Source organism: Epinephelus lanceolatus, chromosome 7 (genome assembly GCF_041903045.1).
Source record: "Epinephelus lanceolatus isolate andai-2023 chromosome 7, ASM4190304v1, whole genome shotgun sequence".
In the NCBI taxonomy this organism is placed as follows: Eukaryota; Metazoa; Chordata; class Actinopteri; order Perciformes; family Serranidae; genus Epinephelus; species Epinephelus lanceolatus.
The window spans coordinates 35247539-35705596 of NC_135740.1; the positions used below are offsets into that span (position 1 = coordinate 35247539).

At 40.6% G+C, this 458058-nt stretch overlaps 10 protein-coding genes across 19 annotated transcripts; 4 read left to right on the plus strand and 6 right to left on the minus strand.

Annotated features, from left to right (window-relative positions):
• Nucleotides 1-4445: 4445 nt before the first annotated feature.
• Nucleotides 4446-13091, minus strand: rnf212 (ring finger protein 212). The gene is made up of 12 exons (XM_033633610.2): nt 12972-13091; nt 12170-12231; nt 11956-12030; nt 11751-11807; nt 11406-11464; nt 11226-11285; nt 9949-10013; nt 9175-9235; nt 7994-8036; nt 7736-7790; nt 5938-6007; nt 4446-4791 (listed from the first exon to the last, which is right to left on the minus strand). The coding sequence occupies exons 1-12, from the start codon at nt 13078-13080 to the stop codon at nt 4668-4670; spliced, it is 840 nt and encodes a 279-aa protein (XP_033489501.1). The 5' UTR covers nt 13081-13091; the 3' UTR covers nt 4446-4667.
• A 943-nt stretch (nt 13092-14034) lies between these two features.
• On the minus strand, nt 14035-18788 carry LOC117261267 (transmembrane emp24 domain-containing protein 11). Its single transcript, XM_033633611.2, has 5 exons — nt 18462-18788; nt 17882-17973; nt 15146-15271; nt 14844-14990; nt 14035-14531 (listed from the first exon to the last, which is right to left on the minus strand). The coding sequence occupies exons 1-5, from the start codon at nt 18589-18591 to the stop codon at nt 14382-14384; spliced, it is 645 nt and encodes a 214-aa protein (XP_033489502.1). The 5' UTR covers nt 18592-18788; the 3' UTR covers nt 14035-14381.
• A 3862-nt stretch (nt 18789-22650) lies between these two features.
• On the minus strand, nt 22651-32278 carry spon2b (spondin 2b, extracellular matrix protein). The gene is made up of 6 exons (XM_033633608.2): nt 32126-32278; nt 30565-30834; nt 29954-30177; nt 27510-27701; nt 27014-27200; nt 22651-23706 (listed from the first exon to the last, which is right to left on the minus strand). Exons 2-6 carry the CDS (start codon nt 30797-30799, stop codon nt 23528-23530), a joined length of 1017 nt encoding a protein of 338 aa, XP_033489499.1. The 5' UTR covers nt 30800-30834; nt 32126-32278; the 3' UTR covers nt 22651-23527.
• A 45363-nt stretch (nt 32279-77641) lies between these two features.
• Nucleotides 77642-113957, minus strand: LOC117261262 (C-terminal-binding protein 1). Of its 2 annotated transcripts, none has more exons than XM_033633606.2 (11): nt 113703-113957; nt 95814-95968; nt 91851-91995; nt 89218-89321; nt 88715-88817; nt 86747-86871; nt 84769-84858; nt 83994-84124; nt 83044-83171; nt 82553-82667; nt 77642-80444 (listed from the first exon to the last, which is right to left on the minus strand). In XM_033633606.2, exons 1-11 carry the CDS (start codon nt 113740-113742, stop codon nt 80249-80251), a joined length of 1332 nt encoding a protein of 443 aa, XP_033489497.1. In that variant the 5' UTR covers nt 113743-113957; the 3' UTR covers nt 77642-80248. The 2 variants fall into 2 exon arrangements, with proteins under 2 accessions (XP_033489497.1, XP_078025616.1); XM_078169490.1 differs by having other exon boundaries at nt 80306-80444; nt 82520-82667.
• A 19804-nt stretch (nt 113958-133761) lies between these two features.
• On the plus strand, nt 133762-150061 carry maea (macrophage erythroblast attacher, E3 ubiquitin ligase). Its single transcript, XM_033633607.2, has 9 exons — nt 133762-133918; nt 139137-139319; nt 141417-141620; nt 141876-141998; nt 143527-143603; nt 143718-143826; nt 146452-146585; nt 147830-148025; nt 148122-150061. Exons 1-9 carry the CDS (start codon nt 133850-133852, stop codon nt 148215-148217), a joined length of 1191 nt encoding a protein of 396 aa, XP_033489498.1. The 5' UTR covers nt 133762-133849; the 3' UTR covers nt 148218-150061.
• Nucleotides 150062-151490: 1429 nt separating this feature from the next.
• On the plus strand, nt 151491-156208 carry LOC117260466 (heterogeneous nuclear ribonucleoprotein A0-like). Of its 2 annotated transcripts, none has more exons than XM_033632411.2 (3): nt 151491-153741; nt 154072-154177; nt 156100-156208. In XM_033632411.2, exon 1 carries the CDS (start codon nt 151559-151561, stop codon nt 152453-152455), a length of 897 nt encoding a protein of 298 aa, XP_033488302.1. In that variant the 5' UTR covers nt 151491-151558; the 3' UTR covers nt 152456-153741; nt 154072-154177; nt 156100-156208. The 2 variants fall into 2 exon arrangements, with proteins under 2 accessions (XP_033488302.1, XP_033488303.1); XM_033632412.2 differs by having other exon boundaries at nt 151491-152625.
• LOC117260465 (heterogeneous nuclear ribonucleoprotein A0-like) lies at nt 154066-161362 on the plus strand. Its single transcript, XM_033632410.2, has 2 exons — nt 154066-154177; nt 159455-161362. Exon 2 carries the CDS (start codon nt 159776-159778, stop codon nt 160691-160693), a length of 918 nt encoding a protein of 305 aa, XP_033488301.1. The 5' UTR covers nt 154066-154177; nt 159455-159775; the 3' UTR covers nt 160694-161362.
• Nucleotides 161363-165335: 3973 nt separating this feature from the next.
• LOC117261185 (kelch-like protein 3) lies at nt 165336-193198 on the plus strand. Of its 4 annotated transcripts, none has more exons than XM_033633482.2 (15): nt 165336-165473; nt 168576-168710; nt 169110-169216; nt 169300-169421; nt 177670-177832; nt 178091-178200; nt 181170-181286; nt 182971-183120; nt 183443-183560; nt 183836-184033; nt 185184-185285; nt 186881-187027; nt 187465-187605; nt 188816-188959; nt 189076-193198. In XM_033633482.2, exons 1-15 carry the CDS (start codon nt 165424-165426, stop codon nt 189102-189104), a joined length of 1833 nt encoding a protein of 610 aa, XP_033489373.1. In that variant the 5' UTR covers nt 165336-165423; the 3' UTR covers nt 189105-193198. The 4 variants fall into 4 exon arrangements, with proteins under 4 accessions (XP_033489373.1, XP_033489374.1, XP_078025619.1 ...); XM_033633483.2 differs by having other exon boundaries at nt 186899-187027; XM_078169493.1 differs by lacking the exon at nt 165336-165473 and adding an exon at nt 165532-165649.
• A 7819-nt stretch (nt 193199-201017) lies between these two features.
• On the minus strand, nt 201018-326002 carry fam13b (family with sequence similarity 13 member B). 5 transcript variants are annotated; one of them, XM_033632709.2, is made up of 24 exons: nt 325759-326002; nt 292959-293111; nt 287503-287715; nt 277574-277786; nt 275001-275178; nt 273683-273827; nt 254362-254489; nt 227041-227085; nt 222343-222438; nt 220638-220785; nt 217929-218026; nt 216795-216852; nt 215429-215558; nt 214174-214245; nt 212802-213075; nt 212530-212674; nt 212067-212148; nt 211118-211312; nt 208339-208553; nt 207874-207957; nt 207690-207785; nt 207131-207501; nt 205361-205462; nt 201018-204037 (listed from the first exon to the last, which is right to left on the minus strand). In XM_033632709.2, exons 3-24 carry the CDS (start codon nt 287666-287668, stop codon nt 203914-203916), a joined length of 3165 nt encoding a protein of 1054 aa, XP_033488600.1. In that variant the 5' UTR covers nt 287669-287715; nt 292959-293111; nt 325759-326002; the 3' UTR covers nt 201018-203913. The 5 variants fall into 5 exon arrangements, with proteins under 5 accessions (XP_033488600.1, XP_033488599.1, XP_033488602.1 ...); XM_033632708.2 differs by having other exon boundaries at nt 292959-293106; nt 325759-325987; XM_033632711.2 differs by lacking the exon at nt 214174-214245 and having other exon boundaries at nt 292959-293106.
• Nucleotides 326003-332357: 6355 nt separating this feature from the next.
• cxcl14 (chemokine (C-X-C motif) ligand 14) lies at nt 332358-347677 on the minus strand. Its single transcript, XM_033633701.2, has 4 exons — nt 347374-347677; nt 345340-345445; nt 338307-338420; nt 332358-335505 (listed from the first exon to the last, which is right to left on the minus strand). Exons 1-4 carry the CDS (start codon nt 347435-347437, stop codon nt 335490-335492), a joined length of 300 nt encoding a protein of 99 aa, XP_033489592.1. The 5' UTR covers nt 347438-347677; the 3' UTR covers nt 332358-335489.
• Nucleotides 347678-458058: the final 110381 nt, after the last annotated feature.

Consider the following 458058-nt stretch of genomic DNA (forward strand, 5'->3'; position numbering starts at 1 on the left):
GCTGGCTCTCAGAGGGTCCTGGTGTGTGACTGGCTGGTTGAAAGGGTGTGAACCCATGGAGGAGATTCCTGGGTGCTTGAGTCAACAGCAGCTGTGGTTGGTGATGAAGAGAAGCTGTCCAAAGAGCTTTTTTACCAGCAACTGCCTTTTCACTGTGAAAGGACGACTCAGGTGAATGGAGTCAGTGACCATGAAGGGCTCACACACAGACACACACCTGGGGAAGAAAACACACACACATCTTCTCATTGAAACCAGACAGATACCTATACACACACTCTGGAAAAAAGACTGACAGCATGTGCACACAGCTACACATGGAGGTTTGCACAGAGATGCACACAGGCACAATAGCGCAGATGCATGCAACACACACACACACAGATGTGAACAACACAGACACCTGGCTGGCATTGAAGCACTGCTCTGTTTGCATATCTCTCCCTCCCTGCACTCATCCTCCACACAGCCACAAAGCTGCCATTAAAACTAAGAAAACAAAAACACACAAAAAAGAGGCTAAAAGGGGGCAACAGGCGGCTTCCATCCTTCTTCCACCCATCCCTCCCTTCTACCCTTCCTCCCTTTCTCCGTGTCTCTGTACCAAATGTTTACCTTCCCCCCGTGAAAAGAGAGGGATGTGGACAGACAGGGTGAGAAAAGAAAGAAATCTGGCAGAGGGGAAGGGAGCCAAGGCCTTTAAAGTCTGCCACAGAGCCGTGACAAAAGCCTCCTAATCTCGGTGTTGTCTTTCGGCCCCTTTTTCTCCCCGCACATCCTGCCAAGTGTGTGTGTGTCGGTGTCGGTGTGTGTAAGACAGAAAAAGAGAGGAAGAAAGTCAGTGTGTGTTACGCAAGCACCGGTGTGTGTGTGTGTGTGTGTGTGTGTGTGTGTATTTGTTTGAGGACGTAGTAAAAAAGGCAAGTTGGTGTGTGAAAAGAGATTGTGTGTGATAAGGACGTTTGGTGTGTGTGTGTGTGTGTGTGTGTGTGTGCGTGCGTGCGTGTGACAGGAAAGGAATCTTTCCACAGCCATGCTGACATCACTCAAGCATGCATGGGACAGTTGGAGGAGGCCGGGCCCCTTCAAAGGCAACAGCCTGCCTGCCTTCACATGTGGGATGCCTGTGTGTATGTGTGTGTGTGTGTGTGTGTGTATTGTACGAGTGGTCCAGGTCACCCATCCTCACCTGTCCCTCTTTGACTCATAAACCGCCCCTATTCAGCTCTCTTCCGCTAAAATGAAACAACCCTGCCCTGCCCTGTGTCCAACAATTCCTCGATGTCATCCTTTTCACCCTCTTCAAAAGCAGCAGATGTGAATGTGTGTGTGTGTGTGTGTGTGTGTGTGTGTGCCCTCCTGAGCGTCCCTTCCTCATCCTATAGATCCCTATCAGAGGCAGCTGTGGTCCACAGGCCTCCACACACAGCAGAGGAATGCACACTGAAGCTATCATAATCTATATACAGGGCTGAGATAGACTATAGCTCCACCTACAGGCTGATCACTTTAGTGTCAAGTCAGTGTTTCTATCTGCATAAAGAATTATTTGTATGTATTAATCTGAATATCACCTTAAATTTATGAGTGGATTTTGAGACATTGGGCCCCAGGGCACAGATATCTAGAGGACCCCACCACCTCTCCTACTTGGGAGCAAGACACACAAACTTTGTCATGGTTTTGCATCTCTTTGTAGTCATTAGGAATCTTTTTGTGTTTTTTTGTCTTTTTATGGTCATTTTATGTCTCTTTGACATAATTGTGTGACTTTTTGGTCATTTGGAAGGTATTTTGTGTCTCCTTGTTATTGTTTTGTGTCCCTTTGTAGTAATTTTGTGTCTTTTTGAGGTAATTTTGTGTATTTTTTTGGTCATTGTGTCATTTTATAGTAATTTTGTGTCTCCTTCTGGTTGTTGTATGTCTTTGAGGTAATTTTGTGTCTTTTTGGTTGTTTTGTAGTCATTTTGTGCCTCCTTGCGGTTGTTTTGTGTCACCACGTAGTCATTTTATGTCCTTCTGGTTCCTTTGCATCTCTTTGTGGTCCTTTTGAGACTCTCCCAGGTTAATATTTGTCTCTTCGATAGATATATTGCAGGCAACGACCAGGGGGGCTTCAGTATCCCATCCATGCTCAGACTAAGTGATATTCCTGAAATCACTATCAGCATATAAATAAGACAATTTACACTACACCATTATGAAACTCATCAGGTGTATATAAATATTAAGAGTTCAGTGCAATAAACCCAGTTCCACTGTTGTGCATTAAATCAGAAATAATTCATTAAACAACTTAGTTTGTTTGTTTAAAATAAGAAAATTAATATATTCATTCATGATGATGGTATTTTGTAAAATGATGACACAATCACATGATTAATACAATTCATCTGAAAGCTAACAGATAATTGTATCAATATATATTATACAGGGCTACATGAAACCAGCCAAAATAATTCAGCTACAACCAGAGAAAGCAACATTCCTTTCTTGGGTCAATTGGTGAGATATGGAGCATTTTTGGAGGGAATTATTTCCCATTTTGATTATATATATTATATTATATTGGCAAAAGAAAGAGAAACACTTTGTAGCACGCTCCACTGTACAAGCATTAAAAAATCCCAGCCAAGATCAAAATTTGCCTCAAGGTGTCTTACAATCTGTACAGTATTCGACATCCTCTGACCTTTGGCTCTTTCATTGGATAAAGACAAACTCCCCTCAAAAAGCTTTAACAGGGAAAAAAATGGAAGTAATAATACTAATAATAATAATAAAGGTTTGGATTCAGAGTATACAAATAAGTTAAATGGTTCCTAAATAAATCCTCTCTGTGTTTCTTTTTGGTTGGTTGTATTTCACACAAGAACATCTTCATTATTCCTCTTTGTAAAGGTTGAAGAGTAAAGGTGATTATACACCGTGGGCCTAAACAGGAACACTTTCTGTGCACCTCTGAAAAGACAAATAGCTCCGGTGTGAAATCATTTAGTTCATGTCGTGTCTTGCCTAGAGGGGATTACACTTACAGCACCAAAAGGTACAAGACTGAAATACTGAGTGACAAAGTGTGAAATCTGGATCAGATTAAGAGAGAAGCTTCTCTTTCACACACACACACACACACACACACACACACATAGAAAGATGGAGATGGAGAGACCAGGAGAGAGAAGGAGAGAAGGAGGGAGGGAGGGGTGGCAAAGCTGTGGGAACACGCTGCTGAATAATTACCACTGACATCAGAATAGTTTTCTTTAGCTCTCTGAAGTGGCAGGGCTCATTTGTACAGCCCGGAGGCACGCAGAGGTGTGTGTGAGTGTGTGTGTGCAGAGGGGAAAGTAAAAGAGGGAAGAGACATAAAAAGGGGGGAAGAGAATGATGTGAATTTATTTTAAAAGAAACACAATATTACTGAAATTATGAGAGGTGCAGCATGAGAGATGAGCCTGTGAGTGTGTGTGTGTGTGTGTGTGTGTGTGGGGGGGGGGGCATAAGGGAGAGATTATTCTGATTTAGTCTTCTCCCTGTCAGAGTGTGACACCATGACAGCTCAGTCTGCCCCGGGGAGCCATTTCTCTCTTAAGTGGACCTTAAAAAACAGGAAACGACTTCAAATCCCGCTGGAGCGCACAGGAGGATCAGGCCTACTGACTCTGTACAATACCCTTTAACTTCACACTCACACACACACACACACACACACGCTAGTAAGTGCCTGAATATAGCGTGTACAGACCCTGAACACACACACACACACACACACACACACACACACAGTCACACCTGAGCCCTCTTCAATAGACACCATTCAACACCCTGACAAGCGGGGACAATGGAGGCAAAAACGCAGGTCAACAAAGAGAGACTCGACCTGCCTGAACACATCTGGCCGTCCTCGCCGCCCGCTCCACCGCATCAGCTTTTCCTTGCAGTGATGACTTCAGGTGATATCATGTTCCTATATGGCTACACTTTGCTTTGCCTTCACTTGCAGCTGTTTTGTAACAAGACTTGGAGGGTGAAATCACGAGTCATGTTACTGAAGTTACACGCAGCAGGCTGGGAGTGCGGAGGCTATTGTCGAGGGCAGTTAGCTACATTGCTGCCTGAAGGGCTCTCCTGATGTCACTGCAGCATTTGTCTGTCAACCTTGAAGTCGTGCCTCGTACGTGCAATTTTTTTGTGAACATAATCCCAGTTTATCTTTGTAAATTGAACAGGTGCTGGTGCGGCAGAGTGAGCGTGACGTCAAATTGTGCCTTCGGCGAGAGGCTCTGTGGGTTGAGGCCTGTAGGTCTCTGTGCTGGATTAGGGAAAGTAATTCACTTTACAGAACAACACAGCTAAACAGCTCTAACTCTACAGGATAACCTGACCTGTGACCTCATAAAGCCACGTAAAGCAACGAAAATCAGGTCATTATTTCATCACTTTAATTGATCGTAAGACAATTTAATAACACAGAATCTGAGTTCATTCATCAATCTACCGTATGAAACAGGTCACATAACTTTAAGGGGACATTAAAACACAACACACTAACTCTTTGGTGACTCTTCATAGGCTGTGAGAGACATAAATACCTGTGTGTAGCTACACATCAGTGGCCAGGTGTAGTTTCTCTAAAAGCTTCATGACAGTTTATGAATGTGTGTTTGCTAAGGAGGAGGGCAGACCAGGGAGGACATGGAGTGTCTGAAGGAGGGTTTGAAGATGGGAGACTTCCATGCAGACGTCTGGCTGTATGACACATCAGGGGTCAGCGGAGATCCTTGGAAACGACTTAGGAGAGGAGATGAGATGGGAAGGGAGAAGATGATAAGAGCGTGTAGGAGAGGACCGAGATGAGACAAGAAGAAGGGAGGGGACAAGGAGAGGAGAGAAAACATGAGAAATGAGGAGAGAAGAGTTAGGAGATAACACAAGGACAGGACAGGACAGGAAAGGTTGAGAAATTGGGAGAGGGAGGAGAGAAGACAAGGAGAGGAGAGGAAGAGATTAATCAAGGAGCGAAAGCAAGGAAAGAAGAGGAAAGGAGGAGAGATTAGAAAAGGAGACAAAACAAGAAGAGGAATGGAAAAGAGATGAACGAGGAAAGGAAAGGAGAGCAAAGGAAAGGATGAGAAATTAGGAGAGGGAGGAGAGGAGAGGAAAGGAGACAAAACAAGGAGAGGAGAGGAGAAGAAACGAGGAGAGGAGAAGAGATGACTCAAGGAGAGGAAGCAAGGAGAGGAGAGGAAAGGATGAGACATTAGAAAAGGAGACATAACAAGGAGAGGAATGGAAAAGAGATAAGCAGAGGAAACAAGAGGATAGGAGAGGACACAAGGAGACGAGAGGAGAGGAGAGGAGAGGAGGCAAGGAGAGCAGAGGAAAGGAGATGAAACAAGGAAAGGAGAGGAGAAGGGATGAAACAAGGAGAGGAAGCAAGGCGGGGAGAGGAAAGGAGGATAAATTAGAAAATGAGCCATAACAAGGAGAGGGATGGAAAAGAGATAAGCAGAGGAAACAAGGAGAGGAGAGGAGAGGAGAGGAGAGGAGAGGAGAGGAGACGAGGAGAGCAGAGGAAAGGATGAGGAATTAAGAGAGGAGAGGAGAAGAGATGACACAAGGAGAGGAGAGGAAAGGAGATGAAACAAGGAGAGGAGAGGAGAAGAGATGATACAAGGAGAGGAGAGGAAAGGAGGAGAAATTAGAAAAGGACAGGAAACAAGGAGGAACAGATGAAACGAGGAGAGGAGAGGAGACGAGAGGAGTTAATGTACACTTTATGTTTAAATTTAAATAATCATAACCAGTTAAACACTTCACTTACAGTATAAACACAAAGATGAAATAGTTTAGCTTGTCAAAGTAAAGATATGTAAAATCATTAATCTGTACTTTTCAGATTTCATCATGATGCATTTAAAGACTGAAATGAGTCACCTGACAGTAGCTGAGCAAGCTGAATGGTTGGCCATCATGTTCTGTTTGGACGATCTGTTAAGGACGGTGCCTGAACACAACACCAGAGAGAAGAAATGTTAATCCCAAACACAGGTCATACTATACAGATGTAATGGCTCCTAATGATTTTTAAAATGCCTGAGATACTTGGCTCATTATGGGCTTATGTGTCTCCTCTTCCATCACACGCTGCGAGTTTCATTTAGAGAATCCTCCAGGACGACAAGATAAATGGGTGATTCATCTTCAGGAGTGATTAGTACCTCACAGTTTACACACACAGACTTAGATGTTGCTACCCAACAGAGCAAAACACCGACAGCATCGACACAACCCTCTGCTACAGAGAGCTCTGTTATAAATGGCACATGTCATCCTTATCTAGGACTAACAATTAATTTAATAGTCAGTTAAGCATTTTGAATAGCCCAATAAATCTGCTGCTGCCAGGCAAATATTGTGATTTCCTTCGATACAATATTTACTTAACCAAACACTCACACAGGTTTAGTGAGGATCAAGACAGTCCTGACAGTCACCTAATTTATCTGCCACAATGGAGGTCAAATCCTTTAAAGGACTTAATGACATAATCAAAGAGACAGACTCAGTAGGTGTTATCCTAAACATAACAACAGCCAACATCTGTATGAGTTTAATCACTGTGGGTGTTCAACCGTGGAGTCTATAACCCACAAACAAGGCTACATGATGATGACAGATGATTATAGTGCAGTTATGTCTGTATCAGTGTTTCTAAATATGCAACTTCAGATGTTGACGTTTGGCAGAGAGACTTATTGTGTCAAACCCATGTAGCGTAACATGTGTGAAGTGTCTTTAGTGCCATGCTTATACAGAGTGAGAGAGGAAGAGTGTCTTAATGCCTTAAAAGGAACAGTTCACCCCAAAATCAAACATACATATTTTCCTCTTACCTGTAGTGCTACTTATCAGTGTAGATAGTTTTGGAGTGAGTTGCCGAGTGTTGGAGAAATCGGCCGTAGAGATGTCTGCCTTCGCTCCAATCTAATAGAACTAGATGGCACTCGGCTTGTGGTGCTCAAAGCGCCAAAAAAAAAAAAAAAAACACATTTGAAAAACTCAACAGCAATGTCTATTTGCAGAAATCGTGACCTGATTACTCAAGATAATCCACAGAAACTTGTTGTGAGCAGTTTAATGTAGGAACTATTTTTTTTCTACTGAAGTAAATCCGCCAACTGTATCGCCCTGCAGAGAGAAGTGTGCATCTACTCTTCGCGCGAGATGTAAACATTAATGTCCTCCTCGGCTGAGTTGTAACATTAGCTAGCTCAGTGGTGCTAGGTGAGCTAGCAGTACACCTCCTTTTGCAGAGTTACAGGGTCGGCAGGTGTAGTTCAGTAGAAAGAAAATAGCTCCTACATGAAACTGCTCACAACAAGGTCTGTGGATTATCTTGAGTAACCAGGTCATGATTTCTGTAAAGAGACATTACTGTTGAGTTTTTCAAATGTACTTTTTTGGCGCTTTAGCACCACAAGTTGAGTGCCGTCTAGTTTCATTATACTGGAAAGAAGACAGACATCTATATGGATAATATCTCCATCAATCTGCGACTCAAACAAAAATGATCTAGATAGACAGCACTACAGGTAAGAGGTGAAATATATATTTTTGATTTAAGGGTGAACTGTCCCTTTAACGCTACAGAGAAATCACCAAAGCAGATCCTAGTTTAAGAGCTAAATTCTACACGAACAACAGTTCTTCAGTTCCTCTGCAGAGCACATACCCATCCGTCCATCTTGTGGAGGACTGATTAACGACATTCTGGGGACAGTGTTGGGCTGGAACACAGATACACACAGAGAGGAACATCATAAATCATCCCTTTTTATTTGCTTGTTTTTCAATACTTTTATTCTTCATGCACTAAAGTCTTAAAGCAAATGTCAGGATGCTGTATGATCTTGACAGAGCTCATACGTTTCAGTACACAAACTGTATAGCAGAAAGGGAAGTTTACTGCAGGTAACGTTATGACACTTACTTTCCTGAACAGACTCCTTTCATCCACGTCCATGTTTTCAGCGCTGCAAGACATGAGGGCACGCTTCATTAGTCGAGTTGGGTTCAGTTGGCTGAGCACCACAGTGCTGCACAAACTTCTTTATAAGAAGCCAGACGTCTATGTAACAGCAACATTAATCGTTTCATCAGAAAGGCAGATGTTCACTTTGTGAAATACTGGTTTTTAAGAAGGATGCAAAACCATATTCCCCGCACACTTCACAGTGAATAATGAAGTTAATGTAAAATAAGTTGATGATTGAAATATTATTACATTAGAGTGAGATAATTCCATGCTTTTACATTGATTTTTACTTTACAGATTCTTTATAATGTACTTCATGTCAATGGTAGTTTCTTTAAAACAATTATTCAAAAAAATCTTCTAAACAGAAAAAATCAGATTATCTTATATATTCATTGGTTTCAAGGGAAAAATACTCATTTAACATAGTTGTTTATTCAATATTATTACATGTTTGTTTTAAAGATTATTTTACTAAAACCATATGTATTTGTCCAAAACGTGAGAAATATTGAAAGGCTTGGTGCTTCTTTGCAAGACTTGGTCAGATTTTTAATTCAATCCAGTCACTAAAGTCTAAATATTTCGAAAAGCTCTCTTAATTAAAATGACTTTTTATTATTACAATTCCTTTCAAATCATCTGTTTACTTTTTGACCTTGCAGACGAGGCGGTAACACAGCACTGGGGTTAATATCCGCTGTCCATCATCTACCCGCACAGTAGAAGAACCAAAAGTCTCAGTGGATAAAACAACATTTGTGCTATTAAAACTCAAGCAGACAATCAATCCTGTGTCAGCGGTGTCTCAGAAACCCAATAGAGAATCCTGACTAAACCCAAGCAAAGCTTAGCTTATTCAGGTGTGTGTGTGTAGATAACCGCAGGGCAGGGCAAAGCTATACAGCAGCTAAAGCTAACATAAGACATGGGGGCTGAACCCAGGATATAGCTTGTTTGCACTGTGAAATACCTTCGACATTCCCCCTCTCTCTCGTTCGTATGGTGCGACGTAATGAAGGACAGAGTGAAAAGAAACATAGATGGAGATGAGGTAAAGAGAGTGCAAATCAAAGATGAACATAAAAGGAAGGTAAAGATGTTCAGAGACACTGGGAACAGTTAGGGATACTCACATATTAGTGGTTGAGGAGCGTCTGGAGAGGGACACGGGGGAGTTATAGGGGATCTGTAGGACTGACACCAAACAGGAAACACAACATTAACAACCACAGTACACTATTTATGATGATGAGACATTAGCGGTCATGCAGGGAATGTATAAAATACATGGTTCAGTGATTTAACCACAGAGACAAGACATGAGCCAGTTTTATGGTCGGTCAGTTATTTTGTTTAGTTTTTTTCCAGCCACTAGCCCATCCTGCTTGGCTGTGTGATTTCTTACTAATGTTTCTGAAAAAACTTTAGTATAAAATGTGTTATGCAACAAAGAGTAGTCTTTATTGGTCAGCCGTATGAAACGGAACCATCTTGAATGTTAAATTTATACTATTTTGGGGATGTAATCTTTTTGTATTACTAGTACTCAGTTGTCACAATACTTTTTCTACTATCTCACACTTGTCTCTGTCTTGGCCCCCTTATGTCGCCTTCCACAGTCTTTGGTTAGAGTTAGAATTTTAGGAAATAGTGCAACATTTTGTCACAATTACTTTGCGTCCTTCTATCACATTTCATTTTTTTCTCAATCCAAAGGACTATACTGACTGACTGAAGTTATAGCACATTTGACTCTTACTATGAACAGACAGACAGTCAGACTCGGACTTGTCTTCGACTCCAATTTAATGTTTTTGACTACAGCCCTGCTTTGATCAGTGTATAATTTAACAGTGTCTACAATGACCACTACAAAAGTGAAATAAAATTATGAGATTACAGTTTACCTGATTTATGCCCATGTGGAGTATGGGAACTGTGGCTCATCTGAGGCACTGATGAAACTTTGGCACTGAGACAAAAAAGTCATAAAGAAAGTTAATGAGTTTAAAATAAACAGACACAGCTGCTTCTAACATAGGTGTCAGAGTGAATCCTACAATGAGAGAATGGGTGAAGACTCTTCTTTCAAACTGCACTCAACCCAGACAAGATAAGATAAGCCCTTATCAGTCTCCAAGGGGGAAATTCGGGTGTTGCAGCAACACAAAGACAGCAGAAAGTACAGACAGAGAAGTCAAAGTAAAATAATAGCAAAACAAAAAAGAATAAATGACACAAGAGGTATATACAACCAGTATAGAGAAGTAGTAAAAAAATAGAAACTACAAATAGTTCAAATATCTATAAATAATTTAATTTAAATAATCTTTAAAAAGAATTTGAGATTTCTCTTTCAGTATTTCTACATTTAGTTTGTTTTTAACATTATTTTAAAACTACTTCAATTACAGGTAAATTATGTGTAGCTCTATGGGGATAATATTTTCTAACACTGAGGGCTGTTAATATTTGTTGAAATTATTCTTCAGATAGTGGCCAATGTTTAATGCAGAACTCACACTGAAATACAATTTTAAAAATGTGTTTTAAATCTTTTCAGGCCTTTACAAACAACCAAACTAAAAACTGTCCCTCTTAAATTCAGTGTTGGTTGTAGTTCTAACTTTCCAGGAGTAGATGTGCCAGGAGTGACACCTAGTGAGAGGTGAGGAATAACAGCCACCTGGTTGGGAATAACTTCACATACTGTGCTGCTGCCAAACTCAAAGTTTTACTCCATAGATCCACATTTAGCCTGATTTTAAGTCTTTTATTTCATGAGCATTACGATCACTGATCCAGAACGACATGTGATGTTTAATGTTTAGATTCTGTATTTAAAAAAGGAATCTAAGAAGAAGAGAAATTACTATGAAACATCATCAAAATATTTTCGAAAAAAAAACATATTTTTCAGGATAGTCTCATTTGTGAAACAGTTGAAGATGAATTACGGAGCAAAGTGGCTGTTAAAGTAGGAGAACTTGCCAGCTATAGATCAAAACTACAAGCATTAACAAACATTTTGAATAGAGTTATATATTTTAAGGATAAAATTGTAACACAAGTGATACAACAAATGGTTTTTCAGATGGGTTACTCATCTTTTAAAAGCCATTATCAGAATATCAGCATGTATCTAACATGATTATCTTTAGTAAGAATATACCCTATGCTGTACCTCTGATGCTGTAGAGAGTTTTCCAGCTTAGTGATGTAGTTGCTCTGTTCATTCAGCTTCCTTTAAGGGGAAACAAATACAAAATAATGCATAAAAAAGGCACCTAACTTCTCATAAACTGCATTTAAGAATATTAAGAATATTAAGAATATGTATGAAAAGCATTACTGTTTCACTTACTTTGCCATCTGCTGCATTTCTTGCTTCATCTTGACAAATGCCTCCTCGAGTTTCCCATTCTGTAATTGATAAAATGATTGGTGATGCAGGTGTGATTATATTTTGCTGCAAGTAGCGTTTTTTTTTTTTTTTTTTTTAATCTATTTTAGCAAGCAGCAAATGAAACAGTATGCAAATTAAATCAAATTTTCTACATGGCTGGGGGTTTAAGAGATGTCACAGATTTTCGACATAGTAAAATTTAAAAAATAATGTCTATTGGCTGCCAAATGAAGAAAAGCAAACTCTCAAAGAAACACACACGCAACAACAAACATCCACTGCAGCAACACAGATGTCTCTCACCCTTTGCTGGTAGTAAGTCAGCAGTCTCTTTTGATGTCTTGCCTGGAACATTATAACCTGAAAAAAGAAGGGACTCAGTGCTATGCGATGTCTGCACTAACAAATAACTCAAACCATCTTGCACTGACTGAGGCAGACTTAAATTCTGAACTGATATAAGAACAAGTAACAAAATATTTTATGATGAGACAGAAAATGACCAAACTTTGCTGATTTCCGTGAAGTGTTTGGTTGCAACAACGTTGATGTCCGAAAACAGGGCCTTCACCTCTGAGCTGCTCTGAAACAAAGATGTTTGACATGACTGTAATGACAAGAGAACTCTTAAATCACATCAATCTGTTTCTACAATTACAGAGTCTGGTGTTATCCCCCACAGTCACCTGAGGATGCCATTTAATGAGGAGTAATATGCTTACTTGGTCGGAGAGTGGTGATACTTGGCATTTGGCACTGCATATTAAACACTTGCCTGGTTTGCCTGAAAGAAAAGTTGCAGTTAAGTTGCAGCAAGGCTCAAATTGAACAGAGGGCATGTAGAATCTAAATCCAATACAAGAGCTGAACAAAAGGGGGTCTCAAAAGTGCTTTCGCCCGAGACCCAAAATTAATTAAGTGTAATCCCTTGGTCTAACCCTGGAAGCCAGAGCAAATTAAAACATGATCAAACTCTTGAGGTTGAGATTAGACCCATCAGGAACAGGCCTGTGGCTTGTGAATATGATAAGAGGCTCCCAGAGTGGGGCAAAGGGACCTGCAGGAGTACTTCAAGAAATCACATAGCCAATGTTGAATGGTGTAATTTCACTCTTATTTCATTGGAGGATATGAGGAGAAGCACCCGCTAACAGAGCATGACTGGATCAGAGATTTCATTCCTCCTGCTGTTACATAACGGCCAATATCAGACCCAGTGTGATAATAAACACGGTCTCAAATGTGTCTTTCTCAGGGATAGCTTATGTAATGGTGGTTTTGTGTCTTATGCATGGAAAAGTTTAGTTAGGAGCTCCTGGCTTGAACACACTTGGTGTAAAACTGGGTCATAAGCTCTGCAATAACACTTTCAATCCAACAGATGTCCCTGTTTAATCACATTTTCACCTGCATGGTACAACTGAAGTGAAGCTACTGTATGGTGCTGCACTGTTTTAAACACATGCAAACAAACCCAACAGTGATTGACTGGACTGTCAGTTAGCAACATAAATCTGTGTCTACCTTTCTGAAAACAGACACTGCAGATGACATGGCCACAGGTGGTGACAGCTAGTTTTCTGTCAGCGCTGGGCGAAAGGAAGCAGGAGTTGCAGCAGATCCAGTAAGGCATCTAAAGACCTGCGAGGAAATAAGCTAACGTTAACTGTCTTTGCTAACCCGTTGTTGCTAAATTAGGAGTTAGCATAAACGAATTTAGCTAGGTGTTAAGTTACTACAATTGTCACATTAATTGGGGGTTTAAGCCGCTTTCTGTAACATTGTTATTTTGTTAAGTTTATGTCAAGTTCATACAACAGCTTACACCTTCTTACAGTAACGTTAAGTACATGTAACGTTGGATTACGTTACCTGAGTCATCCCGCTGCAAGTGAGGCTAGATGCTAACTTTTAGCTAGCTAGCATAAATAACGGCTCTGAGAACCGAGTGCTTAAGAGTAACCTTCAGAGCTAGTCTTGTAAATTATTTTTAATCAGTGTCAAAACTAAGTTACCAAAACCCAAGCGTTTTCTGTTGACTAATAATGTAAAGTAACTACCTGCCTAGCTTTATTAATTTTTTTTTTTTTATTTATCGTTACTAGCATCTAAGGACGTCAGTTTGGTAACGCCAACGCTAGCTATGTTACCGATACTTCGGTAGCTAGCTAGCTAGCTAATCTACATAACTGTACATAACGGCTCTGGGAGAAAAGAGTGCTGAAAGTAACGTCAAGACCTAGTAATGTAAGTTACCTTAATTTATGTTAAAACTAAGCAACGTTACAGAAACATAGGCGTTTGTCTGTTGACTAATCGTCTAAAGTAACTGTCAGTTTTGCTATATTAATTATTTCCCTTATATTTATCGTTACTAGCATCTTGACGTCAGTTTTTTAAAGGTAACGTTAGCTATGTTGCGGTTACATAGCTAGCTATAATACATACCTGTCTGTTGAGATTAAGTATTCAGACCTCTGACAAGTAGTGTTAGCTTAATATGTGAACATGAGGTAAGTTATGCATAAAATTAGCAATTTATTTCATTTTGCTTATTGTTTAAAAAAGGGAAATAATCACAAAATAATTCTTATTCAAATGGCTTTTATTATTGAATATTCTGTGTTGTTTTGTGTTCAGTCCTGAGAGACATTTTTATATGTTGTACATATTTGCTTTAGCCATGTAGTCCAGTTTTAAGGGCAACAGAGGTGAAAAACAACAATGAGGAGGACAAGAAAAAGAAAAATTACTGTAGTTTTGACATGGTCATCATCTCCGACCCACACAATTTAATCATTTTATCCATCATTTATCATTTATCCATACAAGTGTTTTCATGCATCAGATATACTTGTTGTAGTATATACACAAGTATAGGTGGGACATGGTTCAAGGTCATCAGGCTCAGAGCTGACAGGTCGGAGGTCATCCTCAGACCAGCTTCTTGGCGATGAAGAAGTCTTTGAGTCGTTTAATCTGCCAGAAACCAACGGACAGCAGCACAGAGGTCTGCACCACAGCCCACCAGAGCACTTTACTGTTGGTGTCCTCACTGATCTGACGAAACACCTCCTCTTTCTCCTGAATGAGAGGAAAATGTAAAAGTTGAAGAAAAAAATCTGGAAAAATCTTCTATTTTGTAACAAAGGAAGACAACATGCCGTACAGTATGGTTGAATTCAGTGCATGCTTGCATGATTATCCTCACTAGCAGTAACAGCAGTCAATTGTGGTGACTCACACTCTGTGTAAACTAGCTTTGTATCATTCCCGTATACATCAGGTAGCACACCGCTCCTGCCTTTTCCTCTGAGCTCCCTGTTGTGCGATTGACTCACATGTACTGTCATATCATGTTATGTTAGCAGACAGGACAATAAGATCCTTATTTACCCTCTGGTATTCCTGTTGCCTGGTGATGTACATCATTTGATCTATGAGGTGGCTGAGGCTGTTCTCCAGAGTCTCCAAGTTTTCTTTGGCCTTGTCTTTGTTAGGGTCAATGGTGTGCTCTCCCATCTGAACATCCAAATGTAGCTTCTGTACAACACATTACAGCAGTTGAGGGTCATTTAAAAATAATACAATTTACAGACTTGACTGAGTGTTCAATATAATATTTTAATACTGTATGTGTTTCTGCATTTTCCCTTCTTTCTCAAAATTAGCTTTCTGTTTGTGTCCATAGGTCTCACCAGCTTCTGTCCAGCAAAGACAGAAAACCTTGTGGAGTTGGTTTGGAAGCAGAAGAAGTGTTGACCAGAGGTGTGAGCTGTGAAGGTGAATTTGGCAAATTTACCATAGCGTTTGGACATCAAAACCTAGAGGATAAGAAAGACACTGTTAGGCCAACATTTCTCCAGTTCTTGGTCAACAAAATGAAAAAGTGATTCCGTTACTTGTAGCTCTTTTTGGTCAGTCGAGTGCCAAGAACCAGGAAGTGGTGGGTTATTATGTGAAAATGAATCAGGTGTAACTGATAAATTCTCTCACTAAAGTCCAGAAATTCTAGCTATTGTAGAAAATTCCAAGAAAAATTTGAAATGAAACTGAAGGATTGTGTTTTATATTGGGACCACATCAGCTGGGAAAAAGCAGTCGTGGAAAGTCGCTACTCTAATTACATTTACTCAGTACTTACAAACACAATTTTGACATTCTTGTACTTCACTTCAGCATTTTCATTTTGTGCTTCTTTATATTCTACTACATTTCAGAGGGAATTTTGTACTTTTTACTCCACTTCATTTATTTGACAACTGTACAATCTTCAGGTTATGATTTTACAAATAAAACATGATCAGCATTTAAAATATGATGATGTTGTAGCTTTAACTACCCAAAAGTGTATAAAACATTTAAAATTATCTCCACCTCAACCAGCTATAACAATTAAGTACTGTTTCTATGTTAATGCATCAATAAAAAATAGTCCAGTAATATAATACTATAGCAGCCTGACTTATATACAGTACAGGCCAAAAGTTTGGACACACCTTCTCATTCAATGTGTTTTCTTTATTTTCATGATTATTTACATTGTAGATTCTCACTGAAGGCATCAAAACTATGAATGAACACATGTGGAGTTATGTACTTAACAAAAAAAGGTGAAATAACTGAAAACATGTTTTATATTCTAGTTTCTTCAAAATAGCCACCCTTTGCTCTGATTACTGCTTTGCACACTCTTGGCATTCTCTCGATGAGCTTCAGGAGGTAGTCACCTGAAATGGTTTTCCAACAGTCTTGAAGGAGTTCCCAGAGGTGTTTAGCACTTGTTGGCCCCTTTGCCTTCACTCTGCGGTCCAGCTCACCCCAAACCATCTCAATTAGGTTCAGGTCCGGTGACTGTGGAGGCCAGGTCATCTGCCGCAGCACTCCATCACTCTCCTTCTTGGTCAAATAGCCCTTACACAGCCTGGAGGTGTGTTTGGGGTCATTGTCCTGTTGAAAAATAAATGATCGTCCAACTAAACGCAAACCGGATGGGATGGCATGTCGCTGCAGGATGCTGTGGTAGCCATGCTGGTTCAGTGTGCCTTCAATTTTGAATAAATCCCCAACAGTGTCACCAGCAAAACACCCCCACACCATCACACCTCCTCCTCCATGCTTCACAGTGGGAACCAGGCATGTGGAATCCATCCGTTCACCTTTTCTGCGTCTCACAAAGACACGGCGGTTGGAACCAAAGATCTCAAATTTGGACTCATCAGACCAAAGCACAGATTTCCACTGGTCTAATGTCCATTCCTTGTGTTTCTTGGCCCAAACAAATCTCTTCTGCTTGTTGCCTCTCCTTAGCAGTGGTTTCCTAGCAGCTATTTGACCATGAAGGCCTGATTCGCGCAGTCTCCTCTTAACAGTTGTTCTAGAGATGGGTCTGCTGCTAGAACTCTGTGTGGCATTCATCTGGTCTCTGATCTGAGCTGCTGTTAACTTGCAATTTCTGAGGCTGGTGACTCGGATGAACTTATCCTCAGAAGCAGAGGTGACTCTTGGTCTTCCTTTCCTGGGTCGGTCCTCATGTGTGCCAGTTTCGTTGTAGCGCTTGATGGTTTTTGCGACTCCACTTGGGGACACATTTAAAGTTTTTGCAATTTTCCGGACTGACTGACCTTCATTTCTTAAAGTAATGATGGCCACTTGTTTTTCTTTAGTTAGCTGATTGGTTCTTGCCATAATATGAATTTTAACAGTTGTCCAATAGGGCTGTCGGCTGTGTATTAACCTGACTTCTGCACAACACAACTGATGGTCCCAACCCCATTGATAAAGCAAGAAATTCCACTAATTAACCCTGATAAGGCACACCTGTGAAGTGGAAACCATTTCAGGTGACTACCTTTTGAAGCTTATCAAGAGAATGCCAAGAGTGTGCAAAGCAGTAATCAGAGCAAAGGGTGGCTATTTTGAAGAAACTAGAATATAAAACATGTTTTCAGTTATTTCACCTTTTTTTGTTAAGTACATAACTCCACATGTGTTCATTCATAGTTTTGATGCCTTCAGTGAGAATCTACAATGTAAATAGTCATGAAAATAAAGAAAACGCATTGAATGAGAAGGTGTGTCCAAACTTTTGGCTTGTACTGTACTTTTATTAAAGTCAGATTTTGAATCCAGGACGTTAACTTGTAATCATGTATTTCTACTCTGTGGTACCAATCTTTTACTAAAGTGAATAATTTGAATAGCCTACTTTCTCCACCACTGAGGCAAAAAGCTACGCTTGAGATGTGAGACTGATGATCTTGTACAATAACAGAGATCCGATCTCATGGATCAAACCGTGCCGCACTGATCTTAAGTGACGCTGTGTTAAATGCATTTCATCTTTGTTTGGGTTTGGTTTGAATGGGGAAACCATTGAGCACATGTTTTAGTGAACCTGGCTTGGTGATAAACCTCTCCTGTGAGTGCAGTACCTCATGGTTTGGGTCTCTGACTGTCACAGTGACGCCGAGGTGAGGGGAGTGGGAGAGCGCCTTCAAATCCCAAGGCTCCAACAAGAAGTAACCTGAACGTAAGTCTCACATGAGTGCATTCACGTACAGATTCACTGGTAGTAGCATTCAAGGTCATCATCAAGCTTGTAACATTTTTGATAAGAGTTAAATTAAGCATAAGCTCTGCATTTTATATTGGGATTTATTAAAATGAATAATATTCAGTGTGTATACATAATATAGTATTTTACTTCAAAACAAATGTCAGCCAAGTGCACAATGTTTTCTATTTTCATGGCTGTATGTGGTTGTTGAGGCACAGAGCAAATCGGTATTCACAAACACTTTAACTCAATGGGCAGTTTGGAAGTCATAAATGGCTTTTGCACTTGCTGAACTAAGAGACACACTATCCTGGAGATACATATTACATTACTGTGTAATTCAGCAATCACGTGGCAATTTATGATACAGTTTTCCAAATCTAATTCCACATTCATTACCTCTGTTGAGATTGTAAACGACACTCAGGAGGAATATTCCCCTCTCCAGGACTCACCGTTGACCAGCATGTCTTCAGGAATCTCCTCTATGATGCATTTTTCCTCCTGTTCTCCAAGATCAAAATACATGGCTGCTGCCAACATCAGGTAACACTGGAGCAGAAAGGCAGTGCCTCGCAAACCCATTTTCTGTTAACAATGAGTTATTAAATTTCAATACAATTGACAGTGATCAAAGTTTTGGCCTGAAGTTCCAGTTGACTTTTTTTTTTTTGGTAGATCTGCAAAATTCTAACTCAAGATTGAGGTATTTTTCATCAACTATAGCTGAACACCTATGCTCTGTAGCCTATATTTAAAGTAGATGGCTGTGAGGGAGACAGTTTGGGTGTGAGAAACTAACAGGTGCTGCTTTGTGTGACAAGACATTCTGGTCATTTTGTGACTGGTTGAACTGGGAGCCAATAGCAAAGTTGCTAAGAATAATGATTGACTAAGACTGACCACTTGCTGCAGACACAGATAATCCAACAGTGTGCTTGGAAGATACTTTCTTTTGCAATTATACAGAAAATATCTACCAGTTAGGATAATAATGTTAGTGCTTTGGGACATGGAATTAAACATGTTGATGATAATATTGTGGTAGACTTCTTATGACTGTGAGCTGGCGACAGCTGTGGCTCGAGGCACCATGTTTTCCATTTGTCTGTCCGCCTGTCCATTCCATTCTCGTGAAAGCAATATCTGGAGAACACATTGAGGGAATTTGCTCAAATTTAGCACAAACCTCTAGTTGGTCCAAAAGATGAACTGATTTAGTTAGAATTTAGTGGTCAAGGCCAAGGTCTCTGTAACCTCACAAAACACATTTTTGGCATTAACTTAAGAATTCATACATAAATAATGACAGAATTTGACATAAAAGTCTAGTAGGATGAAATAATGACATTTTATATCCAAAAAGTCAAGGTCAACTTGACTGTGACATCATAATGTTCTGCAAAAACACTTTTCTGGACATCATTCAACAACTCCGGAACAGAAGGGGAGACATTTGGTTGGGACCTGTATTGGTAACACTTACCTTGAAACTGTGATGACTGTATTGATCTTCTGTGCTGGCGTGTTGAAGATGTGTGTGGCGCATCCATGTGTTAGCGTTTGTAGCTTCTTTGCAGCAACATCCATATTGGAAGCATTGTTTACTGTGATTGCTACATATGAGTCTGGACTGACATGGATGTAAACTATAACTTGACTAGTTGGTGGAGGAGTATAGCTGTGAGAACGTAATTCCAGTTCAGTCAGGAACACTTTAGTCAAAGAAAACTTCATTTCCATTTGCAGTATTTATTTGGAGGTATGGCTTTGTTCTGGGGCCTCTCGGGCCTTAGTGACAGTGATGGCCTCGGCAGTGATGTGATTGGATCCAAATCTGTGTACTTCCATACTTCCTCTACCAACAGCTGATTAGCTTTGCCTTACACCCACCTACACCGGAATTGCTGTTCCCCGAATTGTTGTCCGTAGTACAACAGAAAAGGAAGTGTTCAGTGTATCGCAAGAAGAGATTAAAGTGGATATGATTTCATTTGATTCAGCTATATTGCAGAGCTGCAACGTCTCTGTTACATGTAACACACATGCCGCGCCTATGGCAGTGCTGTCATGTGGTCTGGATATCCTTGCCCATTTCTATTACAAAACAAAAGACAAATGTTCCCAGACTCCCATTCCGAAGTAAGGGAGGCTGGTCACACGAGACTACTCGGGCCTATGCAGAAAGCCTCTCTCCTGCGCCTATGTGGAAAGCATAAGGGCAGAGAGCAAACGTCTCTGCCCTTCCACGTGCAAACGAGGAAGGCCTGAGGCAGAAAGAGCAAACCTCCCTGCCCTTCCACGTGCAAGCAAGGAAAGCTTGAAGCAGAGAGAGCAAACCTCTCTGAGACAGAGAGAGCAAACCTCCCTGCCCTTCCACGTACAAACGAGGAAAGGCAGAGGCAGAGAAAGTAAACCCGCCTGCCCTTCCATGCACCTACATGGAAAGCCTAAGGCAGGGAAAGCAGCAGCGAAGACCCTCCAGGAACAGAACAGAGTAGCATCAATGACAAACAGAAATGACACTGATAAGTAAGACACAGCATGAAAAGGAGAAGCTGGGGTGGAGTCAGGTTGCAGAGCGGCTTGCAGAGAAAGCAGCAACAGTAGGCAGGCCAGAGCAGTTTAAATAGGGCGCCCTGAGTGAGATTCACCAATTGGTTGCTTAGAAAGGAATCATGTGATCTATCAGCTGACTCCCTTCCATCAATCAGCTGCTCCATCAGTTGATTGGGCTGTTTGAGATCAGCTGATGTAGCTGGGATGTGAGCTGAGCTTGACATCATGTCCTGCTTGAACTAATGTTATGCTCAATTTTGATGCTGCAGTAGACTTATTTTCACTGTGGGGCCCAGTGTCTACTCTCCATTTACCACACTGAATCTAAAGTGATAGATGCAGAACTGTGCTCTGAGGGACAGATCACTAGCTATCAACAAGATGCAAGAAGAACATATCGACAAAAGTGTTTATCCGCTTTGGTTGTCCCTCCTGGGTGAGAATATGTACGAGCACACCAGACTGTAGTTTAATGATTGATGGTTAATCTTGATAAATTAGATAAATGCACTTCTCATCTGGTTTGCTGACTTATTTCTTATTTCTTTATAGTAAAATACGGTGTTCACCTTTTAACCTCTTAGGCAGTAATGATTACCAGTGTCACTGTGTCTGTTACTACAGTATGAAAGAGTTCAAACATTTTTGGAAATTGAGTGGAAATTGTACTCCAGACCATTACATACAATAGCTGCCATGTGCTAACCTTAGATGAGGTCACTTATAAAGTAACCCCCCCTGCCTCCACACACAGAATCAAGCCTTCTCATGTTCAGCATCTGCAAAAGTTGTTATTCCTCAAGTAAGCAAAGAATCAGATTTCCTTCTCCTCCCACATGTCAGTAGTTTTACAGAAAGTGTGAATACTAAATCAATACGTTTGATACAGCTGGCTTAAGAATGGTAGATTCAGTCTTAAACTACAGTGGATTTATATCGTGTCTCTCTGTAGTTTATTTGAAACATTTTGTGCTATCATTGAAGAGTCTGCAATTCACTGTGAACCAAATAGTGCTTCTTACCACTGAGTCAATTCATACAATATTTCCTTCTGCCATTTTCAAAACATTTTAAATTGTGTTTTCCTGTGACAAGAGTTTTGATCTTGTTGTTTGTGTATTTTAAACATTTCTGAGTAGCAGAAAATATGCTCCTTTTCACTTTTTCATGTATCCTGAGCATACCAAAACAAAATCCTAGAAACCTAGTTGGCATAGCAGTAAAATCCCTGGTCATGCATACATAGCTTAATGTACTCTTCATCATTTAGCACTGTATACTTGGCGTGTACTTCACACTTACCTCTGTCTGAGTTAGCGGATGAAACTACTAAGGAAAGCCAGAAACTGGATCTGCTCCTGTTTCTCTGTCACAGTAATTTTCCAGGGAGCTCCCTCATTCACCAGATGTTCAGTTCTTATTGCTGTTCAATCTGTCATCCGCAGTATGCTTTCTATGTTGCTTGGTGGAAAGGGAGGGGGGGGGGCTCTCAGGTAATTTTATCTGTTTTACATATTTACGCCAATATCGTTCACTGTTTTGTTTTTTTTTTTCGTTCTGTTTCAAATTGTGTTGTCATCATCCTTCCAAGAAAAAGAAGTCACTTTATGTGTAACTGGTGTCTGTTCTGCCTATTAAATGGTATCCCTGCTTTATAGTGGGATGCGCTGCACTGGACATCACAGCGTGAAGTGCGCTCTGCGAACTTCTAGGCCTTGTGAACTAAATCAACATTTGGTGAACTGTTTTAAATAGTTGGTGAGCACATTCATCAGTTTTATCACCGACACTTCATCAGCGTGAATCTTAGCCAACACTGGGGCTTGAACTCAGGTCATCCAGTTCAAATAAACAGTTCTCTCTACACTCAATTTGATCCTCAAGCCCTGGCCTCAGTAATACGACTTCGGGAGCCCAGATGTGTGGTTCAGATTTGAAGGTGAAATTGCACTTAGCACAGGCACTGAAGACAGATTTGAATCGGTATCATGGAAAACAATTTAACTCACAATTGTTGATGTAGTACCTTCCTTCAGTCTTTTTTTTTTTTTTTAATAAACACTTATCAATAAGGTCACAAGATCATAAGATGTATTTACACTTTATTGACCATACAGAAAACATACATTTTTGTACATTTTTAGCATTTTTTACAAAAAAAAAACCTGAACTAATATCTCAATAACATAAAGGCATACAACTTATTACTTTCAGATTTGATATACTGTACACTACAGGTTAAAATCCTGTCAATAAATATATTCTTTGTCTTTAGGAGGGCAAACACAATGTGTACACATTATGTCTTAAATGCAGGGAGGACCTTTTATTCATTTCTATGTCTGACTTGCTTTTTTGCATGTACTACTTAACTTCTGCCGATGGAACAATTGAGGCATCATGTTTTCCCCTGTGCTACAGCTTACATTATTTTGATCTTCTGTTAAGTATTTTTTGGATGTAGGGACTTCAGATCTTCAGTATCATTTATTTGGATTTCTTTGTAACTCTGCTTGACGAAAGCTGCGAGGAGTTTTAATCCACTGTGAGCAAACAAATGTTTATATTTCAGTTTTATTTCAGTTAAAGGCTGTGTTTAGAACGGCATTGTTCTGTTCCCCAGACAATTTTGATAATCTGCCAAAACTGAGTCGGTGTCTAATAGCAGTTTGCCAAACTACACCTCACTCGTGCTGTCAGATTTATCAGTGTGACTTGAGGATGAGATTTGCTCTGCAGTTAAACACTCAGATAATCAAACAGTACATCAGTCATCTCCTCGGACTGCGTAGTCAGGGAGGAAATAAGGGAGTCATCATATTTATGCCTCATGTGAATACACCGCAGACCTCTTGTTGTTGTTGTTTCTCCGCCTTCGTCCTTTCCTCCCTTTCCTGGACTTCCTCTCTTTCTTCTCCCTCCTCTCCTTGCGCTCTTTCTTCTCCCTCCTCTCCTGGCCTAGTCATAAACAGTTGTCGGGGAAGCACTTCCTCTCTTCCTCCAGCAGGGGGCAGGCTAATCCATTGTTGGCTGAGTGCATTATGATGTAGCGTGTGCGGTGCTGCACGCCTGAGTCTCCGCATTTGCCTTTGCACAAGCCCCAAGGAGACCACACTGACACCTCACAGTCCAGAGGGGTATCTGCAGTGAGAGGAGAGGATTATAATCACATTGACATTAAGGGTTAGTTTGTAAATTTGCACAGTTGATGCTTGTCTGTTTGTAATTGGCAAATGGTTATAATTTGTGAGTTTCCTTTTATAGGTTTGAATGGAAAGGGGAGGGATAAGTCATAATAGGAGACATGACTGCTCTTTAACCCTTTTAAAACTGTAAAAAAAAAAAAAAAAGTGAATAAAATAATGAATAGGAACTAGAAGCAATGGTGGCATGCTGTGTGTGCAGCTCTTTATGAACCCATAGCTTCTCGTTATAAATTCTTGGCAGTGGTCGCGCTGCTGGAGTATAATTATAACTGAATTTTTTTAACCTTCATTTATTGAGTGAGTTTGTGCTGACTGTGCTTGCTTTACATCAGTTTAGCCTCACAGTAAACAGTGCTACCACCTAATGAGTCAGCTGCAGCAGAAAGAGATTTAGAGCCTTGCTAAAAGGCACCTCAGCTGTACAGTAATACAGGGAAAGGGAGCTCATCTGTCATCTCATCTTATTTATTGCTTGCTTTCATTCTCCTTGGCTTTTCTGGATAAATAGTTTTATTGGATGTTATATCATCCCAGAAATAATAGCGATTAATGATACTGTCATTTTGAGAGCATTTTATGCCATTCATAGAACGATAATACCATAATAATGCAAGTACACCCTTGCAAAGAGAGGATGAACTTAACCAATTTAACCAGAAATGACTAGCTATATATCTCTCAGCTGTCTCTCAGCGCAGGGGCTGCATCCAAGTCTTAATGGTCGTGAAAACACTGCTGTTTATTCCAGCATCATGTTGGCGACATTCTGATGTAAACAAATTCGTAGTGTCATTCGATATACAGACATGACCTTGATCATTTTTGCTGACTTCAATAAGTCAATAATGTAATTACAGTGACAGGCCTATCCCTGTCTTCAACATGGTGAACTTGTCGGGCTACCTCAGCCAACCTTGCGTGCAGCTGATTCGTATCACAGACTTAGTTGTCGGTTAAAGAGTAAAGCAGAAGGATGGGAGGCAGCACGGAAGCTACATGGATCGACGGTCGGATGGAGGGATGGAACAAGAAAGTCATATCTGCCTTCACCTTGTGTGTCCATTAAGGACAGAGGGAAGGATGAGGTGGTACAGTGCTGTAAGAGGCAAATGTGATTTATCGTTTTTGTATTTCACATACAATCCAGAGCAGGTGATTTCTAATCTGTAATGACGGTTGTGTCTCCAGGCATTAAAAAGATGGAGGGAGGTAAGGATGAACAGCCAGGGGTAGGATGGAGCACTGGGATCAAGGCAGGAAACCCCAACAGATTCTTGGCCCCTCTCTGTTGTTTGTTATTGTGTAGTCAGGGGAACGGACTTGTAAACTGTGATGCTGAGTCAAACATTTACAGTCACCCTGAACACTGAATCTGACGACTGCGCTGTCAGCTCTATTGCCAGGCTGACACACTATCTGTTTCTTTATTCCTGCCCTCAAAACCCTTCCCTGGTCAAGTCATCTGTTAAGACTTTCTGTGGTAAATTGTGTTTTTATAAAAGGTTATTTTCCCCCTCCTTGGAGAGCATCAGTCACACAGGCAGGTTGTTTGAGTACTGCACTGTTGGCTTTACTTCTAGTTTGACACACTCTTCATCTATATTTTTCCAAGCTGCCTTCCTATTCTTACTTGCAGTTGGGCCTTTTTGTTTTTCTTTTTTACTGTTACCACTAATCTCTACAACAGGGAGTCCTAAATTTTAACAGTCTGGGAACCAGCATAAGTAAATCCAGCTTCACCCTATGGATCTAGGACTTCTTAAAATATACGTGTCTGCATCCTATTTTGGGTCACGACCCAAAATAGGATGCAGACAGTACAGTTTCTATGTACAGTTTTCTTAAAATGCTGTTTAACTTTCTCAGTTTCTCGCCTTTAGAGTTTTCCACTGGATGCCAGATGTGCCCCTGGCATTTTCTGATTCCCTGCATTCACTTGGCTTCTCTTGTTTCAGTTTGAAAGTAATTGAGCTTGTGTGTGGCCTGTAATGGTTCCCAAATGCTTTCATTTGAGTCAGCAGAAGTCTTGAGACCCAAGCTCCTAGCATTGTGTGAAATCCTTCATCAGGTCTGGCACAATTTAGAGCCTGTACGCTTTATTTTCTTTTAAATGTATATATTGTTTGATCAGTGGGATTGCAATGGAGAGAGGCAGATAAGGACAGGAATGGTGATGCAATCCCGTTGATTATATAACCTTGTTGATTATATTGTGCTGGCTATGTATATATGCAAGTATTAGATAATCTGATTTTATCTCAAACCTGTAAAATAGTCATATTTTGCTATTGGACGTTCTGGCCTGGAACTCATGTGGAAAGCTCAGATCTTTTAAAGTAGAGTTGTATGAAGTGTTTTGTCTGTGTAGTACCGACTTTAAATGGCAGTCTGCACGCCCCCATTATGGAGAAGCAGGCAGGAATACTACCACAGAAGCCAAGCAATGTACACCTACAGATGGGGGCAGCAGCAAAACGCATTTTATCCACCCTAAAAAAAGTGTTACCTAAAGATAATCAATATCACTTTAAGTGTACGCTATACTGAGAATATTTTGACCACTTGACCTCGATGCAGACAGCTCTTTCTGACAGGGGAAGCTGCTAACGGCTTTGTTCCCCATTTATGCTCTCGTCAAAGCCACCAGATCCATTGACAAAAACGGTCATTTTAGCTCGATGAACACCGGAGTTGCTGGTCTACCCCTACCTTGATTAGTTTGTAAGTTTGTGTAATTGTGTGACTTAAGTGAATCCAGACCAACTCTTTTAAACACCAAAGTCACACATCAACGTGAACAAACTAACTGATCGAGGCAGTAGTAGACCAGCAACTCCTGTGTTCTGCAGGCTACAATTGCTTTTTTTGCCAATGGAGTCTGGAGTCTTCCCCATCGGAATTCACTGTATGACAGCAAAGTTAAGTGGCGAAAATAGTCTAGATATAGCATAAACTTAAAATAATATAGATTTTTTTAGGTGACTAAAATAAATCTTGTTGCTGACCTCTCCACAGCCATACATTACTTAGTTTCCATGTACGTCTTCCTGCCTGTTTCTGACCGCCATCTACCGTAGGTAAGATGCTGACAATGAATAAGTATCTTATACAGCCCCACTTCAAAAGATCCGAACCATCCTTTCAAAGGTACCTTGTGTAGTCTTACTCTTCAACATACCAAGATTCAGCTAGTGCAAAATTTGTATTTATGATCTTTGAGTAATTACGATCTTCAGACTTACTTATGAGCGTGTCCTCGATCTCGTTCCCTGTTGGCAGTTGGTTGGATTGGGTGGGTTCGACAGGCAGGCTGATGATCTGATTGGTCTTCTTTACTTTGGTCAGCATTACCTTGGCGATGGGCGGCAAATGCTTCAGGCGGGGGTAGTAAAAGGAGTTAGCGGGGTGGCTAGGTGAGGAAGAAGTGATCTATGGAGGGGAAATGGACAAGGAATAAAAGTTTATAGCAACGTCCCATTGTTAATGCTAAAGGAATACAGGATTTTTGGCAAATAAGATAATCTTGTCTTCAGTATTTAGGGTACTAAGAGCTCATCTAGGAAGGAACAACACAGTTGACAAAATTTCAACAATATGGCGGCTTCTTTACACACAAAACGTGGTATAAAACAATGTGCTGGTCTTATCAAGCAATGTTGGGTTCATGTCCCTGTTTTCACGATCAGTGGTTTTTGGCTTTGGATTGATGGATGCTGCACTTGGCTCAGTCCGACCCACCTGTGTGATTTTATCCTGTGGGATGGTCTCAAAGTTTGGTGAAGAGAAGGTGAACCCGCTGTCAGTTCCTGCGTCATATGGGAAAAGGTCCAGCGACACATTCTCTTTCCAGTGGTCCCCGTCACACAGGTCAATGCTCTCCACACCCACAAACCAATCTGGGCTTGGAACGAGACGCACGATAAACGACAGCTGCAGATAGAGAGAAGGAAGCAGAGCGTGGGGTGGGAGATAGAGCATAGAGAGAGAGAAAGGAGGTGGTCCAGAGTGAGAGTTGGAGATAAGGAGAGAGGCATGGGTGGGAAAGAGAATGGAAAAGGGTTGTTTTAGGACACTATATATCATTTGGTCTCAGTGGTTGTCAGTTGATAACTCTTTAACCTAAGGTCGTGTCAGTTGAGCAGTGGGTTAAAGCCACAAAGATAGAAGTGGGTTATTCTGCTCTGAGTTGAAATTAGGGATGTCAGTGGTTAATATGGCTAATAATTGGTTAGCTGCAGAGAATATGTTTGGTTGATTTGGACACCCTTCAGTTTACTGCAGTGTGCACCACCTGGGTCTGGTGGGAACTAGGTAGCGCCGCCACTCATTTGGCGATCATCCTAGTAATGCCGTCCTATCAGCGTTATTGTGGAAACATTGTGCCCACCTTCCTGTCTCCCCCCAGGTTACTCCGGTGAGTAAGCAACCCAGTTTTGAGCTGCAAAACCCCATTGTTAACTCTGTTATCACTGTGACCTCAGTTAGCACCGATAGCAGGGCTAATGCTAGTTGCAAAGGGGTTGTGCGGCTCAAAATAAAGCTGAGGGTAGCGGTCAGAGAAAGTTTGTTGTAATACCGTTAAAGTATAAGACTATGAAAATACCTAATTAGAAAGACTACAAAAATTGCATAAGTGATGTCATAAGATAATGTCACATTTGTGTGTGGAACATAGGTAAGTTGTCTAGCTAGCTGCTATTAGTGACGGATATCTTGTAGAGAGAGATGTAGTTCACTGAGCAGTTTCACACAATGCCAAATTATACTACAATAATCTGTGACTTTTTTGTCTTGCAAAATGATCTTTTAAGTCATATGTGTATGGCTCAATTCAAATGGGATCAAAAAATGATTTGTCTCTCAACATTAACTACCATACATGTGAAAATGAGGTCCAATTGGGGACATCGTAAGGGTAGGGACTTTGCCCCTCTACAGTCTTTTTCTATTCCATTCATTCCTGCTGCTTACATTACCCAAAATCAACAGCTGAAACCTCAGATAAAGATTTATGTGTGTTACGCTAGTAACTGCTAATGTAGCCTGGAGCCGTTAGCCTGAAGCCAAGATGCTACAGAGGTCTGGTAAACTCACTTCTTTCTAACTGCACATGTCCAGATTCTTTTTCATTTTCAAACTTGTAGTCTTCAGCACCATACGTAATCCAATAACTCACCCGCCTACACGTGGTGTTACATAAGTACAAGAGTACAGTTCGTTTTGTATTGGTGAGCATCTTCTGTCTCCAACTGGCCTGTTTTACTTTTCTCTCACCTCCAAACCACACTTTGGACTCCCTCTTTCTGTCTCGTCTTGTGTCCAAGCCTAACATTGTGTTTGGGGAGATGTGTCCTCGAACTTTATGACCTACCCAGAGACTCATCAGATGGAAGTTTAATGACAAACTCCTGCAAGGTTTTACATAATTTGAAGAGGCATAAATTAGGCTTGGTAAATTTTGGAAGCGCTCTTCAGGGTGAAGCATTATGGAAAACAGTCTGGAGCTGGTTTTATTGTGGTGTTAAATGTTTTCCTTGAAAATATTAGGTAATTTTGGTGAGTTTACAACGTGGTCTTAGTTTTATGGTTCTGGTGATTGTTAGTCACATTGTTATGCTGAGATTATGTAACAACCTCAGTGGAAATAACTTAACAACAGAGTTCACAGGGGTAGGCACACTGCTGAGCTATGTAAAACACTGATTTGGGTGTTTAGCAGGAGTGAATGCACCCAAAATGTCCATTATATTGGTTTGTGGAGGTCAAAGTTCTACCAATTTGGAATTCTGCAAAGTGCAATGGATGTTTACAGCAGATAGTTGGGGCATAATTCTTACAAAGACTTTGAATTTCACTTCTAAATAATCTGTTTATAACACAGTCAAACTGGAAATCTGCATAATCTGTGCACTCAGTTGTAGAGCTCTGTGTAGGGGCAGTAAAATATCATTAAACTTGATAAGAATGATGGCTAAAACTACTTACGAAGATAAGATAAAAACTATCCTTGGTCTTGGGAGTGCTATGATTGCCAACATTTTTTAGAAATCCTTAATCTGTCTGACCTAGGCAAGGGAAGCATCTCACCACACTGTTACCCATGTTCACCCATCAGAAAAAAACCTTTAACACACTTAATGTGCTGACCCAGATTGAGGGGAACCAGGTGTTGAGAGACTTACATAGGAGTGCCTGGCAAAGACCTCGAACTCAGTGTTCGTCTGGCCTGTGCCTCCCATAACAGCAGGAGCGGAGAGGACCCCATAAACGCTCTGGATGCGTTCGCCGGCCGCCTCGACTTCCTTCATGAGCGTCCAGGCCTCGCCTTTCTCCGCAAACTCCCTCACTCCGTTGCTGGCAAACTCATTACGCTGCCACATGTGGTAGTCAGAGCTGTGGGTCACCCCTACGAGCAGGGAGTAGAGGAAAAGGAAGTCAGCTGTTGGAACAGGTAATAGCCTGCAGTCATCAGATTAACTGTATTAGTCAGTTTATATATACCGCTCTGCCAAAGGATGTAGAAAGAAGGTTGTCGTTTCTTGTTTGTCGATATTAATCAAGTTGTATAACTTAATATTTTGCAGTATATTAAGTGAAGTATTGAGAGGATCAGTGACATTTAATGGGAAGAAACATCTGTCAGTATATTTTCTTCTTTCAAACAAACTTTGTATTTATAATATATCTCTCTGTATGTAGTTTTGCTACTGTTACTCATGCAATCAGTTTACTTTCCCACATCTGCTGCCAATACTGTGACCACCAGTTGGACACTGGTTTGCTGTGCGCTTACCAATGAGGTTTGACCACTGTGCAGGGGGGCGGTAGACAGGATACTGTTTAGGGAAAGCTGCCTGGGTCCACTTGCCGGAGAACGTTAGCCTGTACTGGGCAGTGTCTGGGGCTGTGCACATGGGGACGTCAGTAGGAACAGGCATGCAATGAACTCCTTGGCCCAGTGTCAGCATCATGACGATAAGGTGGTAGAGTGCCTCACAGATGGAGAGCATTTTCCTTGTGGTGTCCATGATAGTGAGGGCTGATGTGGGGTTGGATGAAGGACCTGAAGGAGGCGAGGGTGGACAAAGACAGGAGAAAAGTCAGTGGTTATATTTCTGTCAAGCTGAGTCATCCAGCTGCAAATGTGCACAAGTGTGATTGCCAGATACTACAAACTTTTTAATGCTCTCTGCTCTGCTGTTGCAACACCACCCTTTTATCAGCTGTTACCACGAAAGTCTTTTTTCTAAGGATTCAACTAATATTGTTTTGCCAAAAAGGATTTCGTCACTCTTTTTGCACACATTTTCTCTGTCCCTGTGCACCTTAAAGGCTTTACAACAGCCTGATTTACAGGTAGTTATCATTTGTCTCACTGATTTTGACAAGACTGACAAGGACAATTGGTGAAAGGGCAAAGCGTCTGGCTGCAGCATCAGCGTCGAGTTTAACAAGTGGGCCATGTGAGTCAGAGGGAAAGATTTCTCACTTAAACCATCTCTGCTGTTTTTCCACTGTTTAGACTTGTAAACCAAATTAAGCTGTGTCGGCTTGGCAGGGGGAGATCTTGCATTACTTTAGATGCTAATGGTGAAAGTTTGGTTTGTGTCGTTGCCATAGTTACAGCCTGGTGAGCTCTGCATTCCTGCCTCAAAGAATACAGATGTGCCAGCTGACTTTTCCGAGCTTTCATCATATCATCCTCAGCAGCTACATGGGACTCATCCTGCAACCTCACTGAACTCTTTCAGTGACTCCTGACTAGTTTGGGTGTTCTCTCTCAAGTCCTTTTCTTTAAACAGTGCATTTTAAAATCTCCTCTGTGAATATGAGTGATTAATGAAGAGTCATTGAGCTAAGTGTTCCCCTGTGTGTCATGCATTCATTTTAAATGAAGCACATCTTTGCTTCTAAGAGGTAAATACATGAACAGCATGCACATGTAGTGATATGCAGTTTTAGTTTATTGCTCAATCAAGCAGACCACTTAATGTATAAATTTTGCTCAGTGCAAGTACTTAAATCTGTAGACTTGCTAGCCGCAAGAAGTTTTGCTCTTAATCTAGTAGTCATTTTAATTTTGGGCATTTCATTCCAACACTGATTGCTCCAAAATGTAACACATTGCATGCATATAAAATCAGTAACATCCACACTTGCTTGTCATTTGTTGGCTTGCTCTGTCTGCATTTGTTTTCACTTAAATAAGATTGCATAAAAATTCCCCAGTTGCAGAAATAATTGCCAGTAATTATACATGCATACTTAGTTTCTCTCTATAGTACAGCTGACATTAACTTAAGGATCTTTGTGCTGTGGCGACAGGATGAGGATGTGGTGCAGAAACTACTCACTGGTGTAGCTCAGGGTTCCAGATGAATGGAGGGCTGCAGCAGATGAGTGGAGAGGAGGGCTGCAGGTGAGGAGAAGAGGAGAGGAGAGCGATGGATGTGGCTGTCGAGAGGAGTGACTGCAAGTCTCCAAGTCCTCTTTCGCCTATTTATGTCTTCCAGGAGGTTCACCCCTCTCCCTCCTCTCCCACTTCCCCCTCCTTCCCCCTCCCGCTCTACTCCCCTCTTCAGCTTCTCTTTCAATACTTTCTATCTGCTTGTCAGTGACTTCCCTGCCCCCCTCATGCCCTTTGACTTTGGCTCTTCCTCCTCCACTCTCCTCCTCCTCCTCTCTCTCCTACTCGTTTTAAGTAGCCTATTAACCGACTAATGTGTTCAGCAGTTCTGTATGCACTGCCAGGGGTCCTGTGCTGCTCTGCGGGTCGAGTGTCACTTCACAGTGTGATGCTGTAGGTCTCTGTATCTACAAATGTGACTAATGAGGCTAATAATGTATTTCTAGAATTCTCTAAATGTCTGCTGGTCAGGTTTTTGAATTGCAGCTGAGCTGCTAAATCCAATGCCAGTACTGCTTTTTAACTCATGTAGGAGGTTATATTGCCTGTGTCACAGTCAATTTGCATAACTCCTTTGATGTGTTTTTCAGAGCCTCATAAAGTCAGGCGAGGCGAAGCGTCATCTAAAAAAATATCGAGGAATAAGAGGCGTTAAGACACAAAGATACAATGTGTTTGATGGCACTTTGCCGGAGTATGGCAAGTTGCTTTTTTTCCAGGTGTGTAGTGAACTTGGATTCTTGTAGTACCCAATAAGTGATTTATTCCACTGACTTGAAAGTTGTGTGCACTTAAGCATTTTCCAAACTGCACCACAGAATTTTAGATTTCCCACCATCCCGTCAATAATTCACTTCATTTAGTCAAGCTCATAAAATTACACAGCTTCACACTGTGATGCAGTTACAGCTCTGATTATATATTATTTTCCTCATTGATTGATGTGCTGGTTATCTTTCTGATTAACCAAAATAACAAAAGATGCCTTTTAAAGTCTCCCAGGGCCTGAAGTAACATCTCAAAATTGCTTATTTTGTCCAACCAATAGTCCAAATCCAAAGATTCTCAACTTACATTACATAAAACGGAGAAAAGCTGCAAAAAACTGGAACAAGCAAATCTAGTTGCCGGTACATGTTCTGTTGATAAATTACTCAACTAATTGCTTTACATCTAAAAGCAGCCGCAGGAACACATTATTTGAAAACCTCCTCTCTAACTACATTAGAAATTCGACACTTGGTTCCCAAATAGTGCTGCACTCATAAACTGAATTGGGAAAATCAGAAGTTGGATAATGAGTTAAGTTGGATATCATGAGAACATGAATGAGATTTTGATCATTTCTTGCATCACAAAGGCTTTGATTCAGCTGCTAACTAAAGTATGACACTGAAGCTTTAGGATGTCAAGGCAGGTGTGTCTCTACAAAAAAGTCCTTACCTTGTACAGCTATAACCACAACAAAATTTAAAGACCTCACTTTTATATAATCAAATTGTAACCACAGTGATGCATAATCAACAGGTTATCATCTTTTGAGTTGTAATTTCCAGCAGTCCTCACAACGTTTCTACAAATAAACACAAGAAGGACTGTAAACAAACATCGCTACATACATAAAGTGTTTGTGGTGGAAAACTCTGGTTCAGACTGGACATGAACAGACGATGCAGTGTCTCTCAGAACATTTTACAGTGTGTGATGTGTGACTACCACACCTACAGGCAGCCATGATAACAGCTGCTGTTTCCTCCCGGATGCTGTGTTCTGTGCCTTTAATCTCTCAGCCAGGTTATATTGGGTTTGTGATGTGTGTCGAGGTCGGGGGTGCGGTGCTTGACTTACTGAACCTGGAGGTGGCAGACAACAGTCCACACACTCACGTGCAAAAACAAATATATGCCAGCATGCTGAATAAGCCCACATCTAATGATTTCCACATGGTCACGTTTCTTACAAACACAAACTAAGACAGACACACACAGACAGACCCGTTGAGCTCAATCAACCCCTCTCAATTTCCAGGGTTGATTCGTCAGACTTCAGAGTCCAGTCTGCTTTCAGTCAGTGGCATTTGAAAAGGGAAAGTTAACTCATCACCGCCCTCATACCTTGCGCACAATGAACAGTGCTGTACTGTATTCGGTTTCATCGAGGGTAGTAGAGCAAAATGAGAGAAGAGGAAGCATGAGCTATGAGTGGGTGGCTTTGCTGCTTTACTGCTGGCTTCATTCATGAGGAGCATTCACAGGTACAACATGTACATGTTGTGTGCCTTAGCACATTGCATTATCACTGAATTCCAACATGCATAATTATATTATCACACCTTTAAAGGCAGCAAGGTGCCATATTCAGTAGAAAATCTACCCTTTATTTTCCTGCAGACATCCACACTGCTGCAGTGTCCTGAATCAAGACCTTGAATTCCAGCCAACTTCTCGTCTGTTGCTCTGTTGACCCCCAACCTTTGACTTGCTGAATTGTCCCATGGGGATCAATTAAGTTATCCTGAGTAGTTGTAATAGTATTAGGTATCTTAATGATGTTTAGATAGGTAGACCTGGCAGTAGACACAACAGTCTCCACTCAAGGTCCAGTTGTATGCTGACGTTTGCAGTGGTTATATTTTAACTTTACATTATTTTGAGCAAATTTAAGGAGTTTTCTGCCACGTTGACTTAAAAGTTGATCTTCACAGTTCAGTCTTGACCTTTTAAACATCGAATGGCAAAAGAATATTCGCTCAACGTCTGCTTACTCACATATACTGGAGCTATTGTCTTTATCACAGAAACTTAACATCTTAAAGCTGGGCGATAAAATCTCAAAACGGGATTGCAATAAAATGTATGTCGATGACGATGATAAACTATAGCAGTTTTTACTCAATCTGGATAGATCTTGATCGATCCATCAGTGTGTCATGCAGCAGAAGTTAACAGACAGCTGCGTGTCATTGTTCACGTCCATTTTTCATGGCAAAGTTTGTGCTGAAGTGAGTGTGCCGAGGTGAGGAGGAATTGAAAGTAGCGTGAACATAACGAGAAGAGGGGAAAATGAGTGGAAGTGAGCAGCAAAGCATCGGTGAAGCTGAAGAAGAGCTCGCGTTATCCTCAAAAACTGACGAAATTGTGGATAAAAAGGCTACACAACGTCAATAATTTGGAAGTGGTTTGGCTACATGAAAGCTGACAATGCACAGACAAAGACGGGAAACAAAACATATCTTTTTCATCACCTGAAAAGGTGGCATCCCAGCGACCACACTGAGAGCATGAAAATCTGGGCCAAAACTGCATTAAGTCCACCAACAAGTGTTCAGCGGCCGAGCACTTCTGCTGCTGTGGGCAGCGCTAGCAGGGCTGCACCAAAACAGCAATCAATAATGTTTTCTCTTGCCGCCGTAACCCCGTATGAGAAGTGAACGAAAAGGAGCAAAGGCATAACAAATGCAGTGTCATACTTTCTAGCAAAAGACATGATGCCCATGAGCACCGTGGAGAAAGAGGGGTTCAAGATATTAAAGTGTGAGACTGCAGGTACAAGCTCCCAGGCAGGAAATATTTTTCTCAAACTGCTCTGCCCCAACTTTACGACAAGTGTCTTGGGAAGCTGGAAAATCATTGGTTTCTTCAGGTGTCAGACATTATCAGGATACTTTTAAAACTCGCAGCATTATCAAATTATACATTGTGATAAATATTGATATTGATCAATGGGGGAAAATTATAGAAATGATATCTTTTGCCATATCGTCCAGCGCTACTTCATCTGCAAGTCCATATTTATTTTATCTAATTTCCCTCACAGTGTAACTTCTTACCATTCTGCAGCCTGAATATAGAAATATTTGATAGCTTACTGCCTGAATATGTGAGAATATTGAATCTATACACTGAAGTCACACTTAAATACAGTTTTCTGCCTTTTTTTTTTTTTTTTTACCTGTCATTGTTTTAGAATTGTTGTTGATCCAGAAACAGATGTGACAGACTCTCTCAAACACATTCACTGATAGCTTGTGTCATTGCATTAATGCCAGGGTTAGGTATCGGTACTCAATACTTTGAAGGTATTGACAGAAAATAACCCAGCACAAAGTAGTATTGAAACAGTCCAACCAGTCAAAACAATAATATTTATACCCAGATCTAAAAAAGTGTTCTTCGATTTAATGCAACGTGTGATTGGACTACTACCGCAGCAGCCCATACAGTCTGTGGTGAAATCGTGCGCAGTGATGTTCGAAAGTTTTGCTACACTACATGCTGATGGCATTTTACACAACTTAATGCTTCCATTCACTTGATGTGTATTGACTGAGATAGAAAAAAAAAGATATAAATTAAGTACTCTATTGGCAATGATAACGATAACGGTAGCAGTGTCATCATTTGTAAACAATACCCTAACTATCGCCTCTTCTGTGTCTGTGCCAATAAACAGGTGAACAAAGGATGGCCTATTTATGCTTTATGTTTTCAGCATATGACTCAAAACGTACGTAACCAAGCAACATGTTTGAACCGGTCTGAGACGGCAGTATGTTTGTGTAGGAAAACGACCAGTCGTATATGCTGTTTAGGAGGAAGCTGTAAAACTCCGGGGAGAGGAGAGTCCAAGAGAATATAGGTCAGGAAACACCAAGAGGGCCTCTGGCCAAAGAGGCGAGCCTGGCACGTGTCTGCTACAGCTGCAGTGGGAGTTGAGGATGTGGGTACATATTGTACTGGGACGGTGGGAGTACTGTGGGTACACTATATGTTTCACAGATAATAATGATGTTGTGTGGACAGATTAAATCTGTAAAGGATGAGATAAAAATAGAATTTACAAAATATCAGTACACACAGCATGATATTTAAACAAACAGAGATACATAGCTATCATGTACAGTAAGACACACAAAAAACAAATTTTAGGCAATGATGCCATGATGCTGTAGTCCATAGCTATAATATTTTTGAACAAATAAATTACACATTTACTTTAATAAACAATAAAGTATAAACAAGACAGTTGATTATAATAAAACAATGATTTTGTGTGTTAGAATTTTAATTCTTAAGACAAAAACAAAAAAACAAGATCCAGGAGGTCTTAAAATGGTGCAGACAACCATGGTAAGAAAAACGAGGCATCGTGTCTTCAACTGAAATAATCTCATATATTTATTATTATTTCATGCACAAGTTATCTAACAGACCAACATGTATCGACTTTAGCTGAAGAACTAGAGTCAATAACACCTTTGAGATTATTTCACCTGATAGAATGGCTTGTTTTTCTCCCATTAGAGCTAAACAGTGCTTCCTTCTTCCATTATAACCTGTAATTTTGAAGATTTGTATTATATCAAATCCCATTCTTCATGCTTTTTGTCACAAGATTACTGTGGAGTCTACAAAACAAGACGTGATCATTGTCAGCTAATTTACATTTTTGCTACAGTGGGAATAAGAAGGAACACATTGAGCTGTTAGATGAGGAGCTGCAAGTTACAGCCTCCCACTTCTGCTGCATTTCTGACACAGTCGCAAAGTAGCTGCTAAAGGCACGTTTGTTGCTCCCAGTTGTCTAAACAGGTGTCATTTCCAACACTAATGTGGGATCTGTGTTAGTAAACCCCACTTGCTCTCACCACAGTCAGATCAGTGAGAACTGAAATCCTATTATAACTTAAACTAAATTATATTTCTGCTTCATTCATCTCTGATGTAAACAAATCTGTCTGGATGTTGTCAGTTTATTGAAAGCTCTGTGAGTTTGGGGAGCAGCTTCCAGTCCTGTGTTTTCAACTTTGGTGATGAGTTGAGATTTAGTTTACATTTGGGTCACAGATTGTGCCTTCATCAGTTACATGTTAAGGAAGGTCTGATCATTGTTAGCGAGCTGATTTGGTGAAACATTGTGAAGTGTCCTGAGTAACCTCCATTTCCTGCGGTTTGTTGTATGCTGTCACTGGAACGTTCAGAGCCAGTACAATCTGATCCAAGTGTCTGTATTGGACATGACCTTTAGCAGAAGGAAAGTCTGTGCAAATGTTGGTTTCTTAGAGTGCTGCACATGGTCCGTCTTACATAATTCAAGAGTTCAATCAGCCAGTACAATACTTGCCCTTGGCTGCACCCACTAACCTCACCAGTGTTTCATATCAATAAAGGTTGTGAAACAGATGCAGTCCTTTTTATATGCAGGCACAAACTTTCATTGCTAAGAATTATCCAAAAACTGATTTTCAAGCTGGAATTGCCCTTGTTGCCAAGTAACATCATTGAACTTTCTAACAGAAACTGGAGGTAAGACTGAACACATTGATTTCAGTGACCGGATGAATGTCAAGGAGGGTCCGGATAAATGTCATGCTGGCCCCTCTGCGGCTGAAGGCGGCTGAAGGCCGCAGAGGGGCCAGCATATGTCAACCCAATGGACCGCAAAGCCTGTAAACAAAATACCTTCGTATGTTGTTGTTGGGGTCATAGCCAGTGTTGCTATGGTGACAGAATGAGGTCATTGTTTTGACTCTGTGGCCTCGTTTAAGAGGTTTAGCACATCTGACCACAGTGGATCTGGAAATGCTGATGATCAAATGCGTGGACACGAAAGAGGTCAAATGGTGTGCATGACACACACGCATACCCATTTTTAACACGCTGTGAGGACCACTTACTGGCAGCGTCCTGATGGGATACACTTTTTGTGAGGAGTTTAAAGACATTATTTTAACTAATTTATGAACCTTAAAGAAGTATTTCACTGCTAGAAAGATGGTCGTTTCATAACTAGGCTGTTCATGCAGTAGAAAGAAGCAAATGCTTTTGAAATTGATACTTTATGGGGCGTCTGTGGCTCTTTATGACCAGAGAAAACAGAAAACCTACAACTACCAGAGTACACAGCGCCACACCGGACCAGCAAATGCTCCCAGTGGTAGTGTCTATTTGACACCATGGCGGACCGCTTGTAACAAATGATCTCATATTAGAGTTTAACAGTCAGTTAAAATATGTTTTTGAAAACATATGAGGAGGTAAATAGACAACACAGTAACAGACTCTTAGTTTATAATTGATCAGCTGGTTAGCTATATTGTTCGATCACAGTCAGACTCCGTTTCCACTATGCAGGAAACAACATGGTGCCTACTTCCTGTTTGCAAACTCACTCTTACAGCTAAACAGGGCACTAAGATATGCTTCTGAAAACATTTCAGGCTTGAAATAGGCAGTGCAGTAACATAATCTTGATTCATATTCGATCAGTACCACGTAGTTTTACCCTTTGATCAGATTTTGGTCTGAGTTCAAGAGAGAGATTGAGAGAAGTGGGTCTGTCTCTTGATCTCCTTCAATACTTGTGTCTGTGGTGGCAGCATGGGTGGCAGGCAATGCAAAAATACTAGCTAGCTAATGTTACATCATCATTGCTGATTTGTGCATGACAGTAATGCATTTTGACATATTTCCATATTGCATTCCCCCTGTTTGATAGCATCTAATACCCGAAATTTAGTTAAAGTCCAGCAGCAAAGTTGCCGCACTTGTTCACGCTTCTCTAATATCAGTGCAGACAGGGTAGTAGCATGATGATAGTGATAAAGCAGTGCTTTTTTTTAATTTGATGACTTGTTTGATCTATTGATAGCATGAAACTTAAGTTGTGAACAAATTGTGAGCGACCTGACAATCACAAAAGGCAACCTGTAGCCCACGTAAGAGAAACCACCACTGCAGAAGACGACCTATTCGCAATGTCCAGCAACACTCATCGCATCTGTTTATATAAATGCTAGCATACCAGTGACGTATTAGGGTCATCAACCGTCTTGAGGGTTTGTTCCATTTCAAAGGGGATATTTGTTGAACCACGGCCATTTTATTACTGTGTTATGAGGGGCAAGGTGACACTCAAAATGAGGCGTAGGGGTAAAAATATGGAAAGGGATTGGGCCTGTGAGGCTGTGGGTTTGACTTACTGGCTTCATTTAAGAGGTTTAGCACAACTATCCACAGTGGATCTGGGAATACTAATAAACAGACACGCACATGTGGACACAAAAAGAGGTTGAGTCATGTGCATTAAACACACACACACACGCAGTGAGTCACATAAAAGCTCACACAGTAAATAAAACAAAGAACACATCAGTCACATGTCATCCGTTATGAGTCATCAGCCACTTTCTCCCTGTCCCTCTTATTTTCTCATACAAAAACACACTAACACACACACACACACACACCTGGTCTTAGCATTCAATCTTTTTCACACTGTTCTCTCCCCTAACCTCCACTCAGCATGTCCCGGGGGCCTTGTTGGAGCAATAATCACCCCTGATTTCCGGGAATAATTTCCTCCACTGTGTGGGAGCAATCTGTGTGCATGTGTATTCATTTGCACATTTCTAAATTGTGTGTGTATTTGTGTGTGTGTATGTCCTCTAATGGAAGGTGCAGGTCAGAGCAGAAAGCAGGCCGATGGTGATGTTGTATATCTATGCAGCACATGGTTCACTCTGGCTGGAGCTTTGCTCATGTTTATGCTAGTTTAATGTTTCTGTGGTCACTGTTTTGCTTCTTTGGTCAGTGTTGAATGAATAGTTTGCACTTCCACTGTAAAGATACGGACGGTTTCACGCATTTAGGGCTTGATATTGGCTTATTTTAATGTTGATTGTCCAGGAATTAGATCACGTAAACTGTCTGACCTGTCTGAACCCTGTGACGATACATTATCTGAGTCCTACCGTTCGACTCCACAGAAGCAGACTGCTGGTATTGTAACTGACTTTGCCGAATTTTTGTGCCATCAATCATCAAACCCACCACAGTCAGACATGCAAATATTAGATGTCGAGACCAAAGTGGTTTATATCTGAGAATTATGGATGAACAGCCCTGGTCCAGGGTATTAGATGACCGCAGAGTATTAAAACACAGTGCATATAAATTCAGCTTTAGGAAATCACAGCTGCTGAGGCCGCTGTTCTCACTCCCTCTCAGTCGTTCTTGCGTCTGTCATTAGGATTTGCTGAGCAGTTGGCACCTGGATTGCATTGTTAAGTTTCAGAAGAAAGGCCTTTAAAAGCTGCACAAAGCACATTTGCACATGGGCAACTCCAAATGGCAGTGAGGGGTCATATGGGGGAGACAGGCACAAGATCTGATGGTGGTGAGTGAGCCATCACTGTTGTTTAGCTTTGAGTGGTCATAATCTCTGCCAGATTTCACTTTGGGAAATAGGCTACTGGAGCAGAAAGGCTACAGGTTAGCCCATTTTTCCTTATGCTTTAAGACTTTTTGGTTTTTCTTTGTCTTCAGAGAGCTTCAGCTGGGCCAGGAACTGAGCTAGTGTGGGACCCACTGAGACATCATATGATATATTGATAAAGTAAAGTTAGTCTAGAGTTTTCAAAAAACATATTCTTCTTTGCAAACCAGCTTGAGGTGCATGTGCCATCAGCTGGACTGAAGTGTGGAAGGAGAAATTATATCTTGTAACCAGAGCATGTGCATTAGGTGTGATTGCAATGCCTACAGTCTGGATGGTCACAAATTTTGGGCTGCACACGGTCGCCCACATAGGGTTCCCTCGCAGACTTGGGCTGATGATGACATTTACATACTGACCTAGCATACCCTTATGACCATGCAGATGTAATAAGTACCAACCTGGCTTTAATATTGACATGATTCAGTGAGTTATGCTGTGGGCTACAACTTGAGCCACATTTTAAGGAAACATTGTTTACATTTTTTGCATATTGGCACCATTAAAAGTATGCTAAATCAGCTATTAGCAGGTCCTGCTTTTGGTGTACCAATGGCCAAATTTGTACCAAATTTGTGTGTGATTGTTGCAGCAGTCAGCGCTAATTATTTTGAAGTAACTTAATTGAAGTACCCCTCTTTAACTCTGTTATGTGCCCCAAGGGAGACACACCTCAAGGTTTAAAAGCCTCGTACCGTAATTGTTCTCTGTTATTGTCTAAATTCTTTAGGACTGGTGTACTTTGCATGAAACCCTTGTCTGGTGCAGCTTTCAAAAGTTGCTGGGCCCCCAAATAAGTCATGGTTGTTTTTGTGATGGACCCCTTTAAAAAGGAGCCCTCATTTGGTTTTAATGAGGCATGGTCACAGGTCAAGAGGCAACATTTACTTTAAGTTTTGGTATTTAAGGGACATGATCCCTAAGTATGGTTTCCTGTGGGTGAGAGTGGATTACTTAGTGAGAGATTTCTTTATCTTCAGCACCCGTACAGCAGTTTTGGACCCCGTGGTTGGACTTCTCCTTAGTCATTAGTTCAAGGTCCACACAGTTTAATATATTCAGTGTCATACTTGTGTTTGGCCATGTCGTCAAGCTAGTTTGCTGTGTCTGTTCAGTACCTGTCACTCTACAGCAGGAAATGGCACTTCAAAATAAAAGCTCTCTGTCAGAAATTCACTGTACTCAAACACTTAAAATGTGTTTTTTACAAAAAGGACATGTTTGCAAGTCACTTTCAGTCTAATCAGAATGGACCTGTGACCCACTTTTGGACCACGACCCACCAGTTGGGAACCAATGCTTTAGTTGTTTGTTTTCCTCATGTCCATTTCTCTTCTTGTGCACTGTGCTGAACTACCAATCAGAGTGATTTCGACGGGCTCCACTACGTTGCCAGTTCAACATGCTGATAGGGGAAAGGCAGACAAGGTTTGACTAGTGCCAGTGGTGCTGGACACATCGTAAAAACTAGGGTGAGACACTCGATGTCACCCCAACATTCACTTACAACCGACCGTCAGTATGTGTCAGGACCCTTAAACTTCCAGGAGGGCTAATGACAAAATATTGTATAAAGGATAAATTCATTAAAAAGGCTTGTTAAAGAAAGTGTATTGGATTATCTCCCAAAAATCTGCAAAATATCTGCAACTGCAGGTTTTCTCTTTTCTTACATGGATAACTGCACTGGTTGGTTATAGCTATCCTGTATGAAGATATTTTTATTATTTTTTAACTCTGTTTTTGTTCGCTTTATGGAATTGGGCTTTGACCTTGTCGGTTGCTTAAAAATGTTTCGAAATACAGAGTCTGATTTTTATTACTGTTAGTTCAGTTTTATGTCTTCATATTATTCTGTCTTTATTTCTTTCCCTCTGTCTTACTATATTTCAATATTTCACCCCCTGCTGTCTCTGTCTCCCACTCTCATCCAGTGGAGACAGCTCCTCCCACCTCCTTCACAGCCCCTCATTCTCTTTTGCCCTTTTTCTTCTCTCTGACCCACTAAAGTGAGATCCCATCATGTTTTTCCCATCATGCTGTCCTCCCACCCTGCGGTGAGGCGGTGAACCCCCGGCCGGAGGTATAAAGGACATGATTTACAGGGCCCCTTTGCAAACAGAAAAAAGAAAAGCGAAAGAAAAAAACATTAAATGAGAGATCAGTTTTCCAGCACAGTAGCCTTATGCTTCAGTGCAGGTTTCACCCTTCAACGTTTTGACTTGAAATATGGCGTTCCGGCCCCGACACGGTGTGGTCCAACTTCGTGAGGTTGCAAAAGTGCCAAGATGTAATTCCATGGGAGAAGAAAACTGTGATAAAGCCGGTTTCAGTTTTCTCTGTGTGTTCTGTTGACGTCTGGATGGAGTGACGGGGAGATCCAAATGAGGGAGGAAGTGGGAGCAACAGTTAAGCATCAAGGCCCAAGGCTGCGGTATTGACACATTGTAATTCTCTGTTTTAATTGAAAGCATGGGCTGTAAAGTCCCAGTTAAACCCAGTCTGGCTTTTTCATCTTGTCAGCTAGTTGGTCATACAGTTTAACACTGGAACGTGCAGCCCTCCGCACGTTGCTGCAGTGATGTCTGAACTACAGAGAGATGGTGGTGTTGTGGAAAGCTGTCATCAAGAATCCTGTTGTTTTAAATTAGCCCTTGCAAAACTTGAAAGAGGCATCAGTTAGCAGAGTGTGATGCTGCTGGGTTGTTGTTGAATCTAAAGTGATGAAATCAAAACATTTTGGATTGGATCAGACGTTACTGGCACTGTCAGAGTGAACAAGTGCATATCAACATTTCTCAAAAAGCCAGTACCAGGTACCAGGACTGGATTCTTGATACGCTGCCACACAGATGGGTATTTTGAACCGTTGCACAAGAGTTTTTCCAATTGAAAATACTTTGAGTCACTGGGGCAAGACACTGGCAATTATATATATATATTTTTAGAACTCTAAAATCATACTTCTTTAACCACTATATTACCGAGAAAAGCTGAAAACATGTCTGCTTTAATCAGAAACAACCTTTCACAAATTTTCACCCAGTACCTTTCCAGCATAAACAGTCTTCTGCTCTTGACTGTGGCCAACAGATCAGATAAAATTAAACATACAAAACCTCTAATTGGGATATTAAACTACAAATGTTACATTAAAGAGTCAGTTAAGAGTTTAATTAAGCCGATGTCTGATTCTATGAAGTGTTACAAATGAGGTATTCTGGAAGTTAGAGCATCAGGCTTGTGGCTGGAAAGTTACTAATTTACATCCTGGACAGAGTTAAGAAGAAAAATGAACAAAAGTTTCCACTCCCTGAGCAACTGAGCCGTTTTATTCCCAACTGGTCTGGTGTAGCAGCTCCATAGTCAATAGGAGAAGACTGTGTTTACACTGGAAAACTCCCAGGTGGTTGTGTCTGAAAATTTAGACCTTCCCCAGGCTGATTTAAATGGCTAATGAAGTGAATGAATGGAGTGAGAATCTAACCTCTAAACGCTGAATTTATTAAGTTCTGATATTTCGCCTCCTGCCACAAAATGGTGGCTGCACTGCATTTTGGCTTTTTACAAATATTCCATATCAAATTTGCTTAAGCGAAAGTGAACACCTGTCATGCTGTGGCAGCAGCTGCAGTGGTGACTGTTACCCTCAGCGTCTTAATTTAACTTTATACACTACCTGCCGCTGTGGCAGGCAAGTATTTTTTTTATCTGCCTCAGAAATTTCATCTGCTGTTTTGAAATCTATGAGCTAAATGAAGGAATAACACTTAGATCATTTAGACATCATTTAAAATAAAGAATGATGTCATTCAGTATTAAGTATATTATTCATCATTATTCTCTTTATATTATTCTCAATTGTGAGTAATGAGTAAGATTTGAATGCAGCACTGCTACTTGCAAGTTGTAACAATTTTTTTTTTACCCTGTGGTATTTCTACTTTCACTGAAGTAAACGATTTGAGTACATCCTCCACCACTGGTACATCTCAGAATATTTAATTACATGTGCACATAAGTATGAGAATTGTGAAAATTCTTTGGTGATTACACCCAATCATGAGGTCATCGATTCCAGGAGGATGGTAAAGACGTAGTAGATTAGGGATCCACCCTATGGAGTCTAGACGCTGGTGATAGTGTTGATGAGATGAGATGAAGAGGGAGCTGAGGATCTGGATGTGAAGAGGAGTGGGCTTTTGATGAGCTTGTCCTGGGCTCTGGATAAGATGACTGGAGGCAAATGGGGTGGCGGAGGGCGCAACAACTGCCTAAAATGACAGCTGACAGGAGCAGAGAGGAGAACAGGTTTAAAGTTTGGCAGCAGCAACATGAATGACTGAAGGAGATCATGGCAAAGTTTGATTGGCTAACTGGGAGAGGGAACACCTATAGCCAGCTGATTGGGGGAACTGGTGGGAGTGGGACAGAGAGAGAATTGTGAATGGATAGCATAAAGAAAGTCTTCCTGATTGAACTTACGCTGAGCTTCATTTGGTGTACTTCTATTGTCAGTGACACCGGAAAAGGTTCTACGGCCAATAGCGTTTCTTTTATACAGCTGTTACAACATGTCTCTCTGTTGTGCCTTTTCTCTGTCTGCCAAAGTGGCAGATGACCTCGCGATTTTACGCCACTGACACTAATTTACATTTGGTGGATGGGGGTGTTAATTTCAGACCCTGGCTAAAATGAAGGACCTATCGAAATTTGTATGTTCTCAGCAGTGATTGTTTCCCCCCCAAGGTCAAATGTTCAAGTTATGTTTTCATGAGTCAGTAGATTAAAATCACCCGCCTACTGCTTATAGCGTACTCATGTTATACTCTTTGAAACCTACGCCCTCAAGTTTGTGGGCGAGACGTGGGGCCGTGGAAACATAAAGAGGAACCTGTACTTACAATTAAAATGGCACTGTTGCTTTTTTCCAGTAACACAATGTACCCTGACGCTACCATGAGATGTGTTTCAAAGTAAACAAAACAGCAAGACCACGTTTTATTTATTGCAATAATTACAAGCCGGCAGTCATTTAGGCACTTAAAGCAGTGTTGTAAATGCAGAATCACATTGTTTTTTGGGTAATCAAACATGCAGTCAGCTGGGTACAAGTTGACTCCATCTGCCGGGCAGGTTATCATGCTGCAGCGTAATCAGAGACACATTGAGTCCTGGTTAACGTCTTACCGCTGCTGTCAGTAGAAAACAGCAATGCCCCAACAGACAGGCACTTCTCCTGAACCAAAACACTGTCAGACAGTGACAGGATAGGCCCATAAATTTCACTGCTGGATGCACACCAATACATCTGTGCTTCAGTGTCAAAACAAACCCCAAACACCCATAAATAAAGGTTATTACACTTGCATAACCACAACTAAGCGTAAAGCTACCAAAAGCCTACTTTCTGGAATTGACTCATATATTGTCTATTTATAAGCTTTGTTCAGTTATGTTATATAACTCACACCTATCCCCCAAATCTTGTGTTATTGCTGCTTAGTGTAATAGTTAATTTATAGGAAACAATAAAACAAAACTTGGAGAGTAAAAGTCAGTTTACTGAGTGTGCAGGTCACATAAATAAGCTCACAGCTGGCAGTGCACAGACTAGAACAAATCCAAAGCTCAGAACAAATTATAAATCTGCAATTTCGATAATTTCACATCATATTCTGGGTAATTCCTGTTTTTTTTCTGATTATGTAATCAAAATTTTACAGTAGGAAGAAACTGATGGCCTTTCTTCTGAACATGATGTGGTAAAACGATCAGGGTTTGTACAGGTGTGTACTGTACACAGAGGCCTTGACCGGAGTTTGTCTCTACATGATGATTAAATGCTGGTTTGAGGATTGAGGCTAATTATTAACATCAAGGTCTGAACAAAACTATAACACAGAGGTTTGTGTTGCTAAACAGGAAAGTTAATGAGTTAAACATCCAGTCTCCACACAGAGACCTCTATTTCATATATTTAAAGATTCTCATTAAGTATCTCAGTTATATCATTGTATTGTTGTTTCCAGTATGAGCTATTACAGATGTCACTGCTGTGAACATACTAATAAATGTCGGAGTCAATAACATTTTGATTCTAACAAGTATATGACGTTAGTTGAAAACATGCTTGTCAGTTAGTTTTATTTGGACAGTGGTGGAAGAAGTATTTAGATCCTTTCCTCAGTGAACATACTAATACTACACTATAGAAATACTCAAATCTTGTGCTGACAGTTCTGAAAATACTGGAAAATGTTGTGACAATTGCCCAGAGCCCAAAGTGACACCCTCAAGATGTCTGTTTTGTCCAACCAAGAATCCAAATCCAAAATTATTTTAAAAAAATGAAAATGATTTACAGAGTGATCAGCTTCCTGTTGATAGCATCCTTGGCTTCGTAGTCAGGATCAACCCCTCACCTCTCCACAGCTCCACCCTCTCCTTCAAATATGGTCACTTCTGGTGCTATTAAAAAAAAACAAACAAAAAAAAAACAAGATGGTGCCTGCCAAAATGCCAAACTTGAGGCTTCAAAACAGGAGTCAATAAGTGATGTTGTGGTTGTTACATGCATTATTTTTGCAGTCTATGGAAATTACCATCAGGTGATAGCTTTCATGCCAAGTAACAATTAAGCTTAGGCATAAAATCGAATCTGATGCAATAAGATAGTCTGACACTCACTTGCTGTAAAGACACAGTGGAGACACTTCTAAAAAAAACAAAACAAAAAAAATGTATTTGAATTGCAATTCGAGCATACAATTAGTATTTCCATTTTTTTTACTGTTCAAAATTCATTTCAACAGCCCTCCTACCGTTCAACAGCATCACTCTCAAAGCCGCCTGACCTACAGTGTCTAATATTTAAAACAGGTACAGTTCATATGTTTTACTTTCTAATGTATGTCAGTGAAATTAATGCAAATTACAAAATATATTACATAATACATCTCTTATGTGTAACATCACTTCTGACAAGACATAGGAAAAACCTTTGTGTAGGATACGCACACACACACACACACGCACACACACACACACACACACACACACACACACATACACACAGTGATGGTGGATCACTCTATTTTTCCACTCAAGCTATAGATGGATGCATGGTTGTTATTCCTGTCATGTTCTCATGTACCTGGATTGTAAAATCATCAGTGGTTACAAGTATTACCATTTTCTTAACCTCTGTTTCTGATAATGGAACAATTGCAAGAGGCTTGAGGACTGAGAGTCAACATCGATAATAAAACAGATCGATCAAGATTAATCTGTCAACTAAAATGGACCCAGGGTCAGGGAACTCACAGGGGACTGTTATATAACTGATATCTACATAGTAACAACATGGATCATCCAAGAAGAATATAAAACATGCTGTTCCTATGATTATTTCACAGACAACAGATGACGATCAACCCCCAGCACTGTGTATCAATAATATGTCAGTTTGAAGTAAATCTGTCAGCCAAGATCAAATCTTTACAATGACAATTTATGGTGTACTAGAAGAAAAAAAAAGGACCCTACACAGTATGTAAGTTGACTGACCCTGTTAATCTACCAAAATCCTTCATTTTTTGTATCCTGTTAACATAAAATCTTTGCTTTGATAACAGAATTTACGACTTTTAAATTTGTCAAATCCACGTCAAGAATAAAGGAGACAGATTTATAATGTAACATCTGTGATAATCATGAATAGAGTCTCATCAGCTAAACAACTAAACAACTCATGTTCAGTCTCAACACATTTTCTCAGATGAAGATGAAATTAATGTTACATATGTATTTTGAGGTACAAGACATCTAACAGATAACCAGAGATGTGCTATAAACCATTGCTCCTTAATCCTTCTCCACATTATAGAATTAAATGAAATACTTGATACTGAGGATACCCGCAGCTGAAAAACATGCCAGTGTGAGGTTGTCTGTATGTTGTGATTGTTGGAAGAGAAAATGAGTTGGACAGAAGTCTGTCCAGCTTCCAGGCTTCGATACAGATGAGTTACTAATAGTTTGGAAATGAAGGGACAGGGGAGGATATTAAATTATCACTGCAGTCAAAAGAAAACCTTGAATCTCTGAAGACGTATACTTTTCACCCTGCAAAAAACATCCATCTTAAACTTGTGTCTTCCCTGAAAAAGGTGAAAACGTGTGAGATTATTTCGCTGGTTCCTAATGCGCTGTTGAGAATTTTCTTTAAAAAAGTGATGACATGGTGAAATAGGAATAATATTGCTCCAGAGGTACTGAGATTAACATCACTTGGAAATTGCTTAAACAAGCCAGTTTGCTTTAGTTAAGATTACCTCACCCCTCTGGCAGATTGGGCCTCCCTTACGTTCGGAGAAATACGATTTGAAGACTCAACATTACACTGAATGACCTGTCGGGATGGATAGTTTTTGCAGCGCAGGAGAAAGAGAAAACCGTTTCATTTTCCAGGTGACGCCAACAGTTTTTTTTTTCTTAATTCTACAATAGGCTTTGAATGGTTTCCACAGACATAAAGGTTATATCACTCCCTCAGCATGTTGGAGGATGATGTCAGCTTTAAAGTGAAGATGAAAATAAAACAAAAGCCAAAAGTGAAAATGCTAAATTTCCAACAGAGTGAGGCGTTATATAACAACACTGGACAGTAATGCTTTGTCGTAAATCCCCTGGTGGCATATGAAACTCTGGCCAGTTAGTTCTGCAAATCAAAGCCTGATTGACGGGCTGTTGAAGCAAGTCGGACACACACATACACACACACACACACTCAGTTGACATTGAGCAAAGTGCCATGCATGCAAAGCAGAGGATATCACACACTTTTCATGCACTCGCAGTGACATGACTGCACTTATGAATAAAGAGCAGAATGAATAAAAATGCAAGAACACATACAGAAACCTTCAGCAAAGATGTGGTTTGATAGTCGACCAGATGTCTGCACGAGGAAGAATTTATAGACTTTCTGTTTTTGTTATTATGTGAAGGGAGAACTGCACTGCAGAAAAAGTGTAGGTACATTCACACACAATCGTATAAAATCATATATATAAAACAGACATATCTTTACGGCATTATTGTAGAACAATAGACTTTAGTACACACGATGCATATGTGCACCCACATCGAAAGAAGCTCTCACACACACTCACACACCTTATCGGCTTTCAGTAAGTCAGCAATGAAGCTCATCTTGTGTTTCTGGTGTCCCTCTCTGTTCAGGGATTTACCGTCCCTCTCCCAGGAACTGTTAGGTAATGCTGCTCTGCTGCCCAGAAACCTTTCTTGAGAACACTACCGTACACCCAACACAGCAGGAGCACCTGCTGCTCCATGAACCTGGTTGACCAGGTGATTCCAGGTGAAACCTCTGATCCTTCATTCAGATCACCCAATAAATCACCTTCTGCCATTAAGCATTTGGACAGGTTGAGGGAGGACTTTTTGAGCCTTGGGATAATCTGCATTCGTAAATGGATTGTGTCAAAGTAGGTGCAACTCAGTATCACCGTTACCAAAGCTCCTAGGTGCAATAGATATGAGAGTATTTGTGTTAATGATGCTTCCCAAGACATGTGGAGGTACAAGAGAGAGATGGTAACCATACTTGTCACTGTGTGCTTCAACATGGCAAGCCTGTGGCTAAATCGGACTGTGTATAGTGTCTCAGCACATCTGGATGAGAACACGGGGTTTAGACAAGAGGTTGGAAGTGCTGAGAATGCCCTGAAGCCAGGAAGCCTACTATGGGGCTCCACATCTGCACAAACGTTCAAACAAACATTCAGATATTTGAGCTAGGGATGTCATTTTGGTTTATTTTACTTTTGATAGCCCGACACCCATTGACAGGTAACAAACCAGTTAATTTCTAAAAAAAAAAAAAAAAAAAAAAAGAAAAAGAAAGAAAGCGCAAAATGACATGAACTAAAAGAGGACTTTCTTTGGGGGCCAGTGCTACACTGACTCAGAGAGCTTTAGCACCACATTTTAAAGCCGTATCCATTAAGAGGTGGTGAGATTTTAATGTTTTGTGTTGTAAATATTTAGCCTTTTAATTTATTTTCTGTTGGCTTTGCGGACAGACAACTAGCTAACTGAGTTAACATGTGCCCACTGCCCAGTCTCCAATGGTTAGCTAGCCTTGGCTGTTCTGCACTGCACACCTACTGGGTTGGATGGGAGCTAACTAGTGGCGATGCTCAAGATTTTGGGTCAGACATCTGAGCGCTACGGTTGCATATATGGCTTCCTCCTTCGTCATGTCTGCAGAGATGCGGCGGAGCAGCATTTTTATCCAGTTTTAAAATGTTTTAAATCACTCTAAACATTATGCCTCTGACTAATGTTTGCTTTTAACGTTTTATTTTTTTTTTACTGGGTGAAAGTTTTTTAGTCATCGGACATTTGGATCTTAAGTTTTTAAAGAAAGGCCTGGTGAGCCGCCATGGCAACACTGGACGCTGCTGACTCACCTGGAAAATTGGAACAAATGCTGAACAAAGCATACAAAAAAATCGCTAACCTTCTCGAGGACATTGAGCGGATGTCGAATGAGCTCCAGACGAAGGATTCCCTGCTGATCACCCTCAGTTTCCCGACGCTGACCAACTGGCTGGAGACCTCACGGACCGGTGAGTCCGCTCCGCAGAACACCACCTCCGCGCTCGGGCAAACAGTTCTCTGGGACCCGTCCTCCTCCTGTCAGCAGCCCGCCTGCTCCACTCCAAACAGGGGGACCCCCTGGACCGAAGTGGTCATCCGCGGGCAGAAGAGGGCTCCGAGCGGGGCTCACGGCGGGGCTCCTTCTTCCCCGATACCGCCCTCCAACAAGTACGCGGCTCTGTCTGTGAGCGAGAAGCCGGCGACCCGGGACCCACACCAAGACACGGCACCTGTTCCTGCGGCCACAGACACCATGCCCCCGCCGATGGACACCACAGCCTTCCCTCCACTCACTGGTAGATGCCCTCCAGCAGGTGGGTGTCCAACAGGGAGCCATCCGCCGGCGCCGACCCGCTCCTCATCCCAGCGCAAGCGGCTCGTGAGGGACGTGGTGCGCTGGCACTCCTCCCGTTCTCCCCGCCTGGCGAGGGATCACACCCGGAGTCCTGGTGTGGGTGGCGGGGTGGCTGAGCTGGCTTGCTCCCCTGAAGACCGAGCGGACGCTCCCACAACCCTGGTCATCTGGGACTCTATCGTGAGGCACGTCCGCATGAGGGAGGCGTTAACCTTGTTGTTCCCCGGAGCCACCGTTACCGACGTAACCGGGAAAATACCGAACATCCTGAGCTCCCATCCGCAGGCGAAAAGGATTATTATCCACGCATGTACGAACGACATCGCCAGGCAACAGTCAGAACTTTTAAAGCAGGATTTTAGACACCTTTTTAACTCTATCTCACAGTCCCAGGTGACTGTTTTTATCTCCGGCCCCACCCCCACCTGCGGCAGAGGGATTGGCAGCTTCAGCCGTCTGCTTAGCCTCAACACCTGGCTCTCCTCTGCCTGCAACTCCCACCACGTCGGCTTCATCAACAATTTTGATGTTTTCTGGGAGAGACGACACCTCTTTGGGCCAGACGGGCTCCATCTTAACAGGACAGGTGCCCGCATGCTCTTAGCCAACCTGGCATACGGTGTTCAACATGCAGTTTTCCCCAAACCCACACCAGCTGCTCTGTCCGACACCGATTGATGTCCCCCAGGTCCATGCTCCTATCCACTCAGTTCCACCTCTGACCACCATACACACAGTACCGGACTTGGACCTCATATTCACACCAACACCTCATCCATTCTGGTAAGCATTACACTACATCAACACATCAGACACCGCCATACTCACTCCGTGAACCTTCATAACCTTCGACCACTCACAAAACAACCCACAACCCACCTACATGATCAACAAGCCTCCTTTTTAATGTTTGCTCTCTTTTAAATAGAACTTTTTTAATGAATGACGTGATTTTAGATAATAAGTTAGACTGTCTTCTTTTAACTGAGACATGGCTTGGCACTGACGCACCTGTTGTACTCACCGAGGCCTGCCCACCAAATTTTAATTTTTTGTTTTCTACTAGAGAGGGTTGAAGAGGAGGCGGGACGGCATCCATTACAAATGACACACTGACCTCAAATGGAGTGTCTTTTAACAGTTACAAGTCATTTGAGTACCATGCCTTTACTTTTAGCAGCCCTCCGATTCTTTGCATCACTGTTTACAGACCACCCCATCACTCTAGTTCTTTTATCAGTGAATTCTCTGAACTTTTATCAATCATTCACACCTCTTATAGCAGGATTTTAATAACTGGTGATTTTAATCTACACGTTGATGATACCTCGGATCCAATATCCAGAAAGTTTTTAAACCTTTTAAATTGTCTTGATTTTAAGCAGCACGTCACACAGCCAACTCACAACAGAGGACACACCCTGGACCTGGTCATAACCCATGGCCTGTCCATCGGTGTGTCCTCTGTTGTCGACCTGGCTGTGTCCGACCACTACTGTGTATTTTTTAACATCACCAGTTTTAACCAGGAGGCGGCCCCGGTGAGAACAGTGAGGAGGCGCTATCTAACTTCTGAAGTGGCTGCAAATTTTATTGGGATTTTACAGAGCACTCCTGCTGAAATTTTACCTGCACCTTGTGATTTTATCATTGATAATTTTAACAGTAAACTGAAGTCAACTCTGGACTTAGTAGCTCCACCTGTAACTAAAACAATAAAAAGAAAACCTACACCCCCGTGGAGAAAAAATGATGAAATCACTAAACTGAAAAGAGAATGCAGGAGTGCTGAGAGAAGATGGAGAAAGAGTAAACTGACCGTTCATTATGAGATTTTACGTCGACAACTCAAAACCTACAATAACGCAGTCAAAAAGGCACGAATTTCCCATTTCTCACAACTCATCACCAACCATAAAAACAACCCCCGGTTCCTCTTCTCCACTTTTAATATTTTAACAGGCACTGATTTTAATAAAGTTCTTAAGACACCAACAGATGATCTTTGTGAAGACTTTGCAGACCACTTCAGAACTAAAATCAAGGACATCAGATCCAGCCTGTTATCCAAGAAAGTTTTGTCTGTTAACACACCTGGACTGTTGTCCTTGCCTGAGGAAACACTGGAGAGTTTTGCCCTGGTTGATGCAAGGACACTTGGTCGAGTTTTCTCCCAAGTAAACCCAACAACTTGCCTTTTAGATCCAATTCCCACATCACTTTTAAAGACGTTTTATGGTTTCTTTGAGGAGCAGTTTTTAAACATCATGAATTGCTCTCTTCAGACAGGTGTCTTCCCCACCGCCTTTAAAACGGCGGTGGTGAAGCCCCTTCTGAAGAAGAGCAACTTAGACCCCAACGTTCTTAATAATTACCGACCTGTATCCAACTTACCGTTTTTAAGTAAAATTTTAGAAAAACTGGTTTTTAACCAAGTTAATGACTTTTTAAATAGAAATAGCATTTTAGAGAGGTATCAGTCTGGTTTTAGGAGGAACCACAGTACCGAGACAGCCCTTCTAAAGATTATAAATGACATCAGGTGGAATTTAGATGACAAAAAGCTCACAGTGTTGGTTCTACTGGATCTAAGCGCCGCTTTTGATACGGTAGACCATCACATTTTATTAAAAAGACTCAGACACCTGGTCGGCCTCTCTGGTACTGTTCTTAACTGGTTTTGTTCTTATCTCACAGACTGATGCTTTTATGTAAGTATGGATACATGTTCCTCAGGAACCCATGAAATTGGATGTGGGGTTCCCCAAGGCTCAGTTTTAGGTCCACTTCTCTTTAATCTTTACATGCTTCCCCTTGGGGACGTCATCAGGAGACACGGCATCAGCTTCCATAGTTATGCCGATGATACACAGCTATACATCGCCGTGTCTCCTGATGACACAGGGCCAGGGAATTTCCTACAGCTCAACCAGGACAAAACTGAGGTTTTAGTTATAGGTCCTGAAGGCCAGAGAGAGAAACTTTTACCAAAACTACAGGATCTTAAACCAACCCAATCAGTAAAAAATTTGGGCGTGACTTTTGAGCTGAATTTTATCCCACATATCAAAAATATAACGAAAATAGGTTTTTATCACCTTAAGAACATAGCCAGTTTCTCTCTCAGGCCAGTACGGAGGTGCTAATGCATGCTTTTATTTCCTGTCGCTTAGATTACTGTAATGCCCTGCTCTCTGGTCTTCCCAAAAAGAGTATTTTAAATCTCCAATTATTACAAAACTCAGCCGAACGCGTGCTGACGAGGACCAGAGGGCGGGAGCACATTACACCAGTTTTAGAGTCGCTGCATTGGCTCCCCGTCTGCTTCAGGATCGATTTTAAGATTCTCTTACTCGTTTTTAAATGTCTTAACGGCCTTGCGCTCTCTTATTTATCTGATCTGCTTTTACCATATCAACCCTCGCGGACCCTGAGGTCCTCCGGCACTGGCCTTTTAACCATACCAAAACCCAGAACAAAAACCCATGGTGAGGCAGCATTTAGCCACTATGGCCCCCACCTGTGGAACAGCCTGCCGGAGAGCCTCAGGACTGCAGAGACTGTTGATATTTTTAAAAGAAGATTAAAGACACACCTTTTTAATCAGGCTTTTAACTAATATTTTAAACTCTTCTTATGTTCTTATCTGGTTCTATCCCATTTTATGTTGCTGCTTTTATCTTGCTTTTTAAGATGATATTAATCTTAATTTTTTGTTTTTATTTATCACTGGTACTGTATCTATTCTATTTTATTTATAATCTTATATATTTTATTTTTGGTACTGTATTTATTTTATTTTATTTATTCTTTTAGTCCTATGTTATGCTTTTAGTCTTTAGCTTTTAACTCCAGTGTTTCCTCAGGGGGGTCCTCCACACTGGGAGCTGTGTCGGGTCTGCTGCTGGGGGTGCTGTCCTTGGGTCCCTTCGGCCCAGCTGGCTGGGGGCTCCTCCCTTCGATGTGGGGGTCCACCTGTCTGTCGGAGTCGGGGGGCCTGGGTGCTGGTCCCCCCCGATGGCACGGCCTGCGGCTCCTCCCAGTGTGGACGGCCCCAAAGGTGGCGTTTCCTTGATCCTCAGTGCCATGCCATGTCTCCCTATTGTGTGTGATTGTGTGTGTGTGTGTGTGTGTGTGTGTGTGTGTGTGTGTGTGTGTGTGTCTAGTATGGAGGGTGGGAGGGAGGGGCTTTCTTTCTTTGTAATTGTTTTTCTTTCTTTAATTGTGTTAATTGCTTTTAATTCTGTAAAGCACTTTGTGTTCCATGTCCGTGCATGACAGGAATTAGCAAGCAACTAGTAGCAAGAGGGAAACGCAAACCTGACAGACACTGTAAATCTGAGCAACTGGGGAGACAAGGAATTGCGCACCCTCCTTGCCCTGGCACCCGAAGAGGCCATTAACCGTCAGATGACAGGAACGGTGAAGAACGGGCCGACTTATGAGAGAATCGCAGAAGGACTGACCAGCCGCGGCTTCCCTCCCATGTCACTGTTTACATCACACACTGAGCTACACGTTTTGCTCACGCCCCCCATTGCCCCGAAAAAGGCGCATTCTGTATAAACAAAAGTAGGCATGCGGCATTTTGCCGCACTCCCCGATTTTGTTTTTATACTGCCAATGCTGAAAAAAGACTGATTGGGCTTTCCTGCAAATTTGCACAACTCCTATCTAAAAAAGGGCTCATGTTAGCACCACTAGCTGTGCTGATACTGCTAATGATGCTAGCAGAGCTAACAGGGATGCTAAAGAGAATTTGCAGCCCAAAATTAGCCACTCACTCAACAGCGCAGCCTGGGGGGAGACTGGAGGCTGAGCAGAATATTTCTAGAGCACCACTTTTGGGTTAAGACAGCATTACTAGCAGTAATCATGCACCATGAGCTAGCTCACACCCGTCCTGGCTGGTGCACAGCGCAGAGTGGCCAAGGTTAGCCAACCAGCGGTGACTGGAGGGTGAGCAGTGGGGACTATGTTTCTGCATGCTATCGCAGCTAGCCGGCTGTCTTTCTCCCTCCAGATCCAGGTGGTGCACAGTGCAGTAAATTGAAGAGTAGCAGAATTAACCAGAAATATACCAGTCAGAAATATTTTAAGTATATAACCAATGAATGGTTAACAGTTGATATCCCTAATTTAAGCCTTTACATTTGTACAATCTAAGCCCAAAATAGCCAGTGAATGAAAAAAAAAAAAAAGCACATATAATGCCTTACACTGTAGTTGCACTGTGCTTGTGTGTGTGTGTGTGTTTGTGTATGCAATTATTGTTCCTCGTGGCTGGAGTGTGTTTAGGTGTCAAATGTTCGATCACAGATTTGAGTACATGACCTTTTTGCAAGTTTCCCCTCTTAACTCCAGAAAAGCCCCTGACAATTGAGGTAAATTTACTTTCTCATTTTAGTTGGTGAAGTGTTGCCAAAGTTGGTTCTGGCCAATTTCTTTTGTAACCTTTTTATATGTTACTGAGACATTTTTGTGCCAAAAAAAAGCATTAGCCTTGTTTCATGTTGACATTTGAGGAAAGTTCAAGGGAAAATGGAGTAAAAAAGGCTGTGTGTTCAACACTGCACAGCCTTTATCAGCACTAACAGGCACACTTATGACATTTTTAGTCTTTCTCAGTGACAAAAGAAGAATAGCTTTAGTAATATGTATTTTTTCCCAAATTCCTTTAATCTAAGGCTCAACAACTGTTGCTGGAATCTGTCCTTTTTCACTTGTATGTGCGAAAGATGACCGAAAGATAAGAGTTATTATTTTTTAATGAGATTACGGTAACACCATAATCCGTTTCTTCCTACCCCTGGTTTCCTGTGACGTCTTGACAGAGTAATAAGGTCCACACTTTTGTTTTCATAGGTGTGAGCAGTTACTGCACAATATTATGTGTAAATGGTCTTGCCAGCCGGCGTGTCTCTCAAGTTTCTCTTATAATGAAGTAATGATGACGGATGTGAGAACCAGAAATCTGACAGCTGAGGGGGGTGACTGAGGGGAAGACTTACCACCTCTGTTTCTGTACCTGTCTGCCTCTTTGTCTCCCTGAGACATGCTGGGAAGTTAATGAATGCAGAAATAAAAGATACTGTAGCACCACACATGACAGTGACGTTAAAACTGCAACTGTGTGCTCACATTTAGGTTTATATGCACAGACTGTGCTGCTATGCTTTGCTTAGATACAAATTTTGCTGAAGGACTTAGTTTGGATTTTACGTATCTGATACATGTTAGTGTGTGTGTGTGTGTGTGTGTGTGTCTGGCAGCAGCATTTGCAAACACTCATTTGAATTTCTCCCCATGAGGTGTTCATTATCTCTATGATAGGAGGCCAAATTAATCACTCCTGTCTCTCCCTTCAAAGTACCTAATTATCTGCACATGACTTAATGCTGCAAATAACCTTGTCAAGGACAACTGCACTCCTCACTGTTCAACATTAGCTGAGATGTTTTTAATTTCACAGTTATGGCGACAGAAAAACATACTAAATCTAAGTCTCATGACAAACACACACTCACAGACATGATTAGGGTTGGTACCAGTCCACATGTCCTGGAAGATTTCAGTGTTGCGGACAAATGGGAGATGTTCGGGTCAAAAATTATCTGTGTTTATTGAAAAGACTCACGTGCAGAATAATTCTATTTATACAAGTAAACACAAAGAATTTTCTTCAGCTTAACTTGTCCTAACTGAATGCAACATGAGTGAGTGTCTGTGACAAAATAATTATTGGTGACCTCAGAATTGCATCTCCGCTTTTTGCAGATGATATAGTTCTGTTGGCTTCATTACACTGTGACCTCCAGTATGCACTGTGGTGGTTTGCAGCCGAGTCGGAAATGGTCGGGATGAGAGTCAGCACCTCCAAGTCTGAGGCCATGGTTCTTTGTCAGAAAATTGGGGATTGCCCCCTCCGGGTTGGAAATGAGTTACTGCCCCAAGCAAGGGAGTTCAAGTATCTTGGGGTCTTGTTCACGAGTGAGGGTAGAATGGAGCGTGAAATGGATTGGCACAGCGTCTGCAGTGATGTGGGTGCTGTGCTGCACTGTCGTGGTGAAGAGGGAGCTGAGCCAGAAGGCAAAGCTTTCGATTTACTGACCCATCTACATCCCAACCCTCGCCTATCGTCATGAGCTCTGGGTAGTAACCAAAAGAATGAGGTTGCGGATACAAGCATCCGAAATGAGTTGCATCAGAAGGGTGGCTGGGCTCAGCCTTAGTGATAGGGTAAGGAGCTAGGACATCCGCAGGGAGCTTTCGCGTCAAAAGGGGTCAGTTGAGATGGTTTGGGCACCTGATCAGGATGCCTCCTTGGCACCTGGGTTAGCCTTGTCACCTAACAGCAAGAGAGTTTCTGGTTAGGTCCCAGGAAGAGGGGTTTGAACCCTAGGATAGGGGAGCCCTTCTGTGTGGAGTCTGCATGTTCTCCCCGTGTCAGAGTGGGTTTTTCTCCGGGTACTCTGGCTTCCTCCCACAGTCCAAAGACATGCAGACTAGTTTAATTGGTGACTCTAAATTGCTTGTAGGTGTGAGTGTGAATGGTTGTCTGTCTCTATGTGTCAGCCCTGTGATAGTCTGGTGACCTGTCCAGGGTGTACTCTGCCTCTCACCCAATATCAGATGTATACATCTGGTCTGCAGAGCAGCCTATTAGTTGGAAACTGTATCATTACCCAGAAGTTGTTTCATTAGTTTTATTCCTTACCACAAGTCTGCTGCAGTATTTTGTTACAGATTGCATCAATATGACATTTAACCCCTTCCTTTTTCTCTCACTAGAAGATTTTCTTCGATAGAGCTTCAACTAAATGTTAGAATCATACTTTAATTCACTTGATGATAAAACCTGAAGCTGTTTGTTTCAACTTGCATGACATTTTCTTAGAAAATGCCATGCGGTTTGCTATGGATATAGATCTTTTCCATTAGGATTGAAATAACACATATGGCATTGCTGTTATAGCGTCGCTGTCTGGACTGTCCCTGTCACAATAATTTGAAGCCTGTGTATTTGATGTTCAACAGAAGCAGGCGCCAACCAGTAGGAGTAAAAACTGAGAGGATGATGAGCAAAGTCCTCAGACAACTTGTTGACTTGCTCTAACTTGGCATTTGTGGGATGGAAACTGAAGTCATGGATGTGATTTTAACCTTAAAGTTGAGGATACCACTCAAAGTCAAGAACTCACAATGATGTCTCTGAAGTTTCGTCCAAAGTATGAAACCAAACCACAGAACCAGCCCTTTTTTCTCTGATCCTGTCACGACGCAGCTCGTTAAGGGAAAGGAAAGCAACAAAAAAACAGGTGTTTTTGTAAAAAATAAAGTAATTTACTTACAAGGAGTTTAGATAATGAATAGAAACAAAAAAAGTTGAAGCAGACTACAGGGGAAAAGGGCTTGGTGGGTGTGGTTAGAATCATAAATAGATGACAGAAATTAATATAAAAAAGAAATACAACCAACTCTTAAAATAAGAGCTGCTAACCTTATCTAAGTGAAACCAAAAGTGAGAATAAAAACACACTACCTCATTTGACGGAAAACGAAAAAACAAAGTAGCACCCCTGCACCTAGTGTTTCCCAACAAAGAATTTCTCTGCATGTGGTGTTGTGGTGTGTTTTTAAAACTATAACTGGCCCAGTCCACAGGTAGATAGCGAGTACCTCAGTACTAGTTTCACAAAAGTTAATCAACAGATAACATATCAGCTTTAAACAACAACATTGGGAGGCAGTGGGAGTGGAAAGGTTCTAGCTGCCCTGACTGTCAAGATGGCCAGGCATTTGTAGCTTCTTAGTCCCAAACTGCGAACCTCTGAATAAGAGAGCAGGACCAGGGGCTTCTCCAATCAGGATGCCCAGCTTGACAGACAGGGGAAGGGCAACGCTTCAGCAGGTGGAGCCAAGATGCAGATGCAAGGGACCACACATCCTACTCAACATACATGTCAAAACTACAAGGAGGGTCAAGCCAAGCGCCAACCTCTGGGGTTGGGAAAATGAAGGCAACCAGGAAGTGCAGAAAAATCCCTAAATGGGTACTTGATGCTGGCTCCAGAAGTGAGTCAATCCCCATAGACCCCCATGTTAAAATGCCCAACTTTACAGCAGAAATAAATGTGTTTACAGGCTGGTACAAAAACAGTTATGGTCTCTGTAGCTAATTTCAACATTCATGACAACTGCATAAGGGGTGAATTTTTATATAAATCACCTGTTTACATTTTGAGTATATTTAAGGGTGGGGCCATTTTGACTGACAGCTCTTATACGAGGTGTTATTACAGTCTATGAGTCAGATCCTCCCCTCAGTCTTCTACAACTTCAAGCTCTCAGCCACATGTGGTCACTTCTGGCTAGAAATACCAGCATGGCAACGGCTTAAATGCCAAACTGGAGGCTTCAGAATGGCAGTCCACAAACCAGTGGATGACATCAGTGTGGCTACATCCATTATTTCATACAGTTTGTTGGTTCGACATATGAAGCTATTGTTGGCTTTGGCCATAAAAGGCCATGATCACACAGAATGCGTTTCGCAGGTTGCAAACAAAGTTGAATGCCACTAGAAAAAAAAAGAAGCTTGCCGCGCCTTTTTATTGTTGCCGGGCAACCACCAGATCACGTCCTTACACTAACCTTTTGGTGTAATCAATCTACTGTTTTTTTCCACAGTATTAAGTATCTAGTTCCTAAAATGTTGAGGCAGAGGGTACTGTCTGTAGCTCTGGTTGAGGGTGAAAGGCTGTCAGTAAATAGTTTGTTGGGCACAGGGAAACAGAGATCTGTGTGGGTACATGAGACCCTAAAAAAGAGGGTGGATCACAGGGAGTACCACCAGTTGGTCCAGGAGCTTCTCCTCTATGATGGCCATTTACAGGCATATTTTAGGATGACTCGGGCAGTTTGACAACCTGCTGTCTATTGTCGGGCCATATAGCTCTGGGTATCCAGCAACCGCTACCACCAGTTTCACCTGCATTGTTTACCAACTATAAACTTGTTGTCATGACCACCATAGAAGGCCCGCGTCTCAAATCATCTGATTGGACAATTGGAACTCGCATGACAAAAAAAGAGATGACGTGGGACGCTTTTCCGCTCGGAGTTGAAGTTTTTTCAACTTGAAGAATTCAGAGCGCTCTGGTGAAAATGGCAGGCACCTAGAGCGCAGAAACGCAAGGTGCGTCGCAACGCAAAAACCACGAGCAAAAAGCTTCATTCTCATTAAAAACCATTACAAAAAGGCGCCTCCAGCTGCTAAAACGCTTTGTCTGATATGGGCCAAAGATTGCATTTTCATCTTTGTTAATAACAGACAAGACGACTGAGGACGACTACATGACAAGTTGGCGGTCATAATCTTTGTGTATTTGGTACCTGATTCACTGAAGTTGCAGAAATATTTTAACGAAGGAAAGAAAAGTTGAGTTGCAGCATGTAGGGATGCAGAACTGATTACAGTTCAATGATGGTCAACTTTAGATTCAAGTTTGATGAAACTCCACGTCCACTATTTGCTTGTGTTACAGTAATCAGATATTGGGTTTATTAGTAACAGCTGAATTGCTTCATTTTTTTCTAATAGTCAGCTTTTAGGTATGCAATGAGGAGAGAGGCACACCTTGCAAACACTACAAAAAAATGCATCTTAAGTATTAGGGGCAGAATGAGTCACATCTGTCTTAACAACCATTGAATTGTTATTGTTATAGTGGTAACAGACATGTTGTATCATATATCAGGTGGATCACAAACTAATGCAGCAGGTGCAACTGCAAGAGGTTGTAAAGTTACACTACAAGAAAAATTCAAATGTAGCACTTGGCGTTGACTTAACATTTATACTTGCAACCAAACTGAAGCTCCCAGGCCCCTTTCGTGACCCTGAAAAGAAATAAGAAGGTCAAAAATCAGTTATTTGATTTTAAAATTGTATTCACCCTGCATGCGTCAAAGCCCCTATGTAGAGGTCATTGCAGTGCAGTTGCAGGACAGTTGCATAATCTTAGATCTGTACAATTACTGCCATGTTACCATTCATGCTGGCTGCATGCCTGTCTGTCTGTTTTGTATATCCCTGTATGCATAATATGTAAGATCATCTGTGTTGGTCGTAACGCTCTCAGCCATGTGAAGGAGTCGTCTCTCAAAAAGCTCTCTGGATCAGGGATCGGAAAACAGGCTGTTATTAATCAATGACGGGATGAAGCGCTGCCATGTGATCTGAATTTATTCTCCACTTATTCCTTAGATCTACTCTTGATTTGTTCAAACACAATACTGGACGCTTCTGCAGATGGTTAAATGTTTCTTGGAAATATCCCGGTTGGGATTCAGTTGAACAAGGCTTGTGTTGTTTTACTTTGAAAAGACAAAGAACGTCTGTGAAAACAGGCTCTTGTTTTGAGGCGTGGGTTAAGCTGCAAGTAAGTAAAATGTCTTTGAAGCTCATGTAAAGTTATAATACATCCCAGTCACTGGCAGAATGTTTGCTGTTATGAGGGGATGAGCTAATGGTCCGACTCCAGTCAACATATGAAGCAAGAACTCTGCTCCAGAGTTTCAGAGTTTTAGGTTGAAGTTTTGTTTATTCAACAAACAGAACTGAAAATCTCTGACAAAACCATGATAATAGCAGACGTGAGAGGGCCACAGAGCAGTCAGTGTGTTTCATCAGAGTGTTTGAATGAGCAATTATTCCCCCATATATTTCCACTGTCGGATTTCGGGGGTCGTATTGGACAGTTATGGTAACTTTCCAAAACCAATAGTCTACAAGAAAGCCCACTTTATGCAGCAACTGACCAGGTGTGCTGAGAAAGGATCTCTTGTCATTCCTCACGCAACTCCGTCTCTTTGAGCTTGTTCAGACCTGAGTCTTGGGTGATCGGGTCTCAAGTGGGCAGCTCAATGTTTATTCACACCTGGAATTAGAATGTGTCTCCATTTGCGTCTTGAATGACCACTCGTGATCAGATCTCACTTACCTGCTCTATCTGCAAATGACCACATGAATCATTTCTGTTTTTCAAAGACCAAATATGTTGTTCTTTAACCAGTGGGAGGTTTGTCATGCTATAAGCACGCTAACAGTCTGGGTGAAGTCTTATTTCATTGTAGAGCTGCAAGCAGCGCATTGACACACTCAGCTTTTCCTTGCTCCCCAACTCCACCCCTCTCTTTTCCTGTTCATCAAACAAACCCCCATAGTCCCTGCGCCTCCCCTGTGCTAGAAGACTACCGCTGTGGGAGTGTGAGCTCTGCACCAGGCACAGTTGGTCTGTCCGCACACACAGTCAGTTACATTGCTTACTATTAGCATCATGCCACCTAACAGTTATTAACAAGTCAAGCATGAGTTTTCTAGGATTGTTTAACAGCTGCTGCTGTGTTAGCTTGTGCTAACTGGGCAGACGTTGAACTCAGCGTTCATTGAGAGGAGAGCGGCTCTGGGGAAGTCCTTCACCGCTGCGTCTTACCTGTGTTACAGCAGCAACATATAGTTTAAGTAAGATAAGCATGGACATGGTCAGCTGAGTAGGCAGTCCTTCAGTGTGGCTCAGGACACATTAGCGTACACACTGCTGAAAGAATGTGGCCATTTGCCATTTGAGGTCTGAGTGATCAGATCTCAAGATGCGTTGAGGATGCATTTGGTTCATCACACCTGTACTTAGAGCTGTCGACTTGTGATCTGATCACCCAAGATGTATGTTAATACTAGCTTTAAACAGGGCCTTTATCATGTCTTTATGAATGCCTTTGAGGAGAGAGTGCAACTGAAAGTGTGTGCTGTTTTCTCTGTTTGAACAATTATTGTGTCTCGGCCTTCTCTATGATTGAGGGCCTTTCACGCCTTGTTTGAGTGTGTCAGTTCTGACTAGCTATAAACCCTTTCCCTTCAGACAGGATTGGAAGAGATGTTGTGTGCTTGTGGTGATTTTATCCCTTTCATCCCAGTTTGGGATCCAACCTGGGGATTTTGTCTATCACATTCGCTACAGTACAAATTGATATATGCAGCTTTGTATTGTAAATTGAAGTGGCAGCTGTAACCAAGCCTTGGTTTGAGTGTTGAAGCCTGTGCCGAGTGTCGTTCAGATGTAGCTCTGGTGTTGGCAGCTACGTACTGATTTGGGATGGTCCTTGCAGTGATACAGTGTGACGAATACTAAACATCTTAGCATGCACGTGTGTTAATTTTAGCATGAAACCCTGATGTTACAAACAATTATTGAAAATATATATACATGATATACATTTTAGGTCATGAATAAATAGGAAGTGTACAATTCAAAATACCAGAACCAACAACTGTCTGTGTTTTCTACATGTGTGTGTTTATGTGAACCACACAGCATCTGTCAAGTGTCAACTCTCCCACCTCAGACACGTGTGGACAGAAAACAAAACCACAGAAAACCCCAGAAACCTGGCAGCAGAAACTGGGTCACCAACTTCACAACTTTGGCGAACACACACAAACACACACAACACGTTGAGGGAAAATGTGAAAACGTGACCAGGACTCCTGCTGAAAAAATGTAAACAGTATGAGTCAAAAATGCGATTGATAAATTGTGTTTTTCTGTTAAATTAAAACAGAGCAGACTTTGTTTCTAACGGAGTGGCCTTTGATTCATCATCTCCGTCATTCTCCATCTTTTTCTCATTTAAATTGTTCTCCCTCCTTTCAGTTTGTATCTTTAGCTGTCTTTCTCATAATCTTTCTCCTCTCATTCGATTCCTTTGCGGTTTCCCCAGCAGCGCAGGCTCCATCCAGCACTCTATTTATTTTTCATATAAACTATTGCACTGCGTCTTCCAGCATCGTATGGGTCTAACTAAACCTGTTAGGCCAGAGATAACATTATAATCTACTTTAACAGACCCAGTTTAGGAGTTACAGCCAGTCTTTTTGACTTGTTCAAACCACAAATATTGAAAGAGGCATTCAGAGGCATAAAGTCCAAAAAAACCCTGCATGTTTGACATTGTGACTGACAGCTGCAGTCAAAGAGTTTAAATCTCTCGCAGGAGCTTTTTGTATTCCCATATCATCATCTTGGTAACAGTTGCAAAAGCTAGCCAGTAACTTCCATCCCCTGTTGACATTTTACAATCCTTTTAAATGACGTAGCTTGGCTGTAATGTCACAACACATTTTCTACATGTGTGACACAGTGGTGGCCTGTAACTATTGTAAAATGGATCAACTAAGACAGTATAGCAGGCAAATTGGAAGTGCACCAGTTTTGCCTGCCGTCAACTAAATACCGGTGACCTGGCAAAGCAGCCAAATGGAGTTGGCACCTTTCAGGCAGCAGCTAGCATTTACAAGCACGTGTCTGGTGTTTATTAACCACCAGACATTTTTCTTGGCAGTGTCGAAAGGCCCTATGAAACACTATGTGGACCCACTGGAAACTGAAACCTGCCACTGAAACAAACGCTAATAGAAATCCTGCATTCGACGAGGAACTCATCTCAGCAGGGTGCCTCACCTTCTGAATGTTAGGGCGGCCACTGTATTCCACTACATTTTTTGTGGAGAATGTTCCTCTGTATGGTTTTATTTGGACTGTGCATAGTCGAGGGGGAGAGCAGAGCAGTATATAAAACAGAGGAGAGAAAATGTCAGGAAGAGAAACCACAGAGAAGTGAGAGGAGATGTGACAGGAGGAGAGGTGAGAAGAGCAGAGGGAGAGGAAGGGGAGATGCAAAGAGGAAGTGTGAAAATCCACCCATTTCCTTTGTGTCCATCATTGATTACTTCTTCTGTTACAGCCTTGACCCACCTCATGCATTACACACACATGTACGTCTTTCTCACTGCTTTCAACACAGAGTGCATGAATCTGACACAACAAGGAGTTAACATATCACAATTGATCCAATTGTGTGGTCTAAAAAGTTGAAGCTCCTTTTTCATTGCATGCCTTTGTATGAAACTCACTGAACTGATAGAATATGCATTCAGAGGTTGACAGGTTGAAAGGTAAATTTCAAACTGTCATTTTTCTGTATTTTATCCTGTCATGCCTTTTTATTTTTGTCATGTAGATAGATAGATAGATAGATAGATAGATAGATAGATAGATACACTGAACAAAAATATAAACGCAACACTTTTGTTTTTGCTCCTATTTTTCATGAGCTGAACTCAAAGATCCAAAACATTTTCTATATACACAAAAGACCATTTCTCACAAATATTGTTCACAAATCTGTCTAAATCTGTGTTAGTGAGCACTTCTCCTTTGCCGAGATAATCCATCCCACCTCACAGGTGTGGCATATCAAGATGCTGATTAGACAGCATGATTATTACACAGGTGTGCCTTAGGCTGGCCACAATAAAAGGCCACTCTGAAATTTGCAGTTTTGCTTTATTGGGGGGGGGGTCTGGGGGGGTCAGAAGACCAGTCAGTATCTGGTGTGACCACCATTTGCCTCACGCAGTGCAACACATCTCCTTCGCATAGAGTTGATCAGGTTGTTGATTGTGGCCTGTTGAATGTTGGTCTACTCCTCTTCAATGGCTGTGCGAAGTTGCTGGATATTGGCAGGAACTGGAACACGCTGTCGTATACGTCGATCCAGAGCATCCCAAACATGCTCAATGGGTGACATGTCCGGTGAGTATGCTGGCCACGCAAGAACTGGGATGTTTTCATCTTCCAGGAATTGTGTACAGATCCTTGCAACATGGAGCCGTGCATTATCATGCTGCATCATGAGGTGATGGTCGTGGATGAATGGCACAACAATGGGCCTCAGGATCTCATCACGGTATCTCTGTGCATTCAAAATGCCATCAATAAAATGCACCTGTGTTCGCTGTCCATAACATGCGCCTGCCCATACCATAACCCCACCGCCACCATGGGCCACTCGATCCATAACGTTGACATCAGCAAACCGCTTGCCCACACGACACCACACACGCTGTCTGCCATCTGCCCTGAACAGTGAAAACTGGGATTCATCCGTGAAGAGAACACCTCTCCAACGTGCCAGACGCCATCGAATGTGAGCATTTGCCCACTCAAGTTGGTTACGATGACGAACTGCAGTCAGGTTGAGACCCCGATGAGGACGATGAGCATGCAGATGAGCTTCCCTGAGACGGTTTCTGACAGTTTGTGCAGAAATTATTTGTTTATGCAAACCGATTGTTGCAGCAGCTGTCCGGGTGACTGGTCTCAGACGAACTTGGAGGTGAACATGCTGGATGTGGAGGTCCTGGGCTGGTGTGGTTACACGTGGTCTGCGGTTGTGAGGCCGGTTGGATGTACTGCCAAATTGTCTGAAACGCCAATTGCACGCTCCTTCAAAACTTGCGACATCTGTGGCACTGTGCTGTGTAATAAAACATTCTGGAGTGGCCTTTTATTGTGGCCAGCCTAAGGCAAACCTGTGCAATAATCATGCTGTCTAATCAACATCTTGATATGCCACACCTGTGAGGTGGGATGGATTATCTCGGCAAAGGAGAAGTGCTCACTAACACAGATTTAGACAGATTTGTGAACAATATTTGAGGGAAATGGCCTTTTGTGTGTATAGAAAATGTTTTAGATCTTTGAGTTCAGCTCATGAAAAATGGGAGCAAAAACAAAAGTGTTGCGTTTATATTTTTGTTCAGTGTAGATAGATAGATAGATAGATAGATAGATGATAGAAAGACTTTATCTTCATTCAAATTCACACTGTCAACAGTGCACATAAGAAAGAAATTTTGTTGTATTGACTCTGAATAAAATATGGATAAAATTTCACATTAGCAGCAAAAGTGCTTGTACAAATAATAGATATAGAATAATAATAAAGTATGAAACAATATACAAAAAATGCACAATGTATAAATAACAATAATGGATGTTCGCAGCATACGACATCCCTCTGTTCTTCCCCTCACAGTGGATAAGGCTGTCCCCAGCTGCAATTCCCCGGCTGCAGTGACAGCGTACAGTCGCTGAGATGCAGAAGACCTGGAAACTCTGACCAATCAGAGCAGACTGGGCTTTTGTTAATCCTCCGTGCTGGCAATAGCCATGGCCAGAGGCATAAAAAAGCACTTGGACTGAATAGATTTTGGTGGTCAAAGGACAAGGTCACTGTGACCTTGCATCCGTCTCATTCTTGTGAGAGCACTATCTCACGAAGGCTAAGGGAGTCTCCTCAAATTTGGCACAAACGTCCACGTGGACTTTGAAGAATGAAGTGATTAGAATTCGGTGGTAGAAGGTTAAAGGTCATTGTGACCTCATTGAACATGTTTTTTTGCCACAACTGAAGAATTCACACACTATTATTATGACAAAGTTTCACGTAAATGTCTTACGGGATGAAGTGATGACATTTTATAGCCAAAAGGTCAAAGGTAAACTTTTGTATGACCTCATGATGTTCTGCAAAAACACTTTTCTGGCCATTATTCCACACTATAACTCAGAAACAGAAGGGGAAACACTTCGTCAGATACTGAATTGGTGTCACTTATCTTGGGTGTCCACCTAGAAACTGCACTGATTGTGTAGATCTTCTGTGCTGTTGGGTTGAAGATGTGTGTGAAGCCTCTGTGTTTTAGAATTGTCTGTGACAGGACTTTGGTCCGTCTTGGGATTTGTTGACAAGAATAAAATTATAAAATGATGCCAGCCTTTAGTACAGTCAGCCGTATCTGTGTGGGGTCGGGAGCAAGATGAGCTCATACCAGTTTGTTGCTATCGTTGGGTTCTCGCTTGTAAACAATAAAAGGAGGATCTGTAAATTGTTGTGCTTCTGTCTCCTCTCCAAAATAGCTTTTAATCCCAGTCTGCGTCACTGACATCTGCAATAAAAGACTGTTGTTGGACTGCTCATGAATGTGCTAATGGCCAATTGCCTGTGTATTAAAGGCTTACTAATAATACAAAGATGGTTAGAAATCATCCTTGTCAACAAAGCAGGCTTCTTTTCTCTCTGTCTAGTTTCCTCCTCTGTTTCAAAGTACCAGCAGAGTTACAGTTTACTCAACAAGTAATATTTTCCAGGTAAATTACACATTTTGACACAGTTAAGTGTACGGACATTTATTCTGAACTTGACTGTTTAACATAAATGTGCATGCTTGAGTGACATACAAACACATTTTCACACCCGTCATCACATATCGCTGTTTGGTCAGTGGACTTTCGCAACTATATACTATGCAGTAGTTATTCTGGGTGCATCTGTCATTGACGCAGTCGGACGCCGTGTCAGTTTATGCTTGTTAAATAGCCTGGTTCCAGACCATAGACCCCGCCCACTCAACTGAGTAGGCTTGCATCTCTGGTCTGGCATACTGCAATGAATTTGCGATTTATCTCATCCAAACGATGGACGGACCAATGAACGCCGGGGGTGGGGGCGGGTCTAGCGATTAGCCAATCAGCGCCACGCTAATGGTGACCGCTGCAGATCCTACAAACCACAATAACGATGTTATCGAGGTATTTCGCCACTACTCACGTTAATGGAGGACCAAATTAAGGAAGCTGCTAAACTGGATTTAACGGCGATGCAGCTGGGCGTGCACGATGACGGAGACATTTTAAACGGGCAATGCTCGCTTGTCTTTGGCACCCCCGAGGCATGGATACTAATGACGTCAGATTCTGGGTGAGTCGTTGATCTCTACTGATTGGTTAGGGAAAAATCAAATTCTTTCCCCCTTGTAAATCGCCTTCAATGGAGGCGATGTCAGACTGAAAGTTCTGGGAGCTTCAGTTTGACACTCAGGCTACTTGTTAAATGCATTGTGTCTTTTCTTTGTGTCAAACTACAGTTTCTTCTCGTTAGATGCTTACAGTCTTTTTCAAAATCCACTTACAGTGTTGGTAAAACACTGCGTGCATCTATTTCATCGTGCAAAAAAAGCACGTGGTCAGGTTAAGAAACAAACATCATGGTTTGGCTCTGCATTTATATGGGACGCAACAATGGCCTGATGTTGTAGGACCCATACACCACCCCTCCCATCCGCCCTATATGGACTTTCTAGCTCCTGAGATTACGTTGTTGTCTGATGGTATTTCCAACTTGTACTGTTGGGTGGCATTATTAACTGACACCGCCTGATTATACCACCGCAAAGGCATGGACGTCGGAACTATTTTCTGAGAGGGGGGGGCAGGATTTTTGTTGGGAGGGGCGGGGGAAGCATGCACACTTATCAATGATTAAGGATTTGATTTGAAGTTATTTTATAATAACATGCAGTTATAAGAGAACTAGAATGGATGAACACGGCATCTATATTGTTAAGAGAATTAAACTTTGATAACTAAATCAAGCCATTTAAGGAACATAACAGCATTATTTGTAACCTTGAATGAAAAAAAAGAAAAGTCTGCGCTCCTGACTCAGGGCTTTCATGCATTTCCAAAAGTGGACCTTCTCTCAGCTGACCTACTGATGAAGATTTTAAGCAGGGTCGAGACATCGCTTTCATCCATAAGGTCACTGTGAGCTAGGGCTGTCAAAATTGCTCAAAAATGACATTCGAATATTCCTTCTAAAAATAACTCATAGGTTCGAACCATTTGAATATTTTTTTTTCCGCATTATGTCCACAAGAGGGCAAACTAATACAAGGAAACATACTTGTATATGTATTAATACAAGGAAACATAACTACTTGTACGTATTTTTATTTCCACATAAATATCTTTGAAAACATTTACATACCTACACATTAAAACACATAAAACAATTATCTATAACATTACGTTATAAACGACCGCGGACCTCTCACTCGCCCCCCTCTCTGACCCATGGCCACACCGCCCGCGGAAGTGCTGCGAATAGCCTCGAAGCACTGGACCGTGACTGGCTCGCGCCCTGCAGCGATCGTTTCGGCGTCTGGTCTATTTTCTGTGCGAGCCGCGAGCGAATGTGTCAAGCCAGGTGACGGAGACAACAGCTGGGAGCAGGACCGTTTGTCGACCAGGCTGGAGAAATGCGCGTCTGATGCCAACGCCCACTCGCAAAGAGGACAGCTGCGGTGGTGTTTTTCTTTTTTTCTCCACAATAGAATTTCAATTTTCACATTTGAAGGTCCATTTTTTTAAATTCGATAAATCGAATTTAGAATATTCGTTGACAGCCCTACTGTGAGTGTTCATAATGGCCAAATGTGTTAGTCTCTCCTGCGTCATGGTGTTGTGCAGCAAGGTTTTCAGCCTGCGCAAGGCTGAGAAAGAGCGCTCGGATGCCGCGACAGATATGGGCAGGGCCAGACAGAGCTTAATGAGCTTCTCCACCTGCAAGGTTTGCAGGATGGACACAACATCCTGGATGCCAAGGCTACTGTATGTAGTCAGGCAGGCTGCATATCACATCAAAAGCATAGATCTATGCATTAATGATATGGAAGAGATAAATGTAAGTCAGACAAATTGAGTTTAAATTCAGATTCTTTATTTTTTTAAAGCATAATGCATTGGATAGGGAGACTGGGGTGCCGGGGTGCGGGGGTGCGGATGGGAGGGGGTGCGGCTGTACCCCCCGCACCCCTAGTTCCGACGTCTATGCGCAACGGATGCCTGTTTTTCCTTGAGGTCTGACGCAGCAATCTATGTCCAAGCAGTGGCACTTGACGACTTCAGAATGAGACTGGGTTGGACAAACTAAACAATAAGAAACTGTTTTTGAGTATTTTTGTCCTTCATCTGCATCAGCATCTTCTATGTCACTAGAGCAACAAAACAAACTGGAACAATTTATAGAAACAAAGCCAGTGTGTTGACGTGACAAAAATCACAAGTTTTACCATCAGCCATTTTTTCCACCATCCATCAACTTCTCATAAGTTTACTGTTTGGAAAATGCCTCTCTTGCAAAGAGCTGTTTCATTTAAACTTACAGGGTTTTGTTCCCTTCCTGCCTCATACTGTCTTGTCCAGCAGCCAAAGCTTTAACAAGGAAAAAAGCCTCACTCTCCCACTTGAACCTTGTAAAACAGGACCGTGCTATAACATAGATTGGTGTTAAGTGTCTTGCCTAAGGGCAGCTCGAAGGTATTTCCCGAAGGAGTGGAGAGCGTTAGTCACTCACCTGTCCTTTCCCAGAATTTTCCTCTGATGCTAACAAGCCAGCATCTCTGAAAGCTGAGTGGCTGTTCAGAAAGAAAGATGTGACTGTAACCTTTAAGTCTGATGGTGGTCGGCTCTTACACTTCTGGTCTTGAGATTTAAGCAGACACAAATTTCCTCCCTAAAAGTCCCAGCAGCCTCATGAAGGTTTCTTTTACCCCTTACACAGTGCCCTTTGGAGGTCCCCATGCCGGCTGAATAAAACGTGCCCTCTGCCTGTTTTCTCTCTTTCTTACTGCATCTGGTTCCCATCCTGCTTCCTGAGGTTTAGATTAAACCATCATGAGTTTCCAGCTGCTAGGGAGCCTGTTCCAGTGGCTGTAACTTTGAATGGATGAACCAGAGAGGGAGAGAGGAAGCGACAAAGAGAAAAAGAGAGTGTGATGGAGAGATCTGGGGTCATGTAGTGAGCAAAAGAGAGCTAGATAAAGAGAAAAGACAAAGAAATGAAGCAGAGGTCTTTCCATGTTGCATGTCAGGAGTCAGCTGCAGTTGGTTCAAGATGAGGTCTCACATAATTGGCAGCCACCAGCTAACAACCATTTCTGTTTCTCCAGTAGACAAAGGAAGCAGTAGAATAGACTTGGCCACTCATAATTTGAACTTTAAACTGTTGAATAGATTCTTGAATATTTATACTGTATCCTATTTCTACAGAAAAAAACCTACCTACGTAGATTGGACGAAAACCTGACTTCTCGTTTTCTCAGTCCAGTGTTTGATTCATCTTGAGGCCTTTAAATCATTGACAAGAGTCAATGCTGGGGACATTGCCCTTATGGATAGTCCACAGCACAAACAAAAACGGTATAGACACATTTAATATATCATAATTCCATTTCATGCTTTGTTAATGATATTTCATATTAATGATGTGGTGCTTATTAGGGCTGGGTATCTGTACTCATTACCTTTTAAGGTATTGACTGAAATAGCCCAGTGCCAAGTGGTATTAAAACGTCTCGAGTCAAACAATGCCTGCATTAGATCGTTTTAAGGGCTGGGGGTCTGATCCTGGACCGTCACAACTCCCCACCGCATCAGAAAACTTTCTGTTGCTGCCGTCTCCAGTGCTGGTCAGTTCAGCATTTGCCCATTTAACACAGCAGCAGCTGGCATCCAGCAGTGAGACGTTAAAAGATCCAGACAAACACACACCAACATCAAATGGCTCGACTCAGCCATTAAACTCATTAATAACCAGTACTGTTAGCCATGTGATGCTAACAGTTAGCCCTGTCACTGTGTGTGTGTGCAGCTCTCACATTCACCCAGCAGCTACAACCCATACGGTCTGTGGTGTGGTAAAGTCGCAGTTTGCAGTTCAGCATGCAGAGATGCCACCAAAACGTTAAAGTATGTCTGTACTACACTACCAGCCCATTTACATTCTGGGTATGATGTACTAAAGGCGCTGTTATTGTAAGTTTTTAATCAGTACCCAGCCCTAGTGCATACCGTGTGATCTCTGATTTGTCTCTAGGCTTCATTTATGAGCTGTCAATAACTCAGTGCAGGCTGGAAGCTGTTGCTAGACGTGTTGACATCTGCTGCATTAATGTGGCACAGGTGCACTGTATATGTCACTGTATATGTCTGAAGAACACACAAAGATTAACATAGATTTATTGCAAAAATAAATAAACTGGAAAACAGATGCAAACAGCAGAGCCGCTGCAGATTCAGTTGTTACAGCTGGTTTGTATGTCTGTCTCCTCACTTTGACTGTTTCAGCTCTACTAGTGACATCTGTTGGAATCAACCAGTAACTTTATATTCAGAGGTGATGGATGTTAACTCCAAAGTTATTCATTATAAAGATCACAATTTGTTGATTTTACATGTATAAAGGTGGAAATGATTTAAAATCATGTCTTTGATTTTTGAAGTTTGTCTAACTGGCCACATTTGAGCAAAGTAGGAGTTAGAAATGTGCCAGTTTTAAGTTCTTATCATGATACTAGACTGTTGCTGTGTACTTTAATATACTAAATATAAATCTGTGTTTTCAGTATATACTGTGTTGGTAAAGGTGGCAAAATCAAGCATGTTTAACATCTGTGTGTGCTAAAATTGCCTGATTTTTGACACGTATGTTGATGGACACTGTTGTCTCACAATGCAGTCCACGAGGGATTATTACTCACAGTCATTTTCATTTTTGAGTAACCTACATATCATTTCATTCATTCATTCATTTCCGTAACCACTTATCCTCTTGAGGGTCACGGGGGGCCTGGAGCCTATCCCAGCTGACATTGGGCGAGAGGCAGGGTACACCCTGGACAGGTTGCCAGACTATCACAGGGCTGACCCATAGAGACAGACAACCATTCGTGTTCACATTCACACCTACGGCCAATTTAGAGTCACCACTTAATTTAATTGATAAAATGTCACAAAATAGTGACAATTCCTATTACAACTTCCTAGAGTCTAATGTGACTTCTTCATTTGCCTTATTTTGTCCAACCAACAGTCCATAGCCCGAGGTGCTCAGAGGAAAAATTTGGATATTCCCTGAGATTAAAGTGGTCAATTTATGCGAAAAATGTTTCAAATTTATGATAAAAAATTGAATAGTCAGAGTCTCCGAACACGAGTACAGTCTCCAGTAACACCAGAAAAAGATGCTAGATTTGTTGCTAGTCATTTTTAACAAAGAAAAAGTCACTAAGAGGATTGGAAAAGTCTCCAGATCAACTCGGAACAACGGAATGAAACTTGAAAAATGCTCCGGTGTTGGTTTATATTTCAAGATCGCTGATTCGCTCATTTCGCTGTCAATCAAAAAGGGATTCAGCCTCAGACAGATCATCCAATCATCATGCAGAAGCCCAGCATCCAGGCCAGCCGAGGCCAGCCCACTGCCCCATAGACCCCCAGAGACGATGAGCATCCGATGGGCGGGACAAAACCGAGCATTTATCCAATGACTGTCTAGTTTCGCTGCAGTGGAATAACCCACTCTATGCTTCCCCACTGAAGTCTTTGGACGCTGAGCTTCCACTGTTTAATGCACTGTGGCGCTACAGGAATGAATGAGAAGAAGGTCGTGTCAGTGACCTGTGATAAGTAGCTGATTCTGAACAAAAGTTGAACGCGTTCTAGCACATATTCAGTCAATGAAATGTAAACACAACAGTACATATTTGACCACTTATTTTTTGACATTTTAGGGGAAGCTGAGCTTCCCTTGCAGCCTTACGCCAGATTTCCACTGGATGCGTGTCCGTTGCGGAACGGCAGCGCTGGTTATCCGCTGCGTGCTCCGCCGTCCGTCAATACCCACCGGCTGCGTTTGCTGTGCGGTGCGGTGCGGTGCAGCTCCGCCGGAAGACATCTCGGTGCACTGCCATGATTAATATCTCCTCGTCCATGGTGTTCACGGGGTGAAATGACGTCTGAAAACCTCTGACCTGTTGACTTCAGGCCTACCTCTGCCCATTATGTAGTTTTTAAGGTGTAGTGCAGGGAAATATGATCCACCGTGAACACTATGTACTTTATTTTGAAAATTAACCGGATGTTTTATTGTGTTTCTGTGCACGACTTCCTGCCCCGCATGATCTGCTCTGTGCTGAATTGCTGCGTTGTGCTCCGGCGTCCGGCAAAAATAGAAGTCCTGCGTATCTGTTGCGGAGGGCTCCGGGGTGCCGGAGCTGAGACGGAGCCGGAACGCAGCACAGCCGCAGCTGGTGGAAACACACACATTGACTAGAATGGAATCCTATCGGCTCCGCTGCCGTGCCGGAGCGCAGACGCAACCAACACGCATCTGGTGGAAATTGGCCTTTAGAGCAATCGCCACTGATACTTCTGTATACTTGCAGCAACTATAAAAGTAGCTTTCAAAAGAAGGTTGAGTGCAATGCTTGGTGATGTGTTTTCTTTTTAAACATACACTGGCTTTGCCAACAATAAGATGTCAGTGAGGCCGTATTGTTGGAAAGAAAACTCCCCAAACAAACAAATGGAGGTTAGACATGGATGAGACATGATCTTCACCTTTCCACAGTTTATTTCCTTTTAAAATAATTCATACAAATGCATACAGTCACAAACATATCTTTGTGAGGTTGTCAGTTTTGACCAAAAATAATGATATTTACTGTAGAATATAGAATATGTATACTGTATATTGCTACGCCTACTACTTTACCATAAAGGGGACCAAGGTAGGCAACAGTGGACTGTGTGTTACTACCAGGGATGGAATTTCAAGGAGCACCTCGACACTTTAAAAAGCTAGTCTGTTGTTTTTAACTCGTGGCACCCATCAGTTTGAGTGAGGAATGCTTACAGTTTATATCAGGAAGTATTAGCAAAGAGTTTCTCCCTCACCTAACGACATCAAGGGTTTCTGGCGAGGAGAGATTAGGAGTAAAATTCACACTATTACAGCATTTTGGAGATCTTGTCTGACAGTGATATTTAAATGTCAGCCTCAGTACCCTTCAGATTCTGAGAGCTCAGAAATACTCACCAGTAGCTAGTGAAATTTCCATCCCTGATTGCTACTCTTACTACCTCACCATGAAGAAGACCAGGTAGGCAACAGTGAACTGTTTTAACTACTCAGCTGCTGGTAGAAGGGGGATCCAAAAAGCACCGTCACGTAGCTGACCTGCTAACATCAACAACACGTGAATTGGAATCAGTTAGAAATATTCCAGAAAGAAGAGTTTCAGATATTTGAATGCTGATGTAACACCATTAGCATCTTGCTTACATGGTGGGAATGTAACCAGTAAAAGTGTGAATTACTGGGCAGGTTTGCCAGCTTAGATTCAAAGTTTCTAAGCATTTTTTTTAACATAGTGTTTAGTTGCGTATTTAGATGGCAGTCTTTGTAATGATGCCTTGTGGAGAGTACTTGCCACCACCCCTCCTCCCAGTGCTGCTTTTTTAGACACAGATACAACCAAGTCACATTGACACAGGCAGGCAGAACACCATATGTACACATAGACACAGAGGCCACAGAGGGTGGCTGAACGGTATACTCAGGAAGGACCCGGCATGAAATGTTAAAGGGATACTAGACCGAAGAAATCCATATGCTCTGACATGCTATCATCAAACGTCTTTGTTGAAAGTTAATCAAACTGACAAGCCATTGAGATTTGGGAGCGGATCAAAAACATGAAGATGTGGTTTGACCTGACCTCAAGAACACAACTGTTCCTCATCAGTCAGTCACCATTAACTATCCTTAACTGGATGTGACGTCTCTACAAGTGATGCAGTTTTATATATTGCTGGATTTGACAGATCCATAGCATGAAGCATCACACTGATTCACCAATGTTGTGCATCATTTGTAAACCTCTTTGTGGTGAACTCTTCATGCTCCATGACTTGGACAGTTAATGTGTGTCATAGTGGAAGTACTGGATCATTAGACATAAAGGAGACCAACCTGTCTCTCAAACTGTGAGCTGCTACAAACTCTCAGTGCATTGCCTTCTCCACAACCTGCTTTGTCCTCTAAACTAATTAAACCAACCTACTATCAAACTACTCTGTAAATTCAAAATGGCGACCAGGGATAAAGTCGTCCCAGCCAAGCATACCATTACGCCACCACCCTACAGCCTTTCCTCCCGCAACCCCCTCGATTTGGGTCAAACATTTACACAAGTCCCAAGAGCAAAATCACATGCCCCTTAAACAGAAACAAACAAAAGCAAACATTAGATCGACTTTAGCTCTCGTTAAAGTTCTTCTTATCTAATGTAGCAGGACACGAAAAGGCAAGCAGGTAGAAAAACAAAAGCACTAAGTGGCATAAAAAGGAATTTTGTTTAAAACAAATTTAAAAAATAATATACCAACTGCGGAAACTTAATTTCCTGAGATGGTGTGCAAAAAGCTGCCTCTTTTTTTTGGGAAGGGTGGGGGGCTTGTTAATTTGGGGACACATGAAACAAAAACAGATATTGTATTCTCAAACCAGTTTGGCTACATGGAGAGATCACCTTGTTTAAGACTGGAATACAAATATCAGTATCTTCTTGCCGTAAGTCTAAAAACTGTACACAGACAGGTTACATTCATTTCATAACCTACTACTTTTGCTTGTACATCAAACTAAGGAAATGACACAGAAAAAGAGAGAAAGACATGAAACCCGCCCCGCTAACTTTGGACACACTACAGTCTAAGACAGCAGAATTTGTTTCAGTATTTTTTTCTTCCCAAATCAGCAGATAGTTATTGTTTTTTTTTCTTCTTCTGGCTCTACTGTAGTTGTTACGTGAAGATCAACCTGTGGATCTTAACAGTCTTTCTCAGGACTTGTGGTTGGAGCAGAGGACAACTGTCTTGCTCTTGATTAGAGCATCTGGCAGCTATCCACTCCTCTTCGTCATCCTCTTTATCATCATCTTCTTCTTTGGAGTGTGAACTGGCTGCTGGGAACCAATTGGCCAGAGAGTTGTGAATCGATTGTTATTGGGACCTCAACCTGTCCATCTGACACTCTGTGAACCTCTCTGATAACAACTTGTCACTAGGGAACTTAGCGCTATGATCCCGGTTGCTGTGCCAACCTCCTCCTCCGGTCGCCAGACAACACAGGCAAGCGTGTGTGTGTGAGTGTGCGTGGCTACAGTTGGTCATTTGGATGCTGCTCTCTGTCGCCCTCTGGTGGCTTGACTGTATTTTGTCCAGGGGATGGGGCATGAGGAGGGTGTGTGACAGCAGGCGGGAGGGTGTGCGTAATGGGCACGGCACTGGGCACAATGCCTTCGACGGGGGGCGGGAGGCCGCCAGCTGGCAAGCTCACCACTCCTGGAGGATATCTGGAGAGGAGACAGAGAGAGAACAGCAAAACTGAGTCATCGGAGTACAGCTGAAACTACAATTAGAAATATGTGACCTTGTTTTGACCTCCTTTGAGGTGTAGACCCCCGTTAAAATTAGACTAACCAATTAATTTTTTGACATTTCTAACTAAACAAAGCTACATTTACAGAATAATTGGGTAAATTAAAGCAGCAGAGGCTAATAAATTCTGACTTTTAATCCCAAATATAGGTCAAACTTCATGAATACTCCATTCTACACTTTCCATATTGTAGCACAATAGAGTCTTTTCTTTAAGACTGGTACTACTGAAAAATGTCCATGTATTGAGCACTTTAAGCTCCCTGTTTGCATGACAGGGTTTTTATTGGAAAAATTGTAGTGTCCAAGCCAATATAGAGAGGTACTTTTCCATAAAATTCTGTACAGTGCCCTGTTGTACTTTGTTTAATAGTGATGGAAAGAGATGCACGGTAGGAAAGATGTGATTGGATTTGGGCAGCATCACTTCATTCCCAGCATCAACAAGTTTAGGACTGCAGATAATTATTCTTTCCACTGTTGATTAATCTAATGATTAGTTTCTCAATCAATCAATTAAATGTTTGAATAAATAAATCTCTTAAAGTCCCAGAGCTCAAGGTGACATCATCAGATTGACAGTTTGCCATCATGTAAGACATATGAAACAGTGGAGAAAGTATAATCAGCTTGAAAAGAAATGACAAATTATCAGTTATCACAGTAGAGTGCTGCAGGAATGAGTCTTAAAACATGGAAATGAGTCAGCATTTTTGCACTTCCAGTTCCCTCGTTTCAAAGTCAAAGGCTTCTTTTAATGCTTTGGTTTGTGGTTAGGTGTTTGAAATAAGGTCTGTGGTTAACACAAGCTTTAAGACAGTGGTTCCCAACTGGTCCAGCCACAGGATCCAGATTTCTCTTTAGTCATTAATTCAAGGTCCACACAGGTTAATATAGTCAGTGTCCTGCTTGCATTTGGCCATATTGTTGAGCTAGTTTGCTGTCTCTGTCAAGTATCTGTCTGTTAGTCACTCACTCTACAGCAGGAAACAGCACTTCACAGTAAAAGCTTTGTGCCAGAAATTCACTGTACTTTAAAATAAAGTGTGATTTTTACAAAATTGACACGTTTGCGAGTCACTTGCAATCCATTCAGAATGGACCTGCAACACACCAGTTGGGGACGACTGCTTTGTTTTGTACTACAACATAAAATGCGCCAGTAAATACCCCACTCCTAAATTTTGAAGGTTTTTCTTAAAAAGGCAGTTGCTAAGAAGAGTCTAAATGACGCTGAACATGACTTTCATGTGTTATGTGACCATGGTGTAGTTTGTGTATAGCCTTACTTCTGGTGACTGCATTTATGCTTCAAAAAGTGTTAATTTGTGAAGATTATCATGCTTAATAAAATATCTAAGCATCATGAACTTTTGTTTGCACAGAATTTAATTTCTGCAATAATCCAAAACCCAATGAAAAAATCCCTTTGGCTTTTTGCTGAGGGAACCAGGGTGACACTAACTTCTGCATCGGCCTACAAAAAAACACATCCTCCCTGCTACACTTTATAGCTGCAGAATAACCATTAAATCGACTAATTGTTTCAGCTGTACTGACATTTAAATACAGCTTCAGTGGTTACAACAAACAAATGATCAACAGTGAGTCAAGCTTGATAATTCCAATAAGGATCCATAAAATAAAATGCCTTGAACAGCCCTCATAATGGCCCTACAACTCAGCTGTGGCCTGACTGACTGACATCAATGTGTAGCAGCTCTGTTGATCTCTGTAGTTGGTTGTTTCTGATGACACTAATCTGATGAATAAATTATAACCTGGCTGAGATCAGAAACTCTGACTGATGCGCCCTCTTATGCTGTGTGGGTATGATGGCAGTAACACAGCAGTAACATGCTCTGTATATCAGTAATGAACAATCTGCTGTTGTTAGTGCATTTCTAACCATCACATTCTGCATTTGCAGTACACTGTATCAATCAATCACTTTACCGGGTTTGGGGGGAAATAATCAAACTTCACTGACCACAACAGGTTTCTTTATCCTGATGATTATTACCTATAAGCCCCGTTAAGCTCGGGGTGGACGGTGGCTGGGTCAACTCCTGCCCAGTGGTTGTTCTGTGAGAGGAACTCCTTATTCACACAGTTCTTCAGACTGTCTGGGATACGACCTGAAAATCAGAGAAACAAAAGAGAGAGAATGTGAGAAACATGAAGTGTTAAAACAGAATTCAAATGAATAGTCTATTGTTCTACGATTCACACTGGGGATCTTGTTAGTGTTACTGCACTACATTTCAAAGCAGGTGTGATTTCATTAACCCAGTTTCTACAGAGACACAAATAAGACAAGAACAAGACAAGATTAAACAGGCCAGTGGTAAAAGACTCAGCCACTGGGGGAACCACAAGAGGAGAACATGGGGGAAGAAGTGAGACAAAAAAGAGGATGAAAAGAAGGAAAGAGGCAGAGTGTGACAGGTGTTTAAATGTCTCTGTGGTGAAAGAAGAGAGAGGATAGTTAATGCGTGTATTTGTGTGTGTTACCTGTGATAGCCCTTCGGATCTCCCTGGCTGCCTCCTCTCTCATCTCCAGTGATGCCTGTTCACTGTACCAGGCAGCGTGCGGGGTGCAGATCAGATTGGGAGCGTCCTTCAGTGGGCCCTGACTGAAACTGACACAAACATGGTGCAGTCAGTCACAGCTGCAACACATGGTTTTATTTTGGGTCAACTAATGTCTATTGTTTTTTCAAGTAAGTTTTTAATTGCTTAGTCTTCAAAATGTAAGAAAAAAACCCTGAAAAAATGCACAGTTTTTCAGATGTAAATGTCTTTAGATTGATTTGTGTAGTCGACAGTCCCAAACCCAGAAATGTTCACTTAACTATGAAACAAAAAATCCTTCCTCATTCATCTCATCCTTATCCTCATCCTGTCTCTATGTGTCAGTCCTGTGATAGTCTGGTGACCTGTCCTGGATGTACCCTGCCTCTCACCTAATGTCAGCTGGGATAGGCTCCAGCCCCCTTTGACCCCTAACAGGATAAGTGGTTACGGAAAATGAATGACTGAATGAACAGCAATGCCTGTTGGCATTCTCTGCCACCATCACCTAATTTTACCATCGCGCTCTCGTCCATTAAATGATATCCAGTTTGACGTGTACCCTCTGCCTGATTCCATATGAATGCAGAATAATTCATATTTGCTTAAGCTGCTAAAGAATACAGTGACGATGGGTTCCTGGTCAGGAATCTGGTAAATTTCTCTATCTGAAATTAGAAAAATAATTGTATACACTAATATATTAGTGGAAAAAAAACACTTTATTTTGTATTTCCTAAAACTGGAATTAAATTCTATGTATTGTATGTTCTGTAACATGTAGTCAGTGATACGGTATGCTCTGCCTCTGCTGATAGATATACAGACAGATAGATAACAGATAACACCATTAATCTGAAAATAAAATAATAAATGAGTGAGTGCGTTACCTGAAAGGCTCTGTCTCGTGAACATCCAGAGCAGCTCCACGTATCCTCCCCTCCTTCAGGGCCTGAGCCAGGGCCTTCTCGTCCACCAGACCCCCCCTGGCTGTGTTCACCAGGAACGCCCCCTGACGCATCTTTAACACACATGAAAACACATTCAGTCTGTCTTTCATCTAATAGGATAAAGCTGATTAAAATTTTATATAAATATGAGGTGGTTTAAGGATATTAAACGTGAATGGTTTGTCAGTTTGATCGACATGATTATTAATATATAAATTGTTAGTCCCATTAGTTAATTGTTTTGAAATATGCAAACAGATTTACACATTAAAGCTTAGAAAGTTCTTTTTCTATAAATCTTGTTTTCTGCTCTCAGTGCAGAAATTCCCTGTGAAAATGAATCATATTAATAAATATGTGATTTTTTTTATTGGTCCACACAGAGATGTTTTCTTTTCCCTGCCTCCTTCAGCAAGGTCAGAACCACTTTAAAGTACAGCCTGTGTCTTGAGTTGAAAAGTCCCTGGGCTGAGCCCTGGAGATGAAGGACAAACAGATATATTTTCCGAGTGTGTTTGTCGTCATATGCAGAGCACACAGCAGAGAACCTCGTTCATCTGTGTGCAGGAGGCAGCGGGCCTCCCTGGATATCCACGGCTTTAATATTTATGGCCACGGGTTGTAGTAGTTGTGGGGATAAATAAATCATTCAACTGTGTGTGTGTATGTGCTCATTCATAAGTGTGAGTATGTGTGTGTGTTGCCGTCCCTCCACCTGTTTGATGGTGAAGTCGTTGATCAGGTGGTGGTTGTGTTCGTTGAGGCTGCAGTGCAGAGAGACGCAGTCGGAGTGGAACAGCAGGTCCTGAGGAGAGATACAGAAACATATAGATTAATCCTGTATTTACACTTCAGCTGATCACTGCAGGAGCCTCTCAGTAATCATATTATTATACAGCAGATTCACTGAAATGAAAACTGTGCTCTTGTCGACTGATTGAGTTTTCATATATTCCATATTTAAAATCTATTCTGCATTTTTGTCGCTCACTAACCAGTTTGACTGTCTATCTTTATAACAGAAGTGTTGAAGTATATTTTTCTTTTTTTTGATTACTGACATCATCACATTTTCTGTGCATGTACACAAGAGGGCGTCACTCCTTCTCCACATACACAAGACACAGCAGCATGAGGGTAAAAACACATTTGTCATGGTGGATGGTAGAGAAAGCAGTGTTAGACTGCAAAGAGAAAAGGAAACAATGGATTTTATTTATCCAGTAAAAAGAAGATTTAGTCTGAATTTGACTGATTCCATGCTCAGTTTACATTGGCTAAAATCCTAATCGGACTCTGGTGGACCCTACTTATATGGCAGATAGATACTGCTGTCATGGTGGAGATACTTTGCTGATACTTGCATGTTGGCATCCGAGTCAGGAGGGGCCTGATGTATGAATGATTTTAGCTGGGAAAGCTGCGGGTGATGACGAGGAGGAGACTGAATATAAGTTGAGAGACTGATAACATTGTTTTTAGGTTGTTTGCCAATTTTACTGATGGTGTTGTTATTGTGACAAGCTGCACAGTGTCCTGCAAAATGACAATGAAAGGTGCTTTTATGAAATTAATTAAAGTTATGTTTGAGAGATCTCTTTATGTACATATGAGCCATCATGTCCCTGTTAAAATGGCTGTTTCCTTTCATTGTTGTGAAGCACTTTGTAAAGTTAGTTTTAACATCTCAGATTCAGACGCTCTGCCGGACCGTTGTGAAGAGGGAGCTGAGCCAGAAGGCAGAGCTTTCGATTTACCCATCCATCTATATCCCAACCCTCACCTATGGTCACAAGCTCTGGGTAGTGACCGAAAGAATGAGGTCGTGGAAACAAGTGGCAGAAATGAGTTTCCTCTGTTGGGTGGCAGGGCTACAGATAGGGTAAGGAGCTCAGACATCTGGAGGGAGCTCGGAGTAGAGCTGCTGCTCTTTCGCGTTGAAAGGGGTCAGTTGAGGTGGTTTGGGCATCTGATCAAAATGCCTCCTGGGCGCCTCCCATAAGAGGTGTTCCACTGGTAGGAGGCCCCAGGGCAGACCCAGAACACGCCGCAGGGATTACATATCTCATCTGGCCTGGGAACACCTCGGTATCCCCCAGGAGGAGCTGGAAAGCGTTGCTGGGGAGAGGAACGTCTGGAATACTTTGTTCAGCCTGCTGCCGACACGACCCGGCTTTGGATCAGCAGTTGAAATTGGATGGATGTTTACAGGTCTACATGTGATGATTTAATGCTAGAGATGCTACAAATAGCCACAGCTGTGCATAATGACAGCTGCTCTGGCAGCGCTGGAGAATCTCGCAGATGCGACAGTTGGTGACATTGCACTTTCTGTACTGTGTCTTCATTGAAGAGCAGTCTAATGAATGGTGGAGCGGGCAGAAGTGTCAATATGCAAGCGGATGTGTTTTAGGCGTTTCATCTATTTATAGCCACATGTGGGAGTGGAAATGAGGCTTGTGCAGGTGCGCCTAGTTCCACAGTGATTTGAGATGTTTAAAACAGAACCAGGCGTATGCACGGCTTTATAAATCTGTCAAAAAAAAAAAATTAGCTTTCAGTTGTTTTATGGTGCCACCACTATCTTTTTAGTTTACAAGAATAAAATGCACAAACACTGGACGCCGTTGGAGGGCTGCTGTTTTCTCCCAAAATATCCCAACTCATATCTGCGTGTGTGTGTGTGGTGCTACCTGTAGTGTGGTGACCCTTTGTAGTCCCAGGGATCTTTCTACACCGTCAGCCAAATAAGGGTCATAGAAGATCACATTAAAGCCGAAGGCCTTGGCTCGCAGAGCTACAGCCTGGCCCACCCGACCTAGAAACGCATGAACACACACGCACACACACACACACACACACACACACACACACACACACACACACAGAGGAACACACATTAATACACACACAGGGGCATTTAGACAAATTTTATACACCTGAATACACATTCAAATGGGACTTAAAAAAACTAAATTTCGGTGGTGTCTAATTTTCCCCTTTTTGATGTTTGCCTTGCACAAATTACATAATTCACTGGCTGCTCACGTCTGCTTATTATTACTGAAAAAGCCTCCAGACTTACAGGGAAGAGATTTGCATTCTGCTCCTGGTTAATCCGCTTATATTTTATTGGCATTAACTCCATAGGAAGCCAATTTAGCTGAGCTAAGGACAAAAATGAAAATGGAAAGGAGAGAAAAATCCTTTGATTAAAAACTTCAGTCTGACCACCCTCTATCAGAAAATGAGCAGAATCACCGTTATTAACCGTGCAACAGCAGTGCCGGTCGGTCAGTCCACCACCTTAGTCCAGACTGAAATTTCTTAACTATTAAATAGATTTCTTTGAAATATGGCACAGACATTCATGTTCCCCAAAAGATGAATCCTAATGAATTAAGTGATCCCCTGTCTTTTACTCTAACGCCACAAACTGGTTCATTTGGTGAAATATCTCAACAATGAAATTTGGTACAGACATTCATGTCTCTAAAGGAGACTTTAATATCTGCAGTGATCCCTTGATCCTACCTTGATCACTAAAGTCCCTTGTGGCGTCACCATAAAGGTCAAGTTTCTATTTTTACCTTTTTTTTAATGACCAAATATCTGTCAAACTAAAGACTTTTCCATCAGCCTCAGATATGTGCTCAGTTTAGTGCTAATCCGTGGTTAAAGAAGTATTCAGCACTTTTACTGAACTAAAGTACCAATACAACAGTGTGAAAATTCTCTGTACAAGTAAAAGTCCTACATTCAAAATCCCACTTAAGTAAAAGTACATTAGTCATAGCTGTAAGATGTACTTAAAGCATCAAAAGTTAAAGTTCTCAGTGATTCCCAGCCTAAGAGTCTGAGTTTGGTCACTTTAATGATGCACTGTATTTTACAAGCTTGTCATATGTTTTAAATGGCGGCACAGTGGTAAAGTGGTTAGCATTGTCGCCTCATAGCAAGCGGGTTTGAACCCAGGTTGGGGGAGCCCTTCTGTGCAGAGTCTGCATGCTTCCCCTGTGTGGTTGTGGGTTTTCTCCAGGTACTCCAGCTTCCTCCCACAGTCCAAAGACATGCAGGTTAATTGGTGACTCCAAATTGTCCGTAGGTGTGAATGTGAGTGTGAATGGTTGTCTGTCTCTATGTGTCAGCCCTGTGATAGATCTGGGTGTAACCTGCCTCTCACCCATTGTCAGCTGGGATAGGCTCCAGTCCCCGTTAATCCTAATCACCCACCCCCTCGTGTTGTTACCATAGATTGTTTTATAAAGATGCAGTATGGGTCATAAACCCTGCCCCCTCAATGTAAGCAGATGTGGGTCAAATTAAAAAGGTACATAGTTTTCCCAAAGATAGTTTCTGGTAGTTAACACACTGATGTTTTTCTGATTGGTTTGCTTTTGATTGTTATTTGATGCTCTGAAAAGGAGGTCTGAGGTTCACAGCTGTGAGTATCAGTCAGTGTGCTTGTGATCAATGGCGCTGCTAGTGATTGATCAGACGCTGTATTGGTGGTAACTGGATACCGTGGCTCCAAAGGATGTAACCAGTGTAAAATGGCACCGCCGTATCAAGGATGTTTTGGCTTTATATTTGTAAAGTGAGAGGATGAGGACTGGAGACATGTTGTCCATCTTAATATACAGTCATTGGTTGTTACTCACCAAGCCCTATAAGTCCCAGTGTCTCTCCTCTGATTCTCGCGGCTCCTGACGCCACCTCTCGAATCTGCTCCACGCTCTGAACCCGTGTGCCCTCCCGGAGAGCCTGGCATGAACAACAGTTAGTTATTACATGCAGTTATCACACAGACAGCAGAAACATTACAGGTCTACACAATCCAGGCACTTAATGACCAACGTCTAAATCCTTTTAGATATCAGACATCACGATTATAAAATAGTCTAACTAGTTACTTATAACTGATTTGAGGAACAAATCATTTTACTGTACCTTCTACATCTTACATCAACGTCTTTCAAATACAGCAACATTCTAAAGAAAATGAAATGTTTTAATTTGGCTGTTTTGTCAGTAGATAATTATCAGTAACTGTCGAAGCTAAAATTGTGTTAACTGAATGTACACCTCTAGCCAACACATTCAGAGATAGTTCATTAAATCCAATTCATCTCAGTCCCTTTATCAGCCACACAAGGACACAAACCTGGTGCAGCCAAGTGGTGCGTCGGTACAAGGTGAGGATGTGACACAGCGTGGAGTCTGCCGTCTCCTCCACTGAGGCTGCCGGCATATTACACACAGCTATGCCTGTTGGACCAGAAAGCAGATAAGGATTAGTAATAGCTTTTTGGGGGCCATTTGATGAAGTTTGGTAAAAAGCTATTTTGGTGGAGAAGTGCAGACTTAAGGTATGGTGTCAGCAATTTTCTCTACAAACACTACCGGCAACTTTCAAATTGCAGAGCCTTTTGGTGGGAGAAGATAGGGAGCGTTAGTAAAGCTCCTGCTGTTGCAATTTTAATAGAAAGATTTACTCACTTCACTTTTTTAATACAAATATTACTGACTTGTTGCAAACATGGCAATACCGAGAAGAAAACTCTTGGGGGGAGATTTGCACTGTGGTCAGATAAGCTGTTGAGCAGTGGTGGAATGTAACTAAATACATTCAGTCAAGTACTGTACTTTGGTATTTTTCAACCTGGACACTATTTCCCATATTTTTGTGTCTAAAGCCCCGTTTCCACCAAGTAGTGCGGTCCAGTTCGGTACACTTTTTTCCTGTTTCCACTGTGCCTGTTCCGTAATGTCGCCATTTTTGGTCCCCCCATCTGTTGGGGTACCTAGCACACAGATCTGGTACTAAAAGGTGGAGCTGTGACTGCCAGCGACTTTTAAGATGGAGCATTTACTTGTAATGTTACTTAATGCATGAGTTGACGACGTGAATCCATCAACACACCTTAAATTTCACTGTGACAACTTTGACCATTCCATTAGTTTTTATATGGCATACACTTTTAGTAATGAGTGGATCCTCTAATCCTCACTCAGAGAAAAAAAAGCATAGTGGAGCATACAGTAGTTCCTGTGGGCTACAGCAACACTAAACCCCTGAGCTTGCCTGAGAAGCACTAAATGCACAAACCCGCTATTTTTAAATATCCCATGAAGAGAGACTCTCACTGCATTATTTTGTTCTGAAAATGTCGGCGGGCAGCCTCGTTCTGTGGAAGATAAACGAGGTGCAGACTGATAAAGGAGGAAATACAGCGAGTGCTGGACGGAGCAGTGAGTGACAACAACCCCGCCCACATTTAAGGGTACTGTTTGCAGTGGAAACACTAGAGTCTAGCTACCATTTCTGAAGGGTTACTTTTGGTTCCAAAGGTACCATACTGAAAGTGTTTGGTGGAGACAGGGTTTAAGTGGCTAATGGGAACAACAAGTTTTGAAATGTGTCCAGTACTGAGTGAGAGCGCTACAGACAGCAGCCGTGGAAACAGGCTACTATGTAATCCTCTGGGGCAGCGTTGCACCTTCAATATACATCTACTTGTAGCTTTTTATACTTCTTGGCCAAGTAGCAAGGAGAAATTAAAACTGCATACCAAACAAAAGTTCAGGTCTCAGGAGGTTAGTCTCTATACACAGACTCTACATTCAGTGAATGTAGAGTCTGTAGGCAAACCCTGGAGATCTTGCCTCTGGAAGAAGAGTGGAAGAGCCCTGGTTTCTGGTTGTAGGCTGTTTGTAGTCTGCGTGATATTGACCAATCAAGTTTGAGCCGGTTGCAGTTGTTGCCAGGTTAAACGGTCCGTGCGGTGAACTAACGAGGCGGAACATAATTGGCGTCACTGCAAACTCTGAATCCATTGCAATGATTCAGCATATTTACTTATATATAAATGGAAGTCAGAAACGGAAATTCGCCTCCTCCGCCCAAATCAAACCGGAATGCTAAAAAATCGGGGGTCTCCCCTCAGAGGCTGTATCGCTGTCTGCTGGAAGTCAGACACCGAATATAGCCGATGGGTTCTGAGAATATCAGGAGGTTAAATATGCAAATGACACATGATCTAATTAAATACGCACTATTTGCATACATTTCCAGAACAGAAACATGGACTAAAATAAACATGTGGCACAGTCTGTCTTTGCATTAGTCTGAAAGAAAACATGGTCTGGAAGCAAAATTCACCTCTAATGTTTTCCTTTATTTTAAAAGCAGTACATTGATTTTAATTGCAGGACTTTTACTTATGACAGAGTATTTTTACACTGAGGTAGTCGAGTGACTACTTTTAATTAATTGAAAGATTCTTCCACCATGACTGTTCATTAATGAGTAAATTCAGTCGACAACAAACCTGTGTATTTGTTTCTTTTAGCTTGTTCATGCAAATCAATACAGGCAATCAGTGCGATCACAACAGTTAGAATTAAGGCCTTTTTTCCACAGCAGACATTTTTGTTTGTTAATGAAGGAAGCGGTTCAACCAGTGACATCAACAATGGCTCTTTTCTATTTAGGTGTGCCAGTTAACCAGCCCAGCGTGCACTCTCAGCTTGGCTCTGGAACAAATAAATAGCTGGCAGCTCGCTGTGAAATGGGGCTATCAGTAGCTCTGGAGTTAAACGGGGAGTAATTGAAAGTCATATGTGGCTAAACATGCCTGGGAGCAAATGATCTACCACAGATAGACGGATGAACGGTGGTGATAATGGATGGTGTTTATGGCCTTAACACGTAAAGAGTGTTAATGTTATTGACATTTTAACAGCAGCACGTGACCAGTACAAACTCTCACTTCCTGTGTGTGTGTCTATTCTCACCCAGTTCCCCGGCAGACTTGATGTCAATGTTGTCATAGCCACTGCCGATGCGGACGATGATGCGCAGAGCTTTAAACTTTTCCAGGTCTTCTCGCATCAGGGTGATGGTGTGGTACATCAGAGCTCCTACAGCTTCGTTCAGCACCTGTAGACACACAGTTTGAGTTATTTAAGTCATAGATATATAACAATATGTGTTTGTGTGTATGCTACATATCTGTGTGCAGCCTTACTTTACGTCTGTGGTTACACACTCAGGAATAAAACACATTAAAGTGTCTGCAGAATATCAGGATAGTGCTTTGAGTACATACAGTACATATGGACAAAATGTAAAGGTCAAGTCATCAGCATGTGTTTGTGTAGGTGTGAGCACAAGTCAAGCGTGACTCTGTAGGAATTACTTTCAGTGTCAACCACCAGAGTTCACTGAGTTCACAGTCACAGTTTTTCCATAAACTCAGTGTCTCAGTCGGGGTTTTTGTCCAGGTTATGCTGTTTATTTCATTCTCACATCCTGTTTTTTTAATATCCCTGCCAGCGTGGAATGGCTGCTTTTCCTGAATATTACCATGGAAACTAAGCTTTCACAACCACAGGAATCAAGATAAGGTGTCTCTGCATCGAAGGAAACTGCCTGATATCAGCAGGAATCTGACTCACGTGGGATTCTCACCAGCTCCTAATCAGGACCACGGCTCATTGTTTTAATTGAAAAATGAAATATTTTGACTGAAAAGCAGATAAACTGAATCTCTAATAGGATGGATGTGTGTATGAGGCTGTGTGTGGAAACCGGTTCAGTCACCTTTTAATTGGTTCTCAGTTAATCTCACAATCTTTTTCCCGACGTTGGCAGCCGTCCCCCTCATGTGTGAGAGAGGATGAAAATGACATGCGGTTCAATTACAATAAAGAAGCCCTTTTAATTACACAATGAGGTGGCTGCTTACTAGAGAGCCAGAGACAGAGAGAGCAAGAGATAGATAGTGAGTGAGGGAGAGCCATCTGTTTCTCCCACGCTGTGGCCTACTGAGCTCGCTCACAGAGAGAGTGTGCCTGGCAGACACCCAGAATGAGACGTAACCCTGCCAGACATACAAACCCATTTACAATCCATAGTGGCTGTGGCAAGATCCGAGCTTGACCCACATTTGAAGTTTGCTCTCTTCTTTAATTTTCTTAACTTCTTTTTCGTTCTTTTGATGTTTTTGATTTGTGATTTGCATTTTTGCAACTAGTATTAAAGTTTTGCATGTCCTCAATGCACAGCCAGTGTTGCCCTAATGTGGCAACCTCAGGGAATTTCTTTATGATGAATGATGAGGTGCTAATATTGCACTCACGTTATGTCATTAGACTGAAGCCCACTCTACACTGCCTGTTCAAGGCAGAGATATTGCAGTGTTAGGGGCTGTACACATGCCGTGTTTTTTACGCCCTCAAAATTATTGTTTTCAATGTAGACACGTTAGGTGCACTCAAAGGTGCCTATTTTTCAGGGCATGACAGCTACACTCCGAGATAAACCGAGTTCAACTTTGAGAATGCAGCAGCGCGCACCACGTCATTTAACGAGGACCAATCAATCACAGCCGACAGATATCTTTCCCTTCTCTTCCTTCTCATAAATATCAGTCTGTGGTAAATACGGAAAAGTTGATCATTTTGGTGCAGGGCCACCCAGAGCTTTACATCTGTCCCATGGACGATAGGCCTACACACTTATAAACAGCACCAGGAAGAAGATCAGCTTTGCACTCAGGATTTCAGGTAAACAGGCTATAGTACAGTGCTTTAATTTGAAAGGACAGATGCAGGAAGAGGTTTCGCCTGTAGTAACAGTGCCAAAATTGAGTCTGTATAAACAGGACAGCCGGCGGGATGAGAACATGGGCAGGACAGGTGTGACGTTTTGGTGACGCATGCATGCGACCCACAGCATAAGATTTACAAAGTAGCTGTTAGCAGTTAGTGGCTAACTCAAAGGAGAAGAACAGTGGCTGTAAATTGTTAAAACAATGAGATTCAGGAGCTCCTTACCCTCCTATCAGAGGATGAGATCAGCCACCATATAAAAGCAAAAGTAAATGATTGTTATTGCCATGTTTTGCCATTGTTATTGTTTATAAAGCCCTGTCGACTCGCATGTGTTATGTCACACTAGATGTGGACACTGTCGTGTTACGTGTCAGGCCTCTTTTGATTCTGCAATGCCAGCATGCTGTCTAAAATCACACACTGGAGTGTAGCAATGCTGCAGTCGTTTGGTGCTGTGTAAAAATGCAAAGGCGGCATAAGGAAGGGATTTTGTAGCGGCTCTATCGTGTGATCTCTGTGTAAAAAGGGCCCATGGTTAAACCCACAGCTCTCTTTGTATCAGGGTTGTAGTAATTGAGATCAGTCTTGGTCTCAAGATCACTTTTGAAGGTCTTAGTTTTGTCTTGGGCTCAACTGCATTTTTACTCGGTCTTTTCTCGGTCTCTGACAAAGAGGAGGTGGGATTTTATTTCAAGACCACACCTGTACAGATATTAAATTGCCTGGCCAAAAAAGCAGCGTTAAATAAGATGGTTATGTTGATTTCAGATCAGTTTGTTTTGGTTTGCTCATAGAAAACAGTAAAATTCCCACACATAAAATTCACCTCCACAATGCCTTTTCATTATTTTATCAAGACATTTCTCATGGTGCACTTACACACACACACACACACACACACACACACACAGATATACAGAATGGCAATAAAGGAGGTGAATGAAAAGGAGATTAATTTGAGGCGTGCCTGTGGTGTGCATATTTCACATTTTATCATAAGAGTGTCATGCAGTGTGTGACTCGCACTGGTCTGGTCTTGACTTGATCTCAACCTCTCAAAGTCTTGATCTCTACACGCTCTGGTCTTGGTTTAGATGGTCTCGACTACAACACTGCCTCATAGCCATGTCATTTAATTACTCTCAGTTAGCTACTGTAATTTCAGTTGTTTTGCATTTAGATATTATTGCAGTCAGAAATGCCTGACATGTCCAGCTTAGACTTAAACTGGGAGGCTGATGGGAACAGATTTTCCAACTCAGTGATACGAACACAGTAAATAGTCATTTTTTCCTTATCAGACTTGACTAGTTTCTCAAAATGTTGGTTGAATATATTGTTTAAGAGGAAAGAAGGGACTGGTGAACACTGATAGATTTGCAGCCTTTAATTTAAATAATAGTGTAATCAGAATGATGTTTGTTTGGTTGATGGTTAAATATTCTTAGTGAAAACAAGACCGTAACATCTGTGGCATCAAAGATTTCTGAGGAGATGGTTTAAAGGCTTCTGTAAAACTTTCAGCTTGATTCCAAATCTAAATTTGTGCACTGAAGTTGAGCTTGGATTAAGCTGTTATTGATAGAGCAAACACAACCGTGTGTTCTATGCTGACTTGTAAACCAAGATACACACATCCCAAATGTCCCCAGAGAGGAGCATGGGAGACTTATTACACTTCCAATATGTTAATGATGTATTTCTAATAGAAAACTACAAATGATTTAAATCTAATAATTTAAATGAGCAGGCTGCAGCTCTAGTGGTTGTTGTTTTTTGTGTCAGCCTTGGATATTTGGAGGTGGTGCTCTTTTCTCTGTCTATTCAGCTGTGATGAGCACTGCTGCTCATGTTGAACACCCACTTGTACCTTTGTTTGTTTCATGCAAACTGATGCTGCTGCACTCGAAAAACGTAAAACATATTCAATTCCTGTTCCAGATTATTTTTATTTTCATAAAGACCATCTATCTCTACATAAATTTATCTATTACAGCAAAAAGCTTCATTGAACTGCTTGCTGAATCTCTTACCTTAGTTTGTATAATCTTTTCAGTTAGATTACATCAAATGAAAATACTCCCAGGATATGATCTTACTGACAGTGTGTGGTTGTGTGGGTGATCCAGTTAAGCCTGTTACCTTCTCGTGGATCTCCTGTGTGGACTGAGCGTCACAGAAAGCCACAGTTGCTACGTCTTTCAGGATGGGCATCTCCACAGTGCAGTCACGCCCGTCCAACAGCGCCACCAGGGGACGCGGGTGCATGGGCCCGTTCATAATGGGTGGCCTGATGCCTACACAGAAGAAAAGACAGGAAAGCGTCAGATAAGCAGAACGCAAAAGAATAGGAGTAACATGGACAGAAAATAGTCGTCATTGTCAGAGGCAGTGTAGAATTACATTTAACCAGTGTAAGTTGTTATTGCTGGGATGAAACACCTGCACCACAACAATCTCCGTCAGAGAACTTAGAAGTCTTGTACCGGGAAGAAATGTAATTTATTATTATTAGACCCTTCAGGCATATGTTAATTCACAGGGTCAAATCTTCCACCATTTGTTTACTGTTATGAAATCTTGAACTAAAGATATGCTGCTGCTCCTGGGTACAAATGGGGTCCTGCTTTATCTGCATCCCATAATGTCTCTGCTCCAGACTAATGCAGTTGCTATGACAACAGTGACAGTAAGCGTGGAGAAAGCAGCTGTCTGAAGTAGTCGTGTTTCACAGCCGTTTTTCTCCCCATTACTCTTAAAGATGTTTTTGTTTCGGTTTAATTAATACTGACATTTTGATTTAGTTTGCAGACTTTTTGAAACAGGCAGTAATCGGGAAAATGGATAAGGTGATTAGGTGGCTGCACATGCACATTAAAGTGCCCTCAGACAATCAGAATATCCCCACAGAATTGAAAATCAGGAGGCAAAAAACACCATGATTATTTAATTATTTATATATTTAATTATGCTCTCATATATTGATGGAGACTTTAAGTGCTCATTCCTGTGGACCACTGAGAGTGACTTTTGGGAGCCAGTTGCTTGGAAAAAAACTGGCAATCTTGATCAGAAAACAACTGACCATGCAGTCTGAAGCTGAAAATTGGCGGTTGAGATTCTCAGTCATCCAGGTCATGGTGATCTTAAGTGCTATATCATAGGCAACTGGACTTGCTTGAGTTTCTTGAAGACGTTTCACCTCTCATCCAAGGAGCTTCTTCAGTTCTAACAGACTGCTGTGGAGTCACAGGATTTAAACTCTGTGTGGGTGTGAACCTTTACAAAGTCGTTGAGGTCACATGTGAGTCATTGACCCACCACCTAGTGTGTCGTTAGGGTTACATGGGTCCAGGTGAGAATGGGTGTTAAGTCGTTTGGGAACGGATCTCAAGACTGCATTGTAGGTGGGTGATAAGTGGTGTTGTAACAGAGGAGGTGGCCTACGACCTGTGACTTCGCACCAGTCCATTAGAACTGTAGAAGACTCTTGGATGAGAGGCGAAATGTCTTCAAGAGACTCAAGCAAGTCCAGTTGCCTACAATATAGCAAGCTGAAAATTATGTCTCAACCTTTTCTCATGTAGCAAATCTCGGTTGACAGTGAGACTTAATTTCAGAGTTCCCACAGTCATGGAAAACCTGAAAAAGTCATGGCATCCCACAATCTAGTTTTCAAGGACTGGGAAAGTCATAGGACAGGTAAAAAACTTGAACGTTTTGGAAAAGTCGTAGAATTTTTGTTGTGTAATGAAATTAATTGTTACAGTAATCTTTGTGAACAACCTTCAATGTAATTAAACAGAACTGCAAATTTATTGTCTGTAGCTGTTGACGTAATGTAGTTCCATTATCGATGCAAAAAAGCTTGACGTTTTCTTTACCATCACATACGTTTCTTTATTTTCTCCCTGTGTTTGTCTCTCCCTCTGTGCCTCAGCCAGATTGAATTATGTTTGAATAGAGTTTGAATCTGATACATTTGAATAACGCCGGGCAAGTGGGGCAAGAAAAATAATGTGAGTCAACATGTAGGGTCATAAATCCCAAAGTTTCCATACCTACGTCCCACATACTATTTTTAAATTGTACCACATTACTGAGATTGAGCGATTGATATTGGCAGCCTTCAGGTTCAGGTTCAGGTTACATTATTTGTACCTATAGGCAAATTTGGTTTGCAGTTGAAAGTAAAAGGCATCCCTTGACACAGTTTCAGACACCACAGACAACATACCAAATAAAACATAACCAGAGAATAAAAGATAAAACAATAAAAGTGCTCCAGTGCTAATCAAAATGTTTGGACGTTCAGTCGTCACTCCGAGCGCTAGTGTGCACTTTGGTGTTGTTTTTAACTGCTCTGACAGTAAAGCATGCTAGTCGAAGGTTCATCCAACACATAACCGGTTCCACTTTGGTTCCCATACCTAATTTTTAATCCTGATTCAGAACCTGAAAAGTTGGTCTTTAGCTGGAACCAAAAAATAGCAGATTTTCCTTGACTTGAATTGCGAACCGTGACGACAGTAGTCATATTCTACAGGTTAGAAAGGGAGGATGGAAAAGGCAACAGTGGAGCAGTCACATGAAGGATCATCAGAAATGAAAGAGCGTGCAGTGGTTTCATTAATAGTTGGTCGATAGTATTACAAGAACAAATGTAATCAATGTGATCCACAATTTTGCTACTACTGCAACCTTTATTTTTGTATTGTATACCCATCTTAGTCTTGTTTAGAATTTTATTTAGTGCTTTAATGGCAGTATAGTGTGTTTCTTTTGCACATGTTTTCATGCTCTTGATGTTTTATGTAAGCGCTTTGAATTGCCTTGTTGCAGAAATGTGCTGTATAAATAACCTTGCCTTGCTCCCACTGTTTACTTCCGTTGTGCATTGTGCAACGGCCTCTGTTGATGACACATCCTTGATAACAATGGTTCAACTCAAAACTGGTGGAAACGCGGGCTGGTTTGCTAGATAGCACCAAGGTTTTAAGAATCCTGAAAGGAACCTATTCAAGCACCAGAGCTCATTTGGTGCTTGACATACTGCTGTATGTTTGTAGACTGCCTATTGAAGTGAATAGTACTATACAGTTCCGTTTGGAAATGTGTCCATGAAAATGTGTGGGAACCTTGAAATTTACAACCATGCAAAAAAAAAGAAAAAGAAAAGAGGGATTTCCCAGCTTAAAATCCCTCAAAATGAAACTGAAAATGATAAAAGACAGGGACAGGTGGGTAAGGAAGGAGAGCACTTCATAAGAAGTAGTAAGATCTGTGTCACGAGAGACAGCCAGGACTTGAAATCTGTCATTCAGAGTGAACCCTTTCAACCATTCTGAAGGATGTTTTATTAAATCATCTCCTCAGATGAAGCCATTACCCTGAGAGTGCTGCCAGGCCTTACAGGAGGATAAGTGGCATTTAAAAAGGCAGATAAGCCCGACAACCTCACTACTGGGCCGTTGTTCAGGGTTTAACAAGAGCAGTGGTCGATGGGAGTTGCATTCATTAGTTCTGCTTGACTATTTCCTCCCTCTGCAGTCTGCTCGGATCTCTCGGTTTGTCTCTCCTTTCAGGTAACTGAAGGGTTACTGATAGACACACCGACAGAGAACGAAGACATCTAAAAGACAGACAGATGTACAGTACAGGCCAAAAGTTTGGACACACCTTCTCATTCAATGCATTTTCTTTATTTTCATGACTATTTACATTGTAGATTCTCACTGAAGGCATCAAAACTATGAATGAACACATGTGGAGTTATGTACTTAACAAAAAAAGGTGAAATAACTGAAAACATGTTTTATATTCTAGTTTCTTCAAAATAGCCACCCTTTGCTCTGATTACTGCTTTGCACACTCTTGGCATTCTCTCCATGAGCTTCAAGAGGTAGTCACCTGAAATGGTTTTCACTTCACAGGTGTGCCTTATCAGGGTTAATTAGTGGAATTTCTTGCTTTATCAATGGGGTTGGGACCATCAGTTGTGTTGTGCAGAAGTCAGGTTAATACACAGCCGACAGCCCTATTGGACAACTGTTAAAATTCATATTATGGCAAGAACCAATCAGCTACTGTCCATTCCTTGTGTTTCTTGGCCCAAACAAATCTCTTCTGCTTGTTGCCTCTCCTTAGCAGTGGTTTCCTAGCAGCTATTTGACCATGAAGGCCTGATTCGCGCAGTCTCCTCTTAACAGTTGTTCTAGAGATGGGTCTGCTGCTAGAACTCTGTGTGGCATTCATCTGGTCTCTGATCTGAGCTGCTGTTAACTTGCGATTTCTGAGGCTGGTGACTCGGATGAACTTATCCTCAGAAGCAGAGGTGACTCTTGGTCTTCCTTTCCTGGGTCAGTCCTCATGTGTGCCAGTTTCGTTGTAGCGCTTGATGGTTTTTGCGACTCCACTTGGGGACACATTTAAAGTTTTTGCAATTTTCCGGACTGACTGACCTTCATTTCTTAAAGTAATGATGGCCACTCGTTTTTCTTTAGTTAGCTGATTGGTTCTTGCCATAATATGAATTTTAACAGTTGTCCAATAGGGCTGTCGGCTGTGTATTAACCTGACTTCTGCACAACACAACTGATGGTCCCAACCCCATTGATAAAGCAAGAAATTCCACTAATTAACCCTGATAAGGCACACCTGTGAAGTGAAAACCATTTCAGGTGACTACCTCTTGAAGCTCATGGAGAGAATGCCAAGAGTGTGCAAAGCAGTAATCAGAGCAAAGGGTGGCTATTTTGAAGAAACTAGAATATAAAACATGTTTTCAGTTATTTCACCTTTTTTTGTTAAGTACATAACTCCACATGTGTTCATTCATAGTTTTGATGCCTTCAGTGAGAATCTACAATGTAAATAGTCATGAAAATAAAGAAAACGCATTGAATGAGAAGGTGTGTCCAAACTTTTGGCCTGTACTGTAGATTCAGAGGGAAATCTGAGGCAGTGTGTGTAATTGGGTCCCTTTGACATTGCAAAGTTTTGACAGCTCTCTAAAACACTGTAGATGGAATAAGTGCAGAGTTGGGCTGTTATTGCTGATGCCGACTGTACCCATCACTCATTCCTGACTCTTCTCCATCTGAGACGTGGAGGCTGACATCTCGTATAAGCAACCACCTCCGTCATTTCACTCAAAAAAAAAATCCCCCTAAAACTTTTTTTGCGACTCAGATGAATACACTATTGCCGTTCCCTCAGTTTGAGACTGTTTTCCAGTTGCATGGGCTAACATGAGAAAGTAGCTGAATCATTAAACCAGTCATTTCAGAATCTGCATTCTGCAGTCTGAATGCCAACGATCCCCCAGAATCAGACTTGTGGACAGAAGCTTGGCAGCTCCAGACCCTCAAATTAGATTGGAAAACCTGGGCAGGGAAACTGAGAAACACTCTACTCTCAACAGCTTTCATTAAATGGTCTATGAGCCAAATAAATAATGGGACAAGTCCCTGCAGGACTCACACTCAGACTACCAGCATGTTTCATTTATCTCTGGTTTTTAGTGTTTTACAGTCGATTTTTTTGTAATGAAGTGTTGTAATTTACCTGTTTTCTCATCCTTTATCCACTGAATATTTCTACTTCAGTTAGGGAGTTCATATTTTTCCAATAAGGCCTTTAAACAGTTTACAGAAAAGAGGTTTTAACAAGGGCTGTTAGAAAATATCGATACATTTGAGTATCTCAATGTTTTGTGATACTAAACACTCAATTATTTTATTAGTAGTAATTCAATGACTTGTGGCAGTGATTCGTTGTGTGTTGTGTTTAAATCCCGGATCCTTCAGTGTAGTACCATCTGTATATCACCTTAATGGTCCAATGTATGGGGTTCAGGGGAATGTACTGGAAGAAGTAGAATATTCTATAATAAGCTTGTTTTCTTTAGTGTATAATGACCTGAAAATTATAACTGTTGTGTCCTCCTCACCTTAAAATGAGCTGTTTATGTCAACATAGGGAGCGGGTCTTTGTTTATGGAGATTGTAATGTTGCACTGCCATGTTTCTACAGTAGCCCAGAACGGACAAACCAAACACTGGCTCCACATAGGGCCATTAGCGTTTTCATGTTTTCGCGTCAGCCATTGTAGTAAGAAGTCTAACTGCAATGAGCAGCGCCGGAGTTGCACTGATTTGTAACATGAAACTACTTTATTTAGTGTTTCTAGTGGTTTAAATCATCGGGTCCGTTTGTTTTAAAGAGGACGAGACCTCTATGGATAAGTCGGCTTCCGATGAAAACCTCCTGAACTTCTGGATCGTACCTTGTCTAAGAAAAAAAGTGACCACACATCAGCAAGTGTTGGCCTAGCCGTGGTCTAGGTGCCTGCAGTGATAAACTGCGTCAGAAATACATGGATTTATAAAGTGAAACTATGTTATTCTGTATTTTTAGTAGTATAATTACTGGATTTGTTTGTTTTGGAAAGGAAGAGACCTCTGCGGATAGTCAAGTTCACGGTAAAAACCTCCTGATTGTCAGGTTCAGAAAAAGGTGAGCACGCTTTAACTTATGAAAGAAAAGGAACGGGCACACAATGGCATGTTGTGGGCGAGCCACTTCTCTACATGATGCCAACCACTGATTTGTAACATGAAACTGCTTTATTCAGATAGTAGACAGGTCAAAAGAACTTTTTAGGGACAGGTGTCCTGTGTTAAAACAAATGTAAACACAAACTTATTTTAATTGTCACGTTACTTTACGTAACAAACATCCTTATTTTAACCCAAACCATGATGTTTTTCTAAAACTAACCTTGTTGTGTTAGCGCCTAAACCTAAAGCAAATGTATTTTGTCTCTAGGAAGGCATGACCTGCCTCTGATTGGCTTACGCTGACATTCTCACCCCAGCCCTAACCAATGTTACTCCTCTTGCCTAAACCTAACCAACCTAACCAACCCAACCAACGAAGGCAACGTGTACTTGCCAGATAGAGGGAGAGTAGGGTAGAGAGTAGTAGTCAGTCCTTCGCAATCCTAGAAAAAGAACATTTGCAAGCCTATAAATGCCTCAACAAACGTGAAACCTAACGAAACTGCTCCAGATGGCAGCTGATAACAGGTTGATTAATGGGTTGTAATGGTGTTTCTGAACCTACTGGTGGATGTAGCAGGTTCCTTCTAGGCTGATAACCACTGATGATAACACCCATTTAACTGAGTGATAACATTCAAAATAGGTGCAGTGAAAAAAACATTTGCATCTCTGTCTCCTCTACACTTGATTGATTTCTTCTTGTATGTAAACCATTGGTGCAAAACTTTAAATGGAGACACCACTTTTTTTCTGAGTTTGTAGGCTGCATGTTTTGCATCAGTGTTTAAAATATCACTATTTTTTTTACGAATAAAAAAAATCGTTGTATGGACATTATGTCAAATCATCTACATCTGGCCAGTTACTAGCTGCTATTTTTGGGGGGTATTTTTCCTTATATCTGCTCCAATCGTGCAGCTCACTGACCAGAAGGTGAAGACTGTGTGGCACCTCCCTGGGGGATGTTAAAGTATAACTGCATGAATAACACGAAGAAGAAGCCGGTGAGGTACTGAGAAAAAAAATGTGCTATAAACTTCCCCAGGTCAAATGTAGATGAATGATCTTCCTCTTTCTCTTCAAAACTAAACTCTTATCTAAACAGATTTAGCTCAGGCTTGAAAATGGGGTATATTTTTAAGAACTGACTCTCAGTGGTTTTCTCTTGTTGTTAAGTGAGCCAGTGTGCATGCATGAGGAAATAATGTATACAGTGCTTACATGCATATCTGTTTCATGCTCCAGTGTGCTGCAGTGTGCTCAGGGTTTGGCTGTAATAGAGGTATTCAGAGTCTGCGTTCAGAACAGAAATGACGTATCTGTATTCATTTTATTATTTATTTTGAAAGGTCAGTTGATTGTTAAGGAGAATATTTTTAGGATACCCCACCAATAATTTTATAAAAAGATTTTCATAAATAACATACTTATGAGCTATTTTTAAACCAGTGTGCACATACTTCCTCCTGCATGTTTCACACAGCAGTAGAGGAGAGTGTGGGAGAGTAGACAGAGCCATGTTACTGTAACCATGGAGTATGTTGTTAGTGCATACGTGTAGGAGCAGGAATTCAACACTGATATTTGCGCTTCCTGTAGTATTTGTGGCTGGATATGGTGGTTACTTAAGGCCTGTTTCCACCAAGCAGTACAGTAGGGTTCAGTTCAGTTCAGTTCAGGTCGGTACGCTTTTTTTCCGTTTCCACTGTGAAAAGTTGTGGATGGTACCAATGGAGCCGTTCTGTACCGTCCCCATTTTTGGTCCCCCCTCTGTTGGGGTACCTAGCACACAGATCTGGTACTAAAAGGTGGAGCTGTGAACACTGCAGTCTGTTGATTGGTCAGTAGAGGACGGTCACTCTGCTCAGGGCTGAGCTGTGTCTGGTTTTGAGGCTCATGTAACCACTGTTCATACTGTGGAGAGTTTTATTAGTAAACTGTAACTGTAAAATGACAGGATGTTTTGTTGCCTCTAACAGCAGCTGTAGACTGAGAAAAAATAACTTAATTCACTGGGCCGACTGCCGGCAACTTTTAAGGTGGAACGTTAACTTGTAATGTTACTAAATGCATGAGTTGACGTCGTGAATCAATCAGCACACCTTAAATTTCATGGTGACAAGTTTGACCATCACTTTAGTTTTTATATGACATACACTTCAAGTAATGAGTGGATCTTCAAGTGTTCATATATAATAATTTTGTTATGTGAACGGCATATATCTCAGTCCTCACTCTGAGAAAAGAAAGCATTATGGAGTGCCGTTCCTGTGGGCTCTGGCAACACCAAACCCCTGAGCTTGCCTGAGAAGGACTAAATGTACAAACCCACTATTTTTAGATATGCCATGGAGAGATACTCTCACTGCAGCCTGTTTTATTTTGTTCAGAAAATGTCAGCGTGCAACCTCGTTCTGTGGACGATAAATGAGGTGCAGACCTCCATCTGTGTCACCGGTGATGAGGAAATACAGTGAGTGCTGGACGGAGCAGTGAGTGACAACAACCTCGCCCACATTTAAGGGTATTGATTGCGGTGGAAACACTAGAGTCTAGGTACCATGTCTGAAGGGTTACTTTTGGTTCCAAAGGTACCATACTGAAAGTGTTTGGTGGAAACAGGGCTTTGTTGTTATAGTTTTTGTTACAGATTTGATCCTCATATTAGCAACTAATTGCGGCCTTACACCGAGCGATTTTGGTGACAGACAAATTTCCAGTGTTGGAATACAATCATGAGTTTTACCTCAGTTGGTGCACACTCCTGTGATCTAGATCGTTTGATGTGAAGTGGTCATAAAACTCAGTCCAAGCTGTCTTAAGTCAGTGTTTTTCTCATCTTGGTGTTTCGGTAAAATCATTGTGGAGTGAACAGTAGTCTGTGTTTCATTCAGCGTGTATCTAATCCACCAACCAGCACTTATTTTCATGAGAAATCTCAGTTTTTGAAGCAGTTCGCTTCTCATTCCTATGGTCTCCTGCCACTAAAATAATGCGGCAAACCAACAGAGGCTGGTAATTGATTATATTGATCCCTGATTGACAAGACTACCTTTTATCTTGTGTCTCAAGAGACATGTCTCCTTGTTTGGTGTAATGTTTTCAGCAGGAGCAGTATGGGAAATAATCTCAAAAGGAATCTAGTTGTAGTCTTGCGAATGGTGACCCTGCAAAATCCCTAGTCTTTGCAAAATCTTACAGTGTGTGACTAAAAACTTACATTGTCTTTAGATGTAAGAGGGTGTCAGACTTTAGTCTTTGAAATGTATTTTCAGAGTCTTCTAGTGTATGGTAGACATTAGAAATGTATCTATAAATACTTTAAGTGCCTGTATTGTATCCTTGCAAAGGGTTACAGTGTGAGCTGAATGTCTGAAATCCTGGTTTCTGCCTTAAAGCGTTTTTTAGTACTGACAACTTGAACCTTAATGTATGAAGATTAAAGCACTCGCTGTGTGCTTTCACTATTAAAACAAAATCAAAGGATGATAAACATCAATTGTTTTTTACAGCTCTCTGGTAGCCAACAATCCATCGCTCAATCTCTGCATCGTCTTCTTATCTACATCTGCAAATTACAGCATGAAACCTGATCTGATGGAGCAACCCCCACAGCGCAGTAAGACCAATAAGGTGAAACTCAAATCCCATTCACAATGCCTTCTGTGAGCTGGTAAAACATTAGCTTTCCATAATAGGATCTGCCTGGAGGCCATTGCACTTACACATCAATACAAAATCAATGGTGCATAGCTGAGAAATTGGAATTCAGCAACAAGCAAAAAGTACTCGCTGGCTTTCAACACAACCGTCATTGTAACTCAGATGTAATCATAAGCAGCACACTCGCCTGTAGCTGCTGCACTCTACAGTATTTTAGCCTGCAGACTTTTCTAAGCTTCCATTTGAGGAGAAACACTTGAGAATAAAGCGTGAGTCAGAGATGGCATTTGTAATTAGATAGCCACGATGTTCGCGCGCACAAAATGAGGGAATCTGGTGAATCTAATCAGTTGTGCAGCAGAGTGGCGATTTTGGAGAGTAACACAGATTCCAGACATTTCTGTTGCTCACACTCGGTCAGAGCGAGGGAGGAAATAGCTCTCATTCCAGCACCGAGCATGACCTTGGGAGGACCAGCACTACTGACTGCTGAGTAGTACTGTATATGATAAAACACACATCCATTCACACACACACAGAGCTCAACACAACACTGTAAGTATTAATGCACTCTCTCTATTCCTAAATCAAACAAATTCAAATGGCCGTTATCTCCCCGTCTCTTTTATTTAATGTATTTTCTCGCTTTCTAGACACATTAAACACTCATTAAATTCTTCATTATATTAAATAATTTGCTTCACTTTGCTCAGTTCCCAAACTCTGAAACCTCTTCCATCTCTGCTCTCCCGCTCTCATTATATTCAATACTCCACTCCGCTCGCTCCCTCTCCCCCCTCCATTGCCCCGGGGTTGGGTGACTGCTGGGAGCTTTCACAGTGCAAACAGGCCTCTCGACAGCCAACGGGGCCTCAGCACTAGCTCTACTCTCGCCATCTATCCAGGGTTTCTCTTCAGCTGCGCTTTGATTCAGATTCACTTCTGTATTTGGTAAACATTTGGAGGCAGTGCAGAGGTAGTGATCTGCGGCCAAGGCAACATCAAAAATTGAAAAACAGGAAGTTTTATTGATGATAATTGTTTGCTAAAATCAATAACCATCTGCATGGGAACAACTCTGCTTTTGCAATATGTGCTTAAGGCTAAATCACATCCCCCCATATAAGAACTGCGTCCCTCGGAAAATGTGCAATCAGACCAAAATGGTGCCAAAGCCGTTTGACTGACATTTAGAGATGGAAAAAAGCATCTGCCAGTGTCTGCTGGGACTCAATCAGGCGAGCCAGTGGGAAAGCCCTGCAGCCTGCCTGCATCCAGCTGTCACTGACCGGCATACGAGAACAGCTGGATTTTACATCCCAGAGGAACAAGACAATGCTTTCGGACTGTCATTCAGCAGAGACGATGTCAGAGATTGTTGATTTTCATGTGTTTTAAATGTGCAGGTCACTGGGAAGTCTGCCAGCCTCGATAGAGACGGATCTGCCAAACACAAGCTGCAAGGCCTGACACTACAGAACCACGACATCAGTGTGTCACACCACACACTCTGAGAGCAAGGGCTTCATTTCCAGAACATCTGTGGGTCTAGTTTGGTTAACAAACACTGGAATGTAAAAAACTGTTGAGCTGAAACAATAAGTTGAGTCAAAGTCATTTCTTAAAGCTTGGAGTTATCGTAACTTTTCAGTTTTGATGCCGAATTGACAACAGTACCATCGACATATGACGCCTTTTGTCTTGTGTGTATAGAGTTGTGTGTTTTTGTGGACACATTAAGAATAGTTAATTTGTCATGTTTCTTAAAGGGAGTTTGGTGTACAATTTTCCGTCCGGAGCTGGATAGGAAATTATCTCTAAAGAAATCTAGCTGTAGTTTTGCTAATACTGACCCTGCAAGATCCCCAGTCTTTGTACAATCTTATAGTGTGTGACTAAGAACTCATTTTAAATTGTAGTTGTGTTTTTTATTTGACTATTTTCTGACATTTAGACCACACAGTTTTTCAATAATTCAATTTCAAGAAGCAAATTATTCGATAATGAAAGTATTACTAAATTGCCTTACACCGTCTTTATATATTTTTGTTGAGCATGGCATCCATAAACACTTCTCAGTTCAACACAGAGGCCTTTCACATGTATTACGATCAAAGCTTCCTGAATTAAACCTCTTTTCTCGAGTGAACTGAAAGTGAACCTCGGCACTGTGACACACTCACATTTCAGATACGGTGCTTGTGTTTTTCACGGTGCGAGAGAGCAGAGAGGAGAGCACTGCTGTCGGCACCTGTGATCAGTCAGCAGCCTGCAACTGTAGCAACCAACCACTGCACGGCTGATTTATAATGTCACTGGCTCTTCTGGCATGCAGCAACATGGCGTGGTGAAAAAGCCCCCCGTATCCTCGTCTGTCACCCCCTCAGTGTTGATCTCGCCATCCCTTCATCTCTTGTTGATTCATTTTCAGATCTCCATCTCTCATTTCAGGCTGGTGTCCCCAGGCTTTCTCTATCTCCCTTGCCTTTTTTTTCCCCTGTCTTGTCCGTCTCTCCAGCAATGAGAAATACCACGTTTTTATATCAGCGCTGTTTTAATATGTTTAAAAAACGCCTAAATGTCCAGGTACAAAGTGTTAGGCAGCCTCTTATTCTTTATTGTCTCTATCGTCCTTTATATGCTCACACACACACACGCACACACACACACACACACACACACACACACACCCTGCCCCACCCACGTACCCAGAAATACAGGTGCATACTCAGCAAACCAATCCATGCAGGTTGACACAACTAATATGCAGTGATATATGACACATACAAGTGCTTACACATAGAAGTGATCACCATGCAGGTCCCCTTTTTCTCCCTGTCTCTCTCTCTCTCACACACACACACACACACACACACACACACATACAAGGCCTTAATTTCCAGGTACTGTATCAGCAAGCCAGTTCCGGTTTGTCAGCTTTTTGCTCCCAGCGCTAAAGACACCAGCAGCAAAACAGACGAGGAGATAAACACTGAGGAAACGCCAACAACGATGTTTGGCAGCAGATTAGCCGTGGCGACTAATTCAGAGTCAGAGTTTAAATATGCAGATTATAGTTCCAGTTGCTCTGTTAATTCACCTCTGTGCATATTTACTGATCTCTCCAGTTTTAAAGCTGTTGCACTTGCTTTTTTATCAGACGGAGGGCGAACAGAGACAGTTATGGTTTTGAAAGCATAATTTTTAGCTTTATAGTAACAGATTGATAAAGCTGTGCAGGTAGCAGCCGCCCACACAATCCTGCACTGACTCACAGTCCATGAGGGTCACAGGAAAAAAACTCTGCAGCCTTTCCACATGATTAAACAAATAATTTTTATCGGAAATCATTATTTCATTAGATTTTGTAGCAGTTTTTTACTGTGGAAAAATAATACTTCTCATGCTTCTGATGTTGATGCAAATTTAACAACCTGAAAAGTGGAAAATACCTCTTTGCCGCTCTGCATATCCTGTGTGATGGGTGTCACCATTAGGCACTGCAGATGTGCAAGCTGTCGTGAACCAACGAGGTTAAGAACCACAGTCTTAAACAATGCTCGCACTGCAGGAACCACTGCATTTAAATATGAGCCTTAACTGGATTATTGTATGGCCGTCAGCCTGCTATATTGGATTAACTGTTAATATGCAGAAGAAAGTCACAATCACTTTGAAGGTTCAATTGGATTGGGGTCAGTTTGGATGCTCTGGAACAAATGTGCCTCATCAATGGATTATTAAGGCTCTGAGGCATTTATTGTGTGTAGATTAAGGGTTCCCAAACTGGCGTCCAAGGAGCCACAGGGGGTCTTTGAGTGGGTAAATGTGTTTTGTTTCACACACTTATTTAATTTATTAGTCAATATTAATGTTTGTTATTGTTACTGAGTGAAGAGAGTGTCTGGTTGAGAATATTCAGTGTGCCTAAATGGGATTTATTTGATACTTACTCATCTTTGTGTAATAGGGCTGCAACTGATGATTATTTTGAATGTCGATTGATTTCTAATGGATTAAAATGGCGATCAGTGTTTCCCAAAGGCCAAGATGACGTCCTCACATGTCTTGTTTTGTCCACAACCCAAAGATATTCAGTTTATTGTCATAGAGGAGTAATAATAATAATACTAATAATACTCATATTTAAGAAGCTTTTTAGTTTGTTTGTTTTTTCTTTAAAAATTACTTAAACAGATTTCTCGATTAAGGATCCATGATATGATATCATGATACAATATTATTGTGATTCTAAATATGTTGCGACATGCTGAGTATTGTGATAAAATATCACAACATCTGTTTTATCTAATAAGATAAAGTTTTCTGTCTGTTCATCTCACAAGTTTAATTTGTATTTGTCATATTGATAATTTATATAATGAAAAAATCGATACTTGGAGCTGTGTGGCGATACGATGTTGCCGCACAAAAATATCACGATACTATGCTGTATCCCCCCCCCCACCCCCCCCACCCCCCCACCTTTGATCCACAGTCAGTCAGTCAGTAGCACATGTACAAACTGTACAACATGTAGTTTACCACCTTTTTTTCAGATCTCTAGTGATAAACAAGCCGTTGATTTTAAATAATCACTGTTTATGATACAATAATGAATTAAGCATTACAGTAAAAGCCCTTTAAACGCAGACAACGGATATTAATTTGTGTGTGACATCATAGCAAACTGTGACAGCTTGCAGAGTATCTGCTACAGTTGTCTCTAAACATTCTTACCTGGCTCTGCTGAAATCTAAATTAGTAACAACAATGCTTTCACGTTCACAAAGTTGAATTACAGCCTTCCTACTAATTGTTGTTTTGGGATGTTACCTTGTAGACCAGTTTTCCTGTACACGATGACACCTGTCTAGACTGCCATGCTTCTCAGTTACATTCCCTTTTTTGAATTATGTTCCTCAATAAAAATGCACAAGTTGTTTCCAGGTAGTTAAATATAACTAATTATATTAGCTTACAGTCATCACACATGTCATGCCTTTTAATACCCAGCCTTTCAATAGCGGCTGCTAGATCTCTGACTGCAGCTTCCCTCAAAGCTCAGGCTTTTTCTTGTGTGCATTAGATATAATAGAGTAACCCTTTCAATGGTTGTCAGCACACACAGTCTCTTAGAGAGCACTTAATGCTTTATAGATTTCCAAGCGCTGTCAATTATACCTGCTTAGGTGTCTTTTTCTTTTATACAGTAGTCAGGCTTATGAGTCCCTGCTTCAATCAAAATGCTCAACTCAACATGCTCATTCATAGAGAAGGTAGCTGAAATTAAAATGGGAGCAGTGCTATATAAAAGATCTGTTTTTACCAGTGTATAATGGAAGGTACAGATGTATTAAAAAACCTGAGAGCTCTATTTAAATGTCCAGTGTGAAGGATTTAGAGGCTTTTCTTTAGTGTGTAGTCACCTGAAAATAAGAATCACAGTGTTTTCGTTACCTCAAAATGAGCCGTTTCAATCTAGATACAGAGTCAGCCATGTTGCACCATGTTTCTACAGTAGCCCAGAACAGACAAACCAAACCCTGACTCTTGTTAGGGTCATTCACCTTTTAGCATCAGCCACCGTAGTTAGCAGCCCCTTGGTGGCAAGCCAAACACAACTGGAGAAACACAGATTTTTAATGTGAAACTGCTTCAGCCAGTGTTTTCACCATCTTTAAACACCGGGGTCTCGTGAATAAATATTGCGTACACACAAAACGAGGCCTGAAAGAGGCGTTCGTCACTTCTCGTGCAAAAGATGTGATCTATAAAACCAGACTTGATGGGAGAAACTTTGACCCACACTTACGGACATTTTGGAGACAGGAAATCGGCGACACAGATAGTGAGGTTGAGACCTGATTATAGAAACTGTCGAATGCTTTTAGGCGCACACCATTTTTAGTATGGATCCTACGCACTGTTTGAGAAAGAGGCCCCTGGTCTGATTGTTTTTGAGAAGACAAGAACAATCCGGCTCCCAGTGAAAACCTTGTGAACACTGAAGGAATTCTAACTGGGAGAAGTTTCAGCTGGTTGCAATCTGCAACCCTCACCGATAAATGCCACTAAACCCTACACACTGTTCCTTTAACATTCTTAAAATAGATCTGTAGTGTTTTAGACATGTAAAGCTAATGGAAAGTTTTATTTTTTCATTTGATCCAATGAAGCAGGTTCATTGCTGTTACAGTGTATATTTAGTCCACATCGTGCAGATGTGTTTCATGACTTGTAGTCGGCAGCGTGTCACAACATGAGCAGCTTCTTTGAGTGTGTCCTTTGACGTAATGAAGTGTCTATATGGAGCCTCCTGGTGGGAAACTGCCTGCAGCTATTAGGCACAACCCCGGTACACTTTACCTGTTAATCAGCCTGTGAGCTTGCTCTATAAATTCAAATAACACGGGTCGAATAATGCAGACAAGTCTCCAGTTGAGCAATAAGACCACATTTTGGTATTTTGTCCAGCTGATCTGTTGTTCATAAGGAGGGGAGAGTGACTGGTGTGTGTCTGTGTCAGTGATGGAGGCCTTTCTAATCAGATCAGACGTGACTCGACACTCGTGGATCAGAGCACCCCTGCCTTTCCGAAACACGAATCAACACATCCATCAATCACCCGGGGACGATAAACTGATTTTAAATCGGCTCTGAAAGGTTCACTGATCACCGCTGTGCGCCGAAACACATCCAATGACCAGATGAGTTTGACTATTATTGATTGGCAGTGATTTGTGCATGGGCGTCTTAAAAAGGGCAATCATCCCTGGGACATAATTCGTAGTCGTTATCCCCCGTGACCTTGGATTCATTGGATTCTTCGAGCTGTTGGGGCATTAGTTAGGGCGGATGTGGAGATCACTCCCAAAGAAAAAAAAAAAGAAGAGGGGGGGGTTGGAGGATAAAGATCAGAGCTGCAACTTTAATCTTTGATGTCATCAAGAGACACTGCCCGCAGCCTGTTGATGACATCACAGATTACAATCTCTACAGTTTTCTTTTGGGAGGAACGGATCCGCGAATCCAGATTTAGGTGACCACAGATGTGATTCAGCTTTAGGGTGGATGATCATTTATCCTCACACCCTCCTCCTCCTCCTCCTCCTCCTCCTGCTCCACACCCAAACTCCCCCCTTCTTATTCCTCAGCAGCCCTACCTTGATCCCATTTTCTAGAACAGTCTTTTCCAGCCTCTATCAGAAGTAGCATCTGTCACCTGCGTGTGAATTTGGCTGCGTGCATGCATGTGTATACTTGAATATGTGTGTCAGTTGAGTTCTTGCGTGTGTGTGTGTGTGTGTATGCGTGCATGTGATTTGTGTGTGTGTGTCAAGGCAACCCCTCTCCGTAAAAAGAAGCACAATGAAAAGGGAAATATGTGTCATGTCCTTGCTAGCCCTCGAAGGAGAGCGAGATCTATTTCTGTCGCCACAAATGGAGGTGTTCAAGCAGCCCTTCAATAGCTGAGATTTGCCGCTTCACACACACACACACACACACACACACACACACAGGGAAGCTAGAGAAAAGGCTAACCATTCAGAGCAAGGCTGAGCGATAAAAAAGATAATAGAGTGAGAGAGAATTAAGAAGAGGAGGAGGAGGAGGAGACGGAAAAAGGGAGAGGAAGAGAGAGAAGGGGGAGGGGAAGAGGAAGGCAGAATAATGTACACTGAGTTCATAAATATTGGCACACACACATTAGACACACATACACACACACACACACACACACACACACACACACACACACTCTCAGACAGTTCCCACATAAAGCAGAGTGCTAGTTGTTTACCTAGAGGCATGCCTTTGTTGAGGAGATGTGAGCTTCCCATGGTGTGTTCCCCGGCCGGCCAGCACACAACACAAACCTACAGTCTTCACACAGCAGACATGAACAGGAATCCAGTCAGCATATGGCGGCTGTGGCCAGCTACCTCGCTTCCCTTAGTCCTTCTCCCAGCCCCTTAGTGACAAGCATACACATGTGCTCCCCCTCTTTTCTCTCTCTCGCTCTCTCTCCCCTCCCTTCCGCCCGCTCTCTCTATCTGTCTTACCCCTCCCTCCCTCCCTGCCGTCTCTAGCTACCTCCCTCCCCTCCCTTTCTCACTTTCTATTACAGCAAATCTCTCTGTCTTTCCGTCTCTCCCTCTGTCTCTGTCACTGAAGAGAAAAAAAAAAACACGTGCACACACACACCGAATGCACTGCTGCATTTATAGGAGGGCAAGAGAGTGTAAAAGAGATGGTGGGGAGGGAGAGTGTGAGTGTGTGTGTTTGAGAGAGCAGGAATGGGGAGGAGCCAATGCTGGCCAAAATTCATCTTTTGTTTCCTGAAAGACGACAGGGAGGGAAAAAAAGAAAAGAAAGAAGAGTTATGCAATTACAAGTCTAAAGCAAGAGAGGAAAAACTTGTTCTGTGTGACACCAGGAAAACAATTAAAAAGCTCATAAAACTTAATTGTAATGAGCGGGAACATGTTTTGACACTTTAATCAGTGTGTTTTCCAAACCAAACTTAATTGCTTCCAATTTTACTTTACAAGTTTACTTCTTTTACTTCTGCAGTTGTACAAATTCAGATCTGAGATCCAAGTGTGCTGGCATTCTTTCAGGACATTTAAACCTAAAAATAAACAAGTTATTTCAATTACCAAAAACCAGTAAACAATTCAAACTTCATTAAGCTAGTACTAAATAATCCACTGCACTTACAGAATTTCTATGAGGTTAAAGGTGCTGCATTTGCACTAGTATTCATACAAACACATACAGCCACGCATAATTTGTGCGTAATGGAGAAAAATTTGAGATTGTTCATAGCTTTAAATATCTCAGGGTCATCGTGAATTATAATGGTTCATTTAAGACCGCCATCGAGGAGCTGCATAAGCAAGCTTCTCATGAAATGTTAGCCATTCTTTGTAAGTGTAGAAAACTTGATTTACCTGCAGATATCACACGTGATCTTTTGGACAAGCTGGTTACTACATCTCAAATTTCTAAAATATATCCTGACAACCTGCAGTAATCTGCTCAATGGGGAGTTAGGAAGATATCCACTCTGTATTGCAGTTAAAACGAGAATCATTGGCTACTGGGGGAGGCTGATAGAGGGTATAGAAACTTAACTCAGTCGAATAATGTAAACTGTTTCCTCAGCCTGCATAATATGTGTGTGTATGTGTCACCATGGGTCTTGCAGTTTAAGCAGATACTGGATGAATGTGGCTTGTCTCACCTCTGACTCACACAAATGTGTAACAACATCAACTGGTTAAAACTGTGGAAAAGAGGCTGAAAGATCAGTCAGAAGTATGACATCATGTGATACAAATGTGGAAATTAAACGAGTTTAAACTGGAGAGGTATCTGATGCATTAAAACCAAAAGTACAGACAGGGTATTTGTAATTTTAGAGTGAATAACACCAGAATTCTTAAAGTCACTGGAAGATATAAAGAGCTGAACAGAAAATAGAGGATCTGCAGTCTCTGTGATGATAATCATGTGGGAGATGAGCATCATATTTTGGTTGAATGTCCAAATGTGAGCTTAATGACTTACAGATAATTTATTTGCCAAAGTATTATTTAAACCGTCCGTCTATATTTAGATTAATTTTGATATTACGACCAGACAACCCAAAAGTAATTTGTAAACTAGGTACTTTTTTGAAGAATGAATCCTTTCTTTGTTTTAGTAACATTGGTTGTACTTTAGCCACACTGTGTGCCATTGTTTTGTTAATGTAATACCATGTGATACGGTTGTGAGTCAAAGAAATGAAATGCAAGTGTTCTTTTTTATATATTACTCCACCACTCAAGTTATCAGGTAAAATCTGCCTCTGATCATATTCTAATTCGATGTACTTGATGTAATGTAACTCTTTGTACTTTGTGATATTCTTCATTATTCTGTATTACAGTAAAAACCCTGAAAAACTCTTGCTACATGGGTCAGAAATTTAAATAAAAAAAACTATAATGTTATGTGCCAGAATTGGACAAAAGTGTTGCTAGCTATACTGACTATTATTCTGTGTGACAAGCAACGCATGGAGTTCTTGATATGTCTCATCTTGTAAAAGAACATGTCAGCTTTCAGGGAAGTTTAGACCGATGGAAAAACTCCTCGGGCAATTCAGAATATTCAGAATACTGTTGGTATTAAATATTTAAATGTATTTTGAATGCTAAGTAGGGACAGGAAGCTAACTTTTAAACTTTAGCCTGTTACAAATCATTGAAGTTCTGAAATTGTCTTAAAGTTTAGGAAGTTACTTTGCCCCCATAAATTGAATGAATTAGAAACTGTTAATCATTGTTTATGATTCTGTAAATAAATTTTGGGGGGTTGTGTAGCACTCTTACACACCTAGTACTAAAGGGACAGTTTGGATCTTTTGAAGTGGGTTGTATGAGGCACTTATCCACAGATACGGAGAGGTTAGGATATTAAAGTGATTTCATGATTAAAAACACTGCCTGCCATATTTACATGCATAATGGGAGCAGACAAAGCCCATGACACATCAGACATAACATTATGCCATTTGAAGATGTCAAAGGGTGATGTTAAAGGGATAGTTTGAATATTTTGAAGTGGGCTTATATGAGTTACTTATCCATAGTCAGTATTTGTGCTACAACACTCTGCTACATTACAGAGAAATACAAAACCGTACTAATGAACCTTCATTAATATACAGTACAGGCCAAAAGTTTGGACACACCTTCTCATTCAATGCGTTTTCTTTATTTTCATGACTATTTACATTGTAGATTCTCACTGAAGGCATCAAAACTATGAATGAACACATGTGGAGTTATGTACTTGACAAAAAAAGGTGAAATAACTGAAAACATGTTTTATATTCTAGTTTCTTCAAAATAGCCACCCTTTGCTCTGATTACTGCTTTGCACACTCTTGGCATTCTCTCGATGAGCTTCAAGAGGTAGTCACCTGAAATGGTTTTCCAACAGTCTTGAAGGAGTTCCCAGAGGTGTTTAGCACTTGTTGGCCCCTTTGCCTTCACTCTGCGGTCCAGCTCACCCCAAACCATCTCGATTGGGTTCAGGTCCGGTGACTGTGGAGGCCAGGTCATCTGCCGCAGCACTCCATCACTCTCCTTCTTGGTCAAATAGCCCTTACACAGCCTGGAGGTGTGTTTGGGGTCATTGTCCAGTTGAAAAATAAATGATCGTCCAACTAAACGCAAACCGGATGGGATGGCATGTCGCTGCAGGATGCTGTGGTAGCCATGCTGGTTCAGTGTGCCTTCAATTTTGAATAAATCCCCAACAGTGTCACCAGCAAAACACCCCCACACCATCACACCTCCTCCTCCATGCTTCACAGTGGGAACCAGGCATGTGGAATCCATCCGTTCACCTTTTCTGCGTCTCACAAAGACACGGCGGTTGGAACCAAAGATCTCAAATTTGGACTCATCAGACCAAAGCACAGATTTCCACTGGTCTAATGTCCATTCCTTGTGTTTCTTGGCCCAAACAAATCTCTTCTGCTTGTTGCCTCTCCTTAGCAGTGGTTTCCTAGCAGCTATTTGACCATGAAGGCCTGATTCGCGCAGTCTCCTCTTAACAGTTGTTCTAGAGATGGGTCTGCTGCTAGAACTCTGTGTGGCATTCATCTGGTCTCTGATCTGAGCTGCTGTTAACTTGCAATTTCTGAGGCTGGTGACTTGGATGAACTTATCCTCAGAAGCAGAGGTGACTCTTGGTCTTCCTTTCCTGGGTTGGTCCTCATGTGTGCCAGTTTCGTTGTAGCGCTTGATGGTTTTTGCGACTCCACTTGGGGACACATTTAAAGTTTTTGCAATTTTCCGGACTGACTGACCTTCATTTCTTAAAGTAATGATGGCCACTCGTTTTTCTTTAGTTAGCTGATTGGTTCTTGCCATAATATGAATTTTAACAGTTGTCCAATAGGGCTGTCGGCTGTGTATTAACCTGACTTCTGCACAACACAACTGATGGTCCCAACCCCATTGATAAAGCAAGAAATTCCACTAATTAACCCTGATAAGGCACATCTGTGAAGTGGAAACCATTTCAGGTGACTACCTCTTGAAGCTCATCGAGAGAATGCCAAGAGTGTGCAAAGCAGTAATCAGAGCCTCAGACTCCCCTCTAACTGCCAGGGCCTAACCTAGTTTAACAGCAATGATGGTTACATCACATCCTCACTATTGGTAAATGTCACACACAGCCAGTGGGCGAACTGTTCAAATCCAAAAAGAGGCGCAGGGTCAGAGAAGCAGTTGTTTTCAACACTGTCGATAGGCTAACTCATGACCTTACTCGTATGTTATCACCCCCACCATTTATTTTCAACCTTTGCAGTCAGAGGCTGGCAGCATATTTAGTTTGAATATCACTTTTCATGTTCAAAGGAAAATGAGCATGGTGCTCCTCCTTGTTTTTTTGCTTTATTTAGACACTAAAGCGGGGCTGTACGTAGGATTTCTGGCTCCCTTTAAAGAGTAGATAGCTCTGAGCCTCTGGCTTTTTCTTTGATAAAATAATCCAACTGGAATCTGCAGCTGTTAGGTTCGTCACCATCTCCTACCTCACCCACGATGGCACTGAGTCAGAGAGCAGAGAAATCTGATGGGAATTATACCTAATGAGAAGTCAGCATGGGTACATGTAGTGTGAGGCTCAAAGTTGGCCTGTTTTTGTGGCTGCTGCTTACAGTAGTGAAGTGCTGCAGGCAAATACCACCAGCACCAGCAGCCACTGTGACTCTAGGTGTGTTCATTTAATCATATCTACACCAGGTGGGGGAGACATGACTCAGTTATTCCTCATAACAAAAAGTAAACACTGAAACCCATATAACTCTGGAGCTAAAGCAAAACGTGTCAAAAAAACACTCACATGACATAGACCCGCTGCAAGTGACACCATATTAGGAGATAGTGAATGTTAAATAACAGTAACACACTGATAGTTCCTCTTTCATACGGACAAAAGCCAAAAATGGCCTGCACCCAAAAATATTTGACAATTTCTACCATCAGGCTTCCACCTCATCATCTGCATCGCCAATTTTCCGTCTCCAAAATGTTTTTAACCGTGGGTCAAAGTTTTTCCCATCAAGTCTGTGTTAATAGATCACAACTTTTGCGTGGGAAGTGGCATTTGCCTCTATCAGGCCTCATTTTGTGTGTACATAATGTTTATAAATGAGACCTTAGGCACTGATTAAACCCTAAAGACTCATCTCTTTTCGTCAAAATTTCATCTTAAGAAGTTTTTTCCATTTAAAAAAAGATTTTCATGCCTTAAAAATGTCTAAGATGTGATTCTACACCTTTGCCTCATTTACTATGTACAAATGTAGCCGTTTTTGGACCAAACAGTTCTGGGGACTTTCTGCCCACCGTGGAGCTCCTCCAAGAACTACAGGGCTATTTTCTGTTTCGCCAGTAGCAACACTTAGGTCATGTACTGTAAGTCGGGAGACAATATAAAATCGCGCATTTCTTACATTTTTTTTATTTTTTTATTAGAAGTTGTTGTTTGTGTCTGTTGTTTACATGGCTAGCAAGTTTTTAAAAATGGCAGTTGCTGGTGCTACATTGGCTGTGTTAGACCAGTCAATGTACACTTATGTCAACTTTAGCTCCTCTTGTGTTGAAAACGTACATACATCAGAGCTTAAAAAGTCTCTCAAAGTAGCGTTCTAAAATTACGATAGTAATAGCTAGTCCTTATGGTGCAGACAAAACAAAAAAAAATCCAGTCTAAATCTGGTCCAAAAATACCTATAAATATAACAATTGGTCACTGTCTCTATGGCCCCATTTATACGACAACGATTTCAACTGAAAACGGTAAACTTTAGTTGCGTTTTGGCCGATCGTTTACACGACAACGGTGTTTTGGGTGCCTGAAAACGCAACGATTTGAAAACGGGTTCCAGAGTGCAATGTTTTGGAAACGGCAGCGTCTCCGTTGTCATGTAAACGTGCAATATGCAGTTCCTTTGAAAACGGACTTTTCGCACATGCGCGTTACGGTTCCAGTCACTAGGCATGCCGACCGTCACAACAACAATGCCGAGCTCTGTTTGTGCTGCTCACCCTGTTGATTTGAAGTGAAGTTTAGATCTGTTACTGTAGCAACTCCACCTCGTCGTCCATCCAGACAAAGTTATCTGTGCATGCTTTCGCCATTGTGTCTTCTTTGTTTTGGTTTGTAATCACGGCATTGTAGAGGAAGGCGCTTCAGCGCAGGTGCATGGTGTCATGCCGTGGTGTTGTTTTGCAAATTTACACTGCCACCCATTGGCCTGGCGTGCATACTACAGCGTTTCCAGTAGATTTTGCGGCTCCATGTGAACAGGGATCGTTTCAATAACGTCGTCATATAAACGCAGAAGTTTTTTAAAACGCAAAAGACAGACTTTTCCGTTTTTACTGAAATCCTTGTCGTATAAACGGCCCCTCTATCTCCACCAACACCTCAGCCACTCTGCCGCAGTTCGAGCACAGCCCCTCTGCTCATGGAACACACAAACCTCTGTGTGTAAACATAATAGATAACATGAGCCTTCAGCTTGACTACATTATCAAACAGCTAATAATGCGTTGCTAATGTTAGATACATTTTGTTCCTGATCACAAGTTTGTTTTTCCAAGGATGGTTACAGTACGACCCACTTACCCTGATATTCTCTTCAAGCCTAAACCTAACCCAACCCAACCAATGAAGGCAACAAATTCGCTTCCCAATCGTCAGTTGACAAGTTCTGACAAGTTGAAGTTAAAGTGAAATTTAGCTTGCAAAATACTGATACATAGCTTTCATAGCTTTCTCCACTGAAGTCCCTGTTTCACCATAGCATGTCAATGATGCTTGAGGGACCAGTTTCTTAAGATTGATAACGTATGAATCTGTCATTGGTACACTGCAGTTCAGCCATAGACAGGCATTCACTGCTTATTTTGCTCATGATATGTCTTGTAGCATTTAAAAACACCATATGGACACGTTAACAAGGTTAAAAACTTGATTTTCACCAGAGGTGGTCTTTAAGATCCAAACTAGAGGCTGTGGTTCTTCATTTTGTGTGCAGTAATATAGCAAATTGAGTTGTGTATGTGGTTTTCTGCTTGCCTGATCCATGACATCATCTTTAGATGCCCTCCTTAATGCCTGTTTCACACAGCAGCCCTGAACAGTGGCAAAGGGGAAGTCTTAAATCTGTGTCTGTAGCAGTGCTGCAAAGGGGGAAGTGGTAAAAACCCCTCGTGTTTGATATGCAGAAGTTGACTTGAAGTTACCTTCTGAATGGCAGCTAAGAGTGGCAGCCACCCTGAACAGACCTGAAGCTGTCTCTGAGTTTCAGACTTGTTCCTCTTTTTTCTTTTTCTTTTTTCAACCTCAACTCAGTAAGCTGTCCAACAAAATCTGTTTCTGATCATATTTAAGGCAAGGATAATCCCATGTAGTGGAGTGTGAATAATGTTCAATCACAACAGCTACTTCCATAGTTTGCTATGGGATTTAGGAGCTTTGTGATGGGGCACTATTTTCTGCATGTTGCAGAAAGTGTCAGCCACTTGCTTTTTGAAGAAGAGCACTTCAGCTACCTAACATCTCTCTAAAATAAGCATGATGTATTACACTTCACAAATTCTTCAAGTTCAATGGCTAAACTGATTCATTTATGTTTTTTGAGCTCAGGAGCTTCAGTGGTAGTCAACAGCAAATATTCAAAACTGAACATGGCTCGGGGAGGACTCAGCCAGACATTTCTCTGTTTGCGACACAGCACTGTAACATGTCTTTCAGTTTAAATTAAAGGCATTAATTCTGAAGGATTCTGTTATTCCACAGTATCGTTGTTTGTCTTGTAATTTGTGAAAAAAACAATCCAAAAGGCTTGGCTGGTATCTATCAGTGCACTGTTTGTGACATAATAACAGCTTGTGACAATTTTTCTTTTCATGAATAAATTATAGACCTACATAAATGCTCGTAATAATAGGCTGTGAATCAGAGACAACGCCTGACAAAGCGCTGTAAGACACAAGCACAAAAACAACATCCTAGCTCCAACAACTTTTAAGTCCTGTCTAGATGTATACAGATATTTTTATAAACTGATATTTTCCACCTCTGCTTTCTAAAAATGATTTCATCCACATGACCTTTGTCTTATAGATCTTTGCATACACATTACAACACAAAAACAGCGCCAAATGTTTGTCAGCATTAGTCGTCATCTGCAATCATCTCGTGTTGCATAGATAGTAAAGTGCACAGGTAAATGTTATTTTCAGATTGACAACTCGAGATCTCATCACCATCCATTACCCTTTCATATGAGAGCAGAGGCACTAACTCACAGATGCTCTAGACATGCGAACATTTTCCTTTCACTCCTCATCGACAACAATCCCACTTTGGAAACTGTCCCACCACCTGCTGGTTCAACCTGGCCTGATCAAAAGCCATCGTTTCTGGCAGACCAGATAAGAATGGGCGCAACAGTATTAAGTTTTAAATTGTAAGGAGGTAGTAGACCAATCAGGGCTCACAAAAAGTTATTGTTTCTGGCACATACTCATAACACAAAGCACAAATTGAGGAGATAATGTTATCGTTTCTCAAACACTCTGTTTTACACATCCACACAGATACAAAGTAACATGAGTTGTAAAAAAAAAAACCTGCACCTTTTGAAGATGTTTTCAAAAATCTCTGTCAAGAGTGCTTTCAGACCTAAAGTTGTCTTGCTTTGGTCTGAATCAGGGACTAATTTTGTTACAAAGTTGTATAATTGCCTAGAGTTGGTTCGTGTTCTCACAGCAGCATTTACAAGTGGACCAGATCAAATACCTTGTGCGAGAAAGCTGCTCTTGATTGGTCAGAATTTCCATGTGGGAAAAATCCAGGAAGTAAACCAAACGTTGAAGAAGAGTACACTTGCAAGATAAATGTGACACTTTCTAATGTCACAATGGAGGGACAACTACGCAGGTTGATTTTAGCGCTGCTCATCGTGGACTATATTGCTGTCATTGTTCATTTTAGTCAAACCATACAGTTTGAAAACGAGGCGCGGCTCCAACTAGAAAACAATGTTTTGATGCATTGGATGTGCTGAATGTGCATATTAAGGCAGTACAGGAGGAGGTGCACATTAATAATCCTCCAGGACTGTAACATGCTCATGTTTAACCCAAACAATGTGTCATGTGACTGCAGTTGGTTCAGATCCAGGTCTGAACACGTTCTCACCACAAACGAACCACACCAGAGTTCATTTGTAACCGGACTGAGAACACCTCTTCATGAAGGTCTCAGTCTGGTTTGTTTTGGTGCACACCTGAGTGCGATTGCTGTGTTCACACCTGCCCAAGTGAACCGCACTTAGGGGGCAAACATACTTGAGTTCGATTGAACTGATTCAAACAGGGCAGGTGTGAAAGCACCCTAAGGGACCTAAAACTCCATTTGCATGTGGAAAATTGACCAAAACGTAGGAAAAAAAAATGTTTTCAAGAATTTCTGCATATATGTGGACAGGGCCTAAGATTTGAGATTTATATTTAGAAGATTTAGATTTATTTATAATCCCTTTATTGTCATTTTTAGTATTGGCATTCACTGAAACGTCAGGTGCCCAAGCTGACATGGTATATATTTTCACATTTTAACAGTGCAAGAATGTGCTGACAAAATGTATTTTTTAGTACACCTCCACTGATAGCCTACACTTAGCAGAAAATAAATACATAAAAATATCCATATCCCAAAATCGAAAAACAAGTATCTACTCAGTGAACAAATATTCAAGTCCAGCCCTATTAATTCGTAATTGAAAAATATCTCTATACTTGTTATCAGGCCACACATGTGGGGATGGTATCGCTATAAGATCATTGTTCAACAAGGAATGGGTAAAGTGTGCAGGTCCAGCTTCAGTCCTTTTACCAAATTCAAACTGACAACCTGGAGTCAAGAATGTGAGAAGCTACAGACACATTTATTGGGTTGACGGGGCCGACGGCAAATTCACTGCGACCACCTCTTACACGCAAGAGACAAATGTTCCTTGGGAGATAGAGGAAACATGAAACATATTCGGTGCCTCTAAATAAGGATGGTGAGAGGAGAAGACAGTGCAGGGGGACAATATCTGGACTCCTCGAGCTACACGGGGGAAAAAAGATAAAGAGGTAGATGGGGGAATAAAGGAACAAGTGATGATGGGCAGAATATTTAATGCTGCTCATGAGAGAAAAATCAGGAATAAAAGAGAGAAGAAGTGAGAGGAGGATAGATTACATTTTGTTTATTTACACCTTGGTGTTTCATGTGTGCAAACTGAGCAGATATTCACACATATATTGTGCGAGGGTGGACATTAACAGTTACACCCTTTCCTTTCCTTATCACGCCACACTCGCTGTTCTTTCTTCCTCTTTTTTAATTTCTCTCCTCCTCCTTCTTTCCCTCCACCTCTTGCTCCTCACCTCACCCTCTGTCGGCTGCTCCCCTCCCATCTCTTTACCTCCTGCTCTTCCATCTGCCCATCTTGTTTTCTGTCCTCAATACCTCCCCTGATCTCATTCGCTCTCCATCACCCCCCACCACACCCCCCACTCCTCATTCCCGCATCTTTCACTCTCTTTTTCCATCCCCGCCTTCCTCACCATACATCTCCACACCCCCGCCACCTCCCACCTCCTCTCTCTCTGTAGTCACTGCAGCGTGTCTAATGGTTCAGCTCCCTCTCAGCAGATCCACCAAGCGGAGGCCAGGCGAGCGGCAGCCCCAACTAACGCCTCCCAACCACTGGCCTTATCAAGACTGACAGCCAGCTAGACCCAGAGCTATCACTAACACACACACACACACACACATACACACACATGCAAAACACACTTAATTACAAAGATACACACCTGCACATGTACAACGATACAAGAGAAATAAATGTACACACACACATAAGCAGATGCAAGGGAAAATAAAGCACTGTCTCACGGTGGTACAGGTTCAAACGCAGCTGCAAAACACGCAGCTGCAACCAAGCGTGTACACACACATGCATGACAAGAAATGTGAATGTAAACAGACACAGAGCTACACGATGCACACTTGCACCACAGCTCTGAATGTAGCTTCAAAGAAACACGCAGTGACTATCGGACTTGCTGCAAATGTGCAGATGCAGGCACACAGAAACACACACACATACACACAGCAAATTGGATTTATGGATACTGACAGTGAGCTGCAGAACAATGTGGATGCCACTACAGGGGAGAGAGCAGATACTGGAGAAACTAGCAATCTAATCGACTACAGCAGAAGATGGGTAGCACAGGCATGAAGAATCTAATCCATGTGTAGAGGAGAAGGAGGGGAGGGAGGAAAGGGGAGAGGGAAAGGAGGTGGTATAGGTAGGAGCAGGACAGAAACAGAAGAGATGAATGGAGCAGGTTGTCAGGAGAGAAGAATGAAGGTGAGGAGGAAAAGCAGAGGTGAGAGGCGGATTGGAAAAGGAAAGCCATAAAAAAGCAGAAGTAATGAAGGTAGCGTGAGGAAGAGGAGGATGAGGAGGAGGATGAGAGAAGAGAAAGGGTGGCAAAAAAGGACGAGGAATCATTAATCTTACAGAAAGTTCAATGCAGAGAACTTAAGAACTTAAGGTCAGAGGTATACTGTAACTAACTGCACTCACTGATGAAATATTATCATAGTTTTGGAGAAAGGTCTACAGTCTGTGTTTGAAGGATGTCAAACTGACTCAGCAGCAACAACAGGTTAAAAAGACAAAGATAGTTAGAAGCTAAAGCCAAACTATAGGCTACAGATCACAGTGTAAAAGTGAACCACCACATCACTGCTGATCGCCACACAACACAATGAATATAAAGGGAAACTTTGATGATATTGAAGCAGCTGTGTGGCATCACAGTGTGTGCAGATGAACAGTGTTTCAGGGATCTCCAGGGGAAGTCAAACAACGTTCATCTGCACACACTGTGATGCCACACAGCTGGTTGAATATCAGCAAAGTTTCCCTGCTTCCCTTCACTGGTTCCTGTACAGCAGGGTCAGTGTTTGTTTCACTGTTATAATCATTAAAAAGCGAAAGCAGCATGTGTATACATTCAGTAGGCTATATCTTCAGTAGCTAGCTAGCTAGCTAACCCTACACTTTTCAGGGTCTGATTTTGGTTTTGGAACAGGGAAGAAACATATCATTAATACACGACGTGCCCCAGGCACAACATTTAGCTCCAAATCCACAAAACCAGTCTGAAAATGAAGGGAATCTGAAATGACTGCATTAGAGTCAATGGAGCACAGCTGTGTTGTTGTCGGACCCTGGTCTGAGCCAGCCCGATGCTACGTTATGATTGGCCTGTCCGCGTCCAGGGATGAGACTTAGCAAAGCGTCAATTAATGGGTAAATTGCATTTCAGAAAAGTATGACGAACTCTTAGAAGTCTGTAAAGCGCAATGTATGTATATATCTATAGATGAATAGATTAAGGTATAATCAATCGTTTCAGCTATGGTATACTTATCTATTGATCCTTAAGAAATTGTGTAAGCTTGTTTAAAGCTCAAGCTCTGTTCAAAAAACACTTATTTTCTTCATACCTTCTGCGCTGGTACACCTGTATTCACTCTCACTCTGAAACGCTCCATCACAGCACCTGTCTCTTTAAGCCCCCCCTCCCGAAAAAGCCCAGTCTGCTCTGAGGGCCTGTGTCCACAAAGCATTTTTTTCTCAGCACCGCTGTCTTTTTCCCGTTGAACCCATTGAGCAGAGTGTATGTAACTGCAGAGATAAAACACGGCACTCAGCCTCTTTTTTCCGAGCACTCCGCTCTTTTTGTGCGTCCACTCTGAATTCTTCTTGTATAAAATCTTTGAAGTTTTCAGAAAGCCGCTGGTGATGTCACTACTTCTCCTTTAGTTGGTCTACTGTCACAGCAAAGACTGGAACGTCAATTTTTGGGAGCAGATCAGCCTGCAGACACTGGATGTTGCTTGTGAATGTTGTTCTTTTATCACCGTGCTTGTTGTTAAGTGTGTAGTTAACCTTCTATTAACGCAGCTTTGCTTTAGCCTCCTAGCTAACATTAATGTCAGGGTACTGATGTCATATGAGCAAAACCCACGCACAGCATGTCATTAAAAATGTGCCGCAAACGTTTCTTTATGAAGCACTTGGATGAAGCGCTCCCCACCGCCACCACTTTTCTGCTGAAGAAAAACGCTATAAGGACTGGGGCACCCAGTAGCTCACCTGGTAGAGCCATTGTCCCATGTACATAGGCTATGTCCCTGTGGCAGCAGCTGTGGGCTCAGTTCCAACTTGTGGCCCTTTGCTGCATGTCCTCCACCTTTCTCTTCCCTTTTCACGCTTATCCTGTCAAATTTAATGAAGGCAAAAAAAAGCCATAAATATACTCTTTGGAAAAAAATTTTAAAAAATCACTATGTGGACAAAGGCCCTGATTGGTCAGCATTTCTGGGTCTTCTGCATCTGGGCTTTTGGGGTCTCTGCATCATCATGCAGTTTGGGAATGACCATGGCAGATTATAGCAGCTCTTACTACCATGAAAAAACACACAAAAAAAGAAGCTTTTAAACCAAAATCTTCACAACCGGATATGCTCTAGCGAGAGTGTGATCCCAAATCGGGGCTAAGTAAACAAAATCAGCAACCAAGATTACACGTTTACCTGGCGTTAGCGTGTAACTACATGTAGCAGTGTACTTGCAACCAGGGAATAAATATAAATATAGCGAAAACCAACAATAAAAGCTTCTAAACAAAACCAGGCATGTTCCAGCAAGAATATACAATCAGGGTTAAGTTAACAACATGGCAAACAAGGCTGTGTCCGAAATCACTCACTACTCACAATATAATCCACTAGTGAGTTCGCCATTTTGTAGTGCTGTCCGAATATATAGTGAGAATGACTATACCCTGTATAGTGGACTCAAAGTATCCCACAATGAAAATAGAGTTTAATGGCATAATGGCATTGAACATTGAACCTTGCAGATTATCCGACAAAAATGATAGCAGTTCTCTTTAAACTTAATAAAACAACATCAAATTTATAATTAAATTTCAGCTGAACTGAGAGCCATTTTGCTCTGTGCAGTATGGATGTAACCCCTGCACATTATCTGACAACAACTCACTTAAATTTAACAAATAATATAACATCTCAAAAAAGACAAAGTGCTGCTGGTTTTGTGAGAGGACTTCTTTCCCACTGTACTGTTTTAAAACTCCAGTCTACTCGAGCATTATCACGGGAAGAGGGACTGCTGTCTGACGGCTCTGTAGCCCCCACTAGTGGTGGGCGGCTGCATGACAGTTAGGCGGCCTTGTACATGAATAAAACACTAATAGGTTTAACCAACTAACATTTCTGGTGCTCACTAGCGAGGGGGCGGACGGTTAATCGTTTAGACAACTAATTGCGCGCATCCCCGGTTTAAACTATAACACACAACGTTACTTTTAATTCCTTTCATGTATAAATAAATGAAATGAATTGAAACATAACATGTTCCCCTGATGTTAGCATGTAGCTACATGTAGCAGTGTAAGTAATGTAAACACTTGCAGTAGCGTGCCTGGAGCAGATGAAGATATTAGTCCCCAAACTCTGACATAAGCTTGTAGCCAAAGTTTTAAAAATGTTGGAAACAGAGTATTCAGAACAGTCTGAAGCCTGAGTTTTTTGCACACATAGATTACTTTTACACATTTACCTCATCATATAAAACTTTGGCCACATTTCATATGAACATCTGACACTGTGACATTTTTTTTGTGACAGAAAATAAAGAAGGTCCCCTTCAAAAAGGAACCACTGAATCTTACACACCTGTGATATATACTGCATTTAAAGCTGCTCGTCGTTAGGATTAGAAAGTAATCTAGTCTAAAATCTTGAGTGTTCCATTAAGGAAAGAGAAAACATGGTTGAGTTCAGTTTTACAGTGCATTTGGCTCTTAATTCCTCATAACTGATACTGTAAGCTGATGAACATGGTCATGAAAGAAGAGTACAGCCACCTTTAGTTCAGAGGATATTCACTTCAATGCCTGCATAACCCAGTATAAACAGCAGGGAACTGAAATTTTAAAATGCGTGATAAGATACTGGATATCAGCATCAGGGTAAAGTGTTACATAAGATGTAAATTGATGGTAAGACCAATTTATAAATAAACTGAACTAAAGACAAATAGTTTCTTTCCAGATTCAATAAATTGCACCAACAGTCAACAGCCGCTCTGTGTAAAACCCATCATTAAAGATGCAGAAATACCCATTCCTCTGCCAATTTATTCATCAATAAATAATAATCCTCCTGTCACACATACTGTACACACTGATATTCACAGTCACACACAAACAAGCCTTCATACTGTAAACACACACACGCACAGAGTCATTCCCCCGTTATTTGGATTGGCACAGAGTTATATCTCTTCAAAAACCTGAACACAGTGCAGAGCCAAGCTGCACGCACAGCCGCTGCTGTCACACAAACTCGCACATTTCTGCACACGTAGACACTGACACGCATCCACACACGCTACACACACATGCTACACACAGGAAGCACTCGATACGGGGGCCAAAAATGCATCACAAACCTTGCATCACCTTCCTCTCTGTGTGTCCACTGTTCCACTTTGTTCCTAAGCTGGGTGGGGGTGGGGCATGCAGCAGATAATGGGCCAATTGTAAGCGATTAGAGCTCGTGCCAGCCAATCAGCACAGCCCAGTGCTGGACAGCAGCCAATGGCAATATGTTCACCACGGCTGGGGAGAGTATGCTCTCACTCACACAGGAAAAGACGTGTGGCAGTGATAGGGAGCAGGTGCAGGGGTGCATTGTTTGTACTTACGGACTGTAACCTGTGCTTTGAATATCTAAAAATAAATTCTATATGTCCTAATTTCAATGTAGTGAAAAAGATACCTGAAGGTAGACTGAGAAATGGCAGTCACTCTTAGTGCAATGAAATATTGTGATAATTAACAAAAGCCCTATTATTCCTATCATAGTTTTATCACTTAATTTCAGTTGTGTGTCCTGAACTTTACCCCAGATTTGTCTCCACATGGACAAATAATTCAGGATTTCCTTCAACTAATAATAGATCTCGTCATCCCCATGACTGTCAGGCTTTTTCCTCTCAGATATTTAATTTCTGACATCTGTATCTCCTAACTTTTGTTGCTTTTTTATTGTACATATTTCATGTTTTTCCTACTTTTTTTTAAAAGCAACTCTTACCGTGCAACTTTACATACACATGAGATTTTATTGACTATTCTGTGCTTATTTGAAGATGTTTGAATGTGAATAACTGGACCTGTGGATGACACCAGGACAGCAGCCAACAGTTATTTTCATTATCAGTTGCTAATTGATTAATTTAGTTTATTGCTATTTAAGAATGTCCATAAAATATCAGAAAATAAAACAAAATCACTGATAACAATATCTTAGAGGACAAGGTGACATCTTATATTACTTATTTCTATTTATGCTTTATTTATCAACAACTTAAATCAGTTATTGTGATTATTAGTCACTGAAATTGTTGCTAATTCATTTAATGTCGCTCATTTTAAAAAGTCATTGTGTCAGCAGTGCACTCCCTACACCTGTCATCCATTATGTTTGGTATTGGCAGTGATTTGCTTTATTAGATACCAGGACACTGATCTCTTAAAGGGACAGTTCACCCCAGCATCCATATTTTTTCTCTTACCTGTAGGGCTATTTATTAGTCTGGATTGTTTTGGTGTGAATTGCAGAGTGTTGGAGATATCGGCCGTAGAGATGTCTGTGGCACTCAGCTTGTGGTGCTCAAGGTGCCAAAAAATACATTTGAACAACTCAACATGCTTCCCTCTGTGAGGTGATACAATTGACAAGTGTAGTTCAGTAGAAAGACAGTTGATCCTACATGAAACTGCTCACAACAAGGTCTGTGGATTATCTTGAGGAACTGGGTCATGATATCTGATAAGAGACACTGTTGAGTTTTTCAAATGTACTTTTGGGACTTTGAGCACCTCAAGCCCAGTGCTATCTGATTTCATTATATTTGAGAGAAGGCAAACATCTCTACAGTAGATATCTCCAACACTCTGCAACACACACCAAAACAATCTAGCTCTATGAGTAACAGGAAAAATACATATGTTTAGATTGGAAATGAACTGTCCCTGTAAGATGAAGTTATATGTAAATGTAATGTTTGATAAGGTTTAAACTCACCTCTGCTTTAGGTGGTTTCTCCAAACAGCCGCCCTGAGGAGTACAAGAACACACAATTAATGATGCTGACTGACAATGTGTTCATTATTTAATCACAGAAACATTTACAGGCGCTCCCACTCTGGACCGCAGTATTCATGAATTGAATTGAGTGTGCAGGTAAATTGGCTAAAGTTGAAATGCCCATGTTCTTTATATTCATATGTGTAACAATTACAGATAAGCAGTTGTTTTAATGAAAACCTTAGCCCTCAGGCATCCCCCAAAAGTGCTCATTAAATATCTACTATTCCATACCCATTGAGTGCACAGTTGCCCACGTACAGTTTCACATGGTGTGTGTTTGGGATACAGGTCATAGGAAATTGCAGATTAAATAGTCATGTGAACCCATTAAGAAGAGCAATGTATTCAGACAGAGTTTTTGTGATATTGATAGTACGATTGCTTTATTGAAAGTACAGTAGATTGACCACGTCAGTGAGTAGAAAAACGTGGGACAGACAGAATGACACACAGTTTCCATGATTATGTACAGCATACCATACCATGACTTAGTCATATCAAAAATTAGAAAAAAAAACAAAACATTCGGCCACAGGGGGAGCCACAGCGATCGGTCGCATTTTAGCCATGTTTAAGCATTTTTCTGTTATAGCGCCACCCAGTTGCCAATTAGAGATAAATTTCTCCAGTCACCTTGAGGCGTCCTGTTCTACATATTTACCAAGTTTAGTAAAAATTGATATGGCGGTTAGGCCTAGATAAGAAATTAGCTCTCTAGTGCCCCCATTTTGTTTGATGGGGTCAATAATGGAGGGGTCCCCTCAGATTATGTGTGGTCATATGCCTACAAAGTTGCGTGGTGATCGGTGAAACTCTTGAGATGTTATACACCTTTATGTGATGAGCCACGCCCTCCTCAATATTCATTGCCTTGTAGAAGCTCAGTTTTAGTAAGTTTTCCAACTTTTGCCAAGAGGGAACTTTAGATATTGATCCCTAGATTATGTTCACTGAGTTTCATGCAGATCGGTCAAACTTCCTAGGAAGAGATCGATTTTAAGTGTTTTTCAAAAAATTAAAAATGGCAGAAAATCTATATAACTGGAAGTTATGGGTTCCTGAGGCAAATGTGTTCCTCATGAGGAGAGGCATCTCTGTGCAAAGTTTCATGTCTCTATGACATACGGGGCATGAGATATGTATGAGATATTCAAAGTTTGCAATTTCAGTCGGTTGGTATAGCGCCCCCTTTGGCCAATTGATATAATATTGCTTCATTCGCATCCTCCCATGACCCTCTACCACTGTGCCAAATTTCACATGGATTGACCAAGTCAGTGAGGAGAAAAACGTGGAACAGACACACAGACAGAGTTTTTGTGATGACATAGTAAGATAAGAAAGTAAATTACACGTGTTGGGGAGTAACTAGTTGCATGTATCTAGTTACATGTAATTAAATTACAAAATAAATGTAATCAGCCACACTTACCGGGGGAAAAAAAATGAACAATTAAATCACATTAAATAGTCAAAACGATGGTGATTACAAATGAGTTACAGCTGAATATATTCTTTTCAGTAAAAAGTTAATATGTAGAATATAACATTCATTCTGTTCTTTGCATCTTTTCGCTGTGTAGAAACGGCTTATTTTGGCATTGCCTACTTCTGGACATCAAAGTAATCACAAAGTAATCAAATGTAAGATGTTAGATAACTACAATGAAGTTATTAAAATAGTTACATTACTTTTTAGATTTTTAACAGGGCTACAAATAATCTCTACTGCATATCAAAAGTAACCTTCCCAACACTACGACATAAATACAAGATGGCGGCACCCTTCTTGGCTCTTGGAGATAATGGTCACCATGGACTGTTCTCCCTGCTGGCAAGAGGTACTGCACCATCAGGAGCACAACAGCCAGGTTTTGCAACTCAAAACTCAGTCGATAACCCCCTTCTCACACTCTCACTGATCTCTGGTCTGAGCTTGATGGACTTGTATTAGTTGAAGCATGTGTACATTTTTATATTTATTATTTGCACTAGCACTTTTGCTGCTGAAGTATAGTTTTATCCATACTTTATTCAGTGAGACAAATGCAATGAAATTTCATTCTTATGTGCACTGTTGACTGTGTGGATTTGAATGACAACAAAGTATATCCATCTATCTATCATAAAACAGTGAAAGTTAAAGTAAAAACATAAATAAAATATGATAAATACAAATTTTGTGGTATGCAAATGAATAAAACTAAACAGGAATGAAACAAATGTTTAAGCTTTATGAGTAATAAATACACAGAGGAGTAAACAGTTTGTAAAATAGTAAAGTAGCCTATATAAAGGTAAAGTGACAGTGGTCTGTAGTATCTTGTGGTGATATTATTTTGTCTGCAATAGCCTCATAGTGACTGTATGTAAATAATATGCTGTATATGACTTTGTGTTTGCAGCCACCACACAGAGCTCCTGACATAGAGGCAGGTGTGACACCGTCCCAGCAGATGGCGGTAGTGAGCACCGAGGCCATTCTGAGCTGGTCGGAAAAAAAAACACAAACAACCACAAGAAAACCACAAAACCAAGATGGCGGTGCAAGAGACAGCATCTCAACTGTCCATGGCTCTCAAAGTCCAAGAATATCCCACCCTGAAGGTAAACAAAAGCTCAAACTACCATATATCAATAGCCTCGCGACTCTGGTGCGTGTAAAATACACGACGTGTTTGACCCTGTTTGGAAAATGTGGATTTTTAGTCCATTTGTTAGCGAGAGCAGCGAACTTGACAGGGAGGCTAACGTTAGCTGGACTAGCTTAGCCAGGTAGCAGCGTCCACAAACTACCTGTGTTTTAAAAGCGACGGCAACGACGAAGTATTTCGATATGTAACAATAGCAGTTGGCTAGCTAGCTGGGTGTCTGCTGCCTTTTATGAGTCCATATTATTGACGTCAAGTGTGTCGAGGACCTCAGAGCTGTTAGCTTCACTTTAACCCTGTTGTTTTTCACAATACGATCCTTTGACATGAGTTATGACCTGTCAGTTAATGCTGCATATGTTAGCTAACGTAACGTTAATTTAACGGTCGCTAGCTGTGTGGTTAACGTGTGCGAACGACTTTAACGGCCGTGCTAACCTGGATACCTAACCGTTTGTTGGTTTAATTCAGTTAAAGGATAATATAGGCGTTTAATAAACATCACCACAGGCAGACATGTCACAACGTGGCTGCTCATCCGTTTAACAACCAGCCACGGCGTCAAAGAAATGGCTTACAGGCGTGATTGGCCTGCTAGCCAGTTTGCTGTGGTGAAACCAGCATTAGCCACTTTTATCGTCACAAAAGATGGGTAGCCTACCGGATAACGTAACGTCGGGCATGCAAATAGTAGCAGGCTGCAAGATGGATCGGTTGAAATCACAGGGGGAGAGCCCGTAACGCAACGCTGTCAGGCAGAGAATCAGCCCTGCGAGTTAGCGCAGTGTCATCAGATTGCTGCTGCCTCTCTGCACTTCAAAATGGCCAGCGAGAGAAATCACAGCCTGCTGCCGCACACACGTACTGTTCCTCCATTCCACATAACGTTACTGCGACACCACTGCTAAAAGACGAGCTGAAACAAGCCCGGGCTGCTCCTGTGTTCAGCCGCCTTCACACAGCAAGACAGAAAGCGTCGTCGTATTAAAGCACGTTTGTGAGTAGCAATGTAATGACAGCTTTTGTGTGGTAACTAATGGCATGGCGTTGTCATGATGGATGTAACGTGTGGTTGGCGATGTTAAGTCGTCTGTGTGTTCAGGAGAGCATGGCTGTGGTGTAGGGATATGTCTGTCTTTGCTTGGATGCTGCAGTAAGGATGATGGGCACCATTTTAAGACAGGAGTGATGGTTATAATTGGCATCAAATGGGAGTCTACTGCTGGGGGGGAGCTGTGTTGAATACATTTGGAGCTATATTAAGCAGAATTAATGTGGCACAGAGGGATCTGCATTACCAACAAAATATACTATGTGGTGGATATTATGTCCTTGTTAATGTTTATGAATATTTTCATCCAGAGCAGTTTAAGGTTTGCCACAAGCACTCTCAAAAGAAAATGGTTAACCTAATGTATATATTAACATGCATAAATGGCTAGACTTTGTGACCAGTGGTTTGTTAATCTGTGTGCTGTAGATGCAGGCCCATCACAGTGAAATGTCATTGTAATGCTGCATATTTGAGAGAATGTGTCTGTATTCAAGGTAAGACAAAATCATCATTCAGCCTCACTAAAATTAGCCTGCTCAAGCCATTTAATGATTATAGTGATCCTGATTATCATTAATGATTAATGTGCGCTGCTTGGCGTGTGCTGGTGGATGTCTCTCACAATGAGCCGCCTCCCAACAAATCATGACAGACAACCACTCACACAGTGTCTGCCTGGTGTGTATAATGGCTGTCTGAAGTGTGTTCATGACTGATTTACATGTAAGCTGTCAAGTAAATCAAGGTTGTGTGTAAAATAGGGCATCTGCTGGTCCTTTAAAAGTATTAAAATGAATTGGATTCAGTTTGATAGATATTAGGCTGTAATTTCTTTTTGTCAAAATGAATCAGGCTCCTCTGTGTGAAAGTCCACATTTCTGATTTTACAAATCTACTTAACCTAACACTGTCTTTTTACTGTATATTCACGCTTACCTGTTGGCAAAATGTAGATTAACCTAACTCACTTCTACTTAGATTTATACTTACCTGCAATGATTGAATAAGACATGATTTGTCAGAAAAATCTGACTTAAATTTAATTGATCCTTTGATTTAAGTGTCTGATAACAGGTCTGCACTATATGTCAAAAAAAAAGATATTGCTTTAACAGATAATGTGACTGCGATATGCGTTGTGCTTTTAGTGAAAATGGTAATTTATGCATTTTATTTTCCCTGAGAAAAATATTTTTAAAAATGACCCGGATGGGATTTTTGCTGGGGTTTGAACCGAAGAAGAATGTCCCCTTGTGTCTGGAATATGATTTGTAGGCAGGGGTTTCTCTGTATCTGGATATTGTACTCGGCCATATTGCAATTTTGATAATATTTTGAATAATTGTGCAGCCTTGTCTGAAACCTGTAGACACCCTGTAAAAGAGTAGCCAGTCATATTAAAGAGAAAATAGTTGTATTTTATCAAACTGTACAGGAGAATCATAATAGAAAGAAATCATGTTCACTTATTTGTGTTTTCTGTCTCCTGTTAAACTTTCTTGTAAAGGCTAAAGCCCCAGAATGTTATATTATACACATCAATGTTTTATGTTGTGGAGATGTTGTACATATTCTTCAGAATCTATTTGAGAAACGACTTATTGATAAAATTATTGACATAATCTCTATGGTCTTTAGTTCTGCTGCATTATTCCGCTCAACCTTGCTTGTTTGCATACACTGGAAGCTTTATGCATATTTTATGAATCGATTTGTCTTTCTCTACATCTTAGTGTAATCATCACCATCTGCTGGATCTGGCTACTGAAGCCTCCATTTCACGACCCCCTCAAGTAATGTGTTGATCACTAAAAATCAATATTTGCTGGACAAACACTGACTAGTAGAATGTATCAGTGGCCAACCCTGATCTTGATGTAGACCTCGGGGAAAAAAACATGGTGGAGACTGATGTAAAGCCAATGCCTTCTCCACCTCTTCCCTCACATACAGTGGCCATACACATGCCTAAGCAGAATAAGCCCTCTGTTTCTGTCAGCAGGACACTAATGAATATTTACTAGTGCGTACAAAACTGCTCTGTGGTGCAATTAAATATCTGAATTAAAGGCTCTCCTTCTGGGCTTTAATTTGGCAAAATTAGAGCTGATAGATTCGATTAATAACAATAATAATTCCTGCAGAGCAGCAACATTCTTTATTGTATCCTCTTCCTGTCCAATGTTAGTGACCTGTGAAATTAACTTGGCTCTAACTGAGGAGAAGAAAATCCTCGTAATGGATCAAAGCTCTCGTCTTGTTTTATATGCAGTATCTTAGAGAAGGAACCACAACGGTCAAATGAATCTGGTTCACAGGTATCTGCGGAGACATCTTGCATTGTAGTACAAGCGGGGGGGGAACACTGCGCTGTTTGCTTTGATCAGGGATAATAGTCTTTAGATCTCGTTGAATACAGAGCTTTTCTTCCCTCACTGTGGTCAAGGTGAGATTTATCTGTTGTGATAGATTAATATTCAGCATAGCATTCAGCATGTAGGGATGTAATGTGCAGTAATGAGACATTAAAAGAAATATTATAGATCTAATCATGAACAGTCTGTCTGTGCCATCATGCACTCTTGAACTCTTTACGCTAACTACCTCAGTCTAAATAGTGTACAAACATATATATAAAATACATATGGTATACACAACCCTACCATATTTATCACCCATACTGTTATTCAGTTTTTTGTACATTTGCACCGTTTGTATCTACCCTCCTCTCTCTTTGTATTGCAACTGCTGTACAGAAATTTCCCTTGAGATAAATAAAGTTTTATATTATATTATTAGCTTTGTTTAAATTGACTTTGCACAGTTCATGTGGAGAAGATAACCACGTTGGCTTGTAATGGTGACACAAAAGAGAAGCTTCTTTATATAATATTGTAGTTTTGTTTAGGGCTGGGTAGTAGAGTGATATTATATTGATATAGACTAGATATCGCCTGAGATTTTGGATATTGTAAAATCATAAGTGTTGTCTTTTCCTGGCTTTAAAAGCTGCATTACAGTAGAGTGATGTCATTTTCTGAACTCGGCAGCCTCTTCTAGCTGGTCTATTCTTTGCCCTTTCCCACTTTGTCCTTTTATCCATATTACTGATTATTATTTATCAAACATTGTGTAAATATTTTATGAAAGCAACAACTGTCAACCCCACAATATTGCAGCAATATTGATGTAGAGATATTTGGTCACGAATACTGTGGTATTTAATTTTTTCCATATCGTTCAGCCCTAGTTTTGGCCATAAACTGTAAAAGGCTGTGGAAAACAAATTCTTCCATTTTAAAGTCAGTTGTAAGGCCAACAATGAAATGATAATAAACACATTAAAAAGCCTCATTATTAAGATATTGTTACATAAAGTATTAGGAAAACTTAAACCAGGAACTTTGTAGGGAATAAGTGGATCTTGTTGATTCTAGTTGGTACAGTACAAATAAGAATGCATGTGAAATTAAATGTAGGAATGATCAAATATTCTGTACATAGCAGTAGCAAGAAAGAGTTTTTTGCAGTCTGTTGAAGTAGGGGCCAGTTATCTGCTTCCTGCTTTAATTTGTTTCTGTTGAGGAGTTCTTACTGCAGAAATGTCATGAAATTAGGCTGCGAGACGACACTTCACAGTGCTGATAGTGCTAACCTCATTCCAGCTGCTGGTGACAGTTTTGAAAGAAACATTAACAGCAGGAGAAAAGGTTATTTTACATACTGGAAAAGAAATTTTGTCGTAATGAAGAGAAGTTTCTCAGTATTTATTCGCATAGATTGTTCATTCCTAGTTTCTATATGATTGTTTGTGAGTACGGCAGTCTCTGTTGTCCCTACGAGACAGGATATTTATGCAAAACATTCTGTTTCTATAGAGTAACCCAAACAATAAGTATAGCACAACAGTACTGTTTTGTTTTGTACAAGATCCATTACAGCTCAGCTATCTAAAAAACCCACAATCCAAACGTTAATGAGTTAGAGGTCGTTTTCATATGTGTTTGTTCACTAATGATGCTTTGAGATATTGTACTGAGCTGCATTGTTGCTCTCTGCCACTGCTACACCTGAATGTCTGATACTCTGAGGTAAACAAGCCGTGGCGTTGCCGTTGCAGGTGCCGTACGAGACTCTGAACAAACGCTTCAGGGCGGCTCAGAAGAACATCGACCGGGAGACGAGTCACGTGACGATGGTTGTCGCAGAGCTGGAGAAGACGCTGAGCAGCTTCCCAGTGGTCGACTCCGTGGTGTCACTGCTGGATGGTGTGGTGGAGAAGCTCAGCGCCCTGAAGAGGAAGGTGAGGGATACAGATGAAATACACAAACGCACACTTTAAGGCAGCAGTTTCCTTTCTATTGTCATTAAGGAGTGTTTTGTATGTATAGATTTTTGTTGTACACAAGGCTATGATGATGTGGATTTTTCTCTGTAGGGCAGGTCCACGTTATATACATCTGTATCATCTCTGCACTGCACATTTAGAAACTATGATAATCTGCTCACATTTCTCGCCTGTATCCAGACGCGTCTCGCTCCCCTTTCCTCTTCCTTCCCAAGATATTTGGGTACGCACATGAAAACATCTAATGTATGTACGACAACATGCACTCTCTGGTTAGGTAATGTCCCTCCAGACTGGCTAAGGTGCTGCCACGATGGTCAATTTTGCACAAGGACTGGGATGTAAAACTTCTAAAGGGCCACCTGCACACCAAAGGCTTGAAAGTTTGATGTCATTAGCAGTGTTTTCAGATCAGTCTGATCATTTCTCTTTGAGTTAATTATGGTTGACAGTTGGATGACTGACACTTGAGAATAATACAGGCAGTTACCCTCTGTTTGCTGATGTGCTTAATCACAGGTATTTTGCCTCTGACTCTTTCAGTGTGATCGCTTGTTTTGGGGTTTTAATTTCTAACTAATTAACTCACTTTACAATAAAGGTGTTGCCTCGATTATTTCAGTTTTCAGAGGGCTGCTCTTGTACGAAATATTGATTACAGAGAGGATCAGACTCAACAGAGAATATGCCCAAAATTGGTGGCAAGTGCAGCTATGCCAGCTATGTTTGTGGAAGGTTTATCGCCATTATTATGTCTGTGTTTGTACTGTTGTCTCTGTTGATACTACACTTCAGGGACAGATTTTTTAATTGTAACCACTTTGGAGGTTATTTTCTAAATCTGGCCTTGGATGGATGGAGATATAGCAGAAAAGAAATGTATTATTTCTTTTCTGTTAGTGTGCATAAGACCAAGAAATCATCTTACATGGCAACCCATTTAGAAGCTTGGAAAAACACAAATACTGTACATATACTTTCTCTTTAAAAAGGGAAAACTCTACGTTCACTAAGTCCCTAGTAGTTTAAAAAAAATACAAGCACTGGTATTGACCCTGGTACCAGCAGTTTTTCATCTATGAACAAGATCTCCCTTCAGCTAGAGCCAACTGTTAAAAGCCACATTACTCACCCCTGTTAACAAAAGCACCTTTTGTGGCCGTGGTTTCTTTCTACTGGTATAACTGTGGCCTTGGTGGATTGTGTTTGTCGGCGGTGGAATGCTGCCTGGCCCGTTCTTCTATCAGACCTTTCAAAAGCGACAGAAAACAAGTGATCAAAACACATTCTGCAGTTTGTTTTTCCCTCTGTGCCAACGTGTTGTTCAGCAGGTACATAAGAACTCAGTACTCACTGAGTTGAAGGCAAGGTTACACTAGACACTACACTGCTGTGCTCGGGCCGTGGGAGTCATTTCCCTCCCAAATATGTTGAGCCAAATCCGGTCCAGCTGGTGTAGAAGAAAAGTGGCACAAAAGTCAAGAATGAAATCTTAAAGTGAGAGTTTATTTCAAGGCTTAAAAAGGATCATAAGCCAGAGATGTCGTATTAAATAAAAACAAAGTAATTCAATTTTATTTGGAAATTTCGTGCAACAGTGCACAGAGGAATGTAAACATGTGTTGTAGGATGAAAGACTCTTCACTGTTCACTGCTGTCACTTCAAACAAAATTTTCTGATATAAATGTAACATGCAGCTGTGGGAATACATTTTTAGATTTGTGTGATCCCTTGGCTTCAACTGACCTCCATCACGTAAGAGTTTATCTACAGAACAGGAAGCAGCTGGCCTGTTTTGAACAGTGTTCAAGGTTTGAAAGTCCTTGTGGTTTGGCTTCAGTGTGAGGTTCAGACTAAAATATCAGTTTGTGGTAATCAGTAGCACAACAGGTTTATAATAAGTTCAGTGTTTTCTGTTCCAAAAAACAAACTTGCTCCTTCTTTTAGGAAATCTAACAATTGAATGGTCATGAATTCGAACTTGTGTTTCTGTTTTACATGATGCATATTGAGCTTTTTGTAAATATCTTATGTGTTTTTACATCCCACAGGCTGCCGAGTCCATCCAAGCAGAAGATGAGAGTGCCAAGCTGTGTAAGCGTCGCATTGAGCACTTGAAGGAGCACAGCAGCGACCAGCCGGCCTCGGTCAACCTGTGGAAGAAGAAACGCATGGACCGAATGATGGTGGAGCATCTGCTGCGCTGCGGCTACTACAACACAGCTGTTAAACTGGCCAGACAGAGCGGTATAGAGGTAACTGTCTGTGTGTGAATGCTCCGTTGTGTCATTCAAGGTCATTCATACTGTCAGTGTAACTTAAGACACATTTATTATGTATGTGTGTGTTGTGACCTCAGTCACCCTGACAACTGTAACAGGATTTTAATAAGTGAATTCATTTGATTGTTTCTGGATCTGATATTTTGTTCACCACTGTGCTTACCTTTTGGTTTTTTTCAGATGCTCTTCTTCTACATTATTAACATATTCACTCACCTGTGTGTTTAGGATCTGGTCAACATTGAGATGTTCCTCACAGCTAAGGAGGTGGAGGAGTCTCTGGAGAGGCAGGAGACGGCCACTTGCCTAGCCTGGTGCCATGACAATAAGTCCCGCCTCCGCAAGATGAAGGTAGGTCATTTACAAGAGTCAGATTTGACCTCACAAATCCAAGTTAAAGGGACAGTTCACCTCCAAATCCTCTTACCTGTTGTGTGGTTTTCAATCAGATTTTTAGGGCTGAGTTGCGAAGGTGTTGGAGATATCTGCAGTAGAGATGTGCGCTTTCTCTCAAACATAAAGGAACTAGAAGTCACTCAGCTTGTGGTGCTCAAAGTGCCAAAAAAATGCATTTGTAAAACTCAACAGCAGTGTCTCTTTCCAGAAATCATGACCTGGTTACTCAAGATGATCTACAGTCGTTGTGAGCACTTTCATAGAAACTATATTCGCCAACTGTGTCACTGTGCATGAGCAAGCATGCAACTACTCATGGACGAGAGGCTCATTCTCATGACAGCCTGAGGTGTAAACATTAAAGTCATCCTCCTTGGCTGAGCTATAACGTTTGCAAGCTCAGTGGTGCTAGGTGAGCTCGGAGTAGATGCAGGCTTCCGTCTGCACGGTGATACGGTTGGCGGGTTTAGTTTGGTAGAAAGAAAATCGTTTCTACATTGCTGTTGAGTTTTTCATATGCGTGTTTTTGGCGCTGTGACCAACGCAAGTCGGTTTCTATTATATTTAAGAGAAGATAAACATCTCTGTGGCTAATATCTTCAACACTCGGCAACTCACACCAAATCAGTCTAGATAAATAAATGGCACCAAAGGTAAGAGGACAAATGTGTATTTTTGATTTTGAGGGAACTGTCCCTTAAAGGCCTGACAAATGACAAAAGCCATGCTCATAACAAATATACAAAATAATAATAATAGTAACAATAACTTCACCAGTTGAGCTGAAGCATATCAGGCAGGCAGAAGTGGCCAAATGCTTATTGGTTTTCTGTGTAGCATATATCTACTCTTTCTAACCAAGTGTCCGCAGTGTAACACTGTCTGTGCTCTGAAATTGCCCTGTTAAGATTTAATTACTCTTCCTGTGTGTTTTGCCCTTTTGGCAGTGGCAGCAAGTTACAAGTTAATCCTGAGATTATCCTATTAAACCAGACAAGTACTCAGTAGAGCGTAGACCTCCACCAAGGCATAATAAGCTTCCCAGTTAGCTGTTACTATTTACTGTAAGTCAACCTTGTACTCTATAGATGGCAGAATATTCATAGTGTTAGTTAAAATTTGGGATGCTAGCACTAGGCGAAATGTCTATGATTTAATTCTCATGAGAGCACTTGTGAAATTTGGTCTGTTGTAGCTCCAGCTCACTGCTGAATGCAGGTAAATTTTAGTTCCAACTGTTATTAATAAACTCTACTAGCCAAAGTGGTGGGATATGTGTGTTTTTTTCTGTTCCAAAAATCCATTTGGGTGATAAAATATTGAAAGGCATCTTGAGAATCTACCAGCACTGCAGTAGTAGTATGAAAGAGATCTGTTTCCTGTCTGTTCTCAAGGTCCTTGAAGGGCAAATGGAGACTGTGAGGATTTTGCAGCTCTTCAGTGGTTTAAAGTTACTGACTTCTTTTGTCTGTTTCTGTGGCAGAGCTGTCTGGAGTTCAGTCTGAGAATCCAGGAGTTCATTGAACTCATCAGACAAAACAAACGCATGGATGCAGTCAGGTAACACGTGCACAAATGTCCACACTAACTGCAACTTCTGCGTTTTAACCATTACAGAAGCCACTAACATCGTATCACCTACTGATCTTGTTCATGTGTCTCTGTGTTTCTCAGACATGCAAGGAAGCACTTCAGCCAAGCGGAGGGTGGACAGCTGGATGAGGTCCGGCAGGTGATGGGCATGCTGGCCTTCCCATCAGATACACATATCTCCCCATACAAGGTAAACCTAAAGAATTTCTGGGTACAGATGTGTATATTAATGGCATTTTATTTGATCAGACTCGTTTCAAACACATGTATATTATGGTATACTCGTCTGGGTTTCCAATATTTTGTAAGCAATTCACACAAAACTTCACATGGCAATGCCAAAACCAAGATATACACTCATCATGATGAACACAGAATATTATCTGTGAATAAATCATGAACATAACATGCTTGTTATTAATGAGAATAACCACTGAAATAGAGATGTAAAGCAAAGACAGTTGTAGAGCAACAGACCAGCCACTAGAGGGCGTTTGTCACCTTCTGTAAAATAAATTTAGTTCCCTCCTGAGCTGCTTGAAACTCGTCCTGGAGTAGCTGCTCTCGGTAGCAGTGTTATTTTTAAACTTCCATTTAAAACTCCTTTGAGTAACAGAGTTGTATCATGGCACCACAACAACAGTGCTTTGCTCCAAAAAGCATTTCTGCAAGCAGAGAAGATGGACGGAGCCAAACCAGTGTGGCCACATTTTTGCCAGCTTCTGGCAGAACTGAGAGTGTCTGATCACTGCCAATGTTTGTACGGCTGCTCATTTTATGGCTAAATTATCATCACAGGTACTTTTTTCAATGTTAAATTCATGATCAGTAATCGGTACATCTTTGTAACAAATGCCCTCCCTTCCCCTTACATTACACCAGTGGGAAAACATAGTTATATCTCTATACCTCTTACAGTGATCACGTCAGGGTCAAATTGATCACTAGAAATGGATTCTTTTAATTGATTTTTTTTTTGTCTTATTTGACATCAGTACATGTGTTTTTGCTCCATGAATCTAAAGTAATGAAACAGACAGCTCAGTATTTATTGATTTTTTATTGAGTATTTCAAAATGCAGTAAAGCTGTTTTATTACATAACTGGGCATTATCAAAACACATAATGAGGGTTGCTTCAATGACAGGTGCTGTTTCCATCACTAGCAGCCATAAACTTCGAGGACACTTTATTTTTTATTGAGAGAAATTTACTTTGTCGCGTCATGATTTCATTGTGCACGCAGCACCAGTCTTAGGTGGCTAGCTGGAAACAGATGGGTTATTACGACTCAAAGGGTAATGGGAGTATAAAAAAAGAATAGAATTGCTGTAGCTTTAAATTGTTTTTCCATATGTTCACATATATAAAATACTGTAAGTGGACTGGTTGATTACTGTAAGTGAATCATTAAAACAGCATTTGTATAGGAACAATTCTGTCCCAAGCTTTTTGATCCATGTAAGGGTGCTTTCACACCTGCCCTGTTTGGTTTGGTTCAGTCGAACTCAAGTTCCTTTGCCCCCTTCCAACCTGGATCTGAACCAACTGCAGTCACATGACACATTGTTTGGGTTAAACATGAGCATGTTACAGTCCTGGAGGATTATTAATGTGCACCTCCTCCTGTACTGCCTTAATATGCACATTCAGCACATCCAATGCATCAAAACATTGTTTTCTAGTTGGAGCCGTGCCTCGTTTTCAAACTGTATGGTTTGACTAAAATGAACAATGACAGCAATATAGTCCACGATGAGCAGCGCTAAAATCAACCTGCGTAGTTGTCCCTCCATTGTGACATTAGAAAGTGTCACATTTATCTTGCAAGTGTATTCTTCTTCAACGGTTGGTTTACTTCCTGGATTTTTCCCACATGGAAATTCTGACCAATCAAGAGCAGCTTTCTCCTGCAAGGTATTTGATCTGGTCCACTTGTAAATGCTGCTGTGAGAACACAAACCAACTCTAGGCAATTATGCAGCTTTGTAACAAAATTAGTCCCTGATTCAGACCAAAGCAAGACAACTCTAGGTCTGCAAACACCCTTAGAGATTGATCACTGTCATTGTTAACTATTTGCTGTTTCCACTGTATTAATAAAGTCAGCCTACTTGATTACATTACCACCACAGCTCACAGCCCAACAAAAATGATTTAACTGCAACTGTAACTTAATTTAGAAAATGCACTCAGATTGTCGAATGTCTCTGTGATGAAAACACATTGGGAAGGAAAGGGGATCACCGTTTGCTCAAACAAACGTCTGTCCATATATGGACTTGAGATCTGGAGTTATTGAGGTTGTTAAAATCAGGTTGCCCAGCTGTCCTCAAGTGCACCATATTTGTTGTCAAAACATCCTCACCTTCATTGTTTTTATCACATCATTATGATGTTTTCAAACATTACACACAAGTCTCAGAGGGAAATGACACAGTACCCTGATGGTGTCATTTCCGGAGGACTGGTGAAACAACCTCTCAAGGGCAACACACAACGGCAGAGCGTGCGTGTTACAATTTGCCCCTGGGATTGGAACATCCTGGCGACATGACATTGATTACTTGGCTACTGCCTGCTGTGTGTTGCAATTTACATCACCCCAATGTCTGTAATGTAGTCAAATATGTTTGTGTATGTGGAGTAAACATGGTTTGTGTAGGAAACAAAATAGCACGTTGTAGGGCAAGTTGGGTGACTGTGGTCTGCTCCTTGCTGTATGTGCATTCTCAGAACCAGAAATTAGTGGGTGTTGAGGAGACTGTAACTGTAAAACACTCTGCTCTGTCTCTTGTTTTTTCTAAACCACCAGGATCTGTTGGATCCAGCCCGCTGGAAGATGCTGATCCAGCAGTTTCGATATGACAATTACAGACTGCATCAGCTGGGGAACAACTCTGTCTTCACTATCACTCTACAGGCTGGTCTGTCTGCCATCAAGACACCGTATCCTACCATACTGTGTTTACAATTATGAGTTGCTCCTGACTCTTGTTTTTATCTCCACAGCCAGACTTTCTAAGTTTTTGTAGAATTTTTTTAATTGTGAATAAAACTAGTTGGAGGAAACTGCAGGGTTTCGTCTACAGATGTATTTCGGTCAAAAGTGAGTTATTTGTTTCATCAAAGTCTGTTTGTACTACAAAGGAAAAAAAGTATTTTACATGGATTATTAGCTTCAAATAGTGCAAATAAAAAAAAAAAAAAAAAAAAAAGGCAAAGAATCAGATCCTCATGAAGGCCACCACAATGCATCAAGCTACATGACTTGCAGTTGGTCCGTTTCTGTAGACTCTGCCACTGCATTTCTGCTTTCTGCTTTGTATGTAACTAAATTGCAAGGGAGAGAGATGCTCATTGTTCAGACATTAACACTTGTTCCAGCCTCTGGCACTTGTATATGCACCAATTTATTTAACATACACTTATTTCTCTGTAGGGACGGCTACCGAAACTAATCGAAGATTGTAGTATTTAAAGCTTGATGTTACCAGTTGTTTTGTCAGTACTTTTTAACGTCTTTGTGTAATTTATTATTAGACTGTGGCCTTTCCTCAACACTCTGTTTTAGGGTTGAGCTCCTCAAACTATAATCGTCATTTTAAGTGCCATAAAACCTTTGCGAGTAAAAGATGTTAATGGGAAACTGACAGGAATTTTAGCTTTTTTCTTTACTGACTGATGTAGATTGTGGTTGGCATTAAAGTTGATGAAGATAATAAGTGCAGATAGTTGTTATTTTACTTCTAATATAGTTGGATAGTTTAAACAACTAAGGACAGATAGCACTCCTTAATTAAATATTTGCTTTTGCCAGAGCTAGAAACCATGGCCAGAATGCAACAAAATGTGTCATATTTTTAAACATTTTTTTTTTAACTTGGGCTTCGCTGCACAATCTGGACACCAGCAGCCATTATACTGACATAAGATTTAAACAACAAAACAAAATAAGGGAGTGCTCTTGTATCTCATTTGTCTGTATACGTGGCTGCAGAAAAGAGGCCTTGATCGTACGTATCTTTCCCCTCTCTTCTTTTTGCTTCGTCTGTCTCATGTAAGTGGGGAAAAAAGCTTAGAGTGAGTGTATTATTCTTTCCACTGATGCTGTCAGCTGTGAGACTCATAACCACGTTGTACATTAAAAAAATGATTTCACTCATTTTCCTTAACTTCCTCGCCCGTTCCAGTCAGTGCTACAAGGAGGATGGTACCTCTAAGAACCCAGACTGCCCAGTGTGCAGTAAATCCCTTAACAAGTTGGCCCAGCCACTACCCATGGCCCACTGCGCCAACTCCAGACTAGTCTGTAAGATCTCTGGGGAGGTCATGAATGAAAACAACCCTCCAATGATGCTGCCTAATGGATATGTGTACGGCTACAATGTGAGTACACTGTTACAGGGATTATGAGCTAAAGATGTTTGTCATATAAATGGTAGTTTTTCTAATTGATCCTCCTCTGCTCATTTTCTCTTCCAGTCCCTTCTGTCCATCCGCCAAGATGACAAAGTGGTGTGTCCCAGAACCAAAGAAGTATTCAACTTCTCTCAGGCTGAGAAAGTCTACATCATGTGATCACTCAGATAGCCCGTCTGAGTATCAACATGATCGAATACGGCTGTCATTCATCACCTGTGACCCGGCCTACTCGGAGAGCCACCTGTGGAGCTGTGATCCAGTGCCCTTCTCCCCCACCACAGACACACCCGACATTTTCCACAATCCCCCTCTCCCAGTACATGATCAGATCAAGTCTGCCAGTTCCCTTCCCGTATCATTTTATCACACAGAAACTGGGATCCTCTCCTTTCAGACTGGTTTAGATGTGGCTAGAGAACAAGAAGTTGATTGATCTGATCCATTCAAGCACATGGACTATCAACATTGTCATTATCGTACAGGCCCTCACTTGGAAGTGTAGAGACTACAGAGAAGGACTGAGGGGGTGAAAAACTGCTAGGTAGTTATTTGATTTTATTACAACGAATAAAAACTTGTTGAGGTTACTTTGACTTTTCACTAGTGGTGTTCCTTTGTTACTAAAATAACATGTGGCAGGACTTTGTTAACCGCTCCATTAACAAGATTAACACGTACAATTTGGGCCTTTTTCAGAACAAACATGGCCGGCCTCCTGGTCATGTGGTAGCATCTCATTCTGTGATGCATGCTGTCAACATCCTTTGTCTTCTAGCCATGTTTTTTGGTGGGTTGTTTGGGGGGGGTGTATGTTAAATGCCACCTTTTTAAGCTGCCCACCTTTTTGCATTTCATCCCCCCTATGTTTGTGAAACCGGAGCCTGATTTGGGCCGCAGCTGGCTCCTTTTCAAATGTAAATATTAGATAGGAATTGATCATCCTCATGTATAAATTCAGGGGGGGGTTGGGGACAAGTAACGACAAGGAAGATTACCCTTCTACGAAGATTGCTGTGTGACCTGAACAAGTGTTTTCTTGGGTGTTGTAAACCTGATATAGCCCACAGTATCCTCAAGCTGGTCATCATTGAGGACGCTGTTAGTTTCACAAACTCGGTCAATATTAATGATGGTGTATTTACCACCATAATGAAAATGACGCAATATTCAAACAAGACAACCATCAGTGACGTGATTTTTTTTTTTTTTTTTAATATTGAACAAATTGTCTTCCTTTCTTGTGTGTTAAGTTTGCCGTTTTTGTTTTTCTTCAACCGATTTCTCTTTTTTACTTCAGGTTAATGGAGGAGAATATTTTAGTGACATTTATTCTGTTTAAAGAAGAAACCCATGGTGGTTTTAGTTAACTCAACGTTGCCCATATAGTTTTATTTCATAACTATTTTTCCAACAGTGAACAAGAGAGAAAGACTGTGCTGATATTTTCTCAGTCTTGTGCTCTCCGTATGTCACAGCAGCACCAACACTCCACAGCGTTAACGTAGCATAAAGGTACACTAACTGCATCAACACTACATGTAGTTACAAACACATAAAGAGGCAGGATCTAAATGTTAAACAATCCTGCCTTTTCTTGCAAACTCACAAGGGGAGATTTTGGTCAGCTGAAAACATCACTCATCTTTTATGACTTTGAAAACCTACTGTAGATGTTGGATGGACTAGGAATGTGATCCAAACAAGATACACACAGATCTGGACTTCAGTGACAACGAATCCACAAACATTCACCCCTGAACACCCACACCAAGCAATCCAAAAAAATGCAGTTTTATGTTAACCATGATCAGTCTTGTGGTCGATCATTTCTTCCGTTTGTTGTTTATTGACAAACCAAAAGTTGCCTCATTTGTGTCCATACATGATTTGGAACTGTATCTGTAAAGACACAGACTGTCCTGTGTATTTGTGTTGGTAGAATTAGATAAAGGGATTGTTTCATGAGCAATATGCCTCATAAAGATTTCAGTGAACTTTGATTTCAGTGTTTCATTATTTGCGGTGTATACTTTGCATTGACACCAGTATTACCATAAGCTGCGGTAGGTGTGACGAGATTAACAATTCACTGCATCTCTGTTGACATGGAAATACGACCAAGTGTTGTGTCTTTCACCTGAAACTACATCTCCATGGAGGCTGACGGTCTGTGAGGGCGTGTTTTTGGTCTGGCAGTGGAAAGCATGCTTACAAATGGTGATAAACTGTATCTGTGGCATGGATTTCATATAAATGCATGAGCAGGATAAAAGAACTAAGCAGACCTGGCAAGATTTAGCAGAAAAATGGACTTTGTGGTCTTTGATGCCAAAATCTGTAAACCTAAACCTTGATTTGCTGATGTCACCAAGGTGCAAATCAGGTTTTGCTCCAAAGACAATGAATTGGCCTCCACCAAGGGTTTTTTTGTGTGCTTTTACATGGAAATTCAGTTTTAGGGGGCTGCAAGCAACAAATACTTTAGTTATTTAGCACTTTGCCCAATAAAGGATTGATTGTCCAGTTATAAAATGTCAGATAATGGTGAAAATGGTGATTGAAAATTGTTTCATTCCACCTGAAAGGCCACAATATTTAAATTACAGTGATATAAAATTGAGAAAAGCAGCATATCCTCAAATTTGGGAAGCTGGAACCAGTTAACTTTACTTGCTTTAACCACTGGTTTATTATCAAAGAATTAAATGATTAATTGCACACTCATTGATTGGCTACTCAGCTGTTAAAGCTATAGATTTTTTGCCCAGTCCACCAGTAGCTTCTATTGTCCTCAGCTTCTCTCTCACTAACCAAGCTGCTGCTGCTTACTGTGATGAATCCTGCTTTTTGCCCCATATACTGATATGAGTGTCCATTGTCTTGTATAAAATCATAAATGGACTGGCTCAGCTTTTAAATATAATTCACACAGTGTGCCACATTTCATTGTATTCTTGGTTGAGGATGTGGTTTTAGTTGAAACCCATGTACTCACGATGATCTTCAAAAGCTTCCTGTTAACTCGGCCTAATGATGTGTGAGCTTCATGTCTGGAGGAATTAGATTACATTTATGTCGAAAGAAAGACAAAATGTAGATTTATTTTTGTATTTTTTGGGATGCAAAATGTGTAAATATCACGACAAGCATTTGGTCGATGCGTTCTGTAACCATGTGACACAGAAACCATCCTGCCAAATGTAGCACGCGACAATATGAGCGTCATAATATGTAAACGTAGAAATATTTATTATGTTTTATAATTATATGATGTTTTTTGTAGATTGTATATGGTCGTTTTCTACATTTTAAACAAAACAGCTGTTGTCTTTTGTTACACAAAGAAACAGTATCGGACCGGAAGAGGTGTCAACAGTTATTCGAGCCAGTCTGTCGTCACACAACGCGTTCGTTATAAATTCAGCTGCGCTCTTCTCCCTCCGCCATTTTGAGATCACCGCTCAGTTGAGTACCAGCCAGCCTTTCGATATCTAAAGATGACTGACCAGCTTTGCAAACTTTTCGTCGGTGGCCTCAACGTCGACACCGATGACGATGGCCTGCGCAAGCACTTCGAGCAGTACGGTATGCTCACCGACTGTGTCGTCGTCGTGAACAAGCAGCTGCAGCGGTCCCGCTGTTTCGGCTTTGTGACCTACTCCACACCGGAGGAGGCCGACGCCGCCATGGCGGCTAGGCCTCACACCGTCGACGGCAACGCGGTCGAGGTGAAGCGGGCCGTGGCGAGAGAAGACGCCAACAAACCAGAGGCCCTCGCAAAGGTGAAGAAAATCTTCGTCGGTGGCCTGAAAGACGACATTGAAGAAGAGCATCTGAGCGATTACTTCTCTCAGTACGGCCAGATCGAGAAGGCCGAAGTCATCTCGGAGAAGGAGACCGGAAAGAAAAGGGGATTCGGCTTTGTTTACTTCACCGACCACGACGCAGCCGACAAAGCGGTTGTGGTGAAGTTTCACACCGTTAATGGACACAAAGTTGAGGTGAAGAAAGCCCTGACAAAGCAGGAGATGCAGGCGGCCAACAGAACCGGCATGGGGCCTAGAGGCAGACCAACAAGAGGCATGAGGGGAAATCAAAATGGCTACGGCAGCAGGGAGTACGGCGGAAACTACAACTACGGAAATGGCGGAGGCTACAACTGTGGCGGCGGCTACGGAGGGTATGGCGGACCAGGTTACGGTGGTTATGGAGACCAGGGAGGTGGCTATGGTGGCGGAAACGGCTACAACGAGTTCGGCAGCGGCTATGGTCAGCACTCATCTGGTTACGGCCCCATGAAGACGCCCTTCGGCGGCCAGAGGAGCGGTGCTCCCTACACCAGAGGCGGCGGTGGCGGCGGCTACCCGAGGGGGGGCTACGGCGGCGGCTACTAGATGAGTCCGCACTAATCAACCACCCCCACCCCCCTGCCATAAATTACCTCCAGCCAGGATTTGGACGACAAAATCAAATTCAGTAACGGGGCGTCTGCCGTGAAATCCAACAATGGCAGAGATACGGACAAAGAGACCCCCCTAATCATCAGACCTCAAAACCCAAACAGGTAGGAAGGTCACTTCCCAGAAAGCCTGATAATAACGAGCAGCTGTTGTTGCCGTTCAACTAGGACACGTTAAAATGAAGAATAAAAGCATACAGTGAATCCCCCTTTTTTATTATGTACCCACGCCTACGCGTGTAGTTGTCGTTTAGAGTTGAATATTATTTTTTATTTGCGTTCACTCGTTGTTTTGCAAATTTCGATGTAGGATTGTTTTGATGATTATCCTAATATTTGCATTTTAAGCAATTAGATTTTGTTTTTCTGGAGTAAACTTTAGTGTGATTTCAATGTATGAGGATGAGAAAGCATGTTTTTTTGTCGTGTTGGATTTCATAGCTTGTCATTACATCAACTTGTATGATTATATACTTGGGTTATTCAGCCAAGGTGGGAACGTGATACTGCAGGATCCAGTTTCCTTGTTTTCTCCCCCATACTGTACTCTACCAAACTCTCCTCACGCATAGTAATAGTTCCAGTCTAAATATTGTTCATTTTTCATTACCTGTAGCAATATCTAATGTATATTGTATACTTTCATGTCTGGAGAACAAAACCTACTGTTTAAAACATTTTTGGTATGCTTATGTATGTTCATTTTAAATAAAACGTTATACCACTTAGCTTAGTTATTTTACTTATTTAACCAGGCTTCCTCAAGTTCATCCACAGGTTTTATAAGTGACCTCATCTTGATCTTTAGTTACATGGCATCTTTCCCACAGTTTATTCCCTTACTCTCAGGTGGGTGAAATGGTTACAGAATGGTTGTAGTCTACCCACAGCCAATGCATGTAGGCTTTGTAGGGTTTGACCTTTGTGTTTTTAAAATTATGTGGTTTTTAGACATGCTAATGACTTTTTTATATATATATATTTCTTTCCTTTTACATATTTGAATACATATCAATATGTGGACATGAGGGCTCTGATATTTATCTTTGATTATTCCTACTTCCTATTAGGTGTTCTTACTCGTATTCCAGTATGCTATCCCAGCCATAATAGCCGTAGCAGTTTGTTTGTAGGCTACATCAGGACCCTGTTGATTACCTGGGGTCGATTGTGATAGGAGTCTGAAATATCTCTTTAGGATATCCACATCCAGCAAACTAGGTATGTAAATCAACCTGTCTTCACTCTGTGTTGGTCAACCATGTATGGCATATCTTTTGTGAGATGGTGCACAAGTGCGCCATTATTTAATCATAAAGTATCTGACACTTTAATCATAGCTCAATGCGTCTTATGTAGCTAATCTTAAAATAAGAACAAAAATGGGGGGGTTACTTGATTTGGCCTTTAATGAACTTTAAAGTGGGTGGAAGGGGACCCAAATTTTGTTCCACCATTTATATGAAATAATGGAACGAGTACATTGGTGTCTCTTCCAGGAAACTTTGCACGGTCCAGTTTCTTACTCTGTTTCTCTCCCGTCTCCTCCAGGTTGCTACGGTAACCTGGGCACGAGGACATCACCCCGAAAACGATGGGGTGTGTGTCTGCACGCCGACGAGGGTACCGGAGAGTGGTTGTGCCTTCTCCCCCTCAGGTGAAGTCAGTTTTCACAAAGGATTCCCCAGTGTGGTCTAACATGGGTTTTCCCCCCTGAAAGGTTTTAACGAAGAGTTGGTGGATTATAAAGTTTGGGAGAATTTTGATAACACAGTGCCCCAGTGCGATCTCAAATATATTTCCCCAATGCCTGAAAACTAAACTAATGTGATTTCAAAGTGTTCTGTCTTATTCCTTTTTAATCTTTCTTTCAGTTTTATTTAGGACCACTTGCTGATGATGACCTGGGAGTCAGAGCTTGCACTTTGGGCACTGTGGGTTTCAAAATGCAATAAATGTTTATGATTATACTTGTCTTGTGTTTTTAATAAGTCTTCGTGGTTTTATAAAATCAATATTTAATTAATGGCAACTTTAATGACACTCAAGGGCTGCTAACATCACAAAATGTCAATAAAAAGATACAATAAGCAAAGCACTAGTTAAAAACAATGACTACAAATAACAGAGCATAGGTCAAGAATGAGCAGGTATAAAATAAGAGGCAGTTGTTGCAGTTAAAAGTAAGCAAGCGCATTTTAAAATAACTTCTCAAGGAGCAGTTTAGTATAAACTCCAAGACAGGCCATGTGTGAGCTTGGCCACAATGTGACTTGGTTTTTCCCAATGAGGAATATTTAAAATAAATGGCCTGCGATACTTGGTTGAACACATAAGCGTAGATACAGATTTGATATTTGCAGGTACATTCTTTATTTCACCTGTGGTAAGTGTTAATGAAATGTGAATGGCTTCAGTGGTCGCTGTAGTGGTCCAAAAATCCAATGCAGCAGAGCTTGGAGGCTTAACACGCACACTTGTACTGATCGTTTTCCTGCAGACAAAAGTGATGAAAAATCACATGGTTGCACGGCCCCACGTGCGTCTTGCAGTTACTTAATCAGGAAGTAGAGGCTTCCATGTGCAGGATACTGTACGTAGACCTCATGGCAACCTCTTATCTGCTCTGCCATCAAAACATGATTGAAACAGCTATCAAATAAATGTATTACAATAAGGCGTTTCCTGAAGAGCCAAGATATTGCAGTTGTTCATCTCTGTGCAGCCTGATGAACTGTAAACAGATTAAAGGCTGCAAAATGAGCTGCCAGTTACATAACTACGGTTGCGTTTGACTTTATTACAATGCACTGCAGCATTTAGCGATAGGGAGTGTTGCTAGGTAAACAAGAGGTTGGTCATACTGATCAGAAGTTGAGGCATTTTTTCTTTAATACCAGTCTTGTAATGAGCATAGAACTTAATGTTGAACAGGCCTGGGAGGTGTTAATAAAGACCATGGGCTAATTTTTCTGGCAACTGAGTACATTTTTGTGATTCAGCACCTTTTAGGAAACATTTAAATAAGAAATGAGAAAAAGAGTTGCATTGTTTTCTCCTGATTAACATTCAGAAGACAGGTGCAGCCCATGTAATTTTTCTCTGTAGTCTGCCGGCCAAACTGTCCATCAGTACCTAAAAGGATATGTATTCCTGTAGGTGAAGTCTAATGGGTTTTCATTGTGTTGGTAAATTAAACTGATTTTGATAACTGAGCAGGAAGGATCATTACTTGAAGAGCCCTCTCTGATAAAGACGGACATGGTCTTCATCTGTTTAAACAATGAGCTAAAGTGATCATAAGAGAGCTCAAAATTAAACAATATATTTGACAGAATAACAGTCTTCCTCCTTAATTTAGCAGTGGTGTCTTTATTAAAACCAAAACCACTGCGACAAGAGACAATTTGGGTTTTGAAAAATTGGAGGGAAGGGCATTCTTGTAGTGTGGTCCTGTCTGACGTGCTGTGACACATAACTTTGGTTACATGTGTCAGAAATACTGTTGTGTTATAATAGTGTTGCTTGACGTGGCGATTGGAGTGTAAATTTTCCCTCTGTTCTCTTACCTTTTTATAGGATAATGGGGCTTGACGATTTCTGATCATCCCATAAGAACAGGAAACAACTGTTATGTTGGCTGTGCTTTTTATGAATCTACAATAAATTATATATTTTTATACACCAAGACACTTTGTTATGTTGCTTATTTATATTGAGAGTAGTTGGTTGCATGTCTGCCAACGGTGATACCTTCAATGAAGGGGTCAAAATAAGGTTGTGATCTGGTTTGTGTTGGACGGTTAAGGTTTGCAGAGGCGGTGATACCAAAGGTCTGACATTGTTGGATGTATTCATGTTTCATTCAAACACATACATATAACATCTTCCAATCTGATTACATTTTTGGGTCATGGTTAGTTCTATAACCATGGTCTAAATCAGTGCCTAAAATGTTCAGTGGGCTTGACTGGCCTGTGGTGAGGTTGTTTTGGCACTTCAGGTGAAACCAAAGGATTTGTCTTTACATTCACAGCCTAAATTACACTGTTTCTGCACCTCTATGTATACATGCGTAACTGTTTGGGGTATCTAAAGGAGCCCTGTGGAGGTTTCATGGTAACATAAGTTACGGTAACATTCAGTTAGTCACCAAAAAAAACATTGTGTGTGTCCTTTAGAGCCTTTAAAAGTGTAATTTATAAAGGTATACTATGCAGGATTGGTGGTTACTGTTTGTAAACACGCTTGGAGTCAAAAGTGAAAGCCAAACCAAGATTCAGCCGATGCATTTGGCCTCGCTGTGAATGTGTTTCTGGCACCGTGTGACTTGGATGCCTCCAGCTTACGGTCTGGGATCTGGTTTCTACCCTTTTATAAAGTCCTGACCTCACTGGAGCGCTGTGGGGGTACATGACATTACACATGCCGAGCACAGAAAATAAGAGTGTGTGATACAGACGTAATCCCCTAATAATCACCTATGAGCCACTGCTGGTGTGTTTGTCTGCAGAGATTGCCCTCTGTCTGTATTTTTTTCCCAGGAAAATCCTGCATATTATATCTTCAAATCCTGCTCAGTTTATATTCATGTTTACCAGCAGCCATTTTGGCTCACCTGTAGGTCAGTGGAATAGTGTGAAGTCATTGTCAGGAGTGGGTATCGTGCATGTACACAAGACAAACTAAACAAAACACACAGTAACAGCTTCACAAGATGTCGGAAACTTTACAGGATACTATAAGTTTGTAGAATTTCAATTGGGAGTCAGACTCATCGTAGATAAGCAGCTGAGTGTTGCATCAGTTCGTTCGAAACTAACAAGACAGAACTTGATGATCTGGTTTTAAAGTTGGACTGTCTCCCAAAACCGATACTGCAGCTTTCATGTTGACAAGTCTGTCAGAGAACTGCAGCGGGTGCAGACTGAACATGGGCACGTTGCAACATGAATTCACTTACCTGTAGTTTCTTTTGACCTCAGTTGTAGAAGCACTGAGTTTTCCCAGCAGCCTGGGAGCAGAGCGGAGATAAGTTTAACTTACTGTGAACAGACAGTGTGTTGGAAGTTCCTGTCTTTTCATATTCTCGCTATGTGTTGAAGACCTGTGTGACCAGTTCTCTTCCTGTCAGTTAACATTTTGTTTGTCTGTTCGGAAAGATGGATCCCTCCTTTATTACTCTTCTGAAGGGTGTCCTCCATTTTGTCCATGTTACAGGGTTGGTTTTTTTTAAGGAAGTGTTCACTTATCTGACTGAAGAGCCCAGAGGCAGAGGATGTTGTGTGTTGTACAAGTTGTAAAACACTGTGAGGCTGATAAATAATACTGAATGACATAAATAATTTTAAGTACAAATCTGAGATGTTAAACACTGATCAATCTGTTCACAATGAAGGCAAATATAAAGAGAGAGCTGTTGGCTACAGAGTTTCACATACGAAACACATGCAGTTGTATGAATAATCTTAATTTTGTAGAGAAAATAGCACAAGTCACCAAAGTGGGTCAACACTGTTGGTCCAAGTAAGCAGAACTGTGTCATGCATAATTTTGTGGCTCAGTACATTTGTTCTTATTATTTTTTAGCTGTGGCCTCAAGACTGCTCTGTCCTTAGTAAATAAGCAGCTAGAGGACATTATGTTTAAGCACTGGGGATTTTTTTCTTTGAAAATGTAGAAAATTGGCATTTTTTCAAAAACAGGAAAAGTTAGATTATACACTTTTTATGTCACACCTTTATATTACGAATTCTGTGTGAATACCCCTCAAGTTTTATTTTACATAAGTTATTAAATCAGTAATATAGTAAAATAATTTCTGGTGTATTTAAAGAACATTAGGGCTTTATCATGATGAAAGCATGATTGCTGTTGTCTTTAAGGAGGTATCATGTATGCCGTGTACCTTGTGTGCCTTTATTAACAGAGACCCACGTAGACTAACTTTTGTCTTTTTTGGGGGGAACACTGTACACTTTGGGCAAGAAGACAGGTGAACAGTAAAAGCCACACAGAAGCAGCATACATCGTCTTAAAACTGGGAACCTGAAGATTAATTTGAGCTACAGCTCAACACTGTGGGTCAAGTTTTTCTAGTCACAAATATAATAAACATGTTTTGGTTAGATGCCTGTTCAAATTTTAAAGGTTTAGAGTGTTAAGGGGGCTTTGAACATTATAGTAGAAGTATATGATGGCTATTCCCATGTGCATTTGTCTCATAAGCTGTTGCAGCAATTTAGTGTATATGTAATTTGTTACACTATTGGTGCTCAGTTGAAGCACGTTACCTCTTGAGAGCTGATAAAATGGTCATATATCCCTCTAGAATACCAAATTAAGACACCAAGACCCTGAGGACCACCACAGAAAAATGTGTTGTTGATTTAGTATCAAAAACTTTTCACACTTTTCTATTCTGGAAACTACTATAGTGAAATTGTCTCATTGCAGTGAGATGGCTACTAAGGGGAATAACCATCACACATGAATAAAACTGGGCTCATTTAATTCACAACAGTCTCAGCTTTCCAGTCAGATCCACTTTATACAACTCTAACACTGTTTATGGACCACATAGTGTAGAAATATTCAAATATAATAGGTGAAAATAATGTGTAATGTGTATATGACATGCAGTAGGTGCACATGTGCTCAAAGCTGTGTGGGACTAGCATAGACTGGGCCTGTCTGTAAAGGGGAAGCACGTGGGTAACCACAGAAACAACTTTCATTCAGATAGCGTGGGGTGAGAGGCCAGGGGACCTCTGTGAACATGACCATGCTGTTTTCCCTCGCCAAAACTTAGCCTCAATAAGGAGAGTCATTTCGCCCCCTTCCTGATAAGCTAGTATAACATGTTTGGTACTGCTGGATTCTTTAGTTCACATGATACTAGTGTCATCTAACTTTACAACTCTTCCCTCTACAGCTTCTCAAAGATGTCGGCCGGTGGCCCAGCGTGTCTCAGAGGGTTAATGTGCTATATGTTGTACAGGAACATAGCGAACGGGCACAAAGGTTGATATCCACGCTTCCCTCCCTCGTCAGAAATTGAACCTGAGTTTTCCGACACCACTTGAAGGCGGCAGCTACGTGAACCGCTTGCGAGCCAATGAGAGCGCTGACTCATTTAAAGCTGACCAATCAGCGACCGCTACGTCTTACGAAGGCAAGCGAGTCCGCCCCGCCCTGACGTTGCTCATTGAAGAAGAAGAAGAGGGACTGTTTCATCCTCACAAGAAATTCAATCATGACGGCCAAATTGTGTAAGCTCTTTGTCGGAGGACTGAACGTGGAAACCACAGAAGATGGCGTCCGCAAGCACTTCGAACAGTTCGGCACGTTAAGCGACTGCGTCGTGGTGATGAACCAGCAGCTCGGCCGGTCTCGCTGTTTCGGCTTCATCACCTACTCGACACCGGACGAGGCCAGCGCAGCAATGGCGGCCAAGCCACATGTCGTTGAAGGCCAAGAAGTGGAGCTGAAGAGGGCCATAGCACGCGAGGATGCTAACAACCCGGACATCGTCGCCAACGTGAAGAAAATCTTCGTCGGCGGTGTGAAAGACCACATCGAGGCGGACAACCTGTCCGAGTACTTCTCGCAGTTCGGCGTGGTGGAGAAGGCCGAGATCATCTCTGACAAGCAGACCGGCAGGAAGAGAGGTTTCGGCTTTGTCTTCTTCGAGGACACTGACTCCGCCACCAAAGCGGTGCTGAGCAAGTACCACACCATCAACGGGAACAAGGTGGAGGTGAAGAAAGCTCTGACGAAGCAGGAGATGTCCACCGGCGGCCGCGGACGAGGTCGAGGAAGGGGGATGCAAAACTATGGCGGCGGAAGAGGAGGTGGCGGCGGCTACGGAGGCGGCTACGGCAACAATTACGGAGGAGGCTATGGCGGGGGATACAACGGCGGTGGCGGCGGAGGATACGGCGGGTATGGGGGATACGATGAGGGGGGATACGACAACCAGATGGGTGGGTACAGTAATGGTGACTTTGGGGATGGCTACGGACAGCAGCACTCTAACTATGGTGCAGTGAAGGGGGGCGGCTATTCCACCTACAGGAGCGGGGGTCCCTACAACAGAGGCGGCGGCGGCGGCGGCGGCGGCGGTGGCTACAGCCGGGGAGGTGGCGGTGGTGGATACGGCGGTGGCTACTAGGGGCTCCCTCCAAGTTTTGTTTTGTTCATTGGGGAAAATTACAGCGGACTTGAATTCACACACACGCACACACACATCACACATGCCCGGGTGAGGGGTCTTTGTTGAGCTCAGTTTAAGGGAGCAGTGCCCATCACCCACACGGAATGAATGAGACTGTCCCCTGGATCCAAGCTCCCCCCACCCAGACCCCATCTGTCCTCTTATTCCACACCTTATGGACTTTACTACTAAGAATTGTGAATTATTGAACTGTACTTTTGTTATGTCGGGGGAAGACTTGCTTTGAACCATTTGTAAAGCCGTAATTAATGTCAGTCACTGCTTCTCAACTCTAAAAATTGAGTTTGTTTCGTCTTGCAAACCAGCCACATGTGTCTGTTATTTTTTGCATCATGAACTCAGGGTTATAAGTAATGTTGATGGCAGTGTCGGGCAGCATGGGACTCGATTGCTTGAGTTTCTTGATCTTAAAACACTCTCGTGACAAAGTATTTTTTGAGAAATGTCGCGAACTGTTTTGTTATCTGTAAATTTACTTTTTTTTCACCTTTCCCGTCCCATTTCAGGCTTATGTTTAGATTAAAAACTGTTTTGAAATTAATGTGTTCAGTTCACCCCTATGTTTGATTCTGCTTTTATTAAAGTTTTTAATGTTTTGAAAATCTATCCAATCTCGTAGTCTTAATTAAAATCGTGTGGGTTACATTTCAGTAGGTAATGCATGAGCTGGAGTGCACACACATTATCAGCTTTACTTGGATAATCTGCTTTTTGTAACCTCGTGAGTTCATAAAGCTACCAGCAGGAGGGAGTATTGGCTGCACATCTATGCATTTTCAGTTCATCGGCCATTTTATACCAGCACAGATTAAGTAGGTAGAAGAAGCTGATTGTCTTTATTCAGAGTAGTCACTAATATCTGATGTGCTCCTCAGATTGCTGTTCTTTTTAAGGAATCATTTATATGGGAACTTTCAATTTAATTAGTAAATAAGACAATACTCAACGATTATAACCAACTAAATTCACCTGTGCCCACATGGATGTAGTGTGAAGTATTAGAATTTTGTTTCTTGTGAGTTTAATCTCATTTTTTGGTGATTTCTCTTTTTTTTTTTCAATCTTAAATGTTGAATTTTGAGGGCTGATTTCAGTTAAGGCAAAAATAAATGGAGCAGATCTTGAGTTTAACATTAGCAACAGGATTTTCTTTGGAAAAAGGGTTTTGTTAACCTTTATAAACCCACACACATGCATGGGAGGTGGTCAGGATCTTAAGAAAAATACAATTAATAGCTGCCTCTGGGCTCCCAAATATGTCTCATCTTTCCAAATATCAACTAATAGATTTTGTTGGACACAATTTGGATGTCTATCTGCAGTCCGTGAATGAAATTAAGATCTTTAGAGATTTATTTTAATGAGTAATCTACATTTACAAAACTGACTTTGTGGATAACACTAAAAGCACTGGCAGCAGAGATAAAGAAAAGGGTATGAGCTCTCACTCTGACCCTGTTTCTGGGTACAAAAACATGGCTATTGTCTGGAGCATCAAATGGAAAGTGAAGTACATGTTACCACATATTCTGATCAGTTATTAAGGTAATGGCTTTATTTTTTAATCAGTCTAAAGACTGAAAAACTTAGACTGCAGAATGGCATCACACTGTCTCAGACATTTATGTGAGATTGTGAGATGTGTATGGAACTTTTCAATGCCTGATGTAAAAAAGATATAACACACTCTTTAAAAGCAAAGCAAGATAACATGAAATAAGTAAAGAGGGATGTTTACAACATACAAATTATTGTTTTTAAAGAAGTAGAGGCTAAAATTAGCTTTAAAAACCACAATAAGAAGCCCTGATTTAAGGGACTGGAGTATTAGATGTGGTGCAAAAAAACCCTGTATGCTGCTTTGTCTAATTTTAACTAGTTTTGAATAGAAAACTATCCTAGACCACCTGAGAGGTCTGGATGGTTCATAACAGCAGCAGATCAGTGAAGTATTGAACCTTAAAGCATGTAGCACTTTATGAACCAACAGCAGCATTTTTAAAACAAATCATTGACACAGGAAGTCAACGTAAGGATCCGGCACAGATCTAATATGATCCACTTTCTTCATCCTTTTAACGTATACAGGCAAATTACCCAGAACAAACCAATGAACACATTCAGCATAGCACGTGTGTATCTTTGATTTCTCTTTGCAGAATCAGACCCTGTTGATGTAACTGATATCAGTTAGCAGTCGCTGCTTGGAGGCCTGGGAGGTGGAAGTTTGCTGTTTGTGCCCAACTGACCTGTCATCTACCGCCCTCTGTGCAACATGTGTTCTCTGTCACCTTCAAGTTTCCATTGAACCAAAGCAACCAGAACACCTACGCTGGATAAAACCTGCTGCTTTTGCATTTTCATTTAACAAAAGACAAATTATCCCATATGTCTACATTTAAACCTCATTCGTGACAGATGTAAATTGTGTCCAGACACCTTTAGACACAGATTGGTGTCAAACCTTCAGCTGCATAACTTCTGGGGCTGACGCTTACAATCTTTGAGTGATGCCTGAAACATACAAATTGAATCACATGATCTAACAGTCATTTTCAGTCTAAAAGCAGAGAATGTTGTCTGGACTACAAATGTTTAAAAATTTCATTTAAGAGCTGAGACAATGAATAGATTTTTCCATTGATAGAATATTAATCAGCAACTATTTTGATAACCAGTTTACTGATGAAGTCACTGTACCAAGCAAAATATACCCAATATTCATTGGTTCCAGCTGTCTAAATGCATGGATTTACTGCATTTTTTGTCTTAAAGTATTGTAAACTGAGTATCAAAAGGCATTTGAAGAAATCATGGCAGGCTTAAGGAATTCAAGACAGTGTTTTTTTCACAATTTCACACACGTTATTGACAAGTTGTGTAGAAGGGGCGGCAGTAGCTCAGGCCATAGGGGCCTGAGTTGGGAACTGGAGGGTTGCTGGCCCTAGTCGCCATCCAGACCACATATGGAGCATGGACTGATAGCTGGAGAGGTGCCAGTTCACCTCCTGGGCACTGCTGAGGTGCCCTTTAGCAAGGCACCAAACTCACATCTGCTGGGCAGCTCCCTCACTCTGACATCTCTCCATTTAATGCATATATAGGTTCTGTTTGTGCACGTGTGTGTGTATTTCGGGCCTGTTTGTTTTTTGTATATGGATTACTGTTAATTTATTATGCTGATCTGTTCTGTACATCATCTATTGCACGTCTATCCCTCCTGGAAGAGGGATCCCTCCTCAGTTGGTCTTCCTGAGGTTTCTGCCATTTTTCGCCCGTTAAAGGGTTTTTTGGGTAGTTTTTCTTTATCCACTGCAAGGGTCCTACGAACATAGGGATGTCGTATGCTGTAAAGCCCTGTGAGGCAAATTGTGATTTGTGATATTGGGCTTTATAAATAAAATTGATTGATTGTTTTTATATGACAACAGAGTGAAAAAAATGTGGATTTCCCTTCAGGATTAATAAAGTAAATCTTCTGCTTCTAGATGGACAATGGATATGTTAAATAAATGATCAGCCAAATGATTGATCATTAAAACAATCATTAATTGAAGTTGTTAGTATTTTCTCTGTAAATTAAATTCATGATAAAATAAAAACTTCTAATCTGGGGGAAAAGGAACTCCTTTGTTTCCTATTTTATTATTGTGAGTCTTAAAAAAAAAAGACTAGTGAGTGACTAACACTGTCCCTTATGTGCAGGATTTCTCGTGAATAAGCTGAATCAAGATATTTCTCTCTCCAAGATATAAGTAAAACTGACTGATATCTATGCGTGTAAGTAATTCATTTGTTTTTACATTGCATTTCCCATTATTTAATATTTTACATTTTAACTACATAGTTGTCGTCTGTATAACTGGGAACATTCAATAAAGATAATTATCAAAATAAACAAACAAACAAAAACAAACAAACAAAAAAATATATATATTATATACTGTATACACACACACACACACACACACATTTTTTTCAATTATTTATTTATTTGTGTAACAAGTACACAGACAGTAAAGACAAGATAAAATCATAACAGTAATAACTAATGGGGAGAAAATAAAAATAAGATAAAAATAAATAACATAATAATATATTAATAATACCAGTAATAATATTAATAATAATGATAAATAAAAATGAAATAATTAAAATAGGATAAAAATAAATAACATAATAATATAACAATAATATCAGTAATAATAATAATAATAATAATAATAGTAAATAAAAATGAAATAAAATAAAATAGAATAAAATGAAATAACATAATAATATAATAATACAATCAATAATGATAATAATAATGAATAAAAATGAAATAATTAAAATAAAGTAAAATAAAATAAAATGGTTTTTTTTTATTAAATAAAAAAAAGGGATAATGGTCAGTGGAAATGGTTCATGCCTTCGTACAGTCGGAGCACATTTAAGCAGGTTTCGTGGATGGTCAGAGATCCATAACAGTTTCCCATTTTCTCCGGGAGACTTCTCCTTATTTTTTAATATGTAAGTACAATGTTCCAGTTGTAGTTTATCATTCAATATTTGTTTGAACAGACTAAATGTTGGGGGTCTTTGCTGGTGCCAGTTCAGCTCCATTTTCTAACCACAGAGTGACACCTCTGGCTCATACACGATCTGTGCGCGGCTGCACAGCTCTCATGCCTGCTGTTGTATCTGACTCCGGGAGGATGGACGATGTGTCGTTGGGGTGAGTTGGCTCAGCGCTAGGGATTATTTAGTAAAGCTGTGATTCACGCTGCTTCTACATCTGTTGGGTAACATTTCACCCCACATGATCCACCGGTCATAAACCCAGCGCAGACAGCACGAGAGCTTTCTCCCAGCACACCAACTCAAGCTAGCCTTGTTGACTAGTTAGCCTCGGTGAGTTAGCTAGCATCGCCTGCTGCCCAGCTGATGCAGTTAAGTTGCTAACCAAACTCCAAGTTAACATGTAGACAGCTGAGACATCTTTGCTGACAGACAGTGACCTGAATGTAGTCCGCCTCCCAAAATTATGTATTACCACGAGCTGAGCGGTGATTAATGGCAGTTAACGGAAGCTATCATATGTTACCAGTGAAGTTAAATGATTAGCGATGCTAACAGCTAGCCTGCATGTTAACTTGACGCTCAACAAATTCAAAACATTTTCTATTCAACTTTTTAATATTTGGACATAAAGAAGTTTTGTGTAAAACCTTCAGAGTCACGAGTACACACTGGTTTGTTTACTGGCTTGTGCTGTTGTGAATTAACATGTTATTTCTGTGGTTAAAGCTGTATGTCTTCAAACTGTGTGGACAAAAGACAGAAGTGTCAAGATAAAATACATCTATGTTCACTCACAGTGGAAACAGCCTTCTGGTTTCTTACTGACAATGGTATTAAACCTTGTTAATGTCCCCTTAAATCAAGTCTGAGTAATGACACACTTTGTTTCCTCCCTGCCACCTGCTCTCAGGTGAGCTCAGGTCACATCAGGTTAACTGTTAAACTTAAATCTTAATTTACATGTTGTCAGTGTTAGGATTCAAAATGGCGTGGGGGAAAAGCAGCATATTTTCCTGCTGTTTCATGAAACACTGGGCAACAACAGGAAATGTTTTTGCTTTTACTCTTTTCTTTGTGTGCCTGTGTGAGGAGGGCTTAAAGGATCAGGCTGGCAACATCCTGTATTGTCAAGAAAACCAACAATAAGTTCGTACCTGTCGTTAGCCTAAATATTTCTGTGTCACATCCGTGATGTGGACATCATACTTGTCCAAAAACACATCAGTGACAGGTCATTAAAAAGTCTTAAAATGTCTTAAATTCAATGTTACAGCTTTAAGGCCTTGAAAGTCATTAATTAGTCATTTAATAGTCCACATTTCTCATGTTACAAACCTTTAACAAACTATAATACTGTCATTTTACTTCATACCTGCACTTACCTGTTGTCAAAATATAGATTGATTTAACTCACTCTGATAACCATATTCCTACATAACACCTACCTCTGCACAAGACCACATATATGTTATTGACATATAACATGATGTGTCCAAAAAATCTGTCATAAATTTGGTTTAAAAAGTGTTTTGAACAGGTCTTAAAAAGCATTAAATTCAACTGTCTGATACCTGTGGACCCTGAGTGAGCCACAAATTTCAACTTATTGGGCGGAGAATCTTTCCTTAGTTTTAGTTGTTATCAAAGGTTGGACTTTTTACACATACTTCCATTAAAGGGGTCTCGGTTTACGTGGTCTTGACTACATCACTGCTTTGTTGTCACGTAATTGAAATAGTCTCAATTAGCTACTGTGATTGTGTTTTGCGTTTGGATATTGTCGCAGTCAGAAACTCCAGGCTTGTCCAGTCCAAACTTGAACTTGAAGGCTGACGTGAGAAGTAGGGTTGCAGCGATATACCAGTTTCAAGGTATACCGTGATATAAAAGTTGATGGTTATCATACCAAGTACATTTGCTTATCTACGATACTGAAAAAAAAATATGCATCTGAACGTTGAATCTCCCCTTTATTTCTGTTATTTTCAAAGGAGAGACTTTTTACACAAACTTCCATTAACAAAATGGTTCCAAGCTTCACTTACAGTAATAAAACATACATACACCGTCCTGTTGCTGTGAACACTCACCACTGTACCAAATGTGCGTTAATCCAAGGCTGAAAATAGTCTAACAAATGCACTATGTACTGCTGCTTAACATTAGCAAAAAAAAAAACCTACAGTGACCAGCTGTTGTAGGACCTTATTTGACCATATACATGTGAGGGGATTTTAAATATAAAATTCAGTAGAAACAATTGGTTTTAGTGCTGAGAGGCCCAGATGGGGCAGGGAGGTCAGAAAGTCCTGAGAGATGGACTAACGCATTGTTGGTTTTGGTCTTGTCATGATGTTTCATGGTGTCCTTAAAGTCCCTGTGATTTAAAAATATGATTAAAGAATGTGGGTCGAGAAATAGTGTCACACAATTATCTTGAATACGACAGGGATCCTCAGTTAAACAGGCAGGCTTCAGTGATTATTCAGTGCAGTGAGGACGTCGGTAAGGTAACTTGCATCAGTTTAATACATTAGCTTTACAAATAATGGGTCTAGAGGTGGGCGATATGGATTAAATCTTATTATACGACTATAGGTGTGATTTTAGTTCATGTCAGGGATGCACTTATCCAACTTTTTCTCTGCAGTGCGGAGGCAATGAGGCAATAAAACAGTCTCATGTGACTGAAATGTAACTGACTGAGGAAGCACTTTATTGTACAATGAAAAAGAAGCTATATTTGATTATAATTTGCCTGATCAAATTGGTATCAGAGCTGATACCAGTATCGATCCAGTGTATTTGATTGGTGCATCTCTAATAACAATATATATCGTGAAAATGTGATATAGTACATTTTCGTAAAAGTCAGTTGAGACATGATAAATAGACACGATACCAGTATCTTTTTTTGCTCTAATCCTGTGAGGTCACCTGACAGATTAAGGCTTTTAATCACTGTCTTGCAACAAAAATCTGATCCAGTATTGCCTTAAATTTCAAGCCAATTTTATCTACAGTCCGGTTACGGTCATTTTTACAGTTACAGTCTTTTCAGTGGTAGAACACCATGTTGAAGACAGTGACAAAACAAGTATGATCAAAACACTGACTACTATTACCACTGTTATACAGTATCTTGTCCCCGTCCTATCGTCTTCTCATGACCCCAGAGATGAACCAGAGAGTAGTCTAACTGTTGGGTCACCATTTATCTCCACTGATCCAGACACTGCTTCTCTTGTCTCACCAGTCTGGTGGCCACACCGGCCTCGCCGCGTCCACACTGTAACACAGACTCAGAGGAGGACACGGTGAATGGAGGGATGCACACCTTCAACCAGACCCACATGAGGAAGGCATTCCAGCTGATGAACGAACTGAGGAGGTGTGTAGTTTGTCCCTACAGAAGGACTGTAGCCGGTGTACATTTTTTCTTGTTCTCTAGTGTCTGTTTATCATTACACACCAAAACACCAAGACAGATGTGTTGTGTGCACAGACCCCATTAAAATAAAACTGTTTCTGATATTTTATTTCTGATTCTGATATGGCCATTTTATGAAAACCTTCAACTGCATTACATCCACACAGTCTAGAGGAGTTTTAAAGTACAGCTCTGTAGATTATCACTTTATTTGGCACATTTTCTGGCAGCCGTCCCGTTCATACTTGGCTTTTAGAGATGCTCTCTTTTCCCTGGCTCATGTCTGCGTATTTATTTTTACAGAAGCAGTTATCACAAACATTTTTTCACTCTCACTTTCTGCCTCTCCTTGGGCTGCAGTAAAAAGATGCTGTGCGACGTCCAGCTGGTGGCGGGGAGTGTTGAGGTGCCGGCTCACAGGGTGGTTCTGGCGTCCTGTAGCCCCTACTTCTGTGCCATGTTCACAGGTATACACACACACACATGCTGTTGTTTGTGTTATGTCTGATGTGTGTGTGGGCTGGCATGTGTCTAATTGTGTGTTTTGTAGGTGATATGAGTGAGAGCAAAGCCCATCAGGTGGAGATCAGAGAGGTGGATGGACAGACTCTGAGGAAGCTGGTGGACTACATCTACACGGCTGAGATAGAGGTCACAGAGGACAACGTCCAGGTGAGTGTGTGTGCTAGAGTGAATTAATGACAAGGAAGGGAGTGAATGAAAAAGCATTTCCCTGTCTTTATACAGTTCTTTTTTCTTGTGTCACGGCGACTTCGACCTCGTTTCCAATATATCAGCAGCAGTAACAGAATTAGCGGGACGTTGACACAATTCTCATTATGTAGGCTTTTTGTGAGTTGTATCCCTCTCAGCTTTTCCTCTCCTCTGTTGGAGGGTTCAGCTGTTCCTACCAGGGAACAAGCATTTAGTTCACCATTTTGCAATTTGGATAATTAAATGAAGTAGTGCTGCAGCTCCCAGCCAAAAAAATCTGGGTTCTCATTTATAAAACAGCGTGTAGGACTCATACTAAAAGTGTATGTGCGGACAAAAGCAGAAAATGGTGTGCAGCAAAAAGGATTCTGATTTATAAAACCATGCATACACCTGCCAGAACGCAGTTTTGTTTTATAAATCCCAAATCAACTTGTCTGCACGTGGATCAGCCTCATATCCCGCCCTCTACACGCCCACATTCAACCATAAATGGTCACTGCAAAGCACCTCAGGAACACTGGTGCACAGAAATGAGCCTGCTGATCTTTCGGACTTTACGGGTCCAGCGTTTTCCAGCATTTTAATCAGGAAAGTTGTTTTTTGTAGTAAAAGACCCCGTAGACATGGTATGATTTAAGGAGGGTAATGAATCCATAGTCGAATAGAGAAGCCCATTGACGTCTAGCTGGTGGTGGTGGTAGAGGTAGTGAAGATGAAATGAGAAGAAGATGGAGAAGTGCTGATGATCTGGATGAGTAGAGGAATGAGCCTTCATTGAGATCCTCCTGAACTCTGGATAGGATGGCTGGAGGTGCGAAAATTCTGCCTAAAATGAAAGCTGACAGCAGCAGAGGAGAGAGTAGATTTAAAACTTTGCAGTAGCATACTGATTGGCTGACAGAGATCGTGGCAAAGTTTGACTGGATAACTAGAAGAGTACCATAGTCAGCTGATTAAAGGAAGCAGTGGGAGTGGGACGGAGAGAATTGTGAATGGATGAGCACAAAGAAAGTCTTCCTGATTGAACTTACGCTGAGCTTCATTTAGACTCATTGTTTCATACGGTGCCAAAATAATCCAGACAATCGGTTGTATCCATCACGCTGGGATATCATTTAAGGATGAAAGTTTGACAGGCAAACACAATTTCTTCATTTATTTATTTAAGTTTGTTGCGTCGATCTTGGCCTGTGTGATGATTAGGACTCAGAAATTAAGATATGGAGTTTAATAAGTGTGTGAAGATGTACGTAAGTGGACTGGAGAATGAAAAGTGTGTGGCAGCCACAGCGGTGTCTCCAGTGTGCTCTGTGCACAAAAAAGCCATGTTCACTGCAGCGACTTTATGCCCCAAAACTATATGAAAACTTGGTGATATATATTTACAGTATCGGAGGGTATATATATTTTTTAAAGACATTTTTGTGGCCTTTTGCCTTTATTTGATAGGACAGCTATAGTGTGAAAAGGGGAAAGAGAACAGGGGAAAGACATGCAGTACAGGTTTGATTCAAACCCATGGATGCTGCAGCAAGGACACAGCCTTTGTATATGGGGCACCTGCTCTACCAGGTGAGCCAGTGGGCCTTGATGTGCACGTCAACAGCTGTGACGTGCTCCACAGCTGAGTGTCGGCAGCAGTCTGGACCTCTCCTCTGCGCTCCACGGGTGTGAATGTGATGGTGAGACAGCGCTGACGAAATAATGAGTGTAATTCAGTGTGAGATTTGAGTTGGCTCATCATATTTATAGTTAAAATGTGCTTATGGAAAATTTATGGCTCAGTAGCACAAATAAAACGGCTGGACTGAATGTTAATGATAACGTGGATCCGTAAGTAACAAGGCATATGAGGCGAAATTAAATGTGTGGAGGTGTAATGATTGCACTCACATTTAATTTCTACAATCTGGCTTCAATCCACCACCTCACCGTCTGCGTCGCCAGTTTCCTGTCTCCAAAATATTCATACACATGGGTCAGAGTTTCCCTACAAGTGTGTACACTGTGCCGTCAGGTTTGGCGTACGCCTCTTTCAGGCCTCTTTTTGTGTGTACGCAGTGTTTTGAAATGACACCCCTGGGCTCAGAGCTTAAGTCACACAGTTGTAAAGTTTTCTTGTTTTTGAGAAGGAAACTTGTCTTATAGCAGCTGTCTTGGGTACAGAGGAAAAGTCAGAGTAACAACATAACAGGCTGGTGTTTAACACTAACAACCCCTCCAGGTTTCACAAGAGTGAAACTGCCAACAATCGTTAACTTGAAGAATTTCAGAGAGGTTTCCTGTGTGCCGTGAATACAGTGATTGTAGCTGTTTCTAACCTAATGTTTAGTGGTTGTGAAAGTGGATAAGACAAAAGAATACAACCAAGATAAGATTAAAATCTAGTTTGTGAATGAGCCTCTCCTTTACTTTCAAAACAGACTTCTACATCAGGGTCATTTTGAGATTTCAAGGGAGGAATGGTACAGCTATTGCAGCTTTCATTGGAAGTGCATTAATTCATATACATGGAGAGACTTTGGTTGGAAATGTCAAATTAGATTCTTCATTACCCAAAAGCAGAAAGCACACGCTACAGGAGAGGCTCCCAAGTGCTGGAGATTGTGTGGGAGCCAGGATGCAAATCACTGGCATGTATTTTGAGAGTGCCCTGTACTAAGACAGTTCTGAGATGCACAAAATACTGGAAGGCATTTTAACATAAAAATACCTTCTCTATTTTATACTTTTATTTTGGGAAAAGCTGACTTTCAACCTGGACATTTAAATGAATACTTAGTCAGTGTTTTGATATCCGCTGGTAAGAAAACCATCACAAGACCCTGGCTGCTTTCTGACCTGCTCAGGAATGGTGCGAGGAATGTGACAAAGTGCTCAAGGCATCGACCTGGCCTGCAAATTCCCCAGATCCCAATCTGATCAAACATCTGTGGGACGTTATGGTACCCCACCTCACAACCCACAGGACTCAGAAGATCTGAAGCTAACACCCTGGTGCCAGACACCAAGGGACACCCTCCAGAGGTCCTGTGTCCATGCCTTAACAGGTCAGAGCCAAGTCCAGTCCAAGGAGCGCCCACCGTGGATCGGGGGTACCTCTTGGGTACCAGCACATGTTTGAGGGTCAGGTTGAGATCTGGGGTATTTGGAGGTCAGATCGACGCCTTGAGCTCTTTGTCCCGTTCCTCGGGTCATGTCTGAGCAGTTCTTGTGATGTGGCATGGTGCATTTTCCTGCAGGGCAGACACTGCCATCGATAAGTGTCGCTGCCATGAGGGGGTTTATTTTGTCTGCAACCGTGTTCGGGTGGGTGGAGCATGTTAAGTAGCATCCACATGAATGCCAGGACCCAAGGTTTCCCAGCAAAACATTGCACTATTGCAAGATGATCAATGTTGTTCACTTCACCCACCAATGGTTTTAATGTTTTGGCTGATCGATTTTAAAGTCGTCTGAGTTTTGTCTTATCATAAGGGAAATTGTTCCCTTTAAAATCCACCTTGAAACTTAAGTTAAAGCGTCTTTAGCTTCTTTACTGTGACATATTTTTCAGTGAAACAGAATATTTGAGCGGTGTACAGTTACAAGAAGCATTTAGATCAAATCCTTCGCGTTTTATTGGACCACTAAAAAGAGGGTGGGCTTAGAGTTTGCCGCGATACGGAGCTACAGCAGACTGGTGGCTCCACACACACGTCCCTTGTCGTTAGATCAAGAGAGAAGGAGAGATGAATTAATTACACCTCTGCCACATGATTTTGGAAATGAAAACAAAGTGTTAGCCCACTGATATCCAAACACACATCTCTCTCCATATAAATCTGTTAGCTGCTGCATCCCACAAATGGTGAAGTGTGGTTTTATATGACCGGTGTGGGCAGCTTGTTGCCCTGAGTCTCATTTGATTGCATGAACTTTTGTAAACGCTCCTGAATGCATGATGAGTCATCAAACATTTGAAACCTTTTTATCTGGTTTTACAGAAAGAGAAGAGACAAACATGTACAAACACTCTGATAGGGAATTTTTTAAACATGGGTTTGGCATATAACGAGATAAATAATCAGTTAATTCAGGGACACAGGATAACAACAGGAACAATGTATTCTTCATTTCATGTGGACACTGAGGCCTGATTGCTTTAACGGGTTTTTTTTTTTTTTTTTCTGTTAAATTTCAGACCGGCTGAAATAACCCTGCGTGAGGAGCAGGTGTTAATCACAAGAGATGTTGGAGCTGGTAATGGTTGTGAGCTGTGTGTTGCTGTGAAAGCACTGGATTTGAGGCCTTGTTTGTGTCAGTGGTATTAACTCGGGGTAGCTGCATGGCTCTGACGCAGGCTCGAATAAATGCAGCAGGATCAAGCTACAGGCAGGATACTTCCTCTGATTATTAGCGCAGGAAGTGTGCATGGAGAGAAGCAGGAAATCCTCCCACTGTTAGCAGTGTGCCTGCCTGATTGGCTCATTCGTGAGTGTGTGTTTTGACTAGTGGCTCGTTTTCAGTGAAAGACTGTTTTTACTCTTCGTTTCTTCTAAGTGTGTTTTCACTGTACAATGAATGTGTTGTTTGTGCTGCCTCAGTCCTCTGTGTGTGTGTGTGTGTGTGTGTGTGTGTGTGTGTGTGTGTGTGTGTGTGTGTCACAGCTGCTGTAAGCAGAGGTTTAGTGGGCCTGATGCTCTCTTTTAGGAGGCATAAGGCTTCAGGGCAGCTGTGCACAGACAGCAGAGGAGACAGTGACAATACACACTCAGAGGATGAGTGAGTGTGTCAGCAGAGACTGTCTCACTGACCTAGTTAAGTTTACGTGTCGGGATGTAGCAAAGGACATCTTTGTCTGGTAGCATCATGCCTTTAACAGTACACTGACTGCCTGCTTTGCCGACTAACAGACTTTCAGGATGTGCTCTTCTGACGTCCTCCAGTGAGGTGCTGCAGATACACACACGCAGGCTTTGACACCGCTCTCAGCACCAGGTTAAAGCAGCTGTTAGCCCAGGGATAAAAAAGCATTCACACTGGTTCATTCCTGACAAATTCCAAGTGAGCTGACCCCAACTTTAGCCCTGGGCCTTGCTGAACCTGCTCCAGAGCAGGGTTAGCCCTGAGTTTTCAGGGTTATATCTGAAAATGGACTTGACCCGAGGCTAAAAGTTGCTAGTGTGAAAGAGAGCTCAGTAAACAAGATTTTAATGTGTTAACATGACACAACTGTCAGTTAACCCAGGGTTAGTGGAAGTGCAGTGTGAATCATGTAGCTGTGGGCTGAGGTTAACCCTGTGTTAACAATGGGTGTGAAAAGGGGATAAATTAGCCCAGGGTTAACACTTAGCTTAGAGCTAAGGATAGTCCTGGGCTAAGACAATGCAGCGTGAAAAGCCAAGCAGACATCCATTCCTGGTCTGTTACTTTGTAAAGTGAATGCTGTACTTTACTTTCTGTTATTTACCTCATGATAGCTGTGATTAAATGATAGCTGTGACTTTCTGTACTTTTAAAATCCTGTCTATGAGTACTAGTGCCAGTGTCCAGTGTTTTCGTGGCTGAGAAACCCTCAAACTCAAGGATCAGTGTCATGCCTGTTTTTTGGCCCATCCCACATGGGATTACAAGACACTGTTGTTGCTGTTTTTAGTTATTATTTTCCGGTCTTGTAATGTGATAAAGGAAAAGAAGAGAAACAACAAAATCAAAACCCAAAACATCTCACATTAAGTATTCACATGAGAAACCAGCAAACATTCACAGGTTATCATGATAAAGATCTTTCTGTCTTTTCTCCAGATAACTGGCTAATTTGTGTGTTTCACATGTGAACAGCCATACTAAACAAAGCATCACACAGTTCAGAATAAAAGAAAATCTCCATCAACGACAGAGCTGGATTATGGCTGAGCATATCTCACACAATATTTGATCTCACATCACAGTGTCAAGATGATTATTTTTAATTCACTCTTGCTGGCACATGCAATGCAAATGCGATGTGTTCTCAGGGTTTTTGTACTGCAGCAAACACACCACCAACATCATATTTTTTTCAAGGGCACAGGGCCAAATGAGGAGGGCACGAGAGCTAGGGCCCTCTTGATGTGTTTGACAGTTATAGTAACATTAGTGCCGCTACAGAACCCATTCAAAGGGCATTTTGACCCGAAAACGAAAATACGCTCAATCTTAAAAATGGCTTTTCAGTCGTAGTTATGGTTTTAAACTAAAGTTTGACTCGGATACATTCACAAAAACACCCTAGGTTGCATTTTGGCAAGAGTTTTGCTCTTCAGGTTAGCTAGCAATGTTAGTTAGCATTAGCAAACATTTAGCTTACCTGTCCAGAAGGAAAGCGGCGACCTCTGCGTGGCTTTTGAGCCCCTTTTCTTCCTTCAGCTGGCACCAACGCTCAAAAGCTTGACCGATGTTCACTCTGGTCCTGCTTCGTTGTTGGTCTGCTCGAATTTGAGACATATAACGCCGACACGATGCCATTTCTCACGATCACGAGTTATCACGATCTGGCGACCCCTGAGCTCCGCCTCACGTGACATCAACGTACTAATGCTATTGGCTCAGGGATCATTTCATGTCGACGTAGCCAACGTAACCAGATGTAAATATTTATATATTTTGGACCCGTCAAAATTTTTAAAACAATTATTTCTATATTATAATATTTTTTTTCAGTAAAATTAATACTTTTATTCTACACCCCTCTAAACGTTCTGTGGATGTATTATTTTTTTTAAATTATTCGTTTTGATGAAAAAGTTGTAGCTATCACCTTTAATAGTGTTAAGACCAGTTGGAGGAGCTTGCATGGAGATGTCATGGTGAGGCTGGAGAGCTGTGGCCAAAGAGTGCACTTAAAGAAACGCTATTAGTTCAATAACACTATTGACATGTTGCAGTTGAGGGTGATTTAGGTGTTTTAATGATTAAGTCTGCATGAAAAGTTGTTGTTCAGCCTCTACACACTGCACAGATCAAAGCTAAATCCAGGGCTTTGTTGAAGTTGCAAACTCAGTATTTTCCTTGTGCAGATGATCCATAATTGGATTCATTTAGAAGTGTCTGCTTGATTTATGGACAAATTACTAAGGTCATATATCTCTGTGGTAATGCAAGGCTTGACGGACTGAATGGTAACAGCTTGGCATGTTGGTTGAGTTGCTGGTTAGTTAATGAAAAAACTAACTGACTGACCAGCTGCATCTGTTGTGTGGGACTAGATGTTAATATCCCTTATTGCACACTTGAGACACTGCTAGAGACTCTGTGGGATGGTCAAGTGAGAGGTGGCATCCTCTGGGTTATCAAGTGGGCGCCCTCCTTCCTTGGTGTTTCGCTAATTGGCCCACGACACCTCCAGAGGGTTTAGCAGTGAATCCCAGCGTTCCAGGTTCACCCCCTAGATGCCATCTACTCATTTGAGGGCCCAGGTGGAGTCCTTCCTCTTTATCCAAAGCCACTGACTCCCCTTTTCAGCGGCTCTGGAGAGGTCCTTGACCGCCTGCCGGTGGGCCTTCCCTCGCACACCCATCTCCCGGAGTAGCCTGGATGTTGAGGTGGCTACAAACCCTCTGCAGCCGACTTCCACTGGTCGTACCTTCACTGTCCAGCCTTGTTGTTGTACATCGGCTGCAAGCTCAGCGTACCTCAGCTTCTTGCGCTCGTAGGCCTCCTCCACTGCACTCTCCCAGGGCGCTGTCAGCTCGATAATGTACACGTACCTGAGCGAGGCTGACCATAGCACAGGTCTGGTTGCAGGTTGGATGTGCTCTCAGCTGGAAAGCAGAGCTTCTGGCCCAAGTCTGCCAGCAGCTTCCAATCCTGTGCCCTGCCTAGCTGCCCAGTGTCTACATTGTTGAAGTAATAACTTGTTTGCATGAAGCATAGATATTTGGGTAAACCAGCAGCTAACTGACGGCTGATGGCCCACCAGCAGATGGAGACATGAAATACAATACTTTTCAATGTATGTAATTATTAATTGTGCAAAACAAAGCTAACGTTGGCCTATACAGATGACGCACCGTTATTATCGTGCACGGCTAGTTCCTAAATCTTTGGCTGTGGATTATTAATAATTGTGCTCTCATGTTATTTTAAAACACTTTTGGCATGTTCGACTCAGTAAGATGACCCGTCACTTTCTTCCAGTAAAGTTTTAAACTGACTTCATATGTGTGTGTTCTCACTGCAGGTTCTGCTGCCAGCAGCCAGCCTCCTCCAGCTGATGGATGTTCGTCAGGTCTGTTGCGAGTTCCTGCAGTCTCAACTTCACCCCTCCAACTGTCTGGGCATCAGAGCCTTCGCTGACCTGCACACATGTACGCAGCTTCTCAACCAGGCCCACGCATACGCCGGTAAGCTTCTTGATGTTCACACCACAGATTTTGAGTCATACTTGTCACTGTGTGTGTGTTTCTGTATGTGCAGCGTGTTCTGTGGTGGTACTTTATGTAACAGTTTCTCCAGCCATTAAAATGCCTCTTTGAAAAAATGCTATGTCATGTTGTTAGTGAGTTTTAGATATCGGAAATAACTGAGGCATCTTTAAACATGTTTGAGCTTTGACTGATTAGTTTGCGTTGTGTGTAACCCTGCATGTTTGTGTCTCTCAGAGCAGCATTTCTGCGAGGTGGTGCAGGGAGAGGAGTTTCTGAGCCTTTCTCTGCAGCAGGTGTGCAGCCTCATCGCCAGCGACAAACTCACTGTTTCCACGGAGGAGAAGGTCAGACAGCACGATGCACACACACACTTTGGCCCTTTAAACAAACAAAAGTTTTCCTCTCTCCATGTGGGTGAACAGATATGTGAGAAATATGTTACATAAGGAACACAAAACAACAGAGATAAATATAACCAGATCAAGAAATTATGCTTATAGAGGGAGCTGAGAAGGATCTGTAGTTGTATTTAAAGACATGCGCCCTCATCATACGTCTCATGGGCTCAGCTTGGCAGCAGACGTATTCCATTCTGTCACTGTTAGCCAGTCAACAGGACGGGTTTGAAGGAGCATCTGTGTGTCATCCTGCTGTCAGCAGCAGCAGTCACCGTGACTGAGACACAGAGGGACACTGTCATACTGTTCACTGTCAAACTGGACGCCACAGTCAGTCACCATCTGCTGCATTTATTCCAGCTGGATCGATAGAAAAGTGTAGTCACTAAGTTCATTTGCTTTTACTTTACTTTTTAACAGGAGTGGGACAGACATTTTTTGCTTTGGTTGACACAATTCTGTGACACATTTTGAGACTGTTAAGACGTTAAAAAAAAGGACCCTAATTTTTATTTTCATTGCATTACATAGATATAGTGGATGCTGAAACCATGCAACATCAAACAGTTTATAGCTCCTTATCTAATTAGCTGAAGTGTATTAAAGGAACACTTCACCCTCAGATGACCATTTGTATTTCAGTTACTTACTCCATGTTTCATTGAAGGAAACTTTGTTTTTCTCACATGCTTTCATGGTACACAAAGAATCCAAAAAGTCAGAAAATTCTTGATGAATTGAAGTCATAGGCAACAGCGTTTAACAGCAGCAAAACTATATCAAAACTTGTATTTACAAACTCTCACACAACTCGTGCGGTATAATTCCAAGTCTCATTTATTCAGTCGTAAGCTCAGTACTTCCCAAACAGACAGCTGTTTCCGAAGGGGAACTAAACAAAAAGTGAAACATATCTATGCTCTCTTCAAAGCCACACTCCACAGACCAAAACAGTAATTTTACCTCGCTAAACATGGGAGATGCTGGTCTACTACTGCCTCAATCATTTAGTTTGGTTATTGAATGAATTTGGTGTTTCAGGGGCCGTACTCAGGCCACATGTTTTAACCGACTGGAAACCATGAGGTCGGACGCTGGGCGCTATTTTTGTGCCTTTTTTGAGCCCGTTTTCAAGAGCATGGCACTAGGTTGCATCAGGGGTTGCTAAGCAACCTTAAGAAGCACCATATCATAGCCTATTTACCTGAGATCCCGAGTGCAGAGCTGGTCTTCTTCCAGGTGCTGTTTATAAGTGTGTAGACCTATCGTCTGTGGGACAGATGTAAAGCTCTGGGTAGCCCTGCACTGACATGATCAACTTTTCATATTTATCACAGACAGATATTTAAAAAGAAAGGAAAAATATCTGTCGGCTATGATTGGTTGTTCCTTGTCACATGACATGTGGTATGTGCTGTTGCCTTACAAAAGTTGAACTCTGTTTATCTTGGGGCGTAGTCATCGTGCCTTGAAAATAGGCACTTGGGATTGTGTGCACGCCCTGATGGTGTCGCTCTGGCATTTGAGTGGTCATTCTGGCTGTCTTCATTGAGAACAATGAATTTGAGGGCACAAAATGCGGCATGTGTATGGCCCCTTCAAAGGTTAGTTAAGATTTACCAAAGCCACAAAATAACACAAACAACTCTAACTACCCATTGAGGCAATGGTACACCAGCAGCTTCCTTGTTCAGAGAGGTAAACTGATACAACTGATTAAATTAGACTTGAATTATACTGCATGAGTTTGTGAGAGTTTGAAAATGTATTTTTTTTAATATAGTTTTGCTATTGTTAAACACTGATGCCTCTGACTAAAAAATCATCAAGAATTTTCTCCATTTTTGGATTCTTAGCTCATGAAAGGCATGCAAGAAAAAAAACAAATTTTACTTCACAAATTCAATATACCATGGGGGTGAGAAACTGATAATGAAATCGTCAGTGTTGGGCGTTAAGTATTCCTTTCATGTTTATATTACCTTTTATTTCATTGTAATTGCCAGAGATGGTGGCATTGCAGCTGTTTTGCCACTAGATTGTAGACACACAATGTAGTTGACGATGCCCTGATATCTCTGACTCATAATTACAGAGATTACCAGGCTGTGGTGTAGTCGAAGAAGAAATACTAACTGTATTTTGTACAACACACACACAGATAAAAAATAATACAGTCTGCATTGTATTATGTTACACATGTGTGTTTATGTTTGTGGCCTGTGTTCATCTCAAGTAAAAGTAGTTCACACAGTACGTTAATTGAGTAAGTTCGGTCAACTAGTTTGAACCCTGGAAGAGAACAAGGTGTTGGGAGTGGTCGATTAACGGCCATCTGTCCCTCAACTACCGTCGTTGTTGTCCCTTTGTGCACCACAGGATGGGCACTCAGTCCCTCGTTTGCCTCTAGTGGAGCTGCTCCACAGGCCAACAGGAGACGATCAAGTATCAATGTGTGTAAATCAATGAATATGAAGCTGTAGATTTTAGTTGGAACTGAGCAGAACAAAGGTCTGCCACCTCTGTTATACTGAGGTCCTGCTGGGAGCAACTGTGAGCAGTCGATATCAGTATTTAACTATGAAAGAACTCAGTATCTACAGGGTGGACACTTCACACCATCAGTGAGTTAAATCATCTAAATTGTCGGGTGTGTCAGTTCATTGAACAGCGTCTGAAACCCTCTGTTTTCAAACCTTTCCAATGACACAATCAGTGTCTCCAATATTTTTCACAGATTACTGACTCTGACAGGTCATTTTATTATTAAGTTAAAGTAGGAAACATTAAAAATGACGTTGTAGAAGAAATCTAAATCTGTTTTAACATTTGACCCTATATGCATATTATCTCTGTTTCCGCCTGACCTGTTCATGCTGCTGTCTGACTCTGTGCTCCATCTCTCTCTCTCGTAGGTGTTTGAGGCGATGATATCTTGGATCAAGAATGATAAGCCAGCTCGTCTGGAGTACATGCCCAAACTGATGGAGCATGTCAGACTTCCACTCCTGTCCAGGGATTACCTGGTACAGGTAAAAGAAATTCTGCTCTGCTCCACTTCCTCTACATTCTTCACTGTTTTTTCTTTGTCACCCTTCTATGCTGTCTGCATTGTTGTACATGTTTACAGTCATACAGAACGATTGGCCCCTGAATGTGGTGTAGGCTGTAAGTAACACTTGTGTGTGTGTGTGTCAGTCAAGATTCTCAGTCATCCAGAACATATGATATCCAGTAAAACCACAGTAAGTGAAGGCCTGAAGATTTTCCGCTAGTCCAGAGTTTTTAAGAACCCTCTTGTGTGAGTGAAAACAAATCCATCTAACTCCAAGTTCAGTTCCCTTCCTGCTGCATCCAGATGTGAAGGTCAGTCGCGAAAAGAATGTTAAGAAGAAATACAAGGTGAAGAACTGCAGTGACTGAACCAAAACTCAAACTGAGTGTAGCTAATTTGTTTTCTGTTTGAGTTTGGTAGATCTGGTATGGCATGATTCACTCTTTGTTCTTGTACATACTGTACATTACTCAACATGTTACCAAACCAAGTAAATAGGTGTCAAGTCGGTTTTTTTCAGTAAGCTCTTGTCACTGGGGTAGGGGATTGTAGAAACCAATGAACAGGAAACGGTTTGTGGTTTCTAAACATCATTTTACAAATATGCATGTGCATGATAAGAGTTTGCAAATAGGGAAAGTAACAACTATAGTCAGACTAAAACTCAGGGGCCAGTTGCACAAAGCACGTTAAGTTTGCTCCTTAGTTATGACTCTTAAGGCTTACGTGAAATACCTCCCTAATAATAACTGGAAAGATCCTGTTGCATAAAACCTCAGAAATGAAATGTAAAGGGTCTGGAAGAGCACAGCTTTGTAAAGTTGAGTGATCCAACTTTAGACGGTCACAATCATAAACTGACTTGTGGTGAAATTTAAAGTGCAAAATAAGTTGCTCATCATTAAGCGTGTCCATCGTGTTCTCCTGGTCGTCGAACACTCTTCTCAGGATGCTTTAATCTTTCTAATTTATCTCCATAAACTTGACCATGTTGCAGTTAAGATGGAGTCAGAGGTACTTAATGTTTTTGTCGTTACTTTGGTTACTAAGGTTCTTTGTGCAGCGGTTTAACAAACTTTAAGCAATTCCTTAAGTATAAGACCAAGATCAGGACAAAAAACTTAAATCCTTAAGTAAACATTTAAGGAAACTTTAAAGACTAGGATGTTTTGTGCAACTCATCTGTTTTTTCAAGGACACCTTCTTAAAATCTTAACCTAAAAATAAATCTTAAGCTTTAATTGGTGATTTTTAACGAGGGAAAGCTATTCTCTGTCACAGTCATTCCTTGGCTGCAGTGATGGTACATTGCCTGCATTTTGGGTTTCTACCAGAACAGGTTTGAGCCTGGAAATGAGCATTATAGGTCCACTTTAAATTCAGACACATTTGCGCTGCTGTGAGGAAGAGCTCATCAGTCTGCTCCTGCACAGACACAGACTGCTAACAAGCAACAAAAAAGGCAGGAAGTCATGTCCTCTCTCACCTCTGCAGTGAGAATAAGTCACAGTGGTTCCCAGGTAAGGTTGAGGACTGGGAAGAAATCAGATCACTGACCTGCTGTAACCTGGTTACTCAAGAACATTTAAATGCAGAGTCCTGTGTCGTTAATTTGTTTGGTAAATAAGTGAAATTTACCTCAGGTGTGATCCCTGTTTCAGATCGTTGAGGAAGAGGCTTTGATCAAGAACAACAACACCTGTAAAGATTTCCTCATAGAAGCGATGAAGTATCACCTGCTGCCAGCTGACCAGCGGCACCTCATCAAGACAGACAGGACCCGACCACGAACTCCTATCAGCATCCCAAAGGTACACAAACACACACTGCTCAACAGGAACACGTAACACATAATAGAAGACGTGTATTTATCTATTGGTGAAGCTTCTCAGTCATTCAGGTCATGGTAATCTTAAGTGCTATATTGTAGGCAACTGGACTTGCTTGAGTTTCTTGAAGACGTTTCACCTCTCATCCAAGAGGCTGATCAGATCAGAACTGAAGAAGCCTCTTGGCTGAGAGGTGACACGTCTTCAAGAAGCTCAAGCAAGTCCAGTTGCCTACTATATAGCACTTGAGATCACACACACTACTGTATTTCAAATAACTGATGGTGACTCTGTGCATGTGCAGGTGATGATTGTCGTGGGCGGTCAAGCTCCGAAGGCGATCCGCAGTGTGGAGTGTTACGACTTTCAGGAAGATCGATGGTACCAGGTAGCCGACCTGCCTTCAAGACGCTGCCGGGCAGGTCAGTTTGTAGGACTGTGTGTGACCCATGTCAAAACAACTTTGACAAATGTAAAAGTAGATAAAATTGTTCTGAAATAAGTTGAAACTGTCTGAAATGTTTGACACTAATCTGAGAACTTGTTCTGTGCTTTGTAATGTAAGTTATAAACAATATGTTGTTTGTGAGCTTAAACAGACACAACCACTTGTACGGTCCTTTCATGGAGGTCAAATCTATTTCCTTACATCTTCATGTTATAACATTGTCCCATTTCCTTCTGTCTGTGTGACTAGGTGTGGTGTCCATGGGAGGTCGTGTGTACGCAGTCGGGGGGTTCAACAGTTCACTGCGGGAACGAACGGTGGACGTGTATGATGGAGTGAGAGACCAGTGGAGTGCGGTGGCGAGCATGCAGGAGAGACGCAGCACTCTGGGAGCTGCTGTGTTGGGGGATTTACTGTACGCTGTCGGGGGCTTCAACGGCAGCATAGGTACACACAAACACACGCACACACACACTTGCTCACACACTTAAGGGCTGTGCAATTACAACTGAAGTAGTTATTTGTGCCTGGATTTCCTTCCTGATGATCCCGTATATTTTTGCCATTTTGTGTGAGACTGAAACCGGGAAAACTAAAGACTGAAACGTGGAACTTGTAGTTTTACAATCTACTATTTGTAGTCCTGCAGTAATTGCTGATTTTGAGGCCTTGAGTGATGATGTGAATTATTTAGGCATGCTGAGATACTTCCATCCATCCATCCATTTTCATTCGCTTATCGGGGGCAGCAGGCCGAGCAAGGCACTCCAGACGACCCTCTCCCCAGCAACGCTTTCCAGCTCCTCCTGGGGGACCTCAAGGTGTTCTGAGGTCAGATGAGATACGTAATCCCTCCAGCATGTTCTGGGTCTGCCCCAGGGCCTCCTGCCAGTGAGACGTGCCCAGAACACCTTAAACGGGAGGCACCCAGGAGACATCCTGATCAGATGCCCGAACCACCTCAACTGACCCCTATTGACATGAAGGAGCAGCGGCTCTACTCCAAGCTCCCTCTGGATGTCCGAGCTCCTTACTCTATCTCTAAGGCTGAGCCCAGCCACCCCACGGAGAAACCTCATTTCGGCCGCTTGTATCCGTGATCTTATTCTTTCGGTCACTACCCAGAGCTCATGACCATACGTGAGGGTTGGGATGTAGATGGACTGAATCGAAAGCTTCGCCTTCCAGCTCAGCTCTCTCTTTACCACGACGATCCGGTGCAGCGCCCGCATCACTGCAGTTAAGAAATGTCTGGGTAAAATAAGTTAATGTGTGAGGTTGGAGCTTGCTCTGGTCTTGGTTGTGAGAGAGTTAAATGCTGACTTAGTTTCCCTGTCCTGTTGTTTCAGACCTGTTTTTCCCAGCTGGCTCTGCATCATTCTCTGTTGAGCAGAATATAATTGCTTGCAGTAGCACAGCCGCAGTGTTAACAGTAAACACAGGAGACATGGGAGCCATTTTCTTCTCTTTTCTTAGCACGTCTACCAGCTGGATGCAAAATGTTTACACCTACAGATGGATAAACACACACGCAATCTAACCTGTTAATGTTATTTAATCTAATCTGTTTGCCTTCCTGTTTTCTTCTCTCCCTCAGGTTTGTCCACAGTAGAAGCCCACAATTATAAAACCAACGAGTGGATATATGTCGCCTCCATGAACACCAGGCGCAGCAGTGTGGGTGTAGGGGTGGTCGATGGTAAGTCAGACGTGTGTGTGAGATCCAGATTACATCATGTGTGGTTTGAATGAAAAGACAAAATTTAAATGTCTCATATTTTAAAGGGACAGTTCACCTCAAAATCAAAAATAAATATTTTTTCGTCCTACCTGTAGTGTTATGTATCAGTCGATTGTTTTGGTGTGAGTTGCAGAGTGTTGGAGATATCTGCCTTCTCTTGAATATTATCGAACTAGATGGCACTCACCTTGTGGTGCTCAAAGAGACAAAACCACATTTGGAAAAACTCAATATCAATGTCTCTTTCCAGAAATCATGACCTGGTGACTCAAGATAATCTACAGACTTTGTTGTGAGCAGTTTTATGTAGGAATTATTTTCTTTCTACTGAACGACACCCTCCAACCATATCACAGAAGGATGTGTGCATCTAATCATGAATGAGAGGCTCATGACAGGGTGAGATGTAAGCATGAATGGCGTCCTTCTCAGCTGAGCTGTAATGTTACCTCAGTGGTGTTAGGTGAGCTAGCAGTAGATGCATGCTTCCTTATGCGCAGTGATACAGTTGGTGGATGTAGTGTGGTAGAAAGAAAATAGTACCTACATGAAACTGCTCACAACAAGGTCTGTGGATTAACTTGATTACTAGGTCATGATATCTGTAAAGCCTCTGACAGAGGTTTCCGATTTTAGTAATCTTCTAAATGTAGTGTAAGCTACACTTTGCAGCATGGATCTAATAAACTTGAGTGAAGACAGCAAGTTTGATGTATGCAGACAGTACGATGACAACGGCTACTAAATCGCATGCACAAAACATCATCAGCGTGTGTCAACCATCTACGCTGCTGTAGTGATAAGAGAAAAATGAAACATGAATCAAACCCTTGCTATAGTGGCATTTATGTGTGTCGAAGTCTGAAGAGGAGGAGGAGGAGAATATGGACGTGGTTGTGGCTGGGGAAGAGAAGCCAACTTGGCATGCCAATTTTGCAACGAGAGCACAAAGTGTATTTATCAGCATTGCCATCTACTAGCATTTAGCAGTGTCACGCTGATCAGTGCGTCATTTCATGCTGCATTTCTATTGGTTGATTAGTAGACGTACGTCATAACAGCAGTCACAGTGAAATGCCATCTACCCATCCATCCATTTTCATCTGCTTATCTGGGGCCAGGTTGTTCATCCTAAATTTCTGAATTTTATCCCAGGCTGTCTTTGATCACAAGACCCAAACAACGGCTATCCTTTACCCTCTCTTATTGTGCAACATACGACCACCGTTTAAGTGCCACAATCAAAGATATTGCCACATTTCATTCACGTTGGTCATCATTCATGTGGGACAGCCCAAATTGCACAGTGTATGCTGAGCTTAGAGACGTTACTGGTGAATTTTCAAATGTTTTTTTTTTTTTTTTTTGGCATTTTGAGCACCACAAGCAGAGTGCCATCTAGTTATATTATATTTAAAAGATGGCAGAAATCTCTACAGCCGATATCTCCAACACTCAGGAACTCACACCAAGACAATCTAGACTGATAAGTAGCCCGACAGGTAAGAGGAAAAAAAATTATTTTTGATTTTGGGCTGAACTGTCCCTTTAAGGTGTGTGTGCATCTGTAGGTAAGCTCTATGCAGTGGGAGGATACGATGGAGCATCCCGTCAGTGTCTCAGTACAGTGGAGGAGTACGACCCTGTCAGCGATCAGTGGTGCTACGTAGCTGACATGAGCACACGCCGCAGTGGAGCAGGTACACACACACACACATGGACACACACTATATTCTACTCTACATACATGATACACAAAGGGAGCAGTAAAACAATACAGCTTTGCTCTGACTATGGTTTTCCAAAAGAGGTATTCACATGTTCACATACTGGAGATAAATCACTTTTAATTAAATACAGGTTTTTAATATTACTTTTCTGTTACATTTAGTCAACTACACAAGGTTCAGACTGTGTCTTATGGAGCAACAGCACCACCTGGTGGTCTGCAGCTGTACAAGCAAGATTCCTAGAAAGAACACAACTATTAGCAGTTCAATCACAGTGCTCACCCTGACAACATGAAGAAAAGTTACACCATCCTGCTTTGTTGAAAATAATTATAGTAATAATAATATATGTATCCAGTGTTTTGATTCACATATTAAAAACTAAAATCTTGCTTTTGTTTGTGCAGGTGTGGGTGTGTTGAACGGTCTGCTGTACGCAGCAGGAGGACATGACGGTCCTCTCGTGAGGAAGAGCGTCGAGGTGTACGACCCACAGAGCAACACGTGGCGACTGGTTTCTGACATGAACATGTGCCGACGAAACGCAGGTCAGATAACAGTCACAGATACATAGCAACCTTCAACCAGATGTTGCACATTGTTAGTTACTGCGAATACTGTCCATTTAAGAGACATCAAATGATGCGTGGTGGCCATTGCTTTTAATCTAACTTAAATTTCAATGGCTGCTTGATTTTTTTAACCTGTGGATTGAAGACTTTTACAACAGTGACATGATCATTGGTAATTATCCAGTCAGCAGCAATTATTTAGGATACAGAAGCTCATTGATTAAAGAAGATATGTTTTTAAGTTTACGTTGAGGGCACAAGTATATCAATAGCAGCTGTAAATTTGAGTGACATCTCAAATTTAAAAAATATCAAACTCTAGACTTGATCAGCTGCACTGACAATTGACTTTAAGGCAAGACATGTTTAATAATATAGCACATCATACACAGAAGCAATTGAAAGTGCTTTACATTAAAAAAGACAGAGAAACTGAATATAGAAAACAAAACGACTGAGAAGTTTTAAATGCATGAAATGAATACAAACAATAAATTATACAAAAAGACAGTAGGAGACAGAGTTCAGTTATTAGCAGGGATTAAAAGTAGAGGTGAATATAAAAGTCTTGAGGCTCTTGTTTTTTTAAGTAGCCAGCGTTGGGGAACATCAAGATCCTCTGGAAGTTTATTCCAGGTATGTGTAACATTATATGTGAAAGTAGCTTCACCCTGTTTTGTTGTAATCATAGGAACACTGAGCAGGCTGTTCTCTGAAGACCTGAGAGGGTTCATAGTGTGAAAGCCAGTCAGAGATGTACTTAGGCCCAAAATCATTAAATGATCAAACGCTAGTAACAATATTTTGAATTTTTTACATGTTGCAGGGCTGCATGGACAGTGAAATAAATGCACAAATGTGCATAGCTAACGGTGCACCTGGTCAGTCCACCAGTAAGAGTGACCTATGTATGAGGTGAACTAGTACGCATGCCTCGTTTTGCACAGAGGAAAACATGGACTAAAACGTTTACTCTTTTTGCACTCTATGCACATTTGCACTTTGTTTCACACTGCAACCCTGCAACATGTATAATAGAGATTTTTAAATTTTTTTTAAGTCTACCAGTGTACATTTATTTTAAACTCAATCCTGAATTATCAAAATAATGAGTCAAAGTAGGAAGATGTTAATGGGCAGAAAAGTGTATGAGGATTTTTTTTACGTGTGCATCTCTCTCCTCAAGGCGTCTGTGCCATCAACGGGCTGCTATACGTGATCGGAGGAGACGACGGCTCGTGTAACCTCTCCTCTGTAGAGTTTTACAACCCGGCCACAGACAAGTGGAGCCTCATCCCCACAAACATGAGCAACGGACGCAGCTACGCAGGTTAGTCCGATCATCACACCACACACAACAGGCAACATTTCTGCATCACAGAGAGAATATCATACATCTTACCTGTTCGTGTAGCTTCCTCTCACTCACTCTTCTCACTCCTACAGGAGTCGCAGTGATTGACAAGCCATTATGACCAGAGGCCTCCCACAGCATCAGCTCGGTGTCATCAGCCAGTTCCACAGAGACTCACACTGACGTCTGAATCGGTCCAAATGGACGGGACGCCCTCAATCCTCAGCTGACTTAATCAAGGAGGAAGAGGAGGAGGACTTTTTTTTGGCGCTAAACCACAAACTGATTTCGTTGCTTTGCCCATTTCTGTCACTGAGATCCTGACTTTTAAAGGACACTGTTGCACTGGATACGAAACAGTAGCCACAGGAGAGTCTGAGGCTTCTGAGAACTTTGTCTCGGTGAGTTTTATAAATGCCAAGCACATAAAGAGAGGCTGTATCAGCTGACATAAGACTCAGACGCTGATGTCGGAGGGACTTTGATGAGCCAAACGCAGCAACGTTTAGATGCTCAGTGGGTCATGGCAGCGTTCATGTGATGGACTAAATCAAACCTGGAAAACTGAATACTTTAAATCACTGGCTTGCTGTTTTCTGGCTGACGTCAGTGTTAACAGTGTTGCTGCAGTTATGAGGACTTTGCAATATTGGCTTGTGATTGGCTGTTGCAGGAGCATTATCCAATTTCCTGGAAACCTGGGCATGCTATGGGAGATTTTTTTTAAATCATGAAACATTTGCCAGAGTTCCTTGAATACAAATCAGCTTACGGCAACTATTTTTGAGACCGAAGTCGTTGGATTCCTGCACCAACTGTTGAGTGGTTAGCAAAAAGCCGCCAGCTGCCAGAGTGTGTTTGCTCTGAACATGGACACCTGGACCTACAGAGCTGCGAGACAATTCAAAGAATGTAGAAAACATCTTATATGCAAATCATATTTAATATTTTTGAGATTGTTTTTAAAGAGGTGGAGAACCACTTGCTGTGGCTTTAGACCAGTTGATCTGATTGGACGCAGCAGGACTTGAGTCTGTTGTCGACACACTACTGATGCACTGATCGCTTGCACTGACTGATACAGAGCGGCAGGCTGTCTGTCTGACTCACCGATGCAGCGGGGCCGGACGTCTGCCCGTCTCTCTGACTGACCAACTGGATGACTGACCTGCTGTTTGTCTGTCTCATAGGAGCATTTGAACTCACCACTTTAAGGCCAATAATTTCATCAGAAATTGTAAAAAAAAAAAAAAAAAAAAATGTGCCAGTTACGCTGATCAGAATAATGCTGGAGTCACATGGTGTTTTTATCTCTTAGTAACAAACTGAAATGACGAATCATGTCTGCCTGTTGTCTAAGGGAGCGTGTCAAAATGCACTGTAGAAACCCAACTGTAAAATTCTAATGTAAAAGATGCAGGTTTAAGATTTTCTATTTATTGTTTTGGGATATTTGATCACAGCATTTATTCACATCAAAGTGAGGTTCTCATTTCATTTTCTCTGCCTCGTTGTGTTAACACTCTGTGCTCCACTCACACTCATCCAGACGATGACAGTGGGTGTGTTTTAGATGTAGTTATTTAGCCGGTGCCATAGCTTTTGAAAGAGAAGAGATTTATAGGAGCTGCTTCATGAACCAAGTTCTCAGCCGGACTTTTCATTTCTGCCTGCAGTCTTCCGGGAATCATGGACGGGGTCAACTGTCGTCTCAAAGCCCTCTGACAGAAAGTAAAATACTCAAAAAAAGACCATACTGTTGTTTTTGTATGTTAAGTCAGATTTACAGGTCATGTTTACGACATTAGCCCCGCCTCATTTAGACTGATGAATGTGTTTTTCATGTCATCCAGCTCCAGCTCATATGATCACAGTTTAAAATGTCTTGAAATTCACTCGACATGCTTCTGCTGATCACTGTGAATTTGAAGTTTACACACTCACAAGTGGGTGGGATGTGCATGTAATCGCAATTTAGGAAAAATCTATAAGCAAAAGTTAAGCATGGAGTGAGATTAGCAATCTTTATTTTACCAATTTGGAGGCAAAATTTAAAGTCAAGCACCGCAGCATCCATTCATTCACCATTTCCTACATTAGAGACACTCGAAAGTTAATTAAACTAATAACACATTCGAATAAAGAATCAGAATAAAGAATCATCGTCATTCATGATGATGATGATGATGATGCCCTGTATCAAAGGTGAAATGTGGTATTTATTTATCACACCATAAACTTTTTTGTTCTCTTGTGGCAATTTTTGAGGCACTAAATGGAGCATTAATTCCACTCTGAGAATCTGACACTTAAACAAAATGGTGGATCGTACAAAAAAACAATCCAAACGGCAGAATAAATGTTGGTATCGTATGTTTCTGCAAATCACAGATATGTTACAATTGTACGTTATTTTGTAGCAGATAATGTCGAAACTTTACACTTCTTTATGTGACAACAACGCTGTGATGAAGGTGTGGATATTTTTAGGCACAAAAACACTTCGTAATGTTTAGTAAAAGATCATGTTCGGTACCCAGTACCCAATACCCAGTTTTGTTGCACTATCCTGTCCCAGAAAATGCAGCAATGGCTCTGGTACCAAAAACGAAACGCTTTTTGAGGTTCTATCCCAGGTGGAAACACAGCGACTGGTCACCAAAAAACACCCACATATGGTAGCAAATAAAAAGCTTGAAACGTAGCAACGATTCACAAAAGACAACCACTTTTGTTGGTCTGGAACAGAGGTCTGCAGCTTGGCACATGTCCCGCCTCTCACGTCTTGCCGTCTCGCTAACCCTGACCTCTTAACTCTAACCCCTGACACATCTCCATCTCTGTCTAGGTGTCACACTGTCCTCCATCCCCTCCATCTCCCAAAGAAAGAGTCAGCTTATACACGTAGATATGATACGTATGAAACATACAAATGTAACGTATCCATCATTTGCAGAAACATACTATACCAACATTTTCCTCTGATGACTGAGCTGAAATAAGTAGAGTGATTTCAAGCATAGCTGAGCACGTTAAAGCCTCCTGTCAGCACCTGAAGCCACCAGAGCGAAAACATTTTTCTATATATATAGTTTCTTTACTGCACCCCTGCTCCCTAAAATAAAAAGCACTCATACTTCACTATTCAAGTCTCAATCAGTTGATCAAATGGAAGTCAGCAGCTGCCTGGGCTGCAGGAAGAATACATTTTTCAGTCTAAAAACACTGTTTTACTGTAGACTATAATCAACAGGAAGTCATGACTATATGCAATCTGATATAGACTGGATAAACATGCAAACAAACACCAGTATGGCTCAAGTTCATAGTTCATTCTTGACAGAAAGAAACACAAGTTGACAAAACAATTTCACTTCAGAGTCCATTTAGTGGCTGTTCTGGAGCTTTTCACCATCACATGACCTTCATTAGAAGATAGATGCTCAGGTTTTCAGTGATCCAGAGCACCTTCGTAGGATTTCTCTTCCAGGTTGACTTTAAATCTAACCTCAGTCGGCGAAGACTCAGTTGAAAGCTCCAGAGCATTTACTAAATGGACCTCAGAGTAGACTATTTTTGGGTCAAGGAGTATGGTGTGGAAGTTTTCAGATGAATAATGTTCTTACTAAGTGCAGATGTTATATTTTTTAATATAAACTGTGGATGTTGTGAACTAAACAGCTGATATTGTGAGTTCATTAACTGTCGTGTGTTTGAGAGACGGTGCGGTTTGTGACGGTTGAACTTTTATACATTAATAGTTGAAGTTTGTGCACTGAACTTACAGGTGATCTGTAAACCTTCAAACTTGAAATGATTTGAATTAACAACAGATACTAAGCAGGCTTACTTTGCAAAAAAGAAGAAAAAAATCAAAACTGACTTCTGTGCTTCTTTTGTCTGAAACTGTAAAATGATGCATTTTTTGTCACTCGAAAGTTTCCTTTGTGTTGAACATGAACACAGGGAGTTTCCCTTTAGAGCACATTGGAGCTGATGGACATTGTTCAGTCAGTGTGGAGTGAGCAGGCGATGGTTTACTTTGAAGAGTCTGCAGATTATAATTCAAGTGAAGAAGATGTTGCTTTGATGGAAAATGTCCATTAACAATAGAGTTTGGTTACATACAATAACACCTGAGCTGAAGTAAAAGTACAGCTGATGTGTCAAGCTAACGACAGCACAAAATACAATAAAATATATATTTTAAGGACAGTAGGAAAACTTCATTTCTAGGTCTCTTACTCTTACCTGTACACCCAAACATACCCTATAATATTAGTAATATTGAATTTTATTATTGTGAAATATAATTATGAATACCTTCAGGTGATGCTCAGTATTTGTCTGGTAAGAAAGTCATAAGAAAATACTTCCTTCTTCACTAAGAAGCTAAAAATTCATCACACTTTACTCAGCAGCGCTCAAGACAGTTTCTCAAAACCACTTATGTTTTATGTTTTAGTTAACACTAAAACTGTGTATTTTATAGCCGGTCTTGTAATTACTGCGCCCATGTTCTTAAGTGTATTAATTCATATTTCCTATGTCACATTATGGGTTTAAAAATACATTTTTAATATTTTTCTAAGAGATTTAACGGGCTGTTAAAGGGTAACTTTGGTATTTTTCTACCTGGACCCTGTCTTTCTGTAACTAATATGAACAGTCATGTTTGAAATTGGTACAGTACCGAGAGAAAATGCCACAGCCGACAGCAAGAAACAAGCTACAATGTAAAATGAATTTCAGTGTAAACTGACCATAAACTTATATTTCAGTCATGGTAATCATAAGTGCTTTATTGTAGACAACTGGACTTGCTTGAGTTTCTTGAAGACGTTTCAACTCTCATCCAAGACACACATGTGAGCTCTGAGTTTCAGAGTTCGAGTTCAGACCTTAATGACTGAAACTCAGAGTTCCCTTGTGACCTCAACGACTCTGTAAGGGTTCACATGCACACACAAGTTGAGAGGTTGTGACTCTACACCAGTCCGTTAGAGCTGAAGAAGCCTCTTGGATGAGAGGGGAAACGTCTTCAAGAAACTCAAGCAAGTCCAGTTGCCTAGGATATAGCACTTAAAACTGTCCATTTACATCCACCAAAGATGGGTTTTTTTGCCACTGACAGGCTCAGATTGTTATTCTAAGTGTCTGACAACATTATGTAAAGGATCCCTACAGAGATAGGCTTTTTGTGAAAGAGTAAAATCTTTTTTGTTTAACCAGAAACAGCCACAAAATCGCCATTGCCAAACCCACCAGACTCCATTTAAATAAACAACAATTTTATTATTGGAAAACACACTTTATTCAAAGTAAACAGAAACAAAATAAAACTCACAAATACCACCTTTGTTCATCTTTCCACTGTTCCAAGAATCACAGACTCTGGTTTGGTTTGAATCAACCCTGAACTCACCCAGTTAGATGTGAAAATGTGCGGACTCTATACATTCTAAAATTGCTGTTTATTTAAATGGAGTCTGGTGGCAATGCGATGGCAAATTTGGGGCTGTTTCTGGTTGAATGAAAAACTCTATCTCTGTAGGGATCCTTTACATAATGTTGTCAGAAACTTAGACTAACAATCTGAGCCTGTCAGTGTCAAATCAAACACTGTTAGTGGACATACACTGACGGTGCACAATTGCCCCATGTGGTCACACTGCAGCCTGTTTCACTGCTGGCTGCAGCTCTCTCTTTCAACACTGGACCAATTAAAAAGATGTTGTTCCCAGTAGTCACGTAGACACAAAACCATGTGAAAATAGGGTCCAGGTTCAAAAATACAGAAGTACCATTTACTACTGCTCCGCTCTGGGCGTGGTCTTCACTGTGCGATTCAATTGTTGGAGTTCTGTGGAGTTCAGCAGCAGCAGCAGCAGCAGCAGGTGAGTGTCTAGCTGTGACAGTGTCAACTTTTAACTTTTAATTGACTTTAAACACATCTCGAGACCGACCATCTTCACCTTTGTGTCATTTGTGGGACTGTTTTATTTCAGTAGTTTGTTGCTAATGACATAAGTCTCATTTCTCAGGTGTTCAAATCACCTTTAAAAACTTTTAGGCGCACATTAATAGAATCAATTATAATTTAATACAGCTAATAGTCCTGCCATAAATGCTATGCTTAAGAGATTTATTAGTTTTTGGTGACAATGTCAAAAATGTTTAAATTAGATTATATGTTAAATATTTATTATTTAGATTATGGTTAAAGATGGTATTGTACTGGACTATATTATATTTAGAGATATTTCTAAATTTATTGTCCTTATCATTTACATACATGAGAGGGCGGAATATTTTAGAATTCTACATACAAATGTGCAATTATATAATGACTAACAGATGTGTTAGACCCATTTATTAAATGTCTGATCTGTTGATGCTCTTCATCTTTTTACTATTTTTAACTAAGGAACAATCAGGAACTAAAATGGACTGCAGCTTTAAGTGTTATTATTAACATGTACTTTTAAAACCATGACGTGTAAATGTGAAAAGCGCTTGACCAGTCATAATATGTATAGTAATAAACTTAATTTGGATATGCCTTCTTTATATGGATGTATGAGAAGTACTATAAATACATTTTAATTTAATAAAGTTAATCAATCAGTGAAGACAGGCGTCACTCTACAGCTTGTACTGCTGTTGTCCACGAGAGGGCGGTGTGCTATGCTACACTTAAATACAGTAAAGGAGTGAATAACATAAGGGAAAAACCTAACCTTGAAAAGTCAGTTAGAATATGTTTATCAATAAGGGATAAATATGATAAAATTTTGGAGTCCTCTGAAAAAACCCTTGCAATGTATAATAAACAGCCAAAAACACACAGTGGCTAAAAATTAAATAGAAATTTTAATGTCCTTTTTAGTAAAGTTTACAAGTATTTGTGAAATCATACCATGAACATACTGTAAGAGCCAAAATATATATTTTGCTTATGTTTATTGTTTATTTGTATGTATGCACAGGTATGTCACATCCGGTGGTTGACACATGGGTGTGGTTTAAGTTATTTAACCGGGCACTACTATGACTTTTTTTTCATGATTTTTGACGACATACTATACTATGACTTTTTTTCATGACTTTTGACGACATACTATACTATGACTTTTTTTTCATGATTTTTGACGACATACTATACTATGACTTTTTTTTCATGATTTTTGACGACATACTATACTATGACTTTTTTTCATGACTTTTTTTTCATGATTTTTGACGACATACTATACTATGACTTTTTTTTCATGATTTTTGACGACATACTATACTATGACTTTTTTTCATGACTTTTGACGACATACTATACTATGACTTTTTTTTCATGATTTTTGACGACATACTATAGTATGACTTTTTTTCATGATTTTAGACGACATGCTATACTATGACTTTTTTTTCATGATTTTTGACGACATACTATACCATGACTTTTTTGATGATTTTTGACGACATACTATACCATGACTTTTTTGATGATTTTTGACGACATACTATAGTATGACTTTTTTCCATGACTTTAGACGACATGCTATACTATGACTTTTTTTCATGATTTTTGACGACATACTATACTATGACTTTTTTTCATGATTTTTTACGACATACTATACTGACTTTTTTTCATGACTTTAGACGACATACTATACTATGACTTTTTTTTCATGACTTTTGACGACATACTATACTATGACTTTTTTTTCATGATTTTTGACGACATACTATACTATGACTTTTTTTTCATGATTTTTGACGACATACTATACTATGACTTTTTTTCATGATTTTTGACAACATACTATACTATGACTTTTTGTCATAATTTTTGAGGACATACTATACTATGACTTTTTCATGTTTTTACACGGCATACTATACTATGACTTTTTTTCATGTCTTTTGACGACATGCTATACTATGACTTTTTTATGATTTTAGACAACATACTATACTATGACTTTTTTTTCAATGTTTGGGACGACATACTATACTATGACTTTTTCATGATTTTTTACGACATACTATGACTTTTTCTCATAATTTTTGACGACATACTTTACTATGACTTTTTGTCATGATTTCTGATGACATACTATACTATGACTTTTTTTCATGATTTTTGATAACATACTATACTATGACTTTTTTCATGGTTTCGGACGACATAGTATACTATGACTTTCTTTCATGACTTAACATAGTGTACTATGACTTTTTTTCCATGATTTTTGATGACATACTGTACTGTGATTTTTTTCCATGATTTTGGACGACATACTATACTATGACTTTTTTTCATGACTTTTTTTCATGACTTTTGAAGACATACTTTCCTATGACTTTTTTGTCATGATTTTGGACGACATACTATGCCATGACTTTTTTTTTTCATGATTTTGGACGACATACTATACTATGACTTTTTCATGATTTTGGACGACATACTATACTATGACTTTTTTTTGTCATGATTTCGGACGACATACTATACTATGACTTTTTCATGATTTTGGACGACATACTATACTATGACTTTTTTTTTCATGATTTTGGACGACATACTATACTATGACTTTTTTTTCATGACTTTGGACGACATACTATACTATGACTTTTTTTCATGACTTTAGACAACATACTATACTATGACTTTTTTTCATGATTTTGGACGACATACTATACTATGACTTTTTTTCATGACTTTAGACAACATACTATACTATGACTTTTTTTTTCATGATTTTGGACGACATACTATACTATGACTTTTTTTCATGACTTTTGAGGACATACTATACTATGACTTTTTTTCATGACTTTAGACAACATACTATACTATGACTTTTTTTTCATGATTTTGGACGACATACTATACTATGACTTTTTTTTCATGATTTTGGACGACATACTATACTATGACTTTTTTTCATGACTTTAGACAACATACTATACTATGACTTTTTTTCATGATTTTGGACGACATACTATACTATGACTTTTTTTTTCATGATTTTGGACGACATACTATACTATGACTTTTTTTCATGACTTTTGAGGACATACTATACTATGACTTTTTTTCATGACTTTAGACAACATACTATACTATGACTTTTTTTTTCATGATTTTGGACGACATACTATACTATGACTTTTTTTCATGACTTTTGAGGACATACTATACTATGACTTTTTTTCATGACTTTTGAAGACATACTTTCCTATGACTTTTTTGTCATGATTTTGGACGACATACTATGCCATGACTTTTTTTTGTCATGATTTCGGACGACATACTATACTATGACTTTTTCATGATTTTGGACGACATACTATACTATGACTTTTTTTTGTCATGATTTCGGACAACATACTATACTATGACTTTTTCATGATTTTGGACAACATACTATACTATGACTTTTTTTCATGATTTCGACGACATACTATAGTATGACTTTTTCATGATTTTGGACGACATACTATACTATGACTTTTTTTTGTCATGATTTTGGACGACATACTATACTATGACTTTTTCATGACTTTAGACAACATACTATGACTTTTTTTTTCATGATTTTGGACGACATACTATACTGACTTTTTTCGATGAGTTTTGACGACATACTATACTATCACTTTTTTTCATGACTTTTGAGGACATACTATACTATGACTTTTTTTCATGACTTTTGAGGACATACTATACTATGACTTTTTTTCATGATTTTGGACGACATACTATACTATGACTTTATTACATGGTTTGGGGACGACATACTATACTATGACTTTTTTTCATGACTTTAGACGACATGCTATACTATGACTTTTTCATGATTTTGGACGACATACTATACCATGACCTACCTGCCTTCCTTTGCTACCTCCTCCTCTGAATGGCGCAGGCTCAGGGGGATTACTACGACCGGGTATTTTATTTATCTGTTTGCCAGTGTATATGTAGATTACTATAGTGTACTATTGTTGTAGGTTACTTGTTGCCTATTTTGTGTATTAATAATGTATACATTGTGGGGATGATGATGACATCCCCCCATAAGCAGCTCTTTAAAAGCCTCAGCTATTGTGCCTCACACTTCCACTGCGTTTCATGGAGCCTTTCACTCTCTCCTCTGGACAGCTGCCTTTTAAATTCAATGGGCCTTGATGAGGATCCAACTCAGGACTTCCAACCAGTCCTCTAACAGCCTGAGCTAACAGGCCAGAGACACTTTGACTGTGTTCCTTACAACTTTTAATTTTATCCTTCAGACATTGGCATGCAAAACAGAGTGACTGTTCATCTGAGCATTGAACCCTGATCCTATAACCTTCATCTTCCTGAGCTAACCCTAAGACTCGACAAAAAAGCCTCACAGACAAAGGTGTCAAAGAGCTCGGAGAGGACGGACACATCATGTGGAAGTCCAATACACAGAATACTATACTATGACTATTTTGGTTTAATTTATGACGACATTTTTATGACATGCTTCAGAGGACTTTGCACTATTAACAGTTTATTTGACTCAAGACAAGAGATGTGATGTGGCAAGCTTGTAAATTTTATTTTTCATGTGTAAATGTTTGTTACTGATTGTATTTTCTCATCCTTTTTGTTAATGAAGAAAAAACAGAAAAAAGCATTCACCAAGTAAGAAAACATTTATAGATACATACGCACATACAATATATTGATGTGATAAAACACAGTATCACATGAAGATGACCCGGAGGAAGCAAGAAACCTCTCGGGTCAAAGGAATTTACAGCAAATGTTAGTATCCAAGATGTGAGGAAGTATCTGTTGTGTGATGTCCTAACTTTGTGGATCACATCTGTAAGCAAAATGACTTTCTCCTTTAAATTTTAAAGATTTAAAGACAGTCTTGACTAAAAAATAATTTCACAGACTTGTAAAATACATCCTTTATCTCTTCTGTTGTTTTTGACCAAAAAAACTGATCATTTCTTAAACTTTTCCAGAGGGAGCTGTGACCTATGAGACATCTTTGACAGAAACTTCTGCTGTTAATTCCAGGTGTGTGAAACAACCATGCACGTCGGATGGGTAAGTGTGAGATGAAACATACTGTACACTGACAGAGACAGAATACATTTACAGTTTACAATGTGAATTTTACCACTCTGCTGCAGGCACAATGTTAAACAAAGTTGACTAAAAAAAACTGAGGTGCCAAAACAAATCACCTTGTTAGACTGGAAAAAAAAAACAGTAAAAGCTAAAATAAAAGCCCTTCAGAGATTGACGATGGACTGTTTCCACTTTTTGAATGATGATAAAAACTGGAATGTTTTCAGATACGACACATCTGTCATTGGCTTTTCAATCCCTGTCCACCTTCAAAATTTATTCTCATTTTGGTTTTTCAGCAGCGCCAACATGAACATTATGCTGACAACGGTAGTAAAAACACACCATTTAAGCAGAGTGTATGGCGATGTGGGTGTCAGGCTGAAAACAACTAGACTTTAAACAAAAAATAAAAAGTATTGTACCTCAAATATTCACGCACAAAGTCTATCCCACACATCAGTTACCCATGACCCGATACTGTGAAACCTCCACGCAAACCTTTATTATTGCTGCTTCTTCATGGCACAAATAATATAAACAATACATCATGTTATTCATACTATTATGTTCTCTTTTGCCATGCAAGCTCACTACAGTACTGCTTCTATATTAGCTTATATTACACAGAGCGACAAAAATAAATCAGGAAACGGAGCAGGTTCAGGTTTGATTAGCCACACACAGTGCCAGACTAACTTCTACAGCTGGTTTTACAGTTCGTGAGTAGATACAAAAGGATTATTATTGTTGTCATGTTCACACAAAATAATGGTTATGATAGTAATAGCAATATTTATAATAATAAAAAAACACATTCTCAGGGCATCACAAATATTATGAACCAAAGGGGGCCAAACGTAATGTTTGAAATAATTTAAACATTTCTGACATTCATTCCTTCGGGTGTTTTTCTTTTCTTTTTTTTTATGTACAGTATATATTTATATTTGTATAGAAGTAGTGCTTCATTTTTAGAAATAACAAATGAAAAAACACAAAAGGGCTGCATTCTGCGAATGCTGTGCAAATAACATCTTTTTACATCAACCCTACAAACGTTCCCGTCCCCACAAACGCACCGCACCCTCCCTCTTATTCCTCACAAGCACTCACAAACACAGACTCATTCGAAACTTTGATTCCAAACCGTCACATCTGCTGTCTACTGACAGACAAAAGACTGCACTCAACTTTGATTCTGGCAGGTAAATGTACACCAGTTCAGCCAAGAAAAGCACTACTTTGTCTTATCGGCCTTAAACATCTCACAAGTAATGAGCCAAAGAGGTTCTGATAATAGAAACTCCACCTGCCACAACAGCCGGTCTTCTGACTCACTAGCTAAAGACAAAGTTCAGCCATAGTTGGAAATGTCTTCGTCCTGCATTTTAAATCACACTGTGACATCTTGACTCCTGTCTGATACAAGACAACATGGCCTCTACAAGGAAGAGAAATGAAGAGGACACATTTTCTCCTCCTCACCTGCCCTCATTTTACCTGCCAGCAGGACATTAACTCCGACTGCAGAGTCAACCAAACAGAAACGCAGCAGAGGGTTGAAACCTCTTCCCTCCCTCAGCATTGTGGACATCAGACCCTCGGCACTGACTCACCAGTTGGGGAAAAAACATCAGTGAACCACAGACAGAGCTGCGTCTTTGTGTTTATAATCAGTGCTGGCAGTGTTGGCACCTCATTGATATGATACAGCGACCCAGGACCATCAGAGATACATCAGTTACTCAGTCACATCAGCTGCACAGCACCTGCTGACTGATACTCAGGAAACTCTCTGCCAAACTGCCACTTCCTGTAGCCAACATGCTTTTGGTTTCAAAGAAACTGCAGCAGCATGGACCAGATACTGGCTCCTCTCCTCGGCATTTATCACCCATAATCCCCCAGGACACCATGCAGCAAACTGAACGAGTGAAGAGACAAGTGGGAAAACAACAAGAACAGTCACCAAAAGTGTGCAGAATATTCGTGATGTCTGCGACAATATCCAAATCTGAATTGACTGTTTCCTACGAGCATCTTCAGTCTAATGCTGCCTTTAAGTGCTGTCAGAAATATCAAAATGATGAGCATTTTGGGACTTTAAAACTTAGATTTCTGAGTTCAAAAGCTTAAAAGCAGCATTTTTTCACCTTAGAGGCTCATGGGAAATGAAGTTCAGAGTTGCAAAGCAGAAACATCACTGTGCCGACCATATGAACATCTCACTGACAAATAGCTCCAAAATGTAAAACAAAACTGAAGAAAATGCTGAAAAATAGAAAATGAAAAAGAAAAAGTCTTCCACAAACAGCTCCGAGATCACACTGGGAGTTAATACAATTATTTTTTTCCTTGGAATACGACACATATTCTTTTTCATTCAAGAACATGAACAGCAGTGTCTCACAAACATGTATGTATACACGTCTTTTTTTTTTTTTTCAACAATACACGCACAAACTTTAAACTCGTGAATGAATTTTAAAATCAGTCAGAGTGTGTGAAGCATCCAGGATGTTACATGACAGAATAAAATAACCGATCTCCTCGCGCTGAGGAGGCCGCTGTAAGAAACTGACTCCCCGATGAGAGGCGAAAGAGGGACTTTTCACACAGTGCGACATCCCAAAGAAAGAAAGAGCGTCTTGAGTGAAGAGCGTCTAAAATGCCAGTCCTCGAGCTGTCCGATAAGATTCCTCAGCATGAAGAAAAAAAAAACACAAAGATCGACAAAAAGAAAAGTTCTGAAATTAAAAAGTCAGAATGTTTTTTTCTCCCCCAAAGAAACAAAACACAAGAAGACGAGTGCAAAGTCTTGAGTCATGTTGGTGATGAAGACAAACAGTGATGATGATGATAATGGTTCCTTTTTCTCCATGTTTCTAAACTGCGGCCATGTTTTAGATGAGATGCAGTCAGACGAGGCAGCAGAGGATCAGGTGTGGCTGACGGGAGTGATTTTGAGTTTAACTGGTGGTGCTGCTGCTGCATTCATGTCACGGGGAAATAAAATGAACGTCTCACATCGCATTAGTTGTTAATTAAACTCAGAGGCTGGGAGTTTTGACAGAAGATCTCTAATATGACTTCTGTCGTCACATGTAGATAATCATAGTTATTAAACAAATAATGATTGAAGTGATTTTGTGATTAAAATACTTAAAATTTGCTTCAAGATTTTTCAGTGCATATTATTTACTTGTGGCCTTTTCAGAAAAAAAAAAAAAAAACTGTCAGGAACTGAAACAGCAGCTAAAAGTTATTTTAGCACATTCGTCTTTACTTTATCTCCACAAAGATATGATTGATTATGTTCTAAAAATGATTTTTTAAGACAACTCGTATTGTTCCATTAAATCACTGCTTACTAACTGCATTTTATTTCTACTGGTCTGACAGAAATTCTTTTGTTGTAACACTGACAGTATCAACATTCAGTGTTTGGCTGCAGTCTTGGATCCACCAAACTTTCCTTTGTTTACTGTCGTTAAAATGCAGGAAAATCCCTTTAAAAGATTCCTGGAAATGTTCCTGCACCAGTGAAGGCCGTTATCTACAAACAGTATTTACAGAGATTAAATGACGACATGTTGGACTGTAACTCTAATTTATTTTTCTCCGTGACCTGAACGCAGCACGCCATCTGGAGGTCATGAAGTCCGACTGAGAGCACTTCCTGGGAAGTCATGTGATGTGGTTACTGTACTCCCTCCCAGGTGTGATGACGTCCTGGGCGGGTCCTCGCAGCAGCAGCAGTGATGATGTGTGCGGTGGCAGCTGGTGTCTGAGGGGGGCGGGCCTAGATGGATTTGGAGGAATCCTGTTTGCTGATGAGAACCTCCAGCAGGCGGAGTTTGGCCTTGATCCTCTTGTACTCCCTGTACTCCTCCAGCATCGGCACCCGGTCCTCCTTCTGAACATTTCTGCAGCAGAGGGAGGAAACAGTGAGTCCTCTGAATGACACATACTTTTATTCCACAGCCCAGCACATACTGATGAGTCTCTATGGGGCTGTTTTACTGAACATTTATCAGCTCTCTCCAAACAGGACCACACAATAGCTGAATAATGGCCCCAGTCTGACAGAGGTCATTGTCATTTATCCTGTATAGTGTCTCATAGTGGAAGACAACCAATGGAAGGACAAGTATTTGTCTCGCCTAGTACTACAACATCCTCTGTGATGCTTCTGACCACAGTAATTGACATTCCCAATATACAATGTCTGTTTCTTGCCCCCCATCTTCATTTCGTACGGCCTGTGACAGATGATATATAACTGGCTGGGGTTCAACATGTAGTCTGACATGTTTCTGGCCACATTACAGCAGGAATCGAAGACACCATCATTGTCTAATCTGTCACAGTGATTATCTCCAATAAGGATGTTATGGTGACTCATAAATAAAAATAAAGGCCAAATCTTAGAGCAGCTAAATCCTCCTGAGACCCTGTGTCCTCATATGAGGACATCACATTTTGGGTTTACTTGACCTTATACTTCATTCTGCTTAACTTTGACCTGTTGTCCTTGTTTGTGGACACTTTTGTGCCATCTAGTGGTAGAAAGAGCACAACACACTAATCCATGTAAAAACAAGATGGCAGCCGTCTCTGCCATCTTGTTTTTACAAGTCAGTCTGCAGCCAACGCCGACACAAACATGGACAAAATCTGATAGTTGCAACTTGCTAATTTATGATTAATAACGTTTGTAGTTTGATACACCCTACAAATTTTATGAAAGGTAACAAGCTAAGACGCTGTTAATTACAAAGTACTCGTTTGAAGGAATTTATCATCAGCTAGTTAAAGGACATTAGGACTTTATTATCATTGACAATGTTTAGTTTTTTATACTTATCCCAAATAGCTAGAAGAAATTATAAATGCAAACAAAAGGGTCTCAGGACGATATTATTAAATGCCAAAATTGTGGCACATATTTTAGTGGAACTTTGACTTCCAGCTCGTTTTAGACTGGGTTTAACATTGCCTATCAAAATACTACAGTCCTCTGGAAAGTTATTTACTGTGCTAACTGGTGTGTGTCTGTCCAGCCTTCCCTGGTTAGCACTACTGTATTTCAGCTTCCTTGGATAAAGAAGGGTTAAAACATGAACACGTAACAGATCATCCTGCATGTCTATCCATCATTTAAATTTTTTCAGGAGATGAGTAACACTGAATTTTATCTGCAGACAGGATTTTGTTTGTGTGCATGTGAGCGACTGTCTTCCACCTACCTTCCATTATGCTGATAAAAATCTTCCTCAAACTCCCGGATGGTCTTCCTCAGCTTCTTCTTCTCTGCTCTGGCCTTCCACAGCTGTTCCAGCAGCTCTGGCCTGGAGGATGATGGGATACATGAGGATGTATTTACAGAGACTACAGTTAAAGGTAAATATTAGTAACAAGATGAAGTACACTGACTGAATCACTTCTGTTATATTTTTTCAACAGCAGTCATTTGGAACTTGAGAGAAAAGCCAGACAGGAAGTGAGGTCGCTCTGAGCAGGAACTGAGCTGTGGAGGCGTGAGGATCAGCCATCAGGATCATGTCCAGGTAAGAGACCTGATGTACCGTACTGAGCTGATGTGTGTGAGCGCGCTGTGAGCTCAGTGACATTAACCAGATCACAGGCTCAGGAGATAAAATCTGTTTTTTATCTGTGTCACATTATTCCTGCTGCTGCTGTCTGCAACCTCAGCAGAGACGGAGATCATCAGAGCTTTTAGTGAAGAAGGACTAATAATTAATTAAGGTTAAAAAAAACCTGCTGCAAAACTGCCACAACTAGACTTACTGTGACTTTTGAAACTTTTTTTTTTTTTACATTTTTATGACACACTATACTATAATTGTTTGTTTTTAAAACACAGACTATACTATGACATTTATTAAAAAAAAATTTATGACATACTATGAACTTTGAGAGTTTTTGAGACATTTTTTTTACAATTAAATTTTTTTTCCCACATATGATACTATTAGATGTTTGGCATAGTATACTATGACACTTGACATTTTTTAAGACATACTAAACTTTGACCTCTTTTTAAAATGTTTATTTATGACATACTATATTGTGAAAGTTTATGTTCACATTTTTAATGACATAATATTCAGACATTTTTTGCCAGTTTTTTTTTTTTTGGACATATTATACCATGACATTTTTGATACTGTGACATACTGTACTATGAATTTGGCTTTTTGTGGGGACATACCATACCATACAATGGCATTATTATTATTATTTAACTTTTTTTGATTATTATTTTTTTTTTTATAACACACTTAAGCAGGGGTTTTCAAAGTCTTAAAGACTGAATGTCATTTTACGGAGCCAGCGTATGACTGGACACATGCGCAGAAAAAAATAAACAAAATATAGACAAGACAAAAAAATCTTTACATCTCATTTCCACATTACGCTGCCAGAAATCAACGTAATTCCTGACACATTAGCAAGTTGTCACTCGTTGCCATGCAACTAGTACGATTCTACAAGATGTTACTGTGAGGCTTGTTGGGAGGTGCAGTTTGATGCAGTAACACAGTAGTGAATTAAATGCAGACAACTGAAAGTGAAAGAATTGAAAAGGGCCGTGCATGATTAAAATATAATATGTGCATTTAATGTAATGTTCAGGAGCTGCACAAAAAGTTTGAGAGGGCCACAGTCTGCACTGAGAAACTCTGGTCTAAACGAAGGCAAACACAGGAAGTCTCCTCCTGGATCAGCTGTTAGAGCTGACTGCACAGAGAGCTGCTTCAGGGGCAATTTGCCAGAGCAACCTAAGAGGCTGTCTGTCCTCCTGCAACCTGCAAGTTAGTCTCCATGTTGTGGTAAAGAACGTTATGTTACTGTCTCCTGCAGAAAAACTTTTAGTGCAATTTTACATTAATTGAAATGAAGATGTAAACAAACACTCTGATATGTGTGACGCCGGTGGAAGTATAAGAGGATGAGCATTAACTCTGTGTGTGTGTGTGTGTGTGTGTTCTTACATGGACGAGGCGTTGGAGCTGGACAGCCGCAGGTCCAGTGCCAGCTTCCCAGACCCCTCCTCCATCTTGGCTTTCATTGAACAATCGCTCTGCCTGTCGGGTTGGTTCTGGCTCCGCATGGATCCCTCAGATGAAGTCACAAGGTCGACGGCCATGATGACCTCAGAGCTTTGCATCTCCCCACCGCTGCTCTCTCCCTCCTCCTCATCCTCCTCCTCTTCCTCCTCATCCCGGTCCTCCTCCCTCTCTTCTTGTTCTCCTTCTTTACGCTCGTCCTCCTCCTCCTCTTTGATCTCCTCCCAGAAATGAGCTGTTTCGCCCTCAATGATTGGCTGGAGGGTCTGACTGCGCCTCTTACTGGAGGGGGACACCTGGTGGAGGGAAGGGAGGTTAATGCAGGAGAATTGGAATGACAAGAGTATGTGAATTAATTTTTAATGTGCGAGGGACTAGGTACCATGTCTGAAGGGTTACTTTTGCTTCCAGAGGTACCATACCCAAAGTGTTTGGTAGGAACAGGGCTGTAGTGTAACAGATGTCGTGTTGTGTTTCTACGTACTGTGATAGGTGTGATGCTGACTCGGGTGAGCATCTGTTTGACCAATCTGTAGCGATCGTAGAGAGGCTTCACCACCAGACGCTCCTCTCTGGTCACCTGAGAGAGACAGAACAACTGGTTAAAACAAGTTTAAATGTGTGTTTTAACACGGCTTCACAGGGTTATAGGATGTTTGGTTACTTACCGGTCGGCCGTGCAGACCCTCATAGTGCAGCAGGTTCTTCTGAAGGACCGTCTTCTCACAGGACAACTGCTCCTTGGTCATCTTCTGCAGAGACGGACACAGTTAATCATGCAATACTGATATAACCTTTTGACTAAACCTTCTGGTCAAACTGTTCCACTTTTTATAGTGACGCCTTGTGCAATTAAGTGGCATATGCTAATGTTAAATTGCACAGCTGTCTGTGGATCAATAAGCTGACTATGTGACATCTTATGCAATCAATACAACCCAGTCAAACTATTAAAACCTAGGTAATGTAATGTTTCATGCCAAAAGCCCAGGTTGTCGGCTGTCAACAGGCTGCCGGCTGTCCTGTTCACAGCTGTGAGGCAAAAATCCATTGTTGTTATCTGACAATTAAATCCAGGATCTCATCAACACCTGAGCCCTGATCCAGTGCCTGATTAAATATCTGCTGCTAACCTTGATGTCATCCGGCCAGCCGTCCTCCTGCCTCTTCCCTTTGACCCTGCGCTGGATCAGCTCCAGTGTTTCCTCCCTGGTGGGACGCTGACCCTTGACCTCTCCTACTGCATCGCTAGTGCCTTGTTCCAGCGTGGAGCCGAAGCTCTTGGGCAAGGTGTTGCTCCGAGGACGAGTCTGAGGGCCAAGCTCGCTCTCTGCACGGTGTTTGGCATCTGTGGGAGGAGGATAACAGTGATGAGGAGAGAGATAAAGGGGGAGGGGACAGAGGGGGTGAAGTACGGAGAGGAGCCAGGACAAGAACAGGTGGTTTCAGAAAGAGAGAACGGGGGGAGAAAATCTTAAGTTTTCAGACAGCACATAAAACATGTTTCACTGGACACTCAGACATGCAGGAGTCTGACAGACAGCTGCGGTGGTTAAAGTCAGCCAGTCACAGTGCGAGGAGAAACATGCTTAGAAAAGAGACACACCCTGGACAAGAACACACAAACACCACACCCAGTCAGAACCCAAACACAACAAGCAAACACAGTTTTCCTGAACATTTCTCTAATGACGTCTGTCTCTCTAAAACATGAACAATGAAGACATTTAAAAGCCTGAGTCAGTCTGATGTCACAGACCGAGACCAACTGCTGCCTGCTGGGTATTTTCTCTAGATAAAGCGTGACCTTACTCTGCAAAGATCCTATTCAAGTGTGTTTACATGCTCTGTGTGAAAGCATACGTTGTTAAGGTTTGCAAAATAAACTACACTCTGTTCCTTCCAAGAACAGTTACACTGCATTACATTCTCACAGGGCTCCTACAGCTGCAAGTTAGACTTAAGACTTCATAAAAACTATTTTTATGCCACTATGAATTAAATTTAAGACACATTTTACAATAAGCAAAGCTGAGTAAAAGAAAACATGAACCAACATCAGTTATTCAGAGTCGGGGACAATTTGGGCAGATTATATATTGTAACATAGTTATACGTGGGGGAGACGAGGGTAAAAACAGAGCTGGGAAATATCTGGTGTTGGCAAGTTTTCTTGGCAATTTTGTGTTTCTCACTCTGCATGTGGGATTGCACTACACTGATTCCCATCATGCCGAGTCTGAATTTTTTTTGCATAAAATACACGAGCCTCATATGCATGGCCTGGAAGTGGTTTCAGGCATGTTGCCAAATCTCACTTAAATAGCTAATTTTTTGTTGAATTTGCACTTCCACACGTCGTCCAAGGTACAGTGACACCTAAGCTGAATCCAAATATCTACCCTCTGCACTTGCAGACTGAGCCCTCACAGACTTCAGCTGTACGTAGTGTGACGTATTTACTGTCATCATCACTGTCTTCAAGGGCACAGACTGCGAGCGACTGATAGACAGCCCTCGAGACTGTTTTACTCTTTGTCCTAGAAACGTTAAACTATCTAGCTGTCATATTCATGTAAATGTCATATAAGTTGATGAATAGTGCCTACTCATTTGTCCCTGCAGATAACAAGATATAAATCCAATGAAAAGCCTTTTTCTGTGACTGAACAAAAATGTAGGTTATTAATTCATCTCTATATAACAGGCTACACATGTTCAAAAACAGAAATGTTTGTAAATAAAGACAGGACTATAACTCAATAAAGTGGGCATTACTGACAAAAACTTTTTTTATTCTTTTTGTTTGCCTATTTCACTGCACAGCCTGATAGGCTGCAATAATAAAATGCATTTTCAGTCCCTCTACAGCCTAGACTCCTACATATTTCTGTCATGATGTGGCTGAATATTATTCCTGGCCTACCCAAGCAATTTAATAGGCCTAACTATCAATAACCATTTTACACATTTAACTGTTTTGTTTTTTCAACAATTAAATAAACCACAACGTCACGTCCATATTGCAATGAATTGTGGGTTTTTAAATCAGTGAAATCTGCTGAAGTCTGCACCCCAAGCAGACTCTCTGGAAGTCTGCAGGAAGTCTAATTGAGGCCCCTTGTGGACTGGATGAATTGTGAATTTGGAGCCCTCAGCACTTCCAGAGTTCCCGTGAACGTGCCCACAAAGTCTGCGAGTGCAGTGAGGTCCGGCCATTGGGATTCAGCCCTAGCTAGCAGACAGTGGATCCTCTGCTCTGAATATCCCCACCAGAAACAAAATGTGAGTGTCATTCATTCCACTATCCCAATCTGTGTGCAACAGGCATTCAGTAAATTATTTATAAAATATTAACAATTATTTTAATTTTAAAATGGAATGTCTGAAAAAGAAATATTCATAGAAGCCATGCCTATTTTCCATGCCTATTTTCCATGGCATTTTAATACCAATTAAGGCCTTATTTTTGGAAAAAACAAAAACAAAAACAAAAAATTCAATTCCACAGGAACACTGTCCCAGGTATTATTACAAAGTTAATCCCAGACAATAATCTTTTATTATGTGCCCACAGCACTTTTCTCTATATGATTACATTGGAATAATGCCAGCAGTATAAAGTTTTGGAGTAAAGTTTTAGTCACAATGAAATAAAGCACCTATTTATTTATTTATCTATCACTAAAACGTCCCCAATTATACAGTGAAACTGTAATTAAAAAAACCTGCCATTGTCTTCCTCCTGTTACTTCACACTTCTGAGAGTTGTCTCTGGTTAAATGTCTCATCCAACATGCGGTTTCAACAGGAAACACACCAAAACAAGAAGCAAGATGCTCTCACAATGCTGCCTCACTGTGACTGTCAGTAGTGTATGTGATGTCTACTTACTGAGGGGTTGGTACTTACTGAGGTGATACGGTCTAGAGCTCAGGCCTGAGTAGGGGTGGAGCGGGGGCGTGAGTGTGTGATGGGGAGGTGAGCAGATAGAGGAGGAGGAGGAGGAGGAGGAGGAAGGGAGGGAGGGAGCATGGTGGCGTCTGTATGAATGGAGCAAAGCCTGGTGCCTCAGCGTGCTTCTGGGTAAAAGGTGGTGCTGGCGTCCTGGTTGGCCGATCAGTCAATCAATCAATCAATCGGTCGGTTGGGCGATAGGAGGAGGAGGGAGGAAAGTGGAGAGCGGGTGCTCGAGTTATTGTCGTTTTCAATTTTGATTTGAAACAGAAAGAGAAATGTTTCGGCCACTGCGTTCTCCGGAAAAGGAGAGCCGTCACCTCACAATGAGAGGGTGGACGAGTTTCATGGGGTGTGTTCAGTTTGGTGAAACGATGCGAAAGAGACACGACAAAGTGCAGAAAACTGTTTCTATACATCAGATACGTCAAAGTTTACACTCTAACATCTATGGCTATGTTGCTGGGAAGGACAGCACGTGATCAAAGGACAAAACTTCTGCAGCCTCAGTTTTAATTTCTAATCAAAAGGTTAATGTATGCGTAACTTAAAGTCTCCTCCGCCGTTTCACCTTACTGAATTCAAAGTAATGGATGTGGGATCACAAGGACGCACCAGCACACTGGAGGGTGGGAGCCACGCATGTGAGAGCCACGTCAACCCCTGGCATGTGAGTGTATGAGAGTATGTGTGTGTGTGTGCGTGTGTGTGTTAGACCAGAAAACATGCAATGTTGTTACCAAGGTCAAAGGTTAGGAGTGGGGAGGGTGAAGCCGTCCAGCATTACACAGGATGGCACACAGACACTCTAACCCCGACACACAAGCACACACACACACACACACACACACACACACACACACACACAATTCATCTTCAGAGTAAAAAGTATGAGCGGTTCTACCTTTAATCTGCCTGCGGATCTTTGTGAGGTCGGTCATCCATTTGAGGACTTTGGGGTTAGCTGCCTTGTCTCCGTGAGAGGGCTGCAGAGAGAGGAGGAGGAGGAGGAGGAGGAGGAGGAGGGAGAGGAAGAGTTGGTGTTCAAGGCCATGACAGAGCTGCAGAATTTACAACACTAATTTGTGCACCAGGCTGATGGTTTTAACAGAGTTGACTTGATTTCTGGTTTTGCAGGTCCAGTCTGGTGTACGGTATTAAACCAGTTTGATTCAATTCAAACCAGCCGAACCAGCATTTGTAAATATGACAACTCTGGCAAATTAAACTGTAGCCTGTACACGACGTCATCAACATCAACAACTTGTATTGGATGTGTAAAAAGCAATATGATTACGTGATAAACATTATGTTTCATAGCAAATAAGTGGAGTCATTTTAGAGTCACTTTACATTTGTATTTGTACCTTATAGTTCCTCTCCTTCTCAAATTGCTCTTCAAACTGCTTGATTTTCTTCTTCAGGTGCTGCAGCTTCTTGGTGAGTTGATGGGTCACTGAATCTCCTCCTCCTCTCATCGCCTCTTTGGATCCAAATGATGCTCGCCGTGGCCTGCAGTGACAGAGATACATCTACATCAATGAACTGAAAACGACTGGAGGTGCGATTACACACTTCAAACACACACACAGAACACAGCTAATATGAGACAGTGATTTGAGCAGCAGCTGCATCGTACCTCTGTGCTTTGGTGGGTGAGGTGGCGTCCGGGTCCTGCTGGAGGAATCGCTGGGCCCCATGCGCTCCGAAGTCGAGAAAGCGTCGTGCCAGGAGGTGATGGTGAGAGCGGGACGAGGAGGGGGAGGCTTCCTGCCCTCCCTCCCCCTCGTCCTCCTCGCCATCCTCCTCCAGGGGGAGCAGCGGGAGAGGAACCATGCGGCCGGCCAGCGGGGAGAGCTGCGCCTCTCCGCTCTCGCTGTCATCCTGCCAGGATTTGAAAGCCGGGACGGGGTCTGAAGAGAGGAGGACAGAAATGAAAGAGAGGCGAGAGTCAGCAAAAGTTAACAAAGGTCAGGAGAGGAAGGAGAGAAAAGACAAATTAAAGCCGAGACAGACTTTTATCCGTTTCCAAACGGTGTTGTTGTTGGCGCCACTTTTACAAAGTGTCCACACAGGACACTGCATTTTGTTTTCCACAGATAATTTGCTGTTTCCGCTACTGGGGATAGTAATGGCAAAGAAATTACACTGATCCTCTTTGAAAACTGGTGACTAATAGCTACTGAGGAAAACAACAACGCTATCCTCTTCCTGTTTTAGTTGCAAAATGGTTGACGCACTTCCTTTGTGCCTTTAATTAAGCCCTCACTTTCCATTGAGATCACATATGGTGGCGTACAGAATTGCAAAATGAAAGCGAGGCTTATAGGGAACCTAAACAATGATGATCATGTCATTATTCTACAGCCATTATATCGTGCAATCAATATTAACTTCATAATGTTAAGTTAAAGCAACAAACATCTATTTCCATTTTAATAATTAATGTAATACTAACAAGAGTTTACGTGTGAGGTACATATCAATACACACAGCCTGGGAGGGGGCTGTCAAGCGAATACATTCAACAACAAATTCATTTTCTTCTTCAATACCCTGCTGAGTCACTCGCTGCATGATTAACGGTGTTGTGACTGTCAGCGTTATGCTAATAAGCTGAGTCGAGGGGAAAAAAGGGGAAGGACGGGGTGAAGGAGAGGGTGAAGGAGGGGTCGTGGCGATAACGAGACAGGGATGAGAAACAGAGCAGCAGAGTCAGGGGAAAAAGTGTTTTGAGAGACGAAAGGTGTCCTGATCAATCCGCCCAGTGACCCTGTAGCACGAGGGAAGAGCGAACATGAGAGGAAGAAAACAAAAGAATCCCCCAGCTGTGTTAGATGAGTGTTCCACATGCAGGGATTAGTTTATGATCAGTATCACACAAGCACATTTGAAAATGTGAGAATGTATTAATGAAGTTTTCCGTCCAAACCAGCAGGCAACCACCAACGAGGAAGGATGAAGAGGAGAGGTAGACTGGTGGATGGGCGGGTAGATATGAAACTACTCACCATGGCCTTCTTTCTGCAGGTGCATACATGAGAAGTCTATGGGAGGGAGGTGGAGATGGGAGGGGGATGACGCTGTTTGGATGGAAGGAGGACAAGAGGGAGGAAGGAGAAGAGGAGGAAGACGAAGAAGGAGGGACAGGGAGAGGACAGCAGAGACGAGGAGCAGTGAGGTCAATCATTCTTAACAACATTCATTCAGTCAGTGGAGTTTTACAGAAGTATGGATCACAACTCTGACAAAGATCTCTTTTAACAAACTGAGCAATGCAACATGATGAAATCATACATTTTTGGGACACACACATGATCATAAGTACTCTATCGTAGGCAACTTTCTCGAAGACGTTTCGCCTCTCACCCAAGAGGCTTCTTCAGATTTAACGATTAGTTAAACAATGGTTATAGCTGAAGAGACTTCTTGGATCAGAGGTGAAACATCTTCAAGAAACTCAAGCAAGTCCAGTTGCCTTCGATATAGCACTTATGATTACCATGACCTGGATGACTGAGAATCTTCACTGACTCGACACACATGAATTTTTTTTCTCAATGTTTAATGCTGTGGTGCCCTCGAGTCAAATTTGAAAAAAATAATCTGAGATTAAATACACTTAAAGAGCAGTGTGTAGGATTTAGTGGCATCAAGCAGTGAGGACTGCAGATTTTAACCAGCTAAGACCTCTTCCATTTGCCAAGTGTGAACTCCCAGTCAGGATTCCTTGTTTAAGAGGTTTTTACCAGGAGCCAAATCATCTGCAGAGGTCTCTTCCTCTCAAAAACAAAAGGACACGGTGATTTGAACCAGTAAAACACTAGAAACATGACAGTGCAACATGGTGATCTCTGAGAATAAGGACCAGCTCTGTATGTAGATAAACGGCTCACGCTAAGGTAACGAAAACATTATGATTCTTATTTTCAGGTGATTATACACTTATGAAAACACACTTATCATATTCAGTTTCTGCCAACAGACGCCCCTAAATCCTACACACTGGACCTTTAAATCTTGATACCTCAGTTCAGGAGCTTTTTAAGACAACATTATTAAAAATATAACTGGCTCTTAACTTAAAATCATACAGAAAAATATGGCAAAATAACCTGGGAGAAATCATAATTTGAAACCACATTAGAGAAATAAGTCCTCTCACTTTTTTGTGGATCCATAAATAAATAAAACACATCAAAACAGAGAAACATTAGACTTTTTTTTTCCTTCTCTAACACAATGACTTGACTGTATATCTCTTACCTTCCCATTGGTTGTCAGGGAAGAGCTGGAGGTGGGGGTTGTGCCCAGGGTTTGGTTGGCATGGTGACAGGTGGTTCATGTTGGTCTTACTGGTGTTGGCGTTCTGATCACAGCGGCATGAATCTGAGTCCTGGAGGAAGAGAAAGAGAGAAATGAAGAAACATATCAAGGAAGAAAGGAAAAAGGAAACAAATAATTCAAAAAGAGGGAGTATAGAAGGACAGAAAGAGAAATGAATTAAAAGGAAACAAAGGACGTTAAGTACAGTAGGGAGACAGATACTGTAACTAATTTGAGGCAATATTTTGCAAAATGTTTTTTTAACAGACCAAAAAAAATTACTCTTATGTATGGAAGCTAAGAATGGTCGGCTTTGCAATTTTTTTTTAATGCCAATATTGAGGTCACAGCTTGTTTTCTCCTGATTAACGGGTTCATTTATGTTGATTTTTGAGAAAACAAAAGGCAGATTTTGCAAGACAACAAAATAATTTACCAGAAGAAAATGTCTTGTTTTCTTGAGCTCAAAACCTGGTTTTGTGCAATGTGACATAATTTTTACTTGGTACATGAATGGTGAGAATTTATTGCTGAAATATGAGTCCCTTTTCACTGCCCAAAACAGCCTAACCAAAGGCTCCCACTCCTTCTTATCAAGGACTTTCAAAGCCCAATTCCCTCAAACTCAAGGACACAACATGGCATAGTTTGAGACACGTAAATTACTGTTACAACCCTTTTTACACGAGGAACACACTTTACAGAAGACAATAATTAAAAGAAGCCTCTTTACAACAATTTACTTATAACATTATGTAAAGAAATTCAAAGAACTTCAATTTCTATGCACAAAATACATAAATTCAAGATTTTCAATGACTCATATCTACTTTTGTCTATTTAAAAAAAAACAAAACTTTGATTTCTTTGATACTTGATTTCTTTTCATAAATGAATAAACTTTCAAGGATTTTACTGCACTATAACACCACAAACGGACAAACATCAAAATCCAGACAGCTGCTGTCTAGAAAACAAAATTAATTTTCTTGTGACACATAATTTCTATATGTTGAGAAACTGGCCTTTTGTTTTCTGGAGATTCGACATAAATCGACCCATTATCATGAGAGACAGAGCTTTTTATCCAAGATAATAACCATGCCATCTTGAAATATTATAATAATATATAATATTGAAATATCATTTAAAATTAATTATATGCCCAACTGTTCTCAGCTTCTGTACTTGTGTGCTTGTATTTCAATTAAATTTGAATTTAAAAAGCTCCTTAAAAACAAAAAAGAAACCATTTTAGTGCCAGCACACACTGAGACACACTGATAATATTCCATTAGGTACTTACACAGCTTATGGTGTCAGTGTGAGTCTGCTCCATGTTGTCACAGGGTTGATTGTCCTGCCTGAAAACAAAGATAAGATGCATAAGATATCAAGAGACTAAATACTCCCAGTATTTTCCCAAATTGTAATTTTTACAGGACATAACTTTCAGATATTTTCCCTCAGGTATCTAGAGCTGATTTGTTGGTTATTGCTATGAAAAATAAAGAACCAATAAACTAATAAAAAAGTATTTTGTTCATGTACCTGATCAGACTTCAGCCACCACACCGACCTGGGAAATCTCTGGCTTTGAGTGAAACCATTTTGAACTAACTCTCATCCAGAACAATTTAATGATGATAACTTATAGATCTCAAAATATTTTCGTCATAATCCTGTAACCTTATTTGGAGTCTTCCTGAGACACTGTTGTTCTCTGTGGCAGATCAGCTGAGGAGCAGTTACACAACTAAAAGCCTTTCCACATCAAGAATGATTAACTGTGGGAAAAACTCATAAAGCTGCTGCTTCACCTCTCAGAAAATCTCACATTTGTCACAACTAAAATCAATGCCCTGTCTACTGATCGTTTTACCCCACTGATTAACTTCAACCTATTTTTCCTGATTAGCTGTATCACAGCATTAAAGCACTGGCTGCTTGAACCCTTTTTACAGTTTAACACTGCGTGCCACATCAACCACGCTACATTAACTGGGCTTGTTAACAATCACAAGCTGCAGGCGTGATGCAGGATGACATATGAGGTGTGAAACTACACGAGCAGGCAGTGTGAATTAATATGTGTGATACGTGCGAGCGAGATAATAAAGGTCTGTTTCAGCGTAAAAACGAGCACCAGCTGAGACGGCATGTCTGAGTGATTAGTAAACATGAGGTGTCAAGTGATCGTTGTGACAACGCTGCATGTGTTTGTGAAAACAAATTCCTCTTTGGGAAAGAAGGAAGTTTTCTCTCTGCTGGCACTGAGCTAAATATCACATTTACTTTGTCCAAATCAAGCCTTAAATGTTCCTTTAAATTCTGGTCTTGATGTTTTAATCTTGCTCTGATAACTTTGTATATTCTTGATATGAGGTCACACTGAACCAAATAAAGACTTGAAAGCAAAGTGACAGTCCTCCCAGCTCACCTGGCAGTGTTGATGTTGTTCTCAGCATCTCTGACGGCCTCTGCGTCTAGGTCCATTCCCGAGCTCTCCTCCAGGGCGGCGCCAGAGTCCAATGAATCCTGGGAGAAGAGCAGCAAGAACTTAATATTAATCTGACTGTTTTTATGAATGGAAACCAGATATTAAAATAAAACTAGTGAAGCAGAACAAGAGGCATGAATGGGCAAGAGGAGAAACAAACAGGTGCATCTCTGCTGTTGAAAACTGCACCGGTCATGATGTTTCACTTCCTTCAAGTCTGAGGGAACACTGGGCTTTTGTGCTTTCTTTAGAATAATAGAAACCCAGCACAAATAAATATTCAAGTGCGCCCTCCTACACGTTAACATTCATAAATGTTTCATCACAATTACCAAGAAAACAATGAAGTCATCTCTTTCACAACTAAAAAAATCCAAAGTCATGGTGAAGAGGCTTTTACCATCATAACTAACATTCATAACTTCCTCACCAAAACTGGTAGGGTTCGTTGTCATAATTATAATGAACACTATTATGATGGGGCTATTGATGATTTATGGCTCTTGACTTTTACACTGGAGGTTAAAAGTGTTCATAAAGACATGTAAGGGAAGCGATCACATGACCCTGTGGAATCAATGAGTCGTAGCGAGGAGCAGGATGAAGACTCTATGTATACATGACCTGCTGTGGATAAAGAACATGTCACACTGTTATGTAAAGAGAGTATATGGTGTGTGTGTGTGTGTGTGTGTGTGTGTGTGTGTGTGTGTGTGTGTAGCCTGGCACACAGGTGCTGTTGTCATTCTCTGGCTGATCTATTTAAAGACTAAAGATGATTGTTTAAAGAGGTGACAAGTTCCTCGTCAGTCACACATCTCACTCCGTCTGCCGTGTCATCTGTTCCTCACCTCTCCTCTGTCATCTGGACACTAAAATGGTTCTTGGGGCGAGAGCCACTGGGGCTCAAGATGGGAGTTCAATGGGCGGTGGGGTGGAGGGAGTAGTGGTGAGGGGGTTTCATTTCCACAGAGACAAAGCTTACTGAAAATGTATGTGAAAATATGTCTTTACATTTATGAAGTTCCAGTAACTTCTAAGGCTGGACTGCAACAGCAACGTTTAATCTGTTTAATTTTTACTCTAAACTCTAAAGATTAAATTTAACTCTTGTCCCCCAAAACTTTAAATTATTAGTTAAAAACTTTAAATGTGACCCAGAATTAACTTTAAACTTACACTTAAGGGGGTTTACCCTTTAAAACAGCTGCCTTTATGAGATGGTTTGAGCAAAATAATCAAATTCCTTGAAGAAAATTTAGGGACAACAGACTTAAGCCAATCAAATATTTTCTGTGCTGTTTTCTGTTTTTTTTTTATTTTCTATTATTTGACCATGTTGCTACATTAAAAATTTGGCGAACAAGTTCTTCTCAAACTGACATTTTAGCTAGCTTGCAAACACTGTAATGTTTTGTTAGGGATTCAGTGAGCATGGTAATTTATTTATTTATTTTAATTTGGATGAACAAGCATCTCCATATTGATTAAACTCCATTTAATCTTATTGCTCTGTATAATTTAAAGGGAGCTGACAAAAATAATTAATGCTAAAAGGGCAGGTGTGATAAGCTACAGCCTCAGCCTACATCTTTGTGGTCCTTTTTTTTTTTTTAAATAATGTTAAAAAATACATTAACTTAATGTTTATGTTTTGTTTATCTACTAGTATATAGATAGTAGTGTAAGTTGGAAAATGACCGAAATAAAGAAACTAAACTAAATAAACTCAACTAAATTTTGGTTCACATCAACTAACTTAGATTTACTAAACAAAAAGTTTTTTTTAATAGTGCCTGAGAGCTCTGCTTAATTTTAAATCTACATTTTCACATTATAAACACAGTTTTGCTGACCTCTTAAATTAAATTGATTGATTGAATTGATTGGATACACAGGTATACGTAATAAAAACAAGTTGAGCCTCTGTGATTTGAAAAAGAGGATTCCAATTTCTGCCGTACTTTTTTTTACAAAACATGAAGAGTATGGAGTCAAGAATTTGGCACTCAAAGCTTCACCCATTTTTTAACCTACTATGAAACGCAGACGTACAGAGGGAGTAGACACTGGACATGATTGTGGACAACGCAGATCCTCTCTGATCAAATCTCAAAAATAAGTTCTTCACCACTTCACATCGAGCAGCACTTCCTTTCAAGTATATATCAGCCTGATGTCGTTCCCTCATGACCATAAGAACAAAACACTGCCTCTGTGTTTGAGCATATTCATTAATCTGTGTGTATATTTGTAAAAACTGTTCTGTTGTCGGATCTGTTTGCTGCTCCGGCAGAATTCCAGCTATTGTAGCAATCGGAGCAGAACAAAGATGGACTGTGCTGATAATATCAAACATTCGGCCTCGGAATGAACCGACAGACTGAGACAGGAAGGAGGTTAGCTATGGGAAATATGTCACCAGCCCACACAGCAACTGGTCAGGATCTGAGGATTTTATGTTTTTGATGGAAATCTCCTCATAAAAATGTGTTTATGTGTTGTCATCTGATTCAAACACTGTCTTTGTTACATTCATGCTAACATTTAGTGTGTGTGAGAAACATGGATGACTTCTCAGATGTGTGTATACAGTGTGAACGCTATGAATTTGTGTGACGTGTGTGTGTTTCTGTGTGTCCAACAGACCTGTGTATCTTTCTGACTTTGCTGTATGTGCTGCTCAGTCGGCGTGAGTGGGGTCTCTGCTTCAGTGTCGCAGGGACTGTCCTCAGGGTCAGTTTGTTGCTCCTCATCTCCATGGCAACCCTGGTCTGAAGGCTCACTGGGACTCACCCTAAGAAAAAATGAAAATAAAATAAATAAGAACTTACAACACTGACGTTGTGTCTTTATGGTGCAAACATGATGCTGCCTGTTTTATTATGCAGTGTAAAACGTCCAGACGTGTTGTTTTATCTTAGAGGTGACTGTCCACTGAGCAGCTGCTCCCCTCAACATGTAGAGTTTGATAATTAACATCACAGCTGTCACCGTGTTTACTGGTAACCTGAACCATCTGGCTGACTTTGTGCCTTTGTACATAATGTTCACTATGGCAAATATGGATCTTTAAAGTCCTCAGATCTCGCTTTCAACCACTGAGGAATCTGTGTAACGCATGTCTCTACCAGCAGGTGCATGATGGGAAAAAGCAGAAAACAACAGGTTGTTTTTGGCAAAGCTGTACAGAACTTCTCATTTGTGTATGCACTGTACAGCGCTCCCACAGTTTTACTAATGAATTTTCAAAACTTTTACATCATATTTTATGTCATTTTTATTCCACCTCGCTGTTCTGTATAAAAGGATATTATACAGCAGGATATTTAAACAACAGCTGATAGCAGTCAGCAAATTGGGTAAAAATGAGGTCCAGGAGCTCCTTATCGTCTGAGCAGAAGACCAGATCAGCCGCCATATTAACAGGGATGGTAAATGATTGTTGTTACCATGTTAATGCCGTTGTTATTGTTTATAAAGCGCCTCCGACATGTGTGTTATATGATACACTAGAGGCCGACGTTGTTGTGCCACACGTCACACCTCCTTTGCTTCAGAGTTGCCGGCATGCAGTCTAATATCATACTGGAGCCTTGTTCTTTGGTTCTTTGTAAAAATGCAAAGGCGACACAGAGAAGGGACTTTGTAGTGGCCCTATAGCACAATCTCTGTGTAAAAAGGGCTGCAGAGGAGACGTGAAGTGGTAATGGTATCTGGCCTGGCTGCAGCAGGTGTGAAATACTGGTGGTGTGTTCAGCCTCTTGGTTGTCTTGATGCTTTTGCCCTTTAGCTTGGCTGACCTGAGCCGCTTCCCCCATGTTGCCAGCGTCAAATGTTTTGGTACAGAGCCATCCAGCACAGACAGGGCCTGTCTCTCTCTTGAGCCATGTTTTAAATTTGTCGTGTGACATTATACACACACTCACTTTTCAGGTATTTGTGGCTAAGAAAACTGCTAGTGCTTCCTAACTTTACTCGCTCGTGAAGACTATTTCACTGCCAACTAGCTGCGTACGCCACTAATGTGTAACTAGGGATGTTTCAACAGCCACGCAGTGCAGCACTAGATTTCAAATTACAAATACAAGGAATGTATTTTGAGAAATGTAGAGATGTTTGGGGATTTTGATGAAGTATTTTAAACAACAATCAAACACAGCTTATTTTCAAATCTTTTCCAAAACATTGTTAATTTCAAACCATTTCCAGACAATATAAAACAGCTTTTCTAAATTCACAACTTTTTCAGGAATTTCAGGGCCGTGGGAACCCTGACTTTATATGTGTGAATGTTGATGTGTGTGTGTGTGTGTGTGTGTGTGTGTGTGTGAGTGTGTGTGTGGACTCTCACCCCTGGCTGTCATAGTTGCTGAGGTCTTGATCGATGGATGTTTTCAGCTCAAAGAAGTGCTGCTCCACTGCAGCCCTGATGGTTCGCTGGATTATCCTGGGAAAACACAAAAAACACACATGGTCATAATTTAACAAAAGTTGAAGATGTGTTTTCACTAGGACTTTACTAAATGTAATTTTGTTGGTATTTGAGACTTCTATTGAGGTGTACAAATGAAGCTTCGGATGCCTGTTGTCATATTTAATGACATCATCTCCCTAAAATTAAAAACAAAAAACAAAACAACAATAAAGAATCCTTAATTTCAATTGAGTCATTCCTCAAATTAAATGAGTTCGTTTTTTTCATTAAGTAAACTTTCTTTAATGAATAAATGTGATTTATGATGCTGTTAAAATGCCTTGTTAATAAAGGTGCGTGCCTGCCTTTGTGTGTGGAAAACAAAAGGGAGCAAACAGGTTTTTAACTGCAGTGAAAATGTTGTTTTAAAAGGTTAAACACCAACAACTATGGAGTGACGCAGAATATTTCATCAGATAAAAACTTGGAAATGACTGCATCTGTATTCTTTCCACAGCATTCCAGTGTTGATTTAGAATTTGAATGTCTATGTTGTGAATTTGAAGCTTCAAACTATTCTGTACAGCTCTTGTATTCACATTTACATTCTCAAATTTGGCTAAAAAAAGCATTTTCCTCATAATTTTTCAAAGTGTTAGTTTCATACGTCGTCCACTGAGCTTCACAAGTTTCTTTTGAGGTCTGTCCAACTCTTAAAGTTCAGCAGTTTGTTACTGATCAGCTGAAGTCTGTGATTAAAACCCTGTTACACACTGAGTAACGATGCAGCCTGTGTTTCCTCCACTGGAATGAGTTAACTTCAGATGTAATGAGGGTAAACTGTAACAGCTCAGTTTACTAGTGATTGTGTCTACACACGACTGAAGCCAAAGGTTTCTCTGGGTTTACTGAACTACTCTGGATAAGATCCTGTGGCCATGTGTAATCAGCAGTGATGGGGCTAAATCTCACCGCAGCCAATAAAAATATCAAAGTAAATCCACATTAAAAAAGCCTCCAAAGTCAGCTGTTGTTTTGGACTCAGTGTGGGTGCCTTCATGTGCGTCACTGGATGTGTCACACCAGAGTAGATTTAAACAGTTGAACTTTATTGCTTTGTTTTGATTTATAAAGGCACCAACGCCACAGGTCTTCTTCAACCTGAGGTGTATCTGATATATGTAAAACTAAATGATGTCTGAAACTATTTTGATAGTCCAGTGCTGAAAAAATAACGAATTATATCCACCTATAATAAATCATACAAAGATGACAACTAACAACTGCCTTCTGTTATAATGCAGGTTATGAAAATTGGATTTTCTGAATTTTATAACTGCGGTCTACACTGTCACATTCACAGACAAGAATCCTAAACTAAAAATATACCATAATATGTATACCAAAATGTCAGAAAATGGTGGAAAATGTTTAGTTCAGTGTTTCCCAAAGCCCAAAATAACATCCTCAAAAGTCTTGTTTTGTCCACAAACCAAAGATATTCCAGTCTACTGTCACATCTGGAGTGAAGAAACCAGGAAACATTCATATCTAAAGGAGCTGGAATCGGATAATTTGGACCTTTTCTTTCTTAAAAAATTACTCAAATGGATTAATCGGTTATCAAATTAGACTGCGACTTGACAACTAATTGATTAATCGTTGCACTTCTACTACATATATGTGTGTGTGTTATATAGCTACAACCCACTGTCATACAAACAGGGCTCGATGGTGTGTAATGCTCCCCACTGTGTTCAGTTATTGAATTGTCTCTACATGAGATTAACTTTTGCGCTCTTTGTCTCAGTTACACTGACTCCAATAAGCTTAGCGCATTGTTCCATTTAATTAAAGTTGATGTTTTCAGAATAAGGTTCAGCAGTAACACAGTAATGATGCGCAGGTTAAAACCTTCATCTCCGGAGCCACGCGTAGGCCTCCTCACATAATCCTACCTGCCGCTTATAATGAACAGAGAGACCTTTACTAATCAATTAACACACAAACTGATGGGTTCATCTTCAAGACTGTTACTGGCATGATGTATATATATACAGTAGGAGACATCTGCTAATGAATCAAACATTTCGGGAGCCTAATAATCAGTGAACGTGTTTCTTCTCAGTCCATATTAAGTCAAAATCCTGGTTTAGTGCTGACGATTAATAATAATGCTCAAAGCCAGGGAGCAGAGAGTAGAGGACATTACAGCCTATAAAAGGCAACAACAACAGTCGCTCTCTGACCTCTTCCACACTGACATGTGACAGTTGATCCACAGGCTCTACCCAGCTTTTATTTAACTTGCTCGACCACGTGTGATCATAAAGCATCCCCTCCCTTGTTTACTTCTCGCAGGCTTTGTTTTCTCCTTCAGCTCAGACAGCAGTAGAGGTTAAAGACCTCGTAGAAAAAACACATTAACTGGGGAAAAATAACTCCCAGCTCTCTCTTCACACTCCTCCACACCACCTGCTGCTGCTGATGGATCATACTCCATCGTCACATCCAGTTTGATCTATGTTCCCCCGAATCTTTTTCTGTTATTTACATTTATAATAATCAACATTTCTGCTCTGTAACCAAAACAAGGCAATATCATACTGGGTGTGTTTAGAGTATAAAATATATCTACATAAGTGTGTTTGGGCTTCAAATTCACGACCATTTAAGGTAAAACTTATAAAGATGTTGGGCTGAGGTCAGATATATGTTTATGTGTGTGTTTGTGTGAGGATATATCAGCTATACACCCGCACAAACTGTGCACATGTTTCTCTGGACCAAAGGCTCACCTTCACCTGCAGCAGCAACTCAACCTCTAACTGTAGGAAGCTCAGGAACGACAACCTGAAAGATTTCTGTGAGGGCATCTGTTATAACTGACCAGGAATTCACTGCAGGTCATTCCCACAAACAGGGTATAAGGGCACCTTGTTGACTGCAGCCATGCCAGCATTCGTCAAATCATCTTATTCATTTTCATACATTTTACTAGGGTAATACGTACCCTGTGCAAAATTTTCTTTGACTGATTCATACGGTGGCTGATTCATACGAGCCACCGTATGAATCAGCCACCGTATCAATCACCGTTTGACTGATTCATACGGTGGCTCGTATGTCTTTCTCCCGGCAAAGATGTGTTGGTGAGTTACTCTGAGCTGTGCTGAGTTTCACAAGTTTATAAATACTAAAGACTAATCCTTTTATGGCAACAATGTCCCATAGCTTGACGTCTATATCTTTCAGTTTATCACTCTGCATTAAGATTTATAACTGGTGATAACTATAATACTAATCATTGTGAGCTGTATGCTCAGATTGGGTGCCCCTATCTCTCTGTAAGACATGACAGACACTGGGTTTTATTTATTTATAATACATTGATGTCTTTAAAGGTTATCACACACACTCAAAAGATTAGATTAGCAGGTGTCACCTGTTTCTACTGATCCTTGAAAATCCAATTTTTCTCACAACTTGGAATATCATGCTGAACAATCTAAAGCTTACCTCATTTTTATGCTTAAGGAGATGCAAAATTTTAGTTTCACCCTGTCTTACTTATTGTTTCAGGTGATTTATTTGCTTGAATTTTAACGTCTTTATGTGTTGTTACGGTCTATATATTTTACTTATCACTTTACATCTCACATCTTTTCAAAATGGCTTTAGACTCAGCCTAAATCGTCTGGTGCTTGTTCCCTGGTATGTTCCTGTTTAAGGCCTCAGTTGCCTGCATTTGCTCTATGCTTAACTTTGTTTGATTTATTATATTGCCTTTGTTTTTACTGATTGCATGTTTTACTGTTTGACTGCTTTATTGTATTTTGTGAAGCACTTTGTGAATTTCATTTCTGTGAAAGGAGCTATATCAAATAAAGTTTATCTTTATTATTATTATTACATATTTTACAAGTTTCCTGATTGTGTCCTTGGTGCAGATGATCTTTTGTTTTTCCCTCAGCTATATTGCACATAAGGTCTTTACTTAAATGTTTTTCAGAGTTAAAATAAAAGTTGAATGAATGTGTTACTCCTGAGAGCTTCGTGTCCTCGAGCCTTCAGGACAGTACATTCACATTAACGTATAGCACCATAAAACATGACTTTATACTGTATCCATGTTGTGCAGAAGTATGACAGGGCCAAGGCCTGACAGTCATGTGATTGCTGAGTTCATGTCCCTGGAGGTCTAAAAGCACTGAGCCATGCAAAATGTATTAGTTTAGCTTCATAATCAAAACACAAGGCCAGCTTTCCTCTTTCCTCTTTATCACTTCTTCTTGACCTCTTACCTTTCTCCCAACTCGACTCTTCCCTGCACTGACTGCACTTCTTATTTCTTTATCTCTGTTGTTTCGCCTGCCTCTTATCCTTTTACTCCCTCTTCAAACATCAGATAACCTGGTCTTTTATGTTTCATTTACAGCCGTCCTATTATCCACTTAATAACATCATATAAACAGTTTGTTTGCTTTAAGATTTTTCCCATTGAGTTGAACATAAAATGACTTCTCAGACTTAGTGTGGCTGAAATGTAATTGCAGGTTGCTATAGTGAGTGTACATAAAGAAGTGCCTACATTATTGTGAGTGCTGGTGAGCATGTGTGTGTGTGTGTACTTACTCAGCAGAGTCAGCAGGCAGGATGGATATGGGGGAGAGGTGGGAGCTGTAGAGAGAGAGAGACAGACAGACAGAGAGAGAGAAAGAGAGAGAGAGAGGGAAAAGGACAACATGGTTAGAACATCACGTACTCCTCAACTGCCTTCCCATACTGACGGAGTGACCTTGGAGGGTGTCGGGCAGCGAAAGTCAAAACAGGGAAGAAGAACGACATTTACAACAGTTGAGGGTAGAAAAAAAAGATAAAATGTGTGAAAATCAGCAAAATGACTTCATGTTCTCACTGCAGCTGTCTCCTAACCTCAGATCCCCTGTGCCAAATGACAATCTCAAGAAATGCACACACACAAACACACACACACAGTTTCAGTCACTGGCGCCACTCTGGGTGGGCAGATTGTTATTTAGGCTACAGAGCACTGCTAAATCCTGCTGATCAGATATAAGGGTGTGTTTGTCAAGTCTTGCTGTGTGTTCTAAGACCCACAATGCCATACTATATAGTATGATGGAAAGAGATTTAGTATGTCCCAGTACATAGTATGTCCTCTGCAGTATGCCAAAAATACCAGAATGTTCTACTACATCCGGTCCTATTTGCAGTATGTAAACCAGCATGCTTTCCTGGCTGTTCTGACCCACAATCCTCTGCTCAGCCGACGATATGTCACATCGGCTGAGCCACAAACAGATGACAGCTGAGAGGATTGAAGTAACTGATGTCCAGTCGAATAGTTATAATAGGAATATTAATTGAGTAAGACATACATATCATAAATATTACACATAACTATAAAAATAACAATGACAAAGAAATGCAGATGTAATCTAACTTTTAAAAAATATAATGTTAGACTTTACAATCTGTGCTGTTAAAACTTTAAAGTAAAACTACATACACTGCAAAGTAACAACAGCAGAGCTCTCTGGGTCGATCTCTGTTCATTTTATCTCCAAGGTAACTGATATAAAAGCAAGAGGGTCAAAGTTCAAGGCGTAATGTTATAAGTAGTAGTAAGTCCTGATTGTGTGCATACTGCATGCAACAGTATGTACTCTTAAGGGCAGCTGCAGACCCTTTCCAACAGTAAAAATATAAAGCACCCATATTTGTTCCTCAATGTTCCTCCATGAACAAGGTGTGTGCCTGTTTGCGTGTGTGTGTGTGTGTGTGTTTGGGGTTTCACAGAAAACAACTAGTCAACGCTGTGCATTGTTGTGGACTACTAGTTCACGGTGCAGTAATAAAGCGGAGACAATATATTTACAGCAGATCTGCAGCCGGGGCATCTGTGGGTAGTTGTTGTTGCTGACCGGTCACAGTTGTCATGCGTGAGCAGTTTGGAGCATTAAAGCAGCAGACATGCAGCCTAGTGTCCCAATACTTAACTCCAATCAACAGTGTGAAAATATTTTACCAAAGCAGATAAAGCGTCAGCTGATATATACGTTAGGCTACACTAAAGGACCACAACAGTACAAGTGCTATGCTAAGCCTTTTAATTAACATTAGCAAGGAGCAGCGCCCACACAGTGAACAAAGTAGGCATCACCATCCACCGATAAAGGAAGCTAACAAGTCCATTAGTAAACCTCATTGTAAAAGGACATTTTTTTGATTGCTGCAGTGTATGGAGATGACTCTAGGGACATCATACATTTTTTAACCGGGCTACGTTATCCTCCACCATCAGTCCTGCATGGGTCTGATTTTCAAGACCTGCTCCCAAATCAAAACCAAAATCAAAGCAACGAACAATACCGTGCCCACCTAGCCACCCACACATATGACCAATTAGTTCTGAAACCTGACCCAGCCTGCCAACACAAGAGCTGCTACTCGGCCCAAAACCACCAATCCTACAATAACCACACACTGCTCAAATAATTCTGTTGGACAGCATGTTTTAAGTGATCATTATGGGACACTTTATAAATGTAAAACTGAGATAATTTATTTTCAAACACAGGTTACTCAGGAAATACACGTGACCATGTGTGTGTGTATGTGTGTGTGTGTGTGTGTGGCATGAAACAGGGAGGTGGCTGAGAAGTGTCTGTTGATACAGCAGCCTGCTGCTGGCCTCACAAACACACACACACACACTATCAGACACACACCAGATTTATATAACACTCCTACACACACACAATACAAGGTCGTTCACATTATGCCCAAGTGCATGGGTGCATCTCATATGTGTGTGTGTGTGTGTGTGTGTGTGTGTGTGTGTGTGTGTGTGTGAGAGAGACTCAGGCAGTCATCTCATTAGAAAAAACAGCAGCTGACATTATGCAACCTTTTTGTGTGGATGTATGTTGGATTTTTAACACACACACACACACACACAAACACACACACACACACACACACCTCAGGTCCTCAGGTAGATCGATACAGGCTGAATTATTTATGGCAGTTAGGAAATGATAATGCCTCCATCTTTATTCTATCGCCATCTTTTCTTCTCCCTCTTCACTTGCTTTTTGTTGCTATTCTTGACATCCAACTCTCATTTTTCCTCTTCCTCCTGACTTTTATCTTTTCCTACCTCCCTCTAATTCCTCCCCATCATGCTATAAACAAAAATATTTTTACCATCTTTACACTTTGCTTTTGTTTATCTCAAGTTCTTCTTTCTCTACAGTGTCTTTTCCTCCTCCCTCGATTCTTACTGGCTTTGAATGTAACAAGCATCTCACATTCCCTTTTCCAACACTGTAACCTTGATCATGTGTGTGTGTGTGTGTGTGTGATGAAGAGACAGACACAAAGAGAAGTGTTGTGGAGATCTAACAGTGAGCCTGCCAAAACAGCCAGAAAAACGAACCCTGTGGGTGTGAGTGAAGTAATGAAATGTGAAAAGCTTCTGACTCTGTGTAAGGCCAACATGCATTTCAGCCATCTCTCTGTAAAATCCAAGAAATATTTTAGAGTCCCTAATTATCTGGATAGAGTTCACATCAGATTCTTTGTCATTTCAAACTCCAGTTAGTCAACACAGAGAGCTGCCCTTTACACAGAACGCGCCCTGCAGGCTTCCCACAGCAGTGACTGTTGGTTCGACACACTGATAACATCTGACAGCTCAGGCTCTCCTGCTGAGCTGTTCCCTAAAGGGCCCACACTGGGTGGCTGCATCACTAACAATAGATCCTTGATAAGGTCCTCAAGGACATTACGTAATCTCCATGTGCCCTAAGTAGCAAAGATAATATCTGATCTTACACCATTCTGGCCCCGAAGGCTTGAACTGAAATCACTGCTGCAGCCTTTGGGGTGTTCCTGCGCTCCTCCAGCTCCATAAGCTGCAGCAGAGATAACGTTTCTATCAGCATCAGCTGAGTCCTGCAGGACCAAACATGACACCCTTTATAGGGCCCTTTGGGGCATTTCTTCTCTGTCGAGGACACCGTGAAGGGCAGAGACGATTGAGTATTATAGGTCCCTGATGGAGCAGAGAGTGGTTATGAAGAGGTTTTGATTGTGTCTCAAGGTGGAAAGTTTCTTTTTATAATAAAGCAGCACGGCTGTCATCGGGCCGTATGTCATTTTTACATGCAGAGCTCCAAAGGTTTTTGAGTTCTGAATATCAGTTGGGGTATTTCATGACGCTATAACCCTACTTTTTAGTTTTAATCCCTCAAACAAAATCTTCAATTTGAATAAAATGATTCATCAGATTAAATGAGCCTTTTTTAATTTAGTTTATTTATCAAAGTCAGGGTGAAGTAAAATCTGAGATTTACATCTAAACACATTATAAATGTTAGAAGACACTTGTTGAAAATGTGAAAAGACTGGGAACTATATTGTACTGAATCGTGGAATCAAACGGTTGTCATTTCTGTGTTTGCGTTTTTTGGGTGGGGCTAAAAGTCTGCTCGATACAAATGGAGCAACCATTAGCACGAGCCCCGCCCCTACACTATATACTGACTACAGCCTTTGAGTTTTGTTGCGGCTTGAAAAAAATAAAAATGACCATTCTGTTGCAGGCTGAGAAGAACTAGGCGAATATTCAGGTTTAGACTTTGATTGTGGCTCTGGTGGCTTAAACACGTATGGCTGCACAGGTCCAATAAAGCCACTGGATGAATCATCCACTGTAGTGCTGCAATTAAAAGAGGCAGCAGCTTCCCTGCAAGTGGGCGTGGCCTCAGCACATTCAGCAGACACAACCTCAGCGTCTCAAAACAGATAATACTGGCTATTTTTCCATTTTTAAAATGTAATGTTATACACTTAGCGACTTTTTAATCAATCACATTTGGCTGAGTGCTTTATAACACATTTTTCTGTACTTTGACAAACTACACATATTTACTTTTGCTTTACCTGGACTTTAGATCAACATTATTTAATAAATGAATGTAATTTATTTTGTAAGATAAAAACATGTTGTGAAATTTGAAAATTATTATATATTTTTTTCAATATATTTTGACTTTACAATGCTCTGAAGTTAATGGAAATGTTTGGATCACATGAGATAGAAATAATCCCACGTAGCGACCACTGGAATCTAATTCTACAAAGAGTAGAATACTAAATAATATCAGTGTAGCCTAATCGTTATCTGCAACTGTGCAGAAATACTGGGTTTACAGAATAAATAAACATGCAAATTAAAAACAGAAGCTGTGCAACATTCAAATGTTGATTTGGAATTCAAATGTCAAAGTTATAAATGAAGTTTTGAACTATTCAGTCCAGCGCTATCTGTCATACTGACACATAAAGAGACAGTATAACTTGCAAATCATATTTTGGTTCAGCTACATGACAACACATCAGTCTCTATGTGGACTTTTGTCCAATATACACCCTGTTTTGTAAAAATACATGGCCAAAAAAGACAACGTAAAATTCAAGTGGAAAATAATCCACTGGTTACTGCACTGACAGAAATGTATACACAAGAAACTGAATACACTTCTTCAGACAACAGAAATGTTGCTGTTGTGCTTTAAAAAGTAACATTACACCCCATAAAATCTTGTTTTTGCTGACCTCCGGTGGTTCAACCTCTCACCCTGCTGCAGTGATGTAAGAGAGTGAACTGCAGGTTGTGTCAGGTCACTGTGACATCACTTTTTGGATGTGATCACAGGTGCAACAGACTCAACACTTTAAATCAGAGAGCACTGATATTAACTGACTCTTAAATAGGGTTCCATAGAGTTTTGTTTGATTGTTTGCTGTTTATTTAAGATAACTGACATTTAGATTAAAGGGTAAATGCACAAAAATGTAATAAAACTAGTCATGTTAGTGTGTTGCAGCTAAGAGTAAACATATTTTAAAGAAACCTATCAACAACAAGGTTTCTCATGAAGGTTAAGACTGACCTTAACAGTTGATGTTGGCCAAAACCTGCCACACGTGAGCGGGTGCCACAATAAAGCTCTGGTTGGGAAATTACAGCTTGGCTTTCAAAAGTGCTCCAAGTACATGTAGGTCGGATTATATCAGCTCCTGCCTCACAGACACGACCGCAGTAGTAGCCAAAGACGGAGATAAGACCTTGATAACATCTTAAGGAGTCACACCTTTAGCTCACTGGTCGTTGGCAGTGATACTGTAAAACCGTTTAAAGTGACCTAAGTAGGGACTTTGTCTTTGACAACGTCACAGAAGGAAAAAAATAGCTCTACCTGTTTTCAGATTTGATTTAGTGGTGCTGACTGATGCTGTTTTCATCTGCTCATATCTGAGAGCTGCACATTATCAATGGTTTAATTTAAAATTAGATTAAAACACATTACTCATTATCAGTTTACTTTTCTGATTTGCTTTAGCAGCTACATCCTTGAGGGCGTATGAGATGAGCTGTGGAGTAAAACGAATTCACTGCCAGATTCAATCAGATCTCATCAGGCTAATCTGCATCTGCTAATCAGATCCCTCTGCACGATCCCAGCAGGAAAAATCTGCTGCTTCAGTAGGCAGGTGTGCATCACCATCATCTGTCAGTCTGTCTAACCTGTGTTTTTAACATTTATCCATTAGGATCCAGACATTTTGATATCATGTTAACATAAATCATTAGTCTTCTGTGATGTCATGGTTTTTATTATCCTATTAGTCTGCGTAGTCTGGGATCATATTAAGTTTTTTAACGTGACATGCAGTGTAATTACGTTTAGTATTGTAAGAATATATAGGAATAGGACATCAAGTCAGTAGTGGACCAATCAAGATAAGATTCTGGAAGGACTTTGCCTGCCATTTTTGTAATCTCAAATAAATCTTATTCAAAATTTTCCCTGCCTCATGCTAGTACTTTGGGTTTTTACAAAAGGAATCGGAACACAAGTCAAAACTGAGGGTGCTTTCAGACCTAGAGTTGTCTTGCTTTGGTCTAAATCAGGAACTAATTTTGTTCAAAAGTTGTATAATTGCCTAGAGTTGGTTCATGTTCTCACGGCAGCATTTACAAGAGGACCAGATCAAATGCCTTTTGTGAGAAAGCTGCTCTTGATTGATCAGAATTTCCATGTGGGAAAAATCCAGGAAGTAAACAAAACGTTGAAAAAGAGTACACTTGCAAGATAAATGTGACACTTTCTAATGTCACAATGGAGGGACAACTACGCAGGTTGATTTTAGCGCTGCTCATTGTGGACTATATTGCTGTCATTGTTCATTTTAGTCAAACCATACAGTTTGAAAACGAGGCGCGGCTCCAACTAGAAAACAATGTTTTGATGCATTGGATGTGCTGAATGTGCATATTAAGGCAGTACAGGAGGAGGTGCACATTAATAATCCTCCAGGACTGTAACATGCTCATGTTTAACCCAAACAATGTGTCATGTGACTGCAGTTGGTTCAGATCCAGGTCGGAACACGTTCTCACCACAAACGAACCGCACCAGAGTTCGTCTGTAACCAGACTGAGACCACCTCTTCAAGAAGGTCTCGATCTGGTTGTTTTGGCGTGCACCTGAGTGTGATTGCTGTGTTCACACCTGCCCAAATGAACCAACCTTAGGGGGCAAACGAACTTGAGTCTGACTGAACCGAACCAAACAGGGCAGGCACCATGAGACACCTTGTTGACTGAGTGCAACTTGGTTGTATTAAAACGGCTGCTGTAACAGTTTTTGTTCTGCACCAATCTAATCTAATCTCAGGAATATCATGTTTCGTTCTGCAGTGGAGCAATACTAGGCTTCATATCATATTGTAATCTTTCATTTTATATCTCCAGAAGGTTTGTGACCTTCATACATTTGCAGATAAAATCACAGAGAAGCGTGGTTAGCCTTGGTCCTGCTGTTGATGTACTGCAGCAAAACGTAGAAACTCTTTCCTACTTATTTTTACACTCAGCGCCAAGGTGAAGTTCTTCTTTTTACTATGACTCAGTATTCTAACAAAGCACACTTCAGTCCAGCTCTCACAGTCTCTGCTGCCTGTCCGCATTTGGCCAAGTTCATTTTTGTTGTTGTTACGCAACTGACCTAAATGTATGTACTCTATACTACGGATCATATATATGTAGGGCAAGAGTGTCAGTTTCACACTTATTTACTGCAGAGCTGAACGCCTGTGCTGTGCTGTGGTATCTGTGGCCTCGTCTCAGCTGACTGAGTGACTAAACAGCAAAAACATCCCAGAATGACGGTGGTCTGTCTGCGGCATTCAATTAACAAAATAAAATGACAACAGAGGAAGTTTGTGTTGTCAGCGCAGACGATAACAAGGAAAAGGGCTGACGAAGGGCATCCTGAGATTATTTACAACCATTATTCTGGTGGCTCGATATAAAGGAAACAGAGTGTGTGTGTGTGTGTGTGTGTGTGTGTGTAAGGTGAGTTTGAGGTTAGTTGTGATTCCAAAGAGGTGCTGTTGTCAGCAAACCTGACTCTGCTCTGCTCTGGCTAGAGGTACTACAGACTGCTGCAGTCTACGCATCCACCCACGCACAAACACACGAAAACACATGAAAACACCCACCCACACCAGCATGCAAAAAATGACGTATTCCACTTTGGCTGGTAGCCTACTTCAAAGACAGACACAATTTGTCTCTTTAAACTTTCTGTTCACACACACAGAAGCATCATCTTACATCTCATAAACAGCTCTTCATCTCACTGCCTCTGAATCAGTAAACATTTATAGAGCCTCATTTCAGAGCCAAGAAACTCTCACCGAGCCTCACTACAAATGTTTGCATTCAAACAACTCAAACACTGACCAGGTCACAGATTTAAGATCTGTGTTTGGTTTCCTGCTCATTTGTTTGTTTCCATTAGCAGTGTTGTACTTGGGATTATAAATGACCAGCGCTGCTTCCATCATTCGTTTCCCCCCTAATTATCCTGCAGACATTCGGCCATCTGAGAAGAATCATCATATTTAGTTGACTCAACAAATCCTCCACAGCCCCTTCTCTCTGTTTCCTCAACCATGCTTCAATTAATCATTCCTCTTGCAGAGTCATGAGGAGCTGAGGCAACATTGATAGCTGATAGCTTGCACTTAAAATGTTTTGGCGTTGCCTGAGGAGGCATTTAACTGTAGAGTCTATATTAATCAACGATGTGTGCGTATGTTTAAGTGTGTCAAAAGTTAGTATGGTTTCTGGCAGCAAATAAAATTCTGTCTTATGAATGAAATGAAAATCAAGAAAAATGTTACAATCTCCAAAACAAAAAGCTCACATTCAACCAACAGTCAAATCCCAAAGGTATTCAAAAGCATGTGAATTACAAAAACAGGGAGATAAAACACAGAAACAGTAAATCAGCAACACATTCCTCTGCACGCAGTAGTATCAATCAATTATTTCAGTGATTTTTCACTCAAAAACACAAAATATTCTCTGGTTCAAGCTTCTCCGATGTGATAACCTCCTCTTTTCTCAGTTTTACATCAAAGTAAATTCAATATTTTGAGGTTCTGAACTGTCAGACAGAATAAGACATGAAGGCGTCATGTTGGACTCTCTCGATTAATTAAGGAAATAACTGGCAGCGTAATCACTAATGAAAACAGTCATTAGTTGCAGCCCTAAATAAATCCTTCCAATTTTAAAACTGGCCATTTTTCCTTGATAAATGACTTTAATGATTATTTATTACAATTACTGGCATCAATTAGTTGCCAACATTTTTTTTTGATGTTTTTCTTTTCATCTATGATAGTTTGTTATTTATAGGAGAGGTATCTTCATGAGCCATTTTTGGCGTCTAACCTCTCCTGCACAATGTTTTAACTTAATTTGTTTTTCCTGTATTTTCTACACATGAATGTGCAAATAAACTAAACTAATTTAATATCAGTAAACTAAATTATGACCTGTTATTTAAAAAAATATCAGACACAAAAATGTAAAGTATGCCCCTTTTTCCTTTACCACTTCTCACTGCAGCAAGGTAATACACAAATATTTTTAAAATATTTTTAAAATAATTTTCAAATTGATTGAAGAGCTTCTTTAAGTACTCTGGTACTCAAGAATAGGAATGGACGATATGAAAATTTCATGTCACAATTCTCCTGGCCAAAATAATTATAACTTGTGATTTTATCTCGATAATCATAAAAATGAAATCCTTAAAAGGCACTTAAATATACTGGACTCATTCAAAGGGATAGTGCACCCAAAAATGAAAATTCAGCCATTATCTACTCACCCATATGCCGAGGGAGGCTCAGGTGAAGTTTTAGAGTCCTCACATCCCTTGCAGAGATCCCAGGGGAGAGGGGGTAGCAACACAACTCCACCTAATGGAGGCTTATGGCGCCCCAGATTCAAACATCCAAAAACACATAATTGAAACCACAAAATATCTCCATACTGCTCGTCCATAGTGATCCAAGTGTCCTGAAGCCCTGACATAAAAAGTTGTTTGGAAAAACGTCATTTGAACTATGTTTTTAGCCTCATTGTAGCCTGTAGCTCTAACTGCCTCTCTGTACACCACGCTCACGTGTGTGTGCTTGCGTGAGACCGTGAGACATGGGCAAATGACGTTTCTCCAAAAAACTTTTTATGTCGGGGCTTCAGCACACTTGGATCACTACGGACGAGCAGTATGGAGATATTTTGTGGTTTCAATGATGTGTTTTTGGACGTTTGAATCTGGGGCGCCATAAGCCTCCATTAGGTGGAGTTGTGTTGCTACCCCCTCTCCCCTTGGATCTCTAAAACTTCACCTGAGCCTCCCTCGGCATATGGGTGAGTAGATAATGGCTGAATTTTCATGTTGGGTGCACTATCCCTTTAACCTAACATTTTGGGAAGAGAAAAATATATTGGGAAGAGAAAAATGTATACTTTTTAGGGAATAACAATCTTGAAGTACCAGGTTTTTCAGCTTTTTAAAATGACATATCTGTCTACATGAAATATGGTAATATTTGATAAAGACTTCTTGCATTTTTAGAGGTTGTTGTATACGCAGCCTGTTTTTGCAGCATCCCTTTTGTCGTTGGTTGCCTCGTGTCTCTTCGGGTGCTGCTGGACACAATATTCATGATTATCCCCATAATTGAAATTCACCAGGATCAACTTATTGTGCCTTTTATTGCAATACACAATAAAATTGCATCTTGTTCCATCACTACCCGAGATTATTAAAAACATGCACAAACTGCGAACAACTGTGACTTCCCCCAGTCATGAGCGCACCTGCTTACATGCGTCACACGTATGAAGACGATATTTGTGATTGAACAACTGCCTATGAAAGGGGACAACTGCCATTTTCTGTCTGTCCATATTGCAAAGATGCTGACACACTCTCAGCCACACACCCCCTCTGCTTTCCTTATACTTAGATTACATAACACAATAGCAGCAGTTAAGTAATGCCATGACCCCTTTCTCTTCATCTTCTGCTCTGTTTCTATTCCCGCACAAGAAAAGACACAGACTTCCTCTTGACTTTTTCTATTCTCTTTCATCGTCTGCCTGGTAACAAAACAATGAGCGAGGGAAACACAGTCTCATTTCCCTCCATTCGTCCATTCATAGTAAAAAGGTATTACATCACTTAACATGGAGGAGTCGACTAATGCATTCGAAGTTGATTCATTCTTCTAGGTTTCCTCTAATAATTGAACTGTTAATAATCCGCTCCATTCAGCCAATGTGATTTCACCCTCCAGTGCTCATTCATTCATCTATCTATCCTAATATATACGACATATTTGCTCTCTTCATCCATCTATCCATCCATCCATCCATCCCTCCATCCATGCAATCATTTAATCCAGTCAGACTAGAGGAGTTACATAACCCAGATGTTTACCTCTGCAGCAGAATGTCACAGGCCATTCTCATGTTTCCAGCTGTTTCTCTCACTGTGATTTGTCCCTTTTATTTTGTTTGGGTGTTTTTATATCAGCCTGAAGGTGTGTCAGGGTGAAGGCTGTGTCGTATGTCTGGTTTGTCAGTTTCTCTGTTATGTCTCTTCTTCTTCTTCTGCTCGTTTCGGTCAGCGAGCTAACACGCTCTGTAGGTTATTAAAGTCCAGTCTGTTTTTTATTTTTCAAACCCTGCGGAGAAGTCGGCTTGACTTTTAACCAAATTCAGCACGATTTTTGTCCCTTTCTTCCTTTTGCCTGTTAACCGCTTGACACATCTCCTGCAGGAGCAGGATCCTGCTGTTCTGTCTGAACTCTCAGTCTCTCCTTCAGATTTCTCCTCTGTCAGTATCGGGTCGGTGTGTAGGTCGGCCTTGCATCCAGCGGGTCGGTTATCCCAGTTGAGCACTTTGAGGTGTCAGCGTCAGCACCAGCAGGTCGAGCAGCAGAGTCAGGGTATCGCCTGGGTGCATTCTGTGGCGTCCTCTTAACTGGTGTGCGTGTGTGTTCTGGAATGAGTGTGTGTGAGGTTGTCTCAGTCTGCACTCTGTCTGTGGAAGTGCTGCAGTAAACATCCAGAGCTCTGCTCAAATATATGAGCTTCTGATGTAACCAGGCAACAACCCTCGGGAGGACCAATGGGATGGGAGGGGCTGAAGTTTGGAGCCAATCGTAAAAAGGGAAGGACTTCTGTGAGCCAATCGCGATGCAGAGAGGGGAGGGAGGTTTGATCTTTTTGGTCCAGTCAGTGGTGACTATAAACTCAGCAGTTATTACAGCCGGACCAGTGGGCTGTGTAATGGTGCACGCACACACACACACACACACACATGATATCAGAAACACACACCTGTGTCTAACCCCCTCTGAGCCTTATATAAGGGCAGCGTCTCAGACAAATATAAGCATCAACACATTTAACAAATTACTGATTACAAAAGGAGAGAGAGACAAGTGACAGTGATTCATAAAGAGCTGAGCTGAATATTAGGAGACTCTGAGGGAGAAAACAACACAAACAAAAGCGGAGGGGGTAAAACAGGGACAGACAAGGCAGGGGGAGGCAGGTATCCAAATAATTCATGTCTCAAATCTGCATTTCACAGTCATATCTGTGTCTAAACTGTACGTGTGATAACCCAGGGCAATCGTGGACTGTAAACTTGCTGATAAACACGACTGAACTCAAGCACGCACACATCACTCTCAAGGAAACTGGGTTAGTTCCTTTTGTCCTCGAAATGTCTCTGCTTGTCAGTCAGTGTGTTTGCAACAGGACGAGACTTCAGATCAACTTTGTTCAAATCAGAGTAAGAAATGTGCCGGAGATTAAACGAGGTTACACCAGAGCAAGCACCAGAGTGGGAAGCCTTGCAAAAAGTGTTCACTTTAACTTTAAAGTAACATCATAAAGAAGGGCAACAAGGGTTGGGCAATATGAAGATATTATATTGTTACTAAGATACAAGACTATGTATCATCTTAGATTTTGGATATTGCTGTATCATGATATGGCATATATGGTGCATTAACAGTAAAGTGATGTAAACTTATCAACCTACCAGCCTAAAAATATCATGAGATCAATTTCAGGACATATCAACAGCCATACTTTCAACAGGGTGACCTAAAAATACTTGAGAACACAGCTTCAACAATTAGTCTATTCATCAATTAGTTGATTGAAAGAATATTAATTGCCAACTATTTTGATAATGGATTAATTATTTAGCCATTTTTCAAGCAAAGGCCACAAACACTTGCTGGTTTTAGCTTCTGAAATGTGAGCATTAGCTGCTTTTCTTTGTCTTTTATGATAATAAATGAAGAGTCTCTGAGTTTTACACTGTCAATTAGACAAAAGAAGACATCACTTTGGCCTCGAAGATATTTAATGAGTATTTTTAACAATATTTTGACATTTTATCGACTAAACAATTAATTATGAAAATAATCAGCAAATTAACTATCAATGAACATAACTATTGGATGCAGTACTTTGAGAAATTGTTCTAATCCAAGCCAAATTAAGTTTTTGTCCATTTCTGTCACCAGCTGCTTCAAATGAGCTGCTCAAAGCATTTTAAGACTGCAGCAACATATTGCTTAGAAAAGTCTGCTGATGTAAGTAAGTTTGACGTTTCATTAACATCTTCATCTGTCTCATTGTGTTAGATTAACACACATTTCTTGGACTATTATCTCTATACATTGCAGACATTCTTCACTTCATTATGTAAACTTATTCATGTTCCTTTGACAAAAGAAACACTTTTCCCACATAACTCCTCCTCCTATGATCTACACAGCTCTTTCATTTATATTCAGATATATTGTACATATTTTAAAGTATTTTTGAATATATTTTATTGTAATTTTCTTTTATTCTATATTTATTTTCTTGCGTTTTGCTTGCTTTTATTGTTAATTTTATTTCCCCTTAATATGTTTCCTACTTGGCAAAAAACCCTGATTCAGATTTCATCAGAAGAAATTATAACAAAATGCCATTTTAAGATGCAAGTCATGGCTTTTGGAGACGTTTGCCATCTCACTGTGGGAGACTAGACGAGATTTGTTGAGTGCAATTAAAGCATCTTTGCTTGAGAGCCTTAGTGGCTCGGTGCCCACTGACCAACAGGACCAAATGCCAAAACATGAAGTCAGGAGTCACACATCATGTTAAAAAAATACCTCAACAGAGATGAAATAAACTGGCGAGCAACAGTCAATATTACATTAAATCAATATTAAACAAAGGAAAACAGCCGCACAATGGCTCTTACTCGCAGTAAGATTAGTGGCACTTCAATTCAAAACAATGAGGCTTTTGTTTGAGCAAAACATTCAAAGAAAAATGAACACATACAAAATGAAACTTGTGTAATCTATAAATACAGTGTTTCTTATTCTTTGAAGCTTTTGTCTGATCAGGAGCCTCAGTGGGAGCCAGATACAATGTGCAGCTGATTGTTTTGTCTTTGAAACTGGAGAGGTAGTTCAGGTTAAAACATTCACACAGTGCACTGATATTTTCATGGCTTTCAATAGCAAAGCAGAAGGTTGCACAAGTAAGAAAACACCCATTCAATTCATATAATTATAAAAATTCCTGGTTTCTTAGTAAGCAGTGATACACAACAAAGTGTCCTGATATACTGTACAGTTTATTTGAAGAGGAGATAACCAATGTCAGATTTAATAAGCAATAACTGTTACTTATATAGCTGAAATGATTGGTTAATTAATGAGTTTGACAGATAATTTATTGCCAGCAACTTCAATAACCAATTTACTGTTTGATTCATTTATGAACATGAAGATTTGCTGCTTTTATCCATTTTATATCTTTGTAAATTTAATATTTTGGGGATACTGAACAATGATCAGAGAAAATGAGGAATCTGAAAACTTTCTTGTCTGTTTTGAACTTTTTTTAATTGAAAAATAATCGACAGAATTGATGATAAAAGAAAATGTTTGTCTCTCTACATACCTATAATTCAATGTTCTAATTTTGAAACCCATCGACTGAATCCATGAGGAACTGGGTAAAACCATTTGTGAAGCCTGCCAACCAATCAAAAACAACTATTCTCCATGACCATGGTACATAATAAATTACACTGCAATACAACAAACAAGCGAAACCATAGAAATAAAATGGAGAGAAGCAACATTCCCACTCAAAACAACATAGCAGGATGTTCAGAGCAGCAGCCAGTCTTTTTGTGTACTGTTGCCATGGCAACCACTGTAGCAGGCTAAATTACATATAAGCTTCTGTATAGACAAACAGTCCCTGTTTCTTTTACTGCCACTAACTGCATGTTTGCTCACACACGGTATTGCTGATTTTGTTTCTGTCGAGTTTGAATGAAGTGTGTTTAATGATGAGTTAAGGCAATTAAGCTAGTTTTAGTTTGGTTAAAGAGAGAAACTTGAATTCAGAAGGTGTGGTAATATGGTTGTAGTTTTTGTTTAATAAGGAATAGAGGTGCAAGAACAGGGCTAAAAAAAAGTTCTAAATGAAGGTTACTAGGTGTGACACATTTTACAGCCCCACTGATGTGTGTTGTCATCATGACAGCTAACAAATCACCACTTTCTTTTGTATAAGTCAAATGACCACAGCAAACAGTTCATTGTCTTTTCCATTCATTTTATTTCTATGCGTAAAACTAAGTGAAACACACTGTGGAATAATGTGTGCTTGAATGTGAATGCTTATAAAACACCCCAACAGTCCGTGACTTCCTCAAAGAGTTTAATTTTAAGTTCTATTCAGTCTGAGTCACACTTTAATAAACTCTACAACATTCCAGAAATTCCTCAAGGACAGAAAGAATAAATGTTGTGCATCATTAACTAGATTTAGCAAAAGTCTGGTGTTGAATTTGTCCCTCCTGGTGCTTGTATTGTTTTGGCCAAACTCTAATCTCAAACTTCATCTTTATCTCCTGTGACTAACACAAAGCAACCACACTAGCAGTGTGTTGACAAGAGGAGGTTTCAGCAGCAGCGTGTGGGCTGACAGTCATAATAAAATCTTTTTCCGTGATGATTTAGGGACGTGAGTGCCCCTTAGGAAGCCAGATAGGACAGCTGGACCAGAACTGTGGGTGAGAACTGATAGCATGTGTGGTGAGTGGTGCTATCTAGGTCAGCTAGTATAGCGTATTACACAGTGTGCCCAGTGCAGGCACCCAGGCCTTGTCACAATCGGGAAGTGAGGGGTGAGGGAGGCAGGGAAAGGAGGGCATGAAGTGAGAGGAGAGAGAGGACTTCTGTATTTCTCTAATCATAGCAAATAAAAGAGGAAGCTTTGAGTTTTAAATGGACCATACAATTGAAGTAAACTTATTGTGCAATGTTAACATACAGTATGTACTATTAAGTGGATCGAGGCTGTTTTAAAACTCCCCATACAAAATGAGATCAGCTGTCAAAAGGCGATCATTTATAACACAAGAGCCAATCAAACTCCCATCCTATCATTTCAACCACTGCTGTGGACTTTGTGCCAACTTGCTTAAGTTTCAGACAATGTTTTATATCTTAAGCCTTAACTTTAATTAATCATTTCCATTGTGCAAAGAATGACCTAAACTACAGAACAAAGTTTAAATTGGGCAGATTAAGTGAATATACAGTGTATTATGGCCACTTACTGTGATGTGACATTGTGAAACTTTTAATATTTCGAACAAATGATTTACCCATAGATCACTGATTTTGGTCAGAATATACAAAAACAAAAAGGTCTACCAGTTTGGGCACCAGTCTTATTTCATGGTGAGAGTCATAAAGGAGAAATGGCTGTGATCAATGAACTAGGTCAAACACACACAGCTGATAGTCCTGAACTGACCTATATACTGTGTTTATGTGTAGGTCTGCAGACATCGTAGTCAATGTATGTACAGTATGAGACAGGGCACTGCTCAGCTACACGCAAGTCACAACATCAAAGAAAAACCAAAAAGAGAAGAGGGTCAACACTGAGACATATAAACCCCTTTGTCCACCAACATTAGTGTGTATATGCAGGGCTTTTAAACATGGTAAACTCCAAGAAATAAAGGCAATTGCCAATAGACGAGTCAAAGACACGCTGGAAAGCAGGGACAACAAAAAGCAGAAAGCAGCATGAGGGCCAGAGAAAATGTTACTCATTCATTCATGGCTGAGATGTCAAAGACTCTCAGAAGTTACTGACAGTTGTGTCGGAAAAGGGGCCAAACTTAGTGCGTCCACACAGGTTTCATGTTTCCATCAATGCCAATCAGAGCTGGAGCCAATAAATACCCATGAATACTGCAGAGCCATTTGTCACAGGCCTGAATGCCGACTGTGATCTTTCTCACTAAAGACAGAAGCCAGATGTTAGCAGGTGTTAGTGGGTTTGTTGTCCAGTAATAAAGCTGCTTTACTGTATGATCTGCAATAGGAGTTGACTCAACACAAGGAGGGGCACCAACGTGCTCCAGGTACCAAGAGAGTGCTGGAATGCCCAAAGACTGTTGTGTGACATATGTATTCACTCTACAAAGAAGGCCCTTGTAAAGAAGATAAGTAAGAACACAACAGTTAACAATGGTTTTGGGTGGATTTAAGATTTTTCTTGCTTTTTGTTCATCACAACTCGCCCTTATCTTACATCTTGGACAGCTGTCACTGCACTCTTTCAAAGGTCACCAACAAGATCAAAACTGAAGCTGAGTCAACACTGAGTGCAGAGGCAAGGTGTTAAATCTGAGCGTCTCTGCTCCTTCCATAGCAAGCTTTGCACTTACACAACTGTTCTGCTGGCCGTGTTAAGAGCGCCTAAAGGCCCCTTTACGAGGAACAACTTTGGGTTGTTTGTGGGGCTGTAGCAATAACTGCAATATAACCATACTGCACTACTGACAATCAAACTGGGGGTGACAAGCAACAGCCACATCCGCTGTATTCGTTTGTCGAAAGGAGCACCTTATATTTACACTATGCTAAAAACCCTATCAGCATGATGAGATGCTGAGCGTCTCTTCTGAACTTGGTGTTGCACATTTATCGTGTTTTTCTGGTCACTGAGAGTTAATAGGTATATAAAATGTATATGTCACTGTCACTTTATACCCAGCCTTCCAATCACAGCGAAGGAGGGGCAGGACAGATTTCTCTTCACCTTGCATTCATTGCACAATCTAACACACCTCAAATCAATATCATACAGTCTGACACAGACCTTGTGAGCGCGATATGAAATATATTCACATGATTGTTTTTATTATCTGGTCTAAAGGCACCTTTACAAAGGCAAGGGGCCTCCATCCCTGTGTGTGCATGAATCATCAGGTGCTCCCCGTAAAAACAAACAAAAAACAAATGCACTTGACCTAGAAAAGACGAGTGTACATACAGTTTGTGTTTGATTAATGTGGGTGTTCACGTGCACATTGTTGCCACAAACAGAGTTCTCCAGCACTGTGTAATTTCACACTGTGATATAAATAATTTCCACCGCTACATAAAAATAACAGGGAGAATATCTCATATGGGGATTCACTGAGAGGGAAATACAAGCCTGGGTATCTGGAGCACGAGACAGTACCTACGTCAGTCATGTCAGCATGGTACGATGTGTGTAACTGTGAGGAGTGACTAGCGAGAGTGAGCGCTCTAATCCCAGGACAAAATTGAAGACAAGTGTTTTATAATGTGTTTAAACGCTATCTTCTGGGTTGACCTTTTCCCTCCACAGAGGGTATATTGCATTTTCAGTCGGACTGAAAAATCAATAAATCGTTCACAAGTAGGGACACTTTCCAATGCTCCCACCCCTCCGCCTCGCTCCCCCCCGCTGCCCTTCTCTGCCCTCTGATTCCCCGTTCCCTCTATTAATCCATCCCTCCCGCCTGCTCCTGCTCCTGCTCCTCCTCACCACCGGGGCCAGGAATACATCCCAAGAGTCCTCTTCCTCAGCCTGCCAGGGTATTTCAGTGGCCTCATGAAAAATACTTTCCACACAGAGAGAGAATATAAGCAGAGCAGAGGAGGAGGGAAGTAGTGAGGGGGGAGCGCAGAGAGATCAGAGGAGAAATAACAGGGATTATATATATATTTGAAATGAGCAGAGGCTGTCAGCATGTAAGGTGTGTGTGTGTGTGTGTGTGTGTGTGTGTGTGTGTGTGTGTGCTGGCTGTCAGAGTCTATTAAGGGAGCACTGCAACAGCCACAGAGGACAGACTTCCCTGTCTGTCAAGTGCTACACAAACAACTCAGCCACAGTTGATGTTGAGTCAGTAGACGGGAACTTTCTCTCTATTTCAAAGCTGACACATCCAGTTATGCGTCAGAGAAGAACCAAGTGCACATGAAACACTGAGCTATTGAGTAAAAATGCACATGTACACTGACTCAGCAAAATCCTTAAGGCAATAATGAAGTCTTAATTACTTAAGCAATGTTTTTAGACAATGTAAATGCCTAACATGACTGGACAAAAACACACACACACACACACACACACACACACACACACCCCAAACTGATTTTCCATGAAAAGTGCTTTGTTTTTAAGACAGACAATCACACATTCTTCACATTTTTTAAACCGGGGGTTTGGAAAATGTTCCAAAGGACGTGACATTTTCATCACACAAGTCATCTTCAAATTTTTTCAACAACAGGTAATGACTCTGCAACAATTTTAAAAACATACAACTCCTTTAAATTAAAGTCGTTTTTAAATCAAAAATGCCCAAAATTCACAGGTTCCATTTCCTTAAATATAAATATATTTTTCTCAGTTTTCTATGATAGTAAACTGATTATCTGTGGATATTGGAATGTTGGTCGGACAGAGAAGCTGTTTGAATATTTCAGGGGACGGCAACCTGCGGCTCTGGAGTCAGATGAGACTCATTTGTCCGAAGTGGCTTTGGAAAAGCTCTAGAAAATAAATCTGCCATCATGATACATTATGTGGAGGGTTATCTACGGAAGATTACTGTAACTTCTTCATTATACACTAGAAAATGGCTTTTCCAAAACATTCAATGATTTTTACCAATTCCATGACTTTTCCAGGTTTTCCATGACAGTGGGAATCCTGTTAATTTTTTAACATTTAATTTCCATTTATAATTGTTGTAGGCCTAATTCAGTGGTTCCCAACTCGTCCAGCTAGGGGGTCCAAATTTCTCCTTAATCATTAGTTCAAGGTCCACACGGTCTTGTAATATTCAGCATCATACTTGTGTTTGGCCATGCAGTTGAGCTAGTTTGCTGTCTCTGTCAAGTAGCTGTCCGTTAGTTGCTCACTCTACAACAGAAAACGGCACTTCAAAATAAAAGCTCTGTGCTAGAAATACACTGTGCTTCAAAAAAAGTGCGTTTTTTTACAAACTTAACACATTTGCGCTCCATTCAGAATGGACCCGCACAACCTATTTTTGGACCGCAACCCACCAGTTGGAAACCACTGGCCTAAAGTGATGCTTGCCTTATCCACTTGTAAAAATGTGTAGCCAACACACTGAATTTTTTTTTTTAACATTTTATGTTATGTTTAACATATGCGTAATACGTCTACAGCCTGTTCCATCTCCCTCTATATTTTACCACACCTCAAGAGTGGTGGCTGTTCTTGAGTCTCCCTAACTTGGGTAGTTATGGATTCAAAATTCAAAAGATTGCCAAACAATGGAATATTTCAATTTGGGCTTTTTCACAATTTTCTGTACTTTATTAGACCAAATAATTAATCAAGAAAATAATTGTCAGGTTAATTAATACTGAAAATAAGCATTAGTTGCAGCGCTAACCACAACAAAATGAATCAGTATCGTTGGTCATTTTGTTTATGAAAACTGAAGCGTAACTGTAGCTCCTAGTCTTCCAAGTCTTTTTTCTTCAGTTGTGTTTACCAATTTATCATCTCTGTGGTTGTACTTGAATTACAGTCCCCTAGCCCCACATCTGAGGTTTGCTACATGTGGAGCTGGACTAAAATAAGTGGGGTTCCACCTAAAATGCAGAAAGCATACATTTTCTTTAGCTTCAGGTTAAACAAGCAGTGAGACTTAACTATTCAAAGTCAGAGTGCTTGATAATTGCAGCAATTTAAGCAGACATATTCTCTAAAGCTCTGGACCCAAATTATTGAAATGGCTTTGTGGTCGTCGACTTGGTGGTCCACAAATACAGACAATAATCCCCCAGACCAGACACTGAGGTAGACAAGGTCACAGGGATGATGGCTGCAGGCTGGCCACAGCTAAAAGAGACTTAAAGATAAAAACAGTCTGGCCAGCGTTGTTTAATTTAAATCATTTGCTGCATGTGACCCCCCGTACATCTTTATCATTAATCATTAAAGCTTTGTGTGACAACTGACGCCAGCTGCCAGTAAAACACACACAAATACAAACACACACAGGGATACGTTTGTGTTGCCCCATAAACGATTAATTAACTACTAAACCACTTGATACCAAACGATGCAGACACCTGTGCACAGATGACACTCATACCGTAGCGCTCTGAACTCTCTTGTTATCCCTGACCTTCTGTACCATGACACAGATTGCTGACACTTGGCACAGTGGGCTTAAAACGGGACAACAACGTCCTGGCAGCACGATCAGAATGTTGTCTTGATCCAGTCACTTCAACTATGAGACACATTTTCTGTATGCCTTATAGGTTATCGATACACTGCATGTGCTCTGTGGTCCAAGTCATGTAAGCGTGTGTGTGTGTGTGTGTGTAGTGTGACAAACCATGTGGGTGTGTGTTAGCGTGGATTATGGATTACTGTCTGTAATCATCTTAAAGGCCAGTGGGACAAGACTAGCAGCATGACCCTGACACACACACACACACACACACACACACACACACACACAGAGGCAGAGCCCAATGAGCATTAAACAGAATCACAGCAGACTAATTTATTGTCCTACACTGCTGTACAGCTTTGTCTTTATCTGACATGTAGCGAGCTACACAGCACTAAACAACCACGAGATGGGATCTGAAATGATTTGAGGTCTCCACATCAAGACAGCAACCACATTCATTTGTGAATGAGGAGACAAAATTAACTTTTTTGGATAAAAAAGTATTACTGCCACTGCAGCCGAGGTCAGTGGGACAGGAGACAAACTGCAGTTGGACTCATGCTGTATAACTGGACACATAAAACAGTCTCTGTAAGGTACAAATGACAATAATGTCCTCATAATAAAGTGCAGCAGCATGGCTGTAATACAGAGCATAAACCACTGTGGAATCTGGACAAAGACAGCCAGGCTAATTTAAACAATAAAAAGAACATTTCCCATAAATGTTCAACAGTAAAGCTGGTTTTAAGAAATGAGAATTTAGTTTCACGTGAAAATGAACCATTCACTCTGGAGATAACAAGCCTTTTTCCAACGTAAGTGATAACTTATGTGAATTCATTTTAATGACTTGAAGTGTACCTTTTTTAGACAAAAAGCCAAGTCTAACTCGTTCATTGTAGCGGCCAAAGCCGTTTCAAACAACTGGTGTTCATCAATAGCCATCTTGCAATGTTTACTGACTGATTCCGGACTTCATTGTCGCAGCGCTGTCGTCATCTGTTTAGCGCGCCTCTGGCCCGCCTATATCAGATACACCGATGTGATTGGTGCAGCTCGGCTCCAACGGCATGGGAAATGAGCTTCATTACTGATTGCCAGTGTGAGTGACTCGCTGAGCAAATTCAAATTATGCTCTCGTGAGAACTCTGGATTTCCAGGGTAGAAGTTTGCGTCATCCTGGTTCCCTTGTCAAAAAGCCTATGATTTTTTTGATTGGATTTTGGGTTATTGCAGAAAATATGCTATGCAGCAAACAAATGTTTATGATAATTACCTGTTTTGTTCAGCAAGATAATCTTCCCAAATGCAAACGCCAGAAATAAAAAGCTAACATTAGGCTCTAAACACGCTACACCACGGTCGCATAACTTAATGTCGCTCCAGCAGCTTTGTGGTGATGATGTTCTGTAGTCTCATTTAGCCACTTATTAGCAAATGCCTTTTTCAAGATACATTAAAGCCTCAAAATTCACAAGAGGTGTATTTACTAATGTGTTTTATGTTGTCGAGCAAAATGTGAAAGTCTCTTAAGCTTGTGTTAAATACAGGCCTTCAGGCATCCTACCAAAAACCTAAAATCAGACTGTGAGACGAGGGAAGAGGGAGTGCTAAAATGCTAATTCATTTTATTTTAGGGACTCATTCCTGGAGTGCTCTATTCACATTTTTAAAATAACTTCTCAAACCTCACTAATATCGCCTCGCCTTTCTTAACTGATGTTTCTCCCTTTATTAATGTTGTGTTTGTCACTGTCCTGCCTGTTTGATATTCCATGTTAAATGCTTAAACTGTGAAGCACTTTGCAACTTTTGTTTTAAAAAGCGCTCTATAAATAAATCTTTATTCACTCACTTCCTTTGTGTTCTGTTGTGAGCTGAGTTTGTCTGCACACTGCTGTCAAAATACTGTTTTGTTCTGTGCTCTGAACTGAAGACACAATAAAGTGATAGTTTGATTCAATGTCTCAAGCCAAGCTTCCTGTTCCACAGTTTAAGAGTTTGAGTTTGTCCTTTTGAGCTTGTCTACTCTCAGAATAAATCTAAAACAAAATGTAAGCGTCTCTTTACACATTTACATCAGCATTATCATCTCCTCTGTGCACTTCTAACAGAGGTATGCTACAGATTACAAGTACAGGCAGTAAAATGTGTAGGTGTCTACACACAGCAGTCTGGGTCAACTTAAAGGGGATCAGCAGATCGGAAGAACCTGAGAAGATCTTCATGTCCCTGCAGAGGGATTGAACTCTGGTATCTCAGTCTGGAGGGAGCCTCATCATCCTGCGTACGTGAGCGTCTGCATGTGTGCGTCAGACCTTTGTCGTCTGGTTGGTCGCTACAGAGCATCAACAGGTCAGAACACAAGCTCTGCATCTTTTAGTGCGCCCAAATGGAAACCGCTGTGACTGTGACCGTGAAACCGAATTAACAAACATTTTGGATGATTGTGTTCTCATTACTTTGGTCTGCTGATGATGACGTTAAAGACCGAGCAGGTGACTCAAGTATGGAGGCCCCGTCTGTACAGGGAATTTTTGAAACAACTGGTGTGTTGTCATTTGAATCTGGAAATAGTCATGTAATAAAATTATACTTATTATCAAAGTTACAGTAATGCTCAAAGCACATCAACTGAAGACATGCAAGTTAACTGGTGACTCTAAATTGGCCGTAGGTGTGAATGTGAGCATGAATGGTTGTCTGTGTCTATGTGTCAGCCCTGTGATAGTCTGGTGACCTGTCCAGGGTGTACCCTGCCTCTCACCCAGTGACCCACAACAGGATAAGCAGTTACGAAAAGTGAATGAATGACTAAGTAACATATATATGATGTGTTGTCAGATGACCTGTCACAACTTCCTTGTACCTTCTGGAGATTACTGTGCAAATACCAGACAAAAGCCACAGAGCACTGATGTGCGAATTCACAAAGACTGAAGGGCGCCATGAATTGAGCATCACTTGAAACTGCTATCTGCCTAGTTTCAAGGACTAAGTCACAAACGACACTGTGCTAATTATTACAGGGCAAACACGCCCTTTAAGTTTCGCAGCTTACTGCAGTTTGATGCTCCTGATCGTAATTGTCCACATGTTATCCAATTATAAATTTAGTCTAGTTAAGTTTATTTATTTGCACATACATGTGTATAGACAAGACAATGGGCTTCATTCACAAATAGTGCGTGCGCACAAATCTGTGCTTAAACTGTGTGTACGATCGTTTGACGCACAAATCCGGGATTCATCAATATTTTCTTACCCGAATTTGTTCTTACTCTGCGAACAAATTTAGAACTGCCTCAGACCATGCGTACGCACAAATGAGGAAGGCCGAACTGACTTAGAAAATGCAAACATACCTTTTAAGTACATGCACAGTCTATAAAAACACATTCAGGAAAAAGAGATTTAATTAAAATTTTTTAAAATAATTAATTTACTAATATATTGGCCAAATGGATTAAATTACCATGAAATTGACACACGTTCACCCTCATCATTGTGACAATTAAAATATTAACAATAACATGAACAGAAAAACTATCACTCCATCAGCATGCAGATGATCTGTAATGCCGACTGCCATATCCTTAAGGCTGTGGCCCGCTGGCCAGGAGGCACCCACGACTCATTTATTTTGCAAAACAGTACAGTGGGAATGCGTTTGGAGGCAGGGACTGTGAGAAGTGGATGGCTTATTGGTGAGCATCTTTTGTTCTAGTCTTTTATTTCAATTGTTTTAAGTTAGTATTTTCAGTAAGTCTCTATTCCGGTAATGTTAAAATGTTATATTGTTTGGGTGACCGGGCATATGGCCTTAAAACATGGCTGATGACACCATACGCAAACCCTGAAACCCCTCAAGAGGTGCGCTATAATAACATACATGCCCACACACGCGCCGTAGAGCGCACTTTTGGCGTGCTTAAGGGCCGTTGGATGTGTTTGGATCAGATACGGCCGGTGGCAAACTACTTTATACCCCTGAGAAGGTGTGCAAGATCATCCTGGCATGCTGTGTCCTCCACAATCTTACAATGACCCATGGCATTCCTGTAAGACCCGGCGCCATCGCTTCTAACAAACTGTGAAATTTACTACTTCTCTCCTCGCTTAACTGCTTCCTTCATTCATGAATCAACTCTAGGCAAGCGGTTTCCTTATATGGAGAAATGGGGGCGTGGTAGCATGCTGACTGCAGATCGCGGACACACGCCTGTCAATTTAGAATGGTTCTGATTTACTAACATACGCACGGTGGTGAGAACAAAATTGGCCGGTACGCACGTGTCATGAATCCGACGGTGATTTTGCACAAGTACTTATTTTTTGCGGAGAGTAAGAACATTTCTGCGCAGATATTAGTGAATGAGGCCCAATGAGTTTAAAAAGGTCAAAAATTGTGCTAAGAGGTTAGAAGCCATAAATGTCTTGTGAAGATACCTCCCCTATGAAATAGCAAAACTGACAAAAGATAAAAACAAAGACTGATTAATTGTTTCAAGGATCAAGATGAGCAATGTTACAAATTAATAGAAACATACATTACAAAAATAAAACAAACACACACACACACACACACACACAAACACACACACACACACACAAAATCATTACAAGTGAATCAATAAAGTGTTAAGCGTCCTTTTGAGACGTTTTCTAAATAACAGTAATCCAAGTATTAATATTGCCTTTGCACCAAGAACGCAGTGGGCAGAACAATGACATAGAGAAGAAAACTAAAAATGTTTGCAATGAGGCTATTTTGCAAAGAAGGGAGCCAACTTTGCAGCAAACGCATTCACATCACCTGATTCAAAGACATGCAAACAGCACAGGAGCATTGAGACGCTTTTAACCTGAAGGCACAGTCAGGGGTATTTCATACTATACAAGTGAAATGCATCAGTATCTGTAGTCCTGATGAGGAGAAATCCTCATTTACCTACCTGTGTTTCATCTCTTACTCTTAAGATCAAAAATGACCTAAAACTCAATTCTGACATTGTGGTATGTGAATAGATTTCTAATAAAAAATAAATATAGCAACTTCTGATCAACCCATATCAATTTCAGCCTTCAAATAACAACTTCTGATGAGGTCACACTGACTTTCAATTTAAACCCCACCCTCCTCTGGTCCAAACTCCGCCCAGAGACAGATACAAATACAGATAATGGTGTACTCACTCATCCCTATACGCTAATAAATGCAAACAGAAGCTAATTATTTCATCAGGTAAGGTGACCCTAGTCCACAAGCTTGTTTATAGTCTTTCTAATAAACCTGTCCAAATGCTAAGACAGCAGTGTAACCCTACTTTCTACCCTGACCTCTACTTTGCCAAGAAACACAAATTTTAAGTCAGTTTTATTTGTGTTTCATCGGCCGGTAATGAACGCTCGAAGGTAACCAATTATCTTTTAATCATTTTATTATTAAGCTTTATTAACTTTGGTGAGATACACAATGGAAAAAGATATCCTGTAATTACAGCCCTGAGCAAATCTACTGAAAATATGTTAAGTAAATGTCTCAAATCTCTAAATACAGAAAAAATCCTGACAAGTTTAAAGTTATATAAATGTAACGAGACAATGATGTGACATTATCCTAACTCATAAAAGACCAAACAAAATCTGTGTAAGTAAGAGTGAGGAAAGCAGCCAATAGTGAACCGACCAAATCGTCCCACCTGATTGGCCAGATGAAATACTGGTAGGTACCATGTAACTGCAATGTCCTGTTTTTAAATCCAGTTTGATCTCTCTCATACCCTCTGCCAATATGTCATCCTCACTCTGGAGTGACCCAAGGAATAAAAAATCTAATTAACCCTCTTATCTAACGGTGTAAGATAACACAGTGATGTCTCACCTGGCTGTGGGGCTGTCGTCAGTGTGTGTGTGTTGTGGTGAGTCGGAGGAGGCAGGACCCTCCTCTCCGTCCTGAGGCAGCTCTTCACATTCGGCCTCACACTTATCATCATCTAACAGCTCGGTGATCTGAGGACAGAAATACAGAGGACACAAAACGTTAGCACTCAAACTGATTTCATTCATTGAGATGAAAAGCAGAGAGGACATTATTAATGATGAGACAAAAGGTTCAAGGTCAGAGACAGCCACAGTTACGACACGTGGATTTCTCTTCGGCAACTCTAATCTGAAAGTGTTAATTTTTGGGAGCTGAACAGAGCTGTTTCTGCAGGTTAATGCGTTTCATGCTGACATTACACAATGTACATTTAAAGAAATAATGTGGAACAATTTCTTTTTAACTTTATTGCCCTTGCAGCAATGAAGAGGCAATTAACATTGCAGAACAAAACTGTCTTGAGAGTAGGTTTTACATGACATAAATGCACAAGTGGATATAGATAAAATAAAATGAAATAATGATTAAAAATAACTCTGCAGTTAATCATATGCCAAAAATAAAAAAATAGACTATGCTGGTTAAAAAATAAAAGTATGGACGATTACTTCTTTTTTTTTTTTCGCTTAACATTCAGGGTGAAGAGAACAGTTGATTAGCACTGGATTAAAATCAGATATTAGAAAGGTATGTGCCCTTTATTCACACTGACATTTAATAGCCTGGTGAGGAAGGGGAGTGAAGAGGATGATAGTACCAGTTCCAGGACTTATATGAATTAAAAAATAATGTTCACACAGATAAAAGGTCATAGTAAAGATTTACTTAATTGATTTGGTACCAGAAGTGTCTTATCCTGAAGATTTCTAACATCAGTGTACACGTTTAACATCTCTGTGTGATTAAACACACGTTGGAAAGTGACTCTGACCTTCTGAATTTGTCGGGATTATATGTAACTGAGAGCTAAATACTATATCTCCCCTTCACCATGTTATGTAAGTCCCTAAAGATCACGTCATTAAAAATACCTCCTCCTTTTTCAGTTCTTATCTAGTTTAGTTGTGACTTTTAGTGTCTACAGATGAACTGTCCAGTGAAGAAATGAGCAGAACTTTCTGGATAAACAGAAGGTGTTGACAGTCTGTGTACATATATACAGTAAAGTATGTAAGTGTGTGTGTGTGTGGATGACAGGAACAAGAAATTACAGTTTGTTCCATACGACATCTAAATATAGATGAAGCTAACGAGTAAAACATCAACACCACAGATACAGCTGTAATCTGAGAGATAAAAATAGATTTAAAAAACATTTTCTTGAAGGACGGGGAAGGAGGGGGTCAGAAAGACAAGATGGAGGGGTGGAGGTGTTAAAGTAGGGCTAAGCGATATATCACTTTCTTGATGACTTTGCAATGTTCCCATGTCACATTACAAATACTGTGATGAGGTTAAACTGTAGGCCCACCATGACAAACTATCATGATGAGTGTTTATCAGATTGTTACTTTAAAAAAGGTTATTGAACGAGTCTCAACTCACTTTCAACTCTTATTTAACGTGTTTTGAATAATTAGACATAACATAAAACACCATAGAGAACGAACAATCTGTCTTTTAAACGTCACATTGTGTCCTATTTATTGCTTAATTTTTGATCCGTGTGTCCTGCTTTTACTATACGGAGATCTTTGGGTACACTTTGGGGTCACGGTGGGGGGTCTCCACTAGGTTTTGCTTCTTGTTTTGTTTTTGAGCTGTACTGTGATTGTTGTTTCGATTGTGCTCTGCTTGTATATATTTTAAGCAAGTAAATAAATAAAATAATTATTAAAATATAATAATAAAATAAAACACATTCAATTAAAATAAAACAAAATAAAATAAGTTAAATTAAAATAGAATAGAAGAGAATAAAATAAAATAAAATAAAATAAAATAAAATATAAAGGTTGATCACAAAACAAACAAACAAAAAAAAAACATCACATCGTACAGTTTTGGCGCCTCATCTTGGTGTAAAGTACAGAATCAGGGGAGATTTTTATAACAGGATTAAGAATAATAATAATAAAACACATTTTTTGCTGTTTTAATTTGAGTCTACTGTTTTTTGAATCTGAAACTTTTTATGCTGCTGTCTGAGCAAGGACTTCCTCGTAAAACAGATTTTGAATCTCAGTGGGAATATTCCTGGTAAAATAAACTAATTAAAAAGCAATCAAAACTACTTTACTGCCATATGTCACTGACATATAATTAGAACACTAGAATATATCATTTTCATGACTAACATGAAGCATGATTTAAATATGTATTTGTTACAAGAGCTTTGGTTTTTGCCTCTATAGTAACTGTGCTGTGTGGGGTAAAGATAGTGAAGGAAACAATAATTGTTGGTGAGAAAAACTGCATTCCTGCATTTAATAATTTGAAAAGATGGTACTAAACAGGAACTCTTTCTTTACAACTGAAAATACAGAAGTAAACATCACATTACAATCTTAGTTTTTATCCCAGAGGTCAATGCAATAGATAGAGGGAGTGAAGAAGACAGTAGAGAGCCAGACTGAAGAGAAGGAGGGAGTGATAGAGGGCTGAATGAAATGGATCTGACAGTAAACGAGTGAGGGAAGAGTGGAAGGAGAGGAGGGAGGAGAGACAGATGCTGGAGAGAGAAGGGGAGGGTATTAAATATGCAGACAAAAATAACTCTTCATAATACAGACAGCTGACAGCATGTGAACAAGACACAAACACAAATCCTTGGGCACCAGTTTACCAATAATAAATAGCTTCTTCTTTCTGTTCTGTTGATTCTACATCATGTCATATGTGATTTCTCTAAATGAACGTTGTATTTCTTGATGTGGTTAACGCTATACTTTGATCACAGGAGCTTTTTCGTGGGCTGTTTTCCGCAGCGAGCGCCAGTGGAAACTGAACCGGGGTGAAAAGTTCATGAACCAGACTCAACACCATGAGACTTTCTTCTCCTTCGCACGCATCACTCTGTTTATCCTCATCTTTATTCTCTTTCTTCCTCTCAACAGCAAACCCCATCTGCTGCTGTCACTGTGCCGTTGCTACAGCAACACCTCTGTTCCAAGAGCCCTGATTGGCTGTTAGGGAATTCTTGCATCGTCACATGTGCAGATTATGGAGGATGACTCACAAGACTCATCTAAGTGTGTATGTGTGTGTGTGTGTGTGTGTGTGTGCGATTAGGTAAAGAAATCCTTTTTTTAGACAGCTTCACTACCATTTTATATCTTGTCCTTTTAAGCAGCACATTAACGAGCTTCTCATATTTTAACTTTCAAGCAGAGAAACTATTCTTTGTGTTGGTGTGTGCAGAACGAGCTCTGCTGCACTGTGGTGTGCGTCTTTATGTGTAGGTGTCTGTAAAATGTTAACCAAATGACTACACAGTGTGAAAAGCTGAGAAATCATAATTTACTGTAACACCACACCCTCTCACTCCACCTGCACTCTGATGTTGCCTTATTATGGTTACGCAAATGACTTTGTCTTGGTTACAATTGCTGCAACTGCAGTTAAATTTCTCACCTTATCTTTGGAAAATTCTCCCTGTGATCTATTTGTCATCTACTATCAGAGGAAGTCAGTGAATGTCAGACAAAAACTAGGCGGTTAAAGGCAGTACTGACTCAAATTCAAAATGTCTCCACTTTAGTTTTGCCTAATTATACCTTCAGATAAAAACAATTTAATGTTGACTCCTATTTTAGTTTGAGATGTCCAAAGAGATGTTTAAGATATCTACAGATCTGATCAATCAGTCACAGTCTGGTCAGTGGTAGGTGGGGTGGCAGTGGCTCAGTCTATAGGGACCTGGCTTGGGAACTGGAGTGTTGCTGATTCAAGTCCCCGCATGGACATATTCCTATTTAATGCACATCTGTGTGTATGCATATGTTTGTGTGTGTCAGCATGTGTTTGCCTGTTTTATGTATTACATCATTGGTGGAGATGTGTGTGGGTGTGCATATGTAACTGTATTTGTTTGGGAGAATCAGTTAACATGCTAATATCAGGTCTAAATTGGTGGCCAGAGGGAGGCTTAGCCATGACTGTGTGAACCCCAGATATGTAAATGTGTACAGTGCTGTGTGTTGCTATATACTGTGTGTGTTATTTGTCTTAATTAAAAAATTAAATAAAAATAAAAATAAATAAATCCAAAGTCCCTGTATGGACCAAACGTGGAGCATGGACTGGCAGCTGGAAAGGTGCCAGTTTGCCTCCTAGCCACTGCCAAGATGCCCTGGAGCAAGGAACTGGACCCCCAACTGCTAGGGGTGCCTCTCCAAGGCAGCACACTTGCTCTGACATCTCTCCATTTAATGCATATATGGGTCCTGTTTGTGCATGAGTGTGTATTTCAGGCCTGTGTGTATATGACAACAGAGTGAAAAAACTTAATTTCTCTTCGGGGATTAATTAAGTATTTCTTCTTCTTCTATAAAGACTGATCAGAAGAGCCGATCAGATGCAAAATGTGCGAAAAAGTTTTGTTATGTGCTGCTACAATGGCATCACTGGTCTGGCAGTTCAGGTCGCTACATTTACACCAAGCATCCACACTGCTACAACACATTAAACCCCTAAAATAAAGACTTTTTAAAACGCTGCTGACCCTGGTCTAGTTTGAAAACTCTGGGGTTGCGTTTGCGTCTGGGCAGACAGAAATCGAGACTTTTGAAAACAATGACGCAAACACTCATGTTCACTTCCTGATGGAATCTTTCAGTCTTTGTGTATTTGCTTTGCAACAATTCCCAATCTATGTTTACTTCCGTTATGACAGCCTCGTACTCATGTTACTGTCAGTAACAGTTCCTCACTGTCTTACCAAAGAACTCTCTTGTCTTACATTTTGCCATTGCTGTTTCTTCCCTGTAGTATTTTATGCAACTAAGCAACCAAATGCAGAGTAGACTATCTTCTCCCTGTTTACTACAGCACATGTCTGCCCAGTGTAAGTGAATAGTCTTGTAAAATGCATTTTCAGGTGTGTTTATATGGACAGAGATTATTCCTGAAATGGTGCTTATACCCTCATGTGTATGTAGACTGTTGAAGTTGTTTTACTGATTTCATGACCAGAATAAAAATGCTCAGCACTGTGGGACCTCAGGACCTTGACTGAAAGTCTGATGTACGTCATCATGTAAAATTCATTCAAAGCTCTTCACCAGCAATGTGAATGGATGATGCCATGATTATAACCTTGGATTATACACCAGCTTCCATGAGCTGCTCTATCACGGCAGTTTATCTGTGATGTGGAAAAATGAGTCTGAATATCACCTTAAATACACAGCCCCTCTGAGTCCACCAGGAGGTGGCATAATGAACAGTGAAACCTGAATGTGTAACTGTCCCCCGAGCTATAGGTGTTCACTCAGATGGTGTGAATATGATCGAGGCCCTGCTGGGTTAGTTATCAGAGAGTCTTTGAGGTGATGTAATAATATTAAAGGATAAGCGTTGTTAAATCTCCTGTCAGGACGACCTGGAATGGTCTTTCATAGAGCTGAAAATATTATCCCCATATTTAAGACTGTGGAAAATGTGTAATCATATTAACTCAAAAATCTGACTTTAACAAAAAGAAGTTAGTCTCTGTGTTACGTAGGCTTTTGATACACAAGTACGTCTCTGTGTGGAGTTTGTGTTTGTGTGCCTGCGTGGGTGAAATGACGGGGCAGAGAGCGCCCTGGAACAAAAGGTCCCGGCCTTGGCCCCGGTTTAGCGGTTGGCTCCAAAGTTTCGGGATGGAAAACGGAGAACACAACGAGCCTTACTGACATCATTACTTGAACTGTTTGTGGGCCAAGAACACAGAACAATGACAACTGACCGTGGCTGACATTACAAGTCTCAAACTGAGGTTTTCAAAGCTCTTTTGTATGCCCCCTTCATTCTGATGTTAGAGGGTGACTTGGTATTTTTTCCAACCTTGACTCTATTTTTCCAAGTTTTTGTGTCTCAGTGAAAAATGGAGACAACAATTTTTGAAATTGGTCGAGTATTGAATGAGAAACAGGCTGTAATATAACCAGTGGTTTGTTTTTGCCACTGACAGGCTCAGATTATTATTTTTATATATCTGACATCATTATGGAAACGATCCCTTCAAAGATAGACTTTGTTTAAGACTTGAGTTAAATAAACAGTAATTTTAGCATGTATAGAGGCAGCATATTTTCACATCTAACTGGGTGATTTAAGGGTTAATTTCTACTGAACCAGAGCTGCTGATTGTTGTAACAGTGGAAACAGGAACCAGGACGTTTTTTGTGACATTCATTTTGTTTCTGTCGACTTTAAATGAAGTGTGTTTTACAATGATGAAATAACTTTTTATTTAAATTGAGTCTGGTGGGTTGGGTGAAAGTGATTGTGAGGCTGTTGTAAGGTCCTTTCCATGAAGCTGTCAGACACTTATAGTAGCAATCTGAGCCTGTCAGTGGCAAAAATAAGAACTTTGAGATGACATAATTTGATGGCGCACAATGGCCTGTTAAAGTTACATTGCAGCCAGTTTCACAGCTACTGACTGCAGCCCTTCTGCTCAAAAACTACTTTTTACAGTAGTTAAATGGAGGCTGGTGGGTTTGGTGATAGCAATTTAAGTGCTGTTTCTGGTTAAACAAAAATGTTTACCTTTTGTAGGATCCTTTCCATTAAGCTGTCAAACACTTACAATATTCTGAGCCTGTCAGTAGCAAAAACACTTTTAGTGGACTTAAATTAACAGTGCACAACTGCACACTAATGTTATGTTGCAGCCTGTTTCACAGCTGCCGGCTGCAGCCTTTCTATTCAATAGTGGACCAATTTTTTTAACAAAAAATGTTGTTCCCATTAGTCAATAGCACACAAACATGAGAAAATAGGGTCAAAGTTGAAAAAATACCCAAGTTACCCTTTAAGACTGGTTAACATAAATTTAGTCAATGCACCATATTTCCATACAGAATGTGCAGGTTACTGATTTTTCACAAGCTCACCATTTATGAAATCAAGAAGATATAAGAGAAATGAAACAGCTTTTAGGGCAGCATGGTGGTGTGGTGGTTAGCACTGTCGCCTCACAGCAAGAAGGTTGCCGGTTCGATCCCGCGTGTGGGAGCCCTTCTGTGTGGAGTTTGCATGTTCTCCCCGTGTCAGCGTGGGTTCTCTCTGGGCACTCTGGCTTCCTCCCACAGTCCAAAGACATGCAGATTGGGGACTAGGTTAATTGATAACTCTAAATTGTCCGTAGGTGTGAATGTGAGCGTGAATGGTTGTTTGTCTCTATGTGTCAGCCCTGCGATAGTCTGGCTACCCTGCCTCTCGCCCGATGTCAGCTCCAGCCCCCCCCCCCCCCCCCCCCCCCGCGACCCTCAAGAGGATGAAGCGGTTAGAAAATGAATGAATGAAACAGCTTTTAATTACTTGAAAAAACTAGGTTTAAAAGGTCTGTTAAATTTATCCAGTTGTGGAGGGGATGTTGAATTGAAGACTTTGTTACTTTGTTTTAGGGCAGTGGTTCCCAGCTGGTGTCCATTCTGAATAGACCACAAGTGACTCAGGAACATGTCAAGTTTGTAAAAGACACACTTTATTTTAGAGTGCAGTGAATTTCCAGCACAGAACTTTTATTTTGAAGTGCCATTTCCTGCTGTAGAGTGAGTGACTAACTAATAGCTACTTGACAAAGACAGCAAACTATCTCAAAAACGTGGCTAAACGCAAGTACAGTGCTAAATATATTTAACTTTATGGACATTGACCTAAAGACTAAGGAGAAATCTGGACCCCGTGGCTGGACCAGTTGGGAATCACTGTTTTAGGGAACATGAGTGAGCTTATATTTTTTCTTTTAATTATTTCAACAGTTCATGTGAAAATCCTTGTGTTGTTTGTTTGTTAGAGAAAACTTTGCATAGGAAGCATTTATGTGTTGCTGGACTATTAAGGAATTCTGTATGTCTGAGTTCAGCGTTTATTTGTTTTATTTCCTTTGTTGTTTACATCAGAAACATTTTCCAGCCTTGGCCTTTATGTGACCTAGTTCTGAGCACCAGGGGAAAGTACAGAAGAGGCAGTGCAATCATTACTCATTTTATAATTCAATTACAGTGATTAATCTGTTTATTTGCTCACTGACAGACCGGACCTGGGACATGTGCTGGCTGATGCAGAGAAGCTGACCTACTTTAGTATTGGTTGTCAGCCATTCAGTCAACCAGCCTGTGCATCCGCCCATTACTGACAATTATATCTGATAATTATGGTTTCAGTTACTAAATCACCACCTGCCCTGCTGCACTATTAAACACACTATGTTTGGGTGATGAAAGAATGTGACTAAAAACAGCTGGTGAGAACAACATATAAAGATGAAATAAACACCTGAAAATAGATGATTAAGGTTGAAATCACATAAATCAGACACTCAGAGAAAGAGAATAATCTGTTCATATTCACTCGTCTCATATCTAAGCTTGAGGGGAGATCAAATACTGAGGCCTAACTAAACTAGGAGTTTTTGAAATAAACATTTTAGCATTCAAGTGGCAGAAATTGAGCACTGAAAAAAGCTCTTAGTTCAAGGGTCCAAACGGTTCAATTTCTTCTCCTCAGTGTGTTCTTGCTCGTCTCTGCCTGTGCGACTGTACTGTTTACTTCCAGCAGTGCCACTGGAGATAAGCCCTCTGGCCTAACGTTCCTGCAGTGAGTGGGCTGTGTGATGTGATCCTTCTCTCATCCATACCTCCAAATGTGTTAGAAACTGATTTACAGACGTGCATATTCTCTCCGACTACTCATAAAATGTAGTCAAAGTAAATAACTCAGTGCGGCTGTGTAGTTCTCAACACTTCATGTGTAGGTGTTGTGTTCTTACTACATGTCCTCTTACAGAGATATTATACATCTCCTTTACTGTCCAACTAGGCCATCACCGCCTTATTTAATAACTCCATGTTAGATAGTTTATTGCTCAGCAGATTATCACTGTGTCACAGGATCATATAAGTGTGTACATGTTCCAGCCTATATATGCAGCTGAACATTATGACAACCTCTGGTGTTTCTAACATTACTCCATTCATCCAGTTCCAATTAATGTCTATAGTATGGGGTGAAGATAAACATGGCTCATCTCCAGAGGCACTTGAGTAGTTGGCAGAGGCAACAGGACACATCCTGATACATATATCTGCTACGGTTACAATAACAGACCTGGAAAAGTACAGCCAGCATTAAGGGACACCAGACAGTCTGTCCAACACCGTGTCAGCAGCCCTTTTCAAACATGATGTATGCAACTTTGCTGGCTTCATTTACCTGTTACATGGACATTCATTCATTCATTTATCTATTTTGAATGGGGTCGCAGAGGGCCTACCCCAGCTGACACTGAGCGAGAGGTGGGGTACACCCTGGACAGGTCACCAGACTATCACAAGGCTAACACATAGACAGACAACCATTCACACCTACAGACAATTTAGAGTCACCAGTTAACCTGTATGTCTTTGGACTGTGGGAGGAAGCTGGAGTACCTGGAGAAAACCCACGTTGACACAGGGAGAACATGCAAACTCCACACAGAAGGGCTCCCATCTCAAGATTTGAACTCCCCACCCTGGGTTCGAACCAGGAGGCAACATTGCTAGCCACTGCACCACCATGCCCCCCGTGTTAAATGAAAAGATTATCAGAAAACCAAAGATATGTGTTTTTCCTCGTACCTGTAGTGCTATTCGAGATAACAGCAGTAGACGTGTGAGTTCTCTCAAATATAAAGGAATTAGATGGCACTCATGTCTCATGTAGAAACTATTTTTTTGCTAGTGAACTACACCCATCAACCATATCACAGCGCGGAAGGAAGCATGCACCGACTGTTAGTTCATCTAACACCACTGAACTAGCTACTGTTAAAGCTCAGCTGAGGAGAACGGCTTTCTTCTGCATTGTGATACAGTGGGCGAGTGTAGTTTGGGAGAAAGAAAACAGTTCCTACATGAAACTGCTCACAACAAGGTCTGTGGATTATCTTGAGTAACCACGTCATGATCTCTGGAAAGAGACATTGCTGTCTAGTTTTTCAAATGTATTTTTTGGCACTTTGAACACAACAAACTGAGTGCCATCTAGTTCCATTATATAGAGTGCCGAAGTCACGCCCCTTCCGGTAGAGCTCATGGGACCTTAGATCAGAAAAAATATGAATGGCAGTGAATGGGGAGAGCAATATTATCTTTTGTTCCCGTTTGAGTTGCGACATGAAATCTAAATATGTTGTTAATGGATTTAAAACATACATTTTAAGCTCAAGAAAGTCAAACTTTGTGGTAAAACTGTTGAGATATAAGCTTTTTAATTAGAAAGACTCAAGAGTACACAGGAGGCGGTTGCGTATGTGACGTCATAGCTTTCGCTCGCTTCCTGCAGCTTGGCCTCCCCTCTGAAATTCCACTGTTTTATGATTAATCGATTTATGATTGAAGACGTCTGTGTGTTTTCTGCCAGGTTGCAGTCAAGCTGCAGGAAGCGAGCGAAAGCTATGACATCACGTACGTGACCGCCTCCTATGTAGTTTTTCTAATTACGTTTTTTTCAAAAGCTTATATCTCAACAGTTTTACCTCAAAGTATGACTTTCTTGACCTTAAAATTTATGTTTTAAATTTATTAACGACATATTTGGATTTCATGTCAAACTCAAACGGGACCAAAAGATAATATTTCTCTCCTCATTCACTGCCATTCATATTTTTTCCGATCTAAGGTCCCATGAGCTCTACCGGAAGGGGCGTGACTTCGGCACTCTATTGGAGAGAAGGCAGACATCTCTACAGCTGATATCTCCAACACTCAGCAACTCACACCAAAACAATGTGATAAATAGCCCTACAGGTCAGAGGAAAAATATGAATTTTTAATTTAGGGGTGAGCTGTCCTTTTAAAGTTACGTTATTGATCCTTGCGGCTTTATTAAGATATTATTGGACATTTTAATTTGCTTGTCATTAGGAAGAATGTTCAGTCTTCTCACACTCTGCATCACTGATAGATTTTAAAACTTGTTCTGCCGTAGAAGCCTTAATTAACAACCATCGTGAGCATGAGTGAAACCAGTAGCCTTGTTCTCGAATAAATCCCCCATTAAATTTCAGTTTTATCATTTATTTAAAGACTTACAGACCTATGCTGCCGGTTTTTTAAGTGGCCAGAAATGCACAAGAAAAGAATAACAAGAGGGCTTTCGTGTAATTCCTAATTGCTCACATGCTGCATGTAAAGCTTTTTGCCTGGTAATCATCCATGCAGTTGGCATGAATTCAAACGAAATATAGGGCGGTTGTGCTGCCCTGATTATGACGGTATGAGCTTTTTTTTTCTATGCAACATGCAATTAACTTAGTGCATGTTTTATCTTGTGTTTCTGCAGCCTGTCAGACCTCAGACTTGTGGAAAGTTTCACAGAAATGTTCTTGGAGTTAATGGTAAGATTACCATCGTGACTTCCACAAAAAGGGTCTAATTCTGACGTGACACCGGCATTATAATTGGCATCACACTGAGAGCTAAGATTCAGGGTCCCAATCAGATCAAGCCAACAAGTCACGTTTTCTCTACAGTAAAGCCAACAGCAGCCCCGAAAACACAGAAAGAGGAGCTTATTAAGACGGGACGGTCTGCTTACTTTTCATATTTCACTTCACACTGGTTCTGCCCTGTTGCTCAATTTCTGAGAGGGATGAGTCACAACAGCATATTGCTTTCTAATACCACAGGATGCACTGCAGCTGTGGTTTATAACTAGTATGTTTTCTGACTCGTGTGCATCCCCAGAAAACGTGTGCTGAGAATTCAAAACCCTCTCCCCACAGTCCAGTTTTTGCCACAGGCAAAGACCAGAAATGCCACGGACCATCTGTGTATTGAACCCACACATATGAGGAAATATATAGTCCTATTTAAAACCAACAAGTGATTGAGGTCTTTTTTCTCTACTTTGTCCCAATACTCAAACAAAGCAAAGCAAAGCTTCTTGAAACAGTGAATTAAAACAAACACACCCACTTGTATCATCACAACTTGCCTCAGCACAGCCTCGCTCTCACAGAAACAGTAATTGAACTGACTCCCATTTTGTCAACAAACAAGCCACAGCACAGTTTAACACTTCTCATTGTTAGATCAAGGCCACTGAGTGTCATAGTTATGCCCAAGGGCTGCAGCTAACAATTATGTTCATTACTGATTAATCTGTACAAAACTGTGAGAAAGTCTCGTACAATATCCAAGAGCTAGAGAGATGAGACTTTGTCCAACCTGCATTCCCAAATCCAAAAATATTAAATTTACTATAATGTAAGACCAAGAAAACAAGCAAATCCACATCTTTGAGAAAGTGGAAATACCAAATTTGCAGCATGTCTGCTTGAAAAATGACAAACAATAAGACGGTTTATCATTAAAGTTGCTGATTACTTGACTGTGGATCATATAACTAACTGACAAATTGTTGCTTTATCACTGACTATGTTCACATGCACAAAATACTCATTTTTTTGCCCTTATTCCATAAAATATTCCCACTCAGTTGTTTACATGCAGCTAAAGTTAAAAATATTCTTGATGATTGTGGTTTATCGTACTTATGGCATGACGCTGGACGGATGAACCCTAAATATTTAAAATTAATGATTGAACGTAGATTATCTGATATGGAACTACAGAGATGGCATGAGAAATTGCAAAGTAACCCTTTATGTGATAGTTATAAATTGTTTAAAACTGATTTCACTTTTGAACCTTATCTGATTATGTTAAGACCTGCCGAAAGAGTTTGTTTGTCTAAGTTTGGGTGTGGAAATCATAAGTTACCTATCTCTGAGCGCAGGTATGATCGTGAAAATGTCCCCCAGAAATGTACTCTTTGTTTGACTGGTAATCGAGGAGACGAATATCATTACGTACTTGTGTGTTCTTTTTTTTGATAAAGACAGAAGAGAGTTGGTCAGACAGTTATTTAGAGCAAATCCAAATATTTATAAGTTTCAAAAGTTAATGTCATCTCGAAAAGTAAAGGTCTTGTCAAATTTGTTGAAACTTTTAAAGAAAATCTTGAATAGTTTCTCTTGATTTGCTTTGACTTGTATGTATGTACACAAATTCTGTTTTATTTATTTTGCTGTGCATTGGCTGCCGCCTGTCCTGATTTGTTAATGTTATTTTTTGTTGTCTTCCCCTTATACCCTGGGGAGGGGCCAAAAGGAATAAATAAATGAAAAAAAGCTGCACATATGCCAATTTACATGCCTTCACATGTCATCTATCACATCAAAATATGGAAAGTGGAGCTGCTGTCGCTTGTGCCAAGAAGTTTTCCACAGGTGGCGAAATTGTTTGACTGTGCAAACACAGCCTCCCTCTTTCATTCCTTTTACTGCCTTCTTAAAAACGTCGGGATTGTGATATTTGCGCATATTCAAGAACCTGTTGATATCCAAGCCTTTTTATAAAGTTTAAAAGTGGCTGTGTTTCTCCCCCTGACCAGAATAGAAGGCTTTTCTTTCGGGCATGCATCTCTACCCCACAGCCATGCAAACTGTTGGCTAGTTGGACTGTGTACAATGCATCCATGACAACGCACAGAGCTGACCGTAAACAGGCAAGAGGTCATGTGTCACAAACTGTGGTAGAAAACCCAAATGGAGGCCAAGTATAATTCTGCCCTTGGGGGAAAAATACATATGCTATCAGGGGTAATCAATCACTCTTTTATAACATCTATTTAATGGTTGTAGCTCATTTTGAGTCATTTTAAACTTACTCTTACTTCTGATACTGACAGCATGTGTGTCTCCTGTGTGGGATATAATCCCCGTCATAAGGGTTTGTTACACACACACACACACAGACATCCCCAGTGTAGTGCAGGGGCTGGAGGTGTGAGTTGCATGGTTACATCATCGCCAGCTTCTTTTCTTATCCTTCCCCTCCCTCGCCATCTCTCCCTCACTCCCTCCCTTCACTTCTTTCTTGCTCTTCTCCCTCTGCACACTCATTATTTCTCCCCCATCTTCCTGGTTGCTTTTACCTCCCTGTACCTCTCTAAACCACCCACTTTTTTGCCCTCTCTCTTACATAAGACACAGGGATCAGTGCACAGATGATTTGTCTTTACAGACTTTTATCTCGCTGTCCCTGCTGCTCTTCCTTCTTTCTCTCATTCTGTGTATTGGTCATGTTATATTCTTTATTCTGTTCTTCTGACGCACCATCCCATACAAAAATAACAAAGTTAAAGAGGCTGAATTTGTACAACAAAAAATGAAATTTAAAGAGTTGCATGGAAGAAAATTCTACTTCTGCTTCTCCTGCTGATCTTATCTCAATCTAAGATTTCTTTGTCTTATATTATGTTTTTCTGGACAGAGGAAAGGATATGAAAGAAAATGATGCTAAAAACTGGAGATTACAAGGCAGGCACAGCTGGAGATTCCTGCAGTAGTTCAGAAACATTAGTTAAAGGGGGACATCACCTAAATCAAGAAGTCCAGTGATGTTTTCACAGCCTAGGAAAGTTCAATTAATGAATGTGAGCTCAAGCTACTTGAGAAAGTCTAAACTTGTGATGTCACAGGGTGTGAAGCCCAGTTCAGACCAAAGAGTTAAGCCGAGACAAAACCTTTTTAGAATGTTGCAGAGAAAAGTTGCAGCGGTGTGTACTGGCTGTCTGAGCTTGACTCAAACAGGCTGATGGTGTCACCTGCAACTCAGCTGGTCAAATCACCAGCGGCTGGTTTTAGAACGTAAAGCTCGTCACCTGTGTCAACAGCCTATCAGCTTGTAGTGAAGTCTAATGGTCAAGTTAAAATTACCACAGACAGCATGTTTGCTTGCTGCTGCAGGTGCTCCGTCCCCACTGAGCCCTCTGTTTCCATCCTCATGACGGTGGGTCGCTCCTGCTGCTCCTCACTGTATGTGTTTACGCCCCCTCACACACATTCTCACTGACTGATTAATTGGTGCTGGTTATTTATATTGTTGTGGCGTATTTATTATGAATACAGTCCATCTGATGCTCGTTTTATATAAATTTTTCACTGTTTCATCACTACTACAAATGCAGCTGTAACCAGTATCTCACTATCACTATCCTCATTCATATTTCAAGAAGCTACAAATTATATTCAGCCACAAAATAAGCCTGAAAAGCTGCAAACAGAACAGAGGTACAGAAAGTTGTTGCATAGAGATGATACACTGCCTCATCTAGTTGCATTGGTGTGATCCGACATAACTGTGCATTGCAACTTGTCGCATCGTGAATCTCTGGTCTGAACTGGGCTTTCAGTTTTGAGCCTGATTTTGTGGACCGACAAAATGTTTGTATACCCAAATGAACTTTATCCTAGTTCAGTGTTCTAAGTTCTGACACAGAAAATGTCCCCCAGAACATCTATTTATGCAATATTTTTGCAAGCGCACCGTTGCTGGCACCCTCAAGAACGATTGTGATTGGTTGAAAGAAATAAAAAAAAGCCGAGGCGTTTTTTTCTCCAATCTTAAAGTGAGAGTCGGCGCAGCCAGACCTTTCTTTTCTTGAGAAAGGTCTGGTGAGCGAGACTACTGATTGGAAGACCAGCGGTTTGATCCCGGGCTCCTCCTGTCCACATGTCTAAATATCCTCAGGCAAGATACTACAACCCAAATAGCTCCTGATGGCTGTTCCATCGGTGTGTGAGTGCGTGTGATTGGTTACTGAGTAGCAGGTGGCACCTTGTATGGTAGCCTCGGCCACAAGTGTGTGAATGTGTGTGTGAATGGGTGAATGTGACATGCAGTGTAAACAGGCTTTGAGTGGTCCGAAGACTAAAAAAGTGCTGTATAAGTGCAGTCCACTTTGCAATTCAACATCACAAATTTAAATTTTACCACTCTATCTTTTGGATTTGGGAAAGAGTTGTTGATTTTTACCAATATTTTTGGACTCTCTTGGACCAAAGGAATGATGTAGGAATTTTGAAAATGGCCGTAGTTCCTTTTAAGAAATACACAAGGAGAGGGATAGACACTGCAACAAAGAAAAAACAGAGGGAATCCCTGAAGGAAGAAGGAAGGAGACATAAATGTAACGCAGGCAGTTGAATAGGTGTCGAAACTGTCGTTGCTGCTTCTTTCCTAGTTGTACTGTCACAATGACTCTTTGTTTTAACTTCAACATTTAAACATGATCGTCACAGTGTCCCTGTTGTGTTAGAATCAGAGCAGAGAGGCAAAATGAGATACTGATCAAAGGTAATTACTGTGTTCATGTGTATGTTATCATACAATAACACAATGTAATCGGGCCACTGTAAAGTTAAATGTTAACCATACCACTCTTTGTGCTGTTGGCACAGTCGTGACGCCGTGTTGCCGAGCAACAGGGGAGATACCTTAGAGTTTGTTTAGTCTGCCAGTCACGTTCTTTGTGCTTAACTCAAGAAAAAGAAATGGTATGTATTTATAGTGTTGTTCAACACAGTCAAACAGCTGAGACAAAAATGTCTGGCGCAGACTCTGATTTCAACACCTCACACACCTCAGGGTTTTGTCAACTATTTGTGTCCAGTATGTGTGTGAAGATGCGTGTGTGTGGGTGTGTGTTTGGGTGGGGCTCTTCTAGGTTCTTCTGAAAAGTATTTTGTTGACAAAAGAACTTGATGTTCAGCAATACTATGAATTGTACAACAACAGCTAGAGGAAGTGAATGCTAACATTCCTACACAGGTTCTGCTGATGTGCAGCGGAGTAATAACTCTCATTCTTGTGGTTTGTTTTACTGGAAGACATTTTTGTTTCCAGGTAAGATGTAGCCGTGACCTAGATGTGTCTGAGATAAAGTTAAATTGAATTATAGTCATTTCATTCTAGTGTTCATTCTAAAGTAGCCTGGTCTTAAAGGATTTACTATTATTTTTGGAGTCCCTATGGCCACTCGTAGAACAGCCCTGAATAATTTTTGTAATCTCTTTACAATATTTTGAGTGTTTCTTGCATCCCTTACTATTCCTTACCAAGATTCTTGAGATCAGATCAGGTACAGTACTGCCAATTATTTTATTTTATTGGTACTCACAACTTGCTTTAAAACATGGACAATGGATGGATATATTGTCCAATGTATGGGCAATATATACAATATATAAAATACTAAAGTTATTCATAATCACTATAAAATTCATGAGTCATTCAGTGAAAAAGCACAGGTGAAATCATATCATATATAATTACCACAATCTTGACTTTCCCCTTAATTCATACCTATCTAAAAACTGTATTTAAAAAAAATATGCTCATACACTATCATAATTTGTCCACTTATTATATAATTATAATCCCTATTTCTTTCTTTCTCACTCTTGTTGTCTCTCCCATCTGTCCTCCTACACTCTTTATTCTGAATACCCATCTGTTTTATTTGTTGACTTTCCATTTGTATAAGGTATTTATTTTGTTATGCTGGTGTTTTATGTTGAATTGTTAATTTTATATCTGTTATCTTTTTTTTTTGAGTCAGCATGATGGCACCAGAACAATGTTTTTCTTTAAATGTGTCTATATAATCCCATAAAGGGTGGAACGTGTTTAAATGGCCAGACACGAAAATAAACAATTAATTCATTAATATTATGGACTATACAAATGAAGCTGTAACTAAGGATTATTTCTATTGTCTTGTAACCTGTTGGTTTTCTTATTGATTAATTAACAAGTTGCTTGGTTTGTAAAATGTCAGACAATAGTAAGAAATGCCAATAAATGTTTCCAACTGCTCAAAATGACGTCCTCAAATGTCTTGTTTTGTCCACAACCCATTCATTCATTCATTCATTCATTCATTCATTCATTCATTTTCCATAACTGCTTATCCTCTTGAGTGTTACAGAGGGGCTGGAGCCTATCCCAGCTGACATCGGGTAAAAGGCAGGGTACACCCTGGACAGGTCACCAGACTATCACAGGGCTGACACACAGAGACAACCATTCAGACAACCTACAGACAATTTAGAGTTATCAATTAACCTGCATGGCGTTGGACTGTGGGAGGAAGCTGGAGTACCCAGGGAAACCCACGCTGACACAGAGAGAAGATGCAAACTCCCCCACCCATCTGTGTGGAGTTCGAACTAGGAACTTTCTTGCTGTGAGGTGACAGTGCTAACCACTGCACCACCGTGCTGCCGTCCACAACCCAAAGATATTCAATTTACTGTCACAGGGGAGTAAAGAAGCCAGAACATATTCACATCTAAGAAGCTGGAATCAGGAATCTTTGACTTGAAAATTGCTAAAACCATTTAATCAATTATCAAATTAGCCGGCAAAGAATTTCAAAGTTCCTAGTCATGTAGGAAACTGACAGAAACATTTCTGCACAATGGCGCAAAATGTCAGAGTACGCTATGATGAAGGTTTGGATAATCTGCCGGAGATAAATCTGCTATTATGGCCTTGTCTTCTGTTAATTTGCTGTTGAGTTGAATCTTTTACCCTTCATACAAGGATTAGTCAGTTTGTCTTTGTGTTTCAACCAGAAAGAATTTCAGCCCTGACCTGCAGAGTTAAATCTCACACTCTGCTTTCTCAGTGTCTTTAAAAGAAGAAATAAGAACAAGAGGAAAAGACAAAGATGAGTTTGACGGGTTCTGTAATTGGACTTCTTTGCCATTTTGTCAGGGAAGTTAACCTGGAGTTCATGAATTCATAACTATTCTTTATGGAAAGAGCCTCACACCAATGTGTAGTTATGCTTTGTTCTCTGTTGTAATGTTTCATCTATGTTTTTATTTGCAAACTGTAAGAAAATATATCACCAGGCCCTTGGCATTTATTGCACAAACAGCAGATCTATACACTGACTATATAGGGGCATAAGATAGACTATAACTTGGGTGGATGGTGGGGTGAGCAAAAATAGATAAAACATACTTTAGTTATCCCTGAGGAGGAATCATTACAGCAGAATGGGAGATGTGTAGGCTTGAGACCAAAGACTAAAAAGGGAATAAGCTGAGTAAAAGACGACCTCTCTGTGACTTCTGATCAAATGTTCTCTATTTACATCATTCACATATTTACACTTGTGGTCACTAATAAATCCTTTGCAATAAAAAGGGAAAGCATGTGCATAAAATGTGAATGTGTGCCATGCTGACTATTTTTTATATTACCAGATACACAGGCGGATGCTGACACAGGATGAAAGACAAAGAGAGCGAAGGATGGAGGGGTACCTGTTCATTGATGGAGCTGTAGTCGTTGGTGGTAGAGACGTCATCGTCCTCCGAGTCAAACAGGCCCTCCTGGTTGTCCAACAGCTCTGCCAGGACTCTGCTGACAGACTCTTGGTCTCGAAGGTCCTCTCCTTCCGTTGACAGACTGCAAAGAGAAGACAGGAGAAAAGTGTGCCGGGTTGGTTGTACAATGCTTCCAATGGGATGTTAAATAATTACAGTAGCTAAATTAACTCATGCATCAGTGCCTCTGTGTGTATTTAGATATTATTTCCATTAATGTGTACGCCAAAATATTTCTGTAACGGCATTAGTTTTCACACGTGGACTCCTCTTTTATCAGAATCAAATGAGTCCTGTTCTTGTTCTTACTTGATGATATGGGCCAATTTGCACTACAGTATTCACATCCCAGTAAATATTTCTAACCATTAAACTTTACAGTTTTCACACCAGACATTTAAATACACACACTGGAAGATCAACACAATCTACTGCTCTAGGTGCAGAAATAAGGATGTAAACTATTTAAATAAACAGTATAACCTGTTTGGAGCTTAATAAATCTTTTAAGTAAATATTTGTCAGGTGGAAAACGTATTTTTGGTTGCCCTTAACCTCTAGTACCTAGAGACAGCTAAGTTATTTTTATTAAAAGGTAAGCTTGGTATTCTTCGACCTGGACTGTATTTTCTGATGTTTTGTGTCTAAGTGACTATTAGGAACAACATTTTTTGAAACTGGTCCAGTACTGAGTGAGATGGCTGCAGCTCGTGGTTGTATCCGCCAACCCACCAGACTCCATGTAAAAAAACCTGTGATTTTATCATTGTAGAACACACTAAATTCACGACACCTTGGTTCGTCTTTCCATTGTTCCAGCAATCAGCAGGTCTGGTTTGGTTGAATTCTGCCCTTACATCAACCAGTTAGATGTGACAATAGGCTGGCTCTGTACACGCTAAAATTAGTATTTATTTAAATGGAGTCTGGTGGGTTTGGTCATTGCAATTCTGGTAGGGATCCTACTCTTTAACAAAAACGCCTATCTCTGTAGGAATGCTTTCCATAATGTTATCTCTATGTGACACAGAATAATAATTTGAGCGTGTCAGCGAAAAACAAACACTTTTACTGGATGTACACTGACAGTGCAAACATCCCCTGCTGGCTGCAGCTCTCCAGCTCAATGCTGGACCAAGTTATAATAAAATGAAATTGTTCCCAGTAGTCACCTAGGCACAAAAAGTCCAGGTTGAAAAATGACAAGCTTAACCTTTAACCACAATGATTAAATAGCCCTGTATGGGCATCTTACTGGAAGATGTCTGGTCCAAAGACGGCGGCCAGCGTCCCAATGTTCCAGCTCTCTTGCTGAAGTGAAGCCACGCTGGCCAGGAAACGGCAAAGGAAACGCAGCAGGCCGTAGTTCAGCTGTGGAAGCTGCTGCAGCAGGTACTTCAGGTTTCTACACAGGTCCTCTTCGTTGCTGTAATCTGGAGACGTTAAAGAGTAGGATACTGTTGATGATTACATGAGAATATCACCACTTTTATAAGCTTCGCTGAACTCAACATCACTAACTCACTGTAATTATTTTTAATAGAAAAGGCTTTTCATGATCATGATCATCATCCACATAAGAACGTTTACGCTTTATACATGCTGCAGTCAGTGTTGCTACAACGCTCCTTTCCATTACTGTATTTGGAGATACTGTGGAGTGAGTTATGGGTTATCAAGTCCGTCGTGTTCCTTCACAGCTGACCTCAAAAATTCTTCACTTAAGAAAATATGCAGACACAGATAAGATTAATGTTAAATCCTCTGGGGAGCGGTGAGCTGAGGTGAAACAGGAGATGGCATTAGTGAGGAAAATGCATCGGTACAGTTGTGTCATTATAGAACATAATAGAATGAGAAATGAATGACATGACACAGAGAGTCACTGCAATGTCCCACACTGCTCTAATCTGCATGACAGCAACAGGAACAACCACCACCATCATGACAAGAAGATTAGAAAAGATTATCTGCAGCAGAAACAGAGCTAAAAGAGGCCAGGGCGAAGACGAGGGACAGAAACAAGGTAAATGTGAACAACAACATACATCTCTTCATCCTTTTCCTGGGTCGGTCTGACTTTGGTTAATAGATTAGTCATGGATTATGTATTATATAAGCAAACCTAACTGTCTATCAGGTCATGCATCTTAAAAATTATTCTTAAAAACAACAATCATGTGTGCATGTATTTATGAACAACACATTAGAATAGCTGGGTTTTTATCTTTATCTAAAACTTTCTCCAGTTAACATGCTCTTGTTTTTCTATCAGTAGAAAGACTTAAATAGAGTGAGAACACAGTTCTTATTAAACAAGGAGCAACACAATCACAACCTTTGCCATGAGAGGGTAGGTTCACAATTCAGTTTAAGTGATGTGGGACAAAATCCACAATACTGATTCAGTGCAAAAAAACAATTCTGAAGTTCAACTGAAGTTTAATATAAAAAAAATCCAGCAGATTGAATTAGACCAATCAATTGAGGATCATCTAAAGTTTAAGTCTTTTTGGTATCACATCCCTGCCTTGTGTCTCTCTGCTGCGACCAAGCACAGAAACATCTGTGGAAACATTAAGGGAGATTTTCTGACAAAAAAAAAAAAAAAAGAAAAAAAAAAAGAAATCTGATACCTAATTCATTGTCTAACTCAGATTTTAAGGGTTCTTTTAAAGACTGTGGCTCAGGAGGTAGAGCAGTCGTCTACTAATGGGAAGGTTGGTGGTTCCATCCCCAGCACCTGCGGACTCCATGGCGAAGTGTCCTTGAGCTAGATGAATGTGTGTGTGAATGGTGCCTGAAAGTCCTTTAAGTTAGCCCTAACCCTAACCCTAACCCGCCAAAGGGTCCAATCCGGCCCACTGGATGACCTTACACACCTGAAAGTGACGCACTTGTGAAGGCTAAAAGGTGCCAGGTTTCAGGAGCAATGCTGCTTCAGAGGCTTTTCTACCCCGACCAGAATACAGTTCTTGTCTTTCACTTTAGTTTGGTGGGGTGATGTCAGGATTACGGCACAGGAGTGGAAATTTATAGGAAAATGCACATGCAATGACGGTGAGTAGTAGACTGTGAAAAAACTGAGAAATATTATTGAAATTGCATTTAAACTTTTGGAGACATCACACTGTTTGTCGTCTACTTTGTAAATGGATTAGTGCTTTTAAAATGTACTTCTTTGAACAAAAAAGGGAAAAATGTGGAGGTGTTTGTTATCTATAGGACACTATGCAATGGTTTTACTGGTCTGGTCCACCAGCAATCAAATTGGACTGTATGTGGCCCGTGAACTAAAAGTTCGACACCCCTGCTTTATGTGGTCACTAAGACTAGAACAGTGCTTAATAAATGCAGTCAGTTTACCATGGACAGGAGGATTCACTCCAGCTACCAGAAACATTCTGTGCATTATCAGTTGAAAAATGAAAAATATGACCCTAACCTTAAGTCGTTAGAAAAATGTCGAGATGAGGATTCATTCTGCTTGATTTAGTGATCTTACCATCACACTGTGTGCAGCTCAGATAACCAAAGTCTATATGGCCACAGTCATAACACATTAAGGCAAAGGCAACATTAATAAAAAGCCAGACACTGGAGACAACAGCATGTGTTTCATAATGATGGCTGCTTCTCTTTTTGTGCCTTGATATTATGCAAGATTAGGCACTAAGCAGTTGGATCATCACAGTCCACATGAGGATTCAGAGGAGGTGGAAAAAAGTACAAAATGGTGGCAAAAAAAGCTACATTGTCTGCAAAAACCCAAAAGTGAGTGAGTGGATAAATGTCATGCGAAGTACAAAAGCAGTCTGTGTCACACACCTTGGTGTAGCTGTAGAATGTGTCCCTGTATCGCTGTTGGAATAACCGGCTCAGGAAGCTCCTGCAGGAAGAGTCGGAGCAAACTGACCGCTGACGCCAGGTCCGCCTCCTTCTCTAGCTCCACCTCCTCACCACTGTCGTAACGCTGGCGCAGCCAATCCACACGCTCTGCGTTGCCATTCACAAGGAAGAGCCCCTCCAGGTCCAGGTGACCTGATGACACATGAAGCAATAATTATTCACCTTAAAGACATAGTGTTTTTCATAATATCACATCTATATTTTAATATTTTCTGAGCTTGGTTTGGTTTTTGAGCCAATGTCCTTGTTTTTAAACCCCCCTAACCTCAGTACCAGGACAAACAGGCGGTGACGTAGTACAGAGAAAGCTATGAACAAGTGTGATTTTTGGAACTCTTATTAAATTACATCTGGAGTCTCTCTTCCAGGAAAACATTAATGATTCAAACTAATGGAATTTGTTTCTTTAAAGTTACTTCCTTTCTCTGCACAGCCTGCCAATGCTTGAGACAGAACCAGAATATGACGTGAGATTTACATCATTGCTGGGAAGATAACTTAACCACAGCCTACTTCTTGAACAAGCCACCTACGTTTATACTTTAATCTCTAAGTAGAGGGGCTGCTTGTTGCTGAGGCTGGGCGTTCATGCCAGCCAAAGGTCTGTCGAATTCAGCTGTCTTGTAAAAGTGATTTATTGAGTAGGCAGGGCAGCTTGTTCATTAACTGTATTTTATATATGTAGGTATCTTCTGCTGTAAGAACTCCATATCTGCATTAAGTGCATTGAAAAAAGAAAAAAAATACAGGCTATGTTCTTTGCAGTATTTATGCGATTGTCCTGCTCGCATCTGTGTGGATATAAATATAGTGAATAGCTGTGTCCAAGTGCAGGAGTCAGATCCACTGAAGGATGGTACCCAGAAACACAAGTCCTTCAGAGAACCTGACAGCCTGATTGAACCTCAGCTTTCTCTCCAAATGACAAAGTGTAGCTTCACAACACTTCGAAACTAAAAGTGCATTGAGTTGCTTCTCATCAGCTTGTTAAGGCACAAGTTTCAAGGATTATCAGCAGGAATTTGCCCTCATAAAAGTATAAATACCAGCAGTGATCTGAGGTGAGTTATGTCTTATCAGTGCTCAATGTGAGCTTTGTCATGTGATTATAAATCACAATGAACAGCTAGAAAACGATTCAACAGATTAATAGTAACTATCCGTAAAAGTTCTGTTTATTAGGTTAACATTATGTCCATGCAGGTGCCAACATAAACAATTATTTACATCTCACAGTGGCTTTTTCATTGATCTAAGTCTCGTAATAATACCAACTAGTAACTACCTGAATGGAAATACCTGGTAAATCCAGTGTGGTCATGTGACATTTTCAAGTGCTGCACTGAATGAAATGTTTAGTTTAGTTTAGTTAAGTTTAGTTTAGTTTAGTTTAGTCTAGTCTAGTTTAGTTTGGTCAAGTCAAGTTAAGTCAAATAAAGTAATTTGCATATACTGTACATGTATAGAAAACACAGAAAAAAGAAAATGAAAGTTAAAACACAGTTTCAAGCGTTGCACTTGAAACTTCCCTCCGTTATGTAATAAACTATCAGTCCATCATTCAGGATGTTATGCTGATATTAAGCAATGTGTTGTCACGTGAATCTCCTACAATGCATGTTTTTGTATACTGAAGCTACAATGACTGCTGGCAGCTACTAAAACAACTACTGGTCAGTTTTGCACAATTAAAATAAAGCTGATGTTCCATTAACGCTTGGATACTCTGCAAATGTTTCATGTAACAATGGGGAAAATCTACTAGAGTGTGAAGTAATAATAATGGCTGTCAAAGGTGATCTCTGATGTGCCTGTTTGAGAATGTTTTGGGGTTTGTTCCAGAAGAAAGTGGTGAACCAGTGAAGCCTAATGTACGCTTCAAACCTACACCTGTTCCGACAGCCACACTCAAAGCTAGGCAAAAAGCCTGGCAGTGCTGCCAGAAAATGGCGGCAAGTAAAGAAGCACAAGCAAGCACATCAATTACCCTGGAAACAGTTTAGTCAGGTGATGTGAGACGATATGAGCGAAACTCCAACTACGTATTGCGCAGTTTGTGTTTTAGGGCAAGGTGGATAAAACAGGCCTCTCTTCATGCAAATTAACTTTAGACTTTGTTGATGTTTATTGTACAAATGGGGATAACGAAGCACAATATCAGACGGTCTGTCCTCCAATTAATTTATGGTGTTTTGTCACAGGTGCGCAACAAAAGTGACAGAAGTAGCTGTATGAAGAAAGACGAAAAGACAGTTTAAGAGAGCAGTTCACTGCATTCTATCTCGCCTCTAAACACCTGGCCAATCGGTGCACGGCGGTGACGTGCTCGTCATTAAAGTTCCAAGAATTGCCAGACAAACAGCTTTTCGACAATCCAAGGAGCACTTAGTTTGGAGCGTGCTGCAGCTTAAGTGACAGTGACATCTGTGCAGCTAAATAAATCAAATACCTTTCCACATCATGATGTCATGCATATCACTAATGTCCTCACATTTTGCTGATTAATGATTCAATTAAAACATTACTCAGCCCTGAGTAACAGGTAAATATCCGCCAAAGCAGTCTGTGCCTGTTTAAATTGTACGAGCGGTTTAATCTGTCACAGACGCCACAGCTTTGCTATGACACACCTCCAAGTGTTTTCCACTTCTAATGTTAGTGTTACATCAGATTACCTTTTTACTTCATATTTTCAACACCCTTCTAAAACCGACTAAACCCTCAGACATCACACACAAATCGAATAAGACAGATTAAGGCCTTTTCACTGGCTGAATAACTTCTGGACTGGCAGCACCACTCTAATTAATGTGCCAGCAGAGGCCTGGGAGGATTAAAGACTTATTACATAACCTCATATGGTAGAGCAGCCCCCGGGTCACACAAACCACCAACCTGCTTCACTGGTCACTTGGGGGGAATTGAGGTGAAGCTTCACTCCAATAAAAAAAACAAAAAGGTTTACAGCCTGTACAACGAACAGTTTTGGTCTCTATTGCTAATTAACCCCATCATGACAACTGTGTATGAAGTGAGTTTTTTTGTGCTTTGACTAATAGGCTGTCTGCTGATAGTGTCCTCAGCTTCTCAGTCAGATCCACCCCTCACTCCTCCACAGTGACAGCCTCTCACCCAAATATAGTCACTTCTGACTCAAAAAAAAAAAAAAAAAAGGACAGACCAAGACTGCAACGGCTGAAGTGACGAACTCAAGGCTCCAAAACGGGAGTCCACAAACCAACAGGTAAAGTCACGGTAGCTACATCTATTATTTTTACAGTCTATGGGTCCTGCTGATCCGTCCTGTAATATTCATCTTCAATATACCTTCCTTTATCTGGTTATTACTGCACACAATTTTAGCATTCAGCATTTCCTTCATTTCATGGGGGCCATTTTCACAGCCATCAATTTGGGCCGGTTGTTTAGGTGCCCACCTGAGTGCGGTTGCTGTGTTCACATCTGCCCAAACGAACCGCACTTAGGGGGCAAACGGACCTGAGTTTGATTGAACCGAACCAACAGGGCAGGTGTGAAAGCACCCTAAGATATCCAGAGGAAAACATCAGCTCTGAGCATCAGCAGCTCTCACTCTCCTTCTTTCACATGCACAAACACATACGTGAACTGCAGCTGGCCCTGGAACAACTTAAGTATGTATGAGCTCTCACACACACTTGCAATGGCTGGATCTCTTCTCGCTAAGCTGAACAAGACAGGTGCTTAATTAGCTGGGTGCAAATGAGATCCTGAGAAGCCTGGATGTATGTTTGTGAGTCAATATGTGTGCACACTCATGCATGATGGGGTGTAGAATAATGTGCAATACTCATAATGCAAGTTCTGTTAAATATTAAATACACTTTGGTTACTGAAATATTTGATACACAGTTTCAAATGGCTCATAATACACGCAAGATTTTCTCGGAAAATGGCGAACCTTTAGATTTCATTGTTCTAAATTTTGACTGTTTTCTGAGTGTTTTCGTACTTCTATTGTAGTCGACTAGTCTAAACAGTCAGGGACATTAGTCATCAGGAACATCCCGAGTTCACACCAACAAAACATCCTTAGCACAAAGAGGACTGACTGGTTAGGTGTCTGACTAAGAGCAACATGGGTTATGTAACACAAACTGGTACAGATGATGTTGTGAAGCCAGTATCAGTACCAACCAAATACAGATAAATTCTCTCTGTGGCTTTAGTTTAAAAACTTAAATTTGGCTCTACAAGTCACCATTTGTCATTCCTCTCATTGTTCCGAGCCAGACGTTTGAACTGCCAACCTGCTTTTATAAAGACAGTGACATAAGACTGAAGTTCCAACTCTGCCACGCTTGAAGAGAAATGTTCCAGGGGGGATGTGGGAAAGGCCCAGGGCCAGAACTTTGGTAGGTTCCTCTCATCGCTGTTAAGCTCTCCTGTTTTCACAAGCGGAGCTGGAGTTGACAGAACTGTTATATAATGATGAAGGAAGCGGACCGCGGATCTGTCTGCCAGTGCATACAGAGTTCATCTTATCACATAAACTGGAGCTGCGCTAACGACATATTTTGGTTTATCACGATGCAAGAGCAGTCAACAGCAGCAGGGCGTGCTCATGATTCTGAAACATTACTGAGGACAATCAGATGTAACTGAGAGCTCAAAGGTATGTACTTAGAGCTGATAAGAAGGAACCAAATACTGGAATTCAAGTGGGCTGAATTCCAATATTTAACCTTAAATCACATATATTTTCTTCTTATACTTTATTAGTCCCCAAGGGAAATTTAATGTTTTCACTCTGTTGTCATATACACACAGGCCTGTAATACACACACATGCACAAACAGGACCTATACATGCATTAAATGGAGAGATGTCAGACCAACGGGCCCATGGACAGGCACCCTAAGCAGTCGGAGGTTGGGTGCCTTGCTCAAGGGCACCTCAGCAGTGCCCAGAAGGCAAACTGGCACCTCTCCATATTTGGTCAGGACAGGGACTTGAGCCGGCGACCCTCCAGTTCCCAACCCAAGTCCCTACAGACTGAGCTACTGGGAATCACTAGAGGTCCCACAATATGGCATAATTACGATACTTAAGTCACGATACAATATGAATGTGATTTCAAAGGTTTTGAGACATGCTGAGTATTCTTCTAACATAAAATTACAATTTTGTTTTTCCTTTTTTCAACTGCAAATTATGTCCCCACAGGAAAACTTTGTCAACATCTGTTTCATCTAATAGCTTTTCAGTCTGTTCCATCTCACATCAATCATTTTTGTTTCTGATGGACTGAAAAAGTCGCTGATTTTATCATTTTAGTGGTCGTGAAGTAAAGAAGTAACAGGTGAACACTTACTCTACGCCACAAATGTTGAATTAAGACAATGTTCTGATCCTATTTGGATCTCTGTCAGGTCAAAATGTTCAAAAAAGTTTAAAAATTTATACACAATGAAGACCAATAAGGTGACAAGCTCTATGATGGCAGGTGTGATTAACCATCTAATTGACAAATATAAGGTACTAAAGAATAAATGTCATGTTTTGTCTGAACAACAGCTGAGATGAATGAAACATAATCCAGTGTTAGTATAATACAAATAGTTAGACAGTGTAAGTGCTTAATACCTGGAGGAGACACAGGTGCACGTCAACACTTTGCAATACGAGAAAAATGTTGATGATCTGCTTTAGTCACTTACAGAGAGAATTCTGCTGGCCTAAGGCAACGACAGATTTGAGAGCAGAAGTTTTTGGACTTGGATTTGTGTCACATTCTGCTTCTGCTTTATACTTGTAAATTTCTCAATTTCTTCAGAGTTCACAGTTGGGATGTGTACAATTAGTCGACTAGTCCATTAAACTACGTGGCTACTAGGCTTGTGCCGGTTTGAAAATTTTCCAACCGGTTTGATTTAAAGCCAAATATCTACCGAACCGATATATCGAATTATATACCTAATTTTACCACTGCGGGTCGCATTTGAGCTATTTTTCCCAATAAAAGCCCATTACAGGTGTAATGTGCTTCCAATCCATTTGGTGGTGGTAATGCTGTATTAACCGCCAATACACACAAGGTTACACAAGAAGAAGATGCAGAAGGACACCAAGGAACCTTCCTCCAACTCCGCTCGCTCAGTGGAGACACGGCAGTTGAGAGGGCCGAGCGAGAGGACGTTCCTGTAGTAGTTCCAGCCTACTACTACTAGGCTCCTCCACTTCATTTATAAACAAACATAAACCTTATTAAGTTGTCATAATGCATGTTACAATGCAAGATAAGTTGAATATAGTCCCTTGACATACCGCCATTCCTCTCCTCCCGTTTATCCAGTTGACGTGAATTAAACCAGGTGGGGCTCTTAAACCGGACTGAACCGGTTAAACCGGAAATCGGCACAAGTCTAGTGGCTACCATCACTAGCTGACATGGCTGGCACCAAAGAAATACTAGTTGGTTAAATTCATAAAGATAATCAGAGAAGAACAGACGTTTGGATCAGCATGTAAGACGAAACAACAGCTCTGATTATCAACAGCTCTCCATTGCTCTCACACACACATGAAAAACCACATGTGTGCTCTCAGAATCGCATGGACATCTGGTGCAAGTCTGCAGCTGAGATGAATGAAACATAATCAAGTGTTACTGTAATACACTTAGTTAAACTGAGTGAAAATATGAGACAAAGTAAGCTCTTCACACCTGCAGGAGATATAGGTGCACATTAACACAGTGCAACACAAGAAAAATGTTGACAATCTGCTTTAGGCACATACAGAGAGAGAATTCTGCTGGCCTAAGGCCCCGATCACACAGAAAGTGTTTTAGCAGCTGGAGGCGAATATTTGTAATTGTTTTTAACGAGAATGAAGCTTTTTGCTCGCTGTTATTGCATCGCTACGTGCCTCACGCTTCTTCACTCTAGGCGCCTGGTGTTGTTGCCAGAGTGCTCTGAACTCCTTGAGCTGAAAAAACTTCAACTCAGAGCGGAAAAGCGCCTGACATCATCTCCACTTTTTTTCCATTGTCCACTCGGATGAGTTGAGAGGCGGGTCTTCTGTGGTAGTCACACCAACAAGTTGGTGGTAAACAATGGAGGAGAAACCGAAGGTAGTGGTTGCTGGATACCCAGAGCTATACAACTTTTTAAACCTCGGTAACTACTATCTCAATATAAAACCACAGGTGTGGAAGCATGTAAGTGCAGTACTTGAAGCAGCCATCATGGAGGCGAAGCTCCTGGACCAAGTGGTGGTACTCCCCATGATCCACCCTCTTTTTAGGGTCTAATGTACACACAGATCTACGTTTATCTGCTGACAGCCTCTCAACCAGCGCTACATCAAGTACCCTCTGCCTCAGCATTTTAGTAGCTACTAATTTCTGTGAACTAAATTAAATAAATAAATAAACAAACAGTAGATCACTTACACAGGAAGGTTAGAATAAGGAGGTGAGTCCATAGTTGCCTGGCAACAACAAAAAGGTGCAGCAAGAATTTTCTTTTAACTAGTGGCATTCAATTAAAAAAAAAAAAAAAGGCAGTGAGGTGCGACTCTCGTCTTGCAGGTTGCAATACACCGAGGGCCGAATTCACAAAGAATGAACTGCGGCCGCTGATAGCACCCTGAATTGCACTTCATTTGCACCCGCAGTTTGCTCCGTCTTAACGTCCTATTCACAAAGGATATTGCGCTAATGATATACCAGCGCAAACACGCCCACAAAGTTTGGCAGCTGAGTGCAGTTTGCCCCTGATTTCCCCCTGATTGCAATAAGCCACACATGGCAAAGTATAAATGCTGGCTTTGCGCCAAGAACACTGTGGCAGAACAATGGCAGACTTTGTTTGGCAAAATACTGTATACCCTCATGCAGTGATGTCTGCTGGTGAGTCAGTCTAACAGTGTTGGATGGGTTGAGGCTGTGGATTTGACCAAGTTTGACCACTTTATCACTATTCCCTCTCACTTGTAGCTGTTATTTTGTTATCTTTTGAATTTAATATGAATTATGGAACCATTTGTGTTCACGTTTGTTTCCCCCGTTTCGTAAAATAAATTACTGAAAGTTGCTTTTGAAGTGCGTGACAGAAGTGCGTTTTGAGAACGACCGCAGACTGTCACGTGTTCAACGCATCAGTATCTTCGGATGCCATTAAAGTAATAATGATTATAATAATAATGTCAAAATATTATTTACAGACTGATTTAACAGACGATCACTGCTGCCACGATCACTGGAAAGTCTGGGCAAGAGGCTTCCACAGAGGAGCGCCCAGTTTGCGCCAGCTTTCTAAAGACGTTATTTACTTCACTCAAACTGCGTGTGGCTATTAGCGCTGGTGTTAGTGAATTAGACGTTGTTTATCAATGAGGCTCATTTGCATAGAAATGGGCAATTTTTCCGCCAAATATATGCATATTACCTCATTTAAATACGTGCAAATAACACCGGAGCACCGAGACGCAATCTGCTTGGCAGCGCAGTTAGTGGAGCATTTCACTCTCTGCGTGTGCTTTGTGAATTAGACGGTATCTGTTTGCTCCATTTTTACCGGTTTAGTGGCCGCAAAAGCCACGCAATCCTTTTGTGAATTCGGCCCCCAGTGTGTGACCAGGGCCTTAGGCAACAACAGATTTTGAGGGCAGATTTTTTTTATTTATTTTTTTTTATTTTGGACTTGGATTTGTGTCGTATCGTTCTGCAAATATTTTGTACTTGTCAATTTCTCCATTTCAACGTTGCTACCCGCACTAGTCAGCAGCAGAAATATTAGTCAGTTAAACTTATTATAAAGACACCCAGAGGAAAACAGATGGAGTTTGGATCAGCACATGAGACTAAAAAGCGGCTCTGACCATTAATGGCTCTCCCTTGCTCTGCTTTTTTCAAACACATGGACCAACATACTTGTGTGCTCTCAGAGCTGTACACGCATCTGTGCCTGCATCTACGCAGGCCACAGGCGTATAAGGCAGCAGCTGAGATGAATGAAACATAATCCAGTGTAACGCTAACACTTAACAGTTAAACTGCAGGAACATACAAGACAAAGTAAGCACTTATCACCTGGAGGAGACGTAGCGGCACATTAACACAGTGCAATACAAGAAAAATGTTGACAATCTGCTTCAGTCACATACAGAGAGAGCAGAGTGCTGGCCTGAGGCAACAACAGATTTTAAGAGCAGATTTAGACTTTTTGGATGTGGATTTGTATCGAACCATTCTGCTTCTGTTTTGTACTTTTAAAGCCAAAGTTCTGAGTGTAGCCGCTGTGATTATGTTTCATGGGGAAGAAGGATTTTTAAAAAACATGCCTCTTTAAAGCGTAAATATGAATATCAGTCAAATGAAAATCCTTCTTCATTCAGTTTTTATTAAATTACTGAGCATATGTTTGATGCTTTTTTTTCAGTTTGAGCATTCTGTAGAATTGACAGTTCCTTTCCTGTTGATTATTTGGTTATAATTAAGAAGTAATGAAGAATTAGATTATAACACTCAATAAAAAGTCAAATTTCTCTTAAAAAAAGCATCACAACAAGTGTGAGTGAGTATGAGTCAAGTGAATCTATTGTATCACTGATTTTTTGTTTATCAGTCTCTTAAATTCACTGAAACTGTTGCACTGGCGTCATCAGCCTTAGTTGATATTTTAGGTTTCTGAACACTGATTTGATTTTAGCTGTTCTCATATGAATCATATATTGGATGAGAAATGGTGTGGAACAAAGATCTGCAGCCCAAAAGCTTAAAAAAAATTCAAATTTTGGCAGCATAAAAATTTTTGGGTTTGCATGCGTGTGTGTTTGTGTATTTGTGTGTGTGTGTCACTCACCATGCTCCTCGATGTAGTCGACGATGTGTTTCACCAGTGCAGGAACCTCATGACCACTGATTGTGTGAGTGCGCGTCACCTCCTCCAAAGGAACGCCAAAGACCCGCGTGGTGCTGGCTGAGCTCCCGCCCTCGTTGCCTGGCAACGGAGACACGCTCTTCCTCATGGCCTCCTCCTCCTCCTCCTCACCACAGCCCCGCCTAGACCTAACGTCTTTACCAAAAAGAACAGAAAGGCAGAAGGAGTGAGATTAGACCAAAAAAGCAAGATGAAATGGTTTACAAAATAAGAGCTTTGGTGAAGGATGCAATGTGACATGAAACATCACTTTTTATCTGCAGTGGTCCAAACGCTGCCAAAGTGCAGAGAGAAATCACTTCAGAGGGCTGATAGAGATGCAAGGAGATGACAAGAAGAGTTGCTTTGCTGTTCACAAACAAACAAAATGAGCCCAACACTCTCAAACAGGAGGGAGTGGCTGGTTCTCACATTGCAACAAGTTTGTGAGCCTCCCCTCCTGACAGTCAACCAAAGCAGAGGAGGAGGAGGAGGAAGGGAAGGATGGACAGCAGCAATAGGCCTCTGGCCAGCAAAGGCATTTAAACTTATTTTATAGCTAGTGTCACCTTTGTTAACAAACACATGCTCGGCAACAACCTTTTTTTCCACAACTTAGACCAGTGGTTCCCAACTGGTCCAGTCACAGGGTCCAGATTTCTCCTTAGTCGTTAGCTCAAGGTAATATATTCAACTTCATACTTGCGCTTGGCCATGTCGTCAAGCTAGTTTGCTGTCTCTGTTAAGTAGCTGTCCATTAGTCACTCATTCTACAGTGGGAAATGGCACTTCAAAATAAAAGCTCTGCCCCAGAAATTCACTGCACTCCTGCTTTGGCTTCATTTTTCAGAGAGACTAAGGGTGCTTTCAGACCTAGAGTTGTCTTGCTTTGGTCTGAATCAGGGACTAATTTTGTTACAAAGTTGTATAATTGCCTAGAGTTGGTTCATGTTCTCACGGCAGCATTTACAAGTGGACCAGATCAAATGCCTTGTGTGAGAAAGCTGCTCTTGACTGGTCAGAATTTCCATGTGGGAAAAATCCAGAAAGTAAACCAAACGTTGAAGAAGAGTACACTTGCAAGATAAATGTGACACTTTCTAATGTCACAATGGAGGGACAACTACGCAGGTTGATTTTAGCGCTGCTCATCGTGGACTATATTGCTGTCATTGTTCATTTTAGTCAAACCATACAGTTTGAAAACGAGGCGCGGCTCCAACTAGAAAACAATGTTTTGATGCATCGATGTGCTGAATGTGCATATTAAGGCAGTACAGGAGGAGGTGCACATTAATAATCCTCCAGGACTGTAACATGCTCATGTTTAACCCAAACAATGTGTCATGTGACTGCAGTTGGTTCAGATCCATGTCGGAACACGTTCTCACCTCAAACGAACCGCACCAGAGTTCGTTTGTAACCGGACTGAGACCACCTCTTCAAGAAGGTCTTGGTAGCAGATAATATTAACACTACTTATATCAAGCCCTAATGACATGCTTGTATTCAAAGGACTAGTGTGAGGGTGGACATGATTAATTTGTCCAAATTTAGGTTCCATGTATCTCAGTATTTGGGGAGCAGGAAGAGAAGGAGACAGATTTAGGTAAAGTAACAGAGTGGTGCTGCTTACAGACGGGGATTATGAAGCAGGTGTTCTGTCTTTGCTAAATGAAAGGTTTGCTTAAGTAGCACACCAGGACTTCCACCTGTATAAAGTGCGACTGTATCAACTTCTTACAACTGTGTTTTAAATTACATAAATACGATTCAGCGTGGGTGAAAGTCAGTTGTTTTTACACTTTGTTTGTTACATAATCATCACTTTAAGGCCATTACTTAAATTAAGTTCTCCTTCCCTACAGTATTTGTCATGTCCTCTGCCATCATCACTCCTTTAGCTCCCAGGCAGCTGTTTGTTCCTGCTCTCACTCCTCTCATAACCAGTTTGAAAACCAGTTTGTTGTCGCACTTGAGGTCAGCTTGTTATATAAGATGGCATGACTGAACACCTAGAGAGGAATCAGAGGATGTTTTGTTTTTATTTTTATTTTATTTTCATGTTGTATTTTAAGTGTGTAAGTGGTCTAAGACTGAACTGCACCAACAAGGATTCATTTTAAACCCTGACTGAATCATCGTTAAACTTTAAAGAAGCAACAGACAGCATTTCTGCCTATATATCATTATGAAAATAATGTGGGTTGCACAGGGTAGTATACACAGTAAAATCAGACTATCAGCGTTTACATAGGTTACTTAGTGACTTTGCAATAAGCTTCTGCCACCGGGGACGAATTTTCGCGGAAAAAATCTGCTTTACGGCAGGAAATGCATCATGTATTACCAAACTGGTCGGTCAGCCAATCAGGGACTGGAGCTGGTCCTTATGAGGAACTGGCCGAGGCATGAGATAGTTGAGTCAGGAGCACAACGGCAGACGGACAAAGTTTGGAGATAAGTGAAAAACGGCCTCCCAAAAGAAAACAAGCTAATCTGTCTGAGGAGGCAAGGATGCACAAAAAGGAGAGTGATAAAAGAAGAGGAAAAATGAGTAAACCTCAGTCAGGCGTTCAAGAGATGGAGGGAGCTCCGTGACCAAAGAGGCTTCAGAACCGATGTCCAGCTAGCTTTCTTTCTAATGGATCAGTAAGTAACACGGCTAAATGTTAGCTAGACGAGAGAGGACTGTACTGTACTGGCTGCTAGTTCATTCCTAGCTGGCCAGCATCGCAAATCGCCGCAACCAGGGACCGGGTAGCGAGTGTTGGTCGGCTGACATCCTCGTTGCCATTCTACGGCAGCCCTCGGACAGTGATTACCCCCCACATATATCTACATATACATAGAGGTATACTGGTGGCTTTACAGCCTACATTTTATTGATTATCTCTGATTCCCACGGTCAATTTGGTCTTTGCGACAGTGCGAGCAACACTGCTGATGCTAGGTGGTGCCAAGCTAAAAAAAAACCCGAATCCTATCTGTTGCCTCTTTAAATCATGTTGAACTTAACTTTCAAATGTACAATTAAGAAAGACTGAATTTAAACCTCTCTTTAAACATCAGTTTAGTTTTCCCTCTAAACCTAGATTAACAGCAACGCTAACTTTCTGTCTCATGGCTTGTGTTAGTGCATGCGACCAAACATAATCACTGTTGTATTTTATCTGTTTACTTTCTATTGCTGCTCTGCATGTCTGCATGTAATTCTAAGCTGTGTGTTGAGCTGCGTGTTTCTAACATGCTGCTTGTTGCTCTGCATGGCTTCAATTTCTAATTGCTGTAGTTAATGCTGTCTTTATGTCTTTATGCTGTCTTTGTCCTGTGAATTGTCCTGTAAACGTTATCATTTTATTGGTTTTAAATCATCTTGCCAAAGGACTGCAGTTAAAAATTAGCCAGCCAGCTCGCTAACACTTGTAGATTTACAGACAGTTGATTAATGTGTGTTGTCTTTATAAATGAAATAAAGTATAAAGTAAAGACTGAATTTAACTCTGTTGTACCTAATTTTAACTCCAATTTAAAACATGATCCAGTATTTACTTAAAACCTTAACACACTGAAGGAGTTTTAACTTTTAAAACAACTGCCTTCATAAAATGGATTGAGTAGAATTATAAAGTTTCTTGAAAAGACTTGACGCAATTGATTTTTATGGTGCTGCTGAATTTCTCTCAAGATACCAGTTCAGCAAGGAAATTGTTCCAGAGCCAAACAGAAAGGCTGGACCAACTGTCAAACGTGGCAGAGAAAGGAGGAAAAATTAAAACTGTGCCAGAACTAGAACTAGATTTAGATTGAATTAATCCTTATTGATGCAACCCAACCTAAATCAGCATGTTTATTCTTACATGACAGTCAGTGTAGAGATGTGCTGATGTTCAGCATTATCCAAAAGCTGAGTGTTTTTGTAATATTTTCACTTAAAAGAACCAATGAGCTGCATCAGTTGGTATTTTGTGACCAAGTTTAGCTAACAAGCCTCGGACACATGTGATGTAGACCTCAACCACTTTTCATGTTTATATAAAAATCACAGTTTAAATTAGTTCAATTCTGAACTGAACTGCAAATGTCAATTATATTTATATTAATAACAACAAGATACTGTTTAGTTTTGAATGGTGGGATTTGTACAGTCTGAATTTGGTGGGTTTTTTTGCCGCTACTGGCTGTTTCTTTGTCAATATGCGCTCTGTAAGTAAGAGTAGTTGGCTTTTGGGGTCTAGCAAAGTTCCTAGGACCTAAGACCTGAGCCGGGGCCGATACAGGTTCACGTCCAAGTTTTATTCAGGTCCCATTCTATCACCACCGAACCCAGGTCTCTTTGTCATTATGTGTAATCAACAACAGTTTCCAAGAAGACCTGTGATCAGTGCTGATCACGAGAGAAAGCGCTGTGTGTGTAACTTGCGTGACAATAACACTGACTTCAGATCAGCTTAAAAGAGAGAAAGTAAAGAAAAAGACTTGATTTGTGGACCCTCACTGACTAGAGGAATATAAATAAAGAACATATATAAGGACTTTATGACCGCTTCAGACGTGGGGGGTACAGACTTGTTTGTCTCTCTTGTTCACCATGCCAGTAAATCTTTTTGTAGAATGAAGTGAACTATTGATTTGTTGAGAATTTAACCATGTGTACCACGTCCATATTGACAGAAGTCAGTACGTACATGCTTAATTGTATGTGTGATCTAAGCGGCTTAGATCAACTGTAAACAAGCGGCTGGCAGCTCACATCACAACAACAACAACAAAATAATTCATAATAGAGAAATAGATAAATAACTTTAATCGTCGGAATTGTTGGGCCCATAAAATAGACACATAACTCTCCTCTCAGACATACTCTGGGTCAGATAAATATATTTTTATAAGGTGTCAGGTCCAATTAGATCGTGGATCAAATTTAGTGTCCGGTTTCGTCATTTTGGACCCATGAAGACCTCTACACCAAGTCTGTCCTACTGAGGTTTGGTCAAGTTGCTTTCCTCGAGGAAGAAATATACCAAGAGTGGATGAGTGTGATTTATTGCTGTTGAGAAACAACAACAGAGTGGTGAATTCCTCTCTAGGAAAACAACTGGGCCGATTGCATCTTGTCACTTTCAGACAGGTAGTGAGCAGCTATGTAGGTGGTTATCGAGGGTAAATCACCAACAACTGATCCTGTGATTCATTCTGTGAGGTTATCTTTAGCTTAAGTACCTTAAATGTCAGGCTCTACATAACAAAAGTGATTACTATAATATAAAACATTTTGCACGTGTGTCTAATATATTTCCTGTCTCAGGGTGAAGTGGGTCCATTCCTTCCCCCACACGATGCACGTGTGTGTGTGTGTGTGTGTGTGTGTGTGTGTGTGCGCGTGTGAATGAACTCACCGTGTAGCAGTGAAAGTGTGTCCTATCCTCTCCTCCCCTAGCCAGTGAACCACCGAACCATCTATGGCTGCTTCAGGTTGTGGCAGAAGATGAGCCGGTAGTTCCTCATTGACGGACCGCTAATCCCTCTTGCAGGATTCCTTTCTAGCTGCACTGAGAAGAGACGGAGAGAGAGAAGGGAGAGGAGGGAGGAACGAAAGAATAGGAGGTGATGGCAGGAGGAAAAGTCAGAAAAGAAAAGGTGAGGGTGGAGACAGAGGTGGGGAGAGAGAAAAAGATAAAATTGATTAAGAAACAATTCCTGGTATGTTTACACACATCTGATTACATACTTTCTACTGCAATATAATACAGCAGTCTCTCAAGATGTGACATATCTATAGCTTTTACATTTTCTGTTCACAACAGCTGCTGTCAGGTGTTTACTATAAACAACATAATGGTGCATAACGAGAGGTTTGTAGCAGCAACAGTCGTAGTCATTGGCCAGCGGTGCCACTCATTCAGCGATTCCTGCTTGTTAATAAAGTATATAAAATTAAAAAATTAAAAATTAACGCCCTCCTGACCAAACAGCGTTGCTGTGGCAACATTAAGTCCACCCTCCTGGGGCTTCATTTATAAAACAATGCACAGGATCTATACATAAAATGTACATACGGACAAAAGCCAAAAATGTGTGCCAAAAAATATCCAACAGTTTCTACAATCAGGCTTCCACCTCACCATCTTTGTTGCCAATTTCCCACCTATCAAAGTTTCTCCCATCACGTCTGTTTTTATAGATCAAAACTTCTGCATGGTAAGTGGAGTAAGCCTCTTTCAGGCCTTATTTTGTGCGTACACAATGTTTATAAATCTCTTCTCAGATCGCCCTGGTGAATACACTTTAGCACTGATAGCTATAGTTGGTGCCATTAGCAGTGTCAGCTTGACTAGTGGTGCTAACATAGTTAACAGTGCTATAGCAGTTTTGCAGCTCAAAAAGAAGCCGCTTACTCATCGTAGCTACCTGTGGGGAGACCGGAAGATGGCTACCATGTCCTGAGCAACGCCATGCAGTCACTGGGAAGGCGTTAGTAGAGGTAATAGGCTTAAGAACAACACTGGTAGCTAGCTCCCGCCCGACTCAGCTGGTGCTCATTGCAGAGCAGCCAAAGCTAACATAAACTAACCAGTGGAGACTGGAGGGTGGGCAGCGGGCATTATGTTTACACATGATAACACGACTAGCCAGCTTTCTGTCAGCAAAACCAACAGAATATCAAATAAAAAGCAACACATTTACATCACAAAGCATTAACATTTCACCACCTCTAAAAGGATAGCTTTTTGCAATGCGATGCTAAAGCTCAACAAGTCAATCAAGCACTGGACTGAAAGGAAAGGCCTCTCCTATTTCACACTGTTTTGCATTTTATTTACTTCCTTCTTGATGGTGCTTGCTCTTATCAAATTCTGGTACAGATTCTTACAATAAGGAAACAAAAAACACCTTTATTTTCAGCAGGTTTAAGTTGCCATAATCAGCCATGTGTCATACATGCCTTTACACTGAGCAAACTTAACATCTTATTTAAAATCATGTAATGCACAATAATCAATGTAAGATGTATAAAATGGGCCATGCCAACACAGACGCTCGCTGCAACATAATGCGGGCACCACAGTTAATTACTTCCATGCCATATGGGCATACCAGCATTTCTTCTGTGCAGCAGTCACACAAACTTTCCTCCATCTTAGACTGGAGAACAGCCACAGAAAGAGCACTACCAACAAAATCAACACAGCAGTGACTGCTTAATAATAATGAATACCAGAAACATAATAAAAAATACACAGTTACTCATGTTGCTGTGATTCACACTAATCTAATAGAATTAATGTGCATCATATTAAGATGTCAATGCAAAATGACCTTTCTCGTGAGTGGCTGCAGATGTTCACACAAGGTCAAAACCCAAACTCAATTAATTAGAACCAATAACAACAGGAACTAATGCGATAAATCAAGCAAATGTTTAATAAACTAAATGCAAAATACCTTTTCATGAATGACCAGTGAGACACAGAATGAAGGCTAATGGTTGCACAAAGACAATAAGTCTAATATATCACACACACTACCCATCATCATCATCATCATCATCATCTTGAGAAATAACAAGGACACACATCACGATGATAACATGCCAGCTGCATGTTGCAATTTGTATCAGATCATGTATCATGTCTGGTTGAAGGAAGCTCAAACCAGTTTCACTCAGACAAACAAGGTCCTCTTTTCTTATTTAGCATTTCTGGTAAATCTCTCCTGTTGTTGTTTTCTGCACTCCCCCTCTGGTCTTTCTCTCCATTGTCTACACTCCTTTCCCCCCGGTTTCCTTTACACATTCCTTTCTTTCTTACCCTTCTTCTCTCCCCTTTTATTTCCCCCCGTCCCTCCTCTCTCATCTCATCTTCCTACTTCAAGGCTTGAGACGTCATGTTGTCCAGGAGTCTGCTGGAGGCGAGGACCGAACACAATAATTAAACCGACACTGGTTAGGCTAGAAGTGTGTGTGTGTATGTCCTACATGTCCGTGCATGCCCATGTACACATGAACAAACTGTCACTTTGCATCTGTGTGTGCCTATTAATTGCTGCCACTTGGGAGTGTGTGTGTGTGTGTGTGTATGCATGTCTTGTCTTCAGGTTGCCATAACATGTGAATGCGTGTGTGTGTACCTGATAGGGTTTAGAAGTGTTAGGAGTTTATGATGGGATGAAAGGGTAAATGTGTGTTGGTGTGTCGACTCTGCTGGTCTATATGGGAATATGGCTGTGTGGTAAAATATTAAAAACACAGCTCTACTTTTGAGAGCGCTGTAAAGTCACTGAAAAATACAAGAGATGGAGGAGACAAGAGAAAATGAGGACGGAGGGAGGAATGAAAAATACATTGGAAAGCAATACAAAATAATTTTTAATTTACCTCTTCAATGTTAATATATTTATAAACTAAGCTATTTAAAAGTGAAAAGCTAAAAGAAGAAGAATAAGACCTGTCCACAAAAGAAAAATGAATCAATTAATTCAATTTATAAATTGTCAGTGAGTGAGTTGTGACTTTTTTGTCAGTTTATTGCCCTTTTTGGGGACATGGATGGACTCTGAGCTGGGAAGATAAGAGGACAAACACCAGCGTCTTACAAGAGGCAAATACAGACAGCATCACCACCACCATCACAAAGCACCAACTCAGATGGACAGGCCACGTAATACGGATGCCTGATACCCACCATCCAAAACAAGTCCTCTACTCTGAACTCTCCACCGATCAACGTGCACCTGGAGGCCAGAGAAGGCGCTACAAGGACAACATCAGAACCAGTCTCAAAAAATCCAACATCAACAGCTCAAACTGGGAAGCAACTGCCAGTCAAACACCTGCATAGAGAAACTGCCTGCATAAAGGTGCCACTCTCCATGAAAATCATCTCCAACAGGCTGCCAGAATCAAGCAGCAGCAAAGGAAAGAGAGGCTCTCCACGAGGCAGGCCCCTACACATCCCACCGCCAGCACCCAACATCCATGCCCACACTGCAAGAAAGTCGGTGGCTCCAGAATTGGCCTCTTCAGCCATCTGAAGACCCTCAACAAGGACACCCAGGAAGGACCATCATACTCGACTTCGAGTGATTGACAATGATGACCTGTGCATCAGGAGAACTAATTTGGTCTCTCTGTCAGATCCAATTACAACATATATTAATCTAGTCTTTTGTTATGGCAGTTCTGGAAGATTTTTGTTGATTTCATTTTAATTTTTACTTTTTTTTTGTCTTAATTTTGGACTGATAATGAATGTTATTGTCTCATTGATACTGTGTGATTTTAATTTGATGTATTTTTAATTTCATTTTGTGAGTTGACCCCAGGAACATGAGCAACCACTTTGTGGCAGCTAATGTGGATCCAAATTAAGAATAAAGAATATGTTTTTAACCTAAAATAGAGAGGTTTGATATGGGATTTGGGATTGATTAAAATTCTATTAATTGCTGTCCAACCCCAACCCTGTTTATAGGAGTTTGTAAGGAGTCTGTTTTCAATGGTCAATGCAAATCTGAACACATTTATTTAAGCCTGTTAGTCTAAAGGATTTTTCTAATCAGAAGAATCATTTTAAAAATCTTTTTTTTATACCCACATTGCCCATCTCTGCCACACAAACTCTGCCTTATTGAGCTGCAAATGAACCGTGGTCTTTAATATGCACACTCGCACCTGGCTTGGTAGGTTCATGCCCAGCGTCCTTCAGGAACAACTCAATCAGTCTTGCTTTGCTAGAATACACTGTGTCCTGTCCTGTTACTCCTCCTTTTTCTTTCTTTCCTTTCATTCCTCCTTGTGCTGCACGTTACACAAGCCATTCAACCTACTTAGGTGGTTGGCATCACCTCTACATCAAGAGGAGCTGAGGAGGTGAGCAGGAAAAGGGACTGTCAGTAAGGGAGAACACTTCAGTAAGGAGATATTTTATTCCTTAACTTCCCGCGTGTGTCTTCCTCCTCATGGTGTCTGTCTTTCACCAAAACCAGTTCAGAAGATAAAGGATTTGTTTTCACGCAGCTATCTTTGCAGAAAGACTTAGGTCACTAACATACCAGTGCCCAAAGCTCCTCAGAAATGTTCAATCAGCTAATATAATCAAGGAACAATTCTAGCCAACAACAAGCCTTTTTAAGAGTTTTGGCAACTACCATGTGGAAATAAAATCTTGTGCCATGGTATGAAAGCAGTAAACTCTCCAAATGCAGTCTGTGCAATGCTTCAAACATCTCAGACACAAGAAAAAAAGCCACTTTACCCATTTTAGGTGCAAAGGAAAGAAAACAAGGAGCCAAATCACAGATCATTTACCATTCATTCAGTCTAACACTACTATTTGGTATGAAAATGACTAAATCCTGATACTAAAATTAACTTGGGCTTTTAACATCGTTGGTTAATGTCGAACCTAAATCCTTGTCATGACCTTTTAAGTACACTAAATATTATTACTGCATTTGATGGGATAGCGATGATTCAGAGTTACAGCTTTTAATGGGTGCCATTTTTCTCTGGTGTTCAGCTCAGTGGCAAATGTGACTCTGTGCCAAATGCTCTTTAAAAACTGGTTATTTTCTTATGAAGATCATATAGGGAAGATCATATAAAGCTTTTAATATAATGCATTACATATAGTTCCAAGCAGATGTACAGGGTTGCTTATAAAGCCACACATTTATGCGATGGAAAGCTCCTTTCTGCAACTCAGGCGGCGCTGAGGTGACAGATGCATCAGCTGTTGCCTTAAATGGCCCTCATCTGCCCTCCTCCAAACCAAAACTATCAGAGTAAACACTTTATATCCACCTGCAACATTCTCTGAGAGGATGTCCTGTACATTTGTGTAACTCATTGCTGAACAAACAATAGACCAGGAGTGGGCAGGACAGACCGTTCTGCCAACATGGAGGAAGCTTTCACTAAAGCCAAGTCACAGCATCACAATATTTTTTTAGCATGACAGTTAACAAGGCCTCTTTTTGTACCATGCATATTCATCAGGGGTTAGCAAACAATGTGTGAGACTCACTGCTATCTATCTACACTACTTAGCTCAGTAGCTCTACCTGGGTACACATGATGTAGTTCCCAGTTTTACTGTAGACAAACACATATTGCCAAACAAACTCAACTAAACCTGAGCTCTGTTTTAACTGCACCTCCCACACATTCACTCATTTGTACTTGGTTGCCATGATTAAAACATCTGCCACCACTTTTTTGTATTCTTGGAGCTGGACCTTTCATTAAGTGCACAGTTGGAATAAATCTAGGCTACCTTATGAATTGCTCCACAGATTGAGGGCGCAGGCAGGGCAGGAGAACGGTACGGGCAGTGAAAATGAAACTTAACTTTCAGTGCACTGGGTCTAAAGTTTGCTTTCACTCACAAACTGCTGCCACTTTTACCTGTCGATCAGACCTGACTCTGCAAACTGCTGCTGAAGGAAAAAACAGTACAGTTCCGCCTGCGCTGCGTTCAAGGACCAGCAAAAACCTCCGAATCCAGAGAGTGGACTCAAACTGACGCAAGGACATAAATATTTTTTAACCTTTTCCACTTCAGATGGTAAACCCTTTCAGTGAATACTTGAGAAATTTTATGATTGATAGTCGGCTTTGGCAATATCACAGTATTTTTGTACACCAGGGTATTTAGAAATGTCGACAGAATGATTTTAAATACCATCATAAATACAGACGCTCATCCTTCTACTAAACTAAAACAAGCCCCAACTCTGACCACTGTAAAGCAGTCTGAATTGCACTTGTGTATGAAACGTGCAAGTGGTGGGGATAACGTTACAGGTGCTGCCGACGGTAAAAACATTAAAATGTTGAATTATCAGTTTAGTTTTATTTTAATTATTTATTATCCAAAATTCATGATCCAACCCACACATTCTTTGTTTTACCAATTGAACCCGGTGGTAAAATTATGACAAAGTACCACCTGCAAATCACCGTTTGTTGCGGGTCACCAAGGTACCTAACCCAATGCAGAACTCTGCTGTGTACCTTGGTAAAATGTCAGAAAGGTATGAGGGTATGACAGGGAGAAACCGCCCAAGCTGAATTGATGTCGCCTCTCTCTGAATTCTAAAAAATGAAGAGTACTCAACCTCAAAACTTTGTATTTGTTGCTGGCTGAAGAGCTGAACTTCATTTTCAGGTTTCCTCATGACTTAGTCTTATTAAACAGGGGTTTCAGGAGTCTTATGTTTGCTCATAAAGACTGCCGAGTCCTCTAAAGGCATTCTTCAGCCTCTATTCTTTCCAAAAACAACTGAACTGGCACTGGCTAGGTCCTAAGCCTCTTTAAAAGCTAGAGAAAATCCCACTATTGGAGGCGAGATTCTTGTTTTGGGTCAGAGCCCTAACTACTGAAACCAAAAAAGGTACCACAGACCAGACTGTGCTGCTTCCAGCTGACTGAATGGATATGAAACCTGTAACTACTGCACACTGTTGACTGTATAATGATCACTACTGACAACAATCTGAGGGCCTAAATAGCACAGTACCATGGCACACACACCTTTTAAGCGAGGGTGGTCCTGTTACTGCCAGGCTCAACAGATGAGGACAATGACACTTGGAGATTAGGGAACTCAGTGTTCCCAAACCAGCTCCTGGTCTGCCATGAAAACTGACCCTAAAAGGCCTCTGTAGTGAGGATTTGGTCAGTAATGGAACAGTCTAGAATGGCTCTGTCAATGTTTCTTTCTGTCTGTCTGTGTGTCTTAATCCCAGATATCATGCTTGACAACCTCCTGCTCAACAAAGAGGTACATTGTTAGAAGGGAAACAGAGAAAGTCGAGGCGGCACTCTAAGAGAGAGGAGGGAAACCTAAGTGAGAAAGTAAGAGAAAAATAAAAGGCTAAAAGGGAAAAAGGCCAACAGAGAATGTGGGAACAACACAGCGAAAAGGCTTTAAGGATAGACACGACTAAAGAACAAGATAAGCCATGCTAAGACAAACACTGTATGGATAAAAGTTACCAAACCTCATTCATTTCTGGTAAATTATGTAGCAATCATGGTGTGATTAACACTGGCAAGACTTAACTAAACAAACAGTCGCATGGTAACTTCCAGAGTAAAATCCTTGCTCATAGTATTATAAACCACTATGCGTTGTTTTGGCATCTGATAAGCCTTCAAAGTCATGGATCTAATGCTCAAAGCTTTTTGTCTCACTGGTACCTGAAGTGATACGCCCACACCAATACAGCCTGTAACTGTCTTCTTAATGCAGAGATGTTTTCAGTCTGAACACTCAGTAAGACTTCACTCCTGATGCTGAAAGTGTCTAAAGATGTTCTTTTACAACCAGAGGATAATACATAGTTTTTTTCTAATTGTCACTGCAATGTCGACTTCAATGAAACACACTGCAAAAGACTACTGTATGATACTGGCTTTTGTGTTCAGTTCAACACTCAATTTGTTCAACAGACCAAATCTCCATCATGTCGCACTAACAACTTCTTCCAGGAAGACAACTGACCCTTCGCAAAGCCCCACCCCTTTGTGATGGCCCAACAAACTGCAAGAGTAGGCATGGAGCCCACACTGTAACTAACTGCACTCCCTGAAGAAATGTTATCATATTTATGGAAAAATGAACCAGTGATTCCAGACAGAAGCAGACAGAGGGGTCTACAGTCTGTGTTTGAAGGATATATCCAGGATGTCAAACTGACTCAGCAGCAACAACAGGTTAAAAAGACAAAGATAGTTAGAAGCTAAAGCCGAACTATAGGCTACAGATCACAGTGTAAAAGTGAACCACCACATCACTGCTGATCGCCACACAAGACAATGAATATAAAGGGAAACTTTGCTGATATTGAAGCAGCTGTGTGGAATCGCAGTGTGTGCAGATGAACGGTGTTTGGATTTGACCCCGTGCTGCTGCCAGCACCTGGACCTCCACCGCCGGACAGAAGTCACTGTTATAATCATTAAAAAGCAAAAGCAGCATGTGTATACATTCAGTAGGCTATATCTTCAGTAGCTAGCTAGCTAGCTAACCCTACACTTTTCAGGGTCTGATTTTGGTTTTGGAACAGGGGAGAAACGTATATCTTTTTCCAACCTCTCCAGGTAATGAGTATTATTAGCCCTTTTAAGATAGGAATTGTGCAAATTTGCAGGAAAGCCCAATCAGTCTTTTTTTCAGCATTGGCAGTATAAAAACAAAATCAGGGAGTGCGGCAAAATGCCACCTACCTACTTTTGTTTATACAGAATGCGCCTTTGTCGGGGCAATGGGGGGCGTGAGCAAGTAACAAAATGTGTAGCTCAGCGTGTGACGTAAACAGTGACGTGGGAGGGAAGCCTCGGCTGGTAAGTCCTTTGGCGATTCTCCTGTAAGTCGGCCCGTTCCTCACCGTTCCCGTCATCTGACAGTTAATGGCCTCTTCGTTTGCGCGGGCAAGGAGGGCGCGCAATTCCTTGTCTCCTCAGTTGCTCATCTTCACAGTGTCTGTCAGGTTTGTGTTTCCCTCTTGCTACTAGCTGCTCGCTAATTCTTGCTATCAGCTGTTTCCTGTTTATCAACCGCCAGTGGGTCGCACGTGCAGTGTCATCAACAGCTCCTCCCACAAGTCTTCAACAGCCCCTCCCGTTGCGGAAGGCCACCTCGTCTTTTTAAACTAAAAAGGTTCCGCAAATATGTCTACCCTACGAGGCGGAAAATTGGGCACCCTGGATCAACTCGCCAATCCAGCTCTGTGTGTCTAAACGCTCGCAGCTTGCCGGCAAAAGGGCCCAACATTGGCAGAAAATCTGGCAGTGTAAAAGGGGCTATTAATACACAACGTGCCCCAGGCACAATATTTAGCTCCAAATCCACAAAACCAGCCTGAAAATGAATGTTATTACGAACTTTTCCTCATATCATGCAGCCTATTTTCTACCCCTGACAAGTGTTAAAGGCACCACAGATGATTCCACGCAATTCTGGACCGTCTGTAGTGGTCAACTACAACAAAGGTAAAGATTAAGTTAATATTTTACTATTAGAAAACCATGTCTTTAAATCTTTAAGAGACAGAAGAGACAAAGATCAACTAAAAACATGTAGTAACATATTGAAACAGAATAATTTGGAAATCTGTACCTTGATTCTTGATTCGTAGTATGTTTTCAACGACAACTTTACCACAGTGGTGGCAGCAGTAAATTTAAATCAGCCTACTGTATATCAGATTTCAGTTTGTTCCTAAAAGCGGCACCTGCACACACCCACAGATGAAGCAGTCTGTAGGGTGGCTGCAGTTAAAGCAAACGTCCTTTAACAGAAAGGTCACAGGTTCAATACCAGCAATACTGTCTGACCCTGTGAAGTATGCTTTAGGGAGACTTTTAACCTGACTGCTGGCTCGGACATTTTGAGTGAGTGAGTGAGTTATATGAGCTGAATATTAAACACACAGCAACATAACAAGCAGAAAATAACAGGGACAACAAGATGACCTGACCAGAAAAACTGGTCCAAAAATATCCACAAACACCCCTCATGTCCTGAATAATGTAATTTTAACTGAAAACCTGATAAGTTTAACATTAATTATTGAAATAACCATTGCAGGAGTAAGCAAAACTGTGCATCAACAAATGGAAGAGTACATTCATATTTCATAAAGGCAATTTTATATGCATCACATATGAGAACAAAAACCCTGTTGTGATTAATCTGTGATCTGCCAAATAGCCCCAGTACCATCAAAAAAAAGTGCACGACCAAAAAAAGACGATTAAATATTCACAAGAGGTTATAAATAAATCAGCAAATTTCCTCCAACTTGCATCATGTTGTGAAATCCCCTAAAATAAAAGAGATCAAAGCAGTTTAAACTCTGCATAGTTTATCATCACTGGCCAAACTGTCATGGGCAACCAAAATCAGGGAGGTGGGAAGTGACGGAGAGAAAGGTCGGACAGCAGGAATCCTCTTCAGAAGTCAAGATCGATTGGATTTCTGCGTCAAAGCCTACAATCCCCGGGGGTAGAAAATAGTTGAAAGAATCTATCAAAGTTTATTAAGTTTATAACGGTTGCACAGAGAAAATACTCTCTGCTCACAAACAAACCGATCTTTAGACTACTGAGTCCACTGAGTCTGTTTATTTAATCCTAAAACAATCAGAAAAATACCTCCGAGCGGCAGACAGGACCTCACTGACCTCTGCTCTCCGGCCTGAATCTCCACCAAACAATCAGGGAGAGAACAAACGCCTGGTTATATCTGTATCTGTCTACTGCGTTGGGTTATTGGGTCCATTATTCATACATACATCCCGTGACCCTGACACACAACACATAACTTCCTCCTGCTCTCCAGTGTGACCTGTCACAATCCAAACAAGCACACACCTTAAAAAACAGAGTGTAGAGGTGGAGGTGATAATATCTGCATGAGCACAGAGACAAATCTCTTCCATCAAACACGAAGCATGTGACTAAGATTATTATCTGCTTTGTCACAAATGGAATGAAAACAGCACATCACAGTGTCCCAAATAACCTGCCAAGACAAACAAGTATCTGATAAACATATGTATTGTAAAGACACGAATATAAAATAACTTCACCTGGAAGTTTCATTTGAAAAAGGGGTTGTATTATATTCAAGGCCAAGACTATCACATACACACACAACATCAGATATTTCTTTTAACAGAAAAAGAACTGGCGCCGCACTGGCTTCTACAGCGAGTGTTGCATCATGGGTTGTTTGCAGCCTTTTGGTTGCTTGGCTCGCAGATTTTCTTTCAGTCTGTTTATAGTGTGACTTCAAGTGTTCATCATCCCTAGAAGTGTTTTGTTGTGCTGCCACAAAGGAATTTAAGATAGGGCTACAACTAACAATCATTTTCATGCCGTTCATTTTTTTTCTGATTAATCGATTTGTCAATAAAATGTCAAAGAAGAGTGCTCTGATGAAGGGCTGGTGCCCGAAGCGTCACATGAAGCGATACGATTAAAATTCCCAAAAGGAGCAGTTTCTGGTGTGCGGACCTGTTTTTGTATTTTTGTATTTGTTGTTCTGTCCAGCACCCACCCAGTATTTATCGTTTTTGGATGTGCGTGCTGTTTTTGAGTCTTCAAAGAATAATGTACGCCATGTGTTATTTCATGGAGCCAAAGATGACGTCTTTAGACAGTATGTTTAATCCGACTAACAGTCCAGAAATCCAAAGCTGTTAAGTTAATTATGTATAACAGAAAAAATGCATTAAATTCTCACATTTAAGAAGCACAAAACCAGCAGACTTTTTTTTGCTAAAATATGACTAAAATCGATGATTTTATCGTTAAACCGATGCCAATCAAATCCGACTAATTAAAAGCCCTTTTTAAATATGAACTGTGCAAATTTGCAGGAAAGCCCAATCAGTCTTTTTTCAGCATTGGCAGTATAAAAACAAAATTGGGGAGTGCGGCAAAATACCGCCTACCTACTTTTGTTTATACAGAATGCGCCTTTTACGGGGCAATGGGGGGCGTGAGCAAGTAACAAAACGTGTAGCTCAGCGTGTGACGTAAACAGTGACGTGGGAGGGAAGCCGTGGCTGGTCAGTCCTTCGGTAATTCTCTCATAAGTTGGGCTGTCCTTCACCGTTCCCGTCAACTGAAGGTTAATGGCCTCTTCGTTTGCACGGACAAGGAAGGCACACAATTCTTTGTCTCCCCAGTTGCTCATCTTTACTGTGTCTGTCAGGTTTGCGTTTCCCTCTTGCTACCAGCTGCTTGCTAATTCCTGCTATCAGCTGTTCCCTGTTTATCCACCACCAATGGGTCTGAGTCTGAAAAATGCTAACTGCTGGAGAAAATAAAAAAAAATTACCATCTCCAAGAGCTTGAATGGAGAGTATGTGACTGACAGACAAGATACGCAAATGTGGAACTCACATTCTGCTTGAAAGAATTTCTTGTTTGACTTTTACGAGACAAAATAAGATTCAAGGATCCAAAAACAAGTGTTGGTTAAATATAAAGGTAAATATATATTTCAGTTAAATATAAAACACTTAAATGCCCTTCTCTATGCAGATTGTAATACTGTGTGTGAAATAGTAACAAATAATTTGAAACTTCCTCATTCACTCATAAGTACTCATAATCTGTCACCTCATGGGAACGATGTTAATCTTCAACTCAAATTGGTCAGTTAGCCATTCAGGATGTTTAAATGCTTAACTGCGAGAAGCTGAGTAACAGGAAGTCTATTAATAACCCTGCTTAATATGAGGCCTGTGTTTTATGTTGATCTGATTGGCTCAAGTGTTGTGAGCAGCGCAGCAACAGTACACACAGCTGTAACAGTCCAACTGTATACAAAACACTCACAGATGGGGGTTCAAAGAATAAAACGCTGGCAAATGAAAGACCAGTTTAAACCGTACCAATGAATAGGGGAAACTGAACTTCTTTTAAAACACACACACTCACACATAGCTAACGAGCCTTGAGGTTGACCTGAAACCTGCATGTGCACATTTTAAGCTGTCAGCCATTAGCAGTGAGCCCTCCTGTTTGTCTTGTGGCAGTGGGAGTAAACACATAATGAATGTCAATAAGAGAAGAAGTTTAAGTTGCTCTTTAAAGATCATGGCCAATAATAAAAACAATGTTTTAACCTTGATATATTAACAAGTAGCATTAAAGATGAAACACTGGTGAATGGGCTTGAACTTGTGTAGCGCTTTTCTAGTCTTTCGACCACTCAAAGTGTTTTCACAATACTTGTCACATTCAGACACACATTCATACACTGGTGGCTGAGGCTACCATACGAGGTGCTTCCTGCTACTCAGTTTTTAAGCACTCACGCAGATAATCATTCAGTATCTTGAATACTTTCATGCAGACTGGAGGAGCCAGGGATCGAACCACCAATCTTCCGATTAGTTGACAACCTGCTCTACCTCCAGAGCCACCTCTGAACACTGAACAGTATGACTGTGGTGTGTGACTTTCATTTAGGCAAGATATGGAACTGCGATCAAACTTTAAATCAACCCAGATTTGCTTGAAAACTAGATAGTGCTTCCCTTTTTTTTTGCTAGCAGGGTGCCGCCATACAACACGGGAATTTAAGCTTGGTAAATTTGGTACTGTCAAACATGTTTTGTCCTCTAAAGACAGTTTTATTCTCTGATAATATTGTTATGTCCGGTATGTGAGGTATTTTGAGTAGAGTAGTGCACAGAACTAAAGGAAGTCACTTCTCAGTAGTAGTGCCCGACAGGTGGGACACACGTTGCATCGCAGGTGCGGGTCAACCTTACTTGCTGTTTTGACATGCATGGATGCATATCAGGGATTAATCTGCAAAAAACCCCAAACTTTGGGATCCTGACTGGTAACTAATGTCTTTTATGTTATCTACGAAAACAGTGGTTCCCAACTGGTCCAGCCATGGAGTCCAGATTTCGTCTTAGTCATTAGCTCCAGGTCCACTCAGTTAAATGAATTCAGCGTCATATTTGTGTTTGGCCATGTCGTTGACTTTGTTTGCTTTTTCTGTCACATATCTGTCAATCAATCACTCCACAACAGGAAATGGCACTTCAAAATGATAGCCCTGTGCCAGGAAGTTACTGTACTTCAAAATGAAGTGCGTTTTTTACAAACTTGACAAGTTTGCGAGTCACTTGGGGTCCATTCTGAATGGACTCACAACCCATTTTTGGACTGTGACCCACCCATTGAGAACCACTGTACTAAGAGATGCTTGCTTGTGAGAAAACACTGAACAAAGAAAGCAACCAATGTGCTTAAAATTTCAAAACAAGGTTATTTAACTGGAAACAAAGATCAGCTTTCAGACCAAATGATCTCTGATGTTTTTTAAGGCTTACTGAATTTTCAGATACTAACCCTGTGTAGTTGAGCCGATGCAAGATAGGAGTAATTTGAATATTGCGAACTCTAATAACCCAACAGCGTGGGTGTGGCGTGAGTCAGATTTCAAGAATCTCTAATGAATTTTAAAGCATGTAGTTATACAATTAACATGTGCCAAGTTTTAATCTGAGCTAATCTGTGGCTTTGTCAATACTCAACATGCCCATCTACGTTCTTACCTATACGTCTGTCAGTTTACTTAGACAAAGGTTGTGCGCTCAAACTTCCAAGTCCCTTAAAGTTTTGACTGATGCAACACTTTGGGCAACAAGGTCTTTGTCATGTGAACAAAAAGCAAGATATATATGTGAAGCACACATTCTCTTTGTCCACCTTCTGCTCTGTCAGTTGACTTACAATACACTTCTGCTCTCCATGCAGTCTGTCTATCAGCTTGTCTACCTGTGCTGCTTCCACAATGAACACCATCTGACAAACCCACTGCTACCTGGGAGTAAACAGCATGAATGATAACAGCAGAGAGAGAAGTATCAGTGAGCCTGGCAGGAACCAGGGGTTAAAGCTGTAATAATTCATAACCTAAAATATTCTGCCTGATTAATTAGTCATCTGATCCCTCAAATTATTCATTTCTAACCTTGAACTATTTTTTTTCCAAAAATACCACAACACTGTGAACTTGAAGTATATCACTGACACATCCAATGTAGAATGACAACAGACTTGGGGTGCTATCAGACCTACAGTTGTCTTGCTTTGGTCAGAATCAGGTTCATGTTCTCATGGCAGCATTTACAAGTGGACCAGATCAAATGCCTTGTGTGAGAAAGCTGCTCTTGATTGGTCAGAATTTCCATGTGGGAAAAATCCAGGAAGTAAACCAAACGTTGAAGAAGAGTACACTTGCAAGATAAATGTGACACTTTCTAATGTCACAATGGAGGGACAACTACGCAGGTTGATTTTAGCGCTGCTCATCGTGGACTATATTGCTGTCATTGTTCATTTTAGTCAAACCATACAGTTTGAAAACGAGGCGCGGCTCCAACTAGAAAACAATGTTTTGATGCATTGGATGTGCTGAATGTGCATATTAAGGCAGTACAGGAGGAGGTGCACATTAATAATCCTCCAGGACTGTAACATGCTCATGTTTAACCCAAACAATGTGTCATGTGACTGCAGTTGGTTCAGATCCAGGTCTGAACACATTCTCACCACAAACAAACCGCACCATAAATCATTTGTAACCAGACTGAGACCACCTCTTGAAGAAAGTCTTGGTCTGGTTCTTTTGGTGCACACCTGAGTGTGATTGCTGTGTTCACACCTGCCCAAATGAACCACACTTTGGGGCAATGCAACTACAGTTTGATTGAACCGAACCAAACAGGGCAGGTGTGAAAGCACCCTTAGAAGGATAATGCCTAGTTCAATAACATAACAAAGTCAAACTGAATAATGAAGTGATTTATTAAAGGGCAGCTCCATTATTTTGGGGGGTTTTCTTTGAGGTTTTTACATCATTCTGTAGCTTTCCAGTGGTGTTCCTGATTTATTTGAATCTGAAAAGTCTACTTTTGGTCCAAGTGTTTATGTTTAAGTCTCAAGATGCTATTTCCCCAAGCCTTTCCTTTAGACATTTTCCCATCTGTAGTACTGCTTTGGATGCCTTGTTAATTCGGTTCAAAAATCACACAATAACACAAACAAACTACACAACAGAGTCAGCAGTAAAGCTGCCTCTCCAGTGTGCTGTGAGGTAAAATTACATTTCTGTCAATGGAGTCTGTGACTTTGAGGAGAGCATAAATAATGACCTCAGTTCCCCGTCGGAACAGTCTGTCTGACAGCAAGGTGAAATGGTAAAAGGGAACACTTAAACTGATGTTCTTTTTTTGGTGGTCCTTTTTTAGGAGGCCACAATACATTTTGCTGCCGCTCTCGTCCACAGCCACCAGACTACCTTGACAGGACCGGTAATTTTATTTCACAAAACACAAGGTGCTGCTGTCACCACTGCTGCTGGTCTGTTAGTTAGTTTGTGCTATTGTGCGACTTTCAGAAATGAACTAATGTGACGTCCCACCCTTTAAAGAAACCACTGAAATACAGTTACACAATCAGGTACTCTAGCTACTCATTATTTTAGGGAATTATTTCAATATATTTAGGAATGATTAGTATTCATTTTGGTAACTACAAGGAATCAGTAGTTACTAGTCAGTAGTTATTAGTACAAGGAATCAAGCTACTAATTAGTGCTCAATAAATTATTAATTTAAGCGCAGAAATTATTCAGAGTTCTACTTTTGACACCCTTTGGGCTTTGTAGGATACAGTCGGTCAGCATTTGCTTACAGTTTTGAAATCATTTTCCTGTTTCTTACAGTTGCTTGTCATGCCAGGCTGGGTGCCGTGGATGCAGATGGATGAAAGGAAAAATGAGGAGGAGAGGCAGCGTTACGGAGAATAAAAGAGCATCAGAAAGAGAATGGCAGGGGAAGATGAGAGGAGAGAAAGCAGCAAGGAGAAAGGAAGTGACAGGATAAAAAAAAAAAAAGAGTAAGTGAGGTAAAGAGAGAGGAGAAAACATAGAGGCAGTAAAGCTGGTATTTGCCCTTGAATCAGTAGCAGCAGTTGCTGCCCTAGCCTAATTTAGCTGCTCCTCCCAGGCAAGCCCTGTCAGTGATAAATTAATAAGCACATGTCTTTGGGGGACGTGGGCTTTTTCAGGGCTTGTTATCTCTTCCTCGGACCAAACTAGCAGAATCTTCCTGTTATTTATTTTGAAGATGTTGGATCCTCAAACAGAAATAATGAACCTGAAGACTTATATTTATATTATACTGCTAATGGAAAACGGACTGCACTTGCATAGCACTTATTTCAAATATTATCTAACTGGATTTTCTTTAAAGCCTGAGGATCTGATCAATATGCTCGCCTGAGGGGACTAACAGAGATAACGCATGTTTCATGCACAATCCAGCCGACCATGTTTGACTTGCAGCTGAAATAATTGGTCAATTTGCAGAAAAATAATTGGCAATCACATTAATAATGATACCGATGAGTCAGTAACTCTTTAAGGCATGTTTCATGCCATGAATGTCAAACATTCTCAGCTGCCTGGTTCTCAAAGTTGAAGATTTGCTGCTTTTCTATGTTAGTAAATTAAATATGTTAATTAAAAATATTAAACGCAATCTAAAGACTTTAATTTATTAATTTTAAAACTGTTGAAGCCCAGTTTCGCTGTACATGACTCTTTTTTTTACATTAGCACAGTATAGGTTCAAAAATAGACACCTACGCTCTAATCAGCACCATCACACTTCCTACATATACTGTACAGTTTCACCCCAGTGAGACCGCAGCCCTCTGCAGCGAGCACTTAATTGCCACTGTGCACTTCCACCGCCAGGGTTAAGTGTCCTGCTTAATAGCATTTGCTAAAGGAGGGGGAGGTTTCTCTCAACTGGTGATCTTCTAGTCTCAAGCCTGCTTCACTACATGCCAGGTTATCATCGTTTAATGTCGCCCCCTGTGACGTTTCCTAGAAGGACCGACATGTCATACGAGTGCTCTAAAAGGGAAACAGTAAAATAAGATCCATTCTTCGCTGGCCTGAGGGCCGTGTGTGACACTGCGAAAAGCCCGGAACGCCTACAGTGGAAACAAGTGCAGCTCTGTGTTGCGTGGGACTGTGGGACTGTGGGACTGTGGGAGTGCAGCATTTTGTTTGGGACATTTGCATCAAGTTTGTTTGGTTACCATCTGTGTCAAGAGTCATACAGGTTATTTGTTTCACGTGTTTTTCTACTTATGTTTAACCTACAAAACAAACACTTTTCTGTGAGAACCAAAGAGAAGAAGAAAGGCTTTAGATCACATCTACTCCTCACACAAACCCCTTTTGAAATGTCAGTTTTCACAATTTGCCAAAGAGCTCTATTTTTAATAGTGTTTGGTCTTTATGTAACCTATCAAAAAAACAAATCTAAACAGACTGAATATGAGCATTAAATACTATAAATAAGGCCTTTATTCAATTAAGTTTCATTTCACTTTTGTGTTGTGACGCAACTCTGTTATCAACATTTTTAGCACTCAGGCTGGGATCACACTGAATACATTATCTGTGCATAAAGGATAGGTGATATCAATAAAATCCTCTGTATCACTGACATGCTTTAACTCATCTTATTTTAGATTACGATGATTACATACAGTTTCTGGAAAATTCAAGGAGAAATGGTTTATGGATTAAATTACCAGACAAGAATGTCTGTTTTGGTCATTTCAGCTGGTTAAATACAAATAAAACCAAAGTACTTTATGTCCAATATGACCAAAAATAATCACTCTCATTATGTGTGTTTCCATCCACCTCTTTTTATGAGCATTTTCATTTTGCCCATAAAAAAATGTGAAAAAAATCTTTGAAAAATCACCAAAAGTTTTTACGCTTGAGGGGGGAACGTTGGTGTATCAATAAAAGGTAAATGCAACTCAGTGCAATGAAAAGAGATTTAGAGATTAAACTATGACGTACAGTCATTGCATAGGTCACTGCAAGGTCTCTTCATCGTCTCTGGGTGACTTTTAACACGCTAATATGTCCACAGAACTGTTACTGGAACTCTCCACAGAGCTGTAATATTAGCTGTTCAAAACTCTCTATTTTCACTGTACAGCTCTCCATCATTATACATCCACTGTTTCCTTCATCTGAGGTATGACTGGCACTCTTTTTACTTCTTTGCTCCCTCCTCTGCAGCAGCATCTGACTGGAAAGTTAGCACCACATACAGCCTATCTCAATCAACCAACTCCTAGTGTTTGCATAACAGCAGGGGATAGAAAAGCAGATTACTTTGCATTCGAATAAAATTTGCGCCACATTTAGACAGAAACCCAACTACTGATTTGCCACTTTGCCCATAACATAATTGTTCTAATACACTGTAAGATGTTAAAAGGAACAGCTACTAGAATGTTAACAATATCGCAAAATCACTGACAAGTTCATATAAACCCGTATAATCATATACCTTGGCATTTTAAAAAAGACACTAGTGCACTATTCTAGTGCTGTATCCGACAATTATGTCAGATTTGGCCGTTTAATACAATATAGTTATAAAGTGTAACCACAGCTCAGCAGGACTTTCAGAATGACAGTGGCATTCATGTGATATAGTGAAGAAGCTAATGGCACTATTAAGTTTTGAATGTTCTCCCAGTGTCATTGTTGGTTTTCTTCAGGTACTCTAGCTTCCTCCCACAGTCCAAAGACATGCAGCTAAATTGGTGACTTTAAATTGTCCCTAGGTGTAAATGTGAGTGTGAATGTTTGTCTGTCTCTATGTGTCAGCCCTGTGATAATCTGGCGACCTGTCAAGGATGCACCCTGCCTCTCACCCAGTGTCAGCTGGGATAGGCTCCAGACCCCCCACGACCCCTAATAGGATCAGTGGTTACAGAAAATGAATGAAACTAGATATCAAACAAAAGCCAGAGACTGTCGTATTAAGTATCTGTGAGCTGGGGCACCCAGTGGCTCAGTAGGTAGGGTGGCGCCCAACGTACAAAGGCAGTGTCCTTGCCGCAGCGGCCGAGGGTTCCCCCCAAAAAACTGTCCTGTCATTAAAGGCACAAAAGCCCCAGAAAATAATCTTAAAAGAAGTATTTGTGAGCTGTAAATTCACAATTTACAAGCAGAAGAGACCAATGTCTGTTTGTACCAAAGAGTAGTATGAAAGTCAAGAGCACTCACTCGACAGCAAAATCTCCAGGCCAAGTCCCCAGAGATACACTGCACAGCAAAAAAACAATCCCACTGCTCGACTTGAAGCAATGTCATTTGACTGAGGGGTCTCTGACTTACACAAAACTCAAATTCTGCCTCAACTTTTAGCATTTCGTACTGCTTCTGTGATGTTTCTTTCAGGAAAACATCTTGCAAATGAATAAAAGCTACACTTGGTGATCACGTGGTCAGTTTAATTTGTTCATTTACATGGAGGGATGTAACACTGAGGTCATCTGAGGATCTGGGGTCTGCGATAATTTAAGGTTTGACTATGACAATCAATCTTTCTTTATTTCTCCTTCGCCATAAAACGTGCAGAGCATTTCACTGTGATTTACAGCAGAGATCTACATTCACAGCTTTAGCAGAGCTTACCGGAGTCACTGCGCCCAGCCTCATCTGAGACGATGACATTGAGTTTTATTGATTTAGTATTGATCTAAATCACCTCTCTCTCGCTCTGTCTCACACTGATGGAAATTTCCAGACCGCTGCTCAATACAACACCAGCCAGCATGCTTCTGCCTCTGCTGCATTAAAAAAAGATCCCTCTCCATCTGTTGTCTTTATATTCTCTACATGCCTGACAGCTCTGTGAAAGCAGTGACGGCGCAATGAGGAAGTGAGACTACAGCGAATCAATGAGGAAATCCCGAGCCTGTTGTTAGATATCGTTGAATAAACTGTCTTTGCTCTATTGTGCCGGGGACTGAATGAGACTCAATTAACAGAACAAATAGCTTACACAGGACAGTAAAAGTCTTGTCATTTCCATCTGTGCCTGTGTGTAAACAATAGATCAAAACACCAGCTGTGAGAGTACGCTGAGAGAGGAGCACACAGAGGAGCAAACAGTGACCAAGCAGACTGATGGTGCACTTTGAAGGATTGTTTCACACAGCATACAGAAAGTAACAGGTCGTTAAAGTTTTGTGGGCTGCCTTTGTTTACTTTGGCTTATTTTGTTAATATTTTTTAGTATGTAACTGCTTTTCATGACTCTGACTGTAACCTTTTGAGCCATACATGATTGTTTTTCAGGCCAATGAGTCGCGGCGGTGCCGGGTTCATTGAAAACAAGGGCAGACTAATGAGCAAAAGATCAATAAGCTGATTTGCTGCTCAGTCATTGCTCTGAGGCCAAAAGTCAAATGCTTCATTTTCCACCTTAACCTGTGGAAGCTCTAGAAAATATCTGAGTCAGTGTCATGTGAGGGACACACAGCAGAGTTGTTCTTCTGTTCATGCTGCCCTAGTTAGATTTCATCACTGTTTTACTACTGCAACACTACAGGAAGAAAAAACCTGTCAAATACATGTGTTAAAGCCATGTTTTTTTTAAATGACAGAAAATGTACAACTTGCCACTTTTTCATCTGGTGCTGCCACTTGTGGTGAACAACAGGCCTCATCTGTCTGCTTATCCTTCAAGCTTGAGCAGTTTTGTGGTATAATGGTAAACCACCAGGATGTTTAGAAATCCCACCAGCCAATGAAATGGTATTTCTATTAAACTGATACAGAGATGCGGTATTAAGGCGATGCTGTATTGTAGTGCACAGCACGTGCAACCAGAGGTGAGTCTCTATTGATGGAGCAGGGAGCTGAGCTGAGAAAGATGGCGACTGTAAACTGCCGGCCAACAATGGTGGACACACACAACATGGAAAAACAGGGCGAGAGGCAACATATTTTCGCATCTAATTCAGTGTATTAAGGGTTGACTTCGACAAAACCAGAGTTGGTGATTGTTAAAACAATGGAAAGAAGATATTTTAATAGTGAGTTTTGTTTTGCTTCTGTTGAGTTTAAATGAAGTGTGTTATATATTAAGTTAACAAGGCAATTATCAAGCCAGTGAAAGAGAAAAACTTAAATTCAGAAGGTGTACGGTTTTATTTTTCTGTTTAATAAGGAAAATAAATGTAAGAATATTTCTTATCTTGACATTTTTTACATTACTTAGACTAAAAAAAGCTAAGCGAGTATGTAAAATGACGGCATTTGTTGTGGCTAGTTCCAAAATTTAAACATATTGCCCAACTCTAGACAGTGTTATGTAGGCTACAATGACTCCTTTCACCAGTAGCTCTCCTTTTTACATTTTTGTTTGTTTGTTTTCCCACAAATACCGTCATATACAGTAAACCTTGCTGAAATGTCAGGAAGTTATAAAGGTATGAAAAATTAGACACCGTCCAAGCCTATTATCTTTTCTATATAACTGAACCCACAAATGCTGCGGGTTCGAAACTAAATACTAAGGCTCGAAAATAATCAAATATTATCATTTGCAGACTGTTTGAGAGGAATCATATTATGATAATATATAGATATCAGAAAAATAGCCTTTAACCATGTCATCCAATTCTACTAGAGGACATGACTGTACTGGGCCGTACTCGTCCAATTCAGCCACAAAGCTCATTATTTGGATTCCTGATTTTTTGCTAAAAAAGCTTTACAACATCTTAAATCAATTATCGCTCTGTTTTCAGACAAAATATTTAAAGCTTGCTGGAGATAAACCTGTGATATGTAAGCTGCAACATGTAATCAGGATCATTTTCCCCAAATGTTTCGATATGAAGTGCCCAAGTATCCTATCATAATTCAGTTCTACCCAAAAGCCAGAGACGTCCAATTGAGCATAGCTCCAACAAAGGCACTACTTTATTGTAATACCTCTCAGCAATGACTCTGTCTAACCAGGGCCATCCCTGTGTAAGGATTTTCTAACCTCTAGCCTTGCACTGACTCCAGAAATAAAAGCGTGGGCTGGGGGTGTCTCCCATACATTAACTTGACGTGTGTTTGTGGTTCTATTACCCCTCTCTACTTTCATCACAGTTAGTTTAAAGGTTAGGTTATTTAAAGCTAACATCCTGTTGCTCCCACATTGTTTTGTGTACAGTGTTGCAGCTAAACAATAAAGTGCAGTGATTCGACTGACACAATGCGAGACATCGAAGGGTCTTCGCAGCTGGTGACTGGTATCATCGACTTTCACGGGGCAGCACTGGGTCTAACGTGACCTAAATGGCTCCAGCGCAGTGTAGGCTGGTTTTGATTGCTGGGTCTGCTGCCAGAAAACAGACTTTATGACTTTACTCTTCATCCCAGGCCAAGCAGCACTATACTGCCAAGACCAGGCCAGGGAAGCTCAACTCTGAGGTTGAGGTCAAATTAATCTATCAGCTTGTGTATTTGAAGAGCATCAGTCTACCTCACAGAGTCAGCATGGATCGCTCAGGAACTAGACAGTGATATCTGTCTGGCTCATTGACCTGAATTTGGCTTCTGGGTATTTCGGAAGCTCAAAATCTACGATGTAGTGTTTCAATAGAGAGGAATCAATGAGAGGTTTTGTTTTTGATTGAACCAAAAAATCTGTGACCCATCTCTCAGTAGAAGTATTGCTGAGTCATTAAACAATGAACAAGATATTAGTCAACAGCAATTTGGTAATATTCATTTTAAACAGCCATTTAGACAACAGCCTGTGCACCATATGTCACATATCCCACAAATGAAAGAACGAGGGAACAAGAAGAACTCAGGGCCCTCAAACAATGAAGGTTATTTACAAGATTTTTTCCAGAAAAATGTTATTCTTATGAACGAACACATTGGCCTTGCAGCTTTCATAAATCATTCAAAATGTTCAACACTGTATTCTCTTCTGCCATGTTTCATAAATTGGTCTTTTATCATCTCCAAATCCATTATAGCACGACATGCCATGGTATCTCATCATTTAATCCTTTGGTAGATAGAGTGTGCAGATTAAATATCCAGTATGTGTGAATACCTTTCTTCAAACTAACATCCATATAAAGTTTTAAAGTTTGAACAGGGCTCAGCGGGACATTCAGTGTGACAGCACATTCATGTAATGTAGTAACCCAGTTAGTGGTGCTAACGACCTATCAATAATGTGCAACTATACTTTTTGGCAACACTGACTAGCAAAATAAAAATAAACTGACTGCTTGAGTTGAAGTAATCTCAGTCAATTGAGGAGTCTCAAACTGATGATTCAAATATCTGACTTTCAAGGGGCAGCCCTACTCTCAATGTCAATTTTTTTCCGATTGAATAGTATGTGGTATTGAATATCGATATTTTTTTGAGGTGCTGTATTTCAGTATCCTGCCCACACTACACTGTAAGCAGGTAATCTGTTTTTCCTCTAGGTCTATTGCTCAAAACACAAAAATAATCAACTAAATAATGATAATAAACTGATATAGACAATAAATTACAACAATCAAAGATGCATTTTTGGACTACCTGCCTATACTATGGACTTTTACACTGAGTAAGCTGGCCAGTCGTTGCGTTTTATCCTCATGTGACTATAACCCATAACCCATATTTAACCAGGTAAGTCCCATTAAGACCAACAATCTCTTTTATGAGGGAGACCTGGCCAAGACAGCAGCACACAAAAAGCCACAGCCAAACAATCACACAATAAAAAACACAGAAAATATACCATAACCTAAAAATATTAGAAAACCTACATACAATGACGAGACCCAACTGACTCATTCATCCTTGTACTTATGAGAGCTTTAAAGTTAGATAGAGAGACCAGTTCAGGTAGTTTCAAATCTTTTTCGCGCAGAGCACATACAAGCTTTCTTTCCCAGCTCAGTCTGTGCAAAATAAATGGTTGACTGGTCAAAAAACAATCTAAAGGTATCACTTTTAGCTCTGGTGCCTTGTGATTGGGCATTTAATGTTGAATAATGTCATTTAATATCTAAAGACCAACATGCAGAGAGATATTAAGAAGGCCTACTTGGGAATTTCCAATCACACCTTTGTTTTAAAATATCTTCAAACGGAAAACCACAGACTTAATCTGACACAACAGTCCACCAACCCGTGTGGAAAATTGTAGCAAAGGTTACAGATACAGACTATGACGGTTCGTCATCCTGTATTTCCAGTCATGTGACTCTCATCACTGTGCAGTCTCTCTCGAGGCCTGACACACTGAGCAGAGGCTATACAGTTCGAGCACTGCCCTTAAACCCAGTGAGAACATGTTCTCACCCCCAGATTAATTCAGCCCAAACAGCCGCTCAGCGCAGGGTTTCTCCATCTGCCTCAAGCTGAGCCTTCTGCCTCTCAAGTCTTTGTTTGGTACGGCTCAAAAAAATATCAAATTATACAGCAATTTACAGGTAATAAAGATTATGCGCTTCTGTCTGATAGCTACAGCAAAATTAAGAGCTCGTCTCCCAAAATCCCCCCGTCATTACCGACTGGTGACATCCTTCTGGCAAAGAGGAGATGATGTTAATTGAAAAGCAATTTATGGATTCAATAAACAGATGGTGATGTCTGTTTTGGGTAATCCAAGGAATTAAATACCTGACAAATGGAGGAATTTGCTTAAACTGATGCCAAATCCTTTAAATCCAATATTGCCCAAAAGCAGTCCTGCTCACTGATTTACAACATCGCCTTTAAAGACCTTACACAACCACAGATAACGAAGGAATAACTTTCTCTGCAGAAACCACTCAGCAACATCTTTACCAGCTAACAGAGCTTTAAAAATCTCTCCATATATATCATATTTTCTTACACTGAGCTGGGTCAAAACATGGAAAAATAATCGTTCTTTACGGGCATTTTTGGTTCCATGAAGAACCATCACTGACTAAAGAAGCATTTTATGTAGTGGATGGTTTGTCAAATGTTTTTTAGGGATATTAATGGGTTCTTAATTTTTGTTTGAAGAATTCTTGTGTGACACATTTGCAAAATAACCACACTTTTTCATGATCTGGGGGTGGATAGTTAGCTGCTAACTGCTACATATACAATATATTGTAACTGCAAATGAGCCTGTATAGTCAGAAATTCATAACGGTTTACTGGTATGACAAATATTGCAGTTAATGATAAAATAATGACAATGCGTATGAATAATAAAAAATGATAATTGTACACATTATCATGCAAATAGTAAATGGACCGTACTTGTGCAGCACCTTTCTAGTCTTCCGAACACTCAAAGCACTTTTAAACTATGTCACATTCACCCATTCACACACATTCACACACTGATGGCCAAGGCTACCATACAAGGTGCCACCTGCTACTCAGTAACCATTCACACACTCACCAATGGAACAGCCATCAGGAGCTATTTGGGGTTCAGTATCTTGCCCAAGGATACTTCAACTTGCAGACTGGATAAACCAGGGATCAAACCTGCTCTACCTCTGAGCCACAGCCGCCCCACAGCTGTCTGATTATGCAATCTCAATTACATAAAGTCTGATTCTACCTAACCTCTAAAGTGAGATAGGTTGATATAAATACACAGACCTAATATAGCCTGTAACTTTATTCTGTGCTGAGACCGACACTATAAACATCTAGAATGCTCTGTAAACATGAATTGGCAGACTACAGTCAACCTCAGGACAAAACTGTTGATTCTACTGAGCAAAGAATTTAATAAAAACTAATAATTCTTTTCATTATTTAGTGTAGAAGTTAAAGCGAATCACATCAACGCACACAATCATTTATTTTATACATTACTGTGGCACTAAATATTACATCTATCTAACATGTTTTAGTCTATATTTAAATAAGCATGGCTCTGGATGATGGATTACAGTACTTCTCAGTACAGTATAGTCCAGGATCTGAGAGCTAAATGCTCTCGTGGTCTTGATACTCGTGGGGAAAGATAACAGTACATGAATAAAAGATTTTTCTCCTGTAGAAGCCTTTGTTATTTCAGCTGCCTAATGGAGTTTCTCCATTTACACAGTCTTTGGGCCAGGTCAGTGCCACACTGCGGGAAACCGCCGTCAGGCCCATTTTGGCTTAATGTACACCACGAGATAATGCTCAAAGGTTTCCCGTTAGATTAGCTATCTCTTTTGCTTTGTAGTCTGCATCGCTGTATTTCTAATTGCACTGCTTTGATTAGTCCTTCAAACTAGTGTCATTTTTTTTTCCTTTGTATCTTATTCTGCAAAAGAGCAGCAGTTAAAGAATTATTCATAAAAGATTATTATATTTCAACCAATAAATGTGAGGTTATGAAACATATTTTCATACAGGTGTGAACACATGCAGACGGATTAAATCTGGTGAATTTCTGGCAGTGTGAGTCCAGCTTTAGAGAGATTTGGACCGCATTTGGTTTGGCTTGGCCCCCATCCACAGGGTCTAAAACAACCACTCACTGACCTGGCAACAACAATCCCACACTGCAGGCAGCTGTGTGGTTATGACACTGCTGCGACTGCTGTGTGTGCGTGTGTTTTCCTTCCATATAAAAACTATGGGTCATCTTACGTACACATTCTTATCTCGCACGACAGGGGACCGCAGAGTTTTGACACTGTTGGCATGTGCATACGTGAGAGCCTTCACATGAAGGACTGCAGGTTCAGCCGAGGTACACCTAAAGAGAATGTACATGATCATGACGATGCATCGGGTGTTTCACTAACACTGCATTTTATTAGTCTTGTCCCTGAGTTAACTCAGCATTTAAATGAATGGCTTTAATAAAAGTCTTTAGCTCCATAACAGGGGTGTTAAACATATGGCCCAAGGGCCAGATCCAGCCCACTAAAGGGTCCAATCCGGCCCACTAGATGACTTAGCACACCTAATATTGAAGCAGTTGTGAAGGCTAAGAGGTGCAGCTTTCAGAAGTTAAATGAGTATCCTACTTTAGGTCATATTTAAAGACATTAAACAATGTGTAAAATAAAGTCAACCAGCAGTTCCAGTACAAAAGAATCAGCGTCAGACTTCCATTTTAAAACACTTGTGGTGGAACCCGACAGCTATGGTATGGCCAAAACTTTAGATATGTAAATGGTTAGTAAGGTGCGAATAACTTAACCTGCTTCCTCAACAGCTTCCACTTTAGTTTGGTGTGGTGATGCCACCATTACTGCAAAGGGGTGGAAATGTATGGAAAGATGTAATGACAGCGAGTTGTAGATTGAGAGTGGAAAAACTGAGATATATTGTTGAAACTGCATTCTTTTCTTAAGATATCTCAGGATGATCATCATCTGTTATTAAATAGATTTATGTTTTTAAAATGTACTTCTTTACACTAAAAGAACATGAAAAATGTGAAGGTTGTTATTATTTCTAGGTTATTCTACAATGGTTTTCCTGGTCCAGCCAACTTGAGACTGAATAAGGCCCATGAACTAAAATGAGTTTGACACCTCTGCTCTATAACAATGTTCTCAAACTAGGTTTTGGGACACATGCTGTGTTCAGTAGGCTCTAATTTTAATTGGTCTGGGAAGAGAAGTCAGTCAAAAGGTAGTAATATAAAGAGCTGACAATAGGTACACCTAGCTAAAGCTTAAACAACTGATGATGCAACCAGGAAATTCTCCGCAGACCAGACTGTCCCATTTCAGAGACTGTTCAGTTTGGTTGATGCAGTCTTCAAAGGACGTGGCCAACGTCGCCCGCAAAGGCCGCGTCCTTCAAAAGGCTGCAGCCCCTGAATTGAGACACAGCTAATAATTAAACTAACTGTTAGTTGAGGCCCTGCACCATCTTAATGCAGTTTAATGCCCCAGCCCGGGGCATTATTATACTTTATAGACTTTATGTTTGTGATGCTGCTGAATTATACACAACTACCATGAGGTGGTGTTTATAGCCAACTTAATCTCATCGATATATAGAGTGCACAAAATATTAAAAATACATCTCTGAATAACATGAGACAGTTCAACAGCACACAAACTACAACAATCATAAAATTGAATTAGCACCTCTCTAAAAATGTCCCAACAAAAATTGAACATAATAACCTTCATGAAGGTGGGATTCATCGCAGAACTGTTGTATCACACCGGATGAGTTTAACTGAGTGTACTACACCATCAATCCAAAGTGTACTACAGCCGCTGACTCAACAAGAGTTTTACTAACATTTCTCCAACATCAGCATCACTGCAGAGTTGACCTTTACTCCCCTCTGTCTGTGGACATACCTGCTGCTGCCGTGGCTTACACAATGACCTAGTTGTTTTGCTAACCGGTTCAACTTTACTGAGCTATAGGACGGGCTTTGCATAAGTCCCTGAGATAAGACCACAGATCATGTGTATTCTGCAAAGTCGCTGCAGGTTAAACTCAACCTGTTTGAGTTGTTGCTGTTGTGGAGAAGTCGGGAAACTCAAAGTACACAAACAGAGAACAAAAGAGGCCAGTCATCACAATGAGTGTGTTTACCTTTGAATCTTAAGTATATTTTCTGGTAACTGCAGTATGACTGCTTTCGAAAGTTTGTGAGTAAATAAGGAGTTTACATATGGCAAATTAGTAAACTGTTGAAGCTAAACACCACATTATTTAACAAACATGCAGTGCAGAAGCATTGGAGGCTGCTGTAGCATTAAAATCCTGCCAGGACACTTATTAAGAGTACATAAAAACTTCCTTTACGACAGGCTTCAACAGTTTTCTCAGTATCAATAAATGCACTTCAATCTACAATCAATATCTTATTTTTTTCTAACCCTTCATACTACTTTTAATTGCTGCTGTTTGACTGCTGTAACAATTATTTTAATTACTGATTATTGTCCAGATTTAAGTACTAATCATTTAGTCTACCAAACATTACTAAATAAAGTAAAATTAAAGTAAAATTAACTTCCCAAAGCTCAAGTTGACTTCTTTTCAGAGCTTGATTTGTGCAACTAACAGCCAAAAAGTACCAATTTACACTCACACAAAACAGCAAAACTTCACAAATTTATATCTGGAGCTTGGGACTGCTATGTTAACATTTAATTGACGACCAAAAGAGTTGCAGATTCATTTAAGCCACTTGGCTAATTGATTAATGCTTCAGCTCAACAATGGTCCATCATTACTTGCAAGATGCCTTTCCAAGAACTGGTTATAAGGCCCGTTTCCACCGCAGGAACTTCGGGGTAATTTTACGGGGCCGGGGCCGTTGGTGCGTGTCTCCACCGCAGGAACCACCCCCTAAGGACAGAGTTCCGGAACTTTTACAGGGGCTAAACAAGTCCCTGCCTCAGAGTAGGTACTCAGAACGGCCCCGAAAGACTCCTGGCTGGGGCTTGGGGGGTTACTTGGTGCTGATTGGATATACTCAAGGAGGGATGTGACGTGAACAGAAAGCTACAAAATAGCCGGCATTTTTAAAACTCAGCAGACGAGGGTTAGGTCGTTCATATAGCTTCCGCTGCCATGTAAAAAAAACTCACTAAATGGCCCGTGAAAAAAATATTTTTTCCAGCGGATATCTTAGTTACAACATGATTGAGCTAGCAAAGCAGTTTTGTGTTGCTATGTGTGGTATTTATTCAGTTACAGGAAATCACGATGTCTAGAAAGCATCAGTAGTGGCTGCAGCTGACAGGGACAGCTCACAACAGCATCTGTTAAAAGCCTCCCGTTGTCGGATACAACATGAAATTACTCCAGTTAGCTCAATCATGTTGTAACTAAGACATCCGCTGGTAAAGATATTTTTTTCACGGGCCATTTACTGAGTTTTTACAGACACCGCTATCAGCTAACAGCTAACAACGTCCCTACGTCGCCCCGGTCAAAATGGTCGCGCAACGATTACGTCACATCCAGAGCCCGTAACTTTACAGGAACCTTCCTCCTACTCCGCTCTCTCAGTGGAGACACGGCGGTTGAGAGGGCCGAGCGAGAGGACGTCCGTGTAGTAGTTCCTGCCCCCCAAATAGTACCAGGAACTTCTTCAGTGGAAACAGGCCTATAGTGTAGGCTGCCACGATTAGTCGACTAATCAATGACTAATCGACTATTAAAATAATCGGTGACTATTTTAGCAGTCGACTAATTGGTTTGAGTCATTTTTCATAGAAAAGTACTATAAAAGTACCACAAAATACTCGTTAAAAACTTACGTTTTTATTTTAGCCACTTGCCTAATCAATTATTGTTTCAATTTTATGTTTATGTTTATTTCATTTAGAAAGGGGCCGTGCACATTGATTAACATGATTACTATAGTTACATAAATGTGCCAGATTTAGCCACACAGGCTGATTTTCATCTGCAGTCCCTGGCAGGTTGATGGTAAATGTGTATATAGGAAAAACACATTCAAATAACATACAAAAGCACAGAAGCGCAGATAAAAGTGGACTGACGGCGTGTCCATAGAAGGGCACTTGAGCACAGAGTAAGCATGTAACCATAGAGGAAAGCACATAGCCACAAACACACAGAAGCACAAAGTAAAGCACATAAGCAAGACAGTGACATCACCATAAAACCAAAGCACATTATGGAAAACGTAATATACAAAAACACTTAAGACCAAACATGCAGTGAGAAAACAAGGACATAACCACTAATTCAGATCATGTCAACATGTTTGATTGTCCAGTTTCCACTGTTTTACCACTGCTGCAACAATGTTACAGCATTAACTTGCAGCACTGCTTTCCAGAAATTGGTTATAGTGATTCATTTTAACCCATACCACCTCAGTGTGTACTGTGGGTGTGGATACAACTGAATGAGAACATGCACAGTGATGTGCCAGAGTGCAGCCTGTACGCTACAGTGCACTTTTGCAATACATACTCATGCCTATAGTGCACCATAAGGAGTGCCCAATCCGTCCTAATTCAGGGCAATGGCCGGATTATGCAATGTGCAGAGGATTTTACAGAGCCCAGAAATGAAAGTCAAATCCTTCAAACGACGACACAGGAAAATCTATTCACCGGGAAACAGCCCAGACAAATGAGATTGATGGCAAACACAGTGTGCCAGAAGATGCCAGAACATTCCTGCACACAGTTTAAATATAACCGGGCTGCTGGAGAGCATCTGTGTAAATGATGAAGCTTTTCCTGACAGTGTGAGCAGAAAACGAAAGTGAAGAAAAACTTGAGGCAACAACAACAGGATCTATGTGTCTGTGTACAATAACCGTCAAAACCAGGTGACTCTCTGCTGCCCGTTGCATCTCACATTCCTGATGCAGGAGCCAAAAGACACAAATATTACTAAGATATTTAATGTCTATAAAACTGGGAACAAGAGGATTTATTCAGGTCTGTTAGTAGCATCCATAAAACCCTCAAATATTTAATTATTTAAACCAGCTTTTCTTTTTCTGTCTCCGAGTAAGCTCGCTGTGCCTGCGGAGGAGCCACAGATGTGATGGAACTGCCTCCGCTGCTAGCCGTTAGCCGTTAGCTCCCAATCAACACAAATGGAGCCACAAACGGTTTAACACGCACCGTTCACCCCGAGGACAGCCTCCAAACACTGACACACCCGCGACGGATAAATTCACAAACTACCCGTGTGACTTAATTCATTAAAACAGACAACAGAGAGCGACAGACACTGTTAGCTTTAGCTAGCTAGCACTTAGCTTCCAAGATGCTGAGTGAACCAGAAGAAGCGCTGTTAGCAAAGCGAGCTAATCAGTCGCTCCGGGTACCTTACCAGGTCAAAACAAACAGGAACGCGCAGCAAGATGCATTAATTTCTGGTTTGGTTTCTGGAGCCGACGTCTGGGGAGACGGCAACTTCGATGGGATCAGAGCAGACGGTGTAGAAATATCGTCGGGAACATTGCAAAGACACTCGAAAATAATGTGGTTCCTGTTTCTTCTTTTTTTGTAGCTCGGACTGGCTCGGATGCCCGTTCGCAGGTCGTTGCTTAGCGAGTCTCTCTCACACACACCCTCAAGGGACGAACCTGCCAAATACTAATCCCGCCTCCCTCACTCTGAACACAGCGGGAGACAGCTGCCAAATACTGACCCCGCCTTGCTCGCAGCAGACATGCAGGGACGGAGAACTTAACACATGCAAACACAGATGATTGTTTCCTCCGTGTAACTGTGATTAACTGTGTTTGGAGCTATTCATGACAGCTCATGCAACCAAGTACTGTACTTAAAGGGGCACTTCACCTATTTTTATACTACTATATTTTAGTCCTGTGGTCCAAGAAAGTCCAAGAGTATTTAAGTTAAGAAGAACTCTAATCCAAATTCAAAAACTAGAGTGCTAAAACTCAAATATGTGATGTCATAGTGTTCAAAGTAGCTCAAAAGTAATAATACACTGAGTTGCCAGTAGGTACATTGAGCTAAAGCTTTACAGATAGTCAATATGAACTAAACTAAGTACAAAAAGTATGGAAATTTGTGTTTGGTAGATTATTTCTGTGTTGTAACAATGCTTCTTGGCAATAAATCTTATACCGTTGGAAAGCCTGTTTATTTCCCTTTTATTTTATTTTTATTTTTTTAAGATTATTTTTTTCACGGCTTTTTGCCTTTAATGGGCAGGGTGAAATGGGGAGAGAGAGAGATTGGGCGGATGACATGCAGAGAGGGTCGCAAGCCAGAGTCAAGCCTGCAACCGCTGTGGTGGCAATAAATCGCCTTGGTATATGGGACGCCATGGGGCACCGGCACTATCCACTACACTACCGACGCCCCATTTATTTCCCTTTTAAATGGTGCCACATTTGTAAGGAACATGCATTTGTGGGATGAGCAGCAGAGCTGAGTATGTGGGTTGCGGCCATGAAAAATTTGCCAAATCTTCTCTGCCAATGCCAAACACCTTTTTTGGTGTTGCTATTGACTCTTGTTTTGAGCTTCTGGTACCCCCATGTGCTGACAATCAGGTGCCGTCACCGATAGGGCAACTTCAAGCTGGTGTTCCGCAAAACCAAGTTGCGGCATTATTTAGAGTGAGCACTTGTACCATTTGCAAACTGAAGGCCAGGTTCCATATAACAGGGGATGTCAGAGACAGGCTGCGAAGTGGGTGCCCCAAGAAGACCGTTTCCTCATCCTGTCAGCAATTCTGTAAGCAGTCTTCTATAGATTTGCAGTCAAGGTTTGCAGGACGATATGGCCGACGGCTCTCTGCCCAGACAATCCGGAACACAAATTCTAAATTCACATATGTTCTGATTTGCCACTTGTCTTTGTCTTATAATATGGATACAGTATCATTGGGGTTGATTGTTAAGTCGGACATAATAAACATATTGAATATTTAGCTTTATTCATAAATTATAATTTATTCTTTCCAGGTATTTTAAAGACCAGGGACATTTGTACGGTATGCACCTTGGCAATTCAGTTATCAGGGCTCCCTCAGTTAACTCAGATTAATCAAGAGCTGTGTCTCAGTTCAGGGGCTGCAGCTTTCGAAGGCTGCACTTGAAGATCGGCAGCATCACATCGGTGCAACCAAGGCTGTCCCATTTCGAAGGCTCCTTCAAATGCAGCTGAGAAATGCAGCCTTCTTTCCCAGAATTTGGAGGATGCAACAGATAAATCCTTAATGGCCCATGTTATCCCAAGATGCATTGCATGCCAGTGATGATTATATATTCAGTTAGCTAACAGCAAAGAGCATGGATACCAAGAGGCGAAGCTCATTAGAACGCCCCATAGCAACAGACTCGCCCATGGTTTCGTCCTACCGCCGCCATTTTGGACTGTCAGCAGACCGCAGCAGACCCGCTTGCATACAAAAACACACAGACAAACTGAAGTATATTGCTATTAATTATGCTTACAATGCTACTCACCTCGTGATAGCTTGGTCACAGCTGCTTTTTCACGTTTTTGTAAAGCAAAATATAGACTTAAAAAAAAAAAAAAACAAGGAAAAACGGCCGAGATGGCATCTCTACATATTACATCCACTTATGAGAGGATTAACTTAATTACTCCATCAAAATCACCCCATAAGCCAAAAAATTAAAAAAAAAAAATCAATATTTTAACTAGAAACACATTAAAGGGCCAGTGTGTAAAATGGGTTGAAAACAGTGACATCAGTGGTCAAATTCTAGATTGCAGGGCTCACTCGCTCACCCCTCCAGTCGGGTAAATGACGGTGGCCTCGTAGGGACAATAAGCCTTGCGCACGACTTTTTCAGGAGTAGGTCTATCTAGCGATGAGGTGAATGTTTATTTAGAAATCTAAACCATGTTACGATATTGTAATGAATCCCTCACGAGCAGGAGACCAGAGGAGCGTTCGGGAAAAAGGCCCGTTTATTTGAGCACTCCAGAAACTCTGGTAACACTCCACTCCGTCCCAAACTCTGACTCTTCTAGCGTAACAGACACACTTCATAACTTTACACACATACTCGTTTACCATACTAAGTGGGGACCCCCCTCCCCTCTCTGCTCCACCAATCTCCAGTCCGCACACTGACTGACAGCATAGCCGGTAAACAGTAAACTAGAGTTGTAGTTTATGTTGTGACTGTTGTTTTTTGTTGCCGTCCAGTGTTGTTGTGGATTGTTGTTATGTTGATTCTGTGTTTACTGTTGTCTTTGGCTTGTCTTTATTATTTATGAAAATAAAATAAAAATATAAATATTAAAAGAAAAAAAAGTCCTAATGTCTTCAAACGAGGCGATAATTAAAGTCCCATTTCCACCAAGTAGTGCAGTACACTTAAGTTCCACATCCTAATACAACGTGCAAGGTACCCAGGGTGTGTGGTTGTTGACGTTCTGGGACACCAGTTCAAGTTCTACCTGTTAGATGCATTGTTTTCTTTCAAAATACACTTCTGTTTTCACAGGAAATTTACATAACAGTCTCTTTCAAAATAAATGCACTGCATCGGTACAACACCGCAAATTAACGTTTATTTTCCCCTTCAACAACAAAAGCACGTGTTTAGGTTTAGAAATAAAGAACAGGGCTTGGCTTTAGAAGGGCACACCGCTCTCGGGTGCAAGTCAGTGTTTGTTGGGTTATGTGAACTGCATATATTTTAATTCTCCCTCGGAGAAAAAAAAAAAAAGTGTTGTGGAGTGTTGTTCCTGTGGGCTCCAGCAACACTGAAACCCTGAGCTTGCCTGAGAAGGACTAAATGTACAAACCCATTTTGTTCTGAAAATGTCAATGACAACAACCCCGCCCATATTTAAGGGTACGGTTTGCAGTGGAAACGCGAGAGTCTAGGTACCATGTCCAATTTCAGCAATAGTAACAAGCTAAGATAGTGTTAATTAAGAAGTACTCGTTTGAGGACACTGGAACTTGAGACCTGTTTCCACCAAATATTTTCAGTATGGTACCTTTGGAACCAAGAGTAACCCTTCAGACATGGTACCTAGACCCTAGGTCTGCTTGTCAGGATAACTGATTACAGAAAGAAAGAAAGAATAAATGAATAATATTTATTAGATGCATTTAACTACTTTTCAGATTCAGATTAGTAATACAGAATATAATCAGCACATACATTATGATGTGTTATTATGGATGAAGAGAACACTTTATTGATTGAAATTCACTTTCTAACTAGCAGTATATATAGTAGAAAAACTAAGCTCCACCTTTATGCACTTTTACCAGCTGCAACATTAATGTGATGTACACACTAATTAACATAACATACATTATTCTGAAATGTACCAGCCTGCATAATGAGTACTTTACTCTTTGTTCTTCAAGTGTATTGTGATGCAAATATTTGTATTGTTCTTTCTATTAAAGGTCCAGTGTGTAGGATTTAGTGCAATCTAGTGGTGAGGGTGCAATACTGAAACTTCTCCTGTGTGCCAAGCATGGAGGAGAACTTCGACAGTCTACGCAAAAACATGAACAGCCCCATCTAGAGTTGGTGTTTGACTTGTCCGTTCTGGGCTACTTCAGAACAATTATTTTTACTTCAGCAAAACATCAGAGTATTTCTTCTACCACTGTTCACCGGGAAGTATACGCTCTCACTTTTTGAACCCCTACATTTTTTTTAAAATTTGTTTTAACTGAAGAAATGTAAGACACAAACTGACATTAACAGCAGAGTTGACCTGAATTCCCACCAAGTATCATATTCCATACAGCTGAAAGTCTCAGTACATGTTCATGTATGATATTACTGTCAGTGGTGTATGTTACAGTTTGCTCCACTAACCTGCTTTTTCAGAAGCTTTCGTCTGCGTCTCACTGTCTTCATCAGCAGATAGAGTTTGCTCTGTCACCAAAGAGATAGTTACAGTCTGATGTATCAATAATATCCTAATAGTGTCACTTCTTCACAGTAAATGCTTTTAGATTTGAATGTCTTTGCAGTTCTTTACATTAAAGAATCGGGTCGTTTTAGTATATTGTTGCACCTGATGAGATTTGTTAAGTCTGCATATATGAGAGTGGGTTTCGTTGTAACGTTACAAGAGGAGGGCTCATATGAAATAGGAGGTAATGGGGACCTCTGCAGGGAAATCTTAAATGTCAGACACTTCATTTCCTGCCTCTTGGTGAATTTTCTGCACCAATTTGAGGTGGAAATGTCTTTAATTTTGTACAAATAAAAGTTCCCTGCTATACTTTCTTCCTTTGCACATGTTCGAAAAATTGAGGCTGATGTGTCTATGACTCAAGACTGGATAAATGCAATGTCCTTAAAATAAAGATACTGTTATAAAATGTACAATTGTCATCTGTAGGCTTCCTGTTATTATCAGTTTTAGTGACACTGACTTCACATGGAGCTCCCCAGGAAATTTTTTTTTTTTTTGCCTGTCTGAGCTAAAATGTGTGTAAATGAGTGTCTTTGTGTATATGTGAATGTGCACAATAATTTATGAGTCCAATCACTGAATGATTAAGAGTCAAAATATCCCTGTATTGATAACTATAACATTCATTATATTACTGTTGCCTGCGCTTTGCCTGATAGAACCAGTTGGTATATACCGCCATCTGGTGGACTGCTTGTCTCACAGCACTTTGATTTGAAAGAGTTTCATCTTCCCTCCTCTGTTCACATCTACAACAGTGTTGGCTCAGTTCCTATAGGCCGAGAGCCAGGTTCAGCCCTCATGATGTTTTCTGCTACCTTCCTTTCATTATTATTTCCTGTTAGCCTGTATACACCTAAGGCCATCACAAGCTGATAACAAGCACCCCCAGCTCGGGGTGGTTCAATCTCAGGGGGCCTAAACCCCCCTTTTTGGGACATATTTCTGGCAAAATGACGTAAATGCAAATATCAGGGCACTACCATGGCATAAAGTGGTCAAGTTGTGCTGTAAGATCACTGGTGTTACTTTTAATAACCTACAGGATTTGTATGAAGAGAGGGTCACCTCTAAAGCTCGGTCTGTTGTCTCAGACTCTCAACATCCCCTCCATGTTGAGTTTCAGATGCTTCCTAAATGTAGCACTGAGCATTACAGATCGTCCTTTGTTCCATCTGCTATCGCTTATCTTAATCAGCAGTGACCACTAATTGTCCATGATTTACCCCTGGCAGTGTGTGAGACTGGGTTCTGTGTTATGTATTGTACTGTCTGTTTTTGTTTTACTTTGACTATTGTCTGTATCCCAAATCTTACCTTAAATAGTCAGACAAGTATGAAATTTGGCAAGGAGTATCCTGACACAAAGAGGAAAGTAGCCAAATAAGATTGTGGGGCTTGCTGCCATTTTATTTCAAAATATTACACACAACATCCCCCCCCCCCAAAATGACTGTCTGTTTGACAAATTCTCATAAAAAATGACTACTTTTATCACTTTGTGTTAAACAAATTTAGGCCAAAGCAAGTGTAATTTTCAAGATAGAAAGGTCAACCTGGGCTCAAATTGAAGCTTATCAACTTGGGTACAAGTGAAGCAGTGATATTAAACACAAAGATATGAAAAGTAATAATTTTTTTGAGAATTTGTCAAACGGACAGTCATTTCTTGTTTTTGTTTTTTGGAGGATGTTGTGTGTGATATTTTGAAATTAAATGGCAGCAACCCCCAGATGCTTATTTGGCTACTTTCCCCTTTGTGTCAGGATACTCCCCGCCAAATTCCACACTTATCATATGCCCTAATATTTGCTTTTACATCATTTTGCCAGAGATATGGGCCCCCTGAGACCAAACGTCCCTGAGTTGAGGGTGCTCGTTATCAACTTGTGGCCCATGATTTAGGCTAACAGGAAATGATAATGAAAAAAAGGTAGCAGAAAACATGATGAGGGCTGGACCTGGCTCTCGGCCTATTATTACATGAGTTAATCCAATGAATGAAAGTCAAACATGAGCTGCTCTATAGACACTTTATTGCTGTTTATTGTTTTACACTCAATGGAATGTTTAACTGTGTGTTTGGTGGGCCGGTCCAAACACTCACCCTCCAAAATATCTGTTACCAAACCAAGATTTAAATAGCAAAAACAACTCTAATGCAGTGATACAATATACATGACACTATAAAGTCTTAAGGTGAATTCATCCTCACTAACATATAGGCTATACTGGCTCCATTTACAAAATGCTTCTTTATATATATTTATATATAAGATATAAAACAAGAGTAATGCACATTCTTCAAAAGGTAAAGAAAATGTGGTGTTTCTGTGTATATTCAGATATAGATCTGTGTGTGATCTGTTTGGTGGCATTAAAACAACACCCAACAGTCATTGTTAGCGAGTGTATCCACAGCATACAGAATAATAATTACACGTTTGACAGCATTGTTCAGGAGATCTACTGGAGGAGAGATACGGTCATAAGAGAGAAGAGTATCATCACCCACAGAGGAGTGTAGGAGACAGTGAAATGATCATCAGGGGTACAAATGAAATGGCGTAAGTATATGCTCTATGAGTGTTGTTTAGTGATTGGACAGTAAGTATGATTCATATAGATTTCCCCTTTCAATGTTAAAGAGAAGTCGAACATTTTTAAATCTCACGTACTGGTCCAAAGCTCATTTTCATGAATTAATGACACTGTTCACGGCCCGTTTCAAAGGATAAGTTTGATAATAGTCTGTATTTTCCCTGTTGTGATCCCATGAATCGATCCGACGACACATCACGTCATCTATCTTATTCCTCTGTAGTGCTGTAGCCAAAACAACACAATTACAAACATATCAATAAGCCCACTGGGTGCACTGGGTGATATGGTTCTTTCTTACTATAAACATGGTCACTGTAGTTTGTTTAGAGTCAGTGTCTGCTGCCATAAATACTCAATTGACCACCTAATGTGTATTCATCCACAGCTGAAAATAGTCCTGAACAAACATACCATTTACCAGTGTTGTAGAAACTACAATAAAACTGTAGTTTGCCAAACTACTGCCTACTTCACAGTGAATCATAGATAAAATACATCTTAACTACTCTCATTGATGTGTTTGTCAGCTTTTTAGGCTCCAAACGTTGGTGTTTTGTAGTGACCTAGCGCAGTTTTTCCACTGGAGGTAGTGTAACACAAAGCACTTGTGTTTTGACCAAGACATCAGTGAGTTTCCTGCCGGGATAGTGCCCCCAAAACTGTGTATTTTTAGCCAAAATATGTTTTTTTTCCTCACCATAACCAAGCGGTTTTGTGCCCAAACTTAACCACGTTAACTACAGCACTGTTGAAATGTAAGTTTTGAACATATCCGCCACATAATAATGCACAAGTGTAACATATTTGTGGTGTGCTGAAACATATAATGCTTACATTTTTCTGGCATTTGGGTTGTCCTTACCTAGGTAACTCAAGGATGTGTTTGGAACAGTTTGGAGACCTGGAAAGGGACGACGATGACGACATGCAGCAGGGGGCAGCAGGCTGGAACTGAAGGACACTGCCTTTGTACGTGGGGCGCCCGCCCTATCTACTGAGCTCCTGGGCCTTAAGGGTGTTTTAATAGGAGGACAGGGAGCAGCTGTCGGACAGCTAAACGTCAAGGGAAACTCATAGTATTCATTTGCAGACGTCTTGGTTACAAATCAGAGGTGATTTTGGTCAAATAGCAGGTGATTTTCATAAAGTGACAACTGTGGCCAATGAGCTGTGGCACTGTGCCGTATTGTACGGCAAAAAAATGTCATGAGAATACCTTGAATGTATAGTTTGTAATTAACGAGTAAAACTGCCACCCAACCACTGCAATTTCAAGTTAAACTAGTAACTGAACACGTAGTTAACTACTCCTGAACTCCTGTTTGAGGGAAGTTTATTAAAAAGTTAAAGAGTCATTTTGCTTTTTTTAAAATATATAAATGAAAGGATTTATTCCTGACCTGTTTATAAAAAATGACATCTTAAGTAGGAATGAATGGGCTCAGGGCTCAGTGCCACAGACATTATAGATTTAGCATATTGTCATGGGATGTTCACATTAACAAAAGAAGACAGAGTATCACCAGCCTTATCCTTTAGGGATGCTATCATACGTGGGTCAATACAGTGGTTATATGTGCAGTTTATATGAGATATTATTGCTTCATTACACATTTATTTCAAGAGGTGGAACTAAAAAAATCTTTAAACCAGCAAAAATATAAAACAGATAGTCCTTTGTTGGTGTAAACTGCAGACAGTCTGGCTTTCATAGTGTGGTTAACAATCAGGATGTTTAATGAACTCCGATCCGCAGACTGTTCTGTATGTAGCGATGGCACAAATGAACTATTTTATATTCAATATCTATTGTAACTACACCCTGCCGGTTAGTTAGGTCATATTTTACAAAATGGGTGCTGAAGAGTCGTGTGTTTGACACATATGATGAGCGTGGACACGGTAAACACACACACAGTGGTAGATCTCCTCTATCTGACTGAATAGCGACTTCTGTATTATATGTAACCACACTGACTGCCTCTCCTCTACGAATACAGAGAACCAGGTTCATTCATCGCTACAACCCTTTGAAACATCCAAAATGTTGGCATTGTACGAATGTCCTACCTGTCATAGTGAATACAGAGTGGTGAAAATCTTAACAACTCAAACACCCACACATTATTTATCAAAGGAAGGTTTCTGCCCGTTTCTTCAGAATTACACATTCTTCACTTTGAGAGAAGTCTAAAAGCAAAAGAGAAGTCCCTTTAAGTAACAACTGAACAAACCTACAACTGTTTGAACACAGATGATGGTGTCTCGTCCACTATTTGACGAGCATTAACTACAGTTGTAAAGACTGGAGTGGTGAGTGACTGTAACTAGAGCGATGGCCGACTAAAAGGAGCCCCCCGGCTTCTCATATATATACGAACTAAAGATATCTCTTAATGTGCTCGACAGATCTCAGGCAGGAGAGGGAGGAAGTACAGTTTGATTGCAGAATACATCTTGTAGTTCAAGAAAAAAACAGTCCTGGTGGTATTGTCGTCTTTTTTTGTTTTGTTTCACTTGATCCACGTGTGCCGGGCAGCCGAGGTTTTAGGCTTCATACACCCTGAGGAGGAAACAAGAAGAGAGTTAATTTGTCTGTGATTTCAAACACTTGTTTAATTGTCCCTCAAAAGCCTCTTTCACACATAGTTCCTGATAAATTACTGGAGTAACCTTTCAGGCACTGCTGGTGAGGGTGGGTTCTGTGTGGAGTTTGCATGTTCTCCCCCTGTCAGCGTGGGTTTTTTCCGGGTACTCCGGCTTCCTCCCACAGTCCAAAGACATGCAGGTTAACTGATGACTCTAAATTGTCCGTAGGTGTGAATGTGAGTGTGAATGGTTGTCTGTCTCTATGTGTCAGCCCTGTGATAGTCTGGTGACCTGTCCAGGGTGTACCCTGCCTCTCACCCAATGTCAGCTGGGATAGGCTCCAGCCCTTCCCAAGAGAAAATGAATGAATGAATAAACACTTGCACTACATTCAGGAACGTTTCCATTTTTTTACACATGCCACAGCAATACCGGAATACTGGACGCAAGGGACAGTCCAGCAGATGGCAATAATGCAACACTTGTGGATGCCAACTGCCATAAAATTTAACAGAAGAGGAAGATGATGGTGCAAGGCCAGATGTGCAGGTAGTTGGTGGAAGATCGGTGGAAGATCAGCGGTTCGATCCCCGGCTCCTCAGGTCCACGTGTCAAAGTATCCTTGGGCAAGCTCCTGAACACCAAATTACTCCCGATGGCGATGTGTAAGTGTGTGAAAGCTCCCTTTGCTATGTAGCAGGCAGCACCTTGTACAGTAGCCTTGGACACCTGTGTGTGAATGTGACTTGTAGTGCAAGAAGTACTTTTAGCTTTTTTTTCTAGTCGACTCAAAGCACTTTTTACACTACAAGTCACGTTCACCCATTCACACACACACATTCATACACTGGTGGCCGAGACTACCATAGCACCTGCTACTCATTTTTTTAAGTCATCACAATTTGGGGTTCAGTATCTTGCTCAAGGATGCTTCAGCATGGGGGGGCGCACAGCCGGGGATCGAGCCGCTGATCTTCCAATTGGTGGACGACCTGCTCTACCTCTGAGCCACAGCCACCTACGTGTTCCTTCCTGCAATGTTCTGTTTTCACAAAACAGCTGTACCAGCATTTTCCCTGAACAATTAGGAGAGCCGTTTTCTCATATGAGCTCCGGACAATGTCTGGAGAATCAGGTCTGGACATTGTCTGGAGTTTCTCTTTCATACATGGAAGATCGTCGGTGTCAGAAGCGTTCTCACCTACTGGAAATACTCTAATTTGGATTAGGTGAGGGATGGCGCTTGGAAGAGCGTGCAAGAGGCAGGACATGACACGGATTACCCCGCAGTCACACAACCGGTTCGTAATTGCATCATAAACAACCGAGTCTCTTGCCATTTGTCTGACAATTTTGACTTGCACCCTTACTGAAGAAGTTCCCGTTTTGTAAACAACCCTTTTTCTTCACCCTTGAACGTTTGTTCTCTTCTGGTTTTGCACAAGCCTCATATAATAATATCATCAACACATCTATTCACTCGCTGTCAATTCTCTGGACAATGACCTCCTCTATTCACACATGGGCTCAATCAGACACTTGAAAGATTTTGTACAAAGTGTGTTTAGTGTCTGATCGAACTGATTTGGACATTTGCATTTGGGCTGAGCTCTTGAGGAGGAAAACTGGCGGCGCATATTTCCCTGGATATCGATCCCTGCTCCTGTTCACACATGACCCCATTTTCATGAAATGTTCCTGCACATCTCAGAGATAGACTGCATGTGTGAAAGGGGCTAAAGATTCTCTCTTTTTACGAGCTAGATTTTTCTCTCAGCATCATACGCCTCCTCCACCAGGCGTTTTCCTTTGGTCTCAGTTTCTTGTATTTAATTTATTGGCCTTGAGGGTTACAGATCTAATCACCCCGTAGCCCACAGAGTCCTGGTGGAAATGTTCTTTTGTGCTCAGCAAAATACTGAATCTCTGCCTCCTCCATGGGGCTTTCAGTGTGTGGCTGACCCTGACCTCTGACCTCCCCGTGGTGGAGGGAGGGTGAGAGAAGAAAGTTCAACAAAACAGATCAATGAAGCTTCACAAAGACGCCACTGGACATGGTCGACAACTCTGAGTCAGTGACAGCAGAGGCAGGGTGTGTGGTTGGCAAAGCAGTAAAAGCTACAGAAATCTAACATCAGTTATGAGTCTTACAGTGTTGTGTCTTACTAACTGTGTCTTATGATAAAAGAGTCATCATTTTGGCTGTATGAGGGCGGCAGAATCAAACTGTGAACACAACATTGGTTTAAGTTGGTTTGGTGAACATGTTAGTGATCCAGTTAGAGATCCAGTCTTTGCCCTGAGAGAAATATTTGACGATCAGCTGCTAAATGCTCCACTACAGTATATTCATCAGCTGTGTGAAAAACACACTGTAAAGCTCTGTAGAGCAGAGGGGAACTGCACAATCTGTGATTACTGATTTTTAGCTGCTTTGAATAATAATGACCGTTACCATCTGCAGCCCAATTAGGTTATTTTGCAAACTGCATACTGACTGGAGCTAATTAAAACAGCAATAACAATATTTATGAGAATATTTGTACAACAATGGCCCTCATTCACTCTTTTGTTGTGAGCTTAGGACAAAATGTTCAATATTGTCTTTTAGTATCTTGGACATATCCTTGGAAACAATGCATCTTAACCCCTCGGCCACAAAGACAATCAACCTCAAAAAATTATAGGATGTATGATTAAAAATGCCAGGAATCAAAACTTGAGTTAAAAAAAAATCTACGGTCAGATTTTGGCAGTGAGTTTTAGGATGATCACCTGTGCTTGTCCTTCCAGATGCGGAACCATTTGACCAGATTCTTGGTGCTCTGAAGTTTGGGATGAAGACAATACTCCTGCCCTTTGAACCGAGCCACGTTCTCCATCGTCACACTGAGAGACAGAAAACAAGCAAACAAACAAACAGAGATGTTAGAAAGTAAAAGAATTTAATGTTATTCACAAAGCATATGAATAATAATTCATTGATAATCTTGTGCAGTCCCATGATAGTTAACAAGACAGTTTCTGTTGCTTAATGTCAGCCGTCTTCTTAACACTTCTTTTACAGCTCCAAAAATGATGTGACTATAACACAACAAACAACTGGACAGCTGGCCAACATGTCAAATATTAACTCATAATAAAGTGGGACCCCAGCCTACTTGCTGTTGTAGCATAGGGACATGTATTTTTCCAAAAATTGGACAAATTTTGAATGTACTTGTTTTCAAAGTTTTAACTACAGTTAAAACAGAATGCTCATATTTTAAGCAATATTGAACACATCAAGGAGAAATATGCATTAACCAATGGGTTCCCCACCTGACAGCTTCAATGTATTATGTGGTGGTCTTACAGCTCAGGTAGGCAGTTTAATTTTGGCGTCATTGGGCAAAAATCCCATAATAACCTTGGAGACATCGTGTTGTGTTGGCCTAATTTAGATGGTAGAGCCTACAGTAAGTGAACATGGTGAGTGAGGAAGTTACTGTTGAGCTGCTGACTTTCGGACTCCAGGAATCGCATCTTAACACAAACTGTTCATAATAAATATTCTTTATATTTATAATAAATACACCACAATAATAATAATAATAATTTTTAAAAAACAGCACCAATTAATCAGTCAGTGAGAATGTGTGTTGGGAGGCATAAGCACATACAACGAGGAGCAGCAGCAACTCACTGACCGACACCAGCACACTGTGAGGATGGAAAAAGGGGGCTTGTTGGGGACGGAGCACCTGCTGCAGCGAGTGAACACGCTGTCTATGGTCATTTTGACTTGACCAGTGGACTTCAGTACAAGCTGCTTGGCTGACATGCTTTACTTTTGAAAACCTGCCATCCGTGATTTGACCAGCTGAGTTGCAGCTGGCTTAAGTTGAGTTCACACCGCTGCATCTTTTGTCCGCAACGTTCTAAGACAGTTTTGTCTTGTCATGAATCTTTGGTCTGAACTGGGCTTTAAAGACACATATATCCAGATTTAATTTGAAGGAGCACATTGATTGTAAGGAACAAAGCATATACTGGGAACAAACCTTCTCAAATTTACGTGAGACTTGTTGGTCCCAATAGTACCCATTTTCATTCAGATACTTTGAGGTGAGAGTTCAAGGGACTCCTTTTAATTGGCCATGCCAGCTGTTCCGTTACCAAAGCTTAGTGTAAATGTGGAGCTTTATTTAGCCTCCCTGGCAACAAGTTATGGCAATATAGTTGGTACCAATGGATGCCTTACATTGTCTAGTTTTACAAGAAACTGGCTCAAAAACTGAGCGTGCCATGACCTCTTAAAGACAGTAATGTTGGTCCATTGGGGTGGGGCGTGGTGGGGCAGTCATTGTATCAGGGTGGCCATGCCCATTGTTATATTTCTCAGGAAACATGAAATAGTTTGAATGTCCCTTCCTGTGAATCCTGTTTCCAGGGATAAAACCCTATTATAGAGAGACTTAGAGAAGAAAATAGAGACAAATATTTGACATTTAGACCCCAGTGCAATTATTTGGCTACAAAATAGTTTAATCGGGCTGCACAATATATTCAGAGACACAGACAACCCTGTTATCCTCAACAGTTTGAGAGGAGGTTGAGATCAACTACAGGAGCCAACTTGAAGAAAAAGCTTTTTGTATGAATTTCCAAAGAACTGATTTAAGGATATTCACAACCACCTGGGAGCCAGTCTGAGTCATCTGAATGGAGACGATCAAGTTGTAGCACATTTGACATGTTTTTGCTCCAAATTTAAGCTGCTATTCTAAACCACCCTCAATAACATTTCCGCAGTTAAATGCCCTCATAATTGAAAAGAGCAGCTTGCACAGGGCGGCCAGTTTCTTGGCAATGGACTAATATTATGGAGCTGCCACTGAAAAATGTGACATGTAAGCTCATTGAATCAATTGGTCTGTCTGTAACCCTCTGCTTAAGGCAACGGTAGAGACAGTCTGCCTGCATGTGGCACATTCAGGCCAAAACAAGGGAAATGTGGGAAAAACACCCAGCATGCCATGGGGCCTCTCCATCCAATGACACACTCAAAGGCTCGCCAGCCCATGAATGCTAAACAAGTTGACTGGGAGAGAAAAGACTTGACTCTCAATAAAGACGCTGCATTCAGGAGTTATAAGGATTTAGGTTAAAGAGTTTTGCATCTGTTTTCCTGCTCATTCAGTTGTCACTTTGTTTGGGTGCTCAGAGGAAGCTGTACATGCTTTGTTATGGAAGAACTGGCCTTTGAGAGTGTGTGTTTGTGTTTGATAGAGACGACATGAGAGTGCTTTTGTATGCGTGCATGCCAATGGACTCGTATCTGCAAGGCTGTGACAATAAACACACCCTGAATGTTTATCCGTGGCTGCTCAGTAGAGGTGAAATTTAACCTAATTACTGTGTTAATTTGAGCTTTAGTTCCTCCTCATTATCATTCACCTGGGCGGCTGGAGCGCAGCCGCTGGCTCTAATATGGTTAACGAAATGTTTCAGAAGCACAGGGGGAGAAAAGAAAGGCTGCGAGAAGAAGACTGTAAGAGCATAAGGGTAAAGGAGAAAAGAAAGAAAGAGATTGTGGTGTTCCTTATTTAAATTTTCTACATTTAAAGGGGAAATTTTGTACTTTTAAATGTATTACATTCATTTCACACCAAAGAGTTACTGTGCTGCCATAAAGTGCACAACATAGCTAAAAAGAGCTTTACCTTCACCAGAGACAACAACATGCAGCCTCTACTTGTTAAAGGTCCAGTGTGAAGGATTTAGGGGGATTTATTGGCAGAAATTGAATCCAGTATGGTCAGTACCCCTGGTCCGTTTGAGAGGAAAAGATCACGAACACTGAAGGATCCTAACCATAGGCTGTGTGAATAAAGGACGTAGCTACCAAGACGGTTTGTGGACTGCCGTTTTGAAGCCTGAAGTTTGGCATTTCAGCTGTTGCCATCTTGGTTTGTTGGAGCCAGAACTGACCATATCTGGATGAGAGGTTGGAGCTGTGGAGAAGCGAGGGGTGGATCTGATTCATAGACTGTGTCACCCAAGGCACCCCACCCCTTAAATAGGCATAACTTTGGGTCTTAATAAAACGTAAACACTTGAGTTATATAAATAATTACCCCTGTGCAGTTGTCATGAATGGGGGCATTAGCTATAAAGACGAAAACTGTTCTTGTACCAGGCTGTAAACGTGTTTATTTCTGCTGTAAAGTTGGGCATTTTAACATGGGGGTCCATGGGGACCGACTCTGTTTTAGAGCCTCAAGTGGCCATTCAAGGAACTGCAGTTTTTGGCTGCATTTTCCTGCCTCAGAGGTTGCCACTTGATCTTAACTGAGAGTTCACACTTGGTACATGGGAGAAGTTTCAGCTGGTTACAATCTTCAACCCTCACCGCTGTTAGATTCATTTGACAGCTACGACTTTGCAGATCAGGATGTAACATACACGTGCCAAAAATTATACAGAAGTAGCTCAAATGAGCTCCGCCTCCAAAAGCAACGATAACATTCTTATTACATGTAAATTAATAATATAATAATAATAATAATAATATAATATGACACTGAGTTATTCTGCATAACTTTAATTTGAGTACATTTACTGATAATACTGGTGTACTTTACTCAGGTAAAATCTTAAACATATGACTTTTACATGTAATGAAGTGTTTTTACAGAGTGGTATGACCACTTCTATTTCAGTAAAGGATCTGAATACAACTGCCAGAGGCTTAACACGGGGCAGAAGAAGAGACGCAGCAAGAAAAACAAACAAACAAAAAAATATTGAGTGATAGGAATAAAAAGAGGGGAGAAAAGAAGATCAAGTAGAAAAAAGGACTAAATCGAAAAGAGAAAGAGAAAGAAAATGGAGTGAAAGAAAAGGAATCAGGGGAAAACAGGGACATTTTGTGGCTGGGAGCTTGTCTGTGTGGTTTAGGAGTGGTCGCTCAGAATGCCAAACTGAGCGCCGTAAGCCAGACGGCCACAACAAAGGCCAGAGGGGGTACTCTCTCCCTCATTTCTCTCCTGCTCTCTTTCTTTCTGTGGCTTTCCGGAGCCCGCTGAGGCTCATTTTTCACTGGGCACCAGCGGCTGGTGGCCCCCATCTCATGCTAATAGAGCAGCCTTAAATAACGGCTGTGAGGCAGGTAACACCCACTCACACAGAAACAGACCTGGGAGCTGAAGCAGCTCTAACACATGTCAGTGTCTGAAAACACTGCGTATCTATTGTCCTTAAGAACGTCATATTATTTTAGACACACACTGTAGACACATAAACATGCATCGTCAATATTTGTTGATATATTTTAATTCTTTTATTAGTGTTTTTTGTGACAAGATTCAACCACTATCAGTCACTTTAAGAGTTGGGTAGTAATGGACTACATGTGATCGTGATTACATGATCAGACGACAAAATAGCCCAGATTACATTTAATCAAACATGTAATTAGATTACAGTTAACTTGTCAATGGTTACTTGATTACATTTTTTTTATAACGCCTTTCATATTTGGCTATTTGAAAATTATAAAAAAAAAAAGTGATAACCAATGTTCTGTGCAAAAGCCATTCATTTGCATTAAAAATGTTTTGAGGAGCATTTGTGGAGCTCAATTTTTGTGACTGTGTCAACTTTTTTAGTGCAAGGTGCAATAGTTTTGAGATTTTGCCGAAATTCACAAGTATGCAGATTAAATACCTTTTTTTTTGTAATCCAATGGATTACGGTACTAATTACAAAAATTGCCGTGTAATTTGTTTTCAAGTATTTTGAACGAACCCTTGAAAAGTTGGTTATTTTTGTTACTGATTATAGAGTATCAACTTAAAAACAATACTTCAGCTCCAACTAATGATTTGTTTTCTATTTCAATTGATTTACCTTTATTTTTTGGTTAATTAATTAATAATAAAATGTCCAGAAATTCTGAAAAATGCACATTACAAGTTCCCAGAGCAGATATCTTCAAATTGCCTATTGTATGCGGCATAAAAAAAATACAAAAATATTTATTTAAAATGCTATAAAACTGAGAAAAGTAGAGCAGTTCAAACAAACAAAGTGTAAAGCTTTTTCGCTTGATATCCAACTTTTCATAAATTATAAATCCATGAATAAATTTGTTTCAGAAACATTTTCTATCCATTAACTAACTGAATTATAGATTAATCATTTCAGCACTGACAATACTGAAATGTATGGGATCCATATGATCCTTATGTACACAATCTTACATACTGGTAAAGGAAATTATTTTCATGTTTAATTTGAGTAAAACCACAGGTGTTTTGTTAATTGTAGAATAAATAATACTTCAATTTAATTACATTTCACCAGTGTTAAGTCAAAACATCTCATTGCCAGTTTTAAAGATCATTCATATTTCTATCTCTTAGGAGGACACTGAATTGATTTACATTTATTTGATCTAAACCCTATAATCCACTATCTGCCTAACTCTAATGTTGAGCTTGAAATGAGTCTAAATACTAAAATCTAATTGTGCAGATTTGGATGTTTGTACCTAAAAGACACAGGTTGATGCCAGATTTCACATCCACATCATCTGTCTTTCTCTGCTGTTACCCACACTAGACTCTCTATGTGATATTGTAATATTCCAGCAGGTGGCAGCAGAGTTTGTGCCTGGAACACATAACAGACTCCAGGGAGGCTGACATAACATCCCCATCTGTTGTCCCCTCATGTAGCTTTGACATGAAACTTCAAATGAATTCCACACAGAAATCACAGCTCACATTTCCAGCTACGTATGAGATTCCATCCCCAGGAGTTGACCCGAGATCACAGTCAAAAAAAATATACGACATACATAATGTACGTTAAAGTTTATTTATTTAAAGTGGTCTTTTTATCCGAGCACCGCGGGATACCGTGAGTGTGTTTGGATTCTCTCTCGAGGAGGAAGAGGAGGCCTCGTTATCATGCTGCCTTCCATGATGGCTCAAATTGAACATAACATCTGTCTGTCTCCTGGAGTTGTGACTTTATGGGTCAAAGGTCAGACAGCAGAAAGGGAAGAGGTGGATGGATCATACAGACAGTCTGTATTTAAAAAAGCGAGCTAAAACTGTAAGTGACACTGCAGTTTGGGATGCAAAAATCCGGCAGAAAAATACAGGGGATGATATTTTTGTCTTTTTTATTTTTAGATAATGTAATGATGCATGTGCACAGGGTGCACACTTGGCACACAGCCTACGATACTTTAAATATGAATAGAATAATCTTAACTGTACAATACTTTACCATTAAATGTCTGGAAATTAAGATGAACCCTTGATTGTCATGAACAAAGTGCTTGAAAGTTCTGGAAAGTGATGTCTCTTTATCTTTCCCCACCTTTCCAAAGAATAAATCATTTCATGCTCCTGACTGCGGGGTGCCATTAAATCATCAGTTAATCATCACACACTGTAAATCAGCCAAAGTGCTTTAAGCACCAAACGAGTTGACGGGATGTTTTGATAACGCCTGTACGGCTGCCAAATATTTTTATGGTCAGGGCACAGTCACAGTTGTATAATCTGTGTGTCAGGCAGGTACAAACACTGTGAATATTATGATGTGTAGTGCATGCCAGCTCAGAGAGGAAGAAGGGACGAAAAGGTGGAGGAGAAAAAGCAAGAGGAGAGGCAGAGATGAGTAGGAAAAGGTCAAGGGATCAAGGAAATGAAGCATACAAAGGTTAAAAAGGATAAAGAGGTAGGAGACAGAAAAAGTGGAAAGAAATAAGTAAAACAAACAGAGATGGAGAAATCAAAGTCTCACTCACAATATCATCTTCTCTTGGCAGAACGGGTGTTTGGGTTTGATCTCCAGCTTCTGTACATCCTTGTATCTGATCTTTGGTCCTTTTCTGGTGCACCTGCACTTGTAGGCTGTCGAGAAACAAACACACACATATCATAATGCTCACTTTCATCAACAGTAAAATAATGAACTTGTAATGCTGGGGATAAAAAAAATAATGGAAACTGATGATGTTGTGCGACAGATTATTACAGTTTGTCTCAGTCAAACGTCCGCAGACGCTGAAGTGATAGAGAAGTTAATTCTTTGTGATCTGACAGCAGATTGGCTCTCCATCATTCAGCTAATCTTTAAATCACACAGTGACACGGGGGGATTACAGGAGCTCATATTCAAGTCGGGCTGAAACATCACATGCTGCACAAACACTGCTTCTATCAGACTCCTGAATTCATGTACTTATACAGCACAGTGCACGTAAATGTTTTAAACAAAGATTAAGTCACATATAATCATCTTCAATATATAAATTAATGAATTAGAATTTCAGGATAAACAGTTTCCTCCTAGTTGCATGCTATTAACCTGCAGAAATAAACTTTTGGGTTAGGAAAAATGACTCAGATGATTTATGAATCCACACTGACTGTGAGGTAACATGTGGCTTCAACATGAAACCTACTTTTCATGCTGCTTTTCTATCAAACTAACTTCACTGTGCACAGACGCATGCAGCCATACTTCTTGAGCATCTTTACATTTATCTAATTTCAGTCCAACATCTACATGAGGTCCAGCTCTCTACTTGCTGTGACTTTACGCTGCAGGATAAAGGCAGAGGAAATGAGTTTTGCTGGGTTGTAATATTTGTGATGGGAGGTGATGACCTGGATAGTCCAAGGTTTCTTTCATCCATCACCTGCTCTCTGTCCTCACCGCCGGCCACTAAATCTGTCACGAGGCGCACAGAGGAGCAAGCACTCGGCAGAGACACACGGGACAACACTGACATTAATTGTAGCAGTGTATACTGTGTAATGGGGGTTTGGATGGAGGTAAATGGCTTCAGGGATAACCTGTCCTTCTTAAAGACATGGATCTGTTTACTCATGTGTATCCTGCAATCTAGGTGATGACAAATAAAACATTTTATCTAAGAATTTAAGAAATTTAAATGATTTTAAAAATTTAATAGAAGTTAATGGTTTGAAAGTTATTGATTTTTGGCCCAGACTATGATGCTATGTGAGTATATTTACATAATACATGCTTTACAAAGAGCTGACAAAGACTAATAAAATAACTGGCAAATACAGATATGTATGTTTTTTTATCCAAAAAGTTGTCATTTGCAGATACAAGTCTAACCATTTAAACTACATCTAAGATTTGCAGATTTCTTTCTGCTGTTTTCCACATTAAATCTCTTATTTACAAAAAAACAATTGCATTTCTGTCCATCATCCCCAGATTCCTCCATCCAAGCTGCACCATGGAAATTGGCTTTGAATTATTTTGTTACATATGGTGAGCCTCACTTGCCCTGCCAAACAGAGAGAGTCCCAGAGTGGTGTTCAGGGTGGTAAAATGCCTGTGAATGCCAATTTAAGGGTCATTGCAGATTGACAGTTATATTCATCCTCCAGCTCTAGTTTATATACGTTTTCACGTTGTAATGCATGCTCAGATGTGATCTAACTATAGAGAGAAAGAATTAAATGCATGCAGCAGGTGGCATATTGGTCAACATAAAGTTATTTGTGAGCATGCAAACACACCACTTTCCCTAAGCTGCTGTTTTCACAACCTGTGCAGGAGATGTGGGGACATTTGCAATCAACTTCACTCATGTTTCAAACAAACTTTGTATGGGGAGGACTGATTTTGCACTTGATTCCCTTCATGCACACATAACTGAGCAAATGAGGCGTCAAAAATCATACATGTCCCCACCTATAAGTCACTAACATCACCATAGGTTCAATGCAAAACACTACACTTTCATAGATTACAAACTGAAACTAAAAACTAACAAATAAAAAGCTTTAAAGTTTACCTTCTGCGCTCAGGACGTATAAGGCCACCACTAACAAAAGTAGCACCGCTGTGCACCGATGCATGTCTTCACAAGTTTAAAAAATGTCCCAAAAATCCGAGTCTTCGAAAACACACGCAAAAAAAATCAACAACAGTCTTCGTGGTGTGAATAAAATCCACTTGCAGTGCCTGTTTGAATCGCAGAGCTGAGGGAGCTGCTGAGTCCCAGCGGAGCGCTGATTGTGCAACTCCGTGTGTGCGTCCTGAGCTTGGATGAACCTCCAGCCACTCGTTTAGGTCTCTCTCTTTCTCTCCTGCTGGCTGTGTGGAGGCAGGCAGCAGCTCGTTTTAAAAGCAGCCCGCTGTCCCCCTCTCATTAATATGCACGGCCAGACAGCGAATCAAACACTTGTGGCCTGCGAGGGAGAAGTGCAGAACATGGAAAGGGAGGGAGGAGAGGAAAAATAAAAACACGGTTTGTCCACTAAAGCGAAGGTGGAGTGACGACTGATGTTGGACGGTTTATGTCACATTCCCACTGTAACCGCTCAGCTTTTGTCCTCATTATACAGGGCCTATCTGAAAGAAAATGTTAAAGTAGACTTACGTCACAATGAAAAGATTGGCACCAGCTGCGCAGCTAAGTGAAAAGCGTTTCAACGTTACAACGTAATTTAACGAATATTTCCATGTGATTCAGACACTTAATTTGTACAGTTCATGTGTCAGTTTCATGGCAGTGACTGAAGGAGGTCTTCAAATATGTCTTCAATAGTCATGGTTTCTGCTCATCAGCAATTGCAGTTGCCATGACCACAGAAGAGCTTCTGATTGGCTCATCATCAAGGTTCAGCTCCACTGGGTTCCAGAGAGTTGTGAAATGTATCTGACCTTTTAGCCCCATTTCCACCAAGCAGTGGTTCAGTTCAGTTTGCTGTGAAGAATTGTGGATGGTACCAATGGAGCCGTTCTGTATCATCCCCATTTTTGGTTCCCCCTCTGTTGGGGTACCTAGCACACAGATCTGGTACTAAAAGGTGCAGCTGTGAACACTGCAGTCTGTTGATTGGTCAGTAGAGGACGGTCACTCTGCTCAGGGCTGAGCTGTGGCTGGTTTTGAGGCTCATGTAACCACTGTTCATACTGTGGAGAGTTTTATTAGTAGACTGTGACTATAAAATGACAGGATGTTTTGCTGCCTCTAACAGCAGCTGGAGTCTGAGAAAAATAAGTTAAATCACTGGGCCGACTGCCGGCAACTTTTAAGGTGGAACGTTAACTTGTAATGTTACTTATTGTATGAGTTGGTGACATGAATCCATCAACACACCTTAAATTTCACTGTGACAACTTTGACCATTTCTTTAGTTTTTATATGACATACACTTTTAGTAATGAGTGGCTCTTCAAGCGTTTATATATATTAATTTTGACCAGGTTATGTTAACTGCAGATATCCCAATCCTCACTAGGAGGGCTACAGCAACACTAAACCCCTGAGCTTGCCTGAGAAGGACTAAATGCATCAATCCGCTATTTCTAAATATCCCATGGAGAGAGACTCTCACTGCAGCCTGTTCTATTTTGTTCTGAAAATGTTGGTGTGCAGCCTCGTTCTGTGGACAATAAACAAGGTGCAGACTGATAAAGAAGGAAATACAGTGAGTGCTGGACGGAGCAGTGAGTGACAACAACCCCGCCCACATTTAAGAGCATTGTTTGCAGTGGAAACACTAGGGTCTAGCTACCATGGCTAGGGTTGCTCTTAGTTCCAAAGGTACCATACCAAAAGTGTTTGGTGAAAACTGGACTTTTGATACTTTTTGCAAAATATGGTGTCAGTTTCATCATGACATTCTGTTAGAGTACATGTACCTTCAGGAGTTAATGCTACCTGCCCATTAATACTTCTCATCACGAGTGTATAAGACAAGAAATCATAGCTATTGTGAAAATACACACATAATTTCATCATAGTTTATATTTCCTTACACACAAAGTGGGGACTACTCACATATTTGATCTATTTAAACATGAATCTGGCTTCCTAAAACATGTATCCAACCTCCTTTTCGTGGCCAACCGCTTCAGGACGGTGTCACTATCCATTGTCTTTGTTTAATATTTTATGTTAACTTAATTAAATACAGTAAAGTCTAATTCAGTATCAGTTTTATTTTGTGGATCTGAATAAATGCTGCCATTGTAGCTGGGGACGCCATCAGGCTGAACCATTGGCCTGTAAGAGATAGCCCTGAGAAGAAGGTCTGACCCCACCCACCTGGGATGCTCTGACCACAGGATTAAACAGGATTCATCACCGTCCTGCATCATGAGGGATTTGTATCAGTGTGTGTTTGTGTGTGTTCATTCTGTCCTCTCTCTTTGTGTGTGTGTGTGTGTGTGTGTGTGTGTGTTCACCTCCCCGCCCTCAACACTGATGCAATCAGCTGCTGTCATCACTCAGACCAGCGGCCATGAAATGTCTGTCCGCACCATGCACCTTTGTGTGAGTGTGTTTGTGTGTATACAGTATGTTCATACCTGTGTATCCATATTTGTGTGTTTACATGAGTATGAGCGTGTACATCTGTAAAATGGTGCCTGATGGAGAAATGTGAAGTCTGGGTCACATAAAGAAATCTAAACCTTTCCAGTCCTTCCTTTGGTCCTCTGGTTATACAGTGAACGGCAGTAGGACATGACGCCAGCTACCATTCACAGCAACTGTGACAGATTACGATGTGTGTGACCCCTGCAGGACACTGGCACTGTGAGAATCCATCTCCAGCCATTTTGATCTCAGGATAAAAGACATCGGTGAGCTGTCTGTTCCAGTCTTCAGCCGAGGTGACTGATAATCAGTCGGACGTCTGTTGTCTTCATCCATTAGATCACTTCAGCCTCACTGGATACCACAGGAGAGAAAGACACTGAAGTTAAATAAATACAGAGGATTTCAGCCAAAAGGAATCTGTCTTGAAATGATGATGAAAATGACATCATTTGTCATTTTTAATAAGTCAAAGATGGTGCTGGTTTCGAGAAAGGTTTATTTTATGATCACTTGCGGACACTGTGAACATCTCAACAGTTGCATTTAGTTATATGTTTATACATAAAAGGACGTAAAAGGATAGTTGTATCAGCATTTCTTACAGATGCTACCAGGAGGGTGGAGACAGTTTCTCTAACAAATAATCAGTTATGACATTTGGAAAGCCCTGGAGCCGCTTTTCCAACCTTTTTTTCTGTCTGATGTTCTCTTACAGGTCTATCAAATGAAGTCGAGTACCTCTTCATCCACACAACGCATTTATGTTCATTTGACATTAGATATTTAAATGTAGCGTGTGTAGGATTTGGGGGGATATATTGGTGGAAATGAAATATAATGTTCATAAATATGTTTTTATTAGTGAATAATCAACTAAAAATAAGAAGTGTTGTGTTTTTCTTACCTTAAATGAGCCATTGATATCTACATGGAGCAGATCGTCTTTCATGGAGTGTGCCATTTTATTTCAACAGTAGCCCAGAATGGAAAAAGGCAAGATGCCTGCCAGGCTGACGACCACTGTTTGAGACCAACAAACAACAAAACCGGTTGTTTTTCAGCGAGTCATCCCTGCGTCTTCCAGTGGCTTTTTAGCCACCAAATGTGGTGTTTTTTTAGGCGAACCGTCGCTGTGTTTTACTGGGGACTGTGTCACAAAAAGCAATTGTTTTTTGCCAAAACATCGCTGCATTTCCTGCTGGGATTGTGCCACCAAAACCAGGTATTTTAAGCCAAAATATGATCTTTTCCTGACCATAGCCAATTTCTTTTGCCTAAACCTAAGCACACATTAATCACCACAATATTAAAATGTAAAGTTTCAACATACCTGCTACATAATAACTTACAAATATAATGTATCTGTAATGTGCAGACACGTAAAATGTCAACATTTTTTCTGGCAATTGGGTTGTGTGTTGAGGAGTTACACATGATTCAAATTGATGGTAAACGATAAGCATCAACCTATTTTAGCTCCTCTTTACATGTACCCGTTGTAACAGCTGAAGTACACCTAGTTGAGAATCACTGCCTTCAGGCTTTACTTGAAATAACCTCATCAGATGATGCAACACTCACTTATGACCCCCACAAAAGGCTGGTGAGCCAGCTCGTTCTCATTCCGAAGTTGTCGAATACCGTCGCTTTGTCATTGATTTCGGCGTCAATCACCTGACGCCAAAAGCCACCTTTTGAGTTGGTATGATTCGTGGCCAGACATAACCTTTGGTGTTGTTGTAATACGCTGCTGGTCAGCCGTACAGCACCTGTCACAGATGTAACCAATTCATTAAAGCAAAAGGATCTATCTAACAGATTTAAACAATCCCAAAGATCCACTGTATCAATTTGTTTCCTGAAAAACAGAGAAGATTCAAAACTGTTTTAATTTAGTGCTAAAATAAAATAACAGAAAACCTAACAAATCAAATCATTTTGTCAGCCTGAGGCATCACTATGACTTTCAGAAAAGATCAATGTCATTTGTCAATAAACACGTTGTATTTGGACACTTTGCAGAATAAAAAGATTTTTCCTTTATCTGATAAGACAGCTGTTTTGTGTAAGTCAACGTCAGAATAGTCCGGCTACGCTGCCGGCACCTGTCCTCTCTAATTCTTTCAACCTGGCTGGATTCATCGCAAAGAAAAGGACTACGTCTGGTTACATAAACCTGGACTCCATTTGTCTCAGCGGTCTAACCTGCACAGTAATGTGATGTAATGGCTTTTAGTGGACTTGGCAGCAGCGAAAGTGCAGACCTAATTCACAGGGAAATAGTTTACCCTCAAGTCAAACATGGCAGAGGGTGTGTGAAGTGTGTTGGGGCTGTTTAGTTTGGAATAATATGTGGTCAAAGTGTGAGAAGGGAAAAGGGAGAGAATATTGGTGAGACGAGTGATGTGTGTTGGCAGCCAGACTGAGTGTCTCAATATATAAATACAGGCTGTAGTCTGTAACTAAAACACTCAAACTAAACAGGTTGATTATAACCACCAGTTTATAAACTGTCTCTGCATGCAAATACAGCTGCTGCAAAACAGCTCAACAGGGCTACAAGTTCAGTGTGAAAGGAAATGTTTCAATAATTTAATTATCACTGACACAGAGGCAGCTTGTACATGATGTTAGAGATACTGTTAAAACCTTGACCTCTGGAAAAAGAGTACCTGCTTCCTTTTTTTTGTGCCACATGACGCGATCCACAGATTTCTACAGATTTCTTAAAATCTTGGTAGCACACAGTACTCTGAAATGAAACATGTACCTTTTGAAAACTGTGATACATCTTAACGTAAAATGTTAAACCTGGAGTCTGGGACGTTTACATATAAATGAACATCCATTACATTCAAGCCCCTGCCAAACAATGTTCAAAACAATCGATGCTCTCTCAATATCACGTTTACAACAATACAATGCTTGGTTATTTACGCAACCTACCTACCTCTTGAAAGCTGGCTCACAAAAAGAAACACAAAAGTAGCACCCAGAACCCCACCTTGCGTTTTCCGGGCAGTTAATGACACGCCATGTGTACCGCCCCTAAGCCTATCGCTGCCAGGAAAAGCTTTCTGTATTTCGTAGTACACTAGAGCTGTGGTGACTTTCCCGTCCTAGTGCACAGAAGTGATACGTTTACTGTCAACCAGGAGTATAGAGGAATAATCTGTGGTGGAAAATGCTCCAGCTATTAAAGACACTTAGCATTCAGAGAAAAAATTAGAAGTCAAAAAAAGACTTAAAGAGAGCTCCTGGGGGTGGGGAGAGATTCATTGAGCTCACCTGCAGACATACGTCATAAGGAGGTGTCGACAGTGTGTTATTACTGTCACTGCCAGAGGGCGGAGACAAAAGTTTCACAGTGCAGCTTTAAATTAAAACGTAAACTGAAGCAAATCATTGGTTGGTTTGAGGAACGATGGAAAACGTCTCTGCTTTGTGATGTTGTTATTATTAACAATCATGTATACATACTGTAGGTAATGATCTGCATTCCAAAACAGTCCACAATAAATAACATATTTTTTTAATTCATATTAAAATAATATAGTTAAGCGAATGATCCATTTAAAACAAACTGTATTTACATTTTGCTTGAGTAGTAAATTCCAAATCATCCAAACCTGCAACAGCTACATATTACAGATAAAATATCAACACTTTTGTTAGAATTAAAAAGATGTAATAACATGTAAAACTGAACCAAGACTTTTAAATCTCTAAACATGAATTTTTCTGTGTTCTTATTAAAGATGGATTTCGTCTGGACATCGAGGCTTGGACCTCAGGGGGTCGACACCTGTTATTACTGTCTGTCCACTGTGTCATTTGAAGTCTGGGAATTTCAGCAAATCCTCATGTCTGGGGGCAGTTTGGGGGTTAAGATTAGAGGCATGGGTGTGGGAAAGGGATTTTAGCAAACAAGAACTCCTCATAAGTAAAATTATATAAACCTGGTTGTTTGGCAGAAAAGCATTAAAATAAATTATGGGGCTTTTAAGATCAGCGTTAAGTACCATGCCTACAAATAAAACCCTTAATTAACTGACTTTGAATAAATGAAACTCTGTCTTAACGAATCGCATATTAAACCATGGAAACATGTACAACCATATAACATGAGTTCTAAATGAAATGTTGGATTTATCTACAAGACTTTCCTTTTTTCCAAACATATTTTTTTGCATATTAGCTTCAGGTCAACACCCAGCATCTGTTGTAGAGTTCTGCTTTGCATTTCACTTATTTGCATGTTCGTTGGGGTTCTCTCAGGTGCCTCTGTTCCCTCCAATAGTCCAAAGACAGTGAGAGAAAGACAACTTTGAGATTTGCATGCAGACAGGTCAGCTGGCGGACAGACAGGTGCTGGAGGTAATTGCAGGAAATAATGACGGTTTCTAGGTGTTTAGGTAATGCAGGCATGTAGGGACACTGCATACAGACAGGTGTGCAGATGCTGGGAAGTAATTGCTGGTAATAATGGGAAGCTAAGCAGTGGCTGTGTTTTGCTGTTTCCCCTAATCAGATTATTCCAGAAGGAATAAATAAACCAGTGAAACCAGAATATTCCAGTATGTACAGTTTACCATCATTGATTCTGCAGATACTGAAAAGTGTGTGCAGGTCTGTGAGTAGCTGAGCAGCCAGTAAACACACAGAAAAATGGACAGACAGACAGAAAGGTATGCAAAAAGGTGCGTAGAGGCAGAGAGACAGGCAGGTGTGAGAGGATAATACCTCTCAGGTGACTGAGGTCGGGGGTGGAGGGCGAGGCTAACTCCCCCTGGCAGGGATGTAATTGCTGTTTAAACTGTCATGTTCACATCATGCTGTTTTCATAAGTGTACAGCCATCAGGATAAATAGTGGTGGCAGGGTGGGTTTGATTGGAGGTTGGATCTTTTTCTTATTTTCCTCCAGGGTGCAATTTCTCTGCCTCTTGTGGTAATTTCCATTTGAGTCACCATCACTTTGAATATTTACTGACATTATATGCAACTGTGCAGCCTCTATAATTCACTTTGCACACAGTTTATACACTCACATGACTACATATCAAACATCTGAAAGACCAGACATTAACATTTCCATTTAAAATCATGAAGAAGTCAAAACTGACTCTAGCTCAGTACTGTGAGGCCTGACATTAAAAAGCCTTGAGTTATATTTTTATAGCTTGTTCTCATTTCCCAGGGCGTCAAATACAGCAGCTTGTTGTACGGGTTTACACTGAAGTTAGCTGAAAGACCAGTACATTTCATATAGACACTGAGGGGTGCCTCATGTGTCTGAGATGCTGACAGCTGCTGACAATGTTTTCAATTTTTTGTTTTTGTTTAAACCATTTTTAACCAGGCAAGTCCCATTGAGATTAACGATCTCTTTTACAAGGGAGACCTGGTCAAGACAGCAGCATACAAAAACGTTATAGACAAACAACAACATAATAAAAAACAGAAAACATATAAAAAAAACATCATATTTCATGTTTTATTATATCTTTTATATCAATCTATTTTAATGTTTTTTTCTTTTAATATCAAAGGGACTTACCTGGTTAAAAATGGGTTGAATAAAATGTCGGCAGCCGTCAGCATCTTACACGAGTGTTTGTGTGTACTGGCCTTTCAGGGGCGCTGGATGGGTCAATCAAGCACAGGACTTTGACCCAGGAGACTGGGGTATGTGTCTTGTTTTAAACTTTGTGGTTAAGTATATGTTAACTTTAATGTTAAAGTTAGTCATGTGACATTAGGGCTGGGCGATATGGCTTAAAAATTATTGATATTTTTAGCCTATATCCTGATACATGACATATATCTCAATATTTAGAAATATCCTCTAAACGAATGTAGACGACTAAAATACAGGCTTACTGAATGAACTACAGTTACAATAAAGTTAAATAAAGTTTAAAAAATACTGTTCCAATAAAGATAAATAAAATACTGCTGTAATTAAGTTAAATGAAGTATGTTGTTATATTTGAAAAAATCAAAGCGGAACCACTTGTGCTTTTACTTTGAAGCACCTGGCTCGTCTCGAACTGGAAGTGTTGATGTTTTTGATGTAAACTTGAAGATTCCAGTCAATTAGCAGAAACTGTAAATTGTTGCTGCTGCGCCTTTCAACATGAAGATTTACTCACTGTGAGCTGGAAAAACATTAACAGCTCTCTAGTTCATACATTAATAGTTTTTTTAAGTTGCACTGATACAACATGGTCAAGAAATGTGACTAGATAGTCGCAGTTTGAAGCCCTGCACGTACAAAGACACGTTTCTTTTGTATATTAATAATATGAGCAAGTCGCAGTGAAGCTGCATGGTTGCTAAATGCAATAGCGGCCTGGAGCCCTGCAGAAAATGTGCATATTAATTGGTATCAGTTATAGGCCAAATAAGTAACAACTGCATATCGGATATCAGCAAAAAATCCAGTAATGTGCATCCCTAAAAAAGACTATCCTTTCTTAAACAGTCTCTAGTCTAAGTGAATATTATACACAGGCTACACACAGCGACATAAAATTACCTGCTGGGACATGAAAAGACCAGAGATGACAAACATACCATCAGTTGTAGCTTGTTTAGATTTGCACATCTTCTACAAGACAAACTGTTCATAAATTCAACGTGGTCTCTAGACAGTGAGCAGTTATACAGAGAGAGCTTGTATGTGTGTGTATGTAGAGAATCCTACTTGAAATCCCTTATATCCACGTCAGTTAGCACGTAAACAGACAGGCCATTAGTGCTCAGCAGAGACTTTCACTGTCGATCTGCTGTGACATATATCTCTGTAGGAAAGTATGTGAGTGCACATAATGTCCGCAGGGCTGAAGGTACGTGCGAGCTCACCATGGTGAAACAACAGAAACATTGTGTTTTGTAGAGATACATTAGACACAGAGCCAGGATAGGTAGGAGCTACAACAAACTGGAATCACTGAAAATACCTCTTACATTGATATACAGGGTGTATACGTGTACAGTCAGTGGAACAGAAAGGAGGAAACACAGTAAGATTGTAACTCTCAGGGGGTTTTGAGCTCAGTGATACTCAGTGGAGCTAAACACCAAAAAGGTTTAAGACTGTTAAAGTATACTCTGTGAACAGAGTCGCAAAGTCTGTAGCTTGTGTTAAACTGAAACACAGTGGATGAAAAACGTGTGTAAAACTGGATTTAAAAAAACATGAGGATGAATAGAAATAAGAATAAAGTGATTTCTAAATTAAGGACTTGACTAAAAAAGTAATCAATCATCAGTTAATTAACCCCATGGGCCAGAATGACACATAGTGCGTCCAAATTCACACCTGTTCTTCTCTATTGATTTCATTTGTCATAGCGAGAAGCCACGCATATCACGTGAAACAGCGGAACCGTAACTTTCCAACAAGACCAAGCACTTGTCGGTAGTCCAATGTTTTCACAGCGAAAAAAAAAAAAAAAGATAAAGTTACACTAAAATTATGTATAACAGAGTTTTCATACAGCTTTGCACACACATTACTGTTGGATGGACTACTGCAAATGCAGAGTCGCACAGAAATGCCAGGCATATCACATGAAAGAGCAGGACCAGAGCTTTCCAGTGATACTGCACATCATTGTGCTGGCATCCCATCTCGCTATAAATCCAGATCAATTGTCTACAAAATAAAAACCTGATGAATTTCTTTACAATCCATTATACAGATCTTGTTATCAGTCACTTCATATAGCGAGAAATAATATTATTACTATTTTTCTATTATCTTTAAATATTGCATGTTTCTTTCAGATAAAACACATTTTTGACTTGTGAATGAGTCAATGGAATTTCTTGCAATAATGAAAAAATACTGGCAATCATGTCCGCCTGGCACAAACCACATGTTTTGGACAACTGTGCAGTGACAGAATGTCCCAGCATTATGGTTCTTATATTGCCAGATTCCAGAGAGTCTCCCCTCTTCATATATGGCAGAGTATGTCAACTTCCAACTTGCTATGCTGAGATACATGTAAAAATGTAGGAATTTAGTCACACAGATTTTTTCCCCTCATTGATATAAAAATGAATATAAAATACAGACACATAGAAGGACATGGAATGATAGCAAATCTGGATAGCCCAGATGGGCATGTGTATGTAGCCTTTATAATGACTGTGATATGAGCTTTAAAGTAAAGGCAGGAAAAATACCCCCAAAAGGCCTAGGACATTTCTGGAAAGACACACAGTCACTTTCCACTGTCATATCTGTCAATTAAATATGGGGCTACTCGATGCAGCTGGTTAGCATAGCTTAGCATAAAGACTGAAAACAGGAGGAAACAACTAGAATGGCTATATCCAAATGTACCAATATCCTCTTACTAGCACATCTAAAGCCAACCCAATCGCCAGTCTATATGCTGGCATTTTAGGTTTCTGCAAACCACGGTTAGGTTATATTTGTATATGTAGCGGATATGTTTCTTCGTGTTTCAACAATGCTGTGGTTAAAGTGTGGTTAGGTTAGAGCGCTAAAAAGCACCCCAGTTTGGTGCCTAAACAGCTGCTGGAAACACAGCAATGACTCACCAAACAACAAACTGTTCTGTTAGTTGTTGGTTTGAACAGCTGTCTGCAGCTTTGCAGATGTGACATACCACACACCAGCACCTACATCTCTCCTGATGAAAAGTCAGTTCACGTACTTCACTTTACAAACCTTGACATGATGTGTGCGAAACGTACAAATGTAGCTGCTGTTTGCAGAAACGTACAATGCCAACATTTTCTTCTGAACACTGGGCTGCTACAGTTCACTAAAAAACACATCTTGTTTGTTCAGTCTGTACAAGAAGCACCGTCCAACTCTCAGCAAGGAAGAAAATAAGTGTATTTCCAAAAATTTCAAACTGATTTTCTACTTGCCAACAGTTTGTGGAGCTCCCTGACAAATGCCCCAGATCAGAGGCAAGTTGGCACAGCCTTGGTGCTCGCAATCACTACTTGAGTGCTATGTGTGACCTGTTCAAAGATGCAAGTTGAGAGCCTCACCAATGCATCACAGACACATCCCAGGAATTTAGTGGGCTAAATATCTGGACCTGTTGGTGAGCTACAGCAGATCAGAGTGCAAGACAGAAAAAATGGGGAGGAGTAGCCTGTAACAAAAGGAACTTTACTGTATGTGTTGTATTTGTAACACTGACTAAAGTTGTTGTCGCACCTTGAGGACACAGGATATAGATGATATCAAAGGTAAAGGCTATTTTGTGAACCACGTGCCAACAACAACAAAAACCCATGTCTCTTGCATGGTATTATGTAATTTCCTGAATCACTCGTGTGTTTTCGTGACAAAACCTAGTTTGTAGACGAGACATCGTCATCAGGTATTCCTCCTGGTCAAAGATCTTGTGGTGTGTGACACCTTGTTGCTGGTCAGCCATGTAGTGTGAAAACCACAACGACTTCAAGACTCCAGCACATTGTGTGAACAGTACAGTGATCTGATGACTTTGAAGGTTGTGTAGTGTGAACCTGGCATTATGCAACCATTCAGGTCTCAAAGACACCTTTACACACTCACATGTCTGTAAGTGAGTTGATGTGTGTAATGGTCCCTGATGACAGGGATGTGAAGTCAACAGGAAAAACTGACCACACCATCATCAAATTCACCATGAAGGTAGCATATGTTCAGTCCCAGGATGTGTCCTATTTTGAGGTATTTCATGACACTGATCCTGGCTTATGTTGATGTTATGTAATTTATACACCATATTAAGGCCATATTCTAAAAACAGACTGCTCTTTCCACTCACATCTAGGTTATGCTGGGCTGAGCCAATGGAGCATGGAAAATAGTACAGTGGGAACAGCACTAAATAAGGACGTTAATATTAAACAAAAGGAAAAGCTGAAAATCATTGTTAATGAAATAGTTTAAGATTTACTTTAAATGATCTTTAAGCTAATTTTGAAACAGGACAATGTTCTCTCAATGAATAACAGACCTGCAGTGTTTATTACAACCCTTAACACAAATAAATAATCTTAATACTGCCATGCATAGATCATTATCATTGCCTGAATTACCATTTCGTTTCACTTATTAGCTCATTCAGCCTGACATTGTATTGATGTAAGTTTATTTTTGTTTAACTAATCAATACCATCTGACACATCTGTCCTGCTGAAGTCATTTCCAGTAAAAGCTGTGGTAGCGAATACTTGGAGCAGTGAAGCTAGCATTTATCACAAGGATTAAAGACATATGGATGAAGCTACTTTTGGTTTGGTATTTCTGAAGGTCTTAAGTTTGGTTTCTCCAATCAGGAAAAACAATCGTCAATCTGCACAATAAGCAGAAATATTTTAATAGCGAAACCAATCTGAGATGTCAGCGCCTGACCGCTCCTGCACTGTGATCAGTGAAATAAGAACGTTTCATGAATCACTCACAAACCTTATCGAAAGATGATTTCTGCATTTTTGTGTGTGTTTGTCAGTTTTCATATCTCACAGTCAGCAGGTGTTAAGTAACATGTTTAACCAAAGAGAGCCTCCAAACACACACATACACACACACACACAAGGACATACAGAGGAGTGGACCTCTCTGCAGTATTTTTTCAGAACGATTTGTTGTCACGATCCCAGTCATTACTTTATAAACTCCGAGCATGTCATATTTCATCTCTTGGCTTGTAGCTGTTCTGGATTTGTTCAGCCTTGATGAGGTCCAGGTTTCTGTCAGGACTCGTAAAACTTCCAGAGAAACTTCCCCCCAAAAAACACAACTTGTGTCTTAAATACATTTAAGAAAGTCTTTTGCCCTCAATACAATCAAAACTTATCTATCCTGAGCAACATTGAGTGACATTTCATTAAGTCAGAAGAGCTATATCTCTGTGGGCTGAAGTGAGCTGAATCTATAGATCTAATGTGACCTGATCATGGGATCTAGTTTCAAGTACATATGTTAGACTGGTCTATAAATTCAGACCAGCTGAGTTAGACAGTTGCAGCAAAGTCAAATAAGATAATCCACCCTGCCCCCTGGCTTCCTCAGAGCTGTGTTTCCATTGTAACAATCACAACTTCCTGAGAACTCTGGAAACCAGAGCTCTGTTTGTGGTTTACTTACAATGTTGTGGAGCGACTGTCCCAGGTGGTTAAAATGCATCATGAAACAATGCAGAAAACAAGGAAACTTTGCTGATATTCAACCAGCCAAACACCGTTCATCTGCACACACTGTGATGCCACACAGCTGGTTCAAAATCATCAAAGTTTCCCTTTATATTCATTGTCTTGTGTGGTGATCAGCAGTGATGTGGTGGTTCACTTTTACACTGTGATCTGTAGCCTATAGTTCGGCTTTAGCTTCTAACTATCTTTGTCTTTTTAACCTGTTGTTGCTGCTGAGTCAGTTTGACATCCTGGAAATATCCTTCAAACACAGACTGTAGACCCCTCTGTCTGCTTCTCTCTGGAATCACTCTTTCATTTTTACAAAAATATGATAATATTTCTTCAGGAAGTGCAGTTAGTTACAGTGACAGTTACTCCTACTGCTTGTCGCACCATCACAAAGGGGCGGGGCTTAGCAAAAAGGTCAATTAACTTGTAAAATTGCTGTTATCACTTAAAAATATAGGTTCTGCTTTTGTCAATAAATGTTTTTTAAACTACAGAGCACAAAGTTTCTGCCAGATAAAATTGAGTTCAATGAGACTGAGGCAACAGAGGCTGTGGTAGACTGACTTTTAGTGCCTAGTATGTTTCAGTCTCGGTCTCTTGTTAGACTCTCCCTGCCTGGTAAAGGACCACATCTTTGAAAGTCTACATAGGTCGCCAATTTTATAAGGCAGGCTTTACATCCTCCATCCATTTGTGTTTTTCAGAATTGATTAAGCTCCTCCAGAGCCACACATTTTGCTTTTTGTTTTCACATGCAGAGCAGTACTCCCCATGGCTACAAAACTTATTGGTATGTACGTATGAATATATGTTCCCCTTTAAGTCTTAGCCAAGTTCATCTTGGAGCACCCAGCCCTTCTATTATAATATGATATGAATCTAAAAGTCTTATCAGGAGAAGGTAAAATAAGTTCATGCTAAGTGTAAACATGCACAGCATGCACTGATATGATATGATGTATGAATGAGATCGGATCGCAGTCAAAGGTGGAAACACAATCTGGGTTTGTGAGAAAGTGCAGCCCACGAGAGCTGTCACAACTCGCCCTGAGCTTTGAATTACATTCAGCTGCAAGCACAGCTGCAGCTAAAATAACCTGTTTTTGTTTATGTTTCCTGTTACTTATGAGTTGTAAAACATGAAAAGATGACCCTGTCTGCCTCTGAGGAATAGAGAATACAAACGTTACAGTGTTATATTTCCTGACCTAGTACCTGAGTCGACAACGCCGCCTCACTGTCTGCTTTCCTGCTTTGAGAAACGACGATGTTTGTGGTCTGGAGGGGAAAAAGTGTCAGAACTTTTTCTAGCAAGTTTTCTCTGCTGATAGAATCAAACTAAGCCTTAGAGCTTTCCTAAATCATATTTCAGATAAAATTCCTTCACAAATTAAACAATGCTTCATGAAGCTGCAGAACCAAACGGCAGCCTCCGGGGCTGACAAATGAAGCCAACGTAGAGGTGCCAAAATGAATGGCCACTTGAGGCTGGCTTCAAAGAGGAGTTGATCTCCACAGACCTCCATGTTAAAATGCCCAACTTTATAGTGGAAATAAACATGTTACAGCCTGATTAAAAAACACAAAACAAAACGTTCTCTATAGTTAATTTTCCCTCATCCCACTGTAAAAGGTGTGGATTGTTTTATATAACTCACCTTTTTCAATGTTATTAAGACTTAAAGTTATGCATAATTAAGGACAGGTGGGTGCCATCCATTGACAAGTTGCTACCACAGCAACAACATTGGTTAGGTTACGTAACCATAGCGTAACCCCAGATTCACATAGTATAGTATAGGCATAGCCTTAGCTGTTGTTGTTTCAGTGTATTTTCAGTTCATGAAATTTAATTGCAAGATTTTGATTGCCTAAAAAAGTTTTGTTCAGTGTTTGGTTGTACAAACCAACCTCTGTTCAGTCAGATGTTAAGTTTTTAACTAACCATTGACTGCAGCGTTTAATGCGCCATGCTCAACAAGCTAGCAGCTGGTGTTAGGGCTAGCTCCACCATCTCATCCAAATATGGTCACTTCCAGCCCGTTCTCATTCCCAACTCATCACATACAACCATCAGTGATCTTGGCGTCAGATACTGACGCACAAAGGCACCTTTTGCAGTGGTACAATATGCACCAACTGGCAGTAGTTGTTGACACAGTGGGTGACAACCAAACTCATCAAATGCCGTTGCTTTGTCAGTCGATGTCAGCATCAGACACTAACGCACAAAGGCACCTTTTTGGCGGTCTGAAACACACCTGCCAGTGGCTATTTCTGGCTTGAATGGCAACTACCACAGTATAAAGAGAGAGAAAGTTCATATACTGAGGGTGGGGAGGGCAGGTGGATGGGTCAAGCAAACTCAGGACTTTCACCTGGGAGCCCACTGTTCATTTCTCGTGAAAAAACAAGAGTCAATGGAGTTATTTAAATAACAATGTAGTGTGCTAGTATGTGTAGTATGCTATCGTGCTGACTTAGGTCACATGATGTTAGCAGCATCCATACTTATTTGAAGCCGAGCCATGATGTTTCTTTCTGAACCTAACTACATGCTTTTGTTGCCTAATTTATTAGGCAACAAAAGCATTATTTTTTTATTTTGAAAAAGACAGGGATGTGAAACAGTCTTTTTTTATTTTGAAAAAGACTGTATGCATGTAACAAAAATAAACTGTACATTGCCTGTAAACCGAAGTGTATTTTGAAAAGACACAATGCATTTAACAGGTGTATTTTGACCTGCTGTCCCAGAGCATCCAAAACTGATGCAAGAAAGTACCTAACACGTCATATTTTGACGTGTAGGTCCACTGACAAAGCTTTTGTATTTAATGAGATGGGATGAGAACGTGTTGTCACTTCTGGCTTCAAAAATGCAGGATGGCGACAGTCAAAATGTCAGACTTGAAGCGTCAAAATGGGAATCCACAAACAAATGGTTAGCATCACTGTGGCTATGTCCATTATTTGTGTACAGTATATGTGCAGACTGTACACACTGGGGAAATCATGTATCTGGCTTGCGTAAGTTCTACAAATGTACAATTTGTTTTTTGGGGGTCCCTCCTTTAAATATTCTACTGACACTATCATAGCTCATGAAAGTTAAGAGGCTTTTGGGGATATTCTTTGATAGTTTGTTATATTAAATCAGAAAATTAATTAAATTAATTAATTAAAATTAATCAGCAATTTTTGTGTAACCACACAGTTAAGGGCACAAATATCAGATAAATGAAATGATAAGCTCTACAAAGACCCAAAGAAACACACTTAAAACATATGCAACTGTATTTTGAAATATCAGTTTATCTTTCCAGCATCCGCACATATTGTTCTTTACCTTTTTTCTTTTGTCTACCTTTGTGTTCCTTCTCCTCATCTCTCCTCATCTCTCCCCACCTCCTGATCCTCTCTGTCATTGCCAAGGCGGATGGAAGATTTCAGTGAACAGATGCAGGAAGAGATGTTATCCGTGTGTTCCCTGTACAATAAGAAAAAAAAGGCCTACAATTTGACTTGGAAATCTGTGCTGTCCCAACATGAACCATGTTGCTCAACAAAGCACATGGACAAGACATTTCATATTGAATATGGTCTGTATGAAGAGTTGCTTGTAAAGAACATTTGTGTGGGCACAGAAAAGAAAATACATTTGACATCATTTGTAGCTGTTGTGAGATTCGTACATTCAACAGTTTTGACCTATTAGCTTTTATTCTGTGATTTTGTTACCGCCAATGTAAGGAATAGTTTGACATACTGGGAAATAGGCTAATTCATTTTCTTGTTCAAGATTAGCAGGAAGACAGACACCACTCTCACATCTGTACAGTAAATAGGAAACTGCAGACAGCAGCTGTCAGGTGATGGATTAAAAACACATCCGAAAGAAGTATGTAAACACTCATAACCACATTTGTCTTGAGAATTCTTTTTTTTAAATGAGGTATAGGTAGGTGGTGTTTTTTGACTGTTTGGTAGAGCTGACTCAAGTGGCAACCTCCAGGTTATAACTCATCCATTTGCATTTTATCAAGGCTTAAAGTTATGCATAATAAAGGGAGGGCCACACTCAAACGTGTGCTCAGCTTCTCAGTCAGATCCTACCCTTGTTCCTCCACAGTGCCAGTCTCTTGCCCAAATATGATCACTTCTATCTTCAGAAAATGGTGACAGCCTGAATGCCAAACTCGAGGCTTGAAAATGGTAATCCACAAACCAATAGGTGATGTCACAGTAGCTACCTCCATTAATTATACAGTCTGTGATTTGACTGTGGGCTGTGGATGTTGTTTCCCCAAACAGCTGGACTATTTAAATGGGTTTGTGTTCTTTGGTAAACTGAGGAAAAGATCTACATAATGAGAAGGACTAAACAGAGAGAGAGGTTTATATAGGAGGTAAACAACCAGAATAAGTCAGGAAGAAACACAGGCAAGTAGAAATAAAGAGGACAAACCAAATGACCCAAAAATGTAAACGGCTGAAACCAGAGAGGAAGCTGCAGTAATCCAGATTGTGTCGCAACAAGATTAACAATGCTCATTTGTGGAGACACACACACACACACACACACACACACACAGTGTTCTTCTGAATGATGAAATCTAAATACAGAAACTTTTTCTACAGCGTGTCCTCTTACCAACAGGACCACAGTTTTTCATCTGTTTCTTTTATCTGCCCTGTTTGCCTCTTCACGTTCTGGTGTCATGAGCACATTTTAAAAGGGGGCATTAAGTGATTAACAGCTATTATTAACCTCTACTGGTACCCAGTGGGAATTACAACCTCCTACATGGTTTCAGCAACATGTTATGAAAAATGCAAAATAAAACAAAATGTCCTTGTTACTCCAGTTGCTTAACATTAAGTCTATTTGGTCTCATCTCTGCATGTACCTACTTCACAAACCTTTTGCCTTCCTCTCTCCAGTATGCAAATGCATGCACAAAACCCACCTTACAGTTGATAGTAAAGCTTCTTCATTAAGAATAAACCTTCTTTACTTCTGAAATGTTCCTTCAGTTTTATAACAGTGAAGATACAGTGGCTAAAACTAAACAGATTGTCAGTGAGAATTTTCAATTGCCCTCATCACTGCTGTCCACAATCACCATCTCAAGTTTCCAATCAATAATTGTCTTTTATTTTTTCCTTTTCAATTACAACCACATGTTTCTGTCTTTACTCTAGTGTGACGAGTCCATTATTCATCAAAACCCAGTGATTGCTGCTGATGAGAAAGTAATTCTGCTGAAGGTAATTTTCAATCATATAAAATCAAACAAAAATTATCTTATGTTTTCTCTGTGAGTCTGTGAGTAATAAGCAGGCGGTGCTTGTCACACAGTGAAACGTCAAAACAGCAGCTGTGTCAGCTTCACTCGTGACAGTTAATAAAAAGGTCAGATATTGTTCTTGAGAATGTTTCTGTCTTCATTTATATAAGAACAAAATTTGGGTCAGTCTCTTTGAATATACTGTATTATTTTACATTTTCCACGAATGTCATTGCATTACATTCAGGGTTCTTACAAATTTAGAATTTCAAAATTCCATACTTTTCCATACTCTAATTTCCAGACTTCTCGGCTTTTTTTTTTTTTTTTTTTTCAGAGAATATGCAACATCTGATTAAATATATCAGTGCATCATATTTCACATCATATTTAATAATTCTTAATAGGCGATTGTAGCCAAGTACCATAATGGCATGCAAAACTCAGGTAAGTTCAATGTCTGGGCTGAGGCAACAAGATTGGGACTCTGGGTGCAAGCGATGCAGTAATGAGACGTCCGTGTTTTTTCCTTTCATGTGGCTCAGAATCGCCTTCTCCCCCATGTTGGCGATGTCAAACGATTTCACACAAAGCTTGCATCTAGCTCTGTGTGTGAATTGGGAATCCTTGGCCAACCAGTATTTATATACGGTATTGTCAAGCCATCCATCCAAAAACTTGCATCTACCCATTATGAACCACATGAAACTCATCTTCTTGTGGAAGGTGCAGTGTTGGAGTGAAACTTGATACCTGGGGGGCTGGAGGAGGGTCATGGGGCAGTGGACTGGACATACCACTTGTCAATCAGGTAAAAGGGGCGGGATGTTTTCTGAGACATTTGCTCTCACACAAACTGTGCTTGGCCTGGCATAAAACACGATCCGGATTGATTAAATTATTTTTGGAAATACCTAATTTTCTATTTTAGAAAACAGTATTTTAGAACAGTGGTAATAGTCTGGAAACATAAATATTTTTCCATACTTTATTTTTCATTTTCCATACTTTTTAATACCTGGAAATTGATCAAATTTATTTCCATACTTTTCCATACTTGTGTAGGAACCCTGTACATTGGTAAACGATATGAAGCTTTTAGAACTCTGATGTGCAGCTTGAAAAATAAATTAAGTCTGATTGTGGAAACGTGAAAATTTCAACCAAAAAGTTTTGGTTTTAGTTTAGTTTAGCATGTTATTTGCATGTAGGAAAAACCTTCATCGTCAGACGTGGTTGTACTCTGTGTCAGCTACTTTGCATGTTTACAATGACCTGAAAGTGTGACAGGAAAAAAAAAAAACGTTTCATGTTTATGGCTAAATGGAGAAAAACACCTAAGCTGCACTAGTTAAAGGGGCTATAAGGTCTAAAAATGTAGAAGCACAGGTGTCAGATGAGCACGTTCAAATATAGCAGCTGCTCTCATCGGCTAGGAATGCACTCAGGAGGTTCGGTTCAACATCAGACCTCATTACATCAGAACACACTTGATTTGTTATTATGAACATAAACACTGGAGAGACGGGCTGATTATTAAGGTTTCTGGAGCAGCAGTGTGAAAGGAAAAAGATGAAAACAGTGTGTTCCTCCAAAACCGTTGCTGAGGTTGAAGAGTAGCCAGTTACTATGAAAGTCAGTGCCAAGGAGGGCAAAAATATGTTTGCTTCCTAAGATCTGCACAGAGTTCAGGAACAGAACTCAAAGGAAATCTTACAAGATTTGTGCTACTCAAGAAATTAACTGAAAATTTCCTAATTCAAGTGACTGCCTTTTAAACAAATGCTGCTAAAGGAACAGTTCAACATTTTAGGAAATACACTTATTTGCATCCTTGCAGAAAATTAAAACTGGGGTAGGAAGTTTTATTTTGGTGTCACTGGGCAAAAATCTATATTGTAATTTAAGTGCTCTGAGAGAATACTGCTCCTCCTCTTGGCTCTGTTTTCAGGCTTGAGAAAATTTAGCCTGTGACGGGAGACTTTGGCCAATCACAGGTCATTTTTAAGAGAGGGCGTCCCTATTTGCTGTTCTTGAAATGCATTTGTTTGTGTATGTTCCTTCAGATGGCTAAAGCTTGAGTCACCGGTGAGGAATCCTGCAGTAAAAGTTGCTGTTTGAGCTTTGGCAGCAACTGATAAAAAGAAAGTCTGAGAGAAAGTCTGACAATAAACACAATAAAACTGTCAATATCAGTGAAGGGTCACGCACGTATGAAGTGCATGCATATGCCCATAATCGTCTGGTGGGAGGGGCTTAAGACAGAGAGGAGAGCTGCAGGAGGAGGCTGTATTTTCAAATCCTACTTTTTTTTCTGTTTTCTTTTTGCCTTTTCCAGAAAACTGCCGACCCAAGCTTTAAATGACAAGATTGCTAACGCCCTCGTGTCTGTAAGTTAATTGTGAAGCCGCAGCCAGCAGGTTGTTTAGCTTAGCTTAGCACACGGACAGGACAGAGGGAAACAGCTTGCCTGGCTCTGTCTGGAGGTAACAAAATGTGCCATCTGCACCTCTTAAGCTCATTAAGAGCTTAAGAGGTGCGTTTATGGAAATATGTTAGCTTTCTTGTGCATTAACAAGAAAGCTAACATATTTCCATAAACGCTTCCTTTAAGGCAGTGGTTCCCAAATGGTGGGTCGCGGTCTGAAAGTGGGACACAGGTCCATTTTGAATGGAACGCAAGTGACTCGCGAATGTGTCAAGTTCGTAAAATACACACTTTAATTTGAAGTACAGTGAATTTCCGTCACAGAAGTTATATTTTGAAGTTCCGACTCCTGCCATAGAGTGAGTGACTAACAGACAGCTACTTGACAAAGACAGAAAACTAGCTTGACGACATGGCAAAACTCAAGTATGACGCTGAATGTATTAAACTGTGTGGACCTTCAACTAATGACTAATGAGAAATCTGGACCCCGTGGCTGAACAAGTTGGGAACTACTGCTCTAAGGTGTGTCTCAGCTACAGGATTGACCTCTAAGCTGCACTAAATCCAGGAGTCAGAGGACAAAAGTCTGATCTGTACAGTAATTATGAAGCTTGCTGGTACATTGTCCACCGCCTCTATTAACCTAATATCCTCAACATTCCTGACTGCTTTTACCTGCACACAACTCAAAAGAGCTTAGAGTTAAGCCGGACTGAAAGGTGTCATCTCGGAAATTACATCTCCAACCATCTTCCTGACTTTAAAGAAACAAACAGAGGTGCTTTAGGCTGACTGCCAGTCTGTTGTTGTTCCCAGTTATCCCCATGGAAAACCATTATCACCATGAAAGACAACCTAAGATACAAAAACATGTAGAAGTCATGAACATGAATAACATGAGCAGAAGAAACAGAATAGCTCCTCTGATCCAACACACACAGGAATTTTTTTGTGCATATGTAGTTGGCAGGTGAACAACAGTGAGTTATCTTCATCATAAACACGAGAACATGATATAGGTCACCAAGCTAATGCTGGCACGAGATGAGGAGCACACCCATGGAAACGTGACCAGTCTCCTGAATAATTCACATCATGTAAAGGGATAGCTCGGAGGTCTCACGCACAGAAAGGCCTCTCGTTCTGGAGCTCGAGGATATACATCGAGGTGCTGGCGAAGATGAGGACATAGAAACTGAATGAATAGAAAGGACTTTAAAATTGAGTCATATACTGCAAAAGTACACCGCTGATGTCCTGACATATAGAACTACGATTTGAAAGACACACAACCATAATCATGTTAGTGACTGCAGTAAGAGAAAGGGGTGTTGAGGAAAATAAAGACTTTGTGGTGTATTAGAACAGCTTCCTCAGATTCTCAATTTCTTGAGAACAACTTAAATTATTATTAAGTTAGATTAAGATGACTTAAAACCACTTTGCTAAAGTTAAGAAAAGATTTTAGCGGAGTGTGAATGTTCCCTCTTCGAGTCTGAATTAAAAAATCTAAGGATCCAGTCTTTTTTTTTTTTTTTTCTCCAGAGATTTCAATAGCTTGTCACAATCTTGCTCATACATATGGCTACTTGTAATCACATGACTTAAGTTTCATGTTCACATGACAACAACTGAGCAATCCCATTGGCTGTGGGAGAATGTAAAAGTTGTTGGCTGAAAAAAAACCCAAAACAACAACAACAATGTAATTAACTCCTAACTGGATGCAACGTGAGCAAGTGTCAGCGACTAAATTAGTTTGATTGCATTGTTTTCTATCAGACTGTCCTAACCGCCTACGATGAACACAGTGCAACGTGTTATGAGCTTAACTTTTGTTGGACACCCCATTTCTATTTTGTTCCTTACAATCAAGTTGGATCCGCCACAATGGACAAGGAATGACTGATTCACAAGGCTGAAATGAAAAGTTATCTATGTGATACCTCCTCATTTCACCACAGAAAACCTAAAGAAGTTGGCACCTGGCTGGAAGGAGATCACCAGGGAGATGAACGTATCTGGTAATTACTGTTGTGTGGGATGATCAGCAGAGCCTGGTAGCAAGCTAGCTTGTTTTACAAAGTGGAGATTTATTCATTTCATTCATTTTCCGAAACTGCTTACTCTGTTGGTGGTTGAGCCTATCCCAGCTGTCACTGGGCGAAAGGTGGGGTACAACCCTGGACAGGTCACCAGACTGTTGCAGGGCTGACACTTAGAGACGGACAACCATTTATGCTCATATTCACAATTCTGAGTCACCAATTACCCTAGCCAGCATGTCCTCATACTGTGGGAGGAAGCTGGAGTACCTGCAGAAAATCTAACATCCAACCCATGGAGAACATGCAAACTCCACACAGAGGGCCTCGCTTGCTGTTAGCACACAGTGTAATATGTTGTGTGCACATTTATGACTGTATGCCCAAGAACCTCTCGTGATTCAGCGATTTACAATTGTTAAAATAATCTGTTTTACTAACTGTTTTATACCCTCATTGACTGCTGACTCCTCACTCCACCTCATGTGCCGATAGGGGCCACAAGCGCTCAGCAAAATCACCGAGCACAGCAAACAGCAAAAAGCATTTCCAGATATCAGCTCGGCTTAAAACAAGAAGCCTTACCATGTATTGCGGGTGATATTTTGGGCTTCGTCCTGGCTCAAAAACTGACGTCCATAGAAAAGTTTGGTCTCATTTTGAACCAGAGTATCTGCAGATTAATTCCTACCTGATATGTTATAATTCCACCTAGCACACCTGTGCCGTGCACATTGTCTTGTTAGTAATTTAAAAAACTGCAGGTGTTTGGAAACTTTGCTCAAAGTGAGAAATTTAATTTCAAGTGGCATCAAAAATATATTTTTCAGATTTCTGATTTGACTGTCCACTCTGGCTGTGTGAGCTCTGTCTCTGTGGGACATGCAGCAGATTTGCATTGTGTTCATTAGCTATTGATGAGGCCAGTTAATTATTTAGTTTGTCCTCGTTAACTCTGACCACAGTGACCTTAAGGTATATAAGTCACACTTCAGATTGATGTCACTCAGGCCTCCTCAACACGTGTATCGCACACACTCATGCTTACACACACAAGACAAAGCATGAATACACAGGTAAGCCGAATACGCACACTGACACCTGAGAGCTCCTCCTATTGTCATGGGCCAAAGATAGCCTCTCAACTCGCACGGCAACAAGTGATTAACTCCGTCATCGGGCCATTTACAATATCAACTCTGAACTCAGTGAGACAATGACCTGCAGAGATGGAGCGTTACAATGAAAACGATGCTTCTGAGCTGCAGCTACAACTGAGCAGACAGTATCTGTTTTCACCTACATACTCATTCACCTTCTTCCACTGACACTCCTTCATCTCTTTCCATTCACACATACACGCGCTGACATGAATGAACTAGTTCAAATAGGTCAGAGAAGCGGGACACGGGAGAGGAGGTGGTGCAGAGTCCATTCCAGAAATGTAGTTTGAAAGCTAATCATATTTAATATCACTTATTTAGTGGAAAATGTTGAATTCATCTTTATTTTATTATGTCAACACAATGGTTTGACTTGAAGGTGTGAGAAAGAATAGTATCAGTAACATTGTTAACACTGTGCTACATTACAGAGAAATACAAAACCGTACTAATGAACCTTCATTAATATAGGCCTATATTTTATCTACAAGTGCACGTCACACACTGAGTGAGCCGCCTGTTAATGACGCTGTGGGCTAATGGGCATGTAGCTACTTCCATGTTTCAGATGATACGTCATGTTTGTAGTCGACCAATGAAGATGAGTTTACATATCACCTTGGGTTCGTCCTTCACCTTCTCAAAATGATCCCACACTTTGGATTTCCTGCCCGACATGTTATTAACTAGCCTGTGGAATAACTGCAGGTACCAGCCCTGGAAATTGGGGGCTGTACACATGCCGCATCTTTAACCGCCTGGAAACGTGAGGTCGGACCGCTGGGCACTGCCTTTTCTGTGCCAGCTTTCAAGAGCGCGGCGGCAGGTTGCGTCTGAGGTTGCTAAGCAACCTTAACAAGCATCGTATAGCCAATTTACCTGAGATCCTGAGTGCAGAGCTGATCTTCCTCCAGGAACTGTTTGTAAGTGTGTAGGCCTGTTATCCATGGGACAGATGTAAAGCTCTGGGTAGCCCTGCACTAACATGATCAACTTTTCCATATTTATCAGACTGAATATTTACAGAAGAAGGGAAAGATATCCGTCGGCTGTGATTGGTTTGTAATGTGACTCCTGTCTGACTGCTGAGCGTGGCCACTTCCTGTGTCTGTCCTTTCAAATTAAATTCCCACATGGTCCAGTCATATAGGTTTTGACTTATTTTGACAAGGTGCAACTACTAATGGAGTTTTTTATTTGTTTTATTTTCTGCAACTAAGCAGACTAATGACCTTTCTGGTCGACTAACATTTGGTCGACTATTAGGGGGCAGCCTCAGTCTCAACTAACTGGGCTTTGTGCAACTTCAAATGTCTAACAAAGTTGAAAGTTGTTGGGTCTAGGTGTGAAATTTTAAACCCACAACTTTTGCGTACTGCTTTTGCCAGCCGGCGCTCAGTAATATAACGTTGGTTCTTCATGGTTCTCTCCTGCAACTTGACTGGATGCTGCCGGATTGCTTCAAACAAGATGTAGGGAAATAAATAGTTTTGACATGAGTTGATTTGTATCACACTTTTAAAATACATGGGCCTTCTTATTAATCTTTGGACTTGGGGTAAGGCATCAAGTATTTCCAAGTCAAAAGGTTCAAGTCCAAGTGAAGTCACAAGTCATTGGTGTTTAAGTTCAAGTCAAGCTGCAAATGTGTTTTGATTTTGTCAAGTCCAGTCTAAAGTGATCAAAATTGTTACATAAGTCACATGAGTTGAGTCCACACCTCTGCAAATAACTACCTTGAAAAGTATGGGTATTTATGGATAATAGTTGGTAAAACGAATGATTCTCAAAGATAAAATAATTGTAAAAATCACAAATTAAATGTTTTAACTGACCGCTCTTAAGCAGAGTCAGTCCATCGCTAGTACTGAACTGCAGACGCTGAAGGATGTTACGAAAGAGACAAAACTCACACACACTCACCTCCCACTGACCCAGAGCAAGGAGCTGAATTTGAATATCAAACACACACATACACACACACACACACACACGCATAAAGTTTTACTCAGATACAGAAATATGCAGACAGAAATGCATGCATGCAAACACACACAGCAACACACACTTATTCAGAACTTTGCTTTCGCAGCAAGTCTGATGCCACTTGCTGTGCTGAGATTTGGCATAAAAACAGTCACCTTCAGCCTGGGCTGAGAGAGAGAGAGAGAGAGAGAGTGTGTGTGTGTGTGTGTGTGAGAGAGAGAGAGAGAGAGAGAAAGAGAGAGAGAGAGAGAGAGAGAGAGACAGAGAGAGACAGAGTGTGGGTGTCCACTGGCACACACACACACTCAACCTGCATCCAAGCAACTGCTATTGACCGATGGTGGAAACTATTTGTGAATGAGATGCTGAGTCTCAACACACACACACACACACACACACACACACACACACACAGATAATAAATACAGATATATACACTTAAATAGCACACCCACACTGACACATGTACGCATCGATACACACTTGCATGGCTGAAACACACACACATGCACACGCACACACACACACACACACACACACACACACACACACACACGGCCCTCTCAGTGAGGAATGGGACAATTCTGTTCTGTCTATAAAGGCTGCTTTGTGTCCTGACTATCTGCTAAACACACACACACACACACACACACACCTAATGACTGCTTTGTGTCCACATTTTAAGGCGAGGACGCACTCACACATTAACACAGGGACCAGCTGCTTTGTACCCTCATTATGTAGCTGTTAGGCTCAGGCTACTTGGGATTGCAAACACGGGCCAAGCAGATGTCCACTGGCCTAATAGTGCTGATGGCAGTAACACACAGACACACACACACACACAGACAGACACAGATGGAGGTGTGGAAAGACACACACTCTGTAAACTGAGCATTTGGCCTTGTTCTAATAACCTGGTGTCAGGTAGGTTTTTCCATACATGTGTCCTCTCATTCACAAAAAGTGATACATTGTGCTCCTCCAGTATTGTTTGTCTGAAACAGGAGGAAGACGAACTAGGTGATCAGCAGCAGCAATAATAACATCCACCGCGGATCATGTGGTTGCGCTGTCTGACTGACCTCAGAAATACACTCTGGGAAATACAAACTAAAAATCCACAGTAGCGACTCTGAGGCTGTAATGCTCATTGTAAATAAAATTAACCTGTCAGAGAGACAAACCACTGTTCTGGACAAAGCTTCAGTTCAAGGATGCACAATATTGGAGTTTTTGCCAATTTCCGATATGCCAATATATAACAACTTATTTGGGCAATAACCGATATCGATATATCCACGTTTTTCCCCACCTGCATTCAGTGATCATCAAGTCTCTTCTGTAGTGGAATTAACATCATATTATACATGCATACTCTTTATAATGATGGCCCACCAGTAGATGGAGACATGAAATACAATACTTTTAATTGTATGTAATATTCATTCATTGTGCAAAATAATAAAAAGCATGTTGGCAGATTCTAATAATCTAATAATTACTCCATTTTAAACCATTTCCAATAACCACTATGTCATCCTGTGATTATTTTCGTGAGTTTAGACTGAACCTCAAGCAAATTGTTAGGGTTAAGGTCCTGGCGCGCCATAGGGTGCAGGGTATTTTCTGAATCACAATGAAATAAATAAATAAATTGATTCACACTCAAGTGACAGCCTCTGGGGCTGAAAAATGAAGTCAATACCAGTGTGTCGAAAACTGCAGTTCCTCAAACAGCCACTTGAGGCTGGCTCCAAAAGTACAAAGAAAAAACTGTTCTGCACAGCTCCACCCTCTTGTCCAAATACAATCACTCCTGGCTCCAAAAGTCCAAGATGGCGACGGCTGAAATACCGAACTCAAGGCTTCAAAACTGAAGTACAGTGTACAGTGGGATTTTTTTTTATTCTTTTTTGCACTTTGAATGTAAACAAGGTGCCAGAGAGCATAAAACATCAAAATAAAGTGTTAATAAAAATAAAAGTAAAAAAGTGCCAGGGGAGGATCCCCCAGAGTGCCAAACAGAAGCAGGACTTCCTCAAATCCTTGAAACACCCCTGCACACACACAACCTGTGCAGGCCTGCTTGTCCACCATTGCCTCTTGGTAAAGACGAGTGAGGACAGCAAATGTTAAAAATGTTGAAAACAGGCAATTCGTTGAAAAATTTACATTAATTTGCCATTATATCTCCTTTATTTGTAATGTTTGCTCATATCTAAATAAAATTATTAAAATGTGTTTATTATTCGTTAACTTACCTCCTACTATTTGACAAAAGTGGCCCCTGGGCAAAGCAAGTTCAGTTTCCCTGATATAGTCCATAGGATTTATTTTAAGTGCCTTTGCTAAGAAATCTGTAAGAAAATACTTTTACAATAAAAGTAAAAATCAACAAAACTTTTTAATGAGAAATCCAGTTTTAACAGACTGCTATGTCTGTCATGGGCTGAGTTAATATCAGCTGCTCCAACAACAAACTGAAGGTAAAAGCCACAAGTCTCCAAGTCACCATGACATCAATTTTACTTCCATAAATCTCCAATAAGCTAAATCATCATGTCACATCAGGCAGACAAACTAGGGGCTGCTGAAGTCCGAGCTGTCTGCTACACAGGGCTGATCGTGAACTGCAAACTACCCCACTTATAATGTGTTACAGATTTTTATTAATTATTTCTTCTGATTATGATGCAAAAAATCATGGAGTTTGATGATTTAATAATTCCTGCTGTGTTTAATCGATTCCCCACAGTACTTTCACTCACCCATGTCCCAATATTAAAAATATAACACTGATAAGATGATGTGAAATGACATCTGATGAAAGTGCTCCTTTGCTGAACTCTGTAGGTTCAGGGTACGTATATATGAGTCACACAGGATACAGAGGAATGTAGGCCGCACTGGAGGGAGCAAAGCCAAGAATGAAATGCAGCATTAGATGTACAAGAGCATCAACAACAAAGCCATACTTTGGGCCACCGCTGACATTCATAACAATGTTTGTTCGTGAGTCATGAGAGGCCAAAGAAGGACACGCAACAGTCTGAAGAATGAGAAGGAGGTACAATAGATCCAGCTTCTGTATTGAGTCAGTGCTCTGTTGTTCCTTTTCCAGGATGGCTATGGTGACTGAATGTGAATGTCTATTAAATCTGAGTCACTCTGATGCTTTCATGTGGCTTCTATTTGAATGGAAAACAATCTGACTCTGAACAAAGCGTCCTCTTCTTTCACCCTGCGACGACTCTGTATCACCATTGACGTACTTCATAATCGGTCCGCGCCTACTCAACATGCATACTTTTTCATGACACACTTTTAGCTGCTCGCAGAGTGAGTGGGTTTCATGGCAGTGCAGCCATTCACCACCTTATCTTTGTCATCATCTTCACAATCTATGGTATTTGAGCGCAGACAGTCAGGGAATTGACTGAAAGATGGAAGCTGAGGAAGTCAGCCCACGTGAACATGTGGTTTGGACTAAAACAGACAAAACCCTACAGATAATTCTTGTAATTGAGAATTTTATAGAAGGGTGGGATGTTAAATACCAAATTTGGGCCAGATTCAGCCCACAGGAGCCCTGAGATTACGGTAAAAACACTGGAAGCCAGAATGGGAGGGATGATGCCGTAAAGAGCTGACTACTTCCCAAATTCTCAGGACATCATGTACTCAGTTGCACCCAAATCAAGGTCAGATAAAGTAGACTTTTCTCTGCTGTTGCAACAAAATGCATGAGGAGAATAACATACTCCTTTTCTTCATTAGCATGTTGCAGAGGCCAGCAGTGGGCATTTTCAAGTGTTTTGGCCGCCCCACAACAACAAGTTCAACCACAGAACCATGAATCCAAACAGAAGGCACACTAGATGCATCACTACCTAATTTCAATGACACCACAGTCGCCTCTGGGGAGACGAGACAAGGTGAATGGAGTTGCCAGGTAGCGAAGAGACAACTCGATCCATCCTGGGCTGCTGTCCCGTGGAAGGGGCACCACGGGCGGCTGCCGGAGCCAGACGGGACCTGATGTGGTTTTCTGAGCCGCCTCAGGGAGCTGCAGCATGGACGGACTCTTTGATGAGGAGAAGAACACTTTGGTGTTCGTTTCACATCCTCACATGCAGGTTTTTTTTCTGTGGGATGTTTTTTTGTTGTTTTCGTTAAATGTTTGTGGTTTTTAAGATAAATTTAAATGTCAGGTATATTGATCATTGTGTTCACCTCAGCCCCACTAACATATAGTTAAAGTTGTTCAGAAAATATTATTACATAAAGAAACAAATGACTGATCATAGTTTTATTATTTCTCTAAAAAAAATAAAATAAATAATGTTACTGAATGACTAATTTATTGATGTCATGTTAATGGATACCCATCCTGTTATTCTTTATTATTATTATTTTGCATTAATAGTTCTATCATTTTAGGTTCTAAACGACATACTAAGGATGGGTGTCGTTTATAATACTATTCTTATTGAAACTCCTTATCGATTCAGTACTTTATCATTTCTAAATAATTGCTTTTTACAACATTTATTCATCGTAAAAATAATAAATTGAGAACAGGACTACTGAATATTTTACATAAAAATAAATGGTGTTTCCAGAGCAGCAACAGGAATTCTTACTCAGTCACTACAGAAATAATATTGACACTGACATCAAAATACTGAGTGAAGTATAGTACTTATCAGTCACTATAAAGTCATTCCTCCTGCCAGCTGTCCTCCTGTCCTGCTCCCTCTCTGCTGATGTGACTCACTGTGTGCAGGTAACACTAGTGCTGGTAGAGAGAGGAGGAGCTGTTTGTCTCAACCAGCAGCTAAGTTTAAAAGTATTTGCCCAATTTTAAGATAAGTGTCAAACTAAGCTAAACAGTTAGTCTACATACAGACAGCTGTCATTTTAGCTTATTGTAACAATTTGCTATTAGCTGAACTAACGCACTGTCCATGTGTAAGACATGATGTTAGTGGCAGTAGATGAGAGACTGCAGACAGCATATTGAAAATTGCTGTCTGCATATTTAAATGTTCATGTTCACTGAACATGTATATTGATAAAGTCTTGGCTTTTTACTCTCTAGGGTTTAATATCTTTTTTAATAGCAGTTGCCACTCCACTCCGGCTGTTTACTGACTCCATGTTGTGTGGATGTGTGTGTGTGTGTGTGTGTGTGTGTGTGTGTGTGTGGACGTGTGCATGAGGAGGAGGTCAGCCTGGCACAGAGTGCAGGTGAGAGGCTGCAGGATGATAATGAATTAAACCATTATGTTTAAAAGTACTGATAAAAGAACAGATAATGTCAGAGTTTATCAATACTGCGATCTTAGAAAATTTAGCCATGGGGCTCTTTTAATACCTGGTTATGGTACCCATCCCTACTACATACTGTAGATCTGTAATAAAATCCTACAGCTGAAATGATTCATCGATTTATTGACTGTAAAAAATAAATAAGGTTTATACTGTATGCAGTGTTTACATTCTTGGAACTGCCTTGCTCATACACGTGTTTTTCATTTCAGTATCTCAAAAAAAATATTATTGGAGGAATTTCACATGCTGGAAGTCCTCTTGTGCCCTGACGGGATGAATGACAGAGGGATTAATGAGCATACTGTACATTCCCCAACAGTGATTCCCAGATATCTGCGTCTTCTGCTCCAAAGTAATCCTCTTAGTGATGAGATCTGAGGCTTCGTTTCCCAACAGTGAATCAGGGACAAAAATGTTCAGAGTACTGTGTACCTGACAGACCGAGCTCAATGTCTGAAGTATATGGTACTTTTCATATTTGAAATAACTATAAGGTTTTTTCAATGATTTAGAAACATTTGAATTTATCTTCTCAATATCAGTGTGTATCCTTTTTTTGACAGCTATTTTGTGCTTGTGTGAATTTAGTGTTTTGTCTGCAAGCTAGCTATTATGCTAGCTGCCTGAGGTAAAGAGGCGGGTTATGCTGAATCATAACTAGCTTGTATGCACTGTTCGACCACGTTGACAATCAAAAGGGTTTAAAGTTGTTACTGAATGGATACCCTGGAAGGCGGAGTGAAAAGCTAGCTTTAAGGGGAAGACAAGTTTTCATTTAAATATCGGCATAACAGCACATATTTTCAGACACTCTCTTTTTGGTTGTTCAGACTGAAAATGAAAGAAGTAGTTGTGTCAAAATTAAAAAGAGCTGACAGAGAAGTTCAAAACCCAGCTTACTTTCTAACCTCGACACAGCTTGCAAAAGTTACAGAAAAGGTCAGACATTGATTATCCCCCTCCTGGGAAAGCTGTTTCTGAAGCCATTAGACCATCCAACAAGCACCCTTGATGGAGTATACTCGAGTATACCACACTCTCTATACGGTTATAGCTCAACTAGGCCATTTAATTGGACAGCTGTCCTTGTCCCAGTATACAAACACGGGAGTGGAATCGATTTATTGACTGAAGTATGTCAGCCTCTGCAACGATAGGTGGTTATATGCCCCCTTTCAGCTTGTTAGTACTGGACCTTTTTCTGGTTGACCTTTTATGCCACAGACCAAACAATCACCAAATTAGTTAGCTACGGTTAGCTAGCGGCAAACTGGTACCATGGTGGACAACTTCACTGCTCTGTACATTGTGTACGTTCTGTTAAACTCTTTCAGCTGACACAGCATGAACTGTCTCTTATTCTGTCCAAAAATTCACGGCTCTGGATGTAGATTTCACCATGTTGTTACCGCCTTCTTCTTCTGTTATGCATTTGATGTTATTCAACTTCAAAGCACCTAGGGTACTTTGGATCCGGTTGTCTGTTTACATGCAGGGGTAATTCGACTCCCAATCGCATTGGTAAACACGAAGAAGTTTGTCTTCTCTGTGGTAGGTTCCTTAGTTACAGAAAATACTATGGAGATGGCAAAGACCTGAAACGTCTTTGCTTGGACCTTATAGAGATGGAACTGTTACTGAAAGTCCCCACTGGGACAAATAAACACTGTGTTTCAACAGGCCTGCCAATGATATGCCAACTGCTATCCTCAACCTTTGTTAGAAGTGTTTTTTGCTTGCTGCATAGCAGAGGAATGTTTCCTCTGAAAGTACCAAAGCAGATGGATACTTCCCAAAATCTTGACTTCACTATAATTACGTGCATCTTGCTGCTCCAGGTGCTCTGCTCTCAAAGTAAATCAGTATCACAGAAACATATAACTATGGAAAATGTTGGAAAATATGGCTGAGGTCTGAGACATTTAGTGCACAATATATTCAAATCCACAGGTTTTCATAAATATTTGAAGTCAGATCAAAAGTTCAGATTTGTTAGATTCTAAGGATTTCATATTTCACTTTGAAACCTATTTTGACCATCTGTGACCCAAAGAAAAATGCCAGTGAACACCGAGAGAGGCCACCACCAAAGACACTGGCACATGGCACAGACAGCAACTAAAATGTTTGTTTTGCCATGGAAACTATCCACCCAGCAGTCAGGGTGTCTGTGAGGAAATGTGACATTATGGAGATGATGATAGTGATTAACATGATTTTCACTTTGCTGAGATGCTTTGTTTGTCTTTTGTAGGTAGAGATTCCTGGACGTGTAAGAACATTTGAGAGGAAAAGTTCATACAGAGAACAAGACGTTTCCAATATAAGACTAAACACTGAGTGGAGTATACAATGTTGTGAGTGCAACATGTTATTAAAGGTCAATAAAAATGTCTGAAGGTGCTCATCATTTTAGTAATTGTTGGTATGTTTGTGAATGCATGTTCAAGCATGTCTATATGTGCGTTCGTGCTATACTCCCTATCTGTTCATTTAAACAAACACATACATACCAATACGTTCTTATCTCAGGTTGTTAAATACCAGCGCTTTCTCATGCCCTTTGGTGTGTGATACCTACGCTGAAGGCACCCTTTGACGTCACTGTGAGACGCACCCTTTAGTGCCTGCATGTGACTCACAGCAGCCTTCCGGGTGAAACACGTTCTAATACTTGGTTTATGTTGTGCAACGGTTGCAGTTAGGTTTAGGTAACAGAACTACTTGATCAGGTTTGGAAAAAACTTAATGTTTATGGGTTAAATAAGTTCATAATGTGATGTGAATATGCCATGTGAGCGACATAGGTACATGCTGAATGGATGAAAGTTACTTAGTGTTATATTAAAACAGCATTGACTTTTGGTTTCACACGGGACACAAACAGCGGCCTCTTGGTTGAAAAGTCTGTGTTTCTTTGACCTATCCACCATCCTCCTGCATGTCATACGTGCACTTTCTCACTCTTTATATTATGTCAGTTGCTCTGAGCATCAAACATTGCTAAGGAGCAACAAACACTGACTTTCACTTGGGAGAATGGTGTTTGTGCCCCGTAAGTTTATAAAGCCTAACCCTTCTGTTTTCCTAAACCTACCCACATGCGTTAGTTGTTGCAGAAAAAAAAAAACATAAATTCGGGTTGTGCGTTTATGTTGAAAGAGACTGTATGTAAATGGAAACATGCAGAGCTTGACACAGCATCCCAGAACATCAACAACCAACGCACCCAGGGTACCTTGCATATGACCAAATGTCATTATGTGACGAGGTCAGAGTGAGAATGTGTTGGAGGACAATAGACTATTTGGTCTGAAGGTGTTTGACAAGAAAAGACTCCTGTTGACAAAGATTCATTTTAAGCATAACAATATGAGAATAATGTTTCATAAACTGTTGACATTGTGTAACCAGAATGCTTCCACATCTTCTAGCTGCTCTGCCTTTATAAACATCAGGTTGTCATTTTAATGAGAAGCTGCTGAAGGTTTAACCACCAGGCACTTCATCTTTAAGCACAGTCTGTACTGAGGTGCCTTTTCAGTTTATTAGTTTTGTTACTGTGTGTGTGTGTGTGTGTGTGTGTGTGTGTGTGTGTGTGTCTATCTGTGTGCCGTGAGGTTGTGGTTGAGTGTTTACATTTTAGTCAAGTCATTTAGCTGAGATGTTCATCAAGGATGATTCCTCTGCTACCACTAACAGTTGCTCCAGCAACCTGACATGCACACACATGTTTGTGTGCCTGGGGTTATTTGTTAAAATTTCCAAACAAAAAAGACTTGTTTCAGGAGATAATTATGAACTGTGCTATTTCCTGAGGGGGGATGTTCTGAAAGGACCGAGGAGTCTTACACAAGATGACATGTCTGTGACGCACACACATAGATTACTGCCTGGAACATATACCTTATACTTGGTATGTCACAACACTTAATATTTTCCATGAGGTTGTTTCTGATGTTTTTGTTGTTGCTCAGTTTTCCAGGTTGTTTTAAAAGTGTCCAGGTTACATCAGAAACAAGGGCATGAGTGTATATGAGGAATAATTTAAAGATAATACAAGAGAAGGCAAAAATAGCCAAGGCCCTGCCCCACATCAAAGATGCCTTAAAAATTTTCTGAAGCACAATTTTCTGAGGCAAACTTTGGAATGTTAAATTTATCCAAGATGTTCTGTTTGTCTGCTCCCACATGAACGAGGACAAGGCACCCATTTCAAACATGATCACTATTATATAGGCATTAGCGGTGGTTATCAGCATTATAGATGTAGGTTAGATTACACCTGCTATACCGTCTAGCATGTTCAGAATCAGCCATTTCACGGCCACTGGCAAAACTTAATGTTTGGACAATGCTATGGTTAACATGTGGTTATGCTTTAGCACAAATTTGATTATGGTAAGAGAAAGATTATGTTTTGGCTTAAAACACCCACATTTGGTGGCACAAAAGCAGCTGGAAACACAGCAACAGGTTGCTAAATAAAACAAAAACAAATAAACAAACAAATAAAGCCAACTGTGCTCCTGTAAACATTCAACATTTTGGAACTGTCCAGAGGTTGCACAAGTCTATGGAGTGTTCCTTTGGCTTCATGGCTTATATTTGTCTGACAAGCACTGTGAATTTTGAGACCTTATATACACTCGCTGGCCACTTTATTAGGTACACCTGTTCAACTTCTCGTTAACGCAAGTAGCTAATCAGCCAATCACGTGGCAGCAACTCAATACATTTAGGCATGTAGACATGGTCAAGACAACCTGCAGAAGTTCAAACTGAGCATCAGAATGAGGGAGAAAGGTGATTTAAGTGACTTTGAACGTGGCATGGTTGTTGGTGCCAGACGGGCTGGTCTGAGTATTTCAGAAACTGCTGATCTACTGGGATTTTCACACACAACCATCTCTAGGGTTTACAGAGGATGGTCTGACAAAGAGAAAATATCCAGTGAGCAGCAGTTCTCTGGGTGAAAATGCCTTGTTGATGCCAGAGGTCAGAGGAGAATGGCCAGACTGGTTCAAGATGATAGAAAGGCATCAGTAACTCAAATAACCACTGGTTACAGCCAAGGTCTGCAGAACACCATCTCTGAACCAACAACACGTCCAACCTTGAAGCAGATGGGCTACAGCAGCAGAAGACCACACCAGGTGCCACTCCTGTCAGCTAACAACAGGAAACTGAGGCTACAATTCACACAGGCTCACCAAAACTGGACAATAGAAGATTGGAAAAACGTTGCCTGGTCTGATGAGTCTGGATTTCTGCTGCCACATTCAGATGCTAGGGTCAGAATTTGGTGTAAATAACATGAAAGCGTGGATCCATCCTGCCTTGTATCAACGGTTCAGGCTGCTGGTGGTGGTGTAATGGTGTGGGGGGAAAGTTTCAGCACCTTGTTGAATCTATGCCATGAAGAATTAAGGCAGCTCTGAAGGCAAAAGGGGGTCCAACCCGGTACTGGCAAGATGGACCTAATAAAGTGGCCGGTGAGTGTATGAAGAAGTATCCAATCAGTTGAATAGACCTCTTTCATATCAGTTTGACTCGTCATTGCAGGAAAAGCTCTGACAAGCCAAAATGCCTGCTGAGAAAAAGATCTATTTGCCACAGGTGGACTCAGATCATGCTGTCCAGATATCTCACAGATAAAAGCAAACAGGACATCATGACCTCTGCTCTGAGCTATGCTGGGCACTATGTAATGTCACTGGAGTCCATGTGCCAATAAGAACAATAAAGGTGTAATTTGTCCCTTCTTGTCAGGTGCAACAAAGCTAACAGGACAGTGAGGAGGTCAAATCACCTGTGTGGGTGAACCATGGTTGTGCAGGGCCTTTAATAAATGTCATTCTAGGTTATTGTGTGTAAATTTCCGGCCAATTGTACAGTACATTATAAGTACATTATACATATCTTTATATCATGGTGAGCCTTATTTTTTTCCCACTTTTCCTGCCAGCAGGAGGTAGAGCAGGATGCTCATTTCCTCCTTTTCTCCATCTTTTCCTCTTCTCTACTTTTCCCACACACATTCGCACACACAGTCCACCTCACGTGCATCCACATTCATCAGCTTCTCTTCCGTCCCTAGAGAACTGGCTTTGTGTGCACGATCATCAGGCTCACATGCTCATGCGGTCCACTTCCCTGCCTGCACACGCAGCTTATAGATTATTGCCTGCGAGCATCTTCGTCATCTCTAAGCGCACCCCACGCCGTCTCACGTGCACTCTGCTGAGCCTGTCCTCTCCTGTACCCCATATTCCTCTCCATCCCCCTCAGGGAAGCTTGGCATCACCACAGTATTCCTCTCCTGCTTCATGCTATCATTTTCCTCTGCTGCTCTTCTGTCCTCTCTTATTCTGTTCAGACTTCATCTTCACTCTTGTTTCTTTCTTTCCCTCAGTTTTATTTCCTTTTACTAGTTTCTCTCTTCTCCTATACCAAAAGCTAATATAAGGACATCTTGATAACAACACACAGTGGATAAAGATGACCAAAATACCCACCAAAGGCTGGCTCATGATATTGTGGCATGCATTTCATCATCTGGGATTTGGTATCTTTTATTTCTTTCTTATGTTGTGGTATTTCCTGTCTTTATTTGTTTGTGTGGTTTGCTTGCCCACAGGGCTGGTGCCAGGTGTTTGTCCGCCTGGTAAAAGTTATTGGTGCATTCCACATGGGGATGGCTCTTGTTTGAAGTGTTTCAATAATATATTCAACATAGTGCCTGAATGTCATACTGACACCAAAAGTTAGGAATAGACATTTTGACAATAAAATCCTTTACCTATTTAACAAAAGATGGATTGGATTTAATTCCAATATGTGATACAATAAAGTTCTGATGATCTGTGCTACAGGCAAATTTAATTTTTTACCATAAACTAGAATTACCATCCTGTAGTTACATGCCTCAGAGGACTGGTCAAGTTGCACTTAAAGTTTACATCCATGTCTGTGAAAACATGGATGCTTCATGCCCACTGTTCCCCCGACAGCACAGAATATCTATACAATCAACACAGTTTCAAGGTGGACACACCTAAGAATAGTGTCACCAATCAAGTATCTGACCAAGCGCTTTGGGGTTGCATTTTTGATGTATGAAAGGCGCTATATAAATAAAGTTTGATTGATTGATGATTGACCACATGTCTCCCCTTCTGTTCCTGAGATATGACACTGAATAATAGCCAGATTATGCAGAACATTATGATGTCACAGTGAAGCTGACCTTTGACCTTTTGGATATAAAATGTCATCACTTCATTATTTTATCATGTTAGACATTTGTGTGAAGTTTTGTCATAATTAGGATATGGATTCCTGAGTTATGGACAAAAACATATTTTGTAAGGTCATAGTGACCTTGACCTCTGACTAACAAATTTTAATTAGTTTATCTTCAGTACAAGTGAACATTTGTGTCAAATTTAAAGAAATTCCTTAAAGGTGTTCTTGAGATATCACATTCAAGAGAATGAGACAGACTAAGTCACAGTGACCTTGACCTTTAACCACCAAAATCTAATCAGTTTGTTGTTGAGTGCAAATGAACTTTTGTGCCAAATTTGAAGAAATTCCCCCAAGCTGTTCTTGAGTTATTTCATTCACAAGAATGAGATGGATACAAGCCCTGCGTTCCAAATCACATACCTCTACTATATACTTTTAGTATGTACTGCAGCTGCCCTTAAAAAGTATGTAGTGTAGTATGCAGTATGCATACTATTGGGGCACACTACATCCGCCATCACATCGCTGCCTGAACTCCGACCCTCTTGCTCACTTCCGCCGCTGTCCGTAGCACCACATTTGAATATTTTGTGTTGTTGTACTTCGGAGATGCAACAAATCTCCTCTCGTCGAGCTCGCGAGAGTCGTGCATACCGTCGGAGGTGCCGGAGAGCTCTGTTGCTGTTATGTCGAAATGTATGTTAATGTTTCTAATAAACTGACGTGTTCACGTAAACAGTCCCAAGCCTATCATTAGTGACCTGTCTATTGAACTAGTCACCAGTAGGCATATTAACCCCCTTCACACACAGCTCTCTGTTGCTGGCAGATGTTTGATGTTAAATATATTTACAGCTATGCAGCTGCTGGCACTATATTCTGTCTGCACGTGAAGCAGCCTTACATTCACATTACTTTTATTTGTAGTGTAACATACTTGCACATTCTTACTACATTACTTAATATGTGTTTGACTTTTACTATTTATATATTTGCTGGTCTATACTGCTCATACCTGGCCCATAGTGTATTCATATTTAGTCATATTCATTCATTATTTATACCACACTTACACCACTGCCTATACTGGTAGAATCTTCTATATCATACAGTTTTGCTAGTTGAACCCTAACATTGATTATACTATAATCACAATAAGCTGAATGTTGTAACCGTGTTCTTGCAAAACTGTATGATATGTGACAGTATATAATCAGATCATTGCAGTCCTTTTTTCTTGGTACAGTAATGAAAAAAATAGACAACTATTAAATATCTTTTACTTATTGGTAACCTTATTAAAACATACCACCACAGCAGTTAACTCTTTTTACACAATTTTTGAATGAAACAAATATATATAAAATCCTGCTTTTTCACATTGTTTGAATGAAAATAGAAATATAAAAGTGAAAAATAAAATCCTGCTGTTTTTTTAACACATTTTTTGAATGAAAAATATAAATATACATTTCTGCTTTAACCGTTTTACTCAATTAAAATAAAAAGTATAAAAGTGCAGCTGGTCAGCTTTAAAGCCTGCTCAGATTCAGTTTTACTAGGAACTTACTTAGCTTTCCCACTTTGTTAAAGTGCAGTAAACAAAACATGCTTATATCTAAAGTGCAGCTTAAACAATTTTACTCAACTCCAATGGCGTTGATTATTTCTTTAGCGCGATGGTCAGGGAAACGCGCTTTCTTTTTAAACGATGACGATATCGTAGTTTGCACCAGATTGCTTTTTCTAGTCGTGCCGGTTAACGTTCAAACTCAGGTGGTGTCGCTTTAGATGCGTTAGCATGTTAGACGTGTTTCCAAGTACATACCCGACCGCTGTTCTGCAGTGTCGGCACACTGCTTTTGTCTTGTCAACTTGTTATTTCCAACTTAGTATTTTACCCTGAAACCAAAGTGTTCCCAAACGGAGGACTTAAGGTTTGCGGGTGGGTCTTCAGGTTCGTCAGGCTCACTTGCCATGTTGTCAAAATGTGAGAATGCGCTGCACAAAGTGAAAGCGGAGATTTACGGGACTCGGTCCGTCACTCAATTATGTCCGTCGGGGAACTAGATATTTTAAATGGTTCGGCTCGAAAAAATGGAATTAAAATAAAACAAAATAAAATAAAATAATATCCTGCGCCCAATAATTTGGTACAGGGTCGTGCTGAACCGAAAGTCGCGTACCGAACGGTTTCGACACAAATACATGTACCGTTACGGCCCTTATTGGGACACACTCATTCTTTTTCTGGCATACTAAATAGTATGGTAGTATGGGTATTGGAACGCAGGGCGCGTCACAGCAACCTTGACCTTTGACCCTTGACCCTTGACCACCAAAATCTAATCAGTTCATCCTAGAGTGGCTGTTTGCACCCTCTGATTGCCTTTAAGGACTAGACTGCTAACAACTTTTTACAGCTAAACGAGGATAAGTCTGAAGTCTTATCATTGCTTCAGACAGCGTAGCTTCCAAGGTTGCTCAGGGTATTTGTTCCTTTTCTTTAGCCATAATCCAGTCTTAGGACTCTCTCTCTTATGTTGGATCAGCCTATGTAGCTTGATCAATATATCAAATCACTGCCCTGTACACGTTTCTTCCATGTAAGGAAAACTGCCAAACTCAGATCTGTTGTATCACAACCGGAGCTAGAGATGATAATTCATGCTTTCATATCATCCTGGCTAGACTACTGCAATTTCCTTTTCACCTGCCTCAGCAAGTCGCCCCTAAGCTGTCTACGAATGGTCTGAAACGCTGCTGCAAGGCTGCTGACTCACATTACACCCCATCTGATCTTCTTTACACTGGTCTCCCACCAAATTCAGGATTCATTTTAAGGTTTCTGGTAAAGAGTCCTGCATTCAGGCACCTGTGTCCATCTCTAACCTGCTCAATCCTTGTATCACCAGTTGGTCACTCAGGTCCCTTAGACAGACCTTACTGGTTGTTCCGTGCACTCCAGTGAAATGATCTTCTGTTAGACTCACAAACAGTGGTCTCTGTTGATGCCTGAAGACTTATTCATTCAAACTGGCCTTTGTCTTGCCTCGTGCTGTCTCGCGTTTTAATTTCTAAAGATATTTTTCTTTGGCCATTTTTGCCTTTATTGGACAGGACAGGTAAGCGTGAAGGGGGAGAGAGAGAGGGGGGATGACATGCAGCAAGGGGCCACAGGCTGGATTCGAACCCAGCCGCTGCGGCAACAGCCTTGTACATGGGGCGCCTGCTCTACCACTAATCCACTGGCGCCCCACGTGTTTTAATTTCATGTGTTTAAAAGACCTGTTATTTAGTATGTTTGTTCAATGGTCTCATTTTTTAACAACTGTATTACTGTGAAGCACTTTGTGACTTGGCTCTGTGAAATGTGCTATACCAAATAAACTGCGCTTACTACTGTCAAGTTTGGTTTATGGAGACAAAAGCCAAGAGGCTGCATGTTTGATGTCCATCTTGTGGACAAATCTACTTTTATTGTGGTGATTATTTGTGTAGATCAATATGTTGAGAGAGTGAACAAATTCAAACAGAACACAGAGAATCAATTACATTACTGTTTAAGCCTGTCGGGTTCACTTTGGGTGAATAATGAAATCACTGACGCTGGTTGCTTTCATACCTTTTAGATTAGAGGGAGTTGATATTTAAACTGAAGACACTGTTCAAACTAACCTCTGACTGTCCTACTTCAAAGCATCTGAACCTTATTTACTTTAGGGCTCCACATAGCCACTGGTCTTAAATCTATTCGGTCCTCATCAGGTGGATTAGTTTCCTATCAGCTTATGTGAAGCATCTCCTTTTCAAAGCAAAGGACTGTCAGTTAGTTTGTTTGAGTCTGCCCTCTAGCTCAGCAAGTCACCTACTGTGATGTACAAAATACTGCCAATAGCATCATGAGCTACCCTGCAACACTTTGAACGCATCACGTCCTCTGACATACAGACTGATTAAATAGCCAGAAAAAGAGCTATAACAATAAGCAAAGAAACTTCAAAGTATAAAATGGAGGCCAGGCGCAATCAGAAAGTAATTATATAAAAATAAGTCTATTAAAAGTGAATTTTAAGAGCCTGCCAAAGACGCTCAGACAGGTTGTTCCACTTTAAATCCTTAATACTGTCTGGTTATAAAGTGTGGGAACATGTGGCATCTCTTAGCTACACTAAAAGACCAAATAAAAGTATAAAACTGACTGAGAGAAAAACATATTGGGAGAAACAGACACAGATGCAGGGGAAATGAGTGAGAGTGAAGACAAAGACGGGAGAGATGGAGGAACTGGAGTTGTGTAACATATCGTGCAAGCAAACCATCACTGTACAAGAAGATTTATTTTAGAGGTGATTACTGGAAACAGGTTTTCAATAAACATAGGTAACACACATAAATACACAGAAAGAAGTGAGAATATAAACTCCACTAAGGGTGAGTGTGAATAAATAAGCCTTTCTTTGTTTAACGTACAGTATCTGTTGCAAATTGACTGTCGGTGTAGTTTCTTTGGTTTAAACTTTTCCTACGAAGAGAGTATTTTGCACTATTGATTGAGGAGAAGCCAAAAAAGACGTACATTCTTCATGAATTGAAATAAATGTTGACTGCATTTACAGCAAACTTTAAACATTTATCAAAACATCAACTTGTGCAGTAGAAGACTCATTTATCCAGTCCTATGCTCAGTGCTTCCCAAACACAAGCATGTTTTGCTAAAACCTTAAAATCAGGCCCCCAGGAAAGACCCCCAATTTTGCAGCTTTTTTTTTCACAGTGGCCACTTATAGAATTGCAGCAAAAAAAAAAAAAAAAATTCCCTGCGGCCCAAAATACAATTTCCCCATAGGCCACCATTATAACAGAGACGTCTGTCAAACTGTTGACAGGATCTCTCGAGCTAAAAACAATCTTTATTTGTAAAGCTTTCCTCAAGCAGAGGAAGCGATTTTAAAATCTGTGACATCACCACAATGCAAAGTCCATGAGCCGGGGAGGAACTTGCAGGCAGGGCCAGTGGGATAAACATTAGTGTGCATATTCAGTGGCCCGCATACCCTGAAAGTAAACCCAAAAGGTAGAAACTTTTTGGGCGTATGCAATTTCACTGGAATGAATATGCGCCATCCTGGCGTCCAGTATACAATTAGAAAAATCTATGGTTATAATATATAAGAATTCTACCAAGGAGTAGCACCCCTGAGTGTGCCAGGGCACATGCATGACTTTGAGCTCCATTTGAGAGACATTTTTATTTTGTTTCCAGTGAGATATTAAGTTTATATTGTGATTTTGCTGTTTTAATATTACTGTTGCTGCTCTACAAACAACAATTAGTTATGATATAATATTCAGTTTGAATTTACTCTTCTAAAAAAGTAATTCCTTGTAAATGTTACACTATAAGTTCTCTGAGAATCTTTTACACATATTAGCAAAAATTGGTATTGTAACTGAAAAATCACAAGTCGAATCGATATCAAATCCGGACCCACTGAATTGAAATCAGTGGCGATACCCAGCCCTAGTTAATATATGCGGACCCTGAATACTTAAATTCATAAGGAATCCTTTTTGGATTCTCTGTATACTGTGGAGACATGCCAGAAAAACAAAGTTTTCTTGACAAATTCAAGGTAACAAGGTGAGTAACTGATATACAAATGGTCATGTTGGGGGTGAAGTATTCCTTTAATATTTAAATATATGTGGAAGGTTTTTGAGTTCTTTCTTAACTTTGGGGTTTGTAATGTATAAATAAAATATATATAATCTAAACTCAAGGTCCACTTCACATTTTTAGCTTTTAAACAACATCTCACAGTTTTTATCAGCAATCTGTAACTGGCTCAGGTGTCATTATCTTAACAGATTTTAGTGTGGGTGAGCAGCATTTAAAAACTGCCAAATGGTGACAGATAGAGTGTAATGCACTGCACTGTATGATGAGAGGAAGCTGTGGTTCAAACCTGACAAACAGACTGAAATCATTAACATTTTCCTTGATAGGATCACATTCCTGTTAGATTAAAAGTGAATTTTTGCACTCCAGGAGGATATTTGTGTGGAGCCTACTCAATCATCAAACCAGTAATCAGTCATGAGATGTTCCTCCTGGTAAATAGGAGTTATTAACAGCCTTCAAGCTGTCACAGCTTCTGGAAAATAACTCCAAACTGTTGTGAAATAAATGAAAGCAGCTCTGATAAGCAAGAGGAAGAGGGAGGAGAGGTTTGGGGTCTGACAGAAGATCTGAAATTCATCATTATTTATTTAAGGCGGTGACATGTTCATGTAAACAATCTGTGTTTTTCCCAGTAGGTGGTCTGTTGAAAATTACAGGGAGACATTTAAAGGTATTATTTTCCCTTTTCCAGACTCATTGTGTGGTCAAAGTGTCCAACTGACAGAACACCCAGAGGGAACACATGTAAATAGACTACACATGCAAACTAAGCTAGAAAAAATATTGCAAATGAGGGTGGAGGTGGATTCATCAGTTTATGCATGTGGGGTGAATGGAGAGCTCTGAGTGGAGCCTTGACAGCAGCTCTGTAATCCATCAGCTAACTTCAAAGGTAGTCCTGTAGTTATAAAAACCTTCTCTTCTTTCTTTTTACTCCACTGGGTACGAAATGTAAGCCTGGCCTTTTCCCAGAGTGAGTGAACACAACCTGCAGTAGGCAGACAAGAGGCCAAAACAGGAGCTCAGTGACACTTGTGCATGTCTAAGTTTTCCCAGCTTCCTCATTTGCATCTACAAATCCTGGTGGATTTGGTTTCAGTCTTGACATGATGCAGAACCACACACGGGACAAAAGATAAAAGATAAACATGTAGTAGAACTGTGTAAAAAGCAGTGCAGATGAATGTGGGGATTTGTGTCATCATTTGGCTACAAATCCCCCGTCAGATAGTGACAACAGCCCGACTGTTAATGGAATAAAAATACTTATAAGAGCCGGAGCAGTTGTTATGTAATTCGTCATCTAACTTCAAAGGTGGTTGTTTGATGTGACACTAAACCCTCTCCCCTGCTGAGTAAATGTTACAAGACCAACCTCCGTGTGATGTCAAAGAAAACCATTTGGGAAAAAGAAAATTAGAGTCTTCCTGGAACTGTTGTTGCTCTTCAAATCCCTAAAAGATTAAACTTTCTATAATGGGCTCTATGTGCACGACAGCAAAAAGAGCTGAAGTCCAGACATCCCGCTGTTACATCAGCTTCTGTAACTCTGTACAACCTCCCACTGCAGTTTTCTTTCATGTCCCTCTGAAATGATGAATAATATTCCTGATATGTGGGATCAGTAAGTAACAGCTGCTGCTGTCTGTGTACTGTATTACAATTCAAAACCTCATGATTTTAACAAGTTTAACAATTTGTTTGCATTCAAAGCAGCACCATAGAGCTGTTTTTCACAACTGGGTCCCTGTTTGTTTGTCTTGTAGGTGATAACACATAGTGCCAATGGTTTCCTCTGATCCACAGGTGGTTATTAGGACCCAAGAAATGCAGCAATGCACCAACAAAGGCAGTAAAGAAGAAGACTGCTACTTAACATAGAAAAACAACACAGGATTTAAAATCCTTAAAAATGGCTTTACAAATGTTTTAAGTAACACTGGATGCACACTTAACTTTTGCTCGTTCACAGCTAAACTCACAGGGCACATTAAACATGCTAATCAACCAGACAACCACTGACTGGTTAAGGCACACTGCGGTGCATTGCAAATAGTTGCACGTTTCAACTCGTCTCGTTGCGAATCTTTGGTCTGAACTGGGCTTTAAAAGGAAGTTCTTCCTTGCTGCCGTCATCAACGGACTCGCTCATGGTGGGAATTACTGGGTCTCTGTTAACTAGAGAGAATGGTGAGGACTTGCTCTTTATGAAAAATGTCTTGAGATAATGTTTGCTGATTTGGCACTAAATAAAACTGAGTTGACTTGACTAGCCTACTGTTGGTCATGTCTGCTAAAACATTGTAAACAACATAACATCATGATTTACAAGAAAATAGATTTGGGAGGACATGGACACTCTTCCATACACTTGGCTTGACTCCATTTGACTCAGCATGTCAGCATAGCACGGCAAGGATTTGCATCTCCATACAACAGGGGCTGCTGGAAGGTTTGTCTCAAATTGATGACATGCTTGTGAACAAACAAAACGTTTTTTTCTGTTAACCCCACTGGTGTTATTTCAGATGCTAGATGCACATCTTCTGTGTGCACGGTCTTCTTGCTCCACACATGACGCAAAGCTTGTGTTTCATCCATAGATCAAGTGCTTTTCATTCTCTTTTCTCTTCTCTTTTTTGAGATACAGTTGAAACTGATGATGTAGCTGCTATGTCTGGCAATATCAGTGGAGGCATGCTGAATCGTCACTGAATGTTGATGCTGAATTATGAAGACCAAGCCCATCTGATGTCATTGCAACCCGCTTGTTGGCAGTTGGGCGTACCTTGGCCCAACTCTAAAGATGGTTCATCTTGGGATGGCATGACTTGGTACATTTCAACTAGTAACAGAAATGCAAATCAAGCAAATCAGCATGGTTTGATTCGGCACAGGCAAAAGTGCCAATGGAAAATCCCTAACTGTGCCCTTACCGCACAACATCAGTGGCCGACCTCACAGATGTTAAGTGTCTGAATGGGAGCAAATCCCTGCAGCCAGGTTCAAAACATCTGGTGTAAGTGTTCACATACTTCTGTAGGTTTTTTACACATGGAACACGACCCACAAGTTTCACTTCAGCTCTCTACGAAGCCTGTATGTCCCTGATTGAGGCTGTACATGAGATGGCATCACTCATGGTGAAACAGTTACTCCAAACAATAACAACATTGTGTTTTGGGAAATACATTCGAAGCTATTTCATCCTGGTCCGGTGAGAAGGTCATAACTTTTATCTAAGCTTTCTGCTGGGATCACAGCCAAGCAGGCAGTAACACAGAGATGCCAAACGCTAACACACACACACACACACACACACACACACACACACACACACACACACACACAATGGCTCTCCATCACTGACGGAAACAGAGCAATGGTTCTGTGCTTTGGGGGCCACTGGCTCACATTAAAAATAATGTACTCTGGTTTCACAATTCAGACATACACACACACACACACACATACACACACACACAATACAATGGCTCTTGTCTGGACTGCAGCACCGTAATTAGGTCTGTTTTGTGCTGATAGAGAAACAGTAATGTGATACACACACATGCTTCTGTGATTAAAGACAGAGCCGACGGCGAAAGAGAGGATGGACGAGAGGAAGACAAGCAAAGCTGTGAGGGAAGAGGGAAGAAAAAAAAACTGCACTCAGTGCTGGATCTGATAAAAAAACTGAATCAAAGAGCATTTGATGCTATTTGGTTATGTAAAAAAAGGAAACCTACACTGTTTACTGGTAATGAACCTAACCAGAGTCAACATGAATTTAAAGGCACATCTGAGAAGTTACAGATGGTTTTATTTATATCAAATGCAGTATGGGCACATAAATAAACAAATGGGCAAACATACATCGTATCTATGTGTGTGTGACTGGCAGAGTGGTGGCAGGGCCAGATGGCAGTGCCCTCGGGTGGAGGGGAGCGAGAGAGAGAGAGAGCTGCCATTCCACTTCATGCTGTTAACTTCTGTTATCGCTCCTCAGATCATCTCCTCTCCACAGTCACTCCTATTATTGTGCAACTGATACAACGCAAATGACAAAGAGAATTCAACATTGTAGAAGTTAAATATGGAGGAAAAAAGGTTCTTCACACTTGGGTCGAATGCAAACAAGACGTGAATTACCCGTGTGTGCAAGACAAAGCACCAGTGTGTCCTATGTGATATCACTACAAGCTCTGGGATTCGTTTTTTTTATGACTTCAAGTTTATTGAATTTGAAAAACCCACAATAACAAGCAGTATGATTTTCAATGACGTCAAAAATACAACCGCTCATCTTTCTTTTAACCTCATAATGGAGAGGATGTTATGAGGATGTTTTGCATGTAGTGCTCACCATGTGCCACCAGAGGTCAGTGAAGTGCGACAGGCAGCTGAGCAATCAGAGTGGAGGAGATAACGTTACAGGACCGACTGTAAACAGCTGGCCCGTGCTGTGAGCGAGACCAAAGAGACTGCAGGGAAAACAGCTTATTTTCTCATCTACGATGAAACATGGGTTTATTTTGACCAAACCAGAGTTGGTGATTGTTGGAACAGTGGACTGACTGACTAAACAACTAACAAGACTTACAAGGATGGTTTTAGTGAGTTGTATTTTGTTTCTGTCGAGGTTGAATGAAGTGTGTCTTATGATGAGTTAACAAAGCAATTAAGCTAATGTTAGTTTTAGTTCGGTAAAAGACAGAAACATGAATTCAGGAAGTGTACGGTTATTTTTTTTTCAGTTGAATAAGGAAAAAAGTGTCAGAATATAACATTTGTTGACATTTTGTGAGTTTATTTTGTTTATTTTCTAGACTGGAAATGCCAAGGAAGCTTGCAGAACGTGGCATAGTCACTGAGGGTGCCACATACAAATATCGTCATATACTGTATACCATGGTGATGTTCCAGGAAGGTATGTAAAGATAGATACTGCTAAAGCCTATTAACAGGCTAACCTAAAGTTGTGAACATGACAGACACTATACCTGTTAAACATCAGTGTGTTAGCATTGTCATCTGAAGTGAGTTAGCATTTAGCTGAAAGCTAAGAGAGGAGAGGAAGTGAGGTCGAAACAAACTTGTTATATAAGGTAAGGTTTTTTTGTTTTTTTTTAGCTAGTGCACTCTTAAGCAGAGACGTTTCCTGATGGTTTGTGTTATTGTTCGATGGCACACTGTAAATATTCTCTGTTCTCACAACATTGGATTTTGTTGTTGATGTGCTAACTGGCTAACTAGCATCAAGATGGTCTTCTGTTTGTTTGTTTTTTAATTTAAACGATGACTACAGATGACCGCCATCTGGTGGTATGGAGGGGTATGTCCTCTCATGCAGGCACAGAACATAAGCGTTTGTTGACCATTGGTTTGGTGCGTTCATGTGTAAATTTTTGGCTGAGACATGGCGATGAGAAGTGATGCAGCAGGGTGCTCTCATTGCTGCCATTTCTCTGATGTTGGTTCGGTGTGCCTGGGCTTTAGTCTTGTTTCTGTGTGGTTTGTTGAAAAAAAAAAGAAAGGTTACTAATGTAGTTGAGTTGGTATTTAGTATTCATACTGTATAAAACTGTCTACACAGGCCTGCCCCACCTTCCTGTGTTATCTGTGTTTGTAAAGTGGAGATTCACACTTTGAGGTTTTGTGCATGCATTCTTGCACAGGTGTGTACGTGTGACTTTGAGCCTGTGCGTGTGTGTGTGAGACAGATCATTCATACACATCAAAGACAAAAACCTTAATGGCTGTTCCATTTCCCGCAAACAACCCCCCTGAGGCTCTCCTTGGAAACTGATATGATCTTAATGAGGCTGAATGATTTTCGCAAACTGTTTTAAAACACACAGACGACAGCTGCATGTCCTGACTGACAGGAACATGTCTGATCTGAACAACAAAGACAAGAGAAACTTTAGAGCACACCTCAGCATGCCTGTGGCACACATTTTTTCCCCTCGAATCAGCATTACTCTTGTAGACAAATTAATTTTTTTCTTGACAGCCACTGTTGAAGTACCATGGAATAGTCCCCTTCACACTTGCCTGTGCATAGCAGGAATTTCACACTGTTTTTCCACCTTGCTGTTCTTTATAAAAGGTACAATCACATCTCGTCTCTAAGCTGGCAGTGAAAGTAGTAACAGAGCCAAATCAATGTCTGTATAAAAGAGACAGCTTGTAGACCAGGACCAATGACAGGATGTGTGACGTTTTGACGACATGTATGGGATCCCTGGGACGTTTTAAGAGTTGCCAGAAGCAGTTAGCAGCTAACTCAAAGAAGAAGAACAGTGGTCAAGAACCTCCCTATCCTCTGAGCACATGATGAGATCAGATGCCATATAACAGGGACAGTAGATAATTCATATTGCATTGTTTTGCCATTATTATTGTTTAAAAAGTGCTGCCAATGAGTCATTCATATATCACAATAGAGGCCAATGCTGTTGCAAGACATGTCATGCCCATCATGGCTCTTTTGCTTCTGGGATACTTGCATGCTGTCTTAAATCACAAACTGAGGAGAACCATTGTTTGGTTCTGTGTAAAAATACAAAGGTGGCACAAGGAGGGATTTCGTTGTGGCCCTGTAGCATGACCTCCGTGTAAAAAAGGGCTAATGATGTTGATGATTACAGTATTTTTTTTAAAATTCAGTTAAATCAAATCAAATTAAATCAAATACTTCTACTGTTGCGCTAGGCTTCACGGTGATATCTAAAACTGCCATAAAGTATTCCAAAATAAACTAAATTATAAGTAACAACTGAGAAAAGTTAGTAAGTACTTACTGATGGCTAAAAAGCAAAAATAATGAAATACTGATATTCAGTTCCAGTTTCAGCTACTGTATTTTTTTATGTATTCCAAACTTATACAAACACCTGACAAGGTCAAATTGTAGTGCAAGTACCAAATCCAATTTACAGTAGACAAAAAGCACCAAACTGAACAATGTAAAAGAAAAAAAAAAACTCTAAACATGACCACCCTGACAACAGGCTGAAACAATATCAAAGTATCTGGTTTAACCAACTAGTAGTCACAGTACAGTGAAGTTCAGGCTTTTTTAGATGACTTGGTTTACTTGAAAAAGACAGAAAATTAAGTCCAGACTAAATCACTGACAGTACTGCCCCTGGGACTTGTTGCCTTGTTAGTATCTGTCCTCTGTTATGTAACCATGATGATATACATAATTGTTTGCACCTCTCCTCACACAGCAATAACCAGAGTGAGACTGTGGAGAAATAAAGCAGACACTAATGCTTGATTGACCTCATTAAATATGTGTGGAAAATGACATCATACGCTAAGGTTTACTGTTGATAAGACGAACCTCTTCTGTCACCAATGTGAACTACTAAGAATCATGACATGACATAGCAACATAGAAACTGACATAGCAATCCACTTTCACTTAAATATAGAGCTGATAAATGACTTGTTGACTTGTACTATCATTTACTGTGTGTACAGCAGTTTGATGTCTAACATGTGTATATGTGTGTGTTTGCACGTGCGTGTCTGTGACTGTTTGCCACGCCTCAAAATACAGGTTTAAACCTGATGGTAATAAACTGCAATTTTTCACACCAAGTAATCATTAAACTACAAGACTTTTCATGCTCACATAATCACTCAGGTGTGTGAATAAGACCATTGATATGCAAACAAGCACACACACACCCTTGACAACCATGCTGCTATTTGTATGTTTCTTATAAACCACCTTCTTAACTGTACTGTGATCACCGAAGGTCCTAGAAGCCGCCACACAGGCTCAGTTATCTCACTGACCTCCAGTAAATTGCGCTTTCCAAATTTCAGTTTCCCTTCGTGAACTTACATCGATAAATGTTTCAAGCTGAACAAATTATTTATTACATAACGCTACTGTTATGTTCAAATGTTGGAGGTTTTACCTTCTTCATTTTCTAACTTTGGGAGAAATAAAATATTTTCAGAGTGAGGAATCATCTTGACTTTCCCCTGGAAAGAAAACAGGAAGTCCATCTGTTCCCAGTGAGACAAATCAGGGCCGAGAATTGGCTGTGGTGTCATGGTTGCCCCAAGTAACCAAGGTCGACAGATGACAGCAGCTAATTGGAAAACTAATGAAGTCCAGAAATCCAGCCTGGACTCTGATGTGTGTGTGTGTGTGATTGTGTGTAGATGGAGAGAGTAATGAGGTCCAGAAAGAAGGACAGAGTGAGGGGTCAGCCTTGTCAACAGCAGATGCCCATAAAACAAACAAAAACCCAGTCAGAGAACAACTTCTACTTCCATAAAACAAACAACTTGTAGATTGATACGAACGACTCATTATGATACAGTTGATCAATTCTCTGTAGGTGACGGACCCCCATATACTCTATATTAAAGATGTGTGCCATCATTTCAACACACAAGTTGCATCTTTTCTGAGACTTCACACAAGTTGAAATAAAGAAGGCGACAAAAATAATTTCAGCTTATACCACTAAAGTTATTTTGACATACAACATGTAATGCATACATTCAGACAGTTACAAGTGTTGAAACGACTTCAGGAAATAGTTTTTCTGGGAGACCATTATCACAGATTGAGCAATGTGATAAAAACTTTACTTAGAGCCAAGGCAGCAGGATCAAAAATATGTTGAATGTGTGTACAACAAAACACATACTTCCTGTGTCTTATGCAAGAGTTATAAGTTACATACAATCAGAACTGAGAGAGTAAATACCTGTTTTTTACACAGAAATGTAGAGTTTTTGTTTGAAGTTTTTATAAAATGTTTTACAATGAAGGACAATTGAACAATAATCTTCCTTGTGCTAATTCATAACTAATCAATATCATAGACAGCCAGACAGAAAGAAACAGAGACACACAAAGAGACAGAGGAAGTCAAATACACCTGTCTGACCAATGTGATATTGCCGTATTTGTTACAGTCAACTTCTGTGAGTGTGTGTGTAATTTAAATTGGCCTATAAATGACACTGGGCCTCATACACAAACAGTGCATACACTAGGGCTGTCCCAAACGATTATTTTTCCAACGATTAATCTAACGATTATTTTTTCGATTGACTAATCTAACGAATACCAAAACTGATGCTGATGCATGCCGCCATTGTTGTTTGAACCAACACGTCAACGCAAATAATTTGCGTCAATGTATTTACGTAGTCGATGACGTCAACGACTTCGACGCATCGCCCCAGCCCTCGCATACACACAAATCTGTGTTTAAAATGCTCAAAATCCAGGACTCATCAATATTTTCTTTCCTGAATTTTTTTGTACTCTGTGAACAGATTTGGAACAGCTTATGACCATGCGTACGCTTTCACAATGTAAAATAGTGTACGAAAACAATATAGGGTACACACTGGTTAAAAAAAAGGATAATGAGGAAATAAAGTCTTCGGTCATGCTGTAAACCCACAACTCCCTGTATCTGCATATATATATCTAAATATATATATATGTATATTTACTGTATTCTGCATATATTGTTTTTTTTGGTAGCTGGTTGTCTGTTTGCAATAAACCCTTTAATAAAGACAAAAAAATGAAGGCCCACAAATGACTGACTGATTGATTGATTGATTGACTTCTTTATTGATAATGAACATGTATCAGTACATACACAGGCCCACCATTATCAAAAGGATAAAAAAACACAATAAAGCTAGAAGCTTATTTCCATTGTGGTCCTTAGGGTGCTGAGTGTTGAGTGTACTGATGGGTGAAATGTTTGGATGCGTGTGAGTGAGTAAAGGTAAGGGTGCATTTCAATGCTGCACCTGTCGACACTATGGAATAAGCGTGGGTGTGTCTTCCACGCAGGGGCAGGAGAACATGAGGACATACATACAATACAATACAATGATGAAGGCCCAACTGCTCAAGAAATCATAAACACATACCATTTAATTAAATGCATAGCATACTAAAGGCTCTTTCATTTAAAGCACTTATTTCATCCTCTGCCTGTCATCTTCATCAGTTATTGTCATAATCAAAATATTCCACTGTAAAACACCTGTTTTGGTTTCCACTGGTTTTATTGAATCTGCCTGTCAGATAATGATGGCCACTCCACCAACATTTAGTGCCATGAAATTATTATTAGGCCTATCATTATTATTATTATTATTATTATTATTATAATTAACAGGTTATATAAAAGATTCTAATATACCTCCAACCAGGTCTTAAGATGGCATATCTACCTAACTTTAATAGACGGGCATGTTGGAGCGTGTTTGAAGAGAGTGACGAGCGGCTTATCAGCTGTTTCCTTTACATTCATGAACGCTGCAACACTAGTGTATCAGGGCCTTCATATGTGCATAGAAACAACTTCATGGAGGAGCAGGTGTGCAGCAGATGAAAAGAAGAAGAGGAAGAGGAAGAGGAAGAGGATGTGCGTAGGAGGTGTGACCCTGACCTTAAGTTGACAAGTCAACTGATAACTGTGCATTTTAGATTTACTGTTGGGAGCAAAACTGACGTGGCGCCAAAGGAGAAATAAAAAGCGAGCATATCTTTAAGCAGAACATCACACAAGCTAAGAGTCTTTCATACTCACACAGACATGAAGAAAGAGTTATCCGAGGGCCATCACAAGGCCTACAGACACTTGCCTCTTAAGAATGGAGATTAAAACCACCACAGAAAAAAGATTATAGGAAACACAAAGAGTGCTGCGGAGAGAGAGACAGAGACAGAGAGATAGGAAGAGAAGATGGAGAGAGACTGAAATGAAAGTGAATGAGCAGGAAGATGGTGGTACAGAAATAGAGAGAGGGGATAAGATGTGATGGAGGGGAAAAAAAGGACAATGGGAAAGACTAGAGGTGGAGAGGCAGAGCCATCACATGGACAAGAGAGAGACAGAGGGAGAAGGAGGATGACATAAAGGGCAGAGAGGATTTAGATGATAGGGATCGTTATTATGTGCATTACAATGACAAGGGAGGGAGGGTGTGAGAAAAAGGGAGACACTGAATTAAGGGATCCATGAAGGAAGAAATAGTTTTAAGCAGTGCATGAAGGATATTGTCACAGTCATAACTGGACCCTTCAGACACATGCAGGGTTTCATTTCAACACGTGATACCCTATGAATGTAAAAGGAGAAAGTTTGAGTCCGCCTATAATTAGACCGTTTTGTTTCACAGCTTTTTATGCCTCTAATGGCACTTCTGACTTCACATTACAGCAGGGCTCGAAATACCACGTGCATATGCAAGATAGTGCACATAAAATTTGAGCTGTGTATGTAATTCTCAGCTGAACATACACGGATGAATGTAACTTGGTACACCAGCCCACTCTCATGCATTGAGTGTTAGACTCAGGCAAGTGACATTTTTCACACAGTCTCAACTCACATGTCCATTCTCTCACGCAGGAAAAAACAAAGTGATGAGTGGTAACGCCACAGTTCACAAACGGCACTGAAAGCTGGTTGCAACCACAAGAAGTTGGTGACTGAAATGTAGAGGTCACAATTCAGTCAGTAATAATTATTTATACGATTTTTTATTCATATAGAGAAGTTTGGACGTCATCAAATACGTCCAAATATAATTTTTGTTTTAAAAGTTTCTATATAAAGAATGCTGAGAAGCTGCAAAAATGTTCCTATGACCCATATTTGAAGTAGTTTTACCGCAGATTGCTGTAATTTCAGTTGGATCCGTATGAAGCTGTGTCGTAAATACGGATAAGGAAGGACAAACACACCAAAGGGTGCAGAGAAAAAAACATGTCATTTTTAAAAGGTACATGCACCAATGTATGTACACAGAAAAAATATTTAGAGCACTCGGCTATCAACAAAAATCAACCCAAAGTCCAAATATTTTACTGATCACTCTGTATTAATGTAGACAAATATGTAGTCCAGAGTGAGGAAACACTCACTGCTATTAGTGTAAATGTGACAGTTTATCATGATGCAGTCCTGTTCTGACGTTACATTCAAACACTGAAAGAAAGCAAGACACTTATAGTTTCGTAAGCTGTTTCAGACACTTTGAATGCATATCAATGGAAGTGCTCAGGAGCACCTCAAGTGACAAGATGAGACAGGAAATGGCATCTTAAAAAAACTACTACAGATGCATCAATTCACTGGCTGCACATCAGTATCAGCTGATATTTGCTGTGTTGACTACCACTGGCCAATCAGCAAAAAGATGTGTATGACTGAATTTGTGCTCCTTCAAATGAAGGACTGAATAAAAACAGTTTGGTTATTTATTTTATTTTTTTTAGAATAAAGATTTCTTTGTTTCTCTGGCGCAAAAAGGGGGAATAAATAACAGCAAAAACAAAAAAAAAAAAACTAACAAAGAGATAAAAACATCAATATCTGCAATCAGGCAAATTGTTATTTTAAACATTGGTATCGATCCAGAGATTCAGAATCGGTACACCTCTAAAAATAATGATTTATTCCAACCTGGAGTTTGTTTGTTTTCTTGTGGCTCTTTGGGCTGTACTAACCTTGCACTTGCCATATCCGTTGTAGAGATTTGGGGAAACCAGAACTCATGCAAAACAATAACGACCAAAAGTGAACACAGACAGTAGCCACCTGAAACAGCTATTCTGGCTAATACATAGGGATCTTTTAAATATATGTTTTAAAACGTATGTTCAGGGTTATAACATCCAATCTCTGTGAAGTAATTTTTCCCCCAAAATTAGTTCACCTAGCCTGTTGACAGTCTTGCTAAGCTTAGGTCTGAGAAAATATCATGAAATGTGAGAAGGCATTCTTCAGTGACCATTGTTCATATCCTGTGCTGAAGACAGTAAATGGTTGAAATGAGGTTTGCTAAACGGGGTTATGGTGAGTGTTTGATTGTTAATTTTGCTGCTAATGCATTTGCCCACCAGCAAAACATGATTATCTACAACCAGCTGAGGCCCTGGTACCCAGTTTAGTCTTCCTCCTTTGCCTCTCTCTCACTGTCTTCCTCTTTATTCCCTATTTTCTCCCTGTATCACTCTGTTCATATTCCACAAATACCAACTATCATTATCGCCATTAACTCCCATCTAAGAAAATGCTATATGCAGCAGAATATATCTGTACAGCTTAAAAGCATTTTGTTATTTTAGCCATTAAAGCTCCGTTCAATAACTGCTGTACAGCACGACTGGTCGCTGGTCGCTGGTACTGGAGAACACTTCATGCTCACTGACATGATCCACCATGTAAAATCAATCATCCTGTGACAGCTGGTTTGATGGGACGCTATAGAAATCACAGATTAAGGCTTTAAATATATACTATCTACTTAATTCACCTCTGTACATATCAGGAGACACATTAAGCCAGCAATTAAATGAGACTCATTATTTCCCTTTTTACTGGGTATTTGACCTCCATAATATCCTGCTTCAAGGTCCCTTTGGTACAAGGTTAATCTGCTCTCCTTCAGATTGTGTCTGTGGCTCCTTCTGTCTGTGTGTTGTGTTTATCCCTCATTGTTGTTGGAAACTGAATCTTCATTGAAAACGGCCATACAAAAATACGTCTGTCCTTTCTAGTTGAAGCAAAAACATCCTGTCTCCCACATGGATTGTATTCCTGGTGGTTGTAGCTTCAGCTTCATCGTGCATTTTATGACCAGCCATGTGGCAGAAAGCAGAGATGTTGCGTCACTAACAACCCCTATTGGTCGATCATGGCACCCCAGATGAATGATGGTGCCTATGGCAGTGTTTTCCCCAAAACACACAAGTACACAGGTCTGCACTGGGTGCATTTTTTATAGGCTAAGACTACTGGTACATGTCAAAATCAAAATTTGTCCAAAGGTAAATGTACAAATTAAGCTAGTGAGCTAACTAGTTAGCGAGTATGGTTGTAAGCTAACTTTACGGAGAATGTGCTAGCGAGCTAATTTGCTAACTTGAGAGTAAACTTCAGCCTGGCAAGGGCCTCAGCTAACTAGCTACCTTTTGATAAGCTAATTTGCTGACTTGGTGTTTTCAGCAGTCCATCTGAACATTGTTTTTGTCTGATACCACATGTTTAACTGTAATTAACAAGCAGCTGAACAGGAAACAATGTTCAGCCCATAGGTGGAAGTCTGAATCAGAGATATCCGCACTTTCTAGTAGTATCCCATAGCCAGACCTATCGCCAGAGTGCTGTGTCATCGCTAGAAAAAGGTCTGAAGCACATGTTACCATTTTGCTATAAGGTAAAAAAGGAACTGGCTTGTTTGTATTTCTTTAACCAATCATAATTTTCTTGGGCAATACTAGGCCCAGGATGCCACGACTGTGCCTTTGCAACTTGTTCTGGTGGAACATTAAAAAGTGCAAAAACGAAAACGGCAAAAAAAAAAAAAAACAGTATCAGACTTATGATGACTGTGTATCACATAATTTGATAATCGGTGCCCTAGAGGAGAAGCCCGACTATAATTTAGCTCTGGAGGAGCTCACTGGACCCGTTAAAACCACAGATGATTTGCTGGCTGTGTGCCACTTACTGTAACTGGCACATGCCACTGCCAGGGTAAAAACATGGCAAATAAACTTCGACCAGTCGTGTCAGAAAAAGGATTAACATCAATTATAAGGGTCCTGCGAGACGGAGTCCGTTTTATTCGTTGTAGATTTTTTTCAACAATTCACCAAGAGAACAAGCAGGTGTGACTTGTCGCACGACCCAAATCTTTGTCAAAACTTGCCATTTTCAGCGTGTAGGTTGTTAGCTAGGAGGCTACTGTTTCCTGTAGCAAAGGGGATTTTGAAAATGGTGACACACAGATGGCAGAAAGGTGGGAGAATGACAACCTAAATAGCTGGCAAGTGGCAGGGTTATAGCCACAGTCTACATCCGCTGAGTCAAACTAGCAAACTGGTGGCAAAATGGCTGTAAAGTCACTGAACAGTTGCAACTAAAAACTTTGCTTAAAATTCAAAATTCAGTTGATTAAGCTTATTAAAATGAAAATATGTTTTTTCTGGTGTTATGGACATCTAACAAAATAAAATAGCCGTAGCCAAAATAGCCGCTTCCCACAGGAACTTAGGAACGTATTGGGAAAAGTACACAAAAATAAAACTAAACAACATAAACGAAAAAGATTTGCTCTTTGTTGTAGTCCATCACTAAACAGCAACCAAACTGTAGCTACAGTTTTCCACTGATGACCTAAAGTCCACATGCACCCTGTACACAGGTAACGGCTTGTTTGCTGTGGTACAGCATTTTTGATCTGGCAATTGTGCACACAGAACAAACATCAGCCTGGTCAGACGTTTCACCTTCTCTGCCTCCTAATCTTGTTTAGAGAGATAACAATGCTGTTAATTCAAAACACACTTATGAGGAAGCAAATATAATTATAAAGATAAAATCAACACACTTAGAGCTGCGCTACATTAAATCCCTTCATACAGCGGTGGCTGCTGATCTGTGGGAATCCGCTCAGCTAATCAATCACGTGTGTCACAGCTCCGCAGCCTTTTGTCATTGTCAACAGGAGTTACCATGAAAACAAAAAACACACTTCAAAACACTTTGTCAGCCATTGAAGCTTAATGTGCTGCTGGCACTAAGTGTGTGTTTGAGCTTGTGTGTGCATTACTTTGCCTGTAAGTGGGCAGGGGTGTGTGTGTGTGTGTGTGTGTGTGTGTGTGTGTATAAAGCCCTGGGTTCATGCAGAGTGTCATACAGAGCGTGGGACTCTCTTCTATATGACAAAAACATCAAAACCACTCAGGCTCACTCTTTGATTTCACACAGACACAGACACAGACACACACACACACACACACGTACACACACACTTCTCTCTCTCTCTCTCTCTCTCTCTCTCTCGTCTCTTTCTGCTCATTCTCTCTTCATCAGAGTTGACTCTGCATGTGTGGCTGTCAAAGCTTTCCTCTGTGCTTTAATCTGTGACAAGGACTTGTTCGGTAAATGATGAATGACGCCCAGCCCCTTTTTTGTTCTGCATTATGTTCATGCAACAAAAACCAAAATGGAGCACTGGGAACTTACTTCATCATATATTACCTCCACACTGCAGTGTTTTGTTGGATCTCTGCCAATAATTAGCTGTCGGACTCATTTCTTTTATCAAAATTATATGTCTTTGTTTAAACCAATTACAAGACACCATAGTTACAGATCACTTGTTGTCAGTGTGTATGTGTAGAAGATCTGTCACTACTCTCACAATAATTTCCAGAGGAAGTAAATAAAGGTCACTTCACTGCTGTAAACAGAGTTGGGTGTTGCCAAGTACTTTGGTCAATGTGAGGGATGAACAGAATACTTTAAATGGAGTAACCTAGTTCTACAAACAAATCCTTTTAACAGTTATATTGTTGTGACAACAATATATAAACGCCTCAAGACAGGGTCACCTGAAAACACTGAAAACAAGCTGACTGTAAACAGTTCCTGAGAACAGCCGAGTGTCTGATATGGTTTTATCAGTTTAATAAATTCATTGTTAATGATAAATGAACAATAAATAAATAAACATGGGGAACAAAGTTCAACCTTGTAAATCTCACAAGGAAGTTGTAGGAGAAGAGCGAGAGGATAACTTCTTCCAGAGTAAACACAGTAAGAGCTTTTAGATAGAAGTGGAAAGCGTGTGGGAAAATCAGATCACACATGTGTATCTGCAACAAACTAAAGGGAAAGGGACTTCCCGGAGAGTGATGTCACACAGAAGGGTAAATAGTTATATTTAATGGCAGGAGGCCAAATCCATTTTTTGACCTGCTTATCCTGTGTGGGGCTGAAGCCTATCCCAGCATACCATGGGGGAGAGGTTTTCAAACTGTAAGCCGTATGGGAATGGAAGGTGTGGTGCTTGGCACTCAGCATCAGGGGTTGGAATTGGGGGGGTTAGATCACCACATGATTCCCGAGCGCAGCAGCCCTGCTGCTCACCGCTCCTTCAGGGGATGGGTCAAATGCGGAGAACAAATTTCATACACTCAGGTGTGTGACAATCAGTGGGACTTTAACTTTAACGTGAGGCAAAGATACTGCTTGAGGTGAAAGGTAATTAAAGTAATTTGAGACCATTAGCCACAATTTGATTCAAAATTCATTCATACAAATTCAGACATGATACACATATCTTTGAATTTAGAGTAATTTACACTTCCAGGGAAACAAGGCTATCATCTCAGATATCCATCACAGATAAACTTCCATAAATCTGCTTAGAAACCATAAAAAAGGCACTCCCTATAACTCCTGCACTTGACTGAGAACCATCACTATTTAAAGTTTTCTTCAGGATCAAAATAAAACAGTGACAGCTGTCTGTAAATCCCAAAGTACACTGCAAACACAAACTGCTAATATCTAATTCTGCATACTTAACTTAAAACTTAGGATATTACTGTCCTCCAAAGTTAAGTTAATAAAAAACGATATGATGACAAAATCTGTTAATAACTTTTTTCATGTTGCACCATCAGTATTCTGTTTAACATTTGACAGGAGGTGTTGGAGAGGTGCAGTTGTCTCAATATTGTCCGGGGGGTGAGCTCACAGGCTCAATCATTGTAAACCCCTGGTCTAGCAGGCTAAAGTGTGCAGGCAACCATTCACTTTCACACAATTAGGGGCTGTACAAATTCCGCGTTTTTCGGTGGAGCGTGCACCGCATATCATGTGATGAGGGCCAACAAATCACAGCTGACAGACATCTTTCCCTTCCTCTGTAAAAATCAGTCTGTGATAAATATAGAGAAGTTAAGCATTTGGTGCAGGGCTGCCAGAGCTTTAAACCTGTTTCACGGAATATATGCCTTCACACAAACAGAGGCTGAGAAAGATCAGCTCTGCACTCAGGATTTCAGGTAAATAGGCTATTATACGTTGCTTGTTAAGACTGCTTAGCAACCTCAGACACAACCTGCCGCCATGCTCTTGAAGGCTTGCACTGAAAAGGCACAAGAGTAGGACCCAGCACCTCTTTAACCTGGCGGTTACAGACGTGGCATGTGTACGACCCCTTCAAGTCCCAGTTTCAGCTGACCTGCATGTCCCCAGGACTGGGGGAGGAAACTGGAGTAAGACCACCAGGCAACATGCAAAGACGATGCAAAGCTGTGATGGTGCAACAGACCCACAAAATACTATGTCTTTCAGGTCATGGGAAACAGGAAATGTTGACGATAGGTGGTTGTTGATGAATGTTTTTAACATTTGCAAATTAAATGGTGAAGCAGGTGTAGTTCAAGAACACTAGTCACTCACCAAGAGCCTGTCCAGGACGTTAACAGGCTCTAAAAAATCTATTTCTTTATGTGAACAGTCATTTCTCCTCACTGTGCTCCTCCTGATCATTTGGTCTGCTGTCAATCCCATAATTATAAATCTGTCATTCAAAAAATGGTATGGGCAGATGTTTTTAACCTAATAGGTGTTGACACTGGCGTTAAGATTCACCTCTCTATCTCTCTTTTGTTACCATGGTTCATTTTATAATTTTACATTTACTTTATGCATAAACGTGCATATCGTTCATTAAAATATTATTACTCTATCACTTTTAAATGATCTTTTATATCAGTTTATTTACCATTGTATCATGCACACTTTGCACAGATGACACAAAATGTGCAAAGATACAGAAACAAAACTTTTTTTTAAAATATATATTTATTAATTTGTATTTTTATTATTTGTATTTGTATTATTTGACATGCAATATCTGTATTTTTAGAAGCACAGATTGAGTACACATAGTGAGAAGATTCTCAGTAGAGTAGTGACTTTATTAGTTTTGTGCCAGTGATTACGACCTCCCAGTCTGTTTGCCTGTACATGGTTGGTGTGTGCCTGTGTGAGTGTGTGAGAGAGAAAGAGAGAGGGAGAGTCACTGATTGTGTCCCAGGCCTGAGGGGCCGCCAAGACAGCTTGACTGGTGAGAACAGATGGCGGCCCACTGTTAGGGTGTGTGTGTGTGTGTGTGTGTGTGTGTGTGTGTATGCGTGCATGCTACAGAGAAAGTCTTTCTTTGCGAGTATGACAGGGTGAATATGTGTAGAAGTGAAAGTGGTGACTCACACTCCATCGCTTCAACTTCACACACACAAGCTTAATAACACAGCCCACGCTGGGACGAGCTTCACACTCGTCAAAGCCTGAAATTACCAATGCTGCCTCTCCATCATTCCTCATCCTCTATGCTCCATCACACACAACAACACACACCACACAGGTGTCATGGGAACACAGTTAAATTCAGCTTAATCTGGGTCACAGAAAGTGTTTTTAGTCAAGATGGTAAATTAAGAAAACTGTACATTTGCACTCAGTAAACAGAACTCTGACTATACCATCATCAACAGTGCTGCAGCAAACAAGGATCATACTGCATCTTAATCAGAAGTATTTCACAACTTCATATCTACAGTACTGAGCATATACAGCATGTGCATCCACACAGTATTACCAGAGATCTTCCAGATAAGCTGTTGCACCTTATGTCATTCTGAGCATGGACAAATCAAAACAATCAAAATGCTGCAACAAAACATCATCCGACTGGTGGCAGTGTAAACACACATTTAACCACAGTGTCCACATACAGTCATGGATGTTTAAAGAGATACAGTATGTGAGACGGGGCCCTGTTCATACCTATGAAAGTTGCTCAGTGGTGCATGAAGCCAAAAACATAAACTATTCTGTGTAATTTACCTGGATAACTGGAACTACTTCCACGTCATTAAGCCCATAGAGGAGGCGCACTACACGCTACAAATGTTATCGGACCAAATGGCTCAGATTCTGATAGTAAAACAAGTCATTGTGTGGGGGTGTGTCTCTCAAAGAATGTATCCAATGATTTACAGATATCTCTTTCACAATGTGAGTCTATGGCGGGGGTGGGCAACCTGTGGCTCCGGAGCCACATGCAGCTCTTTAGACCCTCTCCCTGTGGTCCCTGGCTCCCTGTGGCTTTGACTTAAAATGATCTTGAAATAAATAACGGTTATTTTTTAACATCCAATTACTGCATTCTGCAGTTGTGAAAATGTGTAGCCTATACATCAAATTGAAAAAAATATTTTTTATCGTTTCACCAACTAAAATGTGCATCATACATCTAGAACTGGATGTCTTTTCTGCTAAATTCTACTGACCTTCAGTAACGGTGGGTAGCCTGGAGTGGATACAGCAAGGCTAGCTTTGGATTCCAAATCCAAAAGAGGAAAAGTCTTGAAGGAAAATACATACAGACAGTTTTTTTTTTTTTTTTTTGCCAATAATGGCTCTGTTAATAGTAAAGGTTGCCGACGCCTGGTCCATGGCAATAAAGTCTTCTCAGCCTCAAAGGCACATGACAGACTTGGAAGTTGTAATTCTACTGTTTGGCCACTATGAAAATTGGCTTCAAAGCCCAGCGCACTTCCCTGGGGCCTGCATACAATCATTTGTTGCTCCTTACCCCTTTCCCCCCCTTGTTTCTTGTCTGTCTCTATATTATCAGCTGTCCTGTAAAGACAAAAAGCACACACAAATGATCTAAAAAGAACTTTCATTTTGTGTTCATCCTTACTGTATGTAGTTAATGTCAATTTAGGGAATGTCTACACAAAGTCTGTTTCTGCATGTGTTCCTTCAGGGAGGTAACAGTATCCTTAGAGGTGACAGGAAGGGGAAAGGAAGTGAGTTTGAATCCCCTGGTTGCAGTATTTTCCAGAGAAGAAAGTTACTAACAGAGAAAAGGAAAAAGTATACATTTTTACTCAGTGAGGGGGTGAAAACACAGGAATTTCCCTGCAGCAAGTAAAAATAATAGATAAATAAATAGGCTGTACATGTGACTGTATTCTTACGTATTACACCCTGTCGCTCTCTTTTCATTGTACATGTGACCCCATAAAACCACATTTTATTATGTTCGTCATGTCTCCGTTCCTCTCCTTGCGTGCCTCTCTTGTTTCTGTCTCTTTCTTGCTGCTTGTCTTTCTCTCTGTGTGTCTGTTATTCCACAGTCTGACCTAGTACATTCGGCCAAATCAATTGCCACACTTCTGGAGCCAAAGCCCCGAGGCTCAGCTGCGGCTCTGTACTCTCTCGAACATCAAAAGCGCAGACACAGAATTATGCAATGGTCTTATAGGCGGCGGTTTAGAGTTACAATATGCATATTTTTACCAAAAGTCATTTCAAAATGTAGTCTGGGATTTCTACTGCACAAAGATAAACAAAGATGCACCAACCATAAGTGCTTGAAAGATAATGATTTGAGGGTAAGAAGATAGACTAACACAACTTTATCAGACTTATATTTACTTTATACTTTCTTCTCTCTCAAATACAGTCCTATTATCAGGGTCACATAAAGCAAACTTGTTTTAACTCCTCCATGGATAAATAAAAGGTTAGAACAGTGGATTCTGATTCAGAGATTCAAAGAAAAAAGTACATCTTTATCAAGCCTTTTTATGTGGGTTTAAAAGACAGGTAGAGCTGTGTGTCTCAGGGGTAGCATGTAAAGGGTGAACAGAACAGGTCCCAGAACTGATCCTTGTGGGATGCTATGTTTTCACTGAGAAGTTCTTGAAGAATATTCCCCCACAGTGACAAAAGGTTTCCTGCTTGTTATATATGATGAAAACCAGTCCAGAGCGGTTCCTGTAATACCTGCCCAATGTTTCAGTCTGTCTATAAGAATGGAATGGTCAGCGGTGTCAAAAGCCATACTGAGGTCATGCAACATTAACACAGATCATGCACTGGAGTCTACAGCCATCAGTAAGTCATTTGTGATAAGAAAAATATCGGCACATTCATCCTTGAAGAAACTTGGACCCTTTCAACTGCATGTACTGTATATAAGACTTCTAATTAATCTTTTTTTCTTCCATCTTGAATATCTTTAAAATAAACCAAAAATGTTGATATTACACTTTTTTTTTCTTCAAGACAAAATACATTAAAACTGGACCAAAACAAAAAATTCTAAGAAGTTGTAGCTGCACAATCTGCATCAGCATAATGTCTAGGAATGTGTGTGTGTGTGCCTGTTGCTTTAGGGAACCACACCCTTAACTGGTGGTGCCAAACAGAAGCCAATGGATTGGGGCCAGATTATTTTCTCTGGAGTCTGAACTCTTGTTGACTCATGTTATGATGATGATGATGATGATGATGATGATGATTTCATGTTTGAACTCATTAGCTATTGATGAACACTATGCCTTGACTATTATAAAGCACAACACGCAATGCCACAGAGAAACATTAGTATGAAATAAATCACATCCTCATCACAAACTCAGGGTTGTCATGTTTGTTTGTGTGTGTGTGTGTGTGTGAGAGAGAGAGAGAGAGAGAGAGAGAGAGAGAGAGAGAGAGAGAGAGAGAGAGAGAGAGAGAGAGAGAGAGAGAGTCTTGTCCAGGCACCATTTGGGCACCATCTGCCCCTGTTGGTTCTCATGGCAACCATCACCAGCTGTGTGGTGGGAAATGTTCACTCCACACACTGCCTGTCATGCACACACACACACACACACACATACACACACACATCTGTTGCCTCACTTTCTCTCTCACACACTCTTCTCATCCCATGACTCTCAAATCACTTCAAGGCTCATTAGTGTGGTTTCCTAGTTGATCATTCAGGCCAGTTTGTGATTCAACTCTGATGAAACTTCCAAGGTTATGTACTTTGTAGTCCAGCATTGTGTGTGCTAATGTGTGTGTGCTTGTTTTGTCCTAAGGGAAAGACCTGAGACAGATGTGTTTCCAAATATAAGTGAATGTGGCACACAGCAGTTTTGTCTTTACCTATATTCCATTTGGTCTCAGTCCTTTTTGTAGACGGACAAGAATTAATCTTAAGTAATACCTGCTTTATGTCTTTGGCAGTGAAAGCAGACTGTTTTAAACAAAAGTTGACATAACGACGCAGAGCTGGGTACAAAAAAAAAAAATTCACAGAGCATATTTTTCTAGTTTCACTGTAATACAGTATTACAATGATAATAATATATTTTTGAAAAGTATTTCAAGAGTGAGGAAAAACAAATAAGAAATTCCAAACTGTATATCGATGCTGATATTAATATTTTTTCATAAAGATGACATTTAAAGGACTTAGTGAGACTTAAAAGGACCACTGGACCTACACATGACACACTTCTGTGATTCTGTTTGCACTGACTTTCAGCCACAGATGTCTGCAAGCACGGCAAGAAGCCAACATGTTTTACTGAGGCTGTAATGTGCCCTCCGGCCCCTTTAGCCACCAGACCTTGAACGCTTGGCAGCTACAACAGCTGGATTCCAGGAGATGTTAGCTTGTTTACATACAAACTATGATTTCAACAAGACCATGAGGGTTTGTTCAATGATTGTTCGATGAGAAGTTGACTACCGTAACACACAAGGTTAATGTAAAATTCAAAGTCAAAAGCAGAACAAGAAGGTAATATTTTACTAGAGAAACTAGAGAATGCATTTTTTAAGGGGTGCCATCATAAATAAGAGTTTGTTCTTCAAGACTTAAATAAAATAAAATAAAACTCCCTCAACATAATCCTTTGAAGATTATAAGGTCAGGTTAGAGACACATTGTGTGGCTTTTAGACACATTCTAAGGATATATGTTACTTGATAGAGAGCAGAACGCTTCAAAGTTTCCTGTGATGATGAGATAAAGAAGTCACGTTCATCTGACCACAAAGACAGGCTGCTGATGAGAGTTGACAAGTAGCTGATGAGGTGAGTGGTGTTAGTGTTCATATGAGACCTCAGAGCAAAATGGCTGCAGTTTGAATGGTTGGATCTTCTGTAGCATTAATGCATTCAATTATACCAAAATATGTAACAATAAGCCTTAAAAGTATAGTCTAGGATAGGATAGGATTCACCTACGATTGTAAAGCCAACAACATGCATGTGGTGTACACAAAAACTGTACATTTTGGAGGTGTATTTTGAAAAGAGACAATGCAGTTAACAGGCTGAAGTTGACATGGCATCCCAGAATGTCAGCAACCACCACACCCAGGGTACCATGCACATCATATCTTGACGTGGAAAGTCCATGGCCAAATGGTGATATGTGACGAGTATGCACAGAGCAGTCAGTGTCAGCCATTTTGAAAGGCTCTAACCGACTCTCTGATGCTCAACTGTGACACTATTTTCTAACTATTTTGAATCATAGTGTCCACAACAATGGTCCGACATGAGCTGAGGCACTAATGCATTGGCTCACAGGAGGCGACTGGGTCAAGCCATTGAAAATACACTGTGGGTCCTGCACCACATGAGCAGCAATGGTCCCAGAAAAATCCCCTGATAAATCACATAAGAACTGGGATAGGATCGAAAAAGTTTGGGCTCTGCATGGGCTTAATCTGCATCAGACACTGGGGGTTAAATATCAACCAGGTGGAGTGTGAAGAAGAGGAAATGCAGAGGGAGATGAGATGAGATGACAGGGGCAAGACAAGTGCTTAGGAAGAGGAAGGAAAATAAATAAGTGAGTAGGAGGATAGGGAAGTGTGAGGCAGGTAGAAAGCAGAGAGGAGATGTGGACAGAGAAGAGAGACAGAGGGAGGGAAACAAGAAGGCAAAAAGAGAGGAAAAAAGAGCAAGAGCAAACAGAAGAAGGGCAGCAATAATGTTACCATGTTTACCATCTTATGTTAGTGTGCTAGGATGCTAACTTTGCTAAGCACCGTAAAACACAAAGTCAGTCCCTCAGCGTGCAGTGGACTCAAAAAAACCTTTGAAAATGTCCAGGTCAAAAGATTAGACGCATACTGCGAGGCTTTTAGACATGTACGAAGGACACAGATTACTTGATAGAGACTCAAATCCTTCAAAGTTTCCTGTGATGATGAGATAAAGAAGTCACAATCTTGTGACCACAAAGAAACTGCTGATGAGGGTTAACACAGAGCTGAGTGAGGTGTGTGGTGTCAGTGTTTGTACGACACTCACAAGGAGACCTCAGAGCAGAATGGCTGCAGTCACACAGCTCTGCTTCCTGCTGTTTGCTCTCATCAACAACATTCATGCAGAAGAACTCATCACCATCAAGGAAGAAATGGACTCTTACACCTTCGACCTCCCCAAGGAGGCCAACTTCTGCCTGATCTCCAGATTTGTTGGTGAGGAGAAGCTTGTCCTGTGGAACACCTCTGACCTCTGGTCCCACAACTTCACAGTGCCTGAAGACTTGAAACAACGACTTTCAATTGAGAGCAGGGAGAATATTTCTTCTTACATCATCCACAACCTGACCCATTCAGACTCCGGCCTGTACCAAGAGGAGTGTTGGACCGAGGGAAGAGTCACATATGAGAAAAACAGCAGTGTTATTATCTGTAGCTCTAAGAAAATTCAAGAGACTATTCCCGTGACACCTAGAGAAACACTGGACCTGCCATGTTCCCCAGCAGCTGAAAATCTAGATGTCCAGTGGCTCAAGGGTGACTTCGGATATGAGCAAAAATGGACCAGAGTTTTTGGGGACAATATGACATCAGTGAGGGACGATGTTGCAGAAGGATACCAACTGGTGACAAACTCATCAGCTCTTCGTCTATTCAACATCACAACAACAGTCATCACAGAATTCAACTGTCTGGTGATGAACCAACAGCAGTGTGTTAGCAGTAAACCTGTACAGTTGTATCTGTCCCATGAAGTAATCTACCGCTCAGTGGGAGAGACGGCTGTGTTGCCCTGCAATGTCACTGATTCCAGCGATGACCAGCCCCCAGACTGGTGGTACTATAACGTGAGATCACAAAAAGAGACTGAGCCTACAGTGGACCAAAACTACTCTCTGGTGTTTCCATCACTGACATTAAATCACTCAGATCTGTACTACTGCCAAACCTCTATGACAACACAAACATATATTCTGGTGGTGTGTCCTAAATTTGGCCCACCTGCTGTCAAGCTCTTCTCGGAGGGAGAAAAAGTCACAATCAGATGCAACACCTGGGAGAAGGGTATGTGGAATTTTTGGTTCATCAAGTCGAACAAAACAGGAGGCAGAGTTGTAAGTATAAGGTCTGATTGGTCCGTGAGCAGAGTGAGCCTTGACTCTGATTGGAGTTTGATTATCTCTAATGTCTCAGTGAAAGACACTGGAGAGTATTGGTGTGCAAGTACTTGCATAAATTTTCCGTGTGTGTCAACAAGCAAAACTCTGTTAACATACAGAGATCCCTTTGGGATTCACTCCACCTTCTATACAGTGAGATGCTCAGTGCTCAGTGGCCTGCTGGTGATGCTCTGTGTTGTTGTAGTTGCTGTGAATTGGAGGACTAGGAGAGGAGAGCTGTTTTCGGCTCAGACACACAGTTAAAATGCCTATGTTCATTTCCTCACTGTCCGTCTGTGACAATGTAAAAAGTACAAGAGGTGACATGTAAGATGGGAGAAAATACAAATTAATACAAAACAATTATAATAACAATAGAAAGAATGTTGGGGTAAAAAGTTTAAGTTTAAAGTTTAAGTTGAGATGTTTATCTTTGATCCTTTTCCCAGATATATATGTATATATTATATTAGAGTTAGTTTGTCTTTGTGTAATTGTGGATCCGTGTTATGTCATATTGGTTTTTAATATTTTTAACATTTCAGTAATTAATCTTTGGACATTGCTTTCACCTCAGCTTTTCTTATTATCATGTGACTGATTTGTATTTTGTTTTATTGTACTGATGTTTTATTTTAAATCAAATGACTGTGAATTTTTTATTATATGTGAAGGAAATTGAGTTGCCTTTTATGCATTTATACTTGTTGTATGCTGCAGTGTTGTCAGTGTTATATGATTGTTATTATACCCTGGTCTATGTCAATCAGTAATCAACTGTCTCTACAATAAAGATCAAACGTAAACAATAAAACTTGGTGCCCAGGTTTTACTGTTCTGATTGTGACTTCTGATTTGAACGATTATAAGCAACGTATCTCTTCGTGTGTAAACTGTATCTTATGTTAAGGCCAGCTATGACAATAAATAACAGGAAAACACCAAACAGAAAATTGAAAAGATGATGAGAGCGTCTGAGAGTCATGCTTATTTGCAGGTTCACAGCTAGAAGCAACATGAACATGCCCACAACAGCAGCATGAAGACACGAAAGGCACAAAGAAAGACATATTTATAAAGACAGCAGCAAGATGATACGGTAACAATGTAGGTGGGTTGTGGTGCTATTTGATAAATGTGATCGGCTGATAGAACAACTGATATCTCAATTGACAGCCCCAGACTATAACAGGAAGAAACTACAGAATGCACTTCCTTGAGAAATGGCAGTGGGAATGCTGCAGAACAGCTGAAGCTACACTGCGATGCTGCCTTTAAACGTTGAATAATAACATGTATGTATGTATGAATGATGTGGAATATTTGAAGGTATTTTGAAAAGCTACTCTACTACTCCGCCATGCTGACGTAAATATCATTGAACAGTTGAATGATACCAATAATGTGGAATATTTTAAGGGTTGTTGAAAAGCTGATGCTACACTGCAATGCTGACTAAAATGTGTAAGGCCCGATCACATAGAATGCGTTTTAGCGCGTTTCTGTGCTCCAAGTGCCTGATGTTGTTGCCAGAGCACTCTGAACTCCTCAAGTTCAAAAAACTTCAACTCAGAGAGGAAAAACGCCCCACGCCATGTCTTTTTTCATTGTACAATCAGATGATTTGAGAGGCAGGCCTTCTGTGGTGGTCATGACAACAAGTTCACAGTTGGAGGAGAAACTGGTGGAAGCAGTTGCTGGATACCCAGAGCTATATGACCCGATGCCGGTGCAGATTCTCAGTCATCCAGGTCATGGTAATCGTAAGTGCTATATCGTAGGCAACTGGACTTGCTTGCGTGCCCGATGATAAACAGCAAGTTGTCAAACTGCCCCCGAGTCATCCTAAAATATGCCTGGAAATGGCCATCATGGAGGCGAAGCTCCTGGACCAAATGGTGGTACTCACCATGATCCACCCTCTTTCTTTAGGGTCTCATGTACCCACACAGATCTCTGTTTCCCTGTGCCCAACAAACTATTTACTGACAGCTTCTCACCCTCAACCAGAGCTACAGCAAGTACCCTCTGCCTCAACATTTTAGGAACTAGATACTAGTTACTGTAAAATAACTAAAATTAATAAATAAACTGTAGATTGATTACACAGGGAGGTTAGAATAAGAAGGTGAGTCTGTGGTTGTCTGGCAACAATAATAAGGCGCAGCAAGCATTCAATTAAAAAAGAAAAAAAGGCAGTGAACATTCTGCCATCTACTTGAATGGAGAAAAATTTCCCGAAAAAAAAAAAAAAAAAAAAAAGAATATTTCGGAACGTATGAATGTCATGAATGAGAAAAATACAAGCAATCCAGGAAATAAAGGACCTGCAAAGTAAAGCATTACCCGCAAGATTAAACCACATATATTGAATACTGTTTAAATTAAAAATATGTTTGTGCAGCAAAGCAATCAGCTGTACTAAGCCACTGCTGGTAAGAAGTGTGTGGGTCTCCAATATGGCCACCAGAGGGAGTGATACTTCACCTGAGAGTCATTTATTTACATAAAATGCACAAATGCAACTTATTTTACTTCCTGTTCTTAACAACTGTAAGTATGGTCTGTGTGTCTCTACAGACACAGACACACATTCACAGTCTGTCTCTTTCTGGCAGTTTGTCTCCATATTTCTTTATCCCCTTGACAGGTAAACAAATTATATAGATATGGTATCTACTACTATTTTTAAAAAATAAAATATATTATTAACTACTACTTCTTTATCCAGTAAAGTGTTGGCTTCATTTCCTGCCTTATGGCTTCTCACAAAACTCTTCTATAATTTGTATGTCAATGGTGACCTCTGTAGGTTGCAGTATGCACATGCACTGCATGCATACAACCACATCCTGTAGGCATATACACTCATCCACACACCATCATGCTGTAAATGAATTCACTTCTCATGTGTTACAGAGCAGGGTGGAACTTTGGGTGTCCTTCTTGTCCTCTTTAACTGACTTTCCTCAATATGTTTTTATTCTGTTTCATAATCTTTAATTGAGATGGCAGAGAAATCATACACTAAAAGCTATTGCTGCAGCTTTGGATAATGACACTCATGGTTACTGCAAGCTCCGGGAGGCAGAACACACCCGAAATACCAATCACGCTGGTGCTGCATATCTGTCAACCTCCCGAAAATCTTTCCAAAAACAAATGAAAGTCATCCAAGTAAGTAGGAAGAGGCCTCACAGCAACATCCAGGCAAAAACCACTACGTACTGCATAAAGAAGATTCAAGAAACGCTCAGCGATATGAAGTTTCAGTGGAATATGAGAAGACGAAGGGTTACAGCTAAGGGATGATTTGGTGCAACCTGGATGTCTTGTAATTATTAGATGAATCCTGCTCTGAAAAGAAAAACACTGACTCTGTCACAGGGGAACATGAAGCCATCTCAGCTGCATTTGAGGTGTAAATGGGCTGCGTGGCAAGAAAATGGTCAGAGACACACATCCAACTTGAGTGTGACTGAAGAAGAAGAAGAAGAAGAATTTAAAGTTTTGAAATGGCCTTGTCAAAGTCCGGACGGAAATCACATTGGAATGTGATGGGTTTCTGAAAGAAGAATTTCATGCCTACTGAGTTGGAGCAGTTCTGTATGAATGGTCGGGTCAAAATTAATCCTATCTGGTATTACCTCTTATAAGTTTTTTTAATGGATGGAAAAGGAAACAGGCATTCTTTTGAGTCTGCTAAACTTTCACAAATGTGGACCTTTTTTTGGAGGGCAGTGGTGTGTGTCTAAACTACAACTTCTGAAAAGCAACACACAGTACAAGGATGATTTAAAAATGGTATGACTCTACTGCAGATGTAGTAACACTTGTTTATGTAGCTGACATGGGATTGTAGAGTTCAGTTTGCAGAATAAATCACAGCACAAAATCCCTTAAAGCTGCACTGATCAATATTTTTATATTATCAGTGGATGAAAAGAGTGCATGTGTCGCTTGCAGGGGTGACCCCACAGAGAATTATCACCTGAGCAGTTCCCCTCAGCTCTACAGAGCCTTATGGCGTCTTTCAGCTCATTGTAGTGGTGAGTGTGTTTTTCATTCCTCTCAGTAACCCTGTTACCAGCAGCAGGCAGCTGCATTTAAAAGCTCTGATGAACCCACTGCACACTACTTACACCACACAGACAAAAGCAGAGCTGGTGAGCATAGTGGATTATTTAGCAGCTAGAGGGCTGGATATTTCCCTCAGGTGTTGGTGGAGCAAAGCAGAGCTAAAACAAAAGTGAATATTGGATGTACAGTAGATCAATCAGTAGAAACACCACTCCAAATGAAGCTAATGTTGCTCCATGTTTGTGTGATTTGTAAAGCAACTGTTTCCCATCAGATTCACCATATCAACTTGAAGGACAACTTCAGCATCTTTCAACCTGTACCCTATTTCTCCATGTACGTATTTGTGTCTAAAAGACTGATGTGAACAACAATAAGGGGCCACTGAACACCGCCAGTGTGTCTCAATTAAAAGTGGTTATTTTGCCACAGACAGGCTCCGATTGAAGTGGCTTAAGTGTCACTTTACCTTTTGACTTTATCTGGTCTATTTGCTATAGTAGCATCAAGCAGAAGTCTCGTTCTGTTATCTCACGAGATGTGACTTGTTGCAGGAAGACAACCTTGAAAACCCAAATGAATGTCAGAGAACAGAAAATGTATTTAAAACTTTTTTAATGCTCAATACTGGACCAATTTCAAATACAATAGGGTCCAGGTTAAAAGAGGCCAAAGTTATCCTTTAAAATGTAAAATTATTTCAGTGTGGTGTTTACAATATACTCCAGCCTCAAGTGGACAAAAGAATCAGTTAAGGCAGGTCATGGTCCGACCACACTGACATCCTGGTCAAAAAGGTACAGCAGCACCTTTATCACCTCCAATGGCTGCTGAAATAAGGGACCGTCACCACAAACACTCAAAAACATTCACCTGCACTGTGACAAGTATGCTGTCAGGGAACATCACTCCTGACAGCAGCAGCACCCAGCTGGACCCCAAGGCCCTGCAGAGAGTAGTACGGTGGGCCAAACATTCCACGGGGGGTGCACTCCCCAGCCTACAAGACATTTACACCAGGCGCTTCAGCTCCAAGGCTGGCACAATCAAGAAGGATTCGAGCCATCTGGACAATGGCCTCTTCGATTTGTTGCGGTCAGGAAAGCACTCCCGCAGTCACAGGGCCAGAACGGAGAGGCTAAAGAGGAGCTACTTCCCTCAGGCCATCTGAATCTTGAACGAGGACACAGCCAGGCTCCTGACTCCTGACTCCACCTCTGCAGTTGACAAATACCTTCACACTTCCCCCACATCCTACGATAAAAAGTAAACTTGGACATGCAGATTAACCCTTGAAGAGTGTTAAATAATTATGTAACTGGATTATAAGCAACACATTAACACATGTTGTAGCTGGTGAAGGTGAAGCTAATGTTAACTACTTCATATACTGTTGGGTAGTTTGATCTGTTGCAAAGCCCCATTATTTCTAAGATGGCCATATTTGCATGACTCAAAAGTGACAAGTGAAAAATAGTCTTGTCTCTAAAACCACTGAAACCTACATTTCCAGTAATGCAACTAGCAGCATCATCTCATTTGACACCCCCTGCCTGGTTAATGCACACATCTTTCAATCTCTGCAGCTCAGTTTGTAACACATGATTTCTGTTATAAGCCTAAGATAACCCTAATGACATAAGAGTATGGAAAGCCACAGAGGTCAACTTTTATACAACTTTGTGATGGGTGAACTGCCCTTTATCTGTGAAATCTGTGAAGTGTCCCTTTGATCTGTGACAGATAACTGTGAACCTTTAAAAGGGCGTACACAGTACAATATTTTTTTACTTTAATTGAAGAAGAACAATATCAGAGAAACTAGAAATGCTAATCAATCCAAGTACCTCAAAATTGTACATTAATAAAAGTACTTTGCTACTTTCCACAACTGGTTTTGTGGTTTATGACTGTTATAATGAGGCATAAATAAGACAGAAGTGGTAATAAACAGTATCTTACTACAGCTGTCAATACTGTTCATGTGCAGAGCAGCCATCTTGGATTTCGAAGTCAAGGTTGGTGAGGTTCCTCTGACTTTCCAAGACACAAACACATTTTAAAATTGTGAAATGTTGGCGAAGGAGGAAAGTACTGTAGTTTAGTGTGTTTGAGACAATACTACCATAGCAACAACACTAAGCAAGTAAGTATATAGTATATGCAGTGCACTACATGTAAGTATACTAACTGAAGTATCCAATTTGAGACTCATCATTTTGTTTTAGTAAACTTAGAATGACCTACACAGGGAGCGGGTTCTCTTTAATGGAGCCATGTTGCATGGCAGTGTTTCTACAGTATCCTAGAACAGACAAACAAAACTAGAGTTCTGACTCTCTGCCTGAGCCTGATTGTGCCTGACTCAAACCTCTGGGTTTGGGCTGGGCAGGGTTGTAATATTTCATACTCGTGGGCTTGAATCAGGTCGGATTTGTGCCAAATTTTACAACTGTTTGTTTGTTCTTTTAAATAAAACTGACAGTTCTTGTGCATAAATGACAGGAGTTTAAATGGGCTGACTCAAGACGGAAAGACAAAGAAAGTGGGAGGGACTGCGACTGAGGGGGAAAGTGATGGAACAACTGAGGAATATGGTGGAGAAGAGGAGAAAGAGTGCATGCAATAGAGAGACAGAAAATGAGATTAAGAGAGGGGCTGCAAGGCGACTTGGTTGACAGTGTTTCCCTCTGCCTCCCCAACAGTGGGAGAGATGTGCGTAACATGCAGTGATGAGCAGCAATCATCATTTGCGCACCACATCGTCATGAACAGCCATAGGCTCTAGACAAATTGAGGGGTGCAACTCGCTCTGCGGAACCCGTTGAGCTTGTGGGGACACACTATTGAAATAGGGAAGAAAGGACGGAGAAGTGGTGCGAGGAAACACTTCAGCCCTTAGCTCGTAATGCATGTTTTATTATTGAATATATACATAATATATATTTATTTTACAGCCCAAATTTGGGTTTTTAACTGGGCTCGGGCCAAAAACTTCTACTGTGGGTCAGGCTTGGGTCGGGGTTGGACAGAAACTTAACGGGTTCATGTCGGGTTGGGCCTAATTTTTTGGGCAAGATCAGACCTCTAAACCAAACACTGGCTCTAGAGGCATTTCTATGTTACCTTAGGACCACAACAGGTTCTCTACGTGCTAACAAATGGAGGGCTGTGGGGAGGGTATTCGGTTAGTTGCAATCTGAAACCTCACCACTAGATGTCAGTAAATCCCACAAACTGGTCTTCCAAGTCACTCTCATCCATTGATTTTGATCTGTATCTTATTAGTTGGCCACTACTTTTACTTTGTTATTCCTTATGATACTAAAGGGGGTTTTAAAGTATAGAAAACCGGGGCATCGGTAGTGTAGTGGATAGTGACGGCGTCCCATATACAGAACCTCAACACGGGTTTGACTCCGGCTCATGACCATTTGCTGCATGTCATCCCCCCACTCTCTCTCACTCCCCCATTTCCCTCTCTCCTGTCAATTAAAGGCAAAAGCCCCGAAAAATAATCTATAATCTAAAAAAAATATAGAAAACCCTTTTTATTCACTTTCCAGATTCTTCCATCCAGTCGGAGCTAAAACATCAAGCTTCCAGTTCCAAACACTCTTTCCCATATATCCTTTTGGCAATATCAAGCTCAGGGGACAAATCAAATGACCTTAGATTAAAGAAAATGAAGTTCATAGTGGAAGATGAAAACACTGGAGGCAGCAGAGCTGTTTAATAACATCACTGTGTATCTGCTGTGTTCCTTTTGTCCCAAACCAAGCTGGAAATAACACCCACATCACACTTGAAGAGGCCTCTACCTTCTGTTGTGCTGCCGAGCCACTGAGACTCTCAGATCTCCCAGCAAATTATGCATTCCCCTAAATACATGTGACTGCAGCTATTAAAGCTAATGTGCTGGTTGTGCTTTTTTAAAATCCACATAACTAGAGGCTTAATTTAAGTTGGCACGTATATGGTATTTAATGTTGCTGTTGAAAGCCAGCTCCTGTCATCTTTATAGATTACGAAGAGACACTCTTTACTTGAGGCTGCCGCATGAAACGGAGATGAGATGAGGAGTGAACTGGAATTATAAAACTGTCAAATAAGATTAACCTTTAGTACGTACGCAAATTACATTGTGTTAATGAATAAAAGTAAAAGACCTAATTTAATTAATGTGTGATTCACATAAGAGGCTGATTCACTACGAGTGATTAATCTGCATCAAGTAAATTGGAGAAACATTTATGATACAGTCAATGATCTTTATGGTCTAAATAATTAAAACTGGTTTAAAAATGAATTAAAAAGACTGGTAATCATTCCTTTAAGAAAGATTTTGCTGTTTTTGCTCTAAATACTCTTCATACACAGACAGACCAATAACTTATGATGACATTTAGACACAATATTTGGTAACAAATGCTCAGAGTTGGAACTTTTGGAGTGTTTGTCGCCACAATGTGATCTATTGAGGGGGTTATATTGGCAGTAATGGAATATAATATAATAAGTGTGTTTTTTTTTAGTGTATAATCACCTGAAAATAAGAATCATTGTGTTTTCGTTACCGTAGAATGAGCCATTTATATCTGGTAGCCGGTCGTTGTCCACGGAGATGGTCATGTTGCACCGCCATGTTCATTTAGTGCTTCTACTGGTTTAAATCACCCAGTCTTTTTCTTTTTGGAGAGGAAAAGACTTTTGCTAATAAAAACCTCCTGAATGTCTGGATTGTATTATATTGTAGAAAAAAATCAGTTAGCACACAACAGCAGATACTTGGCTGGTGGCCCGTCTGCTATGAGCTGAACAGTGTTGAAGAAACACTGATTTGTATCATAAAACTGCTTTATTCAGTGTTTTTACCGGTTTTAATCATCTGGTCCGTTTGTTTTGGAGAGGATAAGACCTCCACGAAGAATTCGGCTCCCAGTAAAAACCTCCTGAACAACGAACACTGAAGGAATTCTAACAGGGAGTTCACACTTGGCACATAGGAGATGTTTTAGCTTGTTGCAATCTGCAATCCTCACTGCTAGATGCCACTAAGGCCCAATCCCAATACCCCCCCTTGTCCACTACCCCCTAGCCCTTGGCCCTACCCCTAGCCCTTGCCTACTACCCCTTGGCCCTCAAAATGAAGCAACGTGGGGTAGGGGTAGAAATCTTTCCCTAGAAATTGGGACACCACTCACTACATCACCATGTTGGTTACGTTCACGCATACGTAACTATTTTAAACAGGAAGCTGCGAGCCATCTACATTTCCAAACGGCATCTACAATGGAGTCTCATTCATCCTACCGATCGCATTTGCCGCATTCATCATGCTTCGTTTGATGAACAACAGATGACATGGGACTTCTGCTAGCTAGCTAACCAGCTAACATTACGAGGCAGCATAGTTATTCTAGCTGGCGTGTTATCGTAATGTGAAAAGTCTGACAATTTGCAGAACAGGACAGATGACAGACGCCAGATAGTGCGAGCTAGCTAGCTAACGAGCAATTTTTAGGAATTGAATGAATTTTTATCTTTATGATCTGTTTTGCACATCTAAATGTACTATTGCTGAAAAAAATACATTTATAGGCAAAGATTCTGACAACTGATGGATCGTCACAGGTGTTATTTTTAAAGCTAAAATAGCAGACATGTACTGGTCCCAGCTTCTCAAATGTGAGTATTTGCTGGTTTTCCTTTGTCTGATATGATAGTTAACATAGTATTGTTGTGTTTAGGACTGTTGGTCTGACAAGGCAAGATATCTGAAGGCGCAACTGTGCTGTCCTGGGAACTTGTTCTGGCTAGTTTTCACTTTAGCTGACATTTTCTTCACTAAAAGATTAATCTAGAAATTACTCAGGAAATAATTTGATTCGAGATTTACACAGTCCACTGCACAGTGGACTCTCATAGTTAGTCTCATAATCTTTTACACTTGACTTTTTTTATACTTGTCTAAGTACTTGATTTTCATAAGTAGAGAGTTTGCTTTGCAGAGAAGAGTAAACAAGGAAATAGTTAGTTTTGAGTTTTGAATCATATCTATCTTTTCTTGCATACCTGCATTTTATTTCAGAGATATTTCCATTCACATAACTTTCTTTAAAAATGCAGCATATTGGAAATGAATAGTTTATGATTCCTCTACATATTTTACCAGAAAAATCAAAGAGCTCTGGTTTGTATTGAAAGAGTAAAAGTCCCAGAGGAGCATTTTGAATGCTTAGCTTCCTCACTTGAACTCCTCACTGATGATTCTGTACATATCTCTCTTTATGTTAAAAGGTAGAGTGTCAGTGCCGTGTCACTCTCTCTCTGTTGTAATTATTAATTTTTGTAAGTTTTGTCACTGAGGTTTGCCTCACCCCAACAGATGGCTTTGAACTCGTCGCAAGAGGCTTTGTGTATAATCTTCTTCACTATACTTCTGTCTTCGCCTGTCACTTCTGTCTAGCGAATGTGGCAATCAGAGTGGATGCCGATCGTATTTACCTGCATGGGAATGTCAAGGTGGTAGTACAGGGGAGGGGCTTTGAGAGCCGAGTCTGAACACCCAGACGCTACTCACAGAGAAGCGGCACATTTCCTGAGCAGAAGCCACACAGAGGATTGTACATCTGTCAGCTCGTCTGTGTACAACAGACGAGGAAAGCTGCTCTGAGATTTACACTTGAAGCTAAGTGCTCAGCAGTGACAGTATATATTTATTAACCTTGACGTGTACAACGAAGTCATGCTGTGCATTTTCATTTTGCAGCAGCTTGGCCCTGTTTACACATTAAACATTACACCAGAGCCTCAGCATTACAAATTCTCTATTCTTTATAATCTAATGTGACTAATGCTTCAATGACAAACACAACTAATGACTAACAGTGTGACCTTTCTTGATTTGTCTTCCTCTGAAGCATTTTGATCCTTAAATCAATGAACATATGAGAATCTATGTGACATTAGTTTCATCAGACATTTAGACTTCACTTGTGTCATCAAATCACGCGTAAGTGCTTTGGGTAATTAATGCATTAGTCATATTTTCATGTGCTAAATGATTTGTGATACTTGATGCAGAATTTTGGCCCAAGGACAACTGTGAGTTGTTTTTGTATCCTTGAATGAACCCTCAAACTGCCATCAAGTGAGAGCAGCAGATTACAGATCATCACACAGCAACTGCAGATCTTTGCAGCACATTATGACTGTATCTCACAGTGATCCGCTGTAGCAGAAAAACATCAGCTGTAATTGTGCTAGTTTTCAAAGCTGTAAAAAGAAGTTTTGCTTTTGTCAAGTGAAAAAAATGTCATTGAAATTTAAGTGAAATGAAAAGCCAGACAGCAGATCATCTCTGTGACAGTATTAATTATTAACATGTGAAATCTCAGCCTAGTGTCATTCCCAGGTCATCAAATACCGACACTCTGTCATGTCCCTCAAAATCTGACACCGATGTGCACCCTTTTTTAAAGATAATTTTTGGTGGGGTTTTTGCCTTATTTGATGGGACAGATATAGAGTGAAATGGGCAGAAAGAGGGGTGATGACATGCAGCAAAGGGCCATAGGTTGGAATTGAACTGTGCAAAAGGCACCCTTTTGTGTCTGTGTGAGACACACCTGGCTTTCAACTAACTCCAATGTAAACCCATTTGCAGCCATATTAGATGCTCAGAGCAACTGACATAGCATAAAGAGCGATAAAGTTTGAGAAGGTAGAAGGCCGGGGTGGTGTACAGGTAAAATAAACATTGTCATCTCACGTGAAACCTAAAGTCAATGCTGACTTATTTTAATGTAACATTACGTAAATTACGTACGTACATCATGTGCTTAGATGACATCACGTCACATATTTACGCCATATTATGTTACCTCTAATTAAGAATGAGAATCGAGAACCTGTTGTAATTAAGAACTGATTTCAAATTGTCTGATCCATTGGAATCGTATGCCTCCAAGTTTACAAATTCCTTTTATTGATGCTGGCATGTTTTTTTGACAGCTGCATGTTGCAAAACAATGATGTCAAACTCATGCGCCTACGGTGCTGTAAACTTGCAACAAGAAGAAGTCATGGTGGAGAAGAACAAATGGTCCAAAGCGTGGCTTCATTTCACAAAGAAAGACAACAGTGCTGCTATAAAATATTCATTTCAACTGAGGGTGGAATCACCAGCAATATGCTGAAACATCTTTCTACACAACATGGGTTTAAATTCCAGGAATGCCATGTATCTGACACGCTACGCATGAATGCCACTGCTTCCCAACCGAGCAGCACGTCTGTTACCAAGGGTAAATATCCTGTTATAATAACATTAGTGCCAAGCAGGCAGGCTGAACACATTTTATCTTTGAGCAAGGAAACCTAAATGAAAGCTGTAGAAATATTGTAACGTTTCATCTACACTTTGTTCAGAGTAGGATAATAAAACAGTAGTGTTGATGCTGAAAACCTCTGTAGGCCTACTTCTTTTCCGCTCAGAAAACTGATCAGAAATCAATGAGAAAGAATCAGACAAATAAGCAAAATCGATAATGGTGCTGGTGTCTATAACATGTTATCAATTCACATCCCTACCTGAAATCCTTACCCCATAACAAATGTACTTATTTTAGCCAAACCAGGATCTTTTTGTTGCCTAAACCCTACAGTGTCTGTTTCACAACATTAACCATATGTTATGTGTTTCACCAGGAGACAGCTGTGCATCTCATACCGGCTCTAGAGGGTGCCTTGTGCGTTGGTATCAAATGGCGAGGGGGCGTGACAAAGCGTGGGTATTTGACAACCTGGCAATAAGAGCAGGCTGGAAATCACTAGAATACTGGGAAGAAGCTTGATCAAATCTAATTAACTTTTGACAGTAGCTTTCTTTTGAAAACTGATTATTCTCTTGAAGTACAAAATGGTACAAAATGTGTGCACTTATGTTGACATTTGCTCCTCATGTTCATACAGAAATGACAATTATATATTAAGTATATTATTACATGATTTCCATAAGATATACAATACTATATATGTGTTGAAAGAATTTGAAGCAATATTAAAAACTCTCTGTAAAGGAGTGAGAAGCAGCAGTGTAGAAAAGCGAGAGCTCCAATCAAAGGATAAACTACTACAGGCAAAGAACAGACTAATGCAGCAGAAACACTGGGAGAAAGTGAAATTACATTTTACTGTAAGTGAGGTGCCAATAGCAAGAAGGGAAAAATGGAACAAATAAAAGAAAAAGAGGCACCAACAAAAGACGCTCTCAATACAGAGAAAGTCCAAAATTAGGATGTGAAAGCCTAAGAGTGGGAAAATAAGGATGAACTCAACAGAGAGGAATGGGGCACCACTGAGGGAAAAATGCTGAATGAAGTAAGATAGAGAGAGATGAATGGTTGGGGGAAAGAAGAGAACAGCAGAAGAAGTTTCTTGATGACCTCAAGACTTCAAAAATCTTTGCGAGCGAACAAGTGAACTAGTGAGGCAGATGAAAGAAGAGAGGGATGAAAAGAATAATAAAACAGAGCTGAAACGGCGAGCTAAAGAAGGCGTCTGAGAAAATGGAGGAGATGGAGGGAGAGGCTGAAAGACGAAAGAGGGAGGAGACACATAGATGGGAAAGGGAGGAAATGAGGGAGATCTGTGAAGGGGAGGCCAGAGATGAGGAAGAAAGAAACCGTGATGAAGGAGATTCCCCACATCATGGTCGCAAAGACAGATGCAGAAAAACTTTGAAAGACAGGTGGAGGAGAGGGACAGAAGAAAAGTTAGGGATCTGTTAATGTTTCTCAGTGCAGGAAGAGGTCGAACTGAAACTGCTGACAACAAACGCAGACAACAAGCAAGGATGAATATCAAAGAAGAACAGGTCAATAATGTATTAATGTGACTGTAATCACAAGTGAAACAATGTCTTTGCATATGATTTCTGCATTAAAAACTACTCCTCCAAGACATGTTTTGGATTTTGTGTGAATTCATGCACCATTAGAGGTACAACCACTATTTTAAAAGAGATGTAAAATCGTCCATTTCAGCAGCAGTTTTTCAAATAGAATTGAGGAAAGGAATTGTAAACCTTCAAACATTTATTCCTTTTGATGAGTCTGTACACCCCCAGACAGAGGAATTTATATTATGTGTGTCTGAGGATGAAAGTCAATATAATCTGACAAGTCTGGATGAAACAGAGGGAGAGGGTGTTTGAAACAGGAGTGGTGGCGATTAGGTATTCCTCTGGGCACAAAGAGGTGGAACTAGATGGACAGTTTTATCAGGATTTATAAGTGCAGCTGATTAGTTGGTAAAGACGTGCTGAATAATGCATTTTATTGGTGACAAGAGTGTCAAAACTGTAGAAACTAATGCTGAGATTCTTAAAGGAGCTGTGTTTGCATTAATATAGCAGCAAACCACTATTTGCTATGGAAAGATAAAGTGAAGTAAAAGTGTCCTGACTTGAGAATGAGTTCACGCCACCTCTGTGTGTGTTGTAATCTGAGCTTCTCTGTTATTTGTTGCGGTAGAATGTCCAAATGCAGGTGCATATGAGTGTGTGAGCCTCTTTGTATGTTTCCCACTAGCTAGCTAATCGCCACCACTCTGTACTGTGCTCATGCGATAGTTACCGCTAATATCAGGACAGTGCTGTTGCAAAAGCAGAGCACTGTCACTCCCTTTCCCCCAGCTTAACAGTTAGTATGTTTACATAGAATCAGAGAAAATCAAATTATTGTGTTAGTGCGACTAAAACCAGACTTTATAAATACATGTAAGCATGTTATTCCGACTGAAATCATACTAGATGGAATTTCTTAAAGTCAGACTAACACATCTAGATAATGCAACTGGGAGTCGACTTACTCCTGCATATATACAGTCTATTGGTCCAAATTGACCATGGCGCTTGGCGCATGCTTCACAATGTCTGCCCGGCCCAGGGCTTTGACCAGGAAGTTAAAACCATTAAATGCATAACAGAAGAAGCAGCTGCTAACAACATGGCGAAATCTACATCCAGAGCTGTGAATTTTTTGGAAGGGCAAAATATACAGAGCTGTTAAGTTGTCCACCACGGTACCAGTTTGCCACTAGCTAACCATACTTTACTTTGTCAGTTGTTTGGTCTGTGATGTAAAATGTCAACTGGAAAAAGGTCCAATACTAACAAGCTGAAAGGGGGCATATCAGAACCTACTGTAGTGGAGTCAGACATACTTTGGTCAATAAATCAATTATCCTTCCATGCGTGTATAATGGGAAAACTGTAGTCCAGTAAAATTGTCTAATCGAGCTATAACCGTAGCTCCACTTAACTGTGCATGTAAACGTACCAAATGTAGTTCTGTCCCTCTGTTAGCTGTTGCTAGCACCAGGCTGTTAGCACCATTCGCTGCTAGCTGTAAGCTCAGCCACCTCCATGTTGAAAACAATGTGCAGACAACCTGAATCAGACTTATAGATGGCTCTGAATGTTGTATAGACGAAATCACAATGTTTGTTTACAACTTTCGGGAAGACACCCACCAAATCACGTACATAAAGTGAAACGCCATGGACCACATGCTGCCTCAATTTTTTAGTTTTTAGCCACATAAAAAAGGCCCATCCAGAAATATCAATGTCAGTTTAAGTGTACGTTATATTTAAGGTATTGTCACAACTTCATCTTGCTGTCAGACAGCTAGGGTTGCAGCAATATACTGATTACAGAGCATACTGTAATATAGAAGTTGACGGTTATCATAGAGTGTACATTTGCTTATCTACAATATTGAAAAAAAATTGACTGGACAGAGAATCTCCTCTTTCCAATTATAGTAATAAAACATTTGTTCAACCAAAACTAACCCTTCCATTTGCATTCCTTGAGGGGTCATTCTGATAGATAATAATATAAAGTCTGTGATATTTTCTAAGACAGTTAACAACCCTCAAACAGGTCAGACATGAAAATAACATCAGAAACAAACAAGTGTGCTGATTTGACATATCTCCGCAACCGAAATCAGTTATGAGTTGTCTACCTGGAAGTTATTGCTGTAAGCGGGACATCAGGGTGATTCAGTCTGTAGAGCACCTTTAATATTGTTCGACAGGTTTTTGAATTATTATTTTACATCTTCAATAAATACTGTACATGCAATCAAACAGTGAAGAGATGACAGGTATTATGTTTTTTCCTGATGCTTTACTGCTAAGTTAGTCACAATCTGCATATTTCTGAGGAGTCAAATTCCCACTGGCCAGAGCAGAAGGGTGTATAAATGAAGAGGAGGAGCATTTTCCATCCTCTACTGTGCTGTTTCAGAGTAAATGTGAACATATTCATCTTTGCCACTAAAGGCCCAAGAGCCTCTGTACAATCATGAGAGTAGAAAATGGGGTGGAAGCCAAACAAAAGCAGATTTATGGACCAGAGAAACTTAATTTCATGGTAGCAAGTATGGTAAAATAAATAAATAAATAAAAAGCTTTTACATTAATGCTGAGTACTGTCAAAGTGTCTGCAAGGTCAGAGGAGCTGCTTTCTGTCTGATCTCGATTCGCCAACAAATAAAACTTAATTTCATTTTAGCTATAAAGAGAAATTAGATTCAGTGAGTTCACAAATATTGTTAATTAAGACTGGACATAACCCAGATTATGAACAAAGACTTAGAGCCTGCTTAATGCGAGCACAAATTACACATTTGTAGAAGTCATTAATAACAGTGAAATGATTTATAATCATTTCAACCACAAAAAAAAGCTTCATGTTACATTCCAAATTATATGGCAATTTTTTTTTTTTGTTGCATCTACTAGCGCTGGCTGTGTGTCTTTCACAGACACTTATCACATCTAAACCTTTAAAATGACTTTAAACATTCCCCTACAGACACAATCAGACTGCTAATGAACTTAATTGGCCTGTGCTGAGGCTGTTGGTACACTGTGAACACTTACATTTCTCATAAACCTATGCTCTTGATTCAAACACTAGATGGCAGCAATGTATCAAAGTATTATAACAGGATCTCTAAGTAGATCACTCCCATGTTCACTCTAATGAGACTGAAATTCTCTTTTGCGTCAGCCAGCACCGGGCACACAGGTGTATTACAGTACATATTTTACCGGTGAGGAAATAGCTGAGTCCTACAGGATATACATTGCTGAAAGATTTACAGAGAAAGGGAGAAATGAGCTGCTGCTTTGCTTTTGCTCTCAACACTTTTATTGATTGCCTATTGGCTTCTTTAATCAATAGGCCTAACATTTCCTCAGTGACCAGAGAACAGAATGGAAGGTTACTCCCTGGCACAAACACTGACCCCCCTGCTGATCTGGAACAGATTGAATTAGAAACTCCATCAGTCGGAGGCTCGACCACTTCCTGAGCACCATGCTGTGACACTGGATTGGATCTCCCTCAAAGGAAATCATCTCCCAAAGTCTGTATTAACACCATCTTGCCCCCCTGCCAAGTCAGACCAACCTGTTCTACTTGTTCCTTGCCAGGGTTACAACTGGCACAGACGGCAGCAGGCACCTTTAAATACGGGCCAGGGCACAATTCTCCAAAGGTGGGCTTCTGATTAATTGAGCCTGAGGATATGCAGCCTAGCCACTGACAGATACTAAGTGCAGGTGCCATGATGAGGGGAAGAGCTCTCCATCTTGCCCCTGGTGACTCATTCAGTGCTGCGGATTAGAGCGGGAACTCCTTTGGAGCTCCATCACAAAGAGCTTTGCTGACCAGATGCACAACATTTGAACATCGTAGGCTTACAGAGAAACGTCTCCCCTGTGATCAATACCTCGTCTCGTTTGACACCTCTTCAAGGATTCAATTTATATTCCACTTCACTGACAAACAATTCCTATTGGCTGATCATTGTCCATAAACTCAATTAAGTATCACTTTCCCCGTTCAGTGAAGATCACTGAGAAATGAAATAGGTTGCTACCATAGTAATGGTCTACTAGCTCTGCAGTCAATTTCAATCTACTGTCTACAGCTCGCCATTTCATCCTGGAAACAAGTCATGCTTGTGCCTCTTTGTCCCATACTGTTGTTGGCTAATGATGTTTGAAGCCATAGTGGGAAGCTTGCAGCCAGACACGGCAACTGTGTGAGAGCTAATTATTATGAATATGTAAACATGTGCTTTACATAAACACACCTACAGTTCCTCATGCAGATCTAAGCACGTACACACACAAATGAGACACATACACAGAGGGCATGTTCATTGTGTGCAAATAAAGACGTTAACTACCACAGTAAGACTATATGCAGACAGTTAGGCAGAGCTCTTCCCCCTGGAGACAGACGCAGCCTCTCTGTAGTGACGCAGAAATGATCTCTAACTGCCTTCTGTTGTAAATATGCTCATGTTTATGGCATTCTAACAGCAACTGGCATGCAAAATGAAGTACCTGGAGTGTGGGCGTGTGCATATTTGAGTATGTGTGTGTGTGTGTGTTTGTGAGTGCATCTCGTGTGGATTGTGCGCTGGCATTTACAGCTGTGCCTGGATATCATGAGAATACATCGGTCTCTGTAGCTCAGGCAGCTCAAGCAGCTGAACCAGTCACTTATGATTATACTTATCACCCTCTTCCGAGAGCACAGGAAGCTGGAGAGAGAAGAGTGGGAAGAGAGAGAAAGAGGAGAAGTGGGGGAGAAAGTGGGAAGGAGAAACGAGGAAGGGCGGAAGAGAACGCGTGTGTGGTTAAGTGAGTTGTAAAATTTTACAGCTAAAATGGGATTTCTCTCCACGACAAGCTGTACTTGAAATGATATGAGCCTTACAGAAAAGATAAGGGAAATATTTAATAGTGTAGCCAACAGAATAAAAAAGTGCAGCTGCTCCATGTGAACCTGCATGCCTTACAGGACACACACTCTAACTGATAGAGCTTTAAGTAGTACAGAGTTATTACAGCAAAAGGGTCTGGACTGCTGCCTTTTGGTGCACATGCTCGCCCCAGGATAAGTTTATGCAAAAGCGTAGTAAGATTATTATTTTTTGCTAAATCTATGTTTATTCTTCTGTAGGTGATGCTGAGGTCTCTTTCTTCCCCTGGGCATTTTTTTCCATCTATGCAGCTTCTTGCCATTTTTAAATAATTCTACAGATTAATTCCTTTTAGAGAGATATCTTGGCAGCAGACAACTATCCGCTATGTGGTCTTCATTATACATGGGGATTTTCATGTGAAAAATATGGAGGAAGCAAACGTGTAGGCGAAGAGACCAGGGAATCCAGAATACCCATGAAGATCACAGTGTTACCCTTTTATCATCTAACCTTCCCTATTATCTATAACCTAGCAAAGTTTTATCTTATTATAGCTTTCTTTGATTTCTTTAAGAATTTGACACATTAATTGCTCTCTCATTTTACCTCCTTAGTAGCATAATCTGTGTGATCCTTACAGAGATAAGATAAGCTACAGCATCTGACAATAAATAGGAGTGTTGCAGTCACACTTCCTAGGATTTAACTGAGAAGATTAAAGTTACATCAGAGAAAACAGTCCCATCTCACCTGTATTAGTACCAGTGACAGTTAATTTTCATGTGTTCATGTTTCTGCGACATATATTTTATATTCAACAAATCCTGTATTGAATTTAGATTAAAAACCTACATTGCAAAATGTAGATAAATATATCTATTTAGTGCCTTTTTATTGGGCATCAACCTTGTGTTATGTGCACATTCATTTAATGTGAATTGGTACTCTGTAGTATCAGCATAATTCAGTCTGTACCCTTCAAAGTTTCAAGTGACCATCCCTATAAATACACAATTACAATTCAAAGACGTGCATTCATAGTAGGGCTGGGCGGTATACCAGTTTGTACCGAAAACCGGTATTTATTTTCGTTATGGTATGAATTTTTCATATACCGCAATACCGGTGAATAGCCCAAACAACGTCCGGAACGTGCGCGGCGGGAAAGTGTTTCAGCGGGGACCCATTTCACCGCTGCACACCACAGGCACGCTTGAGCGGGTGAGAGTGACAGCATAGAAAAGTTTAGAGGCCAGAATGGCTGCTGGAGAGAGTCCTGAAAGCAAAGCAACTGTACACGATGACCCAGAAGAACTCATATCAAAAAGAGCAGTGTTTCCCCTATATGCAACCAGCAGCGGCGCACCGTCATTTACAATTCTCCTCTGCCCTCTGTATTGCGCACGGCAGTTTCGCACCGATGCGCGCGCGCACACACACACACACACACAAAGCGCGCACACACACAGACAAAGCGCACACACACAGGTGAGCACGCTAGAGCACGGCTCGGACCGCATTTTCCTGACCGAAGACGACCCGTCCCGAGTCCGAGACAGTTACGGCCAGGCTCCACCGGGCACGTCAGCGGCACGACACGTCTGCAGCACGAGTCCCGTAGCAGCTCGCCCCCTCGGTTAATCAATTACAGCGGCTCCACCGGCAACGGGAGCGGCGCGACAACCCCCGTCTGTCGCTCAACAACTCTATTTTACGCGGCTCTTCTATTTTTGTCGCGCTACGCTCCCCACGCGACCCTCCAGCAGATAAAAACTACATGAAATAGTGTGCTAAACGAGCACAATGTGTTTTTAAATGAATAAACCATTATCAGAGGTGATATGTGATGATTTTTTTTCATGCATTTACCCATGTTTATCCGCGACATTGTGTAAATGTCTGTGGCGGACATTTGAAAGCGAGTAAATGACAAACAGTACAGTAAACTTGTAGATTACTCAAATATATGTAATAACTTAGGTGGAAAATGCTTTAACATTTCATGCAGCCTACATGCAGCCTCTCGGCTCTGCAAACGGTAAACAACCCCGCTGGCTTCTCTATGTGTCGCTTCCGTATGCAGTCAGTGGAGCCCAGATGAATGGAGCGGAGCGTGTGTTGTGTTCAGGCGTTGTCAGGTAAATAACAAATTCCGGCACTTGAATAGGCCATAGCATAACACAGCAGCATGTCAAGTTGGCCGAACCTGAGCAAAATACCGTGAAATACCGTGAAACCGATATGATTTTTTTCTTAAAACCGTGATATGAAAATTTTGTCATACCGCCCAGCCCTAATTCATAGTTCTACTTAAGGAGAAGTACACTTTAGAAGCAACATGTACTTAAAGTATCAGTTAGAAAAAGTACTCATTAAGCAGCCTAATAGTTTACGTCATAGTATTGTAGTATATTATCTGCTATGCTTTACTGTGTAAGCAGAAGTTTATTATTTTAACTGGTTGAGGTGAAGCTACTTTTGGACAGTTCAGTCTCTATCTATACATACAAGTGTACTGTAACCGCAGATATTGTACACATTGTAATTTACTAACATTTTACTACATACAGTAATTATTCCTTTATCATTCACAGCACTTGAACTATTATTTTATTTATATGTTTTCCATGTGTACCTTTAAGTTGGTATTTCATGTCCCCTTCGCCTCAAGCAAGAGTAACTAGTTCCTACCTGCTACTGTTTTGCATGGGACAGCTGTTAGTGTTACAGATTCAGGTTAGCATGTGCTACCGTGGAGTTAAAAAGTGAAGCTGGATGTACACTGTCTTGCTGTATTTAAGTGTGAATTGAAGAAAATAAAACAAGAGAAATCTGTGCCAAACAAGAGAGTAGGGTACAAAAGCCTCAACACTGTACTTGTAGTTCAGTAGTTGAGTAAATATGCTGTGTTACTTTCCACCTCTGACTGATGATTCAAATAAAATGGCAAATGTTTTTTTATTTACATAGTTTATGTAAAGGCCCATTGAGAATGTGTATGTGTCATGTAGTGCAGATTGTAAAATGCACATTTGCAAATGATGTGTGGAATCTGTAATTTGTCATCCTCTGTGAATTATCCAGTTAGAAAAACCAATAACTTCTTTTTAAGCTGAAAACTCTGTATTATGACAACAATGTAACTTCACTCTTTGATATTTTTGTCCATTTTCCTGTTCTTTGCAGCTGCAATTATCTACCTCCCCTGAGGATAAATAAAGTTCTTCATACATGTAAGGCTGTTGTTTATGGAAAGTGACTCACTGCTCAGTGTCAACAACTGTGCTGTTGTATTCTGGGATCTAAAAATGCTAATGACATTGTTATCAACTCTGCTGATGGCTCTGCATCTTGTTTGTTGAGTATTTGGATGAATTGTTGCTCCCAATTCACAAGCTGCTCCCAAGTCAGTGGATTAGATCAAATGAAGCAAGGATCAGCTGTAAACATTTCATTTTACTCAAAGTAAAATGAAGAGGTGATCATTTACAGATGAAAATCATTGACGGGACAGAAATGTAGCGGAAAACATCAAGTCATGAGCTACTGTTTTTGAAAATAACTTGAATTATTTATCAAAGCTTGTGTTGCCAATTTTAAACACATGCATCATGCAAAGATGAGCCGTATTACTGAGTTTGCATCAGATACGGTGCTGTATGTTGCATATAAATTCATATGATGCAAATAGTTCTCTTTGAGCAAATGCAAATGAAGATTTGCAAGGAAACAGAAATGTAGCTATTCAATTATTTATTTCATGTGTATATGTTTATTTAAAGCATTTATATTGTCTTTGCTGACTCCATAATACTAAGTGACTTTCTATGTGTATGTGCACCATTTCTTGGGTTTCCCTCTTCCCATGTCTGTCCTATATCAGTGTGGGCTGGCCGAGTTTTGTGGGAGAGCTTAACTCTTATCAGCTCTTCATTATATATCATATCATAACTCTGTGCCATGAATCGCCAACAATTGGAGGGCTGTTCATGAGATTTTCCCAAATGGAAACTTCCATTCCCATCTCATGCTATAATGCTTATCTTCCAGTGCGAAAACAGATTCATTCAGTTTCCATTGCAGACTGATTTACCATGTTCAATTCACACTCTGCGATAAGTGGAGATACAATGGAAGCTATTCAGCTCCGACACTGTGTCAGGATGTCGAGACTCCCAACTAACAGTTTCTCTGACGGAGGAAAAGAGATGGCCTTGGATTGTATTCATTTGTATCATAACTGCATGCGCTAGAATACATGAAACAGTTCCACTAATATGTCAACAACGAGAGGCCGTTTTATCTTGCAGAAGCCACAGCCACATTTCAGAAGCGGGGCAGGCTGTAGCTTCTCCAGTTCCTCTGCAAAATCATCTTACACCTGCTGGTCTGTTTTCCTCCTCTCACACTCCTCTATGTGCTGACACAGCTTCAAGCACAACGGGACCTCACATATCTGCAGTGAAACACATACACTGTTCAATGATTTAAGTAATCTATAACTTCTTCCCACCTCTAGGAACAACCAAGAAATGCAAGATCATCGACAGCCCCGACCAGCACATACAGTAATTGATGTCTTGTGTATCATTACTAGCTGTGGGAACAAGGCTTTTTAAGCTCCGTAGCTGTCTTTGTGATGACAAAATCTTGCCTGTAGCATTCTCATTACTGGGCAGTTGAAAATGCATCAAAAAAGGAATGAGAGTATCGGTGGCAGGGCAACCGTCTTGAATACACAATTGGTGTAGAGGCCAGAATGTGAGACCTACGTGGTAGTTATCTCAGTATCTTTACTGCTAAAAAGCACAATTATATAGAGAACTAATAATTTGCATCAGCAAATGTGTTTTCAAAGAAGCCACTCTGAACTGATCGACATAAAGAGGAAAATGTTTTTGATTAAAATCTGCAAAGTTACGACATGTTTATCCTAAATGCATGGTATGTGAGTTGCTTTCCCTTTAGTAACTGCTTGCATCAACTAAAGTATTTTTTAGGTTATGTTTAGACATTCATAGCACATGGCCAAAGCTATAGAAAAAACTTTAACCTAAGAATAAAGCAAGGAATCTCTGTCTGTCTGTATGTGCATCTGTCTGTACTTTGGATATTTTGAGAACCATTCATTCGATTCATTCACTTGCCAGTTGTGTTGCTGGGAACCCAAGAATGTGCAGTGTCAAATGCGGTGCAATTTGGACATGCGACATGTTCAATATTAATAAACTTTGAAGAAATAAGTGAACAGCACCCTGTGCAGCAGCGAGGGTATGTATGAGCAGATCTCAAGAAAGCTGCAAGCAAGCAATACCACAGACCACGTGACTGGCCCATTTGGAACAGGCGTGTTTTGAGTGGTCTTGGTCAAGCTATGAAAAAGTAACTCTATTTTGAAAAGAGACAATGCATGTAATAGGCAGAAGTTGACATGGCATCCCAGAACGTCAACAACCAACGTACCCACCGTGCACGTCATATTTTGACTTGGAAAGTCCATGACCTAACGTCAGTATATGACGAGGTCAGAGTGAGAATGTGTCGTTATATCACAGCATCAATATAATATTAATATACTGCCCAGCACTATGCATGCATCAATTTCAATTTTGGCAAACCATTAAATAGTTAAAAATTAGAAGCAAGAGTCGTATACAAAAATGTGGAGTTTTTCAAAGTTAAAGTGGAGCCACTGGCGCTAATCAGTAACTCCTCTGACCTGCATACATTAAACTTAAGATGACACTTCAGCACAATGTTTAAATCATCTAAATGCTTAGCCTTCATATTAATTACTTCTTAAATGTACAGAATTAATCAACAACCACAATAGAAAACAAATATTTCTCTTTAGACCAACCAATTTTAGTCACCATTGCAACAGAGCATATTGAGTGCACTGTGCATCAGGCTTTGTCAATGGACTGAATCCTTCAAGGCCCCATCACAAACACTGGCAGCCATTTAATATGTCATTTCACTGCCTCAGTGTCCCTCTCAGAATGCATTAAGAAATAATCCAACAGGACAAGTGACCCAGTCATAATGGCTCTCTTCAGATGCCATATTGTATTCAATATATGATGAATGTGTCCATGGACATCCCACTAATCTGACTAATTGCAATTTTTTTTTGGATTAGTATTTGGAATTATGATATTTCCGCATCATAAACAATTTGAAAACAAGGCTACAAAACAATACCATTCAATAAATGTTTATGTGCATTACAAAGAGCTTCCCTTACAGCATGGGTGTTTCAACAGACATTCAATAGCCAGAAAACTGTTAACGTATCATGTACCTTCTGTGTGTGAGTGCTGTGTTTAAGAGTCAGAAGCCAATTTTTTTCTTTAAATAAGATCATCTGAATGCCCCAGTTACACTTTAACAGATGTGTTACTCTCCACAAGAAACTGATTAAAGTGAGTAATGAAATACACAGACACATATGGGACAGCTATGCAGTAGACTGGTGTATCTCTCCCACATTATTAATCTCTCTGTTCACATACTGTATAAAATAGTACTGTAAGTGATGCTTCTTCAAAATCTATATTATCTATAAATAAGTTCTGGCTTGATAATGGGTATTCTCTGTAGGTGTTTTTTATTTTAAAAGCACTTGACAGATGAGTAAATGTCAGACAGTCTGTAACCCTCCCACACTGGCCAAAACTCGCCTTGCTTGTTTCTTCAAATATCTGTTTATGTAGGAGTCGGATAGGTGTGAATGCATAATTTCTGTCTTCTGAACATTGTGATCACATACATTGTCTGATGTCCGTGTGGGGAGTTTTGCCAGAGATGATTAGGGACCGTCTGTGTTACAGTATGAAAAGAACAGGAATACAAAAGGAAGACAGATTTGAGTGAAATCTGCAATTATCACAACAGCCGTATGGAAAACTGATGAGGTGCTCAAACATGGATGTTTTTATGTCTTTCCAGCGGCCTCGGTGGTATGTTTACTGCTGGGATAACACGGTTCATCTGTTGTGCTATTCACTACAGTGTGTTAATTATATGTATACTGCTGCTTTTCTGCAATGAGGCTTCATGCACTTTCTGGTAATTGTCTTATCTTTCACAACAGCTAAATATAAACAGTTAAAGATCAGGGCTTGAAAGTAACAATTGACAGATTGTAATTGGCAACCTATTTTGAGAAATTGCCAACCAATGGCAACCTATTCTTGGCCTTTGTTGCCAACAGTGGCAACCACTTTTTAACATAACAGCAAAACTTGCACTGCAAAATAAATGATTTATTACTATTCATAGTATTAGTTATATTTTTAATATTACTCTTACAGTGAGAATCAGAACTACACAGCGTTGCACATGCATTGCTGCATTTACTTGTGTGTGTAGATGCATCTTTTTTAGAGACAACAGGTGTGTGTCCATCCACCTCTTTTTATTTATATTTAAAAAAAAAAATTGAACCAAAAATTTTTAAAGATCTTAAAATACTGCAGAAACGTTTTTACCCTTTTGGGAGGTGGAAAAGATGTTGTATCAATAAAAGGTAAATGCAAGTGACGGCTCGTTTCAGCTTACGTATGTGACTGGTGTCCGTAGATCCGTAGATATACGGATGATGCGTCTAGTGTCCAACGCAAGGAAGTAACCAATAGAAACCTGATAGAAACAAACTGTAGCCGTGGGGGAAAGGCTAAATGTGTCCTTTCTTTGCCATCCAGTAGTTTGGAATATGTGCTTGGAACATTTAAGATAAAGACACAGGATCTGCCAGGTATGTGGCATGTTTTGCGAAATATTTAATTAAAAAGACGTACGATCAGCTGGATGAGTCATGTTGACAGTCTGACTGTATATAATGTATAACCACATTGTAGCTTAATAACATTACTCAGATTCACAATGTCTTAAAACTAGATAAGCGGTTCTTTTTTATCAGACAAACTCACTTGACAATCAACACAGGCACCTGAATGGAAAAGCAAATAAGCTGTTTTACTGTGGGGTGAAGAGTTTGACTAACCCGTCACGTCACAAACAAATGTGCAATTGATTAAACTGACAAACAACCAGATAAACCTGAACAAATAGATACGATCAAATAAATAATACAATCAGATGAACTACGAAAATATTAGATGACTAAAATGGCAACCATGTTTTTAGTTTCAGCAACCAAGAGCAGATGCCAGCCTGGCAGCCACTTTAAAAGTTGGTGTTGAGCCCCAAAGATAATAAGGTAATTGAGGGTCACTGCACAGTGTTTTCGCTTGAGAAACCAACAGACACACACATTCACAGTTATAAGGCTGCCAATTGTTCACACTGCACGTCTGGTTTCAAATGTTTTGCATCACTCACACTGTGCGTCCTTCGATCAAAAAGCGCATCTACAATGTAGTCGACCTGGAATGACACATCTGCCTCCAGCTTCATAATTGAGCAGACACATCATCTCAACAGCAGGGATTTCTCCAGTTACTTCCCTGCTCCCATACCTTGCAGAACCATGGGTAATGAAGGCACTGCCAGCTGAGTATTCATTCATAGATCATCTGGTGATTTTATTAATGCATGAAGACTTGCTGGGTAGACCCACACCTCTCCCCCGCCCCCCAGGAGAGCATGATTAATGGTGTTCCCCCCAAACTGCATCAGTTAGCCAGTGCTATCTGGTATTTGTCTTTACAAGATCGTATCGACTTTTGGGAGATCATGCAGAAAATGAACTGTCATGTGCGCAGGAGCTTGCTGAACGAAGGGTGGTAATACCTTCGTTCTGCGGGCAAATAGAAACAAGCCTCAGCATGGAAACAGACACCACACAGGAGCTGTGCAGATGATGGTGCACAGACACCTCCCTAGTCTCTTTCTGAGAAGAAAAATCTTGTTCTGCCTTTAATAAGTATAGCTCCCCATTTCTTTTATGGAAATGGGTTTTAACAGAGGTCTCAGCGAGGATATTACAACATATCAAGCTGTTCCACTGTTTGGTTACACCACATAATGGCATCATTGTTTCTTCCTTTGCATGCAGATGGAGAATTTACCACAGAACACTGACAGCAGGCTTTGTCTTTGTACTCTGTAAATGGCTACTTATAGTCAGATTAACATCTAAAACCAAACTTCTAACGCTCTTTGATTTTAAAGAGGTTTTTCCTCTCCCCTCCTTTGTGGCTTTTACACATTTGCGCAGACTTCAGAAAAAGCATTATAACTACATATTACAAGCTTCACTTTACATAATGACATGTTTGTTGTTTATATGCACTTCTCTTCAAAGGCATCGTAACTCCTCTGATAACTGTCACATTTTTAAATTCAACACAGAGGGAAACTTTGATCTTGAAAATCCAACATGACAATGATTTCCATGGAAATCACAAATGATAACTAAAGCAAAACCTTCTTTTTTTTGCAAACTTGGGCATGAGGCGCATATTAACTTGTTGTTTAACAACTCAAAAGCCTAATCCAGTCAAATATAGACACTTAGAATTTCCAAAAAAGACAATATCAGCAGATCTATTATGGTTTTTGTTATCTTTCTGCAGTACACTCATCCTTAAACACACTTTTACTATGATTCAGCCAATTGGTAGCCATTTTTCAGAAGTTTCCACCCTTCAAAAATCTGTGAAAAGGTTGTGGTTTTTTTTCTTTTCTTTGTAATTCAGAGTCAAATCTCAAAATCTTGAGTCACTGACAGGTAGCAGGAATCATACACCAGCCATTTTGGAGCAATCTGGAAGAAAGAGATTGCATCAACCAGGCTGATAATGCAAGTTAAGCCTGGGGCTGATTTTCTGACAGACCCGAGCTGAGGCCGTAAGGGAGATCAGCAACCAACAACCAGTAGAGGGAGGGAAAAAGGAAGGCAGCCCTCTTATTGAAGCTATTCACATCCGCCTGACAGAGGGTGGAATGACTGCGTTGGAAAGATAATTGTGCCTGGAGAAAGCCCAGCTACAGGAACACTAGGAATTTTATCAGCAAACTGCCTTCCTGTTTCACCGATAGGGTGGGATATGAAAACTGGCAAGGTGCAGGTGTGAAAGCAGGGAGTGTCATTACCGTAGGGTCACTGCACACATGATAACCCTACCCGCTCTTTTATTCCTTTCATTTTGTTTATGCTCTCCACTCAGTTGCGTGCTTGATGAGGTAAACACACTGGTCCCCTGGCTTTTGAAATCAATTTAATCCTGGATTCGTCTCCATAGACACCTGACGGACCCTGTGGTGCAGCTCCGTTATGGGGCCTAGAGGAGTGGTCCGGCTGCCCACCTTCCCTTCAAACGCTGAAAGAGGAGCCGGTGATTAACCGTGACACAACAGCACTCCGATAACTCACAGGCACGAGTGGAGATGCAGCCACAGCCTCTCCCCGCCCTGCCTCTCTCTGCTCTCCAACTGTGTTGCAGTCTTGGGTAGAGGCCAGAACTACGCAGTTTTTGGATGAGCGTTGTTCCTGTGAGAGACTGTAAAGTAGGTTGAGAGGACAGCCATACCCACAAGTCTCTTCCTAAGCTAATGAATATTTGGGAAAATAATTAGTGGGATACAGCCAAGTGCTGTCTTTGACCTTAGCAACCTTCATCTGTCTCCTATTTACCATCCGGCTCCAGTTTACTGCTCATGATGGCTTACTTATCCACTGGTTTTACTGCATTAATAGATTAATATTACCAGTATTACATTTTGTCCATTGGTGGTAAATTACTCCTGTCAAATAGTGTTTAAAGAAATATAGGTGAGAAATGCAGATGACATGCTTCAGTTAACCAAAAATCAAAGGTATTGATTTACTGATCTATATATATATATATATATATATATATATATATAATACAGTTTATGTTTAAGCCCCTGACAGGTAGAAGTCTAAAGTCATGATTAATGGCTGCTGAACCGGAAGAGTACTTAAAATAGACTCCACATGCGTAGGGGAAAAGATAGGAGAGGGGTTCAGGTGTTCTCTATTTTATCAGTTCCAGATAATGGTTTCAGGTTATCAGATATCTGATTCATTGTGACATACAGAAGCACTATGTCAGCCACTACATTATGACTGCAACATATGATTAATGTGTTTATTTATTTTTATCAGCTGATACTGAAAGTTTAAAAAATTCCAACAACATGGATGTTCAAAATCACATACTAACATATATGACATAAAACTGAGTATGTGGTGCTTTCACACTGCATAGTACATGAATTTTGTGTATGTGAGAAATGCCTGAATGTATACTACATTAGCAAGTATTTCTAAGTATGAGACGTGAGCTCACTGGACATCCTAAACTGCCCAGCAATGCATTGCATCTCTTCAGACTGTGCAACAGCTGGCAACAGCGGAGATTCTGAGCCGGGCAAAAAGATGTTAATATGTCACTTTATTAAGTATTAATATTTTTTCAGGTGAGAAAGTAACTACATAGATTCCCAATATGTTATCAGTTTTTGTTTTCAAAAAACACAACCTCAAACCTCCTGAAACACCTACCACGACAGCACAACAATGTGAAGTCCCAAGAAATACACAGCACCAAAGGTGCTGTAGCTGCAGGCTACAAAGAACTTATGAAGCTTGTGCGAAGACATGTGGTGAAGGAAATGTTGCTTATATCCATGATTGACTCCGTTGTCTTCAGACAGAGGAAACAGAAGACCCCATTTGCAAGCTATCTAGTGTTAGCTACATGTACTGGCAATTACCCTGACATTTACACAGAGGTGCACATGTGTCTGCAAAGTCTGAATTTGAGGAGAAAGGACGCAATTCCTACCAATTACAGTAAAGTCATATAACAAGTACTGTACCAAATTACTGTTGGCAGGGGAGAAATAAGTAAAGTAATAATATTACTCTTAAAAAGAGTAACCAGTAATGAGTAATAAACAACATTCTTAGAGTAACAAGCCCAACACTGGTAACGCCATACCTAATTGTCCATTTAATAGACAGTAGACAGTCTGCAGTACGTACAGACTGAGTGTGTAGTAGGCAGTATGTTAGTGAGCAATTCCAGACACAGCCATATTCTGCTACCACTAGTTGGTGTCAGTTGAACAATCTGTTGCTAGTGGCAGCCACAAGTGGCAACGTTCCACAGTAGTTTAATTGACACCTGCCATTCTGCTTTGTTGGAGCGTTATCTGTAGGTTTGCAGTTTATTATTGCATGATTTTGTGATTTGATTTTTTTTTCTGCCATCAGTGTACTGCTAACCAAGCTAGCTGTGAATCTGATGCTGCGTTCACACTACAGTATATATGACATCACAAGAGCATCACCAGCTACATTTTCAGAGAGTCACCATGGAAGTGTTGCTCAAGCCCTAGTTACCGCCGTCTCAAGTTTGTGTTTGGTCATAAAAATATCTCTGCTTTTGACCGATGTATTTCAGCATCACATTTCACCACCGCATTGCATCCCTATGTGCACTACAATACACCCAAAGCTAACACAGCGTCAGCTAACAAAAGCTAAACACAGTACCATAGCTACAAACAAAACATGATGATTGACTGATGCTTCACTGCGTCATTGGAGACACCAAAAAAAAAAAGTTGAACCCAACTCAACTTTTGTTTGTGGTGTGTCACGATTGTAGCGTTGTGTCACAGGCTTCCATTTAAAATGAATTGTAGCTTGTTGCTGTGTCGCTCGTAGTGTGAACGCAGCATAAGGCTAAGTGTTGCTAATAAAATATACAAAGTAACTATAGTTGTGAGTGGAGTGATGTGCACTCCGTAAAACTTCAATTACTAGCCTGGGCTTTTATCTCTATTTTATTTTATTTAATCACTAGGACGATAGAGATGGAGACAGAGAGCTTCACGGCAATCGTTTAATGGCACCCGAGGAGTACGGCACCCGACACAATACCGCTCTTTAATGTCTTGGAACAACCCAGCTGGCCACCAATGTTGTTAGACATTGATGCTCTGTTGAATTTCAGTTATGATGTCTGGTGAACAAAGAAACTGAAGCTGCTGCTGATCGTCAGCTTCACACCAAGGATAGTTGTGAGTCTCCACCTGCCCACACACACACACACACACACAGTGACAGGACTAACTGTTAGCATCACACAGCTTTTCATCTACAGGTTTAACAACACAGTCGAGCTGTTTTGGTGTCAGTGTGAGTATGTTGGGACCATTTAACGGCATGATGTTGGATATTAGCTGCTGCTACAGCTGTGTAGCTCGTGATTACTGGGCAGACGTTGAAGTGACCATTGGCCAGGAGGATTGTGGCTCTAGAGATGGCTGTAAGAGAAAGTCTGCTGATCTGACGGGGAGACAGGATGGTCTGGATCAAACCATGATGCAGGTATTGTTAGACTGGGTATGTTTCGATACTACTTGATGCCAGTTGTTTTTGGTCGATACCTTAAAAGGTATTGAATACGGATACTCGGCCCTAATCACTGGATTGTTTCTTCCTGACATGTGGGACAATGTAACTAATTTGACAGATGAGGCTTTCAGACAGTGAGCAGTTGCTCCTGTTGTCTGAGATAATAGCATTTGCTGCTGTGGCCATGGCAACCACAAAGTTCCCAGAATTATATACTCCTTCACCACTGATGACTAAACATATCAGTGGAGACAAACTGTATCGGAGCAACAACTTCAAAGTCTGATTGTCCAGTCTGGACCAATAAACAATGTTTTTGATATTAGTTGGCTGACGCAGCAGCAACCGCTCGCTGTCTGAAACCACCTATAATGTATACTTTTGTGAATCAAATGATTTTACTGTTGTTTATTGGGTTAAAGACTTAAACTTTTAAAGTTAGTTTAGCTCACTTTATAGCAGTGCACCTACAGCATAGTGAGGGCACAAGACAATATGTGGGATGATATAACACATAAACAATTAATAAAATCTTACATATTTTAAAAGGATGCCTTAAATTGTGGCCAAAGCAAAAGTATGGAATGCTGACACAGTTTCTGAATCACCCCAAAAATGTCTAATTTCTTGTACTTTAAGGGCCAGCCTATACACTAATCCCAAAATATGTACAATAAGTTAATATTGGTTAATAAATAACCCTGGCCAATTTATTGTTTGGCCTCTGGAACAAATGTCTTGGTTTATCTAACCGTGAAACCCAAATGATATTCAAGATATACAACAGTGAAGGTAGTATACACCCATATTTGAAAAGCTGTACCAAAAGAATATTTAGCATTTTTTCTTGATACATGAAGATTAATGACAATGAATGGATTATCCAAATTGTCGTCAGTGTGATTATGCTTTCTTTTGAAATCATTCCCCTCACGAATGAATTGTGTGTTTGCGATGTGCTACATGATATTTTATTAATCCACAAAGCAGACACACTCTGCTCATTTGGAGTTCAGACTGGAATGTCAGCACAGCACCTGGTATAATTTGCAGAAGGACTCTTCAGCGGGTTGCTGACAGAGGGGTCTGAACCCGATCCTCCTGGCTGACAGATCATCTCCTTAATTACTGAGTCACCCTGACAGTGAGATGAGGTATGATTTATAAGGGACATTAGATTTTAAGTGTTCATAACAGTAATAAGAATCCAGGACGCTGAAGGATGATTACAATTATTTCTGTCATTAGATTGTTCGGGGAGACAGGGGGATGTGTACTCATGGCTTCCTTTATCAAGCCTGAGCCGATTAGTGGTCGTAAATAAATCCTAATATTTATGTTAACCTACTTTAGGCAAGCAATGGGTTTGATTTAGGCCTTTAGAAAAGTTCGTGTCATGTTAGATCAACTGTCAATCACATAAAAATGTATACTTTGACTTTGTATTGAAAGAACTTTCTGTTGCTTTTTGTATTGTGTTTTTTGTTCCATCAAGGTTGGTATTCAAAGCAAACTGACATTTAAGGAGATTTCTGCTGTGAAAATTGTTATATTCTCGGAAGGCTCTCATCAGTAAGCCATTTTGCCTCCGTTTCCTACCACTAAATGTATAGTGCACATGAACAACTATATACAATTATTCAATAGTGAAAGGGCATTCTAGGAAATGTAGGAAATCAGTTACTGAAGCACGAAGAGCATATCAGTGAGGCTGAAACACCAGTCTTTCAGTAAATGCCCAAATAACCTCTTGCAGCTTACTTCCTGTTTCCTCCTGACTTTTCCTTCAAACCATGACTACGATCATGAGGTTCCATAACCTAAACCTAGTGTTTATTATTTTAATCACCTAAGCTAAATGATGTATTGTTTTAACCAAAACCATGATCTTTCCTTCCTTCATTTATTTTCTGTAACAACTGGGGGGTGGAGCCTATCCCAGCTGACATTGGGCGAGAGGCGGGGCTAACCATGGACAGGTCGCCATTCACCAAGACAACCATTCACACTCACATTCACACCTACAGGCAATTTAGAGTCACTAATTTACCTGACGTGCATGTCTTTGGACTGTGGGAGAAAGCCGGAGTACCCAGAGAAAACCCACACTGACACGGGAGAACATGCAAACTCCACACAGAAGGGCTCCCCCATCCCAGGGTTCAAGCCCCTCACCTTGGGATCAAACCAGGAACCAACTTGCTGTGAGGTGACAATGTTGACCAAGCTTTAAGATTTACAAAAGTGGGGATGGGTGGTATGAATTAAGTCTTCTATCATGGTACAAAAAAACATTGTAGCATTGCCCACAATGACCTCATATGCCCTGTGATTTTTTAGGGGTAGCTATCACAGTTTAGATGATATGGCACAATCTCTGATAATAGACAAATTTGAATCGTGTCACAGTATGTATCATCACACCAACAATACCTTCATCACAGCGATCAAAAGGCAGCCAATTAAAGAAACAGACGAACAATAAATGAGTCAAGATGAGGGAAAGTGAAATCAGAAAAAAGGTCAATTGCAAAACTACATAGCAAAAGAGCTCAGCAACACATCTTAGATCAAAGATTAATCATATGTAACAGTAAGAAAATCTGAGGGTTGCCTTCTGTGTGAAAACAAACAAAAATAATTATCTGCAAACTCTATCTGACCCAGGCCTGTTGTCTGGATTTGAAAATACATGACCTTGTTTAGTTTTGCCTTTTCTGTTTCCCCCCCTCCTGCTTCTTTGGTAGAAGACGAAGAGCGCCTGTGCACCCGAATTAGCCTGATTACAACAAACACTGAAATAAAGACCTTCGCCGGAAAGTCCAACAGCGAGCTGACATGCACTACTTTTTCTCAGCGCGAGCCGAATAACTCAAGGTGAGATCAATAGGCGAGGCCCTTTCTACATGAGGCGAGTCTCCTGCGAACTACCCCTAAAGAGCCATTATTTACTGCTTGCTCACACTGCGACAAATGAACTCAGCATGGGCCCATTAATGTGTAATTAGAGAAAAGAACAAGACAAATATTTAACAACACAAGTGCTACTGCTCATTAGATCAGCTTCAATGGGGGATTATTAATGGTTTCCAGCTTTCAGTTGCAGTGATGAGCTCAGGTTGTGGGAGAGAGTTCAAGTGTGATTTATTATTATTATTATCATCATTATTGTTGTTATCGCTATTGTCATCATCATTTTGAATATTTGGAGTGTGCTAGATACAAAAGTTGTTTACTAATACCTTCTAATAGTATTTCTTTAGTATTTTTGAGAGTAATAATATTGACATATTCCATTGATTACGTTGGAAAATGCAATGCAATAATGTAAAATATGTTCTCAAGATGACATCTTTGATTTAAAGACAACAATCTTACAGTTCCAGAAATGTCTAAATTTATTTTCTCTGTTAAATACTCTATTATATCATTGTCATTAGAATAATGACAATGATGGGGGCTTTTGACAGTTGGTCAGACAAACGATCTCGGTCTTTAAATCAGCATTTGTCATATTTTTGACATTGTATAATCAATTCAACAAACAAATCAGCAGATTAATCTAAAATAAAGATAACTATTGGACTGGAAAAGCCAGAAGGTCAGGAATTGGGAGGTCCTTTTATATTTTAATGTAATATTAACATTAACATTAATGTTAACTTGTATCGCAGCGGTGCCTGGACAGCGTGACGTGTGTGGTTGTGCTGCTGCCGTGGTCCTGCCAGATGCCTCCTGCTGCTGCTGTTATCATTAGTCATACTTCTACTGTTATTATACACATACGATTATTGTCACACATGTATACTATCAGATATTAATATATTATTATTAATCATAATATTATTACTTTCATTAATGTTGTTGTAAGCTACTGTCATTACCGTCTGTCCTGCATCTCTCTCTCTCTCTCTCTCTCTCTCTCTCTCTCTGTCTCATTGCGTCATACGGATTACTGTTAATTTATTACGTTGATCTGTTCTGTACGACATCTATTGCAAGTCTGTCCGTCCTGGAAGAGGGATCCCTCCTCAGTTGCTCTTCCTGAGGTTTCTACCGTTTTTTCTCTGTTAAAGGGTTTTTTGGGGAGTTTTTCCTTATCCGCTGTGAGGGTCATAAGGACAGAGGGATGTCGTATGCTGTAAAGCCCTGTGAGGCAAATTGTGATTTGTGATATTGGGCTTTTTTTTAAATAAAATTGATTGACTGATTGATATAGTGATTTTGTATTAAGTATATCAGAATATTTTGATAATTCGGTGGTAGGCTGAAAATCGCTCACTTTTCACTTGTTTTTTTTTTTTATCAAAAAGTAAAAAAAAATCTTGTAACAACTGATTTTTAGGCACTCTGAGGCAGAAACAAATTGTGAACACAGCTCTGACTTATTACTTGATATGGCACACTTGTTAGCAAACAGTTGCTCATCTACACATCAGATACTGATCAACTTTCATTTATTTGGAGTCACGTTACTGGTCATGTGGTGAAAGTAAGTCCACTATTAACTCCCCTTTTAGCTCTATTTTTGGTCTCAACCAATTCCCGAGATAAGCCTCTGGCCCCTGAGCTGCTAAATGCTCCACTGTGTTCACCAGCTACTTGTTAACTTTTTCTATCTGCTGGGCAGGTACTGTAAAGCCGGTCTTTTGTCAGCATGGTTTTCAGTGAAAACAGCTCCAAAGAGTGAAGACTGGGAAAAAAACAGTGAAATTGTTTTGTAAAATCAAAACTCTGAGCACAAAGATAGTCCAGCGAGTTGAAGATAAGTGCAGAGATTTTTGTAATCTATTGTGAAATACTGTGCTGTGCAAAATACTGATCATAGCTGCATGAAGCGTGTTGCAGTGACAAGATAAACAAATGAAACTATGTGAGCATGAATGTTATTTACTCCTGCATTGGTTTCTAAGAGGATAGCACACCTTAAGCTGCTAAAGATTTGATGTCTTCCTCAAAGGCATCTTTCCTCTGTTGATGTCAGCCTGGTCGCCAATGTCAGGGGGAAGGACGCACCAAAATGATGGTACACATAAAAATTGATCCATAATATAAAATTCTATTTGTATAATATATGGAACCTAGAAATCAAACTTGGAAGGTTTGGGCTGATATTATCAACAATATAACATCTAAACAGAGATAGAAAACCTCAGCCTTTACTGAAATACATGTGAAACAAGAAAACTTTCACAAGGACTGCGTTAAAGAAGATCATACCTGGCACGCTCCAGGACTTAACAGAGGTAGTGGAGTTAGAAGTGTTTGAATTAGACACAGACTGTAGGGACTGGCTGCAGTGGGAAAACTCCTCTCCACCCTTTACTTGCTCGTCTTGGTCTGATTAAAATTAATGCACCAGTCTGGCTGGTTTGGCAGTGGTGAAGTTTTCCCATGTCTTGTGATGGTTAATTCATACGCTGGTTGTGTTTTTTTTCCCCTTTTCATTTCACTCCATAGTGTTTTTAGGGTTTGTTCGCTCTCACCTGAGGAGGGTTCCTTCCTGTCCATCCAGTCCTCAGCAGCAGTTGATCCTGCTCCGCAACATCCCCCATAATCCCTTGCTCTGCTTCCATTTGATGTCATCTTTTCCCGGGGATTAACACAAATGCCCCGAGGGCTCCCGATAAGCACGTCTTCTTAGAACAGCCCAGTCTATGAAAACCAGAATGAAGATACTTAAAAGTTTCACGTACACACAGACACAGTGTATCTAGAAAACTGGAAAACATGACCACCAGATAGTCAATTTCTCATTTAGATCGTTGATACACTCATGGAAATTACCCAATTAGAAAAAGGTGCACTTGCTGCTCAGTAAAAAATGTAGTTGATGGAATTTTGGCAGTTTTTGACGTTAAATAAAATTAGAATAAATAAAAATTGCCTTTTTCTCAAAAGGCAGTTGTGTCTGTCAGCAGTCGAACAGTGAGCCCTGAGGCTACAGGGTGATGGCTGTGTACGCAGCAGTGTTTGGATAAGAACAATATTCAGTCAATTACACAATGTGGGCTTTTGCCGTGCTCTCTGTGGACTGTGGATTTTTAGCATTTGCCAGCTTGTCCTGAAAAGTACTTATTTCAGAAGCCGGCTGTACCCTGGCATTTAGGTATTGGAATAATATTTGGCTTACAGACTTTCCCCCCCAAATGTGGATTAAGCTTGTAAGCCTCAGACAAAAATACCATTGCTTGGTTTAGAAGTTTATCTATTCACGCATATAAATGGTAAACCCCAGAATGAAAGAGAGCTAAAACACATATTTGTACAGGTGAGAGAAATTAATAGAAACAGGCTTTAAAGGCTGCTCAAAGACATGACTGTTTTTTTTCTCCAAGCTGACAACAAAACCCATGAGGAGGTAAAAGGACATTACAAAAGCTAAATGCATAAATGACAAGTAAGAGGAGCAAACTGAATGACGAGTGTTTGAGGCGGGCTGTTAAATCATACGAAAAATGGTGCTTTTATTCTCACACAAAGCTAGTTGCTTGAGAACCAACCCATACGTTTAATGCTATTCAGAGTAACAAAATGGGATTTTATTCAGACAGTTTTCAATGGTGCGTCACTGGCGGGTAAAAATGAACTTTTAGATAAACCGAACATACAGTCACACCACTTGTATGCTCCTGCCAGACAATAGAATCAGAAGCAGAGAGGATTGAAGATAAGCCTAATGAGCTAAAAAAACAAAAGCGCATTAATACAGCACCCTCATGTTTCCCCAATTGAATCTGACACCTTGGTCTTCGGTCAATACCTAGTGATCGATACTTGGACCATGCTGAAACTAACATTTTCAGACGATGCCAAGCATAAATCATTTATGTCATGGCCGAGTTATTGACCTCAAGATGGGAAAAACAAAAACAAAGTGCACACACATAAACAACAAGGTCTATAGAGACCTCTGTGTGTACTAAGGGCCGCCGTTACTCTTACATGAAATGCGACCACCATTTATAGCTCGTCTCCTTCTGTAATTCTTTCGCCACTTATGTGTAGAAAAAACAGGATCATTTGCATCTCTCCAGGGGACATCCCCGCTGGGCTTTGTGTGGGTTACATTGCTCATGTTGGTCTGATTACTAAAATTTTCCTCATTGCACTTCTAATCATTCAGCAGATAAGGGTGGGCTGTTCTCTGGGACTAAAAAAATAATAATGAGGGACACACAAAAAAAGTTAATGAGGTTTTTCCTGTACTACACCTCTAGAGGCAGGGGTCGGCTTAGCAGCAATGTCATTAGGCAGGAATTAAACTGGGACTGTTGTTTTGCTGTGCTATCAATTTATATGCTTTAATTGCATAACCAAACTGTTCTGCCAAAACAAGGCAAGCTGAAGATGCAGCAGTGTGACCGGCTGTGTTTTGTATCAGTGAACACAAGCTTTCTGGCTGTGTCTCTTCCC

Excerpts from the sequence above, each read along its gene's own strand:
- maea (XM_033633607.2), top strand. The coding sequence starts at position 133,850 with ATGGCGGTGCAAGAGACAGCATCTCAACTGTCCATGGCTCTCAAAGTC. Across the intron at positions 133,919-139,136 it reads AAGAATATCCCACCCTGAAG|GTGCCGTACGAGACTCTGAA; the intron begins GTAAACAAAAGC and ends TTGCCGTTGCAG. Across the intron at positions 143,827-146,451 it reads CACATATCTCCCCATACAAG|GATCTGTTGGATCCAGCCCG; the intron begins GTAAACCTAAAG and ends CTAAACCACCAG.
- LOC117261267 (XM_033633611.2), bottom strand. The coding sequence starts at position 18,591 with ATGGGTTTGCGAGGCACTGCCTTTCTGCTCCAGTGTTACCTGATGTTG. Across the intron at positions 15,272-17,881 it reads TCAGAGACCCAAACCATGAG|GTTTTGATGTCCAAACGCTA; the intron begins GTACTGCACTCA and ends CTTATCCTCTAG. Across the intron at positions 14,532-14,843 it reads GGCAACAGGAATACCAGAGG|GAGAAAGAGGAGGTGTTTCG; the intron begins GTAAATAAGGAT and ends CCTCTCATTCAG.
- spon2b (XM_033633608.2), bottom strand. The coding sequence starts at position 30,799 with ATGGACACCACAAGGAAAATGCTCTCCATCTGTGAGGCACTCTACCAC. Across the intron at positions 30,178-30,564 it reads ACAGTGGTCAAACCTCATTG|GGGTGACCCACAGCTCTGAC; the intron begins GTAAGCGCACAG and ends CCCTGCTCGTAG. Across the intron at positions 27,702-29,953 it reads TCTTTGCCAGGCACTCCTAT|CTGTCGTTTATCGTGCGTCT; the intron begins GTAAGTCTCTCA and ends CTCTATCTGCAG.
- rnf212 (XM_033633610.2), bottom strand. The coding sequence starts at position 13,080 with ATGCCTTACTGGATCTGCTGCAACTCCTGCTTCCTTTCGCCCAGCGCT. Across the intron at positions 11,286-11,405 it reads GAAATGCAGCAGATGGCAAA|GAAGCTGAATGAACAGAGCA; the intron begins GTAAGTGAAACA and ends TTCCCCTTAAAG. Across the intron at positions 4,792-5,937 it reads GCTTGCTCAGCTACTGTCAG|TCGTTTCCAAGGATCTCCGC; the intron begins GTGACTCATTTC and ends TCCTCTCCTAAG.
- LOC117260465 (XM_033632410.2), top strand. The coding sequence starts at position 159,776 with ATGACGGCCAAATTGTGTAAGCTCTTTGTCGGAGGACTGAACGTGGAA.
- fam13b (XM_033632709.2), bottom strand. The coding sequence starts at position 287,668 with ATGAGGAAGAGCGTGTCTCCGTTGCCAGGCAACGAGGGCGGGAGCTCA. Across the intron at positions 273,828-275,000 it reads TTTGGACCAGACATCTTCCA|TCTGTCAACGGAAGGAGAGG; the intron begins GTAAGATGCCCA and ends TTCTCTTTGCAG. Across the intron at positions 207,958-208,338 it reads GCTGGCCGGATGACATCAAG|AAGATGACCAAGGAGCAGTT; the intron begins GTTAGCAGCAGA and ends CCGTCTCTGCAG.
- cxcl14 (XM_033633701.2), bottom strand. The coding sequence starts at position 347,437 with ATGCATCGGTGCACAGCGGTGCTACTTTTGTTAGTGGTGGCCTTATAC. Across the intron at positions 345,446-347,373 it reads ATACGTCCTGAGCGCAGAAG|CCTACAAGTGCAGGTGCACC; the intron begins GTAAACTTTAAA and ends GTTTCTCGACAG. Across the intron at positions 338,421-345,339 it reads TGCCAAGAGAAGATGATATT|TGTGACGATGGAGAACGTGG; the intron begins GTGAGTGAGACT and ends TCTGTCTCTCAG.
- LOC117261185 (XM_033633482.2), top strand. The coding sequence starts at position 165,424 with ATGCCTGCTGTTGTATCTGACTCCGGGAGGATGGACGATGTGTCGTTG. Across the intron at positions 169,422-177,669 it reads TCACAGAGGACAACGTCCAG|GTTCTGCTGCCAGCAGCCAG; the intron begins GTGAGTGTGTGT and ends TTCTCACTGCAG. Across the intron at positions 178,201-181,169 it reads CTGTTTCCACGGAGGAGAAG|GTGTTTGAGGCGATGATATC; the intron begins GTCAGACAGCAC and ends TCTCTCTCGTAG.
- LOC117260466 (XM_033632411.2), top strand. The coding sequence starts at position 151,559 with ATGACTGACCAGCTTTGCAAACTTTTCGTCGGTGGCCTCAACGTCGAC.
- LOC117261262 (XM_033633606.2), bottom strand. The coding sequence starts at position 113,742 with ATGGGAAGCTCACATCTCCTCAACAAAGGCATGCCTCTAG. Across the intron at positions 95,969-113,702 it reads CAACAAAGGCATGCCTCTAG|GCATCAGGCCACCCATTATG; the intron begins GTAAACAACTAG and ends TCTTCTGTGTAG. Across the intron at positions 83,172-83,993 it reads CACGAGACAGAGCCTTTCAG|TTTCAGTCAGGGCCCACTGA; the intron begins GTAACGCACTCA and ends TGTTTGTGTCAG.